General features: G+C 37.0%; 1 protein-coding gene and 1 long non-coding RNA gene across 2 annotated transcripts; both read right to left on the bottom strand.

The window, feature by feature from the left end:
* Positions 1–364,119: 364,119 nt before the first annotated feature.
* MRPS30 (mitochondrial ribosomal protein S30) lies at positions 364,120–373,013 on the bottom strand. Its single transcript, XM_065905379.1, has 5 exons — positions 371,844–373,013; positions 370,121–370,266; positions 368,383–368,488; positions 366,874–367,050; positions 364,120–364,676 (listed from the first exon to the last, which is right to left on the bottom strand). Exons 1-5 carry the CDS (start codon positions 372,430–372,432, stop codon positions 364,387–364,389), a joined length of 1,308 nt encoding a protein of 435 aa, XP_065761451.1. The 5' UTR covers positions 372,433–373,013; the 3' UTR covers positions 364,120–364,386.
* Positions 373,014–532,979: 159,966 nt separating this feature from the next.
* LOC136146483 (uncharacterized) lies at positions 532,980–535,911 on the bottom strand. The gene is made up of 3 exons (XR_010658996.1): positions 535,890–535,911; positions 533,976–534,030; positions 532,980–533,175 (listed from the first exon to the last, which is right to left on the bottom strand). It is a non-coding gene; the product is annotated as an uncharacterized lncRNA (long non-coding RNA).
* Between the last annotated feature and the right edge of the window lie 40,805 nt (positions 535,912–576,716).

Here is a 576,716-nt window from a genome sequence, read left to right as displayed (position 1 = left end):
AGACTAGAAATTCTCAAGAATGACTTGTCCTTTGCAAAGCTTGCACAGCTTCACTCTGCCCCTGTTTGGCTCTAGAGGCTAGCCAGGGCTGGCTTCTCTGACCACCATCAGTATTTCTTCCCCAAGAGGAATTAACATTCACTTCTCTGGTTGGAAGAGGAGATTCTTGAGCAGAATAATGCTACATTAATAATGAGATCTCGTTGCTCATGTGAATTCCCTGAGAACTCAGACAGGAAAGGATAACCATGCATTACCTTGTTGGTCCCCTCCCTTCTCAGGAATCATTCTGGACAGTGGATGAGGTTCTAATTCCATTCTCACTACTCTAGATTATGTCACTTTACCTTTATCACCTTGCCTTGTCAGCCTTTCTAGAATAGACTATCTTTCAATGAAATATTCTATTTTAATCACCTAAGGAGATATATGATTCTCCATCTCCTTACTCTGCTTTAATGTTTTTAGTATTTTCATGACCAGATCTATTATGCTATATTTTGTTATTCAGCTATTATTTGTCTCCATCCTCCTCTCCCTCAAAATAAGAGCAAAGACTCAGGTTTTATCTATTATTGCAATCCCAGTGCCTAAAGCACTGTCTCAAACTCTGTGGGCATTAAATAATATTTGCTGAATAAAGGATAAATGACCTAACTGGAGAAATGAATTACAAAAATAGCTGAAAAATATGATGGTTTGCTTTGTCATACACATTTGTTTTCTTCAGTTCAGTTCAGTTCAGTTGCTCAGTTGTGTCTGACTCTTTGCAACCCCATGAATCGCAGCACGCCAGGCCTCCCTGTCCATCACCAACTCCTGGAGTCTACTCAAACTCATGTCCATCGAGTCGGTGATGCCATCCAGCCATCTCATCATAATAAGCACACACATGGACCTACAAGCACAGAAATCAACGTTGGCTTGTATGATCATCTCCCCTGAAAAAGAATCTATACTCAATTAAATATCTGTTGAATGAATAAATGCATTAATGAAGGCATGAATTTGACAACCAGTCAAAATTTGTTTTTCTTATTAGAACTCTGAAAATCAACCCCCGCCCCAAAGAAATAAACAAATGGGACAGCCTTATTATTATACTTTCTTGCATAACTGTGTGGATGTTTTGAGAAAGGCTGTGGACTTTTCCTTCTAATCATTAAAAATGAGATTATGAGAAAGCTTAGATCCCAAAATCAAATATAAAGCCAATGTGTCCTATTGGATGTAAATAATTTGAAATTTAATAGAATTATAAAGAAAATCAATTTTCTCCTCATTTCACTGGAGACACAATTTTAACTTTTTGGTCAGAGCGGATGACAATTTTCTCATCAAAAGGGCACAGCTAAACGGAATAGCAAGGCCTGCCAGCGTGTCTTCCATCTCAAGGTCCAATTTAAAAATAACTTTCTGTCTTCTCTAAAGATATAGAAGCAGTGTGAAGAGGGCCTTGAGCAGGCTCCATGAGATACAAGTTTTTTCCCAACCCATTAATAAACACTGACTTGAACTGTCTTTTAAAGATTGACTGTGGCTCCAGGACCCATCCAGACTTCCTGTGGATAATGGACCACACAGAGGTCCTTGGACAAAGGATCAGCTTCCAAGATCCTAAGAACCCAGCGGCACCATACTGCCCTCCAGCTTCCGGGAGGGGCTTCTTGATTTAGTCCTACATGTAAATGTACAGATGCTCTCAACAGTCTGGCAGGGTGCCCAGAGCAGGAAGAAGTGTTATACTTCTTTTTGCAAAGTACCATTAAAAGCTATGAACCATGCCCAGACTGAGTTATCAGATGCTCCTTAGATTTTGGCTTACTTAGTGTGTCTTTAGTGTTAGTAAAATGTTTCTCTAGAGTCATTTCTCAGTTCTTAAATTTTGGACTCTACAGTTTGGGGAATAATTTTCCCCACACTCAATAAGTAATAAAATATAAGGAAAAGTACAGTTCAGGATGCTGACTTAAAAACCAACACTTGTATCTAGTACTAAGTAGTGTTGTTCAGTTGCCAAGTCATGTCCACCTCTTCACGACTCCAGGGACTGCAGCATGCCAGGGTTCTCTGTCCTCTGTTATCTCCTGGAGTTTGTTCAGATTCCTGCCCATTGAGTTGGTGAAGCTATCTAACCATTTCTCTCTGTATGCAAAGTGATATCTCTCTTTGGACCTCTTTAGGAAAAAAAAGAAGTTCCAATTTCTGACAGCTTTATTTGACAGCTGCTGCTGCAGCTGAGACATTTCAGTCGTGTCCGACTGTGCAACCCCACAGACGGCAGCCCACCAGACTCCCCCATCCCTGGAATTCTCCAGGCAAGAACACTGGAGTGGGTTGCCATTTCCTTCTCCAGTGAATGAAAGGGGAAAGTGAAAGTGAAGTCGCTCAGTTGTGTCCGACTTTTAGTGACCCCATGAACTTACAGCCTACCAGGCTCCTCTGTCCATGGGATTTTCCAGGCAAGAGTACTGGAGTGGGTTGCCATTGCCTTCTCTTTATATGACAGATCCTTCCATAATTTCCTTCTTGTACAAGAAAAAGAAAATTTCAACTTTTCTTATCAAAGTTTATCTTGACATTTTCCCTTCTTACAGCCATTCTTGGTCATCAAGCTAATCAATCTAACAAGCCATCTGTTTATCCCTGGCTAAAATAGTTCTAAAGAGTTCTGTTGTACCATAGCCCTTACTGAACTATTAGATTGTTATGCATTTTGATGGATTATCAAATGGGATGGATCATTCACAATTTAGTGCCAAGGGAATAATCATAATGATGTTAACTGCTGCATTTATCAAAAGTTTATTATACAGGGTAAAATATTAGACACTTGACATATATTAGGTCATTTAATCTTCACAACAGTTCTATGAGGGATGGTTATATTTTTATTGGTGAAGAAGCAGAAACGTGGCGAAATTAATTCACACAGCTAGTAAATAGTGGAGTTGAGATTCAAAATCATGTAAAAGTCATTCATTACTCCTTACTAGTGCGTGTGCAGTATGCTCTCAAATATTTACTAAATAAACAGCTATCTGTTGAGTGTAGAGTTGTTAGGGAACTTAGTGTAGCCAACAAGATCATAGTCCTCCAAAGTAATTCTGGAAACACACACAGTTTATTTTACTAGCATTTTCATTGCAAGTCTTTCCTAGTAGCCTCCCAGAAGCCTCACTGTTTGTATCCGATTTTGTCCATGCCAGTCCAGTTTGGCTGGTGCCACTGTATCTGTCAAAGAAGAAGTCCTATTTGGAGTGCCTGGAGATATGCTCTAGTGCACCTGTGTGTGTCTCCTACACCCATATCCTTTGAAACTTAATTCATATTTGTCGTTGTTGTTGTTTTTCAGTAGCTAAGTTGGGTCCAACTCCTTGCGACCCCATGAATTACAGCATGTGAGGGTCCTTTGTCCTCCACTATCTTCTCAAGTTTGCTCAAATTCAGGTCCACTGAGTCTGTGATGCTATCTAACCACCTGATGCTCTGCCATGGTCTTCTCTATTTTGCCTTTAATCTTCCTCAGCATCAGTGTCTTTTCCAGTGAGCTGGCTCTTTGCATGAGGTCACCATGGTATTGGAGCTTCAGCTTCAGCATCAGTCTTTCCAATGAATATTCAGGGTTTGTTTCCTTTAGGATTGACTGGTTTGATCTCCTTACTGTCTGAGGGACTCTCAAGAGTCTTCTCCAGCACCACAGTTCAAAACCATCAATTATTCTGTGCTCAGCCTTCTTTATGGTCCAGCTCTCACAGCTGTACATGACTACTGGAAAAGCCATACCTTTAATTATACGAACTTCTGTCAGCAAAGTGATATCTCTGCTTTTTAATATGCTCTCTAGGTTTGTCATAGCTTTCCTTCCAAGAAGCAAGCATCTTTTAATTTTTTGGCTGCAGTCACTGTGTGTAGTGATTTTGGAGCCCAAGAAAAGAAAATCTATCACTGCTGCCACACTTTTCTCCATCAATTTGCCATGAAATTATGGGACCAGATGCCATGATATTAGTTTTTTGAATCTTGACTTTCATGCCAGCTTTTTCACTATTCCCTTTTACCCTCTTCAAGAGGTTCTTTAGTTCCTCGTCACTTTCTGTCTGAGAGTGGTAACGTTGCATTTCTGAGGTTGTTAATATTTCTGTTGACAATCTTGATTCCAGTTTGTTATTCATCCAGCCTGGCATTTCACATGATGTAGTCTGCATAGAATTTAAATCAGCAGGGTGACAATACACAGCTTTGTTATACTCCTTTCCAATTTTGAACCAGTCAGTTGTTGCATGTTCGGTTCTAACTGTTACTTCTTGACCTGCATACAGGTTTCTCAGGATACAGGTAAGGTGGTCTGGTAACCCCATCGCTTTTAGAATTTTCCAGTTTGTTGTGATCCACACAGTCAAAGGCTTTAGCTTAGTCAATGAAGCAGAAGTAGACATTTTTCTGAAATTCCCTTGCTTTGTCTATAACCCATCGAATGTTGGCAATTTGATCTCTAGTTCTTCTGCATATTCTAAACACAGTTTGTACATCTGGAATTTCTTGGTTCACCTACTGCTGAAACCTAGCTTGAAAGATTTTGAGCATAATCTTGCTAGCATGTGAGATGAGTGCAACTGTACAGTAGTTTAAAATTTTTTGGCATTGCCCTTCTTTGGGATTGTAATAGAAACATCTTTTCCAGTCCTGTGGCCATTGCTGAGTTTTCCAAATTTACTGACATATTGAGTGCAGCACTTTAACATCGTCATCTTTCAGGATTTTAAATAGCTCAGCTGGAATTCTGTCACCTCCACTAGCTTTTTGTTCCTAGTAATGCTTCCTAAGGTTCACTTGACTTCACACTCCAGGATGTCTGGCGCTAGGTAAGTGATTATGCCATCATTGTTATCCAGGTCTTTGAGACCTTTCTTGTATATATCTGTGTATTCTTGCTATCTCTTCTTAATCTCTTCTGCTTCTGTTAGGTCTTACAATTTCTGTCCTTTAGTGTACCCATCCTTGCATGAAATGTTCCCTCAATATCTCCAGTTCTCTTGAAGAGCCCTTTAGTGTTCTATTGTTTGGGGCTTCAGAGGTGGCATGGTGGTAAAGAATCTACCTGCCAATGCACGAGACATAAAAGATGGGGGTTTAGTCCCTGGGTCAGGAAGATCCCCTGGAGAAGGAAATGGCAACCCACTCCAGTATTCTTGCCTGGGAAATTCCATGCGCAGAAGAGCCTGGTGGGCTACAATCCATGGGGTTGCAGAGTTCAACATGACTGAGTGACTGAGCACACACATTCCATTGTTTTCCTCTATTTCTTTTCATTTTCCATTTAGGAAGGCCTATTTCTCCTTGCTATTCTCTGGAACTCTGCATTCAGATGAATATATCTTTCCCTTTCTCTCTTGCCTTTCATTTCTCTTCTTTTTGCAGTTACTTGTAAAGCCTCCTGGGGCAACCACTTTGCCTTCTTGCATTTCTTTTTTCTTGGGGATGGTTTTGGTCACTGCCTCAGATACAATGTTATGAGCTTCCATCCTGTAGTTCTTTAGGCATCATAACACTTAGTTACTCCTGTTTCTATGGATGTCCTCTTCTTGTACTCTGTTCAGCTCAGTTCAGTTCAGTCGCTCAGTTGCGTCTGACTCTTCCCGACCCCATGAATCGCAGCACACCAGGCCTCCCTGTCCATCACCAACTCCCGGAGTTTACTCAAACTCAAGCCCATCGAGTCGGTGATGCCATTCAGTCATCTGCTCCTCTGTCGTCCCCTTCTCCTCCTGCCCCCAATCCCTCCCAGCATCAGGGTCTTTTCCAATGAGTCAACTCTGCACATGAGGTGGCCAAAGTATTGGAGTTTCAGCTTCAGCATCAGTCCTTCCAATACACACCCAGGACTGATCTCCTTCAGGATGGACTGGCTGGATCTCCTTGCAGTCCAAGGGACTCTCAAGAGTCTTCTCTAACACTACAGTTCAAAAGCATCAATTTTTCGGCGCTCAGCTTTCCTCACAGTTCAACTCTCACATCCATACATGACCACTGGAAAAACCATAGCCTTGACCAGACTGACCTTTGTTGGCAAAGTAATGTCTCTGCTTTTTAATATGCTATCTAGGTTGGTCATAACTTTCCTTCCAAGGAGTAGGCGTCTTTTAACTTCATGGCTGCAGTCACTATCTGCAGTGATTTTGGAGCAGAAAAATAAAGTCTGACACTGTTTTCACTGTTTCCCCATCTATTTCCCATGAGGTGATGGAACCAGATGCCATGATCTTAGTTTTCTGAATGTTGAGCTTTAAACCAACTTTTTCACTCTCCTCTTTCACTTTCGTCAAGAGGCTTTTTAGTTCCTCTTCACTCTCTGCCATAAGGGTGGTGTCATCTGCATATCTGAGGCTATTGATATTTCTCCTGACAATCTTGATTCCAGCTTGTGCTTCATCCAGTCCAGCGTTTCTCATGATGTATTCGGCATATAACTTAAATAAGCAGGGTGACAATATACAGCCTTGACGTACTCCTTTTCCTATTTGGAACCAGTCTGTTGTCCCATGTCCAGTTCTAACTGTTGCTTCCTGACCTGCATACAGGTTTCTCAAGAGGCAGGTCAGGTGGTCTGCTATTAGAGATACATAATTTTTTCCTGGCATTCTCTGCTCATGGGCCGTGTCATTTCACATGCAATCTATATGTTTTTTTCCTGACAGATCTATCTTGCTCAAATTCTCAGTGTAATCTTCAGAAGTACACAGCTGGAAGGCCCTACTGTATGGGAAAGATTAGTTGGCCATGAGATCAAAGAGACAGACAGTTCATGGTCTGCAGCCTTAGAATTAAGCAAAACCCACTAACTGCTGAGGAAAGCTGACAGAATCTTCTAAAACGCATCATTTTCCCTCAAAGTGAGAACTGGCTGCAAAGGGTTAGAAGCCTGAGCCACCAATGCTGCAGTGTCACTCTGTGATGTTTTTAAAAGTGACTGCAAATTACAAATATCAGCTTTTTAATTTTTTTGTACTAACCATCACCAAGTTCTCAGAATGCAGCCATTAGTAGCTTATTTTGCAGCCCAGTGTTTTAGGTGGGTACCAAATTCTTAGAACTGAGTTATTAATAGGTTAGTTTGTAGTCCAGTAATTTAGGTAGGTGGTTGAATTAGCCATTCATTTCAAATCCCAGTATCTCATTTATGGTAGGCAATAGAAGGCCACATATATAAAGGTTTCTCCTTTATATGGGAACCATAACACCACCAGTGCTTAATATCTCTTCTGTATTTACTGTGTATAAACATAGCACTAAGCACTTTGCATGTATTATTAGCTTTAGTGCATGAGATAGGTACTGATAGTATCATCTTCATGTGAGGAAATTGAGACGTAGGGAGGTTAGACAACTCACTCAATTCCACACAACTAAGTAATGGAACTAAGATTTGAACCCTGGCAATATAACTATTTCATGGTTTTTTGTTTGCTTAATAGGAACCAGGGGAATATCTCTGGAAATATATTGGGGTGAAAGGGCAGAATATAAGACTGGATAAGCAATACTTGTCTTGAGGGTGCCTTCTCAAGATACAATACTGTTAAAAGAAATTCTGGCAAAAACCTGCAGAAATGTGGCTCTTAGAGGTCTGAAGAAAGACTGGGCCAATGCTGAGCAAAGTAGGAAGTCTGAGCTGCCCAGGAAGGTGGTAGTGAAGGAATAAAGGAGATTGATGAAGAGGGTAGGCAAGAATATTACAGAAATCAAGAAAATTTTCCAGAGAATTGTGTGCCATGGAAGGGCTCAGAGGACACACTATGTCATCAGAAATGACCTGGTGTAAGAATAAACTAGCAGCACTAAGAAATCTAGTGGTGGCTCTGCAGGTCGGGGCTGATGGTACGGAAAGCAGTTACAGACATGGGATCATTAACATCCACGGAGATGATGAGGCCCCAAAGTAATGGAGGCCAAATGTTGGTGCCTAACTCTCTAACAATTTCTGTAATGACCAACAAGTTTGAAAGGACATCAGTGGGCTTTGCTGACTCACACAGAGTTGTGGGTATGTGCTCTTGTTGTGCATATGTGCTCAGTCATGCCTGACTCTTTGTGACCTTGTGGACTGTAGCCCACCAGGCTGATCTGTCCATGGGATTTTTCAGACAAGACTACTGGAGTGAGTTGCCATTTCCTATTCCAGGGGATCTTCCAGACCCAGGGATCGAACCTGAGTCTCCTGTGTCTCTTGTGTCTATCTCCTGCATTGGTAGGTGAATTCTTTACAACTGAGCCATCTGGGAAGCCCCCAGTAGAACTTGGTGTCCCTACTTTCTTGTAAAGGGCCAAGTATTTTTTTAAGGTTAGCATCAGTAACTTAAAAAAAAAATGCAAGAATGGAGGAACAGGAGACTGAAGTGATAAAAAGTGGTTATCTCTTGCTTAGACCATAGAACTAAGCCAATTTTCAAGTCCAGAACTTACTGACAGAAGAGGTGGTTGTTTCACTAAGAGGAAGCAACATAAAACACCATGGCAAAAAGATTCTGTGATGACTCCCACTTCTTCATCAAAGGACCCTATGGTTCTTTACTTAGGTGACTTTACCTAGGGAAAGAATATCCAGACATTCCTAAGATGATTAGACCAGGTGTCTGAGTTGATACAAAGAGAACCAAAGCATCATTACAGTCACCCAGTTAGAATAAGGGCTTATAAGAGCCAGGTGATAAGTGAATTTCTTGCACATACACGGGTCAAGTGTTCTCTCTTTATTAGGGTCTGGTTATACACCAGGAACTGTTTCTTAAGAAGAGTATACTCTAGCAATAACACCACATTAAGTGCAATAGATGTAACCAGGGTTTCTACTTAGTTAAGTCTATACTAGTTTGTATTCCATAGTCACTCTCTTGGATTCATTTAGATTCTACAGAGGCAGAATAGTAAATTAAATCTATGCGTAATGCTTAATTTTGTGTGTTAATTTGACTGGGCCATGGAGTGCCCAGACATTTAGCAAAACATTAGTCTAGGTGTGTCTGTGAAGATGTTTCTGGATGATAGTAACATTTGAGTCAGTAGACTGAGTAAAGAAGATTGTCCTTCCTGGTGTGAGTGGGTCCCATCTAATCGACAAAAGGCCTGACTGATAAAGCTGATACATTAGTCCTTTCCTGCCTTTTGTCTCAAATGGAAACACTGGTTCTTCTGGGGTTCAAAGTGTGCAGGTTTTCAGACTGGAACTTGGATAAACTGCTTTACTTCTCAGGCCTTTGACTCAAAGGAGAACTACATCATTGACATGCCTGAGTCTCTAGTTCACTCATCGCCTGGAGAGCTTAGGGCTTCTCAGCCTCCATAATTACGCAAAACAATTCCTTATAATAAATCCCTTTCTGTCTCTCTTTCTATATACATATTATATGTATAGGTATAGGTGTTTTCAGGGGATTACCTGGTGGCTCAGACAGTAAAGCGTCTGCCCCCAATGAAGGAGACCTGGGTTCGATCCCTGGGTCGGGAAGATCCCCTGGAGAAGGAAATGGCAACCCACTCCAGTACTCTTGTCTAGAAAACTTTTGTTTGAGAGCATCTGAAAGTGTCTATACTTTTCTTTCAGAAACTCATCAGTGAGTTTGCAAGAAGTCTACATTTCTCAATGGCTGTTAATTCTCAATAACTAACAGGAAGAGATAGTAAGGCAGGCCAATTCCTAGGCAATATAGGGCTCCTTTGGTGCCAATCTTGGCTCAAGAACTTATTGACTTTATCCAAATGTTCTTAGAGTTGCACATCAGTCTTAAGTCTAAGAATTTTCTGACCCAAACTTAGTCACAGGGGTTAGAATTGTATCATAGTGTATCAGCTCTCTTTATATCACAGGCATTTCCCTAAGGGATCATTTCACCATCTTATCATTTCTTAATGCCTTCTTGAAGGACTTCAAAAGAAGAAAGGAGGCTTACCTCTCAATTTTGCCTTGGTTTGGATTCTCCCTAAAGCAACACTTGAGAGAACTCTATGCTGTGCTTTGCTTAGGTGCTCGGTCGTGTCTGACTCTTTGCAACCCCATGGATTGTGGCCCACCAGCCTCCTCTGTCTTTGGGGATTCTCCAGGCAAGAACACTGGGATGGTTTTCCATGCCCTTCTCCAGGGGATCTTCCCAACCCAAGGATCAAACCCAGGTATCTCACATTGCAGGTGGATTCTTTACCATCTGATCCACCTGAGTGGGGGGCATTTCTGGGACACTGCCGAGGTTCTAGGCACAGGGGCCAAGATGGATTACATGGAGCAGTTTGGGGTGTCCTCATTTAAAGAGTCAAGAATACTGGAGTAGGTAGCCTATCCCATCTCCAGGGGATCTTCCTGACCCGGGAATTGAGCCTGGGTCTCCTGCATTGCAGGTGGGTTCTTTTCCTGCTGAGGTAACAGAGAAGCCCAGAGAATTCCACAGGTTCAGTTTATTTGGGAAGCAATCCCAGGATGCTGGAGTGGGGAAGAAAAGAGAGTAAGACAGAAAAGGAAGCAAAGCCAGTATAAGTATGTGTTATAAAGATAACCACGGTGGGCAGTGGGAATCTATTCTGCCACAACCTGCTGAGAAGGAAATAAATAGGTCCTAGAATTTTCATCCTAAAGGACAGGAGCTGGATCATTTATCCATGAGTTATTGTCTCCCACTCTTGAGGGTTGCTCCCTGACTCCAAGCTTGGCTGAGTTGGCTCCTGGACATCAGAGACTACGCTAAGGGCAGACGGTAAGACAAATGGAGAATTGGAGGACAGATGCACTATTTATCTTCTCCTCTTTGAATTTCCAGTTCTTTATACATACTTGTTTATCGATAAATATTAAATGAATGAATGAATTGATTGATTGTTAAAGATCATTTACTTTATTCCTCTGAAGCTGAAATTCCACTACTTTGGTCACCGAATGTGAAAAAATGACTCATTGGAAAAGACCCTGATGCTGGGAAAGGTTGAGGGAAAAGAGGAGAAGGGAGTGATGAGGATGATATGGTTGGATGGCATCACCGACTCAGTGGACATGAGTTTGAGCAAACTCTGGGAGATAGTGAAGGTCAGGGAAGCCTGGCTTGTTGAAGCTCATGGGGTTGCAAAGAGTCAGACATGACTGAGTGACTGAACTGAACTGAACTGAACTGAACTGTTGTTCTCAAGTACCAGTCTGTGAATGGACCATAACAGAAGCCCCTGTGGAGACTTAAAAAATTAAATATGTTATAGTTCTATCTTCTGAGTACTAGTGATTCAGTACAATTGAATATTTTATGTTTAAAAAACATTTTTCCTGTGATTTAAAGACAGAGTCTACACTGGGATCTATTGACTTGATTCCATCAACTAAAACTCATCTTTCTTCACTTCTAGAGGCAGGTGGTTCAGACAGTAAAGAATTTTCCTGCAATGCAAGAGACCTGTGTTCAATCCCTGGGTCAGGAAGATCCCCTGGAGAAGGGAAAGGCAACCCATTTCAGTATTCTTGCCCAGAAAGTTCCATGGACAGAGGAGCTTGCAGGCTACAGTCCATAGTGTTGCAAAGAGTAGGACACGACTGAAGTGACTTAGCATGCACAGAAGAAGGTATTTGAGAGATGATCTTACAAATATCAGAGCTGTAGCTTTTTAGGTTTTGTATGTAAGCCTTTCACTCAATTTGACATCTTCCATTTGCCAGTGACTGAGGATAGTTTTATAGACAGAAATAAAATCTATAATTATGTATCATTTTAGGTATATACTTAATACTTTCCCATCATAGATGAGTACAGTGGATTGATTCAAGTTTCCCATATTTCCATTTCCTACTTAGGAATCACCAGGAGTCAATAATGACAAACTCATCTTAAGTGCAAGATATCTTCTAAAGATATGTCTCAGTGCTCAAGGGCTCTGGGGTTATGATTGGAGATGAGCTCAAGAGAAGACACAGACATGATCAGAGAGGCCAGGATTTCAGCATTGCTCAATATAATTTCTGATAACTTTTGATTCTGTCATCTAAACACATAGACTAAGAGAGAGAAAAAGTAGGGATTCCCCCCCCCCCTTAATTTCAGGAACCAAAGATCTAAAGAGTGAATAAAATGGATATAATAAAAAGGGTTTAGAAACTTCGAGATATAAAAGCAAGAATCACATTTGTCCTAGAATCTCCTGGGCACAATTTTTAGTTTTAATACGCATGGTGGAGCAGCTGCTTTGATGTCATCTTTTGGCCACTCAGAACCACTCTCTGCTGGCATTCTTCCTCAGGGGCTGCTTCCAAACAATCCCATGTATAAATTAACATGTAAAATCAGAACTTCTATTATCTCTTTCAGGCCACACCATCTCGGAGCAAGATGACAGTAACAATGGAGCAGGGAAAAGGATGTGACCCGTAAACATCTTAATCCTGCCTCTGACAAATATATTTTTAAACTATAATACACTGTAGGCTCAGAAAATTCAAAGGGTTCTAAAAAGGAGCAAGTAAAAGATAAAAGCATCTGTATTTCTACCAACCGAAGATAATTAAAATTTTGATGTGCTTATTGTTGTGAGTGAGGCTTATTGTTGTGTTGTGAGGAGTTTCCAATCCTCCTGTCAAAGAAGGACATGTGAGTTTGATTGTTGCCTGGAGAATCCTATGGATAGAAGTGCCTGGTGCGCTAGAGTCCATGGGGTCACAAAGAGTCAGACACGACTGAGTCACTGAGCCCTCACACATGTGTTTTTATTTTACTATGTACATATTCTTTATTTATTTAGCCATTTCCAAATTGTTATCTAGATTCACCTTATCCTTCCTGGTATCACTCACACTGCTGCCATCATATACATACAGAAAGTTTTTCTTATATTAACTATTATTTCTTTAACTTTATAGAAGTGGAATCATGGTATCAACGAGTTTTAATATTTTTCTATTTCTTGATGTAGTTTTTTCAAACCCTTGAGAAAAAGGCAAATTAAAGAAAGAAAACACATGTTGAGTATATGTGGATTCCACAGCATTTCTATTTTTAGTATATAATTGTTTGTATTTTGTTGTTCAGTCGCTCAGTCATGTCTGACTCTTTGAGACCTCATGAACTGCAGCACGCCAGACTTCCCTATCCTTCAACATCTCCTGGAGTTTGCTTACGCATGTCCATTGAGTTGGTGCTACCATACAACCATCTCATCCTCTGTCATCCCCATCTCTTTCTGGCTTCAATTTCCCCAGTTTCAGGGTCTTTTCCAGTGAGCCAGCTCTTAGCATCAGGTGGCCAAAGTGTCGGAGCTTCAGTTTCAGCATTAGTCCTTCCGATGAATATTCAGGGTTGATTTCCTTTAGGATTGACTGGTTTGATCTCTTTTCTGTCCAAGGGACTCTCAAGAGTCTTCTCCAACACCACAGTTCAAAGGCATCTGTTCTTCAGTGCTCAGCCTTTTTTACTGTCCAGTTCTCACATCTGTACACGACTACTGGAAAAACCATATATTTGACTATGCAGACCTCTGTCGGCAAAATAATGTCTCTGCTTCTTAATAGGCCAGCTAGGTTTGTCATTGCTTTTCTTCCAAGGAGCAAACATCTTTTAATTTCATGGCTATAGTCATCATCTGCAATGATTTTGGAGCTCAAAAAAATAACGTCTGTCACTGTTTCCATATTTGCCATGAAGTGATGGGACTAGATGCCATGATCTTAGTTTTTTTAATGTTGACTTTTAAACCAGCTTTTTCACTCTCCTCTTTCACCTTCATCAAGAGGATTTTTTTTTTTCATTTTCTGCCATAAGTATAGTGTCATCTGTATATCTGAGATTATTGATACTTCTCCCTGCAATCTTGATTCCAGCTTGTTCTTCATACAGCTCAGAATTTCACATGATGTATTCTTCATATAAGTTAAATAAGCAGGGTGACAATATACAGACTTGACATACTCTTTTCCCAATTTGGAATCAGTCCATTGTTCCATGTTTGGTTCTAACTGTTGTTTCTTGACCTTCTTTCAGGTTTCTTAGGAGACAGGTAAGATGGTCTGGTATTCTCATCTTTTTAAGAATTTTCCACAGTAAAAGTTTTCAGGACAGTCAATGATGTTCCCTGGTGGTCCAGTGGTTAAGGCTCTGTGCTCCTAATGCAGGAGTTGTGGGTTCGATCCCTGGTTGAGGAAGATTTGTGTGCCGAACGGTGAGGCCAAAAAAAAAAAAAAAAAAAGTTATGCATAGATAAACTTTGTGAACTAGGAGCTTCCCAGGAGGCGCTAGTGGTAAAGAACCTGCCTGCCAATTCAGGAGACATGAGATGCTGGTTCGATCTTTTGATTGGGAAGATTCCCTGAGGAGAAAATGGCACTCCACTTCAGGGTTCTTGGGATTCCCTGGTGGCTCAGATGGTAAATAAAATCTGCCTGCAATGTGGAAGACCTGGGTTTGATCCCTGGGTTGGGGAGATCTCCTGGAAGAGGGCAGTGCTGCTGGAGTAAGGGCAAAAAAAAATGAAATACATGTGTCTAAAAGAGTGTTTTCTACTGGAGACCATGATGGGAGCATGCTGATTTTTCTCCTCTTTTCCTCCCACTATGCATTAGCCTTCTTAGATTATCAAGTAGTAATTTTAGGGAGCAGCTGTGAACTCTAGGTCACAATGGGAAGATAACTGTCCATTTATTCGTCCAACAAATATTCACTGAGTTACTACAACATGCCAGGAAACTCTAAGTATTGGAGGTATAGAGCTGAAAGAGACAGACCAAACTCACTGAGGAATGAGTAAGTGGCAGAGGATTTAGGGCGGGTCATGTATAGGGAGTAATTGAATTGTTGCTTTAGTTTTGGAGTCAAGGAAAGCCTCTCTGAGGGACACAAGCTGAAGCTCAGATGTGAAGGGCAAGTGGGAATCAGTTCTACTGATTTTAGAGAAAGACCATTCAAAGCAGGATGAGCAGTGAGTACAGTTTTTTCGTGAAGAACTTGTTTTGTCATAGCAAATAAAAAGAGGGCAGCACACCTGAAATCTATCATTTTCAGCAATGATTGTTTGAAGTGTCTTATTTTGTTTTCATTAGAAATAACACAGTTTCCTATTAAATTATGGTTTTTGCTGCTATATTTAAATAATATTTATGCTCACTATTTCAAAATTAAAGTATGTATCATGTCTGTTGCTAAGTATTACTGTTGCTAAGTATTACTATTTATGTTTTAATAAAAATAGCATATACATTACTGTTAAAAATATCTTAAAATATTTGATGATGATATCACCATAATTGGTTTATATTCTTGACTTTAGGCCTTTAAGGCTTCCCTGGTAGCTCAGTCGGTAAAGAATCTGCTTGTAATGAAGGAGACCTGGGTTTGATCCCTGGGTTGGGAAGATCCCTTGGCTGCTGCTGCTGCTAAGTTGCTTCAGTCGTGTCCGACTCTGTGCGACCCCATAGATGGCAGCCCACTGGGCTCCTCTGTCCCTTGGATTCTCCAGGCAAGAACACTGGAGTGGGTTGCCATTTCCTTCTCCAATGCATGAAAGTGAAAAGTGAAAGTGAAGATGCTCAGTCATGTCCAACTCTTAGCAACCTCATGGACTGCAACCTACCAGGCTCCTCCATCCATGGGATTTTTCAGGCAAGAGTACTGGAGTGAGGTACCATTGCCTTCTCCAAAGATCCCTTGGAGGAGGGCATATACTGGAATGGCTTGCCAGAATATTCTAGCTTGGAGAATTCCATGGACTGTATAGTTCACAGGGTCTCAAAGAGTCAGACACAACTGAGTGAATTTCACACTCACTTATGCCTTTAATATATTGATAAAGAGTTTGTAGTTTCATAAGGGGGCTGAAAGGACTAATGGCAACAAAAAATTTATGGGATGCTTTTTAAAGAAAAGGCCTGTGAAATTTTTGTCAACAATATCATAGAGGGTATAATGTAGTCCATGGTTTACCCATGCCAGTAAGTCCAAATATTTACAGCAAAAATTAGCAGATTTTTTTTTTCCTTTTCTTTTTACAAATTTGACTTTATTTCTTAGGGCAATTTTAGATTTACAGCAAAATGAATGGAAGATGTAGAAATTTCCCATATATGCCCTGATATCATTCATGTATAACTTCACCCTTTTCTCAACATCCCCCATCAGAGTGGTATAATTTTTACAAAAGATGAACTTACCTCACACATCAAAATCACCCCAAGTCCATAGTTTGCACTAGAGTTCATTCTTCATGTTGTTTATTTTACAAGTTTGAATAAGTATATGAAATCCTGTATCTACAATTACAGTAACATACAGAGTTGCTTCACTACCCTAAAAATCCTTTGTGCTCCACCTATATATCCTTCCTTCACCCCTAACTCCTGGCAACTACTGAACTTTTTACTCTCTTCATAGGTTTTGCCTGTTCCAGAAAGTCATATAGTTAGAATCAGTGAAAGACCTTTTCAGACTGATCTCTTTCACTTAGTAATATGCATTTAAATTTCCTCCATGTCTTTACATGGCCTGATAGCTCATATCTGAATAATATTCTGTTGTCTGGATGTGTTTTGGTTTATCTATCTATCCACCTCCTTAAGGACATTGTGGTGGCTTCCAGGTTTTAGCATTATGAATAAAGCTGCTAGAAACATATGTGCAGGTTGTTGTGTAGAGATAAGATTTTAACTCCTTTATTTAAATAATGAGTGAGATTGCTGGATTATATGATAAAAGTATGTTTACTTTTATAAGAAGCATTACACCATCTTCTGAAGCAGCTGTACCATTTTGCATTCCCACCAGCAATGAATGAAATTTCCTGTTGCTTCACATCCTTGCCAGCATTTGGAGTTGTCGGTGTCCTAGATTTTGGCCATTCTAATAGGGGCATAGTAGTATTTCATTGTTTTAAATTGAATTTTTTGATGACATTTGATGTAAAGCATCCTTTCATGTGTCATTGCCATCTACATATCTTCTTTGTTTATTTCTTAGTTCATGAAGGTGTATAGCTCCTGCCTAGCAGAAAGGAAAGGAAAGTGAAAGTGAAGTCGCTCAGTCATGTCGGACTCTTTGCGACCCCATGGACTGCAGCCTCCCAGGCTCCTCCGTCCATGGGATTTTCCAGGCAAGAGTACAAAGTGGGTTGCCATTTCCTTCTCCAGGGGATCTTCCCGACTCAGGGATTGAACCCAGGTCTCCTGCATTGCAGGCGGACACTTTACCCTCTAAGCCACCAGGGAAGCCCTTGTTAAATGTTTGTTTAGGTAATTTAATTTGGCTGCAAAGAATGCACAACTCATACCACAAGTGACTTCCCAACTCAAAAGTTAGATGCAGTTCACCAAGGATATCTTCTAAACGTTTCAATACTTAAATATTTAAACAACTGAAACTTTTCCTTTAGAATGTAGTGAGCGAAATAGACTCATAGGGAACACTTTTAGTAGACATGTTTTATTCGAGGATCATAAAATGTATCATTAAATGAAAAGGAAATTTTCTCAGCCTTCTCACTGCCATTTTGCAGTTGCTCAGAAATCTTTGAGAGGGCTTCACCCTTCATTAAAGGAAATCCCACTGGATCGTTGTGGTGTGACAAGTAATTTGGCCTCTTCAACCCTGTCAACACAGTTAGACAACTGGGTGAAAACTGAATTATTGTAAATCAACCTCTTACCTCAGTTTATTTTCCCTGGGTAAAGTCAGCATTTTTTACTTACTCAGGGCAAAAAATAATCTTTTTGAATTGATTGTAAGAGCCTTCACTAATTGAGTGATCCCTAGAGTCACCACTTTAAATGTCTAAAGGTAATTTGGTGCAACATGTTTAGCACTTACCCAGAAGATGGAATGCAATTATTTAATAACCAAACAGCATGAACTGTGCATGCTTTAATCAGAAAGTCAAGACATTTGCATTTAAATTTTACCCTCACAGGTCAGAATAAAGAACTGATTATGAATATGTATGACTAGAGATGTTTGGAGATTTCATTATTTATTTAGTCATCCTCAAAAATTATTGTTGTTCTCTATTGAGATTTCCAATACGTTTGTTAAAAATAATTGAGACTTTTTCATGTATAGCACGTGTTCTTTTCAATACCAAATATATATTAAGAGATTCTTGTATATTAAATAAGTTGGAAATAATAATTATTTTCTAGTACTTTTGAAATTCTATTCTGTGCTTTTAAACAAACAGTCTTATAGGGCATAACCACAGTTTTATTTATTAATACATTTTTATTTTAAAGTTTTAGGACTACAGAAAAGTTACTGAGACATTCTTTATACCTCAAACCCAGTTTCCCCTGTTATTAACATCTTATATTATTAATACTATGCTGGATCGCAGAGAAATCTAGTGAATTCCACAAAACAATCTACCTCTGTTTCATTGACTACACCAAAGCCTTGACTGTGTGAATCATAATCAACTGTGGAAAGCTCTTAAAGAGATGGGAATACCAGACCACCTTACCTGTCTCCCGAGAAACCTGTATGTGGGTCAAGAAGCAATATTTAGAACCCTGTATGGAACAAGTGATTGGTTTAAGACTGAGTAAAGAGCAGAACAATGTTGTCTGCTGTCGCCCTATTTATTTGATCTATATGCGGAGCACATCATGAGAAGGGCTGGGCTGGATGAGTTACAAACTGGAAATAAGATAAGCAGGAGAAGCATCAATAACCTACAATATGTGAATGATACCACTCTAATGGTAGAAAGCAAGGAGAAACTAAATAATCTCTTGATGAGGGTGAAGGAGTAAAGAGGCGGCTTAAGACTAAATATTAAAAAAAACTAAGATTATGGCATCTGGCCCCATTTACTGCATGGCAAATAGAGAGGGAAAAGGTGGAAGTACTGACAGATGTCTTCTTCTTGGGCTCTAAAATCACTGCGGATGGTGACTGCAGCCATGAAATCAAAAGACGTTTGCTTCTTGGGAGGAAAGCTACGATAAACCTAGACAGTGTATTGAAAAACAGACATTACTCCACCAACAAAGGTCTGTATAGTCAACACTATGGTCTTTCTAGTGGTCAGGTTCAGTTGTGAGAGCTGGACTGTAAAGAAGGCAGAGTGGCAAAGAACTGATGCCTTTGAACTGTGGTGCTGGAGAAGACTCCTGAGAGTTCCTTAGACAGGAAGGGATTCAAACCAGTCAACCTTAAGGGAAATTAACCCTCAATACTCTTTGGAAGGACTGATGTTGAAGCTGAAACTTCGGTATTTTGGTCATCTGATGCGAATAACAGACTCATTTGAAAAGTCCCTAATTCTGGGAAAGATTGAGGGCAGAAGGATAACAGAGCATCAGAGGATGAGATGTCTGGATGACATCACTGATGCAATGGACATGAACTTGGGAAAACTTCGGGAGATCATGAGGGATAGGGAGGCCTGGCATGCTGCAGTCCGTGGAGTCCCAAGAGTCGGACATGACTGGGTGACTGAACAACATATTTGTCACAACTAGTGAAACAATAATGACATATTATTATTAACTAAAGCCCATACTTTCCTTTGTTTTTATCTACTGTGCCCTTTACTTCATGATACCATATTACATATCATCATCATGACTCCTTCAGACTCCCCTTGACTGTGACAATTTCTGAGTTTTCTTGTTTTTGATGAACTTGACATTTTGAAGCATATTGGTCAGGTATTTTGTAGAATGCTCCTTAACTGGAATTTATCTGATATTTATCTCATGATTATAGTGGGTTTATATGTGTTCGTGTGGATGACCACAGAGATAAAGTATCATTCTCATCATATCACATCAAGGGTATATATTTTCAACATGACTTATCACTGTTGATGTGAACTTTGATCACATGGCTTGAGGTGGTACTTGACAGATTATGGCACCATTTCTTTTTTTTTCCATTTATTTTTATTAGTTGGAGGCTAATTACTTTACAGTATTGTAGTGGTTTTTGCCATACATTGACATGAATCAGCCATGGATTTACATGTGTTCCCCATCCTGATCCCCCCTCCCACCTCCCTCTCCACCCGATCCCTCTGGGTCTTCCCAGTGCACCAGGCCTGAGCACTTGTCTCATGCATCCAACCTGGGCTGGTGATCTGTTTCACCCTTGATAGTATACTTATTTCAATGCTATTCTCTCAGAACATCCCACCCTTGCCTTATCCCACAGAGTCCAAAAGTCTGTTCTGTACATTTGTGTCTCTTTTTCTGTTTTGCGTATAGGGTTATCGCTACCATCTTTCTAAATTCCATATATATGCATTAGTATACTGTATTGGTCTTTATCTTTCTGGCTTACCTCACTCTGTATAATGGGCTCCAGTTTCATCCATCTCATTAGAACTGATTCAAATGAATTCTTTTTAATGGCTGAGTAATATTCCACGGTGTATATGTACCACAGCTTCCTTATCCATTCGTCTGCTGATGGGCATCTAGGTTGCTTCCATGTCCTGGCAATTATAAACAGTGCTGTGATGAACATTGGGGTATTGCACCAATTCTTTTCTCCTTTCTCATACCATCCTTTATGGAAAGAAATAACTATGCATAGCCTACACTGAAGGGATGAGTAGCTGTTCTCCACCTTTGTGAGAACAGAACATTTACAGAAATTTGGTTGAATTCTTCTCCATGGGAGATTTGTTTAGTCTCTCTATTTATTTATTCAGTCACACATATTTATATAAGTTTGGACTTATTGACACTTATACTCTGGTTTATAATTTACTGTCACTATATTTATTTTGTTGCTCAAATGATTCCTTATTGGCCAATTGGCCAATGGGAGCTCTTACATTTGATTCCTGTGTTCTTTTGACATACTCCCATCAATGTAATTTTTTGAATACGTCAATATTTTCAGACAATGTCTGATGTTTCAGGCCTATTTATTTATTGCTCTACCATTAGAACCAGCCGTTTCTTCAAAGACCCTTCACTCACTCTGTTGGAATGTGATATTAGAAAAAAGATTTGAGTGAGATCTGTGTTTGTTGCTATGGAGGTATTATTCCTAAGACCCTCTCAGGTAGCAGAGACATGAAGTTTGTTATTCATTCAACTTTTGAAGGACATGTTGGTTACTTCTGGTTTTCATAATTTTAATAATTTTAATTTTTAAGGAATCCCACCTAAAGAACCTGTGAAAACCAACCAGCATTCTGTGGAAATCTCTCCTCTTTTGTCCAACATGTCTTTTGTCTTTTTTTGATCTTAAAGGAGAGGCTTCACTGGTGGCTCAGCTGGTAAAGAATCCGCCTGCCAATGCAGGAGACACAAGAGATGTGGGTTCAGTCCCTGAATTGGGAAGATCCCCTGGAGCAGGAAATGGCAACCCACTCCAATCATTTTGCCTGGAAAATTCCATGGACAAAGGAGTATGGTGGGCTACAGTCCACAGGGTCACACAGTTGAATACTACTGTGTGCACACACATTGTCTTAATGGAAATAAAGTGGTGAACAAATTTGAAATAAACCAGTTCTGAAAATGGACTGTGAGGGAGTTAGTCCAAAAATACATGGCAGAATTATAAGTATTCTGCCCTTATCTCCAGGTTGGATCTACCTGCATTTTAAAGACTGCTTTCTTCCAGATACTGAGACATTCCATAACTTACCTAAGTTGTAGAAATATGCAAATCCAATAGTCCACTGGTGCAATACAATTTCGCTAAATTTTTGTATCTCTCTAAAGTTCTGAAATATAATTTGCTGCTGCTAAATTTCAGGGAAGTGTCTGATTCCCTCTCTCTTTTTATTAACTCTCATTGCTTTGGCCACTGAAACACATATACCTTATTCATTTGTATCATTTTTGTTGCATTTGATCTCTCTTTTTCACTAGAACTTCAGAGTTATTTACATACTTTATATGTCCAGCTAACGTACAGTCCTACATTTAAAAAGAAACAATTTTATTGAGTGCATATGAACTACAGAATCCCATAGGAAGAAGCATAGTGTTTTGGCCATCATTCCAGACAAAGTTTCATAAGTAATTATTGATTGAAAAAGCATATTTTATTACTTTTCCTATATTTCCTGTCTCTATTGACCATTTAGATTGATTGTTAGCAATAATTTTTAGGTAACTTTGTGAAAGAATTTGCTAGCACCAAATGGGCTCAAGATGATGTTCACTTACACTTAAATTTATTTTTAATTTCTGAAATTAAGATTAAGAAAATGTATTCATATTAACAAGACTTCTGAAGTTTAACAAACCGTATATCTTAGGTCCATTTTTTTTCTTTCCTAAGCCTATAATCCTGTATAATTACAATTTTTTATTCTTTGAGCCACAGTTTAATATTTATACAGTTAAATTGAATATATAAAGTTCAATAAACAATCTAAAAACAATTTCATGTATTTCTACTTTATCAAGCAATTGTCAAAAGTACATTTTGTACCATGGGTCAGCTGAGCATCAGCAAGGTTTCCACCCTTCCTGAGCCTCCCTAACCCTTGCTCTTGCTTGAGTTTGAATTCTTACCTTTAGTATCAAAGTTGTACTTAGTGTTCTCTTTACTGATTAAAACTACAAGTAAAAGGAGTAATTATACATATTTCATGATAAATTCTCATTAGAAATGAAATAAATCTCAAACTTCTTTGGGGAAATTTATTTGAGTAATAAATAATCTCTCATAGCATTGCTTATGCTGCCCCTCTGGGGGGGAAAAATGGTTCTATCAACTTTTGACATGCTATGAACCAAGAGAAAATAATATTACTCTGTGTTGACTTGCTCAACTCAAATGTAGACAAGTAAGAAAATCCAGACTTTCATAGTTTTAACTATGTGAAGAACACGTGCGCCATATTTGATGTGTGTCTGGGGCATGCGTGTGTATGTCAACTTTGGAGAAGAGATACCATTTTTTACCGCCCAAGTGAAAGTCACTCAGTCGCGTCCAACTCTTTGTGACCTCATGGACTATACAGTCCATGGAATTCTCCAGGCCAGAATACTGGAATGGGTGACCTTTCTCTTCCCCAGGGGACCTTCCCAACCCAGGGATCGAACTCAGGTCTCCTGCATTGCAGGCAGATTCTTTACCAGCTGAGCCACAAGGGAAGCAATACAATAGTGCCCAAATAATACATAATATTTAGATGGATGTTAATTTATTTTAGTAGCCACAGGAAGCTAATATAATGAGCTTCTAGGAAGACTTGACCCCTTTGCTGTTTCTCAAATATGTTAGGCTCCTCTTTAGGACTTCTTCCCTCTGTCTGAACACTCTTCCCCAGTTATCTGGGGTCTTCCTCACTCATTCCATTCAAATTTCTGTTCAAATACCACTTGGTAAGAGAAGCTTCCTCTGATCACCTGACCTAAAATAGTAGCTCCATCCCACACTTCCTTGTTCTATTTCTCTTCTTAACTTTGGCTGACTTCCCTGGTGGTTCAGACGGTAAAAGTGGATGCCTACAATGTGGGAGACCTGGGTTCGATCCCTGGGTTGGGAAGATCCCCCTGGAGAAGGAAATGGCAACCCACTCCAGTACTCTTGCCTGGAAAATCCCATGGATGGATGGAGGAGCCTGGTAGGCTATAGTCCATGGGGTCCCAAAGACATGTTTGAGAGACTTCACTTTCACTATATAGAGGTGATAGAATATCACCTATAGAATAGAAACATAACACAGATGTTGCTCTCTCTTTTTTATGGCTATAGATTCTCCAGAACATTCTTCGCACATAATAGATAATCAATAAATATATATTAAGTGGTTGAATGAAATAGAGATCAAGTCTTTGTCTGTTTTCATGAGGAAGCATGGTGAACATGAAAGAAAAATAATTTTCAGTATTCTAGTGAAATACTTTATAAACATTATGTAAGTGATGGCCTCTGGTTACCTGTTACAAACTTACTAATTATAAAGCAGAGAGACACAAAATTAATGCTAATGCCAAAATATTAGAAACTGTACCAACTTTGCTGTCTGCAAAGTTGGGTATAAATGGACTATCTGTGAATTTACTCTTTTTAACACTAAGAAGCATTATATGACCAATTGCTCGCTTTTATCTCTACATAGCAGTGGTTCTTAATTTTTAAATGTTAAGTTTCCCTAGGCCTTATTCTCTTTCAAGCAGTTAACGATATGTAAACATGTTTAATACAATAGAAGAACATGGTATTTAAAGAATCCTGCTGGTTTGAGTTCTTTTTAATGTAATGAAATGGTCAGTGTTCAATTTTTCCAAATCAGTTGTTTTAATAACATATCTGCCACTTTAATGATAGATAAGCTTGATTCTATTCATTGAGCTCTTTTTCTTTTTGCCATGAAATGGAGAAGATATGAAAGGGTAATACCTTTTTTTAATTTAAGTGAATTGATGTACAATATTATATGTTGCAGTAGTACAATATAGAGTTTAACAATTTTAAAGATTATATTCCATTTATAGATATTATAAAATGTTGGCTTTATTCCCTGTGTTGTACAATATATCCTTGTAGCTTATTTTAAACTTAACTGTTTGTAATTCTTCATTCCCAAGCCTTATATTTCCCCTCTCTCCTTCTCTCTTACCCACTGGTAACCACGACTTTGTTCTCCATATCTGTGAGTCAGCTTTTTTGCTTTATTCACTGGGTTTTTTGTATTACTTAGGTTCCACATATAAATGATATTATACAGTATTTGTCTTTCTCTGATTGATTTTACTTAGCATAATATCCTCTAAGTCCAGCCATATTTCTGCAAATGGCAAAATTTCATTCTTTGTTATGGCTGAGTATTTTATCATTTTACATGTATATCACATCTTATTTTTCCATTCATCTGTTATGGGCACTTAGGTTGCTTTCATATCTTGGCAATTACAGATAATATTGCTACAAACTTTGGGGTTCATATATCTTTTTTATTAATATTTTTCTTTCTTTAAGATATATACCCAGGAGTGGAATTGCTGGGTCATAAGATAGTTCTATTTTTTGTTTTAAAAGAAAACTCCATATTATTTTCCACATTGGTTACACCAATTTGCATTCCCACCATCAGTGTATGAGGATACCTTTTGTTCCACATGCTCACCAACATTTCTTATTTATGTTCTTTTTCATAACAGCAATTTTGACAGGTGTGAAGTCATATCTCTTTGTGGTTTTGATTTGCATTTCCCTGGTGATTAGTGATGTTGAACATTTTTATTGCAATTTCTGTAAAGTCTATTAACTTTTCATAAGAATGAATAACTGAACTATCAGCATTTCTTTCTTTAGACATTACTCTTTCTTTCAAAAATTTGCAAATCATTAAAATCACATATATTCTCTTAATTTTCAAGGGTGAAAATTTATTATTTTATAATATTCAACCAACTGTAAATTTAATAAGCTTGCAATTATCTCGTATATCTTTAAATGGAACATGCTACTTTCAAAAATCTCTGGGGAAAAAAAAGATCAAGTGAAAAATTTACTTTATTTTTGAGTTAAAATTATGGAAAAATAATTTTTTGCCATACTATATGTTTTTGTCTTTGTGAGTTTAACTTAAAGAATCAACTGATTCAAATAAGCTTTAAAATTTCCTTCCCCTGTCATTTTAGAGTTAGAATATCAAAGATGCATCTTCAGAAGTTACTTTTCTCAAGTAATAAGCATCACAACATTGACCCAACCCATCAAGAGGATTTTCTTTCCTATGAATAAAAGGTAAGGGAAAATGTTGATTTAATATTTTACTCTGATTTAGTCTACAGAAAGGGAGATAGAAAACTTACAGAGCAATATTAGAAATGTGTTACTTGGGGAATGAGGAGGCCATCATAGAAAATAGCGTCAAAACAAAAATTTCATACACGTTAAATATGCAAGGAAAATTTTATGCAAAGCTATTGTCATAAGTAGAGAGGAAAGAACTCAATCTGAATTCATTGAAAAAGAAAAAAAAAAAAAAAAAGCAAACTGGGGAGTTTCCACAGGCAGGGATGAGCTAATGGAAAAGTATTGGAAGTTGTCAGAAAGGAAGTTGATCAAAGGCATGTGTTGAGTATATTGAGTTATTTCCTGAGTTTGCAAACATTTTTCTCTGTGATTATACCATCTGCGTTTGTTAATCAGAGTGTATGAAATATGGGATTCCCTTGTAGCTCAGTTGATAAAGACTCTGCCTGCAATGCAGGAGACCTGGGTTCAATTCCTGGATGGGGAAGATCTCCTGGAGAAGAAAAATGGCAACCCACTCCAATATTCTTGCCTGGGAAATCCCATGGACAGAGGAGCCTGGTGGGCCCCAGTTCATGGAGCTCACCCATAAACATAGGTTCTTGCTGCTGCTGCTGTTTTAGCTGCTTCACTCATGTCTGACTTTCTGCACTTCCCCTGTGGACTACAGCTTGTCAGGCTGCTCTGTCCATGGAGTTCTCTAGGCAAGAGTACTAGGGTGGGTTGCCACTCCCTCCTCCAAGGGATCTTTCTGACCCAGGGATCAAACCCATGTCTTCTGTATTGCATTAGATTCTTTACCATTGAGCCACCAGGGAAGCCTATATAGGCTCCTAGCATTACACAAAGACTGAGAGACATAGATGCTCTCTTCCTTGCTGATAACATTTTAATGTGATGGCTCCCTGGACATGGAGAGACATGCCTTTAGTTGAAAACTGGTAAGAGGCTTTCAAAAATATTTAGTTTTCATTGGGGCAGAGAAATAACAAAATCATAAGCTTTCTAAAACAATTTTCTAGATGAAGGGAGGAGAAGGGCCTCAGTGTGTAAGTCATCTGAATTCTCAGAATTCTTATAAAATCAGGATGAGAGGGATATCAGTTACTTAGAGGCAGAAAGAAATCCATCTGAAGTTTAGTCAAGGTGAGGGAAATGTGAAGGCCATCTGGTCAATGACTTCTTAAATTTTTGAAATATACTGCACTCAATTGGTTGTGGGGATTTTTTCCAATGATCTACTTCCAATATTTTACAGGGCTAAATTCAATCATTATAAAGCAGTAAAATAGATGTGCATATGCCCTTAATTCTTAATGGTTATTATAATATACTCAATATTGCTGTCAGTAGGAACAGTATGTATAATGTGGAGGAAGAATATTTAGATTATACAGTTCTACCCATGTAAACATGGCTGAACTACTTATTTCAGAGTTAATCAGCTATAATTACAAGGTAATGACAGTCTCTTTGCTGGCAATGATATGAATCTAAGTGTTAGTCACTCAGTTGTGTCTGACTCCTTGTGACCCCATGGACTCTAGCCACCAGGCTCCCCTGTCCATGGAATTCTCCAGGCAAGAATAATGGGGTGGGTTGTCATTTCCTTCTCCAGATAAGAATCTAGGCCTATCACAATAGATTAAACAAGAACATTTTGATGTTTTCTTGCTCCTGTAATTTTGGCCACATTTTGGTTGGATTACATAGAGATGATGCCACAGTATTAAATAAACAAACATTCCAGTATAGAAAATGAGGAAAAAAATAATTGTTTACATGTTTAATGTCATCCTATAGTATTGTGTAACTGGCCTACCTCAGTTCATTTTACTCTTCAGGGAATTGTAACTTTGTATAATATACTACTTACTATTGACTGTCTAGACATTTCTAAACTCTATAAAGGATTAAAAAATGGTAAAATGCAGTGATTTTCTTTTTCTTTCTATTAAAGAAGATTAAAAGTTATATTTATTGCTCTTGTAGGTAATTAACAGATTTTATAGTACTTTAACATTGTATTTCAAAATTCAGTTTTAAAATTTATTTATTTTAAATGAAACAAAGGTAAATATTTTTAATGATAAGAGGTACAATTCACAAAGAAGATAGGCATCATAAACCATTAGGCACCTTAACAACAAAGAAACAAAAATACATAAAGCAAAAATCAGAAGAAATAAAAGGGAAAAGAAACAATATATAATCATAATGAGACATATAATATTTATTTGAGAATATTTTATCAAGTGCAGAAAAAAAAAGAAAAAGAGCATCTTGGATGATGTCATTAATAGTTTAAATATGATATATTTATGTTTATTAATTTATATTAATCATATCCTACATGAGTATATTTAAAATTTTGTTATTAGATATCCATAAGACATTTAGAAAAGCTGGCAAAAGGATAAATGTTACTAAATTTCAAAAAGTAGAATTCTTTTTTGTGTGTGATTCAGTTATATGTATACATGTGCTATTTTTGAAATTATCTTCCACTATAGGTTATTGCAAGGTATTGACTATAGTTTCCTGTGCCATACAGTAATGCTTCCCTTGTGGCTCAGCTGGTAAAGAATCCACCTGCAATGCGGGAGATTTGATCCCTGGGTTTGACTCCTGGGTTGGAAAGATCCCCTGGAGAAGGCAACAACTACCCACTCCAGTATTTTGGCCTAGAGAATTCCATGAGCTATATAGACCATGGCGTTTCAAAGAGGTGGACATGACTGAGCGACTCTCACTTTATGTATATTAAACTATACAGTAAACCTTTGTTGCCTGTTGCTTGTGGCATATCTATTTTTTTTAAATTAGAAATCTAGCATTCTATTCATACTAGGTCAAACAAGTAGAATCAAAATATCATAAATTTTTTAGTTAGGTCAAAATTCATAAGTTTTCTAAATATGTATATTATACATATTATTTTTATATATGTATATATAAGCTTTTTCTACTACTCTTGATAAAGGCTTAAGAGACAACATCAGAAAAAAAGAAGAGATGGAGAAGTTGGAAAACATAAGCTAAATGAAATGGAAGTACTGAATGTGAAAAAGTGAAACTAGATAAAATTAAAAGATCCTCATATAGTCCAGTTGTTTTTAAACATGGCTGTTCATTAGAAAAATATCTGGAGCTCTGATCAAAACAAACAAACAAACAAAATACCTGGGCATTTGTATTTTTCAAAAAGTTCCATGATAATTCTGATATGAATCTGGATTTTAAAAAGTGATTATGGTTTTTCTATTAAGTGGTAGTTTTGGTAATATAGAATTCTATAATTTTTCTGTTGACCAGTCATGATACAATGGTATTGAGTAATAGTTACATAATCACAATAGTAAATGATATTTATCAGTTTTTACAATCAATAGCCAGAAAAAATTAAATAAAAGATAGTTACAATTGCAAGCCATAATGGGAACATGATTAATATAACAATATAAAATTATTACATTTCTTTATATTGTTGGGGGGTCAAGCAGAGTGATGTGGTAAGTGGAAGTGCATACTTGAACATTTTCATCTGCTCAGCCAGTCGTTGTCTTTGGTTGGTGCATTTAATTCATTTACATTTAAGGTAATTATCGATAAGTATGATCCTATTACCACTTTCTTAAGTGTTATGGGTTTATTTTCTGTAGGTGAGCTTTCCTGGTGGTTCAGATGGTAAAGTGTCTGCCTACAGTGCAGAAGACCTAGGTTCGATCCCTGGGTCTGGAAGACCCTGTGGAGAGGGAAATGGCAACCCACTCCAGTATTCTTGCCTGGAAAATCCCATGGACAGAGGAGCCTGGCTGGCTACAGTCCATGGGGTCACAAAGTGTCAGACACGACTGAGCAACTTTCTTACTTGCTTGCTTTCTTTTGCTCTCTAACTATCTTTCTTTCTTATTTTTTCTTTCTTTCTTTTGCTTTCTTGTTTTCCCTTGTTGTCTGCCTAGAGAAGTTACTTTAGCATTTGTTGTAAAGTTGGTTTGGTGGTGCTGAATTCTCTAAACTTTGGCTTGTCTGGAAAGCTTTTGATTTCTCCATAAAATCTGAAGGAGAATTCTTCTAGGTAGGGTATTCTTGGTTGTAGGTGCTTCCCTTTTATCACTTTAAATATGTCATTCTGTTCCCTTCTGGCTTGTAGAGTTTCTGTTGAGAAATCAGCTGATGGCCTGATGGGAGTTCCCTTATATATTATTTGTCATTTCTCCCTTGTTGCTTTTAATAATTTGTCTCTGTCTTTACTTTTTGTCAGCTTGATTATTATGTGTCTTGGTGTGTTCTTCCTTGGGGTTATCCTGCCTGGGACTCTCTGTGCTCCCTGGATTTGGTTGATTATTTCCTTTCCCATGTTGGGGAAATTTTCAGCTATTATATCTTCAAATATTTTCTCAGGTCCTTTCTCTCTCTCTCTTCTATTCCTGGGACCTTTATAATGTGAGTGTTCCTGCATTTCTGTTGTCCCAGGGGTGTCTTAGAGTCTCTTCATTTCTTTTCATCCTTTTTTCTATATTCTGTTCTGTGGCAGTGATTTCCACCATTCTGTCCTCCAGGTCATTTATCCATGCTTCTGCCTCAGTTATTCTGCTATGGATTCCTTCTAGTGTATTATTCATTTCTGTTCATTTGTTCTTTAGTTCTTATAGGTCTTTAGTAAACATTTCTTGCATCTTCTCAATCTTTCCATCCATTATTTTTCCAAGATCCTGAATCATATTCACTATCATTATTCTGAATTCTTTTTCTGGAAGGTTGCCTATCTTTACTTCATTAAGTTGTTTTTCTGGGGTTTTTATCTTGTCCCTTCATCTGGGATGTAACTTTCTGCTTTTTCATGCTGACTAACTTTCCGTAATGAGGTTTTGTTTTAGTCCCTGTGGGATTGTGGGTTCTTCTTGCTTTTTCTGTCTGTGCTCTGATGGAGGAGACTAAGAGGCTTGTGTAAGTTTCCTGGTGGGAGGGACTGGTGGTGGGAGAAACTGGATCTTGCTTTGGTGCGCCTTGCTCAGGAAAGCTTTAATCCAATTATCAGCTGATGGGTGGAGTTGCACTTCCTTCCTGGTAGTTTTTTGACCTGAGGTGACTTGGCCCTCAAGAGTCTATGGGTTCTATGACTGGGTTAATGGCACCTCCAAAAGGGTTTATACCAAAGGGGACCTTCCCAGACAACTGCTGCCAGTCCCCAGGTCCCTGTGGTGAGACCCTGCTGACCCACACCTCCACAAGAGATCCTCCAACACTAGCAGGTAGCTTTGATTCAGTTTCCTGTGGAATCACTGTTCTATTTCTCTGAGACTTGGTGCACTCAAGGTTGGGTTTGTGCCCTCCAAGACTGGAGTCTCTGTTTTCCCTGGTCCTGTGGAAGTCTTATAATCAAATCCCACTGGCCTTTAAGGTCAGATTCCTTGAGGATTCCCAGTCCCTTTCTTTATCAGGTCCCCAGGCTGGAAAGCCTGATGTGGGGTTTCAAACCTTCACAATAATGGGAGAAGTTCTTTGGTATTATTGTTTTCCAGTTCATGGGTCATGACTCAGTGGGTATGTGATTTGATTTTATCATGATTATGCCCCTCCTACCATCTCACTGTAACTTCTTGTTTTTGGAATTGGGGTATCTTTGTTTGGTAGGTTCCAGTGTCCTCCCATTGTTGATTGTTCAATAGCTAGTTGTGATTTTGGTGCTTTCTCAGGAGGAGATGAGTACATGTCCTTCTAGTCTGCCATCTTGAACTGGAAGCACCATTTTTTAAAAAATATAAATTATAATGAGATTTTTTTCAAAATATCTTTGGAATTAGCTTCGTCATCCTTTTAGATCCCTAAATCATGGCAGGTACTATTTAAGTGTGTGAAAATAGTCTTTTTAATTTTGAGAATTATATAATTGACAAGGGGCTATAGATAAATTGCAGATGACACCACCTTTATGGCAGAAAGTGAAGAGGAACTAAAAAGCCTCTTGATGAAAGTGAAAGAGGAGAGTGAAAAAGTTGGCTTAAAGCTCAACATTCAGAAAACTAAGATCATGGCATCTGGTCCCATCACTTCATGGGAAATAGATGGGGAAACAGTGGAAACAGTGTCAGACTTTATTTTTGGGGGCTCCAAAATCACTGCAGATGTTGATTGAAGCCATGAAATTAAAAGACGCTTACTCCTTGGAAGGAAAGTTATGACCAACCTAGATAGCATATTAAAAAGCAGAGGCATTACTTTGCCAACAAAGGTCCATCTAGTCAAGGCTTTGGTTTTTCCAGTGGTCATATATGGATGTGAGAGTTGGACTGTGAAGAAAGCTGAGCGCTGAAAAATTGATGCTTTTAAACTGTGTTGTTGGAGGAGACTCTTGAGAGACCCTTGGACTGCAAAGAGATCCAACCAGTCCATCCTAAGGGAGATCAGTCCTGGGTGTGTATTGGAAGGACTGATGCTGAAACTGAAACTCCAATAGTTTGACCACCTCATGCGAAGAGCTGACTCATTGGAAAAGACCCTGATGCTGGGAGGGATTGGGGGCAGGAGGAGAAGGGGACGACAGAGGATGAGATGGCTGGATGGCATCACCGACTCGATGGGCATGAGTTTGAGTAAACTCCGGGAGTTGGTGATGGACAGGGAGGCCTGGCGTGCTGCGATTCATGGGGTCGCAAAGAGTTGGACACGACTGAGCAACTGAACTGACTGACTGACTGATAGATAAATTCCTTATATTGCCTTAGTTTGGTAGTATAATGAGCCCAGTCAGTTCCTGATTTCTTTCTTTGCCCTTTCCTTTTCCAGTTTTGATGACTTGTACTGCCACTTCTCAGTCTGCTTTTGACTTAAAAAAATATGCGTTAGTATAGCAAGAAAGCACAGTGGTGGAGTAGGAAAGCAGAGAAACGGGGTTCTCCGTCCTTCTTACGTTACCGGGAGGGCCCAGGGCTTATCTCAGGGGTGAGGGGATTACCAACATGTATGGAAGCTTCTCTGCATTAGTATATGCATTAGTATAACCTTCCAATGCTGTAGACTGAATTCGGTCTTCCCAAAGTTCATATCTTAAAGGCCTGAACACCGGTTTGGAGATAAAGACTATATTTGTAGATTAAGACTTTAAAGGATAAATGAAGACTGTTGCCTCTATAAGAGAAGGAAGTGACACCAGGAGTAAACATGCACAGAGAAGACTCGGTGTGAGGACACAGCAAGACAGAAGCCGTCTGTGAACCAAGGAGAGAGGCCTCAGGAGAAATCAAATATACCCACACTTTGATCTTGGATTTTCAGCCTCTAGAATTATGAGAAAATAATTTACTGTTGTTTAGCCACCCACTCTGAGGTATTTCGTTGTGGAAGTTCTAGCAAACTTGTACACACACATTTATTTTTTATTAGAGCCAATTTATCTTGAATTTTTAAAAGCATGTCTTACATGAATATTTGATATTTGATCTGACTTTTAATATGCATATTACTTTACAGAATAAGTGATGTGATAAGCCAAATAAATTGCCATGAAAGTATGACTATAGTGGTTGCACTATGTATGCTAAATTAGTTTCATTCACATATAGCTTTCTCCAATTGCTGAAGCAGACTCCATTATGATAAAAAATTATTAGTTTGTAATTATACACAACAACAATTACACATAGCTATAAAAGCTAGCTGTCTCAGGGTTTCAGTTCTCAAGATATTTTGTTTCCCAAACAAGGTAATTTTATTCTCTGTTAAAAATATGACCTTTTATATTTTTTATATATATATATATATATATATATAAAATTTACACTGCAGCCATATATAGTGGATAATGTGATCCACTACTTAGATTACTTCTTATAGGTCAAGTCACTCATCTCCATAACTTCTAGGAATGATACTTTGTAATAGTTCAAGATTGAGTCTATCTCTAGGAATTTCTGTCAGCTAGAGAGACATCTTGCGGCAAATTATGTTTCCTTTCTGGTGAAGGCAGCATCCAACAACCGAGAGATGTTTGGTTAAAAGGTCTATCCACTTTCCCTCAAGTTAGAACCACTATGAAGAGACATTCCAAGTCCTAGGGTTTCCTGAGGGATTGGTTGCTTCTATTTAACTTTACAAAAGTTCACCTTATCTTTCAAGCCCAACTCCCTCATTTCCTCAAAGGTTTTGCTTCCAAAAATATATACTAATAAACCTCCTACATACATATCTCCTTTACAGAATCACTTGACTGAGGAAAAACAAAAACAGAAACAACTGTTTTAAAATCCCCAAAGCTAGAAAGAAAATTGGCAATGGAAGTGATTCTAAGAAGCAAACTATAAAATCAGATTTTGGAATCAGATCACCCTCTAGCCCATGACTGGACTTAGAATACAGATGCTATGTGAAATACTATAATAGTGCAATTGGTATTAAAATAAGATATAATTGAATAACTTAAGAAATACCAGACAGCTGAGGAGGTTGGTGAAAGTATTCACTTTAAATACTAGGGAGTTAGATGGCTATGTAGATGATTAAGTCATAGGAGAAAGACAAGTTTAGACTGAGGGTGATCAATTTAAGATGAATGATGAAAGCCAGAGGACCTCTTTGGAAATATAGAAAAAGACTCATCTTTTGCAGCAGAAAGACAAAAAAAAAAAAAAAAAAAAAAATGAGGCTCAAGCTACTGCAATTGAAGGATTAATTTTCAACCTCACTGTGCCGAGATCACAGAACCCTCACACCCCACACCCCACACATATGACTTGTTTTGCTAAATTTATGTGCTCTCTGACTCTTTATATGTCTGAACTATTTCATAAGTATAAAAACAGTGACTATGTTATCCAATTAAATTGGCTTTTCAACTCTGAAAACTGTAGAAACACAAAGATTAGACAGTTCAATGACTATTAAATCATGTGAAAAATGACCGAACATGTATATCTGATCTGTTGTAATTACTATGAATCTATATCCATGCAAAATTAAATAATTAACGAGGCTAAGATGTGATTGTAAGCATGTTAGAGATATATGAGTGTCTGCTAGAGAAAAGCCCAATTCTTGTAAGATAAACCAATTATTCAGAGGAATCCAATTAAACTTCTAAAATCTCAAACACAGCTCTGAATAAAATTGAAGATTTTTCTCTGATTACTAATGAGAAAACTTTGGAGTGATTGTTTGCTAATTAGAACCAAGTGGAATTATGTCTATGTGATACAGAAACGAAGTGAGCTGCTGTTACATTAGAATGCGTTCAAGAACAGCAATTACGGGAAATGACAAGCAGCAGTGACGGCTGTAGATACATAAAATTTTGTACGCAATTGATTTCGTCGTAGTAGAAGTGTATCCCTTTCATAAGATTGAATGTAAAAATAATCTTTCCAAAGTAATATCTGTTTTCCTAGCTTTATTGAGGTATAATTGATAAGTAAATTTGAGGTGTACTAGATGATCATTTGATTTATGTGTAAATTGTGAAATGATTACCACAATAAAAGTTAGTTATGCATTCATCACTTCATACAGTTACCTTTGTGTACATGTTTAGTGAGAACATTTAAGATCTATTCTCTAAGCAACTTTCAAGTATACAATACCATATTGTTAACTGTAGTCACTGTGCTGTACATTAGACCCTGGAATTTATTCAACTTAAATAAAGTTTGTACCCTTGGATCAAATATTTCCCAATTTCCCCCATCACCCAGCCACTGACAACCACTACTCTTCTCGGTTTCTATGAGTTTGATTTTTTTCTCTTTTCTTCTATTTTAATGCAAATGTAATGGTCACTTGCCAAATCTCTTAATTTTGTTTTATATTTTTATTTATCTATAATAAAAATTGCAATTGTAGAATAGTCTATGTCTTGGCAGTGTCCACTTATTTTGATATCTAATAAATTTTCACTTTTTTGCAACATATGCTAAAAACCCTGACACACACAGATGCATAGTCACAGAAAGGACCAAAGTTACCATTAACACACAGTACAGGTTGTTTCAAAGAATACTATAATCCTTGAAGACTCTTTAAAATGAATTCAAGTCACATGATTTGCTTTTTTATTACAACAATGAGACATCTACAGGTAAGTGTCTATCAATGAGCAAGTTTTACAAGTAGGACATGTTATGAGCTGAATTGTGTCCCCTGAAAATTTCATGGGCAGAAGCCTAGCCCCCAAAATGACTATGTTTTTGGGGGTTTTTTGGATGATTTTTTCTTTTAAACTTTTATTTTATATTGGAGTATAGTTGATTAATAATGTGTTAGTTTCAGGTATATAGCAAAGTGATATATACAACCGAATCATTTCAGTTTTATGAATAGATAGTATATATATATATGGGGGCTTCCCTCATAGCTCAGTCAGTAAAGAATTTGCCTTCAACGCAGGAGACCAGGATTTGATCCCTGGGTTGGGAAGATCCCCTGGAGAAGGAAATGGCAACCCACTCCAGTATTTTTGCCTGGAGAATCCCATGGACAGAGGAGCCTGATGGGCTACAGTCCATGGGGTCACAAGGGATGGACACGACTTAATGACTACATCACCACCACATACGTATGTATATGTATATGTATATGTATGTATATATATATGTATATATATATATATCTGTTCTTGTTCAAATTCTTTTCCTATTTAGATTATTAGAGAATATTGAATAGAGTTCCTTGTGCTCTACAGTAGGTCCTCATTGGTTATTTATTAATATTTTAAATATAACAGCGTGTACATGTCAATCCCAAACTCCCAGTATATCCTTCACCCCAACCTTCTTCCCCTGGTAATCATAAGTTCCTTCTCTGAGTCTGTGAGACCTAAATGCAGGATGATACTATAAACATAAAACTCTTAGAGGGAAACCTAGGCAGAATGCTCTCTGACATAAATCACAACAATATCTTTTTTGATCTGTCTTGTCTCCCAGAGTAATGGAAATAAAAATAATAAACAAATAGGGCATAGTTAAGCTCAAAATCTTTGGCACAGCAAAGGAAATAATAAAACAAAAAGACAACCCACAGAATGGAAGAAGATATTTGCAAACAATACCACCGACAGTGGGTTAGTCTCCAAAATTTACAAATAGCCCTTGCAGCTCAATATCATCAAAAGAAACAACCCAACCAAAAACTGGGCAGAAGACTTAAATAGACATTTCCCCAAAGAAGACATACACATGACCAAGAAGCACATGAAAATGTGTTCAACATCCATAATTATTCAAATCAGAACTGCAATGAGACCACCTTATGTCGACCAGAACGGCCATCATCAAATAGTCTGCAAAGAGTAAATGCTGGAGAGGGTGTGGAGAAAAGGGAACCCTCCTACAATGTTGGTGGGAATATAAATTGGTTAACAGCCACTATGGAGAATAGTATGGAGGTTTCTTTAAAAACTAAAAATAGAGCTGCCATACGATCCAGCAATCCCATTTCTGGGCATATATCCAGAGAAAAATGTGGTTCATAAGGATACATGTACCCTAGCGTTCACTGCAGCACTGTTTACAATAACCAAGATATGGAAGCAACTTAAATATCCATCTACAGATGAATGGATAAATAAAATGCATTACATATATACAATGGAATATTAGTCAGTCAACAAGTGAAGCTAAGTCAGAAAAAGAAAAACAAAATCATATATTAACACGTATTAGTGGAATCTAGAAAAATGGTACAGATGAACCTATTTGCATGGCAGGAATCAAGGCACAAAGGTAGAGAATGTCCATGTGGACATGGGGGCGGAGCGAGGGAAGGTGGGATGAATTCGGAGCTAAGTATGGACATATATGCACTACCATGTGTGAATTAGATAGCTCGTGGGAAGCTGCAGGATAGTGCAGGGACCTAGAGGGTCCCCCCATGGAGAACGGGTGGGGAGGAGGTCCAAGAAGAAGAAGATGTAAGTGATGGCTCAGAGAGTAATGAGTCTTTCTCTAATGCAGGAGACCCGAGTTCAATCCCTGGGTCAGGGAGATCGCCTGAAGAAGGGAATGGCAACCCACTCTAGTATTTTTGCCTGGAGAACCCCAAGGACAGAGGAGCCATGGGGTTACAAGAGTTGGCACAATGGAGTCACTAACACTTTCACTTTCATAGCCGATTCACTTTGTTGTATAGCAGAAATGGACAATATTGTAAAGCAACTATACCTCAATTAAAACAAAAAAAATGAAACAATGCCACTTGCAGCAACATGCATGGACCTGGAGATTATTATCCTAAGTGTAGTAAGTCAGACAGAGAAAGACTCAATGATATTGCCTATATGTGGAATCTAAAAAAAAAATAAGTGATGCTAATGAAGATGACTGTATTTGGAAAAAGTCTTTAGGGAGGTTGACTCAAGCAGAGTGTGAGATCCTAATCCAATAGGACTGGTGTACTTTAAGAAGAGGAAAAGATGTCAGTAGTATGCATGCACAGAGAAAAGTTCTTTTGAGGACACACTGAGAAGGAGGTCGTCTACAAACCAGGAAGAGAGTTCTCACCAGAAACCAAGCCTGCAGCACCTTGATCCTAGAATTCCAGCCTCAAGAACTGTGAGAAAGCAATTTCCGTTGTCTAGGCTACCTGGTTTGTGGTGTTCTGTTATGGTGGCCTGAACAAACTAACATAGATTTGAATTAAAATGTATATTTTATTTTCTTAAAGGAAGATTAAAGTGATTTGTTTTTCTTGGTGACTGAAGATTCTTATCTGTTGGAAAATTGAGGGCTTTATAATTGTGGATTCTCACCCAAGCAGACACTGCTCCAGCATCAGAACCTCTCAAGATTGTGCCTCCAATTCTTTTATCCTTGTAGCTTGGTCAAAGACATTTTTAGTTTTTCAGTAGTACTCATTATGGTGATTGACATATGTTGATCAAAAGATGCATCTTATTCAAATAGATAAAAACATTTGCCAAATTCTTTATTGGAAATTGTCTTCGTAGAGACCTTCAAAACAAATTTCTGTTCTAAGTGCAATATTGTCCTTTAAGACTTGTCCTTGAGAATGAAAGTGAACTTCTTGGTAGCAGGTAAGAGCTTCATAGGCTGTATCAATTTTTGACAACACCATTTAAAAAGAGTGTTTTAAGCCTCCTGTGTGCTGATGAATTTAATAAATTTCATAACAGTTGATGACATTTGTTTCAGATATTTTGGCTGTGTTTTTAATGCAAATGGATGTTAACGCAGAACACAGGAAAAACTAGATGTGTTGCCAAGCACTAGACGTACTTCATCTGTATAAAACGTTTCCAAAATTTCATCTGAGTAGAGGTTTAGCATTGAAAATACATCCTTACCCCCCACCCACCCACTACCAGGACACTGTAGCCCCTGCAGCTTATAAAGGGGCCTGCTAAAGTAGGCAATCTTCTTGGGCAACATCCTGGAGAGGACAATAGTAAACAACTGTATCTGATTGAAAAGAAAATCTACCTAGGTTCATATTTAAGAAAACTGAGGTACATTACATAGCTTCCTGCTTCTGTAGTCATTATATAGCTGACCTGTTTCAACGTATTATACAAATATATTCTTAGTTCTGGAAGGAATGATGTCATTTGACTATAGCTTTGCTTTAAATGTACTTTCTCTGCTCTAAGATATAAACCAGATTGACCGTTCAGAATGCATATATTCACTCAAAGTAATTTCCAAAGTACTCCTATGGCAATGATCTGAAATGATTTTAGCCTCTGCTGTTATATAAATTTACCTATTTAAAATATATATATTAAACTGTCCAAAAAATTGGACACTAATAAGTAGACAGGCATTTTCTGCAAAAGACTCTCAAAATCTTGGGTCATACTGTGGGGGTGGTCAAATAAAGAAAACATATCTGTGGTTTAGCCATCAGTGTCATCCAGATTTGCTATATTCCTCCACATAATTTCTGAAGTTTACCAAGATTAAAGCACTGAAGATGCTGAAGGATATTTGTGCCCTTTGGTGCTCTTCTCAGAAAAATTATTTTCAACACCCACTCTATCTTTCCCTCTTCAACACTCTTCAGTTGAGAGGCCATCAAATTTCCTGTCAAGGGGCAAAGGTTTACCCAAGATCTCTACAGATAATTGTTAACCTCATTTAACAGCCTTGTCCTTTTCCAGAGAGAAAGAACCTAAATGAAACTCAAATTTGTTAAACAAATTCAGATCATTAGACATGAAGATCCAAATTTGCTTAATCTTTTTCAAATAATGACATTAAATTTATATTAAGATGAAAGTAGATTTTCTTGCTTATAAAAGATATTCTCAATCTCTTTGCCTTCATAACATAGGTTAGAAAAAATAATATACCACATTCCTAATACAGTTCTCCAGATTATAGGCCATCCCATGATTTGTAGATTTATTAAATAGATAAGAGGTTTACTGTGGTATATACAATGAATCTATTAGAAAAAAACAACCTTGATAAGGGGAGAGTGGTGAAGGTAAATTTGATATTCTTTCCATTTTCAATTGCCAAAAAAATTGTGAGCTGCTCAAATGGATTTAAAATTTCATGAGTACAATGAGGATGTATTATTTTTATTGATGTCTCCCTACAGTGTTAAATGCTTGATAAATGTTAAGAGCTAGATAAGTTCATTTTAAGAGAATGAAGAAATGAGATCTTAGCCATTTCCAGCAGAATGTAAGAATATTCTATAATTATATAGTTTTGCCTTCTATTTATACTAAATATGTACTTGGAAAAGATGTCATTTTTACTCTGCCAGTCAGCTGTCCTAGGGTGAATGTGGCCTTGCATCAAATCCAGATGTAAGTCTTCTACAGTAAGAGAAGAGGCCATAAAACCTACTTAATTACACAGTTTTCATTTTTGCTATTTTCTTCTTTGTTTTATTCAACTTCATGCTAATTATTGCTTTCATGTGCTAAATGGAAAATATGTTACCATGAGGTACTCGTTTTCCTCAAGATTTAGAATCCTAGTTCAAGTGGCATTTCAAGTGTGAAGAAAGCTAGCAATTAAGGATTCAACTTCTTCTAAAATTGCATTTTTTAATTTGGGGTCAACTGTCCTGCTGGGAAGAGATCCATGGAAATTTTATGAAAATTTAAGCACATTTGTTTTTATATATATATACACATACATACATATATATTTTTAAAGAGAGAATCTAAAACATCCCTTAGACTCTTAAAGGGTGTTAGACTTCCAAAATGTTAAGAACCATTATTCTGATATATGCTACATATTTCCAGGTTAGCATCTGGGAACTAGACACTTTTTAGACATCCAGATAAATGGTTATTAACACAGTAAAACTAGTCAAATTCTGACATAACACCATTCAGTGGTTTTACTAATACAAGTGTATTAAGCAAAGCATATTTCACAGACATTCCTAATTTTTTCAGTCTCAGAGCAAAAGAAATATTTGGAAATTCAATTATTTCTTTCACTGATAGATGTAAGTGTGAACCACAATAGTGATCCTAATGATTCCTTTGGAGCATCTGCTAAAAAAAGAAAAACTAACAGGTAGTGACACTTGGCCTACTCTTTTGCTCTTCTTCTATACCCAAATCTTGTGAATGACCTGTAGTCACTGGTGTCTGAAGAGTACCAAAGTAGCGCTACATAATTTGGAGAAATCTTGCTATTCAAGGCCATCTTTGCAAACATCTTAGGAAAATCTTTTAACGGCCCTGCATTTGTCATATCAAAGGGGCTTGCATAATTCAGTGAAGCTATGAGCATGCTGCGGAGGGCCACCTGAGATAGATGGGTTATAGTGAAGAGCTCTGACAAAACATGGTCCACAGCAGGAGGAAATTGCAAACCACTCCAGTATTCTTGTCTGGAGAACCCCATGGACCAACCAATTTCTTTTCACCCTATGTTCTATACTCACTTATTGTATATCTATACACATATACACATTACACATTAAGTGTATACACATTATACAAGTATACATTATATATTGTATGCATATGTATATGTTATATATGTATACATAATGTATACATATATACATTATATATGTATATTATACACTTTATACATATACAAATGCATACACATTAAGTATGCATATGTTTACACACACATGGTTTTGTGTATATATAATTTTAGATAGATAGATAGGCTTCCCAGATGGCGCTAGTGATAAAGACCCTGGCTGCCAATTCAAGAGACATAAGAGACATGGGTCTGATGCCTGAGTGGGGAAGATCCCCTGGCAGAAGGCATGGCCACTCACTCAAGTATTCTTGCCTGGAGAATCCCATGGACAGAGGAGCCTGGTGGGCTATAGTGTATCAGGTGGAAAAGAGTCAGACAAGACTGAAGCAGCTTAGCACACATGCACACAACCTTCTATGAAGTCACAATCTGACTATTGCTTTATAGTTCTCTCATTATCCGCAGTTCTGCATCTTCAGGTTTAACTAGCCTTGGACTGTGTAGGACTTTAGTACTTATTTTCTGGAAAACGTCCATGTATAAGTGGACCCATGCAGTTCAAACCCATGTTGTTTGTTCAAACCCAACAGCTGTTGTTGTTCAGTTGCTCAGTTGTGTCTGACTCTTTGAGATCCCATGGATTGCAGCATGATGGACTTTCCTGTCTTTCTATGATAAATTTGATGAATTCGATGATGTATTTGTGAACACATTCCAACTTAATAGTAATATTTCACATAGGACATAGTATTTTCTTAAAGGAAAGGACTAGACAAAATGATTCACATATTCTTGTTCAGGACTTTGGTAAATAGAATATTTCTCTCTTCTGATAGTTTTCAATACAGTTGTTGTTGTTGTTCAGTCACTAAGTTTTATCGAACTTTTTGTGACCCCATGGACTGCAGCACTCTAGGCTTCCCTGTCCATCACCATATCCCAGAGTTTGCTCAGGTTCATGTCAATTGAGTCAGTGATGCTATCTAACCATCTCAGCCTCTGCCACACTCTTCTCCTTTTGCCATCAATCTTTCCCAGCATCAGGGTCTTTTTTGATGAGTCAGCTCTTCGCATCAAGTGCTGAAAGTATTGAAACTTCAGCTTCAGCTTCGGTCCTTTCAATGACTATTCAGGGTTGATTTCCTTTAGGCTTGACTGGTTTTATCTCTCTGCAGTCCTAGGGATTCTCAAGAGTCTTATCCAGCACCACAGTTTGAAAACATCAATTCTTTGACATTCAGCCTTCTTTATGGTCCAACTCTCACATCCATACATGACTACTGGAAAAATCATAGCTTTAACTGTAAGGACCTTTGTTGGCAAAGTGATGTCTTTGCTTTTTAATATGCTATGTAGGTTTGTCATAGCTTTTCTTCTAGGGAGCAGCTGTCTTTTAATTTCATGTCTGCAGTCTCCAACCACAGTGATTTTGGAGCTAAGAAAAGATGATCTGTCATTGTTTCTAGTTTTTCTCCTTCTATTTGTCATGAAGTGATAGGAGTTGATGCCATGGTCTTAGTTTTTTGAATGTTGTGCTTTAAATCATCTTTTTCACTCTTCTCTTTCACCCACATCAAGAGGCTCTTTAGTTCCTCTTCACTTTCTGTCATTAGATTGGTATCATCGGCATATCTCAGGCTGTTGCTATTTCTCCTGGCAATCTCAATTCCAGCTTTTGATTCATCCAACCTGGCATTTCATATGATGCACTCTGCATAGAAATTAAATAAGCAGTGTGACAATATACAACCAATATATGTACTCTTTCCCCAATTTTGATCAAGTTAATCTTTTCCAGGTAAGGTTACAAATGTTGATTCTTGGCCTTCATACAGGTTCCTCAGGAGACAGCTAAGGTGGTCTGGTAGTCCCTTCTCTTTAAGAAGTTTCTACAATTTATTGTGATCCACATAGTCAAAGAATTTTGCATAGTCAATGAAGCAGAAATAAATGTTTTTTTCTGGAATTCTCTTGTTTTCTCTATAATCCATCATATGTTGGCAATTTGATCTCTGGTTTCTCTGCCTTTTCTAAACCCAGCTTGTACATCTGGAAGTCCTTGGTTTACATATTGCTAAAGCCTAGCTTGAAGAATTTTAAGCATAACATTACCAGCATGAGAAATGAGCATAATTGTCCAGTCATTTGAACATTCTTTGGATCAACAGTACCTACTTTAATAAAAAGTACGTTTTTGCTAAAAAATGTTAGCCATCATCTGAGCCTTCAGCAAGTCATAATCATTTTTCAGTAGTAATTTCAAAGATCACTGATCACAGATCATCATAACAAATATAATAATAATGAAAAAATTGAAATATTTTGAGAATTGCCAGCATGTGACACAGAGAGACAAAATGAGCAAATGCTGTTGAAAAAACAGTGCTAATAGACTTGCTCATGAAGGGTTCCCTCATATCTTTAATTTGTAAAAACAGCAATGTCTGTGAAGCACAATAAAGAGAAGTAAAACATAGTGAGAAATGCCTCTATATATTTCATTCAGATTGTGTTGATCTGTGTGTATTCTCGGAGAAGGCAATGGCATCCCTCTCCAGTACTCTTGCCTGGAAAATCCCATGGACGGAGGAGCCTGGTAGGCTACAGTCCATGGGATCGTGAAGAGTCGGATACGACTGAGCGACTTCACTTTCACTTTTCACTTTCATGCACTGGAGAAGGAAATGGCAACCCACTCCAGTGTTCTTCCCTGGAGAATCCCAGGGATGGGAGCCTGGTGGGCTGCCGTCTATGGGGTCGCACAGAGTTGGACACGACTGACGTGACTTAGCAGCAGCAGCAGCAGTGTGTATTCTTACATATTTCTGTGAAGTCCCATATACAGACAGCCTTCTACTTTCTAAACTTTAATCCTGAACTATAAAGTTTGTTTATTATTGTTCACTCAGGCAGTCATCATTAGCAATTTTTACTCCAAGTATTTTAAATTTTTTTCATTCTTAACCCACACCAAACTTTCCAGCTCCACTTATGACAACTATACTTAAAAACAAAATAAAACAAAGACTCTCATTTATATCCATTCATCTCAAACCTTAAAATCACTTCATACTACTTCCCTTTTATTGTGATTTAACCCTATCGAGGGCTTCCCTGGTGGCCCAGTGGTAAAGAACACCATAGCTTTGACTATATGGACCTTTGTAGGCAAATATAGATGTGCATAACTTCCCAAATTCAAACTCTCCAGATTCTGTATATTTCATTACCTCATGGCTCAGTGGTCAAGAATCCACCAGCCAATGCAGGAGGCACAGGTTCTATCTCTGGGTTGCCAAGATCCCCTGGAGAAGGAAAATGGTAGTACTTCAGTATTATTGCAGGGAAATCCCATGGGGATTAGCGATAACAACACAACAACTACAAACCCTATTTGGGCAGCTTGATTTTCCAACAGTAGGTCTCAGGAAGCCCTTTTCTTGTTTTCTTACAGAGATCAATCTACAGTTATTAGTAGGAACTATTTACAAAAGGATCACTGATACATATTAAGGTATACCCACCATTCAGTTGAGACAAAATCACCATCAGCAAACTGGTTCCTCTTAATCTCTAGACATTTTCATTTGATTAATTAAACATACTCTTCTTTCAAAGTTTGATGCTATTTTTAATATTTTTCAAGCTTGTGTACTATAAACATTGGGGTTGCTTGTTAGGAAGTAGATTTTATTTTTAATTTCATGTCAAACAATGCAATGTGGTATGAGTTATCTAGATAACTCAAGATAAATATATATATATATATATATATATATTTTCACATGCTGCCCATTGGGAAAGGCAGTCTCTGGGTGCAATCTTTCCATTCATACCTGCAGCCTAAGAATGGGTCTTGGACCTGGGTTACTTTCTTATCAGGGGATAATGGGTACTTTCCAGGTGGCACTAGTGGTGAAGAACTAGCCTGCCAATGCAGGCCGACGTAAAGAGACACCAACTCAATCCCTGGGTTGGGAAGATTCCCTGGAGAAGGAAATGGCAACCCACTCCAGTATTCTTGCCTGGAGAATCCCATGGACAGAGGAGCCTTGTGGGTTTCAGTCTAGGGTCACAAAGAGTTGGCCATGACTGAAGTGACTTCAGCATGCACGCACAGGCAATAATCAGTTCTCAGGGGCTTATACTGAGTTTATCGACTCCTGTGAGAGTATCTATCCCTGTTTCAGACTCAGTTTGTGTGTTCCTTGTTTCTACTTGAGTATGTGCACAGGACACCCGGGCAGCCCCACTGCTCTATCTGCTCCCCATGGGGAGGACTCAAGGACCTTCTGCTGCAGCACAAGAGGGTTGCATCCAGGCTGTGTGCCCTCAGCAGCTGCTAGGAGAGACCAGCTGGTCATGGGGAACCGAAAATGGAAGCTGACTCTGTCCCATTTCTTCTCAATGTGAGAAAAGCCTTGTTTTTATCAAGTGCTGGGCTGTGTTGTGTTTTCCTTGGAGATGCCAATATCAATATTCAGCTGAGAGAAATGTTCATATGCTAACTCTCAGTGATAGACAGCAGGTGCCATTAGCTCAAAACTGACCAAAAGATTTATAGACAGAATTTGCATCATTTTGAATTTTACAGTTTTTAATTTAATGATCAAGACAAAGAATTATTCTGACAAATCTGTATATATATAACTCATACTTCTATGTATAAAAAAACAAAAAGGAGAAAAAGGGATAATGAAAATGATATATGACTCTATGCATAATTTGTCCAAAACCTAGTCTACATACCATTTAGAGAAACTTGGCCTCACCTGCCCTCCTAGCCCATTTGTTTGCCCTGCTTACCCTTTGGGTGGATTCTCGATGGATCCTACCATTGCTGCCCAGATGCCTCCATCATCTCTCTGCTTATTTCTTAATTCCACTGTCTGTCTCAGACTTCCAGTAATGAGGGTTTGGCTTTAACATGGCTTTTATTTCTGCCACTGAGTGGCACAGAAACTTCATCTTCCAAATCCAAACCAACTTGACCTATAGAAGCTCTTGGCTGCTTGAAGGCACCAGGTAATACAACCACCAGAGACTGTACAAGAGTTCAGGTCCTATGGAATGAACTTTGACCAATGACAGAGTCATCTGATAAATTGCTTGCTCTTTATCTTTCAATGAACTGGTCTTCCAAGGGAGGTCCCTCTAGACCTAAGAATAGCTGTGTTTTCTTACATTTCTTGCCCAGCTTTGTAAGACTAAATAAAAGCTTGCAATGCCAAACTGAGATGAGGAGTCAGGGCAGAAATTTGCAGAGATAATTTATATAGCTTCTTTTAGTCAATGAGTTTATTTTTCTTTGATGAGAACAACTTGAAAATTAATACCAGAATATTCTTCATTTTATGTTTAACCTCTTTTTAAGTGTACTAGAAATGTGAGAATAACAAGTGTGTTAAGAATTCCCTCTTTCTCAGCTTTAAAAGACACCGGTCCTGAGGATTCTGTTTTTTGCTCTTTGGAGCAGTAAATGACGGGGTTGCAAATCAGTGCAACAGTTAAGTCTGCAGGAGAAACAGCACACCTGCCCAGTGAAGCTTCAGAAAGTGTGTGAACTTAAGAAAAGATACCCAAGATATTTTAGATAGTTTAAAAAGTTTCTGTACATGCCACTTTCCCTATATTAAATAGACCTTAAAGGAAGATCTTCATTACCACTTGTTTTCATGTTTCATTTTAATGTGACCAAAGGAAATGGCAACCCACTCCAGTACTCTTGCCTGGAAAATTCCATGGACAGAGGAGCCTGGCAGGCTACAGTCCATGGGGTTGCAAAGAGTCCGACATGGCTGAGTGACTTCACTTGTTTTCTTTCTAAAGCTAAGGAGGATCTGGAAGTGAGATGGCGCCATCTTATTCGGATGGCAAGTAGGAACATTCCACTTTGGTTAAGCGCTGAGTGATCTTTGCATAGTTCATTTCACAGTGTGAGTATGGTAACCCTCTCCCTTTGGATGTCTAGATGGAAAGTCCTTAAAGAATCATTTTTGGATTTACTAAGATCCCGAAGATGAAAACTTAGTGATACATACCCTCAATTCTATAGTGGCATTCATCTCTAAAAATTAAAACTCAGTCACAAAATTCAAGTGCCAGAGATGTAACAGATCCTGAAAATCAGGTGAGCTGCACAGCCTCCTCTCCCCACCTCCTCATCTCTGAGTCTCCGTGGGGGTGCTCTTTGTTGCTCACCCCAGTCTATGCTGGATTGCCCTGCTATGATTTTCTACGGTCCTTGTTTGGCATGCTGACTTACATTTGCTCGGATACTCACAGTCAGGTGCCCAATCACGGGTCCTGCCTCTGATCTCTCTCCCTGGGAAGCAGAAGTCTGCTGAGCATTACTTTGAGGCCAGTAGACTGGTGGCTCAGCATGACTGCATTATTCGGGGCCTTGCCTTTGTCCTTTGATGTTGATTCATCCAGAAACTGGATGTGAGAACTCTGGCAGTTTCCATTGTCACACTTCTTTGTATGGATTAGGTTCAGGGTGTACAGAAAGCAGAGAGAATGTAGGGGTCACTTCTGTGGAGCGATAGAGACTGAACAGCATCAGCCCTGAGGCCCAGCAGGTGACTGACAAATTGAAGTCAAACAGAAAAGAACCTCTTAATCTCTGCCTTTTATTCACTTGTTTGCCCTCACATCTACTCCCCACTCTTATCCACTCCACCTGGTATCATTACACGTACTTCGCAGGCTCCGTTGGCCTCTAGTGTGTGTGCTTAGTCGCTCAGTTGTGTCCGACTCTTTGAGACCCCATGGACTGTAGCCCTCCAGGCTCCTCTGTCCATGGGGATTCTCCTGGCAAGAATACTGGAGTGGGTTGCCATGCCCTTCTCCAGGGGATCTTCCCAGGGATTGAACCCAGGTCTCCTGTATTGTAGGCAGATTCTTTACCATCTGAGCCACCAGGGAAGCCTTGGCCTCTAGCATTCAGCTTAGCTTAGCCAGTGGGAGGCATTGGCAGAAGACAGGATAAGAGGATAAGTTGGAGCATTTCTTTCCTTGTTTTTGAGAGATTCTACAAATCTCCTCTGTGATTGCAGCTTAAGACATTATATTGACTCATACATTTACTAATACTGGACTGATCTCATCAGCAAAGAAATGGCAATTACCTATAGCTTCACCAGAAGTCCAATAATTCCTATTTTCTGTCAGATAATAACTGATATACACCCCAAACTTGGGGAAATAAGGCAGCTAAAAGCTCTGTCATAAGTAAATGGAGTGGGCTAAGACTTGAGAAAGGTAAAAAAGAAAATATTATTATAAGCAGCATTTTAAATATAAGCATAGTTTATCTAGACGAAGAGAAAATGGATTTGGGAAAGGACAAGCTCTGGAAAAGACAGAACTTGAAAAGGGACAACATCTTTTGGCAAAGCAGCTTGCAATGACTCTAATTCATGACTCAAATCTGATGGTAACATGGACATCAGAAAACCAGTATACAAGTGTGTTAGGGCTGTAACAAAGAACTTTAAAGAAGGTGGCTAAAATAACAGAAATTTGTTATCTCACAGTTCTGAAAGCTAGAAGTCTAAGAACAAGATGGCATCAGGGTTGGCTCCTTTTGAGCACCATGAGAAATAATCTGTTCCCCTGCCTTCTAGTTGCTTGCTGGCAATCTTTGATGTTCCTTGATCTGTAGACAGCTCACCCCAATCTCTGGTTTCATGTTCTCATGATGTTCTCCTGTGTGTTGTTGTGTCCAAACTCCACTTTTTATAAGGACAGCAGTCATACCAAATCAAGGCTCCACTAATGAGTACCTCTGCAAAGAGCCTATGTTCAAATAAGGCCACATTCTGAGGAACTAGGGGTGAGTCCTTCAACATATGATTTTGAGCTGGAAGCAGTTCAACCTACAACAACCAGTTACAACACTCTGCCATAATTCAATGATACAATAAAAAGAACTGATAAAAAAAATGATAAAAAAAATGAACTGAGACTAATTACTTGGTTTTGAGATATTAAAATAATATTGAAATTGGGAAATAGTTTGGAAATTGAGAAAAATATTTAAACTGTAAGTCAACAGGAGTGACAAATTGAATATGAGACTAGGATAAGGGAAAAGAAGAATTGATGTTGACATAAAATATCCTCTTCAAGGAAATGTGGGAATTGGTGAAGCCTTTAACCGAAAGAGAAAACATAAGAGAAAGAGCAAGCTCACTGGAATTTTTTAAGAAGTCATTGTTTGAGAGAGGAATTAAAGGTATGTAATGTTTGTGCTTTGGTATGCTGAATTTGTACTGCTGAATATGATATGCTGAATATGTAGAATGCTGTAGACACATAGTGGGTCATGCAATTTGGGGTGTGGAGCTCTGGAGTTAAATTCCCGCATTCAATTTCCAACTCCTCTTTTTCTTGTGTGAATTTCGACAAGGTACTTACACTTTTAAGCTGCAGTTTCTTTATCCGTAAGATATGGATGTTATCATTGTTTCAGTGGGTTGTTGCAGGAGTAAAGATGTATACCATGTAAAACAGTCTACTGCCTGGCACAAGTGTTTCCTATTTGACTGTTGTTATCATGATCTCTGGTCTTCCCTCGTGGCTCAGACAGTAAAGAATCCACCTGCAATGCAGGAGACCTGGGTTCGACCCCTGCTTTGGGAAAATCCCCTGAAGAAGGGAATGGCAACCCATTCCAGTATTCTTCCCTGGAAGATTCCATGGACAGAGGAGCCTGGTGGACTATAGTCCATGGGGTTGCAAAGAGTCAGACACAACTGAGTAACTAACATACTTATGCTTATCATCATCACTATTACTAACCTTAGCAATATTGGTATTAGAAATAGACATGCATGCCAGTAAGTGAAGAGTGACATGGAAAAGTGATTTAACATCCCTGTTTAACATAAGAGAAAGGACACCAAATATTAAGAAATCTCAGAAACAAGATGTTTTCCTTCTACCTTTTATAGAAGACAGCAAGAGGGCCTGGAGGAAGAAAGAGCACTGCCATCCTCCCTTCATATATATACTTGAACCCTGTGCCCGATTATACCTAGTTTATTATTATTCAGTTAAGTAGTACAACTGTTTATGAGTTACTAATTCCTTTGAAAAGTACTCGGGCATCCAGTAAATATATGAGTAATAATATTCTGTTCTTTCCTACTGATAAGAAATCTTTTTAAAAATTTATTAATTTATTTTGTTTTTGGTTGCACTGGGTCTTCGTTGCTGTGCTCCCAGGCTCTCTCTAGTTGTGGAGAGTGGGGACTCCTCTCGAGTTGCAGTGTGTGGCCTTCTCTTCTTGTGGAGCACAGGCTCTAGGCGAATGGGCATCGGGTAGCTATGGCTTGTGGGATCTAGAGCACAGGCTCAGTGGTTGTGGCGTGCAGGCCCAGTTGGGTGCACGTGTGAAATCTTCCTGGACCAGGGATCGAATCCCATGTCCTCTATATTGGCATGTGGACTGATCTACTGTACCGCCAAGAAAGTCCAAAAAATCTTGTTCTGTATTTAAATGTCACTACCTTGACACACTCATCACCTTGAGAAGATTGTAGCAAGTAAGTCTTGAAAGGGACACTGCTATAAGAGCTATATTTTATTAAAAGTAGCAACATGTACACACTGCTGTATTTAAAATGGATAACCAACACGGATCTATTGTATAGCACATGGAATTCCCACACGGATCTATTGTATAGCACATGGAACTCTGCTCAATGCTCTGTGGCAGTCTGGATGGGAAGGGAGTTTGGGGGAGAATGAACACATGTGTATACGTGGCTGAAACCCTTCATGGTACACCTAAAACTGTCACAACATTGTTAATCAGTTAGTGCTTGTCACTCAGTCGTGTCTGAGTCTTTGAGAATCCATGGATAGTAGCCTGCCCGGCTCATCTGTCCATGGAATTCTCCAGGCAAAAATTGGTTATACACCAATAAAAAATAAAAAGTTTAAAAAAGTAATAGTAGTATTTTCCCTTCAACAAACATCTATCACTTTCCCTGAAATCTTCCCATAGGGAAAGAGATAAAAAAACTTTAACCTGTTCAGGATATACTTGTACTCACAATCACAGTTTGTGAAATTTATGAAGACTAGCTCTTTCTTGAGAGACCCAAAGTAAAGAGAGATGAGTAAGACTGAAATGGTAAATGAATGCTCTGTAGAACTACAGTTCACTCTACACGTTGACACAAAATGGGAACGTGCAAGGGTTGAATTGAACATTCGCCTGCTAACTGATAGGGCTTCCCTGATAGCTCAGTTGGCAAAGAATCTGCCTGCAATGCAGGAGACTCTGGTTTGATTCCTGGGTCAGGAAGATCCCCTGGAGAAGGGAAAGGCCACCCACTCCAGTATTCTGGCCTGGAGAATTCCTTGGGGTTGCAGAAAGTTGAACTCTACTGAGAAACTTTCACTTTCACTGCTAAATGACAATGAAGTAAGAAGTAAGCCTGAATGAAATTTGACAAGCATGCTTCCCTGCATCAACCTCTCAGGGCGGAATTTATATACTTTGTAATATTAAACTCTTAGAATCTTAGGCTTACAAAAGATTTTAAGTTTAATGTTTTTCAAAAGTACGCCTGGATTGAGACTTCCAATTAGGATTTCTTTAGAGGATGAACAGGCAGAGATTATTCACTTGACACAACAGTGTTTAATCAACAAATAAATTACACACGGGGAGTGGTAGAAGCAGTTTGGAACAATCTGAGGTACAGAGATACAAGTTTAGAGCTGAAAGGATCCCTCGGAGAGCATCCTAAATTATCCCCACGTTTTATTTTTGAAGAAACTACACTCAGAGAAGTTAAGTGACATTTTTATGAAATCATCCTGTCTCAACAGCAGATTTGAATAGCGCTTTCAGATTCTGAGACTAAGGTTTATTCTGCTATATCATGCTGGCCAACTAAAGAGAAAACATTAAAAACAACATCCCTTAGTGACTATATCTTCTTCCAGTGTTGATCTAGTTGGGATGAGGAGGATAAAGATCTCAGTTTCCTCTCTATCTACCACAAAATCTAGAACAGTATCATTGAGAGACCTGGCAGAATCTTAAATAGAAAATGGACCAGCTTCCTGAAAAGGAGCCTTAGTGAAGGACAGCAGTGCCTGGTGAGTGACTTGGTTACTAAAAAATTTAAAAGACAAGACATCACTTTCCCATTCTGGCACAGTCATCAGAATTCCTGGGGAATGAGGTGGAAGGAGAGGGTGAAGGGAGGAATAGAGGGAGAAGAAACCATGATCTTGCTAAATTAGATGTAGCTTCATGCTTTGCAGACTTTAATTAAAATTACAGGCTGATTTTCAGCCAAACCAGTCATGGGTGCCTGAAACATGCTTTGGTATTCCTAAACTCTGTGAAGAAAAAGCAAAAAACAATACAATACAATACTAAACAGCCACAAAACACATGCAGCCTAAGCAATAGATAACATGTATGCCACATAACTTGATCAATACTATTTTAAGTGAAAATCTGAACCTTGACCCCTTTCAACTCCACTGCTTTTTCAGATCTGATCTTTTCAGCATTTCAAGGCTTTACTCTCTAACCTCTATTGATGTTGAACATGTTTTTATTTGATGGGATTATTGAGGTTGAGAGAAAACAACTGTGACTTGGTCAGAAATAAGCCATATTCTGTTATATTTTTATGGATGACAGTAGAAGCCTCCCTTTATGATCCCTCTCGGTGATAAGCAATGCCAGGGCTCTCTCATATGACTGTTCCATCTGATTGCCTCAAGCGTGTTGTACTGGCGAGAAAACTGAAGCCCTGTGAGCACAGGTGAATTTTCCAAATAACTATGAAGGGGTAGAGAAGATTTTCAAATAAAGTTTGCCAAATAAAATATTCTAGACTTTTTTCCCCATTGGATCTCAATATCTCTGCCATGAATGACTTACTGAAATCATCAGAGTTTATGAATAAATATACTTTCATTCATATACATATACAAATTTTTATATTACTCTTTTAGAACTATAAATTTCATGTTCTGCTATTTTTACACCTGAAGAATAGGAAAATTGATACTAAACTAAACTACTACTCAATATGGGTCTATTAAAATGATTATATTGATTGTTATGACATCAATTTTCATCAATTATGTCAGAATTTTATTGCAATTAAAACATCCCTTTATAAACAGCTCATCAAAATAATTTCACAAATATAGCCTAGAAAAATATACATTTTACCTGTACCATGTTTCTTAGGATCAAGTTCAGATTAATAAACTGCTCCTTCTACACTTTTTGAAAAATCAATATTTTATAAACCACTCTTATGGAAAAAAGTAAAGAAAAACTAAAAAGTCTCTTGATGAAAGTGAAAAAGGGAGTGAAAAATTTGGCTTAAAACTCAACACTCAAAAAATGAAGGTCATGGCATCTCATCCCATCACTTCATGGAAAATAGATGGGGAAACAATGGAAACAGTGAGATTTTATTTTCTTGGACTCAAAAATCATTGCAGATGGTGACTGCAGCCATGAAATTAAAAGACGCTTGGTCCTTGGAAGAAAAGCTATGACCAACCTAGACCGTGTATTAAAAAGCAGAGACATTACTTTGCCTACACAGGTCCATCTAGTCAAAGCTATGGTTTTTCCAGTAGTCGTGTATGGATGTGAGAGTTGGACCATAAAGAAAGCTGAGCACCAAGGAATTGATGCTTTTGAACTGTGGTGTTGGAAAAGACTCTTGAGAGTCTCCTTGGACAGCAAGGAGATCCAGCCAGTTTATACTAAAGGAAATCAGTCCTGAAATCAGTCCAGATGCTGAAGCTGAATCTCCAATACTTTGGCCACCTGATGTGAAGAACTGACTTGTTTGAAAAGATCCTGATGCTGGGAAAGATTGAAGGCAGGAGGAGAAGGGGACGGTAGAGGATGAGATGGTTGGATGTCATCACTGACTCGATGGACATGAGTGTGAGCAAGCGCCAAGAGATGGTGATGGACAGGGAAGCCTGGAGTGCTGCAGTCCATGGGGTGGCTAAGAGTCGGACGTAACTGAGTGACTGAACTGAAACTGAACTGGGCTCACATGATAACTCTGTATTTTTCAAGTCTGTGAGAGCATGGATCACTGTCCACATGCACAACATGAGTTTTTTCACAGAATAACATTTTGGTAATGTTAATATTTTATACATTTCCACACCTAAGAATTGAATTAAGGTGCCACATTGTGTTTTTTTGCTTACAAAACAGTTTTGGTTCTTTATTGAATTATCGAACCATTGCTATTTAAAGTTTTATCTATTCAGGTGAGGTGAAAGATACACTAAACCTTCTTGTTGGGTGGGGGAGCGGTAGGATCTTCCTATTAGTCATGATTCTTTAGAATGCTTTCAAATTGAGTTCATATTTCTCCATGTTATCCAGCACTGCTGAACCAGAGGGCTATGTCTGGTGTGAGGCTCACTCATTTGTGCATGCTTTCATATCTCGGTGCCCAATTTGGATGGCAAATAGAAAAGTGCAACACTTGGCCTGAGAAGCGCCTGGATACCAGGGGTTTGACTCCTTTAGAAAAGACTTATGTCACGCCAACAGATAAACTACCAAGGTCAGCAGAAGTGCTGACAGGCTGAGAGTGATGCTCAATAGAAGGTGGCAGAAGGAGCTAATAATTTTCAACCTTGAGACCAGCTGTAGGCACTGGGGAGCAGGTTGTAGTACATCTCAGTAGCCACCTTCCTGCATGTTTTCCCCTGGAAGAAAGACTCAATGGAATTTGGAGGAAATTCTCCCCTCAGGTGTATGAAAAAAGGTGATGTGAGAGGGATGGGGAGAGAACTGTGGATAAGGAGGAGCACTGTTCAGAGTCTACCCAAATTAAAGGCTTGTCCCTGCTGTGGGAACGTAGTCAGCAGCAACCTCCAGCCACTATCCCTTTTGGGATTGCCTTGGCTGCTAAAGACCATGCCCCTCCCTGAGGCAGCCCATGTCCAGTGGCTGACTAATACAGGTCCTATACTAGGCAAACAGTATGTTTTTTGATTAGGGTCTAATCACATTACTTATAAGCTAAAACTAAAATAAAGCTAATCTCATTTTTTACTTTTCTTTGTGCACTTTGTGGTCCAAATAAAAATCTTATTTCAATCCCTTCTCATTCCTTTCTGATTTTTGCATCTGTTTTAGTCATTGAACCATCTGTAGCTTCTTCTTTAACCATCCTCCATGTAGTAGTTTGTCTGGTATAAACATATTTTTTTTTCATGCAATTTTATCTGATCTCTGAATTACAAATGATCTTTTCTTCCATTTCCCTCCCTCAAGTATATGTTTGTGTCATTTTTTATGCAGATGATCAGATACTGCTCTAACTAGTTATTAATATACTTGTATTTACCTTCTATTAATTTTAAACTCTTGAGAAGAGTAAAAAGACACTCTTTATCTTTTGAGTTCTTGCAATGCTCTCTGAATTCTTTACATGTAACTATTCAGTTAATGTTTGTTAAGCATATTACTTAATAAATGCTTAGGACTGGTAAGAAAAATGAAGCAGAGTGACCAACAATGGATAAAAATCAGAATCGTTTGATTATTTTCCTTTAGTTTACATGATCTAACCATTCAGTTTAAGAAAAAGCACAAAGGATCAGAAGAGCATTTCATTTCCCTTGTGTGGAAAGCCCTGCTCTTTCTTTGTATGTGAGAGGTAGGACTTTTCACTTTTCCCCCTAAATATACTCCTTGTAGAGGCTTGAAGGAGAGTACTTCCCAGCAGCAAGGTTTTCAAAAAATATAGTTAAACCTTAAAGAAAGTCTAAATCAAGAAATCATTATGTAAGGAAAGAATTTGATGAGGCACAAAAGACACCTAAAATTGTCAGTTACCTCTATTGCAATGCAGTTCAAATGGTACCTGACATAGAATTGTTTCTCCTCCTTCAGAATCAGAAGCATAAATGCCTCTTCCTGAAAGAATGTCCTTGGTCAAATCTCAGTGATCTTTAACTTCTAATGGTGTGCTGTTTGGGCCATAATGCTTCTTTTCAAATTACTGTTTGATATACAGTGAAAAAGCCAAGACATTTGTGAAATTTGTTGACATTTGTTGCCTTTTGTTGGTTACTTCATGGAAGTATTATTGCATAAATCATAGCTACTGTATTCATCTAGATCAGAGCATTTCCCCAGTAATGAAAGTGAAGTGAAAGTGAAAGTTAGTCACTCAGTCGTGTCTGACTCTAATAAGATATTATATTAATCTTCAGGCAACGTTAATAAGGTTTTTTTTGTCTGAAAGAAATTGATTCTTTCTAAATGTGCTCCACCTCAAGTGTGTATATGGATGATGTACAAATGTTTTGCACAATAGAGAGCAAGCTTCATGTTTCTGTATTTCCAATCCTCAGAGCTTAATGGCATGCTCAACCTTGTTATCTCCACTCAAAATGCATTACCTAACTCATGAAGATGTTGGCTGTCAGTACAAAAGACAAAAATAATACACAGATCATCACTTCTTCAGGTAGCCCACAGAAGTGTACTCTCCCCATTATCAACAGCAGAGATAGAATTTTTTTTGGATGGAGGAAAACTTGAAGTTTTCCTAAAGTTTTCATAAAAGTATTTTTACTTCTTTTGAGCAAGTGTTCAAAAAAAAAAAAATCAAATGATTCATTTCGGTAATTTAGAATTTCTAGAGTATTGCATTCAGTGAGCTGGTTCTTAGGAATGCACTCTTTTCTTTTTACTTTTTTCCCCTATTTTTAATTTAAATATATTAAAAAAAAATTATAGTGTTGTGTTGGTTTCTGCCATACAACACTGCACCCTTGACTAAGCAGTCTATAAGAAGTTGGTTTTGATATGACAATATTTTTAAGAATTTCACCCCATCCACTGTTGCCTAAACTAAGAACAGTGGAATAACCTCCACCTCCAGGAATTAGGGCTCTTTGAAGCACTCCTGTTGGAGAACATCCCTATAACAGTGGAAGGAAGGTATTTTGTACCAGAAAAACCCATAGATACAGGAGTTGTGTTTCAGTCGCTAAGTTGTGCACAACCCTTTGCACCCCATGGATTGTAGCCCACCAGGCTCCTCTGTCCATGAGGTTTCCCAGACAAGAATATTGGGGTGGGTTGCCATTTCCTCCTCTGGGGAACCTTCCCAACCCAGGGATCAAATCTGCATCTCCTGCGCTTGCAGATGTGTTCTTTACCACGCGCCGCGTAGGAAGCCCCAGATATCAGACTCACTTAAAAGCCACACTGGCGTCCCCTCCAGGATACACTGAACAATTTTTACTGGTTTTCTTTCCAGCATAAGACTTTATTTTTAGTTTCTTTTTCACCCACTGTTTAGTAAGCATTTGTTCATATCCATTTTTTCTGATGTAACAGCGTTTTAGGAATTGAATTTACTAGAAAGTCATTTTAGGTATTTATTTTACACGTCCAGTGAAAAACCAAAGCAAGCAAAGCTCATTCCTATGACTGCTTGTTCTCAGTATCTCCAGAGACATGGGGCTAATTACTCTCTTTTCTACAGAAAAGGATCTCAAAGGAGAAGAGGGAGGAGATTAGCATTTACAGAATTCAGTCTTGTACAAAGTACTAAACTGTGTACATCCTGTATTAAAAACTACCACAATTTACTCTCAGCTTATACTTATGTTGAGTTGGTCTTGTTTGTGTTTTTGTTTTTACAACTTCAAGGTTGAGAATGATACTCCAGTTTGTCTCATTATGTATTCTTCTGAAGAAGAACAAGGGAAGAAGGAACAAGGTAAATTAAACTTTTGAGCAATTTACGTGGTTAGGTATTTTTAAATTCATTAATAATTGAAAACATGGAGTTTCATTAATTTTCTGTGTCAAATATCACTAAAATCATTTTGTTTCTGAATCTCAGGTAAATGCCTGCTAACAAATCTTTGAGAAACCAGAAAGGCAAAAAGAAATTTAAAAGTTTACTACTAGAGATGGCCACTATTAATATTTGTTTTATAGATTCCATAGACTTATTTTATATGCATGTTATATGTCATATATATATAATGCCATAGCAGAAAAATACATACAAATATAGACTCCTATATTTCATAATTTTATTGTTTTTAATATAAAAGTTTTTAATATAAATGTTTTAAATGCATTCTTTTCATAATTTATTTTAAATGCTATAAAACTTTTTATTCAATAACTATAGTCTTCATCCTCAGTGGCAAATGCTATCATATTTCTCAACTGAATTTGCTATACATATGCCAAAAATTTACCTAGATACACATGCCTTTACTTCTTTTTAATTTTTACATAAACAACACACTCATTACACATGAGTCTGTGTCTCATTTAAATGTGAAGTAAACTTATATCAGTATATGCAGTAATGGTGGTGAATAGTTTTATATTCATTAACTCTCTCATTGATAGATATTTATGGAAGATTACACTGCAATTGTAATTATAATCTTGATTTTTAAAGCTACACATCCAAAAAATATTAAAGCTATCTTTCAGATAAATGTAATTTGGTTTCAGGGCATGATTTTGGCCAATAAATTTGGTTAATTCTAGGTTTGTTCACAGTTTCTGGGTTAATCTGATTTCTAAATATTTTATGTCTTTGTTCATCTTAAATCCAATACTTTGTTTTTTAACATTTTCTAACCAGTTGCTTTAGACTGAGTTTATAACATTATTGATTTATAGTTTTTAATATTTTTCAATCAGTTTTCTTTGGCTTTCTAAGACAGCATCATCCTCTGAAAACAGAGGTAATATTTGTCTCCTCTTTTCCAGTCTGTATACCTCTTGTGTATTTCTCTTGTCAGATTATATTCAATAGTCCTTTCAACAAAATATTAAATAATACTGGTAACAGTATTAATCTTTGTCTTATTTCTAACTTCAAAGGAAACACTTTTTTTTCAAGAAATTCTAATTGGCCTCAATAGGAAATAATAAAACACATTGAGCATAGGGCATATAATGCTCTTTTTGTAAGTTTATTTTATTTTTCTCTGATGGAATCTATATTCAACTGATGTTTTCCAATCTAAACAATTCATTATTCTATCTTACTTCCTGAGACAGAGATTCTATTAGAAGTAATCTTTTTGCTCAACATTGTAATTCAATAAAATTTCAATTTTTGTGCTAGCTAGATAATTTGATGTCCAAGTTAAAATTTCTTTGGAATGAAAAGTATCACTATTTAGATCTGAAAGTCTAACAAAATCTCTCTCAAAGAGAGAGATTACTAACAAAATCTCTCTCAGATGTCTTCTATAGCATTGAAAATTACAATATATATTGTCAAAATAACTCATACACGGTTCTTTAAATTGAGCAGAGATGCTCCCACAAAAGTGTATGTGTACAATCTGATGTTTGTACTACCACAAATGATCATATTAGGCAGAAGATTAGGTGCTGAAGTGCACTTCACATCCTTCACATTGTAAGGGTATTCTTTGTTGTTGTTGTTGTTTAAATGCTAAGTTGTGTCTGAATCTTTTATGATCCCATGGGCTGCAGTCCATCAGGCTCCTCTGCCCTGGGATTTCCCAGGCAAAAAGAATGTAGTGGGTTGCCATTCCCTTCTTCAGGAATCTTCTCCACCCAGGGATTGAACCTCCATCTCCAGCATTGGCAGTATTCTTTACTGCTGAGTCACAAGGGAAGCCCAAGATTATCCTAACTATGCATATTTTGCATATGGTTAAAAGTTTTGAAGCACGGGATTTGAGATTAATTCCCTAACTCAGATCAAAAACTTGTGGGGGATGTCTTTTATTTCTCTTTAGGAAAGCTGCCAGATGAGAAATCAAGGCTCTTCTCTAGGAATCAGTTTACATACACATAACTATGGTTCCCTACTGCCCACACATCTATCTAAACCAATGTAGGTCAATTGTGCCCCACAGCCATGGTTTTCTTAAGCTGTGTAAACTCACAGGACTTTGAGGATGGAAGAGAGAAGAGCACAACTTCCCTCCCTGACTCTTCGGTATTCACTGCTGCAAGGTGGAAGAAGAAAATCTGAAAGTTATTATGTGCCACATTTATTATTTTGTCTTATTATTCTTGATTATTAAATATCATAAAGTTATTTTAGCTTCCCAGGTGGTTCAAGGGTAAAGAACCTGCCTGCCAAAGCAGGAGACAGATGTTTGCTCCCTGGGATGGGAAGATGCCCTGGAGGAGGAAATGGCAATCCACTTCGGTATTTTCGTCTGGAGAATTCCGTGGACAGTCTGGCAGGCTACAGTCCATGGGGTTGCAGAGAGTCAGACACGACTTAGCGACTAAACAACAATGAACTTATTTGTTGAGAGAAGAATGAAATATTCATTTGAAGTACTACTTCACATGATATTGAATAAAATGATTAAATCATGTTTTTAGATTTGTATGTAAGAATTTTAAAAACAGTAGATGAAGTTTTACTTAATAGACTAAAGATATGTGATGAATTAAGGCTGAGTTTTATAAAATAAGCAATCTCTGTATTGAAGAGAAACTAAAGAACCTCTTAATGAGGGTAAAAGAGGGGAGTACAAAAGTTGTCTTAAAACTGAACATTCACAAAACTAAGATCATAGCATCTAGTCCCATCATTTCATGACAAATAGAAGGGGAAAAAGTGGAAGCAGTGACAGATTTTCTTCTCCTGGACTGCAAAATCACAGCAGACTGTTTCCAAAGACATGAAACTAAAAGACACTTGCTCCTTGGAAAGAAAGCTATGGCAAACATAGACAGCGTATTAAAAAGGAAAGACACAACTTTACTGACAAAGGTCTCTCTAGTCAAAGCTGTGGTTTTTCCAGTAGTCAGGTATGAATGTGACAGTTAGACCATAAAGAAGGCTGAGTGCCAAAGAACTGATGCTTTTGAACTGTGGTGTTGGAGAAGACTCTTGGGAGTTCCTTGGACCACAAGGAGATCAAACCACTCAATCCTAAAGGAAATAAGTTCTGAATATTCATTGGAAGGACTGATACTGAAGCTGAAGTTCCAATACTTTGGCCACCTGATTCAATGAGCCGACTCATTGGAAAAGGTCCTGATGCTGGGAAAGATTGAAGGCAAAAGAAGAGGGTGGCAGAGGGTGTGATGGTTAGATAGCATCACTGACTGCAATGGACATGAATCTGAGCAAACTCTGGGAGATGGTGATGGACAGGGAAGCCTGGAGTGCTGTGGTCCATGGGATCACAAAAAGTTGAATAAAACTTAGTGACTGAACAACAACAATCACTGTATTGAAAACTATCAGAAGAGAGAAAATTCTTTTTACCAAAGTCCTGAGCAAGCCTATGTGAATTATTTTGTCTAGTCCTTTCCTTTAATAAAATAACATTTCCTATGTGAAATATTACTATTAAGTTAGAATGTGTTCACAAATTCATCATATTTTGCTTAATGCTGATATATTGACCTATTGAGTTGGCACAAATTTGCCTGCAATTCAGGAGATGCTGGTTCAGTCCTTGGGTTGGGAAGATCCCTTTGAGGAATAAATGACAACCCACTCCGATATTTTTGCCTGAGAAATCCCATGGACAGAGGAGCCTGGTGGGCTATCATCAGTGGAGTTGCACTGAGTCAGACAGGAATTAGTGAATAAACCACCACCACCACCACCACTGAAAAAAAAGAATATTCTCCAATCACAGGCAGTTTGCAATCTACCACAATACACTAACTTTGCTGTATAATTACCTTCTGTTTTTTGTTATTATTATCTTTGGACACTTCACATTAACCTATGTTAAAACTTTTATGAAGTTCTAATATTTAGTTATTCCATATTAAAAGTTTGCAGATAATTATCTGCATCATATGTGTTTTCTGTGATGCCTAAACAGAAATTACTATTCATAAACAATGAAGAGCTATTTGCATATACACAAATGCCATTCTTTTATGATGCTAATACAAACTTTAGTTTGTTGAACAATTAGAAATCAAGTACCCCCAATCATAATTCTCAGAAAATACTAAAATTCAAAAAAATATATGTCCTATATAATTATAACATTTAGCCCATTTCTGTTACTGCCAGTCAGTAGTGACTTTGAGAAAAAATTTAAAGACCTCTGAATAAGCAAATATTATATTTGAGTAAATAAGTGCCAACAGTGAGGCATGTAGTGATGTAAATAACCATTGGAAGCAATTATTCTGTTTTGATGTTAACTGGAATCCCTGAACAGAAAGTAGGAGTCTTGAGTCAGCCACCTGGTATCAATAGGTAAGGCATTTAACACATTTGGGCTTGTCTTCTTAGCTATAAAATGAGTGCGCGCGCGCGCGCGCGTGTGTGTGTGTGTGTGTGTGTGTGTATGTATACGGGGATTAGGTGGAGCAACGTTACTAAATAATGTTGTGATCCCTTTCTAGCTCTAACCTTTTATGCCTGTGGGGCTGATTATTATGCCTTTTCTTTCAGCTCTGTGGTTATCAAATTTGGTCCATTTTAGCCTCTGCTTGCATTACAGACTCTAATTTGACAATTGCGTTTACTCCCAAGGTCCCAATCTTCCCACCTGATCCTGAACTCTTGATTCATTGTGCCAGCTGCCCCTGAACATTCTAAATCAGATGACCATTAGGTTATTCCCTTATTCATACAACCAATTTATTTTTAAAACATTTTTATTTTCTATCTACTCTATGCTTTGTCATGGAGATAAAATGTAAAGTAAGAATTTAACAGGTGTTTAATAAAATCTACAATTTTCTAGGACTTATTAAATCCTCAAAATTTCTCTGAAATTTGTGTTTCATCCTATATTTCCATCAACTAATTAATGCCACCAAAATACATATCAACTGAAGACACTCCTTGAAATCCTGGCCACTTTCTTTACGTTCATCCCCCAAGTCTTAGGATTCCTGTCTTAGAAATAATTCTACATCATAGCCATTGCCTTAGGACACAACTTTTATTCAACAAATCTGCATTCAGCATATAGTTTGTTAATGTTATTCTCCCTAAATATTCATGTCATTATAAATATTGACTTCCATACTGTATCATTTTACATTTAAACCAAACTGAACCTTCAATTCTCTCTCTAACCTTATTACAGTTTTAGGGCTTCAGATGTTTACCTTTTCAACATGAAAAATGCAAGAATTAGCTAAAGACATTTTTTTATAGTTATGAATCTCCCCAATAGCAACTATTTTAATACAAATTAGATTTATGTTTACAATATGACATTCAAAAGATCAGTTAGAAAGAACAGAGACTGTGAAAATAAATGAGCAAAATCTACACAGCAGGGAGTATATAAAAGTTATAATTTGCCAAAATAGGGTTGTTTTTCATTCTTTTATTACTCACATGTCAGTTTTTGTTGCTCATTTTGTTGCTATTTTATGTAAAATTCTGTCAAAGACCATTTCCAACTACAAAGGATGAAATACTAAAATAGGTATCCATATCAACGCGGGCTTCCCAAGTGGTGCTAGTGTTAAAGAATCTGTCTGCCAATGCAGGAGATGCAAGAGACATGGGTTTGATTCCTGGGTTGGGAAGAGGCCCTGAAGGAGGAAATGGCAACTCACTCCAGTATTCTTGCTTGGAAAATTCCATGGACAGAGGGGCCCTGAGGGCTATAGCTGAACATGTAGAGTTGGTGCTGTGGAGAGTTGGCCATGACTGAGTAACTAAGTAGCATATCAACATATGAAAATTATCTATCACAAATATTGACTAGCTGGTGGCAAATGATAATCTGATGGAAGTCAAGTGTGAAAAAGAAAAATAAATTAGTTCTGCCTGATCACTTCTATAAATGTCATTACATCTGAAAAATTTATAAAAGCAGTGATCTTTTTCTTTATTTCTTCATATGTTAATATTTTCTTCAAAATAAATTTAAATAAACATCAAAATGTAAGTAGTTGTTTAGGGGAGAAGGAAACAAAAGAAGAAAAACTTTTGAATTTTAGAACTAAGAGGATTTCAGAAGACATTCCCTTAACTTGTGATATCAGAGGTGCTACAGAAAGTGATTAAAAATATGAACTATTAATATCAAACCAAACTCGAGTATATTGGTGGTTCCAGGATAAGGACAAAGGAAGTTGTATACTCATGATTGTCCAGATTATTCAGATGCAGCTGGTCTGTAAATTAGCATTAGGAGACAGTGATAGCCCACCTTATTTTCTTTACAGAGGATGTAGCAAAACCTCCTAGATCAAGGGCATTATCAGGGTCACTTGGATATTTTGTGAAAGAGAGTGCCAATTTAGCAGTAACTAAAAGAGCAGTAAGCCAGTGTTACAGGCTAGCTAGAACATTTAACTCTTTGGAAGATGAGATATAGAGGTATTATAGAGGGCAGAATATTAATATAACCTAAGATAGTTTACAGAGAATGATGTCAGATTCGTGATCTCTGAAGAAGATTTAGCTTTAGGACCAGGGACCAGGCTTGATCACTCAAGAGCTTTTGTGTCACAGAGTTTTATTAAAGTAAGAAAAGGGATAGAGAAAGATTCTGACTTTGACATCAGAAGAGGGGCGGAGAGTACCTCCCTGGCCGCCCTCTGCTAGTGTTAGCAAGGGAGCTATATACTTCTTTAATTAGTTATTACAATAAATCAAAAGAATGTCTCAAGTTTGTGAAAATTTTACCAGACCCACTCCCATAATTTACATTTTAGGATAACAAGATTAGAATTTAACAATAGAAAGACCCTACCAGACCCACGCGCATAATTTACATTTTAAGATATCAGGATTAGACAGAAGGTTTTCAGGAAGGAGAAACTTCCCCCAAGCAGGATATATTGCTGTTATATAATCCCTAGTACAGAGTTTAAACTGAGTTGTTTGTTGTGTAATGATCAGTTTCCAGCTTAAAGAAAAACAAAACAAAACAAGCAAATAAACAAACAAAAAAAACCTTTTTATGTGGCTAAGACTAAGATATGTAGAGAGAGAAACACACACACACACACACCTTTGTCCTTTCCTCCTCCTTGAGAATTCCAGACACCTATCTCCTCCTCAAGAACTCCAGACCCCTTTCTCATCCTCAAGGAACCCTGGACTTCTTATCAACCTGCCTAGGAATTGACTCTCTCACCTCTTTAATATATTGCTTTAAAGGGAGGGAAGAAATAGTATGTAGGGGGATAAGGGCATTTATAGATTGCCTATGTTAGTTTTTTAGCCAAAAACATCATATAGATTGATATTCTGTTCTTAATATTTAATATCTCTAGATCAATATATAGTATCTCTAGATCAAAAGTTTATTTCCATATCACAAAGTGGCATCTGTACATATCTGTTATAACATTTTAATGAAAATATTTTTAAGCATATCCTATACTGATATAATAGTAATGGTAAACCACTTCAATATCCTTGTCTCGAGAACCCCATGGACAATACAAAAAGGCAAAAATACATGACTCCAGAAGATGAGCCCACCAGGTCAGTGGGTGTCCAGTATGCTCCTGGGGAAACACAGAGAAATAGGTCAGGAAAGAATGAAGAGGCTGGGCCAAAGTAGAAACAACCTTCAGTTGTGGATATGTCTGGTGGGGAAAGTAAAGTCTGATGCTGTAAAGAACAATACTGCATAGGAACATGGAATGTTAGGTCCATGAATCAAGGTAAATTGGATGTGGTCAAGCAGGAGATGGCAAGAGTGAACATCAACTTTTTTGGAATCAGCGAACTAAAATGGATGGGGATGGGTGAATTTAAGTCAGATGAACATTACAGGTAGTACTGTGGGCAAGAATCTCTTAGAAGGAATGGAACAGCCCTCATCATCAACAAAAGCGTCCAAAATTCAATATTTGCGTGCAGTCTCAAAACGACAGAATGATCTCGGTTTGTTTCCAAGGCAAACTATTCAACATGACATTAATCCAAGTCTATGCCCCAACCACTAATGCCAAAGGAGTTGAAGTCAAACAGTTCTGAGAAGATCTACATGGGCTTCTAGAACTAACACCCCCAAAAAGAAGCCCTTTTCATTATAGAGGATTGGAATGCAAAAAAATAAAGTCAAGAGATACCTGGAGTAACAGGCAAGTTTGATCTTGGAGTACAAAATGAAGCAGGGCAAAAGCTAGCAGAGTTTTACCAAGAGAGCACAATGGTCATAGCAAACATTCTTCCCTCAACAACAGAAGAGACAACTCTACACATGGACATCACCAGATGGTCAACATCAAAATCAGAGTGATTATAGTTTTTGCAGCTGAAGATGGAGAAGTTCTATACAGTCAGCAAAAACAAGACCAGGGGCTGACAGTGGCTCAGATCATGAACTCATTGCCAAATTCAGACTTAAATTGAAGAAAGTAGGGAAAACAACTAGACCATTCAGGTATGGCCTACATCAAATCCCTTACGATTATAGAGTGGAAGTGACAAATAGATTCTAGAGATTAGAAGTGAAAGACAGAGCACCTGAAGAACTAAAGAGAGAGGTTCATGACATTGTGCAGGAGACACTGATCAAAATCATTCCCTCAAAAAAGAAATCCAAAAAGTCAAAATAGTTGCCTGAGGAGGCCTTACAAATAGCTGAGAAAAGAAGAGAAGCTAAAAGCAAAGGAGAAAAGGAAAGACATACCTATTTGAATGATTTGAATGCAGAGTTCCAAAGAATAGTGAGGAGAGATAAGAAAATCTTCCTCAGTGATCAATGCAAAGAACTAGAGGAAAACAATAGAATGGGAAAGACTAGAGATCTCTTCAGGAAAATTAGAGATACCAAGGGAACATTTTATGAAAAAATGGACTCAATAAAGGATAGAAATGGAATAGACCTAACAGAAGCAGAAGAGATTAAGAGGTGTCAAGAATACATAGAAGAACTATACAATGAAGATCTTCACGACCCAGATAACCACGATGGTGTGATCACTCACCTAGAGCCAGGTATCCAGGAATGAGTAGTAAAGTGGGCCTTAAGAAGCATCACTATGAACAAATCTAGTGGAGGTGATGGAATTCCATTTGAGTGATTTCAAATCCTAAAAATGATGCTGTGAAAGTGCTGCACTCAATATGCCAGTAAATTTGGGAAATTGAGCAGTGGCCACAGAACTGGAAAATGTCAGTTTTCATTCCAATCCCAGAGAACAGCAATGCCAAAGAATGTTCAAACTACTGCACAATTGCACTCATCTCACAAAGTAATGCTCAAAGCTAACAAAATAATGCTCAAAATTCTCCAAGCCAGGGTTCAACAGTATGTGAACCATGAACCTTCAAATGTTCAAGCTGGATTTAGAAAAGGCAGAGGAAACAGAGATCAAATTGCCAACATCTGTTGGATCATGGAAGAAGCAAGAAAATTCCAGGAAAACATCTACTTTTGCTTTATTGACTATGCTAAAGCTTTTGACAGTGTGGTTCACAACAAACTGTCAAAAATTCTTAAACAGATGGGAATACCAGACCACCTTACCTGCCTCCTAAGAAATCTGTATGCAGGTCCAGAAGCAACAGTTAGAACTGGACAGGAAACAACAGACTGGTTCCAAATTGGGAAAGGGGTAGATCAAGGCTGTATATTGTCAACCTGCTTATTTAAGTTACATGCAAGGTACATCATACAAAATGCCCACCTGGATGAAGTATAAGCTGGAATCAAGATTGAGGAGAGAAACATCAATAACTTCAGCTACACAGATGACACCACCCTTATGGCAGAAAGCAAAGAAGAACTAAAGAGTTTCTTGATGAAAGTGAAAGAGGAGAGTAAAAATGTTGGCTGAAAACTCAACATTCAAAAAACTAAAATCATGGCATCTGGTCCCATTACTTCATGGAAAATACATGGGGAAATAATGGAAACAGTGAGAAACTTTAATTTTTTGGGTTTCAAAATCACTTCAGATGGTGACTGCAGCCATGAAATTAAAGGACACTTGCTCCTTGGAGGAAAAGCTATGACCAACCTTGACAGAATATTAAACAGTAGAGACATTAATTTGCCACAAAGGTCCATCTAGTCAAAGCTATGGTTTTTCCACTAGTCATATATGGATGTGAGAGTGGGACCATAAAGAAATTGATGCTTTTGAACTGTGGTGTTGGAGAGGATTCTTGAGAGTCCCTTGGACAGGAAGGAGTTCAAACCAGTCAATTCTAAGGGAGATCAGTCCTGAATATTCATTGGAAGGACCGATGCTGAAGCTGTAACTCCATAATTTGGCCACCTGATGTGAAGAACTGACTCATTGGAAAAGACGCTATGCTGGGTAGATTGAAGACAAGAGGACAAGGGGATGGCAGAGGATGAGAAGGTTGGATGGCACCACCGACTCGATGGATGTGAGTCTGAGCAAGCTCCTGGAGTTGGTGATGGACAGGAAGGCTAGGTGTGTGGCAATCCATGGGGCCACAAAGAGTCTGACAGGACTGAGCAACTGAACTGAACTGAATTACAGAAAGCGTAAAGGAACTAAAGAACCTCTTGATGAAGGTGAAAGAGCTGAGTGAAAATGTTGACTTAAAACTAAACATTCAAAAACCTAAGATCATGGCATCTTTTCCCATTACTTCATGACAAATACATGGGAAAAAGTGGAAACAGTGACAGATTTTCTTTTCTTGAGCTCCAAAATCACTGCAGGTGGTGACGGTAGCTATCAAATTAAAAGAGACACTTGCTTCTTGGAAGAAAAGCTATGAAAACCTATAGAATGTATTAAAAAGCAGAGACATTATTTTGCTGCATGCATGGTCCATGCAGTCAAAGTTATGGTTTTTCTAGTAGTCATTATGGATTTGAGATTTCGACCATAAGGAAGGCTGAGCACTGAAGAATTGATGCTTTCTAATTGTGGTGCTGGAGAAGTCTCTTGAAAGTGGCTTGGACTGCAAGATCAAACTAGTAAATCCTAAAGGAAAATAACCCTGAATATTCTTGGGAGAACTGATGATAAATCTGATGCTCCAATGGTTTGGCCACCTGATGGTAAGAGTCAACTCATTGGGAAAGACCCCGATGCTGGGAAAGATTGAGGGCATGGGTAGAAGGGGAGACAGATGATCAGATGTTTTAATGATCTCAATGGACATGAGTTTGAGCAAACTTTGGGCGATAGTGAAGGATAGGAAAGCCTGACATACTGAAGTTCATGTGGTCGCAAAGAGTCGAACACAACTTAGTGAGTGAATGACAATTGTTGATACAATCATGAATCATCAAAAGTGACTGTCCCCAGGGAGCTTAAAACCCCTTGGAAAGAAGTTACTATAAGTAAAAGAGTAAGTAAACCATTGAGAAAGCCAGGTACAGGCAAGTGCTATACAGAAAACTTTAAAAGATTAGTTAGCAGGTATGCAACTTTTCCTTTTCATTGGGAAAGGGAAAGCCTCAATGAAAAGCTAATATTTTAGCAAAGAGTTAATTTAACTCATCTTCAATGGTGAAGGATTAGGCTATAGTTACTGCATAAACAATGAAGAAATGACAATCTTGACTTCTGCAGAGGTACCCTTTTCTCTTCCAGGTCAAGAGAAAAAATAAAAATTTCTTTAATTTAGAAAAGAGCATATAATGAACTTTTTAATATACTTTTAAAAATTGTTTTCCTGAATATTTTATATCCTCACCAACATGTCCTCAAATCCTCATCAAATCTTAATACTTTCATCCACCTCTCCTTTTAAAGTATGTTAATCTGGTGGATTAACATTTCATTTTCTTTCATTACTGGAGATTATTAATTTAAAGCATTTTATATTTGCTAATATAACTGCACATTAGTCAAGCTTTTAAAATTCATTTTATGAAAACTAACATTTTTCCAAAGGAATACATGAGCATAGTTCAATAATTAAATTATATCAAAACACCTATAACACAGTTACCTGTAAGGATTTTCGTTACTTCATCCATCCTAGGAGTAACCACCATGAACTTGTTCAGCACTATACCTGGCACCTATGAATCACTGTATTTTTTAAATATTTAATATGTATCTTTGATTTATCAGTTTTAAATATTGCTATTTTCCAATTATAGTAGATGATGATTTAGTCCACTTAAGTTTCTCCAGTTCTTCTCTCCTATCTCCAAAAATCTCATATATTGATATCAGTGTTACAATTTGCTCTCATAAAATGTTATTCACAGATGAGGATTGCAAATGTATTCTGATTATGTGTCATATCTTACTTTTTTTTTCAGGAGTTAATATTTGCTTTGTTTTCCTTAATTGATTTCCTGGTCCCTGCTGCTAATTCTTCCTATACTCAGCAAGACTTTCTAGCATTATTTTCCACACAGTCAGCAGTCAGTCATGTAAGGTGGCTTACTAGTTCAATTTTCCTTTTCTTGAACATGTCCATCTTGGAAATATTTTAGCTAGGGTAATTGCACTGCACATATGCTCACTGCTACGATTCCATGATTTCCCTTCATCTTTAACCTCTCTATACCTGCATTGGTGCTCCTGTTTTCTATCACAGAGTCTTACTTTCTATGAATTTATCTTACTGATTTGGTCAGCAACACTCTACAGTAGCTGAGAAAGCGATAATGAATAATAAATATCTTGAGACTCTGCCTGGTTCAATTCTACCCTCATACTTGATTGATAGTTTGGTTATGCATGACATTTCAGTTCCAAATCATCTTTCAAGGTTTTGAAAGTATGTTCCTCTACCTCTAGTTCCCAGAGTTACTAAGATGTTGGAAAACATTCTGGTTCTTCATCTTTTGCAAAAGGATGCTTTTTGCAAAACAAAAATCTGTTTTTTCCTCAAATGTTGTCGCACACTCCTGAAGCTTACAGAATCCCATCATTACCTGAATACCTTAAAGTTTTAGAATCATGGGCACTGAGCCAAGCTGTTTTTATCTAGCCACTCTTTGGGTCCTTCAATCTAGAAACTCATGGGTTTCAGTTATGGAACATTTTTTTTTTAAATTATTTCACTAATAATTTTCTCCCTTGCATTTTCAACTTTGCTGTTTTAAGTCTTTATTGAATCTGTTACAATATTGCTTCTGTTTTTTTCCCCCTTTAAAATCTTATTTTATTTTATTTTTTTCCCAATTACTTTTATTAGTTGGAGGCTAATTACTTTACAATACTGTAGTGGTTTTTGCCATACATTGACATGAATCAACCATGGATTTACATGTGTTCCCCATCCTGAACCCCTCTCCCGCCTCCCTCCCCATCCCATCCCTCTGGGTCACCCCAGTGCACCAGCCCTGAGCACTTGTCTCATGCATCCAACCTGGACTAGCGATCTGTTTCACCCTTGATAATATATATGTTTGGATGCTGTTCTCTCAGATCATCCCACCCTCGCCTTCTCCCATAGAGTCCAAAAGTCTGTTCTATACATCTATTGTTTCTGTTTTCTGTTTTGGTTTTTTGACATAAGACATGTGGGATTGAGCTCCCCAATTAAGGAATGAAAGCCCACTCCCTGCAATGGAAGGCGAAGTCTCAACCACTGGACCATTTAGTAAGTCCCTTCCATATTGTTAAAGAGTAGGCATAAGACAATATATGTGTGTAAGCAGGACTTAATAGTCTGTTATGTTAAGGGTTAATATCAGGGGTTTTATGCCTACATTAATGTGGTAAACAATAAAACACATAGCTTTCTTTATTTGAAGATAAATATCTCTTCTTTCTGAAGAAGTTGTAGAGATTTTTACTGGACATTTAATCTGTGTTGGAGGTTTTAGGGTACCAATCCATCACTGCTACATCCTGAGCTCTAACCAAGTTGCAAGGGGGCAAATAAAATAAAAGTAGCGGCTTTACTACCTATAAACAAAGACTTCCTGATAAAGCTGGAATGGATCCCACCTCATTCTCTAAAATGAATTTAAATTACCTTTTGCTGGAGATTGCAAACCTCCTCATTGAGGGATAGTTCCTGTCTCAGTGGTTTTATTAGCAAATTTTGGAAGTAGAAGAGAAAAATCATTGCCCTTGAGATAGTGATAAAGAGAAAGGAAAGTAAGAGAGTCATTTTTACACTTACCTCATTTTATGTAGCAATTCTGCCCTTTGTCAATATACTCTATGGACTTTTCCTAATTTCATCAGAAAAAAAACATACTTTCTCCTTTCTTCTTGAAACTAAAGGTCATGGAGTGTTGTAGAGTGCTTATTTCAACTTTCTTCAAGTGACAAAGGAAATGGAAATTATTTCTTTATTGATCTTGGCAGGAACATGGGAATAGCCAAAAGATCTCTCCCTTACCCCTCATGTCTACAGTTGTGATTCCTGAAGTTTAGTGTGTATAAATACAACCAGGGAAGTTTATTAAAATGCAAAGATTCTCATTCTGAGAATTCTCATTTAGTACATATGAATGAAACACGCTTAAGTCCAGGAATATGCATTTTTAATCAGCTTCTCTCTTGATTGTTTTTTAGATGGTCTTTAGATTCCACTTTGAGAAACACTCAACACAATGTGAAGTACCTGTACAAAAATTTATAAATTCAGAGAAATAATAAACTCAGAAATAGCTTCAAAAGTCCATGTTTTTGTTTTGTTTTCAATAAGATGTGTGAAATATGAACATAAATTCAATCAATGTTTTATAGATTTGTTTTGCTTCATGTTCACTAACTGATACTCACTAATGTGAGTTATAGTAGGTATTTTCTGTTTTATTTTTTCTCCATTACACTTATGTGCCAGGAATATTCTCCATTCGTAACCTATTTGTCTGCCTAGAAACCACCCACCCCTCCTTTTTTTTCCTTCCATCCTCTCCTTTTTATTGGCCTGCATGACTCCTGGCAATATTTTAGATTTCATTTTAAATGTCACTCACTCAGTTCTTTCTGGACATCAAGCCTGAGTTATATCAGTATGTTATTAATTCTTAAAGAGCCTTGGATAGTTCCACCATTGCCATTTTCACAATTATGGTTATGGAGCTCTTTGTCTGAATATTTTACTAATGTCTATCCCTAATGTTAGACTCTAAACTCCAATAGAATCTATTCATATTAATTATATTTTAGCCTCCATTGGAAAATACCTGTTATATATCTCTAGTGTTTTGAAGTGTTCTTGCTTAGTTATAGCCACTAACTCAATGAGCAAAGTAGAAAACAAAGATGGTGATGATAATAAAAATAATATTTATAGTCTCGGTTCTTGTGTATTTATCGTAAAGGCTTAAATCTGTAGTTTAATAATAATTAAAGCCCCAAAATGCTTCCCAGATGGAAGTAGTGGTAAAGAACCCACCTGCCAGTGCCGGAGACAGTAGAGACGTGAGTTCGATTCCTGGGTCAGAAAGATCGCCTGAAGAAGGAAATGGCAACCCTCCCCGGTATTCTTGCCTGGAGAACCCCGTGGGCGGAGGAGCCTGTGGGCTACAGTCCCTGGGGTCGCAAAGGGTCGGACCCGGCTGGGCGACTGAGCCCAGCACAGGCTGTGTAAGAGGGCCACAGCGTTTCCACTCTCGGGGTTAAACCCAAAGCTAGTATTTTTTCCCCACAGTTTAGCTTTAGCTTACCTCTTCACCTTGTCACTGTTTTTTGACTAAGCTCTCAATTGCCCTGAACTTAACCATTCCTGAATATCAAAAAAATTGCCCAAACTCTGACTTTTTAGATGCTGTTTTCTCTATTAGGAATGCCTTCTTTCTTTTGCCTTCTCTATATATTCCTACTCAAATGAAATTAGCTATTTCTCTCTCTCTCAAACTGTATTAATATTTCTTTTCTCTAATTAAAGGTACTGTATTAAATTTAGTCCATTTAGTCCAATTTCTACTAGATTGCACTTTTCTAGTCGGCAGGGTATCCCTGTGTTCTAACTGGCTAAAATAGTGTTTACCACTGAGTGTACATAAATGTGCATGTACAGTATATGTATATTTGGGACTTATTTGAATGACATGGATAATCATGTTAAAATTTTCCATAATCATAATATTTTTGATAGAAGTCTCAAAACTACATAGAGGCAAATATTTATACTACTGACATACTCTTAGAATCACTAGAAAAACTTCATAAATAGCAAGATTTCTGTTTATAAGGTACAGTGAATCTGTGCTACAAAGTAAAAGAAGAAATGTTAGTAAACCTATGCTTTAGAAGATCTAGTATCATATGCAGTTTGCAAATAATTTGCTTTCTAACTTTACTCTTGCTATCTCATCATATCTGTGGCACATATTTGGTAATTCTCTCTTCATCCAAGAATTCTTAAAAAATCCGTCTTTAGTGGCAAGAATAATAACAATGGGATTAAATAGACTGCCTCATTATTATAACCATCTTATGAAACAGGTAAGACAACTATTGAGTTATATTATTTTGATTAGAATTTTACATATAGTTGATCCTTTTAAATTTTACTACTATTATTTAAATTGTACTGAAAAGTTAAAACTTTTTAATTGTAGGATTTATATGGAACATAAATTTTAGAGATTATTACTTGTTTCATCATGGCAACTAAGATTTATTATTATTATTCTGGCAATAGAAGCACTACAGTTTTAATATCACAATTACTTCCTATAATAAGGACTACAGTTTCATGTTATATGTTGAGGGATATAATTAGAATCATATTTATAAAAGTTATCTCCATGATATTAGCCACATTTATACTATGATGCTATTAAGGAATTTTACAATCTAAAATAAATGTCTTCCATTTTTAATTGAAGATGAAATAATTAGCTATGTTCTAGGGAAAACACTAACATCCTATCTATGTTTGATTTATTTCAAATTAAGTTTAAGAAAAAACAAATTGAATATTTTCTAACTATAGGTATGTGAGAAAAATAATTTTAGACACTCTATTTCATCTTTAATGAAGTATTGCTTAATTTATTTCTGCAGGATATAAAGAATAAGAAATGAGAAAATAAGTCTAAATGGAAGATGTCTAGTAACTAAGTTTTGAAATAAGAAAATCATAAATTCAGGCCCCCAAAAGCATAACATTTGACATACATTACCTATAGAACAGTTTTATTATAAATTGTATTCATGTATCTCCAAAATAATTGGAATTTGACTCTAAAAGAGTCTGGCTCTAAGTAGAGTCTAAAAACTAATGGATTCCTAAAAATTTTCTTTAGATATAATTCAATTTGTAATTTTAAGTAGTTGAAGTAAAAAGATAGAAATGGAATTTATATTCATGCTGAATATCAATCTTCAGAAATAACTCAAACTAGTATTGGGGACTAAATTGCTATAATCACTGTTGATTATTAACTCCTTGTACTTACTAAGAATTCAGACTTCATGAGAAGCTACTCACTTTTCTCTGACACATGGGCTTCTCTTTACACACAGGATTGATTTTGCTTGGGCCCTAGAGCGAACAAATACAATGTGATTGACCCTAGAATGCACACCATGTGATCCGGTATGCCTGCTGCCGTCTTAGCATGGTTCTAGTTCTTTCTACACTTGCTCTTTGTGCAGTGAAGGCTGGAAGGCTGGAAACCATATTTGGTTGGCTCTCTTGCCATCACCTGCTGAGGTTTCACCGCTGAGAGGGCAGGCGTGGTTCAGAAGGTGGAAGAGAGGTAGACATCAATTTCTTTGACACTCCTTTCTTTGACAGAGGTGAGTGCTGACTGAACTTCAGCTGAGAGCAGGTAGGTGATTTGTCAGCAGATTCCAGGCATTCTGCACATCATCTGCTTCAGCATTACAGACAGTGAGCTCATCAGGGGTGGTGTTTTGAAACCCCTGTAATGACTTGATTTTCTGAAAGCTGGAAATGGTTTTCTTTGATCACTCACACTTTGTCATGATTTATAAACAATTAATCCCCATATCAGATACCATCCTATGGGCATATTTAGGGTGCTTTTGTTGTTGTTGTTGTTGTTTTCTTAACTGAAAACTGACTCATATACCACTTATCATCATCGTAGTGTCCACTCAGTTGTTTCTAACTCTTTGTGACCCCATGGACTATCAGTTCAGTTCAGTTCAGTCGTTCAGTCATGTCCAACTCTTTATGACACCATGGACTGCAGCACGCCAGGCCTCCCTGTCCATCACCAACTCCTGGAGTTTACTCAAGCTCATGTCCATTGAGTTGGTGATGCCATCCAACCATCTCATCCTCTGTCGGCCCCTTCTCCTCCTGCCTTCAATCTTTCCCAGCATCCCAATGAGTCAGTTCTTCACATCGGGTGGCCAAAATATTGGAGTTTCAGCTTCAGCATCAGTCATTCCAATGAACTCAGTCATTCCAAGGGACTCTCAAGAGTCTCATGGACTATAGTCCACCATACTTCTTTGTCCATGGGGTTCACCAGACAAGGCTACTGGAATAGGTTGCCATTTCCTTCTCCAGGGGATCTTCCTGTGTCTCCAGAGATCTAAGGTGTGTCTCCTGAGTGTCCTGCATTGGCAGGTGGATTCTTTACCACTGAGTCACCTGGGAACCCTGAGTCAAATGCAGCCCATCTCCTGGTGACACATCTCTTAGTATTAACAGAAAGCTTATGACCCATTAAGATAACACAAAAGAAAAAAAAAAGAAAGAAAAAAAAAAAACCTCATTATTTTCACATGGTTGATTCTTTCCCCTCAAATTATATTCAAATTTACAAACACACTCACAAACAATATTCAACTAAAGAAACAGAGATAACATCTCAAAAAGAATGTCAAATCAAGGAGTGTTTTTTTGTAAGTCTAGGAGAAAAGCAAAAAGCTCCAGATTTTTGTTTTTCTTAAAATCCACAGTAATCACCAGTTGGAGACAATTATATATTTTTAAGTTTTCAGTCTATGGGCCTTTTATCTACCTAACCATAAATTGTTCTCCTTCTTACTTTGTCGGTGGGGGGCGGTGGGGGGTGGCGGGGGTGGGGGGTAGACAGGAGGGAATAGAAACTCTCAGATGACGAAGGCACAGTGATTTGTCCCAGCACAGAGGAGAGGACACATTTGTCAGAACGATTCAACTCTTTATATATGTGTGTGTGTGTGTGTGTGTGTGTGTGTGTGTGTGTGTGTGTGTGTGTGTGTGTATGTGTGTGTTTATATATATATATATTGGCTGTGCTGTCTTTGTCGCTGCATGAGGGCTTTCCCTAGTTGTGGACAGAGGGGGCTATTCTTTGTTGCAGTACATTCTGGTGGCTTCTCTTGTTGCAGAGCACAAGCTATAGGTGCATGGCTTCAGTAATTGAGGTACACAGGCTTAGTTGCCTGAGGCACGTGGAATCTTTCCAGACCAGGGATCAAACCTTTATCCCCTGCATTGGCAGGCAAATTCTTAACCACTGGACCACCAGGGAAGCCCAGTTCTATTCAACTATTAACAGGTTTCTCCAGCCTCCAAAGCTGATGCCTCTAAATTCTGCCTCTATTTTTTCAAGGCAAGTGATTCTATGTCTCCACCTGAAATTTTTCAATGTCTTGCCACTGTTCGTAAGGTATATTCAGGCTCCAGTGGGGTTCACAAGGGCTTCCCAGGTGGCACAGTGGTAAAGAATCCACCTGCCAATACAAGGTATGCAGGAGATACAGGAATCTTCCTGAGTTGGGAAGATTCCCTTAGTAGGAAAGGCAACGTACTCTAGTATTCTTGCCTGGAAAATCCCATGGATAGAGGAGCCTGGTGGGCTATAGTCCATAGGATCACAGAGTCAGACACAACTGAGTGACTGAACATGCACAGGGCTCCCAAGGCTGCCCACTCCTGGGTCCTGCTGCTGACTTTACTTCCCTTCTCACTACTTTCTCCATTTACCTGACACTCCAGCCATGGGAAACAGTGGTTGCTGCTTTCACTTGCAATTGCATCTCTTGCCTCCAAGAGTTTCTCCACGTTCCCCACCTCTCAGAAAGCATTGCTTCCAATCTGAACTTCTCGTCATCACCTTGAGTAACAATTCAGCACTGATTCCTCTGTTGATTTCCACTGATACTCTGATTTCCACTTCACAGTAAGGGAGAAAATTTTGTGTTTTGTTTGACTTCCTCCTATTCAGTTGCATATCTCTATGCTGATAATTATGACAGTTGATTGAATTTGTCTGTTTGAGTATCCAGCTTTATCACAGAATGTGAGATACTTGAGAACAAGGAATACACTTTTCTCTCCTTTCATCCTTAATATGTTCCACAGTCCATGCTTGGTACTTGTAACTAGGGCTATAAATGGTCATTGAACTAATAAATAAATGCATGCTTATTGACTTATACATTCATGAACTACAGTTTACAAGTATTAATTTGATTTTTAGAGCTTATCTGTAACTGGTAATTGTGATGAAAGTATAGAGAAATTCATGCTACTGCCTTATACTATATGCTTTTAAAAAAATGATATACTTCAGAGCTCCGCTTCATATCCTGGATGCTGACAAACCTAACGATTTTAATGAAACCATTCTCTGTGGCTAAAAAGACAGGCTATTGTTTGCTTGGGCTTAATCATTAATGATTAATGATTAATCTTAATCATTAACAACCATGAATCAATTAACTATATTATATATATATATATATATATATATATATATATATATATATATATATACACATATATCACCATATTTCCAGTTTTGTGCTCAACTTTTCCAGGGAACCCATAGTTCAAGCAGACCCTGTTATGCCTGCTATTTGGAGGCAGTCAATAAACATTTGCACCATGAATGAGGGCATAAACTGTTCAAGTGGAGGCAAAAAGATTAACACAGTTAAACTAACAATGGTCAGACAACACAGAAAAAAAATGTTCTCTGTATGATGGTGTCTGCAAAACACCTATGCTTTAAACAAACATATATCTTCATAAGAAGTGAGTCACTTTAAATGCATGTCAGAATCATCTGATAGGAGAACGGGATAAGGTGAATAAACAAGACTAACTATAAGAAATGAGGGAAGAACAGAATAATGCTGGGCCCCAAGACTAAATGGAATGGGTACAAGAGAATGATGCTAACCACATTAGAATGATGCTAACCTGATCCTTTCATAGGATCAGGAAATTTTACTCCTGAATCTGAAGAAGAAAATTCTTGTTATATTTGGAAAGCTCTTATCAGCTTTCTTCCATAGGAAAACGTAGTCGAGTGTGGGAAGACTGTTGCTGAAGCTGAAGCTCCAATACTTTGGTCACCTGATGTGCAAAGCCAACTCATTGGAAAAGACCCTGATGCTGGGAAAGATGGAAGGCAAAAGGAGAAGGAGGTTGTGGAGGATAAGATGGTTGGATGGCATCACCTACTCAATGGACATGACTTTGAGCAAGCTCCATGAGATGGTGAAGGACAGGGAGACCTGGTGTGCTGCAGTCCATGGGTTCTCAAAGAGTCAGACAGGACTGAGAAACTAAACATCAACAAATGGCTGACTGTTGTACTTATTTTGATGTATTGATTTTACAAGTTTTGTGGAGATCATTCTGTGAGAAGGGTGGGAGAAGGAATAAGAGAGGGAATAAAAGTTTGAAAAATTAAAAAGAAGACTATTTTGAAAAGGGAAGTAAAAAGCAAAATAAGAATTTAAAGGGAAGAAAAGCTTGGTCGTAATGAGTGAAGGGAGCTCTGGATCTTGGTTATCCAGGCAGTATTTTTTCACAAACAAACATCAGTATAGAGTGACAGCATTAAAATAATTCTATAATTTTTACTCTGAGGAAAGTATTGTACAATTGTAGCTTGCAACATTTTGAGGATTACAAATGCTTTTTATTTATTTATTTGAAGCTCAGGGAATTCTGAAAAACCAATTTTACTGTTTTCAATGGCTTTATTTTTATTTGAATGGTGTTTTCTGTGACTTTTCTTTCATTGTATCGTGTATCCTGAGCCATTGGTCTATTTGTGTTGTCAATAATGTCTGTTTAGATCCATTCTTTGGACCTGTAAAAAGATCATAAATTTTGAGTCACCTGGTGCTGGCAAAGTGATCTATTGTTTCTAAATTTCATAGTCATCATCTGTAACATGAGGGTGATAATGCATCTACCTGACGTTGGGGATATTAAATGAAACTGTTTCTGACCTTGTTTATCTAGTTTGAAATACAGAATAAGTGCTGTGGTCAAGCTAACTCCTCTTTCTCCTCTGTGTAATTCCAAATCTAAATGAGAAAAGCATTCATTTAAAAATAGAATAAGTTCTTTTATCTGTCCAAGGACACTGATTTATGAAGTATCTCCCAATAGGACTGCCCCACCCCTTGTGTATGATGTGTTTTGATGTGTATGATGTATAAATTGTGTATAATGGTGTTTTGCAGGCACTATCATACACAAAGCACTTTTTTCTGTGTGGTCTAAAGAAACATTCTGCTATTTCTCAGAAGATTTTCAGCTAATATAGCAGATTACTTTCACATGAGCAAGGAAACGATGTCAACCTAAATGAACATGGACCCGAGCAATTAATAATGTTTAACTAAAAATTAGCTTACATATTATGAAGGTGATCTAGCAGCTAGGGAAGAGGGAGAATAGGGCAAGAAGCCAAGAGTTTTGGAAGAAGGAAAAAATAATAAGATCAATGTTAATAGCTGACACTAACTCTGTGGCAGGTTCTATGCTAAACATTACATGGTATATTGCACTAATTCCCTCCAACAACACTGCTGTAGATACTAGTTCTACCACTATTTTACAAAGAGGGAAATTGGTTTGAGCTTGTATTTGAACCCACCAGCCTGACTCTTGCAAAGCCATTCAACCAGGAAGAGGACAAGAAGAGGCAAAATGAATCATATCAGATAAGATAAGAATCTTTGTCTGCTTTTGTTCAGAAAAGAGAAAAAAGAGAATGAGATGACTGCCAGCAAGTTGTTCGTTGTTCAGTTCCTAATTCGTGTCTGACTCTTTGTGACCCCATGAACTGTCAGTAAAAGTACTACTAATATTTATGAAATTCATCCTGGCCTTTAGCTCTCTTGAATTCAGTCAGCATGTTAGGTTTGGTTTCGTGATGCTGCTCACTGCTGCCCCCCCGCCCCCCCCCCCCGGCTCCCTGCCCCCACCCTTACAAGTCATTTCTCTCTTCCATTCTAATAACTTTCCAAGGTTATTTATGAAATAGCTCCATAAAGTGAGAGATCCTTAATACTATTGATTTTCTATTTCAAATACATATGTACAAGGTAAATTCATAAAGGCCAATAAGCTATTCAATAGCTTTTAAGCATCTACTCTGGAGCCAGATTGCCAGCTCAAATCTTGTCTCCAGTATTTACTTGCTCTATGACCTTGATTGAATTGCTCAATCGCTGCACTTCAGTTTGTTCACCAACACATTTTAGATTAAAAAATTAAGCAGGAAAATCTACTGGTAAAGTAGATTTGAGTATTAAATCAATTAATCCAAGTACTGTGTTGAAGACAATGCTGGACACCTAAATCCTCACAAAATTTTCAGGCAAATATTATAGTTAACATAAAGATATGCTAATAAAACTGTGATGTGCTTCTTGTAAAATTCTCACTAATACATTTCAAATGATTAAAAACTAGAGACAAAAGTTAAGAAAACTCTAATGTTGATGATTATTTACCAGCTACATGATGGCTAAAAAAAGAGTGTGATGACACAATGATGATCTATCCCAGTTCTTACACTATGTGGAAAAAAAAAGTAATATTTTATCCATTCGATTCTGCTGCGAAGCGGGCACACTGCCTGGTGGTAACAAGCAATGAACATCCTGCACCTTGGATGGAAATGTCTTCAGAATTAGCTGCTAGGGAGAAAAGGAAAATAAGAACTAGAGGAAGAAGTGTAAGGAAGAACCTTATAAATGGCAATAAAAATCACTAGGTTCATTTCCTCTCAGGCCTAAAAAGATTACTCCTTTGTGTACTAAACTTTTCAAGGAAAAATTTCTAACCTGAAAACTTCAAATATTTTAAAGAACTTCAAATCTCAAATTTGAAATTCTTCTAAAATCAGAAAATCTAATCATCAAACCAGAAGTTCCAACTTCACTTAACTCTGCAGACACATAATGGGCATGTGTATTCTAAATTCAACTTTGTATATTTGTGTGGCCTTAGGTCCCTATATTTTATAAGAATCTCAGTATGCACAGTGATAGTGAATTCACAATTCTTGCTTCCTCTTAAATCATAAGATCATTACTGTACTCTAATCCTTCCAGCATGGTGACTGGTTGGTACAGAAGAAAACCAACAAGCCTTTTGCAATCACAGCACACTTCACTTAGATAACGGCATTTCAAAATTTAGAAGCTGAGTGGCATAAGCAGGTATCAAGTGAGAGTGAGAGGGACCAGGAAATCACTACTGGGTACAGACTATTGAGCAATGGAATTCCTCTGGCCAAATTTACAAACCTCAATATAGGCAATACTCTTCAGAATATGGTTTCAGGAATAAGGCTAACTTTAAAATTTCAGTAATGTTTTCATTAGGAACCTAGGAGGAATAGGATGTGGGTTTAATTCTAATGTATACAGTCTTCTATCTCTTGGGTTTGCCTTGGAAACAAACAGAGATCATTCTGTCGTTTTTTGAGATTGCATCCAAGTACTGCATTTCAGACTCTTTTGTTGACCATGATGGCTACTCCATTTCTTCTAAGGGATTGCTGCCACAGTAGTAGATATAATGGTCATCTGAGTTAAATTCACCCATTCCAGTTCATGATTCCTAGAATGTCAACATTCACTCTTGCCATCTCCTGTTTGACCACTTCCAATTTGCCTTGATTCATGGACCTAACATTCCAGGTTCCTATGAAATATTGCTCTTTACAGCATCGGACCTTGCTTTTGTCACCAGTCACATCCACAACTGCATATTGTTTTCGCTTTGGCTCCATCTCTTCAGTCTATCTGGAGTTATTTCTCCACTGATATCCAGTAGCAGATTGGGCACCTACTGACCTGGGAAGTTCCTCTTTCAGTATCCTATCATTTTGCGTTTTCATACTGTCCATGGGGTTCTCAAGGCAAGAATACTAAAGTGGTTTGCCATTCCCTTCTCCAGTGGACCACATTCTGTCAGACCTCTCCACCATGACCCGTCCGTCTTGGGTGGCCCTACATGGCATGGCTTAGTTTCATTGAGCTAGATACGACTGTGGTCCATGTGATCAGATTGTCTAGTTTTCTGTGATTATGGTTTCACTGTAGCTGCCCTCTGATGCCCTCTCACAACACCTACCATCTTACTTGGGTTTCTCCTAATCAGTTCATCCTAAAGGAGATCAATCCTGGGTGTTCATTGGAAGGACTGATACTGAAGCTGAAACTACAATACTTTGGCCATCTCATGCGAAGAGTTGACTCAATGGAAAAGACCCTGATTCTGGGAGGGATTGGGGGCAGGAGGAGAAGGGGATGACAGAGGATGAGATGACTGGATAGCATCACCAACTCGATGGACATGAGTTTGAGTAAACTTCGGGAGTTGGCGATGGACAGGGAGGCCTGGCGTGCTGTGATTCATGGGGTCGCAAAGAGTCGGATACGACTGAGCAACTGAACTGAACTGATCTCTTGGGTACAAGGACAGATATTAATATCTTACAAGGACATGAGGAAAAATATGAATGTACAACAAAAACAAAAATTATTATTTTTCTTGAAATAAGAAGAATTATTCACAGGAGAAAAACATCACCACTAAAAAAGTAGAGGAAGAAAGAACAGGTACAAAGGAGTCAAAAAGACAGAGACAGGATGTCCTGGAAATTTTGTTAGAAAATTATCAATGGCAAAAAGAGAGAGTGTGAGGGGAGGTTATTGAGAGTGTCAGAAATTTAAAATGACATTTTTTTTTCATTTATTTTTATTAGTTGGAGGCTAATTACAATATTGTAGTCGTTTTTGTCATACATTGACATGAATCAGCCATGGATTTATATGTGGTCCCCATCCTGATCCCCCCTCCCACCTCCCTCTCCACCCGATTCCTCTGGGTCTTCTCAGTGCACCAGGCCCGAGCACTTGTCTCATGCATCCAATAAAATAAAATAAAATAAAATAAAATGACAATTTTAAGATATCTTGATTTTTACTTTATTCAAAAACCCAAAATTGGAGAGTTTTATGTTTTTTATTTTTTTTCCTCCTAGGATCATTTCCTTGAATTGCCACCATACACAGGCTGGCCTTTGTGAGGTACACAGCTCTTCAAGCAGAGAGTACTTTTCTGGTAATGAAATACCAAGCTGAGAATTCCCTCCTTCTGAGATTTGTACCCTGTTTCTAACTCAACTCTAAATCAGCACAAACAACCAGGTATCAGGGACAGATTTTTTTTTTTTCCCCACTGTATGAGGCTCTGTATGTTTGTTTTTGAGATAGCTTTCAGCCTTTCATGTTTTCTCTGGTTTTGAATAGTTTGATATTTTTCCTCCATACTCACATCTTTAGTTTTAAACATAAAAAAAGGAATGGGAATGTCAACCAAAACAATTGTGCTCACTACAGATTCCACATAGCAGGCTGACACTAAATTACCATTTCACGGTATGTATCTGGGAAGACCTGTGTCTTTCTGACTTGTTGATACTGGTTCTTTCTCTGAAAGAATATCTTTTAAGTTTCTTTTTCTCCCCTGATTTCTCACCAGAAAGTAATTTCCTTCAGCTTGAACAGAAATATTATGGCTTCTCTTCAGCTTTCTAGAGATTTATTGGAAGCTCTGACATTTCCTATAACATTTCTTAATGTCTTCTTACTATCTAAATTACCTATTCTGGGAAGAATTGAGGCCCAGCTTATGATCAATATCCTATTCACTCTTCTGAAACCAAAGAAGAATTCATTGAGGAAGTCAGGTGTTGGATAACTCTAGAGGTTGCTGGGCTTTAGTGCAAGGAATATGACAATTAGAATTAAAATACTGAAGTTTTACAAGGAAGTTGTTTAGATTTTCTAAGCCAATTATTTTAAAAAGAAAATAACAGTGAATTTTGAGACGTTATAAGGAGGATCAAATAAAAAATGTATTATATGGTGTCCATTACCATCACAGCCACAGTTGTCACTCTCTCTACACTGCTTGGCACTCAACATATTTAGGTACATGGACTTTCAACTACAAAAACCTACAACTCTGCCTGGAGAATTCTTATGGCCACAGAGTCTTTAGGAGAGGCTCTCAATAGTTAGGTAGAAAAGATGACATCCACTGGTTGCTATTACTTAGCTCTCTACTGGGCCACTCCAGTGCTTACACAAAGGGTTCATGGTCAGAAGAGCCATGGTAGAAGGAATTTAAGACTCTGCCTGGGCCAACTGCATGGGCTACTTCTCACCAAGGCTGATTTACCTAATGCTGTTTTGAAACATGTGAACTGTCCATCGCTATAGAAACTGAAACTGAGTCTTGGTAAGATACCACTCCTCAAGGAGTCAAGCCAGTCCCTGCATGGCAGGTTTATTACATTCAACTCTCTACGTAACCAAGGAGGGAGGCAGCAATTCACCTTTACTGAGACTTATAATATTCTATGCAGAAGTTTGTTGTCCCTGTTCATAGTCCCTCAGAATTACTATGTCAAGTGCTCACAGAGTGTTTGGTTTATCATTATGGGATCCCATGTAATATTTCCTCAATCAAGGAGCCCACTTAACAATGAGACTGTGTAACAGTGAACACATGACCACAGAATCCTTTGGTTCTTGGAGTATACCGCATCATCCAAAAGCAACTGGAAGGATAATAAGTTGAATGCTTCTTAAACCTCCAAATATTAGTACCAGGAAGAATGTTACTGTAAGTTTAGGACATTGTCTTTCACAATGTGGTTCATATTTTGAATTAGTAACAATATATATTTCTATTGTCTTATAGCTATAATCAATAAACAAAGACTAGAATTACAAGTGGCCTCTTTGAATTAATGTGGATTTCTCCACACACTGCACTGAGGCAAGTAATTTTTTTGGAGAGGGAAAGGGCATATAGTAAGGATGTAAGGAGATGAGATGGAGAAGGAAGTCAAAAACACTGCTCTATTTCACAATTATCACTATGAATCACAGACTTGCATCTAGTGGGATAACTGAACTCACAGAAACCTATAACTCAGAGTTATACCATCAAGAAGCAAGGTATCTGGGATATTCATAGATAATGCTAATTGGTAAATTGTTGAGGACTGCTCCTGGAAGCTTTAATTAATTCCTCGGCATTTAGGCAAAGAAAGGAAGTTCTTGGCAGCTGGAAGTCAGGCTAAGTGTTGCAGTATTGAGGGTGAGGGTTGTGGGTAGGACATTCATTGCATCTGTCAACCCTCTCAATCTCACTCCCTGTAGCTCACTTGGGGAATTTATGTCTCTAGTGTCCTCAACTTCATGATCTACCAGATTAAAGATCTTGGCTCCCAGTAGGAGAAACTTCTACCAAGTGATACAGTAAGGGTTCCACCTAACCTAATGCCATGGCTGCCACTTAGTCATTCATGGTTTGTTTTGCCTCATTGTCTTGAATTTAAAAGAGAATTATTATCATGGCAGTGGAATTGATCCTACTTTTCAGTAGAGTGGCTTCTATGTGATATTGGTGTGGAGGAGTATATCTGGAGTTCAGGGAAGTCACTAGGGCAGTTCTTGGTGCTTCTATACCTGGTAATAATCATGAATGGAGGGTATTAGCAATTACCACTTGACAAGGGCATGGTAACCAGGTGCTCTGACTCCTCAGTACTTCCCCTTTAGGTAACCAACCTAGCCCAGAAGTGAAACTTGAAGTTGACTGGAAACTAGAATGGTTGGCAAAAGAGGCAAGGAATGTGATTATAGCCTTGGAGCCAGTTGGAGGGGTGAGGAGTAGTCTCTGTTATAAGCCTTCCTTTGTTGTTGTTGTTGTTGTTGTTATTGTTGTATAAACAGATGGGTGAGTAAGAGAAATAAAAGAAAATATGGTGTAAGTACTGCAAGTGAGTGGGTGATAAAGTTATAAATTGGTAAAGGCCACAAAAAGAAAACATTGGCTTGGTAGGTATAATCAAACTTTTGTGTCATTAATACAGGAAATGTTATCCAGATAGTAGTCTTATATAACACTGGTAACATGTTATATATTACTAACTGGGTAGTATCAAAACTTCACATGTATTTAAAAATATAATTATGCATGATCCACTATCTGAAAAGTTTGAAAAGCTTTCTATTGGTATGGGTAAGTAAAAATATTGTTCTAAGCTAGGATAAAAAACAAAACTGAAAAAACCCATATTTTATTCTCTTCTCATATCTCCTGTCATTCTCTCACTGTTAATAATCTTCATGTGTTACAAAATATCTTAACTTCAACTTTTCCTCTCTGAAATTATCACAGAATTCCTAGTAATCAAGGATAATATATGTTGGCTTCTTCATAATGAGCGTTCATACTGTATTCTTTTATGTAAGACTATATGGAAATGAGTTGCTTTTAAAAGATTTTGCAGTTTTAAAGACTCCTCTCATAAGAATTCTTCATACTTGATTTACTTGCTAATTTCCTCTCTCTATAGGGAAACCAATATTCATTTATACATAACTTGACACAGCCATCTGGCAAAATAACTAAATCAAGAATCACCACTGGATACACTTTGACAAGAATTATTTCCTAGAATAATGTTGTAATGTTATTCAATTGTCCCCCTTACATGACATTGTGATGTGAAATTCCAAAACATAGCTAACACGCTCTCTCTCACTTTCTGTCTAATAGAAGATAAAGCATAACTTAAAAAAAAATTTACATTAAGGTTTAATGTCCAATTTATAATTTCACATACCCAAAGATGATAAAGAAAATGACAACTTAATGAGATTCATACAATTCAATTTGGTTACCTTGTCTTGAGTTGGTGATATATATTTCCGTAGGTATATTTTAAAGCTGCCTCATACTTTTTAAAAACAGATGTAACATAAATTATAAATATCTTAATATTTCATGGGTACAAGATTTTATAATGGGGTGATTTCAATAAGTCTGACATCAGCCAGATAGCATATGCTGAGGATTTACTGAGTATGGAACATCTCACTAAGGGCTGTGGAGAGATGGAAGAGATTAATTCCTTCAGAAAAAGACATACTGCCTTGGCCCTAAAGGAACACAAGTCAAGTAATAATAACAGGTAAGTAAATAATAGAGCATAAGAAAACCTTTAAAAGGAGGTATGTACAAGAAGACATCACTGTTGAGTGGCTCAGTCATGACTGACCCTTTTGTGACCCTATGGATTGTAGCCTTCCAGATTCCTCTGTTCTTGGGATTTCTTAGGCTAAAGTACTGTGGTGGGTTGCCATTTCCCCCTCCAGGGTGTTTTCCTGACCCAGGGATCAAATTCATGTCTCTTGCATTGGCAAGTGTATTATTTACCACTGAACCACTGGGAAAGCTCCCAGGAAGCTATAGCAACCCACAATATGGCTCTGACTCTTTCTGAGCAGGTCAGGGAAGGTGTTTGAGAAGAGATGAGGTTGGTGGTGAGTCTTAAAGAACTACGAATTGGCCAAAAGTTTCAGAGGAATGATATTCAATGCAGGAAAGAAGGCTTGGATTTATCTGAAAGAAGTCATATTTAGATGATGGGACATCCTCTGAATGGACTGGGGCATGGGTATCTATTAGTGGAAATGAGCCTGAGAAGGCAGAAAGTAGCAAAGTTTCTTTGTAAGATTCCTCTCTTATCTTAAAAAATTATATACTTGAAGTCTTTTATCTAAAATTTGTTCTAATATAAAACTCTTTTTTTCCATGTGAATATTTGAGTCAAATGGGGGATCCTGGAAGTTTGACCAGGTTGTTTTGTCAGGTATATCTATCATATTTCCATACACCTTTGAGAATCTGAAAAGCAGAAAATATAAGTTTTGAAATAAGTGAGACAACCCAGGAGTTACACAAATGAAGAGCTATAATTGTTGGTTAGTGCTAGAAAATTTACCACTGAACCTTTCTTGCTGTGTCTACATACTACTACAGAGAATTCCTTTTAGCTGAGTGTTGTATAAACTGGGATTCCACAGTTGATTATTTCTTATGCATTGCCTCAGTAACTCTAAATTAGTTCCAACCATGCACTTACATCATGGAGAGCTTTTTATATTCTAGGGAAAAAATACATGTTATGCCAAAAGAACAAAATTTCTGAAGTGATTTTGGACACAATATAGTGCAATTCATTTCCTTTCTATTGTCAAAATACCAAGTCTGTTGTTGATGGGGAAAGGATAAAAGTATATTGTGTTCTCAGAATAAAGTCAGAAACTGAACAATTTTTGTTGTTATTGACCAATGAACAATATGCTTTTGAGAACACTTATTTTGCTGAGAGACAGAGAGGTTCAGTCAAATCCACTGTGCCGATGAAAAACTGAAATGTTTGTGAAAATGCATGAGGCCATTAATTCAGATATCTAACTATTTTCTTCAACAAAATTGTGTTATAACACAATTCGGGGATTTCATTAGCAAAATAGTTGACCTTTTGTATTTTCTCAACCACTTAAAAGGGTTGACCTTATAGCAGTTTGTACCTCTTAAAACTAATAAAATATTCTCAAAGCCTATTTTAGGTAAGGATTCCTAATGTAAATTTGCAGAATTGATTTTATACATAGTATGCCTAGTTTCTGAGATAGAATTTTTTATTTAAAATATTTTCTCCTATTTCCTTATAAGATTATATTAGATGATAATTATTATAAATGATTAGATTTCTTAAATGGCATTAAAAGAAGCTCTTCACATTTTGTATTGTCAGAATAAAAATGCATGGTTGTATTAAACTGTAGAAACATTGGTGCCCAAAGGGCCATTCTCAGAAGCACTGAAAACTGAAAAAGATCTAGTTAGAAGACATTTTCTGAGCTTCTCTTATTTCTCTGAGGTCACTTTCAAATCTACATAATTGATTTAATTCACCATTAAAATCTGTCCAAGCAATAGATGTCAGGAGAATAATAAAATACTCAAAACCATTTTTATAACAATGTAAAACTTAGAGTTCATGTCATGAAATGTGAATTGGTATTATGTAAGACTACAATATTTGATTAAGTAGCTATTTTCATAAAGTGCCATTATGATACATTCAGTTTTTCAAGTTATTCAATCAAACTTATGCCAGCACTATCAAACCAAAGAGTCCAGATGCCTACTCTCAATGTATATGGAGGAGAAATTAGTAATTTAATAGACTGACTTGCATTGGCATTGTGTACAAGAGATGGTGAAAAGCAGAGTGCAGTGTTCTCATTGATCTTTATGGTTCAAGCTGGGATGATCCAAGTAGTATGCTATCATTCACAAAAATGCAAGGATTAGGATTTATGCTCTTCAGGGAAAATCAGCATGCTCTTATTTTCTTTATTGTGTACTAAAAAAAAGCGGTGCTATTAATAGATAAATATTAAGTTCAATTTTCCTTTTGTAACCAGGCAAGTTAGTGTATATTCACACGGTCATTCATTTAGTCACAGCAGATTTCTTGATGGGCTTGTTGATGGCAAGGCACTGTGCCAAATGCAATACAAAGTCAACTGGATGGGAAGTTTGCTCTGTAAGTGGAAGTTACTCAAATGTTTCAACTCTCAGCTTCCTAATCTGTAATATGAGATTTTCCCCCCTTTCCCTCCTAATGAGAATGTTAGCAATCTTGACTATATTAAAAGGGTCAAATTAGATGTATTCACACACACACACACACACACACACACACACACCCCTCCACACTCAACATGTAAATTCCTGCTCCATATATTTGAATTCTACTAAATGGTGATGCTGTGAAAGTGCTGCATTCAATATGCCAGCAAATATGGAAAACGCAGCAGTGGCCACAGGACTGGAAAAGGTCCGTTTTCATTCCAATCGCAAAGAAAGGCAATGCCAAAGAATGCTCAAACTACTGCACAATTGCACTCATCTCACATGCTAGTAAAGTAATGCTCAAAATTCTCCAAGCCAGGTTTCAGCAATACATGAACCGTGAACTAACAGATGTTCAAGCTGGACTTAGAAAAGGCAGAGGAACCAGAGATCAAATTGCCAACACCTGCTGGATCATCAAAAAGCCAGGAGAGTTCCAGAAAAACATCTACTTCTGCTTTATTGACTATGCCAAAGCCTTTGACTGTGTGGATCACAATAAACTGGAAAATTCTTAAAGAGATGGGAATACCAGACCATCTGACTTGCCTCTTGAGAAACCTGTATGCATATCAGGAAGCAACAGTTAGAACTGGACATGGAACAACAGACTGGTTCCAAATAGGAAAAGGAGTATGTCAAGGCTGTATATTGTCACCCTGCTTATTTAACTTATATGCAGAGTACATCATGAGAAACGCTGGGCTGGCTGAAGCACAAACTGGAATCAAGATTGCCAGGAGAAATACCAAGAACCTCAGATATGCAGACGATACCACCCTTATGACAGAAAGTGAAGAGGAACTAAAAAGCCTCTTTATGAAAGTGAAGGAGAAGAGTGAAAAAGTTGGCTTAAAGTTCAACATTCAGAAAACTAAGATCATGGCATCTGGTCCCATCACTTCATGGGAAATAGATTGGGAAACAGTGTCAGACTTTAATTTTTTGGGCTCCAAAATCACTGCAGATAGTGACTGCAGCCATGAAATTAAAAGATGCTTACTCTTTGGAAGGAAAGAGTAACCTGGATAGCATATTTAAAAGCAGAGACATTACTTTACCAACAAAGGTCTGTCTAGTCAAGGCTATGGTTTTTCCAGTGGTCATGTATGGATGTGAGTGTTGGACTGTGAAGAAAGCTGAGCACTGAAGAATCGATGTTTTTGAACTGTGGTGTTAGAGAAGACTCTTGAGAGTCCCTTGGACTGCAAGGAGATCCAACCAGTCCATCCTAAAGGAGATCAGTCCTGGGTGTTCATTCAAAGGACTAATGTTGAAGTTGAAACTCCAATACTTTGGTCACCTTATGTGAAGAGTTGACTCATTGGAAAAGACCCTGATGCTGGGAGGGATTGGGGGCAGGAGGAGAAGGGGATGACAGAGGATGAGATGGCTGGATGGCATCACTGACTCGATGGACATGAGTTTGAGTAAACTCTGGGAGTTGGTGATGGACAGGGAGAACTGGCGTGCTGCAATTCATGGTCTCGCAAAGAATTGGACATGGCTGAACAACTGAAATGAACTGAACTGAAATGATTTTACCTGTGTCCTTGACAAAATAACAGTTTCTCCATGCATCTAGGAAGAAAATTGATTTTTTAATACTATCATAAGTTTACCTTCCAATTCAGAGTAGGTAAATTCACAGGGATTAGGTAGTTACCTTGGCTATTTTTTGTTTAGAGGTAGATAAATGTGTTTGATGTATGGAGTTAGAAATATTTTTTTTCTGAGACACATCTACTACCACTTTCTAACTAGGCCCCTACCTCCTCTGATATAAAAGCAGATGTTTACTTTGTTGTAGATTCACTGTATCCAAGTTTGTCCGAGTGATTGAGTTGCCAATTAGAAACTTAGAAGTGGATTTATGGTTGAAAATGGATATAAAATTGAATAGATACAGAGGGACTCATTATGACTCTGTGAATAAAAAATTTTATGGACAAAACTCTAAATGTATACGGCACATTGACTCATAGACAGTTTTTTTGGTTATCCTGTTGGCTAATGCCTCCTAAGTGTAACCTGAATAAGACAGAAGAATGGATGTCTGCACCTAATGAGGAAAGTGCATTGTAAGCCTTCACTTCTGAGATATTATTTATAGCTCAGGTTACCACCAGCATCTAACAAAATAGATCCATATCCATATAGCTGTTTCTTGTTTCCTTTTGTCTCAAAATATTTAATATAAAGGGCTTTCCAGGTGGCGTTAATGGTAAAGAACACACCTGCCAATGCAGAAGATGTATGAGATATGGGTTCAATCCCTGGGTTGGGAAGGCCCCCAGAGAAGGGAATGGCTACCCACTCCAGGATTTTTGCCTGGAGAATCCCATGGACAGAGGAACCTGATGGGCTACAGTCCATGGGGTTGCAAAGAGTTGGACATGATTGAAATGACTTAGTACACATGCACTTAATATAAAACTTTATTTTACTGTAAACTTAGCAAGAATATGTCTGATATTATATGTAGCCTTATTACTGAAAGTAGTCCCTAAAGTTACTCAGATCTTCAGAATTCTTTGAAGAACACTGCTTCTAAAACCTTCTTATTATTTTAACAATTTTCATGTATAAATATAAAGCTTCTTGTCTTATTTTCTTTATAGGTATTATACCAGTTATGGGTGTAGTGACCTTATTAGTTATTCTTCAAATATTAAGAAAGATATGAATCCTAAATCTGTCTCTGTAGTCAGGTCCTCTTTACTGGGGCTTCCCTTGTGCCTCAGCAGTAAAGAATCACCTGCCAATACAAGAGACAAGAGTTCAGTCCCTGGGTCAAGAAGATTCCCTGGAGAAGGAAATGGCAACCCACTCCAGTATTCATTCCTGGGAAATCTCATAGCCAGAGGAGCCTGGCAGGTTGCAATCCATGGGGTTGTAAAGAGTTGGACATGACTTAGGGATCAAACAACAACAGCAACCTCTTTATTGAGCACAGGATCCACATTTTCAACTGCTCGTTGGTGATTTTCATAATGATATCCAAGGAGCACTTCAAATTGTGTCCAGAATTAAACTCAATATCTTGACTCCATCACCCAAGATCTTTATCTAGTTGGTATTACTTTTGACTCATTTAATGATGTGTGTGTTAAGTTGCTTCAGTCATGTCCAGTGCTTTGAGACCCTATGGACTGCAGCCCTCCAGGCTCCTCTGTCCATGGGATTCTCCAGGTAAGAATATTGGAGTGGATTGCCATGCCCTTCTCCAGGGAATCTTTCCAACCCAGGGATCGAACCCCCATCTTTTACAGCTCCTGCATTGGCAGGTGGGTTGTTTATACTAGTGCCACCTGGGAAGCCCACTTAATGATACATAATGATGCAAATGACTCATATCAGAAACTGCAAGAACACTCCAACATCCATGTATTTATCCTCAAATATTAGACTCCCTCATTCTTACTTTTCTCTTTGCCCACACATAATCTTTCCTAATTTTGCTTAAATTGTTTGCCTGAATTACAATTTAGATCACATATTATAATCAAATTCTACTATCTTGAAATCCTGGGTTATGTTCTATTAGTAGCATTGTTTCAGGCACATTGTTTAAAACTGCTGAGTGCTCTTTTAACAAGTTAATCTTTCCTCCTTCTTTACATACTTTTAGTGTTAAAGAAAAAGTCAAATCTTGATGCTTCATATTCTACCCCAAAAGAAGGAAAGAAAAGGGTTTAAAATTAACATTAGGGGCCTCTTTCTCAAGTGCTGAGTATGAATAACCCACTAATGGAACCACTAAATTATTTCATTAGGATAAGGAAGAAAGGAATTGAAAGAATAGGTATAAATGGAAGATTTACCCTTCACACTCAGAAAATAATTTTTATGTCTCTTTCTGGGGAATATCAAATCCATTACAAGGTAGTCCCACAAGAACAGTTTCCTATTATAGACATTGAAGATACTGGCTCAGATGAGTCAATGAATGAACATCTTCTGATTTCATTTTGGATAAACTTCATTACTCATAACATACTCAGCACTTTTATAAATGCTCTATTTATGAAAGATATATTTTAGGCAATGTAAGATCATTCATCCTCTGTTTATTTTAATTAAGGAAATCAAGTAGAGATTAAATTATATCTGATTTGCATGACATGTTACTTGCCACATCTTGAAGTAAACAAGGTACACAAACAAAGTGTGGCCTTGAAAAAGGACCAACTTGCCACTTTCCGAAATAAAAGAACAGATTAACATGTAAGAGTAGTCAAATCCTTTAACACTTAAAATTTTGACAGTACTGATCTGTCCTTTAAAGACAATTCATTAAAGTGTGGAAGTGATGTCACACTTGGTCTGGACAGTGCTTCTATTCACTCTCCTGTAAGAAAACATCTGTTATTGCCAACAGTCAGTTTCAGATATTTCTTGTCCATTTATCTCTTTCTCAACACACCCTTAAGCACTTCAGATCTGGTCCTGTTTTATGCTCAGAAGATATCCTCTCCTTTTATTACCAGGTTAATACTTCTGTATTTGTAGGGAGAGTTGCTCCAGAAATATCTGCTATGATGGATGGAAATAGATGAGGACTTGAAGGCTAATGGAAAATCTAATAATAATGTTACCACCCTGGAGGAATATAATATTATAATAACACAGTATAATGAAGTAAACTTTTTCTCTTTTAGTGTATCATGTGATACAATGCGTAATCTTCTGAGAAAGGACCCAAGTGTATTGAGTTAAAGCACACTGAGGTCAAAATCTGTACTGCCGACCAGTGGTCTCAAAGACATAGCCTAAACCTCAGAGGTGTACATAGAAGGAATAAACTTATTGGAAGGGGAGCAAGACTTCTTGATCGTCTGTTAGCCTCATAGTTTGAGAGAGCTTTCAGCACACCTTGAATATTGAATTACTGGTTAAGACTGGCACCTTGGGGCTTCCCTGGTAGCTCTGTGGGAAAGAATCTACCTGCAATGCAGGAGATGAAGGTTCAATTGTTGGGTCAGGATGACTACCCTGGAAAAGGAAATGACAATCTACTTCAGTATTCCTGCCTGGGAAATCCCATGGACAGAGGAGCCTGGTGGATTACAGTCTATGGGGTTGCAAATAGTCAAACAACTAAAAATAGCAACTACTGGCACATTATGTAAGTAACAACAGCACCAACAAATCTGAAAACTTTGGGGTACACAGAGGACAGTTCTTCTCCCTCCAAGTGATTATTAGTATTTCACTCTTACCCTATCTCCAGTCTCATATTCTCTCTGCCCTAAGAGATTGGAGTCGCCAACCTGACTGGTAAGTGGAAGGAGAAGCCGCCTGCACAGCACAGCCTGCCCGTGTTTTCTTCTTCCAGGAGGAAGGTGTCTTAAGTGCTCGGGCCTGGTGCACTGGGAAGACCCAGAGGAAGCGGGTGGAGAGGGAGGTGGGAGGGGGGATCGGGATGGGGAATACATGTAAATCCATGGCTGATTCATGTCAATGTATGGCAAAACCCACTACAATATTGTAAAGTAGTTAGCCTCCAACTAATAAAAATAAATGGAAAAAAAAAAAAAGAAACATACTCTCAAATCTGCTCCTCCAGGGGAGGTCATCTGTCTAATTTAGGGGATCAAACTCACTTGCTCACCTATGTAAGTAAAATTCTCCTATGTCACCTCCATCAGTAATATATATATATATATATATATATATATATATATATATATATATATACACATGTATCTATATATATATATATATTTATATATATTTGGCCATCATCTCTCTTGTAACCCAGTTGGTTCAGAACTATGGTAGGTAAGATATACACTATTTTTGGGGGATGAGTTCTCAAATTCATATTTATCAATACCTTAAAACTTCCTCCTAATACTAAAGAGAAAATATAAAACTAGGCACTAAATGGGCTAGTGCCTTGTAAGTGCTTAGCGCATTAATACAGGACCTAGTAGGTGAATATTCTTTTCCCTCCTTTGCCTCTAAGTCCTCCTTTGACTACTGCTATTAAAGCTACTATTTTCCTGACTATTGGTGCTGTGACTGCTGCTGCTACTACTACTGCTACTATAGCTACTGTGTCCACTGCTAACACTTCTACGATTATTATGGTTACTATTGTCACTGCTTCTGCTGCTACTGCTGCTGCTGCTGTTATTACTATTACTAGTATTACTACATGCTATATAGACAATAGAAAAGATTAGAGAACAATCCAAGAAACATTATCGACAACTATCAACTATTTTCGTTCCTTAGATTTTTCACAGAGAAGCCTACAGTTTTAAACTGTTGTGGCTTTATAGTATTTGTGAAGTTGTTGTGAACACTGAAAATTGTTAATGGTTCTAAAGGTGGACTTATCTTTATTGCTATTAACTTGTTCTGTCACTCTTAACAATTAACCTCATTGACTCTATAGAAAAAGGAAATGATCCATGGTTTTTCTCGTGACTAACTATCACATTCTGGAATACTGGATCTGTGAACTGCCGATTGTAGCATCTTCTTAGGCTGAATATCCTGATAAGAGTTTTCTCAAGACTTTTAAGCACTTTACAAGCTAAAGCATGGGAGCAAGAAAAACCTAATAATGCTAAACGAGGACATGAGGTATAGCTCTCTGCTGTTCACTGGGATAATCCTCCCTATTTAGCACAAATGGTCTTATAGACCTTCTCCCTTCAGCAACCACACCAAGACTGTAGGTGTGTCTTTCAGAATGAAATAAAAAATCTTTCTGAAAGAGTCATGCCATTCTAAAATCCCCCTACTATTAAATATAATAAATCTTCATATGTTTGGAATTCAGAAGGGCCCAATACGTCCATATTCAAAATCTACATGATGAAGAGTGATAGCAATCCTGGCCCATTTCTCTCACTGTTTACCATACACACAGAATGGAAATCTGTGATCCACAGTGCCAGTTCTTGAGAGATCTAATCTGACACAAAGGATGACAACAGAACTCTGAAAATGCTTGCTTTTAGCTCCATCACTGTCTTCTGCTATTTCATGCGGATGGTACAAATACATTTGAAACGGCTTTTAAAAGGCTCTCTCAAGGCTTTTAGCTAGATTTGTACTCTTGAGAATTGGAGCCACACTCCTTCCTCTTAAACAGATCCAATGTTTACCCATGCTTATCCACAAGCAAGACTGGCTTTATTTTTATCTATGTTTTAGAATTTAAGCCATAGGAATGTTTCTATATTTGTTCTTTAATCATTTGTTTATTGGAAGAGCTCATTTGTCACAACCCAGAGCTGCAATATAACTTGTGTCTATTTAAAAAAATGAATTAGTTGGTCCCGAACTCTGGATAATACAAATTGTGAGAGCATGAGTTTTTAACTTGGTGAGTATTGACACGAAGATGAGAACTGATAGCATCTTTGGAAAAGAAGAGACGTTGACTTTTGAATTATTAATAACTTCAGAAGGGTGTATTAATTTTAAAACCATTAAGTTTTTATAAAAAATGCTGAAGAGTCATTAAATGGCAATAAATTCAATGAAAAAGGTTTGTTTATTTTTAGCTGCACTGGGTCTTAGTTGTTGCATGTGGGCTTTCTCTTGCTCTAGCAAATGGACGCTACTCTGTTGCAGTGCACGGGCTTCCCTCGTTGGGGCGCGTGGTCTCTAGGAGCACGGACTTTATTTGTTGTGCATGTAGACTCAGTGGTTGCAGCTCCAAGGCTCTAGAGTGCTGGCTCAGTAATGGGCTCAGTTGCTCTATGGCATGTGGGATCTTCCCAGACCTGGGATCAAACCTGCATTGGCAGGCGGATTCGTAACCACTGGACCACCTGGAAACCCCAATGAAAATTTTAAAATTTGACATTATTGTTTTATTTTACAGTGGACCACTGTGTACTCAAAGCATCACATTCTACAAAAACATCCTTTTAGTGGTCTTTAAATTCAAAAGATGGGCATCTGTCCAGTTGACATTTGTTCTATGTGTGTATTGTAGGTTATCTGTCCAGTCTTTTTTCTTGCCTCATGGCTTTCCTTACCTTTCACAAATCTCTTATATTCTTAGTTGTTTTGAATGCTCCATAAACCACCAATAAGTTAATGGGTCATATATTAGTGCATTTTTAAAATACAAGAAAGCTTTTGAATGGAAAGTGTATCCTGGCAATGAAACTTGTACTGTATCTTTATGTTATATCGTATGTCTGATCGTCTTATCCTTCAGCTATCTAAAGTCAGTGAATGACAAGCATGATGAACAGTTTTGCTGACCTTTCCCCAGGTGATTCTATTGTTCTCCAAAAATGGGGGGGAAAAAAAAGGTGCCATTACCATAAAATGTTAATACTAAAGCAGCTTGGTCTCCAGAATTTTACTAAAAGAACATTAAAGACTACTATGAAAATTATTTTATGGTTATATTATTTGGATATTCTGTTGTATAAGTAACTAAGTTATACATTTTCCTTGATTTATAGAATATGAGTAAAAATAACTCAGCACACATAGTATGAGTTATTTGTACAATTAAATTTTATAACTGTCATGGTAAAAAGATAGCACAACCATGCTATTCAGCATTAAGGGATGAAAAGACTCATTTAAAAATTTAATATTTGTCTATACAGAACTCTCTTTGCTAATTGTTCAGCTGCATTTAACACTGAGTTTGTAGGCTGACTAAATAAGTGGGTTGGTTTAGCATGCTAAAGAAAGTCTTTCCCTTCTGTCAGCTCAGAGGAGTGCATTACTATTCTACCTTCTTAAGATACAGTCTATTAATAAAAGGATGCACGTTCATTAATTTGCTTATTTAGCAGGTTCTTAGTGAGCACCTCATTACAGGCAGAGCCTTGGGGAGCTGCAGAATGCAAAAACACTTAAAATATGTTTTTTTCATAATGTAGAAATAATTATTTTAATTCTGGTTAGTATATTCTAATAATTCTAATCATGATTGCTTTAATAAAAATGCACTTATCTGAAAATCACAAATAGTGGGGCATAACTATATATACAGCTGTGATACAAACCTATTGCTTTATTTCTATATTCACAGCATGTGTAATGTGAGTGTCCCACACTAAATCTTGAAATAGCTTAGAGGAAAGATGAATTCCAATCAGGGAAGCTTTTTGAGGAGAGGATGGTACTTGTGGATCAGTAGAGTTTCTTTGTCTCATGATGCTAGTTTGAGGACATTGTAGTCAAAACCGAAGAATTTGCAGGTGAAATAAGACCAAGTCATATAAATTATATTACCTCAGGTACTATAATAAACATTGCACCATTTGGAATTGATGAAGTGACTTAATCATTTGTGCATAAAAACATAAATATTACCTTTAAAATTATCACATGTATGGCTATTTGAATTTATTTTTATAGCTACTCAGGTGGCTTTATACTACTACAGGAAAAAAATACTGAATGTATTCAGGTTAGTTATTTTTAACATACAGCATCAATTACACTATGTGGTTATACAGTCAATTAGAAAGCTTCCAAGCTTGAAAATAAATTTAGCTCAGTCATCCACAAATACTCAAACCCAATTTAACACATGGTGCTGTTCATCAAGAATAAGCCACTCAGAAAAGCACTACTCAATATATGCCAATTTTGCCAATAAATGTATAAATAATTGCACTCTTTATTTCTATTCCTGATATTTTCAGCCAGGAAAAGTTTTTGAATCAGCTGGGAATCAACTTCTTATCTGCAACAACCACCTCACATCACAAATAGAGAAAATCCTATTTTCTGTATTTGGCAGCTAAAGTCTTTTGGGAAATAATGAAAAGAAACTATGGATTTGATTGTGAACTTGTATTCACTTCTTATTTCAAAGTATATGTCCATGGCAGCAGGTATTACTGTTTCTGTTTCTCTTCCAAAACATCAGAATAAGCTTCTTTATGAAACTTAAAAGATTGTATTTTTGAACTCTCTTTATTCCTTAGAGGAAAAGACTCAGATGTAGTCTATGGTATTTCTATTCATTTTTAAAATATTTTTACAAATATGTATTGTCAGGAGTGGAAATAGAAAGGTCCACAAGCATCCAAGTACCGAGCCTGCCAAGATAGGACATCAACTAGAACTCCTCACATACCCAGCTGTGACTCCAAGGATTCCACTTGCCACCTCTTTTCCTAGGTAAAATGCAGGGAATGTTTCCTTGGTATTTAGCTGAAATTTAGGACAAACAGAGATTGTAAAATCAGTCAGGACTCTGGGGAACTAGCACCACTTCCTTATACCCTGGGGGCCCATCAAATTCAAGCTGTAACTTAAGTTTGTAGTTGCCTGGTGTACCTTCTAAAAGCTGATTTATGGAGACAGTACAGATGGTCCTACATATCTGTGGATTCTACATCCATGGATTCAATCAACTGTGGATTTGAAAATATTTGAAAAAAAGTTCTATAAAATTCCAAAAAGCAAAACTTGAATTTGCAACTACTTACATAGCATTCACATTGTATTATGTATATCAAAGTACTCTAGAGATGATTTTAAGTATTCAAGAGAATGTGTGTATCTTATTTGCAAATACTATGCCATTTCATAGAAAAGATTTGAGCATCTGTGGATTTGGGTATCTGAAGGAATTCCTGGAACCAGTCCTCCGTGGAGACTGGATACTGAGGAGAAGATGATTGCAGAGCCTAGTGGTTAACAATGTGGACTCTAGAGGCAGACTCCTGTGGTCAAGCCAAGGCCCCCCACCCACTAGAAGTAAGGGCATTTGTTTTTCTGCAAAATCAGATTCATAATTAAAGTATTTTTATTATGAAACTGCTCTGATGGGACTTCCATGCTAGTCTAATGGTTAAGAATCTGCCTTCAAATGAGGGGACAGAGGTTAGATCCTTAGTTGGGGAACTAAAATCCCATATGCTTTGGGGCAACTAAACCCAGATGCTACGACTAGAGAAGCCCCTGCACTGCAACTAGAGAAAAGCCCATGTGCCACAATGAAGGCACAATGCAGAAAAAATAAAATAAAAAATTGCTGTGATGATTAAATGAAATTACATTATAAACATAAAGTATTTTAAAGATGGTACGGTATATATTAGGTGTTAAGTGTCAATTTGCATTGATACCCTTTCTGAGGAAGACACCCTGATAGTTGTTCAGACACTCAACTGTGTCTGATTCTTTATGACCCTATGGACACCAGGCATCCCATTCCTTCACTATCTTCCCAAATTTGCTCAAACTCATGTCTACTGAGTCAGTGATGCCATTTAACCATCTTATCCTCTGTTGCCCCCTTCTCCCCCGCCTTCAATTTTTTCCAACATCAGGGTCTTTTCAAATGAGTCAGTTCTCCTCATCAGGTGGCTAAAGTATTGGAGTTTCAGCTTCAGCACCAGTCCTTTCAATGAGCATTCAGGATTGATTTCTTTAGGATTAACTGGTTTGATCTCCTTTCAGTCCAAGGGACTCACCAGAGTCTTCTCCAGCACCACAGTTGAAAGGCATCAATTCTTCAGCACTTGGACTTTATGATTCAAATCTCACATTTGTACATGACTACTGGAAAAACTGTAGCTTTGACTATATGGAGTTTTGTTGGCAAAGTGATGTCTCTGCGTTTTTATATGTTGTCTGGATTTATCATAGCTTTACTTCCCAGGAGCAAGCATCTTTTAATTTCTTGGCTAAAGTCATGTCTGCAGTGACTTTAGAGTCCAAGAAAATAAAATCTGTCACTGTTTCCATTCTTTCCCCCTCTATTTGCCATGAAGTGATGGGGCCAGATGCCGTGATCTTAGTTGTTTGAATGCTGAGTTTTAAGCCAGCTTTTTCACTCTCCTCTTTCACCTTCATCAAGAGGCTCTTTAGTTCCTCTTTGCTTTCTGTCTCAAGGGTGGTGTCGACTACATATCTGAGATTATTGATATTTCTCCCAGTAATCTTGACTCCAGCTTGTGATTCATCCAACACTCTTATTGTAGTTATCCTTTTTGCAAGACTTGGTGAAAAACTATCTTTATTATATTTCATTCATATACATAATATTTCATATTTCATACACATATTTATATTAGAAAATGCTGATAGGGAATAGAATACCAAGTCAGTCGTGGCTACATCCAGATTCTACAATTAAAATTATTTTACTTTTCTCTTAACAACTTTCTGTACTTCAAAAAGTACCTCAATTGAATACCAGAAAATATATTATTAGACTGCTCAGTCAATCCAATGGAAAAAAGACTTATCTCTTCTATTTACAGATATGACTGTCAAATAAAATTGAAAATAAAATAACAGGTGACATTTATTAAAAACTTCATATGTGCTCAGTTCTAAGAACTTTATAAGTATTAAATTACTTAATAATGTTAATTACAACACTATGAGGTGATGTGATTTTATTTTATTTTTTTAATTTTTTTCATTTATTTTTATTAGTTGGAGGCTAATTACTTTACAATATTGTAGTGGTTTTTGCCATACGTTGACATGAATCAGCCATGGATTTACATGTATTCCCCATCCTGAACCCCCCTCCCACCTCCCCTCCCATCCCATCCCTCTGGGTCATCCCAGTGCACCAGCCCTGAGCACTGGTCTCATGCATCAAACCTGGACTGGAGATCTGTTTCACAGTTGATAATATACGTATTTCAATGCTATTCTCTCAGATCATCCCACCCTCGCCTTCTCTCACAGAGTCCAAAAATCTGTTCTATACATCTGTGTCTCTTTTTCTGTCTTGCATATAGGGTTATCGTTACCATCTTTCTAAATTCCATATATATGCGTTAGTATACTGTATTGGTGTTTTTCTTTCTGACTTACTTCGCTCTGTATAATGGGCTCTAGTTTCATCCATCTCATTAGAACTAATTCAAAAAAGAATGTATTCTTTTTAATGGCTGAATAATATTCCATGGTGTATATGTACCATTGCTTTCTTATCCATTCATCTGCCGATGGGCATCTAGGTTGCTTCCATGTCCTGGCTATTATAAACAGTGCTGAGATGAACATTGGGGTACACGTGTCTCTTTCAGATCTGGTTTCCTCGTTGTGTATGCCCAGGAGTGGGATTGCTGGGCCATATGGCAGTTCTATTTCAAGTTTTTTAAGGAATCTCCACACTCTTCTCCCTAGTGGCTATACTAGTTTGCATTCTCACCAACAGTGTAAGAGGGTTCCTTTTCCTCCACACCCTCTCCAGCATTTATTGCTTGTGGACTTTTGGATAGCAGTCATTCTGACTGGTGTGAAATGGTACCTCATTGTGATTTTGATTTGCATTTCTGTAATAATGAGTGATGTTGAGCATCTTTTCCTGTGTTTGTTAGTCATCTCTATGTCTTCTTTGGAGAAATGTCTGTTCAGTTCTTTGGCCCATTTTTTTATTGGGTCGTTTATGTTTCTGGAATTGAGCTTCAGGAGTTGCTTGTATATTCTTGAGATTAATTCTTTGTCTGTTGCTTTGTTTGCTATTATTTTCTCCCAATCTGAGGGCTGTCTTTTAACCTTGTTTATAATTTCCTTTGTTGTGCAAAAGCTTTTAAGTTTAATTAGGTCCCATTTGTTTATTTTTGCTTTTATTTCCAATATTCTGGGAGGTGGGTCATAGAGGATCCTGCTGTGATTTATGTCGAAGAGTGTTTTGCCTATGTTCTCCTCTAAGAGTTTTATAGTTTCTGGTCTTACATTTAGATCTTTAATCCACTTTGAGTTTATTTTTGTGTATGGTGTTAGAAAGTGTTCTAGTTTCATTCTTTTACAAGTGGTTGACCAGTTTTCCCAGCACCACTTGTTAAAGAGGTTGTCTTTTTTCCACTGTATATTCTTGCCTCCTTTGTCGAAGATAAGGTGTCCATAGGTACGTGGATTTATCTCTGGGCTTTCTATTCTGTTCCATTCATCTATATTTCTGTCTTTGTGCCAATACCATACTGTCTTGATGACTGTGGCTTTGTAGTAGAGCCTGAAGTCAGGCAGGTTGATTCCTCCAGTTCCATTCTTCTTTCTCAAGATTGCTTTGGCTATTCAAGGTTTTTTGTATTTCCATACAAATTGTGAAATTATTTGTTCTAGATCTGTGAAAAATACCGTTGGTAACTTGATAGGGATTGCATTGAATCTATAGATTGCTTTGGGTAGTATACTCATTTTCACAATATTGATTCTTCCAATCCATGCCCACCGTATATTTCTCCAACTATTTGTGTCCTCTTTGATTTCTTTCATCAGTATTTTATAGTTTTCTATATATAGATCTTTTGTTTCTTTAGGTAGATATATTCCTAAGTATTTTATTCTTTCCATTGAAAACAATTTTAGGTTCACAGGAAAATTGTAATGATAGTACATGGTGTTATGCCATATATTTTGCACAACTATAGTATTTTTGTCAAACCTAAAAAATTAACATCAGTGCAGCACTAATAACTGAAATGCAGACTCTATTTAGATTTTTCAAGTTTTTTCCATTATTGTCCAATATCTGTTGCAGAATGTAACCCAGAACACCAAGCATCCTTAGTCTCTTGCAATCCTCAAATCTATGACAGCTTCTTAGTTTTTTCTTTATTTTCATGACCTTGATACTTTTGAAGTATATCCCTTGATTTGGATTTGTCTGATGTTTCCTCATGATCAGACTTTGGTTATGGATTTTGGTGGACTATTCTCATTGCTTTACATCAGAGGGTATTGACTATCAAAATGACTTATTACTAATAATGTTAACCTTGATACTTGGTTAAGGTGGTCTGCCAGATTTCTCATGACGGAGATACTGTCTTTCCATTTCCTTAACTGTATTCTTTATAAGTGAATCCATTGACAGATGAATGGATGAAGAATATGTGGTAAAAATATACAATGGAATACTACTCAGACATTAAAAAAAAAGACATAATGCCATTTGCAGCAACATAAATAAACCTAGAGTTTATCACACTAAGTGAGGAAATAAAAAAATAAATATCATATGATGTCATTTATATGTGGAATCTAAAATATAATACAAATAAATTTATACACAAAACAGTAACAGATTCCCAGACATAGACAACAAAGTTATGGTTTGTTGTCTACAAAATCTTCTAGAACTAACACCAAACAAAGATGTCCTTTTCATCACAGGGTACTGAAGTGCAAAATAAGAAGTCAAGAGATACCTGGAGTAATAGGCAAGTTTGGCCTTGGAGTGAAAAATGAAGCAGGGCAACGGTTAGTAGAGTTTTACCAAGAGAATGCACTGGTGATAGCAAACACCCTCTTCCAATAACACAAGAAATGACTTTACACATGGACATCACCAGATGGTCAATACTGATATCAGACTGATTATGTTCTTTGCAGCCAAATTTTGAGAAGCTCTGTACAGTCAGCCAAAACAAGGCTAGGAGCTGACTGTGGCTCAGATAATGAACTCCTTATTGCCAAATTTAAACTTAGATTGAAGAAAGTAGGGAAAGTCACTAGACCATTCAGGTATGACCTAAATCAAATCCCTTACAATTATACAGTGGAAGTGACAAATAATTTCAAGGGATTAGATCTGTTAGAGTGCCTGAAGAACTATGGACAGAGGTTTGTAACATTGTACAGGAGGCGGTGATCAAGACCATCTCCAAGAAAAAGAAATACCAAAAGGCAAATGGTTGTCTGAGGAGGCCTTACATACAAATAGCTGAGAAAAGAAAAGTGAAAGGCAAAGGAGAAAGGGAAAGATATACTCATCCGAATGCAGAGCTCCAAAGAACAGCAAGGAGAGATAAGAAAGCCTAAGTGAACGATGTAAAGAAATAGAGGAAAACAATGGAATGTGAAAGACTAGAGGTCTCTTCAAGAAAATTAGAAATATCAAGAGAACATTTCATGCAAAGATGGGCACAATAAAGGACAGAAATGGTATGGACCTAACAGAAGCAGAAGTTATTAAGAAGTGGTGGCAAGAATACACAGAACTATACAAAAAAAGATACTAATGACCCAGATAATCACAGCAGTGTGATCGCTCAACTAGAGCCAGACACTCCAGTGAGTGTAATGTCAAGTGGGCCTTAGAAGGCATCACTATGAACAAAGCTAGGGGAGGTGATGAATCCCAGCTGAGCTATTTCAAATCCTAAATATGCTGCTATTAAAGTGCTGCACTCAATATGCCAACTCATTTGAAAAACTCAGCAATGATCACAAGATTGGAAAAGATCAATTTTCATTCCAATCCCAAAGAAGGGCAATGTCAAAGAATGTTTAAACTACCGCATGATTGAACTCATTGCACAATTGCACTCATTTCACATGCTAGCAAGGTAATGATAAAAATTCTTCAAGTTAGGCTTCAACAGTATGTGAATTGAGAACTTTCAGATGTACAAGCTGGATTTAGAAAAGGCAGAGGAACCAGAGATCAAATTGCCAACATCTGTTGGATCATAGAAAAAACAGGAGAATTCCAGAAAAACATCTACTTCTGCTTCATTGACTCTGCTAAAGCCTCAGGTGTGTGGATCACAACAAACCATGCAAAATTCTTAAAAGGAAAAGGTAGGAAAGAACTAAGTTGGGAGCTTGGGGTTAATATGTATACACAAATATTATATACAAAATATATATTATATTATATACAAAATAGATAATGAACATATACCTCTATATAGCACAGGGAATGATATTCAATATTTAGTAATAACCCCTGATAGCTCAGTTGGTAAAGAATCTGCCTGCAATGCAGGAGACCCTGGTTCGATTCCTGGGTCAGGAAGATCCCCTGTAGAAGGGATAGACTACCCCACTCTGCTGGTAAAGAATCCACCTGCAATGCGGGAGACCTGGGTTTGGCCCCTGGGTTGGGAAGACCTCCTGGAGAAAGGTAAGGCTTACTCACTCCAGTGTTCTGCCCTAGAGAATTCCACAGACTGTATAGTCCATGGAGTTGCAAAGAGTAGGACATGACTGAGCAACTTCCACTTTCACTTTCATAAGGGAAAAAAATCTGAAAAAAATTATACATATGTATAAATGAATCACTTTGGTGTATACCTGAAACTCACACACTACTGTAAATCAACTATGCTTTATTAAAAAATAGAAATAAAAACATAAAGATGTTACCAATAAAAAAACGAAGTGAGTCCTTGGATCCAGCCTACTTAAGTGAAATTAAGCCTCACTTCCTGGAGGGAGAATTATCAAAGAATATAAATTATTGTGATAACTAATAATATTTGGGAAGAATGATATTTTGTGGCCATGCAAATATTTTTATTCTCCTTAAAGTTTTGTCTACTAATTTAGCATTCATCCATGGATTGTGCCTGCAGCAGTTATCATGCAATGTCCTAAGGGTGATTTTCTACTTTTCTCACACCTTCTACATTTATTATATAAAATTCTTCTCACTAAGATTGGCAATCTTTATTATTTGAAATACTTCTATAGTTATTATTTGTCCCTTCTCTCCAATGTGTTTATTTTTTGATCATTTATATCAGTGTTTATTTATGAATATTTATTTTATTCTTTGGATTTTTGATCCAATACTAAGCTTCTTTATTTTGTTTATCAACTTGTTCCAGTTTTGCCCTTAGTAACTTTTTCAGATTGTCTTCTCTGTCATTTAGACATGCTCCAACCTCAGATGGTATTATCCTGCCCAAACTTTAGAATCAGCTATTTCTCCAGGAAGCACTGGTTCCTGTTATTAGAGAATGGTATTTAGAAATAAGTCCAGGAATTAAGTACATTAATTGCTACTGCTTCAAGTATCTCTTGGTGGAGAGAGATGGGAAATGTATGTATTTACTATCTTATGTATACATACATACATATACATATATATATATGTATATATATATATATATATATATATGTATATATATATATATACACATATATATATATAAACTGCTGTGTCTTTTATCTGCATAGTAGTAGTGTTAGTCACTCAGTCATATCCAACTCTCTGTGATCCCATGGACTATAGCCAGCCAGGCTCCTCTGTCCCCTGGAATTCTCCAGGCAAGAATACTGGAGTGGGTATATATGCTTAGTCTCTCTGTCCGACTCTGCAACCCCGTTGACTGTAGCCCACCAGGCTCCTCCGTCCATGGCGCTCTCTACAGGCCAGAACACTGGAGTGGGCTGCCATTTCCTTCTCCAGGGGCTCTTCCTGACCCAGGGTTTGAACCTGGTTCACTAGCATTGCAGGCAGATTCTATACGGTCTGAGCCACCCTAGGACATGTCCTTAAGAGTAATACTGTTACTAATTAACGACAATAATTAATATTTATTGAGCATGGGCTTCATATAAAATTTCTAACAGTCCTCACAAAAAGTCTATTCAGTTCAGTTCAGTTCAGTCACTCACTCGTGTCCTACTCCTTGTGACTCCATGAATCACAGCACACCAGGACTCCCTGTCCATCACCAATGCCCGGAGTTTACTCAAATCATGTCCATCGAGTTGGTGATACCATCCAGCCATCTCATCCTCTGTCATCTCCTTTTCCTCCTACCCCCAATCCCTCCCAGCATCAAGGTCTTTTCCAATGAGTCAACTCTTCGCATGAGGTGGCCAAATATTGGAGTTTCAGCTTCAGCATAAATCCGTCCAATGAACACCCAGGACTGATCTCCTTTAGAATGGACTGGTTGGATCTCCTTACAGTCCAAGGGACTCTCAAGAGTCTTCTCCAACACCACAGTTCAAAAGCATCATTTCTTCGGCGCTCAGTTTTCTTCACAGTCCAACCCTCACATCCATACATGACCACTGGAAAAACCACAGCCTTGACCAGACAGACCTTTGTTGGCAAAGTAATGTCTCTGCTTATTAATATGCTATCTAGGTTGGTCATAACTTTCCTTGCAAGGAGTAAGCAACTTTTAATTTCATGGCTGCAATTAGGTACACATAATTATAACTGCTTAAAAATGAATAAACTGAGGAACTCAGACATGGCATAATTTGTGCAATGCTGCATAGTCAATAATTGACGGAAATGAGATAATGTTAAGTAAGGTAAATGGCAAAAGGCACAGTCACAAAATACTTTAATAAGGTCATTTTCTATTAAGAATTCTCATAGTTTAACATATTTTGAGTTGCAATATGAGGTTTTTCTATATTTATATTAAAATTTTTTCAGTATAAACTCCCTGATTTCCTTAGCAAACAGTGAGTATGAGGCAAAAGGAATTCCCAAATTTATTGAATTTTCTTCTGGTATGAGTTACCTGATATTCCATAATGGAAGGGACAAATGAAGGTTCTCTGACAATACTTACATTACACTATGCATTATTTACCATTGAGCGAGGCATGAGTTCCACATAAAGGCTTTCCTACATCCCTAACACCAAGGCTTTCTAGCCCGTATGAATTCTGTAGTGATCGATGAGCTATGAGACAAGAATAAAGGTCTGCCCACATTCTCTACATTCATAAGGTCTGATACCAGGATGAATTATAGCCATTCTATTCTCCATGGGATCTTCCCAATCAGGAATCAAACCCCGGTCTCCTGCCTTGGAGGCAGAATCTTTAAGGTCTGAGCCATCAGGGAAGCCCACTATCTGTATACATATATTAAATAAACATGAATTCACACTGCTCTCTCTGACTCTAGTCCAGTACCACAGGGTTTATTCTAATCCCTTCTTGTTTACTTATAATTTCTTTTTCTCGGACAATGAGAATTGAGCTACCATCACGTACATTCTGTTTCTGTTCAACCTCCTTATACATACCTAACTTACCTAACTTACTTATATTTATATTTACCTAATTTACTTATATTTATATTTACCTAATTTCTCCTTTCAGGGTTATTTTTTCTTTAATGAGGAAAATAAAACTTTTGCTATAAAGAGATTCCTAAAATATCTTAAATTATTTTTGAGCTTTAATAATTAAAGTAAGCCATTTCTAAATTACTCAAATCTACATTGTTATAGGATCTGAAAACTGAGTTTTCGAACTTTTTAAATGGAGAGTAGTGAATTTTGAAAGCATTCTTTAGCAATAGGAAAATACATTAGCTTTATAATAAACTTGTAACAAAAACTAAAAGCAGGAAATTTAAAAATTTAGAGCCATTTTTTGTTAGTTTTTATAATTGAAAAAATGGGTGTCCTGCTTTAATAAATTATATTAATGGTACAAATGGTGTAAAGTCTTTCAGATCTATGTATCTTTAACAAGTTATGTTTTTATAGGTATATCAACTACTAAAATGAAGTACAGAAAAATGCTGATCTTAAAATTAGGGGTTCCAATCACCTTGCCACAAAATATTAGATCAAAATTTCAAGAATATAAAGAAATTACAACCATACTTTTGTCACTGGATATTTCTGATGATTAATTATAATTAAGAATACCTTAAAATATTATTTAATTTACATTTATCTTTTTAATGTATATTCCTGCTTATGTTTTTTAAAGAAAATAACATAATAATAATATAAACATATGTAATTTATAAAAAGGTATATAGATATCTGGAAGTGGAATTTTCTAATTTTCCTTTTTTTAAATTTTACTATTAAAGAGCTAATAATAAATGGGGATACACTGGAAACAGTGACAGACTTTATCTTCTTGTGCTCCAAAATCACTGCAGATGGTGACTGCTGCCATGAAATTAAAAGACACTTCTTCCTTGGAAGAAAATCTGTGACAAACATAGACAGCATAATAAAAAAGCAGAGACATTACTTTTCCAACAAAGGTTCATCTAGTCAAAGCTTTGGTTTTTCCAGTAGTCATGTATGGATGTGAGAGTTGGACCATAAAGAAAGCTGAGCACCAAAGAATTAATGCTTTTGAACCGTGGTGTTGGAGAAGACTCTTGAGAATCTCTTGGACTGCAAGGAGATCCAACCAGTCCATCCTAAAAAAACTCAGTCCTGAATATTCATTGGAAGGACTGATACTAAAGCTGAAGCTCCAAAGTTCTGTACTTTGGTCACCTCATGTGAAGAACTGACTCATTTGATAAGACCTTGATGCTGGGAAAGATTGAAGACAGGAGGAGAAAGGAATAACAGAGGATGAGATTGTTTGATGGCATCACCGGCTGGATGGAATGAGTTCGAGCAAGCACAGGGAGTTGGTGATGGACAGGGAAGCCTGCTGTGCTGTAGTCCATAGGGTCACAAGAGTCAGACACTACTGAGCAATTGAACTGAACTGAATGAATGCCCAGAGTCCATTACAGTGTCACAGTCTCAATTATAGGGTGTGCTTTATAGTCCTAGGAGCCCAATGGGTTCACAATATGTTTATGCAGTATTTGGTAAATCCTTTCTCTAGAGTGATTCCTGTTTTCATAGAAATATTTTCCCTGCATTAAAAAAAAATCATGACACATTAGGCAGAAATGATTAAAATCAAATGGTTGAAGGGACCACATCTGGGGAAAATGACAGAAGTGCCTGCAAGGACTTCTCATAACAGAATTTCCCCAAAAAGCAGGGGATGGCAGGGGGAGGAATGTGTGCTATTTTAAACAACTCAGAAAAAAGGATTCAACTCTTTCCCCTCAAAATTATTTTTAAATATCATTAAGAACAAATATCATGGCAAAGATTCCCCTATTAAGTTTTTAAAGCTCAAAACAGAAGTTCACTTTAAGTCATTTAACAGCAGAATCGGCTCTAAAGTTTCATTTTTGGATTTATTATGGCAAAAAGTTATGACCATTTATATAACATTTATATATATCCATCTTTCTAATCACCACTCCCTCTTCCCCCAGACTTGTATTTTCCTATGCCTATCTAGATTCACTAGATTTGGAAACAAGGGATGTGACAGTGTTCTGACCTACATGACCCAGAGAATTATCAGCTCAATTCAATGCTGCTGATCACAACATTTTGCTTCCAGTGGCATTTGCTGGCAGTGAGTTCTAATCTATGGTTTGCTTTCCATAGAAAATTACTGAGTCTTCCCAATGATAATAATATTGAATCATTTATTCAGATTATGCTTAAGTATTATTGTTTTCAATTTAGTCAGACATAAAAAGGTAAAGCAAATAATAATAACCAGGATTTAGGAACTGGAATCTTGAATTCTCCCTTTGCCATTATTTTCTATATCTCAGTGAGAAACAGAACTTAACAAAATAGCGGGCTGGATTTCTCCTCTTGTTCCCACCTTGAGATGACAAGAATTTGCCACAGTCAAAGACATATCACCATTTCTGAGGTTGAATTGACCTTGTCTGGGTGGAGGAGACTAAATTATCACTTCTGAAAAAAATATGCAGTCTGTTTGGTAAAATGTTTTTCCCTTGAAAGAACAGAGCAAATTTAAAACAAAAAATCATTTTATTCTATTTTTTCTTGTAGATTTTGTGTCTTAAAATGGACTTTATTTAATCTTTCAAGAAACCCATATCATGTAATATTGCTAAAGAGATACAGCAAAGCTTATCAGTCTATAAAATTCCACAAGATTTATTCCATGCAGTGTGTCATTTTCATGAAGGATCTATTTTGTGAGAGTTAAAGTCACAAAATTTCAAAATATCAGATCACCTCTCTCTAACTCTGCAAACTATTTAAAATTTTGTTTCTATTCACTATTTTTCCTTATTTCTCAAATATTCAGAGTACTCACTAGTTTTAGAGAATTCATATGAATTTTAAGGCCTAGAGGAAAAAAATATGTATATATTTTTGTGTGTCTCTTGGTTTCTAAGACATTTCCTTAAGGCTGAGTTCATGACGTTTGAACCAAAACAGGTAATAGAGTGAGGAGACATTATCACTTAACCTGCCTCGCTTAATCTCTTAGCTTTTGGCCTTACAAATTTCTAAAGAAACAATTATACCATTTATATCAATTGGGGGAGGTTGTTGGGTCTCCCAGATGTATTCGAAAGACAGCAACAACAATGCATAGTGAAGTCAGTCTCTGAGGTCAAAAGGTGAAATAAATCAAGGAAATTGTACTTACAGTATTCTGTTCTCTGAGAGTTACAACAAATTATTCTAATAAAGTCTAACACACACAAACACAAATTATGGGATGATGATGATGATATATCGATAGATAGATAGATTATAGATAGAAAGGCTAAAACTTTATAGAATTGACTTTGGGAAATAGTGATCTTGCCATACACTAGGGAACCCCTTCTGACGAATTCCCCACCTGGTCTGTAAGCAAATATACTTGAAATGGAGATTTTCATGAGAGTTAAATATTGATACTACTCCTTCCCAAATAAATGCCTCCCGTTTTCAAGTTACAAAAATTAATTATAAAATATACTTATCTTTTCATGCTTTTCATTGCACAGGAAAATGTAATGTTCATTTAACTACTATAACATAGAATGTTGGGCTGTAAATATATATTTATACTATCATATTAAAACAAGAAACATCTACTTATATATTCTACATTGTTATCAAAATTATTATTATACTGCAAAATTCCTTAATCAGAAAAATTAAGATTAAGAAGAATCAAAAGATAATAAACTTTGATTTTTTGGGGCAGAATTTTCAGGTGATCTATCTATTATTATTATATATTAATTGCTTCAAGCTGAGAAATCACATAAAACAAATTATATTTCATTCTAGCTATTTGTCTTTATTCAGTCAAATGGGGATTTGAAAATAACATTACTCAGAAGATCACTGTTTAGCCTGATCAATCCCATGAAAAATTATTGTTTTCACAAATATTGATTCCCTTGTGTGAAAGAAATTTGACAAATAAGGGACTCTAAGACTCTTTAACACAGTACTACCAACTTTTTTTAAGTTTTGAGGATAAAGCTCTGTTCTAATGACAAATCTCTCTTATAATTTAGTTTTAATTTAATTCTGCTTGCAAATTTTTCCAAAAACTGGGTCACATGTTGCTAAGAACAACATATAGTATGACCAAACTGAAATTAGTACTCTAGTTACGGTCACCAGAATCATGAGATAATATGACATGAGAGTCTACCCTGACCATGGGTCTCAATAACTGGGCAGAAATCTGGTTAACAAGGATGACTGAATGGACATTTTGCAATAATATTACTTTATTAGACATATACATGAAACTACAAAGGACTTAAAAGTGTTTTTCAATGCAAATTTCACTTCCTCTTCAGTAAAACATGAAGAAGAATATTTTAAAAATTGGCCAAGACAAATGCATTTTTTCCCAGTCTCTTCTCCCTGTATTATTCAAGATTTGCTGATTGTCATTATGTCTCATACCATCTTCTCTGGGACTGAATCACTTACTTGTTTGGGAGCCATTACTTACATATTAGTTTTAAATTTTCCTAATGTATTTCTCCCTGGTGGCTCAGACAGTAGAGAATCTGCTTGCAATGAGGGAGGCCCAGATTCCATCTCTGGGTTGGGAAGATCCCCTGTTGAAAGAAATAGCTACCTACTCCAGTACTCCTGCCTGGAAAATGCCAAGGACAGAGGAGCCTGGCAGGCTACAGTCCATGGGGTCACAGAGTCAGACATGACTGAGTGACTACTAATACTACTACTACTGCATTGCTCAGAAATCTTCTTAATTATTTGTTGTTCAGTTGTTCAGTCATGTCCACCTCTTTGCAACGCTAAGGACTGCAGCACGCAAGGCCTCCCTGTCCTTCATTATCTCCCAGAGTTTGCTCAAACCCATGTCCATTGAGTTGGTGATGCCATCCCACCATCTTGTCCTCTGTCATCCCCTTCTCCTCGTGCCCTCAATCTTTCCCAGCATCAGGGTCTTTTCTAATGAGTCAGCTCTTCGCATCAGGTGGCCAAACTATTGGAGCTTCAGCTTCAGCATCAGTCCTTCCAATGAATATTTAGGATTGATTTCCTTTAGAACTGACTGATGTGATCTTCTTGCAGTTCAAGGGACTCTCAATTATACCAGGGCATTATGTCTTGATTTCCATGGAGACTTGTTCCGTCAACATCTCCACAAACTTTGAGGACCTCTGTAATCTGCCCATGTGTGTCCTGTGTCACCAAAAATGTAGATGTCTAGGTTATAACTCTGAGGAGTTATATTCCACTTCTGTTAACAGTGCTGCCTAATTGGATTCCAAGCTAAAAATAGGCCTCTCATTAACGGAATTATGGATATGAGGGCACTTCTAGTGTAACATCATTAAGAGATCCTGAGCTGCCAATGATCAGGATTTTCCTGTTTAATAGTTTACAGTCTTATTTAACAATTTCTTAAGTAGATTGTGATAACATTGACAAGATAACCGAACTATAGTCTTTCATTTCCCAAATGCTTATTGGAAATGAGACACTTTCAGAAGCTCTGAAAGTTCTATTGAGTTTGCTATACCCTAGTGAGGCATGAACTGCTAATCTTTAATTCAGAGAATTCAGTGTTCAACACTTGATTTTCACAACAAACCCCTTTCCCGTACACTATTCTAAAGCCTCTGGACAGCCCAAATTAATGATTCGTATCATTCTTGGCCCACTGGTTCTTGTACTAGTCTGTAAGCCTCTCCACTAGGCTTAAGTTATTTGGAGTCACATGGTTATCTTCTCTCTTTGAAATTTTAACAGAAAGCCCAGTGTCTACTTCACAGTTGATACTTTAAAGTATGTATTGAATAATGGTCATAATTCAATTTTTTCATACTATAGTCATTTGTATATTATTAATCATTGATACTATTAGCCTTTGGATATGGTTAGCCATTGCTGAGAAGTAATAATTGAGTAAAACATGCTAACAGCAAGAAAATATTTTCAGAAAAAAAAGCAATGCTGTAAGAACACAGAAGTATTTCCATTGATACTGAAGCAAAGTACTTCTGACCCTTTTTAATGATTTGAAATGAACATTTCTGTGTCTGTATAGATATAGAATGAAATGTCATAGTAATATTAATAAAGAATCTCTCTGACACTATCTTCTTAGCATATTAGAAAAATACTGCCATAAAGATCAGTTTTTCTTCTTCAACATTTGTACACACTAACTGCAACACAGAGTGGCTTCTATAGGCTAATTTCATAATTTACAGATACTCTTCAACTTTGGTAGCCATCAACACGGTTTTACCAAATTTGCTGCTGCTGTTTAGTCACTAAGTTGTGGTCAACCCTATGTGACCACATGGACTATAGCCTGCAAGGATCCTCTGTCCATGGATTTTCCAGGTAAGAATATTGGAGTAAGGTGCTATTTCCTACTCCAGGAAATCTTCCTGACCCAAGAATTGAACCTGTGTCTCCTGCATTAGCAGGCAGATTCTTTACCACCGAGCCACCTTTGTTGTTATTGTTCAGTCTGACTCTTTGTGACCCCATGGACTGCATCATACCTGGCTTCCCTGTCCTTCATCATCTCCTGAAGCTTGCTCTAACTCATGTCCATTGAGTTAGTGATGCCATCCAAACATCTCGCCCTCTGTTGTCCCCTCCTCCTCCTGCCTTCAATCTTTTTCAGCATCAGAGTCTTTTTTAATGAGTCGGCTCTTCATATCAGATGGACAAAGTATTGGAGCTTCAGCTTCAGCATCACTCCTTCCAATGAACATTCAGGATTGATTTTCTTTAGGATTGACTGGTTTGATCTCCTTGCAGCCCAAGGGACTCTCAAGAGTCCTCCAACATCACAGCTCAAAAGCATCAATTCTTAGGCACTCAGCCTTCTTTATGGTCCAACTTTCACAGCCATACATGAATACTGGAAAAGCCATAGCTTTGACTAGACAGACCTCTGTTGGCAAAGTAATGTGTCAGCTTTTTAATATGCTGTCTAGTTTGTCATTGATTTTCTCCCAAGGAGCAAGCATCTTTTAATTTCATGGCTGCAATCACCATCTGCAGTGATTTTTGAGTAAAATAAAATAAAGTCTCTCACTGTTTCCATTGCTTCCCCATCTAATTGCCATGAAGTGATGGGACCGAATGCTATGATATTTGCTCTTTGAATGCTGAGTTTTAAACCATCTCTTTCATTCTTCTCTTTCACTTTCATCAGGAGATTCTAGTTCCTCTTCACTTTCTGGCAGGAGGATGGTGTTATCTGCATATCTGAGGTTATTGATATTTCTCCCCCCAATCTTGATTTCAGCTTTGTGCTCCATCCAGCCCGGCATCTCACATGATGTACTCTGCATACAAGTTAGGTAAGCAGAGTGACAATATACAGTCTCACTGTTGGCAAGTATTATATGCTGGTAATCAGCATTGTCACAGCTTGTCCTGCTCTGCAGGGGCTGGAAGACTGGAAGCTATATTTTCCAAATTCACATAATAGAGGGATTCTGGTTTAGTTTCCATGTATAAAATTTGGAAAGAGAGGTAAAACCATAAATGTTCCAGCCAGAGCTGGAGAGGCCTGTGAACTTTGGTAGTTAAATAGAAAAGGTTTGCCAGGGCTTGTCTGCATTCTCCTACTAATTACCCACTTCAGAACTTCAGACAGCTATGATCATTGGGGGTATTTCCCTGCTGTTTTTGTAGTTTATTATTCCTTACACATTAGTATGGCTTTCTCTGCTCTGATTCCCTCAGTCCTCTTAAAGTTGTAAAAGTCTCCAATCTCCCATTTTTAAAATCCCTTTTTGCTTGAAATATATTAGGCATTTTCCGCTAGTGAAAAATTAACTTATAGGATATCCAAATGAACCAAGATTCAGACCCTTTATAATATCCAGCCTTCTACCTGCATCAGAACAAAAGAGTTTCTCACTGTTAACTTAATTAACCCTGGTTTATTTTCTCCTTAATAAAATTAACAAGCTAGCAAAAGACAGCAGGAATTGATTATATATTTTTAGGGGAAAAATCCTCCATTATCTGAGTGCTAGTTTTTGACTCTCTGTTTGAGAATAACATACTTCCTGAATCTGTTTGAAAAACTTTCTTCAACCTGTTATGATTATATGCGATCACTGAAATCCTTCATGCCAAATACTATGAATAAATAATTACAAACACAATTTTTACAATATTTTTTTTTACAAGTTAGGAAGGAAAAAGGCATGATGGATGTGAACGTGAACATGTGAACGTGTTACTTGCTCAGTCGTGTCTGACTCTTTGTGACCCCATAGGGTATACCCCCGCAGGCTCTCTGTCCATGGGATTTTCCAGGCAAAAATACTGGAGTGGATTTCCATTCCCTTCTCCAGGGGATCTTCCTGACCCAGGTATCAAACCCAGGTCCCCTGCATTGTAGGAGGGTTCTTGACCGGGTACATATATACACATACACTAGGTATGGGCTCCCCAGGTGGCAGTGTGGAAACGAATCTGTCTGCCACCACAGGAAACAAGACCCCTGGGTGGGGAAGATCCCCTGAAGTAGGAAATGGTAACCTGCTCCAGTATGCTTGCTTGGAAGATCCCATGGACAGAGGAGCCTGGTAGTCTATAGTCCATAGGGTCACAAAGAGTTAGATACAACATACACACATACACACACACACACACACACACACACACATATACTAGGTACACACACAAGAAATTGACAAGGGAGAATGAGAAATGAACACAATGAGACAGAAAAAGAAATAGGTCAAACCCCAAAATTCCCAGAGGCAAGGGGGTGCATTAATTAAGCAGAAAGCCTTAATACCAAGGTAGTGACAAGACTTCTGTTTGGTTCTTGAATGAAGGGTATGGGTGTTGAGGGGCTTATGCTGAGTTAAGAGAGAAATCTGGTTTCATTAGTTGAAGATGTTGAGGCAAGTTATTCTATTTTCAGTTGTAAATTAATTGGACACTGTTTATACTCATAGCTTTCATTAGCAGAGCTGAGCTACTTTATAATTCAAGTGTAAAAAATGACCTTTTCTTTAGAAAACAATGTTAGTTTTAAATTTCAAATAATAGATTCACTCATGTGAATGATACTCTATTCTGGGAGCCAATTAAATTTAGATCTTCAAAGGGTATTATTAATGTGAAATATCCTACAAGAAAGTTAAATATCTTTGCATTAGAATGACCAATCAAGGAGGAATAAATTATCACTTTCTTCATAAATTAAATTTTTTATATATATTACCCATAAGTTGATCTAGACATGATAGTTTGTAAAATGCTAATTATTAATCAGTATTTTTTTACTTTCAATTACTTAGAATGTTTCCTTTTAATTAAGAATAGATGATATTTATATTTCATGTCAGTGTCTGTGACAAAGAGTAAATAAAAAATAATTCAACAAATGGTTAGCTGTAGTTCATATTTTTAAGATCAGTAAAATGTTTAATCCTTTGGCATATTTTGATATACATAAGACAACGTGAATAGATACAGGGAATCTTAGAATCTAATTTAATGCATAATTTAATGCTTAACCAATGGATAAGCTGTGCATTACATAGAATATACACTATAATACTGTGTAAAAATATACAACCTTATAGAAATTAAGTACCAAGAAACATTTTACATGCAGCTTAGAAAATTAAGGCCATTTTAAAATAATGTATAGATACCACAGAGTTTGTTTCGTTGACTTTAAGAAAAAATGCTCTGCATTTGTGGTCAACCTAATGGATTCAGAGCAAGAAAAAACAGGTCCTATATCGATATGCTAAACATGTATAAAAAGATATATCCATACATTCATTTAATAAATTAATAATAGCAATAACAAGCAGTTATGAAATATGAATCAGCTACTCTCATCATCATCAGTCATATCCGACTCTGCAAACCCTTGAACCACAGCACGCCAGGCCTCCCTGTCCATCACCAACTCCCGGAGTTTACCCAAACTCCTGTCCATTGAGTCGGTGACGCCATCCAACCATCTCATCCTCTGTCGTCCCCTTCTCCTACTGCCTTCAATCTTTCCCTGCATCAGGGTCTTTGCCAATGAGTCAACTCTTCACATAAGGTGGCGAGTACTGGAGCTTCAACTTCAGCATCAGTCCTTCCAGTGAATATTCAGGACTGATTTCCTTTAGTTTGGACTGGTTGGATCTTCTTACAGTCCAAGGGACTCTCAAGAGTCTTCTCCAACAACACAGTTCAAAAGCATCAATTCTTTGGCACTCAGCTTTCATTATAGTCCAACTCTCACATCCATACACGACCACTGGAAAAACCATAGCCTTGACTAGACGGACGACCTTTGTTGACAAAGTAATGTCTCTACTTTTTAATATGCTGTCTAGATTGGTCATAACTTTCCTTCCAAGTAGTAAGCGTCTTTTAATTTCATGGCTGCAATCACCATCTGCAGTGATTTTGGAGCCCCCCAAATTAAAGTCAGCCACTGTATCCACTGTTTCCCCATCTATTTGCCATGAAGTGATGGGATCAGATGCCATGATCTTAGTTTTTTGAATGTCGAGGTTTAAGCCAACTGTCTCACTCTCCTCTTTCACTTTCATCAAGAAGCTCTTTAGTTCTTCTTCACTTTCTGCCATAAGGGTGGTGCCATCTGTATATCTGAGGTTACTGATATTTCTCCCAGCAATCTTGATTCCAGCTTGTGCTTCTTCCACCCCAGCGTTTCTCATGATGTACTCTGCATATTAGTTAAATGAGCAGGGTGACAATATACAGCCTTAATGTATTCCTTTTCCTATTTGGAACTAGTCTGTTGTTCCATGTCCAGTTCTAACTGTTGCTTCCTGATATGCATACAGGTTTCTCAAGAGGCAGGTCAGGTGGTCTGGTGTTTCCATCTCTTTCAGAATTGTACAGTTTATTGTGAGCCACACAGTCAAAGGCTTTGGCATAGTCAATAAAGCAGAAATAGATGTTTTTCTGGAACTCTCTTGCTTTGTCGATGATCTAACAGATATTGGCAATTTGATCCCTGATCACTAAATAGCAAATGTCCAAAACATTATATAACAAGATGAGTTTCAATTTAAGCTCTATTTTTTATTCAAAAGAGAGGATAGTATGAGATGACTTTTTGAATTTAATATCTGCAATTGAAAGAGAAAGTAAATCATAGTGGAAATGTCCACAATAAACTATTTAGGACTTCAAATAAAATATATATTTAAATAGCTTAATATATATACAATTTGGATTTATTTCCAAGCTATTTAGATCTCTCTCTTCTTCTTATTGTTGTTCAGTCGCTCAGTCATGTCTGACTCTGCAACCCCATGCACTGCAGCATGCCAGGCATCCCTGTCATTCACCATCTCCTGAACTGACTCAAATTTATGTCCACTGAGTCCATAATGCCATCCAGCCATCTCATCCACTGTCATCCTGCTCTCTTCCTGGCTTCAGTCTTTCCTAGCATCAGGGTCTTTTCCAATGAGTCAGTTCTTTGCATCGGGTGGCCAAAGTATTGGAGTTTCAACTTTAGCATCAGTCCTTCCAACAAACATTCACGATTGATTTCCTTTAGGATGGACTGGATTTCCTTGCAGTCCAAGAGACTCTCAAGAGTCTTCTCCAACACACGTTTAAAAGCATCAGTCTTTCAGTGCTCAGCCTTTTCTTTATGGTCCAACTCTCACATCCATACGTAACTAATGGAAAAAAACATAGCTTTGAATAGATGGACCTTAGTCAGCAAAGTAATGTATCTGCTGTTTAATATGCTGTCTAGGTTTGCCATAGCTTTTCTTCCAAGGAGCAAGCGTCTCTTCATTTCATGGCTGCAGTCACCATCTGCAGTGATTTTGGAGCCCAAGAATATAAAGCCTGTCACTGTTTCTATTGTCTCCGCATCTATTTGCCATGAAGTGATGGGACTAGATGCCATGATCTTCATTTTTTGAACACTGAGTTTTAAGCTGTCTTTTCCACTCTCCTCTTTCACTTTCATCCAGAGGCTAATTAGTTCCTCTTTGCTTTCTGCCATAAGGGTGATGTTGTCTGCATATCTGAGGTTATTGATATTTCTCTTGGCAATCTTGATTCCAGCTTATGCTTCATCCAGCCCAGCATTTTGCATGGGTTTCCCTTGTGGCTTAGCTGGTGAAGAATCCACCTGCAATGCAGGAGACCTGGGTTCGATCCTTGGGTTGGGAAGATCTCCTGGAGAATGAAAGGCTACTCACTCCAGTATTCTGGCCTGGAGAATTCCATGGGCTGTATCGTCCATGGGGTTGCAAAGAGTTGGGCATGACTGAGTGACTTTCACTTTCACTCTGGATATAAGTTAGATAAATAGAGTGGCAACATACAATCTTGACATACTCCTTTCCCACTTTGGAACCAGTCTGTTCTTCCATGTCTGGTTCTAACTACTGCTTCTTGGCCTGCATACATATTTCTCATGAGGCAGATTAGGTGGTCTGGTATTCCCATCTCTTTAAGAATTTTCCACAGTTTGATGTGATCCACACAAACTTTAATGTAGTCAATGAAGCAGAAGTAGATGTTTTTCTGGAACTCTTTTACATCTTTGATGATCCAACGAATGTTGGTGATTTGATCTCTGGTTCCTCTGACTTTTCTAAATCCATCTTGAATATCTGGAAGTTCTTGGTTCATGTACTGTTGAAGCCTGGCTCAGAGAATTTTTAAAATTACTTTGGTAACATGAAATGAGTGCAATTGTGCAGTAGTTTGAACATTCTTTAGCATTGCCCTTCTTTGGTATTGGAATGAAAACTGACCTTTTCCAGTCTTGCGGCCACTGCTGAGTTTTCCATATTTGCTGGCATGCTGAGTGCAGCACTTTCACAGCATTATCTTTTAGGATTTGAAATAGCTCAACTGAAATTCTGTCACCTCCACTAGCTTTGTTCATGGAACTTTGTTTCTCGTCTCCTGTCACTTTATTTTTATTTTATTTAACAACCATTTAAATATCACTTTCCATGTGCCAGACCTGTTTAAAGCACTTTACCAATATAAACTCATTTAATGAGTTCTATCCAGCTTTCTGTTCAATTATTCTATAATTATCTCTTTCTTTCTTCATGATTATAATACATAGTAGCAATCTGCTTCAAACATATCCTTAACTCAAGTGTTTGTTTACCATGGAATGCACTTTATTTTTTACTATACTATCATCTATGTGCATGTTGGCATCCATGGAACTTCTCTGTTCCAGCGCTTCTCTGGAGCGCTGACCTTGCTTGGGGGCAATCCCCAAGCACTTCCGTAAGTAGAGTACCAAGTCTATAGTTGAAATTCCTCCAGTCCTTTCCTCAGTTATATTGAATAGCTTTCCACTACCCTGGTTGGCCAGAGACTTAAATTACATTGCAAGTGTATCAAATAAATGTATTAGTATCAGTATTTGTCTGTGTGCATCCCATAAAACACACTAATCTTGAGGAATTCTCTGATAGACAAAAAACACTTCAAAGATGGCATAAGATTAGCAACAATTGTGTAAACTAGTCTGTTGGAATATGCATTTTATATGTTTGCAAAATCTGGCTGTTTCAAAAATATTTGACTGAAAAAATCCACTTCACCTTCTTTTTAAATTAACACTTCTGCAAATTCTGAGCAACTAGTGATCTAGAGAAGATCTATCGAGAAACAGTGATCTATGTTCAGGTTCAGTGAAAAACTCCGGTTTGTTGTTTATACTCTTTTTTTTCACAACAGCAACAGAGAAGGTTTTATTTTTCAATATTCTATTATCAAGACTTCCTGGTATATGAGAAGTCATATATTTTATCTGATAAGAAATGCAGCTGCAAAGTTCTAAATAAATCAGAAATGATTCTAAATACACCCATTAATGCATAGCAAAAAGTAGTCCAGGGTAAAATATAACTACTTAAGCATTCCATCTGGTTTGTATTTTGTCTATATCCGTATATATCCCAAGCACAAAAATAAAATAGAAGTTATTTATGACACTATAAGTTCAACCCCTGTCTATACTGCATGCAATATAGGTGAATCTGAAATCTCATGTTTATTAATACATGACACTTGATCAGACAAATCAGTTGGCATATTGAATTAACTGTCATGACCTTCATAAGAATATTCAGTTTTAATTTAAAGTATCAGCTAAGACACATTTTATTTCTTTTACATTGTGAACTCATAAAACTTTCCAATTATTTCTGTGATTAGTGTGTTAAGTTTATTAAAATGCATTATCTTATCTATCTAATTGTAAGTTTTAATCACACCTCTATGAAAAACTACAGTTTCTTCTTCCAATTAAATCAATACAAATTTTTTATCTTGACTTTTTTGTAATATATTTATGCTTGACAAAATATTCTTTGGTTCTGCATGTAATCCATTTTGCCCCAAATAAAACTTAACTCACATCTCTCATGTTGTGCATCTTTTTAGTCGACAAAAGAAAGCTAAAGTTGAAAGAAATATATATGTGTGTGTGTGTGTATGTATAAGTTTTCACTAAATAAAACAATAATGATAGAATTCAGAGTACTAATAATCTGAATATAAGAGAAGATGATCAATGGGGAAAAATTTAGCCACAGTACATGATGGAAACATTCAGGAAATTAAAAATGCTGTCAATTTCAGACCCTGTTACTTAAAGATGCATTCTGTCAAATTTGTTAGACTTTCGTCATAAGAAACAATCTTTAAGCAAATTAACAAATGACCCCATTAAGAGAGAGTTTATTAATCTGCCTACAAAAGCAAGTGTTTTAAAAAAATTACAGCCAGCTCATTAAAATAATGATGGCCAATTTGCAGTGCATTGAAGAGCTATTGGTAGCTTTGCAGTGATTCTGTGTATCCCTGCCCTTGAGGGGACGTCCTTTTTTTCCTTCTGGGTTATTTGGGCAGAGATATTTCTGTTCTAAATGTGTATTGCATAACTGATTTCATAATATTATTCTATGCCCTCTGTGGTCCTTGTTGCATAGGTAATCAGGGTTTTATTTAGAGGGTGTAATGCAACAGATAGGACATTCATTTTCACACTATGAAATCTGAGCCTCCGGAGGGTTGATTGTCCAGATATTATTTAGTCTCTCTCAGCCTACAAAATAAGAGTTAGCAATATATACTGAAAATGAACATAAATAAGCCAGTGGAGAGACATCATAATTTTAACTGTAACACCTATTTTCTTATCATCTTGGAAAATTTTAGATAAGACATTCTAAGTTTTTTTTTTTTTTTTTTGTCCTAGCAAACTGCCTGCCATTATTTTAGACCTAAAGACAAGGTTATCTTTATCTCTTCAAGTGTTTCTTAGTCAGATCTGACTCTTTGCAACCCTATGGACTTTAGCCCTTCAGGATCCTCTGCCCATGGGCTTTTCCAGGCAAGAGTACTGGAGTGGGTTGCCATTTCATTCTCCAGAGGATCTTCTCAACTCAGGGATCAAACCTGGATCTCCTGCACTGCAGGCAGATTCTTTACCATATGAGCCACCAGGAAACTCTGCAATCTCTTCAGAGTATGTGTATAATTGATAAATTCATTCATTTCACTGATTACACTTTATTTAGAAAGCACATTTTACAAGGTTTTGATTCTAATCATCTACTGGAGAATACCAGAAAGCTGTAAGCCACACAAATAAACCATAGAGAAAAGGAAAGTGGACCTTTAAGCTAATAATTGGAAATTTAATTAGAAGTTGAAGTTTATATGAAATCTAATCAATTTCTAACTAAATCTTTCTTAGATGCACACAAATTAGTTTACTGCCATGAAGAGATAACATTTTAACTGCATTTATTCACATTTATGTGACCACCTCCTCTTGCCTTCAATTTTCCCAGCATCAGGGTCTTTTCAATGAGTCAGTTCTTCGCATCAGTTGGTCAAAGTATTGGAGCTTCAACTTTGGAGACGGAGACAACAGAGGATGAAATGGTTGAATGGCATCACTGACTCAATGGACATGAGTTTGAACAAGCTCTGGGAGTTGGTGATATACAGGAAAGCCTGGCGTGCTGCAGTCCTTGGGATTGCAAAGGGTTGGACACAACTGAGTGACTGAACTGAACTGATGTGACCACCTATACATTTTACTCTCTATAAAATATTTTGTAATAGTTTTCTGTCCTTAATAATGATCTGTACTATATATTTGAACTTGATTTTATTCCTATATTCTTTTAGTATTGTTTTTGTACTGGCTAGATGTCATTATTTATACAATTTCGCTGTTCTCCCTCTTTAGCATTTCAAACAGCTCTTACTTTCCACCTTTAAGAGGTTTTAATAGTAAAAACATCCATGATTTGTGTTAAAGATATCCAATAGTGTACAGAATGGCAGACTAATATGCAAATCACCTTCAGTGTAAATCCATTTGTAGAAATAATACTGGATTTATTTTTCATCTTGAAGGTTTCTATAACAAAAAAACATTGCCTCAGAAAAATTCCTTTAAATGCATTCAGTAAAAAGTCACATTGAGACCCAAAACCAATCTGACCCCAATATTTATCCCCATGAATATTCATAAAGAGAAATCTCTTTGAATATGATACTCTCATTCCCATTGGACTCAAAGTGGGGCACAAGTCACAGTTGTTTTTCATAATGTTATTTGCCTTAAGTGACAAATTTTTTAGTTTGAAATGAAGCAGAAAATAATAATAAATGCAATATATTTTTAATATTAAAATGTGTGGATGCCAAAGTGCCAAAGGCAGAAACATTTAATTAAAACACTTGTACTTTGAGAGAAGGGAGAAAGACAATCCATGTTTTTTAAAGAGGAAAACAAAGGACTCAAATATTGAATTAGATTTTAAAATTATCAGAGAAATATTGGCCTGCTTGTGATAGAAAGAAAATATTCAGTAAAGAATTTTTCATTGTGCTTATATGTAGACTGTGAATCCTAGCTTTCAAATAATTGTACAACAATTGTTCATCAATTTTATGACTAAAGATCACTATAAGTAGGGGAAAATTTCCTACTAATTATCTGAGCACAAAGCTTTACAACTGGTGAGAAGAGTTTATATCATATTTAGTCCACTACTTATTTTAAGTAACTTATTGGGTTGTTTTATCTAAAGTCCTTAAGCAGACTCACTTACATACCTTGGACCAGATATGTAACTTCTCCAAGTCACAAAATCACAGCCTAAGAACCTTTAAGGAGTACTGAATGCATTCGTCTAAGTTGTTGCAAGTCGTGTCTGACTCTGTGCGACCCTATGGACTGTAGCCTGCCAGACTCCTGTCCATGGGATTCTCCAAACAAGAATATTGGAATGCTGCTGCTGCTGCTAAGTCACTTCAGTCGTGTCCGACTCTGTGCAACCCCACAGACAGCAGCCCACCAGGCTCCCTCATCCCTGGGATTCTCCAGGCAAGAACACTGGAGTGGGTTGCCATTTAATACTGGAATGGGTTGCCGTTATATCTAATTTGCCTAAACCTACTTGTTTGCTACCAGTCACTTGGGTACCTATTGTTCAGTCAGCACTATAAACTTAGGAAAACTAATTTGGAATAATAATTTAGGGATACAGTACCTAGCAATTAAGACTAGAATTTATTAAAATTATATAGGAAACTGGCACTGCTACTTAAGACTTAAAACTTGTACAAAGTTTATTCTCATGGGCGTTCTGGTTGAATACCAGTTGCTCCTCCCACAGAAGGCAACATTCCATAGTTGATGACACTAGGTATGTGTCTCTGGTTTGTACCCAGTAAGAGTTGAGGTAGATAGATACAAATACAGGCCATGGAATCACACAGGCCTAGGTTGGATGCAATTACATTGCAAATGAACTCTGTGTTCCTGAGTAAGTATCAAAATCTTCTGACTATAAATTGCTTGCTTATAAAATTAAGTTAATAAGCTTCCTTAAAGAGATATTTGTGAGGGTAAATGATGACAATAAATACAAAAACTTAGAAATTGGTTCAGTAGCACTCCATAATAGACTAATAAGACTCATACTATCCTTTTAATAATAATTGTGTTAAATTCATCCCTTATCATCTTGAAAGGAAATTCATCCCCCCTCAGTTAAGTTTAGTTCAGTTCAGTAGCTCAGTCGTGTCCGATTCTGTGACTCTATGGACTGCAGCATGCCAGGGTCCCCTGTCCATCACCAACTTCCTGAGCTTACTCAAACTCACGTCCATTGAGTCGGTGATGCCATCCAGCCATCTCGTCCTCTGTCGTCCCCTTCTCCTCCTGCCCTCAATCTTTCCCAGCATCAGGATCTTTTCAAATGAGTCAGTTCTTCACATCAGGTGGCCAAAGTATTGGAATTTCAGCTTCAACATCAGTCCTTCCAAATGAATATTCAGGGCTGATTTTCTTTAGGATGGACTGGTTGGATTTCCTTTCAATCCAAAGGACTCTCAAGAGTCTTCTCCAGCACCACAGTTCAAAAGTGTCAATTCTTCAGCAGCACTCAGCTTTCTTTACAGTCCAACTCTCACATCCATACATGACTGTGGGAAAAACCGTAGCTTTGACTAGATGGACCTTTGTTGGCAAAGTAATGTCTCTGTTTTTTAATATGCTGTCTAGGTTGGTCATAGCTTTTCTTCCAACGAGCAAGCGTCTTTTAATTTCATGGCTACAGTCACCATCTGCAGTGATTTTGGAGCCCAAGAAAATAAAGTTTCCCACTGTTTCCATTGTTTCCTCATCTATTTGCCATGAAGTGATGGGTCCTGAAGCCATGGTCTTAGTTTTGTGAATGTTGAGTTTTAAGCCAACTTTATCATCACCACTCCTACATAGTTAAAAGAAAGATATGATGTCCCTAACTATAATAAAAAAAGAGAACTGTATTAAATGTATTTATTTTAATGTCTAAATGCTCAACATATTGCCAACTTAAGACCTCAAATTTTGAATCTAAATGAAGAATATTTTAATTATGCATGTGTGCTCGGGTGTTTCTGTCCTGTCTGAACTGGTGCAACCCTATGGACTACAGCCTGCATGACTGAAAACCTTCCTATTGGTGAATATGTAGAGATTTGGGGAGCTTGTTGGGCTGGGAAAGGGCCTGTAAGCCTGAGCCCTTTTCACACACCTTGAGCTTGCATGACTTCCACCTGGCTATTTCTGAGTTATCATTTTTGAAACAAACCAGACAGAGGATGAAATGGTTGGATGGCACCACCGATTCAATGGATATGAGTTTGAGCAAACTCCGGAAGATGGTGAAGGACAGGGAAGCCTGGTATGCTGCAGTCCATGGGGAGAGTTGGGTAAGACTTAGCAATTGAACAACAACAAGTGATTTAAGTAAATAAAATGTTTCTCTGAGTCCTATGAGCCACACTAGCTGATTAATCAACCCCAAGGAGGGGGCTGTGGGAACTCTGGTTTATAGCCAGTCAGTCAGAATTACAGATAACAACTGAGACTTGGGACTTGGAAACCCCAGTCTGCTGACTGATGAGAAGCATAGATAACAACCAGGACTTGCAATTGACATCTGAAGTGGTAAGGGTAGGCAACCTTAGAGGACTGAACCCTTTTATGGGATCTCATGCTATCTCTGGATTGAGAGTATCAGAATTGAGTTGAATTTTAGAACACCCAGATAATGTCCCAGAATTTCTTGTAGGTATGGGGGAACTCTCCCTTCCACACACACACATTGAAATTGGGTCCAGGAACCCCCAAAAAGGTGGGCTACTAATATGATAGGATTGGTGGATTTCTGAGAAGAGGACATGAGAAATCTCTCTTTCTGTCCTTACCATGTGATGAAACAGTGAAAAGACCTCAACTACAAGTCAAAAAGGATTCATCACCAGAAACTGAACATGATGGCACCTTGATCTTGGACCTCAAATCTCCAGAACTGTGAGAAAAAAATATCCTATGTTTTAAGACATCAAGTATTTTGTTATGTAGCCCAAGCTGACTAAGATGCTACTGTAAGAAAACAGGATGAAATTGTCCTGTTGCAACTGGATTCATTGAGAATCAGGAACTGTAATTACAAATCACTAGACAGGTGGTGTGTGGGTGACTCCAATTTCACAGGAACATCTGTGCTGTGGTTTTTTGCCCTGAATATTAATAATGCCTCTGTATCATTACGAAAATAAAACCTGTTCCTCCAAAATGTGTAGAATAATACCTAAAGAGTGGTTCTATCTCTGTGGAGAACCAATGACAAAACATATTCTAAACAATGTGGGCTTTGGAACTGAGTAGCCATGAACCTAAATTTTTTTTCTATCACCTTGGGACTGTGTAACCTATGGCAAGTTTGTAAAACTCTCTGGACTTCAGTTTCTTGATCTTTTATATGTGGGGATTGGGAGCATATATACTTTTTAGGGCACCTAAGGGAATTACATAAAAGCATGTTTGCTAAGAATTTAGCAATGTAACTGGACCCAGAACAGTTATTGCTAAGTAATTGTCAAGTCTTTAATAGGTAAATGTTAGGTCATTTGCCCCTCCTAATTGTTTTTCCTGAAGACTTGCAAAACCTTTTACTGCTAACTTTATCCTTAGTTTTTAAACTTTCCTAAGATTCATATCTCTTCTTTATTGTTACACTTACTGGGGCTTTTAATGTTTCGCTTTCTTCCTCTTGCTGTCACTCTCTCCTGTCTCTCCACTCTCCCCACAGTCTTGCTCTCTCTCTCTCTCCCTCACTGCTACATATTGTACTTATCTTCTTCATTAACCCTTCTCTCAATTCTCCCTCATGATTGAGACAATTCAAATTTCCTTAAGGAAATCACATGGTTTGCATCAGAGTCCAACAAGAATCCCTTAAAATTACATTATACCTCTGACACTCAATAGATTTGGGGAACAAAACCAGAAGTTTATGCTACAGTGTTCCTTGCTGTTGCTTAATAGCAGCAGGTCAACAAAATGACCTATATGAAAGGTCACCAGACTTCAAACTGACAGCAGACTCCTTTATTTTGTACTGGAAGCTTGTACTTCTTAATCTCCTTCACCTATTTCATTCATCCCCCACCCCATTCCCTCTGGAAACTACTTATTTGTTCTCTGTATTTATAAGTTTGTTTCTGTTTTGCTCTATCTGTTAGTTTTGTTTGTTAGATTTCATACACAAGTGAAGTCATGTGTTATTTGTCTTGACATTTCACTTAGCATGATACCTTCTAGGTCTATCCATGTTCTTTCAAATGGCAAAATTTCATTCATTTTTCTGGTTGAGTAATATTCCATCATATATACCTTCTTTATCAATTCATTTATCATTGGCCACTTAGGTTGCTTCCATAGCTTGGTTATTATTGTAAACTGTGCTGCAATGAATGTAGCAATCCTGTATACTCTTAAATAAGTGTTTTTCTTAAAAAATACTTGGAGATTAATAAAAATAAAAACACAAGATACCAAAATTTATGAAATGATGCTAAAGCATGCTTAGAAGGAAATTTATAGCTGTAAATGCCTATTAAAAAAGATCTCAAATCAGCAGTGTAAGATATCACTGAAATAAATTTTAAAAAGAGAAAATTAACACTATAGCAAACAAAATGAAGAGAAAATTAAGACCTGTGAAGTAATAAATGAGATAGAACACTAAAAAAACTGAGAAATTCAACAAAGCCAAAAGTTGGATTTTTAAAGTTGTGTTTTTTTTTTTTTTTTAATGATAATGTGTTGTCTAGACTAATCAAATGAAAAAGAAAGAAGAATTGGGACTTTCTTGGTGGTCCACTAGCTAAGACTCCATGTTCCCAATGCAGAGGGATTGGATTCAATCTCTGGTCAGGTAACTAGATCACCGCCACAACTAATGATCCCACATGAGCAACCATGAGGAACCTGAATGCTACAATCAAAAGTCCTGCATGCCAAAACTAAGACCTGGCATAGTCAAATAAAAAATTTTAAATATATATTTTAAAAAGAAAGAAGATTCAAAGTACTAAAATTGGGAATAAAAGAGGAGGAATTAATATCACTATTATAGACATCAAGAGTTTATGAATGAATATTATGAACAATCATATTGTCAACAAATTATATAGCATACATGAAATGAGCAAGTTTCTAGAAACATACAATCTACTGAAAGTAACTCAAGAAGAAATTAAAAATTTTAGTAGACTCATAATAAGAGACTCAATTAGTATGATCAAGTAGGATTGATCCTAGGAATATTAAGTTAATTTAACATATGGAGTTCAGTTAAATTAATATACCATATTAATAGGACAAAAGATAAAAAATGTAATGTTTCAACTGATTAATAAAAATTATTTGACAAAATACAACATGCTTTTGTGATAAAACTATCCAATAAACCAGGAATAGAAGAGACCATCCTCAAACCAATAAGTTTTCTATGAGAAACCCACAATTAATATCATGATGGTAAAAAGTTTTGAATGCTTTTCCTCTAGGGTCAGGTGCAAGATGAGACGTATGTGATTTCCATTTATATTGAACATTCTCTTGGACATTCTAAATAGAAAAAAAAAGGACAAAAATACAAAACATCCCAATGGGAAGGAATAAGTAAAATCATCTTTGAGCATGTCTTGATTATAAATAGGAATCTATTAAAAAATCTATCATAATTAATAAATTAATTCATCAAGGTTTCAGAATATAACATCAGTAGATAAAAGTGAATAAAAACCCACTGCATTTCTATACACTGGCAATCACTAATCTGGAAAGAAAATTAATTTCATCTATAACAGCATCAAAAAACACTTAGACTTAAATTTAACAAAGTAATAACTACAAAATAAGTTTAGCCAAGTAAAAACTGAAAACTCTATAATATCATTTAAAGAAATTAAGAAGATCCAAATCAATGAAATGATATTTTACATTCATGGGTTGTAAAACTTAATATTATGGAGATGGTAATACTCTCCAAATTGATCTACAGATATAGCACAATCCTTGTCAAAACCTAGCTGCTTTTCTGTAGACATTGACAAACTTATCTTAAAATTTAAATAACAATGCAAGGGGCCAAAATAACCAAAAAGTACTGAGAAGAAGAACAAATGTGGAATACCCATACATCCCAATTTCAAAACCTACTTTAAAGCTACAGTAATTAAGACAGAATAATACTGGCATAAGAATAAACATATAAGTCAATGTGGAATAATTGAGAGTCTAGAAATAAACCCTCATATTAATGGTAAATTGATCTTCCTCAAGAGTTTCAAGAAAATTAATGGGGAAAAAGCAGTCTTTTCAACTAATAATGCTGGGACAACTGAATATTCCCCTGCAATAAAAGAGTAACCTAAAATGAATTATGACTTTTGTAACCCCATGGATTGTAGCCCTCTAGTTCTTTAGTCCATGGGATTTACCAGAGAAGAATCCTGGAGTTGATTGTCATTTCCTTCTCCAGCGGATCTTCATCTCCTGCCTGGCAGGCGAATTCCTTGCCATTTAGCCACCAGGGAAGCCATAAATGGATCATAGGTGTATGTAAAAGAGATAAACCTATTAAACTCTCAGAAGAAAACTTAACATAAATTCTTATGCCCTTAAATTAGGTAATGAATTTTTTGATATGATATCAAAGACACAAATGACACAAGGTAAAAAAAGGTAAACCATTTTTCATCAAATTTTAATTTGATGATTTCATCGAGCTACCATACAATGCTACAATCCCACTTTTGGATAAATATCCAGATAAAAACATGATCTGAAAGGATATATACTCCCCAATATCATTGCAGCACTGTTTACGATAGCCAAGACATGGAAACAACCTAAATGTTCATCACAGAGAAATGGATAAAGAAGATGTGGTACACACATACAATGGTATTACTCAACCATTGAAAAGAATGAAATAATGTCATTTACAGCAACATAGATGGATCTAGAGAATGTCATACTGAGTGAAGTAAGTCAGACAGAAAAGGGAAACTATCATATGAAATCCCTTATATGTGAAATCTAAAAAGAAATACTACAAGAAGAAGAAAAGACGGAGATGAACTTAGTTACAAAACAAAACTCACAGACTTAGAAAACAAATTTGTGGTTTCAGATTATACAGTAGAAGTGAGAAATAGATTTAAGGTACTAGATCTGATAGAGTGCGTGATGAACTATGGATGGAAGTTCATGACACTGTACAAGAGACAGGGATCAAGACCATCCCCAAGAAAAAGAAATGCAAAAAAGCAAAATGGCTGTCTGAGGAGGCCTTCCAAATAGCTGTGAAAAGAAGAGAAGTGAAAAGCAAAGGAGAAAAGGAAAGATATACCCATTTGAATGCAGATTTCCAAAGAATAGCAAGGAGAAAGGAGAAAGCCTTCCTCAGTGATCAATGCAAAGAAATAGAGGGAAACAATAGAATGGGAAAGCCTAGAGATCTTTTCAGGAAAATTAGAGATACCAAGGGCACATTTCATGCAAAGATAGGTTTGATAAAGGACAGAAATGGTATGGACCTAACAGAAGCAGAAGATATTAAGAAGAAGTGGCAAGAATACACAGAAGAACTGTACAAAAAAGATCTTCATGATCCAAATAATCATGATGGTGTGATTACTTACCCAGAGCCAGACATCCTGGAATGTGAAGTCAAGTGGATCTTAGGAAACATCACTACGATCAAAGCTAGTGGAGATGATGGAATTCCAGTTGAGCTACTTCAAATCCTGAAAGATGATGCTGTAGAAGTGCTGCACTCAATATGTGAGCAAATTTGGAAAACTCATCAGTGGCGACAGGACTGGAAGGTCAGCTTTCATTCCAATCCCAAAGAAAGGCAATGCCAAAGAATGCTCAAACTACTGCACAATTGCGCTTATCTCACATGAGAGCAAAGTAATGCTCAAAATTCTCCAAGCCAGGCTTCAGCAATACATGAACCGTGACCATCCAGATATTCAATCTGGTTTTAGAAAAGGTAGAGGAACCAGAGATCAAATTGCCAACATCCACTGGATCATCGAAAAAGCAAGAGAGTTCCAGAAAAACATCTATTTCTGCTTTATTGACTATGCCAAAGCCTTTGACTGAGTGAGTCACAACAAACAGTGGAAATTTCTGAAAGGGATAGGAATACCAGACCACCTGGCCTGCCTCTGGAGAAATCTGTACACAGGTCAGGAAGCAACAGTTAGAACTGGACATGGAAAAACAGACTGGTTCCAAATAGGAAAAGGAGTATGTCAAGGCTGTATGTTGTCACCCTGCTCATTTAACTTATATGCAGAGTACATCATGAGAAACGCTGGGGTGGAAGAAGCACAAGCTGGAATCAAGATTGCTGGGAGAAATATCAGTAACCTCAGATATACAGATGGCACCACCCTTATGGTAGAAAGTGAAGAAGAACTAAAGAGCCTCTTGATGAAAGTGAAAGAGGAGAGTGAGACAGTTGACTTAAAGCTCAACATTCAGAAAACTAAGATCATGGCATCTGGTCCCATCGCTTCATGGCAAATAGATGGGGAAACAGTGGATACAGTGGCTGACTTAATTTTTTTGGACTCCAAAATCACTGCAGATGGAGACTGCAGCCATGAAATTAAAAGACGCCACTTTCCTTCCTTACTCTTTGGAAGGAAAGTTATGACCAACCTAGACAGCATATTAAAAAGCAGAGACATTACTTTGCCAACAAAGGTCCATCTAGTCAGGGCTACGGTTTATCCAGTAGTTATGTATGGATGTAAGAGCTGGACTATAAAGAAAGCTGAGCGCAGGAGAATGATGTTTTTGAACTATGGTGTTGGAGAAGACTCTTGAGAGTCCCTTGGCCTGCAAGAAGATCCAACCAGTCCATCCTAAAGGAGATCAGTCCTGGGTGTTCATTGGTAGGACAGATTTTGAAGCTGAAACTCCAATACTTTGGCCACCTGATGCGAAGAGCTAACTCATTTGCAATAATCCTGATGCTGGGAAAGATTGAGGCAGGAGAAGGGGATGACAAAGGATGAGATGGTTGGATGGTATCACCGACTCAATGCACATGAGTTTGGGTAAACTCCGGGAGTTGGTGATGGACAGGGAGGCCTGGCGTGCTACAGTTCATGGGGTTTCAAAGAGTCAGACACAACTGAGTGACTGAACTGAACTGAACTGAGAGGAAAGATGAGAGGAAGTGATAGTTAGGTAGTTTGGGATGGACAGGTACACACTGCTTGTTTAAAACGGATAACCGACAGGAGCCTACCCTATAGCACAAGGAACTCTGCTCAACATTATGTGGCAGGCTGGATGGGAGGGGAGTTTTGGGGGGAATGGATACAGGTATATGTATAGCTGAGTTCCTTTGAAACTATCCCTTTGAAACTATTGATAATTGGCTAGACTCCAGTACAAATAAAAAATTAAAAAAAAAAAAAAACACTTGTACATCAAGAGCACCATCAAGAATGTGAGAAAAAACAACAACCAAAAATAGGAGAAAATATTCTTAAATCATATATCTGAGAAAGGTTTGCTATCCAGAATCTAATGTAAGACTCTATCAAATTAACAATTTTAGGATTTCAGCGAAGGAAGTGGCAACCCACTCCAGTGTTCTTGCCTGGAGAATCCCAGGGATGGAGAAGCTTGATGGGCTGCCATCTATGGGGTCACACACAGTCGGACGCAACTGAAGTGACTTAGCAGCAGCAGCAGAATTTCAGCAATGGGGTAATGATCGGTGTCTGAGTTAGCCAAGAAATCATCACAAAGATTAGAAGAGAAGGAGAAATACAGAGGAAAGGAAGATTCCAAGCAAGGTAACTCTGCATTATTCATTGTCCTTTTGGCCATACTTGCATGTACGTTACATGTTTGTTTCTAATAAATTATCTCTTGACAACATTGGAAGTGGTACTGTATAATATATTGTACCCCTTATAGTATTTGGCCCATCATATATTTTCATCCTTTTCAGTGACTGATTAGACAAGAACTGGAGAGATAATTTGTAAGTAACAAACACTTTCATGCCCATAGGGGTTGTTTTGAAGTAAAAAAAATTTTGTTCAAATGATATAATTATAAAATATGTTATTTGCACAATGAAGCCTTTGACTGTGTGGCTCAAAATTACCTGTGGGAAATTCTTACAGAGATGGGAATACCACACCATCTTAACTTTCCTGAGACTCCTGTATGCAGGACAAGAAGCAACAGTTAGAAGCAGACATGGGACAACGGACTGAATCAAAATCAGGAAAGAAATACATCAAGGCTGTATATTGTCCCCTTGCTTATTTAACTTATATGCAGAGGATATCATATGAAATGCCATTTGGAAGACTTGCAAGCTGGAATCAAGATTACCAGGAGAGATATCAACAACCTCAGATATGCAGATGATACCACTATAATTGTAGAAAGGGAAGAGGAACTAAAAAGCCTCTTGATGAGGGTGAAAGAGCAGAGTGAAGAAATTGACTTAAAACTCAACATTCAAAAAATTAAGATCGTGGCATCTCGTCCCATCACTTCATGGCAAATAGAAAGCGAAAAAGTGGAAACAGTAATAGATGGTGACAGGAGCCATGAAATTAAAAGACACTTGCTCCTTGGAAGAAAAGTTATGACAAACCTAGACAGCATATTAAAAAGCAGAGACATCACTTTACTAACAAAGGTTCATATAGTCAAAGCTGTTTTTTTCCCAGGAGTCGTGTATGGCTGTGAGAGTTGGACCATAAGGATGGCTGAGGGCTGAAAAATTGATGCTTTCGATTTGTGGTGCTGGAGAAGACTCTGAGAGTCCCTGGGACAGCAAGGAGATCAAACCAGTCAATCCTTAAGGAAACCAACCCTGAGTATTCATTAGAAGGACTGATGCTGAAGCTGAAGCTCCAATACTTTGGCCACCTGACGTGAAGAGCAGACTCATTGGAGAAGAGCTGACTCATTGGAAAAGACCCTGATGCTGGAAAAGATTGAGGGCAGGAGGAGAAGGGGATGATAGAGGATGAGATAGTTGGATGGCATCACTGACTCAGTGGACCACATGAGTTTGAGCAAACTCTGGGAGATGGTGAAGGACAGGGAAGCCTGGTGTGTTGCAACTCATGGGAACACAAAGAGTTGGGCACAACTCAGTGATTGAACAACAACATTATTTCCTGGCTTTATAGGTTCTTTTTAACAATGGCAACTATATTCTTTGAAACAAAGGCAGGACATATGGTCTGACATGTAGACGATAAGGAAATATTTTAAATCGGAGTAGACTGTGGATATGAGCCAAATGCTCAATGTATAATAAATCAAAATTAAGGAATTTTGGCACCACAGAGGCCTGGCTTCTGGACTTATTCCCACTTTTATTAGCTATTTTATCACTGAGTAAGTTACTTAATCTTCCAATGTCCCTTTTTTCCAATCTACAAAGTAGAAAAAAATGACTGATTCAACGTCATTAGGGCTGTGGTAAGAAAATTAAAAGAGAAAATCCTAACCAAGCGCATTAGATGTGCTGTTTACAAAGTAAATGCTGAATAGAATTTTCTCTCTCATTATTGTGTGTCTCAGACACTCAATCCTATCTGACTCTTTCGTGACCCAGTGGACTGAGGCCAGCAGCCTCCTCTGTCCATGTGATTCCCCTGGCAAGGATGCTGGAGTAGGTTGCCATTTCCATCTCCGGGGGATCTTCCCCCAAATTAAAACTAAGCAATGAAACTCGTATCTCGTGTCTGCTGCGTTGGCAGGCAGATTCTCTACCCCCGAGCCCCCTGGGAAGCCCCATAGAGGAGAATGGTGGTAGCTTAGTCGCTGAGTTTTTTCCTACTCTTGCGACCCCATTGAATGTAGCCAGCCAGGCTCCTCTGTCCATAGAATTTTCCAGACAAGAATATTGGAGTGGGTTACCATTTCCTTCTCCAAGGGATCTTCCTGACCTAGGGATTGAACTTGGGTCTCCTGCACTAGCAGGCAGTTTCTTTACCGAGTGAACCATCAGGGAAGGCAATAGAGGAGAGTACATATACCTTAAAGATGATAAATAAGAAAGTGGGAATGAGAACCAGGCTATAGCTTGAGCTAGAAGGGGTCGAAAAGTTTAGAAGAGGTTTTTACTGCCCCCTAGTGTTAAATCTCCTCCAGTTTCTGTTTGGTTTTGTTTCTAAGTGGTGTTTTACTAAGCAATTCCAAAGTTTGAAGCAAGTAAGTTTTGTTTAAATGATCCTTCATATTGGGTTACTTCCAAACCCACAAACACACAATTATTGTAAGACAGAAAAGCCTTATACTTTAAAGATACAAAGTTTGGTTATTTTTACCAAAGAGAAGCCAAAGTAGAAATGAGAGGGGATGTGTATCTAGCACAGGTAATCAAATCCTGTGTTTAAATATTTTCATTAATTGAAGAAATCAGATCACCAGAATACGTATATTTTAGTAAAGTATTTAGGCATTAGCAACTCTAACTGAAGCAAGAGAATGATTGAATCAAGTTAAACTCCTTACCTAGGCTATTTTTAATGGAAATGCTGACATCCTTAATACAGAGGTTTAGATACTTCCATTCTAGTAGTATATATAGCCCACAGACAAGTCTTACTAAAATGCGCTGAGTTAGCTTCTTGGGTTTGGGACTTTATTTTACAAGGGCACGGCATTCAATTCATGACATTCAAATGTTCTAAATAATTGCAGATAACCACTGAATGAAATGACTACTTTTATTTTGTAGTTATTAGTCACATAGAAGGAGACTCAAAATTATAGAGATTGGAAATTACTTATGTAATTTAGTAAAAAAAATCATGGGTTTTTAGCTGATTCAACAACTTTGTAAAAGTGGCAGGTGGAAATTTAAGCTACTTCAGACTATGTATAACTGGTTTAAATAAAACTGAAATAGATCAGCGTAAAGAAATATTTTATTGGCTTGATTTCAGCCTGACTAATATTTCTGTCCAAGTGTTTTTATTAGAAAACATATTCATTCTTTGAAAAGAAAACCATATCTGATGTAAAGGTGGTCTTAACAAACTTTGAAGTAAGATGATTGGTTGATTAATATAGATCTTCCAGAATCCAAAGAAAAATACATTTCTACTGGTTTTTAAAGTCTGTTTTTGTATCCTAGTGTTTCTCTGGTAAGGATTATTCTCAAATTTTCATTAAAAACTTCAGCTCTAAACCTGTGAGAGAGGGGCTGATGAGTTGTCATTTAGAGAAATAGGTGATAAACTATTATTCATGATACATTCAAGTCACACTATATATCTTCCGTATAATTTCTCAGCACAATTAGTTATAATGAACTGTACTTACTTGGCATGCTGACTCCTCTTCAAAACTCATTCTTGTGAGACACCTAATATCTTTTTAATCTGGCTCTTCTAGTAATACATCCCTTGATTCAAATGCAGAAGAATTTATGGTTGTGATCATAATTGATGAGATTCTCCTGGCTGTTGAGATCACTAAGTAAAGAGTGACATTGAAGTAATTGGTATACCTGAAAAGTACCCTTTGTAAGAATGTTGACATATATACTAAAAAGAATTATCAAGAGCAGGTGCTTAGACTTGTAAAAGTCCAGTTATATTTTTCCTCTGCTTGTTTACATATATAACATTTTTGCTTAATTAATCAAACAGGTACCATGATGACTAGCTATGTGTATTACATGATTTTAGGAGATAACTTCTAAAATAAGATGTCATAAAATATTTTCACAGTTGATAGGATCTACTAGGACTTATTTTAAAGGATATTTTAAAGCAAAAAGTAAATATGGATAAGATGAGATGCTTTAGTAGATCCAAGACACAGCAAATAATATGGAAAGAAATGCAGATAGCAGGTGCAGTGGCTTTAGTCTTAATACAATGTAAGGATTAGAGGTTCCCATACACAGGAAAGATCTTCCCAGGTGGCCATACTGGTAAAGAACCTGGCTGTTAACGCAGGAGGTTTAAGAGACATGAGTTTGATCCCTGGGTTGGGAAGCTCTCCTGGAGAAGGAAATGGCTAATATTCTTGCCTGGAGAATCATATGGACAGTGGAGCCTGGAGGGCTATGGTCCATAGTATTGCAAAGAGTTGAACATGACTAAAGTTACTTTGCACATAGCATAGGAAGGTGTTCAGATTTTAAACACAGGTACAAAATTCCGTAATTCTTTTCTATTTTGCTTTTTCAGCCTGATTCCTTCCCAAGAGAGCACAATGGCCAAATTAAACAAGCAACCTCATTGCCAAAGCAACACACAAACACCGTAGCACTAATTGGACAATGAGGTACCTATTGAAGCCATTGGATGGAATTAATCATATAGTCATCTAAGCGTAGCATCTTATGAAAGTCCATAGCAATAAGACAATATAAAAAATTAAAGTAACAAGCAACACCTCAAACAAGTTGTCTCTGGTTTACAGATTGGAGACTCTTTCACTATTATCCACTAGCATGGAATAAACACATTTGAATACTTTGAGGGTTCATTGAAAAACCAAAGCACACATAATGTCTGCGTTTATAGAGCTAGAGACCAAGTCACCATCATCCACACTGTGAGCAGTCTATGTGGGGAATTTCCTGCAGAGGGTTTGATGCACATTCAGCAGCTGGCTCAAATGATTGGTCGTAGCCTCACAGGCCCTGGAGTAGGGTTCTGCTGCTGCTGCTGCTGCTAAGTCACGTCGGTCGTGTCCGACTCTGTGCGACCCATAGATGGCAGCCCACCAGGCTTCCCCGTCCCTGGGATTCTCCAGGCAAGAACACTGGAGTGGGTTGCCATTTCTTTCTCCAATGCATGAAAGTGAAAATTGAAAGTGAAGCCGCTCAGTCGTGTCCTACTCTTAGCGACCCCGTGGACTGCAGCCCACCAGGCTCCTCCGTCCATGGGATTGTCCAGGCAAGAGTACTGGAGTGGGGTGCCATTGCCTTCTCTGGGAGTAGGGTTCAGTCTCTTATGAACCAGAGATTTTGACTTAGACTTGTCACCTCATTGTCACCACACAATTTCCCAGTCTGTGTCTTTTGGACTCTGATTCTTTCATTTTTCTGGACCCCAGATTGCTAATTCCTATAGCTTGCCTGCCTTGCCTTATTGACTGTTTTGGCCAGTTCAGTCCAGTTAACTGGACTCACTGACCTGTCTTCCTAGACTGCCCCACTGCTGAATAAATCCTGGTGTGATTACTCTGAATTATCGTAACAGGGTGGATCTAAATATCTCAAACTAAAGGGTGCAAATACTATCTACCAGTTATCAGTTTCTAATTTTCATTCATCATGTGTAAGTCACAACCAAAATGGTACAAAATCACATAATGTCAGGTCAGATATTCCAAAGAGTAGCCATGGGAATTTCAAGTTTGTCACTGAAAAACAAAATGTCAAGGAGGCACAAGTTTCCTAACCATGCTGAACTTTGTGGCCATGCAAGGAATCATTTTGTCTTGTATGCTGGGTGAAAATATAAATTATAAGTAATGTTTTACTTAATGCCTGGCACAATACTGGGGAGATAGCAAGGCCTCAGTAAATAAATAATGACAGAGTAGCACTGACGTATATACACTATCATGTGGACAATATATAGCTAGTGAGAAGCTGCTGTTTAACCAGGGAGCTCAGCTTGGTGCTATTTGCTCACCTAGATGCGTGGGATTGGGTGGGGTTTGGAAGGGAGGCTCAAGGAGGAGGAAATATATGTATACTTCTAGCTGGTTCATGTCGTTGTACAGCAAAAACTAACAGAACAGTGTAATGCAATTATCCTTCAATTTAAAGTAAATAAATAACATTGGAGGAGAAAGGGAAGGAAGGAAATAAATAATGAGGAAAGTAGAAAGGAAGAAAAAAAGTGTCAAGACTGGCCTAAGCCATGCTGGACAGTCTCTTTTTAAGTCAGTGTTGCTGTTTCAAGTACAAACTTTATCCCCAAACTGCCTGCCAAGGGATGAGAGGCAATGCAAACAAGGGTTAGACCAAATGCTGTGAAATCGCAAATATTTATTAGCAAGCATGCAAAATAAAATGCAAATAGCATCTGCTTCAAGGTCTGGAAAACTCTACTTCCTGTTCAGATAAGCCCCTCGCCTCAGATGTTCAGTCTGAGTCAGATACAAAAATAATCTCTAGTAGAAGTCCTTTTATCTAAGGCAGGCAAGAGTCGTCTGTGAGGTCTAGAATTTGCCTGATTTGTAAGCTTTATATGGAAGTGTGGCATCTGCACAAAATTGATACCCAACCATATGTTTTAAACAACACTCATCATCATAAAATTTTTTTTTTCTAATGTATCTGATGTTAATTAATAAACCCCTTGATAGAGATTTTGGTCCTTCTCTTTAAATGTCTCCAAACTGTGCAATCTTGATTAGAGTATCCCAAATACTAGATCAATGGCCTTAAAATATAAACTGATACTGTACCACACACTCCAATGCATATTTCTGCTGCGATATTTATAGAGGAATATTTCAAAGTAAATTATCATATAAAAAGTAAAACAGGAAGCAAGGAAGAAGGGAAAGGAGGGGAGGTGGGAGGGGGAAAAACCCTCCAACCACTCATCTGATATATTCACTATTCCATCTATGTTTTATTACTGTTTCTAAATAAATTTTGCCAGTCTAAAGGATTTTTGGACAGTCTTTCTCTGGAAATTCTCTTATCACCCACCCCCTCAAATAATACACTAATTTAGCCACATGATAAAATTCTTATTAATGTTCACATAAAAACTCAAATGTTTAAAAACTTCAGGTAAAATCACTCACTCTTTTTACTCTTTTCCCACTGCCCCCAAAACTTGGCTTATCAATCTTTTAGAAAGCATATCTGTGTGTGCGTGTTTATTTTTTTATTAAGTATACTATGCAAAGAACTGACTCATTGGAAAAGACCCTGATGCTGGGAAAGGGAGGAGAAGGAGACGACAGAGGATGAGATGGTTAGATGGCATCACCGATGCTGTGGACATGAGTTTGAGTAGGTTTCAGGAGTTGGTGATGGACAGGGAAGACTGGCGTGCTGCAGTCCATGGGGTTGCAAAGAGTTGGACATGGCTGAGTGACTGAACAGAACAGATACTATGTTCCCTGGATTATTCTGAGCCCTTTAGCTCTTTGGAATTCATGGATCCTAGTAAAGAGACTATAACATAATTTTTTCAGTGAATGTTTGATTAATTTAGTTGAATTTTGTATGAAAAATGTCTTCTAGACTATGGTCCTTTACAACATCAATTTTAAAATATTACTTTCCTCATGCATCCCACCTGGGCTGGTAATCTGTTTCACCATAGATAATATACATGCTGTTCTTTCGAAACATTCCACCCTCACCTTCTCCCACAGAGTTCAAAAGTCTGTTCTGTACTTCTGTGTCTCTTTTTCTGTTTTGCATATAGGATTATCGTTACCATCTATCTAAATTCCGTATATATGTGTTAGTATGCTGTAATGTTCTTTATCTTTCTGGCTTACTTCACTCTGTATAATGGGCAAAACCCACTGGAAAAAAATAACTAAATAAAATTAAAAAAAATAAATAAAAGTAAAAAAAAACTATTACTTTCCCATTTAAGAATGAAATAAACTATTAGCTAATAAGATAATGGTAGTGAGAAGGAAAAATTATGATCTAAATGGACACAGTAAAGAGATTGAGAATCATTTCAAAGTGATAAGAGGAAATAAAGCCAACAGTTTAAAATGGCAATTGATATGAGTAAATTGCTTTTTGAATCCAAATTGAAAAATCCTTTCCAAAACGTCTATTTCATTAAGTGGCAAATTAATTTCTTGGAACATTTTGCAACTTTTAAAATATAAGCATAATAATTTAATTCATATTTTCTATTAAATTATTCACTTTTAATCCCCAAATTTAGATATTTTAATTACTAAGTTATCTTTAAGTTCAAGGTTTTGAAATATCTGAACTGTAGAAAAATTATAGAATTTTTCATATAGAATTCCTGTTAGTAGCAAAACAATCAGGATTTTTTTCTTAATTTTATGTATGATTGAGCATTTAATAGGGTCAAAGAAATGGAAATCCACTCCAGTACTCTTGCCTGGAAAATCCCATGGACAGAGGAGCCTGGTAGGCTGCAGTCCATGGGGTCAGGAAAAGTCCCACACGACTGAGCGACTTCACTTTCACTTTTCACTTTCATGCATTGGAGAAGGAAATGGCAACCCACCCTAGTGTTCTTGCCTGGAGAATCCCAGGGACGGGGGAGCCTGGTGGGCTGCCGTCTATGGGGTCGCACAGAGTCGGACACGACTGAAGCGACTTAGCAGCAGCACAGCAGTTTGTATTTAAGAATATATTTAATACTTTCTGATTCTTATTCACAAAATACTGTTATGATCTAGGTAAGTTTGGCCTTGGAGTACAAAATGAAGCAGGGCAAAGGCTAACAGAGTTTTCCAAGAAAACCTACTGGGAATAGCAAACAGCCTCTTCCAACAACACAAGAGATGACTCTACACATGAACATCAGCAGATGGTTAATACCAAAACCAGATTGATTATGTTCCTTGCACTTGAGGATGGAGAAACTCTATACGGTCAGCAAAAACAAGACCAGGAGCTGACTGTGTCTCAGATAATGAACTCCTTATTATAAAATTCAGACTTAACTTGAAGAAAGTAGGGAAAACCATTAGGCCATTCAGGTATGACCTAAATCAAATCCCTCACAATTTACACAGTGGAAGTGACAAATAGATTCAAGGGATTAGATCTGATAGACAGAGTGCCTGAGGAACTATGTGTGGAGGTTTGTGACATTGTACAGGAGGCTGTGATCAAAATCCTTCCCAAGAAAAAGAAATGCAAAAAAGCAAAATGGTTGTCTGAGGAGTCCTTACAAATAGCTGAGAAAAGAGGAGGCGTGAAAGGCAAGGAGAAAAGAAAAGATATTCCCATTTGAATGCAGAGTTCCAAAGAATAGCAAGGAGAGATAAGAAAGCCTTAGTAAGTGATCAATGCAAAGAAATCGAGGAAAACAACAGAATGGGAAATACTAGAGATCTCTTCAAGAAAATTAGAGATACCAAGGGAACATTTCATGCAAAGACAGGCACAATAAAGGACAGAAACAATATGGACATAACATAAGTAGAAAATATTGAGAGGTGGCAAGAATACACAGAACTATACAAAAGAGATCCAGATAACCATGATAGTATGATCACTCACCCAGAGCCAGACATCCTGGAGTGTGAAGCCAAGTGGGCCTTAGGAAGCAACACAATGAACAAAACTAGTGGAGGTGATGGAATTTCAGTTGAGCTATTTCAAATCCTAAAAGATGATGCTATTAAAGTGCTGCATTCAACATGCCAGGAAATTGGAGAGCTCAGCAGTGGCTACAGGACTGGAGAAGGTCAGTTTTCATAGGACCTAAAGAAGGAAGCAGGGCCAAAGAATGCTCTGACTACCACATAATGACACTCATTTTACCTGCTAGCAAAGTAAATCTCAAAATTCTCTAGGCTAGGCTTCAACAGTATGTGAACTGAGAACTTCCAGATGTTCAAGTTGGATTTAGAAAAGGCCAGGGAACTAGAGATCAAATTGCCAACATCTGTTGGATCATCAAAAAAGCAAGAGCGTCTCAGAAAAAATCTACTTCTGCTTCATTGACTATGCTAAATCATTTGACTGTGTGGATCACAGCAAACTGTGGAACACTCTTAAAGAGATGGGAATACCAGACCAACTTACATGCCTCCTGAGAAACCTGTATGCAGGTCAAGAAGCAACAGTTAGAAATGAACGTGGAATAACAGATTGGTTCCAAACTGGGAAAGGAGTTACGTCAAGGTTGTATGTTGTCACCCTGCTTATTTAACTTAAATGCAGAGTACATTATGTGGATTGCCAGGCTGGATGAAACGCAAGTTGGAATCAGGATTGCCAGGAGAAATATCAATAACTTCAGATACAAGATGATACCACCCTTACAGAAGAAAGTAAAGAGAAACTAAAGAGCCTCTTGATGAAGGTGAAAGAGGAGAGTGAAAAAGCTGGCTTAAAATTCAACATTTAAAAAATGAAGATCATGGCATCTAGTCCCATCACTTCATGGCAAATATATGGGGAGAAATGGAAACAGTGAGAGACTTTATCTTTTTGGGTTCCAAAATCACAGCAAATGGTGATTGCAGCCATGAAATTAAAAGACACTTGCTCCTTGGAAGAAAAGCTATGACAAATCTAGACAGCATATTAAAAAGCAGAGACATTACTTTGCCAACAAAGATCCATATAGCCAAAGCTATGGTTTTCCAGTAGTCATGTTTGGATGTGAGGGTGGACCAAAAAAAAAGGCTGAGCACCAAATAACTGATGCTTTTGAACTGTGTTGTTAGAGAAGACTCTAGAGAGTCCCTTGGACTGTAAGGAGATAAAAGCTGTTGATGCCAAAGGAAATCAACCCTGAATATTCATTGGAAGAACTGATGCTAAAGCTGAAGCCCCAGTACTTTGGCTACTTGATGCAAAGAGCCAGCTCATTGGAAAAGACCCTGATACTGGGAAAGATTGAAACGGGAAGAGAAGGGGATGACAGAGGATGAGATGGCTGGATGCCATCACCAACTTGATGGACATGAGTTTGACAAGATCTAGGAGATGGTGAAGGACAGGAAGCCTGGTATGCTGCTGTTCATGGACTCACAAAAACTAGGACATGACTGAATTGAACAACAGCAAGTAAAAAATATACTTTTCCCCAGAGGCAAATTGATGGGTGTCCCTGCAAATATGATGCTCAATTGCCATTCTACTTACCTGAATGTAATTTGAGAGAGTTTGAAACTGGAAATTAGAAATAACAGCAATTTGAGAAGATTTATAATAACCCTCCTTCCTTGTCATTCTATTTGCAGTGGTTTTGAGGTTCACTGTACATAAGAAGCTGCTGGGGGCTTTTTGAAAGCAGAGATGACCAACCACCATCTCCACAGAATCTCGTTTGATTTGTCTGGTGAAATGTTCAAGTATTAGTATGTTTGTAAAGCATCTATTGAGGTGGCCAAAAAGTTTGTCCAGATTTTTCCATGATATGCAAACCCCGAATGAACTTTTACGTCATATCCAATATTTTTTCTTTATGTTGCAAATTAGAGAAACACTGTCCCTAAGGTTTATGCCAGAACTGGAATACAGTGGGACTATATTTGACCTAATAGATATTCAAACAGTCTTTAGGAGATTTTACTAATATACTTATGCCTTGGCTTTTTAATGAAATGCCAATCATCCAGATGTTATATTTTTAAAAAGAATACTTAGAAAATTACTACTTATGTGCTATTTGGTTATTCCTTAATTATGTGCAAAAAGACATCGTCACCTCATTGAATATACTGAGCTATTAGAGGGTGAAGAGGGAAGTTATTATTTATCTTGAAGCACTTGAGTTCTGTCTCTACAATCTGATATCAATTACTGACTAATATGAATTTTCAATTTAACAAATATCTAATTACGACCATATTAAGAGCTAAACACATGGCAGGAGGACATTATACTTAATAAACAAGAGAGTTCTGTATAAGTAGGATCTTTGTTAAACAAATTGAAACAGAGAATTGAATAGTCACTAAGGGTCTCCTGAGAAAAGTCACTTTTACCAAATATCTAGAGAGGGGGAAAAAAAAGAAAAATACAAGCTTCAACTGACAAGAAATTAAGTGGCCAGAATCATTAGTAAAATAGTGTTATTGCAATTCTTAGGTTTTAGAAGAAAGTAATCAAGAGTTAATATAATTATCTCACAAATTCTAGTCATGGTACTCCAGATTTACCTTTTTAAAAAAGGGCTAATGAATGAGATTCGTTTTCACAGCATTTTCCCCCACTTTGAGAACTTCGTGCTGTCCCTTGGCTGACATATTAATATATCCCTGAAATCTTATCTTTATCCATTCTGTTGTAAATAAGTGCCCCACTTTTGTGTTCCTCTTCTTGTATGTTTGTTTTCTATATTTAATAGTGACAAACTAATACATGCTCAGATTTTCCGTGATTAATAAAGTACAGCCATTCCCTTTATCAGGTGAATTTGCATTTTAACCGGAAATTCTGATGACAGACAAGTTCAGTGTTCAGGTCACTGAATCAGTATTCATTCAAGAAGAAGATGCAAATGAAGAAGGAAATCTTAAATCATTCTACTTAGTCAGATGTCCACCTTGTCAACTCCTAGTTGTGGTCCTCTGGGTATTAGGTAAATGATTAAAAATAAACAAAAGAGATGTTTTATAAATTTATGTACTCAATGAAAATATTAAATATAGATGAGAAGTCTTAAATAAAATATTCTATAAAATCAGGAATAGATTGACAGCAATGCCATTAAGCATGTATGTATTTGCATTGTTTGTAAAGAATGACCATTGTTTTAAAGAATAACCAGTTTGTTACATTTGAAGCAATGCAAGTAGCTTAAGCAGTTTGATGTTGAATACGACTTATTTGTAGTAGAAATCCCATTTAAAAAAAAATGGGAGAAAACTTTGTGCTTAACATCAGCTGGTGAGAAAATGTGTCTGATGCACAGGATTATTTTTTATTATCTATTAGCACAACACCTGTCATCAATTAGAATAGTCTTAGTTACAGTTTAAAACAGACTTCCTTCTCTTTTATATTAGAATAATTTCTCTCTAATAAGGCTGGCAGACTCAATTTATATTAATTTCATTCAGGGTAATTTGTGACTGCGTGTCTGTTAAAAATCAATCTTACTCAAAATGAATCAACAAATTAGTGAAATTAGTTACAAGCACAAACAACTGCAAGCAAATAGTATGCATCAATGGCATTCTTAATGAATTCTAGATTCAAATGATAAATAGCTCTTCCTTAAGATAATTTGGCTATATAAATGTGGAACTCATTGCACCACATCTATGTGAATTGTTTCCTTTATAATGAAGTTTATAAGGAATATAATTCAGAGTTCAGATTATTGTATCTGTGGTATAATATCAAAATCTATTAAAATAACATTGTATTTCTATTAATTATTTTTTAAATTAAAGTAAATGAAAAATTATCTTGATTTGAAAATTCTTAAGATTGATCAACAATACACACACTGGTTAGAAATCTACCAAAATGAAAATTAGAAATATATTAAAAATGGAAATGACATCACGGTATTGGTCCAGTAATTTTAAAGTTTTTTATATTAGTACTCACAATCAAAATTCATCATCTTCATAAATACTGAGAAAAGTTAAAAGGAGTTGAAGGCAATTTGATAAGTTCAGGCATCTTTTTATGAACAAATTTTAAGACTGATTTGCATATGATTTTTAACCAGGCTGCTTTTCACCTCAGCACCTGCCATTATTTTTCATTTTTCAATATCTCAGGAACTGAATTCCAATTTGGAAACTGAGATAGTTTACGCTATGAACTCATTACTCTGCTTTTATATTCCTGTAATAGTGCTTATTACAGAAACATTTTATCCAACTAGATGATCTCTGCAGACTGAAAACATATTGTTCTGAAATGCTGTGGCCAGTATGTGTTTGACTCTCTACCCCCTTCAGTCACTGAACGTTTTCCTCTAGCAGCCGCATGTCTAGAGCTTTCATGGACTCCACCCTTAAGATCTTGTGTCCCCTTTCCATATTCCATGTCCTGTTGAGATGTCTCCAACCTGTCCCACCAAGAGTCCCCTGATTTCCACCTAATCCCAAAAAATATGATTAAATACACCAACCAGATGTGACAATGATGCTATTAGGTGTGTTAATATTTTATCATCTGCTGACTGGAGATAGTGTTATCAAAAATAGTTTCTAACATTGACATTTCTATGTAAAGTTGTGTTTAACCAAATTTTCAATGGTTATCCCACTTTACACACATGAAAAAAATGCATCCTTGCTTAAGGTATCTATAAAAGGGACTACCAAAAAGAGATTTTAGATTCCCACTGCTATAATAAATCTAGATCATTCATAAACCAAACCTTGCTTGTACTTTACCTCTGCTATAATTTTGCTCATATAATCCTTCACTCTCTGCCCATCCTTCAAAGTTTAACTCAAGTCTTAACTTTTCCATAATTCATGAGACTAACCTAAAATACATAAGATCTATTTTCCCTGAAAGACAATGCTGATTGGACAAGCCTCAGATTCTTGGCATATATTATCTCACAGTTATAATCCTAGGACACAGTTGTTGTGGTTTTGCTCTCTATACTTTTTGATAGAATTCTTCAAATTTCAGTGTAAGCTTACTAAGGGCAAAATCTATATTGTATTATCTCTTCTGTATCCCAGTCATGTAGTATATAACTCCAGGTGACACAATTCACATTTGAATCATGAATATAGAATGAACATTCACTGTATTTCTAAGCTAAAGTGTGTCAAAATATGATTGTTGATTCTTGATGTGACTGCTCAGATAATGTATTGGGTTGGCCAAAAAGTTAGTTTGGGTTTTTCTGTACCATCTTACCAATTCATTTTGGCTTAATCTGTAGAATCCAGTTTAAAACCAATGTAAATTCAGATAACAAGAATGTGAGCATTTTAACTGAAAAAGGTATTATAAGAATACATTAAATACTATTAGCACATAGTGGATGAATGTCTTTCAAAAAAAGAGATGTGATATATTAAAACAAAGAACCCTAATTTTCTTTCATTTATTAGACAAAACTCTCTGTTAGAAACATAACCATCTCATCAATAGAGGGTTATATCACCCAAACATGAACTGCTATTAACATGGAATTTATATCTGAGGAAATCTGCATATTCCCCATCCTAATACGTAAAATTAGCAATACCAGTTGAATAAAAGATTTATTTAATTACCTGTTAAATAGGGTGAAATAGGTAATTAATAGGCAAAGATATAAGCTATGTAACACTTCAAAATTTATTAGGCAAAAATATATATATTAAGCCTCTGGAAAGAAAGAAAAAAGATTATAATTTGCACGTACAATGTTAGCCAATATTTTGATTAATATTTTTGAAATAAAACTGGTTTTCTCTGTAAAATGCATGGACTAGCAGTCCTCAACTGAGGAAGAGATTTGGCCCCAGGGGCAAATTTGGAAAGATCTGAAGCAACTTCATCGCCATTTAAGAGGTGCTGCTGGTATCTAGTATGTAGAAGCCAAGGGGCTGCTAAATCCTAAAGAGCAAAGGATAGTCCCCCCAAATGAAGAGTTATCCCATCTCAGATGTTAACATTGCTGAGATTCAAAAACCAAACTCTAAAGTAACCCAAGAAAGAAAATATTCCCTTCACCTGCACATCTTTCTCATAGTTATCAGAAAAGTGGCTCCCATGCGAAGTTTTTGGAGAGAAAATGTGTTGTTTGTTCACATCTAAATGTGGAACACAAAACAAGATCTGGGAATTAGAGCAGAGGATAAACACGAGGAAGGCTCATGTCTACCAAAGTCTCTATTTCAGGAAGATTTCAGTGTTAGGTAGGCTTCATGAATGCCTTTGACCCACAGCAGTCTTTGATGCCACGACTGCACTCTTGCCAGCCTCCGATCTAGGTACCATATAGCGGAGTAAACCTTTTAAAATGCTCAAAACCTTTTGATGACTTTCCATTACACTTAGAGGAGGGGAGACTTTAGAGATAAATACCTATGTTAAAGGAGAAGAGGGATCTCAGATAAACAATCTAACTTTATACTTCAAGGAACTAGAAAAATCAAAGAACAAACTTAAAGAAAATTATAGGCCATTATTTCTGATAAACCTAGATGCAAAAATTCTCAGTAAAGTGCTAACAATGTGATTTAACATGTCAGAAAGCTAATACACAACGATCAGGTATGACTCACCTTAGGTTTAACATAAGTATATCAACTAATGTGATACACCACCTTAACAGAATGAAGGATAAAAGCCACATGATCACCCCAATAGATGTAGAAAAAGCATCTGACAAAGTTCATTATCCTTTCATCACCCCTGGATACTTCTTCGTTTGCATACTCTACCACTGTTTTTTCTCTCTCACTCAGTTTCAGCAACACTGTTCCATATAAACACACACAAAGCATGCATCCATCTCAGCATTTTCCCTCTGACAGACCATTCTTCCACCAGCATTCTGTGGCTTCTCCCTATACTACATATTATTATACAGTATTAAATAATATTACATATTATTATACACAATATAATATGTATATTATTATACAATAGATCTAATATATATAATAGCATGTATTATAATATCATCTGCCCCAATGTCACCTCCATATATAAAAAAGTAACTTTTATCACTTGCTGTCCACTTCTGTTGTTTTATTTTCTTCACACCACTTTTCATTGTTGCTGTTGTTCAGTCACACAGTGGTGTCTGACTATTTGTGACCACGTGGACTGCAGCACATCAGCCTTCTCTATTCTTCACTATCTCCCAGAGTTTACTCAAACTCATGTCCGTTGAGTCAGTGATGCCATCCAACCATCTCATCCTCTGCCGCCCCCTTCTTGTCCTGTCCTCAATCTTTCCCAGCATTAGGGTCTTTTACAATGAGTCAGCTCTTTTCATCAGGTGGCCAAAGTATTGGAGCTTCAGCGTCAGCATCAGTCCTTGCAAAGAATATTCAGGGTTGACTTCCTTTAGGACTGACTGACCTCCTTGCTCTCCAACGGACTCTCAAGAGTCTTATCCAGAACCACGATTTGAAAGTATCAATTCTTTGGCTCTCAGCCTTCTTTATGGCCCAACTCTCACATCCATATGTATTAGTCACTCAGTTGTGTCTGACTCTTTGTGATTCCATAGGTTGTAGCCCACTAGGCTCCTCTATCCATAGAATTTTACAGGCAAGATTACTGGAGTGGGTAGTTATTTTTTTCTCTAGGGGGTCTTCCCAACCCAGGGATTGAACCTGTATCTCCTGCATTGCAGGCAGATTCTTTAATGCCCGAGCCGCCAGGGAAGTCCACAACCACACATGAATCTTGGAAAAGCTATAGCTTTGACTACACGGACCTTTGTTGGCAAAGTAATGTCTCTGCTTTTTAATACACTGCCTAGATTTTTCATAGCTTTTTCTCCAAGGAGCAAGTATCTTTTAATTTCATGACTGCAGTCACCATCTGCAGTGATTTTGGAGCCCCCAAAATAAAGTCTGTCACTGTTTTCATTTTTCCCCATCTATTTACCATGAAGTGATGGGACTGGATGCCATGATCTTCATTTTTTGAACGTTGATTTTTAAAATTTCAACATTTTTAAAATGTTGATATTTAAGCCAGTTTTTTCACTCTCCTCTTTCAACTTCATCAAAAGGTTCTTTAATTCATCTTGGCTTTCTGCCATAAGGGTGGTGTCACCTGCATATCTGAGGCTATTGATATTTCTTCCAGTAATCTTTATTATAGCTTGAGCTTCATCCAGCCTAGCATTACTCATGATGTACTCTGCGTATAAGTTAAATAAGCAGGGTAACCACATACAGCCTTGGTGTACTTTTTTCCAGATTTTGAAACAGTTTTTCCATGTCTGGCTCAAACTGTTGCTTCTTGACCTGCATCCAGGTTTCTCAGAAGGCAGGTAAGGCGGTCTTTTAAAATATATATTTTTTAATTGGTTTGATCGTCTTACACCAGTCAGAATGACCATCATCAAAAAGTCTACAAATTTTAAATGGTGGAGAGGATGTGGAGAAAAGAAAATCCTCTTGCACTGTTGGTTGGAATGTATATTGATACAGCCTCTGTGGAGAACACTATGGAGGTTCCTTAAAAAACTAGGAATAAAGGTACCATATGATCCAGCAATCCCACTACTGGGCATATACCCTGAGAAAACCATAATTGAAAAAAAATACATAACTCCAATGTTCATAGCAGCACTATTTATAGTAACTTGTACATAGAAGCAACCTAGATGCCCATCAATAGATGAATGGATAAAGATGTGGTGCTTATATACAATGGAATATTACTCAGCCATAAAAAAGAATGAATTTGAGTTAGTTCTAGTGAGGTGGGTGAAACTCAAACCTGTTGTACAGGGTGAAGTAAGTCAAAAATAGAAAAATAAATATAGTATATTAATGCTATTATAGAATATTGATCAGTCTATTTGCAGGGAAGAAATGGAGACACAGATATAGAAAGCAGACCTGTGGACACAATAGGAGAAGGAAAGAGTGGGATGAGTGGAGAAAGTAGCATTGGCATATATAGAATACTATATGACACAGGGAGCCCAGTCTGGTGCTCTGTGATGACCTAGAGGGGTGAGAAGGAGGAAGGGGGGGGGAGGCTCAAGAGGGAGGTGATGTGTGTATAATTATGGCTGGTTTGCATTGCTCTATGGCAAAAAACAACACGACATTGTAATTTTCCTCCAGTCAAAAAATAAATTTAAAAAATTTGCTTGTATATTGTCTGTGTCATCCCACTGTCACTATCCCAAATAAGTAGGATATTTGCTTACTTTTTATATCCTTAGAAAAGTGCCTAAAAATGGTAATCTCTTCATAAATGCTTGCTAATCAACATATAAATCAATATATGAATGAATTAACATTCAAAATGTTCTCCCCACCAAACAATTAGTCTTTGTTGTGCCTTGACCTTCTCAGTGTTTACCCTCTTTTTCCAAATTGGGGGAAAGATTAGTTCTAACTAAGGAGAATCAAGCCTCTATCTAGATGGATATTGGAACAGTAAACACTTGGTAGAAATACTTAAGTGTGCCAGCCAAGGCTACTAAAATATAAACAAATCATTTTGGGAACAGACTCTCCATTTTCTGAGTTGTAATGTGTGTCTATGGAGCAGGTGTGTATGAGAGTAAAAAATAAGAAAAGAAATAAACAAATAAGAGAGGGGAAATATAGGATACTAACAATAGATTGGGCAATTAAAGTGGTTGGGCAATTTGATTTTTATTTGATTAGATATTTGTTTAAATTCTGCCTGCCTTAAGCTGCATGTTGCTTGATCATGGTAACTATATACTCATTTTTTTGTGTGTGATATGAAAGAAGTTAAAAGATGAGAAAAAAGTGAAAGCTCATGGATTAAGTTTTGATTTTTTATATACTGCCAAATTTAATAGAGTCACTGTTGGACCTGCACTCACTGTTCGGTTTACCACAGTACTGAGTTTCCAGAGAAGAGTGAAAACTATCCTGCATCTTGAGACAGAAAAGCTGTAAGATGCTTCACAGATTTACAAAATCAGACTCTTTAAACAACTCCCTGACATGATAAGTAGGTGGATTCTCAGATGTCAGAGGGGCAGTTTAACTTAGACATGACACCAAGGAATATTGTGGAAACACCACGTACATTACACTCTCAATCACTGGTTTCCCTTTCTACAACTTCAAAGAGAAAGCAACAGATTTAAAGATTTAGATAGATTAAACTGTCATGTTATAGTTGCTGTTTCCCAAATATACACCATTAGCTGGTGTAACCTGGTTTTGCTAAAGATCATTTTTATTCCCAATACCCTTAGTTTAATTCAAAGTGTCTCTTCCTTTTGAAGGTGAATAAATGCATTCCAATGGTGTGGAAAATCATGTTAAATATATAGGACATCCAATTTTTAGGAACTCTTTTAGCCAAATAAAGACTTTGGGTTTAAACTTAATTGACATTCTATAGCAACTTCTTTGTTGGAACAAGAGTAGTTAAAATAAATAACTTGCTAGCATGAAGTGATTTTTTAAACTGTACATTTAGCCTTCCACTCAGCACGGTTTTAATTATAAATGAGTTCTTGATACTTTGTGTGTATGTATTTCTTGGGAAAGCACAATTTACATTTCCCAATTAAAATTTCCATGAAACAAATTATTAACTTAGCAATTCCACTGTAGCGTGGGGAATATCTGTTGGTGCATGTTGGAAGAAGAGCTTTAGAAAAAACATTTCCTGGAGTCCAGGAGATGTGGACCAATAACTAAAACTGACAGGACAAAGAAAAGAATGCCTAGGTAGCCTCTGAAGTGGGACACAGCATCGAATCTCTCGGCACCTTGCTGCTCTGCTTAGCACCTTATTTTCATTGATATATCTGAGAAGGGAAGGGAAGGTTTATGCGTGTAAATGAGACATGTAGGCAGATTACCTCAGATACATTCAGGTTTATGGACACACTGCGTCTTGAAGGTGTATCTCTAGCAGAGACTTGGGTTAGACTTCTTTTACCCAAAAGAGTGAACACAGGGAAAGAAACAAAAAGGGGGCACTGAAAACCGCCTTACAAACAATATACTTATTTATTTCCATAAAAGTAAATTTCCCTGGATTGGTTCAGTCAGTTCAGTCGCTCAGTCGCATCTGACTCTTTGCGACCCCATGGACTGTAGCACGCCAGGCCTCTCTGTCCATCACCAACTCCCGGAGTTTACTCAAACTCATGTCCAAGGAGTCAGTGATGCCATCCAACCATCTCATCCTCTGTCATCCCCTACTCCTCCCACCTTCATTCTTTCCCAGTATCAGGGTCTTTTCAAATGAGTTATTTCTTTGAATCAGGTGGCCAACGTATTGGAGTTTCAACTTTAGCATCAGTCGTTTCAGTGAACCCCCAGGATTGATCTCCTTTAGGATGGACTGGTTGGATCTCCTTGCAGTCCAAGGGACTCTCAAGAGTCTTCTCCAACACCACAGTTCAAAAGCATCAATTCTTCTACTGGAAAAACCATAGCCTTGGCTAGATGGACTTTTGTTGGCAAATAATGCCTCTGCTTTTTAATATGCTGTCTAGGTTGGCATTGCCTTTCTTTGGAATTGGGATGAGAACTGACCTTTTCCAGTCCTGTGGCCATTGCTGAGTTTTCCAAATTTGCTGGCATATTGAGTGTAGCACTTTCACAGCATCATCTTTTAGGATTTGAAATACCTCAACTGGAATCCCATCACCTCCACTAGCTTTGTTCGTAGTGATGCTTACTAAGGCCCAATTGACTTTGCATCCCAGGATGTCTGGCACTAAGTGAATAATCACACCATTGTGATTATCTGGGTCGTGAAGATCTTTTCTGTACAGTTCTTCTGTGTATTCTTGCCACCTCCTTTTAATATCTTCTGCTTCTGTTAGGTCAATACCAGTTCTATCCTTTATTGAGCCCATCTTTACATGAAATGTTACCTTGGTATCTCTAATTTTCTTGAAGAGAGCTCTAGTCTTTCCCATTCTATTGTTTTCCTCTATTTCTTTGCATTGACCACTGAAGAAGTCTTTCTTATCTTTCCTTGCTATTCTTTGGAACTCTGCATTCAGATGAGTATATCTTTTCTTTTCTTCTTTGCCCTTAACTTCTCTTCTTTTCTCAGCTATTTGTAAGGCCTCCTCAGACAACCATTTTGCCTTTTTGCACTTATTTTTCTTGGGAATGGTCTTGATCCCTGCCTCCTGTACAATGTCATGAACCTCTGCCCATAGTTCTTCAGTCACTCACTCTATCAGATCTAATCTCTTGAACCTATTTCTCACTTCCACTGGATTGGTTAGTCATTATTATTGTAATACTGAATAACAAATAACTGCAAAATCTCCTAGCCATCAGTAATACTCAGTATTCTCATGGATTCACTGGTTAAATTGATCTAAGCTAGGCTGAGCTGGGCAACCCTGGCTCTGGCTGCAGTGACTGGGGCAGCTGTGTTCCTGGTGTCTCTCATCCCCCTTGGACCAGCAGGCTGGCCAGAGTGGGTGTTCTTTTTACAATATTAGGAGCTCAAGAATGCACATACCCTACACACTGTCACTCCTTCCTACACACCACCAGCCGGTGCCAGTCACATGTGTAAGTTCAAAATCAGTTAGAACTGGACATGGAACAACAGATTGATTCCAAATTAGGAAAGGAGTACATCAAGGCTGTATATTGTCACCCTGCTTATTTAACTTATATGCAGAGTGCATCATGTGACATGCTGGGCTGGAGGAAGCACAAGCTGGAATCAAGATTGCCGGTAAAAATAGCAATAACTTCAGATACACAGATGACACCACCCTTATGGCAGAAAGTGAAGAGGAACTAAAGAGCCTTTTGATGAAAGTGAAAGAGGAGAGTGAAAAAGTTGGCTTAGAACTCAGCATTCAGAAAACTAAGTTCATGGCATCTGGTCCCATCACTTCATGGCAAATAGATGGGGAAACAATGGAAACAGTGACCGACTTTATTTTCTTGGGCTCCAAAATCACTACAGATGGTGAGTTCAGCCATGAAATTAAAAGATGCTTGCCCCTTGGAAGAAAAGCTATGACTAACCTGGACAGTATATTAGAAAACAGAGACATTACTTTGTCAGCAAGGGTCCATCTAGTCAAAACTTTGGTTTTTCTAGTAGTCATGTATGGATGTGTGAGTTGGACTATAAAGAAAGCTGAGTGCTGAAGAATTGATGCTTTTGAACTGTGGTGTTGGAGAAGACCCTTGAGAGTCCCTTGGACTGCAAGGAGATCCAACCAGTCCATCCTAAATGAGATCAGTCCTGGGAGTTCATTGGAAGGACTGATGCTAAAGCTGAAGCTCCAATACATTGACCACCTGCTGTGAAGAACTTCCTCATTGGAAAAGACCCTAATGCTTGGAAAGATTGAAGGCAGGAGGAGAAGGGGATGACAGAGGATGAGATGGTTGAATGGCATCACCGACTTGATAGACATAAGTTTGAGCAAATCCAGAAGTTGCTGATGAACAGGGAAGCCTGGCGTGCTACAGTGCATGGAGTCTCAAAGGGTCAGACACAACTGAGCTACTGAATGAACTAATATGTGTATACATATATATATATATATACACACATATGCACATATATAGCAATGTTCAACTGTACTCTCCTTAGAAATTGTCTTACTCAAACTCTCTCAATTATAGTTGCTTTAAATGAATATAAATGAATCAAAATGTTAAAATGAAAATATTTCTAGTTTTGATACCATTTTACATACAATAATAGCTTTTCCTAAGTTATGTGTCAGCCAGTAGCTTACCTATTAAGAAGTGATAGGACTCAAAAAGACTTATTTAACATTATGTCTATTTTCAGTCCAAAAAACTTCAATCACAGAGATGACTCAGCCCATGTTTGTGACAGTGTGGGTAAACTTAGGAGAATTCCTTTCTTAGCATCAATGCAAAACAAGACATTGTTACTTAAGTGATCTCAATGGAATGCCTTCTTCAAAACACACTAAAAATTTGTGTCAGATGATTTAAGGAGAAATTATGATTCTTTTATTTTCCCTCTTGGAGTGTCCTCTCTTACTGTCTGATTAATTTGATACCAGATTTTTAAGATAAACATAACCAGCTGAAAAGTCTAGCAGAGACACAAATTAAAAACTCTCTTTAAACCCAAAAATTCTGATAAGTATCTCTTGGGAGCTTTCTTGTGTATGGCTAGGGAGGAAATGATTGATTCTATAAAAGTAAAAATGAAGAGTAGGTTCAGATGTTGAGGTCAAAGACAAGGCCAACCCTGACCTAAACAATTATATTTTATGTTGAATCCCCAGGGAGAATTGTGAAAGTATCAACATAAATCCATAAGTAAACACTGTTGACAAATGATCATCTGCACAGAAAAGTAAAACAACATATACATAATAATAACAACTTCCTATAACTTGGAAATTTGTGGAGATTAAAATAAGACAGTCTACAACTACTTGTGAAGCTAAAAAATAAAAATTTTACTCATTTTTAATGAGAATCTATGGTTTGTTTGCCTTCTTATCAGCATTAACAAAGATTTTAATAGCCAACCTCCTGTATCTTAGAAGAGTAACTTCTCTCTATTTTGCACATCTAAGGTAGGTATTTACTATGTATGTTCTTTGGACTGTATGCCTGAAGAAATGTCAAAAACAAAAAAATTAATGAAAATTGTGGCTGCAGAGAGCTAGTAAGAGTATTATTACGAGGATTTACATTCATCAGATTTTATTAAGTCAAGTGGAAGATTATGAATATTCATCTCATTTTTCCTTCTTTTTGTATCATATAACTAATACTTATGTCTCTCCAGTTGTTAAAATTTCAAAAACAAGGTAGAGTTAAAAAAATATCCAGTTTCGATATAGGAAAATTTTTAGATATAAGTAAGTTCAAATCCTTAATTTTAAAAGAAACAACTCTTTAAATAATAATTGAAGACAAGTCATTAACCTAATATAGGTTATCTATAAAAAATTCATGGGCTTCCCTGATAGCTCAGTTAGTGAAGAATCTGCCTGCAATGCAGGAGACCCCGGCTTGATACCTGGGTTAGGAAGATTCCTTACAGAAGGGATAATCCACAACAAACACCATTCATAGTGATGAAAACATAGAAACATTCCCACTGTCTCACTCTCAGTGATTCTTTGCAATGTTCTAAATTTTTCAGAAAGAAAAAGAGATACAACTACAATAATTTTATAAGAATAAAGTGTCACTTTTTCACAGATACTTTGGTTGTCTAAAGACTACCACCTAAAACAAACAGGTTATGAACTGACCAAATCTAGGAAGCACAATTCAGTTTGAAATCTACATTAGTTTACTAGGGTTGCTACACCGACTGTATGGCTTACGTAACAAATTTATTTTCTCACTTTCTGGGGACTAGAATCTCACATCAAGGTGTGATACAGTTAGTTTCTCTTGATACCTCTTGGTCTTCTTCCTGTGACTTCATGTGGCCTTCCTTCTGTGAGTGTCTATCCTAATCTCTTCTTATAAAGACACCAATCATATTAGATTAGACCTCATCATGATAGCCTCATTTTAACTTATCTCTTCAAAGACCTAGTATCCAAATGCAGTCACATTCTAGCTACTGTGGTTAGAACTTCAATATATGAATTTTGGGAGGACACAATGAAGCCGATAACAAATTCGGAAAGAGGATATAGAGGAATTATTAGCATCAAGAGTAATGAAAGTTTACCAAATCTGCTGGATATTTGTTAAATGGCATTAATGATAAAAATATAAAGTACCTAAAAGTCAATCTAACAAAAGATTTACAGGATCATTACATTGAAAACTCTTTAAGAAAGAACTTGTCCAAATTTGGTGCAGTGTAATGTCTCCTATAAGACTATATGGAAAACTAGCTATACCCAGTTCTTCAGGCAATCATTTTGGTACAGCGCTGTTGGCTTCCACATCATACAGGGAAAACTGAAAAGCATGGATCCCCAGATTCTTGATTTTATTGGGGAGACGTGTGCACCACCCACCACGGATCTACTGATATGGGAGACAGACTGGGTGTCAGATTTTGAGCATGTCATATTACTATTGGAGACCAAACCCAGTTATATGAGAGGGGCTTGGTCTCCCCTAGTCGCGCAATTTAAACGTGTTTCCCAGGTGGTACAGTGGTAAAGAACTCTCAGGATATGCAAGATGTGGGTTCGATCTCTGCGTCGGGAAGATACTCTGGAGTAGGAAATGGCAGCCCGCTCCAGTATTCTTGCCTGGAAAATCCCGTGGACAGAGGAACCTGGCAGGCTACAGTCCAGGGTGGGTCACAAAGAGTTGGATAGGACTGAGCAAATGAGCACACACATGTACTCAGTCAAAGGCTAAGAACCGTCTTCCAGAGTCTGATATCTAGCACAATTAAATGCTATGCTTTGCAGCAGAGTAGAGGGCAATGGAGGATCTGAAATTACTCCAAATTCAAAAGTTTCCCCAATGAAAGTGATATCAAAAGTCTAGTATGTGTTTCTAGGTCATTCATCTTCCTTCATCAAAAATCTAAAACAATTAAAAGGAAACCTAAATACTTACAGATATAAACGCCTGTCTATGGATAGAAAGGCTTAATATCACTGGAATATAAATTATCCTCAAATTAATAAAAAATTTCAATGCAAATTTGGTAAAAAACTCAGCATGGATTTTCAGAGTACTTAACAAGCTTACTTACATGAAAATCAAAGAAAGGGTTAATAAGGGCCTATGTGATATTGGAGAAGAATAGGTTAGGGGAAACGTAATATTCTACAAGATACATCAAATCTATTTTAAAGAAATACATTTGTGCTAGTGGGTAGGGTAGAAAATGATTATAATTAAAAACATGCTTTTATCAAAACACACCATAATGAAAATCAAGTCACTGAATGGGAGCCTATCTCTTTCTGTCTTTGCCACCCACAGTTTATTTTTCAGCACAGCAGCTGGGATGATTCTGTAAAATCACAAGTGAGGCCAGGTTTCTGCTCGAAATCCTCAAACGGCTTCCTACTTCAGAGTGAAAGCCAAAGTCTTACCCCACTGCATATGTTCCTCTGTAGCCTGACGTCCCTCTGTGCTTCTGACCAAAACTATCGCTCTCTCTCTTTTGCTCATTCTGCTTCCTCTGCTGACTTCCTTACTCCTCCTAACTTCAGGGCTACTGCCCTCCCTCTTCTTGGCAGTCACTCTTGTCTACATGTCTTTGCCTAACCTCGCATTTTATCATATCTCTGCGCTAATGTGTTCTTTTCAGGGTGGTCTCCCCTGTATGTTCTATTAAAATGTAACAGCACAGCACTTTCCTCCACAACAACTGTTACATGCTTGCCATGTCTCATTTTTCTCACAAATTCCTATCACCACCTGACATATCAAACACGTTCATGCTTAAATTCTTCTGTGTTTTTATTCTTAATAGACTTTTTTGGAGCACTTTTAGGTTGACAGAAAAATTGGGAAGTGCAGAGTTCCACGTACTCCCTCGACTTTCCTCAGGGTTTTCTTTGTTGTTAACATCTTGCATTAATATGGTACACTTGTGATAACCAATGAGGTGATATTGATCCGTTAATTAACTAAAGTCCATAGTTTATATTAGGGCTTTCTCTTGGTGTTACACATTCTGTGGATTTTGATAAATGTATAGTATATTTATCCATCATTACAGAATCATTCAGAATAGTTTCACTGACCGGAAAATCCACTTTGCTCCATTTCTGGTCATCCCTTCTTCCAAACCCTGACAGCTGCTGCTCTTTTTATGGTCTCCATAGTTTTGTTTTGCTTTTTCCAGAATGTCATGTGGTTGGAATCATACATATGTGGACTTCTCGGATTGGCGTCTTTCACTTAGCGACATGCATCTAAGCTTCCTTATATCTTTCTGTTGCTTGCTGGCTTCTTTCTTTTTAGTGTTGGATAACATTGCACTGTGTGGCTTCCGAGATGGCTTCCCAGTGGTAAAGAATCCACCTGCCAATGCAGGGAATACCAGAGACGCAGGTTCAATCCCTGGGTTGAGAAGATCCTCTGGAGTAGGAAATGGCAACCCACTCTAGTATTCTTGCCTGGAGAATTTATGGGCCACAGTCTATGGGGTTGCCAAGAGTGAAACACGACTGATCAACTAACACCCACACACACATAAATGTTTTTTATATATTTTAGATACCAATCATTTATCAGATATGTATTTTGAAAACATTTTCTCCTAGCTGTGGCTTTCCTTTTCATTCCCTTAAACATGTAGGCATTTTTAATCTTTTCTCTCAAAATAAAATATATGCTACTAATAGCTTAGAATATGTCTGCTTTGTTTATCCCGGGATCCCAAGCACCTAGAAATTTTTGTTTTCCTGATTCATAATTGGAGTTCAGTATACATTTGTTGAATAACTGAAATAAAAGGGAGAGAAATTTGCACACATATAAGCTGCAACAGACTGAGACCTAAAATAGATTTTAAAATTCACAAATCAAAAATAAAAATTAATACAGTAGAAAACAATTAATACAGTAGAAATGAGCAGGAAATAACAGAATATAAGATCAGAAATCACAAATTGCCAATATATTTTTAAAGATGGTTGACTTTATTGGAAAGTGAAGAAAATTCTAATTAAAATCACATTGTAACACAATTCCACATCATACATGACCATCTGCATCTTTATCTTTCTCTTTGTCTACCTATTTCTGGGATTGAGTGCATATAATTGGATTAATTAAATTACACAATTCATGACTCACTAACATAGTTGGTAAATTGATACATATGTGACTTGCTGTTTTATTTATTTACTTTAGTGCATGTAACAACCATAAATTCAAATCTATATCCAAGTTGCGTGCTCTCAGTGACTAAGTCACATCCTACTCTTTGTGACCCCAAGGACTTAATCTGCCAGGCTCTTTTGTACATGGGGTTTCCCAGGTGAGAATACTGGTGTGGGTTACCATTTTTCCTCCAGGGAATCTACCTGACCCAAGGGTTGAAGCAGGGTCTCCTGCACCTTCTACACTGGCAGGTAGATTCTTTTACAACTGAGCTACCTAGGAGGCCCTCTCAAGTTGTAGAACATAACTAAAGTTTTCTGCTATTATTTTTCTCTCCAATCCTATCCACCTATATTCTGCTTTTCACAGGGAGAATTACTTCCCTGATCTTTGAATTTATCATTCATCTGCTTTTACAAAAAGTGTTTGTAATTAAAAGATACTTGCTCCTTGGAAGAAAAGCTATGACCAACCTAGACAGCATATTAAAAAGCAGAGACATTACTTTGCCAACAAAGATCTGTCTAGTCAAGGCTATAGTTTTTCCAGAAGAAGAATTGATGCTTTTGAACTGTGGTGTCGGAGAAGACTCTTGAGAGTCCCTTGGACTGCAAGGAGATCCAACTAGTCCATTCTAAAGGAGATCAGTCCTGCGTGTCCACTGGAAGTACTGATGTTGAAGCTGAAACTCCAATACTTTGGCCACCTGATTTGAAAAGACCCTGATTCTGGGAAAGATTGAAGGCAGGAGGAAAAGGGGATGACAGAGGATGAGATGGTTGGATGGCATCACCAACTCGATGGACATGAGTTTGGGTGAACTCCAGGAGTTGGTGATGGACAGGGAGGCCTGGCGTGCTGCGGTCCATGGGGTCGCAAAGAGTTGGACACAACTGAGTCAGACTGAACTGAACTGATGATACCACACATAGTCTTCTGAAAGATGCTTTTATTATTCAGCTATTACTAAGATTTTCCCACATTGTATCCATAGCTCTAGTCTAAAAAATTTTTAAATCTGAAAATTATAAGTGTGGATCAGGATGTAAAGTATGAATAAATCTACTGAACTGCATATTAAAATACAAATTGGCAAAATCACTTTGACAGAAAAATTTGACATAACCAGTATAGTCAAATGTCTCACAGACTTGTGAACAGGCTATTCAACAGCTTGATTTGTAGTCTAGAGAAATTTTGACATAGATACATAAAAATACATCCACAAGAATAATTATAGAAGCCATTTTATTAAAAACTAAAAATTAGAAATACCCTGAATATCCTAGATATCTCTCTTCAGCAGAGAAAAAAAAATCAGTGAACTAAAGCTACAGAAAAATATGGATGGATTTACAGTTAAAATATTGAGTATAAAAATCAAGGTGGTAAAGTATGCATAAAATATTAATAATATATATAGCTTAAAAACACAAAACTATATTATATGATATATATACAAAGACATGAAAAATATAATGATGAACAACAAATATAGAATAGTTAGGACTCGAGGTTTGTTGGGAATGTTGATCTTGGAAAGTTAATAGAGATGTGAGCTGTTCTGACAAAGTTTTATTTTTTTATCTGGATGTTGGGTTTTTAAAAGGTTGTTTCATTATGTTCAATATCTTTTTTATAAGTGAAGTACTTACCAGTGTTTCATAATAAAAGAGTATTAGGAAACATTCTATGGGAAATTTTATTCATTCATAAACCTGACAAGGTTTGAATCTGTGACTTTAATTTTGCAGTTTCTCTAATTAAACAGCAACACCCCAAATTAGATCCTTCTAATAAAATAGTTTAGTAATCAAAATGGTGCTAGAAGTATGTATGGGTCCAAGGCCAAGACTGTTCTTGGATGCGACAAAACTAAACAATAAATTGTCAACTGAAGGAAAATTCTAGGGGCCAATAAGGAGATATAAAGGTACCATTTTAATTTAGATTTTTGCCAGGTATTTCAATGGATGCTGGAAAAACATTGTCTAGCCAAACAGACAGCAGCCCTGCTTTTACAATGGTGTATGTTTAGTGGAGAAAATAGAGGCAAATTAAATAATCACAACTGAAAAGAAAATTAAACCCTTATTTAGTATTCCTAAGAAGAGGCAGTGATGCTGAATCTCCAATACTTTGGTTATCTGATAAGAAGAGCCAACTCATTAGAAAAGACCCTGATACTGGGAATGATTGAGGGTAGCAGGAGAAGGGGGCAACAGAGGATGAGATGGGATAGATAGCATCACTGACTCAATGGACATGAGTTTAAGCAAACTCAGGAGATAGTGAAGGACAGGGAAACCTGGCATGCTGCAGCTTATAGGGTTGCAAAGAGTCAGACATGACTCGGTGGCTGAACCGAAACAGGAGAGGCATATGGTCCTAAAAAAGACAAAGCCACGAGAACTGATCAATCAGAGAGGGTAGGAAAGTTCTCTTGGAGGGAAAGTGCTGAATCAACTATATATAGGACAAAAGGATGAGGAGATATTTATTCCCCAGCAGAGGAAAAACAGGTTCTAAGACCTGGAGTCTGGAGTGCAAAATCTGTGCTAAAATTGGAGAATACGAGAAAAACAAACAAAAAGCAGAGAAAATTTAATTTTGACCTTACCTCTCACTGTCAACTCTCAGTCATTATTTAAAGAATCTTTATCAATTTATTCATCTTTAATCTTAAGGTAAATATTTGATGTAGAGACTAAAGAAAGGCTAGTTGTGTAAGATGGTGACATATATTTATACACATCAATAAAGCTTGGTTACTGTTCTGAACATCATTAATATTTGAAAACATTTTCAACACAAAAGTCTGTCTCTGTAATGGTATTCTCTATAATCCAACTTGTAGCTTAATAAATGTTGATTTTTAGATCTAACTTTTAATTTTTTACAGAGGGTGGATGGATACTGAAAGGAGCTGGGAAATTGTTCCCAGGTAATATGAAAAGACACAAAAGATTGTACAGTACTTTGTGTCTTTTCTCTATTAAAAGCATGTTATTAACTATCATTTAACTCTGGTTTGTCAGACTATAGAACAATTGATCTTTTTAATACTCCAGGAAAGATTGTTACTTTATAAAGTTTCTTACTTTAAGGGTCTTGATAGCTTTCTGCATGAACAAAATTACACCAATTTTCACTGCTCAGTATGTGATAGCATGACAATATAACATTAAATATCTTTTAGTTATAAGAAAATGACTGTATGGGAATCTAAGAATAAGTAATTTATCTTGCATTTTTTAAAGAAAAATAATGATTAGTTTGGTTCTCTTCTTTATAATCTTAGGCAGTGTGATTCTCTCCACATCACTGTTCAAGCACAAAATTTCTCTGATTTCATGAAAACCATCTGGGACGTTACATTTGCTTCATAATGGGAGGAATTAAGATAAGTATCATAAATAATGTTCATTAAAATTGAGTACGTTCTGTTTTTGCCTCTGCCCTCTCCCACTACACTCACCAGATGTAGTAGAAAGAATTTCAGACCTGGACTTAAAATATGCGGTTTATACATGACAATTTTAATATTTAGGAGCTGTGTTACATTGTTTCCAAGATTCTCAATCAGCAAAGTTAGAATAATAGTAATACATGATTTTGTCTAAGAAATAAATGAAATGACATGCATACAAGCACAGCTTGAATCTTCCTGGAAGTAGTACTCTTGTTTTAAGGTCCATTGTATTAGTAATATATGTGGCATTCTCTTGCATCTAAAATAAGCTCAATTTACATAGGAAAAATGAGCTCTAATACATTATTGGGCTTAACATTTTTTAAAAAAAGGCTTCCCACTGTAAGTAATTTGAGAGAATAAATGAAAAATAGACCATTTTTTCTACCAAAGCTGTTGAGAAATTTCACAGAAAGTCTTAAGTAGTAGATTGACTCAACAGTGTATATTTTCCAGCTTTTTTTCTGATAAAGTTTACAAATATTTCACACCTCGCTTAACCATATGTCTTTGGAAAGAAAAAAGTTTGGTGATATATATTAGACCATGATTGATCGTGGAGAGGATTGAATTGGATTCATGTCAACAAATGAAGCATCCTTGGAGAAAAATGTATTTTTTTCTATTCTCTTAAGGAGAAATGTAAACTCTTAAGTTTGGTCTTGATTTTAGAGGAGAATGATTCACAGATATGAGTGAGTGGAATCAATCCTTTCAAAATGGAAAATAATGAAAAAACCATCACTTATTTCTAAAGCAGGAGCTGTTGCTAATACATTGATACTTGTAATATTTTGAGAGTCTTGGTATTTTAAAATTTTCAGAAAACTTTTTTCATATATATCCAAGTCATTTACATATACAGAGATATTAAACTTTGTAAATAACAGTCATTTGTATTTCAGACAAGTACAGTATTAGACAAAATGAGACATGTGGTAAAGTCTGTAGGAAAGCATATGAATTCGAGGATCTGAGGAAAATTCACAATAGAGAAGGAAAATAAAACAGTAAAAATAAACCATATGTTGTTAATGATTTAGATTGTGAGAAGCATTTTTTAAAGCTGAGATCTTCTACATATGGATTTAATTTATTTTCTGAAATCCAAAACTTACTGTGATTATCAAAATGGATGTTTCTTCATATCTTGTAATAAAGAGAATATTTTTCTCAGTGACACTATAAAGGTGCCTCCCATTTATCTGTCCCTTTACTCATTGGAGTGATGTGAGTTAGAACATGGATGGCTCTGGTCAACTCTAACATGCCCTGTGGCTTTGTTAAAAATATCAAAAGATTTGAAATTCAGTATGCTTTATTAAACAAAATTTCCCCAAAATAGTATGCCATAATAAACACTACAAGTTGAAATTGGTTCTGAAAAATCCTAGAAATTATAAAATTGGTGATAGAAGGGACCTTAGAGATTTCTATAGCAGTCTTTTTTTTTTTTTTTTTTATTAGTTGGAGGCTAATTACTTCACAACATTTCAGTGGGTTTTGTCATACATTGATATGAATCAGCCATAGAGTTACACGTATTCCCCATCCCGATCCCCCCTCCCACCTCCCTCTCCACCCGATTCCTCTGGGTCTTCCCAGTGCACCAGGCCCGAGCACTTGACTCATGCATCCCACCTGGGCTGGTGATCTGTTTCACCATAGATAATATACATGCTGTTCTTTTGAAACATCCCACCCTCACCTTCTCCCACAGAGTTCAAAAGTCTGTTCTGTACTTCTGTGTCTCTTTTTCTGTTTTGCATATAGAGTTATCGTTACCATCTTTCTAAATTCCATATATATGTGTTAGTATGCTGTAATGTTCTTTATCTTTCTGGCTTACTTCACTCTGTATAATGGGCTCCAGTTTCATCCATCTCATTAGAACTGATTCAAATGAATTCTTTTTAACGGCTGAGTAATATTCCATGGTGTATATGTACCACAGCTTCCTTATCCATTCGTCTGCTGATGGGCATCTAGGTTGAGACACGTGCACCCCAATGTTCATTGCAGCACTGTTTATTATAGCCAGGACATGAAAGTAACCAATATAGCAGTCTTTTTCATCATTGTGTATCCCTGATCTTCTACATGAAAATCATGAGGATATCTGTTAAAATATAGATTTTTTGGTCTCACCCCAACCCACTGAATCAGACTCCCTAGGTGAGAACCTGGAATGTGTACTTGTAACAGATTCCACAGGTGACCATCAGATTTCCTAAGTCTGAAAATCAATGATATAAGAAACCATTATGCTAGCCACTATAAGCGGCTATTAACTCATTGAAATATGACTACTGACACAGTTGAGGCATAAACATATTCCAGATTTTGAAGAGCCATAAAAATACTCAGTCCAGGGATCAAACCTGGGCCTCCTCCACTGCAGGCACATTCTTTACTGTCTGAGCTACTATGTCAATTAAATTTTAGACTTGTGTATTGTGGTCAGCCCCTTCTAACAAGTAGATATATTTTAAAATGCTTTCTTTCCCTTTTTAATTCCAAAAAGGTAATGTTGCATAGTTATTGCATTCTTGGAATAAAATTGCTTCTTCTATGAAATTTACAATTTTAGAGAGATAAAACTCATAACACACCGTTGCTTATCTCAAACTGCTATAACTCATTTTTATCTTTTATTTAGTAAAATTGTTTTGATTGTGTCATCTGAAGATACTTTAAATTTATTTTGATTTGTACAGACCAGGGTTTGGAAAACCTTTTTTCTGTAAAGAGCTATAAATATATATTTACTATTTGTGAGTCTCTATCAAAACTAATCAACCCTGTTCTTGTATCACAAAAGTAGCCTGGACAGTACATAAATAAATGAGTATGGTTGTATTCCAATAAAATTTTATTTATAAAAATAGGTGGCCAACTATAGCCATAGCTTGAGAATTGCTAATATACATTCCTAATTATTAAACAGAAACTTGAAGGTGTTAAATAATATCAGGATTACATAGTACCTTCATTCAGCATGCTAAAAAATCACTTATTTGTCTATTACTTTATACTCAATTAGAAGTACTTTTGTCTCTTTGATTACTGTATAAAATCTGGATAGGTTTTTTAGGACTTCATCAAGGAAAAAAAAAAGCATTTTTCTGTTTATCTACATCGGTGGGCCACTTTGGTTATCAGTTTGGACTTGTCTTTTTTTTTTAAACTTGCTTCTGTGATCTTTATTTCTTTACTTACTTAAAAAAAATTAAGTACTTGAGTATAATTCATAGGGCAGTATATTACAGAGATGAAAAAGACAAAATGAAATTCAGACAGAAAATAATTAATTACCCAGGACACAAAAAGCCATACATTTAATATGTCTTGATCAAAGAAATTTCTGGTAATGTGGGTGCTTTTTTTTAAATTGTTTTTGAATGTGTTAAATTTTTGAAACATCTTCCTAAAGTGTTATCCATCAAATTCTGTTTATAATTTCTGTTTCTCTGGAAGCTTGATCTAAGCCCAACTTCAGTGATTTCACATAATTTCTTTACATCAACAATTCAGTTGAGAAAAAACCTGCAGAAAGAAAACAAGTAATCTCTAGGAGAAAAAGAAATGTTGTAGAAATGTATTTCCACTCCTTGGCTTTGACTATAAATTAATCAGCACATAGAGAAGGCAAGGGATGAGTAAATTATTTTCAATTGAATGACTTCCTTTGAAGGACTGAAATCTAATTTGGATGAACTTTTACTTGGTTGTGTCAATTTGATCAAGACAGAGATAAAACAAATATTCACATTTGTTCTACCCTTTACATAACCTCTAGTGTTCACATTTATGGAATGTTTAAATTTTTAATCACACATTTGATGTTATATATCAAACAAATGTAGTGAGAATAAACCACCTCATACATATTTTAAATTAAACTCAACTTTAAGACCAAGTATCTTGTGATATAATTTTAAGTGTTCTCCCTTGTTATATAATATTTGATCTCATGTTTTCTGTCAACCATAAAAATGAAGAAATGAGAAAGACTGCTATAGAACCTTGACTGGAATCAACATCACAAAAGGCTCAGCCATATTTGCAGGTTTGGATTGTTGCTTCATACCCAGAATGTTCTGGGTTTTATTATCAGTGGTTTCCACTTTTATTCACATATAGCTAATAGGGAAAAAAAGGACTCCCTTGTGGTTCAGTTGGTAAAGATTCCACCTGTAATATGGGAAACCTGGGTTCAAACTCTGGGTTGGGAATATTGCCTGGAGAAAGGAAAGGCTATCCACTTCAGTATTCTGGCCTGGAGAATTCCATGGACTGTTTAATCCATTGGTTTGCAGAGTCAGACATGACTGAACAACTTTCACTTCACAATAGGAAAAAAAAAATGATTAGAGACTGGGAAATATATAAGTATAAATAAGTAAAAGTGATGAGAAAGTCTGTTTGTGTCCTGAATCTTGGAGAACAACAGTTCCCATTTTGTTAAATCAAAAAAAAAAAAAAGTTTCTTAAGGAGTCAAAGTATTTTTCATGAAGTCTTGTAACTGTCCACAATCCATATGAAACTCAGCAATTTCAAGATTTATATCCATCAACATATGAACATACTTCTTCTATTAGGCTTGAGAATCCCAATTTCCTCTAACCTTGACACATTTTACCAACTTGATGAGAGTCAAAATCCTTAGTCAGAAAGGGCTCTATTTTTATATTATAAATTGAATATCCAATAAATTCTGAACTTACTGAAGAACTAAAACAAGATCAGCATTTGCTGAAGACTGAGAAATAATATCATTTATTTTTTAAGAAGCATCTTATTTTTACTCTTCCTTGGAATAATTCTGATTCTATCTAATCCAAGGCTAAATAGTTAAGACACATCAATAGTCACTGGAAATTATTTTGATACCAACATCCAAATTATTATTTTAAAGTATACTGGTGACTTTGGACAACAGGATGATGTGTATAGTTGAAATAATTCTTGCTTTGTTACTAATACTATTTGTGTTATTCATTTCACCATGTTACAGTATTTTTAAATAATATAATAGATGCATTTATTTGTTGAGCACATAACCTGATCTCTCTAGGACAACCTAAGGGAAAAGACTCACACTTGGCCAGATAAGAGACCACAAACAGACACACCCAGCTACATGGATATACAGACCACTAAAAGAACAAGAATCCGAAATCAACTGTAAAGACTACAACAAAGTTTTAGAACATTGGAGTACTAGGATTTTATCATTCATAGCTAGAAAATCTCATGGATTTTTCTTGTAGCGGGAGGATTCCAAGAAGATCAATTCATACATCACAGCCTTTCAAAGCTGCTGTGTTTCAGAAGAGCCTGTCTAGAGAGATTGATAGAGCTGCTCTGCTCTTGATTTCCTACTCTTGGTTTCTCTACTATCAATCTCACACAACCACGATGGCTAAGTGCAGGCATAGTGACCGTGTGACATAGTTCAGAGACTCCTTCTAAGACCAAACAGATGGAAGATGCCCATTCTTTGCAAGAATTCCCTTCTCTCCTTGGAATCTTTAAATAAAATAGCACAAATCTCTCTCTCTCTCTCTTTTATTTCTCTCTCTGTCTCAATCCCAAACCCAAGGTCCTGCTTGCTGAGTGTCTATTTCTAGGCTCTCCTAAAAAAAAGTACTATCTTACTATTAATTTGTTCTGCTATTTTTTTCTTTTAACTTCCCCAATATTTTCCCCAATTTTAAATGGGATTCTACTTGAGAGAAATGAAGTCTCCCACTTCCCCAGACACAAAAATTAAGGCCAATAGGAGGGCTTTTAGCTGTTGAAATATTCATGTCAGAGTATCAGGGTCTACTTCATGTATCTTTTAAAAGCAAGAATAAGGAATTCGAAGCACTGTCTCCTACCCCAGAGATAGCATGTTTAAATTCTTAATGTCTAGACAGGTTTTGTGTCATGTCAACTTATAAAATTTTTTTGATTTCCCTCCCTTCACTGTACTGGATTATTTCAGCAATAGAAAAACTACCCTTCTTTTCAATCATTCATTTACTCTGCATAAAAGTATTATGCACCTATTACATATCAGCCACAATACTAATCATGAAGCTAATAAAGGTGGGTAAAATAACCACAGCTTCTTCTCTCATATGTAACAAGGCAACAGTTGTCTGAGGAGGCCTTACAAATAGCTGAGAAGAGATGCAGAAGGCAAAGAGGAAAGCTAAATATATACCCAACTGAATGCAGAGTTCCAAAGAAAAGCAAGAAAAGATAAGAAACCCTTCTTAAGTGGTACTGCAAATAAAGAGAGGAAAACAATAGAATGGGGAAGACTAGAGTTATCTTCAAAAAGTTAGAGATACCAAGGGAACATTTGACCTAATGGATTTACAAGAGATTAAGAAGACGTGGCAAGAATACACAGCAGAACTGTACAAAAGAGGTCTCAATGACCCAGATAACCATAATGGTTTGGTCATTTATCTAGAGCCAGATATCCTAGAGAGTGAAGTCTGTGGGACCTATGAAGCCTGAACGAACAAAGCTAGTGGAGGTGATGGAATTCCAGCTGAGTTCAAATCCTAAACGATGATGCTGTTAAAGTGCTGTACTTAATATGACAGTAAATTTGGAAAATTCTGCAGTGGCCACAGGACTGGAAAAGGTCAATATTCATTCCAATCTCAAAGAAGAGCAGAGGCAAAGAATGTTCAAACTACTGCACTATTGAGCTCATTTCACATGCTAGCAAGGTAAGGCTCAAAATCCTTCAAGTTAGGTTTCAACAGTATGTGAACCAAGAGCTTCCAGATGTATAAGCTGGATTTAGGAAAGGCAGAGGAACCAGAGATCCAATTGCCAACATCTGTTGGATCCTGGGAAAAGGAAGGGATTTCTAGAAAAACATCTACCTCTGTTTCATTGACTATGCTAGAGCTTTTGACTGTGTGGATTACAACAAACTGTGGAAAATCCTTAATGAGATGGGAATACCAGACCACCTTACCTGCCTCCTGAGAAATCTGCATGCAGGTCAAGAAGCAACAGTTAGAACTGGACATGGAACAATGGATTGGCTGCAAATTGGGAAAGGAGTATGTCAAGGCTGTATGTTGTCACCCTGCTTATTTAACTTAAATGCAGAGTACATTATGTGGAATGTCAGGCTGGATGAAACACAAGCTGGAATCAAGATTTCCAGGATAAATATCAATAATTTCTTATATGCAGAGGACACCACCTTTATGACAGAAAGCAAAGAGGAATTAAAGAGCCTCTTGGTGAAGGTGAAAGGAGAGAATGAAAAACCTGGCTTAAAACTCAACATTCAAAAAATGAAGATCATGGTATCTGGTCCCATCACTTCATGGCAAATAGATGGGGAAACAATGGAAACAGTGACAGACTTTATTTTCTTGGGCCCCAAAATCACTGCAGATGGTGATTGTAGCCATGAAATTAAAAGACAATTGCTCCTTGGAAGAAAAGCTATGACAAAACTAGACAGTTTATTAAAATGCAGAGACATGACTTTGCCAGCAAATGTTCATATAGTGAAAGCTATGGTTTTTCCAGTAGTCATATATGGATGTGAGACTCATCTTTCTTGCTTGAGAAACTGATATATTCACATATTTACCTTCCCTATTTTCAGGGAATATGAGAGCAAATGTCTGTTGTCTAATCCAATTACAGTTATTCTATTCTTTTTGCAAATAATTTGCTTAGGCATATGAAGAATTACAACCCCAGCCAGTGAGACATCAGGGAAAGTCTTCTGCAGGCTTCTAGAAAAATATTTTATGAGGCGATATGTTAGGAAAATTTCTGTTTCAGCCTTTGGATATTGCTGGAAGAGTTGTAGCCATTTTGTAACTATAAGCAAGTGTGGGAGGGTCTGTTAAATGGAGGGTGGGAGCATGGGAGTAGGGAGGGAACCCAAGTCCTTGTTGGTATCATTTAGCTGTTGAATTTACTCTGAAGTTCCTGCTTAGTCTCCAGATCTGTTTTGTGAAACAATAAACAGGCATTTCAAAGCCTCTATTTGTTGCTGAAGCCAAAATTATCCCATTTGAAAAAAAGTTTTAATACTTGATTGAATTTGGTAGACTATTGTTCTAGTCAAGTTCAACTCTTTTTCGACTCCATAAGTCCACCAGTCTCCTCTGTCTATGAGATTTTCCAGGCAAGAATCTCAAGTGGGTTGTCGTCTCTTTCTCCAGGAGATCTTCCCAACTCAGGGATCAAACTGCATTGGCAGGCAGGTTCTTTACCACTGAGCCACCAGGGAAGCCCAGACTAATTATAAAATGGTACTATAGAAAAAAGATCTGGAAAGATTCAAACAAAGGTTAAACTTTAGAGAGGGAAGAAGTGCTGAAGGATGGGAAATAAATTATTATGACAAATTCACAAAAAGCATATATTTATCTATGTATTTAGTAACTAAAGATTTTTTTTTTTAAGCAATAAAGTATACCTTTGCCTCACCATTACAAAATTTAAATCCTTTCTAGGCTTTGGCACACTGCTTTCAATGCCTGACTTATAGAAAATACCCAACTAATGTTCCAATGAATGTTTCCTGAAAGAATAAATGAATCAAACCCTTTCAAAATGTCTGGAGAAGGGTAAAACCACTTGAATTAAATCAACTTTATGAGTAACCATCAATATTTCAATTTTGCACATGAAAAAGTTCAGCATCAGAGAGATTTAATAGGGGCATAGAAAATTAAAATTTAAACACAAGATTTTCTGACTTAAATGCCCAATCAGGCTTTTTTCACAATAAATGGCCAGTAATTAACAGAGTAGAATATTTCCATTTTACTTGTAATTCTACCACTCTTTTTAGTAATTTTGAACTCCTTAGACTACTGACTTTTCTTTCTAAAGAAAAAAACACATCTCCTCTCTCATTTCACTGCTTTCCAGTTTATTACCAATGAATATTCTATCTTTTTTTCCTCTTCAAAATGGAGTCCCTAAATCAACCATATCAGAGTCACTTGTTAGATTTGGAGAATAATTGTTTTATGTCCCATATAGTGATTGAACTAAAAATATACATTATATAAAGTTCTAGGGCAACTCAAACATACACAACAAAGTTGAAGACCCACCATGTTCCACTTAAAAAATACATTGCTTTTAGTAAATAAAATTCACCAATAAAAAGAGAAATAAGTCCATTAAGAATGCAAAATATATTCATTCAAACTAGCATAAAAAAAGCTATTTTCTTCTTAATAGTTCAGAAAATACTTGAATCTCACAAACAAACAAAAAAATGACCTTTCTATAGCATTTATTTCATCAAAAGTTAATTTAAGAATAATGAATTGTTATTTAATTAAATCATGCTACCAAAATAAATTTGTTCAAACTGCAATAATAATTTATATGGTCTAAACTTTCTTTAATAACAAGTACATTTAAGCTGAAGAAAATTGTAAGTTGTTGCTTTGTCTTGGTGTAATCTTTTAACAGGTTCACAGAGCACACACACACACATAAAAGTGTGATAATAAAAATAAAAGATTGAAAAATGAGGTTACTTCTTTTTTATAGATAATAATAAAGCCTTTGGGGTGCTCAAAAATTCCATGGTAGGAAAAATAAGAATATGTATTAAGTGCAAGTAAATACTATTCCAGGATTCCCAAAATTTTCATCTCTATCCAATCTAAAGATTATATAACTTCCTTTAACCATTCCTTTTCTGAATGAGCAATAGTGTATGTGTTTAACAAACTAATTCTCAATATCCTTTCTGACATCTCTGATTTCTCTAGACAGTGAGAGCCTACAAAGAAACAAGAAATGCATTCATTCATTTATGTAGACTTCTATTGAATATCAACCATATCTTAGGCACTGTTATACAAGTTTAGCACAGCATTTGGAAAGAGGCAAAGGCATGTGTAAATGCAAGGAAATACAAAGAACCATGTTTTGGGGATCTTAAACAATTCGACAAAGGAATGTGATGGGATTAGGTTGGAGAAAGAAGTAGAGTTAGGTCATCAAAAGGACTGTTCATTAGGTTTGAGATTTATTTTGAGAATTAAAGAGATTTTAAGAATAGTAACTTCAGGAGACTTCCCAGGTGGTCCAGTGGTTAAGACTTTGCCTTCCAATGTGGACTTCACTTGTGATCCAACTGGTAAAGAATCCACCTGCGGTGCAGGAGACCTGGGTGTAATCCCTGGGTTGGAAAGATTCCCTGGAGTAGGGAACGGCTACCCACTCTAGTATTCTGGCCTGGAGAATTCCATGGACTGTATAGCCCATGGGATCGCAAAGAGTCGGACATGACTGAGCAAATTTCACTTTCACAAATAAAACTTCCTTTCCAGTGTGGAGGGGTTGGTAGGTTCATCCCTGGTTGGGGAGTTAAGATTTCACATGCCTCATAGCCAAAAAGCCAAAACATAAAACAGAAACAATATTGTAACAAATTCAATAAAGACTTAAAAAAAAAGTAGTATAGTGATTTTAAGAAGTCCAATGATATGAAATTATTCTGAATTAAGGGTTATGAACATAGATTAGATTTATCCATTTCTTTCTCATGATTGGCAAGTTAATCAACTAGTCGTATGCCTGGGAAAAGTTATTTCACTCTTCTACCTTAATGTTTATATTTGTTGATTCTCAAAATATATCCCCAAAGAGGCCTGTTGTTCCATACAGAGAACATGTATGGAACCCTCTGTACAGAGAAATATGTAAACATCTGCATAAAATACAAGTCCATTTTTATTTGGGTAAGATTGGGCTTGGGTAAGATTAAATTCATACAAAACATTAACTGCCCTGAATCAGATATGCCGTAGAAAGCCCTGCTATGTAAGACTGCATGTGTATGAGTCTAATGCAATAGCCATCAGCATATATTGTCTAATCATCATGAGAGTGTTTAAGCATCTAATCAAGAACATTGTGTGTGTGCTTGCTTAGTAGCTTCAGTCATCTCAAACTCTGTGAGATCCTATGTACTGTAGCCCACCAGGCTCCTCTCTCCATGGGATTCTCCAAGCAAGAAAACTAGAGTGGGTTGCCAGGCCCTCCCCCCGGGGAATCTTCCTGACCCAGGGATTGCCCACATCTCATGTCTCCTGCATTGGCAGGCAGGTTCTTTACCTTTAGTGTCTCCAGGAAGCTCAATCAAGAACATTATCTTCTCTAAATGAATTACTCAGGAAACTTAGTTGCAAGTGACAGAAAACCATCCCAAATTCATCTTTAAAAATAGAGCTAGGTGGCTCATTTACTTAGAAAAGACAGAGAGAGAGGTGGTTTCAAGCAGATCTAAACTCTAACACTCAGATAATAGCATCTGGTTCCCCTGACCTTCTTCCCCTTCTCCTCCCGCTCAATTTCCTTGTCAGTTGATCTTAACTTCTTTTGGTACAATTAAATTTTCTCCAAACAGAGGAGAACTTGACCAAAGACAGCTCAAGGTTTCCATTGCCCAAGTTAGGAAGACCATAGGAGGAAGGTGAGAGCTTCAATTTCTCTGCACACTTAAGTTTCAGAGAACAAAAGCCTGAATGGGTTAGTCCTCGATTGCTGGTTGAAGTCACATTTTCACATTTGTAGCTGATAATTTCTGAACAAATGAAACAGACACACACACTTTCTATTATAGTGAAACATAAATATTAAGCAAAAGTCTCACAATTGGTTATAAGAAAAGAAATGAAGTGATCAAAGCTACTATTACTTCAATTTCTTTCAGCATAAAGAGACTCTTAGGGAAAGAAAGTCTTAGCATATGCTGGTAGCACAATTAAGATTATTTCAGATTTTTATTTCAATCCTGTATCCTGAAATACATTTGATTTTTGGATTCACTTCATTAGAATTATTCTCTGGACCAATGATATTTTTCTTCCAACTAGGTTTTCCATAGAAAGGTATTCATTCTTTATTCTTTTATTCAATGGATATTATCAACTACTTTAGAGATGGTATGCTTAGAACCTAAACATTCTAACACTTTTGCTATTATTGTTGTTCAGTTGCCCAGTCATAGCTGACTCTTTGCAACCCCATGAACTGCAGCACGCAAGGCCTCCCTGTCCCTCACCATCTCCTGGAGTTTGCCCAAGTTCATGTTCATTGCATCAGTGATGCGTATATCCATCTTATCCTCTGATGCCCTCTTCTCCTTCTGCCCTCAATCTTTCCCAGCATCAGTGAATTTTCCAATGAGTCATCTGTTTATATCAAATGACCAAAATACAGGAGCTTCAACTTCTGTATCAGTCCTTCCAGTGAATATTCAGGGTTTATCTCCCTTAAGATTTACTGGTTTGAGCTGCTTGCTGTCTAAGGGACTTTCAGGAGTTTTCTCCAGCAACACAGTTTGAAGGCATCAATTCTTTGGTGCTCTACCTTCTTTAGAGCCCACCTCTCACAACCATAGGTGACCACTGGGAAGGCCATAACCTTGGCTATACGGACCCTTGTTTGAAGAGTAATGTCTCTGTTTTTCAACTCACTATCTAGGTTTGTCATTACTTTCCCACCAAGAAGCAATTGTCTTCTAACACTTTATGGAGAGCTTATTTTTAATTGGTAGAGACATACAGTGAACAAGTAAACTGTACACAAACAGTACAATTTCATAGAGTGATGAGTGCTATGAATGAATTGAGGCAGGTTAAAAGGTAGACTGATGAGTGCTATGAATGAATTGAGGCAGGTTAAAAGGTAGAACATGAGAAACTGAAGGGCTTCCCAGGTGGCACAGTGGTGAAGAATCCCCCTGCCAATGTAGGAGACATAAGAGATGCAGGCTCAATCACTACGTCTGGAAGATCATCTGGAGGAGGAAATGACAACCTACTTTTATATTCTTGCCTGAAAAATTCCATGGACAGAGGGGTCTGGTGGGCTAGAGCCTTTGGGTTCACAAAGAGTCAGACACAACTGAGCTCAAACAAGAAACTGAGCTCGAGGAGAGTTGGCAGGAGAAATCTACAGGAAAATCTAAAGAGAGAACCCATGTAAAGGAAAGAGTGGGAGTTTGAGAGTTTGAAAGAATCAGTTTGCTTTCTTTAATGGACAAGATAGATGCCTAAGAATTTGAAAGAGAGTAACTGGATTTGGGCCAGCAGGAAGTGAATGAGAAGAGGAGTCAAATCCAGTGGACATTTTTAAGCTACAGTAAAAAAAAAAAAAAACCTAGATGTTATTATAAGTGTAGTAAGACACCATCAAAAGATTTTGTGCCAGAGACAGATACGATTTAACTTGTAAAGGACCTCTGGTTGCTGTGTAGAGAATAGATGGTGAAGTATTAAGAATAGAATTTGAGAGACCGATTGGGAAGCAATTGCTGTAAATCATGTGACGGATGATCGTGGCCTGGTTGCTGGGAATAGAGTGACAAAGTGGAAGTGGTGAAGAAATTTAATTTGAGATAGGTTTTGAAGGCATTAGTGACAAGACTTGCTGATGGATGGGATGCAGGATATGAGGGAAAGAAAAAAGAGGGGAAAAAAAATGACTCCTAGGTTTCTGGCCTAAGAAGCTGAGTGTAAGAAGCAGCAGGAACAGTTACTTAGATTGTGAACCCCTGACCTTAACCTGTAGCTCTCAGTCCATTCTTTAGGCAAAAATCTCAACTATTGTAAATATACTCCTACAGAAAATTATTTCTGAAGTGATCATTCCAAGGGTACCATTCAGGAACTTCATATAAACTCTGAAGATTGTTCATGAAAATGCTTTTTCTGTGATGCAGGTCTCAGAAGTACTGTTTTCAGAAATTTTGGTTCTGCTCTTCTTCAATTGTTTGTTTATCTTTGTTTAGCATTGTTGGTTTGATTGACAGTGATTATTTTTGAATTTTCAGCAAGTGATGACTATTTTCACTGATTTATTTGGCAGCATGTCAATGCTTTGATTAAACTCCCACTAGGCTTCCTGCAAATATGTTCTTCTAATTTAAAAACATCTCAATAGGTTGGTTATTTACAAGCATTCTACTTTATAGAACCCCCTGGACATTTTAACTAGAATATCTTCGCAGGTGGCACTAGTGGTAAAGAACTGTTCGATCTCTGGGTCAGGAAGATCCCCCGGAGAAGGGCATAACAATCCACTCCAATATTCTTGCCTGGAGAATCCTATGGACAGAGGAACCTGGTGGGCTACAGTCCACGGGGTCGCACAGAGTTGGACATGACTGAAACAGCTTAACATACACACCTGTAAAGAAATTCAAGTTTTAAGACAGAAATAATACTGTATCTGAGAGAAGTCTATCATATAAAGAAAAGAATATCATCTTCCCAAGATTTCAGACATATATAAAGCTCTGAGTATAATATTTGATATTATTTTTACTATTTTTAAATTAAAGTATAATTGTTTTACAATGTAGTGTCAGTTTCCTCTTTAAAAAAATGTGAATCAACCATATGTACACATATACCCCTTCCTCTTGAGTCTCCCTCCCACTTCCCATCCCATACCTCTAGATCATCACAGAGCACAGAGTTGAACTTCTCGTGGTATACAGCAGCTTCTCACTAGTTCTCTATTTTCTACATGGTAGTGTATATGACTTTACTTTTAGATTTGATTTATAAAATTCTACCTCCACAGACTTCATTTCAAATGACTTCTGATGAGCAAGGATTCCAAGTTACACCATTATCTAATCAGCTGGGCTTTCCCATATGGGAAGCCAATTTTTTGTCCATTCAGTTCCTAAAAAGCAAATCATCATAATTACCTATAATTTTTCTGAAGTCACACAGTTGTAAATGGTAGAATTATAATTAGTGCATAGGTTTGTTTGAATCCCAGCTCATGTAATTTCTATTATACTATGCTGTAATCTACTCAGTTAAAGGAGAATGAGGATTTTTATCTATGATATATTTTAGATGTGATTAAAATTTTAAACCAGTAGATTTTAAGTTAAGCAAACTACCCTCCATAATGTGAGTAGAACTCATTCAATCAGCTGAAGCCCTTTAGAGGCTTCCCAAAGAAGGAACTGGGCTTCCCATATGGCGCTAGTGGTAAAGAACCCACCCGCCAATGCAGGATTTGTAAGAGACGCGAGTTCTTCCCTTCAGTCGGGAAGATGCCCTGGAGGAGGGCATGGCAACCCATTCCATTATTCTTGCCTGGAGAATCCCATGGACAGAAGAGGTTGGCAGGCTACAGTTCATAGCGTCGCAAAGAATTGAACACGACGGAAGCGACTTAGCAGACATGCACACAAAGAAAGAACTTAGTCACAAGACAGAACATAGAAGCTCTGCCTGAGTTTCCAGGCTGCCTGATCTGTCCTATGAAATTGAGTCTCAAGATTACAGTATCTATTTTCTGTCTGTTAACTTGCCATCTGGATTTTGAACTTGCCAAACCCCATTATCACGTGAACCAATTCCTCAAAATAATTCAATCTCTCTATCTCACTCTGTCTCTGTCTCTATCTTACTCTCGATCATGAGTGTGTTGTGTGGTGTGTGTGTTTCTTACTGATTCTCTTTCTCTGAAGAATCCTAATATAGACTGTGATACCTGGCTTGCTATGAAGAGACTATTGTTAAAAATATAAATTCTACGGAAAGTATAAATTTTGTGGAAAGTAAACTTGTAAGTGACAGATGTTGACAGTTAAAGGTTTCCTGGTTTTTCCTTACTGCCAATAGTAAAATGTGCAAGGAGGAAGATAATTGAGAAAGAAATTGTTAAGCAAAAAGAAACCAGAACTTGAAGATTTGAAAACCTCAGCATATCCAGGCTGCAAATAATGAGAAAGCATGCTCTGGAGGGAACACCAAGGATATGGCTTAGATAACCCTCTTTTGAAGAAATTAGATGTGTGATTTGTGGATCCAGTCAACCATTTAGACAGAAATGATGCCAGCTTAGCCTGAAAGGGAAAGAAACCAGATGAAATAAAGGCAGGCTGCCAGATCACAGGTAGGAAACCAGCCAGGAGAGCTATCGGACTATGTGTTTACCTTTAAGAAAAGGGAAGCAACATCCTAACACCGCTTCATTAGTCCCAGAGGAACAGGCTACTGTCCAGGTGGACGTGGAGGACACAGAATCAAGCCAAAGAGGATTATTCTCAAACCTTAAATCTAAAGAAATGTGTCCTCCTGGGTCTCAGACTTGCTTGGGAAACATGATCTCTTTTTCCTTCCAATTTTTCCAATTTGGAATGTGCATGGATATGCTATTTTTATCCCACCATTATATTTTGAAAATAGATAACTTGCCTAGTATTGCAAGCTCAAAGGTGGAGAGCGATTTAGCCCCAGGACGAATTGCACCCCAATTGTCTTCAGTGATTTAGATGATGAGATTTGGGACACTGCGTTGAGGATGTTTAGGTAAGATTTTGGACTGAGAGTTGATGCAGGAATCATTAAGAACTTTAAGAATGTTGGAATAGAGTGGATATATTTTGCAAATAGGAAGAATGTGCATTTTGAGGGAGCCAAGAAAGCAGATTATTATGAGTTAAATTGTGGCCCCTCACAAAAGATATGTTAGATCCTAACATCCAATATTTCAGAATGTTACCTTATTTGGAGATGGGGACCTTACAGTGGTCATCAAGTTAAAATGAAGTCACTGGATGGGCCCTAATACAATATGACTGGTGTCCTTATAAAAAGGTGAAATTTTCAAAATTTTAAGGTCCCAAACATTTAGACATAATTCACTAATAAAACTTTGATTAATAAGATTTACCATATTTTAGTTGCATTTGACTCAAAAGGCTAAAAGAATAGAAAAGCAGTACTGCTTTTCTCCACAGGGTGTTTCTAACCCATATCAGAGCTGACTATAACATCATCTTGAGACCATACATCACATACCTGGAGTGACTTTCAATGAAGTTTAAATTAAAATGTGACAAATATTTATAAAGTTCTTTCTATGTGAAATGTTCTCCTAATATGTTAACACTACTAGATTTGACCTCAGAGGGTTCAGTTGGAGGAGATATTAATAGATATATGATTATAATTAAATAGACTGTTGCAGATTCTCTTGAACTTCCACACTGATCCAAAAGTGTCTCTCATACCAGAAACCAGTCTTTGTGAAATTGTATTCCATACAGCATTGCAAGTGTAAATTCAAGGTCAGATTGAAGACTATATAAAGGGAGCTGACCCTAAATATTACACTGGCAAATAAACTCTCTGAGGATAACAATAAGTTGAGGAAGTTAATAAATATAGATTTTATCATGTTGACATTACTAAGCAATACTTTGGTGCTTCCATTAATACTATATGCAGTAAGTAATGGAAATACGAAGTGGAAGTAACATACTGAAAAAAAAAAAACCTCTCAAATTTGGCACTAAATCACCTAAATACTAACACTCTCATTTAAATTATTGTAGAATAATTTAAATCTCTAAAAGCAACAGAAAATTGAAAAATGTTTATAAATCAACAATTGGAATGTAGGTCTGGAAATCTGTAAGACAAATGTGACTGGAAAATTTTTTTTTTCCATTAAAAATTCTAGAATAGTTGATAATTGAGACCTGAGTGGCATAGACACATAACTTGGTCCTCAGGGCAATTCAAAGATAGGTATGTTAGCAGAAAATTTCACAGTTACGAAGACACATGAATCTGATTCATTTATAAGAAAACTACATGGCTTTGAGGTTGGCATGAGTTGTGAGATGCAACATTAAAAGTATAATCAGTATGATAAATTGGACTTTATCAGAATTTTAAAATTTTTAAATTTTAAAATTTGTCCTCTGAAAAATGTTGCTAAAAGTTTGGAACATTAACCCACAAACTGAGGGGAGATATTTGCAAATTATATATCTGCTATAAGACATATTAAAAATATATAAAGACAAAATTCAATAACAATAAAACATATGATTCCATAAAAATGAGCAAAAAATCTAAACAAACACTTCACTAAAAAGATATATGGATGGCAAGCAAGAATATAAAAAAAAAATACTCCACAACATTTGTCGTTAGAGAAATACAAATTAAAACTACAATGAGATACCACTGTGAATCTATTATAATTGCAGAAATCAAACTAACAATATCAAGTGCTGGTAAGAGGGTAGAAAAACAAGAACTCTCATTCATTGCTGCTGGGAATGCAAATTGGTAAACTATTTGGAAATAGTTGGGCAGTTTCTTATAAAGAAAAACAAGTGGTAATCTTCTAGGTGTTTGCCCAAGTGAATTTTTCACCCCCAAACTCATATACACTTGTTTATAGCAGCTTTATACATAATTTTCACAAACTAGAAACTTCTCTTCATTCCTTTTCCATTGGCCTTTCCACCATACAAGTATATTATTTTACTGTTCCCAGACAAGTAAACAATAAGACTTGATTAAAAATGCCCATAGTAGTGTAGATTAAGCATAAGCAAAGAAATATGTTTCATTAAACCTTACCCCAATGTATAAAATGATAATCTGGAATCATCTAATATATATATTATCTTTCTGGGCACTTTGAAGATTACTATAAAGCCTGAACTGAAAGTCCACAATATTCTAAAGCTTTCTTGGTTTTCAGCAGTTCAGAGGCAGGCTCTCAGCTTGGGAGAAATATGCCTTCCTAGGCTACTGAGAGGGAAAATATATGAAAGTTTCATGTACAACAAAGACTTGGTAAATCTCAGCTCCTCTATCCTACTTAGGCTCAAAGGCAATATACTTTACTTTCATCCTCTTTGCTTTTGGCCTTTGCTTAATACAGTAAGATCAGCTTTTGTGATGGGGAGATCACAGTGTAGAGTAAATGAAAGGGAGTTTGGATGGACAAAATTATGAATTAGGATAACATGATCTGACGTTACTACAAACTCATTAAAAAGATTTTTTGCATGTTTTTCTTTTTTGCTTTAATGAACAAGTAAAAGAGAGCATTCTCTAAATACTTTTGAGTATGAAAAAAATCTATCTTTTAACAAAACACATTCACCTAATTTCTATCAACTCTAAGCATGCCGCTTTTAAGACAACAGACAAGACAAGCAGCATTCCTTTCATTAAAACACACACATAAACACACACACAACTTTTGAGCCCTCAATGAAAGCAAATGAAGATTTATAAAGCAAGAGAAATAAACATCAGAATTATCTAACTTTGCAAATGTTACTAAATCTTGCTTAACATCTGAATCTTCCATCTGATCTCGTAACATTCATATCATTTTTCTCAATGTCAAAAATTCACCTCTCAGCATTGATCACATGATGAATAGAAACAAGTTCTGCTAGGCAAATCTTTATCTTAACTGATATAGGCTAAGTGTAAATGCAGCTCATCTTTGCTGCGGGGAAACCTCTGTATGTGTTTTCTTTTCTTTTTTTTTTTTAATTTTATTTTATTAGTTGGAGGCCAATTACTTCACAACATTTCAGTGGGTTTTGTCATACACTGACACGAATCAGCCATAGAGTTACATGTATTCCCCATCCCGATCCCCCCTCCCACCTCCCTCTCCACCCAACTTCTCTGGGTCCTCCCAGTACACCAGGCCCGAGCACTCGTCTCATGCATCCCACCTGGGCTGGTGATCTGTTTCACCATAGATAATATACATGCTGTTCTTTTGAAACATCCCACCCTCACCTTCTCCCACAGAGTTCAAAAGTCTGTTCTGTACTTCTGTGTCTCTTTTTCTGTTTTGCATATAGGGTTATCATTACCATCTTTCTAAATTCCATATATATGTATTAGTATGCTGTAATGTTCTTTATCTTTCTGGCTTACTTCACTCTGTATAATGGGCTCCAGTTTCATCCATCTCATTAGAACTGATTCAAATGAATTCTTTTTAATGGCTGAGTAATATTCCATGGTGTATATGTATCACAGCTTCCTTATCCATTCATCTGCTGATGGGCATCTAGGTTGCTTCCATGTCCTGGCTATTATAAACAGTGCTGCGATGAACATTGGGGTGCACGTGTCTCTTTCAGATCTGGTTTCCTCGGTGTGTATGCCCAGAAGTGGGATTGCTGGGTCAAACCACCTGCAACCCGACTACTTGGTCTGCACACAATTGGAAGGCTAGGTTATTTAGAAAGCATACATTCTGCTCCCTTTTGAGCCTCAGGAGGGAGGCAATATATGTATAATCATGGCTGAATTGTGTTGTTGTATGGCAGAAACCAACACAACATTGTAAAGCAATTTTCCTCCAATTAAAGAATAAAAAAATACCTTCAGCATTTGTAGATATGATCTATTTTCAAACTAATTTTATCAACTAACACTCTCATCAGAAATGTGCCAAGTTCCAGTTTCTCTATAGCTTGGCCAAAACTGTATTAGCATATTTTTGAGTGTGTTTATATTTGTGCATAAATTTTTAAAAGTATAACAATTCTGGTAGCTGTATAATGATATCTTGTGAGGCTTTTTGCACTTTGCATATGATTAATGATTTTTTGGACACTTTAATCTTTTCTTGCACCTTGAAGAGGCTGATCAAGTCTTGGTCCATTTAAAAAATCAGACTGCCTGTTTCTTTTTTTTTTTTTTAATTTTCAGTGGGTTTTGTCATACATTGATATGAATCAGCCATAGAGTTACACGAATTCCCCATCCCGGTCTCCCATCCCACCTCCCTCTCCACCCGATTCCTCTGGATCTTCCCAGCCCAACAGGCCCGAGCACTTGACTCATGCCTCCCACCTGGGCTGGTGGTCTGTTTCACCACAGATAATATACATGCTGTTCTTTCAAAACATCCCACCCTCCCCTTCTCCCACAGAGTTCAAAAGTCTGTTCTGTACTTCTGCGTCTCTTCTTCTGCCCTGCATATAGGGCCATCGTTACCATCTTTCTAAATTCCGTATATATGTGTTAGTATGCTGTAATGTTCTTTATCTTTCTGGCTTACTTCACTCTGTATAATGGGCTCCAGTTTCATCCATCTCATTAGAACTGATTCAAATGAATTCTTTTTAACAGCTGAGTAATATTCCATGGTGTATATATACCACAGCTTCCTTATCCATTCATCTGCTGATGGGCATCTAGGTTGCTTCCATGTCCTGGCTATTATAAACAGTGCTGCAATGAACATTGGGGTGCATGTGTCTCTTTCAGATCTGGATTCCTCAGTGTGTATGCCCAGGAGTGGGATTGCTGGGTCATATGGCAGTTCTATTTCCAGTTTTTAAAGAAATCTTCACACTGTTTTCCATAGTGGCTGTACTAGTTTGCATTCCCACCAACAGTCTAAGAGGGTTCCCTTTTCTCCACACCCTCTCCAGCATTTGTTGCTTGTAGACTTTTGGATAGCAGCCATCCTGACTGGCGTGTAATGGTACCTCATTGTGGTTTTGATTTGCATTTCTCTGATAATGAGTGATGTGGAGCATCTTTTCATGTGTTTGTTAGCCATCTGTATATCTTCTTTGGAGAAATGTCTGTTTAGTTCTTTGGCCCATTTTTTGATTGGGTCATTTATTTTTCTGGAATTGAGCTTCAGGAGTTGCTTGTATATTTTTGAGATTAATCCTTTGTCTGTTTCCTCATTTGCTATTATTTTCTCCCAATCTGAGGGCTGTCTTTTCACCTTACTTATAGTTCCCTTTGTTGTGCAAAAGCTTTTAAGTTTAAAAATCAGACTGACTGTTTCTTTATTGGTAATTTTTAAGGGTTGTTTATATATTGGGGATATGACTCATTTGAGAGATATCTACTATAAATATCTCTCATCATTCTGTGGCTTACCTTTCCACCCTCTCCTGATGCCTCTTATATTAATAATTGGTTTTTAATTGAATTCAGTTTTTAAATCTTGTCCTTTATAGTTAATACTTTTTGCATCTTAAGAAATTTTTGCCTAACTCAAGATAATATGTTTTCTTATTTAATCTTTATTATCTTCTCCCTGTACTTAGATCTACATATTTAGATCTAAAATGAAAACCATATTTTGTGTGTATAACTTGATGTAGAGATGAAAACTCATGTTTTCATGTAGATGCTTAATTTCCCTTCTCTATAGAATCTTGTACCTTTAAGATCTGGCAACCTTGGTTGTTCTCTCACATCTTTAGTGTCAGTGGTCTAGATGCAGCACATCAAAGGATTTTTCTCTTCTTTTAACTTTATACATCAAATGACAAATATTTCTTATATTAGTCATAGGATACATTAAAATATGAAGAATAAAGAATTTTCTACTGAAAGTCAAACTCAAGTAAAAATCAGTTTCTGCTACTACAGTCATTCGGAAGGAACATCCCAAAAAGACCCCAAAACCAGTCATGATGGTCTTTATTACATAGATAAAATATGAACTGTTTCTTGACAATATAATGATAGGAAAAATGTATACATTGAAAGATTCCAAAGGCTTTTTTTCCCCAAAGGGAAATGAACTAATTGTAGACCAATTTTTAAAAAATTGGATTTGATATTTATCAAAATAAAGGTGACAAAACTAACTTACATAAAGTTTGATAACTCAAGATTAGAGAAGTACAGAAATGTTTTGGCTTAATAACTCCTACACAATTGACATAGTTGATCTTTCAAAAAGAGATGGAAAATGATATTATTTCCTGAGTATATTTAAAAAATTAACAAAGAACAATAATTTAAAGAATAAAATTAGGAACATGGCATTACTAGGCTGTTTTTAAAGCAATGCTATGTCTCAAACAAACACAGCTTGAAGATTTTCGGAAACTCTTAGGATATAGATTCTTAAAGATTTCTCCTTTAAACAGCAATCAAAAGCCTACTTTTAATACCTTACTTCCTTCTGCTTGGCACCATCTTCTAGATTTTGCCTAAGAATCTCAAGCACTCTTTGAAAGCCCTGGTCAGATGTTCTTCTCATCTTATCTGATATAATGTTGCTTTCTAGAGCAATGCTTTGTCTCTTTACCCTGTGTCACTTTCTTCATGGGACTAATCAGTGTTTGCAATTTTATTTTATGCTGGTTTTTGTTTGTTTGTTACCCCTTCCATCAGAAATCCTGTAATACTAGAAACATTGTTTCCTTTAACACTGTAAACAATTATTTGGAATAGTATCTAGAAATGGAAATGACTGAATAAATAAATGAATTTGGCCATTTTCATAAGTGGTCAATCATCAATTGCAGATTTGAAAAGATAGCCAGGTTTCTTAAATCTCAGTCGAATTTGCCTTTTAGCAAATAAGAAATTACTCTTTTTTTGTGCACATTTTTAAGTCTATTGTACTGAGGTATAATTTAAATACATTTAAGTTCATATACATATATATATATATAGTACTGAGGTATAATTTATATACATTTAAGTTCATATACATATATATGTGTGTGTATATATATATATATACACACACACACACACACACACACACACACACACATAGTTACACAACCACCCTTACAGTGAAGATATAAAATATTTCCATCATTTCCCTCAAATTCACTTGTACCTCTTTTACCCTTGTCAATCATCTCCAATTAACCCAAGCCACTGGCAAACGTGGGTCTGAGTTTTGACTAGTAGAAGCAGTTTTATCTTTTCCAGACTATCATGAAAATGAAATAAAATATGTAATCTTTTGCTTCTGGCTTCTCTCACCAGGTATCATGTCTTTAAGATTACATTCTGTCTGCCTTTTATTGAACAATTGTTACCCTCAGGACACTACAGGTTTCAATTTCTTCCAGTGGTTGACTGACAGCTCTTACCTCATGTTTACATTGACAGCTGAAGGAACAGGAGGGTTTAAATTTTCTAGTTAGTTTCCAGCAATTTCTGCACACCTGTGCTACAGAGGAACTTTCTCTCCATTTTCTTGTGCCTCCCACACTGGTAAATTATGGTTATTTGTCATAGATATGTTAAAAGATAAACTGAGGCAGGTGAACAGTTTCAAATCTTTATGGGAGCAAACATCAAATGGAATCCAGCAGTAGAGAGAGCTCAGAGACTGGCTTTTATAGAGAAGACCCTGGAAGCAAAGCAAAGCAATTATCTGATTGGCTACAGCTTAGCTGGTTGCCTTATTTGGGGAAGCCTGGTTGGCTGTGATTAGCTGTTTTTCAGTTTCCTTTTCTCAGATTCCCCTGAATTGACTGGCTTAGGTTTCAGGCTACCAAGGCATTAGAGTGAATTCCTTGTTTAATTACTTTAGGAGGTACTAGGTTTGTAATGAAGATCAGTGAGATTCACTTCTGGCTTTTTAAATCAAACAATAGTTGCTTTAAAGTATTGTGTTAGTTTCAAATGTACAGCAAAGTCATTCAGTTCAGTTCAGTTCAGTCACTCAGTCATACCCAGCTCTTTGCAACCCCACAGACTGCAGCATGCCAGTCCATCATCAACTCCCAGAGCTTACTCAAACTCATGTCCATAGAGTCAGTTATGCCATCCAACCATCTTCTCATACTCTGTCATCCCCTTCTCCATCCTTCAATTTTTCCCAGCATCAGGGTCTTTTCTAGTGAGTCAGTTCTTTGCATCAGGTGGCCAAAGTATTGGAGTTTCAACTTCAGCATCAGTCCTTCCAATGAATATTCAAGGCTGATTTCCTTTAGGATTGATTGGTTGATTAAGTGATAACTATCTAACCATCTCATCCTATTTCACCCCCTAATCCTTTGGCCTTCAATCTGTCTCAGCATCAAGGTATTTTCCAAATGACTTTACTCTTTGCATCAGGTGTCCAAAATATTGGAACTTCAGCTTCAGCATCAGACAGCAAAGTCATTCAGTTTTATAAATATGTACAAATATGCATATTCAGATTTTTTTTCTCTTATAGGTCATAAATCCTAGCTTTTCATCTATTTTGTACACTGGGGTGTGCACCTGCTAATCCCAAACTCCTAATTTAACCTGTGGGGTTCTCTTTTTGTCTTGTCTAGACTCAACCTTAGGCTTTGTGCAAAGGTTGCAGGGCTTTCTGAGTGGTATTGCCCCCTTCCCCTGTGGCAGCTAAATCTGGAGTTGGTCTTGACTGAGAATTTCCTGTCCAAGAGATTTTACACTTTCTTTTTCAAGAAGCAATCAATTTTTGTGCAGTTTAATTTTGTAGGAGAGAAGTTTCCAAGAATGTGGCCAGATATGTTCGCCTATGCTCCTGTGCCGACTGCTCATCTCCTCCACAGCTGTTCCAGCAAGGGGCGGGGGGGTGGGGGGTGGTCCTTTCTTATCTTCTGTCCTGTCCACCATCTTTTCTGGGAGCACTTGGCAGAGGGCAGTAAAGAGCTTGGGAGAGAAGATGAAGTCAGTTTTATGTTTTGGGCACCAGATATTCCAAAGTGATCTTGCTTGGTTGCCTCATAACCTTAGCTTTCTGATGGATTCAAGAAAATGGATGCTTTGGGTGATCTTTTTCGACATTTTCTCATTAATAATATGTAAGTAACAGTCTTTGTAGATTTCTTCATCCAGTGGAAGTGGAAATAGGTATGTTTGAATAGCCAACCTGGGGATTTTCTGCAGACGGTGCCCTATTTTACGTAATACTTATTGCTGCAGATTGCTAGCCATGGGCCAAAAACTTTACATAAAAGGATTATTTGTGATCAAAGACCAAAATGTAATTAGTCTTTTATGCGGTCATAACTCTTTTGAAATCATCTGTCAACAGGATAAAGTTTAATAAATAGCACCATTTTGAAGAGCAGCAAAACAGAGATATAAGAACAGTAGCTTAGTATTCTGGGCATTTCTTACTTTACATTTTATCACATACTGATTTATCTGTTTTATCATTCATGTATTCTTTGTCCAGTTTGATTATTTGTATGTTTTTACATGACTTCATTGTCTACTCAATTTGAACAGTCAAGGTAAAAAGAGCTATAATTTTTAAAGACTATAAAATTGTAAACTGTATTATGCCATCCACATAAACATATATAGAAAACCAAAAGAGACTATTTAAAAATGTTCTAATAGCTACCTCTGAAGCTTAGAATTATTGATTTATTGTATGGTTATTTTTTTCCCTTTTCTCTCTTTCTCAATTATACAAGTGGAACATACTGCTATGATCAGAAAGTTTAAAATATCCTAAATATTCAATTTATTCTTCTATATAATATCCCCTCCCCAAAGTCTAATTATGAATTCCACCTCAGCATAGAAAAAGACTTTTTCTACTACCAACTTCTTGTTCATTTTTTCTTTTACAGTAGAAACCAATTGCCTCAACCTTCGACACCTTTATCTATCTTATTTTCTTTGTCTTTCTTCTCTGTTGTTGCTCAGTCATCGCTAAGTTGTGTCCAACACTTTGCAAGCCCACAGACTGCAGCACACCAGGCTTCCCTGTCCTTCACCATCTCCCAGAGTTTGCTCGGATTCATGTCCATTGAGTCAGTGTTGCCATCCACCATCTCATCCTCTGTCTTTCTTCTTTACTTCATTGACAGTCTCACAGAATCCCAATATTTTAAAATGTAATCATTCTTTTTTATGCCCACAGTCTAGCTTTTCAATTGTATATTAAATATATTTTTTTCCTCCCTGTCCACATGTATATGGTGAAATATCTAAAGTGTTAATATTTAGTTTAATAATGCCTGGAGAACAACAAAAGTGAATTGTGTGTGTTAGTCCCTTGTTCATGTCTAACTTTTTGTGACCCAATGGACTGTAACCTGCCAGACTCATCTGTCCATGGGATTTAGTTAGGGCTATAACTTTAAGATAAACATCTCTAATTGTCTTTGAATTTATATACAAAATTCTTGACTAAGAGTATTTCTTTTTCCAGTCAATTGTACTATTCCTTTACTACTCCGGGTAACTGAATTTAAATATTATTAATTTATACTATGGTTGCAGTTTCCAAATTACCTTTTCTTGTTGATTTGTTCACATCACTTACTCTACTAGGTACTTTAATTGCTTGATTTCTGCCTCATGAAAATAATCTAATAACCCTACCAAGTTGTATTTATTTATTATTGATTTTTAAAAATCTGTACCTAGACTCTTACCTTTTTAAATTTTTTTAAGCTTTAGAATTCTTCCATGATGTTCCTTAGTCTTTCCAACTTCTATAGTTTCACAAGATATCAGGCCAGTGTTAGTTGTTCAATCATGTCCAATTCTTTGCAATTCCATGGACTATAGCCCACCAGACTCCTTGTCCATACAAATCTTTTTCATATAACAGCAACAACAAATTCATGAAAACAAAATAGTCACAGGTCAAAGAACAAAGAGATGGGAATACCAGACCAACTGACTGGCATCTTGAGAAATCTGTATGCAGGTCAGGAAGCAATAGTTAGAACTGGACATGGAACAACAGACTGGTTCCAAATAGGCAAAGGAGTACATCAAGGCTGCATATTGTCACCCTGCTTATTTAACTTATATGCAGAGTACATCATGAGAAATGCTGGGCTGGATGAAACACAAGCTGGAATCAAGATTGCCAGGATAAATATTAATAAACTCAGATATGCAGATGACACCACTCTTATGGTAGAAAGTGAAGAAGAACTAAAGAGCCTCTTGATGAAAGTGAAAGAGGAGAGTTAAAAAGTCGACTTAAAACTCAACATTCAGAAAACTAAGATCATGGCATCCGGCCCGATCACTTCATGTCAGAGAGATGGGGAAACAGTGGAAACAGTGAGAGACTTTATTTTGGGGGGCTCCAAAATCACTGCAGGTGGTGACTTCAGTCATGAAATTAAAAGATGCTTGCTCCTTGGAATAAAAGTTATGACCAAGCTAGACAGCATATTAAAAAGCAGAGATGTTACTTTGCCAACAAAGGTCCATCTAGTCAAAACTGTGGTTTTTCCAGTAGTCATGTTTGGACGTGAGATTTGGAGTATAAAGAAAGCTGAGCACTGAAGAATTGATGCTTTTGAACTGTGGTGTTGGAGAAGACTCTTGAGAGTCCCTTGGACTGCAAGGAGATCCAACCAGTCCAAACTAAAGGAAATCAGTCCTAAATATTCATTGGAAGGATTGATGCTGAAACTGAAACTCCAATAGGTTGGCTACCTGTTGCAAAGAGCTGACTCATTTGAAAAGACCCTGATGCTGGGTAAGATTGAAGGCAGGAGGAGAAGGGGACAACAGAGTACGAGACGGTTGGATGGCATCACAAACTCAGTGGACATGAGTTTGAGTAAACTCTGGGAGTTTGTGATGGACAGAGAGGCCTGGCATGCTCAGTACATGGGCTCACAAAGAGTTGGACATGACTGAGCGACTGAACTGAACTGACTGAAGAAACAAATAGTTATATAAAGGTCATCTCTCAAGGCTTCAAGATATTTTTTGGTTTAAAAGTGTCAAGTTAAACAGACTCTAAGAAGCTTCATCAGTAATCTTATTTTCAGGCTTCTTCTTTCCTTCTTTCCCAAGTTCCTGGGAATTTTTTAATCTCCTACCTTTACATAAATTCTGTACTGAGGCATTCAACACTTACCCTGATATTATCTAGCTGTCCCTAACATAGAATTTCTGAGTCAGTAACAATGTTTGCTGCACATACTCCAATATTTTTCTGAAACTCCTGAGCTCATAACCAAGGCCAGCAACTACTGACTCAAAAGTCTAATGTACTTCTCCCCTTCACTGTTCCTGTGCTGGTCACATCTGTAAAACTGAGCATCACTCTGGATCTTCCCTGTGTGTGTATGCTAAGTCGCTTCAGTCGTGTCTGACTCTGTGCAACCACATGGACTGTAGCCCACCAGGCTCCTCTGCCCATGGGATTCTCTAGGCAAGAATATCCGTGGGTTGCTATCCCCTTCTCCAAGGGATCTTCCCGACCCAGGGATCTAACCCATGTCTCTTATGTCTCCTGAATTGGCAGTCAGGTTCTTTATCACTAGTGCCATCTGGGAAGTCCTTGAATCCTCCCCACAAGCTCTAATTAATAATTTTATCTAAAATAGCAATACCTTTAAAAAACATAAGGCTGGCCCAAGTCCTAGGACAGGGACAAAAGACCTCCAAGCCAAGGAACAATCTCCAGGACAATGAGCACTTGCCTGATAGGAATTTCATATAGCGAATTCAGTCTTCTAGAACTCCCCTACAAAGCTGTGTACCCCTTCCTTTCCCCATTTGTTGTTGCTCTTTAGTCACTCAGTTAAGTCTGACTCTTTGCAATCCCTTGGACTGTAGCCCACCAGTCTCCTCTGTCCATGAGATTTCCCAGGCAAGAATACTGGAGTGGGTTGTCATTTCTTTCTCCAGGAAATCTTCCTCACCCACATCTCCCGCACGTATCTCCTGTATTGCAGGCAGACTTTTGACCACTGAGTCAGCCACCAGGGAAGCCTGACATTTTCCCATTAGGGTAAGCTATATAAGCTAAGGATCAGGTGAATGAAAAATGTTGCCTGCCATATCAGTAAACAAAGGATATTGCAGCCATCAAGTCACTATCATCGTGCTCCAAGTGGGTCACAGATGGAACTCAGAATGGGAAGCACAGGATACTGGCCCTAGATAGCTGAGGTGAATATCAAAAGAATGATTTCACTTTTTTTATATGTAAATAAATAGTTGAGGAAAATCTGATATTGTCATAGGAACTTCCATTTGGAAAATGTTATCAAGCACAAGGCTTCCTTGAGTGTATTTATTTCTCCTTAGCAACTAAAAACTTTTAAATCCTCCTTTTGTTTCCTTTAACTGTAATAGAGATCAGGAAAATGACAAAGGAAGCTACAAATCAAGGAATTAAATTATAACACACACATATCATGAACAAAAGAATACAGTTTTCAGACTCTTATTTTTTACCAAATTTATTCACAAAGTTCTCTCAATATTGTAACATCTATGTATCAGTGCTGAAGAATAGTGCTGAATAATTTGTCTCTGCAGGGAAGTACACTTATCTAATCATAATTTATAGTTTTGTTTACTTTTGTATTGGAAACCTAATTATTTGTCTGAGTAAGAGTTCTGCTGTATTAAGTCACTGGTGAGTGAAAATACAATTTAAATTTTATGTGGGCTTTCAGTCACAAGTTTTTTACCTCTCCTTAGGGAATCAAATCCCTTTAGGGCTTTTTTGAATGAATATCATTAAAAGAACCAAAATATCCTTCTTAAAATTTAAATTATGGCCAATAGAAGCTGCAATAAGCACCAAAAAAGATGAAAACTCAAGTCACTTGATTTGCCATAACTCAATTTTGTGATCAGGATAGCAAGGTATTAGCCTCCTCCTGTAAATATCTCTGTTTGAAATGAATCAAGATTTTTTTTTCTTTCCGATTACCAAATGGCTTGTGGTCTATCCTCAGTAATTAAAGACGGCATCTATTACACTATTCCTAGAATACTCCCATGTGTCAAGTCAGCTGAAATTTCAAGACTAGGAACTGAAAATAGAGCATTATAAAAATAAAAAGCAAATATCAAACACCTCACATCCTTACCTTTGATCCTCCTCTCCCCCACTTAACTCCTACATATTAACTGGGAATAAATGAGGAGGAGCATTATGAAAAGAAAAAGCAAATATCAAACACCTCAAATCCTTACCTTGATCCTCCTCTCCCCCACTTAACCCCTACATAATAACTGGGAAAAAATAAATAAATCCCTGATTCAAACATATAAAATTCCAGCACAAGATGATGTCGCATTTAGAGAAAAGCTAACGTTTTTCTTTCTCAAACTATTCCAAAAGAATTTCAGAGGTAAGAATGCATCCAAATCACCATATAAGGTCAGCAACATTCATATAGAAAGTTACTGTCTGACTATCACTGATGTACATAGATGTAAAAATTTTCAACAAAATATTAGCAAACTAAATTCACTAATATGTTAAAGGAGTTACACACCATGACCAAATGGGATTTATCCTGGGGATGCAAGGATGGCCAAATATTTGCAAATCAATTAATATGACACACTGCATTAACAAACTTAATAATAAAAATCATATGATCATCTTAATAAATGCTTAAAAAGCATTTGACAAAGTTCAACATCCATTTATGATAAAAACTTTAACAAAGCAAGTATAGAGGGAGCATATCTCAACATAATAAAGGCTGTTTGTGACAGTTCCACAGCTAACATCACACTCAACTATGAAAAACTGAAAACATTTACTTTAAGATCAGAAACAAGACAAGGGTGCCCATCCTCTCCACTTTTATTCAACTTAATATTGAAAGTCCTAGCCATACAATATTCAGACAAGGAAAAAAAGAGAAGGGAAGAAGTAAAACCATTACTGTTTTAAGATGACATAATTATAGAAAATCCTAAAGATGCAACAACCAAAAAACTATGAGAACTCATCAGTGAATTCAGTAGAATTGCAGGATGTAAAAGGGATGTTCAAAATATGCTGCTTTACTACACACTAGCAAAAAGTATATAAGAGATGAAATAAAGAAAACAGTCCCATATATCGCACAATTACATCAGAAGGATAAAATACCTAGAAATGAATATAAACAAGCAGGTAAAAATCTTATACTCCATTTGGAAAACTATAAGGCACTGATGAAGATCATAAAAATAGAAAGATATACTGTGCTCATGTATTAAGAGTGTTAAAATAATCATACTACCTAAGGAAATCTACAGATTGAGTACAATTCGTATCAAAATAACAATGGCATTTTTCACAGATTAGAAAAGAAAATTCTAAAATGTGTATAGAAACACAAAACAACTCAAACAGCCAAAATAATCTTGAGAAGAGGAACAAACGTGGAGGTATCACAGTCCCTGATTTCAGCTATAGTATAACAGTTCTATGAAGATACAGTAATCAAAACAGCATGATACCAGAACAAGAACAGACTCATAGGTCAATGGAACCAAATAGATATACCAGAAATATACCCATGTTTATATGGTCAATTAATCTTTTTCAAAGGAGGCAAGAATATACAATAGGGAAAATACAGCCCTCTCAATACATGGTGTTGAGAAAACTGTACAGCCACAGGCAAAAGAATCATGCCGAACTGCTTTTTTATAGCATATACAAAGACAAACTCAAAATGATTTAAAAATTTAATGTAAGATCTGGAGATATAAGACTGCAAGGAGAAAACATATGCAGTATACTCTTTAATATCTGTCTTAGTAATATTTTTTTTTTGCATATATCTCTTCAGTTAAGAGAAACAAAAGCAAAAATAAACATATAGGACTATATCAAACTAAAAACTTTTGCACAATGAAGATAACTATCAACAAAATTAAAAGGCCACCTACTGAATGGGAGAAGATATTTGCAAAAGATATATCTAATACAAGGTTAATATCTAAAATATACAAAGAACTCATACAATTCAACACAAAGAATAATAACCCAATTTAAAATTAGGCAGAGGACCTGAATAGACACTTTTTTTTTCCAAAGAAGACATTTCAATGGCTAACAGGCACATGAAAAGATGCTCAATATCACTAATCATCAGGCAAATACAGATGAAAATCACAATGAGGTATCATTTCACAACTGTCAGAATGGCTGCTATCAAAAAGACAACAAATAAAAAGTGCTGATGAGGATGTGGAAAAAAGGGAACTCTATTACACTGTTGGTGGGAATATAAATTGATATAGATACTATGGGAAATAGTATTGAGGTTCCTCACAAATAAAAATATGCTTTTATGGGCATTTATTTTATAGGCATTTATATAAAAATAAATGTATCATGGGGATAAAATACAGCATGAGAAATATAGTCAATTATATTGCAATACTTTTGGTGATAGATAGTCACTATAAATACCATGCTGATCATTTTACAACGTATAGAAATATCAAACCACTGTATTGTGCACCCAGAACTAACATAGTATTGTAGGTCAATTAAATTAAAAAAAAAAAACAAAAAACATGTAGACACGGGGAAGAAATATATCAAAATGCTAATGATACCTCTCTCCACAGGGTGGGCATTTAAAAAATTTTTATTTTATGCTTTTATGACTTCTAGTTGTCTGCAATGAATATGAATTGTTTGTAAAATTAGAAAGAAAATAATATTATTTTTAAAAAGAATACCACTTTTTTTTTTTAATCATCTTTAGTCTTCACATTTGTGTAACCGTTGGGGGCAAAAAAGTCAAAATTAGTTTTTCTAATCATTTATCAGTAATCAGCCAAAAATATAAGGTTTGTAAGGACATACTAATTCACATAATAATATTTTGGTGATTCCCTGAAGCTACTTCTTCACTCCCATTGCCTACAAATCAAAGACAATTGTTCATTAATAGAAGTAAATACCAATAACAAGTGGGATTGTATCAGTTTAATGTGAATTCTGAATTGATTCTGTTTTTTATTTTACTTTTACTGCAGAAAGTGACATTTCCGGTGTTTTCAATAATTCTTAACTCACTTTTTTCTGGATTTTATTGCTCAAAGGAGGATATCTATCTCAACCTGAGGACACAGGTTATTTTCAGTTGGGTGAATCATTTGGGTGAATGACTGATGAGCCAGAAGTGATTTACATTAAGGACTGATGAAATACATGGGGAAAAGCAGCTTATGTAGAGAGAAGGAAATGTACCAGCAATCTCCTTTGGGTAGAGTATCAAGTGTATCTCTTTACGAGCAACTAGGTTCTTGCAATCTGAGCCCAGCTCCTCTGTCCAGATTCATTTCCTCACATTCCAAGATGTCTCACCCAGCTTAAGCTGTCATAATGAAGCATTTCTGATTGGGTGAGTTTATTTCTCACAATTCTGGTGGCTGGAAAGTTCAAAGTAGGGGTCCAGCATGATTCAGTTTCTGATGAGAGCTCTCTCCCTGGCTTACAGAAGACCATCATCTTGCTGCGTCCTCACAAGGTAGAAAGATCAAACAAGTTCTCTTCTAATAAGGCACTAGCATCACCATGAGGGCCCCAAACTTATAACCTCATCTAAACCTAACTACCTTTCAAAGGCCCTTCTCTAAAACTCACCACATTTGGGGTTAGGGCTTCAGCATATGAAAATGGGGAACACAATTCAATCCACACCACCTAGTTCTTCCTTTCTCTGGGCTCTAGCACTGCATCTGTCATTTCCTCTTGCCATGGTGATGTTTATTGACTAAATTTCATTTTCCATATTGCTTATGAGACAGGGCTTACTTCATTACTCACTTATTTTCTATTTACACTTGAAAGCTCAATCCTGTTATCCCTTCTTCCTGGAAACTTTTCTTAGCTTTCTAATAAGTGACTTTCCTTTATGATTTCATAATATGCTTCATGTATTCATATCATTGCATTGCCTATCTGAAATGCACAGGTAGCTATACATTTTTCTCACTAGAATTTGAATTCCTTGAAGACAATAACTGGGTTTTATCCATCTACCACCAGAGTCTAATACAGCACTGGGGACAAGTAGGCTCAGTGAGATGTGTGTTGATGAACTGATAAAGGGACAAACAAATGTAAGAAAAAAATGGTCCAAAGGGCCAGAGCCAACCTCAGGGTGAAGGGTAAACACTCAGTGTAGCACATTTCTCAAATTGCAACATTTACAAACCAGGGATACATCAGAGTCCAAAGGAATATACAAAACCATCTGAGAATTTGAGAGAAATTTGTTATCACTTTCTACTTGTCTATTAATTTCTGTGCTCTTAATTATTTTCCACATTCACAAAGAAGCAAATTCCAGAGAATAATGCTTTTAATATTGGCTTATTTGATGTCCTTTTCTTTCTTTTTTTTATAACTCAAAAGTAAAAATGTTCATACACAAAAAATAATGATAATGTGGTGTGTGTGAGATGTGTGTGTACACATGTGCTTGGTTTATCAGAGAACCTGAGGGTACTGGTGCTATTGTCTTGTGACAGTGAAGATAATTAGATATTGCTTTTAGAACTCATTACACTGAACCCCTTAACCATGGCCCTTGCAGTCCCACCCCTTTAGCAAAGGAGAGGGTGTGTGTGATTCCTTGGCAACTCTTTGCAGCCTGCATGTTAAAAATAATTATTTTTCATTTTTTCTTCTGCTTTCATCAAGCAGACACAGACACACATGAGCAAACTGACTCACACAAATCATTTCAATTTTCTGCAGTTTTTTTAGAAACACTGATGTTCTAATCCCTTCCTGTGCTCTTTGCCTCCCAAACACTTCCCTTGCATCACAAAAATAGCACAAGTTTTATTTGTGGTATTTTAATACAATTAACATTTTCCTTTTAATTTGACTTCCAAAGCATCATAATGTTTAGTTGCTTCAAGGAAGGATTAGGATTGGAGGTTTAAAAATAGAAAGTCTGAGGCATAAAACATGAAACTAGACCCAATATGCAAGAGAATGGGAATTCAGACTTGAAATCAGCATGGATTTTAATAGACATGATGATGACCATTGTTGGCTATGAGGTATTGAGCCCCATGCTAAGTTGTCCAATCCTTGGTGACTCTGGACTGTAACCTACCAGGCTCCTCTCTCCATGGGATTCTCAGAGCAAGAATACAGTGTATTGCCATGTATCCTCCAGGGGATCTTCCCGACCCAGGGATCAAACTCGCATTTTTTAATCTCCTGTATTAGCAGTTGGGCTCTTTACCACTAGTGTGACCGGGTTTGATTATTTAATAGGTATTTCTCTCCAGGTAGACTGAATGGATAAAAGCTTTACATTGAAAACAAAATTGAAGATTAAACCTAGAGTCAGTGATATCCTTTATACTCTCTATAACATTAAAAGTACACTAAACATTAAAATTTCTGATCAATATTTGAAATATAGCCTGACTTTGGCCAGTCTAGGAGAAGACTGGACTCAGTTTTAGTTTGAGGGATGAGAGGGTGGAGCTGAAATTCAAGCTTTATTCAGTAAACTCTCAGTTTCGTGGCCTGTGTACCAGGTGGTAATTGTGCCACCCCCACTGGGAGGGAAGTTCACTGTCTTCCTCTATGGGAGCACGCTAGAGGAGAGAACTGACAGCTACCAAAGGTGCCAGGTTGTCCCAGCCCACATCTGGACCAGTGGAATGGGAAAGGCAACAGTGAGCTAGTAGCTTGGGTGGGAATGTGTGGACCTGCCACCAAACAGGAGATATCACTGAACTGATTTGTAACACAAGTGGACAAAATGGAAATCAAGAAGAGAGTTCTCCCCTCTTACACTGTTGGTGGGAATGTAAACTATTACAGCCCCTATGGAGAATAGTGTGGAGATTCCTTAAAAAACTGGAAATAGAACTGCCATATGACCCAGCAATCCCACTCCTGGGCATACACACTGAGGAAACCAGATCTGAAAGAGACACGTGTACCCGAGTGTTCATCGCAGCACTGTTTATAATAGCCAGGACATGGAAGCAACCTAGATGCCCATCAGCAGACGAATGGATAAGGAAGCTGTGGTACATATACACCATGGAATATTACTCAGCCATTAAAAAGAATTCATTTGAACCAGTTCTAACGAGGTGGATGAAACTGGAGCCCATTATACAGAGTGAAGTAAGCCAGAAAGAAAAACACCAATACAGTAAACTAACGCATATATATGGAATTTAGAAAGATGGTAATGATAACCCTATATGCAAGACAGAAAAAGAGACACAGATGTATAGAACAGACTTTTGAACTCTATGGGAGAAGGTGAGGGTGGGATGATCTGAGAGAATAGCATCGAAACATGTATATTATTAAGTGTGAAACAGATTGCCAGTCCAGGTTGGATGAATGAGACAAGTGCTCAGGGCTGGTGCACTGGGAAGACCCAGAGGGATGGGATGGGGAGGTATGTGGGAGGGGGTTCAGGATGGGGAGCACATGTAAATCCTTGGCTGATTCATGTCAATGTATGGCAAAAACCACTACAATATTGTAAAGTAATTAGCCTCCAACTAATAAAAATAATTGGGAAAAAATAAACAAGAGAGTTCCAAAGTAGACAAGAAATGCCTCCAAATACTTAGAAATATTAAGAGTGGAAGTGGAGCTAAAGTCAGACAAACACTGTCCTATGATATTCTTATAAACTGTCTTCATCTGCTACATGCAGCCCCTGAAAACACAGGTTACAAAGGTTTTTGCACAGGAGAAAACCTTACCCCTACATCATTCTCCTCTTTTGATTGGCTCCTCTCTTTTAATAAATTGTCTTCACTTTGATTCTCAAAATAATGACAAAGATGTCTCTTTTCCCCCTGTTTCTCAGCCTCAGCCTCATTTCACAGATGGTGGAGGTAAGCATTGCTCCTCCCAGGATTGGCAGGGATTCAGGACATGGTGACAGCCAGCCATACTTAAAAGGGAAAGAGGCAGCTTTCTTGCTCAGCTCTGGCTCCAAATTCATGCTTCCACCGAACTGCTCGAGTTTGTGTATAGTCTCATCGCCCTGCATGTGTACCCCACTTTTCAAATGGTAACACTCTGTCAATTTCTTTTTTTACAAGAAACACTCATTTCAGAAATGTGCTTATGGCAGATTGTACTAGAAGATAAAAGTCCTCACAGTTATGCATAGTATTCAAATGAATATTTGACAGATGTAGAGTATCTTCTTATATGGAGGAATCTTCCCCATCTTTCGTTGTATACTTTTATTGATCTGCCTCTAGGACCTAACGCTTTGTGCAGAATGGTTATTCAAGGTATGTTTCTCAACAAAGCCAATTCTTTCCTTGGGAGAAATACTGGATACATCCTTTATGTCAATGTATGGCAAAACCACTACAATATTATAAAGTAATTAGCCTTCAATTAAAATAAATAAATTTATATTAAAATAAAATGCATTTGTAAAAGTCTTGCTTTTTGACAATATCTTTGAAGTCTTTTTAAAAATGCTTTTGCAAAGTTGTGGTTTTTGAAAATTTCTATTGTAATTTGATAAATGAAATTTTGTCTAAACAGGGGCTTTAAAAGAATTAATTCAGGCTCTAGAGACTGTAGTTGCCACTGGGATGCAGAGAACAGGATGACAACTTTCTTACATCAATTTCTGTGAAGGCAATCATCAAGGGGTGTTAAAAACCAAAGCGTAGGAGGGAAACATCATTTTTAACAAGAAACATTTCAGTGCAGGGAAACCGCTCTGAGACATAACAAATAAGTGATAATTTATCATCAACCTCATTATCAACAAATATTCACTTAGCTCATCTACGATGTGCAAATGCTTTGTACAAGATTCTTTCAGCTTCTTGGCAGTAGAAAGTCCCTGATGACCCTAAAGAGGAGGAAAGATTTATAAATATCTTAGAAACAGAGAAAGGTTATTATTGATTCAGAATTTTAACATTTAGTACTCTAAGTAGGCCACAACTATTTCTGGCATATACATTGTGTGATGCACATTTTTTTTTTAATGAAAAATGAAATTTAAAAGGCAGCAAGTCTCCTAAAGTTTTCATTTAAATAGTAAATTTTAGCCAGTATGTATATGATTTTTATATTTAACTGTTTAAGACCATTTATTTTGCTTACTTGATTTTGGTTGATGTTGCTTCATATTATTTTATTCTGCAGTGAAAGAAAACCACTTATATGGGTTAGATCAGTCAAGTTTACATGTAATTTTGTGTTTTAATAATGAAATCAGGGCAATCTATGTTAGAGTACAGTCATTGTTAGAGACATTAACTCCTCTTGTACAAGTATAGTGTTGGTACATTTTATGGTATTCATATAGTATTTTATCCTCTGTAAAATAAGTGGAATCTACAACTTTGTTATACATCGTTAATGGTAGAGAACAGGTAAGCATGTAGGTCTCAGAATGGAATTTCCTGAGGTGATAGTCATAGAGTAAACTGAGAAGTAGAGAAATAGGAACTGAATTAATCATATTCTTATTAAATTTTTCCTCCATTTTATATCATAAATAATCAGATCTAACTTGCTATTAGCTTGAAAAGGTAGTTAAAATAATATACAAAAAGAAAAATCACTGTATTTGGGATTAGATCTCATTTCTAGTTTTTGTGTCTATTAATACAGCCAGTATTAACTTGAAGAAAGTATTCAGTCAGTTTTGCCACTCAGTAGTGTCCGTCTCTTAGCAACCCCATGGACTGCGGGATGCCAGCCTTCCCTGTCTATTGCCAACTCCTGGAGCCTACTCAAACTCATGTCCATCGAGTCAGTGATGCCATCCAACCATCTCATCCTCTGTCATCCCCTTCTTCTCCTGTCTTCGATCTTTCCCAGCATCAGGGTCTTTTCCAATGAGTCAGTTCTTCGCATCAGGTGGCCAAAGTATTGGAGTTTCAGCTTCAGCATCAGTCCTTCCAAAGAATATTCAGGACTGATTTCCTTAGTTTGGACTGGTTGGATCTTCTTGCAGTCCAAGGGACTCTCAAGAGTCTTCTCCAACACCACAGTTCAAAGGCATCAATTCTTCAGCCCTCAGGTTTCTTTATAGTCTGACTTTCACATCCATACATTGTGTCTATTAATATAGCCAGTATTATCTTAATTGGATAAATCTCCTTATTTCTTTGATCTTTAGCTCCCTAATGGGAGCTAAATGGAAATGAGGAAATGAGGGGTTAAACTGCATTACTATTGTGTGACTGGGTCTAGGGAGATTGTCCTTTAAAGAGAAAAAAATTTATGTGTGATCAAGATCTTTAACTTTTAAATGTTGTAAATAATTTGGACGTGATGCCTCTTAAATCTTGTGACACTTTATTCACTTTTTTTTTTTTTTTTTGTCCTTGGACTTCACAGATGCCACTTAGAGATTTGAATTTTTCTCTTAACTCAGGGCGATAATTATATCTCTTCTCCCAAACATTACATTGAAAACAATCTGAGCCCTATTATCAGTCATCGTGATTCCAACATCTTTTCTATCCCCCAGGTTACATGTGGGTTTTTGACTTTATGTTGCTGACCTATCTAGCATTAGCTCGTCAGCAGTACAAGTTCAGACATAATATAACCGGTAAACCTCCTTCTGATTGCAAGTGAGTGAGTGTTAGTTGCTCAGTTGTGTTGGACTCTTTGTGATACTGGAGTGGGTTGTCCATCCCCTTCTCCAGGGGATCTTCCTGACCCAGGGATCAAACCCAGGTCTTCTGCATTGCAGACAGATTCTTTACCATCTGAGCCACAAAGGATTTTTCTTTATTTAAAATTTTTTTCTTCATTTTTTCTTTATTTCTTTTACTTTTTATTTGTGGTCCTAAAGTACCTAATGCGATGTAAGAACAGAGGTGTTAAACACTTAACTGTTTTCATGGACTCTGTACCAATAAATTGGCCCAAACCTCCAGTTCTCTGAAGACTCTAATGGTCCATAAGAGGTTGCAAAAGATACTTCATCTCACTTCACAAAGAGTACCCTTCTTGTTTCACCTTGGATTTTACATGTGCTCTCTAACTTTTGGATTCTTTTTTCCTGAACTTAACCCTCTGTTTTCTCTATGATTTTGAATTGGCTACTTTTATTTTGTGGTACCTTAATTCTTTCATGCCTCTTTCTTTCCCAAATACAAATCTCTATATCAATAGAGATACTCTGGCATGGATTAGGACCTTACATGATCATACAGACACAAACATATACAAATGACATCATTCAATATGTATCAGCTATATTGAGTCTCCACTCCCCAAATATGTAGCTATTTCTAAATAGGAAAACATGGTCAGAGTGTAAAGAAAAGCATATGAAAAGATTCTCAACATCACTAGCCTTGAGGGATTGTGGTTGTTCAGTAACTCAGTTGTGTCCGATTCTTTGCGAACTTGTGGACTGCAGAATGCTAGGGTTCCCTGTCACTCACCATCTCTCAGAGCTTGCTCAAATTCATGTCCTTTGAGTTGGTGATGCCATCCAACCATCTCATCCTCTGTTATCCTCTTTTCCTCCTGCCTTCAATCTTTCCCAGCATCATGGTCTTTTCCAGTAAGTCAGCTCTTCCCATCAGGTAGCCAAAGTATTGGAGTTTCAGCTTCAGTATCAGTCCTTACAGTGAATATTCAGGATTGATCTCCTTTAAGATTGACTGGTTTGATCTCCTTGCAGTCCAAGGGACTCTCAAGAATCTTCTCCAACACCACAGTTCAAAAGCATCAATTCTTCAGTGCTCAGCTTTCTTTATAGTCCAACTCTCACATCCATACATGACTACTGGACAAACCATAGCTTTGACTACATGGACCTTTGTCAGCAAAGAAATGTCTCTGCTTTTTAATACACTGTCGAGGTTTGTCATAGCTTTTCTTCCAAGGAGCAAGTGTCTTTTAATTTCATGGCTGCAGTTACCATCCCCAGTGATTTTAGAGCCCACGAAAATAAAGTCTGTCACTGTTTCCATTGTTTTCCCATCTATTTGCCATGAAGTGATGGGGCCAGATGCCATAATCTTAGTTTTCTGATTGTTGAGTTTTAAGCCAGCTTTTTTACTCTCTTCTTTTAGCTTCATCAAGAGGCTATTAGTTCCTCTTCACTTTTAGCTGTCAGGGTGGTATTATCTGCATATCTGAGGCTCCTGATATTTCTCCCAGCAATCTTGATTCCAGCTTGTTCCATTCAGCCCAGCATTTCGCATGATGTACCCTGCATAAGTTAAATAAGCAGGATGACAATATGCAGCCTTGCTATACTCCTTTCCCAATTTGGAACCAGTGTGCTGTTCCATGTCTAGTTCTAACTATTGCTTCTTGACCTGCATATAGATTTTTCAGCAGGCAGGTAAAGTGGTCTAGTATTCCCATCTCTTTAAGACTTTTCCACAGTTTGTTGTGATCCATGCAGTTAAAGGCCTTAGTGTAGTCAGTGAAGCAGAAGTAGATGTTTTTCCTGTACTTCTCTTGCTTTTCAAAGAAAAGCATCTGAAAATATGCTCAACATCTCTATCCATGAAGGATATAAGAATCAAAACCACAGAGTGATACCATATCTCACCCACACAGATGCCTATAAATAACACAGAGTAATAAGTACTGGTGAAGTTGTGGAGCAATTGGGACCTTTGTACTCTGCTGGTGGGAATGTAAAATGGTGCAGCCACTTCAGAAGACAGTCAGGCATTTCCTTGAAAGAATAAACACAGATTTACCATATAATCCATCAACCCCACTTCTAGAAAAATGAAAATATATGCCCACATGAAAAGATGTACACCTGTGTTTGTAACAGTCAAAAAGTGAAACAATCCAAATGTACATCAACTGATGAATGGATAAATAATATATAATGTATCTATACCATGAGATATCATTTGGTAACAAAAAGAAATGAAGTACTGATATGGTCTATGATATGAATGAATCTTGAAAACATATGCTAAATGAAGGGAACCAGTCCCCAAAGATCATATATTATGTGATTTCATTTATATGACATGTCCAGAATAGGCAGACTGAGAGAGAGTGTAGATTAGTGGTTGCCTAGGGGTGGGATGGAGCAAGTTAGGAGGAAATGGAGACTGACTCTAATATGGGTATTGGGTTTTATTTATTTTTTTTGGAGTGATACAAATATCCTAAAACTGATTTTAGTGATGTTGCAGAACGCTGCGAATATGTTGAAATCCATCATACACTATAAATAGTTGATCATATGGTATGTGAATTATGTCTCAATAAAACTGTTGTTTATAAAAGTAAACATAAAGACAAGTGAAAAGCTGAAACAAAGTTCTCACTATTTTCTTTCTTTTGTCTTCTTTAGATTTGGAGCTACCAATAAAATTTAGGCCAACTCAAATTTCAATGCTTATATGCAGTTAATCTCAGGTTTTTGGAAAATTCCACAAAGATGAAAGGGAGTGAAATGAGCCCTTGACTAATTATTGCATTGCAGGAAGGGCAGTACTCTCTGAAGCCTGAGAGTAAAAAGAGAAATGATCCCACATGGTGTGTTTTTCACAATCACAAAGCATGAAAACAAGCAACTACATATTAATATTTTCTCCAGGCCCAGGGCTGTCAATGTAAGTACAACAAAGAACTATAGTATTGTGGCAGCTATGTTACAAATGCAAGTAGGAAATCTGAAATGCGTGCCTTGGAAAATATTCATGAGGATGCATAAAGTGAAATTATGCCTCCCAAGATTGGCTAATGAGCAATCAGTGAATGAGAGCCTTTCCAGAGGAGAAATTATTCACAACTTGAATGTTTGTGCAGTCTTCTGAAATACCTCACCATATCTGACTTAACCTCAATCATAGCCTTTCATGCTTAGAAAAATGTACTGCCAAATTGATACCAAAATGCAAGTTAAAAGTGACTGATATTTTTGGAATTTGAACACAATCATAACTTGCAATATATGTAAATATAGCTTTATATTCTTACAGTAAGCAATAACATAGACATTTTATGATAGCTGTATCTTTTCTTTCAGATGTTTTAAAATAATTTAAACTCTGATATTTATGCTAGGTGAGTCAATTTTTCTATGTGCAAAATATATGGTAATAATAGATCCCAAGTTCATCACCAGGAAAGTAATGAAGATTGACCAAGAATGCTTGCAAATCATTTAAAAATATTCAAATATTTGTTCACAGTCTGGATGATAATAGTCAAATAAGTATTACCTAGGCCAAAGGTCTATATATAGCTGTATCTATTATTGTGTTTTAACTTGAGATGTTATTAAAATGATAAAATTATTTGCTGAGAATGGCTAAAAAGTAGCATGCAATTTAGTATATGGGTTATACATAATTATAAACAATAAATATCAATATTGTACAAATATATTTTATATTAATTTATGGTTTCTATTTAATGGACTGATATGAACATCTAGACTCAGTCTCTTTTCTGGTTTGATACATATTCTTTTCCCATATTCTGCTGATCCTTTTTTTTGTCTCATACTCACTGGTGCCTCACCCTCAATATCGGTTTTTGATGGATTCTTCTTGAATTGTAACTCATTACTATTTGTAGAGAGTCATTAGTCTTCCTAAATTGATTTCTGAGAAGGTTTTTGTTTTTTCCCAATAAGCTCTGCAAATGTCGGCTGCCACTTGTTATCCCCGAGAAAACAATAGTGTAGGTTACAGCAATTTCCCTTTAGTCAAAAGATTCTTTTACTAATTGCCATTTGGACTGACGGCAATTTCTCCTGTTGCCCAGGACCATGACTGTGTTAAGTTCCAAATGTTCCCTCAGTAACAACAGCTCAGAGCCTTCATTATTTAATCACTTGCTACTTAACTATGGCAGGGTTTTATTAACGAGTTGAAAATCATTGTAATCACCTTGTTCAGATGATTTAGCTTACAGTTTTTTACACAAATTACACATAAATGTATGTGATAATACTAATTTTAAAAGAAAAAGTACATACAAAAATGAAATGTTAGAATGTATTCAACTTCAAAAGTGTTATTTTGATGATTTTCCATTGATTAAAATAGTAATTGAAACTGTTACCCTTAAAATATATCACTGATACATGTTGAATCATTGTAGCTTTTTCACCATCTTTGCTGTGAAAAGACATATTTAGTGGCTAAAACAACACGAACTTAGAACCTCACAGTTTCTTTCTCACCGACTTCCAAAAGTTGATGCTGTGAAAGTGCTGCACTCAATATGCCAGCAAGTTTGGAAAACTCAGCAGTGGCCCAGGGACTGGAAAAGGTCAGTTCTCATTCCAATCCCTAAGAAAGAAGTTTTCTTAAGAAGAAGAAACATTGAAGGCAAGAGGAGAAGGGGACAACAGAGGATGAGATGGTTGGATGGCATCACCGATTCAATGCACATGAGTTTGGGTAAGTGATGGACAGGAGTTAGTGATGGACAGGGAGGTCTGGTGTGCTGCAATCCATGAGGTCGCAAAGAGTCAGACATGACTGAGCAACTGGACTGAACTGAATAATTTCACTTGGTGACTGGGGGTGAGTTCACTTCCATGTTCATTTAGGTCTTTGACTGAACTCATTTCTTTACAGTTGTAGGACTGAAAATCTGGCTTCTTGCTGGATATTGGGCAGAGGCTACCATCATGCTCTAGTTCAGTTCAGTTCAGTCGCTCAGTCGTGTCCGACTCTTTGCAATCCCATGAATCGCAGCACTCCAGGCCTCCCTGTCCGTCACCAACTCCTGGAGTTTACTCAGACTCATGTCCAGCGAGTCGGTGATGCCATCCAGCCATCTCATCCTCTGTCGTTCCCTTCTCCTCCTGCCCCCAATCCCTCTTAGCATCAGGGTCTTTTCCAATGAGTCAGCTCTTCACATCAGGTGGCCAAAGTATTGGAGTTTCAGCTTCAGCATCAGTCCTTCCAATGAACACCCAGGTCTGATCTCCTTTAGGATGGACTGGTTGGATCTCCTTGCAGTCCAAGAGACTCTCAAGAGTCTTCTCCAACACCACAGTTCAAAAGTATCATTTTTTCGGCACTCAGCTTTCTTCACAGTCCAATTCTCACATCCATACATGACCACTGGAAAAACCATAGCCTTGACTAGACGGACTTTTGTTGGCAAAGTAATGTCTCTGCTTTTTAATATGCTGTCTAGGTTGGTCATAACTTTCCCTCCAAGGAGTAAGCGTCTTTTAATTTCATGGCTGCAATCAATATCTGCAGCGATTTTGGAGCCCCCCAAAATAAAGTCTGACACTGTTTCCACTGTTTCCCCATCTATTTCCCATGAAGTGATGGGACCAGATGCCATGATCTTAGTTTTCTGGATGTTGAGCTTTAAGTCAACTTTTTCACTCTCCTCTTTGGCTCATCAAGAGGCTTTTTAGTTCCATTTTACTTTCTGCCATAAGGGTGGTGCCATCTGCATATCTGAGGTTATTGATCATGCTCTAGAGGCTGCCCCAAATCTCTTGTGACATGAGCTTCCCCAACACAGCTGCTTATTAATACTTCAAGCCAACAAAGACAGTGTCTAGAGTGAAACTGCTGGCAAGACAGTCATATTTAACTGACATATCCCATTACCTTTTCCACATTCTATTGGTTAGAAGCAAGTCACAGGAGCATGAACACCAAGAAGTGAGAATCATGGAAACCACCTAGCAGTATTGCTACCACTTGTGGTTTTTTACATAATTTAATTGAGATGTCATAGCATGTTAAATACAATAATATGTAATACCTATTCAGAATATGATAACCAAATAAAGACAGGTTTATTTATATTATATTATATTATATATATGTGTGTGTGTGCATGCTTAGTCACTTCAGTCGTGTCCAACTCTTTGCGACCCCGTGGTCTGTAGTCCACCAGGCTCCTCTGTCCATGGGACTCTTCAGGCAACAATACTGGAGTGGGTAGCCAAGCCCTTCTCCAGGGGAATCTTCCCAACCCAGGGATTGAACCTGCATCTCCTGTATTGCAGGAGCCACTTCAGAAGCCATATACATATATATATATATATACACACACACACTTATTTATATATGTATATTTATACATATGTATATACATATATATGTATATATATACACATATGTATACACACACACACACACACACACACACACACACACACACATATATATATATATATAAAATCTGTGAAGATATCAACCCACTTGCTCTTCCTGTGCTCCTATATGACTTCTTGGGTGTGCCAAGATTCAAAGTATGGACTGCTCTTTTCTGTGCTATTTCTCAAGATGGCTTATGCAGCTGGTATCCTTAAGATATAACCCTCCTGCCTCCTGGAAAACATGCAGACTTGCTTGCCTGTGTGTGTGTGCTGAGTTGTTCAGCTGAGTTTGACTCTTTTTGTGACCCCATGGACCATGGCCCACCAGGCTCCCCTGTCCATGGGATTTTTCCAGGCAAGAATACTGGAGTGAGTTACCACTTCCTCCTCCAGGGGATCTTCCCAATCCATGGATCAAAGCCACATCTCCTATGTCTCCTTCACTGGCAGGCAGATTCTTTACCACTGCACTTCCTGAGAAGCCCTGCAGACCTGCTTACAGCCTTCAATAAAGAGCAGTGGAATTCCCAAGATCAGTGCTCCTCAACAGTGACACAGACTCTTTGAGTATAAGTACAGCATCCATGCAGTCTTACTGTGTAGCCCCTAGAGGACTTAGCAGCTAGAAAAACGGACATTAATATGGTATCTGGTGCTCATGTGGCTTGCTGTGCCAAAAGCAATGATGTCTTTTGTTTCTGACCCAGGAGCCTTGTGTTCTCCACCAGCACTTATGAAACAGTAACAGGCTAACTTCTTAACTTATAAACTTTAAAAACTGGAAATAGAACTGTCATATGACAGGCAATGCCACTTCTGGGCATACACACCGAGGAAACCAGATCTGAAAGAGACACGTGCACCCCAATGTTCATCGCAGCACTGTTTATAATAGCCAGGACATGGAAGCAACCTAGATGCCCATCAGCAGACGAATGGATAAGAAAGCTGTGGTACATATACACCATGAAATATTACTCAGCCATTAAAAAGAATTCATTTGAACCAGTTCTAATGAGATGGATGAAACTGGAGCCCATTATACAGAGTGAAGTAAGCCAGAAAGATAAAGACCAATACAGTATACTAACGCATATATATATGGAATTTAGAAAGATGGTAATGATAACCCCATATGCAAAATAGAAAAAGAGACACAGATTTACAGAACAGAATTTTGGACTCTGTGGGAAAAGGTGAGGGTGGGATGTTTCAAGAGAACAGCATCGAAACATGTATATTATCAAGGGTGAAACAGATCACCAGCCCAGGTTGGATGCATGAGACAAGTGCTCAGGGCTGGTGCACTGGGAAGATCCAGAGGGATCGGGTAGAGAGGGAGGTGGGAGGGGGGATCGGAATGGGGAACACATGTAAATTCATGACTGATTCATGTCAATGTATGGCAAAAACCACTACAATATTGTAAAGTAATTAGCCTCCAACTGATAAAAATAAATGGAAAAAAGAAAATCCTGGATCCTTTACAATTCCTGACACCATCTAACTTTAGAATTTTAAGTTCAAGGACTGCTTTGCATTCCTTTCACCAAAGTTTAAAAACCACCAAACATCTAGTAGCAGTTTCTGCTGCTTATTCTTTTAGGTTTTTAAAATATTTTGAATGTCACTTGCAGAAATTACACAAAACACATGATACTTTCCAAGATTTAGTAGCTTGAATTTTGCACTAAAATTTTAAATTGGGTGTAATTTTATGAAAGTTATACCTATACTAAAATTTATGAGATCGAATGACATTTCTGTTATCTTCAAATTGGGAGGAAGAATGAAAGCAAATCCTTCTTAAGATATACAGTTCTGATGCTGCTACTGCTGCTAAGTTGCTTCAGTCGTCCCCATAGATGGCAGCCCACCAGGCTCCCTCGTCCCTGGGATTCTCCAGGCAAGAACACTGGAGTGGGTTGTCATTTCCTTCTCCAATGTGTGAAAGTGAAAAGTGAAAGTGAAGTCGCTCAGTCGTGTCCGACTCCTCCAGCCCATGGACTGCAGCCTACCAGGCTCCTCCGTCCATGGAATTTTCTAGGCAAGAGTACTGGAGTGGGATGCCACTGCCTTCTCCACAGTTCTGATAAGACGCAACAAATTTTTCAAGGCTCTTATTTAGGCTTCACCACACAACTTGGGTAACACATGTAGAAGCCTTGTCATGTGTGTAGCTTTAAAGCTCTAGTGGGTTATATATTCCCTTGGCTTGATATCCACATTTCTGTACATTCCCAGAGCATACTGCCTACCCGACACACTCTGTGATATTTAGGAACCTGACATAGAGTTAGTTCTCTCAGCATGTCTCCATTATTTAAAGTCAGTTGCAGTTCTATTTCCAGTTTTTTAAGAAATCTCCACACTGTTTTCCATAGTGGCTGTACTAGTTTGCATTCCCACCAACAGTGTAAGAGGGTTCCCTTTTCTCCACACCCTCTCCAGCATTTATTGCTTGTAGACTTTTGGATAGCAGCCATCCTGACTGGCGTGTAATGGTACCTCATTGTGGTTTTGATTTGCATTTCTCTGATGATGAGTGATGTTGAGCATCTTTTCATGTGTTTGTTAGCCATCTGTATGTCTTCTTTGGAGAAATGTCTGTTTAGTTCTTTGGCCCATTTTTTGATTGGGTCGTTTATTTTTCTGGAATTGAGCTTCAGGAGTTGCTTGTATATTTTTGAGATTAATCCTTTGTCTGTTTCCTCATTTGTTATTATTTTCTCCCAATCTGAGGGCTGTCTTTTCACCTTACTTATAGTTTCCTTTGTTGTGCAAAAGCTTTTAATTTTCATTAAGTCCCATTTGTTTATTTTTGCTTTTATTTCCAATATTCTGGGAGGTGGGTCATAGAAGATCTTGCTGTGATTTATGTCGGAGAGTGTTTTGCCTATGTTCTCCTCTAGGAGTTTTATAGTTTCTGGTCTTACATTTAGATCTTTAATCCATTTTGAGTTTATTTTTGTGTATGGTGTTAGGAAGTGTTCTAGTTTCATTCTTTTACAAGTGGTTAACCAGTTTTCCCAGCACCACTTGTTAAAGAGATTGTCTTTTTTCCATTGTATATCCTTGCCTCCTTTGTCAAAGATAAGCTGTCCATAGGTTCGTGGATTTATCTCTGGGCTTTCTATTCTGTTCCATTGATCTATATTTCTGTCTTTGTGCCAGTACCATACTGTCTTGATGACTGTGGCTTTGTAGTAGAGTCTGAAGTCAGGCAGGTTGATTCCTCCAGTTCCATTCTTCTTTCTCAAGATTACTTTGGCTATTCGAGGTTTTTTGTATTTCCATACAAATTGTGAAATTATTTGTTCTAATTCTGTGAAAAATACCGTTGGTAGCTTGATAGGGATTGCATTGAATCTATAGATTGCTTTGGGTAGAATAGCCATTTGGGGGAGAACGTGAGGGTGGGATGTTTTGAAAGAACAGCATGTATATTATCTATGGTGAAACGGACCACCAGCCCAGGTGGGATACATGAGTCAGGTGCTCGGGCCTAGTGCACTGGGAGGACCCTGAGGAGTCGGGTGGGGAGGGAGGTGGGAGGGGGGATCGGGATGGGGAATACATGTAACTATATGGCTGATTCATGTCAATGTATGACAAAACCCACTGAAATGTTGTAAAGTGATTGGCCTCCAACTAATAAAATAATATTAAAAAAAAAAAAAAAAAAAAATAAATAAAGTCAGTTGCATCACAATCAATGGTCACAACTGATGTCTGCTGGAAATCAAATGCTAATAGCTTCTGCTTACATATTAATAATTATAAAATAGCATAATAATCCTCAGACCTACTGTTTGTGTGCCCTTGTGTCAGAAACTAAGGTAAGCATCAATATACATTATCTCATTTTTTCTTCAGAAGAATTATTTTAAGAAAGTGTTATTATTCAGTATTATAGTTGTGAAAATTTAGTTTCACTAAGAGAAAGTAACATGTCCAAAATGACACAGCTCAAAAGTGACATAAACAGGCTTTGAACCCACACCTATGTTATATTTAACATTATCTCCTTCAAAGCACTTTGGAAATGTATATATTTAGTACATATATATGTACTTGTGTGTTTATATAAACACATATGTAAGTATATGACTAATACATTTCTTTTGACTGACAATTTATTAGGTAATATTAACAATAATTATTCATTAGAAAATATCTTTGTTTTTAGTAGTGTTTCATAGTGAGTTATTCAAGATAAAAGACTTTCTGATAACTGAAATGTATCCTTTAAGCAATAAATGCTTCTTTTTCTATCCTTCCCTTCCTTTCTCTTTTTTTTTTTGAGGGAACAGAACACTGTTTTTAACTACTTAATTCTCTGTAGCTTCAATAAGTGATATTAAAATGATTTTAATCATGTTATAAACATGGGGAAGAATGAATAGATTCAAGCTCTACGGAATAACGTTCTGTAGGATTACAAACTGCCATGCCAATTGCTTTTACTTTTTGATCATTTCCCCCATTTCAGTAAGCTGAAATACTGGAAACAGCTGTGCTCTCTCTTGAGTAAGTGAGTGTTAATCACTCAGGCATGTCTGACTCTTTGTGATCCCCTTGACTGTAGCCCACCAGGCTCCTCTGTCCATGGAATTCTCCAGGCAAGATTATTAGAGTGGGTTGCCATTCCCTTCTCCAGGGGATCTTCCCAACCCAGGTATTGAACCTGGGTCTCCTGTATTACAGGCAGACTTTTTATCACTGAGCCACCATGGAACTTGGTGCCCTCTCTAGATATTTGCAACTTGGCTTTCTGCAAAGGATATTTTTCATTTGTTGGTTGAAGTTTTATCTCCTTTGTGATTTCTTTAAACTAAAACATATTCATCATCAGAAGAAAGGAATGATACCTGAGCGGACAAAATTCAAGTGATGATTGACTTCAAGCTCCTTTTTGATATTTGAAATAGAACAGAATTCAATGTTTAAACCACATCAAACGGTGCATCTTTTTTGAGATGAGAAGATCTTGGATTAAGTAGAACCACTTCCTTATGACAATTTATGCCAAAAAGCACTGCGCTTTACAGGCTTAAAACAGTGAAGAATTGTTATTGAAGGATAAAATGATCATTTAACACAGATGCACACACATGTGTGCACACAGATGTGTCTACTGAAGTGTATTTACTGACACTTTTAAAGACTGAGTTTAGAAGCATATGCATAGTATTAATATATTCAATTAACTTTTTGTTCAAAAACAAACAAAATAGTTTTAACAAAAGTACAAATAGATGAAAGCCAGTAAGAAGTATATTGATGTAGCTCTCCTTAGTCTTTATACATAAATGTCTTAGATTAATATTATTTTAATAACAAACCAGTCTTTTGAGGTAGACTCTAACTGTTAATATGTTTAAGAACTAATTTCTTAAACTAAGGTTAGTATAATTTTCAGGAAACTTCAAGATTTGCTTGAATATTTACTATCATTTAAAAACCATAAGAGGTTATATCCACAAACAAATTTTTAAATATGAAAAATCATCTAGTAAGAATAAAAGAAAAGTAATTGTGGAAAAATTGCAATTATTTAAAGTCAAAATTTCAAGCTAGAATCATTAAATAAAACTGAAATTATTACTAAATCATTTAATTGAAATAGTTATTAGCAATTCCAGTGTTGTGTCCATCTAGTTGCCAAACTAAAGGTCTCATTGAAGAATAATGAGTTGTTTAATATTTCACAGTTTTCCTCAGCCACCAAATGCAACCATTGTAAATACCTTGCAAATTCACAAATTTGTGGGTACTTCTGGAAACTGAAATTGATCCCTGAAAAGAAACAAGACGGCAGCTCAGCATCATTGGAAAGTGATGCTTTTTGTGTGAGAAAGTTTTGCTCTCCTGTTGACAAGAGTTTCCAACACAATCTTCCCAAATACTTTGAGCCTTTGTTCACCTGGGCAATGGAAAACCCTCAAATCCTAGAGCTGGACAAGGTCACTTTTTCTTGAGAGGACATAGAGCAAGAAATTTTGAGAGGTGTCTCTTTATGGCCTGAAAGCTGTCACAGGAGCTCTGAAGAGCACTGAGCTAGTGCCCATGTGCCTATGCATACTCTAGTGAAAATTTGTAAGATTCAGGACCCTCTATCATACAGGACACAGAGCAGGGGCTTCTTTGCCCATCTAAGAGTGCTACTTCTTCCAGTAACGAAGTGAAGTCAGTCCTATAGCTGTTCTTATTGGGGGATAGAGGAAATGGGCACATAATGGCTTAATCTACAGAAAGATGGCCTATTAGCAAGTGGTAGAGCCAGATTCAACTCAATAAAGTTAAACCCAAAACACAAGACAAAAACTACACAGAACAGTACCATAAACCTTTTAGGATTACTAAAGACTAGATTATTTACTTCTTTCCACCTCTTCTTTACAGACCTCAGAGCCTATCAGTCTTCAACTGTATTTTTCTCTACTGTTAGAGAGTTGGTGGATGCCCTGATGCTTTTTCTAACCTCCAAAACACCTTTGCTCTGAACTGCTTCCATATTTGTCATCTTATTGCATCTCTTTACCCTCCATTCCCTTCTCTTCCCTGTGATTACACCAGTCTGTCTTCAGTCAGTCCCTCTAATTATTCTGTTTGAGATTATGCAATGCCAAATAAAAAATATTTTTCATCTGTCTGTCATTGTTCTTCAAGAAGACTGAGATTTTATGTCAACAAAACGAATAATATAATTGAAACACATAAACTATGGAGATCATAATATTCCTTTGACAAGTTCTTCATTAGTTGTGTTATTCTGTCTTATCACATTTTAATTGTTCATGGAGAATGAGAAGACTTGCATACATAGCATAAGATTATACTTTATAGTCACTAAGGGCTCCCATGAAATTTTGCACAGTGACAAAGCTACTTGTCCAGTTATCCTGGCTTTGACTTACAGGTGATAAAGTATTGCTATGATCATACTACCCTGATGAATAAAAAAGGAAGATATACTGTGTAGATTTGTATGGGAAGTAACTTTTGACTCAAAATGCATTACAGGCAAGAAGGAAATTTGTGTTATGAGATCTGGCCACAACTAATTTTAATCCTTGACTATTAAATTTTCAGTTCAGGTCAGTTCAGTTGCTCAGTTGTCCTGTGAGAAAAACATCAAATAGGGGCCAACAAAAGTGAATCATGGTCCCAAAGTGGATTATTAAGAGAACATCTTTCATCTACACGCATCCCAAGGGAGTTCTGAGACTTTTCCACTTGGGGATCATGGATGGGAGAATGCTAAGGGTGGAAAGAGTGGACAAGTATTTGATATTATTTTCTTTTATTTAAAAAAAAAATCTGTTAGTCTTTCCCCAGTTTTATTAAGAGACAATCGATTTACCTCACTGCATAAATTTAAGGAATATGGAATAATGATTTACTTTATATATATGGTGAAACCATTATCACAATAGTTTCAGCTAATATCAGCTTCCACATATATATGCAATAAAAATAAGAGAAACAAAAAAGGAAAAAAAGATCTTCCCTTTGCTGAGAATTCTTAAGATTGACTTTCTTTAAAACTTTCCTATGTATCACCCAGCAGTGGTAGCTATAGTAACCATGTTGTACATTATATCCTTGGTACTCATTTATCATACAACTTGAAATTTGTACATTTTGACTACCTTCCTCCAATTCCCTGCCCCTCTTACCTCCACCTCCAGTAGCTACAAGTCTGATGTCTTCTATCCATAAAATACAAAATAGGCGTGCACACACACAAAGACAAACAGATTCTTAAGCTGATTGATTCTGAAAACCATGAAGATGGTCTAAGAAGTAACTTTAACTAGATTACTTCCTCCCCTCAAATTTCTATAGCTAATATCATCATTGAACAACTGTATTATCATTAGTACGTGGAAATCCATAGAATTATCCTTTGGTTTTCAAGAACTCAGAATTCTAGCCACAGCCTGTGTCTATACTGTATGACAAATGTTTCCCTGGCACTTTTAAAGCCTGTAGCATCAATGATTCACTTCCTCTTCAGAAAGCAGCAACGGTGAGATAATGAGGATCCCTAAATTAAATGTTGAATTCCATTCACCTTGATTGGAAACAACAAAAGCAGAAGAGACATTTGTTTTCACTGGTTGGCAATAGTTATAATAAATAGCAAATATAACTATGAAAAACTGAATGCATATTGCTGAATGCTTTACATAATATCTCGCTTGAGTCCCTCACAGAGTCCCTATTGACTCTGAAGATAGATTAACCAGGTTTTAATTCTGGTTTCATTACATTATGAATTGTGTAACACTGAGAAAGATACTTGACTTTCTGTGACTCAGTTTTCTTGTCTGCCAAATGCTGATATACTAAAAGTATCTACTACACAGGGTTATTATGAAGATACCTAGATTTGTACCTGGTGTATAGATGGCAAGAGTGAATACCAACATCTTAGGAATCAGTGAACTAAAATGGACAGGAATAGGCAAATTTAATTCAGATGACCATCATATCTACTACTATGAGCAAGAATCCTTTAGAAGAAATGGAAGACCCTTCATAGTCAACAAAAGAGTCCAAAATGCAGTACTTGGGAGCAACCTCAAAAACAAAAGAAGGATCTTGGTTTATTTCTAAGGCAAATCATTCAACATCACAATAATCCAAGTCTATGCCAAAACCATTGATGATGAAGAAGCTGAAGATAACCAGTTCTCTGAAGACCTACAAGACCTCCTGGAACTAACACCAAAAAGACATGTCCTTTTCAACATAGAGGATTGTAATGCAAAAGTAGAAGATCAAGACACCTGGAGTAACAGGCAAGTTTGAACTGGGAGTACAAAATGAAGCAGGGCAAAGGCTAGCAGAGTTATCTCAAGAGAACACACTGGTGTTCCAACAACACAAGAGGACTCTGCATATGGACATCACCAAATGGTCAATACTCAAATCAGATTGATTGTATGCTTTTCAGCCAAAGATGAAAAAGATCTATACAGTCAGCATAAACAAGACCTGTAGCTAACTGTGGTTCAGATCACCAGCTTCTTACTGCTAAATTCAGGCTTAAATTATGAAAGTAGGGAAAACCACTGGGCCATTTAAGTATGACCTAAACCAAATCCCTTATGATTATACAGTAGGGGTGATGAATGGATTCAAGAGGTTAGGTCTGTAGAGCTACTGCCTGAAGGACTATGGATGGAGATTTGCAAAATTACACTGGAGTCAATGACCAAAACCATGCACTAGGGGAAAAAAAATGCAGGAAGGCAAAGCAATTGTCTGGAGAGGCTTTAGAATAGCTGAGAAAAAAAGAGAAGTAGAAGGCAATGGAGAAAGGGAAAGATATACCCAACTGAATGCAGAGTTCCAGAGAATAGCAAGGAGAGATAAAAAGGTTTTCTTAATGAACAATGAAAATAAATAGAGGAAAATAAAAGAATGAAAAAGACTCTTAGATCTCTGCAAGTATGGCCCAAAAAAGAATAGAAAGACTAAGGACCTATCAAATGCAGAGAGATTAAGAAGAGGTGGCAAGAATACATAGAAGAACTATACAAGAAAGTTCTTAGTAATCTGGATAACCATGATGATGTGCTCACTCACCTAGAATTAGACATCCTGGAGTGTGAAATATTACTACCAAAAAAAAAAAAAAAAAACTAGTGGAGGTGATGGAATTCCAACTGAGCAATTTAATATCCTAAAATGTGATGCTGTTAAAGTGCTGAACTCAAGATGTTAGCAGATTTGGAAAAGTTAGCAGTGGCCACAGCACTGAAAAATGTCAGTTTTTCTTCCAATCCCAAAGAAAGGCAATGCCAAAGAATATTGAAACCATCTTACAGTTGTGCTCATTTCACATGCTGTAAGGTTATGCTCAAAATCCTTCAAGTTAGGCTTCAGCAGTACATGAACTGAGAACTTCCAGATGAATAAGCTGAGTTTAGAAAAGGCAAAGGAACCAGAGATCAAATTGCCAACACCCATCAGATCATAGAGACAGCAAGAGAATTCCAGAAAAACATCTACTTCTGCTTCATTGACTATGCTAAAGCTTTTGATGGTGTAGATCACAAAAAACATGGATAATTCTTAAAGAGATGGCATATCAGACCACTTCACCTGCCTTCTGAGAAACCTGTCTGCCCATCAAGAAGCAACAGTTGGAACCAGACATAGAACAATGGACTGGTTAAAAATTGGAAAAGGAGTACAATGAAGCTGTATATTGTCACCCTGCTTATTTAACTTACATGCAGAGTACATCATGCAAAATTCTGGGATGGATGAATCACAAGCTGGAATCAAGATTGTTGGGAGATATATCAACAACCTCAGACATGCAGATGATACCACTCTAATAGCAAAAAGTGAAGAGAAACTAAAGAGTCTTTTAATGAGGATGAAAGAGGACAGTGAAAAGGCTGGCTTAAAACTCAAAATTCAAAAAACAAAGATCATGGCATCCAGTCCTATCACTTCATGACAAATAGAAAGGGAAAACATGAAAGCAGTGGCAGATTTTATTTTCTTGGGCTCCAAAATCACTGTGGACAGTGACTGCAGCAATGAAACGAAAAGATGTTTGCTCCTTGAAAGGAAAGCTATGACAAACCGAGACAGTGTATTAAAAAGTAGAGACATCACTTAGCTGACAAAGATCTGTATAGTCAAAGCTGTGGTTTCTCAAGCAGTCATGTACAGATGCGAGAGTTGGACCATAAAGAAGACTGAGCACTGAAGAACTGATGCTTTCAAATTACAGTGATGGAGAAAACTCTGAGCATCCCTTTGACAGAAAGATCAAACCAGTCAAACAAGTCAACTCTGAATACTCATTGGAAAGACTGATGCTGAGGCTATAATCCTTTGGCCACCTGATGGGAAGAGTTGACTAGTTGGAAAAGATCCTAATGCTGGGAAAGTTTGAGGGCAGTTGGAGAAGGGTCACTAGAGGATGAAATAATCCTCTACAAATAATAATTGTTATTATTAAATTTTATAGAAGTTAACAACTGTTTAAACTTAGGGAGTAAAACACTTCTGAATATCTCTATATTCAACTAAAATGCTAAAAGCAAAAGCTCCATCTGTTATTTTTAGTTGAACCAAAATGACATACTTCCAGCCACTTTCACAATGCCTTTTGGAACCAAACACCCTTGTAAAGCTTAGATTCATTTAAGTCACTTTACCTCCAGCTTGAACATTAATTTGCTTTTCATTCAGTTCTTTTTTATGAAATGCAACACAATTAAGAATCAACTGTAAACACAAAATCATTTATAATGATCAATGTGTTCTGCCCCACATCACTTACAAGCAAAATTGTGCATGAATTTTTCCTCCAGAAATCTGTACAGTCACATGTTAAGCAAATAGCCTTAAAAATGAATGCTTCTGTGGGTTTAAGAAGCAGTTCAGAAAGGGCTTCTCAGCAGTGTTCTGCAATTTGGGGAGAAGTGAATATCTTTTTATAAAATCACTTAGTGAGTCCCTTTGGTAAGCCTGTACATTTTATTCTGCTGAGGTTTAGTGTATAAGAAAAATGTGGTGTGTTGGAGTTTGCCTGCTCATGTTACTCTTTCTCCTTTACATGCTGTGGTAGCTTACTCAGCCATAGAAAACTTAATAAATTCAAAGGTGTCTAATAATAAGGCTACTGTTGTGTAGTCGAAACTAGGCATTATGGCAGTAAGTAAATGCCTCATGCATCAAGAATATTTCAAGTTTCTGGTGAAATCCAAAGCATCACAAGGGCTTCATTATGCCCTTGCTTTCAGCCCACAACCCCTCTGATCTTAATGACTCCCAAATAATCATCCAAGATTTTGTCCCATGTAGGGTCGCTGACTAAGTTTGTGATGGGTCTCTGTGTGTTCTCTATGAGAAAGAGGGGAGAGGGGGTGAGGATTCACACTGACTATGACCAACTGGGACCCCAATTTTATGCAGTTTTGTATTTCTTGGAAAACATGTCTTAAGCATACTCAAGTAGTCTGATTTATCAAACAACTTTGTCTCTTATTGTTGAGTCATCCTGCTCTGAAAGGCACCCAGTAAACTACAAAATGACTTACATGGAAGTTTGATTCTCATAAGTTCCAGGAGTCTCAATCAATTTAACAATCAAAAAGGCTTTGCTTGTTTTTTGCTTCAAATGCTCAGTTACTTTGTTCAATGGGTCTAAAAAGTCCTAGGCAGGGAAGAAATAGCTAGAATACAAGATAAATGGAGGCATCTCTAATTGAATCTTTCAATCTCCTCTAATTCAAAAAGAAGCTTTCCTAAGGATTGCCCCAAGGAAACCAATTCCATGGGAAATTCCCAAACATGGCATTTGAGTATAAAAATGATAAAACAGTAAAATGCTAGAAAAAGTATCAATGGTAAATTGATATGCTATTTTAATTACTTATTTGGATTATAAATAAATATAAATATTAGTTGGATTATAAATATCAAAAAAAAATTTGGATGCAAAATAAATCTGGGAATTAGAGAACACCATTAAGAAGAAAATAGAAAGCCAATTCCTGAGAGATAATTTATTGTCCTCTTATAAATATCTGGAGAAGGAAATGGCAACCTACTCCAGTATTCTTGCCTGGAGGATCCCATGGACAGAGGAGCCTGGCAGATGGGGTTGTAAGAGTAGTATACAACTTAGCAACTAAACCATTATAAATATAATATATGCTTTAATATAAAATAACTTTGAGACTACAAAAAGTAGAATGAAAAAAAGTGAATCATGATTCTTACAGATCAAGGGTAACTATAATTAGTCACTGTGACTGGTTAGGTGATGTGATTAATTTTGTTACATCAAAGACTCTGAAAATTTGATAGTTAATTTTCATAAAGTCAACTTAAAATCTTGGGTTTTAATTAAGCTTAGCCTAATTAATGCCAAGGTAAGATATAGCAGATCAATCAATCATTTCACATTTCAAAGGCATGTATATATTGCTAATATTCAAGGGCCTAATATGAATCAGTCTCTTTATAGTCAAATTTAAGAAGCACAAGCAGTGCCATAAATAAATTGAAAAATTTTATCTTGTAGAGTCCTCCACACCCTACTGAAACCCCACACTAACCCTTTCAAAAGTCCCTTTATTCACTGCTAAATTCCTCATACTCAGCAGGAGTTGGTTAGAAACCTCTTACAATTGGAACAGCAAAATTCCTTTCCACATCTCAGGCTCTCAATATGTAATTTCAACTTAGAAGCCCTGGACAATCGCATTCCCAAATTGAATCCAATGCTTTCTACCTCTTTGGCCTTCTGTCTTCCTGAACACCAAAGAATCACGAAAATCAATTCTCCTTCCTCAGAATGTGGTAATGGAGATAAATTCAGTTGCAAATAACTATTTGTATGTGCATAGGAGATGGAGAAAAGCTATGACATACCTAGACAACATAATAAAAAGCAGAGACAAAGGTCCTTTGCCAACCAAGGTCCATCTAATCAAAGCTATGGTTTTTCCAGTAGTCATGTTGGACAATAAAGGAAGCTGAGCACTGAAGAATTGATACTTTTGAACTGTGGTGTTGGAGAGGACTCTTGAGAGTCCCTTGGACTGCAAGGAGATCGAGCCAGTCAATCCTAAAGGAAATCAATCTTGAATATTCATTGGAAAGACTGATGTAAAACTGAAGCTCCAATACTTGGCCACCTGATGCGAAGAGCTGACTCATTAGAAAAGACCCTGATGCTGAGCGAGATTGAAGGCATGAGGAGAAGGGAATGACAGAGGATGAGATGGTTTGGATGGCATCACTGACTCGATGGACATGAGTTTGAGCAAGCTCTGGGAGTTGATGATGGACAGGGGAGTCTGGCATGCTGCAGTCCATGGGGTCACAAAGAGTCGGACATGACTGAGCAACTTAACTGAACTGAACTGAGACGGAGAAGGGAAAAATTGTGAGCACTTTCCTGGGTTTTTTTTTTTTTTTTCACCTGTCATACATCCAAAATTTGGAGTTTCATTGGATTCTATTTGTACTGTCCTATTTGAACCATAAAGTTGAGGTGTATTTTTTTAATGGCCTGGGTATTATTGCATATCCAATGACCCATTTAAAACATTGCAAAATAGTTGAATATAGATAAGTATGTACGTGTGTATGTTTGTGCATTTGGGGTAAGTGTGTCACTGTTGTTGTTGTTTTATTCTCTAGTTCATGTCCAACTCTTTCGTGACCCCATGGACTGGGCTCCTCTGTCCATGGGATTTCCCAAGCAAGAATATTGGAGTAGGTCACCATTTCCTTCTCCAGGGGGCCTTCCAGACCCAGGGAACAAACCCGCATCTCTTATGTGTTCTGCATTGGCAGGTGGGTTCTATACCAGTGAGCCACCAACGTGGGGAAGCCCAACGTGTTACTGCATCTGTGGTCAAATAATTACCAATGCAAGGTTAAAGAAGGGGAGTTTGGAACCTAAATTAAAAAAGTAGATTGACCAGTGTTAATCAGAAGCAGAGATGTTCTGGATATTTCTTTTGGTGCTATCATAAACTTATTTGGAGTCAGGTAAATTTTTTCTTGAGAGCGTAGGTTATAAATACTTCTGCAAACATGACATTATAATCTTGAAGATTAAAAAAATTAAGCCAAAATAAAATAAGGGAAAATAGCATTTTTAAAAATGAAGACCTCATATATACACAAAACCCAATGGAATTCCAAAATTATAGACTTTTATGTCTCCCTTTATCACCTTCTATGGAATGCAGACCAAAAATGATATAAATTGAATTGTCAGCTAGCTGGACTAAATGCATGTTTAAAGAGATATTATTTTAGTTCAATTATGCTTTTTATCAGCTCTTCTTTGTAGGTATTAGAGTGATTCTTTCTGAATAACAAAAATTTGAGGTGGGGAAAAAGACACAAAATTTCAGTATATAAGGAAAATTACATTTTTTCATATGCCACAGAGCTACTAAAACTACAAAGTGAAGTGAATTATTTTAGAAACACACTAGGTTATCTTGTTTGACAACTTACAGTTTTGCTCAAATTTATTATGCCTGGGTCACCAAAGAGTCTTATTGAAATGTAGATTCTTCCTCAGTAGGTATAGGGTGATCCAGGATTCTGCCTTTCTGAAAGGCTCCCATATATTGTTGCTGCCACTGTTCATGCTGTTTATTCTATCAGCCTCATCCACTGGTCCTTTTCGTGATGATGCATGCATATATGCTAAGTGGCTTCAGTCATGTCTGACTCTTTGCGACCCTAAGGACTGTAGCCCACCAGGCTCCTCTGTCCAAGGGATTCTCCAGGCAAGAAAACTGGAGTCTTTCTGACCCAGGGATCAAATCCACGTCTCTTTATGTCTACTGCATTGGCAGGTAGGTTCTTTACCACTAGAGCCACCTAGGAAGCCCCTTCTGTGATGATGGAAGTGTTCTATATCTATAAATGATTTTTGTTTTGTATTTGTTTGCTGCTGTTAACATGCTTCCAAGAAATAAAATGTGATGATTTCATACTTCTTTGGGAATGTGTTTTGATGGTTTGCAGCCACCATTGTCTTTCCTTGTCCCACTCTTTCACCTTTTCCTTAAACTCATCATCATCATCTTTATTTTCATGACAGTGTCTCTAAAGACTAGAGTAGAAGTATCAATATTTTTCATGGCTTATTGAAAGCCAATGGCGTTTTGTGAAAGAATAAACCAAACCTTCAGTTTATGAGTTGTGTTTTCTCTCTTAAAACTGACCTCTTACAAATGTCCTTTTTCAATTAGGTTAAAGAAAGTTAACTTCCAAAGTCCATCAAATTCCAAGAAAAATCAGAATACATCAGATTGCTAATAAGCATCCAAAATCCACAAGTAATATCAAAAACAAGCAAAACAACTAAACTGTAGTGCATTTAAGTGCTCATGTCCCCAGGTAACTTTTTATGTTTAAAATTTTGTCTTTGAAAATATGAAAATCTGAAAATTCTGACCTCTGAAAATATGCTCAGCAAAGGTATATAGTCTTGCTTTAATTTTCAAATTATAAAGTTTTAAACACAATTTGATTTTGTTTTGCTCAAGGAATATGAACAAAAGGGCATCTCAAAGTTTACAGTTATAATGAAAAAAGCAAGGTCAAATGTGCACATTATATGTGTTAGAAAAAATCCAAAATGGAATCAAGGCCATTTTAGGCTGATCCTTTTGCAAAGTTTTATTAACATTTTTATTTTTTTAATCATTTATCACCTTCTAACATAAAGGGAGAAACAGATATATATTCAATTGCAAGTGCAGAAAAATATAATGCCATTTGATCTTGAAAATGTAACAGCCACAAAAGCATCCAAGAAAGGCACTTTCTGAATGGCTTCTGAGAATTTCTTCATTTCACACATACTCTAATTACCTATGATTTCTTCTGATTCACATCCAGAACTTTTGCCAGTGTCATTTTTAAATAAGCAAATGCTCCGTTCAGATTCTGTTTCAGAATGTTCATAGTTGACCTCAGTTGTTTTGTACTGTTCATGAAAAATTCTGCACAATGGCCAAATCTTATAAGACTGAGTGGAGCTAGCAATATGTTTATTTGGTAGACTCGCATATAAAATTTATAAATGGATGCATTTGTCCTGGTTTAATATTTAGAATGCATACTCTATTTAGTATTCAGGATCCATTGTAATTTTCAATTTATCACAAGTCATGTAAGTTAAAATGACTACTTTGCATGGTATTCAACTCTTGAAAGCTGAAAACAAACAATTTTTAGATGTGTCAAAATATATCTTTAGTTCCAAGACTGTTCCTTTAACACACAACATTGCTGCCATTAGGTTCCTGTACATCTGACAAATCTATGTTATGAAAGTGTACTTATGAATGTAGAAAGTCCTTAATGAAATATTTACGTGAAAAGTTCCTCAAAACATACATTTATTGAATGCTATACTGAGTCTATATTTTTATAATGAGAAACATAGAGATATACACACAAATATAAAACAAATATCTGTTAAGACATACATTGAAATTGTAATGGTTATCATTAGATTGTGGAATTGTGATTAATTGGCTTCATTCCTCCATGTGTTTTTTGAAGTTTTGGGTGTAAAGCATGATCTACTTTCTAACTGGAAAATATTTTATGTGTGTTGTATGTATATGTACACTTTTTTTTCCTCAAAGAAATTTTGCTCTGAAATCCACCTCTCTATAGAGATTTTGCATCAAGCAAATATTTAGCCATAAGTAGAGGTAACAGCCTCATTTTTTAATTGTAATACAAGCTTTTCTGCTAAAGGATGTACACCATTCTTTAATTCTTAACATAAATATTTGACTTTAAGGTTACCAAAGACATCAAAGTTGAGAGAGAAAGGATCTTATTCTACAATTAAAGCTTAGTAGCACAATAAAATTGCCATGAATAAAGCAATTTGTCTTTTAAAAACTTAAATATGATTTAACAACAGCCATAAGCCATGCATAGCATTGCTGAGCGAAGAGCTTTAGTCGTGGTAGCTGAGATGAAAGAGTTTAAGTGTTTGTTTATTTTTTCAAGGAAAACAAAATACCGTTGAGAAAATGTATTAGGCAATTTAACAATTGACAATTGGAAAATTAGGCAATTTAGCAGTATGAATCACTAACTGCTCTTTCTGGAGAACAATTGATCCTGCCCTATTCCATGAAACACTGAGAACTGGTTTAGGTTGCAAAGTTGGTGATAATCATGATAAACTCTAGCAGTCAATTCAGTTCAGCAAATACTCATGAACAACTCTTTTGTTTTGCTAGATTGGGTGCCTAGTCTCCAGAGCCAACTCTGGAGACAGAATTCACATGTAAAATCTGGACCCAGCACTTCCTAACTCTGAGATATTGGACAAATTACACAAGCTCTCTCTGCCTCTGTTTCCTCAGGTGTAAAAAGAAATTATAACTATCTCATAGGGTTATACAGCCTAGAGGCATGAGAGTCCAATCACATATCACCAAGCAAAATCAGAAAATATCACCTTCTCAAACACAGAGTGTGTCTTCACCATCTGAAAGGTAACTAACAGATAAGATTATGGAGTATCGCAATGGCTCAGCAGTAAAGTACTCTTGTCTGGAAAATTCCATGGACCGAGGAGCCTGGTAGGCTACAGTCCATGGGGTCACAAAGAATCAGACACAACTGAGCAACTTCTCTTTCTTCCTTTCTTTCAGCAGTAAAGAATCGGTCTGCCTGTCAAGGCAGGAGACATCAGAAATGCAGGTTTGATCCCTGGGTTAGAAAGATCCCCTGGAAGAGGGCATGGCAACCCGCTCCAGTAATCTTGCTTGGAGAACCCCATGGACAGAGGAGCCTGGCAGGCTACAGTCCACAGGGTCTCACAGAGTCAGACACCATGAAAGTGACTTAGAATGCACACTAGTGCAGGAGACACAGAAGACCCAGGTTTGATGCTTGAGTTGGGAAGGAAATGACAACCTACTCCAGTATTCTTGCCTGGGAAATCCCATGGACAGAGGAGCCTGGTGGTCTACAGTCTATAGGGTCACAAATGAGTTGGACATGACCTAGCAACTAAACAGCAACAACAAATGGAATATTTCAAGTTAATCCCAAATTATTTTTTTCTGAAAAGTTCCCATATTTAATAAAGGAAGACAGAGAGTTTATCAATTGCATATTACAATATGCCTGAGATAAAATGTGTATGTATCCTTAATAAAGATAATTAAAGAAGAAAATTGCATTATTATATCTGTAACCAGTATATGGATCAGTATTAAACTGAAAGGACACAGACAAGAAATCACTTTATTTTTCTTCCATTATGACCTTCAAACATTTGCCATTAAATCTTTCTTCATTGTCCTTTAGTGATTTATTGAGTAAATTCTATAATTCTTGCCAGTTTCAGATTTTAAATTCCAACCCATTCAAATCCAATTTAAAACATCAAATTCACACGCAATTTATTGCTCAGATCCTTATCGCTCTCAGTGCTTGTGATGGGGTCAGAAAGGTGGAAAAGGAACGGTCAGCTCTCCCATATGCCTTTTCCTTCCCTTTTTTGGGGTTCACTTCCTCCAGAATTTTAAAGTTCAGAATTAGTGTTTAGAGCAAAGGGGCAAAGACTTTTTACTTAACTGGGCTACTGCTGTTCTTATCTGCCTTTGGATACTTCTCTGGCTGCCTTCTACTGACCGGGCCACTGAGAGTCAGTAATGCCAGGGACTCCCTCACGGAGCACTTGTATGGGGGGGGCAGGGGAGTTAGGTGGTACAACTTTCCAATTTTTGCATTGCCAACTTGACCTTCATCCTTAATACATTGCTAATGTCCCCACATTTGATTACAGCTTATCGTTCTACTTTCTTATCTCCCTTTAATTCTAGTCTTACCCTAGCTCAATCTTCCCATATGACAAAATGTCAAGTCTGCTGCATACAAAGATGTCCACCCATGAAATGAGTTGCCAATCTTACCTTCTTCTCTTGATTCTATTGATTCTTTTGGAGCAATTCCTCATTTGGCTTGACAGGAGGAGAAGGAAAGGAAGTCAAAAAATCCTTACCACATGATATGATATCACTTATATGTGGAAGCTAAAATATGACATAAATTAACATAACCACAAAACAGAAACAGACTCACAGACAGAGGACAGACTTGTGGTTGCTAAGGGGAGGGCCCCCAGTACAGGGATGGATTGGGAGTTTGGGGTTAGCAGATGCAAGCTATCATATATAGAACAGATAAACAAGGTCCAAGGTGGCACTAGGCCTAAAACCCGTCTGCCAATGAGGGCGGCATAAGAGACACAGGTTCCATCCCTGGGTCGGGAAGATCCCCTGGAGGAGGACATGGCAACTCACTCCAGTATTCTTACCTGGAGCATCTCATGGAGAGAGGAGGCTCGTGAGCAACAGACAAGACTGAGCGACTTTCACTTTCACTTTCCGAAGTGCGTGCATGCTCAATTGCGTCCGACTCTTTCTGACGCTGTGGACTATGGCCCACCAGTCTTCTCTGTCCATGGGATTTTCCAGTATTGAATGAGTTGCCATTTCCAACCTCAGGGAATACCGGGTCCTAGTAGTCAGTTTTATTACAAAAATAAAAATCCCTCTCTCCTATTTTTCTGACCCAAAGTGACCTGCATTATAATTTGCTAATGCAATGTTCTACTTTACTTCAAAAACATAGCCTGGCTTTGTCATATGGTAAATGGAGCTGTTCCCTCAGATTCAACACACTGCTCCGCACCCATGCTTATAAAGCAATGATTTCATTGCTTTTTTCCCCATAAGATACATTAATATATGTGAAAGAATGCATTAATTCATTGTCAGAGAACTGTTCATCTCTTTTGCACTGAAATGGCAGGTTTGACTGCACTAGGAAAGTTTTTGCATACCAGGCCAGCAATTTTCAAATAAATTCAATAGCCAACCAGCAGTCATTGTATATTTGGGGGCAAAAATGAGACTAAGAATGAATTTTTGAAAAAATTTATTTGGCAGTAGTGTGTAGAATTGTTAGGAGAAGTAGGATAGAAAATAGAGAGACATATAGATATTTATTCCTATAGTACAGGGAGGTAATAATAACTATCTGAAACTAGAACATGGTAGTGACAACAAAAAAGAAGAGATTAATTTAAAAGAAAGTGTCAGTGATCTGATTCACCATAGATAATATACATGCTGTTCTTTTGAAACATCAGATCACTAGCCCAGGTGGGATGCATGAGACGAGTGCTCAGGCCTGGTGCACTGGGAGGACCCAGGGGAGTCGGGTGGAGAGGGAGGTGGGAGGGGGGATCGGGATGGGGAATACGTGTAACTCAATGGCTGATTCGTGTCAATGTATGACAAAACCCACTGAAATGTTGTGAAGTAATTGGCCTCCAACTAATAAAATAAAATTTAAAAAAAAAATAAAAAAAAAAAATAAAAGAAAGTGTCAGTAAATTTTAGTGCTTAGCTTGATATAAAAGGACAGACATAAATGAGTTGAAGATAAATTCTAATTTTTGTGTCTGAATGACTAGGAAACTGAAGATATAAAACCGCTAGGAAAAAATAATTTGTAGAAAGTAACATGACTATGAGAACATTGAAATAAATTTCTAGATTCAACCTGGAACTGCTCCTCCTGGGTGCTACTCAGCAAATTGAAATTTATACAGCTTTTCTGTCTCTGTAAATTCTCTGTGTTTGGATCTCCTACACTGCCTTCTTTAATCATTTTAAATAATAAATAAAACCACTAATACTTTACTAGACATTTTACAGCTAAAGGCACCAGAAATTTATACTGGGAAAAAGAAACCTGAGAGATTAATAACATATTTCCATAGTAATAGTCATACTACTCATGTACCATTAATTCATTTCATTGAAACTTAAACCTAATTCTCAAGAATGATATTCTAAGAGAAATACAAATTAATTGTTTGTCTTAATACATTTGAGCTACTATAACAAAAATAGACTTGACATCTCCATAAACATTTAATTCTAACTGTTCTGGAGCCTGGAAAGTCCATGATCAAGGAGCCAGAGGATACTGTGTCAATAAAGGCCCACTTCCTAACCCATAGATGGGCTGTGTATCTCTGTGTCCTCAGGCAGAGGAAGAAGGAAGGAAGCTTCCAGGTCTCTTACATAAGGGCACTAATCCTACTCATGAGTGTTTCACCCTAATGACCTGATCACCCCCCAGAGGCCTCCCTTCCAAATACTGTCACATTGGGGATTAAACTTCCCCATATGAATTCTGAGGGGACACAAACCACTGTGATTGTTTTGCTGGGGAACAGATATGCAGAGTTCTTTATGCTGTTGTTTAGAAGGTTGATCTACTGAGTTGTATTTTTAAATGCTACACAATCTTAAAACCAACTATTTGTCTCTCACTGAAGGTAGTTTAGACAAGATAAAAATACAAGGTACTTTTCTTACTGTCATTTTCTTAAACTTCAGAAACATCTGACTTAAGAAAAAGCATATTGGAGCTGCTTCTAGCAAATGTTGCTGGTGGGTGACATGTCCAATTACAATTGCAAAAGCGTCAGTAAGAACAATATTGAGAAGCCTGTTCACTATTTCTTTAAAAAGTCAATTATTAAAACTTTTCTTGATTTTCTCCATGTTAACTGGTGCTTACTTTTATAATGTTTCTGTGGAAAGTAGGTATCTGTTGGATTCTATTTGGTAAATAGAAACCCTGTAGATATTTTGAGTAGAAAGAGTTTTAATATGGAAAATTGGCTCCTATAGAATGTTTGAAGAGATGGAGCAAGGGGATCTTATTGAGACCTGTACCGTGAAGGTTATAGAACAGACCACCAGAATAGCTAGTACCTCTACCACACTTCAGAAGAGTTAGAAATCTAAAGGATGTCAAAGGAAGCTTAGGTTCAGGAACACACTTCTCAATAGCACATTGACAATCAAGAAACCAGGATTGACAAGCGGCTGCCTCACAATTGTTAGCTCCTCAACACCAAAGTTGGTGACTACTGCAGAAAACAAAAACACAGCAAAACAATCATTTCTCCACCTCATTGGGTGCAGCAAGAAACAGCCAGCAGTAGAAGGAAGATGATGTTTGTCTCATTTCTATCTTCTAAATCTCACACAGTGCACTTAATAGGCAGAAAATGATTTATACCTAGAACACTAATGACAAGGAAATGAGATATTTATCTTTCTAGACCACACAAAACAAGATCCTCAAGAAATGGGTTAAAAAAAATATTGGGTTCTAATTGATCATAACTCAACATAAGGTTTCATTTATCTTGCTTATCTTTATCTTGCTTATTTATCAAGTTGTTTCTATTTCTCAATTGTTTAATGCATCGCTAATGAGATACATGATGTCTTATTAAGATATAGTGTTTGCTACTCATTAGTTAAACTAACACTCAAAATTCTCAAACTCTCTACTACTAGTAACTAGAAATAGTTGCACTACAAAAATAATAACTAATCCTCTTTTTAATGACCTTAAAGCACAGTACTCCTTTTAAACCACAAAACTGTCTGTACACTAATATGAAGAGTATACTTCTTATTATTTCCCAAAACTTTTCATTTCAGAGAAAGTATTTTATTTCAAATATACTATCTTATAATACAAAAAGAGAAATTATGACACTTTCTATACAAGTAGACTATTCACTTATCTTGTCAGTGCTAGATGTCATTTTCATCTGATTTAGCTTTTCCAAAATCTTACATTTGAACTTCCAAATTAGTTAGAAGTTAATACAGTGAAGAGGCATCTTAGATCCACGGAGAAAAAAGCTATCTTCCTTGACTGGCAAGGTTTTTTGGATATCAACAAGCTGATTCTAAAATTTATATGGAAAGGTACAGGCCCTATAATACGTAGAAAAAAATCTTAACACAGAAGAGTAAAGTGGGAATAATCATTTAATCAATATTAAGTCTTACTATTAGTTACAGTAATCAAGATAGTGTGGTGTTGGTTGACAGTCAGACACATAGATCAATGAAACAGTGTAGAGAAGTTAGACAGGCCCATACAAATATGTTCAACTGATTATTGACTGAGGCATAAAAGCAATTTTATGGAGGAAAGATAGTGTTTTCAGTAAATGGTGCCAGAGCAACTAGCCCTACATCAGCAAAATTATGACCCTCAAACTAAACCTCACATCTTATGCAAAATAGATCATAGACTTATAAAACTTCTAAAAATAAAACACTGGAAGAAATCTGCGGGATATAGAATAAAGCAAGGAGTTCTTAGACTTGATACCAAAAGCATGATCCATAAAAGAGAAATTACGCCTCATTAAGTTAAAAACTTTAATCTGCAAAAAATGCTATTAAATGGATAAAAACACACAGTACAAAGTGAGAGAAAATATTTTAAAACTTAATAACCGACAAAGAATTATCTCTGGGGAAAAACATAGAATATATATGTATAGAATATTTGTTGTTGTTCAGTCACTAAGTCGTGTTTGACTCTTTGTGACCACATGAACTGCAACACACCAGGCTTCCCTGTTCACTCTCTCCTGGAGTTTGCTTAACCTCATGTCCATTGAGTTGGTGATGCCCTCCAATCACCTAACTTCTGTCACCCCCTTCTCCTCTTGCCCTAAATCTTTCCCAGCATCAGGGTCTTTTCCAATGAGTTAGCTCTTCACAACAGGTGGCCAAAGTATTGGAGTTTTAGCTTCAGCATCAGTCTTTCCAATGAATATTCAACATTAATTTCCTTTAGGGTTGACTGGTTTGATCTCCTTGCTGTCCAAGGGACTCTCAAGAGTCTTCTCCAGCACCACAATTCAAAGGCATCAATTCTTCAGTGCTCAGCCTTCTTTATGATCCAACTCTCACAGCTGCACATGGCTACCGGAAAAACCATAGCTTTGACTATACGGAATTTTGTCAGCAAAGTGATGGCCCTACTTTTTACATCACAACATTGTTTATTATGTGAGTTTTTTACAATACAAACAAAAAAATACAGAAATGCAATATATGAATACAGCTAAATGCAGAATGGTGACTTTTTTTTCTTTTCAAGAGGCCATGATTCCCATTTCTAGTAAAATTAAAGAGACTGCACATAGGTAGAAATAGGTTGGTTGTTAGCTTCACAATTTTGCCTAGAAATGATCTATAAATGCATTTCCCCCCCTGCTACTTACCATAAAGTGTAAAAAGGGAATTAAAGGAAAGTTTCCTTGTTGGTTCCTATCATAAGAAAGAAGATATATTCTATTTTTTAGCAGGGCCAATATATGGAAAATACCTAAATTAAATGTTATTACAAAAATGAAGCAGCAATGAGATTCTGGCTACCCTCTTTGGCCCTATTTTTTAATATACTGTCTAGGTTTGTCATAGTTTTTCTTCTGAGGAGCAAGTATCTTTTAATTTCATGTTTTCAGTCACCATCCACAGTGATTTTAGATCCCAAGAAAAGAAAATCTGCCACTATTTCCACTTTTTCCCCATCTATTTGCCATGAAGTGATGGGACCAGATACCATGATCTTAGTTTTTCGAATGTTAAGTTTCAAGCCAGCTTTTTCACTCTCCTCTTTCACACTAAACAGTCTTTTTAGTTCCTTTTAACTTTCTACCATTAGAGTGGTATCATCTCCATATCTGAGGTTGTTGATATTTCTCCCAGCAATCTTGATTTCAGCTTGAGGTTCAACCAGCCTGGCATTTTGCATAATGTACTCTGCATATAAGTTAAATAAGCAGGGTGACAATGTACAGACTTCACATACTCTTTTCCCAATTTGCATTGCTCTATGTCCAGTTCTATGTGTAGAATTTTATATAGTATATATATATATATATAATTTTATATATATACATAGGGTTTTTATATACATTGGCACAAAGGGTAAAGAATCTGCCTGCAGTGCAGGAGACCTGGGTTTGATCCCTGGGTTGGGAAGATACCCTGGAGAACGAAATGGCAACCCACTCTATACTCTTGCCTGGAGAATCTCATGGTCAGAGGAGCCTGGTGGGCTAAAGTCCATGGGATCGCAAACAGTTGAATATGACTGAGCTGCTAACACACATATATCTTAACTCAATAGTTTTTTAAATACTGTTATAAAATTGACAAATTTTCATCAAAACATTTCGCCAAAGAGGTTAAACACGTGGAAAATAAGCACATTAAAAGATCTCTGCATTGTTATTCATCAGAATAATGCAATTTAGAGCTACTATGAGTTATCAACAGATACTCAGACCTGGAAGTTCAAAAAAAATACAGATCTGAAAGTTCAAAAATAATACTAAGAACACCAAATGCTGACATGCATATGGGAAAACTAGATAATCCATATCCTTCTAGTAGATATTAAAATTATACATTTAATCTTGACAAATATTTGACCTTTTCTTAAAAATCTAAGTTTAAAGCTATCAAACTTCCCAGCACTTACATCCTTGAGCATTTATCCCCCCAAAATGAAAACTTACATTCACACAAAAACATATACGCAGTTTCAATAGCTGAAAAACTAGAACTAATTCAGGTATCATTCAGTGGGTGAAGGGTTAAACTATGGTACACCCATATCATGGAGAAGGAAATTGCAACCCACTCCAGTATTCTTGCCTAGAGAATTCCATGGACAGAGGAACCTGGTGGGCTATAGTCCAGGGAGACACAAGAGTCGGACATGACTTAGCAGCTAAACCACCACCACATCCATATCAAGAATACTGCCTGTTTGCATGATTGCTAAGTCGCTGCAGTTGTAGCCAACTCCGCGACACTATGGACTATAGCCCACCAGGCTTCCCTGTTCATGGGATTCTCCAGGCAAGAATACTGGAGAGGGTTGCCATTTCCTTTTCCAGGGGATCTTCTCAACCCAGAGATCAAACTCATATCTATGTCTCCTGCATTAGCAGGAGGGTTCTTTACCACTGGCGGCACCTGGGAAGCCCATCAAGAATACTACCATATAATGAAAACGAATAAACTATTGCTACACACAACCTGTGCATCACCAGAGAACTATGCTGAATGAAAAAACCAATCTCAAAAGTAACATACTCTGTGGTTCTACTTATAGAATGCTTTCAAAATGACAAATTTTTAGAAATGAGAGCTGAGTGAGTTGCCAGGGTTGGGGATGGGAGAAGGTGAGAGGTAGTGAGTATGGTTATTAAAAGACTGCATAAAGGATCCTGGTTATGAGAACGATTATATGTTTTGACTGTGATTATGAATGTACAAATCTACACATGTGATAAAATTTGATAGAATCAAATAAATACAAACAAATATAATCAAAACTGAGAAAATTGCATAAAGTATGTGATTGTATTTAATGTCAATACCAGGCTGTGATTTTGTATTATAGTTTTGCCAGATATTACCATTTAGTTAAAGGGTAAAAGGTACCTATATATATTATTTCTTACAATTGCATATGAATGAGTATCTTGATAAAAATTTCAATTAAAAACTCAAAAATTTTGTGAACAAACTGCTTTAAATTATACTCTAATTATGCCATTTGTGTATATAACTCAAAAGCTATATGTTCAAACCTATTTACTAGAATATTTTACTGGAATATACTAGTCATGCTTACACATACATTCTTAAGACAATTAAAAAGTTTTAATACAATAAAGGGGCTTGAGAAATTTAATGACAATTTACTAATTTCTTCACTATAGATCATTTATTTTCAGTATATGGATTATCTCATATTGGATAAATTTGAATGACAAAATAGTCCACAATCCAAAGTGTGAAAAAATGTTCAAGAAAAACCAATGAAGAAAATGTAGGAAACTCTAAACATGAAATGTAGGCTTGATTCTTGTGAAAATAAAATTGTTCTTTACAAAAATACATCCTAGAGGAAAGAGACAAGAGACCAATGACCAAGTTATCCCCTCTGCACTTTGGACCAGGTGTTGGGCTAAGACACATATCTGAATTCAATGTTCTTGTTTTTCGGTGTTCTTGGAAATCAGAGTCTATGATACTCTGTTTCTTATTCATTCAGAAGCTTTAAAAACTTTTGTTTACCACTTCCTCCAAAACTTCCAACAGTAAGGTCAAAATCTGCAGAGTAAAATTATATTTCTTTGACTCCTGTGCTATAAATTTTCTGGTGGACTTTTTAATCACCTCAAACAAACATTGATTGAAGTTATTTCAGGCTATGGTAGCTTCCTCAATCAGTACTTTGAGCTCAAAATTACTGTGAAGATGTGCCCTTTGTAAGGACTGGAGTAACAAGATGGAATTTATTATGCTAAAGAATAATTTTGGAGACTGAAAAAATGCCAGAAAAGCTTGTCTTCTATTTTGTCACACTCCACACTTAATTCCATCATATCCCCCAACTCAATTATACCAAAAAAAAAAAAGTCTAAAGTCTTTTGTTAAAGTGAAAACAAAAGAAATATATTAAAACTTAAGGGAAAATTTTGTCCAAGAAAATTTACATTAAAAGTTGTTGCAAGTAACTGCAAAATTTGATTTTGAAGTTCCTTGTTATTAAAATCAAATACTAAGGTTGGTGAATCACTTAAACATTTTGCTTTTTAAAAAAAAAACATAATAACAGGTAAGTCTTTTTCTATCACTAATTTATGAATGACTGTGTTGCATATGACTTTATGAAAAATAATACAATGATGGTAGCTCAAAAGCAGTTTAGATAAAAGAGCAAATAATTTATTTTTAAGAGGAGAATACTGATATGTACTAACCATAAGTATATAAAGGAGATTCTGTGGCTAGAATATAAATAAAATTTGGGAAAATAAATTATAGATAGTATTGAAAAATGAGTAGAAGTTAACTCTTTCCTCATTCTTATCTCCTAGGCTCAGTTAAATCTTCGTCTTTCTGATTTCATCTTATAAATTCCCCTCAAATCCATATAATTCAACTAGGAACCTGCCACCACCCCCAAAACCTGACTACCATTTCAACCACATGAATAGAGTGGGTGTCTAGTACCCAGCTAATTTTCCCATCTGGCTTACTTTTCAAATCAAGTTTTATATTTCATTGGCTGAACATGATATATCTATATCTTAATTATTAATAAAAGGGATATTACAAATTGTAGCTTTTGAATTATACCTTAAAAAAATAAAACTAAAATACCAAGATATAAGTGCTGAAAAACTTTTGAATGTCTCTTCAAGGTGTTGCTTAAACAGATCTTTGCCTTATCTCCAGTCTCATTTCAAGCCATTGCTACTCTTGTTTATATGATATGGTCATAATGAATTTCTCATTTCCTTAAATGTACTAAACTCTATTGTGACTCATGTCTTTCTACAATCAGTTCTCCCTTCTTAGAATTCTTTTCCCCCAGCACTTCACTTGGATAGTTTCTATTCATTCTTGGAATCTGAGACTGAAGATAATATGATGGTTAGTTCTGTCATTTACCACAGCCATGGTGCCAGTTATTTGAGCAGACACCAGCAAACATTTGAGATGTTACTGTAAAAATATTTTTTTAGTTGTGATGTTTAAACAAGTAAACTTTGAATAAAACAGATTACCCTCTGTAATGTTGAGTGGGCCTCATCCAATCAGTTGAAGGTGTTAAAAGACTGAGATCCTCTGAAAAAGAAGAAATTCTGCCTCAAAACAGACTTCAGATTTTAGACTATAGTATCAACTTTGTGGGAACTCCAAGTCTACCCTGCAGATTTCAAACTTGAAACCCCCACAGTTGAGCAAGCAATTTCTTAAAATCTCTCTCTCTGTACACACACACATACAGACACATACACGTGCACACACACACACACACACACACACACACACACACACACACACACTCTCCTGGTCCTGTATTTCTGGAGAAACCAGATTGAAACTGATGACTTTTTCAAAGAGGCCTTCTCTCACATTTTAAAATAGGTTAAATCTCTTTATTGCAATCTCTAAACACTTTATCCCCTTTGATAATATTTACATGTATAACCACCATAGCATTTACCCCTTTGTGTGCCCAATCCCTCAATTGTGTCCAACTCTTTTTGTGACCCCATGGGCTGTAACCTGCCAGGCTTCTCTGTCCATGGAGTTCTCTAGATAAGAATAATGGAGCACATTGCTATTTCCTACTCCAGGGGAGCTCCCCAACCCTGGGATCGAACCTGTGTCTCCTGAGTCTTCTGCTCTGGCAAGCAGATTCTTTATCACTTGAGCCACCTGGGAAAGTCTATGATTTTTATGAAAAGAGAAACAAATTGCCTTGATTGTTGCTAAGACCCTTGGTATACTTAGTAAGACACAGTTAGAACATAATAGGAATCCAAGAATTATATTTTGGATTTGACGAGGAACATAAACCTCAGGGTGGTGCCTTCAGATAGTGCCCCTACTCTCAACAGCTGCATGCCCTTGGGAAAGTTACTATATCTCTCTAAATCTTAGTTTCCTCATTTATAAGAAAGGATGTAAAAATACTACCCTCATAGGCTGATTTTGAAAGTTAAATGAGATGATAATGCAAATCATTCAGCACCCTGTCTGGCACACAGTATGCGTTGTGTTAGGTCGCATCAGTCGTGTCCGACTCTTTGCAGCCCTATGGACTGTTGCCCACCAGGCTCCTCAGTCCATGGGTTTCTCCAGGCAAGAATACTGGAGTGGGTTGCCATTTCCTACTCCAGGGGATCTTCCTGGCCCAAGGATTGAACCCATGTCTTTTATATCTCCTGTATTGGCCGGCAGATTATTTACTGCTAGTGGCACCTGGGAAGCATTGGCACACACTTAGCCCTCGACAAATGCCAACCACTTGTATCATTATTTTATATTTTTATTTAACTATTCCTCTAAAATTTAAATGCCCTCAGTTGTAACTTTATAACAACTACTAGTTATCAGGGACAACAGAAGTTCTTGCTTATGTGTCGTGTAGTCATTCCTTTTCCAGTCTTATTCATTAGCAGAATCTGCCTTCAATGATGAACAGTGAAAGTGCCAGATACTCCACCTCCAACCTCCCTTGCAGTCAGTGTGGCCATGTAACCTGGTTCTGGCCAATGAAATGAAAGAAGCCTATACAGTGATTCTGGGGAAATTATCTCACTGACGAAAGTCAAAAAGATGATCTCCTCCCTCTCTGTTTTTGGACAATGCCTTATAAGATTATAATGCCTGGTATAGCTAGAGAAGGCATCACCAATATGCTGAGAATGGCAGAACAGAAGCTGGAAACAGTCAGAGTCCTTTCTGAAAACTTTACATTGCTGGCCCAATCCTAGAACTTTCTACTTCTTACTTATTACTTAGTAACATAAATATTTTTGTTTTTATAATCCCTCAGGTATTCTAACAGTTGCAGCCAAGAGCTTTCTGATATCTTGGTTTAAAATTGATGTTCCCCAAAGCACAAGTTTGCATAAGGCAGATGGTATATAATGAAATCCATTGAGTAGGGACCAATCTCCATTATTTCGTCCATTATAGATTGTAACTGCTCTAGACTAGGGAATACTCTAGCCACACAGCTACTCCATTGGAACATCTTTGTGCTCTGTTATAAAGCTATATGATAATAATGATAAAATGTGTCTGAAGCACCAGTTACTGATTTATATGAGCAGAGAAATAAGGCCAATGCTCCTGGGCAAAAGCTAGTTATAACCGGCCAGCTCTTTTTGCTCAGAGAGGGTTAGATTCAAGAGCCTACAATTATGACTACAAATGACAACTTAATTGTTAAAATTACTGTAAGAAATGTAAATTTGTTTTTTTTTCAAGTTTGAAACTCTAGGCCAAAACCTCCTTATTTCTCACTGAAAATGGTAGTACCCTAGAATAGCATATTTTTTTATGATAAAAGATGACTTAGAAATATAAGTATCAGCTCTTTTGTTAACTTTTAGAAAAGTAGAGCTTTTGGAACAAAAGTGATCTTGAGTCATGTTGTAATTTCCTTTTCAGTGAATCAGAGATTCAATTTCCAAGTTGCAGACTCACTTTAAAAAGTGCCCTGGTGGATGGCAGAAGCTATGATAGGCACAGGGGGAAGAGGAAGCCAGCATTTACTAAGTGACTGCTGTGTGCCAGAAGCTGTTCACACTTGTATTTTTCATTCTCACTAAACCTGCCCAAGTTAGGTAGAATTCTCCTTTGCTGTACCACCAGTAAATTGAGACACAGAATATTAACAGCTAAACATTTTTTTTCTGATATTAATCTCTCACTTTACAAATTCTTAATATAAGAAATTATTTGTCACCTATTAAGCAAGAATGCCTTGACATTTATTTCTGTCTTGTTATATTAGAAAAGTTATTGAACCTGAAATATTAATAATGCCACCATTATCAAGTTTTTATACTTCTAAGTACAAGAGTTTCTTGTTCATCAAAAAAAGGTTAAGATTCTAGGTCACGAATTATGAAAATTGGTGAGAATGGAGACTCAAACACAAGGTTGTGGTTTAACAGGGACCTAAGCAATGCAAAGAAATCAACTAGATAATGATAAAAGTGAGTGAGCAGCTCCCCAATGCTTAACTAGTGGCTAGTTACCTAGATGCTAGTTCCTCATAAATTTCTTTAAAATTTCAACTATCAGCACAAACTATATAGAATAATCATCTTGCTAGGTCAGAATTACTCAGATCTCTGAGTTCCCTGCATTTTATTCATTAGTTGGGCTGTAAGAACCACAACAACAGTGAAGAATTTGCCTACTAATTCAAGTCACATTAATGCCTTGCTTTTTGTCTTTACTGTGTCCTTTACAAAGTCCTTTATAATGTCCTTTACTGTATGTTTGGTCAAAAACTGGAGCTGCTTACTTCTCATTTTGATTACATAGGTGTGGCTATTTTAACTCATTGCTTCCTCCAAATTCCTTGATATCCCTTCCATCAGGAAGTAGAGTGTATGTCCCTTCCTCTTGTATCTCAGCAGGGATGGGTCTACTTCCTTGAATACAGTCCAGCATAAGTGGAAGTGGGTAATAAAGCATGATGCAACTTCTGTCATGTTGACATAGTTGTATTTGGAGCCTTATGTCACTATGCCATGAGGAAAACAAGACACATGAAGAAGCCATGTATAGGTGACATCACTTGGCAATACTAGTCTTCAAGTCCTTACAGCACAGCAGCAGCTATACCTGTAAGAAGTGAACATCAGATAACTCTAGCCCCTCATTCTTGATTCACCCTGATTTTCAGCTCTTCTCATTTGAGGCCCAGATACCTCAATGTAGATACTAACACTTCTTTCTGTAGCCTGTCCAATTTCTGACTCCAGAACTCTTGCACATAGTGAAATGGTGGTTTTCAGCCACTAAGTTTTGAGTGTTCTCAAAGCAGCCAGAACAATTGGTCAGACACCAATCACTTTTTTCAGTCCCACTGTATGAAACTAAAGTTTAGAGAGAGTAGATCAGTATCTTTAAATGTCGTTACTTTTAACCCCGTGCCGTATCAAATCCTCCGGCTCATACAGAATCGTTTCTATGCTGCAAATGTAATTTAACTATTTCTCAGAACCTCGTATAAAAAGATACTCCAGCAAAAGTGCTATCAAAAAGTAATAAACTACAAGAACACGTGAATAATATCTCCATTCATCTTACTCCCCAATATATTTTCATCAGTTCATTTCAGTTGCTCAGTCATGTCCGACTCTTTGAAACCCCACGAACCTCAACACGCCAGGCCTCCCTGTCCATCACCAACTCCTGGAGTCCACCCAAATTCATGTCCATTGAGTCAGTGGTGCCATCCAACCATCTCATCCTCTGTCGTCCCCTTCTCCTCCTACTCTCAATCTTTCCTAGCATCAGAGTCTTTTCAAATGAGTCAGCTCTTTGTATCAGGTGGTCAAAGAATTGGAGTTTCAGCTTCAACATCAGTCCTTCCAGTGAACACCCAGGACCGATCTCCTTTAGGATGGACTGGCTGGATCTCCTTGCAGTCCAAGGGACTCTGAAGAGTCTTCTCCAACACCACAGTTCAAAAGCATCAATTCTTCAGCACTCAGCTATCTTTATAGTCCAACTCTCACATCCATACATGACTGCTGGAAAACCACAGCCTTGACTATATGGACCTTTGTTGACAAAGCAATGTCTCTGCTTTTTAATACACAGTCTAGGTTGGTCATAACTTTCCTTCCAAGGAGTAAGTGTCTTTTAATTTCATGGCTGCAATCACCATCTGTAGTGATCTTGGAGTCCAGAAAAATTAAGTCAGCCACTGTTTCCACTGTTTCCCCATCTATTTGCCGTGAAGTGATGGGGCCGGATGCCATGATCTTAGTTTTCTAAATGTTGAGCTTTAAACCAACTTTATCACTCTCCTCTTTCACTTTCATCAAGTGGCTATTTAGTTCTTCTTCACTTTCTGCCATAAGGGTGGTGTCATCTGCATATCTGAGGTTATTGATATTTCTCCTGGTAATCTTGATTCCAGTTTGTGATTCTTCCAGCCCAGCATTTCTTATGATGTACTCTGCATATAAGTTAAATAAACAGGGTGATAATATACAACCTTGACGTACTCCTTTTCCTATTTGGATCCAGTCTGTTGTTCCATGTCCAGTTCTAACTGTTGCTTCCTGACCTGCATACAGGTTTCATAACAGGCAGGTGAGGTGGTCTGGTATTCCCATCTCTTTCAGAATTTTCCACAGTATTGTGATCATTGAAAAAACAAGAGAGTTCCAGAAAAACATCTACTTATGCTTTGGCATAGTCAATAAAGCAAAAATAAATGTTTTTCTGGAACTCTCTTGTTTTTTCAATGATCCAGAGGATGCTGACAATTTGATCTCTGGTTCCTCTGCCTTTTCTAAAACCAGTCTGAACATCTGGAAGTTCACGGTTCACATATTACTGAAGCCTGGCTTAGAGAATTTTGAGTATTACTTTACTACCATGTGAGATGAAAGCCATTGTGCATTAGTTTGAGCATTCTTTGGGATTGCATTTCTTTGGGATTGGAATGAAAGTTGACCTTTTCCAGTCCTGTGGCCACTGCTGAGTTTTCCAAATTTGCTGGCATATTGAGTGCAGCACTTTCACAGCATCATCTTTTAGGATTTGAAGTAGCTCAACTGGAATTCCATCATCTCCACTAGCTTTGTTCATAGTGATGCTTCCTAAGGCCCACTTGACTTCGCATTCCAGGATGTCTGACTCTAGGTGAGTGATCACACCATTGTGATTATCTGGATCATGAAGATCTTTTTTGTACAGTTCTTCTGTGTATTCTTGCCACCTCTTCTTAATATCTCTGCTTCTGTTAGGTCCATACAATTTCTGTCCTTTATTGAACCCATCTTTTTCATGAAATATTCCCTTGGTATCTCTAATTTTCTTGAAGAGATCTCTAGTCTTTCCCATTCTATTGTTTTCCTCTATTTCTTTGCATTGATCACTAAGAAAGGCCTTCTTATCTCTCCTTGCTATTCTTTGGAACTCTGCATTCAAATGGGCATATTTTTTGTTTTCTCCCCTGCTTTTCACTTCTCTTCTTTTCACAGCTATTTGTAAGGCCTCCTCAGGCAGTCACTTTGCTTTTTTGCATTTCTTTTTCTTGGGGATGGTCTTGATCCCTGTCTCCTGTGCAGTGTCATGAACCTCTGTCCATAGTTCATCAGGCACTCTGTCTATCAGAACTAGTCCCTTAAATATATTTCTCATGTCCACTGTATAATCACAAGGGATTTGATTTAGGTTATAATTGAATGCTCTAGAGGTTTTCCCCACTTTCTTCAATTTAAGTCTGAATTTGGCAGTAAAGAGTTCATGATCTGAGCTACAGTCAACTCTTGGTCTCGTTTCTGCTGCACAGCGCAGGAGTGGCCAAGGGGAGATACCCCACGTCCAATGTCCAGAGTGGCGGTGGAGAGGAGATAACCTATATTCAAGGTCAGGTGCAGTGGCTGAGAGGAGAGACCCTACGTCCAAGGTCAGGAGAGGTGGCAGTGAGGAGATGTCCCATGTCCAATGTAAGAAAAAAACCCATGTAAGATGGTTTGAGAGAGGGCATCGGAGGGCAGACAGACTGAAACCATAATCATAGAAAACTGGACAATATGATCACATGGATCACAGCCTTGTCTAACTCAATGAAACTAAGCCATGCCATGTGGGGCCACCCAAGACGGACGGGTCATGGTGGAGAGATATGACAGAATGTGGTCCACTGGAGAAGGGAATGGCAAACCACTTCAGTATTCTTGCCTTGAGAACCCCATGAACAGTATGAAAAGGCAAAATGATAGGATACTGAAAGAGGAACTCCCCAGGTCAGTAGATGCCCAACATGCTACTGGAGATCAGTGGAGAAATAACTCCAGAAAGAATGAAGGGATGGAGCCAAAGCAAAAACAACACCCAGTTGTGGATGTGACAGGTGATGGAAGCAAGGTCCGATGCTGTGAAGAGTTAGGTCCATGAATCAAGGCAAATGGGAAGTGGTCAAACAGGAGATGGCAAGAGTGAACATCAATATTCTAGGGATCAGGGAACTAAAATGGACTGGGATTGGTGAATTTAACTCAATATATTTTGGGGTGGTGTTATTTAGGATTAACTTTTGCTACTTATGATAGGAAGCTGAAATTAATAGTGACTAAAATGAATAAAATTTTTATCCTGGAATTTGACAGTCTATGTTCTGGGTTCAAAAGGAGAAAAAAGGCAAAAGGAGATGAGGGCAGCAGAGGATGAGATTGTTGGATGGCATCACCAATTCAATGAACATGAACTTGGGCAAACTCCAAGAGATAGTGAGGGATAGGGAAGCCTGCTGTGCTGCAATCCATGTGGTTGAAAAAGAGTTGGACATGACTTAGCGACTGAAAAACAACAATAAGCTCTGGGATCAGACAACATACCTTAACTTGAGCAATGTTTCATTAGAGACTTCCTTTACATTACATCTTCCCTGTGGCTCAGGCAGTAAAGAATCTGCCTGCAATGCAGAAGACCTGGGTTCAATCCCTGGGTGGGAAAGATCTCCTGGAGAAGGGAATTGCTACTCACTTCAGTATTCTTGCCTGGAGAATCCCAGGGACCGAGGAACCTGGTGGGTTATAGTTCATAAAGTCACAAAGAGTCTGATATGACTGAGTGACTAACATTAACTAACATCATTAGAGACACATAAGATTTTCCTAGCTCCTTATGATCCATTCTTAAAGTGTGGCTCTCTTCATGACTCAAAATGGCTGCTGTTGTTCCACTTCCTACTTCTACATTCTAGTCAGCAAAAATTAAGAAAGAGAAAGACCGGGTCAAGTGACCTATTTAGCACACTTTTAGGAAGTTGAACATTCTATTTCCACTCTCATATTGTTATAGCCACGCTTTCCGGGAAACAGACTCACTCAGAAGGACAATGCAGATAGTGGAGTGCAGTTTATTACACCGGCGGGCCCAAGGCAGAGTCTCCTCTTAGCCAAGGACCCCGTCCAGCATTTGTGAAAATCTTTTATACCCCATGTGTACGATATGTATGTGTCCAAACCCACCACCTACCCCATGTGTACGTGTCCAAACCCACCACCCCAATTCCCTTGAGACTTACATAAACAAAGGAAGGGTTCTGTGTTCAGACAGTCAATAATCAATAAGCCCGCAGTTACATTCCAAATAGTTAATAACCGATAAGCCTGTGTTTACATTCTGATAGATAGTGTCCGGAGGCAGGGGTGATTAGTGTCTGTTTTCTCTTAGGTGATGAGTAACCTGGATGTGATCTTCAAGGTTCCCCTGTCTGGAGGGGTCTTATCCTCCCATTGTCGTTCCCACAGGCACTAAGCAGAGAGTTCAGATTTCACTGGAGAGGTGGCCGAGCACGATCAGCACAGACAGGCTTGAGATGGAGTCCAGGCCCTATGAATTCCTTCTTCAATATCTATGAGAAGTCATATGACCTGACTTAGCTGCAAAGACATCTGGGAAATGAAGCATATCTGGGGAAACAACGTGACCAATTCCAAGGTTCTGTTCCAAAGACAAAGTGTAGAATGGATATGTAGTACTATGAGCACTGTCCTCTTATGTAGGGGGTGCACAGAAAAATATTTTAGCTGAATAATTGTTTCAGAGAGAAGGAACAATAGCACATATGAAAGAAGTTCTTACTATGTGTCAGAGACTGCATAGTTGGCCTAACCTGTGATGTAGAAGTTATTGGCCTTGTTTTATAGAAAAGAAATTGATTTACCAAACTTAAAAAAAAAAAAAAAGCCCAAGTTTACATTGCCAATAAGCAGTAGAAGCATAGTTCAAATTGAAGAAGTTTTTCTGACCCCCAACACCCATTCTCTACTTTCTCAAGAGAGGAGAAGCCTGGAGAGAGGTATGGTCAATGGTCTTTGAAGCGTGAATCTATATCTTGCTTGTTATCAGCTACTGACCACTTACAACAAGGGCTGATGATTACAATGAAGATGTTGACTCTTATTGAACACTATATGCAGGCACCCTTTTAAGTGCCAAACAGGTTAGTAACTCATTAATGTAGATTCTAAAACTTTCTTTTTCTCTAAATATCATGTTGAATTTTAATTTATAAAGAAATATCAATTCTTAATTTTTTTTTCATTTCTGAAGAATAGGACTATAGATTTGTTCAAAAGGTCAAAATGATCATTAACAGTTCCCTTTTTTATGGTGATGCAGTGATTTCTTTGGCACCGAACACCAGTACAATCTAAGTAGCTTGACTTGATTTGACTGAAAAAATTTTTTTCATGTTTTTAGTTGTTTTAGTTTATCTGAAGATTCTTGAGCACTCTTTATTCAGCCTGCTAAGTTGAAAAATAATTCAAATGCCAAATGTTAATGTTGTAAGAAGTCCTGTGACCTTTTAACCTTCTCTGATAGAATTTGGAAATTACTGTTTTCAATATTTTACACATGGCTGTATACTAGTTTATTCTTCATTAAAAATAAATCACTGTGTGTGCCTGGGAAATTATTGAAAACTGGTATTACCCAATAACTTTGGAGCTTATAAAATTATTGTCTTATTAAAGCAGAGTTCCTGAAATCCAAGAAACCTATAATAACAATTGTAAGAAAATCCGGAGTCACCAGAATAGCAACTTTGTGAAGTAACAGAATAAGATCAACCAAATACACCCCTCTAAAATGGTCTGGGGTGCAGGAAAAGGAAGGGTCATAGCAAAGATCCCTTGAAACTTGGAAACGTTGCCTGAAGGAAGCATATAAGTACTAATTGCTTTTGAAATGCAAAATAGTCTCTAGATTTAATCATTTTGTTGGTTTCTTTAATTTCTGACCTCCTCTTTCAATTCTTCAAGTAAATACACATTTAAGTAGCAGCATTATTTCATGGAAATAAACAATTGGTTTTTCACTGGAGGTGATGAAAGTCTCGAGTAGTAAAGATGAGGTTGTTACCTTTTTTGTCAGATATCTCTACAGAAAATCTTAGCTCATGGGTCTCTGAGTTTTGTAAGGAAGATATAAATTAAAAATTGAAAATAAAAGTCAATCAGGATTCAAACCAATGTTTATTAGTAATTAATGTTTATTGTCCATAGAAATATCTAATGAAATATGATCCTCTATTTAGTGTTAAGTTTTTAAACACTAAAAACTTCTCTGTAGGTGATGAAGAATTGTCTGTTCTTAAAATGCACACAATAGGCTTTGAATTCAATTTTAGCAAGCCATAAAATCCCAAGTTTAAATGGTCACAAAAAAATTATAGCACAATAGCTATTTTCTACCTATTATGCCCTTATCTGCTATTTTCCCATTCTCCAAGTTGTGGTTATTTTTCAAGTCAAAGTAGTCTTAAGTCAATGTGTGTGTGTGCTGTCATGTCTGACTCTTTGCGACCCTTGGACTGTAGTCCTCCAGGCTCCTCTGCCCATGGGATTTTCCAGGCAAGAATACTGGAGTGGGTTGCCATTTTCTTCTCCAGGGGATCTTCCCAACTCAGGGATCGAAGCCACATCTCCTACATTGGCAGGCAGATTCTTCACCATTGAGTCACCTGGGAAGCCCTGTTAAGTCAATGAAACTCAGAAAAATTTCCAGTATTGTAAACTAGGATATATTTTAAATACCTAGGTGCTCATGCCATATACATGGTTTTATTTATTGCCTGTGTTGGATAGTTCTGGTAGTGAAAGAAGATTTAGGCATTTTCACACCATTTTTAAAGGCTTGACATGAATTCCATGAACAATCAATTGCATTCTTTCTTCTAAAACTTTTAAATATCATCCTATACACCACTGTGTCTTAGATTGAGATTAATATATATAACAATTAGATATGTTCTAAACTTTTTGAGTACTTAACGTTTCTTTAAAGAAGAAGCTAACTCCCTAAGGTCTAAATATCACCCACATAAATTTCTTCAAGCTATGAAAAGTAATTTAAAAATTAAATAATTTAAAATGATGATTTAATAGTCATGGAATGTGGCCCACTGACAAGGAATGGATTTGAGGCTGGCACACTTTGCTCAGTCTCCACCCCTTTCATTTCATTATGTGTTCTTGAAGATTAGCTGGGTGGCTGCCAACAGTTCAACGCTAAACATGATTTTCAGCCGGCTATTCAAGGTAAAAGACTGAAAATGGAATATGTATAAAGAATTTGAGGGCGATGAATTTAGCAAGAGAGTTGCTGAGGTCATTATGCTGAAATCTGAATGGCTGAATGTGTGACACAGGCAATTTCCAAGCATGATAATTTCACTTCTATTTTAATTTGCCTGGACAGGATATTCAATATATAAGCAATTAGTCCTCCAAAACACATCACAGTCTAAAAATGAAAGAGATTATTGTATCTTTCTTTGAGCTTTTTTTCACTTTAGACAGATTTATTTTTAGTAGACCTGGACATTTTTGACATTTCCTATTATTAACAGTATTGGTTCCTTTGATGAAGGAAGCCTTTTAAAAATGAGAAGCTTATACTTGTTAAGCTTCATTTATCATTCTTTGAAAGAAAATCTAATTGTAAATCATGTGGAGACTAATTATGTCTTTGTGCAATAGTAGTTTAAGTCAAGAAGATATTCTACATTATTTTTCATTGAAATGTGGCTCTCTTTTCTGATTTTTAAAAGTCATGATATATTTATAGTTTATATACTATGCCATATACCATGAAAGTAGTGAAAGTTGCTCAGTCCTGTCCAACTCTTTGTGACCCCATGGAATTCTCCAGGCCAGAATTCTGGAGTGGTTAACCATTCACCTCTCCAAGGGATCTTCCCAACCCAGGAACTGAACCCAGATCTCCCTCATTGTAAGCAGATTCTTTACCAGCTGAGCCACAAGGGAAATCATATACCATAGGCAGTTTATATACCCTACCATATGTGCCTCAGAAGATATTTATTCATGCTACAAAATATAAGGCTACAGATCTGCCACAGTTTGGTAAACTAGATATATAATTAAAGACCATTGAAATGCTGAAGAAGAAATAACATGTCTTGATGTAGTGAAAAAGACCCTGATGCTGGGAGGGATTGGGGGCAGGAGGAGAAGGGGACGACAGAGGATGAGATGGCTGGATGGCATCACCGACATGACGGATGTGAGTTTGAGTAAACTCCAGGAGTTGGTGATGGACAGGGAGGCCTGGAGTGCTGTGATTCATGGGGTCACAAAGAGTCGGACATGACTGAGCAACTGAAATGAACTGAACTGATGTAGTGTTCATTTGCCTATCTAAGTATATTTAGAAGGTTTGACCAAAAAGGGAAATTGCTTCGTTTTTGCTTTTTTTAAAGTGAATAACTGTTTAAGGGGAATAACTGTTTCATAGATAGATAGATAGGTAGATAGATAGATGATAGATAGATAGATAGATAGATAGATAGATAGATAGATGCACACAATCAAAATTAAAAATTAGCATCTAGTCAATAAAGCTTCCCTGGCAGCTCAGCTGGTAAAGAATTTGCCAGCAATGCAAGAGACCCTAGTTTGATTCCTGAGTTGGGAAGTTTCACTGGAGAAGGGATAGGCTGCCCACTCCAGTATTCTTGGGCTTCCCTGGTGGCTTAGACAGTAAAGAATCCACCTGTAATGCAGGAGACTTGGGTTTGATCCCTGGGTTGGGAAGATATCCTGGAGTAGGGCTTGGCTCCCCACCCTTGTATTATTGGCTGGAGAATCCCCATGGACAGAGGAACCTGGTGGGCTACAGTCCACAGGGTCACAAAGAATCAGACACGACTAAAAGACTAAGCACAGCATACGCAATAAAGATGTCCTTTATCAAAGAGCTTTGGTGGCATTTTAGAATTCACCACTAGTAAGATTTTGAACCAATCTTTAACTTCTGTTTGTTCTGTGTTGGAACTACTCTGGCCAGTTAAGGCTCAAGTGGTAAATCCTGCCTGGATTATGTCACCAATGACTACTTGTGAAGACCCAGAGATTGGTCCCCTACCAGAGCACAGCTTGGAAACCTCCTATTAAGTAGTTAGAATAGGAAAAAGGAGTCCAAAATGGCGGTGGCTAAAAGACAAAGAAGGAAAAAACCCGCGAAAATAGAACAAAGGAAGATCTGAGGACCAGAGTGAGGACCTCAGGTAAAACAAACAGCACTCCTGGCTAGCACAATTTACATAGGGCAGGCCCAGGGGGAGGAGAAAAAACACATAAAAGGAGGAGTCAACGGGCTAGGGCCTCTCTTCTCTTTGCGTCTCTTTTGGGTCAGCATGCTCTCACACATCAAAGATGCATCTTCATTTACTTTCTAAATAAAATGGAGCTATAACACGGAGCTGTAACACTGGTCCATTGCTTCAAATTTTTGTTGTGATGAGACAGAACCAAGGAAATTACACTCCCATTGCTTACCTTGCGCATGTCCATATACATGTTACTGCTACTTTCCTACTTAAATAACATTGAAGTACCATTTGGATAGTTCCTCCATTCTTGCTCTTATTATACACAACTACTTTAAGTGGTTGTTCAATAACTTATATCTTGCATACATATATATGGGAAATGTAAGTAGATGAACAAACCAACAATTATACAACAAGGAATGATGAGGATTGTGGGTCACTCAAGAGCATGTGTCCAGATCAAGGATTCAGTCACTTTTTAGCCCAGATAATGTTATTATGAGCCCAGTATAGCAGGTCAGGAAGCAACAGTTAGAACTGAACATGAAACGATGGACTGGTTCAAAATTGGGAAAAAGTACATCAAGGCTGTATATTGTCACCCTGCTTATTTAACTTCTATGCAGAGTACGTCATGAGAAATGCTGGGCTGGATGAAGCACAAGCTGGAATCAAGACCTCTGGAGAAATATCAATAGCCTCAGATATGCAGATGACACCACCCTAATGGCAGAAAGGGAAGAGGAACTAAAGAGCCTTTTGAAGGAGGTCAAAGAGGAGAAAGAAAAAGCCGGCTTAAAACTCAACATTCAAAAAACTAAGACCATGGCATCTAGTTCTGTTACTTCATGGCAAATAGATTGGGAAACAATGGAAACAGTGACAGACTTTATTTTTTTGGGCTCCAAAATCACTGCAGATGGTGACTGCAACCATAAAATTAAAAGACACTTGGTCCTTGGAAGAAAAGCTGTAAGAAACATACATAGCATATTAAATAGCAGAGACATCACTTTCCCAACAAAGGTCTGTAAGTCAAAGCTACGGTTTTTCCAATAGTCATGTATGAATGTGTGAGTTGGACCATATATAACACTGGGCACTGAAGAACTGATGCTTTCAAACTCTGGTGCTGGAGAAGACTCCTGAGAGTCCCTTGAACAGCAAGGAGATTGAACCAATCAATACTAAAGGAAATCAGTACTGAATATTCACTGGAAGGACTGATGCTGAAGCTCCAATAATTTGGCTACCTGAGGCAAAGATCTGACTTACTGGAAAAGACCCTGATGCTAAGAAGATTGAGGGTAAGAGGAAAAGGGGGCAACAAAGGATGAGATGGTTGGATGACATCATCAACTCAATGAACATGAGTTTGAGCAAACTCCAGGAGATAATGTAGGACAGGGAAGCCTGGTATGCTGCAGTCCATGGGGTTGCAAACAGTTGGACATGACTTAGTGACTGGATAACAACAACATCACAAAATCAGGCTTCCCTGATGACTCAGTGGTAAAGAATCCATCTGTCAAGCAGGAGACATGAATTCAATGGATCCCTGTGTTAGGAAGATCCCCCAGAAAAGGAAATGAACCCATTCCAATCTTTCCTGAGAAATTCAGGGACAGAGGAGCTTGGTGGTATATCATCCCTAGGGTTGCAAAAGGGTCGGACACAACTTAGCAACTAAACAACAATAACAGAGTTATTATTCTTCCGCTCCTTCTTCTTTCTCCCTTTCTTTTCCCTCTTCTTCCTTCTTCTTCTTATCCAAAAGTTTGATTTTTATGTATAGTCTCTCTATTTTGAAAATAACCTAAGCAAAATGCATAACAAATAAAATACATGTGAAGATGGATATTTCCAATAGGCCACCAGTCCAATTCAACTCTGTTTTACAGATAAGAAAACTGAGTCCTCATTAGGTTAACTACAAACACCAAAGCAGTGAAACTAAGAGTAGAATTCTGTATTCCCCAGATCCATTTCTGTTCCCTAAAGCTGCCTCTCCACTCTGTGGTTCTAGTTGCCATGGGATTAAGTATATCACATTTCTCATTCATTGAATACAATTTAAAACTATTCTAGTGCATTGTGTTCTTTTTATAATCAATTTGTGCTTCTCATGAACTATATCTTGTCAGGGAAATATAATTAAACCCTAATCTCCTCTAAACCCAGAAAATTGTCCACAAAGGTAGAAGAAAAAGAAAACTTTGTTACTGAATAAACATTAGGCCAGCAAGCTGCTCAGAGATAGTAAGACAGAAAGAAGTCTCACCCTTGTGTATAATCAATCAGATATAATCTGTTACATGCATGTTCTCAAAATAAATAATAACTATTCCTCATGTAACAGGACTTGACAAAACTATTTGTCATGCATTTGTCTTAAATTCACCTGGTAATTAGATGACTGGTTTAGCTAACTGGCTTTAACCAAAGAAAAGTAAAATTCTCTTATCTTTATGACAGGTGGGAAGGCACCTAATAAAGTAAGTCCCCCACCCTTTCACAAAACTGGGAGACGGGGCACCATTATATGCATTTTCAAAGAAATGATGCCAGGTCTTGAGGAAAAACATTCCTGAGTCATAAAACCGCAGAGAGGCTCACGTCATTTTTAAAAAAGATTTATATATATGTCAAAGAGACAGAGGAGGAACGTAGAAGTTTTCTAAATGGAGTGCTCTAAAAAACGTGAAGAGGGTTTCTTTCCTTATTTTCAATAGGGAGTATTAAGCCTCTTATTTTTAATCTGTATCTGTCCTTACAAACCACATACAATGGTGTTATAATTTCAGGTTAAATTGAATTTGTCTGGCATCCCTAGTGATTTAGCTCTTTAACAATATTTATTTTTGTAGATAATCTACAGTTCTATGATTTTTATAACTGGAAAAATTTAATTCTTTCACCAAAAAGTGTATATATATTATTTTTATTTCTGCATCAGAGCTAGAAAAACAAATACTGAGAAATCTAATTTTTATGTAAATTAAATATAGGATAGTCAATATGTTTTTAAAATCACATTCCTGTTTCCAATACAGAGACATTTTCTTCATAATCTAAGCACACAGATTCATTTTGTAAGGTATCATAAAATTGCTCTCAACCATGAGTTTTAATTCTTGTAATTTGTTCATCTCCTTGGCACACTCTAGCATTTTGCACTAGCTGTCTTTCTCTTTAATTATTGCTTGAGTGAGTGGTCTAGACTTTCTGTATTTTTATTCAGTCTAATGTATCTAGCTCTCAATACTTCTTGTTAGTGTGTGTGTATTTGTTGATCTCTTTCCATTTTAGGTTAGATACAAGGAAGTAGCTTGAAAAATACAATTTTAACTACTTTATCCACATTCTAACCTCTGCTATAAGTTTTCAAAAAGAAACATTTTCTCAAGTTTTTGTGCTAGATCATTTGCTAAATGACTGCCAATTATTCTTTCTCTGTGCACTCCTGTCATTTGGTCTATTAAGAGCTGAGGTGTGTTTCCTTCCTTTCAAATCTTGACTGGTTTGTGACTGGCTTCGACCAACAGAGGGCAGAGGAAATGGTTCAATGCCACTTCTGTGCCTCAGTATTGAGGGTGGTCAGCTTCTTTCCATTGTCTGAGAAGCCAGCTATTCGGCTAAGCTGGATAGCCTTGGTGGATGAGACTACATGTCACACAAGGAAAAAAGACACCCCATGTAACTGAGGGACTTCCCAGGTAGCTCGGTGGTAAAGAATTCACCTGCCATGGCAGGAAACCTGGCTTCCATCCCTGGGTCAGAAAGTTCTCCTGGAGTAGGAAATAGCAACCCACTGCAGTATTCTTGGCTGGAAAATTCCATGGACAGAGGAGTCTGGTGAGTTACAGTCCATGGGTTTCCGGAGTAGGACATAACTTGGTATGCTTGTGCATGTAACCGAGTCTGAAGACTCCATGAAGAAGAGAAAGCTGCAGCCATCTCAGATGACACCACCCGATATAAGGGTCTGGAAAAGTGGTAGAGGCCATCATCAACCTTCAGTAGAGTTGCCCTAGCTAACGCCATGTGAAATAGAGGACCCATCCTCACTGAACTCTGGCTAAATTTCTGGGCCACAGAATCAGAGATAATAAAAATAGTTATTTTTATGAACTAAGTCATAAGGAAATTTACTATGCAGAAAGAATACATTGAAATAGACATTCTCATAAAATGTGAAATAGAGATAAGAGTTGGCAATCAGCTAATGAACTGGGTGTACATAAACTGGAAATTACATTTGTTGATACTGTAGAGCATTCCCTATTTATAAGACATTTTAATAAATATTCTCAATGTCCTGGGCAAAGAGATACTATTATTTAAATCATTATATAGCTGAGAAAATTGAGGCATGAAGAGGTAAAATTATCTGCACAGAAGCACATTAAATCAGAGAACAGGGATTTGAACTCTTCTTTCAAACAAAAGAACTTGTTCTTTCAGACAAAATTTCACACAAAATTTTTTCATTTAAAAAATCCAGGTACTGAACTACTTCTATTATTTTGCCAAACTGGCCATATTTGCCAAATAAAGCATTTATTCATTCAGCAAATATTTCTGTGCCAATTTTATACAAGGCACCATTCTAAGCGCTAAAGATAAAGAAAGAGAGAGAGTGAGAGGCCAAATCCCTCCCTCATGAAATTTTTACTTTAGTGACGGTAAACAGATAACAAACAAGTACTTACTAAGCCAGACAGTGTGAAGTGCTATAGATAAAGCAAGATGGTAGATGTAGGAATATGGGGGATATAAATGGAAATGTTATTTTAAATAGGATGATCCTAGAGGAGGGCATTTTTTCTATAGTTACCTTTAAGAAGAGATAGGAAAGGACTTCCCTGGTGATCCAATGGTTAAGATCCTGTGCTTCCACTGCATACAGCACAGGTTCGATCCCTGGTTGGGAAACAGATCCTACATGCTTCACAGTGAAGTGAAGATGAAAGTCGCTCAGTTGTGTCCAAATCTTTGCAACCCCATGGACTATACAGTCCATGGAATTCTCCAGACCAGAGTACTGGAGTGAGTAGCCTTTTCCTTCTCCAGGGGACCTTCCCAACCCAGGGATCAAACCCAGGTCTCCCACGTGGCAGACAGATCCTTTACCAACTGAGCCACAATGGAGCTGTGCATCACAGAATGGCCACAAAATAAAGAGAAAAAAATTAAAAAGAGAGAGAGAGAGACTGAAGTAGAAGGAAAGTAAATCCAAGTGGCTGGAGCAGAATGAGTGATGGGGAAGTTAGGAGGTATAATGTACAGAATTCTAAGATAGCTCCCCAAATCTCAGCACCCTGGAGTTACAGCCAGTACAGATCTCATCCTTTCATGAAAGAATGTATCCAAAAAATATAGCAAAGGCTCATCATTCCCTTGCTTAGGTGACACTATATGTCAAAGATGAAGAGTTGTCTTTCACATCATTAAGTAGCTTTGTATAAGACTTCACTTAAGCTATGCTCAGATTCTTTACTCACAAAAACCAGGATATTTAATGTGTGGCTTTCAGCTACTAATTTTGTGGTAATTTATATACAACAATAGAAAACTGATACAGGAATAAAAGAGATTTCTGTGGTCATGTAATGGAGTATGAATAAGAACCAGTCAACTCACCTAAGACATAGTAAGATGTCTGTGAAAGAATTGTTGTTGCTTCTGGTTGTAATATTGTGCTATAATTATGCAATATGTCACCATTGGGGGAAAATAGGTAAGAGAAAAAAGGGGCAAATAAAGGAGAATTTGATGAGGGAGACAGCCATGGATACTATTACCCTAAGTACAGTGAGATACTATGAAGTTTTTTTAAGCAAGAGTATGATCTATTCTTTTCCAGTGGTCATGTATGGATGTGAGAGTTGGACTGTGAAGAAAGCTGAGTGCTGAAGAATTGATGCTTTTGAACTGTGGTGTTGGAGAAGACTCTTGAGAGTCCCTTGGACTGCAAGGAGATCCAACCATCCATCCTAAAGGAAATCTGTCCTGGGTGTTCATTGGAAGGACTGATGCTGAAGCTGAAACTCCAGTACTTTGGCCACCACATGTGAAGAGTTGACTCATTGGAAGAGACCCTGATGCTGGGAGGGATCGGGGGCAGGAGGAGAAGGGGACGACAGAGGAAGAGATGGCTGGATGACATCACTGACTCGATGGACATGAGTTTGAGTAAACTCCGGGAGTTGGTGATAGACAGGGAAGCCTGGCGTGCTACGATTCATGGGGTCACAAAGAGTTGGACACGACTGAGCGACTGAACTGAACTGAACTGATGATCTATTCTATTATTTGCTTTTAAAATACCTTGGATTTAATTATTCTCCTGTCCACTTATTTTCTTCTATAATGGTCCTGAAAATTATTTCCTTGATAAAAAAATCTAATGACTACCTAACAGTCAGCAATTTCAACTTTTCTTAAATCATTCCGTATTTTTCTTATTCTCTAATTGCAATATAAATTTTAAATTCTTCCTTTTGCTCTATTTCTCACACCATAATATCTTCCATTAATCTTTGGTGTTCCTGAGGTCCCTCAGGAATCTAGTCAGATCTGGCTCTGACTTTTGCGTGCCAGAAGAGGTTGGAGAATTGGTTGGAGAGTTCCAGGCCATCTTTATGGTTTCCTTGGTGGCTCAGATGGTAAAGAATCCTCCTGCATTGCAGGAGACCTGACTTTGATCCCTGGGCTGGGAAAATCCCCTGAAGAAGGGAATGGCTACCCACAACAGTATTCTTCCCTGGAAAATTCCATGGACAGAGGAGCCTGGTGGGCTACAGTCCATGAGGTTGCAAAAAGTCAGACATTACAGACCATCCTTGAAAGAGACAAGCCAAACAAAGCTCATCCTTCATTACTGCCCCTAGTTTTCTCTCTCATTGAGTATTTCAATAATAATCCTATCACAGTTTGTTAGAGAAACATCTTGAGAAGGCTGGAAAATATACTCTTGTGAGTACCACTTTTGCCCTTCATCTGAAGACGTGTATCCTGAAGTCTCCTACTATCTGCTCTCTTCTTGTGGACTCCTAACACATTCATCTTGACATCTTGGCTTTGGGACCTTCTATTTCCTGCACTGGTAGACTGGAAAATTATTTTTTAAACTATAGATCCATCCCATATATTAAAGTAAGAAAGGCTCAGGGAAAATACTAGAAACTAAAGGAAAAATACTTTAACATTAGATAATGCATTTATTTAATATAGAAAGAGCAAAGTGCAAGAGAGCAAGAGAAAAAATATATCAACCAGAACAGCCTTGGCTTTTCACCCAAAATAGCCCTACTCATTTCCATTTGAGGCCAAATTCAGTGGTTGGTAGCAAATTTTGCAAACATCAGCTCATTATGGATGTTGACCTTCCTTCACTATTCTTGCCAATCCATGCTACAGTCCTATATTTAGAGTTATTTGTCTTCCTTTTGGTTATCTGTCTTCCTCTCCATTTTCTGTGCGTGTCTTTTTATGCTATGTAGATATAATAAAGTTCTCTGCATAGTTATGCCATTTTCTTCCTCTATCAGCCTTCTTTTCTTCCTCATTAAAATAATTTGAGGTTTGCATTGATCGAATCTTGTCATAGCACCTTTTGCTACATTTCTGAGCTTCTACATTTTTCATATCTGAAGTTTTTGAAGTCTTTCTTCTTAAAGTCTGGAGTGCCCATTTAATGAATACCTCCTGAGATACTCCAAATTCTTAAAAATGACACGGCCAGTTTTTCCAGTCTCTTGTCACTGGCACTTTATAAACCAAATTCTCCTTGCTGATCAAAATTGGGCAAAAATGATAGTTCCTATAATCACTTCCTTAACCCTCCAGGGCAGGAAAAGGTCCATAAGACCAGGCAAGAATTTGTCAGTTGTTCTGTTCAGGTAGAAGAGACTTCCAAAAGATGAATAGATTGTTGAAGTTTCTGTGTCACCTCTATAGATTCTATTGTAACAGTTTTGTGATTGTATAAGATACACATCACCTATTGATTTCCTCTAACAGATAGCTGTAAATTTTTGCCATACTAGAATTATCTATTCTTTCCCTTTATCTCACTTAATACATTAACTTCCATCCATATTAAGGTTTATAAATGTCTTTGCCAAGTATACAGTTTTATAGTATAAAGTGATGTTTAACTTCAATTCTGGGTCCATGATTTTGAAGTTTGAAGAACTTAGTAAAATACATATAATGAGGATGATTATTTTCATCATTAGAAATTCTCATGCATCTCTCGAGCTTGTGACTATTTCATATCATCAATCAGCATCCATGTGCCTCTCTAATCATTCTTCAAGATTGGATTAATGTGGGAAATGGGATGATTGAACATTGAAAGTCCCTGTAAAGTATGTTGCTGTTTTTCAGCCTCTAACTTATATGCACAAAGTTTTTAAAATAGAGCAGAAAGAACTCAGTCAATAGATGATACCAAAAAGCAGCAGTAGGATATGGTAATGATTTGAATAAAAGGTTACAATAATAAGAGTCCTTAACCTCTCTCTGTGTTTGACTGGAAAGCGAACAGAATGATACTAGTGCCAGATTTATGGGAAGGTTAGTGAAATGAACTGATGTAGAATGAAAAGACTAGAAACATTTTTTAAAACCATATTGCATTCCAGGTATCACAAATATAGCTGACCAAAATAATAAAACCTACATATTATAATATACCCAAATTCCTCCATTAGGTAAAGGAATGTTCCAGCAATGAATAGGTTTGTTTTTTCTAGAGAAAATTCAGATTCCATTTGGTGAGTATTGTACCATGAATGTCAATAACAGAGTATTTGTGGGTTAATAATGAAGAAATCTTCTGTAACAAACTGAACACTTCTAAAACATTTGCTAATTTTAGACATTAATTTTGAAGAAATGGAGATACATGTTTCAAAGTGGCCTTCAAAATACTCTCCTTTGTCCATAGAAATGAAAAATATAAGTGAAGGTTTCCTTGTTATAGAATGAAACTGTACAATGATCAAAGACTGTTGTAATTAGAACTGCCTAGAACTAATTTCTGCTTCCCTGGTGGCTCAGACAGTTAAGAATTTGCCTGCAATGCAGGAGACCTGGGTCTGATCCCTGGGTTGGGTAGATCCCCTGGAGGAGGGCATGGCAACCCAGTATTCTTGCCTGGAGAATCCCCATGGACAGAGGAGCTTGGTGGGCTAGAGTCCATGGGGTCACAAAAGCTGGACATGACTGAGCAACTAAGTATAGCATATAGAACTAATATGTGTTTCTAAAAAGTTATGACTAAATTGTGAAGATACATCTGAGTAAAAACCTATATGTCAACAAAGATCCCTCAGAGTAGTTATTTTTGCTGAAAACAATTATTCAATCGGCCATGGTATATGTTTCTACATTGTCTACAATATCATCTGATGGCTTCTATAAAAATTACATGTAAAAAATAAATTCCTGGATAAGAATCCATGTATCTACTAGACAAAATTAATTTTAAATAAACAAATGATCATACTAATATCATACTTACAGTGATATATTTATTCAAATTTAACTAATTATTTCCTATTCTGTATGGTGTTTAAGAGAGCAGAGAATAAACATGGAAAGAGGATCATTATTTATTATCATTTTTCTATCCAGACCCTTTGCTAGATGCTTTATGTGTATTATCTCAGTTTTATAGAATGTTCAGTCCTATCACTCTATCCTCATTGTGGAAGCAGAAAGAAGCATATTTAACCATTTCAAAGTAAAAGAAATGTCTAAGTAAATGGCATAGTTTAAGATGCAGGTAGAATGAAGTCTGTATGTCCCTAACTCTATACTCTTAGCCCTCTTTTCTTAAAAGAAGGCTCCTTTATCCCTCAGTAGAAATCTACCTATTCTACACAATTCTACCCAACCATTCTAGCTGAGTCAATTACATAACAAAGAGGTAGAAATGGTTGGAAAGTAAAGAGAAGCACAGAAAGTAATACAACTGATCTTTGAACAACATGAGTTTGAACTGCATAGGTCCACTTGTACACAGACTTTTTTTCACTGAATTCATCCTACAGTATACCACACAAACTACAGTTGGCTGCATCCACGGACATGGAAGAACCATACATATGAAGGGTTGATTATGTTATACCAATACACAAATTTTCCATTGCAAGGATAGTGGGTATCTCTAATATTCTAATATCTCTAATATTCCTGCTATCCAAGGGTCAACTGTATATTATATCAAAAATCCATAAAGAACTTTTTATAAATGTCAACCCATCATATTAGTTTTCTGGGTACCATAGTAAGTGTCACAGACTGTGCAACTTAAATGCTGGAAATTTGTTTTTTCCCAGTTCTGGAGGCTGGAAATCTGAAATCCACATATCAGCAAGGTTGGTTCCTTCTCAGGCCTCTCTCCTTGACTTGACTTTAGATCATTTTCCCCCTGTATGCATGTATGTCCTAATTTCCTCTTCTTCCCAAAACACTCAGTCCCACTGGGTTAGAGCCCTACTCTACTAACCCCCCATGAACTTAATTATCACCTTAAAAACTCTGTCTTCAGATGTTGTCACACTCTAAAGCTATGGGGGTTAGGACTTTAACAAATGAATTGGTAGCAGGGCATATGTAAGCCCCTAACACCCAGCCAAATACAAAATGCTTGAAAATTTTGAAGCAGGAATTATTGTTACAGTTTCTCCATGTTATTTCTAGCTTCCCAACTATCAATGAAACAAATGTATTTATCAAAGTTGCCCAAAGACAGTCTACCAAGCTTAATAAGATCTTTAGTCTCATATGTTTAAGGACAGGTCTAACTGTGCATAACAAAATTATACAAGTCTTTGAGAAAGTTGACCCACACTACGAAAAACTACTGACAGTAACACACAAGGAGTTGCTCTCAATTTTGTCTCTGTTGCTTTGGAGGGTTTTGCTTTTGCTTTTTTTTCCTTTTTTTGCCAAAGTTATTGCTTAATAAGGGCATCTCCTGCATCATATAAATAAGAGAAAAGAGAACTGATATATTTATATTCTGGATGACATCTAAAATTCATTTTTTAAATGCCAAAGTTAGTAGCTGTGTTTTTCTAGATATCTGAGTTTTACCTCTTAGTAGATGGAGAAACTCCCTGTAATTGTAAAAAAAGAGAAGGTGAAGACCATAAAAGACAAGAAAACACCCAATGAAATATGCCCTTGAGTAGAAAATGACATACTTTTCATACCTAGAAAATAATCACCCACCTCTGTAGGAACAGAGCAATTAGTTCATTCTTTCTATAAGATAATTCACTGACTGTTTTAAGAATGGGTCCCAAGATTTCAGTTTTAATATACGCTTTAAAACTATAAGCTTACTTAAAAGTGTGATAAATGATGATATTTCTTATTTTGGAAAATAATAATAATAATTTCTTTCTAAATCATATCATGAACTACAAACCTAAAAAATTTTATATAATTTGTAATTTTGTAAGATATATCATTAAAAAATTAGAGGTAATTACACCTATAATGTGTTAGAGTCAATAAATTATGTAAAATTATCTTCAGAGATTTTTTAAATACTTGAAAATTTACTAAAACTTAGCTTTGAAGGGCAAATGACTTATTTTTTTGCTTACTATGGGCGACACCCATGGTAGGGCCTCCAAAATTTGAATAGTCTTAACAACACATTTTGGCTTGATTAAAATAACATATATTCAGAGATATTTAAAAGATGTTTAATTGAAACTGAGGTGATGTACAATGTTTACTTGAAATACTTAAAGTCAAACCTCTCTTACCCAGTATTTATTTCTTAGCCCTTCCTATTTCCAATGCAATTCCATTGCCCCCCTAATGAAACATTTTATACCTTTTTTTCTTTTTCTATTTGTCTCTACCCCATGAAAGCTTAATACATAGATATAGTGTAAATCAGCCCATGTACTGTATTTATATGTATACATTACACATAAAATATAGTAATATATTTTTTAACTCTTAAGGACAAATTTTTGTCCCCTTGAGGGTGATATTAACCCATTGGGAATTCATGCTACAGTATGTACAGTAGTATATTGCCTGGCATGTAATAACACAACAAATGTTTCATGTCAAACATGTAGAAAAGAATTTCTTAATATGGTGTCCACAGAAACCTCATAGACTCCTAAGTGGGCCCACCAAAATTATCTGGGAAAAAACTGTTTCATCAAGAACTATTCTGAGAAGGTTCAAGGCTTCCACTATATTAAAGAAATTGAGAAGTACTGGTTTTAAGACTCACAGAGAACAAACTTATGGCTGCCTGGAAGATGGATAGCAGGAAGGGATAGTTGGGGAGTTTGCGATGGACATGTACACACTTCTGCATTTAAAATAAATAACCAACAAGGAACTACTGTACAGCACAGGAAATTCTGCTCGACGTTATGTGGCAGCCTGGATGGGAGGGGAGTCTGGGGAAGAAGGGATACCTGTACATGCATGGCTGAGTCCCTTCGCTGTTCATCTGAAACGATCAGATCACGGCATTGTTAATTGGCGATGTTGTTGCTGTTGTTCAGTCACGCAGTCGTGTCTGACTCTTTGAGACCCCAGGGACTGCAGCACACCAGGCCTCCCTGTCCCTCACCATCTCCTAAAGTTTGACCAAGTTCATGTCCATTGCATCAGTGATGCCATCCAACCATCTCATCTTCCGACACCCTCTTCTCCTTCTACCCTCAGACGTTTCCAGCATCAGGGACTTTTCCAATAAGTCAGCTGTTCACATCTGGTGAGCGAAATATTGAATAATTGGCTAGACCCCAATACAACAACAACAACAACAAAGTTTTAAAAAAAGAAGTACTAGTTTTAGAACAATAGAAAAAGGACATTTGTATGCTGAATATTATTTATTTTCCACAGGACTGGAAATATTTTAGTCATTAGTTGATTCAGTGAGTTCTATATAATAGTGCCAGATATATAATACTGTCCATTTTCCTTTGTTGAAATAATCAGGTTCAATTCAAATCTTCAGACTTTTGCTGAGTATTGCCTCTGAGAAAGGGGCTATAGTATGTAAAAAGAAAGTGGAATACTGTCTTTTCTTTTCCATTTATTTTTATTAGTTGGAGGCTAATTACTTTACAATATTGTAGTGGTTTTTGTCATACATTGACATGAATCAGCCATGGATTTACATGTGTTCCCCATCCTGATCCCCTGTCTCACCTCCCGCTCCACCCGATCCCTCTGGGTCTTCCCAGTGCACCAGCCCTGAGCACTTGTCTCATTCATCCAACCTGGGCTGGTGATCTGTTTCACCCTTGATAATATACATGTTTCAATGCTGTTCTCTCTAAACATCCCACCCTCACCTTCTCCCACAGAGTCCAAAAGTCTGTCCTGTACATCTGTGTCTCTTTTTCTGTTTTGCATATAGGGTTATCATTACCATATTTCTAAATTCCATATATATGCATTAGTATACTGCATTGATCTTTATCTTTCTGGCTTACTTCTCTCTGTATAATGGGCTCCAGTTTCATCCATCTCATTAGAACTGATTCAAATGAATTATTTTTAATGGCTGAGTAATGTGTTCCATGGTGTATATGTACCACAGCTTCCTTATCCATTCGTCTGCTGATGGGCATCTAGGTTGCTTCCATGCCCTGGCTATTATAAACAGTGCTGCGATGAACATTGGGGTACACGTGTCTCTTTCAGATCTGGTTTCCTCAGTGTGTATGCCCAGAAGTGGGATTGCTGGATCACATGGCAGTTCTATTTCCAGTTTTTTAAGAAATCTCCACACTGTTTTCCATAGCAGCTGTACTAGTTTGCATTCCCACCAACAGTGTAAGAGGGTTCCCTTTCTCCACACCCTCTCCAGCATTTATTGCTTGTAGACTTTTGGATAGCAGCCATCCTGACTGGCATGTAATGGTACCTCATTGTGGTTTTGATTTGCATTTCTCGGATAATGAGTGATATTGAGCATCTTTTCATGTGTTTGTTAGTCATCTGTATGTCTTCTTTGGAGAAATGTCTGTTTAGTTCTTTGGCCCATTTTTTGATTGGGTCATTTATTTTTCTGGAGTTGAGCTGCAGGCATTGCTTATATATTTTTGAGATTAATCCTTTGTCTGTTGCTTCGTTTGCTATTATTTTCTCCCAATCTGAGGGCTGTCTTTTCACCTTGCTTATAGTTTCCTTTGTTGTGCAAAAGCTTTTAAGTTTCATTAGGTCCCATTTGTTTATTTTTGCTTTTGTTTCTAATATTCTGGGATGTGGGTCATAGAGGATCCTGCTGTGATTTATGTTGGAGAGTGTTTTGCCTATGTTCTCCTCTAGGAGTTTTATAGTTTCTGGTCTTACATTTAGATCTTTAATCCATTTTGAGTTTATTTTTGTGTATGGTGTTAGAAAGTGTTCTAGTTCCATTCTTTTCCAAGTGGTTGACCAGTTTTCCCAGCACCACTTGTTAAAGAGGTTGTATTTTTTCCATTGTATATTCTTGCCTCCTTTGTCGAAGATAAGGTGTCCATAGGTTTGTGGATTTATCTCTGTTCTTTCCATTCTGTTCCATTGATCTATATTTCTGTTTTTGTGCCTGTACCATACTGTCTTGATGACTGTGACTTTATAGTATAGTCTGAAGCCAGGCAGGTTGATTTCTCCAGTTTCATTCTTCTTTCTCAAGATTACTTTGGCTACTCAAGGTTTTTTGTATTTCCATACAAATTGTGAAATTATTTGTTCTAGTTCTGTGAAAAATATTGTTGGTAGCTTGATAGGGATTGCATTGAATCTATAGATTGCTTTGGGTAGTATAGTCATTTTGACAATATTGATTCTTCCAATCCATGAACATGGAATACTGTCTTAAAGAGCTTTCGTAGAACAAGGATTTCTGTCAGAGTGTTTATATTCTTAGTCCAACTTTTAGACTCAAAGCTACTGGCAGGATTACTAGAGTTCTTTCCATTCATATCGATTGCATGTGGGAAATTTTGGGTCACACATAAAATTACTAAGGTTTTTGTGGTCTCTGAGTGAAATAGGTAATGAGAAACTTTGTCTCTGAAGTGCTTTGAGAATGTTTAACATTTTAAGAATTTAGTAAATAAGACAACTTCTATAAAGCTAAAGTTGAACAAAAGTGAAGGTTAACTTATATTAGTGTATTTGCCAGCAAATTCTTTTAAGAAATCCTTCCAACTCTCAAGACTTTTGCCTACTGTTAAAAAAATTTAACTTAAGATTGAAGAGTAAGGGAAGAAACATGCTTTAATATTTCTCAATTAAATGACTATTAGTAGTCAAACAAGTAAATGAATAATGAGCTCTCTTGCAGCAATGAGAATGATCTACAATGACATACAATAGTATGAATGAACCTCACAAATACAATATTGAACAAACAAAAAGTCAAATACAATTTTTATGCATTTTTATTCCATTTCTTTAAATTCAAAAATAGGCAAAAGCAATCTTTTGTGATAAAAGTCAGGGTAGTAGCAGTGTGTGTTTGTGGGGGGCAGGGGGCAGTGAGGGATGACCAAAGAGGTTTATCTCCTGAGTTATTGGAAATGGTCTGCTCCTTTAACAAGGCAGTTTTTACACTTGTATATACACTATATGAAAATTCATTGAGCTTTACATGTATGATCTATGTACTTTTATGTGTATTGTAATTTAAATATTTACTTAAAAAAAGAAAAAGTATTTATTTAGCTTCCTGAAGTTTCTATATAGACATTATACAGTGAATCAGGCTTTTTCATATTTTTTGCAACTATAAAATAATGCTTTATATATCATGTATGTGGATATGTGCACACAGTGGAGGTGACAAATAGATTTAAGGGATTAGATCTTGTAGAGAGAATACTTGCAGAACTATGGAAAGAGGTTCCTAACATTGTACAGGAGGCATTGATTAAAACCATTTCCAAGAGAAAGAAATACAAGAAGGCAAAACAGTTGTCTGAGGAGCTTTACAAATAGCTGAGGAAAGAAGAGAATCAAAAAGCAAGGGAGAAAGGGAAAGATATACCCAACTGAATGCAGAGTTACAAAGAATAGCAAGGAGAGAAAAGAAGGCCTTCTTCAGTGAACAATGCAAAGAAATAGAGGAAAATAACACAATGGGAAAGACTAGAGAACTCTTCAAGAAAATTAGAGATATCAAGGGAACATTTCATGTAAGGATGGGCATGATAGAGAAGAGAAATGGTAAGGACCTAACAGAAGCAGAAGATATTAAGAAGAGGTGGCAAGAATATACAAAAAAACTATACAAAAAAGATCTTAAGGACCCAGATAACCACGATGGTGTGATCACCCACCTAGAGCCAGACATCCTTAAGTGTGAAGTCAAATGGGTCTTAGGAAGCATTACCAAAAATAAAGCTAGGTGATGGAATTCTAGCTGAGCTATTTCAAATACTAAAAAAATATGCTGTGAAAGTGCTGCATTCAATATGCCAGCAAATTTGGAAAACTCATCAGTGGCCACAGGATTGGAAAAGGTCAATTTTCATTCTAATTCCAAAGAAGGGCTGTGCCAAAAACTGTTGAATCTACTGGACAATTGTGCTCATTTCCCATGCTAGTAAGGTTGTACTCAAAAGTCTTCAATCTAAGTTTCAGCAGTATCTGTACCAAGATCTTCCAGATGTACATACAAGCTGTATTTTAAAAAGGCATAGAAACCAGAGATCAAATTGACAACATTCGTTGGATCAGAGAGAAAGCAAAGGAATTTCAGCAAACCATATATTTCTGCTTCATTGACTTCACTAAAGCTTTTGACTATGTGGATCACGACAAACTGGAAAATTCTTAAAGAGATGGGAAACTAGACCACCTTATCTGCCTCCTGAGAAACCTGTATGTGAGTCAAGAAGCATCAGTTAGAAGCTTACATGGAACAACTGACTGGTTCAAAGTTGGGAAAGGAGTAAAACAAGGCTATAAATGGTCAATCTGTTTATTTAACTTATATGAAGAGTACATCGTGTGAAATGCCAGGCTGGATAAGTCACAGGCTGGAATCTAAATTGCTGGGAGAAGTATCAACAACCTTAGATAAGCAGTTGATACCACTCTAATGGTAGAAAGTGAGAAACTAAAAAGCCTTTTGATGATAGTGATAAAGGAGAATGAAAAAGCTGGCTTAAAACTCTACATTCAAAAAATGAAGGTCATGGCATCTGGTCCCATCATTTCATGGCAAATGGATGGGAAATAAGTAGGAGACTGATTTCTTTTCTTGGGTTCCAAAATTCCTGAGAATAGTAACTTCAGCCATGAAATTAGAAGATGCTTGCTTCTTGGAATGAAAGTTATGACAAACGTAGTCAGAATATTAAAAAGCAATGACAGCACTTTCCCAACAAAGGTCCATATAGTCAAAGCTAGGCTTTTTCCAATAGTTATGTATGGATGTGAGAGTTGGACCATAAAGAATGCTAGGCACTGAAAAACTGATGCTTCAAACTGTAGTGCAGGAGAAGACTTCTGAAAGTCCCTTGGACAGCCAGGAGATCAGACCAGTCAACCCTAAAGAAAATTAAGCCTGAAAATTCATTGGAAGGACTGATGCTGAAGCTGAAGCTCCAATACTTTGGGTATCTGATGCAACAAGCTGACTCATTGGAAAAGATTCTGATGCTGGAAAAGACTGAAGGAAAAAGAAGAAAGGAGTGGCAGAGGATGAGATGGTTGGATGGCATCATCAAGTCAACTGACATGAGTTTGAGCAAATTCCAGGAAATAGTGAAGGACAGGGAAGCCTGGTGTGCTGCATTCAATGGGGATGCAAAGAGTGGAACATGACTTAGTGACTGAGCAACAGCACTGGATATGTATGACAAGTATATGTTCTATGTTAGGTATACTGTAAAACTGATACCAATTTAGACCACAGTTATAAAAACAGAAAAATAAATCTCACCGGTACTTTCTCTTACTTGAGAATCTATACTCCATTACATAATTTAATCCAAAATTTTGCATTTCAAATAGATTTTGCAACTCCTGGAATGGCATAGCAAAATATGCTAATGCTGAGTCTGGATCAGTCCTTGGGCAAGTGTTGTCACATTATCTAAATTTTATCTGGCTTCCCTCATGGCTCAGATGGTAAAGAATCAGCCTGCAATGCAGGAGACCTGAATTTGATCCCTGGGTTAGAAAGATCCCTTGGAGGAGGGAATGGCAACCCACTCCAATATTCTTGCCTGGAGAATCCCCATGGACAGAAGAGCCTGGAATGTCACAGTCCACAGGGTTGCAAAGAATAAGAAAGGACTGAGTGACTAAACACAGCACAAATTTCATCTAGTTTATTTGTACAATGAGGATAATAATAGTACTTATTTAATTTCCAAGAATATTAGATTAGATAATGTATACAGAGTCACTAACCTATTCTAGGACAGTCTGGACATTCTGACACATTCTAGGAACCTTGAAGAAGTTAGCTATTACAAGCAGTATTGGTTAGACTATACCAAACTGATTTAAATCAAGAGATTAAAAAGCTTTTTTACTCATAATCTTCTTTAAATATTCATGAAAAATCCCTGTATTTATATCATTTTGTTCCCAATTTATATCACATTTTAATTATTATGTTTTACCTCCAAATCTTATTTAACACCCTAAAAACGGACAACTTTCTGTAATCCAGAACAAGTATTTTTTTTTTTCCCAATCAGCTCAGTAACTCTGGGTTCTTATCTGGTAGGCATGATCACCTAGGTTATTAAATTATTTTCATGACCCGCTTATTTCTCTCCTCTCCTCCTTCATCCCTTCATCCTAATTCATGTTACTTCTATTTTGTTACATTGCTTTTCTTTATCATGGTGGCCATTGAGCGTTTACAGGTCAATCAGAGTAAGCCTGTAAATGTTTAGCTCCGAAGGCTGGTGGGAGGAGAACTACAGACACCCCAATTTGTGGTATGGTGATGTGGTCTCTAAATTGTGTCTGACTCTTGTGACCCCATAGACTATAGCCAGCCAGGCTCCTCTATCCATGAGATTTTCCAGGCAAGAATATTGGAATGGGTTGCCATTTCCTTCTCCAGGAGATCTTCCTAACCCAGGGATCGAATCTGGGTCTCCTGCATAGCAGGCAATTTGTAGCGTTTACTTATTTTTGCAGTGTAATACTTCTGCTATGATCTGTTTGAAGCAACTTATATGATATTACTGAGCACAGAGTTGGAAAGAGATGCCCATAGTCTGCTCTGGGCTGCTACCAGCCGGTTCTAGCACTCCACTGTGCACTGAAATCTGAGCCCAGATCTTAAACGCAACAATTCACTTAGATTTGTCTTTTCTCATAACTTCCTGCCTCCCCCCTTTCTCCTTCTCTCTCCCTCTTTCATCCTCCTCACTTCTCTCTCAAGAGTCGGATCTTTCCTCCTACAGAAGTCACCTTGAACTTGCTCAGACTATGTGAATTCCCTTTCTCGGTGCCCTGTAAGAAAGCTACATATGGGCCACCATATGGCAAAGTTTTTTGGCTTGCTTCTGAACATCCAGGTCTACATCTGCAGGTCAGATCACTGGGGATATGATGGGCAATTGTCTTTCTTTCATCCAGAATATAAGCTCTTATAATAGATTGGACAATTCACCAACAATTTAAAAACTTTATATGACTAACCTTCATTTGAGATTAATGAAATAAATAGAAGTACACAATATAATCTTTAAAAAATGTTCAGTTTCTGACAACATATGGTTGGCAAAATTACCCAGCAGAATTTGTTTCCAGAGACAAATGCAAAATTTTTGTTAGGAAAACTCTAGAAAACAAAGTTTGTTTTTACATTTCCTTTTCCTGAACCTAGGACATTGTCAGGAAAATCTCAAATGTTTTCCTAGTGTTAAAAAAAAATATTTATTCTGTTGTTTGATGCTTGAAAAGTTATTTTAGAAGTGAGACAAATTCCCTTTGTGAATTATATATCAAAAAGTTAAAATCTAAATGAAATTTCTTTGCTGTGCTAACTGAATGAAGGATTTATCTTAACCACAATGGTGAAGGCGAATCTGTCTTTGCTTGTCTTCATTTTCTCAGATCTTCAAAGGTACCAGTCTAGAGTCTTTAGATCTGTTGCCAACATAACAGATTAGTCAGGACATATCTATTTTTAAAACTGGGTCCCACACCAGCCTACATTCACCAAAATTGGTCCTAGCTTTTTGACATCATTTTCTGTAGAAATAAAACTACAGCTTTTGTGAGTGGTGTTCCAGAGCATACAAGTCTGCAGGTCAGCATGATATACATTACATATCATTTGAAAGATTTCTCAATTTTTATATGGCTTTAAACTTTAAAACAATGTCCTACTTAGCCACAATATGAAATAATAGACTGGAGACTGGTCATTGTATACGTATTATTATTGTTAAGGGGGAATATATACCCTACAATAAATCAGTGTTAGGCTCCCAAGTGCAATGATTATACTTTCTCTTTTGCCTGTCCAGTTACTCCTAGGCAAGGACTTCAATCAATTTTGTATGAAGTCAACTGAGTAAAAATTGCAGGAACTGATATTTATCTAAGATGTACTTGGACATGAAGTCACTGCAATCAGTCAGGACAGGACACAAAAACCAGGGGCAGATCTTCTGCTAATTACAGTGATCTGCCCTCTGATAATCCAGAAATGGTTTCCTAGTCATCTCTATTCTGGCTCTGTCATTCATCATAAGCTCTTCGCCTGTCTTTTATTCACCCATCCATCCATCCATCCTCCCATTAACCTAACTATTCAACAAATACTTATTGAGAAAATTCTGTGAGCCAGGCACAGTGCAATGTGGCCTCAGTACCGGACAAGGATTTTATCACCTTCTTGGAATGCTATTAAACTTGCACACTCATCTCACCAATCATTCAGATGTATCTGAGTCTTTGTGTTCAATTTGGGATCTCTGCTTTAATTCTACAAAAGTTAAAGAAAATAGGAAAAAAAAATATGATAGCAGTCCTGCAAGCTTCAATCATATAAGATCATCTCTCAATTAATCTCAGAGAAGACACATTAATTTTGTTTCCAAGATTTTCAGTCAGTTTAAGACTGGGGGATGTGAAAAGGTCCAGTTAGCTACACAGCATCTATAGTGTCAAACTGCAACAAGCTAAAGAAATATATTTTTTTAAGTAAAAATTTAATGTACAGTACACATTAAAAGGGCACATGTCATTAGTGTAAAGATCAATGACTTCACATAGTGCACATACTAGTGTAAAAAGGCCTAGATTACAAAAATAGACCATTTCCAACAATCAGGAGCCCCTCTCATATTCACTTTGTTCACCATCCCTCTCCCCCACCTCGTGAAGCCTTCTCCCTATATTTTAGAATGAGGATCAATTCTTTCCTTCCCTGCCTGCAGTGGGAGATATGAAGAGAGCATAGATGTTTTTCAAGCTGGTTCTCACCAAATCCTGCTGAATCTCCAGCAACCTGATCGTTTTAGATCCTTGTGGAAGATGACTCATCCAGCAGGTTTCCAGACACTTTCTTTGAAATTGCAGCCTGTCAGTCTGACTCATAGCACATTGTAACTTGGAGTTCAGTCAAAGCCTCCAACTTAACATCCTGTTAGTATAAAAAGAAAGTCATCTTAATAAATTTTCTTTTCCATTCAAATAGATCAATGGCTGAATTTCTTGATTTTCTTAGGTATCCAATTATATCATCTGAATACAAAACTTTATTTTCTTTTAACTACATTTATTGCATTGGGTATTTTTCCATTACCTAGAATCACCAAAACAATATTGAAAAATCACTGTGGCCATTAGAATGCTTGCTGTGTTTTTAATTTTAATAAGAAAAACTTTAATATGTCATCACATATGGGGGCGCTAGTGGTAGAGAATCTGCCTGCCAATGCAGGAGACACAAGAGATGCAGCTTCCACCCTTGGGTTGGGAAGATCCTCTGGAGGAGGAAATGGCAACTTGCTCCAGTACTCTTGCCTGGAAAAGTCCATGCTTCCATGGACAGAGGAGCCAGGCGGGCTACAGTCCATGGAGTTGCAGACTCAGACACGACTGAGTTACTGAGCAGACATACACACACACACATGTTTGCTGTTACTTCCTAAAACATATTGGTAAGGTATCTGAAGGTTTTTGTAGGTACTAATATGTTTTATCTTCTTTTCCCATGAAATAGATTAAATTTCCCAATACTGAACACACTTTATAAAACTGGGTATGGAAATTTCCTTTTTATGTCTGCAATCATTTGTTACTTGGCTTAAAACCACTGTTATTCATCTCCTCTCAACATAACTCAAACTGTTCTTTCAAAGATCTCTGAAATTCTCTATATTTCAAATCACTTTCTTAGTCCTCTTTTTCTTCCAATCTGTAGAATTTTTTGTTTGTCTGCACCACTGAGTAGATGAAGCTGTTTAAAATAGGGAGTGACACATATTCTTACTATCTCCAGGAATTATCATAACACCTGGCATGTAACAGATGTTTAGTAAATAACACAGTAACTTATAGGACTCTGCTCTCCAAACACAAAAATATTAAATAAATATAAGATGTAACTATATCATTTAGGTATATTTTATAATCACTCCACATCTTTTGTATATGGCTATCTAGTTTTTTCAATACTATTTATTGAAGAGATTATCCTTCCTCATTGTGTATTGTTGGCAGCTTTGTAAAAAATAATTTAAGGATATGATGTGGGCTTTCTTTCTTTCCCATTATCTATGTATCAGTTTTTATGCTAGTACCATACTGTTTTGGTTATTGCAGTTTGTAATATGATTTAAAATCAGGAAATATGATGCCTCCAGCTTTATTCTTCTTACTCAAGATTGCTTTGTATATCTGGGGTCTTTTGTGATTCCATACAAATTTAGGTTTTTTTTTTCTTTTTCTGTGAAAAATGCTGTTGGAGTTTTAACAAGGATTGCATTGAATCTACGGAAAAGTTTGTGTAGTATGGAGATTTTAATAATATTATTTCTTTTAATCAATGTAGATTGGATATTTTTCTATCAATATATGTGTGCCTTTTTCATTTTTTTAATCAATGTTTTACAGTTTTCAGTAACAGGTCTTTTATCTCCTTGCTTACCTTTATTCCTAAGTATTTTATTCTTTTTGATGCTATTGTAAAGGAACTATTTCTGGACTGTTTTTTTTTTTTTTTTCCCAGCTAGTTTGCTGCCAGTGTATAGAAACACAACTGATTTTTGTGTGTTGATTTGTATCCTGCAACTTTACCGAATTTATTTATTAGTTATAAGAGGTTTTTTTGTGGAGTCTTCAGAATCTTCTACATACAGGATCACATCACCTGCAAACAGAGACAAAGAAAACCCCAGAACTCGATGGCTTCACTGATGAATTCTATCAAACATTTAAATAATTTGTACTAATTCTTTTCAAACTCTTTCAAAAAATAGATGAAGAGGAAACATTTCCAAACTCATTTTATGAGGTCAGCATGTAGGTAAGAACACTACAAAAAAGAAAATATAGGTCAGTATTCATGATGAACATAGATGCAAAAATCCTCAACAACATACTAGCAAACTGAATTCAATAGCACATTAAAAGGATCACATACTATGATAAAGTGGGACTCATGCCTGGAATGCAAAAATGATTCAACATTTTCAAATAGATAAATGTGATATGTCACATTATGAGAACAAAGGATAAAAATAATGTTATGCCAGTTGATAAAGAAGAAGCAACTTAAAAATTCAACATCCTTTCATGATAAAAGCTATCAACAAATTAGTGTTTAAAGAATGCACCTCAACATAAAATATATTTGGATTTATTAATACATCTTATTATGAGTTTCTTAATTTAATATGTTTTTCTTTGTATCTTGTGTTTTTTCTTTCCTATCTTCCATTGACTTGGAAATTTTCTTTCTTGTTAGGAAATTTAAACATTCTATTTCTATTGTTGCAGTGGTTCCATCTTTCTTAAAAATTTTCTAATACACATTTAACTTTACTTATTCCTAAGAAAATCTAAAGGTAATAAACATTACTATCTTTTTTCAAATATGTGTAAAAATTATATTCCTTTTGGCTACTCCTTTTTACTCACTTAAATCACTAATCAGTGTTTAAGTTTTTAAGTATTTACCTTGTTTTTAAACCTTCCAAAAGCAGTTACTGTTAGTGGTATTAGTATTTTAATATTTTTAAGTTCACTGGTTCAACTGCTTTGGTCACAATTTTTTCTTGCCTTTCAAACTTTTCTTACGAATTCAATTTTCTTCTTGCTAAAGCATATTCCTTAGTATGTCTTTCAGGGAGGGTCCATGGACACCATTTTATTTTTGTTTTTTTGTTTATGAATGACTATGTCTCCCCAGCAATTAGAAAATATTTTATTGTACTCATACATCTATTTTACCTAATGAGAAATATGATACCCATCTAATTATGTCTCTTTATAAATAATCAGTCATTTCTCTCTAGGTTCTTCACATCTTTTTTATCTTTGATACATTATAGTTTCAGAGCACTTTGTCTAGTTGGAGGGACTTGATATATTTTCTTTCAATCTGAAAAGTTGCATTTCTCTTGAATTTGAAACATTAGCATTTCTTAGAATGTTATCAACATTTCTTAGAACAATGTCTCCTTTCAATTCTCTCTTGTCTGAGTTTGAATTTGACAAATGATGGATAATACAGTATAATTCCTTCCTTTTGAGTACTTTCATTGAATCTGTTGTATTTTACTAGTATTTTCTGCAGTTGTGTATTGTTTAACTCACATAAGGTTTTTATTTACTTATGTGTAGGTACATATAGTCTCTAAAATTTTTGTCTTTTACTTTTTTATACATTTCTCCTTTTTAGAATTCAAATTTGTCAGACCTGTGGCCCTGAAAGATCAGTGCTCACTGACATTTAAATACCAACTATCTCTTAAGAATACATGCTTCAAATATCCCCGTGGGTTGGAACAGTTGTCTACAAAACTCATTTCTTCAGCTATGAGCACTCTCAACATTTTTGCCACTTGGTACCATTGAGTTTAATTTTTTTTTAATGCCCTGATATTTTATTCAACATTTCTATGTATTTTTATGGGTGGGAGAAGGGGGACTTATCCCAATGCTTTTTCAACTAAATTTAACAAAAATTTTCCCATTTAGATTTTAAAATGCTTTGTCAGTCATCCATTTTTTTCCACAAGAATGTATCTATACCTCGTTACATGATTCCTAACCTGAGAATAGTGCTATAATATATGGTCTGGGAACCATTTTTCTCTAGGACAACATAAAGCAGGTAAAATGTTATATTCTGAGCTTAAAAAACAAGTTAACCTAAACAAGTTAGTATAATACAAAATTCTATGAGGAAAGTGTCCACTGATAAAACTTTAAGATGAGAATGACTATTTTACTATTTCTCTTTATCCAATGTCTTATTTAGCGAGAGCTTTTAGTATATAATATTGATGTTTACTTTATAGAAGTATGGTTTTTGTTGGGGATCATAATTTTGATGGACAAAGAAGCAATATTAATAGAGACCAAGATAAGATGGATTAATCCATTAAGCAAACAAACCATGAGGATGAGTTAATTACATAGTTAAAACAATACTGGCATTCTGAGTTAGTGAATATGCTAATTTATGTAGTGCAATTGATGCAAAGAATTAACCATAATTACATTTGGTAAACCTTGAAGCTTAGGAAACAATCCTAAACATTTTTATTCAAATAATTGCTCAGCGCCATGAGTACATCTGTCAATTACTTGTTAATGGACTGCAATAGGACTGTGTAACTATCCCATCTGTCACCAACACTCATTCCAAATACTAGTTGATCCTTTAGTGTTAAATACAAATTGACCTGTTCATTCAACAAATTTTTATGTTCTTGATTCAATTATGCCACTTTGCCACTCTTTTATACTCACCACACACCTGGATTTATTTTTGCAATGGTAATAATTATAGGACTTTCCTATAGCTCAGATGGTAAAGAATCTGCCTTCAATACAGGAGACCTGGGTTTGATCCCTAGGTCAGGAAGATCCTCTGGAGAAGGAAATGGCAATCCACTCCAGTATTCTTGCCTGGAGAATCTCATGGACAGAGGAGTCTTGCAGGTTATAGTCCAAGGGGTCACAAAGAGTGAGACACAACTAAATAACTAATACACATATACATGGTAATAACTGTAATAATTGTGCCAATAAATATCAAAATTTACATCATTCAGCAACTATCATCCTCTTCACTCTAAACATAGCTTCAGAATGGATCTTTTTTTTAAGCCATATTATTTTATTTAGTAGTCCGAGTAATTTTTTTGCTTATAATTTTTAACCCAAATTAATAAAAGTATTTTTAAATACTCACATCTAATAGTTGCAAACTTATTAGGAATGAAGCAAAAGTGTAAAAATCTTCAATGTCATTTTGATTAAAATACCCTGAAACCAAAACAACTCTGTATTCATTCAAAGGATAAAATAAACAAAGGGATGCTCTAAACAACACATATGGAGATGTTTTTATTCTTTGTCTAACACAGGAGATTCTGTACAAATTATTCCCATTAAAGCTAGTGATAATCTTGATTATAACTTCCCTAGGGTCTCAGTAGGAAATTAGAAGTTGGTATTTTTAAAGTTATCTAAAGATGCTATGCTATAGAATAATTTGGATGTTAACAACCCAGAATTTACTTAAATGGCTTTAATGTTCCATACAACATGCAAGCTAATCATCACTTACAACTAGCAGTACAAATGTGGTACTAGAAGTTAGGCATTTCATTATCATGGATACTGTAGTGTGCTTCACAGATCTCCTCCTTGGGACTGAAACACTCATTTTATTCATCACTGGGAATGTTGGTGGTCAACAGCTATCTGATTAGTCTTTCTTCAGGAATCAGCTTAAGCCAAAGAAAATAGGTTGGCTCAAAGTTAGCCCCCACTCCAAGGGTGGCCTGCATTAAATGGCTGATAGATACAGAACATAAAAACCTGGCTCCTAGCCTTGAACATAAAACTCTGAAGAGTCATCTCAAGAGGAGGACTTCATGTAAGATGGTCCAATGCCACTATTGCAATTGCATCATAGTTCACCTTCTTACCCTGCTCAACATATCTTCAATCATTTTTCCTAGTTATTGCCTAAAGCAATCCTCTGCACATAAATTTCAGGGACTCAGGGTCTATTCCTTAGGAAACCTATCCTATGGCACTAGTATCCCTTGACTTTTGTGATGTTTCAGTAACATCTCATGTTCTGCATGAAAAAATTTCACAGTGACTAGAAGTAGCAAAAAAGAAAGAACTGAATGACTTACATACCCTAATCTTTGAAGCTTAGAAAATAACAAGCAAGCTGAGGACATTCAGAAATACATTTTTAGTTAACAGGTTCAGCAGGAAACTGTTTCAGGCACTCACAAACATTTTTCTCAAAACAGAGAATAAACTTTCTACTGAAAGACTGTAACTATAACTGGAATAACTGGAAAAGAAGATGATGCATTTTGTACTAGCATTTCATTAACATAGTGTATGCACTTCCCCTGAATAAAAGAGATGATTTGTCAGAGAAATGCTTCATTACTAAAAAAAAAATAACAGGAAAGAAATGCAGTATTAATATTAGCATATTAATCAGAACATTTAGGTAAGATACCTCTAACTTAGTTATATGTCATGCACAAATATAAAACAACTTGGGTTCTGGCAGTGAAGTCAGATCAAGACAAGGAGAGTTAAGTTAAATCTAAGTTCATTCCTTGATAGTCTAGTTTTCACTATGGCTATTGAAATGCTAGATCATTTTTGTACTTGCTGAAATGGCAAAGAAAAGTAGCAAATCCATTAGAAATTCCATTTAAAGAATCCTGAATTCTGGGACACTTTAGCACCTGCCTCTTCCACAATTTGAGAATCTCTAAGGAAGCAGCTCATTTATACCACCTAAGCATTGCTGCAGTCATAGATTATGCAACTATAATTTGTTATATAAATGAAGTCTACCACACCCAATATAAGTACACTTACAAGATGTTTCACTGATCTCAATCATTGGGAAAGCAAAAGCTCCCTGTTGGTGAATGGGAAACCAACAAGTCAGCATCACATTTTTTCAAAATTTGTTTACTCAGATCACAGACTTAAAATAAAAAAAAGCATTTTTGCTTTTCCAGGAGTACAGAATAAACACACTAGCCATTAAAAATTGTGATTAATCATCAACAGCTGTTCATTATGTAACTCTATATATGGACTAAAACATACTGTCTTCAGGAACTGCATGTCTATTAATCCTGCTTAGGGTTGTGAGAGTATATAGCTTGTGCTAATAAACAAATACAATCCATTGAATTAATATCCTACAACTGAAGTTTAGCTCTCTTTCATTCTAATTGGTAGAGAGAAAAGCGTAGCTTTATGTAAATCATGTGTATAAATTCATTCTGTAAATACCAGCAGTTACATTTTGTTTATAATAGATCTGTTCTATGTATGTGTGTAGTACTATAACAAATCTCAAATCTACCAAAAATTGAAGTGATATAAAGGTCAGTATATCACTTATAAAGGTCCATCCAGTCAAAGCTATGGTTTTCCAGTAGTTATCTATGAATATGAGAGTTGGAATATAAAGAAAGCTGAGTGTCAAAGAGTTGATGCTTTTGACTTGTGGTGTTGGAAAACAGTCTTGAGAGTGCCTTGGACTGCAAGGAGATCCAACCAGTCAATTCTAAAGGAAATAAGTCCTGAATATTCATTGGAAGGACTGATGCTGAAGCTGAAACTCCAATACTTGGCCACCTGATGCCAAGAACTGACTCACTGGAAAAGCCCCTGATGCTGGGAAAGATTGAGGGCAGGAGGAGAAGGGGATGACAGAGGAGATGGTTGGATGGCATCACTGACTCAGTGGACATGAGTTTGAGCAACTCCAGAAGTTGGTGATGGATAGGGAAACCTGGCGTTCTGCAGTTCATGGGGTTGCAAACAGTCGGACACGACTGAGCGACTGAATTGAACTGAACTCAAAGGCCAATAACTTACACTTGTCATTGACTTAATTTTATATATCAAGATAGTAGGAGCAATCAAAAGCTTATTCTTGAGTCAACAGAAGGCTCAATTAACGTCATTACCAATAATGATAACCAGGAAGAAATTGGGAACATATAAATCTCTGTTACTTAAAAAGGAATCTAAAACAGACCACTGAAGATAAAGCATTAGTTTCAAACCTTGTGACTAGACAGAATTCAATGTGTAAGAATGACAGCCTATTTTGTGATAATTATCAGATCAAATGATCTCACTTATAGCCTTAATTTTTAGACTTTATTTTTTTCTTTAGGGCATTGTCTTTGAAAGACCATGATTTGCAAGTATTCAAGAGCAGTGTATTTGAAGCCACTACTTTGTGTATAGCATTTAGTTGTCATGGGGATAGTAAGAAGATTAGAACAAAATCTTGCACTCAAGGAACTTCTAGTCTGGGGATGGAAAGATAAGTGAAAGAACAATGGCAATAAAATAAGGATAAACACTATAATAAAAGCACAAATAGGAATACTAGCACAGAGAAGTAAAAAATTAATTCTGCCAAGGTCAAGAGAAGGTGTGGCTAAAGCTAAGAAATGAAAAACGGAGAAAAAGTGGAATGTTTCCAAACAGTCAAGATTTGGAATTTAAGATGTAGGAGCACAGGGGACTAAACCATGGAGGCATGAAGTGCATGACAAGTTTTAGAATAAACCAAGGGAAGGTGAGGCCGGAATGACAAGCTAAAGCCTATATTAAAGTATAATATTTATGCTCCTACATTATTTTCCATCTTTCAATTTTCCATGGCCTTTACATTAAAAATAGCATTCCAAACAATGAATTAGTAATGATGGCTCTAGATCAATCTGGTCAATAAATGCCAAGAAAAAAAAGTGTCGATCAACTTCAAAATGGTTTGATCTCTGAGCATCTCATTAAGATGAAGTGTGTCACAGAATTCCACTGAGTTGAGAATCAGGAAACCTGGATCTCTCCAGTAGACTAGATAAATCATTTTACTTCACTGACTGTCAGCTTTTTACTCATCAGTAAAATGATGGGTGAGGTTCAATTTTGCCTAAAGGTCTCTTGCAGCTCTGAAAGTCTGATTCCTATTGAACTGAGTTTCAACCCTAAAAGAAAATCCATTAGAGGGAAATTGTTTTTCTAAAAAGGAGAAAGGCAAGTTAAGCAAAAATACAACAGGCAAAGATTTAGAGGTCAGATGGAGAACACATTGAATATGAGCAGGAAATGCCATATTCTTTTAAAAGTCAACAATTTCTGTTAAATGGCAGATCCTGCTTTTTCCAAAGGCTGCATGTAGAAAGTTTATTGAAGATAATTGAAGTATATTTGCAAATTTCCCTTTCATCTAATCATGAATATGTAGAGAATATATATTTATTCCATCTATGAATTTCTATATATCTCTAAGCTCTCTGTTTGGGGGGATTTAAAAAAATTTTTTTTTAATTGGGGGCTTTCCTGGTGACTCAGCTGGTAAAGCATCTGCCTGCAGTGTAGGAGACCTGGGTTCGATCCCTGGGTTGGGAAGATCCCCTAGAGAAAAGAAAGGCTACCCACTCCAGTATTCTCACCTGGAGAATTCCATGGACTTGTATAGTCCTTGGGGTGGCAAAGAGTCAGACATGACTGAGTGACTTTCATTTATTTTTAATTGGAGGATAATTGCTTTATAATATTGTGTTGTTTTCTGCTATGTATCTGACATGAATCAGCCATAGGTATGCATATGTCCCCTTCCTCTTGAACCTCCGTCCCACCTCCCACCCCATCCCACTCCTCAAGTTCATCACAGAGCACTGGGTTTGAGTGAGGGAAGGAGAGGAAGGGACATCTGAGAAGTAACATTGAAACATACATATTATCATATGTAAAATACATAGCCAGTGGGGGGATTTTTATAAGTAAGATTTCTAAATGTTGGTAACACATTCTTGTAAAAGGCAACACAGGACAGAAAAAGCATTGACTTTGAAATCAGATGCTCCTGCCTTTCCATCCTGGCTCTGTGACTTCTCAGTTGCACAGCCTTGGGCAAACACTACACCTTCTTCTTATGCCTCAGTTCCTAGATAGGCAGCAAAAGGATAAAAATGTTGAACCACCTCGTGTAGTTAATTATCCGGATATCTGGAAGAAAGGTGGACTCAACACATGTTAATGCTTTTTACTTTGTAATGGTATCTACATACCTTGTTTTCCATCATGCTGCATTAGACTTCACTCTAAATTATGGTAACTTTTAGAGGAGACCTAACTTGAGTTCTTCAAAAATAATTCAAGAAATTGAAATTTCAAAACACTGATAAGTTTAGAACTAAACCAAAATGATTTTCCTTCTGCCCTCCCTTTTATGACTCAGAACAGTATCATACAGCATCCAGGTATTTATTACTACATTGATTTTAATTCTCTGAGGTTGAGCCATATGTATATCAATCCTTTTTAGATGCAAACATGTTTTCTATATATATTAAAAAAACACTGGGCTTCTCAGGTGTCTCAGTTGTAAAGAATCTGCCTACCAATGCAGGAGACACAAGTTCAACCCCAGGGTCAGAAAGATCCTCTGGAGAAGGAAGCAGCAACCCACTCCAGTATTTTTTACTAGAAAATCCCATGGTCAGAGGAGCCTGGCAGGCTCTAGTCCATGGGATTGCAAAAATGTCAGACATGACTTAGCAACTAAACAATAGCAACAAACTAAACACCAGAGCTTTGGACTAACAAAGCCTTAGCATGTTTCCATAAAAATCATAGACAAAGACAGAATTCCTCTTAGATTTGATGTTGCATAAAATTGTATTCAGTAAAGTATATAATTCATGAGCAATCAATCATAATTTGGAAGAGATTATTCTTGTTCCACATGTGGGCATGATTTTAGCCAACTCTTCTTTATTGGAATTATTGTTAAAGAGAAATATGTATGTGTAATCTTAATTTTAAAAGGTGACTATCTAAAATATCATATCCTGTATAAGAATGTCTTTTCAGTCATTTTTGAGTAACTGAGTATATTCAAGGGACCCTGAGAAGAGGCACAAAAGTGTAAGTCCTAGTCACTAGCCTAAGAGCTTATTGGGCAATAGGACAAATAAGACATTTACTAATGATAAGGGTGGTTCAAGACAGTTTGAGAGGAAGCCTATGAGTGGAAATAGTAATAAATGCTATGAAAGATCAGAGGAAGGAGAGATTCTGTCAGACAGTTTGATCAAAGTAATCTTGACAAATGTGACTGGGCTTGAACTTGATCTGAAACAATGAATAGGATTTTGACAGATGGTGAGGAGGTGAAGTGCCAAGCAATGCAAGTAAACAGGAGCGCAGAAGCTATGTGAAGCCCCATAAAAAATTATGAAGGAAATTAACATCTAAAATCAAGGCAGTCGATTAATTTAAACTTTAGGAATTTTCAACAAAGAAACCTGTTTAAAGGAATGTGGACCAGTGCCATGTACTGTGATGACTCAAACAGACTGACATATAATTTAACTATATTTTTAACACATAGAACTCATAAGATTTAAGATAGAATTTTCCATGATGCATTGAAAAATCCTATTTTTTTTCTACTTAATGGCTTGGGGGGATGTTTTTTTATTATGGAAAGGAGCAGAAGCATTGACTCATCTAAGAAACATAAGTATTACATGTTAAATTCTTTCCACACAACCTTAAATAAGAGAGTAAACAGGCAGTTGATATTCTACCGTCCTATTCCAAAATTATTTGAGCATATTGTTTTGAAACTTTCACATCTTTCATCTTTCTTCCCTAAATTTTTCCTAACTGCCACTCTTTAGGCAGGTATTGCTATGGAGTACATTAATTAGAGAATGTTCAGAAGGACATGACTTCTCTTTCAACATTAAAAAAAAGGTTTACAGATAAATATGCATTTCAAAGAAACTTTTAAAAATCTTCTCTTAAATAACTGAATCTCTTTCTTTTTAACTTTATGTCAGGTTGACATCAAAAGCATACAATTATTGAATTGTTTCTCCTGTTCAGAACACTTCAGCTTGCAGTCACTTATATAGTTTGTTTGAAAGATTTATGAAGTGAATGAAAAAGATCTATTTAGGCTGATTTTCTTGTCCAAGGACAATCTGAGGGAGTCTTGCCCAGGGACAATGGGCAGTGCTTACAATGTCCATCTAACCTGAGGGCAAGAAAATGAGTGTGCCCATGCCGAAATAACCCATCTGTAACCTGCTGTTTTAATTACTGGGAACTGCAGTACAAATGATACAAATAACAATGTTAGAGCTTAAGAAGGGGAAATTATCTTAATTGACCTTGGTAGAATTTCTCTGTCCTAAAATAGATGAAGTATATCAATTTTCACGGGTAGTACAAACTCTGTTCTAATTAGAAACTTCATTTCCTAAATAATAAACAGTGTCAGAGTTAAAAAGCTTAAAAACAAGTTATTTGATAGACTGATATTTATAATTATATTTATATTCTTTCTTTTCATAATTTTAAAATTTCATCTCTTATCAGTTTTGTCTTTATCTTATAAAAATGTATGAGTAAGCTCCAGGAGTATGTGATGGACAGGGAAGCCTGGCATGCTGCAGTCCATGGCGTCACAAAGAGTCAGACACAACTGAGTGACTGAACTAAACTGAACTGTAAAAGAAATCGAGTCACTAAATGGAAGTCCAGAAGTGAAAGTTAGCATCGCGGACAACTTCCACATCTCTGTGGGATGTTTTTTCCACATACTCAGGCATTCCTATTCCTCAAGGAACAAAAGAGTAGAGTGGCTTCCTTGAAAAGAGTCACTGATAGGTGAGCTCAAATTTGTAAAACCTATACTTATGCACTTTCATCAATTGAAGCATATTGAGGTAAAAATGGATCTTTTCCTCTGTTTCCTGTGTCAAGCATAAGTAAGACTTAAGAGCCTACCAACGATATCTGTTCCTCTCTGTTCAACAGGTGCTTAAGCTAGTAACAAAGAACAAAACATATCCCCCTTTGAAAATGTGAGAGCACAAAGATGAAACCACAGAGTTTAAATAAATTCTAGTGAAGATTTGTATTCAAATGCCATATCAAATTACCTTGGAAAAATATGAGAAATATATTTCTTTGGTATTTAAAAAGTAAAACATAACAGTAAACTAATGATACTTAGATTATATTGAAATATCTTGATTTGCAATGAAACTGTTCTCAAGTTTTTAAAATTTGATCCAAGTAGTTCCATCATTTATGTGATCATTTCAGTGTCCACTTATCTCCCTGTTGTTATGTGTGTGCTTAGTCGAGTCTGACTCTTTGCCACCCTATGGACTGTAGCCTGCGAGGCTACCCTGTCCAGGGAATCTTCCAGCAAGAATAGTGGAGTGGGTTGCCATTTCCTTCTCCAGAGGATCTTCCCAAGCCAGGGACTGAACCCATCCATGTCTCCTGTGCCTCTTGCATTACAGGAAAATTCTTTGCTGCTGAGCCACTGGGGAAGCCCATATTTATCTCCCTACAGCTCTTCCTTCATTGACTTATTCAGCCCAAATATACTCACCAACCAAGATTATATCATGGTGAAAAGGTAAGAGCCTTGCCCTTCATAGTTTTGGAAGAATCATTAATAGATACGCAAAGAGATAACTACTGTAAAGGAAATGAGTCTTTTTGTTAAACTATAGCTTCTTCAGTATTATCATTGTCTTCTTTTACAGACAGACAAGAGGAAACAAGACCATGTACAGGTTGATGGAGCAATTTGTGCAAAGGCCCAGAAGCTTTGCTAAAGAGTCAAGATATGAATATGACAGATATTTGGTTCAACCGGAGCACAGTGGAGCCAGGAGAGGAAAGGGTCTGGGGAGATGGATGTAAACTGTCCTAAGAGGGCTTGTGGAGATTCTACACAGGCGTGAAACAGAGGAGTCCAGGGAATAAATGACCTGGGCAGAGAAAGTTTAAATGAGAGGTGGGAACTCTGGTTAGAGTTTCCAGTCTGTGTTGTACCCATTCAAATTTCAATAGAAAGATTTACATTGAATTCTGCAAAGAGCAGGAAACTAGACTCTCAAATTCTAGAATTCAGTGTTTTCTTTATTATTTGTACTCTATCAAAACTAAACACAACAGCAGTTGTATTACTACAAGACTAACCAAAGTCTGTGAACATAATGGACTTGAATTGTGTAAGTCCCTTTGGGGCAGTACTGTTATGATCATAAATCATAATTAAGTTCAGGGGGGTGGGGGTCCACAACATAGAAAGAAAAATAATTTTTAAGTACTTTCAGATCTTTTAAGTGCTTTCAAAACTCACCGTGTGAGTTTATGCTTTAAATTTTGTTTGGACACTGATTAGAGGGCCTGTACCTATTTGCATATGGTTAATGATTCACATTACAAGAAAGAATTAATATTTTTACCTTAGCCCTTTCTTTACCCTCAAAATAAAACAATCAAGTACATATTTCTTGATTGATTTAATGTGTAGAAAGCAAAATGTTAGCCTGTATTACAGATGCAGGCATATTTCTCCCTCCACTCTCATCACTCCCTAAAACGTTATTCTTTTCTGCCTTCGCATTGCTTTGCTTGTATTTTCACTCTTCCATGAAACACTGCTCTTCCTCCCTCTGCCTTTGGCCACTTGACTGCCATTTGTTTTTCACCAAGTTGTTGTATCTGCTTTCTGTTGAAATCTTCTGATTCTTCCCTAGTTTGGTGCCCACCTTTTGATTCCCAATGCCCTTCTGATTATCTTTATTAAGGGGCATTTTTTAAGTAAAATTGTAATTCTTTGAATGTTTTCCTGAACTAAGCTGTAAATTTCTTGAGAACAGGATCATGTATGAATACAATTTTTATCTATGCCATCACTAGTAAAATGGCAGGCATGTAACAGGCCCTCAATAAATATTGAATTAAATAGAAATCATCATAAGAAATACAAAGTGCCAATGAAATTACACAACTGTTATTCAAATTATTATACATATTACAGGATTTATTAGTTTATCTAAAGTCATTTTCTTTTAAAATCCAAACAGGAAGCTGTTTTTTAAAGTTGATACAAAAATCTTTGCTTAGCTTAGCTTTCCAATGGTTTAGTATGTCAGCGAGATTAACTCACATTGTTGCTGAACCTTTAAATTGAAAAGCAAAATTAGGATATTTTACATATTTATAATATATAAGATGTTCACAAACATATATAAATAATAGTGGGTTTTCACTTTTATGTAATACTGACAGTCAGGTAATATTGCTTTTAATTATTGCAATTAGCATCAGAAGTTTCCAAAAACAGGAATTGAGATGATTAGGCAATAAATCAAACTAAAATAAAAATAATATATTATAAAAGTTGTTCTGCATTTGAGAGTTTGGTAATTAGTTTTTGTTTTCTTAGCCTTAGAGGAAATGTTTAGACTCACAGCTAAAGAGAACTAATAATTACTTAAATTATTCAATAAGTTATTTGCAAAGGAACTGTCAGCTTCATCATTAGAGAATTTTCCTTCTCAGTTGGTGGAGAGGCAGCTATTACAGGTCCTTTGAAGACCTCTGGTGGTAAAAAGGAAGCATTGTTCACCTCCTGCTTCACAATTCACGAAGTTAAATTTCCCTTGGTGCCCGTAATTTCTGATATTTAACTTCTCTTTTTCACAGATATAATTCAAAAACTAACAAAGTTTGCCAAGGTACATACTTGTGTTCTATTACTTGAATCTTAACTTTTTCAACTGTATAGTGAGTAAGCAAAAACACTAAGCACAGAAAAAGCCAAAACCATTAATCACAGTGAAGATAGTCTATCAATTGAGACAGCTTCAAACTTGAAGATTTAGCAGAAAAAGGAAAGGCAAATTTCTTCTTTAGTGCTTCTGAGTATAGAAACTGGACTGAAAATGAAGGCAGTTTTCCAGTTCAATATAACAATGCTCTGCCAAACATGAAAAGGAACATTTACAAAGTGGAGTTTTTAAACTCCAGCTGAATAACCATGTGTCAAGCAAGCTATAGAAAGGAGCTATACATGGGACACAGGACTTCACTAGGTCTTCTTGTTTCAATATTTGAGAATTTTCCATCTATAATTCAACCACCTTTGCAAACAAATTCATACTTATAGCTTGTCATTGATATGAGTCATGCATGATTATAAACTTTGTTTACATGTAAACTTAGGCAAAGGGCTTCACAGTGGTAAATAATTTGCCTACCAATGCAGGGGACATGAGTTTGATCCCTGGGTTGGGAAGAACCCCTGGAGAAGGAAATGGCAACCCACTCCTGTATTCTTGCCTAGAAAATTCCATGGACAGAGGAGCCTGGTGGGCTACAGTCTGTGGGGTTGCAAAAGAATCAGACACAACCTAGTGACTAAACAACAGCAGATTTAGGCAAATTCTCATCTCAGTCTGGGCCTCAGCTGTCTCCTTTGCAAAAATGAAGGGGTGTCTCCTTTGCAACCATGGAAATGGTTGACTAAAATTCTGAGCATCAGACATTGAGTGCAATGCCATACTCATTGGGTTTGAAATGGGCCTAGTTTTAAGTTACATCTCTAACATAATTATTTGGTCATACAAATTAAATTCCCTGAGGTTCAAATATGTTGTCTGTGATTTGGGAGCCATATCCCAAAACCTGCCAAGTGTTTTAATTCCTTCTACAATATCACCTTCAAATACAGAAAATTAGAGATTGCTATCAAATTATTTTCAATATATCCCTGAAATCTGTCTTCCTAAAATTTTTATCCATTAACATAGATAACTCTTAGAAGACAAGTGTCTTCTCCTTCTTTGTTTTACTCCTTTAAATGCTAAAAAGTTGTTCCTCCTAGTTAATTATTAATAAAAATTCCTTAGGTTCTCATTTGATATAATTTCAAGTTTTTTTACTGTTCTTATAATCCTTCTATAAGCCATCTCCAGTAGGCTGATATAAATTTAAAATAGAGCACAGAGCAAGATAAAAGATTATTACAGTTAGTGAAAGGCCGTGAGCTTTCTTCTCTGATAGATTCAAAACTTTATCCACTGGGACTGATCCAGCCAAAGTGAGAAAAAAAAAAGGAATAGAAATAAATAACCTTTCAAAATTCATTTCAGCTTCACATTACAACTGCATGAATCCCCCATTTAGGGGCCCCATTTTCAAAGGAACAACTTGGGTCATACATTCAAAATGAATTTGCAGGGTCACATCACACATTGTCAGTGGCATAGGAAACTTCTTGTAAAATCACTTTTATAGAAAACTAAATTTCCCAAGGTTTTACTGATTTACTAGTTTCCAGTGAATGAAATAAAAAGGTTATATTTCCTATCTCTGCCTACAGTGTTTCCCTTATATTGCAAAATTTTACTATAGATATCTATGTTTAATTTGTATTTTTTTCTTTATCTCATTATTACTTACATAGAAATACTTTGTCAAGCTAAATCTTACTTCATAATAATAATCTGATAACACAGATATCATTAGGGAGTGGAAAATTATAGAACCCAGGTGAAAATAGGATTATAAAATGAGATTATAGAGAAAAGCTATCATGGTCCAGAAAAGGCCTCTGGTTACTTCAACAGAGAATATTTAGGCCTTCTGGGAAAGATTCACTGTCCATATGTTGTTTCCAAAAGATAACCATTTGGTACCACATTAATAAGGAATAAAAAACAGGCTTCTGAAAGGACTAATAAAAAATTCAATCAATGTAAACATTAAAAACCTTCATCTGGGGTAAGAACCAGATAACCAACATGATGATTAAGACTATCTTTTGCTTCACTATGGGAAAGACAAGAGATACAGAATAGAACTTGTATTGAAAACCCAGTTTCAGTAAAGTAAACTTTCTGCATGTCAGTCCCCTTATTTGTCATAAACACCTTACCTTGAGGAATTTCTGTGAGGATTAAAATAGGCTACAAATGATGAATCTTAGAATATGCATGTCTCAATTTCATATATGATAAATAAATATTATTTAATTTAGACCAAATAATTATAAGACTAGACAGATTTTCTTTTAAGTAGAAGAAATAGAAAAGTTAAAAAATTGTCATGATTTAACTACATATATCCCCTCAAGATTGGCATTTTATTGTACAGAGATTACCTTTTCCACAAGTGAAATGATTTGGAAACGAATACAGAAATTTAACAATTATTATATAGATCAATGTTGAAAATCTGTTATTTTAAAATGTAAGGGTCTTAATAAAAACTGTTTCTGTTAATATGTCCTATCCCCCAAAAAGGGGTGGGGGGAGGGTTCTTCTCTGATAGCTCAGATGGTAAAGAATCCGCTACCCGCTCCAGTATTCTGACTTGGAGAATTCCATGGACAGAGGAGCCTGGCAGGCTGCAGTCCATGGGGTCGCAAAGAGTTGGATACAACTGAGTGACTTCCACTTCCCACCAAAAAAAAAAAAAATACATATATATATATATACTTGACTAAGCTGTACATATATATAAAGATTACCCTTTGCAGACTGATACAAGCATTAGAGTCAAATTGTATTTATGGTTTCAGCTCTCAGCATTATGATTTGCCTGATTATATCTAATAAAAACAATTCACATTTATAATAGGTGCTAAAATTACTTGCTGTAACACTACAAATTGAAATTTATTAGTCTATGTTTTAGAAATATACATGTATCATTCACTAGGCCTGACATGGTAAGATTCTTCAGTAGAATGCTATCATTAGCACCCTCTAATCCAAATAATCATGTTATCCATATGTGTACCTATTTGGGGAGGAAGTTACTATACTTTTCTCAGTACTCAGAATTGTCTCTATTAAAGTGTTTAGACATGGATGTTTCTAATGCATGAATAAAATCAAAATAAGCATGGTGCTATTTGAGAAAAAAATAATGAAAAGCAAATTTAAAGAAATGTAACATTTTAAATATAGAAAAAAAAGCACCCTTTAACTAATTCTGAAATACGCTTTAAAAAAAATACTAGAAGAATATCATAGAGTTGGCAAAATAACTATAATCTTAATTTTCAAATGAGAAAATGGTAGTTCAGAGAATTTGGGTGCATAATCACAGATCACATTCTTAGCAAGGGGCAGGGCTGGACCTACCTTGCACCCAGATCTTCAGGTTCCAAAATCGTAAAATTATATTTCAGAGAAAAATTCATAGTAGGCTACTACAGACATGTTGAAAACAAAGCACAGGTCTCAGAATCCTTGCTCCTGTATAGTCTCCATATGTCTTCTTGAAATAATTTAGTAAGCTTCATGGCTTCCAACAACCTCATAACAGGTTAAACATCTGCAGCCCTTTTTGTCCTCTTTTCAATATTTAGCTTCCTACTGAAGAGAAAGTACCCAAGAGAATTTCCATGGTTGTGGAGATAATCTACACCTGCATTATCCAAATAGTAGCCAATACCCACCATGGGATTATTGAGAACTTGAAATGTGGCTAATATGACTGAGAAACTGAATTTTTTGTTTTAAGTCATTTTAACTGATTTTAATGTAAAATGCCACTGGTGGTTGATGGTTACCATATTGTAAAATGCAGGTATAGATAATATAGTGTTGTAGCTCTATGTTTTGAGACCTGTTTCTTCTAATGTATAACAATGAAAGATACCAAGTTTTTAAAAAGAAAATTAAAAGAAACAGTTGAGATCTGAAATAAGACAACCATCTCTGTAGCATAGATATGGAATCAAAACACAACCGTAGGACAGCAAAGTGAGAGTCTGTAAGAAGTCAGGGCCAGCTGGGAATTCCCAACTCAGGAAGTATGAAAAACTTGAAGTGATCCACTTCGGTTTAGGCAATTAAGTAAGCTTCATCCTATTCATGATTTATCAATTGTCTCAATCTGTAACAAAACTTTGCCTGAGGTTAAAGCTTAGTTTAAGCAAGCAAAGTAGAAGCAGCCTAGAAGTCAGGTTATGGGCTCTGTTTTCATCTAGTTTAGGGACTAGACATTCCAGTTCTCCTGAATATCTGAGGAACAGAGGCCCTATGTCACAAATACAAGACTAGTTCAGTTTGGAGAGCTTTGGTGAGTTTGGATGGGAAAAAATTGCAGCACTGCCAATAAGAAGGGGGTAAAAGCAGGTGAGGTAGAACAAAATCTTCCACTCAATATAAGCCTGTAAATTATGAATAGGCAGATAGTCTAAAACCTGAAAAACATAGCTGATAACATTTACTGTAGATAAAATAAAAACAAGGCAATCTGAAAATATTTTTTAAAATACTAATACATATGTTTAACATCTATACCAAGCACAAGGAAGAGATAATACTCGTTAAAACAATCAAGAAATTATGAAACCAACATGATATTATGCAAGAATGGGTAAGTTTAAAGAACAAAATAGAAATTCTAAGAAATGATAAATTCATTGAAACTGGAAACTTAAAATAAGGTCAACTCCAGTTTGAAGTATTATAAAGAGAAAATTGGTAAATTTAAAGATGATATATAAAAATTCATCCAAAATGTAGACTACAAAGACAACAAAATAGAAAATTTAAAAGACAGGTTAAAGATTATTGCTTGGAATACTCCAGCATACACATAATAGTAATTCCAGAAAATAAAGAACAAAGTAAAAACATAAAATGCATAAATTAAAAAAAAAATCAGTAAACACAAAGTCTAACTTGATGCTTGCTCTAGTATACTCCTTAAAAATGATGTGGGAAGTCTAACAGTGAATATTGACAAATAATCTCCAAGAGTATAATGACCAATAAACAGCAGTAACTAACCTAATAAAAATGTAATTATAAGCAAAAATTATTAATAAAAGAAATTCATATAATGAAATAACAAAAGAACACTAGGAAAATATAATAATCACATATAAGCATATAATTATGTTGCCTTTAAATATGTAAAATAAATTATGGAAGCAAGATATTGATAAAAATTCACAAATATTGATCTAATTGGAGATTTAAATCTATTTCTTTCATATGTGTCTAGATTGAGTCAATTACTCATAACAAAGAGGATTTAAAGAACACAATATACTAAATAACACAGACATGTAATTGAGAATCCTACATCCAATAAATAATAATCTTTTCAAGCTTGTCTGATTTCAATATTTAGCTGTATTATTAAAAAGATGACTTGTGTTTACTTATAAATTACCAAAAGAATTGGTAGAAAACTCTACCTTGGTAGAGAAAAACTCTAGCTTGGTCTTTTCTTTGCTCAGCCTATAAATAAAACAAAAACTCTTCAGACAAATAATGCTGCTCTTCTCTGGAGATACTGGCTTTTTGGCTTTTTTTTTTTTCTCCATTAGGAAATACTGACTTTTGAACACTAAGAGGAAACTACTAAGAGACTCCACTTTCACTTTCAAACGGAAGAAAGAATATCTTGCAGGGTAAAATTCTTATTACAAACTAGGTGCTGTTTTAAGAAAATCCATAGTCCAAAGTATCAGTAACATTTCATTGATGGTCTCATTTCTGTTCTAGAAAATAAAGGACAAAGATAAATTCTGATGGTGAGAAGGATCCAGCCCCTTCTAGCCATCTACAGACTAGCCCCAGTTCCCCTCAAGCATACTTAGATTCTTCCTCATAGTCAGTATTTGAATATGTTGCCAAAATAACCAAGAGTTTTCATTATCACCCAAACCTGTGTTAGCAATTGCCAATGCCAATATTCTTTAAGATACAACTCATTGCGGATGAAAGTCACAATAGCCTTGATTCTGATAGGCTGGTGCTTGATTGGTTCGCGGATCTTTTCACCAAAACAACCCATGTTGAGAACATAATTTGTCTACAATTATACATAAGACTGGTACAAAAATAAAATTTCAGTGCAAGTTTTGCACCTTCCACAATTCATTCTTGTATATGCAAAAGATGCACTAACTACACTTAATTTATTAATAATCACTCTATAATGTTTATTTCTGTTTGCAGATATAATCACATGTCGAAATTGGCTGATGCTGTATTGATACAGAAGAGTCTATCTAAAGCTTGCTAACTTTTTAATTTATTTTTTTAATTACTCGTTATAGAGGGATACACATATAACCTATATTGTGGCTTGTTTGTTGTTGTTTGCTGTTTTAGTCATGAAGTCATGTCTCATTTGCGACGCACAAGACTCCCCTGTCCCTGGATTTTCCCAGGCAAGAATACTGGAGCAGGTTGCCATTCCCTTCTCTAGTAGATCTTCCCAACCTCCATATCAAACCTGCATCTCCTGCTTGGCAAGTGAATTCTTTACCGCTGACCCACCAGGGAAGCCTGGCTTGCTTATGACATTTATATTAAAATATTTTGCTAAGTCAGTGTGCACACCTTTATTTCTAATTAGATTTTCATTTTAATCATATTGAGGACCCAATCAATTTAAAATCTGCTAAAAATTCTAAATAAACACCAGAACATTATGCAATTATAGCACAATTTGCATAACAATATTGGGTAATAAATACATTCATAAGTATATATTTCTCTAAGGATTTCCTTCTAGACTTGGATTTGCCTTGCTCTATATCCCCGTGTGCATGAGTCTTCTGGCTGCACCGCAGTTCCGGTGAGTTGGCTCCCTCTACTAACTCTTAAATTCCCTTCCTCTGTGCCTTGTAGCATGTCAAAACCAATGACCTGCCATGCGTGGCATCTTTAGACCACGACGAGCACTCGGTCCTGCTGCCTGAATCACCTGCTGTATTTACTCAGGAGGCCTGTCCTCCTCCACAAACTGCAAGGCCACCCGCCCCTCGCTGGCTTCTGTTACAATCTGTCCTGGTTCATTGTTCAGCTGCTGTGGCAGTGCTGTCTGCTTGCCAGACCTAAGCAAACCCAATAACCCCTGAGACCCAGTGCTGACAGATGTCCAGAAGTTATTCAATCTGCATTATCGGGGAGAACAGCAAAGGAGAGACCTTTTCTTTTTCTTATTGTCTTTTTGAAAAACTGGTTTTTATTTTCAGAAATGTCTCCTGTATCCTCCCCTCTGCCCAAAAGCAGTGTTCAATAAAGAATAAGAAGAAAGAGAATGAGGCTGAAAAGGAAGAGGCATAGGGGATGGAAGAGAAAGAAGAGAAACAAGAGAAGAAGAAATGAAAAGGAAGAGTTACAATAAAGACTGTTATTAGAGGTAAACTCAAAAAGGGAGAGTTTTCTCTGAAAAAGATATTAGAAATCAACTTGGAATTGAAACTTCCCTTTTGCATATTTAGTGAATGATCCTGCTCTACTTGAGGAAGCAAATGGGAAATGAGATGTCATAATTTTCCCCAAGCAGCTCAGGGAGCTTGCATTGTTTACTCATGATTTATTGATGAAAGGATCAATAGCACTTTCTCTCTTTCAAGCTATTATTTCAACAAATAACAGTGTAACCTTGCTTGCATTTGGTGCCCCAGACACAAAAGGAAATGCAGTTCATCAGTCTACCTCTCATTGACATCCTGTCCAGGACTGGTCATTTTGTGGACAGATTGCAGAGCCAGTGAGGGAACGAATTGGTTTCCACTATGCTTTTTGCTGGAATTTACTCCTCAGATGACAATATTCAGTCTCATGCATTTAGCAAAAATATAATTGCATACAATTTTTAAGTTAGGAAATCTATTGTTTTATGTAATTGTTGCCATTTAAAGTTACATTGCTTTATACATAATTTTCCAGATAATGATTTTTTAAATTGGGTATTGATGAATGGACTTCCAAGGAAGCACCAGTGCTAAAGAACTCCCTGCCAATGCTGGAAATGTAAGGGACACAGTTTCCATCCATGGGTTGGGAAGATCCCCTGGAGGAGGCATGGCAACCCACTCCAGTATTCTTGTCTGGAAAATCCCATGGAGAAAGGTTCGAGTTACAGTCCATGGGGTTGCAAAGAGTTGGACATGACTGAAGCAACTGAGCATGTAGGAATTGATAAATATCACAATCTTAGTACCCTGACCAGGGATAGAACCCAGGCCCATGGCAGTGAATGTGTGGAGTCCTAATCATGGACCTCAAGAGAATTCCCAATAAATGTCCACTTTAAAAATACTAAATCAGTAATATCTAATTTAACTTCTCTAAATCATAGAGCTCTACCTTCGGTCATAAGAATTATTGTCAATTTCCATTACCATCTCTGGAAAATTCCACTGAGCTTCATCTGAGAAAAATTTGTTTAAAAACTTATTGATTGGGTTTATTTTCCTAAGGCTACATTGAATCATGGAGAAATGCAACATGTCAGTGATAGAAATACAAAGCTGTATAAAAATAAATGAAAGACTAGAGGTTCTTTAACTGTGTAACCATAGAGAAATAATGGAGTGAATTATGGGATATAGCACCAATGAAATATTCTGCAGATATTCAAAACTGTATCTCTGAGAAATTTATAATAATATAGGGAAATATGATGTGTACTGGTAAAAAGAAAACTAAATAGAATTTGATATTGCCTATATACAGCTATGAGAATCCCTAAAGGTGAACCTAGATAAAATTTTAGAAGAAAATATGTTAAAGGTTAAAAGAACTACTTTGAATAATATTTAAAGAGGGATTTTTTTTCTTTTATTTCTCCTTTTTGTATTTTCTAAATTTTCTCTAATAAGAAAGGAAAACATTTCTTAAATGTATACTCAGTTACTCAGTCATGTCCAACTCTTTGCAACCCCACAAACTGTAACCTGCCTGGCTCCTCTGTCCATGAGTTTTACCAAGCAAGAATACTGGAGTGGGTTGCCGTTTCCTTCTCCAGGGGATCCTCAAGACCCAGGCATTGAACCCCCGTCTCCTGGATCTCCTGCACCAGCAGGTGGATTCTTTACCACTGTGCCACCTGAGAAGTCCCATTAAATCCCCTTTAAATGAGAAGCTGGTTTTTTCCTTCTTTCTTTCAGCTGGATCTCCCAGAAGAGCTTTACTATTTTATAATAGTGACATTTTCATATCCAAGAAAGAACCTCATAAAATAGGGAAGCAAATTTAAAACTTGAAGCTCATTTGTTTGAAAATAACCTATGATTTTGAATTTTTCACAAGTAATTTAAGCTAACATAATAAAAAGTGAAACTTGGAAGTCCTGTCATTTTGCATTTAAATGCAACATGGTGAATTGCATGTGTGTGTGCAGTATGAATTGTTCCTTTGAAAATCATTTTTTCCCTGAAGTGACAAACTACTAAATGAAAAAGAAGAAATGTTTGTGAGAAAAGTAATTTCAACATTGCTAGATAAAAGTATAACAGGCTTAGCTAAGCAAGGACTAAACAAGGGATCATTTATATATTTAATGAATCACATAGGGAATAAGTTATTTATAGAACTGTGCTTAGCTGTATTTGTTAAATTTCACTTGTACTAAAAAATAAAAACATTATCATAGATAGTTATTGCTTTTTAAAATTTATTCTTTGTTTAATAGTCATTATTTGAGAGATTACCCTTTAAAATACGTTGTTAGGTTCTTCTTCTGGTAGATCATGTGATCCCTAATATCACATAAACTCTTAATTTAAACATCTCAGAAATAATATAGTATAATTTCCTACTATTTTCATCTATTTTAGCCATTTCTGATATTCATGACCATAACTTACAATTTTTAAGAAAGCAATATCAATAATAAAATGACTGATAGACTGTATACTAATTCTAAACAGGATACAAAGATTTTCTGGGATAACAAAGATTAGAGTGAATTTTCCAAATAGTTGACTCAGTTAATGGGCTATTCCAAAGTACTAGACAAATTCAATACAAATCATGGTTATTTCATATGACAAAGCTAGAGAAGCACTTTCAGAATAAAGCAAACTTCCCATGAACTGAATGTGGCACGTCTTGGCCTATTTTGTGATGTGTGCGTGCATTCATGTCATTGCAGTCATGTCTGACTCTTTTCAACTCTATGGACTGTAGCCCCCCAGGCTCCTCTGTCCACTGAGTTCCCCAGGCAAGAACACTGGAGTGGGTTGGCATGCCTTCCTCCGGGTGATTTTCCTGACCCAGGGATGGAACCCACATCTCTCTCCTGCATTGGCAGGAGGGTTCTTTACCACTAGTGCCACCTGGGAAACACCCTACTTTGTGTTAGAGACTACCAAAAAAGAAGGAAATTATATCTTATTTTTATTTGAAAACCTAGAGTTATTTAAGTATTAATAAATATTTGTTTGATCTATTTAAAGACACAGACCAAGGATAAGGGATATGTTATAAAATACTTAGTGTGTGGCCTATTACAATTTATCTATTGATATTCTTTATGACATCTGAAAGCAAAATATTATTTATCACAACTATGTCCGGGGAGAATACTAATTTGTATGTAATTGACCTAAAGTCTCATTTTCTTTCTCCTCCTCGATGTCCTAGATTTTTTGGTCAAATGCTGTCTCAGAAATATATACATACTTAATCAGAAAAACACTAATTCACTCCAAAGGAAAATACACTATTTTATGTGTGTGTGTTGGGGTATGAGCTGGGGCCGGGGGCGGGGGGGGGGATGCAAAAAGAAAAACGGGGGGGAATGCTAGGTATCTAGATAGATTTAAACTATAAGAAATGTGGGCTTCCCAGGTGGTGCTAATGGGAGAGCCTGTCTGCCAGTGCAGGAGCCATACGGGCTGCTGCTGCTGCTAAGTCGCTTCAGTCGTGTCTGACTCTGTGCGACCCCATAGATGGTAGCCCACCAGGCTCCTCTGTCCCTGGGATTCTCCAGGCAAGAACACTGGAGTGGGTTGCCCATAAGGGACACAGGTTCAATCCCTGGGTCATCGGGAAGATCCCTGGAGCAAGGATTGGCAACCGACTCCAGTGTTCTTGCCTGGCAGAGGAACCTGGCAGGATAGTCCTTAGGATCGCAAAGAGTTAGACACAACTGAAGCAACTTAGAACAGCACAGTAGATGAATTCCTCAACTTTCCTTGTCTGAGTACTCAGACTGTTACTCAGTCTTTCCTGGCTCAGTCTGAGTACTCAGACTGTTACTCAGTCTTTCCTGGCTCAGTCTGAGTAACTCAGACTGTTACTCAGTCTTTCCTGGCTCAGTCTGAGTACTCAGGCTGTTACTCAGTCTTTCCTGGCTTAGTCTGAGTAACTCAGACTGTTACTCAGTCTTTCCTGGTTCAGTCTGAGTAACTCAGACTGTTACTCAGTCTTTCCTGGTTCAGTGTGAGTAACTCAGACTGTTAATACTTTCCTTATCTGAGTAACTAAGACTGCTCTGAGTAACAGGGGTTCCTTAAGAACTTCCTAAAAGATTTCCATCCTGATTGTGAGGAAATATGTTTTGGGCTCCAAAATCACTGCAGATGGTGACTGCAGCCATGATATTAAAAGATGCTTATTCCTTGGAAGGAAAGTTATTACTGACCTAGACAGCATATTAAAAAGCAACGGTCCTTCTAGTCAAGGCTGTGGTTTTTCCAGTAGTCATGTGTGGATGTGACAGTTGGACTACAAAGAAAACTGAGCACCAAAGAATTGATGCTTTTGAACTGTGGTGTTGGAGAAGACTCTTGAGAGTCCCTTGGACTGCAAGGAGATCCAACTAGTCCATCCTAAAGGAAATTAGTCCTGAATATTCATTGGAAGGACTGATGTTGAAGCTGCAACTCCAATACTTTGGCCACCTGATGTGAAAAGCTGACTCATTTGAAAAGACCCCGATGCTGAGAGAGATTGAAGGTGGGAAGAGAAGGGGACAACAGAGGATGAGATAGTTGGATGACATCACTGACTCAATGGACATGAGTTTGTGTAAACTCTAGGAGTTGGTGATGGACAGGGAGGCCTGGCATGATGAAGTCCATGGGGTTGCAAAGTGTCGGACACAACTGAGCAACTGAACTGAATATTGTGCTTCCTTCTGAAGCTGTGGCTGCTAAGCAGGATATGAAAAAAAATGTATATAAAATTGAAGACTGCAAGGAAACATTTCAAAAATCCTTGAAAATGTTTTAACAAGCTTTGGATCAGAGTAATTAGCTAATCTGTATCATTAGACTTGCTTTGATGGTTCAGAGCTTCACAGTCTAGGAATCTTCATTTTAGACATAAATAATCATTTTTCTTTTTAAGTATAGCTATTAAAGGAGATTGACCTCGTGGATTTCTAACTACGAGATGGGTTCCAGAAGTTGTTTTACCAAACACACACATTCTGGACATACCTCATTTTCAGATGGTTTGCCTCTTATCCTAAAAGAGAAATACAGACAATAAAATTGGAAAAGTTTTTTGAACTAATGCAGTAACACATACAGAGCTAGACCTAAACATCTTACTAACTGGCACATATTAGGTATTCCCAAATGTGAAATCTTTGTCCATTGTGACAACGTGGATGCCTTTAGAGTGGGAGATTGAGACACTGGGTAAGGAAAAGTTAGGAAGTAATGAGGTGACAATAAATCCACTGGCATGGTTAGCTGTGTAGTCAAATTGAGTCTCTCCAACTAAGGATTGTCCCACAAAGTCTCAGGGATTTATGAGTTCTCTGAGAATTTTCAAATTTTACTTTTTCATTTAAAGATAAGCCTTAAAACTAATTTGGACAGAATTAAAGTTAAACTTTCCTGGTGGCTCAGGCAGTAAAGAATCTTCCTGCAATGTGGGAGACACAGGTTTGATCCCTGGATCAGAAAGATCCCCTGGAGAAGGAAACGGCAACCCACTCCAGTGTTCTTGCCTGGGAAATCCCATGGACAGAGGAGCCTGGTGGCTACAGGCCATGGGGTTGCAAAGAACTGGACATGACTGAGCAACTAACCCCACTCCAGTGTTCTTGCCTGGAGAATCCCAGGGATGGGGGAGCCTGGTGGGCTGCCGTCTATGGGGTCGCACAGAGTCGGACACGACTGAAGCAACTTAGCAGCTGCAGCAGCAGAGCAACTAATACTTGGAGCCAAAGGTAAACCACTTTTTCAGTGACAATTACCATGTGAGAGATTTTAAAAGTATCAGCCTTTACCTTTTCAAGTCAGCATTTCTCAAACTGGTGAGCCTTGGAAGTTTTAGGGACTAATAAAAAAATGTCTAATTAGTCACATGAGGCCTATGAGTCTCAAATTTTCCTGATCATTAGAGGCATTAAATTTGTGTTTCCTAGCCCCTCCCTTAGAAAATCAGCAGTCTCAGTAGGGACTGAGGAACTAAAATGATAGGATTGCCTGAGGTAATTTTTATCACCTGGCAAGTCTGGCTTAAACTGCATTAAAGCAAATTGGCTCCCACATTTAAAGCTCAGAAAAGTGTATGTTTTACCTAAAGGTCAGAGGCAAAAAGAGAGATTTGTTTGTCTCCAAAACCCTAATATTTTATGACAACAAATAGGACCCCATTACCACCCACCTCTAAACTCCATCCAGCACCATAAACAGCTAACCAAATTCAGTTGTATAACATTCAGCATGGTGATGGTTTTTTGAATGGTTGTCTTCCCAAGTGGCTCAGTGGTAAAGAATCCGCCCACCAATGCAGGAGCTGCAGGAGATATGAGTTTGATCCTTGGTTGGGAAGATCCCCTGAAGAAGGAAATTGCCAGCCACTCCAGTATTCTTGCCTGGAAAATTCCATGGACAAAGGAGCCTGGCAGGCTATCGTCCATGGGGTCACAAAGAGTTGGACATGACTTAGTAACTGAGCCAATACGTATCCAAATGAAGCCAACACTCTTCTCTGTGACGTTACAATCTGCCATCCTATCCTCATTATCCTGACTTTACTCATCTATATAGAACTGTCTTGCCTCTGTATATAAAAAGTTGAAGATGCAGTTAGTAAACTAAACTATTTGAATTTTATGATACTTTTGGAAATTTATGCATACAATAGAAAGCATATTTGAATTTGACAACACTTTAAAAAAAATCAGAGGACTTCTTGCTCTAATGTGAAAGTAGGCCCTTCAGCATGAATCTGCTAAACAAAGGAATAATTTCTTTTTCTTGATGTTAATTCACTCTGGAGTCGTGCTTCTGAGACTTAGCTGAAGGATTTTAAAAGACTTGGGGAAAATATGTCATGAAATGGATCCATTTTAAATATCACAGGGACTTGCTGGCTTATTCTTTGCTGGCACTTGAATGCTCTCAATCAACAGTCTAAAAGGCCAACAGAGCTCACTAATCCCCACTGACAACTTTTGTTTTTCTTGCTTATTTATCGTTATTGAGGTACAGTTGATTTATAAAGCTGTTAGCTCCTATTACGCAGCAAAGTGATTCAGTTTTTTATATATATATATGTATATGTATATCATCCACACATTTTTTTAATATTCTTTTCCATTATGGTTTACCATAGGATTTTTTTTTAATTGAAAGATAATTTTCTAAATTGGAAGATAACTGCTTTACAATGTATGTTGGTCTCTGCTGTAGAACAACGTGAGTTGGCTATAAGTATATATATATAGGGTTCCCTTGTGGCTCAGCTGGTAAAGAATCTGCCTGCAGTTCAGAAGACTGGGGTTCGATCCCTGGGTTGGAAAGATCCCCTGGAGAAGGGGAAGGCTACCCACCCCAGTATTCTGGCCTGGAGAATTCCATGGACTGTATAGTCCATGGGGTTGCAAAGAGTTGGACACAACTGAGCGACTTTCACTGTCACACTTGCATTTCACTTTTCACATATAAATACATATATGTGTATATATATATGTGTATCCCCTCCCCTCTAGGTTGTCACAGAGTACTGAGCTGAGCTCCCTATGTTATATAGCAACTCCCACTCGCTATTTTATACATGGCAGTATATATATATATGTCAGTGTTACACTGCAGGTTTCAGCATCCAATGGAAATGTAAAGGCAATAACATGGAAAGATTGGAAAGCAGTTCTTCCAGCATCTGTTATTTGGCTAAGTCAAAGAATAAAGAAGTGCCCCACCTACTTCTTTATATTCACTCAGACAAGGAAGGAAAGTATACTGACCACTCCTGCCTTCTGGCGCTTTCCTAACTGGGCAATTTTACCTCACTGCCATTTCCCTTTAGCCTACCCTGCTCCAGATGCTCAGTCCCCTTTTTGTTTCTCAAGACTTATCCTTCTCATCCTTAAAAATTCCAAGGCCCCATAGAGAAGCCTTCTCTGATAATTCTATGTAAGATATCCACTTCTGTTTACTTTCTATCATATCACACTACTGTTTTTTCACAGAATAGAGACTTTAGCCATCTTGTTTACATTTGTATACCCAGTACATGGTATACCAGTCTCTGGATCACAGAGGGTGCTAGCTGGAAAGTGAAGGGATGAATTAGAAAATGAATTAGTAAATATCCTATATATAACATTCACGTAAGCAGTAGAGATGCAAAGCTGAATCAGATATAGTAAATTCATGGAATTACAGAACCAGAAGAATGTTAGAAAAATTTAAAATTCAAGTTTTGAGTTTTAAAAATATCACTGTGGATGGGTGAAGTACGAACATGGACTAGAAAAGAGCTGGACTGAAGGGCTAAATCCTTTGGAGGCTCTCACATCAAAGCAAAGAAAAAGCTATGAGGCTCCGAAGTAAGGTGGGATTCAGGGAAAGAAAAAGGAACTGATCCCAAAGATGTTAAGGAGGGTAAGTTAATTGTCTACAAGAAATGAGGAAGATTTTGAGTTTTGATCTTAGATTACAGTTTTAGGGAGCTACATAGATAAAAATGACATTCTCTGAAATAAGGATATAGTAAAAGGGCTGTTTGTTGTGGAAATACATAAGAAGGAAAGAAAATATTATATGCTAATATTTTAACATATTTAGTTTTTGAAGTGTTCAAAACTTGTGTTTTTTCCACACCACCAAGCAATTAACTTGGTTCTCCATGGACACTGAGAGGATTTTTCACAAATTTAACTCAGTTCTAATACTTTCTATACCGAGTTAACTATCAAATCCTGCAGGTTAAGAGCTTAATTACACATTAATTACATTAATTAATTAAGAGCTTAATTACATTAATTAAGAGCTTAATTACCCCTTCCCCCCTCCCCATTCAGAACCAATCCCAAATCCAGGTTGTCACTTGTGCTTCTAATTCACAGGCTGTAGGTCAGAGGTTCCAACATCCCACTCCTGGAATTCCACTAATTTACTACAGCAGCTAACAGAACTCAGAGAAGCATTGACTTAATAGATCACCAGTTCATTATAAAGGGTACTCTAAAAGACACAGACGAACAGCCAGGTGGAAGAGATGCATAGAATTTAGTGTAGGGGAATGGGTGCAGAGTTTCCAGACTCTCCCAGTGTACCACTCTCCCCAGATTTCTACAGGTTCACCAATCCGGAAACTCTCTGAAGCTGCTCCTTTTGGATTTTTTCTGGAGGCTTCATTTCTTAAGCATGCTGATTAAATCATTGGCTGTTAGTGACTGGACTCAATCTCCAGCCCCTCTCCCTTCCCCAGAGGTGGGCCCTCGGTGGGGATTGGGGAGAGTACTGAAAGTTGCAACCCTCATATCTTGTGGTTCCCTCCACTGGCAACCAGCTCTCAGTCTTAGGTTACTTACCTAGGGGCTTTCCAAAAGTCATCTCATAACATAACAAAGTACACCTTTTTGCTCTCATCACTTAGGATATTCCAAGGATTTGGGAGTTTGGTGCCATGAATGGTGTCAGAGACCAAATATATGTTTTTATAAAACCCCACTATGACAGCTGTCTATTGGATCCAGTAGCTGAGATATTTAGGGAGCATTTCAGTTCAGTTCAGTTCGGTCACTCAGTTGTGTCCGACTCTTTGTGATCCCACGGACCACAGCATGCTAGGCCTGCTTGTCCATCATCAACTCCTGGAGTTTACCCAAACTTATCTCCATTGAGTCGGTGATGCCATCAAACCATCTCATCCTCTGTCATCCCCTTCTCCTCCTGCCTTCAATCTTTCCTAGCATCAGGGTCTTTTCAAATAAGTCAGCTCTTCACATCAGGTGGCCAAAGTATTGGAGTTTCAGCTTCAACATCAGTCCTTCCAGTTATTTATATATATATATATATATATGTGTGTATATATATATATATATATATATATCTGAATATTCTGATCAGAGATATAGGTTAGAAGTTTAAATGGTGCATCCTTGGTACAAATGGAGATAGTAATAAGAACCATAGGAAGAAAGGAAATAAGCTGAAAAGCATTAATAGAAATAAAAGACACGAATATCAAGGACAAAATCTGAAGGTGTACGCGCAAATCAGCACTTGTAGAAACACACACAACCTCGTGCATCAGAGGGTGGCTGGCTTAGCATTCATGAAAGGAATGAAAATTTCCACTGCACCTGGCTGAAGCGGTTGCCCACAACAGCATAATTATAAAGTAGAACAGTCCCCTTGGGAAAGTCATGTGCTGAATGGAAGAGTGGGTAGAAAGCCAGAAACTATTATCTTCCAAATATACTAGATACCAGTGTTTCAAAGCCTTTGGTAACTGTTGCCCTTTTAAGGAAAAAAAAGAAAACAGAAAACCCTGAAATTTACCAAAAATGTAAAATTCTTTCTTTAGAAAAGTCAGAATTTTTGATATAATCTTGTGAAATAAAAAGATAGAAAATGTTTTAATTCAGTCTGCTAATGTGTATCTGATCCTCTCCTCCCAAAGGAGTCATCTCATTCTATAAGTACATATATCTGAGCTCTTAAATGTATAAGGGCAATATTTTTACCAAGTATGTGCAATTTAAAAGTCCCATAATTAAAGCTTCATAGTTTTTAATATCTACTAAAGGCTTTTGTCTCACCGCCACCACCCTGCTCTATTCTAAATCATCACATGAGGGATATGGATTCTTATGGATTGTGTGAAATTAAATCTGGAATTTCTTCTTAATTGGCAGTTGGTGAATAAGAGCAAAAATTCAAATTTTTAATTAAAAATTTAAAAGCAGCAGGCTGTTTTACTGTATAGGAAACTACACATTTATTGTTGTTTTATTTTAGTGAGTATATTTTAACATAGATTTTGAACCTGTAACAACTAAGCTTGCATACCCTCCTTCTTTCTTCCATCTCTCTTTTCTAAACAAATAACCAAGTCAGTTAATGACTGACTAGCCCTGTGTTAGATGGTGAGATTCCAGCAATGAACTAGACAACTTGCCTGCTTTTATATGACTCACTGTCAAGTTTATACGTGACTCAAGCAGAAAAAAATCTGCCTGCAATGCAGGAGACCTGGCTTCGATCTCTGGCTCAGGAAGAGCCCCTGGAGAAGGGAATGGCTACCTACTCTAGCATTCTTGCCTGGAGAATTTCATGGACAGAGGAACCTGGAAGGCTGCAGTCCATGGGGTTGCAAAGAGTTGGACACAACTGAGTGACTAATACTCACCAGCTGGATTTCTGTACTACTTCAGTCCCTTCTGATTACTTTGGGAGATCCCTGATTAGTGCTCTCACAATCTAGCAAAAGAGGGCTTCCCTGGAGGTTCAGTGGTGAAGAATCCACCTGCCAACACTGGAGACACAGTTTAGATCCCTGCGTCAGGATGAGATGGTTAGATCAGCATCACTGATTCAAAGGACATGAATCTGAGCAAACTCATGTTTGCGCTCTTTGCATGGGAGATAGTGAAGGACAGAGGAGCCTGGCATACTACAGTCCATGGGGTTACAAAGAGTCGGACACAACTTAACAACGAAACAACAGCCATTAAAAGAAAGAGTCCTACAAGAGTCCTATCCTAAGCCAAGACACTAAGCCACTTGCCCCACACACACTGCCAAAGCAGCCAACCTCACACATCTACTGGCCAGTTGTGATTCCATAATTAGTTCTGCTTAGCATTTAGCTCTTTCAACATTTGAGTTTTCCTTCATTCACTCTAGCTCCAGTGAGGAAAAATCCTCTTTTGAGGAAGTAACTTTTGAACTGGGATTTGAAAGAGAAAAAAAGCACATGGATTCATTTCCAGCTGAGAAAAGAGTATGGAGAAATTATGAAAGTTTGTCCTGATGATGTGGAGCAGATTTACATGGATAATTTTTAAATACTAACAATGTCTGGGGCTCCAAAAGGAATGGGATACAATAAAGACAGTATAAATACAGTGAGAGCACAGATTTTCATAGACTCTATTGTTATGGGATAAATAACGGCTCCCTTCTTGAGCAATATATGTTAGGAAGTATGCACTGCACTTAATAATCTACTATATCATTTAATCCACTGAGACTCAACGAAGTGAACATTAAAATGAGCACCATTTTAAAGAAAAGGAAATGAGCACTTAGAGAGGGGAATTTGAACCCAGCTCTCTCTTATCCCAGAGCACTTGCTTTTATGTTAAATTGCTTGGACAAGACATGACCCTTCTGGCAACCTTGAGAATCTAAGTTCTATTTTGCACACTGCTTCCACAGGAAAATAGGTTATAACTTCTAAAAATTTAACTTTCAAATGAACTTCTAGAACGCAATCTATTCATAACTAGATGGAATTGTCTACATAGTTTAAAATGCCTTCTCTCCTCAGGCGAGATGATGTTTTCTATAGAAATAGCAAAAGCGCTAGATATGAAAAGCCTTCAGAGAGAATGTGTGTCTTTATATAACATATTGTCTAATTCTAATCTGTTTTGAAACTATATCTGAACATTTTTACTTATTTTTTTTCTTTTCCTCTAATTCATATTTATCTAAGACATAGCCTGAGATAGCAGTTAATGTCTACAAGATAAAGTATACAAAAAGAGGACAGTAAAGTAGCTACATTGCATGAAAAAGCAAGAGAGTTCCAGAAAAACATCTATTTCTGTTTTATTGACTACACCAAAGCCTTTGACTGTGTGGATCATAACAAACTGTGGAAAATTCTTAAAGAGATGGGAATGCCAGTCCACCTCACCTGCCTCCTGAGAAATCTGTACGCAGGTCAAGTAGCAACAGTTAGGATTGGACATGGGAAAACAGACTGGTTCCATAAAGGGAAAGGAGTACACCAAGACTGTATATTGTCACCCTGCTTATTTAATGCTGAGCAGGATGAAGCACAAGCTAGAATCAAGATTGCCGGGAGAAATATTAAAAACCTCAGCTATGCAGATGACACCACCCTTATGGCAGAAAGAAAAGAAGGACTAAAGAGCCTCTTGATGAAATTGAAAGAGGAGAGTAAAAAGGTTGGCTTAAAGTTCAATATTCAGAAAACTAAGATCATGGCATGTGGTCCCATCACTTCATGGAAAATAGATGGGGAAACAATGGAAACTGTGAGAGACTTTTATTTTTCTGGGCTCCAAGATCACTGCAGATGGTGACTGCAGCCATGAAATTAAAAGATGCTTACTCCTTGGAAGAAAAGCTATGACCAACCTAGACAGCGTATTAAAAAGCAGAGACATTACTTTGCCAACCAAAGTCTGTCTAGTCAAAGCTATGGTTTTTCCAGTAGTCACGTATGGATGTGAGAGTTGGCCTATAAAGTAAGCTGAGTGTCAAAGAATTGATGCTTTTGATCTGTGGTGTTGGAAAAGACTCTTGAGCGTCCCTTGGACTGTGAGGAGATCCAATCAGTCAATCTTAAAGGAAATCAGTCTTGAATATTCATTGGAAGGACTGATGTTGAAGTTGTAGTTCCAATACTTTGGCCACCTGATGTGAAGAACTTTCTCATTAGAAAAGACCCTGATGCCAGGAAAGATTGAAGGCAGGAGGAGAAGGGGATGACAGAGGATGAGATGGTTGAATGGCATCACCAACTTGATGGACATGAGTTTGAGTGAGCTTTGGAAGTTGGTGATGGACAGGGAAGTCTGGCATGCTGTAGTTCATGGGGTCTCAAGAGTCGGACACAACTGAGTGACTGAACTGAACAGAAGTGAATTGAATATTACATAAACTTACCATTCACACTCAAGTTTGGATTCTGAATTTTTAATAACCTTTTACTTTCAAAGCCTTTGCCTTTTAAACCTTAGTTTTACAAACTTAACTCTATTTGTTAATGAAGGAATGATTTAGTATATCCCATCTAAAAACCACCCCACCCTCTTCAGTATACACACAAAATCACATTTCTAGTGTTTCCATGAATTAGTCAGAATTTACCCATTTAACATATATCAAGATCCATCTATGTGCTAGACATTGGGTCAACTGAGAGGTCCAGGGCTGGGTTCGGGAGGCAGGATGTATGTAATCCATACATGTTTCAATAGATACATATGCAGTCTTTAAGTTAAGATAGTCCTCTAAATGAGACAACTGTCTCTTAAGGCACAGATTTTTCTGGGCTACAGCTACAATACTTAAAATTTGAACTACTTCACGTTTCTCTGGTTTTCCTATGGGTGCTTTATAATTATTGATGTAAATACACATCTCAAAACAGTAAATGTTGGTATGCAGATTTAATGTTAGCAACAAGAATTAAAAATTAAAAACAATAACATTGCCAGGTATGTTGTCAAAATTAGTAAAGCATAAATCTACAAACATTAAAGGGAAAAATACACAAATTCAGTATTATCCCCTAAATTGTTATCAGTATAACAATTTTTAAATTATCTACCATTCATGTAAGAGCTTTGTGTATGTTAAGTCACAGTCATATCTGACTCTTTGCAGTCCTGTGGACTGTAAACTGCTAGGCTCCTCTGTCCATGGGATTTTCCAGTCAAGAATACTTGAGTGGGTTGCCATCTCCTACTCCAAGGGATCTTCCCTGGGGTTTGGCAGGCAGATTCTTTACCACTAACGCCACCTGAGAAGCCCAAATCCTGGGTAGCTCAGTGATAAAGAATCTGCCTACCAGTGCAGGAGAGATCCTCTGCAGCAGGGAATGGCAATCCACTCAGTATTCTTGCCTGGAAAATCCCATGGACAGAGGAGCCTGGCCAGGCTATAGTCCATGGGGTCTCAAAAGAGCCACATACAACTTAGCAACTAAACAATAACAACATATTAATAAAATCAGAGGGATTCTGATTATTTCATTCAAAACACTTCTAATTTTGTGAAATTTTCCTCCAGATCAAGAGTGCTTGTTGCAGCCATGAAAGGGAAAGAGACTTCCATACTGTTAAATAATAAATGTTTAACATTTACTTTCAAATATTCAAATTGCATTTATTGATACCTGACAGAGTTTCATTATTGATAGCATAAGTATGAATGCAATTTTCATTTAAATTTGAAACTCTCGGTGACCTCGATATTAAAGTGAAATCTCACATCGCTGATTTATTGCAGAAGGCCTTCACTCAAGTAACTCAAAGGACCTAAACTTCTGCTATATCTGGAAATCCTACTGAAAAACACAGCACTGCATTTACTGTACATTGAATAAAAAAAGAGCAAGTCAAAAGTATCCAGACTGAGAAGCACCACGGTTGAAGATGGGGAAACTGGAACAGGACTATCTAGCCAGGGCCAAATATTGCCATTGCTATTTACCAGCTCTGTGACCTTGGACCCTATCTTCCAAGTAAGAATAATCAGATAAAACAATATAACTCATGTGAGGCACTTAGATTAGTGCCTGGTAAAAATAAAGAGTTCAATATAAACAAACAACTTATCACAAAATAAACAGAACAGACTTTTGGACTCTGTGGGAGAAGGCGAGGGTGGGATGTTTCGGGAGAACAGCATGGAAACATGTATATTATCTAATGTGAAACAGATCACCAGCCCAGGTTGGATACACGAGACAAGTGCTCGGGCCTGGTGCATTGGGAAGACCCAGAGGAATTGGGTAGAGAGGGAGGTGGGAGGGGGGTCGGGATGGGGAATACATGTAAATCCATGGCTGATTCATGTCAGTGTATGGCAAAACCCACTACAATATTGTAAAGTAATTAGCCTCCAACTAAAAAAAATAAAAGAAAAAAATAAAAAAAAATAAAAAATAAACTGACATTGCTTGGGAACATGCTAAGCACCTTGTGTGGGTGTTGTTTCTTAGTCATGCCTGACTCTTTGCAACCCCACAGACTCCAGCCCATCAGGCTCTTCTGTCCATGGGATTCTCCAGGCAAGAACACTGGAGTGGGTTGCCATTCCCTTCTCCAAGCACCTTATAGGGACTGTTTCATTTAATTCTTACACCACCACCAAAAGTTATGTGCTATGGTCACATAACTTCATCTTACACGTAGCCAAGATTTTGTTAAGAGAGAAATCAAAGGGTGGGGTGAGGAAGGAAGGAAGGAAGATTAAGCTTCCTAAATGAAAAGACTAGATAATAGAAAACTTGTTTTCAACTGTGTTTAACAATTGTCGATTTGGGGAGGGGGGTTCAGGATGGGGAACACATGTAAATCCATGGCTGATTCATGTCAATGTATGGCAAAAACCACTACAATGTTGTAAAGTAATTAGCCTCCAATAAAAATAAATGGAACAAAAAATTGTGGATGTTATAAATTTATAACCAATTAGCTGAATATTTATAAGTAACTACATTTAATTACAGACATCTATCAATTACTCAGTGCCTAATTAGAAAGTCTAGTTATTACCTGGAATTTTATTTCTTCTCCTCTCATACATTTCATGGCACATATAGTTGCTGTCAGGAACACAAAACTAAGTCAGATTTTAGATTAATTGCACATACTTCGTGAGTATCGCTTGCATGCATAGCACTTTAAATATCCCTGTTTAGGGAGAAGGGGAGAAGTGAAACAGGGAATGATATTATTAAGGATTTGGAAGACACTGAACCAACAAAATCTGGTAGGGGAAATGAAAGACACATACCTCATCATTATGAATATTCAAGATGGGTTTTTAAAAACTTAGTTAAAGTTTCAAAGTAAAAGAAATTTTCCATTTAAACAACCATTCACAGATTAAGTACATTCATTCTATTAACATGTCCTCAGGCATTTTTTTCCCCTAGCACTGCTCTGACCTCCTTAAACTTTGTCTTCATTTTTGTTTCTCAAAATTGCTCCTCAGGCAAATTTCCTGTGCTACATCTCCAAAGGCAAATAGAGGTGAAGAATATTTCAGGGTAAAATAATAATTTCTCCAGCTTTATTAATCTCTGCTCACACTGGCTGAACTTAAAACATTGTAGATTGCTTTATCTCCTACATGCTTTTGATTGATTTATTGATACAGATGGAGAAAAGAATTTGTATATTTACATAGTGTACACATCATTTTTCTGTCTTTTCAATGGACCTAATTTTGTGTCCTTCTCAAAAAGTTGCCTTTATATGTTTTATTAAAATACATGTGGGATTCATTGTAAGGCTTAAGAAAAATCAGTAACCTTAGAATTGGAAACAACTAGGTTTGCATCCTGGGGTTCCCCTCCTTAAATATGTGGCCTTAAATTAAACAAATCATTTAACCATCTTAGATTCAGTTTCCTCTTTTATAAAATTGCAATAATTTTCCTATAAAATGCCTGGAAAACTTAGATATAATATATGAATTAAAAAAAAAAAAAACCTTTGGTATTACTAGAGTATCTCTGGTCCTAAGGTAGTTTATTTTGCCTTTAATTCAGTCCTGGAAATAAAAGATCTTTCCAAGTAATTAAACAAAACATGTTGATGATTACACTGTCAATAAAAGTCTCAGATGTTTGAACACTTATCCCACTATATGCTTAGCCAATGACCTTGACAACTGGCAAAAATTCTCCAGTAGAATATGTACTATCATATTCTTATATATTTATTCCTTCTTCTCTTGACTGAGTTGAACCATAATCTTAAAGTCATACTTACCTTATTTGCAAAGGCATACAACATCCATTAGTGCCAGCTCACTTCACCATTGTTTAGGTAAATGGACCCAGAAACTCAGACCACTTTCTAACACCCTCTCCAGTCCACCCTCCAGGACCTCTTCCCTGCAGGAGCCTAGCTTCCACGATCAGCTAACACTATTTTTTGTGGTTAGCTCCTCATTGCCAACCAGGAATTGCCATATCTGCCAGAAATATTCCTCCAAAGTGAAGACCACCATCAACTTTTTGGTCCACCTGCAAATGTGGGTCTCTTACACTTACCTCTCTGGGTTTCTATGTCCACCATGAAGATGTGGCCCTGGAAGGTGTACACTACTTCTGGGCAACCACCTGATCAACTTGCATAGGCCTGTGGGCTGCAGAATGGACTTGGAAAAAGGCTCATCCTCAAGTACGATAAGGAACCTTCCAAGTTCACAACCTTCCTCATTCCAGAGGCCCCTCCCAGGTGTGGACCAAATAGAAACACAAAACAATAATGTCTCCTTTTACATCAAAAAAATATTTCTGGAAGTGATTCATTCAGTTATTCACTCATTTATTTTTATCTCTCCAGTGGGAAGAAGAATTCATTTCAACTTAAAAAGTTGTAGAAGGCTTCCCACAATTAGCTGGATTTAACTCTTCATTGCTTCCAGGATACATTCCAAACTTCTTGCAATGGCATTTAGAGAATTTGTCACATTCTCAAAATATATCTCCAGTCTTTATTTTTCATTTTTCTAAACTCTTATGCCCCAACAATATCAAGCTACTGGATTTTCTGCAAACACAATATATATTTCAATCCCTTTCTCATTTTATCATGTAATTTTTCTACCTAGGGTCATCCTTCCTTCCTTTCTCCATCTGCTGCCATCTTACCCCACTTTTAAGACATAATTCTCAAATACTTTATTCATGAGGAATCCTCTCCTAGACTGCCCACCTTAACCCAGCCTCTAGATTGACCCTGAGGAAGGTTAATGGCTGTTTATCAAGCACTTGGTTGTTTAGTCACTAAGTCATGTCTAATTCTTCCATAACTCTCTGAACTGCAGCCCACTAGGCTCCTTTGTCTATAGGATTTACAAGGCAAGAATACTGGAGTGGGTTGCCATTTCCTGCTCCAGGGGATCTATCTGATGCTGGGATCAAATCCATGTCTCCTGCAGCTCCTGCATTGGCAGGCGGATTCTTTACTGCTGAGCAGCCTGGGAAGCCCCTTCATTAAGGTAGGCAAAGTCTATCCTTAGAAGAAAAGAATAGATTTGAAATGAAGGAGGAAAAAGAGAAAGAAATAGAAAAGACCAAGAGGGCTGTGAATCTTTACAGTGATATATTGAAAAAGGACAGACAACAAAAAAGGAAGAAGGGAAAGAGCAAATAAACCAAAAGTTGAGCAAAGGGTAAAGAGAAAATTGACAGGAGCAGCCTTAGGTGTTTATCAGCTGTGGGGAATGATTGGGAATGCAGATTTTGAGGCTATTTTGCTGTATTGCATGGGAAAACCACTCGGCATTTTTCAAGAATGCATACAAAATAAATTAATTTTCAATTTTTAGGTTGAATTTCTCATGCATGTCATACACTAGAGAACACCATTCTGTTGAAATAGGCCACATGGTGGTTCAACTTTATTCAGGCTGTGTGTATGTGTGTGTGTGTGTGTGTGTGCACTCAGTCACTTGGTTGTGTCCAATTCTTTGCAGTTCCATGGACTGTGGCCCACCAGGGTCTTCTGTCAATGGAATTTTCCAGGCAAGAACACTGGTGCAGGTTGCCATTTCCTCCTCCAAGGGATCTTCCTGACCCAGGGATCAAACCCGAGGCTCTTACATCTCCTGCATTGGCAGGAGCACTAGCACCACTTGGGAAGCCCTTATTCAGGAAGCCCTATTCAGGTTACCTACTATAATACTTATTATTGTAATTGCTTCTTTAGTGGCTTGTTTTACCAGACTATAACCTCTATGAAGAGAGATATTCTGTCTTAATCATTTGTGTAACACCTCCCTCTAGGACAATATCTGGCAAGTACTAGGTGCTCAGTAAACATTCATTGAATGAATGAATTAATGAATAGGCATGGTACTAGAAGCCTTGTACCAACTTTAGTCAAAATAATATGGAAGAAAAATCTTCAGATAGAAAATTTCTTCAAAGTTTGGGACCAATTATGTAACAATATTTTTCCCCCAAAGGTAAGAACCAACACCACCTACATTTTACTTCAGCAGTGATTTTCCTTTTTGCATGGGCAAATTACACATCAGAGCTCCCACACACAGTGTCTTGCAAAAGAGAACAAATATGATACACAAAGCATTCTGCTGATTGTAGAGAGGAAAAGACACAGAGTAGATGGTAGAGATAATCAATGTGTTGGTGTCTATAATTTACTGCACTTAGGTGATAATCTGCCATAGCTGCAAACTATATTTTCCCCAAAAGGTCAACATATTCAAATCACATAGTTATATTCTTAAAATATTCTGATTATGGAGTGAATTCAGTAGAAGATTCAATGTATTTGTAACTCCAAAATTTGTAAGTCAAATTTTGTTGCACAGTAAATCATATTTTAATTGCTGTTTTCAAGGGTTCTAATCAAGAAGATGCATTCATTTATTAGCCAGATATTTACTGAGAATTATTATGTACCAGGCACAGGGCAGTGTACTAGTGACACAACATGCACAGTGTACAGTGAACGAAGGACACAATCCATACTCCCAAGGAACCTAGGAATAAATGCAATTTAATGGGAATATAATGGTAGTATGTGTGGAAGTGAGCCTCAGTCTGTGTGGAGGTGCCAGGGAATGGTTCACGTATAAAGGTGAATCTGGAGCTTTGTCATGAACCAATTTTCTATGCAGGTGAAAAGAAACAGACAGACATGAGGACAAGGAGCTCAGGGCCAATTCAGTGCATTTAGTGAAAGGCAACTTGCTCGGTGTTGTTAAACATTAAAAAAGTGAAAGTGACAGGACTTAGGCAAGAAAGGTGACAAGGGGTCTTACGTGCCTTGCCATGAAGCATGGATTTCATTCATCCTGGGGGAAAATAGTTCTGATTGGGTTGTGAAGACCCAGTAGAGAACAATGAGGCTGGAGACAAGGAATTTTTGAAGATCCTTGGAATTGTCCAGATGAGGAGTGATGAGGATCTGAAATGTGGCAGAACTGGGGAAGAAATGAATGGTGAGAAGGAATTTTCAACACCTGGTAACTGACAGGATATGGGAAAGGAAGTATGGATGTAAAAAAATGACTTCCAGCTTTCTAGATGGGAGACTGTGTAAACAGTGCCAATCCAGGGATTTGGGACCACTGAAAAGTTCAGTTTGAGGCATATTGAGTCAGCATATTTGAGACATCCAGGTGGTCATCAGAAGCAAAATCCCTGCTGAAGAAAAACTTGAGACTATTTTAGGTACACATGGCCATTAACCATGTAAAGAACATGAGAAGTGTTTGCAGTATCTTAAAGCTGTTACCTCCAATTTGTCTACTGTTTAAATCTAGATTTTCATATATGAAGATTTTTGAAACAGTGGTTCACAAACTTTAGTTTCCTGTTCACATTTGGAAAATGTGAAACACACTTAACAGGTACCAGAAGTTTAGTACAGCAAGATTTTCAACTTTGTTGACAAATTCAGTGATGGTGTAGTCTCAAAACTTTGGGGAGACACAAGATTTGAAAGGTTCTCAAAATAACTGACTTCTTAACCCATAGATTGTCACTGATTAAAAGTAAGGTATATTCTTGCATGCATGATTATCTAAATGCATATCTCAGTAACAGAAAACTCCATGATCCCATACTGATGCACTGTTTCATTTTTTTTTTTTTTATTCAAATGTAAGAAACAAAAACTATAGACCACTTTGCCTAGTTCTCCTTTTGGGGTTCATCTTGTTCCTTCATTTGGAATATATTCCTCTGTTGCCTCATTTTGTCTAATTCTGTGTTTTAATTTCTATGTATTTCATAAGTGGTTACATTTCCTCATCTTGGAGATCTGATATAGAAGATTCCCTAAGGGCCCAGCAGTGCAGTCCACTCTGATCAGAACTCTATTCTCTAGGAGTCCCTTATATTGACTCCTTGGGCCTGCTCTGTTATGGTGGGACTGACTACTATGGTGGGGCTAGCCCCCAGCCCAGTTGGCTACCAGGACATGTCTCCTGTAGAGGCTGCCAGCCACTGGTGGAAGGGGCTGTGATCTGGCTCAGCTGGATGCACGGCCCACGAAGTCTCAAGACTGTTGCTTGTGACTGATGGGTGGGGCTGGGTCCAAATGTGGCTGGCTGTTTGGCTTGGGGTGTCCCAGGACAGGTGCAGACCAGTTGCAGGAGGGTAAGTCCCAGATACTAATAGGTAGAGGCAGGACTCCTAAATGGTGCTTGCTAGCATCAGTGTCCTCACTGTAGAACAAGCTCCCCCAAATTGCTGTTGCCAATGTCTGTGTCCCCAGGGGAAGTTCCAGTTGCTTCCTGCCTCCCTGGGCGGCTGTCTAATATCAGCAAGTGAGTCTGACCTGGGCTCCTTTGAAGTCACTGCCTCTGCACTGGGCCTCAGAGTATGTGAGATTTTGTGTGCACCCTTTAAGAGTGGGATCTGTTTCCTACAGCCCTCCCACTCTCCTGTACACAGCCCTGCTAGCCTTCAAAGCCAGATATTCTGCAGGCTCATCTTCTCAGTGCAGGACCCCCTGGCTGGGGAGCTCAGATCCCATGCTCCTTGGGAGAACCTCTGCAGTGGTGATTATCCTGCCTTCTATGGGTCACCTACCCAGGGATGTAGGTCTTAACTTTACTGCGTCTCTGTCTCTCTTACCCATCTCACTGTGGTTCCTTCTTTATATCTATAGTCTTGGAACATTTCTTCTCTAGTCTCCAGGTCATTTTCACTGATAGTTGCTCTGTAAATAGTTGTAACTTTGGTGTGCCTGAGGGAGGAGGTGATTTTAAGATTTTCCTGCCTCTTCATCTTGACCAACACTTTTACCCTTTACAAATTTACCTTTTTAAGACCTTTAAAGGTAAAAACCCTAAGAGGTTGAATTAGAATTGAATGCCTCTATATGAACACAGACTTTTAAGACTATATACATAGATAGATTTAGAAATAGTCATAAAGTTATCTACTTATCTCTCTCTATACACATACACACATTCCCTAATTGTCCATGAGAGAAGTTCGGAAGCAATAAAATTCCAGAAGGACTAAGCACTCTGAGACTACATTTCTTGGCTTCCAAATACCATTCTCTTCTAAAAGGGCCTCCCTTGTGGGAAAGAATCCACCTGTAGTGTGAGAGACCTGGGTTCGATCCCTGGGTGGGGAAGATCCCCTGGAGAAGGGAAAGGCTCCCACTTCAGTATTCTAGCCTGGAGAATTCCATGGACTGTATAGACCATCGGGTCGCAAAGGGTCAGACACAACTGAGCGACTTTCACACACACACACTAAAAGGAACTTGGGCTTCCTGGGGACATGCTGGTTCAAGGGAGAAACAGGGAAAGAAGAAAACAAGCCTGGACACAAATTAAGCTGTAAAATAAGGAAATGATCACAGACCTAAACTTCAGTCATTTGAGCATTAATATAAAAGAGGGCATAGAATTACAACCTATTGGATTCAATAGTAACCTATGATTCCACATAGGTGGAATGATAGATAGATAGATAGATAAGTAGAAGAAACATTTCTAGAATTCTATTATTGCATACTGATAAATAAATAAAGACTTTTTTACACATTTTTAATAAGTAAATAAGGAATGATACAAATGGGTAATCAGTATTTGACAACCAGCACAATGGTAGATGACAACAATGGTAGGTATCAATATATTCTAAGATGGGTAAAATTTGATATAGGGCTTCCCTGGTGGCTTACACAGTAAAGAATCTGCCTGCAATGCAGGAGACCCGGGTTAGATCCCCGGGTAGGGAAGATCCACTGGAGAAGGAAATGGCTGCCTACTCCAGTACCGCCTGGAGAATTCCACGGACAGAGGAGCCTGGTGGTCTACAGTTCATGGGGTCGCAGAGTCTGACATGACTGAGAGACTAATACAACAAGACTTGATATAATCAAATTGATTTAATCAAATCAAATTTGATATAATCGAATCAAGATTGGAGGTAATATCAGAATGTGCATGAGTGCATGCTCAGTCATGTCCAGCTCTTTGTACCCCATGGATTGCAACCCACAAGTCTCCTCTGTGCATGGAATTTCCCAGGCAAGAATATTGGAGATGGTTACCATTTTCTTCTCTAGGGGATCTTGCCAATCCAGGGATTGAAACTGTCTCCTTACTGTTAAGTCACCAGGAAAGCTGTAACTTACCACAAAACATGGTTCAAATTTAGAAGGAAAATGATGACTCTAAGTTGGAGAAACTTTGTGAACATCAAGTTGACCAAGTGACTAATGGTGGAAATCACCTGAAATTATGGTTGCCTTGAATGCTTACACAGAATGAGAATGCAAAACGTTTTTTCTTCCTTTTCTTTCTTTTTTATTCCTACTAAGAGTGCAGGAAAATATTCTTGCACTGAGATTTGGAGGAAAATATCAATCAGAATCTCGTTGAGTCATCTTCATGATAAAAAGCCTATACTTCTTATGACTATCAAGGGAATAGGAGACAGGCAAACTGTAGGATTATTTCAGACTGAAGGAGACTGATAGTACTTAATAACAAAATGCAACATGTGTTTCAGGATCAAATCCTGACCCAGAAAGAAAAAAGACATTTCTTTGTGTTAGATAAAATCCAGATGGGATTTATAGATTATATGTGAAAGTAAAAGTGTTGGTCGCTCAGTCATGTCCAACTCTTTGTGACCCCATGGACTGTAACCCATGAGGATCCTCTATCCATGGAATTGTCCAGGCTAGAATACTGGAGGGGGTTGCCATTTCCTTCTCCAGGGGATCTTACGGATCCAGGAATCGAACCCAAGTCTTCTGTATTACAGGCAGTTTCTTAACCATCTGAGCCACTGGGGAAGATACAGTCATATTAATATTAAATCACTAATTTGAAAAATTGAATGACAATAATAATAAAATATTTGTGTTTGGGGGCAATACCTCCTGGAATTAAAATACAAACTACATCATAAAGAAAAGCCTCACATAAACACATGAAAGTAACAGAAAGGCTTTGTTGCACATCTGCTGCACATCCTAAGCATGAATTAATCAGGGTGTAGGAAGAAAAAGATGCACAGCTGAATTGGGCAACTGATGATAGTTTAATAAAGGAACTATTTTGTAAAATATGGGGATTATGTGAAACCTCATAAGTGATTGTGCAATACCCTAAGAATAAAACAACAGAATTCCCTGTGGAAAGTTTAATTAGTGATTCATGAGATAGTTCCAATAGTCACATATGGATGTAAGAGTTGGACCATAAAGAAGGCTGAGCATCAAAGAACTGATGCTTTTGAAATGTGGTGCTGGAGAAGATTGTTGAGAGTCCCTTGGACTGCAAGGAGATCAGACCAGTCAATCAAATTCTGAATATTCATTGGAAGGACTGAGGCTGAAGCTGAAGCTCTGATACTTTGACCATCTGATGTGAAGAGTTGACTCACTGGAAAAGACCCTGATGCTGGGAAAAAAAGAAGGCAAAGGAGAAAAGGATGACAGAGGATGAGATGGTTAGATAGCATTACCAACTCAATGGACATTCATTTGAGTAAACTCTGGGAGATCGTGAAGAACAGGGAAGCCATGTTCTGCAGATGTGCTGCAGTCCATGGGGTCTCAAAGAGTTGGACACAACTCAGCGACTGAACAACAACTATAGACATGAAGGAAATTAATACATTTTTACATTCACATCCCACATTTCTCTGCAACTAGATAACTTCAAAATTCTAACTCCAGTTTTTACTCTGTAGTTACAATGACAATGATAGGGTGCTCTTTTTAGAACCTGAATCCTGGCTTTATTTTAGTTGTCCAGGTAACTACATATGAAGATGTTTTTCTTCCCTTTTCCTTGACTCTAAGTGGATATGCTATCCAATAACAAGGATTCACTACTCAACTTGGCGTGTCAAAAATTGAACTGGTCACTAACATTGCTTCTATCATTAAACAAATCAGTTGACAAAAAATTATTTGAGTGGCCATACAGAATCTTAAGAGATTCAAATGGCATTGTTAATTTGCATTAACAATGCAGATGCTAACATCTGTTCTGATAATCTATGTAAAATTGCTGCTGAACTTTTCTGGAAGTGCTAAATGATTGTGCAACTGACCACGTTCAGTGTTATTGCTACAGCAATAAACATGGTGGTTTTTACTTTTGGATTCTTGGACAACAATTTAAATGGTGTCTTTTAAGAACATATTTATTTTTGAATAGAGTAGCCATTGGTATCAACACAATTGTTACATATGCCTGTAGTCCAAACAACGCTCCAAGGCAGGGATGTTGCTAATGGATCAGTCTTCCTTTATTCTCATTACTTATCATGCTTTGTTACTTGTTAGGATCTGCCTCTAAGTTTGACTAATGTTAAAATTCAAAAGCAGAGATCATGGCAAAGTTATTGTAAATACAATCAAGCACCATTTTGCTACGGTTTTCAACACTTTGTCTCCAACCCCAAGTTCTAAGCATATGCTTTGAAGCAGGATTTTGGAACTCATTCTAATATAAATAAATACTTGGTTTAGATGAATCACCGAGGCATTTTGGTACTCTGCACTAATACTGCCTCATTTTTATTTCTTCACATGCATATATGTGTATGAGAAAGAGGGATAAGGAGGGGGGAGAAGAAAGGGATGGGGGAGGGGTGAAAACAGGAGAGAAGAATAATGTTCTGATGTATAGTATAAATAGATAGGCTCAAACATCACTCGGAGTCATCAAATAAATGAAGAGCAGGGACTTCCCTGGTGGTCCCGTGGGTAAGAATCCACTGTCCAACTCAGGGGATGTGGGTTTGACCCTAGTCAGTTAACTAAGATCCCGCATGCAACAGGGTAACTAAGCCTTTGTGCCGCAGCTAGAGAGCCCGAACCTTGACTAGGGAAAGCCCAAGCATCTCAACTAGGAGCCCATATGCCACAACAAAGACTCAATGCAGCCAAAATAAATAAATAAAACGAAGAGCAGCAAGACTATATTCACAGCTTTGTAGGTTTATTAGTTTTCCACTGTATTAGTTTCCTGTGACTGCAGTGACACATAATCATAAACTTTCTGGCTTAAAATAACAGAAATCTATTCTGTCACAGTTTTGGAGCCCAGGAGGTCAAAATCCATTTCATTGGGCTCAAATCAAGATTTCAGCAAAAAGTCTTTTTTCCAAGTAAGGGAACATTCACAGGTTCAAAGGATTAGGAGTGGGTATTTTTGAAGGGCTATTTTCTGGCATACCAGCCCTTACTAACACACGTTTACAACCACTCTGCTCCTACCAGCTGTTAACATTCGTGAAACTTTTTTGGACACAAAGAACTATTTAACACCCAATGAAAAATTCTGGAGAAAAAGTTGAGCCTGAAATGATGAGACCAGTCTTTACTAATTATTTGTGGTAGATGGGCCATACATGGAAATACAGCCTTTCCTTTTGACTCCAATCTGAGAGCTCCTTGAAGGTAGAGCCTGACTAATATTCAGTTCCCCTGTGATCAGCTCACAGCTCCCCACACTCATATGCAGTAAGTGTTTGTTAAATAAACAATCAAACATGTAAGTTACTATCATGAATCCTGTCATACTCCTTGTACTTCATTCTACATTGACAAAGTCAATGATGGGGGTCATGGTTATAGCAAAGTTAACCAAGCAGTTCTTTAGTCCTGGAGTTTTGCCCCTCTCATCCTTAGGGTCTATCTTGCTCTTTTCCCCTGTATGGTGTTATCTGGCCCTTTATTCGTCCTGTCTCTTCTACTCTCATATCCACAGCAGCCAGTGGCTGGCTCTTTTCCCAGTGCTATCGCCTCAATATAATAAGCTCCTGAGCAGAGACCCAGCATGTGACGATCCTCCAAGGATGGACCATGAAAGGAGCCTGCCAGCCAAGACACTGTCAAAGTCCAGGACCCGCTTTTATCTGAGTCGTGGTTTCCTTCTGCTACATCCCTTTCTAAAACTTGGAAACACTCCTCTTTTCTTCTGTAAATCAGCAAGTCATACTGAGTATATTTGGTCAAGGAAGTTTTTTCACTTTATCTCACCACCACCTCATGAAATGAAGGCTTTTACTCTGCTTTAAAGGCTTTTTTAAAAAGAATCCTTCTAACTTTTGCCAACATTTCACCCGCTCACCACAACCCCCACATTCACCTCTACGCTCAGTCCCACCATTCCTTTTTATACCTTATTTTGTATTCCTTTACTCTACGGACTTCATCTTCAGACTTTGATTTTTGGTTCCTTTATCTACCACCCAAAGGAAAAAATTATATTCAGCTATGGAACCTTGGGGAAAGATGTAACCAAAGTGGGAATCATGTCAAATCTGGGTCACATATTTGCTTAAAAGAAAATTTCTCTTAGGCTTCTTTCCTGTAACACTGTCAAAGAAAATGTTTTCAAATTTAATATAGGATTTGGGATATCCCTTGAGCAGCTGCAATCTCTTTATTTAGATTCAGATTTCAACCAGTGAAACCATTCCAAATAGCTAACATGATTCCTTCTACAATGGCCCCCAAAAAGCTTTTTCTGGTAAGCACTGTCAGACAGACAAAACAGAAATCAGCTAAATTGCCACTTAGAATATATGGGCATCTTTTACCAAGAAGAAGTCATCTACCGAAGAGGATCTACATCATTGACACAAAAAGGACAGTAAGGTCAGCATCAATAATCAAAAACATATGAAGCACTATTTTATAAGGAAAAGAAAATTAGAGTAAGGTAAATGGTAAGGAATCTCCAAGTAAACGTAGAAAGGAAAAAATACAAAAAGAAAAGCTCAGTAATAAGGGCCATTGATTTGATCAAGATCACAAAACTAGTTGCAAAGTCAAAACAGGCTTGGAATTCACATTTCCATACCCTGGTCCATAGAGATTTTCTCTATACACAGTTTTTATATCAGCCTGTCAATTGCGGGCTCTAAGTATACAAGTATTGATTCCTTTTACACAGCCACGTGGAGATGGGATGGAGGAATATATAAGCCAATTGACACAGTCAGAAATAGATCCTTCCTATTTAAATGTACAAGCTAGATTTAGAAAAGGCAGAGGAACCAGAGATCAAATTGCTAACATCTGTTGGATCATTGGAAAAGCAAGAGAGTTCCAGGAAAACATCTACCTCTGCTTTATTGACTATGCCAAAGCCTTTGACTATGTGGATCATAAAAAACTGTGGAAAATTCTGAAAGAGTTGGGAATACCAGACCACCTGACCTGTCTCCTGAGAAATCTATATGCAGGTCAAGAAGCAATAGTTAGAATTGGACATGGAAAAACAGACTGGTTCCAAATTGGGAAAGGAATATATCAAGTCTGCATATTGTCACTCTGCTTATTTAACTTCTATGCAGAGTACATCATGAGAAATGCCAGGCTGAATGAAGCACAAGCTGGAATCAAGATTGCAGGGAGAAATATCAGTAACCTCAGATATGCAGATGACACCATGCCTATGGCAGAAAGCAAGGAACTAAAAAGCCTCTTGATGAAAGTGAAAGAGGAGAGTGAAAAAGTTGGCTTAGAACTCAACATTCAGAAAACTAAGATCATGGCATCCGGCATCTCTTAAAGTCTTCCCCATTGGCAGGTGGGTTCTTTACTGTTAACACCCCCTGGGAAGCCTCAGTGAGACCTGCACAGACAACATGTACAGATAATTTTTGACTGGGATTGTCAGCTCCTTTCCAAAATGTCTGGCCTCATAAGTCAGAGGACATGGGATCTTGAAACCAAGTTCCAGCAAGCTTCCAGGGCAGGTATAAGCATAGATAGTACTTCTAAAGATAATCTTATATTGAGGCACTTTATATTAGGGAAAGAGATTCCTTGAAATTGTACTGAAAATAGTGTTGACACTTGAAAAATCATTTCATACATCCCTGAGTAAGTAATCTACACTGAATACTTTAAGTAGACTGACATAAGGAAGTGGCCATTTCTTTTTTTTTTTTGGTAATCCGGCCTAGTGGGTAACAGAGACCATTTAACTTGGCTGAAGTGAGGAGCCCTTATTGTCTATACTAATCTAATGTTAGTGTGGAGGATTTCTTGAAACAAGATGGGTGAGAAACTCAGAGGAATCTCTAAAGCAATACTTGGGTAGCCAGAAATTGCCACAGTTTAATTAGAACTGCACCTTCTATAGGCAGCCTGACGTGGGCAAAGAGGGCAGAGTTTCTCACTACTTTCCTTTTGTTGTTCTCTTTTTTGGATTTTGGTGGCCTTCAAGTCATGTGTAAAACATGAATCTTATATATATATATTTCTGTTAACAGGAAGAGGGATCTCTGTCTCCTTCTCTTGAATCTTATAACTGGTCACAGAGGAAGTGACGTTATGGGCCTTTTGAGACCAATTCAGAAAGGGCCACGTTGCCTCCACTAGTTCTTTTTATACATTCCCTTATGCAGCCTGAACCATCGTGTAAAACATGAAACCACACTAAAACCTCCATGCTGTGAGGAGGCCCAGCTCGAATAGAAAGGCCAAGTGTATGTACTCTGGGCAACTAGCCCCAGCTGAAGTCCCAGCCAGTAGCTGGCATCCGTGGCCAGACATGTGAGTGAACATCCTGGTCCAGATGATCCACCCAGATAAGCACCTGGGTGCTTAATCACTCCCAGCAGTTGAGCATTAGCAGATGAAGCCCAGGCATTGTGGAGCAGAAACAAACCAGTCCTGCAATTGGCCTTTATAACCTCCAGGACACCATGTAAGCAATCCTACAACTTCACTGTATAAGGACAGTACTAATTCCAGCTCCCCACTGAAGTGACTGGCTCCAAATAAAACATTTTGTTACTTTCCCCATGTCCAAAGCCTCTCTGCTGCAAATGTTTTACTATTTTCAAATGCTTAAACATGAATACTAAAGCATTGTAAATGGCTTCATATAATAAGAATAATATCTTCTCACACTGCATCTCTAGATTATTTGGCATTAAAGTCCATTTCAGATAGAGAAATGACATATAGCAAATAAATGATAAAGGCAGGCTTAATAAGAACAGCAAAGTCTAGTTCCTGATACCTAGCTCCATACTCCGCCCCCCAGGGAAGGTTTAGTGACTATAAATATAGGACACAGAGGATGAATACAATAAATGACCTCCATTCTTTGTCACTTGTTTTAATGCTTCCATGTTCAGTATTTTTCCCCAAGGAAGCAATTCCTTTGCTAAAAATATAACCCCTTCTCCACAAAACCTATGTAGTTCAACAAAATATTTGACAACATGAATAATTATATCTAGTCACAAGTCTTTATTTTGATTGTCAAGAAAAGATAAAAACAATCTGTAAACAATCTGTAATCTAACATAATTATTGAACACTTCCCTTTTCTTTGCTAGTTAGAATTGAAAAGAAACAATACATTGATCTTTTAATCCAAAAGACTGGTAGTTAATACACACACCAGCAAAACTCTTAGACAACCGATCTTTTGGTATGCCAGGAGCACACCAGTACCACTCCTTTAAGCCTGGCTTGGCAAACAGAAATAGTTCAATAAGTCATTGGCTTATACATTGAAAAAAATTCCTAAATACTCATTATTACTTGAGTCTCAAGCTTGATGTTAACTGGATAATTCTCACATGGAAGTCAATGGCATCATCTTAGTGTCATTGTGGGCTTCCTACTATTAATACCTCAAAATGTCTTTCACTAGAGACAGGGCTAGAAGAAAATAGCATAAACAGAATCTATAAAATCTATCTCACAACATGATCTATGTTATGAAGCCAAAATACAAATCATGAGTGGCACACAAATCATCTATTATGGCATTTTAGGAAGAACATGGGACAGGCTTCAGAATACTTGAATACTCGGATTCTAAGTGCAGCTCTACATCAATATACATGTGATGTTGGGTAAAATCTCTAACTTCCCAGTCTTCTATTACAGGCACGCATCATTTTATCGTTTTGACCTTTTTGCACTTCTAAGATAGTGTTTTTGTTTGTTCGTTTTTACAAATTGAACATTTGTGGCAATTCTGTGCTGAGCAAGTCTATTGGTGCAACTTTCCCAACAGCATTTTCTCACTTCCTGTCTCTGTATCACATTTTGCTGATCTTTTCAATATTTCAAATTTTTCAAGATGATTGTGCAAGTGAAAGGAAAAGTCAAATATCTCTCACTTTATATCAAAAGTTAGAAGCTATTAAGCTTAGTGAGGAAGACATGTTGAAAGCCAAGGCAGGTCATGCACAAAACAGTCACGTTGCGAATGCAAAGTAAAAGTTCTTGAAGGTAATGAAAAGTGCTACGCAGCAAATACACAAATGACAGGAAAGCAAAACAGCCTTATTGCTGACATGAAGGAAGTTGCAATGGTCTGAATGAAAGATTAAACCAGATACAACATTTCTCTAAGCCAAAGCCTAAGCTAATTCACAGATAGGCCCTAACTCTCTTCAATTCTATGAGGGCTGAGAGAGGTGAGAGAGCTTCAGAATAAAAGTCTGAAGCTAGCAGAGGTTGATTCATGAAGTTGAAGGAAAGAAGTCATCTCTGCAGCATAAAACTGTAACAGTAAGTAGCAAGTGTCAGTAGAAGCTGCAGCAAGATATCCAGATGATCTAGCTAAGACCATTAATGAAGACGGCTACACTAACAAAGGGCTTCCCTGGTGACTCAGTGGTAAAGAACCTGCCTGTCAAAGCAGGAGATGTGGATTCAGTCCCTGGGTCAGAAAGATCCCCTGGAGAAGGAAATGGAAACCCACTCCAATTTTCTTACCACAAAAGAGTCAGACATGGACAAGACTTAGCAATTAAACAACAACAACAACACTAAACAAGATGGATTCACTGTAGACAAAACAGCCTTATATTGGAAGAAGATACCATCTAGGATTTTCATAGCTAGAGACGAGAAGCCAATGCCTGGTTTCAAAGCTTCAAAGGACAGGCTGACTCTCTTGTTAGGGGATAATGCAGCTGGTGACATTAAGTTGAAGCCAGTGTTCCTTTACTATTCCCAAAATCGTAGTGCCCTTAAAAATTATGCTCAATCCAGTCAGTGCTTTAGGAATGGAACAACAAAGCCTGGATGATCATATTTACAACACGGCTTCAATTCAGTTCAGTCACTAAGTTGTGTCTGACTCTTTGCGAGCCCATGGACAACCTCACCAGGCTTCCCTGTGCGTCACCAACTCCCAGAGCTTGCTCAAACTCATGTCCATTGAGTCCATCTCAACCATCCAACCATCTCATCCTCTGCTGTCCCCTTCTTCTCCCTCATTCAATCTTTCCAAGCATCTGGGTCTTTTCCAATGAGTCAGTTCTGCATCAGGTGGCCAAAGTATTGGAGTTTCAGCTTCAGCATCAGTCCTTCCAATGAATATTCAGGACTGATTTCCTTTAGGAGTGACTGGTTGGATCTCCTTGCAGTCCAAGGGACCCTCAATAGTCTTCTCCAACACTAGAGTTCAACAGCATCAATTCTTCAGTGCTCAGCTTTTGTTATAGTCCAACTCTCACACCCACACATGACTACTCGAAAAACCATAGCTTTCACTAGAAGGACCTTTCACAACATGTCTTACTGCATATTTTAAGCCCACTCTCGAGACCTACTACTTAGAGAAAAAGATTCTTTACAAAATACTACTGGTCATAGAAAATACTATTGCACCTGGTCACCCAAGAGCTCTGACGGAGAAGTCCAACAAGATTAATGTTTTATACCTGCTAATACAGCATCCATTCTGAAAGCCACGGATCAATGAGTAATTTCGACTTTCAAGTCTCATTGCTTAAGAAATACGTTTCATAAAGCTATAATTGCTGTTGATAGTGATTCATCTGATGATCTGGGCAAAGTAAATTGAAAATTTTTTGTAAAGCGTTCAGCATTCTAAACGTTCAAAATATCACATTAACAGGAGTTTAGAAGACTGATTCTAATCCCATGGAAGACTTTGTGGTGTTCAACACATCAATGGAGGGAGGACTTGCAGATGTGGTAGAAATAACAAGAGAACTAGAAGTGGAGCCTGAAAATGTGGCTGAATTGCTACAATCCCATGATAAAGCTTTAACAGATGTAAAGTTTCTTCTGCATGAATGAATAAAGACAGTGGTTTCTTTCTCTTTTGTAATTGTATTTACTTATTTGGGGCTGTGCTGGGTCTTCGCTGCTGTGCAGGCTTTTCCCTGGCTGTGGTGAGCGGGAGCTACTCTCAAGTTGCAGTGCCGGGGCTTCTCATCGCGGTGGCTTCTCTTGTTCTTGTTGCAGAGCACAGGCTCTGGGGCCTGAGGGTTTCAGTAGTCATGATTCCTAGGCTCTAGAGCACAGGCTAAGTATTGTGGTGCAAGGGCTTATTTGTCCTGAGGCATGTGGGACCTTCCCACACCTGGACCAGGAATTGAACCCCTGTCTCCTATATTGGAAGGTGAATTCTTTACTACTGAGTCACTAGGGAAGCCCCAGAAAAAGATCTCTGAGATGGAATCTACCCTGGTGAAGATGCTGTGAAGATCGTTGAAATGATTAAAAAAAAAAGATTCAGAATAAGCTTAGTTGATAAAGCAGCAATAGGGCTGGAGGGGACTGTCTCCAATTTTGAAAGAAGTTCTGCTATAGGTAAAAATGCTATCGAACCGCCTTGCATTCTAAAGAGAAATCATTTGTGAAAGGAAGATCAGCAAATCAATGTGGCAAACTTCACTGTCTTATTTTAAGAAATTAGAAACCGTCACCTCAGCCTTTGGTAACCACCACCCTGGTCAGTTAGCTGTCACCAATATCAAGACAAGATCCTCCATCACAAAAAGATTACAGCTTTCTGAAGGCTCGGATAATGGTCAGCAATTTTTAACAAAAAAGTATTTTTTACCCAAGGATGCACATTATTTTTTTAGACATAATGCTGTTATGTCTAACATAACACTTAATAGACTACAGTATACTGTAAACGTAACTTTTATATGCACTGGGAAACCAAGAAATTCACGTGACTCACGCTATTGTGATATTCACTTTATTGTGACGGTCTGGAGCCAAACCTGCAATATCTCTGAGGTAGACCTGAACTTTAAAACTAGGAAGTTGTACCGGATTGTCATGTGGGGGTGTGGATTTTCAAGTAAGTCTGTATGTTCAGCCGGTTTCTTATCCCTAGAATCCTCCATGCTTGTACCATCCACAAGTTCGTTCTGTCTTTCCTGTGCCTATGTTTTTCACACACATACACAGAATTTTTGCTGTATGCGTGTTATATATTTATTTTTATTTTTATAAATGTAATGTAATCCCTGACTGCTTTCAAATGCCTGATTTAAGCTTTGATTGCTGAAGCATCCACTACAAAGAAAGCTATCTCAAGTAAACACATTGCCACCCACAGATAGAGCCACCATCACCATCACTACCACTATTTGGGCCGTTTTTTCTTTCTTTCTTTCTTTCATTTTCTCTCTCTCTTTCTGTGCTTGAGATTGTCACTTATGTAAAATTCATCAATAAAAAATGAGCCCATGAAACTCTAAAGCGCACCTTCGATCCCAATAAAAACAGAATCCCAGCCCTGGGCCCTCTCTCTCTCTCTTGCTCTCTCTCTATCAGCAATCTTGCTGTGTGGCCACAGTGTGCCATGGAATTTCCAGGACAAACAAGTAATAAATCTTTTTCCCCAAAAAAATTTGGTTATGTTTATTGCTGAGGGCATCTTGCAATCATACTAAGAACCACAGAGGCTGGTCTGACCAGCACAAAAAATGACTGAGACCAGCACAAAAAAATTACATTCACATAAATTATATAACATATGCATACTTCAAGTATTCATCAGAAAACTTAAAAAATACTGAATGAAAACTGATATATCCATCATTTAATCTTAACAAATAATATTATTTTATCACACTTATTCCTGATCCTTTTTCTGAAATAAAAAATGCTGCAAATATAACTAAAGTAAGCAAACGTTAACCACCAAACATCACCGCCACCTGATTCCAGTGCTATTCCACTTCCTGCCTCATCATACTGTAATAACCAGATGTGTGTACAGTTTCCACTTCATATTTTTATATTTTACCACACGTGTATATCATTACCAAAGTAATAGTGTCTGAATTTTTAAAACTTTATACAGGTAGGATGACACTGACTGCATCTTTCAACAGCTTGGTTTTTTCCCCGACTGCATCTTTCAACAGCTTGGTTTTTTCCCCAACTTTATGCTTTCCAGATTCATTCATGTTAATAAATATTTAAAGTTCATTCATTTAAACACTAGTATGTTCACATGAACATATTACAACTTATGTATCTATTTCTTATTGCTAGACATTCAGAGGTTTTCCATTTTGCCCCTATTACTAACAGAGCCACAAGGCATAAGCTCTTATACATCTTTTTGTGCACCTGGGGGAGAGTACATTCAAGGTATTGATCTAGAAGTGCAATTGTGTCTCAGGGCATGTTCATCTTCCATTGCACAAAATGTTACAAAGCATCCAAAGTGGTTCCAGCAATTTAAATGCCTGCCTGCAGTGTACAGAAGCTCCCGCTTCCCTCCACCAAGGTGGTAATGTGGTATTTACACATTCTAATATTGTTCCAACACAAAGAGAATAATAAAGTAACTCATTTTCATTTGCATTCCCCACATTGATACTGAAGCTAAGGATATTTTAGCTTGATTTTCTGTGAATTGCCTTTCATCAAGTCCCTTTCATAGGGTGGTTGGGACTGTTTTCCAGGTTCTAAGCTCAAGAGCCTTTAGCCAGGGCCATGTCTCCGTCCCCAAGCAAACATGAAGATGCTCAACCTCCACAGCCTGCATCTAGGTACGATATTACCCAGGTTGTGGAAGCATCACTCCGAGCTCACTGTTCTGGCTTTGACTGTGCAAACTGGTTCCCCCTTAGGGATCCATCCTTCCTTCCTTCCTCCTTCTCTCCCACCTTCCCTTCCTCCCTTCTTTCTTTTCAACTCAGTCATACTTTTGTGCATCTTCCTGTGGTACATTTCCTTATAAAGAAACTGTAATAAGAGGGAGAAAGCAGTAGATGCCTTAGTCTACCATGTTGCTTGAACTAGTTTTATTTCATCTTAAGTCATTATCTCCACCTACTGTTCTGCCTGGGTCCCTTTTTGTCTCTAAGATAGCTTTGGAAAAGTACATTTTGAAATTACTCTACCTTGGTTTTCTGGAAATTTTAGAAAATTATCTACTAGTTGATCTATTGATACTATCAGTGGGGACTGTAATTTTAACAAAACGAAAAGATGATGGAAAAGATTGTGAGAGGCAGGGAGAGGGAGATTAGTCTTTAAGTCTTACCTTTACTGAAATTTGGGGCCTTTTCCAAACACAGACTCTATTAGACTGATTCTATTAGACCACAACCCACTGATTGCTCTTAGTGCAATTTAGTTTTCTAAATTTAAATAAATCTAAATCTAAATAAAACATTTAGTTTACTTGATCAAGTTACTAAAATTTCAGATCAGGGAAAATTCTAGTTTATATTGGGTTCAAGCTAGGAAAATCTCAGTCCTCCCCAAAATTGCTATCTTGATTATGGAATTCTAAGACATTTTACTCTATCTTTAGGCAAACTTTAGCTTAAAGCCACAGTATTTGTAGGCTGAAAGTTATCTCAGGGGTCAAGAAAACAGATAGTACATATGATGAAAGCAGCATAAAAACTCAAATTCAAAAATTTTGTTATTGGTGGAGGCTTTTAGAAGTCAGAAATCCTGTTCCCAAAGCTCAGAGGTTTTTCTTTTTTTCTTTTTTAATAACTACAGTGGATCCCGGAACAAAGCAGGTTTGAACTGTATGGATCAACTTATGTGCTGATTTTTTTCACTAAACACATGCTATAGTACTACTGGATCTGCAGTTGGTTGAATCCACAGATGCAGAACTGTATATACAAAGGACCAATTGTAGAGTTAAACTCAGATTTTGGACTGTGCAGAAGGCTGGCACCCCTAAAGTTCCTTGTTATGAACAACAGGGTCAATTGTACCTATGCTGGTTTCCTAGTGCTGCCAAAATAAACTACCACAAACTAGGTGTCTTAAAAACAACAGCTTATTATCTCACAGTTCTGGGGGCTAGGGGTCCAAAATCAGGGTGTTGGAGGGGTTGATGTTCCTCTAAAACCTGAGGGGAGAATCTTCCTTTGCTTCTTCCTAGTTACTGGTGGTTTACCGGTGATTTGGGGCATTCTTTGGCTTGCAGCTGCAACACTTCAATTTGCCTTTGTTGCCACATAGTTTCTCCCTGCTGTGTCTTTTTCTCTTCTTCTTGTAAGGACACCAGTCATATCAGATTAAGAACTCAGTCTTTCCCGGTGGCTCAGAGAGTAAAGAATCTGCCTGCAATGCAGGATACCTGGGTTCGATCCCTGGGTTGGGAAGATCTCCTGGAGAAGGAAATGGCAATCCACTCCAGTATTCTTGCCTGGAGAATTCCATGGACAGAGGAGCCTGTGAGCTACAGTTCATGGGGTTGCAAAGAGTCAGACACAACTGAGCGACTAACACTACCTCAGACTGAGCTCCTCTTAGCAGATTATGTCTGTAGTGACTCTTTCCAAATAAGTTCACAGACGTTAGGAAGACTGTGTAAAGACAAAGCAGAAACTGGAGTTAAGCTATCACAAAGCAAGGAATGCCAGGAGCCACCAGAAGCTTGAAAAGACAAGGAAAGATTCTCCCCTAAAGCTTTCAGAAGACGTATGACTCTGCCAAACCTTTATTTTGGACCTCTGGCCTCCAGAAATGTGAAAGAATACATTTCTGTCATTTTTAAGCCACTGAGTGTGTGGCTTAATTTGCTATGGCAGCTGTAGGAAGCCAATGCAGTATTCTTTTTATATAAGTTGAGAAAAATTTATTTCACCAATCCCTTATTGTTGAACAATTAGGTTTCTGATTAAAAGAACATAGTAAGATGCTAATAATGTACTTGAAAATGCTGAAAAGAAATGGAGAAGATATCCAAATAACTTAAGAGATAGGTTATTATAAATGGGAAGAAACTACAAGAAAAGTGATTTCAACTCAAAATAAACATTGTCTAGTAATCAGTACCATGGTTTTTCCAGTAGTCATGTACAGATGTGAGAGTTGAACTATAAAAAAGGCTGATTACCAAAGAATTGATGCTTTCGAATTGTGGTGCTGGAGAAGACTTTTGAGAGTCCTTTGGACTGCAAGGAGATCAAACCAGTCAATCCTAAAGGAAATCAGCCATAAATATTTACTGGAAGGACTGATGTTGAAGCTGAAACGCCAATACTTTGGCCACCTGATGTGAAGAGCTGACCTGTTGGAAGAGACCCTGATGCTGGGAAAGATTGAAGGCAAAGAAGGCAGCAGAGGATGAGATGGCTAGATAGCATAATCGACTCAAGGGAAAGAATTTGAGCAAACTCCTGGAGATAGTGAAGGACAGGGAAACGTGGTTTCTGCAGTCCATGGGGTTGCAAAGAGTTGGCCACAACTAAGCAACTGAACAACAAGAGTAATCAGTACAGTGCAAACTGGGAAAATGGAAGCTTTGGGAGGTAAGAAATCTTCAACCTTCAGGCACAGAGGGGCATAAGTATTTAGTGCACATGTTTCAGAGGATATTCAAGCACTGAATAGTGGGTTGAACTTGGTGACCATTAAATTTTCTTTTAATGAGTCTACCCCTCAGGCATCACCAACTCGATGGACATGAGTTTGAACAAGCTCTGGGAGTTGGTGATGGACAGGGAAGCCTGGTGTGCTGCAGTTGATGGGGTCGCAAAGAGTCAAACACAACTAAACAACTGAACTGTCTGAACTATCCCTCAGGGGAGAGTGCTGTGGGGGAAAATGTATGAAAGAGAAATATCCAAACTGAAGGAACTTATTGAAAGGACAATCTAAACCCCACAAAACTCTCTAAGCTTTCAAGAACATTACTATTTTGTCATTTGGAAACAGGAGTTTTAAAAAAGAAATTCAAAAAAGTAATGTTAATGGAAGTCACATCTGCTGTGACAGGCTTAGAAGGAATGATTCATCACACTTTAGAGTTAGGAGGAATTTTGAAGATCTTCTTGTCCAATACCTTCAGTATATTAGATGAATTCACTGAATTCAAGAAAATACTGGGTGGGAACTTCCCTGGCAGTCCAGCAGTTAAGAATCTATCTTGCAATGGATGGGACACAGGTTTGATTCCTGGTCAGGGACTAAGATCCCACATGCCCACAAAGCAACTACTGAGCTTGTGTGCTCTGGAGCCCATGTGCCCCAACTAGAGAGCCTGAGGGCTGCAGCTATGAAAGCTGCGTGCTCTGGAACCTGTGCACTGCATCTACTGAGCCTGCACGCCACAGCTAGAGAGTCTGTGCACTGCAATGAAAGTCTTCCCGATGCAGTGAAGATCCTGTGAGCCACAACTAAGAACTGACAGGGCCAAAATGAAAGAGAGAGAGAGAGAGAGAAAGGAAGGAAAAAAGCAAGCCCTGACCGGAGGAGGAGAGGACGGTTTTAAAAGTAGATTATTAAAAATCAGAACTAAACCTAATTTAGCAATGACAACCCCTCCCTACTCAATGTGAAAATACATATTTTATTAAGAAAAAGAAAAAAGGATTGGTCCTTAGTCACTTAGTTAATGATAGAAGTAAGATTTCAATCTAGACTTTCAGATCCAACTGGCAAACTGATTTTAAATGCTGTTTACATTTTCAGGTAACATGAGACTTATTAGAATTTTCTGATATTGTTCCTTTAAATGACATTTAAAACCCTAGTTCCAAAGGTTGCAACAATTACACTTTACCAAAGGGTAATTATACAGATACTTTTACTTTCTTTAGCATTTTCCAAATACACAGATCCTTTATTTTTACAATTATGAATCACAGCCAGGTGGTGAGATATGGAAATCTTGCAAATATATTGAAAGTCAGGATATAATCATCTGCGTACTTGTGAAATATTCCAACGTTAAATCAATTTTCGCCTACTTTAAGCTAATCTTATTTAATTATGTTCGAGTTTTTTCTAATTGAAAAAATTGTGATTCTTTTTCCCCTTGTAAATGAATGTGAACTTAATATAATGGAAATTTCATGCTTAAGTAATTCTCCTTTAGTGTACAACACTGTTACTATTCAATTGTCTTTCAAAATACCAACAAAAGACTATATTCATAGAATATAAAAATTTATAGTAATTTGATAAGATAATCATGAAATAAAAACATTTTGTCAACAAAAATAGATATAAGATTATTTCTCACACTTCTCTGTGTTTTTTCAAATTTCATAATTGTTAAAAATTTCACATTGACAACAAAAATAATCTTATACTGTATAAATTAAAATCAAGCTAATAAGAAAAATAATATGAAAATCTGAATTTCTAAACTAAATCAAAAGCTCATCCTTTCTCTACCTAAGTAGATAAAAATAGGATATGATTTGATAAAAACAAAGTCATAAACCTTATTGGCTGCTTCTACAGAAGGTTGTTATAAATATTTATCTATATGTCCCTTGGGTAGTGCATGATAAGTAGCTGAACAATGTCACTGAGTTTCAAATGAATATGAATGCTAAAGATTGATTGCTTTAATGCTAATGTAGTACCTGGCATTAAGTTTATTCACCATATGCTTTCCTTTTTCTTTCTAGCTTCCTATGTATCTATTCTAGTTATGAAGAAAAGTTTCTGAATCTTATTCAGTATAAATTTAGCTCGAGATCATTTTCAAACTAACATGCAACTGCTATGAATATTAAATTTATGAATTCTTAAAAAGGATAAATACTATAATGACTTACATCATAGAGGTCTTTGCTTATCAAAGGTGGCAGGTAACTTGGCTTTCAAAATTGCTGTTTCTTCTCCAATTCTGCCAGGTGAAACTGGCCTTTAAGACATATTAATGATTTATTCTAAAGCAATTCTGTCAGGTGTAGCATGGAAACAGTACCACCTGCATGCGGGGCCCTGGATGAGAAGGAATGGCTGGATGGTTGGGCTACAGCTGGAGACATTAGGCCCATTTGAAAGGAGCTACAGGTTCAGTTTCTCAAGGCCAGCACTTGTCAGTGTCAAGTGTAGCCTCAGAGCAGTGTGACTCTCACAGAGAGGTTCAGGGCCTCCATCCTCCCTGCTGTCCCATTAAAACCCTAGGAGGCTTATCTGTGAAGAAAACGAAGGGACCTCCTCTCAAGACGTGACAGAGAAGTCCTTCCTCGCCAACTCTGGCAGTGAGACAGAACCGAGTAAATCACATACTCTCCCGACATCTCTGGTGCCATGACTCTGATTCAACCTGGCTGAAACAGCCTCAGCTCTCCGCGAGGCTGAGGCCAAGCACAAGAAGCCCAACTTGGCAAAAGCTAAGGCGGTGGAAGCTGAATGCAAAGACAACCCAGCACAGTGGAAGTGAACATCCTCGAGGCGTGAGGGTGGGCTGACTCTAAAGTAGAGGCTTCAATCTGTCTTGGCTTCCTCCTTTTATACATTTGACTCCTGTTCCCCTGAGCCTGCCCTATGTAAATTGGGCTAGCCAGGAGGGCTGTTTGTTCCACCTGAAGTTCTCACGCCAGTCCTCAGATTTTCTTTTGTTCCATATTCATGGGCTTTTTCCTTTCTTTAAGTCACTGCCATTTTGGACTCCTTTTTCCTATTTCAACTACCTAACACATAGAGATGACATACCTAACCAAATAAATTATCTTAAAAAAAAAAGAGAGATTTTTCCATTATAACTAAATTGAACTAAGAAAACCGATGATATAAACTATAATTGATTCTTAACCTGAAGTTGTCATGTCAGATATTTTTGGACATTTAAACAATCTATTTACTGAAATATAAGCCAATTTGAAACACATTTACAAATATCACCCTCCCATGAGGTAATGGGACAATTATAAAATGGCCATTATCTGGTTTAAAAAAATTGTATACTTCTCAGAAATACGACGTGTGTACCTTGAAAATTCTGTGCAAAAAGAAAATGAGTAAGAAAAATATTGCGTGTAATAGCTAGTAGTTTATAGACACACATTTCTATCACTTATCCACTGGCATATTATTAATCAACATCAAAAATATCAAGTAAGTCACAAATAATGTATAGCTTACTCCAGAGTACTACAGGTGGGGTAACCACAGGCATCTATACAAGAATGAATGGGATTCCTAAATATCCAGTTTGACCCTTCATTTATCCTTCATTCTCTTCTCTATAGTTTCCTTATTTCTAAACTCCTGCATTCAATGAACACATATCCTTATTTATACTTTCTCCAGAATACTTCCACTGCTTTTGGGCATGGGTAAATATCAACTATCCTTTATTGGTAACAGCAGAGTAATAAAGTTTATGAAGACAGCATTCATTGTGGATATTTTATTCTAACTTTCCAATGCAGTAATTCTTTCTTCAATGGTGTTTATAATCTTTGGTGGGCAGACTCTAAGGCTGTCCCAAATGATTTACATCTCCTATTCTTGACCTTATGCAATCCCCCCACCCCTTTGTTACTGACTTGACACAATGACTTGGTCTTCTGACCAACAGTCTTACTAGCAGACTCTCTCTATAGGCTCTTTCTGTTTTAAACTGTTCTAACAGAGTGGCCCATATGGCAAAGAACTGAAGGATGCCTCTACCCAAAGGCCAGTAAGGAAATGAGGCCTTCAGTCTGACAACCTGCTTACACCTACACAAATTTGCAGCAGATCATTTCCTACGTGAGCCTCTGAGTGACACCATTCCCCTGATATTCTGATTGCAAAACTTTGTGAGACTCTGAATCAGTGAATCCAATTAAGCCATGGCTTGATTCCAGACCCACAGAAACTGATAACAGAAATGTGTTGTTTTCAGAAAAGTTTTATAAGTTCAAACACCAAAACAATAAAGTAAATGGCAACAGGATCATACTTATCAATAATTACCTTAAATGTAAATGGGTTGAATGCCCCAATCAAAAGATAAAGGCTGGCTGAATGGATACAAAAATAAGACCCCTATATATGCTATTTACAAGAGACCCACTTCAAACCAATGGACATATACAGACCAAAAGTGAGGGCTGGAAAAAGATATTTCATGCAAATGGAGACCAAAAGAAAGCAGGAGTAGCAATACTCATATCAGATAAAATAGACTTTGAAGTAAAGGCCGTGAAAAGAGACAAGGACACTACATAATAATCAAAGGATCAATCCAAGAATAAGCTATAACAATTATAAATATATATGCACCCAACATAGGAGCACTGGAATATGTAAGTCAAATGCTAAAAAGTATGAAAGGGGAAATTAACAGTAACACAATAATAATGGGAGACTTTAATACCACACTCACACCTATGGATAGATCAACTAAACAAAAAATTAGCAAGCAAAAACAAACTTTAAATTATACAATGGACCAGTTAGACATTGCACCCCAAAACAATGAATTTCACCTTTTTCTCAAGTGCACACAGAAACTTCTCCAGGATAGATCACATCTTGGGCCATGAATCTAGTCTTGGAAAATTCAAAAAAAAACTGAAATCATTTCAAGCCTCTTTTCTGATCACAATGCAGTAAGATTAGATGTCAATTATAGGGGAAAAAAACTATTAAAAATACAAACATATGGAGGCTAACCAACATGCTTCTGAATAACCAACAAATCATAGAAGAAATAAAAAAAATATGCATAGAAATGAATGAAAATGAAAACACAACAACCCAAAACCTATGGGATTCAGTAAAAACAGTGCTAAGGGGAAGGTTCATAGCAATACAAGCTTACCTCAAGAAACAGGAGAAAAATCAAATAAATAATCTAACCCTATACCTAAAGAGAAAGAAGAAATGAAGAACCCCAGGGTTAGTAGAAGGAAAGAAATCATAAAAATTAGGGCAGAAATAAATGAAAAAGAAACAAAGGAGACAATAGCAAAAATCAACAAAACTGAAAGCTGGTTCTTTGAGAAGATAAATAAAATAGACAAACCATTAGCCAAACTCATCAAGAAAAAAAAGAAGAATCAAATCAACAAAATTAGAAATGAAAATGGAGAAATCACAACAGACAACACAGAATTACAAAGGATCATGAGACTACTATCAGCAACTATATGCCAATAAAATGGGCAACTTGGAAGAAATGGACAAATTCTTAGAAAAGTATAACTTTCCAAAACTGAACCAGGAAGAAATAGAAAATCTTAACAGACTCATCACAAGCACAGAAATCGAAACTGTAATCAGAAATATTCCAGCAAACAAAAGCCCAGGACCAGACGGCTTCACAGCTAAATTCTACCAAAAATTTAGAGAAGAGCTAACACCTATCCTACTCAAACTCTTCCAGAAAATTGCAGAGGAAGGCAAACTTCAAAACTCATTCTATGAGGCCACCATCACCCTAATACCAAAACCAGACAAAGATGCCACAAAAAAAGAAAACTACAGGCCAATATCACTGATGAACATAGATGCAAAAATCCTTAACAAAATTCTAGCAAACAGAATCCAACAATATATTAAAAAGATCACACACCATGACCAAATGGGCTTTATCCCAGAGAAGCAAGGATTCTTCAATATTCACAAATCAATCAATGTGATACATCACATTAACAAATTGAAAGATAAAAACCATATGATTATCTCAATAGATGCAGAGAAAGCCTTTGACAAAATTCAACATCCATTTATAATAAAAACCCTCCAGAATGCAGGCACAGAAGGAACATACCTCAACATAATAAAAGCTATATATGATAAGCCCACAGCAAAGATTATCTTCAGTGGTAAAAAATTGAAAGCATTTCCCCTAAAGTCAGGAATAAGATTAGAGGGCCCACTCTCACCACTACTATTCAACATAGTTTTGGAGGTTTTAGTCACAGCAATCAGAGAAGAAAAAGAAATAAAAGGAGTCCAGATTGGAAAATAAGAAGTAAAACTCTCAGTTTGCAGATGACATGATCTTCTACATATAAAACCCCAAACACTCCACCAAAAAATTACTGGAGCTAATCAATGAATATAGTAAAGTTGCAGGATATAAAATTAACACACAGAAATCCCTTGCATTCCTATACACTAACAATGAGAAAACAGAAAGAGAAATAAGGAAACAATTCCATTCGTCATTGCAATGAAAAGAATAAAATACTTAGGAATAAATCTACCTAAGGAAACAAAAGACCTATATATAGAAAACTATAAAACACTCATGAAAGTAATCAAAGATGACACAGATGGAGAAATATACCATGTTCATGGATCAGAAGAATCCATACAGTGAAAATGAGTATACTAACCAAAGCAATCTATAGATTCAATGCAATCCCTATCAAGCTACCAACGGTATTTTTCATAGAACTAGAACAAATAATTTCACAGTTTGTATGGAAACACAAAAAAACCTCAAAAAGCCAAAGCAATCTTGAGAAAGAAGAATGGAACTGGAGGAATCAACCTGCCTGAGTTCAGACTATACTACAAAGGTACAGTCATCAAGACACTATGGTACTGGCACAAAAACAGAAATATAGATCAATGGAACAAAATAGAAAGCCCAGGGATAAATCCATGCACCTATGGACACCTTATCTGTGACAAAGGAGGCAAGAATATAGAATGGAGAAAATACAATCTCTTTAACAAGTGGTGCTGGGAAAACTGGTCAACCACTTGTGAAAGAATGAAACTAGATCACTCTGTAACGCCATACACAAAAATAAACTCAAAATGGATTAAAGTTCTAAATGCAAGACCAGAAACTATAAAACTCCTAGAGGAGAACATAGGCAAAACATTCTCTGACATAAACCACAGCAAGATCCTCTATAACCCACCTCCCAGAGTAATGGAAATAAACACAAAAATAAACAAATGGGACCTAATGAAACTTAAAAGCTTTTGCACAACGAAGAAAACTATAAGCAAGGTGAAAAGACAGCCTTCAGAATGGGAGAAAATAATAGCAAACAAAGCAAGTGACAAAGAATCTCAAAAATATACAAACAGCTCCTACAGCTCAATTCCAGAAAAATAAATAACCCAATCAAAAAATGGGCCAAAGAACTAAACAGACATTTCTCCAAAAAAGACATACAGATGTCAAACAAACACATGAAAAGATGCTCAACATCACTCATTATCAGAGAAATGTAAAAGAAAACCACAATGAGGTACCATCTCATGCCAATCAGAATGGCTGCTATCCAAAATTCTACAAGCAATAAATGGTGGAGAGGGTGTGGAGAAAAGGGAACCATCTTACACTGTTGGTGGGAGTGCAAACTAGTACAGCCACTATGGAGAACAGTGTGGAGATTCCTTAAAAAACTGGAAATAGAACTGCCATACAACCCAGTAATCCCACTGATGGGCATACACACCTAGGAAACCAGAATTGAAAGAGACACATATACCCCAATGTTCATCACAGCACTGTTTACAACAGCCAGGACATGGAAGCAACTTAGATGTCCATCAGCAGACAAATGGATAAGAAAGCTGTGGTACATATACACAATGGAATATTACTCAGCTATAAAACAGAATGCATTTGAATCAGTTCTAATGAGATGGATGAAACTGGAGTCTATTATACAGAGTGAAGTAAGTCAGAAAGAAAAACACCAATACAGTATATTAACACATATATATGGAATTTAGAAAGATGGTAACAATGACCCTATATGTGAGACAGCAAAGAGACACAAATGTAAAGAACAGACTTCTGGACTCTGGGAGAAGATGAGGGTGGGAGGAGTTGAGAGAATAGCATTGAAACATGTATATTATCATCTGTGAAATAGATCGCCAGTCCAGGTTCAATACATGAGACAGGGTGCTCAGGGCTGGTGCACTGAGATGACCCTGAGGGATGGGATGGGGAGGGAGGTGGGAGGAAGGGTCAGGATGGGGAACACATGTAACACACATGGCTGATTCATGTCGGTGTATGGCAAAAACCACTATAATATTGTAAAGTAATTAGCCTCCAATTAAAATAAATAAATAAACAAATAAAAAAACAGCAACCAAAAAAAAAAAAAAAAGAGGGAAAAAGAAAAATGCCAGGAAGTCAAATGACTTGTATAAAGCAGATGGGAAGAAAAAAAGAAGAGTGTTGTTTTATGAAGCTAAGTCTGCAGTTATGTGTTATGTAGAATATACCACTAATACAGTTTTGTGTTCTTAATTTTAATGTTTTGTTTTTCCAGTTTAGGGGCTTCCCTCATGACTCAGATGGCAAAGAATCTCCCTGCAATGCAGGAGACCCAGGTTCAATCCCTGGGTCGGGAAGATCCCATTGAGAAGGAAATGGCAACCCACTCCAGGATTCTGTGTCTGGAGAATCCCATGGACAGAGGAGCCTGCTGGGCTACAGTCCATGGGGGTCACAAAGAGTTGGACATGACTGAGTGACTAACAATTTCACTTTTCCAGTTTTCAAGTATTTGACTTTTTTTTTGCAAATTTGCAATGATGTTTTATAGTTTCCAGTTCTATACTGAAATTTTCAATCTTTTATTCTATTCTTAACACAGTAAACATTAATTTAAAGTCTATTTCATAGTCCAAATATTTAGTGCCCCTTTGGGTCTGTTTCTATTGTCTATTGTGTCTGCCAATTTTCATTCTGACCATCTTTCTCCTTTAGTGCCAAATCATTATATGGATAAATTATATTTGAAAAATTGCTTGTAGAATAATTTGATACCTAGGAACATGTTCTCTTTCTCCAAACTGGCATCTTTCAAATTCTCAGGACACTAGAACTCTCAGGTCACATTTATCTACTTAAAGAACTTCAGATTTTTTAGGCTATCTAGTTGACTCAGTTCTAAACTATATTCTATGTGAATGGTTTACTTCTAGTTCACCCTTGTGGTTATTCAGGGTCATTTAAGGAATTCTACCAGAGTCCCAACCTTGGAAATCCTGTACTATAATCTGTTCTTCTGACTTTACAAGACTATTAAAAGTCTTTCCAACTTTTCAGCCTCCTCTTCTTGGCTAGCAAATTGCCCCTGCAGAGCAAAAGCAGCCCTAGTACTAGGTCCACCTTTCTAGATTTCCATTTTCTTTGTTACCAGTCTGTTAATTACTCACCACTCTGTTACCTCTCTAATGCCTTCAAGTGGAATTTGCTATATTTAGTCAGATATTATAACAGGGAGATTGAACTAAATAATCTTCCCACTATTTTGGAAGCAGAAGTCAAAGGTTTCTTCTGTTTTTGTTTTTTAATGGGTTAATTCTTAGCTTTGTAGCCAGTTTGTGTTTGATTGCCATTTGGGCCTCTTCTCTAGTCTGATAAGGGCTCAACTCTGTAAGAGCATCCTAACCATTCTTCCACAACTGGTGAGGATGGTACTGCAGACAACTCAACAAAATACTCCGTATAGTGTCCAAACATTCTCTGGTTGCCAATTTTGGTTCCACAGAAATGGATAAGATTTCTCTTAAACTCATGATTAATAAACTGTCAAAATAAAACAAGTCAGGTTTCACTTTGCCTTTCATTTAGCAGATGTATGGAATGTAAGTTCATATATTTTGCCAGATAACTTCTTTTATTAAAAGATTAGGTTTCAATTAATTATCTAAAATGATATTGAACTCATTTGAATTCAATTTATCATTGCTATAATGTCTGTTGATAGAAAACAAAGACTTCTAAAGCCTAAGAGGCAATTATAAAGGTTAAATTTGACCACTGATAATACAAGTTCTTAATAGTAATCTGGACTTCAGGGGTCACAAACTCAAAGCTTCGTGGATAAAATATTAACACAAATTTTAAGTATTGGCAAGTAAACAGAGGAGAAATGAGGAGCTCTGGGACTGTGGCAAACTGGAGACAGTATGTCCGCTCTACAGGGAAACAAAGCAGACAATTTACAGCACCTGTCTATTGTAAACACACAAGAGTGTAAATCTACAGTCACCAGATTTTACTATTTTTCAAAATAACTTGAAAGCTGGATGTTTTATAACCCCTCTCCTTTTTAATATTGCAACTAAAAAAAAAACTTAACACCATGTGTGGTAAAGATTAATGATATAAACAGAACTCAGCTGCTAAATTAAATTATCCCTGATTTCCATTCCAATTTAAGTCCTGCCCACCTTCTTTACTATTGATTAATGATTAATTGCTGGGAGAAATATCAGTAACCTCAGATACACAGATGACACCATCCTTATGGCAGAAAGCGAAGAACTAAAGAGCCTCTTGATGAAAGTGAAAGAGGAGAGTAAAAAAGTTGGCTTAAAACTCAACACTCACAAAACTAAGATCATGGTATCTAGTCCCATCACTTCATGGCAAATAGATGGGTAAACAATGGAAACAGTGAGAGACTATTTTTGGGAGCTCCAAAATCACTGCATATGGTGACTGCAGCCATGAAATTAAAAGACACTTGCTCCTTGGAAGAAAAGCTTTGACTAACTAAGACAGCATATTAAAAAACAGAGACATTACTTTACCAACAAAGGTCTGTCTAGTCAAAGCTATGGTTTTTCCAGTAGTCATGTATGGATGTGAGATTAGACTATAAAGAAAGCTGAGCACTGAAGAATTGATGTTTTTGAACTGTGGTGTTGGAGAAGACTCTTGAGTGTCCCTTGGACTTCAAGGAAATCTAAGAAGTCCATCCTAGAAGAAATTAGTCCTGAATATTCATTGGAAGGACCGATGCTGAAGCTGAAACTCCAATACTTTGGCCACCTGATGTGAAGAACCTACTCATCTGAAAAGACCTTGATGCTAGGAAAGATTGAAGGTGGGAGGAGAAGGGGACCACAGAGGATGAGATGGTTGGATGGCATCACTGACTCGATGGACATGAGTTTGAGCAAGCTCCAGGCGTTGGTGATGTACAGGGAAGCCTGGTGCGCTGCAGTCTATGGGGCTCAGAAAGAGTCAGACATGACTGAGCAACTGAACTGACTGAATGATTAGTTAAGGATTAAGAGAGTAAATTTATTGGAATGGTTCTGGAGATCCTAATAAAGTGCTTATAACAAAACTATTGCTAGTTTGAAAGTAAATGTCAAGTTTTATATTAACTGAAGACCCAGAGAAGTATTTTCCATGAGTAAGCTTTCCTTTTCCTAAGATTATGACAGTTTTTAGTAATTCAAACCTAGAATTAAAATGATAAAAAGTACAGGCAGCTCATTTATAAAGCTACTTGTTTACATATTTCTGCATCTTATATATCTCTACAAGATAAATAAGGTCATAAGGCCATAGCAAAAATGAATATAATAATTGCTATTTTATATATATCACATCTTAAAAAATACTAAAAGTTTGAATATCTTTGTATCAATTCACAATTTTTATAAAAACATTCCAAAAGTGTGTGTTTGAATTAAAATATTAGATTAGAAGCATCAAGCTTCTAATCATTTATACAGTTATCTATCTGAAAATAAAAACTGGTTACTTTCTTCTGCCTTCAGCATTTCTAAACTGGTTGATACATGTTTTTGCTATATGTCACCAATGTAAAACTTCATTTACTGTGTCCAAAAACTAAAGAGGTAAAAAAGACAAATGAGCTCTCAATTGCATGTATAATCTTGGGCTTCCCATCAATTCATTCCTAGAGAACATTGTTGCTGTTGTTAGTCACTAAGTTGTATCTGACTCTATGTGACCCTATGGACTGCCAGTCTCCTTTGTCCATGGAATTCTCAAGGCAAGAATACTGGAATGGGTTGCCATTTCCTTCTCCAGAGGATCTTTTCAACCCAGGGATTGAACTTGCATCTCCTGCATTGGCAGGTGGATTCTTCACCACTGAGCCACCAGAGAAGACATTCCTTGCCTTTTAAGTCCAGTGGCAGTTCCTTTATATAATTTTGGAAGGGCTTCTCTTATAACTCAGTAGGTAAAGAATCAGGCTGCAAAGCAGGAGACCACGGTTTGATTCCTGGATTGGGAAGATCTGCTGGAGAAGGGATAGGTTACCCATTCCAGTATTCTTGGGCTCCCCCTGTGACTCAGTTGGTAAAGAATCTACCTGCAATGCGGGAGACCTGGGTTCGATCTCTGGATTGGGAAGATCCCCTGGAGAAGGAAAATGTTGCCCACTCCAGGATTCCGGCCTGAAGAATTCCATGGACTGTATAGTCCATGGGGTTGCAAAGAGTTGGAGACGACTGAGCCACTTTGACTTAACATAATTTTGAAAATAATTCAAATTATCTTATAACCATAGTTATCTTTTAAAAATGCAAAAAACCCAAAATACAGCCTACACATTAAACCTCAAACTTATGTCCAAACTATTATAAATGTTTTAGAAGCCAATTTCAAGTGTCGAAAATTATTAACAGACGTTTTGTAGTGAAAAGCAGAATTGTGTAGGATGACAGTAACACAAAATGTAATCAAGATCTGAAACAGAAGCTGGTGTTTTTACATAAAGGGGGAAAAAAAAACAAAGAAATGTGATCAAGAAATGGAGGTTCATTTTGTACTAAAGATGATATCCAGAACATTTTATTTAAAGCAGGCAAATTATGAGAATACTCTTAAAGCTATATAGTCTCATAAGCTATAGTTAATGAAGAGATAAGCTTATTTGGATGGTAACTATTGCTGTATATTAATCTATACTATGCTTATTACACACTGAGACAGTGACCATGTCTGTACATTTGGAATATTATTACCTATAATTTTCACCCTTTGTGGAGTGTCTTAATACTCCTTGGTTTTAATTTTTTTTATTGCTTTTGTTGTTTGACTTAATGAAACTATTTAACCAAACTTTGGAATACTAAGGCCTTTCATAAGAAATTCAAACTTGTCCAATCAAATATTGACCAATGTCAATATTATACACTTGTGGGCTTTTTATTTCTATTCTAAATATTCTCTGTAGCAATTTTTCCCATTTATCTTCCTTTTCTTATTTTTTCCTGCCTATATCCAAAGCCACAGTTTTCCCAACTTTTATAATAAGTAATTAAAAATTATTTCTCCTAATATATTTATGTGAATTAACCTTAACTCACATTTAATTTAACCATTATCCACAATGGGCTAGAACTTAACATAAAATACAGTATATATAGCAATTAATTTGACTGGTCTATTAAAATATCTGAAGAAAAAAATCTAAAGTTTTTGTCTCTTGTTATTGTTCAGTCACTAAAGTCCTGTTCAACTCCTTGCCTGTCCTCCACTATCTCCCAGAGTTTGCTCAGATTCATGTCCACTGAGTTGGTGATGCTTTCTAACCATTTCATCTTCTGCTGCCCCCTTTTCCTTTTACCTCCACTCTTTCCCAGCATCAAAGTTTTTTCCAATGAATCAGCTCTTCGCATCAGATAGCTGAAGTATTGGAGTTTCAGCATCAGTCCTTCCAATGAATAGTCATGGTTGATTTCCTTTAGGACCGACTAGTTTGATCTCTTTGCAGTCCAAGGGACTCTCAAGGGCTCCTTTGACCACACAATTTGAAAGCATCAGTTCTTCGGTGCTCAGCCTTTTTTACAGTACAACTCTCACATTCATACATGACAACTGAAAAAAACAATCTTTGACCATAGGGACCTTTGTGGGCAAAGTGACATCTCTGCCTTTCAATATGTTATCTAGGTTTGTCATAGCTTTTTCTTCCAAGGAGCAAGCATCTTTTAATTTCATGCCTGGAGTCACCATCTACACTGATTTAGAGCCCAAGGAAAAATCTGTCACTGCCTCTACTTTTTACTTTTCTATTTGCCACGAAGAGATGCAACCAGATGCCATGATCTTAGCTTTTCAATGTTGAGTTTTAAGCCAGCTTTTTCACTCTCCTTTTTCACCCTCAAGAGACTACTTAGTTTCTCTTCACTTTCTGCCATATCTGAGGTTGTTGACATTTCTCCTGGCAATCTTGATAATAGCTTGTTATTCATCCAACCTGTCATTTTACATGATATACTGCATATAAATAAACAGGGTAACAATATACAGCTTTGACGTACTCCTTTCCCAAATTTGAACCAGCCAGTTGTTCCATATTCGGTTCTGTATGCCAGTACAAAACTAGCATACGGGTTTCTCAGGAGACAGGTAAGGTGGTCTGGTATTCCCATCTCTTTACAACTTTTCCACAGTTTGCTTTGATTCACATAGTCAAAGGCTTTAGTGTAGTCAATGAAACAGAAATAGAAATGTTTTTCTGGAATTCCCTTGCTTTCTCCAGATCCAGCAAATGCTAGCAATTTGATCTCTGGTTCCTATTTTCCTTAAACTCAGCTTGTATATCTGGAAGTTCTCAGTTCACATACTGTTAAAGTTTAGCTTGAAGAATTTTGAGCTTTACCTTGCATGTGAAATGAGTTCAATTGTATAGTAGTATGAACATTCTTTGGCATTGCCCTTCTTTGGGACTGCAATGAAAACTGACATTTTCCAGTCCTGTGGCCACTGTTGAGTTTTCCAAATTTGCTGACATATTGAGTGCAGTACTTTAACAACATCATCTTTTAGGATTTTAAGTGGTTTAGCTGGAATTCCGTCACCTCCACTAGCTTTGTTCATTGTAATGTTTCCTAAGGCCCACTTGTCTTGACACTCCAGGATGTCTGGCTCTAGGTGAGTGACTACACCATTGTTTTCCCAGGTCATTAAGATCTCTCTTGTATAGTTCTTCTATGTATTCTTGCCACCTGTTCTTAATCTCTTCTCCTTCTGTTAGGTCTTTACTGTTTCTGTCCTTTATCATGCCCATCCTTGCATGAAATGTTCTTTTGATATCTCCAATATTCTTGAAGAGATCTCTATAGTCTTCCCCATTCTATTTTCCTCTATTTCTTTGCATTGTTCATTTAAGGCCTTCTTATCTCTCCTTGCTATTCTCTGGAACTCTGCATTCAGTTGGGTGTATCTTTCCCTTGTCTTTCACTTTTCTTCTTTCCTCAGCTATTTGTAAAATCTCCTCAGCCAGCCACTTTGCCTTCTTGCATTTCTTTTTCTTTGGGATGATTTTGGTCAATGTCTCCTGTACAATGTTAGGAATCTCCATCCATAGGTCTTCAGGCACTCTGTCTAGTAACTAGCCCTTTTGCTGTGTCCATTAACTAAGTTTTCTGTTTACAGGAACCAACTACTTAAGAGTAAGTTAAATATTTGTATGATGAAACACTTGAATTTTACTGAATAAAATTTTCTTAAGTAACATATATTCAAGAAATGCTTTTTCAAATATAATTTCATAATAAAGTTGTTTCTGATGGAGTGCAAATTGACATAAGATGGTGGTTCCATATTAGAGTCAAGTCAAGAAAGAGAACTAATTTTTTTAGTTAAAATGAATTTTTATTTTAAAAAATATGTATTTTCTGGGAAACTTATGAAACTGAAAAATTAGGGAAAAATCACCCTAATTTTAATCACCAGGCCTATTCAGTTACAGTGGTGATGTTAACAGTTCAGCTATGAAACACAAAACTGAAATCATATTGCAATTTTTAATGTGCTTATAAACATACTTAGATCTGTGAAACTTGATAAGGTCATCTAAGGAAAGATTATGAATAAAAAAAGATGGAGCCTAGGGCAGAAGTCTGAGGTATATAATTATTTAAACAAAAATTAGAAGAAGAACAGCAGAGAGACGTGAAAGAATGGTCCAAGAGATAGGAAGAAAACAGAATATGTTCCATTGAAGGCAATAAAAGACACTACTTTAAGAATGAAGGGGTAGTCATCCACCCCTTCATTAAAGTCAAGTCATTCATTAAAGTCAAGTCAGAGAACTGTCCAGTGATTTTACTACATGAAGGTTAATGATGACCTGTGCTGGTAAGTAGCTTCAGAGGAACCCAAGATCAATTGGACCTATGTACCTCATGACACTCAACCATAAAATTCCTGAGTTAATGAGCTAATTAAACGAGCCTTTCACAAAATAAATGTATTGCAATCAACAGTAGCTATTACAAAGCTATTTTTGAAGCTATAAAAGCTATAATTAAAATGAAAAATTCATTCTCAATTACACAAAAATTTAGGCATATATATGAAATGTGAGGAAATCATAAAGAAAACTGTGCAACTTTGCTGAGATTAAAAAAACTAAGTAAATGAGGTATACGTGATTTCAAACTTGAAAGACTGACTACCTTAAGTTCATTAATTCACATCTATGCAACAAACTTCTTCTGAAGATTTTTTTGATGGCGACCATGTTTTAAAGCCTTTATTGAATTTGTTATATTGCTTGTTTTGTTTTGGTTTTTTGGTCGTGAGACATGTGGGATCTTAACTTCCCAACCAGAGATAGAACCTGTACCCTCTGCATTGGAAGGTGAAGTCTTATCCACTGGACCACCAGGGAAGTCCCTCAACAAACTTTTGAGTGTTTACTTATATGATTCTAGACACCTAGTGTGAATCAGCAAATGAGACACATAAAGGTCAAAGCTGGCAGTTTTATCTAAACTAGCAGACTTCAATAGGAACAGCAGGTACTGTTCACCATTAAACATCTATTGTGGGTTGACTAACATAAAGATTTTATTGAAATATCCTTCTATTAATACTTACCCATTTTTGCCTTTTTAAACAAGAATATGAATTTTATCAAAAGCCTTATTTTTTTGCATTGATCTACTAAAGTTTGCTATTAGCATATTTCTACACATCAATCCAGTACCAAGTTTCATAACTCTACCCTATCAGGGTGGATTTTTAAATTACTGTTGAATTCGGTAATGTGGCATTTTATTTAGGGGTTCTAAATTTATACATTCAGAAATGTATGGGATTTCTAAATGTGTATTTTTGGTTTTTTTTTTTTTTTTTTTTTAGTTGAGATGAGTTAATAAAAATAAATTGGGTAGCACTCCAAATTTGAAGTTTACTTCATGAAAATTTTAAAGAATTCACAGATAAATTGTTCTGAAGCCTTGTCAGAGGGTATCTTAGAAGTATTTTCCATTTCTTCCATGGTCCATTTAAGTTTTCTATTTGTACTCAATCATTTCATTTCTCAGGCAAAAATATCCAAGATTGTTATCTACCTAGAGACTCCATCAAGTGTATTACTTCCCTTTTCCAATTCTAAATGTTTCCTTTTTTTCCTCTTGATTGGATTTGCTAGAATAGTAACTCTTTTCCTGACACTGGAGGGCTAAGATAAAGAACCGGTTATTGCATCTACTTGTCAAGTCTGTTCTTTCAATTCACTGTCTTCTACATTTAATTTTCTTCTGATTTTCTTTAGTTTTTTAAAACTCTTCTAGCAAATGCTGGTTTTATTTCCTTACTGTAAATAAACACATAACATTATAAACTTGCCATTAAGTACACTAGTGAGCAGGCTTCAAATATAAGACTGTAAAGCAAGGTTGTGATGCTCCTCCAGAGTTGAGATTAGTAAACATTTCTTAGTACTTCATGTTTTATCTTTTAAAATGTATGTGGCTTTACCCATTCTACTCCGTATGTGTTAACAGAAAAATAGTTTTTCCAGGTATTAAAGCAAAGTAAGTTGACAACTGCAAAAAGAAGGTGGGTTATATTTATTCAGTGATTCTCTTACATACCTTCATGTATTCCTAGGAGTAAATGTATTCAAAATAACTTTGGCTGTATCTAACTAGTTTTTAAGGCAGGATTTGCATTTCAGTCTATAAAGTTTTACTTACACTAATACAACGCTTTCTTGTACAAAGCATAGGAAAGGTACCATAGTCCAGATCATATAAAAGTACATCTGATATAAATGAAAAGGTAAGATAATTAGCTTTCATTTTTAGACTGTAATATAGCTTTAGGAGAGTTTTATATTGAATATTTGGTGCAAGCAATAATCATTTATGTATATACTTTTACTTTCAAATGATTAGGTGTCTCCAATTTAAAACTATATTAGTAATTTCTGAATATACTGTGATGCAGAGTTCATGACTTGTATGATTCCTGTTTTTGGGAATTTCTGACACTTTCTGTGGTCTACTAAATAACTTTGTATACCTATTCTATCACATTTTAAAAGGCCTATTGTTTGTAAGATACCAAATTTTATTAAGTCAACTTTACTAATTATTCCTCATTTTTAGTTACTTCAACTTAAGACTAACATTTCACACACTGATTACCATCTATAACACAAAGTGACACTTTAACACTAGGTTCTTTTTGTTGCCTTGAATTGTTGGAAATTTAGGTGCTCACCCTGCTTTATGCTTACTTTTGCCTAGTATGACTTTGTATACTCATTACATTTATTCATTTTGAATTCTCCATTCATTGGTTCCTCTATTAAATCATGTGATAATCAACTACATTTTTAATAAATGTGTAAGAGACTTTGATGTCCTGACATTTTTTCAACTGTCCTAACCTATCTACATACTGGGGCTTCCCAGGTGGCCCTAGTGGTAAAGAACCCGCCTGCCAACACAGGGAAGAAAGAGGCTCAGGTTCGATCCCTGGGTCAGGAAGATACCTTGGGGAAGGAAATGGCAACCCACTCCAGTATTCTTGCCTGGAGAATCCCACGGACAGAGGAGCCTGGCGGGCCACAGTCCACGGGATTGCAGAGTCAGACATGACTGAAGCGACTGAGCAATGCTACACTATTCCCTAATTCTTAGTAAACAACTTTTCTGGAAAAGCTTTTAGAAAACACCCTATTTGGGGTAAACCAAGTAAACACCAAATTCCCAGGTAAATCTTGAACCTTTCACCTTCATTCACAGACCTATCCACTTACTTTTCCTCCTGTTTTTGAAAAATGCCATCTATGAAGAACCAATTCAAATGCTACTTTCTCCAAGGAAAGTTCCTAGGATCCATGTCAGTCAGAATTAACATTTCCTTTATCTGAATTTATATCACTGATGTATCACTGTAGCAGTGACTAGATCTATAGTGTATCCATAGATACACTGGAGAATATCTACCACAGACTCTGGAGTCAGAACACCTTCGTTCAAATTCTAATCTGTCTCTTTCCAGTTGTGTGATCTTCAATAAGTTGTTGTGCTCTCTGTGTAATACATCTGTAAAATGAGAATAATAGCACCTAGCTCACAAAATTTTTGTGATGATTAAATGAGCTGATATCAATAAAGTATCTAAACGATGCTCTAGAATATAGTAAGAGCTATTTGAAGTCCTGACATGTACGCATAGGTGTGTATGTGTAATATGTGTGATCTACATCACTGGTAATGAGAAAAATTGTTGTGAAAGAGTAAAACAGGTGCTACCACAGACGGAGAAGTATGCAATGGATGGGACAATTAAATGCAATCTGTTTAGATAAGTTTGTGAGATTACTCTATTTTATGGAAGCAGAAATCAAGGATGGTAACTCAAATTGTCCAAGGTTCAATTAGTTAGAAAGTGAGAGCCCAGACCAAGGGATATTTTATTTGGAGCTTGATCAGGTTGTGCCCTCTACACCTGTATTTTTTTTTTTTTTTTTTTTTTTTTACAAGAAGGATGAATGAGAATGCAATATCCAACTTGGAATAAACAGGACCAAGGGTAGAAAACATATTCCAAGCTCTGGAAACAGATTAAATAAAAGAATAGTGGAGTGAAAATACATGGCATTCTACAAAAAAAAAAATCAAAGTAAAGCTGGAACATTCAGCACAAGGCGTCACAAAGTAGGCACTTGGCTGAAATGAATTATTAATACAACTTTCAAATATTACTCTTTCAGTTTAGCAGTCTTTTGCAGTAAATAACCCCTTCTAGATGAAGCATCTATTTCATATAACTTGGTCCATTTCCAAGACCTCTGTCTTGAAAGAATGGGAGGAAAGGAGAGAAGGAAGAAGAAAGAAAAATAGCATTTGTCATTAACTACACTAAAGAGGTTATATAAAATATTAAGTGTTAGCAAGGTTATACAAATGTAATTAGGGGAATTCCCTGGCAGTCCAGTGGTAGAGCTCCACGCTTCCACTACAGGCAGACATAGGTTCTATCCTGGCTGAGGAACTAAGATCCTGAATGCCACACAGCATGGCCAAAAAAAAAAAAAAAAACAAACCCAAAAGCAACAGCAAAGGTAATTTTTGGATGAACCTTAATTACTAGCAATAATAACAATTTTACCAACTGACAACTGATTTTGAAACATAACAAACCTAGTTTCCCAATCTTTGGGACAGAACAAATGCAACTAGCAGAAATATATTAATGTTATTTCTAAGGTGTAAGAACCTAAGTTGCATATAATTCATCAGGTATATTACTCATCATCTGTGAAACCTTATTAATGTCACTTTAACTTCCTTGAGTTAGTTTCCTATTTGTGCAAAATACTGCTCATGTTTTGAAGGGATTTGTGTAGGGATCTGAAACTCTGTGCCATGTTATTACGAAAATATTAAAAAGAAAAAACAAAACATGTACATATTCTCAAGCATTTGAATTATTGTCTTTATATTTTAAAGCCACAGAAAATGGAGCAGGACCTGTGGAGTCTTCCAGGGAATAGAACTCCTGTATCCCCCATCTCTTATTTATAGAAAACCTTTAGCCTCCAAGGCCTTTCCTGAGTTCCAAACAGCAAATTCAATCAGAGAAATGAGACAATGCAGAAACAAGCAAAAATAGTCAGGTAAGACAACGCTCAAACTACCACACAATTGCACTCATCTCACACGCTAGTAAAGTAATACTCAAAATTCTCCAAGCCAGGCTTCAACAATACGTGAATCGTGAACTTCCAGATGTTCAAGCTGGTTTTAGAAAAGGCAGAGGAACCAGAGATCAAATTGCCACCATCTGCTGGATCATCAAGAAAACAAGACAGTTCCATAGAAACATCTATTTCTGCTTTATTGACTATGCCAAAGCCTTTAACTGTGTGGATCACAATAAACTGTGGAAAATTCTGAAAGAGATGGGAATACCAGACCACCTGATCTGCCTCTTGAGAAACCTGTATGCAGCTCAGGAAGCAACAGTTAGAACTGGACATGGAACAACAGACTGGTTCCAAATAGGAAAAAGAGTACATCAAGGATGTATATTGTCACCCTGCTTATTTAACTCATTGAGAAACGCTGGGCTGGAAGAAGCACAAGCTAGAATCAAGACTGCCAGGAGAAATCAGATACCACCACCCTTATGGCAGAAAGTGAAGAGGAACAAAAAAGCCTCTTGATGAAAGTGAAAGAGTAGAGTGAAAAAGTTGGTTTAAAGCTCAACATTCAGAAGACTAAAATCATGGCATCCGGTCCTGTCACTTCATGGCCAATAGATGGGGAAACAGTGGAAACAGTGAGACTTTATTTTTGGGGGCTCCAAAATCACTGCAGATGGTGACTGCAGCCATGAAATTAAAAGACATTTGCTCCTTGGAATGAAAGTTATGACCAACATAGACAGCATATTAAAAAGCAGAGACATTACTTTGTCAACAAAGGTCTGTCTAGTCAAGGCTATGGTTTTTCCAGTAGTCATGTATGGATGTGAGAGTTGGACCATTAAGAAAGCTGAGCTGAAGAATTGATGCATTTGAACTGTGGTGTTGGAGAAGACTCTCGAGAGTCCCTTGGACAGCAAGAAGATCCAACCAGTCCATCCTAAAGGAGATCAGTCTTGGGTATTCATTGCAAGGACTGATGTTGAAGCTGAAACTCCAATACTTTGGCCACCTGATGCAAAGAGCTGACTCATTTGAAAAGACCCTGATACTGGGAAAGATTGAGGGCAGGAGGAGAAGGGGACGACAGAGGATGAGATGGTTGGATGGCATCACTGACTCCATGGACATAAGTTTGGGTAAACTCCGGAAGTTAGTGATGGACAGTGAGGCCTGGCATGCTGTGTTTTATGGGGTCACAAAGAGTCAGACATGACCAAGCGACTGAGTCGAATCGAACTGAAGACAAAACAATACATAGTCATAAAACAAAGTCACAGACCTTTAGTTCCTCCTTGTGGGTTATAGTTAATATTCTGAGACCCCAGACAAGTTGGAATCAGGTTGATAATGTTGACTCCCAAAATACCACCCAATTATCTCACTACCATCCATTCAGAAGAAGGTCCACAAGCTGATCAGGCACCCTGCTTCCCTCCTCCTTCCCTAGCATTAAAGCTAAAATTCTACCTCAAATTAAAATCATTCTTTAGGACATTAGTCTGTCATCTTCTCGGCTTGCTGGCTTTCCAAATAAAGTCATTTTTCCTTGCCCCAACTCCTTGTTTCTCAGATTACTGGCCTGTCATGCAGTGAGTGGTATGCAGTAAGTTACAGAAACACACAGAGACAATTAAACTCAAGTATTGAAGATTATTCAATTGGTCTCATCAGTTAGTCACATATGAATGAAATTATTTTAATCAACACACTGTATCTAAAATTAAATCTCTTAGTTTTGTATTTTCAGCAGAATGAAAGGTCTAATCACAGGTTAACATAAAGAAACATTTGTCTCAAAATCAATGTATTTAATATTTGACAGAAGTCTCATTACCAAAATTCCTTTTACTGTTCCTTCAATGAAATTTCAGTATTCCCAGAGTCCCAAAGCAAATGCTTTTTCTTAATTTTCCAACAGCTGTGCTTTCTCTTCTTTTGGTCTATTTAGTAAAAAGTGAACTAACTGAAGTAAAACGTCATCATTAAAACCTTTGACATCATTGTCTTCGATTGTTTCATAAAGAGGCTTACTTTGTGTTCCCCAACATATATTTTTACGAGGGTTGTCTTGATCAGCTTGTGCAGTCAGTGCTAAAGTGTTTAACTGGTAACAGAAAAAAGAGAAGTATTTTCCATCTGTGATCACACCCTGGGAGACAAAAGGTCGAGTAACGTCTGCTTCACTCCAGAATCCTGTAGAAGAAAAGTTATACTGTAACTTATATGTAGAATATATTTTACCAAAACAAAATACACACACTAGAGGACATAAAATACCTCCTATAACCTGGATATTTTACCTACCAAATTTCTAAAGATCTCAATGTTTTCGCTATCTTCTCCACCCTAATCCTATATTCCATTTCTGCATCAAGAACTATTTCCTTCCAGAATTCTAGGATCCCCAAAGTTCATGATACACTTTTTCGACAACTTTGGACTTCATCAAATTTCATCCTTAGCTCACTTCACCTAAGAAGAAAAGTGAGTTCCATTATGCAGATGTCTCCACATAGTTATTCACCAACTCTAAATATGTTCTAATTTCCCTTATACCAGCAGCACCTACCACCCAATAACCATTACAGACATTTATTTCACCAAATCTACAAAAAAAAAAGCCCTCAGAAAAACCCTTGACTTTCTAAGAACTTCAACCATGTAGTTAGTTATTAGATGAATTCTATGTCTTAATTTATATTTCAAAATTAGTTTTATGAGTTGTTTTCATTTTGTCTAGTGTATTTTATGTCATCATAAGGTTCCAGGATATCTGAATATATTTATTATTCAAATTTTCTGGCTGTCTCTTGGTACAGGTTGACTGGCTTTAATACTTTTAAATTCAAGGGCCATGCAGTAAGTTGTAAATTTTGCCACATATATATTTTATATCAACTTTAATGCTGCTGCTGCTGCTAAGTCACTTCAGTCGTGTCCGACTCTGTGTGACCCCATAGATGGCAGCCCATGAGGCTCCCCTGTTGAAGACAGCCAATAAACACTATTGTTAAAATACAGAATTAATTATAATATAAAAAGTACTTTATTTTTTATGAATAAACTACGCCATTCTAACATCTTTAAGAAAGTTTCCTCTTAATTTTTCTGATTGTCTACTTGTATTCCTACTCTTATCTATTTAGTTCTATTATAAAGACATAAGTCAACAATTGTGAGTATGAGGTTAAAAATATATATACAGAGGGAAAAAAAAGATAAGGCTGGCAATAATTAAATCACTGTTAAAACACTTCCTGGATGTTTATATAGGAGTAGAAACAACCTAGGTATGCATTATATTACTTCTGGTTTTGCAACAGAAGTCAAGTGGTTCACAACAGGCTCTGAAAGTCCTCTGTGACATGCCCCCAGCTTCCTCTATCTCACCCCAGCTCCCCATCCTCATTCTCCCACTCCCTTTCTTCATCAGCCTTCATCTGTTCCTTGAACTCGTCAAGTCTCTTCCTACCTCAGAGCCACCTGTCATTTCCTTTGCCTGGAAGTGTCCTTCCCACAAGTTTATGCAGAGGCGGCTCCTTATCCTTCAGGTCTCTGTCCAAATGAAAGTCTTTAGAAACCTCCCCTGAATTAACTCTAAAAGTCTAAAGTGATTCTGCCCCATGCCTCATTTATACCTGCACCCTATGCACATTCTACCCTTCATCTAGTATATTCTCTTCAGAGCATCACCACTAGTTAGAACATTCCCTGAAGGAGGGAATGGCTATCCACTCCACTATTCTTGCCTGGAGAATCCCCATGAACAGAGGAGCCTGGCGGGCTACAGTCCATGGGGTCACAGAGAGTTGGACATGACTGAAGTGATTAATACTTTCAAAAACACTACATGTTTACTATCTTTTACTATCCCTACTACAATATAAGCTCCAGGAAAGCAGGATCTCTCTCATTCAACACTGTATCTCCAAAGCCAACAGTGCCTGATAACCATAAGGCATTAACTGAATGAACTGTCTCCCAATCTACACTCTAGATATGGTCCTCAAAGAAATTATACATGATAACTGTGATTTAATCTAAAATTTAATCCATGAAAGCAGTTCATTTTCTAGTTTCAGAAAGCTGTTATCATCTATAGAGTTGATTCAGTTAGCTAGTCTTTGAAATGTTTGAGAATATCATCAGAAAAAAATGCATTCACACAAAAATGGTCAAAGTAAAAGATGAGGGTAACTACCAAAGTGCCATTAACCAACTATAAATGTAAAATATTTAATTATGGATTTTAAAACAACTGCATTGTATGCCAATGCAAGTTTTCAAAATGTTAAGATTCTACCTATGTATTAACCTAAAGAAAATAATTTGACCTGCTAAATTCTTAGAATGTCTTCCAATAACACTGATGCCATAAAACTAGTTTTACCTTGATACATAGCCTGTGCTCCAGTCCAAGCAAAAAGGCTTGCAATAGCATTAGCTCTAAAAATGACTTCTATCTGATCAGCACAGTTTTGTTTCAAAAGCCGTTCCCTTTTTAATTTGTCAGGTAGCAGATGAAACTGGGTATGTCCATAACAGAGTGGATCTGCTGTCTTTGTGCCTGTGAGCAAAATAAAAACATTTCAGATGAAATGCACAAGTAGGGAATATAGAAACATGTCCTCAGTATTTACTTCAAACGCATATATCTCTCTACTCATTATATGATCAGCACTCAAAATACACGAATGGAAAGCTTGGTTTACTTATTGTTTATAAAAATTTCACCTGAAAGCACAATCTGCCAGCTATCATCAGTCAAAGGAATATATGTAAAATTTATAATTCCCTATTATGTCAGTTTTCTCACACTCCTTGGTCATCAATGGGAGCTTTGTTTTTCTCCTGGTCATATTCACCAAAGGATGCAAACATTTCATAACTTTAAAAACTTCCTTTATAATGCTGACATTCTTGATTTTAGTGGAAAGTCTTTTCAACCAAAAGTTCCCCACAATTCACTCTCCAAGACCACCACAGTGATTGAAAGGGGACTGATAAAACATGTTAGATAATCATGGGATTAATCTCCAAAATAAACAACTAGCTCATGCAGTTCAATACCAAAAAAAAAAAAAAAACCCAATCAAAAAATGGACAGAAGACCTAAATAGACATTTCTCCAACAAAGTCATATAGATGGTCAAAAGTCACATGGAAAGATGCTCAGCATCACTAACTATTAAAGAAGTGCAAAAGAAAACTACAGTGAGGTACTACTCATATCAGTCAAAACGGCCAACATCAAAAAAATATACAAACAATAAATGCTGAAGGCGTGTGGAAAGGGGAACCTTCCTACACTGTTGGTGGGAATGTAAATTGATATATTCACTATGGAGAACAGCATGGAGGTTCTACCCTGTGACCCGGCAGTCCAACTCCTTGGCACATATCTGGAGAAAACCAGAATTCCAAAAGATACATGCATCCTAATGTTCATAGCAGCACTACTTACAAAAGCCAGGATATGCAAGCAACCTAAATATCCTTCAACAAAGGAATGGATAAAGATGTGGTGTGTGTGTGTGTGTATACATATGTACATGTATATGCGTGTGTGCACACACACGTGCACAATGGAATATTACTCAATCATAAAAAGGAAAAGAATTATGCCATTTGCAGAGACATGCATAAACCTAGAGACTTTCATAGAGTAAAGCTAAATCATAAACTATAACTGTTTCTTAACCTTAAATACTATAATTCAGTAGAAACATAAAATTTTAAATGCTAAGTTGAGAGAATATTTTCTTTCAATTTTCAGGCATGTTGCAACCTGAGATAAGTTACATTGTTCATGGACAGGCTGAACTTCCTGGTCATCAAAAATTAGTTATGCAAATTTGCACAGGACACTCTGAATACAATTATTAAAGGAGAAACTTACCAATAAAGATGGCATTTTCATATTGCCGTTTGAATAATGGGAGTTTGTCTGGCTTACAATTCTTAACAGGGACTTCTACAGGTACAGAATAATCCAGTGGCACAAACTTAAAGAAAAAAGTCATAAGTAAATTCACAGCAACGCTAGCATATATTTACATTCTTAACAGTTAAAAATCTTAAAAATGAGATGCATTTACAAAATGATTAAACTCTACCACCATCTAACGGAGAAGGCAATGGCATCCCACTCCAGTACTCTTGCCTGGAAAATTCCATGGACGGAGGAGCCTGGTAGGCTGCAGTCCATGCGGTCGCTACGAGTCAGACACGACTAAGCAACTTCACTTTCACTTTTCACTTTCATGCACTGGAGAAGGGAATGGCAACCCACTCCAGTGTTCTTGCCTGGAGAATCCCAGGGACGGCGGAGCCTGGTGGGCTGCCGTCTACAGGGTTGCACAGAGTCAGACATGACTGAAGCAACTTAGCAGCAGCAGCAGCAACCATCTAAAGATGGGCCAAATCTAGCCAGCTAACTGTTTTTCCAAATAAAGTTTTATGGGAACACAGTCATGTAAATTCATTTACATGTGGTACAGCACTATTTTTACATGATAAGAACTGAGATTGCACCAGAAACTTATGGCCCCTAAAGCCTAAAATATTTACTATTTGGACATTTGCAGAAGAAATGTGCCAACCTCTTGCATGGATAAACAGATAACATTCAGAATACACTTGTTTTCTCCAAAAGAACTGGATACCTATAAAATGAATACTTCTAGCTGTTAAAATGCCTCGATTTACAATGAGATAGGATAGTTCACTATAAATTAAAATCATAAACTATCATCAGTATTTTTCTATTAAGAAAATGGAAAGATTGGTATGGTCCTATCAACTGATGCCTAACCCCACTTAAAATGATTATCTGACCTCTGCAGAATACACAGTTAAAAAGCTGAAAAAGCATTTCAGATGAGATGCACTCCAAATACACTTGAAAGCAAAGGGCTCTACCCAAAGCTTTTTATCCTTCCTAACCCATTACCTAGCACAGGGGGCCCCGACTCCTGGGCTACAGACAGGTACTGGCCCATGGCCTGTCAGGAGCCGGGCTGTAAAGCAAGAGGTGAGCAGCAGGTGAACAAAGCCTTATCTGTATTTACAGCTGCTCCCCGCTGCTCACAATACTGCTTGAGATCACAAACAACAGCAGTCTTAAAAGTATGTTTGAGACAACTTCAAACCTGCCATATTTAGTCAAGGCAGAATATCAAACTGCCACAAAAGCCCTGAAAAGTCTACTTCCATTTCCAACATCCTATCTTTGTGAAGCAGGGTTTTCTGCAGTGACAGTAGGCAAAACGAGATTACAGAGTAGATAGGACATAAGTCACATACTTTCAGAGGCACGGTCTCCCATCACCCCCAGATGGGACTGTCTAGTTGGGGCAAACAAACTCGGAGCTCCCACTGACTCTGCATGATGGTGAGTTCCATAGTTATTTCATTATATATCACAATGTAATAATAATAGAAATTAAGTGCACAATAAATGTAACACACTTGAATCATCCTGAAATCATTCCCCACCAACTCCTGCCCCAAGTCCAGGGAAAGATTGTCTTCCACAAAAACCAGTCCCTGGTGTCAAAAAAGTTAGGGACCACTGACCTAGCATGCTGATACTTCCTCCTTTACTGTGAACAGACACATAAGCAATACATCCTTACCTCAGGGAGTTGTCTGGATATTCGAATCTGGTTGTGTGGTTTATCATTTATTTGGTATCGCACAGCATCAACTCGACCTTTCCGATGACCACTAGGAATAATTTCTTCACCTCGCAACCAGTAGAAGTGAACTGGGCGGTTACAATCTATCAAAAGATTTTCAAAGCATTTTTATCTGATGATCTGAACAAATCTAGTTATTCTCAGAATACCAGGCTCAGCAATACAGAATTCAAGAACTTTGCTAATTGAAAATACACCACAAATTACTCTTTGGTGTAAGTTAAAGTTTGAATTATGTGATAACATAAACGATCACAACATAAACATAATGCTTAAACTGTTAATATCTACCTGTGCCACAGTACATTAAGCGTTGTGACCAAAGTTTCTCAGTTAAGGATAAACACAAAATAAGAGCAACAGCAATCTCACTCACCAGATATAAAAAGTTTAGTAAGAGTCATAGCTGTCTCATGAATTACTAACTCAATCTTCACAGTAACTCTCAAAGGTATGTATAGTTGTCATCATCTCCATTACATACAGGAGGAACCCAGGTCTTGGGCAGAATGTCAACTTTCCCAGGCCATCAATCATGAGCAAAAGTCTGTGATGCTTCCCTGGAGACCACTTCATTCCCAACCAGGGAAGTAACAAGCACAGTACAAGACTCAGTTGAACACACACCTACAGTCATAGTAACATTAATTCAATAAATATTTATTAAGATACCTACAGGGGTGGCAGATACAAAATCATGAAAGCCTTAGAAACACTGATCTTTAAAATACTATCCATTAATTATTTTTCAAGTCTGCTTTTAACAGTAAAACAGAAGTTGCTGACTGTTTATTGGAAACCCAAAATGACTGGGTTTGAAGCCTGTCCTCCAAATCTACCGGCAATAGGTTCTTTGACTAAATACACTTTATGACTCTGTGCTTTGGGTTTGTTTGGTTTTTATGAAAACAGTGCTACCTACTGTAAAGTTATTGTAAGGATTAAATTTGGCACATATAAGATACAAAACAAGGTCAGGCATACAGAAAGTACTGCATATACGTTAGGTATTTTAATCAATACCATCTTTAATCTTAACAGTTCTATCACCAAGTAGTACAATTATCGTATTCTCTCCTTGAAAATGAGGAAAAACCAGGCCAAAATCGGTTTATAAACCACCAAAAGGTCAGTAACTTTTTGGTGGAAGAGCGAAAAGGCAACCCCAGGTCTGTCACGCTCTCTAGGAGCCCCTTCTCTTAACCAACACTACACTTCCATTTGGCTGGACCTTCACTAAGCAGTAATAAGTTAGTAAGTGGAAGTACAGACACTACAACCCAGCCTCCGGACGCAGCCCTAGCGAGGAGCGAAAGGACTGGGAAAGAACTGACTAAACAGAAAGAAATGAAGAGAGGCAAATTTAGCCCAGAGAGATGCCTTACCAGGCTTCCCAGGCGGCGCTAGTGGTAAAGAACCCGCCTGCCAATGTAGAAGGCAGGAGAGCCGGCTCCATCCCTGGGAGGGAAAGATCCCGTGGAGCAGGGTACGGCAACCCACTCCAGTATTCTTGCCTGAAAAGTTCCACGGACAGAGGAGCCTGGCGAACTACAGGCCATGAGGCAGCAAAAAGCAGGACACTACGGAAGCGACTTAGCACGCACCCACGGTCCCCTACTATGCCCACCTCCCCCGCCCCGAAAGGCTGCCCGAGGCTCACCGAGGGCGGCGGCAGCCAGGATGGGATTGTAAGCGCTGAGCAAGCCGGTGAGGGAAGCTACCAGTTGGTTCAAGAAGGGTGAGGCGACGGTGTAGCGTTCCTGGTAGATGGGCGCACGCTTCTTGCGCCGCAGAAAGAGGTGCTCCTGCAGGAGGCAGTCACAGGCGGCGGCGCGAAGGGCAGCGAGGTCCAGAACCTGCGCGGGCTCCGGATCTGGCTGGGCAGGCGGCGGCGGTAGCCCCGACAGGAACACGGTCTTAGTGAAGCTCTGGTACCAGCGGTCAGCGTTCAGGGCGAAGGTCTGAGGGTAAACTACGTATTTCATGAACTGCATCTTGGTAAGAATTCGCAGCTTCTCATCCACCGACTTGGCCGCGTGCACCGTGGCCTGCCATCGCTCCACTCGCCGCTGCCGTGCCGCCTTGCTGTCGGCAGTTAGGGAGGCCACGATCGGCGGGTAGCGCGCGACTGGGGCCGCCTTGACATCTGAGCCGGTCACTTCTGGAGCCGTGACGGCGGCCTCGGCCGCAGTGTGCAATGACAGCCCTGGACTACGGAGCACAAACCTCCAACACTTCGTCGCCGCCATCTTTTCCTGGGGTTTGGTCCCAGAAGTCAACTTTAGCAATTGTCCCTGCCTTCTTGCCGTAAGGACCAATCAGAAGGTGGATTCTGAGCCAGTTTTGGGGCGGACGATTCTTAGTGGGCTTGAGAAACCTTACGTCATTCACTTCTTAGCCAATTATAGAGCTTCTACAGCTTTGGTGTTTCGTGAACCTAGGAGTTTGTTGTTGAAAGGAAGAACTCGTGCTCCGATAGGTTTTCCGAGATGTGGCGGGGAGGAGTGAAACTTTTAAATAGGGGATGCTGCCTGTTTAGAAACGGCAAAATTTTTGCCAGAAACATTTTAGGAACATTCTACAGCGAAACCTCTTTCCCTTGGCTAAATTTGCTCGTTTCATTTTTGGATATAACGTCACTTTTCAATTTTTGTTCTTGGAGTTGAGACCTGTTATTGAAAATACTGATCTAGCATGTTTTTTCATACATGCTTACTTTTCAAATGATGAAAGCATCACTCATAGATGACTAGTGCTAATTTTTAGGAAAATAATTCCATATCAATCTCTATGCTAGTTGATACGTAGTTTGTTTAATGATATAATTCACAAAAAGAGGAGTATATTTTTACTTGGATTTAGCTTTTAAAAAAGGAAATAAAAACTATTAAGGAATTGTGTTTAAGTTTTGCATTGTGTTAAAAGCAATGATTATTTCAACATAAGTTGTTTCCTACTCTGTGAGCTCCTTGAAGTAGGGACTATTTTATTTTTGATTGTTCAGTGGCCAATCAACCTTGCAGAGTGTGTAGTTACCAAATATCTGCTGAAAAAATTCATCAAAATCAGTAAAAAAACTATTAATATAAGGTCATTTCAGGTGATTAAATTTATCGACTCGCATTCCTATCTTAATTAGGAGCTGGAATATTTATTTGGATTTACTGCAATAATCCTTGAGGGTATTAAAAACCAAACATTTTGTTACTAAAAGGAAGTTATAATTTGTATTCCTTTAAGCTATAACAGGTGATACAATTTAACTCTAACGTTGCAAGTGTATTAAACTGACACTTAGATACAACAAATTCATTATTTTTTTTTTCATTAAGTCATTAATTTTTGAGCAAAGGTCAAAGGAAGTGAGGAGTAACTCATGACTTGAGAAAAGAGAATTCTATCAGAAGGAATAGTTGGCACAGAGACCCTGAGATGGGGATATGCCTGAGATGGGAATATGCCTGGTGGGTTGAAGAATAAGAGGAGGGCAGTATGGTTGAAGGGAAGTGATGGATGAGGATAGTAGTAAGAAATTGAATTAGGAAGGAAAGAAGCCAGAATTTATAGGTTCCTAAAGGCAATTTCTAGGATTGCTAGGACTCTTACCTAGTACTCAGAGGAGTGAGAATCCAATGGAGTGTTCCACTCAGAGGGATGAAATGGTGCAACTTACATTTTTTTTTTAAAAGTTATTCTATGTATTAGGGTTTTTAATACCATAAGCTGGGGGACTTAACAACAAATTTATTTTCTCATGGTTCAAGTCTGGAAATTCAAGATGAGGGTGCCAGCATACTTGGTTTCTGGTGAGAGCTCTCTTGGCATGAAGTCAACTCCTTACTTGCTGTGTCCTCACATGGTAAAAACAGCTCTCCTGGGCCTCTTATTATAAGGAGAGAGGCCTATCAGATTAGTGCCCTACCCTTAAGACCATGTTTAACCTTAATTTCTTCCATAAAACATCTATCTCCAAATACAGTTAAATTGGAGGTTAGAGCATACACATAGGAATTTTAGAGAGACACGATTCAGTCCATAATACTCTGTTTTCAAAATAGATTATAAAGCATCAAATTTGGAAGCAGAGAAATCAATTAGAAGACAGTTTTCCATATTTCAGGCAAAAACTGAGTGACTTGAAGAGACAATAGCAGTGAAGGTAGTAGGAGTGATCATAGATCCTGAATTGAATGTAGCTAAGACAAAGTATCTAAAATTTGGGGCCTATGCAGTGGAATGATAAAAGGCCAATGGACAAGGAATGCATTTTTCCTTTAATCTCTCATCTTTTTTTTGGAAGGGGAGAGGGCAGCAGGAAAGTGAATTTAAGATTTGGGGAAGGAATAGAATCTGTGAAACATATTTATCTATATATGTGTATTTAGTTGACATTCTCTTGGAAGAAAATGGATATTATGCGCTTCCCTATTAAGGTTGCTACTGGCCTTAGATTTTAAGTATTATAGATAAGGGACTTCCCTGGTGGTCCAGTGGTTAATAATTCACCTTCCAATGCAGGGGAAGTGGGTTTGATCCCTGGTGGGGGAACAAAGAGCCCACATGCTCTGGTACAACTAAACCTGTCTGCCACAATGACTGAGACTTTGCATCCTTGAGCCCACACACCACAGCTAGAGAGAGGTCCACACGCTACAACCAAGATCCTGCAACTGGAACGTGAGGCAGTCTAATAAATAAATATTAAAATAGTACTAAATAAAGTATGGTCAAAAGCCATGACATTCTCCAATGGCTTTTCGAAACCTGCTTAAGTTGTCACAGTCCTGGTGGTTCTATGTATGTGCTTGTGCTAAGTCATTTTAGTTGCACCTGACTATTTGCGACCCCATGAACTGTAGCCCACCCACCAGGCACAAGGCTCCTCTGTCCATGGGATTCTCCAGGCAAGAATACTGGAGTGGGTTGCCATGCCCTCCTCCAGGGGAATCTTCCCGACCCAGGATACAAACTCACATCTCTTATGTCTCCTGAATTGGAGGCAGTTTCTTTATTTAGCACAAGGGCCACCCGGGATTTCTGGTGAAATTGTGCCTGAACATTTTGTATTGAAACAAATTATTTAATTAAATTGCTATGTTTTTATTTCTTCCTATATTATAGTGGAGTTATTAGATAGATTTAACTTCCTGGGTATAGTAGGTTATCTATAAATATTATTCCAGGACAGTAAAGTGAGGGTTATAAATTAAATTATTGTTATAAAAAGGGAGCTGCAGGTCTGATACGGTTGAGAAATTTTAACATAGAAAGTCTGTATTTATAGTTAGATATGAGGGAAAAAATGAAAATAAATGTTCTTTTCCCACAGGTCCAACATGTAGCACTTCCATGCATCTATGCAAGTATGTTGTCTTCCCTAAATCATTCTTTTTGCTGTTTTGAAATCTCTCGTTTGAGATTCAGGCTCAGCTCTAGCACTTTAACTTTCCTTATTTAGAAAACTAAGTTAATAAAACCCAACTTACAAGTTTGCTATGGGGATTTAATGATGTGGCATATGTAAAATGATGCAAAACATTTGCCAAGTACCAACCGCTTTTGTGCGCCAATGTTTTTAATTCCTTCAGCAACACTCTAAATCAGAGCCTAGATTTTCCTGCGGTAAGGGATTTATTTTCTCATGCTTATTAAGGGTCAGAACCGGCATTAAACCATGATCTATGACCATGAAGCCCATGCTCTTTACACTAGTGGTTTTGAAAACTAGAATAATGAGATCCAGGAATTCTTAAAAGGTGAGAAATAAGCTTGCTAAGCTTATGTGTACAATTCAGAAATAATAGGAATTTGAGATAATATGAAATTCACCTGTATTTACTTAACACAAAATGAAACATTTCAGAATCTTGTGCATTTATTTTGACTAGTCCATGAATTTTCCTATCTCACAAATAAACAATGAGAGGGAAACTGAAATATTTCCTTGTGGCCTCAAAACTCTTATCAGAGATACAGGAGCATAACTGAGTTTTAAGTTTGAGAAACTACAGAAAGGGAGTCATAGTGGACTTCTTAAAAAAAAAGTTGATGAGTGGTGCTGGGAAAACTGGTCAACCACTTGTAAAAGAATGAAACTAGAACACTTTCTAACACCATACACAAAAATAAACTCAAAATGGATTAAAGATCTAAATGTAAGACCAGAAACTATAAAACTCCTAGAGGAGAACATAGGCAAAACACTCTCCGACATAAATCACAGCAGGATCCTCTATGACCCACATCCCAGAATATTAGAAACAAAAGCAAAAATAAACAAATGGTACCTAATGAAACTTAAAAGCTTTTGCACAACAAAGGAAACTATAAGCAAGGTGAAAAGACAGCCCTCAGATTGGGAGAAAATAATAGCAAACGAAGCAACAGACAAAGGATTAATCTCAAAAATATATAAGCAATGCCTGCAGCTCAATTCCAGAAAAATAAATGACCCAATCAAAAAATGGGCCAAAGAACTAAACAGACATTTCTCCAAAGAAGACATACAGATGACTAACAAACACATGAAAAGATGCTCAACATCACTCATTATCTGAGAAATGCAAATCAAAACCACAATGAGGTACCATTACACGCCAGTCAGGATGGCTGCTATCCAAAAGTCTACAAGCAATAAATGGTGGAGAGGGTGTGGAGAAAGGGAACCCTCATACACTGTTGGTGGAAATGCAAACTAGTACAGCCACTATGGAAAACAGTGTGGAGATTTCTTAAAAAACTGGAAATAGAACTGCCATGTGACCCAGCAATCCCACTTCTGGGCATACACACTAAGGAAACCAGATCTGAAAGAGACACGTGCACCCCAATGTTCATTGCAGCACTGTTTATAATAGCCAGGACATGGAAGCAACCTAGATGCCCATCAGCAGATGAATGGATAAGGAAGCTGTGGTACATATACACCATGGAATATTACTCAGCCATTAAAAGAATTCATTTGAATCAGTTCTAATGAGATGGATGAAACTGGAGCCCACTATACAGAGTGAAGTAAGCCAGAAAGATAAAGAACATTACAGCATACTAACACATATATATGGAATTTAGAAAGATGGTAATGATAACCCTATATGCAAAACAGAAAAAGACACAGATGTACAGAACAGAATTTTGGACTCTGTGGGAGAAGGCAAGGGTGGGATGTTTCAAGAGAACAGCATCGAAACATGTATATTATCTAGAGTGAAACAGATCACCAGCCCAGGCTGGATGCATGAGACAAGTGCTCCGGCCTGGTGCACTGGGAAGACCCAGAGGAGTCGGGTAGAGAAGGAGGTGGGAGGGGGGATCGGGATGGGGAAAACATGTAAATCCATGGCTAATTCATGTCAATGTATGAAAAAAACCACTACAATATTGTAAAGTAATTAGCCTCCAACTAATAAAAATAAATGGAAAAAAAAAATAATAATGTTGATGATCTCAGAGGAGACCCTAAGTCAACTTGAAAGGACATAGATTGTGCAGGGAAATGAAGAAAGTTGACTCATGTATATAATTGTATCATGTATACATGTATCATGTTATATAGGTCCGCAAGTAATTATGTATCTAATTCTACTTCCAAGAAATAAGAGCACTTTAACTTCTATGATCAGGATATGGTCCTCCACTGTAGTGAACAATCTTGAGGCATCAGTGTCCTAAAACATATATAACAACAGCAGCAGCGGCAAAATATGGTCATGGCACAGAACAATTCATTAAATGAAAAATAGCCATGGGGATCTACCATCCATATCAATAGCATAATGTTACAAAAATTTTCCCACAGAATATGTCTTTAGAAAAATCCCACCAAAGTGTTCACCCCGGTGCACTGTCAAATTGTGTAGGAAACAGGCGGGGCGTTTTTCTTATTGACTGATATTTCACATCATGATTATAAAACAGCACTGGGCTTTCATGTTACAGTGGTTTGTTTTAAAAGAAAAGAGTGGATGGATAAATAATCTGCAAAGTAGACTTCTAAGAACTTGGAAAGTGTAAGTTTGTAGTTACTGTTGCCATGTGTGGTCAAGCAGTACACATGTAAATAGAGTATAACACTTGTTTTGAGAAACTGTATATGCTCATCATATTCATATTGGAAATTTCAACCACACACAAAAAACTATAAAATGAAACTCTTCTGTGATTTTCACTCCCTGTGATAGTTTGACTAAAAAGTCGATAGCATTTCAGATTTCAAAGAAACTGTTCATCAGGAGTTTTGAACTTCTTGATTAGCTCATTTTATTGGTATATCTATTGACCAGAGTTTGCTCCTTTTCAGCATGTTTTTTTCTTCTTTTAAAAAATTTTTACAGAAGTATGGTTGATTTCACCATATTTATACAATTTGTAACTGATGTTTACACACATAGAGCCACCACAAAATTCCAGTAAACTTCTTAAAATTGATTTTTTTTTCTTAAGTAATAAATGTCTAAGGTCATTAATTCAGAGGCCAAAGGATGGCACTGTAAATCTCTCTTCCTTCCTTAGTCCTCGTTCTTCCTTTTTCTTCTCCAGAGGTAATTACTGTTACCAGTCTCTGGTATATCCTTCTAAAAAGTTCTATTCCTGTGTGAGAATATTGACAAACATATACATACTTGAAGGGTCAGATATTATCTGTTCTTGTCACTGACTACTTATTCAAATCTGCTCTGAAGAGCTATTTCTTTCCTGCATCTTGGAGAAAATGTATGACAAGATCTATTATTTTTCTAGTTGACCTCAGATAAATCCTCTGGTCCCTTCTAGTCACAAAAATATCTTAGCCCTGTAACTCCATGTTCAGTTCAGTACAGTAAGAAACAGAAACAGTGCTGTCAACTTTATTTGAAGCTCTATACTCTCTCTATCCTTATCTCAAGTTGGCTGTCAGCTATTGGAGAAGGCCTAGGTGGGCTTCCTCTCTTTCTCTCCATCAGCTTCTCCCCCAGTCATTAGACCGCTCCTGGCAACTCCATGTTTTAAGTTGTGACTCAGACACCACTGTGTCCCCAACCTCCAGGAAACCAAGCTCCTCTTGGGAGTCTGATGGTCATTTTCTAGGTTGGCTTGAGACAGAGGAAAATCACTCCTCCTACACTCTCACTGATGAGGTTGTGGTGGGAGAGACTCTAGGTATGTTCCCAGTCTCTCCTGTCCTTTGGATTGGAGGGGAGGTCAAGAAGTACAAAACCATGTTTTATAAACTCCTTTGCAATTGCTGCATACTTAGCCTGGCACTTACTTGGAGATATGGAGCTACTTCGTAGCATTTAGTGTTCTGGAGCTGCAGCTGAAAACAAGACAGAAATTGTGTGTGTGTGTGTGTGTGTGTGTGTGTGTGTGTGTGTGTGTGTGTGTGTGTGTGTGTGTGTATGGGCTTCCCAGGTGGCTCAGTGGTATACAATCAGCTTGCCAATAAGACACAGGTTCTGTCCTTGGGTTGAGAAGATCCCCTGGAGAAGGGAATGACAACCCACTCCAGTATTCTTGCCTGGGAAATCCCATGGGCAGAGGAACCTGGTGGGCTACAGTCCATGAGGGTTGCAGAGTCAGACACAACTGAAATGACTGAGCATGCACATACTGAGCGTGTATGCATATGTGAGTGTGAGTGTGTGTATGTGAAATCATTTTAGAAATATCATCAAGGAATCAAATATTATAATTTATGAGTTATAATTCTAATATGAGTATTGATCACACACTGGCATGTATGGTCACTTTATAAGAATAAAAATATTTGGTTAATCATATCATCTGTTTTTGCCTTATTAAGAATGTCCGTGGAGAGGCAATCTTCCTAAATAAAAGGCATCTTTCATAAGAAGAGGCTTTCCCCTCCCCCAACTCCCAGTACTTTTTTTTTTTTTCCCCCACCCTGGAACACAGATGCAAGAAGCCATAAGCCAGGGAGACAAAAGCCCATTTGGAAAAGTGTGGAAACAGAAAGATAATGTGTGGCTGGGACATTATTGCCTTCTTTAAGCCATACACTAGCCTGGATGCTTGTCTCCAGACTTCTTGTTATGTGAGGGAAAGAACCAACAAAATAGGCTCGATGCTGTCCTTTTTTTTTTTAAATCACTCAGTCGTGTTTGACTCCGTGGAGAGCCTGGGGCCTGCCAGGCTCCTCTGTCCATGGAATTCTCCAGGCAAGAATACTGGGGTGGGTAGCTGTTTCCTTCTCCAAGAGATCTTCCCAAACCAGGGATGGAACCCAGGTCTCCCGCATTGCGGGTGGATTCTTTACCATGTGAGCCATCAGGGAAGCCCAAGAATACTGGAGCGGGTAGCCTATCCCTTCTCCAGGGGATCTTTCCAACCCACAGATTGAACCAGGGTCTCCTACACTGAAGGGGGATTCTTTACCAGCTGAGCTACCAGGGAAGGTATACTATAGGTATACTCATCTGCATTCATTTCTCCCACTCTTGAATTCAGGGCAGCAGACTGACAATTGCCTCCCACAAAGCTCTTAAAGCTATAAATATTTTCGGTAGATGCTTATATGAGAGACAAATGCTTATGATACTTTTATTTTTTTCTCTTTGGGTAGAGTAAATTTTAAATAAAAACAATCTCATACATAGGAAGAGGCCTCTGGATCAATAGATAAAAATTTAACTTTATCCACTTTTTTCAATGGCTGTTTTGTTTCCTTTAGTATGCATTTAGCATAATGTATTTGGACAATCTCCTAGATGGACATTCAGGTTAATTCAGTTTTTAAAAATTTCATTTCTTTTTTACATCACGAGCAATTATATAATAAATATTTTAAAGTACTAATATTTTTATCTTTCTAGGCTGGAGACTGAAGAGAAGAGTTTCTGTGACACAGGTTATATCCTCTTATTTTTAGACATATTACCAACAATTTATGTTTCTAGCACAGTGCATGAAGTGCACATTTTCTCACATTCTCACCAACACTGCCTTTTAAAAAAGTAATTTTGGCTAAGTTTGTTAAACTTAGTTAGATTATATACTTGCTTTAACTGTTACCACGTGTTATAAGGTAAACTGACACACTTTGAAATTTATTAGAGTTTCGGCAACCATTGGTTTCAGTTGGACAGCACCAAGCTGAAAGGGTTTGAGATTGCTCGACTGACAGAAGCCAAGTAAAAGACATTTTTAGAGAAGATCAGAGACAAAGAAAATAAATTATCTGATTAGCTACATCTTAGGTGGTTGCTTTATTTGGGGAAGCCTGGTTGGTTCTTTTTGATTAGTTGTTCTTCAGTTTTATTTTCTTGGATTTGAGTGTATTGACTCTAGCTTAGATTTCGGTTTGCTTTCCTAGGTTACTGAGGCATTACAGACACCTCAGTCCAACCACCTCCTTGTTTAACTACTTTAACCCAGACCACGACAGAGATTGAGCATCTTTTCGTATACTTGTTCGCCACTTGCATTTCTTTTTTATGAATAGGCTTTGCCCTCTTTTGGTCTTTTTTTGAGGCTCTTTGTCTATAACTGTTAATCTTGTGTTATTAGCCGTGTGTATGTCATGAGGGTTGTGAAGTTTTTTGCAATCTGTAATTCAGCTTTTGGCTTGTATTTGGAGTCTTGCTACACAAATTTTTTATCCATTCAAAAATGTGTATCTTCTTTTTTATAATTTCTAGTTTCCTGTTTTGCTAAAGAAGATCCTCTCACCTGTGCGAAAATTTTTATTTTAACCTGATTCATCTGGATTAGTGGTCCTTCAATAAGAAAACAGAGAAAGCAATGGCACCCCACTCCAGTACTCTTGCCTGGAAAATCCCATGGACGGAGGAGTCTGGTAGGTTGCGGTCCATGGGGTTGCTAGAAGTCAGACACGACTGAGCGACTTCACTTTCACTTTTCACTTTCTTGCGTTGGAGAAGGAAATGGCAACCCACTCCAGTGTTCTTGCCTGGAGAAACCCAGGGACGGGGGAGCCTGGTGGGCTGCCATCTATAGGGTCGCACAGAGTCAGAAACGACTGAAGCGACTTAGCAGCAGCAGCAGCAATAAGAAAAAGTGTTGTGGAAGTTACAAAGAATAGCCCAATTGGATTATTTATGATAAAATTCAATAGAAACATTTCCATTATTATAAAATTAGAGATGTATAGTAGATGCATGTCTTAATTTAAATGTGTATTTGAATTGAGGATGAGGGGTCATTTACATGTGACTACAGATAAATTGATGTCTCAGAAATTCATAATACTCTAAAATCAATGCTGAGACACAGTATGACTATAATATGATCATATATCATTTTGCTAGATTGTATATGTTCCAGTATCAGTTATGTAGAGATGTTCAGTAAACATTGGGCTCAGATTTTTCTGATATCTCTGTTGGGTATATAGGGCAAAGCTTCCTTCCAGGTGTCCTTTTATCTCTGGTTACTGAGCACGTAGCCTCTGATCAGCAGCATATGATGCTAGAAAGAAGAATCATATCTACTTTCCTAGCTCCATCCTACCTTTTTTCTCCTTTTCTGTCCTTGGTCATGCCCTCCATTGCATGCATTCTCAGTCACTCAGTCCTGTCTGATTCTTTTGTCACTCCCGTGGACTGTAGCCCACCAGGCTACTCTGTCCATGGGATTTCCCAGGCAAGAATATGGAGTGGGTAGCCATTTCCTTCTGCAGGGGATTTTCCCTACCCAGGAATTGAACCCCTCTCTCCTGCATTGCAGGCAGATTCTTTACCGCTGAACCATTTGGGAAGCCCCCGTGTCCTCTGTTATCAATATACAATTCAGAATAGAGTCACTAATGTCACGTTGAATATTTTCCATGGGAGAAAACAGATTTATAACTCTTCTCTATTTTGATGGAAACCTGTATCAATGACACTTGCATTCTACCAATTTTCTTTTCTCATCTACATCATATTCTTTAGTATAATATCTTATACAGAAGGAAACTTAAGGGATGATACCTGAAGTTTATTCATTAAACTAAGGGATAAGCCTTAAGAAAGGCTCTTCTTGATTTGAATAGATTTCTTTTCTCTAAGTGTGATTTCTCAATAATCAAGTAATTTCCCAACTGAACAGATACCCTAGGAACTTGTCTTTCCTCCCACATACATTTTTACTTTTCTACCACAATTTCATCGTGTTAAATCAGCTAAATGTTTTTAAAGAATCATAAAGGCCCTGTAGGCCATCTTCTCTTTGAGTACACATTCAACCACATATTACTATGAACAAGAAGCACAGGAGATCAGATATTCTAGCTAAGGAGCTCGAAAATGATTAGAAATTTAGAGAGTTAAACCTTTGAGACATAGAGAATTAGATTAAAATTTTACCCATTTTTTTAAAATCCCACCACTGTTCATGAACATTATTATGCAGTTAGGTAAAGGAAAAGAAGACTGATATTAGAAAGAAGTAGAAAAAATTAAGATAGGAAATTTTCAGGAAATATTAATTAGCTGATTAATTAAAGAGCATATTTCTTTATAAACATTGCATTTGTATCCATTTTAACAATAATTTGACATTTTGACACATTACTAGCTTGCTTTATTTGGGGTTAAATAAATTTAATCCAGAAAAATAAAGGGAAAGATGTCATTCTTTATAGAGTAAGCTTTTTGTCTAAGAATCTGGCCCTAACCCAACAACCTCTGGTTAATTATACCAACCATACTGATCACAACTCTGCATTCTGTAAGAAATTAGGCATTTCCTGGTATGCTATGAGCTAGCCAGGTTGGCCTCCGGCAAGGGGTGACTGCTTTTCTGTTAGTGCTTCAGTCTGGTACAAAGCTCCAGCCTCTAAAATTGTCTCATCAATTTTTCCTTAGGATTAAAATTCTTCCATGAGAAATTCCTTGCTTTTCTGTCTCTGGAAATTCCTATAGAAATGCAGTGTCTCTAAAATGGATGCACTGACATCTCTGCAATAAAAACCCCTTTGCCTCCAAACACTGGAATACTTAATAAATATTTGTTTTAAAGATAGTTAAATAAAATTTTTAAATAACATTTAATAAAAAATTATAGGAACCGTTGCCAATTTCTGTTGTAGTTCCAAACCTTTCTCTATAAATATGAATTTCCTAATTGGGACTCTCAGATAGTTTTTTTTTTTGTATAGACACATGCATAATGCATTATTTATGATGTCCATTTTTGCATTATTTCATGTTGGGCCAGAGCATATATTTGAAAAGCAACCTTAAATGAAATCTTTCTAAGTTTTCATGACTTTCTCTGCCCCTTTTTTCTGTGTTTTACCACTGTCTCAGACTCATCTAATTTAACAGTAATAATATTTGGGCAACTCACACTTAAATCAGATTTTTTAAACTTAGGATACTTTTATATTTTAATTTTGGGGGTGGTGGGGTAAGAAAGATAAAAGTCTTTGGGAGCATGAAAAAATAGCCCATGGAGGAAGGAGAGTCAGGTTGGAGAATATAGTAGAAACTTCTGATTTTTTTTTTTTTTTCTGGTGGCCTCATGAATATGCTGCATTTCTGAGCAGAGAAGGGGAGAAAAGAGTAGCTGGGGCAAGCATATTGATTCAGGAGGAAGATAGATGGCTCAACTCCAGTGCACACAAAAACATCAGTAAGTAACATAAATAATATTTTAATAAAATATATTTAAAATATAGTACCAAAAAGTTCATGGTGAACAAATATCAAAATTTTAAATGAAGGCAGAATCAGCAGAAGTACTCATAATCTACTCCCAGTCTAGAAGTGAAGCCCTTAAGAGGCCACGCATATTATGCTTCCTTAAACATTAGACTGGTGAGTTTTCTCCTCATCCTATTTTCTGTTTGTCCATAAGTCTGGTTCTTCCTCCCCAACAAAGGCTTCTTAAGGGGATACTAATTTAGTTGAATATACTTTTTATATATAGGGTCGGATTTTAATATGACTCAGTGTCCTATCAAACTGATTATACCCTAAATATCATTGTATATGTATATATACGTATATTTTTTTTCTATTTCTGTCATTGAAATATGAACATGTCTGCAATGTGAACTCTGAAATTCAAACATATATTTCAAATGTTCTTTCAGCTTATGTAACGCAGTATTCCTTAACTCAGGCACATGGCAGTAATCTGTTATATTTAGAACATATGGCTACAGTTGATATATCAAATGTCTTTTGCAAGTGAAGTCATCATCCCAGCTTTATGGAAACTTATCTACATTATGACATAGGGGAAAAACAATGACTTTCCTCTCATTCATTAGATTTCCTTCAAATTCACATAGACACAAGTTGGCCTAAAAATTAATTTTTCCTAAAATAGCTCAAGTAGTTAAAACAGTCTCAAATAATTTATAAATAGGCATCAAGGTATAATATTCAAAATGGAAAAGTAAATTGTTACCACCTTTCAGGAGAGTACTTTGGTAATATATTTTAGCCTTCTAAAAATTCTCATTACTTCTGACCCTGAGGAAATAACTCACAATTCAATCGGAGTGAGCTGGTATAATTTTAGATATTAAAAATATATATATAAAACTCTAATGATGACAATGAGTCAACTGCTGCCTGCTTCTCAGGAAAACATTCAGTTCTTCCCAGGTCAAGGAGGGAGCTCATCTTTCATGGAGCTCATCTTTCATCTCCACCATATCCCCCAGCAGATCTGAGTCTATGTACTCTCTAATTAGGAAAGTTTAAAGGTCCCAGGACTGTTAGACTTCCTCGTGGGACTGTTCTGTGTGAACCCTTCCACCCCGCTTCATATATCTCTATCAAGAACACAGTTTTCCCAACTGAAAATAGAATTACCATAGGATCCAACAATCCCACTCCTGGAAATATACCCAGAGAAAACTATAATTCAGAAAGATATGAACATATCCCTATGTTCATAGCTGCACTGTTCACAATAGTCAAAACGTGAAAGCAACCTAAATGTCCATCTACAGATGAATGAATAAAGAAGATATGGTACCTATACATACAATGGAATACTGTGTGCGTGCTAAGTCACTTCAGTCCTGTCTGACTCTTTGTGACCCTGTAGACTGTAATTCAAAAGGCCTCCCTGTCCATGGGGTTCTCCAGGCAAGAATACTGAAGTGGGTTGCCACTTCCTCCTCCAGGGGAACTTCCCAACCCAGGGATCGAACCCACATCTCTTAGGTCTTCTGCTTTGGCAGGTGGGTTCCTTACCACTTGTACCACCCGGGAAGCTCACAGTGGAATACTATTTAGCCATAAAATGAATGAAAGAGTGCCACTTGCAGCAATATGGATGCAACTAGAGATTATCACACTAAGTGAAGTCAGAAAAAGAAAGACAAATAGCATATGATATCATATCACTTGTATGTGGAATCTAAAATATGTTACAAATGAACCTATGTACATACAAAAGAGAAGCAGACTCACAGACATGGAGAACAGACTTGTTCTAAGGGAGATGTGCAGAGGGAGAGGGATGGACTGGGAATTTGGGGTTGGTAGATGCAAGCTATTACATTCAGAATAGGTAAACAAGATCCTAATATATAGCACAGGGAACTATATCCAATCTATATCCAATCCTAACTTGATAAACTTCACAATCCATTAAGAAATATACAGAAAAAACACATAGAAAAACCTGGAAAGGAGTGCAATAAAATGTAAACAAGTGTCAAAAGTTGGTGATGAATTATCGGCATTTTTCCTCCCTATAATTTCTAGTTTATCTTTACTGGATGCAGATTGTTTCTTTCTTTTACAAAACACAACAAAACTTAGACATTAAAAGTCAGGAAAAGTAGTAACATTTAACCAGAATCTGAATAGATGTACTATTTCTTTTTCTATCAGATGGCCAATTGCTTGCTGAATAAATCTGATTGTGTAGTAAGACTCTAACCCAAAGTAGAATTCTGGGTTAGACTGTATTGATCTTCCATGCCAAAGTCTAAGAGTCTGCTCACCCAAGTTCAGATTTGGAGAGGATAAACTAGAAAATTCAGTACTAGGGATTGGAAAAAACTATCAGACACCTGAAAAAGTGTCAAGAATCAACAGAGAATAAACCAAAGGAAGCCAGGATAGAATCAGAACAGACAGCAGCTAACTTGGATGGATCTCACCTCTTGCTTAAGCACAGATTCAATGGTCTACACATTGAGCTGACAATAAACAGTTTCAGGGGCTTCCCAGGAAGACAGATGGCAGGAGGAGAACCAATATAAAAGGCACAGCATTGTGTTTAGCTAATATGCTCTATGTGGATGGGATAATAAACAGAATCTTAGACTTGTGCCCAAGAAGTGTTACTATCATTCCAAACAAGAGAGAAAATGATGTCTTTGTTAAAGGAGCTTTTTCAGTTTATAGCTATACCTGCATAATTCCCTGAGCCCAGCAGCTAGGGCTGGCTTGTTCTCAGTAATCAGGATGTGAAGTCTCAATGTAGGATGAAGATTTTGGACCTGAGGTTATCCTTTACACTGTAATGACTGTGTCTTTATGTAGAGTCTTGTATGCTATAATAACTGCATATGATCCTTTTGGGGATGGGCAACCATGGCAGAACTTAGAGCACAGAAATTATTACATATAGGAAAGATAACTTTAATGACAGCAAAGAATAAATATGATGAGTCAGAATGGAGGTATTCGAAACATTAATAAAGTTACTGTAGCTTCAAGAGAAAATTGATGAGAGTCTGAACTGAAGTGATGATGGACAAGGTGATATATAGAAGAGAAATTATGGGTATATAATTAACTGACCTTACATAGGAAAGAAAGGAAAGTGAAAAATCTCCTAGAATAACTCCAAGGAAAATGATACTGATGCTGGCATCATTACCCAAATGTGGAGTGAAGTATGTTTTAATGGGGAGAGATGATGGATCCATTTTTGGATCTCCTTCTAGCAATTATTGGGGCTTCCCAGGTGGCTCAGTTGTGAAGATTCCTCCTGGTTAAGAATCTGCCTGTTAATGCAGGAGACAGGGGCTCAATCCCTGTGTTGGGAAGATCCCCTGGAGAAGGAAATGGCAACCCACTCCAGTTTTCTTGCCAGGAGAATTCCACGGACAGAGGAATCTGTTGGGCTACAGTCCATGAGCTCACAAAAGAGTCAAACATGATTTTTCTACTAAACAGCTAACAGCAATTAGACATAAGACACAGGAACTCAGGACCAAGGTGTAGGCTGGAAATACTGATGTGGAAGTCAGTAAATGTGTGGTGGGTTTAAATCATGAACGTAAATGAGATTGACTTGAGACATTATTGAGAATGAGAGGAGAATATTTTGACCTTGGTGGACACCAATATTTTAGAGGTTGCCAGATTAGAGGATCTTTGCTATGGTAAAGAAGGAGAAACAGCCTCAGAGACAGAAAGAAAGCCAGGAGAGAGAGGTTTTGTAGAAATCATGATAGAGAATCCCAGATAGTGCTGAATGCTGAAGAAAACTTAAGAAAGAGATAATTCCTATTAATTTGAGAACCAAGAAGCTACTAGTAACATTGTTGAGAATATAAGTGTATGTGAACTGAAAACAGGTTTGCTGTGGGCTATGCATGCAAGGATTATACAATACCAAAGAATAAAATTGGGTTATAAATGCCAAAGAATGTTAAAACTACCACACAGTTACACTCATCTCACATACTAACAAAGTAATGCACAAAATTCTCTAAGCCAGGCTTCAACAGCACATGAACAGTGAACTTCCAGATGGTCAAGCTGGAATTAGAAAAGGCAGAGGAACCAGAGATCAAATTGCCAACATCTGCTGGATCATCAAAAAAGCAAGAGAGTTCCAGAAAAACATCTACTTCTGCTTTATTGACAATGCCAAAGCCTTTGACTGTGTGGATCACAAAAGACTGGAAAATTCTGAAAGAGATGGGAATACCAGACCACCTGACCTGCCTCCTGAGAAATCTGTATAGATGTCAAGAAGCAGCAGTTAGAACTGGACATGGAACAGCAGACTGGTTCCAAATCAGGAAAGGAGTATGTCAAAGCTGCATATTATCACCCTGCTTGTTTAACTTATATGCAGAGTACATCATGAGAAACTCTGGGCTGGATGAAGCACAAGCTGGAATCAAGATTTCTGGGAGAAATATCAATAACCTCAGATATGCAGATGATACCACCTTTATGGCAGAAAGTGAAGAAGAACTAAAGAGCCTCGTGATGAAAGTGAAAGAGGAGAGTGAAAAAGCTGGCTTAAAGCTCAACATTCAGAAAACTAAGATCATGGCATCCGGTCCCATCACTTCATGGCAAATAGATGGGGAAACAATGGAAACAGTATCAGACTTTATTTTTTGGGGTTCCAAAATCACTGCAGATGGTGACTGCAGCCATGAAATTAAAAGATGCTTGCTCCTTGGAAGAAAAGCTGTGACCAACCTAAACAGCATATTAAAAAGCAGAGACACTACTTTGCCAACAAAGGTCCATCTAGTCAAAACTATGGTTTTTCCGGTAGTCATGAGTGGGTGTGAGCGTTGGACTATGAAGAAAGCTGAGCATCAAAGAATTGATGCTTTTGAACTGTGCTGTTGGAGAGCACTCTCAAGAGTCCTTTGGACTGTGAGATGAAACCAGTTCATCCTAAAAGAAATCAGTCCTGAATATTCATTGGAAGAACTGTGCTGAAGGTGAACCTCCAGTATTTTGGTCACCTGATGCAAAGGGCTGACTCAATGAAAAAGACCCTGATGCTGGGAAAGATTGAAGGCTGGAGGAGAAGGGGATGACAGAGAACGAGATGGTTGAATGGCATCACCAACTCAGTGGACATGAGTTTGAGTAAGTTTCAACAGTTGGTGTTGGATACGGAGGGTTGGCGTGCTGCAGTCCATGCAGTTGCAAAGAGCTGGACCCGACTGAGCAACTGAACTGAACTGAACACATGCAAGGAAGCAGTGACTGTGAGTCCTTTTAAATTTTTTAATTTAATAATACATGCAAGATAATATTGATAACACTTTCCTAAAATTTAGAGAACAAAACAAAATAAGCAGCCATGTACTCAGGAAATATAATATTAATAGAACATCATCAGTAGCTTTGAAGCTTTCCCCCTTCACTGTGACCCCACTTACCCTACCTTCTCCCCATCCAGAGGCAGTGAAATTTATGTTGACAATTCTTTTGTTCATGGGTGTTGTTGTACCGTTAGTGGATATTCTTGTATATTTATTCTTTGAGTGGCAGCCCTGGACATGTGCAGTGAACAACCTGTGTGACCATCCAGGTCAGTCCTGACTACATATTCTTCAGTGTCTCCTATTTTTGAATTTTAATTAACTTAATAAAGCTATGCTATGTATTTTCTCCTATGATGGGCTTAATGACTCAACTTTAAGATACTGAAATTTCTCCATATTGAATTTTATGGTTGTGGCTTGCTTATTTTTGTATTGCATAGTATCATTTTTTATGGATAGACTTCAATAGGTTAATCCTCCTGTTTTTTTTTTTTTTTTTTTTTTTAAACATTTGCCTCATTTCTCACTTTTGGCTATTTCAGATAGCCCTCCTCCAAGCATACCTTCTCTATGGTATATGCTAGAAATTGGAATGGTGGGGTCATTTTCAACTTTAGTAGGGTGTCAAATATTTTTCTAAGGAAACTGTTACCACTTACGATTTAGTAGGAATTTATTTTCAGCAACATTTGATATTGTCAGACCAATTTTAGCTCATTTGGCATGTGTGAAATAATTTTTATTATTCTAATTTGCATATTCCTGACTACTAATGAATTTGACTGTGTTTAAGTATGTTTGTGATCAGTTGTATTTCCTCTGCTATGACATGCCTCTTCAGGAATTGCCCATCTTTTATAATGACTTGGAAACACATTTTTCAGTTTGTAGCTTGACTTTTCTCTTTCTTTACTATATCATTAGATGAACAAAATTTCTTGACTTCCATGTGGTCATATTTGTGTTTTGCTCATTTTTAAAAATCTGGTTTAAGAGGTATTTCTCAACCCTGATCTTATAGATATATTATCATTCAAACATTTTGTTATTTAGTTTTTTACATTTTAGTCTTTAATTCCTCTGGAATTTTTTGTGTACGGTGTGAGTTAAGGGTTCATTTTCATGTTTTCCCCTTTGACTGATAAATCTATTAGTCCCCTATGACTAATAAATAAATAATAAATAGCAGTATTTCTGGGTTTCCTGAGACCAACGGTGAAGCTTTCTTGTAATAACTGCATTTCTGGGTTTCCTGAATACAACCTTCCTGCCGCTTGTTTCCTGCATTAAAACTCTTTGTTCTCTAAATACTTCAGCTGAACTCTGACTGTGACAGTCTTATTGCTGGAGTAGCGAAGTGTAGGAAGTTGAATTTGCTGGCAGTAATCTAGATGATTCTGATTTTCTTTTTCTAACAAACGAGTAGAAAAAACAGCTGGGAATTGTACAGAAGACCATGCAAAAATTCAAGGAAAGATGGAACATTAAGATTTACAGATTGAGTATTTAGGATGATGCACCATGGGGTTTATGTTAGACCTCAGGATGGTCTATGTTTACATGTGCACACATGAGCACACACATGTGTATACATAGAGGCAACCCTCACAATTCTCCTGTTTGATTTTGGTACATTATTTGGCAAATGTTAATATCCTCCAGTTGCCTTTGGTACAATGAATTTGAACTTCAATCATCACAAAAGAGAAGAAACTTTAACCTCTAGTTAAAAATAATTGGCTGACAAAGATTTTTAGAATTTATAGTACTTGGATACCTCCATGGGGGTTGCAAAGAGTTGGACATGACTGAGCATCTGAGCACAGACTTATATGGACAACTATATTTCATTCAAGGACTTAAATACTCAGATATTGAGTTTATTAGGAAATATCATCATAACTACAGTGCTGTGAGAAGAGAGGGGTAAAATTTTTACGAGTGTGACTTTTATGTTATTCGAAAATGTTAGAAATAAAACCACTCATGTCAGTTCCTCCAACAACATGGGGTCAATGACCCCAACAGATAGGGGTCAATGACCCGGGTGGTCTGATCCTAGGAGCATCTCTTTTTCAGATTAGTGGATAAGCATATCCACTGAAATCAGATTGTTTAGGTAAAAGTCATGTGTGTGTGTGTGTGTGTTTGTCACTCAGTCATGTCCAACTCTTTGCGACCCTATGGACTATAGCCATCCAGGCTCCTCTGTCCATGGGATTCTCCAGGCAAGAATACTGGAGTGGTGTTGCCATTTCCTTCTCGAGGGAATCTGATCTTCCCAACCAGGGATTGAACTTGGATCTTTCAAATTGCAGGCAGATTCTTTACTGTTTGAGCCACCAGGGAAGAATGATGGTTCTACTATATTTTAGCTTTTCTACCTTGGAAAAGTCACTTAACATTTGTATGTCCTCTTCATTCATCTTTAAAATGGAAATAATAACATATCTACCTGATCCAGCTGTTGTTATGCTTAAAGGAGGTGATACTACTTCACAGTGCTTGGAGGGGTGACAGGTGCATTGTCAATGTCCAATAAATTTTATCTGTTACTATGATTATCTAGTGGGCTTCTCAGGTGGTGCTAGTGGTAAAGAATTGCCCTGCCAATGCAGGAGACATAAGCGATGAGGTTTCGATTCCTGGGTCAGGAAGATCCCCTGGAGGAGGGAATGGCAACCCACTCCAGTATTCTTGCGTGGAAGTCCCATGGACAGAAGAGCCTGAGGGCTACAGTCCATGGTGTTGCAGTTAGAGCATTCCTTAGCGTTGCCTTTCTTTGGGATTGGAATGAAAACTGACCTTTTCCAGTCCTGTGGCCACTGCTGAGTTTTCCAAATTTGCTGGCATATTGAGTGCAGCACTTTCACAGCTTCATCTTTTAGGATTTGAAATAGCTTAACTGGAATTCCATCACCGCCACTAACTTTGTTCCTAGTGATGCTTCCTAAGGCCCACTTAACTTCACATTCCAGGATGTCTGGCTCTAGATGAGTGATCACACCATCGTGATTATCTGGGTCATGAAGGTCTTTTTTTGTACAGTTCTTCTGCCACCTCTTCTTAATGTCTTCTGCTTCTGTTAGGTCCATACCATTTCTGTCCTTTATTGAACCTATCTTTGCATCAAATGTTCCCTTTGTATCTCTAATTTTGTTGAAGAGATCTCTAGTTTTTCCCATTCTATTGATTTCCTCTATTTCTTTGCACTGATCACTGAAGAAGGCTTTATCTCTCCTTGCTATTCTTTGGAACTCTGCATTCAGATGGGTATATCTTTCCTTTTCTCTTTGCTTTTCACTTCTCTTATTTTCACAGCTATTTATAAGGCCTCCTCAGACAGCCATTTTGATTTATCGCATTTCTTTTTCTTGGGGATGGTCTTGATCCCTGTCTCCTGTACAATGTCATGAACCTCCGTCCATAGTTCATCAGGCACTCTGTCACTCAAAATTCTTCAAGCCAGGCTTCAACAGTATATGAATTGTGAACTTCCAGATGTTCAAGCTGGTTTTAGAAAAGGCAGAGGAACCAGAGATCAAATTGCCAACATCTGCTGGATCATCAAAAAAAGCAAGAGAATTCCAGAAAAAACATCTATTTCTGCTTTATTGACTATGCCAAAACCTTTGACTGTTTGGATCACCACAAACTGTGGAAAATTCTGAAAGAGATGGGAATACCAAACCACCTGAAGTGCCTCTTGAGAAATCTGTACATAGGTCAGAAAGTAACAGTTAGAACTGGACATGGAACAGCAGACTGGTTCCAAATCAGGAAAGGAGAATGTCAAGGCTGTATATTGTCACCCTGCTATTTAACTTACATGCAGAGTACATCATGAGAAACTCTGGGCTGGATGAAGCACAAGCTGCAATCAAGATTTCTGGGAGTAATATCAATAACCTCAGTTATGCAGATGACACCACCCTATGGCAGAAAGCAAAGAAAAACTAAAGAGCTTCTTGATGAAAGTGAAAGAGGAGAGTGAAAAAGTTGGTTTAAAACTCAACATTCAGAAAACTAAGATCATAGCATCTGGTCCCATCACTTCATGGCAAATAGATGGGGAAACAGTGGCAGACTTTGTTTTGGGGGGCTCCAAAATCACTGCAGATGGTGACAGCAGTCATGAAATTAAAAGATGCTTACTCCTTGGAAGGAAAGCTATGACCAACCTAGACAGCATATTAAAAAGCAGAGACATTACTTTGCCAACAAAGGTTCATCTAGTCAAGGCTATGGCTTTTCCAGTAGTCATGTATGGATGTGAGAGTTGGACTATAAAGAAAGTTGAGCACCAAAGAATTCATGCTTTTGAACTGTGTTGTTGGAGAAGACTCTTGAGAGTCCCTTGGACTGCGAGGAAATCCAACCAGTTCATCCTAAAGGAAATCAGTTCTGAATATTCATTGGAAGGACTGACGTTGAAACTGAACTCCAATACTTTGGCCACCCGATGCACAGAACTGACTCATTTGAAAAGATCCTGATGCTGGGAAAGATTGAAGGTGGGAGGAGAAGGGGACAATAGAGGATGGTATCACCAACTTGATGGACACGAGTTTGTGTAAACTCCAGGAGTTGGTGATGGATAGGGAGGCCTAGCGTGCTGTAGTCGATGGGGTTGCAAAGAGTCAGACATGACTGAGCAACTGAACTGAGCTCACCCGATACTAGTGGTAGGGATCAGAAAGATGTAGTTCACACATCCTAATAAGATTAAAACACTATTTTCCCTGGGCCTACTCTTACCCCTCCCCCACACCCTCTATCACTCATGCAATTTCTGTTTAACATTTGTGGGAATATTTTACTTATAACACTCCAACATCTACCACTTAGGATCATAATAGAATACTCTGTAGGGCAGTGATAACACTGCATAGTCCTCAAACTAGCAGTATCAGCAATGCCTGGGAACTTGTGAGAAATATAAATTTGGGAGTCTCACCTCAGGTCTACTAAATCAGAAACTCTGGGTGTGGTATCCAGCAATCCATATTTTAGCAAATCTTCTTGGTCATTCTGATGCATGCTTATGTTTGAAAACCACTGCTCTAGAGTATCATTCTGGGACATGGCTGAAAAAATAATTGACCCCACATGGTACAAATGGAGAGATTTCAACTCATGGGCTGCTTAAATAGTGTGGGCAAAGTTAAGAGAGCATGCTAGGGACCAGCAACACCAAACAGACACGCCTAGCTCAAGCTGCAAAGGGGCCGAGGGAGAAAGCGCGTTACCTGTCCCCTGAAGGAGGAACCACCTGATGGTACCTGTCACCATGGGACATCCAGGTATAAAACAGTGGGGACACAGAGAAGAAATACCTCCGCTTCTCTCTCTCCATGCCCTTTATCCAAACCCAGGTGGAAACTAACCAGTCTGGGAGCCCAGGGGAGGCAGTCCTCGGGGCTCGGCTTCCCAGAGCATGAAGTGCGGCAGAGAACAGATTTGGAAGCTGGGTGCAGATGGAGAACAAGCAGTGCATACCACAAGGAGACTGATCTAAAAGGAAGACAGAAATGGGAGCTGAGGGCATCATAAATGTAGGCTGAAATGGGGAAGAGAAATCAGAGTTCTCCTGTACTGAGAAGAACTGGATAACAATAGACACTGGTTTAAGAGGAGATTTCAGTTTCGTTAAACAAATATTGTTGAATGCATATCTTGTGCGGGACACTGAGCTACCCTGGGTACTGGGGATTCATTTGGGAACAAAACTAGTAAAGCTGTTTGTCTCCTGAAGCTTAAATGCAGTCCCAGAGAGATAGAAAATAAATAAATATGTAATATTTGCATGCTGGATAAGTACTCTGTAGGATAATAAAGTAGGGTAAGAGGACAGTGATGGTGGAGGCTGATCTTTTATGGAAGCTGATCAGGAAGGACCTGGTTGATAAGGGACAGTTGAACAGAAAACTGGAGGGAATCAAGGAGTGAACCATGAAGATATCCGAGGAAAGGGAGTTCCAGTCAGAACAGCAAGTGTAGAAGTTTTTAGGTGAAGAGGAGAGGGAGGAAGGAAGGAAAGAACAGTAGGTGGAGGGAGATGAGACTCAGATATTAATAACATCAAAGGGAACAGGAGGTACTTCCACTGTATTTATAACTTCATAACGAAGTTGTCTTATTTACATGGGAAAGATCCAAGGGGAGGAATTCAGGGATGTGGTATCCAGGATTAAGCCCTAAGATTTTCTTTAAAGAAATAAAATTTTTATTAATTCCATTTGTAGAGCAATATAAATTCACTACGTGCTTCCCAGGTGGTGCTAGTGGTAAAGAACCCGCCTGTCAATGCATGAGACTTAAGAGACACAGGTTTGATTCCTGGATTGGAAGATCCCCTGGAGGAAGACTAGACAACCCACTCCAGTATTCTTGTCTAGAGAATCCTATGGACAGAGGAGCCTGGCAGGCTGCAGTTCATAAGGTCGCAGAGAGTCGGACACTGAAGTGACTTAGCATGCATGCATGCATAAATTTACTACATAAGGTCTGGAACATTTAGAAATGATAAGATATTTCAGTTTTACTTGTTTTTTGTTTCTTATTTTTGGAAAGGTTAATATGCCCCACCCAATAAGTCCAATGACCTTTCATAACTTGGTATTTTCTAATCTAAATAAACTTAAAAATTTTTAGAATAGTTTAAAATTTACAGAACTGTTGCAAAGATGTTATAGAACCCTATTTCCATATACCCTTCAACCAATTTCTCCTAATCTTTTGCATTTTATATGACCACAGTATATATATCACAACTAAGAAACTACCATTAGTACATAACTAGAGACCAGTCTTTATTTGGATTTCTCTGGTTTTCCAAAATACCCTCTTTCTGTTCCAAGATCCCATCCAGGATATCACATTACATCTAGTTGTCTTGTCTCCTTAGCCTTCCCTAGTCTGTGGTAGTTTCCCAAATTTTCCTTGCTTCTGATGACCTTGCCAGTTTTGAGATGTACGGGTCAGTTTTTGGAAACTCCCTCTAACATTGTGTTTGTTTGATATTTTCTTCATGGTTAGACTGGGATTATAGGTTTTTAGAAGAAGACCACAGAGGTAAAATGCATTCTCCATTACATTATATCAAGAATACATGATATCAACATGAATTATGCTTCTGTGATCTTAAATAATTTAACAATTAAATATCTGCATAAGGAGTAAGTGCCATAGATATATTTGGAAGTGGAAGGAGAAATTGGATATTTTTGCAATAAAACAGAAGGGGATATTTCTGTAGTTTTTACACATACACACATACACACAGGCTTTTTATAAAAGAGTGAACACTGACCACAAGATGTCACTGTTAACTTTTGTATGGGCAAGAAGGGTGCTTTGAAGAACACAGATTTTGCAAGGTATATGTGGTTAAATTTATTATTTTAAAAACTTTGACAATAAGTAACCCCCCCCCCAAATGTTTCAGCTTTACAAAACCACCAGAATGTTTTGAGTTTGGATGTTAATTTTTTCCTTGAGTTTTGCAAACTATTTTCCCTTGAATTCACACCCAAGTCTATTTATTTGGAAATTTAATTTAAAACAATTTTTTTAAAATGAAGTTGAATGCTCTCTTCTTAAATAGAAAACAAATCCACTAGAATCACTCTGATTTTATATTATTTTTTAACCAGTAACAATAGCTTTATTTGAACTAATGAACATTTCCTCCAGAAAAGATTTAATAGAACATGAAAAAAGTACATCACACAAGATACTTTATGTGATTAAAACTGGTTCCATTCTCAAACAATAGTTTAGAAATGGAAGTATTAAATTAGTATCTCATTTTTTTACTACATGATTGAAAATATTACTCTGCAGGTGAAGTAGAAAGAAATCTATTTTCAACCCACTGTTTTCCAGTGTATCTACATTTAAACCTTCCTGAATGTAACAGTTTTGATTTCCAAAGCATACCTCATAACTCTAACTTTGTTATGATTTTGCTGTTTTACTCACTCTGCTTTCTCTATAGTTCTTTTTTAAAAGTTTTATTGGAGTGTAGCTGATTTACAATGTTGTATTAGTTTCAGGTGTACAGCAAAGTGAATCAGTTACACAGAGCCACACATCCACCCTTTTTTAGACTTTTTCCCATATGGGCCATGGCAGGGTATTGGGCAGAGTTCTCTGGGCTATGCAGTTCTCTCCTGCTCCTCGTCCTTTGCTCACTCGAGTCTGACTCTTTGTGACCCCATGAACTGTAGCCCTCCAGGCAAGAAAACTGGAGTGGGCAACCATTCTCTTCTCCAGGAGATCTTCCTGACTCAGGGATCGAATTCGAATCTCCTGCATTCTAGGCAGATTCTTTACCGTCTGAACCACCAGGAAAGCCCGTGCAGTACAGTAGGTCCTTATTATTTATTTGACATACAGTAGTGTGTATATGACAATCCAAGTCTCCCAATTCATCCCTCCACATAGCCCTTTACTTACCTTTTGTTTTTCTCCTGCCTCTGAAGGGCCCTTTCATTTTTTCTCCATTCTTCATGGATTCACATTATGGCAGCCTCTCCCACGGTCGTAGAGTAATAGTGACTAAAGGTGCTTCCTAATTGAACCAGGTATATACTTCCCTAAGTTTTTACCCATTGATCCTAGTCCTGTCCTTGGAAACCATGTGAAGCTAAGTTTTCTCCTGCTCCTACATAGCAGCCTTTCAGATCCTTGGTGACCACTGTCATTTAACTCTCCAAGCTTCTCTCGTATTCTCCTAAGCTCACCCAGACTTTCTGACCATTTTAATGTTAGTACTACTTTCAGGCCCCTATCATCTCGCTACTCTCCCCTGATATTTCAGACTTACAATAGTCCTCCTAAAATGTGGTGTGTGTGTGTGTGTGTGTGTGTGTGAAGTCACTTCAGTTGTGTCTGACTCTTTGCAACCGTTTGGACTGTAGCCCGCCAGGCTCCTCTGTCCATGGGATTCTTCAGGCAAAAATACTGGAGTGGCTGCCACTTCCTCTTCCAGGGGATCTTCCCAACCAAGGCATAAAATCGGGGTCTGTCAGTCTCCTGTATCGGCAGGCAGTTCTTTATCCTTAGTGCCACCTGGGAAGCCTTAAAATTTGATGCCTAGAACTAAAAGTTTATATATCAGACATAGTTAGAGAAGCAAAGAATATATCAGGACCATTGGCTTTCAGTTTATTTTGGTCGCTTAATGACATTACTCACTTTATAAATCAACCCTTTGTAAACTCTTTATTACGGAAATATTGCACCTATTCCTACTGTTCTGGTGAGTGAGGAGTGTGTGTCTGTATCTCCTATCTACCTGTCCATCCTTTCCTCAACCTTACTCCTTCTGACATGTAGGTTATGTCTGACTAAGCAAGAAAAGGGAGTTTACCCTTCCTACTTCATTTCTTCTTTTAATAACACAGGCCAAGATGTGTATGTTTGAGATATGACCATATATAAATATATCCAATGAATTCTTATTCATGTGGAATCTATTTGTATGATTATCAACAGCACAGAAGAATGGAAAGTCATATTTTCTTGGATGGATTTCTTGTAATCATGCAGCCAAGGCAGACCAGCTATACTGGATTTGAAACCCTAAATGTTTGAATTATCATCCAGACTTACAACTCACAACCCAAGTTAACCTATGAATTCACAAACTCCTTTGGATTATATCACCTAATCTTGAATGGCTATTGAGGAACAGAAAACAATGGAATAGAAATATAATGAAGTGGCTTAGAATGTAAAAATAAGAAACAGATGGACTGGTTTCATCTGTTGGACAGATGGACTCCCACTTACTACTTATGATATTCTGGGCATCTCATGTATTTGCTTCCCAGTGTTACTGTAAGGGTTAATTGAGATGGGGTATATAGGCTCTCAGCATAGCACCTGGTCCACGAGACACCCTCAGTAAAATATAGCTATTATGATTAATAACAAACAGTTCTCAAGTAAGTGTGCACTTTCTGTGTACATATAATTGACATATATTTAAAGAAGCATGTTGATGGATTTACAGTGATACAAGAATACCTGGCCCCTTCTGTGATCTATAGTCAGTGCTTACAAAAAACTGTCAAAATTTAGAGAATTGGCTTCATGTGATGGAACAGAACTATCCCACACAGAATTAATTTCTAACAGAAGCTTCATCAGCAATCTACCCAGTTGACCTTCCTCCTGTCTTTAGTGTGGCCATGATAGTGTTCAGCTCTGGCTTGTTTGACCACTAGACTTTAGTCTGCATAAGATTATGAGGGAGTGAGGGGCCAAGTCACATTTTATTTCTCTCCTCACTATGTCTTGACACTAATTCTGGATTGTCTTTTAAATTTGGTGGAGGAAAATCAAAACCTCCTTATAATATAGCACATCTTATTCCCTTAATATTTTAGAAATGGTTATGTTGAAATCAGGGTCTCTGTACTTGTTCCTTTAAATGAGGACAGTTGGGGGATTTTAAAAGGCTTTCACCATTAGCTCATTGCATCCCATGGGTGCATTTAAGTAGGCAGCTCAGTTCAGCAGGAAGTCAGATGAGAAATTTCTCAATACTCTGTTATAAACTAAAGATTTGCTCACTTTTCTCCCATGTCCAATATCCACAGTTACCAATCTTTCCACAGAACTCGTCATCAGGGCTTGCCCAACACAATTTGGCTCTAGCCCAGTGATGATTTTTCTCTTCATTGATAATTTAGTGATTTGTTCCCTTTAGTCTGTGTCAAAATGATTACACTAAATTGTCATCATTACTACTATACTACTATACTACATCATTACTACTATACTACTATTAGTGCATCAGTACTAATAGACATACTATTATCATTTATGCATATTTTGAATGATCATGCAAGCAGATTGATCTATATTTACTCAAAAGCTCTATGACAATACCAACTTTAAGGAATTTCAGAAAAGTTTATGGACTCCTTCGGCAGCTTAACTTGCATAAGTTCTATATCCACAAATATTTTGTCTTATTATTTATACAAACATTCAGACCAGAGTGCTGTTTTAGACATTTGCAAGATCTATAGGATTTTCTCGTCTTTCTTTTGATCTTACTCTTTAAAAAGCAACAACAACAATAACAAAACTTTTATTGTATATAAAACCAGAGCATTTTTATATAGATAATTTAGACCTCAAAGATATGTTCTTAACTTAGGGAATCTCAAACTCAAATTCATAGTCCTATTTTCTGGTCTGAGAACATTTTTTTCTCTTTTAATTTTTCCCTTTAGTGGTGTGTGCATTAGCAGTAATACTTAGAGTGCACTTATAAGTAACAAGCACAATCTTATTAAGGTTCCTGTAATTTAATTTCAGTGATATTGATTATATCTGAAGGACACATTATTCTTGATTTTTCTGATCCACAGGACTGAATACAAATCACTGTAAACCCCCACTCTCTGGGCTTTTCCCTCAGAGGATAGTTAAGGTCAGAGATGATGCATGTTCCAGGACATTGTCAGCAAGGGGAGGGAAAGGTCCTCTCAAACTATCCCCTTCACTTGCCTTTTTCATATCTTGGAGATGTTGGGGGGACTATTAGCCAACAAAACTGCTGGCTCTGGCCCTGCGTATCTTCTCCCTGGAGCTCAGCACAGTCTGGGCATGGGGACAGGATCTCTGTGGGGGCTGGTGGAAGTTCACCACTCAGCAGTGTGCTCACAGATCATACATGTTCCAGGAACACACCACAGAGCTCTCGACCCATCCATTAGATGGCCTCAGATTATCAGTCGGTCCTCCTGAACATAACGAAATAATATGGACTCTAAAACACGATGCCTCTGCCACCCAATGATTCACTAAACAATTTATATTATAATGTTACTCAGTTTTTACACTTGCTCAAGTACATATTCTAGGTAAAAACTTAAGCAGCAGGCTATGACAATGCCAGCAACTGGTCACTGACCTTGTCTTTGTTAACACTCCTCAGTGACACAGAGACAAATGTAGTTTTAGTCCCTTCCCCATCCCCGTCCCTCTGCCACAAACTCACCTTTAACCAGCACTTAATTCTCTATCAAAATATTTTTCCAGGATGTGAAAAGAACCAACATCCAGGCAAGAGAGAAAAAGAGAATGACTGATTCTAGTTAATGACTTCCAGATAAGAATTTGCTTATTTTCCTAATGGCCTACTGAGTTCTGCTAAGCTATCATGTCACAAACAGAAAGATAACTTTAATGGGAGAACTGTCTAAGGATCCCAGGGCATAGCCACAGAACCTTTGTCTACATAAAATATTTTTTAAAATAAATAAACAAAGGGGAACTGCAAACAAGTAGAACCTAAGAATAATACATTCAAGTATTCAATGAAACTATTTTCACAACATACAAACTCAACAAAAGACTAAACACCTACATTTTCAGTCCACTGTAAAAAGAAAAAAAGTTCTTTATTTAAGAGATAGTGTGGAGAAAGAGGTGAGTGTAATGAAAACATTTGTTCACTTGCAGGCACAATCAGAATTCCAGTCTAGGGTTGTTTCATTCAGTCTTCCTTTTGCTGCTTTTCTGCCATAATTATCTGAGGTACATCTCCCAGAGTAGCCACTAGTATGAAACCCCTGCTAAACAAAATGTAAACACTAAACAAACAGTAATGATGGTCTTTAGTTCACCACAGAGGTCTGACCACATCAAACATGAATGAGGAGGTGGTTTTCAGAATACTGTCAAATAACAGAAAATAATCTGTTGCTGAAAATAACATTGAGTAGTGGAAAAAGAGATCCCCAAATTATCTCATCCTCATAAAAATAAGTGAAATAAGGTAAGATATTAATAAAAACAGCAGACCAAAAAAAAAAAAAAAAAAACAGCAGACCAAGGCTATCATTCAAGAAAAACATTTCAGTATGCTTTATTATAATTAACAGTTATAGAGAGGAAAAAGCAAAAAATTGGGAGGAATTGTGGTTACAATTTTCAAAACTGCCCTTGCATGGAGGGTACGTTTCCTGCCTCTAGGAAAGCATTTACTTTTCACTTCATTTTTATCAATCCATAAATGATACTCAGGGAGAGAAAAAGAAGTAAATATCTCTTTACTTTAAAGAGATATTTGGTTTAATGTTTATAAAGTGATTTCGTTGTTTATAAATTTAAAAAGTATTATTACAGCATTTGTGGCATTTAAACCTATAATTAAAGTGACCAAATATTTTCCATAACTCCCCCTGATATTCAGTCCTTTATAATTTTTTTTGCAAGTTCATAATCTGAAGCTAAAACTTTCCATGTTTTATACTTTAGTAAATATATATTGCCTGTAATCACTTACACATTATTTTAAAAAGACTGAATACCAGTAATTTGTCTTGAATAATTTGAGTCACTGATGTTTCTAGATAAAGCAAAAGAATTCTATATTTCATTTTTGATTAGAGCTTAAAATCAAATGTAGCATTCAAGGAATCAAATGGAGTTTATATAAAGTTGAAAAATAATATAATAATGATTGAATAGATTTAAAACCATGGTCTTAACATGTTCTGTTGCAAATTTTACCTTAGAAATATACTTTTGATTTTTGGACCAGTTCTTCTTCATTGAACGCTAGAATATTGTAATAATTCGATATTTTGAAAAAGACTGTATTTCTAGGACCAGGGTAGATTCCAAAATTTTCCATTATATTACACTTTTAAAAATTATTTAGGAGAAACAGAAATTATGTGGACTTTTGAGATGAATTATACTCATAAATATATGCTGCAACAAAATTTCAATCATAGATTATGACATCTTAGTTTCTGCTCTTCAACACTTGGCCAATGAATAGTATGAGGCAAAGGGTACAGGATGAGGGTGGAGAGGAGAAAGGTGAACTCTCAATAATCTATTTTTTTTAAGATCCAGTAACCAGAAAGTACCATTGGCTATTGACCCTCCACATTACAAATGAAAGGAAACAAGCTGATGTGGACTTGTGTTTTTTTATTTATAACACTCAGAGGTTTGGTAAAAGTAGTGGCATATTTTGTACACTTAAGCTGAGAACACAGGTCATTCATCATACATTTCTTGAGAACATTTGTTGTCCCACTGGATCAGGCCAACAAAATGCCCAAAGAATTAGATAGAGAGTTATTTCAGAGAGTAGAGAGGAACAGAAAGCAATATCAATACACAGTGATGATGGTGAAGTTTACCTCAAATATAAATTCATAAGGTTTTGGAATTTCTAGGGGAGAAAGTTATAGCACTCTAAAAAATTGGCGAGGCCAGTTTAGAGAATGCTAAGCTAGCTCAAAGCTTTTCCTCAAACTTTAACTCTGCCTTCCAGTCAGTCTTCAAAAGCTTTAGTATTTGATGTTACCCCATATCTCACAATGCAGTTCATGGACTGGCAACATCAGCATTGCCTGGAAGCTTGTTCATGTACAAATCTGGGGGGCTCCAATTCAGACCTGCCATGTAAGAATCTGCATTTTAAAGGGACTGTTAGGTGATTCATATGCATGTTGGAATTTGAGAGACATTATCCTAGATTCTGTCTTCTTAATAATTCTCAAACCCAGCTAAAAGCAGAAGCTGGATTTCCCTTTATGTTTGAACTTTGGAAAGATACAACCTCAAAGAGCTCCTCCAGCACTGTGGTGTATTTAATTAGAGAAAATGGGCCCAAGATAACCTTTGACTCTAGTTCCCCATGGTGTGCATGTAAATGGAATCGGTTCACAAGCTCCTATTTGCATTTTTTAGTGATAATAGGTAGTCTGGAGATCTGAAGACATATATAATTGAGACTGGGAAAGTATTTAGTTCCCTTTTGACCAAAGACTGTGAGATGATCGTGGGCCATACAGAAGATGCTACAGACAAAATGGAATGGTACATCACTAGGGGAGACTAGAAGGAAATAAGAGGGTAGCTCATGAAACAGAGGCCCCTCTTATCCCACTCTTATAAGTTTTTTTCTTTTTTTTCTTTTAATTCTCACACTGAAGGCATATGGAGAAGGGGACAACAGAGGACAAGATGATTGAATGGCATCACCAACTCAATGGACCCGAATTTGAGCAAGCTCTGGGAGATGGTGAAGGACAAGGAAGCCTGATGCTACAGTCCATGGGGTCGCAAAGAGTCAGACATGACTGAGTGACTGAACAACAGATAGCTACCAAAGGGAGGTGACAAAGGTGATGGGAGAATAGGAAAAATAGGGTAGCTGGAGAGCCTTTGATTTACCTAGCTAACCTGAAAGAGACTAAGTTCTAACCTGGAAAAATCTAGGTTGCTTTACAGGCCTGAGTTTATAAATTTTATTGTTTTTGTTTGTTTGTTTTTTCATCTATTAACATATTTGAGGCTAAAATAAAAAAAAATTATTTCATGGAAAATAAAATTGTACTTTGGCACATCTAACTGATCATATTAAAAATTTAAAGCACAATATAAATATGAAATATTTTTGCTTAGAATCCTTTAGTGGCTTCCTATCACTTCTAAGTTATAAATTGGCATGTACCATTTCATTTGGTTCTTGGCTACAGCTCTAGCATCATTTTCTGAAACCAGCAATGGAGATGGGAAAAAAACATTAAAGAAATAAAAGAAAATTTCCATGCAAGTTCTAATCCAGTAGACTTGTTTTGGGTGTATATGTCTATCTATTTGCCTGACTGTGAAATACACATGACATCACCTCTTCATCAGTTAATTCTGAACAAAATCATGTTGTAGTTAAAAGCCATCCCAAAACTGAATGGGAGGAGAAAATAGAAGGCCCAATGTATAACTTACATCCAAATCATACAAACATTTGTTACAAATTCAAATCATTGCTCTTGCAACTGCCTCCCCCTCACCCCTCCCCTCACTGTCCTATCTCTTCACCCCCACCCCCACCCCCAGGTTCCCTCAATTGAACCCGGTTCTCAGGAGAAAGAAGTTTCTGTATTAAGAGCGTCTGGTGGGAAAACGTGGCTCTGAGAGTTCAGTTCAGTTCAGTTCAGTTGCTCAGTCGCATCCAACTCTTTGCTACCCCATGGAGTGCAGCACACCAGGTTTCCCTGTCCATCACCAACTCCCGGAGCTTGCTCCAACTCATGTCCATCGAGTCCGTGATGCCATCCAACCATCTCATTCTCTGTCATTCCCTTATCCTCCTGCCTTCAATCTTTTCCAGCATCAGAGTCTTTTCCAAAGAGTCAACTCTTTGCATAAAGTGGCCAAAGTATCAGAGTTTCAGCTTCAGCATCAGTCTTTTCAATGAACACCCAGGACTGATCTCCTTTAGGATGGACTGATTGCATCTCCTTGCAGTCCAAGGGACTCTCAAGAGTCTTCTCCAACACCACAGTTCAAAAGCATCAGTCCAATTCTCACATCCACACATGACTACTGGAAAAGCCATAGCCTTGACTAGATGGACCTTTGTTGGCAAAGTGATGTCTCTGCTTTTTAATATGCTGTCTGATTGGTCATAGCTTTTCTTCCAAAGAGCAAGTGTCTGAGAGTGAGACGATACCAGAGAAATACCTGGACCAATTCTGGTGATAGAAAAGGTTCCCAAAGCTTGGATAGGATACCTGGACAAAAAGAAATGCCTGGTGCCTTCTGATCTTACAGCTCGTCAGTTCTACTTCTTGATCTGGAAATGAATTTGTCTCTGAGCTGCGAAGGCCTCATTTTTCTTTGTTGTCAGTGTCATTCCACTTGGCAGTGCCCTGATGAGTCATCTCTACCAAGAATATCATGAAAAAGCCTGCTTTCTGTGTATTGCCTGCAGTTATGAAAGTGTCTACAGTCCGTGAAGCTGCTGCCCCTAAGGTTGGGGTGGTGGGGGCTCCTATTCTACAAAGAGAGATGTAGCTCCCTTTCCTTGATTTATTCATCCCTGAGGCTCAAACACCACCTCCCTTCTTTGGGACTTGCACTTCCTAATGTTTGAGACACTCCTTGAGCCCCTCTTAACAGGAGGATAAATCTTTGTCACTTCCAGTGATTATTTTGGTTTCTGTTCCCTTTCCAACTGCCTAAGGAGTTCAGAACCCAAATAATCCCTCCTTCTCACTACTTTCTTTTTTGGAGGGGTAGATGAAAGGGACTGAAATTGTTAGAGGAAGGGAGTAGAAGGCACATCAAAAAAGAGGAAGCCACGAAAAAATTCAAATTATTGTAATGAAACTGGCTTGATACATTGAATCACTTATTCCCACTTAACTGCATGCAACTGAAGGCTGTTTAAGCTAGGCTTGTTTGGATGGTTCTACTGGTCATAGCTGGAGTCACACATGCTTCTAAAGCCAGCTAGGTTCAGCAAGGGATGATTCTGCCACACGTGTTCGATAGCCTCCTTATGGGACCAGAAGGCTAGCCTAAATGTGTCCTCCTTGTGTGTGCATTCTGAAATGCAGGGGCAGTCATGCTTCAGTTTATAAACTTCTCTTTATGTCATAATTGCTAATATCCCACTGGTCAAAGATTGACATTAAAAAAAAAAATCCGAGTAAGTCTGCTCTACCAACTATAGGAAAGCAGTGAATGTTACATGCCAAAGAGTACAGATTTACAATTCCATTACATAGATAAAGAATGTACAAGTAATCCACTCTACCACAAATCTTTAAAGATAGTTGACGCTCCAGCATAAAGAAGTTCTTGCAGTTAGTAACCGTTAGAGTTGTAAAATCTGGCCCACTGGTGGTTTTCTCCATAAGGTGACCTTTTCACAGAATCAAGTCCTTTTCAAGTTTTCTTTTAGAAAAACTTAATTTACTATTGTAAAATTGATCACCAAATTACAGTTTAAAATTTACATATTCACAAATTTAGTTGTATCGCTTTCATGTTCTATAGAGGGGATAATAAACTACAACCCACAGGCCAAATCTGGTCAGCCTCTGAGTTTGTCAATAAAGTTTTATTGGAACACAACTCCTCTCATTTGCTCACTTCTGTCTTTGGCTGTTTTTAATGCTACAACAGTAGAGTTGGGTAGTTGTGACAGAGATCTTATTACCTGCTTATTTACTGAAAAGCTGAAAATATTTACTATCTCACCCTTTATAGGAAGCTAGACATTTATTCTTATCATATTTTAAGGCACATGTACCAGTTAATTTCTCTTAAATGGCACCAAAGATCTATTTCCTTTCAAAAAGAAAAAAGTTTTAATAACTAAAGAACCGGGATCTGACTGCACATCTGGCTGACTGGAAAGCCAATGCACTTTCCAATACATTACACTGTTTCTACAGTATTTGCTCTGTTTTGAGGAATGCTACTCATGATGATAAAGGAGGGAAAATAGAATGACCTATGTATCAAAGTCATGATCTGAATCATGTGAAAACCTGTTAAGCATTCAAACTCTTGAAGCAAAATCTCTATGCTTGGGAGCTGGACATCTGAATTTTAACAAATGTTATAAGTGATTGTTTCTCATGCTGACAACAAAGAACACAGGTATTGGTGTTCAGCTTGTGACTGATTTTGGATTTGAGTTGTTGGATTTGAGTTGATGGATTTGAGGAGAGCTGAAAAGCTTGAAACCATTTTGATCTTCAAGGGGCCATGGTGAAATAGACCTGGGAAGGCTATGGGGCAACCTTATTCCTGACACAGCTCTCTGTAGTTCTCTAAGGGTACAAGAGAGGATGGCAAGAGTTCCTGATGCTACATGTAAAGAAACGTAAAGGTTAGTGATGGGTGTGAGCTGTATTGCTACTCAAGAGGTCATAGACGTCATTTGAATAGATGTTCATACCAGAGAAAGAGTGATGATTTTAAATCTTTGACTTGTCAAAGAGAGTCAGGGCTATCCTTTGAAGAGGGAAAGGAGTTTGGGGCAACATGCCCAAATGTCTTCAAACCTCATGTCAATAGAAAATACTAGGAGAAGATGAGACCAATCAATGCCAGAGTGAAGCCAGGGGCATCTCTCACTGATACCTAAATCCCCTACTGCTCTACCTTACCCACCAAAGTGGGGAGTAAGTGTATAAAAAGGGAAAAAGATGAGCTTTCTTTGAGTCAGAACCTGCCATCTTACTCTAAGAGTGGAGGAGGCAAGATTTTAGCTTGCAGTACCTCAGGGAAGGAGATAATCCTTGAACTGAATTGACATTATTTTTTTTAACAATGCAAAGAATTAAATCTAGTACTGAAACAAACAGAAATCTCTGCTAATAACTGGAAGTAATTTCTGAGAGATAATTCCCCATGGGTCCCTTTCTGTACTTCCTATGAATAGAGACACTAACTGCCTTTGCATTAACTGTCTTTTCAAGGACAGCTGTATAATGAATAGCCTTGGAAAACAGAATTAGTGTCTTTTCCTGAGCAAAAAGCCAGTATAATAAAATTAATGTCTTTCTCCAGAACAACAGCAAGCAGGTTTACTGCCCATGGTAAAAGTTTTGGGTTCCATTAGCTTGGAGTTATTTTCTTGTAACATAATCTGCTGTATGTACAAGTGTAATATGGCCCCCTTCATCTTGTGAGAATTGAGATGTGTGCAACTAGCACAAAAATGCTCATCCCCTGGTCACAAACCATTGTTGAGAGTAATAACCTGTCTTTTAGCTCTAGTTCAAGAGGCTTTTGCCTTCTACTAGTGTCAGCGAAACTGTGGTAGGCTAATTTGTCTCATATTTTTCACAATTTGTGATAAGGAATACATAAGAATGTATGTCAGGAAATGTGGGACTTGTGCACTGCTGGTGGGAACGCAAACTGGTACAAACCTTATGGAATACAGTATGGGAACTTCTCAAAATAAAAGGAAGAAAAAGAACTACAGTATGATCCAGCAATTCCACTTCAAGTTATTTATTTGAAGGAAACAAAAACACCAATTAAGAAATATATAGACCCCATGTTCCTTGTAGCATTATTCACAATAGCCAAGACAGGAAAACAACTAAGTTCCACTGACAAATGAGTGGATAAATATATATATATATATATATATATATATATGTATGTATTGTATATATATATCTATTGTTAATGTATATATAATGCATACAATATAATGTACAATATATATAATGTATATACGATATAATATATATATTATCCAGCCATAAAAAATAAGTAAGTCCTGCCATTTGCAACAATATGGATGAAAGGCATTATGCCTTGAAGGCATGATGCTAAGTGAAATAAGTCAGACAGAGAACTGCAAATAACACATGGTCTCACTTGCATGTGAAACTGCAACAAGCCAACAAACAGGAAGACTGAAATCATAGATACAGATAACAGATTAGTGGTTGCCAAAGGTAGGAGTGAGGTGTGGGTAAAATGGGTAAAAGTGATCAAGGTACATACTTGCAGTTATAAAATAAGTCATGGGTCTACAAAGTCTGTTCTCTATGTCTGTGTCTCTATTTCTGCTCTACAGCTAGGTTTTCAGTATCATTTTTCTAGATTCCATATATTTCCATCAATAGATAACCTTTCTGACTTCCTTCCCTCCTTATACAGGCTCTAGGTTCATCCACCACCCTGGAACACAGTGGGGAAAGGAGAGGGTAGGATGAATTGAGAGAGTAGCATTGAAATATATAAATTACCATATGTAAACTAGATAGCTAGTGGGGAGTGGCTATATGATACAGAGAGTTCAACCAGGTGCCTTGTGTCAACCTAGAGGGGTGGGAGGGAGTTTCAAGAGGGAGGGGACATATGTATACGTATAGCTGATTCACGTTGATGTGTGGCAGAAACCAACATAATATTGTAAGGCAATTTTAGTTAATTCTTCTAAAGTCTGCTCAAAAGTTCAACATTTCCTTCCTTAGTACACATCTCTTGAAATATTTTATCAAAGACAGTTTTAAAAAGGTACATTATACTTTTAACATTCTGCCTGAAAATCACCTTATCTAGACCACAGATATATTAAGCCCTTTTTACATCTTCCAATTCCAGTAACCATCTTGCCAATTGTTTCACCAAATATAACACAAATCTCCTCCAGGTTGCATAAGCACTAATCCCTACACTTTGAGCCCCACCCATGGTATCCTTACTGACCAGCCCCAAAGCCACTGTCCATGATTTAGGTTATTCTTACATCAATATCCACCATTTTAGATATCAACTTCTATTTTCATTATCTATTTCTGCAAAACACAGTCCCCAAACTCAAGATCCTTGACTTAATCGCACCTGTAAAATGCTTTTTCTGTAAAAGGTAACATTCATAAATTCTGGAGAACAGGATTTGAATATATTTGTGGACTAAGATACTAAATTTTACATACTACATTAAAATTATACATGCTATACTACATTATCATTTTTCTCTCTCCCTTGTTTGATTAAAGGAGATTGTCAAGTTTTGAACAGCATAAGGGACAGTAGCAGGAACAGAAAGCAGAAATAAACTTCAGCTAGTTCTGGCTTTTGTTTTCTGAAAATCTATGTCTTAAGTGAGTTTGAAGCATGTAAAAGAAAATCTACAGATTTAAAACAGTGTGTTTTGGGAGAAATGTATGGATGAGAGTGTCCCACAGAGGACAGGAAACCTTCTCTCAAAACTAGAGATCCCCTGAGCTCATGAAGGAGGAAAGAAAGAAGTTCTGTGTTTTCTGGTCTCACCAGGGAAGCAACAAGATCCCAGATGTGAAAAGAAGATGAACGCATTCACATTCATTCTCTCAAGCCTGGCATAGAAGCAACAGATCTGAAGTGGTTTTGCAAAAAAGGAAATAGATGACCAAACAGTAGTGTCAATGAACGTTCCCCAAGGCCTGACTCTGGGGGAAAAAAAAAAAAAAACTTTCAAAGTAGGGAACACCGAAGAATGATGAGAATTGAAATTTTAGTCTTAGGGTCAGAAAAGAAGTTGTAGAAAATTTTAAAATAACATTTCTTTTATGTCTGGATTTGAGGACGTAAGTTTACCTCTGCTTTCTCTTTCTTCTTCATGTGTATGTGTGTGATAATTTTTTACATAGTTTAAACAATGTGCAAAATTATCATTACTTTCAAGGTGTATATTAAAAAATGACTATAATTTTTGTCCATAAACTGCTTGGAATAAGAGCATAAAAATACCCTTATAAAACTATGTATCACCCACTTTAATGAGTATTACTTGTTAATAAGCATGTCAATTAAGTTATTGTTGTTTTCATTCTTATAAATAGCGATGTGTTTATTGAGTCCCAGAAACAAATGTACGATTTTTTCCCACAAGACTTTAAGTATCTTAATTCCATCATGTTTTTTTAAGATTATCCATTAAAGTATTACATTGACTTTTTCCAAGTTGTTACTTTGGGGCTTCCCGGTTGGCGTTAGTCTTAAAGAACCTGGCTGTCAATGCAGGGGACATAAGAGACCATGGGTTCCACCCCTGGGTTGGGAAGATCCCCTGGAGGAGGGCAGGGCAACCCACTCCAGTATTTTTGCCTGGAGAATCCCACGGACAGAGGAGCCTTGCGGTTTACAGTCCATGGGGTTGCAAGGAGTCTGACATAACTGAAGCAACTTAGTACATGCTTAGGGGAAACATAAATATCCCTATAGATTCTTAGTTTGACTTATTGCTTATTAAGACTTCTAATCTTTGAACAATTTCTTTTTCCTCTGAGAGTAACTGAATTATGAAAACAAAAAACAAACAAACAAAAAAAACTATGTAATTGATTTAAAGAAGGAAGGCCAAGAGTCCTTTCCAAACAGAATAACTTCAATTTCAGATGGTTACTACATAAATTATTCCATTTAACTTTCACAAGAACAATAGATAGCATGGTAGGCATTTCCAAGTACATCTCACTAAATTAATTCTTTCAGAAACTCATGTGGGCTACTGTGGAAATTAGAAATAGAAATGAGAAGAAACCAAAGCATTCCAACTGTTCAATAAATGGTAGCCATCATTGCTATTATTTGGTGCCAGTGAGAAGTGGGGGTCAAAGTGATTATGGCTCACCCCAGGTCCTCTGACACATAATACAAAATTTCATCCTCAGGGCCTCACAGAGATTCCCAGCTAATTTTTCCCTTCAAAGAATGGGGTTTGATTTAACAGTAGAACAACAACAGGAATAATCCCACAGATTGTATTCCACCTGCAGGACCTCAGGCTTTTAGGCTCACCAGTTACTTGTGGACAAAAAGTGTCTGCCAAGTCCCTGATCCTATCAACCTCCCACACTCTCAGTGTTTATCTTTAAAAAAGAAAAAAGAATCCCTTAGAAAAGGTCTTAGTCTTCTTCTCTCAAAGGTGGGGGAAAAACACCTTTTGAAACTAGCCGGTTGTCAAAGTTCACGCCTTGATTTGTGAAGCCTAGTCTTGCAAAAGTACTAAATCAAAGTAAAATGGATTTACATTTGTAAACTTTGTTTCCACTTAATGGGATCAGAAAGACCACTCACATTAAACAAACAAAAACATCAGTTCAGCAGTAAGACAGAATAGTAAATTAACTGTATACAAGCTCTGAAACTGAGAAAGGCTTTCTTATCTCTCCTTGCTATTCTTTGGAACTCTGCATTCAAATGGGTATGTCCTTCCTTTTCTCCTCTCGCTTTAGCTTCTCTTTTTTTCTCAGCTATTTGTAAGGTCTCCTCAGACAACCATTTTGCCTTTTTTGCATTTCTTTTTCTTCCGGATGGTCTTGATTACTGCCTCCTGTACAATGTCATGAACTTCTGTCCATAGTTCTTCAGACACTCTATCAGATCCAATCCCTGAATCTATTTGTCACTTCCACTGTATAACCATAAGAGATTTGATTTAGGTCATACATGAATAGTCTGGTAGTTTTCCCTACTTTCTTCAATTTATGTCAGAATTTGGAAATAAGGTGTTCATGAACTGAGCCAAAATCAGTTCCTGGTCTTGTTTTTGCTGACTGTATAGAGCTTCTCCATCATTTTGGCATTGACCATCTGGTGATGTCCATGTGTAAAGTCTTCTCTTGTGTTGTTGGAAGAGAGTGTTTGCTATTATCAGTGCGTTCTCTTAGCAAAACTCTGTTAGCCTTTTCCCTGCTTCGTTTTGTACTCCAAGGCCAAATTTGTGTGTTACTCCAGGCATCTCTAGAATTCCTACTTTTGCATTCCAGTCCCTTATAATGAAAAGGACGTCTTTTTTGGGTGTTAGTTCCAGAAAGTCTTGTAGGTCTTCATAGAACCATTCAACTTCAGTTGCTTAAGCATTACTTGTTGGGGTATAGACTTGGATTACTGTGGTATTGAATTGATGCTTTTGAACTGTGGTGTTGGAGAAGACTTTTGAGAGTCCCTTGGCCTGCAGGGAGATCCAACCAGTCTATCCTAAAGGAAATCAGCACTGAATAGTCATTGGAAGGACTGATGCTGAAGCTGAAACTCCAATACTTTGGCCACCTGATGTGAAGAACTGACTCACGAGAAAAGACTCTGATAGTGGGAAAGATTGAAGGCAGGAGGAGAAGGAGATGACAGAGGATGAGATGGTTGGATGGCATCACTAACTGGATGGACACGAGTTTGAGTAAGCTCCAGAAGTTGGTGATGGACTGGGAAGCCTGGCATGCTGCAGTCCATGGGGTTGCAAAGAGTCAGACATGACTGAGTGACTAAACTGAACTGACTGAAGCTCTGAAACTCAGTGTGAACTTAGGTCTAGAAATTTTAAGTTAATTTGAAGAATCAGAGACTTCCAATCCCTATTTATAAGTTTTCACGTCTATACTTTATCTGAGCCACGTATGTTGTTGGAGAATGAAAAGAGCTACAAAGAGAGTGATAGACAGTGAAGTTGTTGGAGAGCGGTTAGACAGGTCTTCTAAAGATCTCCAGATGTGAAGATTTCACACGTAAGGATTTAAACTCAGATGTGAGCAGTCACAGGGCTGTTGAAAATCTTCTCAATATGCAGTGAAGAAATGCACATTTCCCAGAATATACAGCAATAAAAAAAATTTTTTTTCTTAAAACCATCTTAAGTATTCCCAAATAAATTAGCTTTGAATATTTCAGGCAACAAGAACCTGAAAATAATTATTTTTATGACCCAGTGTCTGCTCACACATCTATCAAATTTTGCAATCTTTTAATTTCATCTGTTTACATTTTTTTTTAATCTGTCCCCAAAGAAAGCTCAGTGTTCGATTCATTTTCTGGCCTGTGTTCCCATTGGCATCAGATTTCTCCATGTGAAATTCAAGCAATGGACACAAAATTAAAACTGCAAAGGGTATGATTTTTTATCGATTTGTTTTGTCTTTGTGGCTTTGCCCACTTAACATCCTGACTAAATTTGTCAATTCAAGCAGTAGCCTCATTTGAATTGAGAGCAAGAAGAATCATGCCAGGGCAGGAGGCAGGGGGTTGGGAAGGGGGGAAGTACAGTTGATAAAGTAGGAAAAGAGGCTATATTGTTCCAAAGTCTCAACCAAAAAAGTTCCACTAAGATAGAAAAATTATCACAGATGCTGTATGGCAGGATCAACAAGGAGACTGGGCAACTGGATTTGAGCACCGTGGATAGGTACTTGGCCAGAAGAGGCTTGGACATAAATCAATAGAGCTGAACAACAAGAAGTTATCTGGGCATAAAGTCTTGAGGGATCAGAAAAAATGTGAACTGATGCAGAGCAAAGTTTCTGTCTCACAAAAACTTTTTTCAAAGAAAGGCAATGAAATATCAAGAGGGTTTTAGGTGTAACTGGTGTTCTAGCAAACCTACTAAAGGCTACAGATCCAAATGTGTATTGGTGCACATGAACCACCAAACAGTTAATCCTTAATTTTTTACGCTGCTGTTAACAAGCTCAGTTTTGAAACTCCTATTGCTTTCACACTCTCCTTAAAAACCACACAGTGCAATCAATGTTATTCATGAAGAAGGCAAGCAGACCTTAGGCTTATGCTCGTCCACTCTGCTTCCAAAATCTCACCCTGACATTCACCATTACTTTATGATGAAAAGAATGAATTAGTTATTATCTATTGTAGCAATCATATATTTTCAAATAAATATGTGAAAATGCTGCCTTATTTTCATTCTCAGATCTCAGGAGCCTAGTGAGAATGATGTAGCATTCCAGGCATGGTATATTTCATGGTCAGTGTTGGAATATTAGAAATTTGCCAATAGTTGCCAATGTTTATATGGAATTGTGTCTCCTTGATGTGATATAAGTAACCTCAGTGAATGCAATACTGAAAAAATTTACTTTTCACAAGCTTCTCTTGGATGTCCTAAATTCCATTGATTGGACTGTCATTGTTCATCTATAAACTTGCACACTGGCAGAATTCTTTCCCAGGACTATAAAGAGAAAGCAGTTGATGCACATAATTCTTAGCCTAATAGCTCTTGAATAAATGCCACGGAATTCCAAGAAAACATCTACATCTGCTTCATTGACTATGCTAAAGCCTTTGACTGTGTGGATCACAAACTGTGGAAAATTCTTAAAGAGACAGGAATACCAGACCACCTTTCCTGTCTCCTGAGAAACGTGCATGCAGAATAAAAAGCAATGGCTAGAACTGAACAAGGAACAGTGGACTGGTTCAAAACTGGCAAAAGAATATGTCAAGTTTGTATATTATCACCCTGCTTATTTAATGAAGAGTAAATCATGTGAAAAACCAGGCTGGATCTCAAGCTGAAATCAAGATTGCTGGGAGAAATATCAACAATCTCAGATATGCAGATGATATTACTCTTATGGCAGAAAGTGAAGAGAAACTAAAGAGCTTCTTGATAAAGGTGAAAGAGAGTGAAAAAGCTGTCTTAAAACTCAACATTCAAAAAACGTTTACCAGCATCTGGTCCCATCACTTTATGGCAAATAGATGGGGAAAAGTGGAAAGAGTAATGGATTTAATTTTCTCAGGCTCCAAATCACTGTGTACAGTAACTGCAGCCATGAAATTGAAAGACGTTTGCTCCTTGGAAGAAAAGCTATGACCAACATAGACAGCATATTAAAAAGCAGAGATGTTACTTTGCTGACAAAGGTCCATCTAGTTAAAGCTATGGTTTTTCCAGGAGTCATGTATGGATGTGAGAGTTGAACCATAAAAAAGGCTGAGAGCTGAAGAATTGATGCTTTCGAACTGTGGTGTTGGAGAACACTGTTGAGGGTCCCTTGAACTGCAAGGAGATCAAACCAGTCTGTCCTAAAGGAAATCAACTCTGAATTTTCATTGGAAGGACTGATGCTGAAGCTAAAGCTCCAATACTTTGGCCACCTGATGTGAGGAACTGACTCATTGGAATAGAAGCTGATGCTGGGAAAGATTGAAGGTGGGAGGAGAAGAGGCGACATGGGATGAGATGGTTGGATGGTATCACAGACACGATGGACATGAGTTTGAGCAAACTGGACAGAGAAGACTGGTGTGCTGCAGTTCATGCGGTTGCAAAGAGTCGGACACACCTCAGCGACTGAACAAGTACCAGTGAGGTGCTGCTGTTCTGAAATAGGATTGCCTGTGCTTCAGTGGTGAATTTTGCAGCACTCTGCATAAACGATGCTTTCAAAACCCAACAGTATTCATTGTTCTGGGTTCTTTCTCATGAATATCTTTCCATTTAACACTTTGTTTGTAAAGATTATACCTTCTAGGATGTTATACAATCTCTGTAGATAACTTTCTCACTAGATGTATACACATACACACATTCCTAAATAGTTGTGTTCTATTTTTTATAATCTCCAAATAGACATAGAAAGAGAGACTGTCATGGTTGTAATAGTTATTGGATTGGGAAGAGGGAAGAGAAATCTCAAATGTGGTGCCTAGATATTAGAGTGTTCCCTAGTTTCTGGATTGATGAAGATTTATTTCTGAATCAGGAAAAGCAAGAGAGAGGGGATAGTTTAATTGGGCAAATAAGGTTGGAATAACTATTGCAATTTTTGGTACAATTCTCTTAGCTCTGTAGTTTATGAACATTCCTGATAGATACTGGTAATAGGTTTATTGTCAGTCCTGTTTTATGTTGTTTTGACTTTGGTGATTTTCCTTTGCCTTCACAGATAGTTTTGAGCCCAGTTAAAACCAGCTGGATCACAGGCTGCAAACCATATGCCATTTTACACCAGAAACCTCTTTTCCCTCTGGACCTGCTTGCAATTACTCCCATCTTCTGATTTCCTGATTTTTTGGCACCTCCATTCAATTTCTACATCAGCTGCTTACCCATTTGCTTTAGTGAACCATCTCTTTCCAAGTTTCTTGGACTTCGGTTCTGTACACACTGCTGGGATATGTTCATTCCTCTGGTTATGGTGACATCTAACTCATCTCTTCACTTGATACCTCTCCAGCTTCTGTAATTACACAATCACTAAGTGTACTTGTCCCCAAATTACAGAGTAGTAATGATCACTTTGTAATACCACAGTTCATGTGTAGTCCTTGAATAGGTATTTGTCTTTCTGGAGGATAAGTATTATATTGTTATTATTTATTTATTAGTGCTTTTGTGTATAGTCTATGATCTTTTACCATTAAAGGCAATTTCTCTATTAGTCAGTTCAGTTGCTCAGTCGTGTCTGACTCTTTGCAACCCTATGGACTGCAGCACATTAGGTATCCCTGTCTATCACCGACTCCAAGAGCTTGTTCAAACTTATCTCCATCTAGTCGATGCTACCATCCAACCATCACATCCTCTGTCATCCTCTTCTGCCTTCAATCTTTTCCACCATCAGGGTCTTTTCCAAGGAGTCGGTTCTTCACATCAGTCCAAGGGACTCTCAAGAGTCTTCAAGACCACAGTTAAAAAGCATCAAATCTTCAGCTCTCAGCTTTCTTTATGGTCACCTCTCATACCCAAACATGTCTAATAGAAAAAGCGTGTAGCTTTGACTATACAGACCTTTGTCTGCAAAGTAATGTTTCTGCTTTTTACTACTATGTCTAGGTTTGTCATAGCTTTTTTCCCAAGGAGCCAGCATGTTTTAATCTCATGGCTGCAGTCACCATCTGCAGTGATTTTGGAGCCCAAGAAAATAAAGTCTCTCACTGTTTCCCCATCCATTTGCCATGAAGTGAAGGGACTGGATGCCATGATCTTAGTTTTTTGAATGTTGAATTCTAAGCCAGTTTTTTCACTCTCCTCTTTCACTTTAATCAAGAAACTCTTCAGTTCCTCTTCACTTTCTGCCAAAAGGGTGGTGTAATCTGCATATCTGAGGTTATTGATATTTATCCCGGCAATCTTGATTCCAGCTTGTGCTTCATCCAGCCCAGCATTTCTCACGATGTACTCTGCATATAAGTTAAATAAGCAGGGTGGCAATATACAGCCTTGACATACTCCTTTCCTGATTTGGAACCAGTCTGCTGTTTCATGTCCAGTTCTAACTGTTGCTTCTTGACCTGCATACAGATTTCTCAGGAAGAGGTAAGGTGATCTGGTATTCCCATCTCTTAAGAATTTTCCACAGTTTGTTGTGATCCACATAGTCAAAGGCTTTAGTGTAGTCAATGAGGCAGAAGTAGATGTCCTTCTGGAATTCTCTTGCTTTTTCTATAATTCCATGGATGTTGGCAATTTGATTTCTGGTTCCTCTGTCTTTTCTAAATTCCGCTTGACCATCTGGAAATTTTTGGTTCACATGCTGTTGAAACCTCAGTTCAGTTCAGTTCAATTCAGTCACTTAGTCATGTCTGACTCTTTGTGACCCCATGGAATGCAGCACACCAGGCCTCCCTGTCCATCACCGACTCCCAGAGCTTGCTCAAATTCATGTCCATCGAGTCTGTGATGCCATCCAACCACCTCATCCTCTGTCATCCGCTTCTCCTTCTGCCTTCAGTCAGGGTCTTTTCCAAGGAGTCAGTTCTTTACATCAGGTGGCCAAAGTATTGGAGTTTCAGCTTCAGCATCATTCATTCCAATGAATATTTGGGACTGATTTCCTTTAAGATTGACTGGTTTGATGTCCTTGCAGTCCAAAGGACTCTCAAGAGATTTCTCCAACACCACAATTCAAAAGCATCAATTCTTTGGTGCTCAGTTTTCTTTATAGTCCAACTCTCACATCCATGCATGACTAAAGGAAAAACCATAGGTTTGACTTTTGTCAGAAAAGTAATGTTTCTGCTTTTTAATGTGATGTCTAAGTTTGTCATAGCTTTTCTTCTACAGAGCAAGCGTCTTTTAATTTCATGGCTGCAGTCACCATCTGCAGTGATTTTGGAGCCCAAGAAAATAAAGTCTCTCACTGTTTCAATTGTTTCTCCATCTTCTTGCCATGAAGTGATGGGACCAAATGCCATGATCTCAGTTTTTTGAATGTTGAGTTTTAAGCCAGCTTTTTCACTCTCCTCTTTCATTTTCATCAAGAGGCTCTTTAGTTCCTCTTCACTGTAGAATTTTAAGCATTACTTTGCTATTGTGTGAGATGAGTGCAATTGTGCAGTAGTTTGATAATTCTTTGGCATTGCCTTTCTTTGGGATTGAAGGGAAAACTTAATTTTTCCAGTTCTGTGGCCACTGTTGAGTTTTCCAAATTTGCTGGTTTCTTGAGTGGAGCACTTTCACAGCATCATCTTTGAGGATTTGAAATAGTTCTGCTGGAAATTCATCACCTCCACTAGCCATGGCATGCAATAAATAGAGAATACATTTATTTAGACAAGAACCTAAGTGAGGTCTGCTGCTGTTGCTGCTAAGTCGCTTCAGTTGTGTCCGACTCTGTGCGACCCCACAGACAGCAGCATCAGGTTCCGCCATCCCTGGGATTTTCCAGGCAAGAACACTGGAGTGGGTTGCCATTGCCTTCTCCTAGTGAGGTCTAGAGTACAAGGAAATATGTTTAGAAAATAGATATAAGGTTATACATGAGATAGTTATATGAAGAGCTGAAAGAAGACTATTAGGTGTGATAAAAGTAAGAATTACTGGGTTAAGATATGGAATTCTTATGCTTATTGCATTATCATAAATTTAATCTAATGAAGCTAAATTGATTCACAGGATAAATATCCCTATTGTTTTGGTAAATTGTATTCTCATCTTTCTTCATCTTTTTGAAGTCAAAGATGGGAAGGAACAAGAGTTTCACGTGCTTGGTGTCCTTGATGAATCAAGGAAATCGTTTACAAGTAAACAAGTGTTGCTCTTTTCAAATGACTAGAAATTACTTTGCAATGGGTCTTAAAATATAGCAGCTTTATATTATTCCAAAATGCAATTATCTCACTATTAAATGAAGTGTAATAAGCTAGCTGCTATTGTTGGAAGCTAGAAGAATAACAGAAATGATTTGGAGAATTAAGGATTTTTCAGACAGCCACCAAAAATCAGACCAGCTCCATGAACAGTGATGCATAATCTAGTAATATGTTATCTGTTTATATCTGCCTAACCCTTTAAACTTTTATTGGCATATAGTTAAAACACCAGCAATATTTGTATATTTCCATGGAACAGTATAAATTTTTTATTCATATGACTTCAAAATCCCTTTTGGATTAAAAAAGGCTTGTACTGAACAAATAGCATATTTTTAGCTGTTGTTTAACTTGTTGCTTCAATACACACCATTTTTCCTTTTGTGAAAGGATTTGACAGTTTTCTTTCATTTTTCTTTGATTGTCTCATGTTCTTTGGAATATGAAGTCAGCATGCTTTAAAATATTATGATTTGGAAAGCTATATTTGAAAGTTTCTGAGAACAGAGCCTAAGAACTGTCCTCATAAGGGAAAAAATAATTTTGTATGCTGTGGTATAGCACATTTAATTGAACTTATACTACCAGTCGGGGCTTCGCTGCTGGTTCAGTGTGAAGAATATGCCTGCTAAGCAGGAGACACAGGTTTGATCCCTGGGTTGGGAAGATCCTCTGGAGAAGGAAATGGCAACCCACTCTGTTATTCTTGTCTGGGGCATTTCACGGACAGAGGAACTTGGCAGGCTGTGGTCTATGGGGTCGCAAAGAGTCGGACATGACTTAGCCACAAACTTCCACTTTTTTCACTTCATACTGCCAGTGGAGGAAGATGTGTACTCGCATGCTGGGTTGCTTCAGTGGCGTCTCTTTGCCACCCCTGGAACTGTCAATCTCCTCTGTCCGTGGGGAGCGCCAGGCAAGAATACTGGAGTGGGTTGCCATGCCCTTCCCCAGGGGATCCTCCTGACCCAGGGATCGACCTTGCATTTCTCCAGCATTGGCAGGCAGGTTCTTTACAAATGAGCTACCTGGGAAGTCCTTTTACTGTATAGTTTTGGTTTTATTTTGTTACCATAATATGAATCCTAACTCTAAAAAGCACTTTTGCAAATGAGTTTAATTTTTAAGCTCAAATCTGTCAATAATTTGAAACAAGTAAATATAGAAGTATATTTATTTAAAATCTATTAATGGTAATGGAATATAAAATCAGTTCTCTAAGGAAAAGTCTAACATAGTTACATTTCTGAAGATTGTTAACTATTAAAATAAATAAAGAGAGAACAAAACATAAGCAAAATAAAATCTTCAGGTAATTTCTTCACTCATACTAAATATTTCAACCAGTGAAAAGTTGCTTCTTGCCATCAAACTGTGGAGATAATAATAATAACAATAATAATAGTAATAATGATAGTATAAACAAAAAAGAAAACAAAGCTAAGGATAATTCACTTGCTGAATACCAATTATTATGCAGACCACTTTCTGAAACATGTGTTTAGATAAGAATTAAGACTCTGAAACATATGTTACTAATTCTTAATATACAGATGTTAAAAAGTAGTTTATTAAAAGTCATTCAAGAAATACAAATTCATATTATTTCTACGAAATTTCTTCTATGTATAGCTGGCCAAGTGAAGAAATTAAACATCACCCTTGGTTTGTATGTGTAAAAACAGACAAGGAATAAACAAATATTTTTAAAAACCCAGTGGTCCAAAGAATAAATATTTAAAAACCCAGATAATATGGTTCTAATTTGTGGTTTACAACCTTGCTGCATTAAGTATTGATAGCTATAAATAACATGCAGAAGATACCTTTTCCAAAACTGAGAAAATGTCACTGATGCTATCTGTGATGGTTACTTTTATTTAAACTGAAAGGCAAAGCTGCTGCTGCTGCTAAGTCGCTTCAGTCGCTTCCGTCTCTGTGCGACCCCATAGACGCAGCCCACCAGGCCCCCCGTCCCTGGGATTCTCCAGGCAAGAGAACTGGAGTGCGCTGCCATTGCCTCCTCCAATGCATGAAAGTGAAAAGTGAAAGTGAAGATGCTCAGTCATGTCCGACTCTTCGCGACCCCATGGATTGCAGCCTACCAGGCCCCTCTGTCCCTGGGATTCTCCAGGCAAGAACACTGGAGTGGGTTGCCATTGCCTTCTCCATGAAAGACAAAGGCGTTAACGTAATTCCTCAGCCAACATTGTTTTGATGCGACAAAAGAAAATGATCATCAACATGCAACTCCTTAAATAAGTGCTTAATTTCATAATTTTGAAAAAAAGTGCTTTGTTTCTGGTCAGGCCAGCAAGAATTGAGAAAGGTTAAGATAATATTACAATATGTTTATTAAAAAGTAATAATAAAAATAGGAAAGATACAGGCATAGCATTCTGAGTATTCCAAATAGAATAAAACTGTCATCAATAAGACTCAACAGCTATAGAAATTCTTCAGAATATGCCATTTTTTTTTCTAGATAACAAACTCTATCAATTTCAAATGGCTATGTTAGTTATGTATAAAAGTACCAATGATTCACAGTAAACAAACAAACCTATCCCAAGGCATCCTTGCTATTTATCATGATCTGCTATAGAATCTAGAAAAAGTCTGCTTCTTGAGAGTTTAATTCTAAGGGAAATTTTAGTCCTAAGTAAAGTTCTTGCTCATATGATGTTTCGCCAGAGCATGAACATGGAAGCTGTTTTGTTTGGCTTAAATAATTTTAGTCATACTAACTTTTATTACTCTAGTTTTTTTTTTATCTTTTATTACATTGTTTTAAAAATATAGAAGTACTACATATTTGTATTTCTTTGGGAAATAATATAAGACATATAAAGAAAAAGTTAATAATTTCTTCCTTCTCTGAAATTTCTACATCCATTGCCTGAGGAAACATGCTAACAGCCTGGATGTGTTTTCATCCACATTTTCCCTTGCTCATAAGTACTTATGGACATTTATATGCATTTGATTTTTTATATTTTTGTTCTTGTTGCACTTAGATAGTTTTTAAATAAAAATTGTAACTCTGCAGTGTTCTTTTTTAATTGGACCATATATCCCTAACAACCATTCAGATCAATGCAGTTAATGCATTAGCACACTTGTTCTCATGGCTACATAATTTCTATAGTATGACTGTTCCATCATGTGTATATGATAATATCCAAAATGATATTAAAATTTACACTTGGACCATTCAATGTGCTTCTTCAAATCAGTAAAGTTGAGAAATATTTTGTGCTTTTCTGACCTTTTGGAATACATCTTTTACAAATTACCATCATTGTCTTATGATAGCCTGTATTTGGTATTGTTTGTCTTCTAATTTTAGACATTCTGCAAGACAGGTAGCTATATCTCATTTTGAATTTAATACACATTTCTCTGATTTCTTAAGATTTTAAGAACTTTTCATAAGTTTATCAGTTATTGGTTTTCTTCTTTATTTTGAAGTCAAATGTGCATTGTTTTATTGGGTTGTCTTTTATTGAATTTTAAATAGTCTTTAAATCTTTAGATATGAAGTCTTGATTGATTATACATCAAAAATATCTTATTTTCTGTTCTATTGCCTTTTTATTATTCTAAAAGTGCCACTGATGCAAATTAAGTAACTCAGGTTTACTATTGTCTAATATACTTTTCATTATGGTTAGTGTATCTTTGTGTCATGTTTAAGAATTCTTTCTCTGTTTCACTAATGATTCTTACATTATCTCCCAGAAATATTATTTTCTGCATTTCCCCTTTAGATCTTCAATTTATCTGGAACTAATAGTATTAATACATATTTTAAGGGATGAGAGCAAATCTTTGGTTTTTTCCCCATATAGTTGTCCAAATTGCTCATTTACTGAAAGACCATCTGTTCTGCCTACACAGAGGGCAGCCACTAAGGATGGGTCAATTTTGAGTCTCTGCAAGGTTTGTCAATCATAGGCTAACACCTCCCTTTTGTAATAACTGTAGTCTTTTACCTATTAGTCTAAATAATTGAGCTTCCCTCATAGCTCAGTTGGTAAAGAATCTGCTTGCAATGCAGGAGACCCTTGTTCAAGTCCTGGGTCAGGAAGATCCCCGGGAGAAGGGATAAGTTACCCACTCCAATATTCTTGGGCTTCCCTTGTGGCTCAGCTGGTAAAGAATCTGCCTGCAATGCGGGAGACCTGGGTTTGATTCCTGGGTTGGAAAGATCCCCTGGAGAAGGGAAAGGCTACCTACTCCAGTATTCTGGCCTGGAGAATTCCATGGACTATACAGTTCATGGGGTCACAAAGAGTCGGACACAACTGAGTGACTTTCACTTTCACTAAATACCTGGTAGAATGAATACTCCTTCTTGCTCCTTAGTATTGTCTTTGCTATTATGAGTACTTTTCATGACCATATACATTTTAGAGTTAGTTTCCCAGTTTCCACACAATACCAAAAAATGCTCAAATTTTGAGTGAAATTGCATTAAACATAGAAATCAATTTGGAAAAATGACACTATCCAGACAGATAATACAATGTTTTATTTCTGTCATTTTAATTTTCCCTCAACTTCTATGTATTTTTTTTTTTTGCTATGGTAAAATATAGCTTTAAACTTTTTGTTGTTATTTGTTTCTGGTATATAGAAATACAATTGATTTTTTAATAAATGACACTGCTCCAGCAATGTAACTAAACAAATTTTAGTCCTTCTAACTCATCTCTGAGCTTCACAGAGATTTATCAGTTTAAAAGTTATAACTTTTATTACTTTGTTAAATAAGTGCCTTTCAATTTCTAGTTTATAAAGCAGCTTTGTTTTTAATCATACATGAATATCAAACCATGTCAGATGCATTTTCTAAATTGGCAAAGAGGATCATATGCTAATTTTACTTTATTCTGTTAATGTCATGAAGACCACTTAGTTACTTTCAGGTGTTAACCTAGTTCTTTATTCCTGAGGTATTTTCAACAATGTTGTGATAAATTATCATTTTTATATAATGCTAGATTCAATTTGTTTATTTTTCATGAAAATTTTTGCATTTCCCTTCTTTAAAGAGAAAAATATACATATGTGTGTGTATATATATATATAAATATATATATAGATATTTTGTTTTTGGTAGTAGCTTTAATGTTCTTAATAAGTATTAACAATACCTAATGCTTTAAGTGTTTCTGTTACTTTCACCTCTAAGAGTTTGTGTAAAATTGGATTTCTTCTTCCTCAAATACTTGTTAGAATACCCCCACTGAATCCACCAGAATCTGTAGTTTTCTACAGGCAGAATTTTATTTACAGATTCAATTTCTGTATTGGATAAAAGGATATTAACACTTTCTATTCTTACTTTAGTTTTGATAAGTTGTGTCTTTGTAGATCAGCTATACTGGCAAATTTATTGACAGAACATTTTTATAAAGTTCTCTCGTGCTGTGCTATGCTCAGTCATGTCTGACTCTTTGCGACCCCTTTGCTGTAGGCTGCCAGGCTCCTCTGTCCATGGGGAGTCTCCAGGCAAGAATACTGGAGTGGGTTCCCATGCCCTCTTCCAGGGGATCTTCCCAACCCAGGGATCCAACCTGGGTTTCCTGCGTTACAGGAGGGTTCTTTTTCAATTGAGGTACCAGGGAAAGTTCTCTTATGAAGTATTAAATGTCTGTGACATAATATGATACTAAGAATAATATGTACACATATTAATTACTTTTACAATCTTGATATTGCTATTTGTGTCTTTTCACTTTTTTCTATATTAATTTTGTAAGAAATATACAAGTTTTTCCAAAGAAAAGTTACTTGGTTTCCTTAACTCTCGTTAGTTTAAAAATAAAATAGCTTTTGCTATTTTATGAATTTCTCCTATTAATTTGTACTATTTTTCTTCTACATTTTCTGGGGTTTATTTATGGTTCCTTCTAAAAAACTTCCTTTCTACAACATGCATTTAAAGCTATGAGCTTCTCAGGACTTCCCTGGCGGTCCAGTGGTTTAAGACTCCACACTCCTAATACAGGGAGCACAGATCCCTGATTGGGAAACTAAGATCCTACATTCTGCACTGTGTGGCCAAAAAGACAAGAAACAAACAAACAAAAAACATATAAAGCTATCAACTTCTCTCAGAGTACAAGAGAGCTATTAATGTACATGCAGGTCAGCCTCCTTCAGTAAGAAGCAGGAATGAGAAGTGTAGAGTGAAAAGAGGGAAAATTAAGTAACTTTGACTGCCTTTATTTTTCTTGGAATGGTACATTTCCCAATTTTCTTCTTTGGTTATTTTTTAATGCTTTTAAATAGATTATAATTATTATTTGTCTACCTATTTTCATTTCTCTTTTTCAGTAGGAGGTTTGGTATAAATAATACTTCACCATTACTAAAACGCTGGTACTTATTTTTATGTATGATGTAATCTATTTTTCCCCCAAACAGCTAATGAATTGTGTTAATGCCATTTTTTTTAATATAAGGCATCATTTTTCTCAGAATTAAATGAATGCCGATTTTGCCAAATCAGAAATATCAGATTTTGAAATATCTGAATCTCATACTGGTTTCTCTATTCTGTTTGACTACTTATATGTCCATTCCTGTAATAGCATTTTTTATTACGTTTTATGATCAATTTGATTCTACTAATTTTTCCTTTTTTAAAATAGTTTTCTATATGATTTGTTGGACTTCTATGGATATTATAGCTACAATACCTTGTAAGTTTGCAAGATTGTGAATCTTGACAATGTTGTTAGTCCATCAGTAAACAAGGTGTATTTATTCATTTTAACTCTTTTTATGACATTTTTCAAGACACTTTTTAAAATTTTCATCTATAAGGATCTTATTCATTTTGACTTATTGATAGATAATATAGTTGATTTTTATAAAAATGTTGTTAGTTGAGTAAGTTTTAACTAGCTATTGATTTTGCGACGTTTTCTATATGGATGTTTGCATAATCTACAAATGATAATAGTTTTATTTCTTATCTTCTTATTTCTTTTATTTCTTCTTATTTCTTTTATTTCTTATCTTCTAATTCTTACATCTCTCTTTTTATCTTTTCTTATGCATCGGCCAGGGCTTCTGATCATGTTAAATAATAATAATGATACTGAGCATCCCTGTCTTAATAGAGCTTTTGAATTTGCTAAGCTTATTCATTAAGTACAACAGTTGTAGTGATTTATGTATATGGCTTTCACTAAGCTAAGTTTTTATTTATAATTGTATAAGAATTTAAAATAATAAATAAATGGCAGAATATTTTTATTGCTTTCCCTAACTCTATTGAAGTAACATTGCTTTCTTTTTGACCCATGAAAATAATAAATAACATTAAAAATTACTTAGCATTGAATCATCCTTTAATTTCTCAACTATCCCTACTTAAGAAATTCTTGGTGATTATCATTTAAATAATCCATACATTCTATTTATACTTATTTTCAGGAATTCTACTATTAAGATATTGACACAATTTTTTAGCACTTACAATTTTAAATTCTTTATTAATTTTGATGTTTCCTGGAAAAGTTACTCAATCTGAAATTCTAACCCACTAATTAATTATTTGACTATTCATCTTCTCTGATAAACTCTTCAAGCAATTTTATTTTTCATTCTATTTCCACTTGGATATTTTACATAACTGTTTGCTTCTACTTTATGTTATCAGTATCTTATATCTATGAAAATTTATATTTGTTTTAATCCCTTGATTTATTTTTCCTTAGCGATCTTCATTCTGTTACAGCATTTCATTGATTATCAATCATTAGTCCAGGTTTCCTGCCCTAGCCCTAGTACCCACAGGGCTTATTGAGAGAGTCAATTCCTAGGCAGGTTGATAAGAAGTCTAGAGGTCCCCATGGAGAGAGGGGTTTGGAATTCTCAAGGAGGAAGAAAGGACAAACTGTTTTTTCCCCTCTACATTCCTTAGGATTATATAACAATAATGTATCCTGCTTGCGGACAGTCTCTGAAAAAACCTTCTGGCTAATCCTGTTATCTTCAAATGTAAATCATGGGAGTGGGTCTGGTGAGGTCTTTACAACCTCTAGACATTCTTTTGATTCACTGTAATAACTAATTTGAGAGTATATAATTCCAGTGCTAAGACTAGCAAGGGGATACTCTTTCTACCCCCTTCTGATGTCTATGTCAGAAGCTTTCTCTATCTCCTTTATATTTTAATAAAACTTTATTACACAAAAGCTCTGAGCTATCCAGCCTTGTCTCTGGCCCTGGATTGAATTCTTCTCCAGAGGCCAAGAACCCCGGCGTCTTTGCATGATTCAACAACAACCTTTCATTACTGCTGTGATTTTCTGACCTGACCTTTCTGCCCCTGAAGTTTGGGGCACCACGGTTTACCTTGTGACCTCACTTCTCTCACAGATCTAAATAAATTGTTGATTTTCCAGTATGTTCAGCTTTTTATTTGTTGTTAGAATGGAGTAGCAACTTGCAAGCTTCTTAAATGTGGTGTGGGAAATCTTTCCCTTATATTACTGTAGCAATTTTATTTAAACTTTTTAAATGTTGTTTTTTTTTTTAATGTTAAGTTTTATTTAAACTTGAAATTGCAATTTTTGCCACTGGTTCCACTTTGTGAATCATTGCATACTTGCTCCTAATGCACATAACCTTCACATCATCTAAGCTGTTTAAGATGTAACACATCTTTTGAATTCACTGCCAATGGTTCACCAGAATTTCCTCACATACTTAAATTTTATTTTCATAACATAATACAGTTTGTCTCATTAGTTCTAATCTATTCCAAAATGAATTTGTATAATCTCTAAACTGTGACCACTATAATCTTATTCCAAATAATTTTGATATAAATTTATTTATTTTAATTGGAGGCTAATTACTTTACACAAATAATTTTTAAGATCCATGTTTCTCGTAAAATCCCAAACATATAACTATGAAGTCATTTACTCAGGGATGCTCACTAAATCTGGGCTTCCCTGGTAGCTCAGCTAATAAAGAATCTGCCTGCAATGCAGGAGACCCTAGTTTGATTCCTGGGTTGGGAAGATCCCCTAGAGAAGGCATAGGCTACCCACTCCTGTATTCATGGGGTTTCCTGGTGGCTCAGACAGTAGAGAATCCTCCTGCATGTGGGAGATCTGGGTTTGATCCCACATTGGGAAGGCCCCCTGGAGGAGGGCATGGTAACCCACTACAGTATTCTTGCCTAGAGAATCCCCACGGACCAAAGAACCTGTTGGGTTACAGTCCAGAGGGTTGCAAAAAGTCAGACATGACTGAGTGCAGCACAGTACTCACTAAATCCACTTTCAACTTCCTTACTACCTTCTTTAACAAATTCTATCAGGTAAAATCTATTATAATCATCCCAAACTGCATTGAGGAGTGCCATTTAAAGCTAATCTATCTTCTTCAAATAGATCATTGCTTTCAAAAACTACTGAGAGCATGATAGAACAGATTATTTGAGAGGCTTTTTAAGAACTCAAGTATACAGTGATTCACTTATGAGGGAAAACTTCATAGAACAAGAACAAAAAGTCACACCTGCGTTTTATGCAGGCATTTGCATCTTTGTTGCTCAAATTTGCATCCATAATTCTGCAATAATTTAGGCATTTAGGTTACAACTTCTCTCTTAAGTGCAGCTTTTGTATGTCTCATAGGTAAGTTTTATTTTCAGTTTCTCTTTGATTCAGTGGTTACTCATGAGTGCATCTTAATTTCTAAGATTTCACTTTTTTGATGATTTCTAGTTTTATTAAATTATCACTAGAAAATATGCAAGTGTTTTTTATGTCTAAAATGAACCAACCAACAAAAAGAATTGTCAATTCCTTGCCTTTCTAGCAGCTATATTAAGACTCTTCCATTCTCCAAGCTCTCCCTGCAGGCTAATTGCATTTCTCTCCCCACTGCTGAGGCTAAAACAACTCAGGCCAGTAACAGGGTGACCCTCCAGTTCTAATAGCACCAGTGCAACTCAACAATGCCACAAAGAATAGTTCTAAGGGTAGCCCTTCTGCAAAAATAAAAAGAATCCTGTCACTTGAAGTATTCAGATACAATTTTTGCTCAGTTTCTGAGAAAAAGGTCTTCTCTGCTAAGAGTTTCTTGGCTTTTGCCTAATACCAAAAATAAATAAATAAAAGTTCTGGAGCTCTTTTCTTTCTCGTGGATCTCAGAAAACTCCCAGCTGTGTATATGTGGGTGTGTGCCTTCTAGGTGAGTGCAGCATGCCCCTCAGCATTATGTAACTTCCCTGAGACAGAGGGAAAGACCATGGCACCCTGGAGTGTGGCCTAGATGCCAGCATCCTGGAGTTTCTCCAGCTGGCAGCCCAGTGAGTCTGAATCAGCTGTTTCAGTCCCATGCTCAAAGAGTTGAAATGATCACATTGCTTCTGGTACTGTTCTAAAAGGATGTCACAAGTATGTTTTGTGAGGCATTGATAGATGATAAGTCAAATACAAAAAAAAATTCTGTGAATAAATGTGTTTGGAAAATGCTTAGTTAAAACAAGCAAAATTATTTGCTTGTAAAATTTTTAAGAATAATATTTTATTATATTGGATATATAAGATTTACTTAGCTAGTCCTCTACTGAAAGATTTTTAGATTGCTTTAGCACTCTAAATGTAGGCAAAAGCAACCTAGACACCCTCCCAAAATCTTTCCCCAATAGCTACATAACAAAATTCATTAAAGCTTCCTACCATTAATTCTAAGCCTTATTCCTTTCTACCAAAGTCAGAACAGCAAGAATTCGGCATCATAAGATGACAGACAATGATGAAGAAAAGTTCTTTGTCAGAATATCATTTCCAAATTCAGTGATCTGGAAAACTTAGTTCACAAACTGTGTTGTTCATTTTATGATTCATTATGATTATTAAATAACAAATATTTTATATTGGTATAAAATAAATATTATGCTTTAAAAAAGAACATTTGATGAAGAACACTATGGCTGTTATAATCTTAATTTGGCCTTCATAATGAATTTATAGCAAATCTGAATTTGCCTACACTTAATCTTCAGAATCTAATGTAATGGTTCAAAATCTGATGAACTGAATAATTAGTAATAACAACTTGGAGTTTGTAATTCTCTATACAATGTGGGTTTATTCCAAACAATGAAAACTGATTCCAAAGAAAAGCTAATAAAATAGTATTTTTAAAAGTTGTCACAGTCCTTAAAAAAATAGACAAATAATCTTTAACAATTATTTAATTATTTACTAATCTGTTATTGATATAGCAGAACTAATCTCTTCTTAGAAGATTAGTTTCTCTTATAATTTACCATGTCCTTAGTTATACTGGAGGCCTACTATTTTTGGTACTAATTCTGAGAGACTCAAAAACATTTATGATACAGCTAATCTCGTGCAGTTCTTTTATTAGCTAAAAAGGAGTCAGAGGAGTACTTAAATTTTCAGACTAACATTCTTTCTGATCACGACAAGTTCCCTGCTACTAACATGTGTACATCAACCGCATTGATATCATCTGAAAGGGGCCCAGTTGTCTCAGGAAAGCCATACTTACTTTTCTACCTGTTTTAAATGGATAGTTTACTTTTTCCAGGATCATTTAACAACACTTTTCGATGTCATATTATCCTTAGTTATATCTTTTCACAGTTTCACACTTCTCAAGGCTGCTTGTAGAGCTTGAAGATTGATTTAGCCTAAAAATTCATATAAAGGATGCCCTTGTGAGAATAATATTTTTGTTAATCTGGACTCAATTCATGTTTCTTCTCTTCAGACTTATAACTTCACTCTCATAAGATAACCAGAGATGATTTTACAGGAAAAATAATGTAATCCTTTGTACTCATATTCTTAAAAAAAAAAACTACATTTATAAGAGGAAACATATTTTAGAGGCTCTTTGAAAACTACTGTTTTTATTAACATGGATTTTTCTTTGGAGATTGGATCATTATTTGAAAAATGTAATTATGTACAAAGAAACACTTTTAGTAAAGTATGGATATAATCTATTATTAATAGGCTTATTTGTCTTCTTTTGAGTTTTAAAAATATCACCTCACTGACATCAAAAAGAACACAAATAACAGATGTTGGTAAGGATGTAGAGAAAAGGAAATTCTCATACACTGTTAGTAAGAATGGAAATTGCTGCAGCCATTGTGGAAAACAATATGGGGTTTTCTTGAAAAAATAAAAATAAAACTACTCTGTGGCCTAGCAATTGCATTTCTGGGTATATATCCAAAAAAAAAAAAGCAAAAACACTAATTTGAAAGATACATGTACCCCTATGTTCATAGCAACATTATTTACAATTGCCAAGATAGGAAGCAACACATGTGGCCATCAATGGATAAAATGTGGTATATATACAATGAAATACTGTTCAGCAATAAAAAGAATGAAATTTTGCCATTTGCAGCAACATGGAGAGATTTAGAGGGTATAATATTAAGTGAAATAAATCAGACAGAGAAAGACAAATACTGTATGACATCATGTGGAATCTAAGAAGTATTAATATAGCAAACTGGTTAGTGTAGCAAAAAGAACCAGTATCACATATATATAGAAGAAACTAACAGTTACCAGGAGTAGGGACAGGGGAAGGGATAGTACAGTGGTAGGGGAGTAAGAGGTGCAAGCTATTATATATAAAGTAAGTTATAAGGATATTTTATACAGCATAAGGATATAACCAATATTTTATAACTATAAATGGAGTATAACCTTCAAAAATTGTGACTCTCTATACTGTACATCTGTGACATATAATATGGTAAATCAATAACTATCTTTCCATAAAATTGTAACTCAATAAAAGATTTTAAAATTGCCTAAATTAATGAAAGCCTGCTGAAAAAAAATTTAGAGATTCTTGGTAACTACATTGTTTCACCATTTTCACTAAATTGTGTTCTGTTACAAAAACCAATTATAGCATTTAGTGTATTATTTTTTCCTTTAGGTGATGTTCTAAGAAAAGTAAGCTTCTAGAGAAAAATGTTAATTGTGATAGTAAATATAAAGAGCTATTTTCTAAGGTCAGAGATTTATTGCTATACAAAAGGGTGACATAAATAAAATTAGGCAGGAACGACACTCACATATCTTTTATTTAATCTTTTGAAGGTGGGAGGGAAGGAAGGGATCCTGCTTGTTGTCTTAGAACCTTGGACACAGTATCAACTTCAGCCTCAATCTGGGTAGGGAAAATGCCCTAAACAAATTAGGACTTGGGAGGCCGATGAGGTATTTCACAAATGAGGCAACTGACTCAAAGAAGACAGGTACTTGCTCAGTTTCCAAAGAGACCAAGTGAGGAATTGCTACATGTCTGCTGATTAGCATTCAGTCCGTGGATCATGTTGCAATTCTAATAACAAAACCACTGCTACATTCAAGAAATCCCCCAAATTATTTTTCACTATGAATCAAGGAAGGTCATTGTCTTATTTTTTCATTACTGTGATATGAAAGCATATTTAACTCTGTAAGGCTCTGAGGGATGAGATCTTTAAAATTTAGCTTATGGTCTTCTCAAGCAAGCTTCCACAGTTTCCTGTCAACCCAGCCCAGTGTAGGTGACCCTCCCACATTCTTCCACAATTCCCTTTATCTGTGGTGGTATTTCCCTCTTTTGATTGCCTTATGTCTTGTCCATCTCCTCCAGTGAACCCTAAGCTCTTTGAATGCAGACATCATACTCATGCATCTCTATGCCCTAAAGTTATATTATTGCCTAGAAAGAAAATGCTTATTTTCTAAGTGAAAGAGTGAATGACCATTCACTGTCCTAATAACTATTCATCTGCCTATTACTACTGTCTAGCTAGATGACCTGCTCATAGCTTGCTCTCAAGGTAATAAAGATGTTAGCTAATTTAGGTTACCATGCTTTACATTTTCAGGATATTTGAATTTTTGCTGGGGACACATCAGAAATTATAGACACATTAATAAGAAGTTCTGCAATGGACTTTCAGTAATTATAATAGACAATTAAAGATGTATTTTTTTAAACACTCTCCATATCACATCATGTAGGCAACCCACATCATAAAGCTAGGCCAGTGTCAGTGTTGTATAGAGATGCCAGATATGTGTGTTTGCAGAGAGATCCAATGGGTCTGATGAATGCTGAGGTACATGAAACCTTTCTGCTGCAATTGAACTTAACTAAATTAAACTTGCCTTTGGCTTGCTTTGCAAAGCCTCTGGTATAGAATGAAGTGAGAGAGAAGTAGTACAGTGGCTCATTGCAACCTGAGTAAGCATGGCTGTTGAGACATCCACTATTTTGTTATTTTGATTCTCACCTGGTAATGATTTCAAATGTATGACATTTGAAAAAACACAAAAGCAAAATACAAAAATCATTAGTTCCCAGTTAAAACAGCAATTCTAAACCAAGCAATGTGTTTGGCATTTTCCAAAATGCTTTATTGGAATGATCAAGGGGTTGAAAGACTGGAGTTAGGTATAATGATAATTTTCTTTAAACGGGAGAAGGTCATGATGAAAGTTGCTTTTTATCAGTAATTAGAGTTCTGTAGCAGCAACATGTCCTAATTATGATATTCAGACCATTAGCAAATGAATAATGTTATTTAGATTCTGCTACGGAAAATTACCCCAGGCCATGTGGCATCCTACGAAGTGATTGAGTATAAAGCTATTTGTGGTCTACATCTCATGCACTTACCTAACCCGTCTCACATACACACTCCATCTGGGCTCATTTATTAAGGGCACTTTAGTGTTCAACACAGAACTAGAAAAGTGGCACATCAGTGGGCTTGGAGACAGAGATGAACATCTCTGTATCTTATTAAATTTTGCACAACATGGTAAACATTATGAATGGTGATATAAAGTGAAACACTGGTATCTAACGAATAATGAACATTTATGAATGACCATAGTCCCCTTTGAATCATTCTTTCAGAATGATTTCATGGGCAATGAAATCAGAAGGACCTAAAATCAGAAATTAGAAAAATCTAGTGATTATTTCAATATAATTCGACCTAGAATATATTTTAATAACTTACAAGACCATCCATTAATCATTCACATTCATAGTGTCAAGCACCATACCAGGCAGTAGAACAGGAAGATGCCTGCCCTATAGATCCCTATAGATGCTTCGGTCTAGATGAGTCTGAAATGTGTAACAAGAATTTCTACCCAGCAGACTATGAAGATTGATTGTTGGTACAGTTACCCAGGCTAATGACTTTTTGGGAGGAGAAAGAAATAATACTGATTTCATATTCCTTCAAACACATTAAACATTTAAGGAATTTCCTGGGTCTGACTTGAATTGTTAGTCCAACGAGGCTTGCCATTGGCTGACAATCTAGTGTGACCCGACCCAAGTGTGGCTCAGTCAAATTTGTCACAGAATAACAGTATTTCAAAGTCAATAACTCTTTTGTTTCAGGAAATTTTGCCAATTATTCAATCTAAGGTTTCATTTGCTTAATGACTTCCTCATTTTACCATCTAATGTGCTTCCTTATTCCTTCATTTCTTTACTTTTTATCTCTTTTAGTTATTCTTTCGTCCAGCTATGGTTAATTTAATCTTTCCTCCTAAATAAATGCCTCTAACTCCTGAAGACACAAGGCCAAAGGCCAAATGACTTTAACTGCCAGTGTATGATAACTTTCAAAGCTTGGTGAATGAGTGTCGTTACTGGGGCACATAAGCGGAGCGGGGGATGTCTACACTGTCAGTCATAGTCAGGTGTCAGCTCTGAGCTGCAATAATTCAAAATGAAGTCCTTTTATTGGAGGTGGTAGAACTTTTAAAGGTCTTCCCTTTTTTCTTTATTTATATGTTTTGTCCCATTAATTGGATGGGAGGGATTGAAGAGTTTATAGGAACAAGTTCAATAAGCACAGAGGGAAGTTAACCAACCCTGAGTAATGTGTGGCCATTTGGAGTCGTCAAACTGTGTTTCGTGGAAAATACTTAAATGCTTTTCTGCAAAATGTTTAAGAGAATTTGTGCATAATATAATAATACTTTAAAAGTTTTACTAAGCAGATGATTTCTTAATTTGCAGTATGACAAACATATAAAGCAATGGCAGAAATCATAGAGACTTTAAACATATCAATATGTGCTCATTTGCTCCTTTGTCAAATCTGTGATTTTCTTTTGGTCAAAATCAACACCAGATGCATAAGAGTACATGATGAATGTTAGTTAAATGGGTTAATTTTTACTTATATTCATCACAATTTTCTTCTTTTAATTATTTGTGGGTTTTGTGTCCCATGAATTGTAACCTTATTTTGCCACTCTTCTTTCTTTTAAGTTTTAATTTTAAGCATCCTTTTCAATTCTTTCCAGTATCTTCAGGTTTTGTTGTTAGGATTTACACTTTATACTCTTTCTGTACTTATTCAATTTTGTCTTTGTTTTGAACATTTTTCTTTACTAATTTTTGCCAGTATTTGTTGCCTTTGCAAGTGAGTTTATACTGATTTTCATTTCAGACAGCTTAAAATTTTCCACAAAATTATTTCAGTTCTGTTTTTAAATGTATGTCTCATAAAATGATTTTTATATTAATTAAAAGTTGAAAAAAATGTGTGGCATTAGGATATTGTATTACTTTCCATATAATGAATGCACAATAATTTTGAAACTCCTACTTATCTCTAAAACAATTTTTAAAGTCAATATTTCATTAGTTGAGAAGTAATTTTCATTACATCAGTAATTCTCTTGTTTTATATTACATCTGGTACTTAGTACACATTCTATAAGTCAAAATTGCTTTCTGTTATCTGGTATGCTTTGGGTCCTAGTAAATCATTTTACATAATAAGGGAGAACATTACATTTGGATAAAATTGTCAGGGAAATAAGGTTGCTCTTCTCCCCCCTTGTGAGGGTCAATAATATATCTTTTAGGTTAATAATCAATTTTAGAGTATTCAGAGGAATTCATAACTCCCTTCAATACAGCCAAACAAGCATTTGTCCTCCAGTGCTAAAGAAAAAATTAGAATCCTTTCAATCATTCTATTAGGTTAAGCCACCTTATATATTTAAGGACTAGTATCCCAGGGATGGGGGAGCCTGGTGGGCTGCCGTCTATGGGGTCGCACAGAGTCGGACACGACTGAAGTGACTTAGCAGCAGCAGCACCATTTATGGAAAATACCATGTATAATGTGTTTAAATATAGACTCAAACAAATGTTATTAATAAATATTTCTAAGCATCGTAGATTGGACCAGTTTATTACTCATCTGATGCTTTCACATGTCTTAACAATCGATCTGAAACATCTTATATACCATTTGGTAGTAGCAGTCATCAAAATAGCCAAAATTACTATGCAGGCATGCCAGGTCCATTTGGCGGTAACATATAAACATGATCATCATTAGCAAATATAGGCCAGATGTTCATCCCCTAGAAGTCCACGGAAATGATTACTTGTGTTATGGTATAGAGTCAGTCTTGACATGAAAAAAACAAACTTAATTTAACATAGAAGAAAGCACAAAATTTTGAATGATCCTACTATACCTCTAGAGAAAAGAAACTATAAGTAGAATTGATATTTTTGGATATCAATGTCTATTAAGTTGCTCAATGAAGTAGTCTTTCCATCTATTCCTAATTGTGGTTCCCTAGTCTTCCTTGTTTAAAAGAACTACTACTGGTTTTGTTGTTGCTGTTATTGTTGACATGACTATTCTCTATCACATCCCTTGACTTCCAGACAAAACTTCATTAGTAACACTGTAAGATATGCTGTCATATTTTGGGCTATTTTGTTTTCTTCTTGAGATGAAGGCCAGAGAAATAGGTGACTTTTAAAAAATCCTGTTACTGGACTGACTGACTCTTTTATCTTATATTGAAGTAGAAATAAAACCTTAGTACTATAGATGGCAAAAGTTGCAAAAGTAAAAGAATACAGAAACTTCTTCAGAGAGATTTTTAAACATGCCTGAGTATCAGACTATAGTGAAATAATATATATTATAGTGAGGCATTTCACTGAGCTATGACTGTACTACAGTAGAATGTTATTTTAGGGAGTTAAGAATTTATTGTAAGGGCACACGTTAAATAATTTTCCATAGAGGCTAATTTCGTGTGTTAATCTTTAATCAGCATATTTGAAGAAAAGATTTTCAGTAATGTGGATGTGGACTGCTTATGCAAACCATAATAGAAAGAGTTTTGAGACTCAGTTCAAGGGTTTATACTTTCAGAGTCATGCCATGAAATGTTTATCACAACCTAGTTGAGCTGTTCATCACAGTATTAAAAAGTATTCTTCCTTTAGAGTCCATGTACAAAGAAGCATGTCTGAAGATTGTGAACCAGGTTGGACTGGCTAGGCATTATAATTCCATTTCTTCACTTGAAGGCATTTTGAAATGAGGATGTGAGAGCTGGACTATAAAAAAAGCTGAGTGCCGAAGAAATGATGCTTTTGCATTGTGAAGTTGGGGAATACCCTTGAGAGTCCCTTGGTCTGCAAAGAGATCAAACCAGTCCATCCTAAAGGAAATCAGTCCTGAATATTCATTGGAAGGACTGATGCTGAAGCTGAAACTCCAATACTTCGGCTACCTGATGCTGGGAAAGATTGAAGGTAAGAGGAGAAGGGGACAACAGAGGATGAGATGGTTGGATGGCATCACTGACTCAATGGAAATGAGTTTGAGTAAACTCCAGGAGTTGGTGATGGACAGGGAGGCCTGGCGTGCTGCAGTCCATGTGGTCGCAAAGAGTCAGACATGACTGAGTGACTGAACTGAACTGAGCTGAACTGAATATTATCTACAAAAGGTGTAAGTCATGGTGTCACAGTGGATATCAACATTGCTATAGACACACCCCTCATCTAATATCTAACTCTAGCTCCTGCAGATAGTGAATCAAATGTTTTATTTTTCTTATGCATTTTCAGCTTAAAATTAAATAAAAAGTTCTCCACGGGTGGGATAATAATTGCCTTTCATATTCCAAAAAATTCAACGTTTAAGAGAATTTTCAAACTAAACATTTTCTAACTAAAATATGCTTTCTAGCTATTTGTCATTTTTATTTTAATCAATCAACTATTTATTGAGACAAAGAGCATGTTTGCCAAATTCTCCCTGGGCTTGTTCTATTTATGTATATCAGAAACTCAGCTTCTATTCAGCTGTAGCTAAGAATTAGCTACAATTCTTAAGACTACTGCAGTTCAGTCACTGAGTTGTGTCTGACTCTATGCGACTCCATGAACCGCAGCATGCCAGGCCTCCCTGTCCCTAAGTTCATCATAATTAGGTATTTTGGAGAAGGTTAATTGAAAGTCTAAACATCAGCACTGACAAAAACTTAATTTTTTTCTTTTAATCCTTATTAGGAAAATGGTATTAGATATACCTGGGTTTCTCTTATGAATTTTTTTTGTTAATGTGAGGTTCTTACTAAATGAAAAAGTTCAGCCACTCCTTCCTTTAACTCTGAACTCTTGTTGTCCCAAAGAAGTGTCATTTAACTTTGGACTAATTTCTCTGTCTGTGCTATGCTTTTTGACACTTAGTTACTTACTATGTTTTAATATGATTCTCAATTAACTTCATGTATATAACTCTGGCTAACATCCTCTTACACACTACTCTGAGCACCTTGTATTGGACATTTCTTTTACTATCTTCCTGCCTTTCTGCTTGTAGCATGTACTAATAGCAAACTAGAGGGCATGTAATATTACACAAAATTACTATTTCAATTGAGCTGGAATTTTGACATCTTAATGTATTCTCATAAACAAGTGCATTTTCATACACACACACACATACACACACACATACATGCACTACATACATAAGATTTTTCTGAGTGAAATAATTAACTGATCATAAAAGAATAGCCTTTGACCTGGGGAAAAATTAGGATTCTGAAAACTGGAATGGGAATTTATTTGCAGAAAACAGTGTAATTGGGCCCTCCTCCTAGTAGATAGGTCTCACTGGAGGGCACTGACTCCCCTGATGGAAGGATCATTCCAGTTTCTAATGATGCCTTACATTGTCCTCAGACCTATAACCAGAATCGGAGTCAAGAATATTTGCCCAGGGAAACCACACACACAAAACTCTTGGCGGGCAAAGCTTATAAGATACAGACAATTTATATAATGTATATTGGGTTCTTTTTTTTTTTTTCCAGTTTAGTTAACTTTATACTGAACTCATTTTTTGGAATAATGTAGAAGAAATAATCTAAAGGCTCACAAACTAGCAAATGTTAAAGAGGGGTGAACACATTCAACTCCTCCCTAACCCTGCTCTCTAAAGGGCCCAGTATACATTCCCTGGGCTTCCCTGGTAGCTCAGCTGGTAGAGAATCTGCCAGCAATGCAGGAGACTCTGGTTTGATTACTTGGTTGGAAAGTTCCCCTGGAGAAGGGATAGGCTACCCACTCCAGTATTCTTGAGCTTCCTTCGTGATTCAGGTGGTAAAGAATCTGCCTGCAATGTGGGAGACCTGGCTTCAATCCCTGGATTAGGAAGATCCCCTGGAGGAGGGCATGGCAACCCACTCCAGTATTGTTTCTTGGAGAATCCCATGGGCAGAGGAACCTGGTGGATTATAGTCCATGTGGTTGCAAAGAGTCGGACTTAAGTCGCTCTTAAACTAATTAGGTCATAGTGACTAAAAACACCAGTAGTATCAGCAAAAGGATCAGAATGATATCATCCATAAGGCATTTCATGGTGGCATATTGATCATTGGCCCCTGGTATAAACAAACTGCATAATCCCTAATCCCTAGACCTCATGAGTGCAAGTTTTACTTGCATGCGTGCCTGTGTGCTGTCACTTCAGTTGGATCCAACTCTTTGGATCCAACTCTGCCTTGCATGAACATCTGGAAGTTCACGGTTCATGTATTGCTGAAGCCTGGCTTGGAGAACTTTGAGCATTACTTTACTAGCATATGAGATGAGCGCAATTGTGTGGTCATTTGAGCATTCTTTGGGATTGGAATGAAAACTGACCTTTTCCAGTCCTGTGGCCACTGCTGTTTTCCAAATTTGCGGCATATTGAGTGCAGCACTTCCACAGCATCATCTTTCAGGATTTGAAACAGCTCAACTGGAATTCCATCACCTCCACTAGCTTTGTTCCTAGTGATGCTTTCTAAAGCCCACTTGACTTCACATTCCAGGATGTCTGGCTCTAGGTGAGTGATCACACCACTGTGATTATCTGGGTCATGAAGATCTTTTTTGTACAGTTCTGTGAATTCTTGCCACCTCTTCTTAATATCTTCTGCTTCTGTTTGGTCCATACCATTTCTGTCCTTTATCGAACCTTCTTTGCATGAAATGTTCCCTTGGTATCTCTAATTTTCTTGAAGAGATCTCTAGTCTTTCCCATTCTGTTGGGGCGGTAACTGAGAGCGCTAGGCTGCAAAGGTGCAGGAGCAGCTGAGAGGAGCTACCCCATGCCTGAGGTCAGGGACGGAGGACGAGAGGAGCAACCCCACCTCCAAGGAGCTGCTGCTGCAGGCCTAGAGGAGCTACTCCATGTTCAAGGTCAGGAGGGACGTCCCTGAGTAGATACCCCTCCTCCAAGGTAAGGAGCAGTGGCTGTGCTTTGCTAGAGCAACCTTAAAGAGATACCCCACGTCCAAGGTAAGAGAAATCCAAGTAAGATGGTAGGTGTTTCAAGAGGGCATCAGAGGGCAGATACACTGAAACCATAATCACAGAAAACTAGCCAATCTGATCACAGGACCACAGTCGTGTCTAATTCAGTGAAGCTAAGCCATGCTGTGTGGGGCCACCCAAAACAGACGGGTCATGGTGGAGAGGTTTGACAGAATGTGGTCCACTGGAGAAGAGAATGACAAACCACTTCAGTATTCTTGCCTTGAGAACCCCATGAACAATGTGAAAACTTTAAGTCCTAAACTTAATATATATTTTATTCCCTAGTTTCTGAATAGAATTAATATTCTAAATGACTGACAGAATTCCCACCTTTACTAATAGAGTAAGGATTATCATGATAGAATATGCTGAAAGGAAACCCCAGAACTTCCCCACCCTATATCAAAGTAGTAAAACAAAAATGATACTGAAGCTTAGAGAGAATAATGGAGACTTATCCTGCTGTCAAAGACTTAAAAGATTGAGGTGATGATTTCTGCCGTGTCCACATTTAACTTTCCCATTTGACTAGTACCAAAATCTTTAGTCTAAGCAGTAATTCTGATTGCAGCTGCAGTTCCAAATGTGGTTTCTTTCTTGGGTCTTACCAATGCAAGCCCAGCAACTAGTATGGTCTAAAAGTTATAAACATAAATTTTGCCTGTCACAGGCAGAAGTACATCCTCAATATCTTGCAAAAGACATGTGCTATCTCCAATTATAGACCACAATTTAATTTGAAGGGAATTTAATTTTCTGACTATCCCTCAGAATATCATGATGGCTCACTATTTTAACAAAATCAAACTGATAGTGTACCAGGACAATAGAAGTTTATTGGTACTTCACTAAAAGACAATAGAAAAATTCACGGAAATACATAATCCTGCCATCTTGGTGAAGTTTCCAGGGATCCACGAATTGTGACATGTGGAGATAAGTACTCCCTACAAAATGGCAGAGCAATACTGAACTCCACATTCTCTTCCACTAATAAGGAATATAGTATTTGATGGGCCTTCCTGGATTTAAAGGTAGCAAACAAATTTTTACTGTAAGGCCCAAAAGACTAACTGGTTTTGAGTGGGGGCCAAAGAAGACCACCACCATGTGGCTCTTAGGATCCAGTGAAACCGTGTTCATAAGAAGTTTGTGGGATGCTACATGGAGCCATCAGCAAGCCTTGATAAAAGACCCGCAGTGGAGACCTCTAATGGAAATATGTTCTGCTGCTAAGTCACTTTAGTCATGTCCGACTCTGTGCGACCCCATAAATGGCAGCCCATCAGGTTCCCCCGTCCCTGGGATTCTCCAGGCAAGAACACTGGAGTGGGTTGCCATTTCCTTTCCCAATGCATGAAAGTGAAAAGTGAAAGTGAAGTCACTCAGTCATGTCCAACTCTTAGCAACCCCATGGACCACAGCCTACCAGGCTCCTCCGTCCATGGGATTTTCCAGGCAAGAGTGCTGGAGTGGGGTGTCATTGCCTTCTCTGGAGATATGTTCTAGCCACTACCAAAGATGCTGTAGATTTGAATCTGAAGTTAAAGACCCTCCAAAACAGGAATAGAACAGAATTCATTCTGACGATGAGGATAGGTATGATAGAAATTCTGCCTTGTCTCCATAGGCAAAGTAATCATCATCATTCAGGGGCAAGTGTGTGATGTCACTCTTCTGGGATAGGGCTGACCTCTCTCTATGTTGGAACAGCAGAGGAGCCCTGCCTCCTCTGTCCCCCAAGGTCGATAAGCACTGCAACGTTATCTTGGAGCTTTTCCTGGCCCCGTGGCCTCTCTTTTGTCATCCTGGAGAGTCTGTGAGCTCTGCAGAAGTTTCATTGTAAATCATCTGCTGCTTAATATGGCCAGAATTGGTTTCTTTTGCTTATAACTTGGAATATCCACTGATCACTTAATATATTATTAAAATACCACCACAATGAGAAGCCTGCACACCCCAACTAGAATAGCCCTTGCTTGCTGTAACTAGAGAAAAGTTCACACTCAGCACACAGACTCAGTGCAGCCAACTATAAATAACAAAATAAATAAAAGTAAATTAAAAAATACTTATTGAGAAAATGCTGGGGAAATGTTGACTTATAATACCCTACTCATGTGTCCATTAGGTGGAAAAATAACAGAAAACTGGGACTGTTGAAAACATGAATGGGCCAATGGCTTTCAAACTAGACAGTTCAAACAACTCTAAATTAAGGATTTCTCATAAAATTATGAGCATTTAGTTTTATAGCATAAAATCTATAACAGCAAATTACTAATCTCCTGAATAAAATCTGACCCATTTTCTAGGCACATAAAGCAGAGATTCAGTTTTTATTTTTTACATTTTTAAATCATGTGTCTTTCCTGCTTAGAAATGTATATATGACTCCCTAACAAAAGATTCGAAATTTATTAGAAGTTTTATCACCCCATTGTTTTTTGTGTGGTTTCATAACATTCATTTTCTGCACACATTGTCTAGAAGCACTCAATAAAAATAACATTGTTTCAAAATTTCCCAACATTTTTTAAGCTTAAAAACAAAAATAGAAAAAAAAAAAGCTGTTCTTTTATAACTAAGTCCTTCATCACTCAAATACTTAACTCTTAGTCAACTAGATTAGACTTCAACCAATCAACCATGTTTAGCATCACTTATGTATAGATACATATGTCTCTCTTATTACCCCATCACATGCCATTGATCCCAAATAAAATTCCTTTGTTTTCCACTCTTTAAAATATGATCTTTGATTTTCAAAACACTAATCAAGAAATCACTTTCTGGATAAATAGTACTTACCAGGGATGCCTCTTTCCTTTAGGACTACTGTCATCATAGAATCATCTGTGGTATATGAAGAAAAAAGTATGAAATTAATTAAGTTTTCTTGATTTTATTCATTATGCACTCATTCATTCATTCATTCATCCAACCAACATTTGTTGAGGGCATTCTGAATACTAAGCATTTCCCCAGGTGCTAGAGGTGTATAGGTGAGTACCTGACTTCAAGATGCTGCTCCAATCGAATTATGAGTCCTACCTTTACCAGATATTAATTGTGAAATCTTAGAAAAGTCATTTTGTTTTTCTGAATCTCATTTTATTTTCCTATGAAAATGGGGAGAGTTTATGGGGTTATCACTGTTTTAGGTTCCTGCCCAGAGTTGTGGATCTAAATGGACGTAACAACAAACTGAAGTGAGATTCAGAGTTGACTACATCTCCTCTGCACCTATTAACTTACATCAGGGATTTATCTATCAGTTAAAGAAAGAGGGTTTAACTACCTAGACCTGAGTTTCAATTTCTCCACATACTAGTTGAATGAACGTGGCAGATGTCTTCATCTCCTTGTGCATTCATTATCCCCCAAAGATAATGAAGATGGTAGTATTTATGAGGGTTTAATGAAATCAACCCTATAAATCACTGCACTCTGTGCATAGTACTTTGTATACACTCAATAATAAAGATGACAATGATGATGAGTTTTTCTTAGAGAAGAGAGATGAATATTTTTGTTGGGTCAGTGACTTAGAGAAAGATGGCTGCACATGTACAAGGATGGAAGAACATAGGTAAGTATAATCCTCTTGTGTGGCCCTGTGAAAAGGAGCAGCCGCTGTTGAGCAGTAGGAGCCGGATCGGAAGTGGAAGGGTCTAAGGACACATGTCACACAGTGGCCCTGCTGACAGTCTGGATTCACAGTGAGCTCTTCTTGGTGAACTCTTGCAAATATTTGGAGTACATATTTTCAATGGAATTAAGACATTACATGAGCAAATGGGCACAAGATGAGAAACTCAAATAGAACTGCCATATGACCTAGCAACCCCACTTCTGGGCATACACACTGAGGAATCCAGATCTGAAAGAGACACATGAACCCCAACGTTCATTGCAGCACTGCTTATAATAGCCAGGACATGGAAGCAACCTAGATGCCCAACAGCAGACGAATGGATAAGGAAGCTGTGGTACATATACACCATGGAATATTACGCAGCCATTAAGAAGAATTCATTTGAATCAGTTCTAATGAGATGGATGAAACTGGAGCCCATTATACAGAGTGAAGTAAGCCAGAAAGATAAAGATCAATACAGTATACTAACACATATATATGGAATTTAGAAAGATGGTAACAATGACCCTATATGCAAAACAGAAAAAGAGACACAGATGTATAGAAAAGAATTTTGGACTCTTTGGGAGAAGGCGAGGGTGGGATGTTTCAAGAGAACAGCATCGAAACATGTATATTATCTAGGGTGAAACAGATCACCAGCCCAGGCTGGGTGCATGAGACAAGTGCTCGGGCCTGGTGCACTGGGAAGACCCAGGGGAATCGGGTGGAGAGGGAGGTGGGAGGGGGGACCGGGATGGGGAATACATGTAAATCCATGGCTGATTCATGTCAATGTATGGCAAAAACCACAACAATATTGTAAAGTAATTAGCCTCCAACTAATAAAAATAAATGGGAAAAAAAAAGATGAGAAACTTGTAGTTTAGGGATTAACATGACTTAATATTAGTATGATTTAATTTGTACCACAAGAAGGTGGTTTATATAAAATCCCCTATGATATTAATTGGTTTAAATAAAAGGAACATTTAAACTATAAAGTGTTAAACTGTTTTATGCTATAATTACTGCATATGCTTATTTCTACATTCCCTTTAATACATTTCTAATCCTTTTTATGTGCATTCTTAACTATTTTGTAAACCCATTAGCTAGCTTCCTTTTTGAAAGGGAGGGAAAATAGGAGTTTGTTTTAGGTTCCTGCTAGAGTACTTTAAAGTGCTCCCTTGACAATGCTTAATATACATGAGCTGATTTATTTCAGAAAAGGTTTAAGGTGATTTATGAAGATAACCTGTGGAACCACCAGATTTTAAAAATTAAGTAAAAATTTTGAAGATGAAAAAGAAAACACAGGCAAGAAACTTAAATTAAGATTAGGATAAAGATTGTACCCAAAATGTTCTGTATGTTTCCTAGCGGTATGTCATTCATTTGACTTTATGCCTTATAGTAGCTAAGATGAAACTGGAATCTTGATCAGTTATATGCATCAACATCTATAAAATAAAAAAGAACTTTCCTGAAGACATATAATTAATCCTCCTACAAAAACCTGAGGGAATGAATATGATGAATATCATTCTCATGATTCCGTTATGTAACTTAGCAGGCAAAGGTGAAATGATTTGCAGACATAATTAAGTCTGCAGATAGGTGCTTTAATCCAATCAAAAGGAAGATAATTCTGGCCAGGTCTTGCCTAATCAAACAAGCTCTTTTTGAACAACTCAATGTAGCCCTTGCAGACAAAGGAATTGTTTTCCTTGGCCATTAAGAAACAAATTGCCCTGTTGTAAAGAGGACCATGTATCCTGAACAAAAAGGTGTCCTATAGGAGATGAGCACAACTACTGGCTAAACAATGAGGAAAAAAACAGGAACTTCAGCCCTAAAACCACAAGAAACTGAATTCTGTCAAAAACTTGAGTGAGCTTGGAAAGATGCTTCTTCCCTAGCCAAGACTCCAAGTAAGAACATTGCCCATGAATTGATTTCAGCTTTTTAAGACCTCTCAAGTAGAGAACACAACTGAACAATGATTATACTTTCATCTTACAGAACTGAGATGATAAATTGGTACAGCTTGTGGTAATTTGTTACATTATAAAACACAAATACAAAGGTATTCAAATAAAAATAATAGCTAAACAAAAACTCTGCACCCTGTCTTACATAAGAGAAAAAAATTTTGTCTCCAAATTTAACTACATTACTAATCAAAATCTGATATGATTTATAAACAATAGGGCAACAGAAGATTCAATGATTGTTAAGCAGTGTGTTTTTAAAATTGTAGGCATTATTTCCTTGAATTAAGTTTATATAAAGTTCAGAGATGTGGCAATAATAAAATATTTCAGATGCTTCCAAGCTTTGAACAAAGCAAAATGGTTGCCTGAGGAGGCCTTACAAATAGCTGAGAAAAGAAAATAAGCAGAAGGCAAAGGAGAAAAGGAAAGATAAACCCATCTGAATGCAGAGTATCAAAGAACAGCAAGGAGAGATTAGAAAACTTTCCTAAATGAACAATGTAAAGAAATAGAGGAAAACAATAGAATAGGAAAGACTAGAGATCTCCTCAAGAAAATTGGAGATTTAGAGATATCACAGGAACGTTTCATGCAAAGAAAAGCACAATAAAGGACAGAAATGGTATGAACCTAACAGAAGCAGAAGACGTGAAGAAGAGGTGGCAAGAATACACAGAAAAACTGTACAAAAAAGATCTTCTTGACCCAGATAGTCATGATGGTGTGATCACTCACCTAGAGCCAGACAACCTGGAATGCAAAGTCAATTGCACCTTAGTAGGCATCACTAGAAACAAAGCTAGTGGAGGTGATGACATTCCAGTTGAGCTATTTAAAATCCTAAAAGATGATAATGTGAAAGTGCTGCATTCAACATGCCAGCAAATTTGGAAAACTCAGCCATGGCTGCAGGACTAGAAAAGATCAATTTTCATTCCAGTCCCAAAGAAAGGCAATGCCAAAGGGTATTCAAACTACAGCATGATTGTATTCATTTCACATGCTAGCAAAGTAGTGCTCAAAATTCTTCAAGTTAGGCTTCAACAGTACGTGAACTGAGAACTTCCAGATGCACAAGCTGAATTTAGACAAGGCAGAGGAACCAGAGATCAAATTGCCAATATCTGTTGGATCATAGAGAAAGCAAAGAGTTCCAGAGAAACATCCACTTCTGCTTCATTGATTATGCTAAAGCCTTTATAGCCTGTGACTATAATTTGTCACAACAAATTATAGAAAATTCTTAAAAAGATGGGAATACCAGACCACCTGACCTGCCTCCTGAGAAACCTGTGTGCAGGTCAAGAAGCGACAGTTAGAACTGAACACGGAACAAGAGACTGATTCAAAATTGGGAAAGCAGTACGTCAAGGCTATAAACTGTCTCCCTGCTTATTTAACATATGCAGAGTGCATCATGAGAAATGCCAGCCTAGATGAAGCTCAAGCTGGAATCAAGATTACTAGGAAAAATATCAATAATCTCAAATATGTAGATGACACCATTCTTATGGCAGAAAGTGAAGAGGAACTAAAGAACCTCTCGATGAAAGTGAAAGAGCAGAGTAAAAAACTGGCTTAAAACTCAACATTCAAAAAACAAAGGTCATGGCTTCCAGTTCCATTACTTTATGGCAAATGGATGGGGAAACAATGGAAACAGTGACAGACTTAATTTTCTTGGGCTCCAAAATCACTGTGGACAGTTACTGCAGCCATGAAATTAAAAGATGCTTGCTCCTTGGAAGAAAAGCTACTACAAACCTAGATAGTGTATTAATTAAGAAGCAGAGATATCACTTTACTGATGAAAGTCCATATAATCAAAGCTTTGGTTTTTCCATTAGTCATGTACAGATGTGCAAGTTGAACCATAAAGAAGACTGAGCTTCAAAGAATTGATGCTTTTGAATGTGTGATGTTGGAGAAGACTCTTGAGAACTCCTTGGACATCAGGGAGACAAAGCCAGTCAATCCTAAAGGAAATCAACCTTGAATATTCATTGGAAGGGCTGATGCTGAAGCTCCAATACTTTGGTCACCTGATTCGAAGAGCTAACTAATTGGAAAAGACTCTGATGCTGAGAAAGATTGAAGGCAGGAGGAGAAGCAGGCAAAGAAGATGAGATGGTTGGATGGTGTCACAGAGTTAATGGACATAAGTTTGAGCCAACTTCGGGAAATGGTGAAGAACAGGGTAGACTGATGTGCTGCATGCAGTCCATGGGGTCACAAAGGGTTGGACATGACTAACTGAACAATAACAAAAACTTGAAAATTAAAACAACACAGCAGAGGGACCATCTGAGGTTTCTGTTTAGATACTGTAGATTTTAGCAATTGTTATCTCTAATATCTTCTTGGAAAGAGTGAGAGGTAGATGAAAAACAATGAGGAGTTATTAGAGGTCAACTAAACTTTTAAGAAATCTGTTGACCTGATTTAGGGTTAAGCAAAGCATAAATTGTTTAAAATATATATATATTTTTAGATGCATGCAATAAGTATAGTTGGTGACAAAAAATATGAATATTTTGAAGGATTTCTATGGGGATAATAGCCAGGAAGAATGAGGATAATTAGGAAGTAGTTCTCTGAAATATCTTCAAATTATTTTTTTAAAGGCAGGGTTAGGGGGAAAATAATATGGTGTCAAGGAATAGAGCATCATTTGCTTGATGCAGAAGGCAGACTAACCGAGCACAAGTGTTGAGTAAATGTTGATCAAAATGAGACTTATATCCATAATGGTTAGTAAGTATCTAATTAAGTCAGTTGGGAGGATCTATTGACCCAGTGGGTAATTCCCTACAGCTTTCTGTAACGTCTTGCCTGGTCCTTGCAAGCACACAAGCTTTGTTCTCTGCACAGCAGTCAAACGTTAATCGTCCATGTGCACTGATGCTTCCTATAATAAGGGGGCTGCCTGGCATACATACAAACATAAACAAATTTTTGGTTTCAGGGAGCTGGAAGTGTGATTGCGAGCAGTTGCTCCCACCAACAGTGCAAACCTAATGGGACTCTGCCATGGCCCCCTTGAGCTGGCCAGGGATCTTGTGGCTTTGGGCCTTACTCTATTCCAACAGTTCATATAAACACGCTAATGCAGCTATGGGAAGGAAGAGAATTCAGGGAGGCATGCCACGAAGATGATCAAGCCCAACAAGGGAAAAACAGGAGAACAGGGGGTAAGGTACTTTTTTTTCAGCCTTCTAGGCGAAGAATCCTTTTGAAAAGAGAGACTTAGAATGTTATGACCATGTATTTTCTGCTAAAAAAAATCAAACATGTATTATACTTTTAATAATTAATCAGTTTAAGGTTTCCATTGTGTAAAAATTGGCAGCAGGACTGTTTTCACAAAAGTTACATATGAATCGCATGTTAATATTTTTAAGCAATAATTATTTTTAGTGTGGAAAGAGTTGATTGAATCTCTACGGGCTAATTCCTTCTGATGAGTTAAAGATTTTTATACTAATTTCTCTCCTTTTTTTCTTATGAGGTAAATAGGACTAGAATCATTATTTTTATCTGAAAGACAGGAATGGTTAGAAATGGTTAGACTGAAATGGTTAAGAAACAGCTGAGGGAGTCTGGAAAAGCTAGCGAAAGAAGCTAGATTTGCTCCCAATACTTTTTTGATCACAGTGCTACATTTTCTTGCTTAAAAAAATACAAAACATTGTTTGTTATTATGGTCAAGAGAAAGCCATTTCCCAGGAAATTTCATTTGTAACTATAATGATATTATTGTGATATCAGTGATAAAGCAATTTAACTTTGTCAGGAATATTAAAAAAACAAAATTACAGGCAGTGAAAGCCATTCTGTAATTAAGCTAACAATCATAGGTTTCTGACTTGCTCTCCAAATCTTTCCAGGCACAGTTAACTCTTCAGGGTACTGAGTTTTGGAGACACAAATAGCCTCTTTAATGTAGAGTTCTTTTTTTTTTTTTTTTTTTTTTTTTTTTTTAATATTATTTTATTAGTTGGAGGCCAATCACTTTACAACATTTCAGTGGGTTTTGTCATACATTGACATGAATCAGCCATATAGTTACATGTATTCCCCATCCCGATCCCCCCTCCCACCTCCCTCCCCACCCGACTCCTCAGGGTCCTCCCAGTGCACCAGGCCCGAGCACCTGACTCATGTATCCCACCTGGGCTGGTGGTCCGTTTCACCATAGATAATATACATGCTGTTCTTTCAAAACATCCCACCCTCACGTTCTCCCCCAGAGTTCAAAAGTCTGTTCTGTATTTCTGTGTCTCTTTTTCTGTTTTGCATATAGGGTTATCGCCACCATCTATCTAAATTCCGTATATATGTGTTAGTATACTGTAATGTTCTTTATCTTTCTGACTTACTTCACTCTGTATAATGGGCTCCAGTTTCATCCATCTCATTAGAACTGATTCAAATGAATTCTTTTTAACGGCTGAGTAATATTCCATGGTGTATATGTACCACAGCTTCCTTATCCATTCATCTGCTGATGGGCATCTAGGTTGCTTCCATGTCCTGGCTATTATAAACAGTGCTGCGATGAACATTGGGGTGCACGTGTCTCTTTCAGATCTGGATTCCTCAGTGTGTATGCCCAGAAGTGGTATTGCTGGGTCATATGGCAGTTCTATTTCCAGTTTTTTAAGAAATCTCCACACTGTTTTCCATAGTGGCTGTACTAGTTTGCATTCCCACCAACAGTGTAAGAGGGTTCCCTTTTCTCCACACCCTCTCCAGCATTTATTGCTTGTAGACTTTTGGATAGCAGCCATCCTGACTGGCGTGTAATGGTACCTCATTGTGGTTTTGATTTGCATTTCTCTGATGATGAGTGATGTTGAGCATCTTTTCATGTGTTTGTTAGCCATCTGTATGTCTTCTTTGGAGAAATGTCTGTTTAGTTCTTTGGCCCATTTTTTGATTGGGTCGTTTATTTTTCTGGAATTGAGCTTCAGGAGTTGCTTGTATATTTTTGAGATTAATCCTTTGTCTGTTTCCTCATTTGTTATTATTTTCTCCCAATCTGAGGGCTGTCTTTTCACCTTACTTATAGTTTCCTTTGTTGTGCAAAAGCTTTTAATTTTCATTAAGTCCCATTTGTTTATTTTTGCTTTTATTTCCAATATTCTGGGAGGTGGGTCATAGAAGATCTTGCTGTGATTTATGTCGGAGAGTGTAGAGAAAGCCTTTGACAAAATTCAACACTCATTTATGATTAAAACTCTCCAGAAAGCAGGAATAGAAGGAACATACCTCAACATAATAAAAGCTATATATGACAAACCCACAGCAAGCATCACCCTCAATGGTGAAAAATTGAAAGCATTTCCTCTGAAATCAGGAACAAGACAAGGATGCCCACTCTCACCACTACTATTCAACATAGTGTTGGAAGTTTTGGCCACAGCAATCAGAGCAGAAAAAGACATAAAAGGAATCCAGATAGGAAAAGAAGAAGTGAAACTCTCGCTGTTTGCAGATGACATGATCCTCTACATAGAAAACCCTAAAGACTCTACCAGAAAATTACTAGAGCTAATTAATGAATATAGTAAAGTTGCAGGATATAAAATTAACACACAGAAATCCCTTGCATTCCTATACACTAACAATGAAAAAACAGAAAGAGAAATTAAGGAAACAATACCATTCACCATTGCAACAAAAAGAATAAAATACTTAGGAGTATATCTACCTAAAGAAACAAAAGACCTATACATAGAAAACTATAAAACACTGATGAAAGAAATCAAAGAGGACACAAACAGTTGGAGAAACATACCGTGTTCATGGATTGGAAGAATCAATATTGTCAAAATGGCTATTCTACCCAAAGCAATCTATAGATTCAATGCAATCCCTATCAAGCTACCAACGGTATTTTTCACAGAATTAGAACAAATAATTTCACAATTTGTATGGAAATACAAAAAACCTCGAATAGCCAAAGTAATCTTGAGAAAGAAGAATGGAACTGGAGGAATCAACCTGCCTGACTTCAGACTCTACTACAAAGCCACAGTCATCAAGACAGTATGGTACTGGCACAAAGACAGAAATATAGATCAATGGAACAGAATAGAAAGCCCAGAGATAAATCCACGAACCTATGGACAGCTTATCTTTGACAAAGGAGGCAAGGATATACAATGGAAAAAAGACAATCTCTTTAACAAGTGGTGCTGGGAAAACTTGTTAACCACTTGTAAAAGAATGAAACTAGAACACTTCCTAACACCATACACAAAAATAAACTCAAAATGGATTAAAGATCTAAATGTAAGACCAGAAACTAATGTAGAGTTCTTATTTGACAAAATGAACGACAACACAGTGAAATACCCTGAAATGGAAACGGTATAGCTGATCTTGACATTTGCAGAGTTTTGATACTTACTTCTGACTATGAGTGACCTTAAAGATATATGATATGCAGTTTGCAATTTCACCAGATATCACTTTGTATCATCGGCATAGATAATTTGGTAAAGGGGTCATTATGTATAGTGCTATATTCCATTGACCTTTTTGGATGATATAAAATACCCTTAAATATTATAGCACTGTTATTACAAATGCAGTTTTACAGTACTTCAGATGTGTCAAGGCATTGAATAATAATACACATGTTTGATAAACAAGCTTTTTTCTGTATAATGGAGACACAGAATTTTAAGTGTTAGCGTAAATTAAATTTGGGGTTTTTTAGTACGTAGTTTTAAAAACTTCACCATGTGTATTCTTTCTAGGTCACCAATGATGTGTGGGTGTGTAATTGCAAGTCCCAGAGGGCTTTTATTTTGTCCTCAATCTCTTTGATGATTCTGTATCCTCTGAAACTGGCGACTCCACCCTTCTTGAACTGCTTTACTTCACTTGCTTCTGTGAAATAATGTCCTACTTTGCTTCCCACTTCCTTGATTAATCCCTCTTTGTCTCCCTTTCTGGCTCCTTTTTAACCACTGAGACGTCCAAGTTTCAGTTTTGGGAACTTGGTTCTCTTATGTGTATTTGTTTTTCAGCTATGTTGATGACTTTCGAATATGCACTTCCAAAATTTTCTCCTCTGCTATCTGGCTCTTTCTCTATCCCTTCTGATATTTTAAGAAGGGTTCCCTGCTGCAACTGTAAACTCAACATGTTCACAAGTGAATTCACAATATTCACCTTAGGTCTCTCAATTGGGTTCTTATCCAGGACTGAAGATAAGTTGTCTAATTCATACTTTTCTTTGACATATGTAACTAGTAAGCGATTGAAGCAAATCCACAATTTATTGGAATTTTTAATCCAATTTTACTTTCATCTAGATACATTTCTACAACCGAATTTTTTAGAGGAATTCTCTCTTGAAAAATGAGTGTCAGCTTGATTTTGACCTACCATTTTGATAATGTTTCTCTTCTGCTCAGAAACCTGAAAGAGATCTCTACTTCTTATCAAAGTAAGTTTGACCTAAACTTAATGCTTCCTTACCTAATTGCATCCTACCTGTCCTGAGCGTGTGTGCTGAGCTATTTCAGTTGTGTCCAATTTGTGACACTGTGGGCTGTAGCCTGCCAGGCCCCTTTGTCTGTGGGATTCTCCAGGCAAGAATACCAGAGTGGGCTACCATACCTTCCTCCACGGGATCTTCCGACCCAGGGATTGAACCCATGTCTCTTATGTCTCCTGTGTTGGCAGGTGGGTTCTTTACCACTAGTGCCATCTTGGAAGCCCACCTGTGCTATCTACTTCTCTTTGTTCTCTTATATACATCTTTCTCTTCAATCAGGAAAGACCCCCTCTTTTCCCTCCAGTGAGCAGACAACTCTCATTCTTAACTGTATGCCATTGTTTTGATGGTTGACTTGCCTGGTATCTTGCTTCGTCTTCCTCACCTCTCCATCTGCCATCTATCTTCCAAGTTCCAGCCCAAGTCCAACTTCCTAATTGCAGTAGTCCTCTGTAAATATGATTTTCTTGGACATTGCTCAAGTTTTAATATGATGTAGAGGGTACATCCGACAAGATACCAATAAATGCTGTTGTTTCATATAGTTTAGATTGGGAATCCCTGGAGGCAGGATACATGGTTAATAAATGGTATGTCAGACCTGGCTTCTAGATTAACGTATACAAAATAAGTGGTCAATCATTAATTGCTGATTTAAAACTGCTTTCTCAGATTTCTCAGTCATTCATGTTATTTCAACATCACACCTGGGTATTTAGAAAAATAAGTGGTACCTCAAAGCTTAATAAATGTAACTATGTTCTCTTGTTTCGTTAAGAACATAGCTTTCAGGTTCACTTTTAGGAAAAGAGAATAAACATTAAACTCTTTATTTTTTTAATTGACAGAAATTATTTCACAAGTCTGGCACCAAGTTTACTCTAATTTATTAACAGGAAACACCTGAGACTAATTGCTTCTGGTCTACAGAATACTGCTTTATTTTTTTTAAGACTTTTCTATTTAAATACACATATAGCTTTGCTAAATACCACAATCACTTATGGTTAGAAAATATAGCACTCTTTTTTTTCTGTAGCTGACTGAAATTCTTTAATCAAAGGTGATTTTAATTTGGAAATTCAAGATGTTACGAATGAAATTCTACTGTACTTAAAGAAGAAGGAAAATATTTGAAGTACCGCTCTGGGTGTTCTACAATCTACGGGAAAAAACGCTCAGTATAAGCTTAGTGAAAAGTGAAGTGAAGTTGCTCAGTCATGTCCAGTTCTTTGCAACCCCATGGACTGTAGCCTGCCAGGCTCCTCTGTCCATGGGATTTTCCAGGCAAGAATACTGCAGTGGGTTGCCATTTCCTTCTCCAGGGTATCTTCCTGACCCAGATATCGAACCCAGATCTCCCACATTGCAGAGACTCTCTACCATCTGAGCCACACCTGTCGTAATTTAAATCAATGATTTCCAAAGAATGGCCCCTCTTAATTATAAGCTTATTTTATTCATTAAACTGAAACTTCTTTTGTGGCTTTACAGAAGTACATTTTTACTTTGGAGCTGTAATTAAGTAGTTTATATTCTTCCAGATTTCTCACAAAGTGTGTTTTTGTTTTTTTTTTAGATTCGGATATTTTTCAGCATACCTCACTTTAAGTAGCATATCTTTTATATATCAAAATGAGTTCAATAGATGTTTTTGTTTAATTCTTACACATTCAGTATAGGAGTAGAGATTCCATCAGCCAAATGTAGGAATTTGGGTGGGTGTGTTATGGAAGTGACTTTCAGCTCTCTCACAAAGTAGAGCAACACTCCTAATAGAACCCACAGCTGAGTAAGAGTGAGTGTTTCACATCATCTGTGGGCCATGACCTCACATTACTGGAAGACCAAGTTGCTGCTTGGTGAAAGGGTGACATTTTTGGTGGCACTTTAGTGCATTTCTCAGGATTTCCGTTTTACACTTGGCAAGAATACACTCTAGAAATACCCAGTTTTGAAAATTTTTGTATTTATTTATTTTTTGTAGGATTTGGTGGTGAGCACTGAGTGAGAAGACAGGGTGGTGAAATCTGATCCTCCCTTAACAGAAGGCTTTGCTAACTGATGCAGAGGAATCCTTGATTAGGAAAATACATTTTGAGAGTTATCATTTATACTAATAGTACACAAATAGATGCTACCTGAAAAAAAGAAAACATTAAATATAAAGCCAAAATCCATTTGCAGAGCATAATTTTCAGTCATAGTACTCTTTCTTCTTTCTCAGAAATAGTTATCAACTTGGTGTGTGAGTTATTCAGTTATTTTAGGTGCACCGAAAATATGTAACATTGTTTTATAATTATAATTCCAATAGATTTTTTGAGACATAGGCTTTCCTTGTGGGTCAGCTGGTAAAGAAGCCACCTGCAATGTAGGAGACCTGGGCTTGATCCTTGGGTTGGGAGGATCCCCTGGAGAAGGGCAAGGCTACTCACTCCAGTATTCTGGAGTGTATAGTCCATGGACTGTATAGTCCGTGGGGTCACAGAGTCAGACACAAGTGAGTGACTTTCACTTTCACTCACTTATTGGGATATAATTCACATATACAATTCACTCATTAAAAGTGCAAAATTTAGTGTTTTTTAGTATATTCACAGAGTTGTGTGTATATCATCACAACCAATACTAGACCATTACTCCAAAAAAAACGCTGCTCCCATAAGCTGTTATTTTCCCAGTCCCCAAGCCACAAACGTCCCCTCAGCCCTAGGTAACCTCTGCTCCGTCTTTATAGATTTCCCTATTGTAGCTATGCCATGTAAACCAAGCCATGCAATATGAGATCCTTTGTTATTGGCTTCTTTCATTTAACATAATCTTCAAGGTTAACTCATGTTGCAGCATTAATCAGCACTTTATTTCATTTTATAATTGAATACTATTCTTTTGTATGAATATACATTTTATTTATCCATTCATCAGTTGATGGACAGTTGTTTTTGTTTTTTGGCATTTGTATACAAGCTTTCGTGTAGACATATGTTTCCTTTTCTCTTGCCTAAACACCTAGGAGTAGAATTGCTGGGTCATAATGGTAACTCTGTTTAATCTTTTGAGGAATTGTCAGACTGGTTTCCAAAGTAGATGTTTCATCTTATATTCCCACCATTGGTGAACGAGGATTCCAATTTCTGTGCATCCTCATCAATGCTTGTTATTATCATAATTGTACTTTTAAAACACACATTACATTTTTTATTGTTTTACAATTTTCCTTTATTAGCTCAATAATATCTGCAAGATCTAAATAGATGCCTCATCTGCTTAATAACTGCAAGTTTCTCCATATTATGTATATGCAATAATTTCTTTAGTTCTTCCTCTTTCCACAGACTTTCAATTTATTTCAAATATTTCACTGTTAAAAATGATAATACCTGTACAATGAATATCCTTTTAAAAGCTTTTCTTGTACATTTGAAAGTATTTCCAAGGATGGAAAACTGGAAGTTGAATTGCTGGTACATAGAATAGGCAAAATATTTTCTTTATTTTATACACCAAAATGATCAGAATATACTGTCAAAAGTGGCTGTTCAAAATACAGCCCTATTGGCACCTGTTAACTGTGCCTATACCAATCTGTAACTTTATTAAGCTATTTATGTTTTTATAAATCTAATGGATTAAGATATATGCTATCTTGAAGAATTTCCCAGATGATCAGCTCTCAAACGTTCATGTTTATTGAACATTTATTTAATAATGATCACTGTCAGTTTTTTCTATTTCTTGTTTAATATATAGATATTCAAATATATTTGCATATTAATCTTCCATCTGTTATATGTTAGTTTTTTGCCTATTTTTTAATTTAGAAACTTTAGAAATAAACTTTAAATTTACACATATCTAAATGCATTAACTTTCTTCTTTTTATTTTTTCCTTTTTTGTCTAATTAAGATTATTATTCCTACCCTAAATGTATAAATACATTCTCTCTCCCACAGAGTTCAAAAGTCTGTATGGTGAAACAGATCACCAGCCCAGGTGGGATGCATGAGACAAGTGCTCGGGCCTGGCGCACTGGGAAGACCCAGAGGGATCGGGTGGAGAGGGAGGTGGGAGGGGGAATCGGGATGGGGAATACGTGTAACTCTATGGCTGATTCGTGTCAATGTATGACAAAACCCACTGAAATGTTGTGAAGTAATTGGCCTCCAACTAATAAAATAAAATTAAAAAATAAATAAATAAATACATTCTCTCATACTTTCTCCAATATGTTTTTATTGCAAGTCTATTACTTTTTAATGCCATACTAAATATATATGTATTTAATTTTTACATTTTTGTGTTGGTTTCTGCCATACAACAATGCAAATTGTACATCCTCTCCCTCCATAAGTTCCCTTCCCTCCCTTATCCCATACCTCTTAGTCATCACAGAACACTAGACTGGGCTTCCTGTAATACATAGCAAATTCTCACCAGCTAGAGAATGATTTGTCTCCAATACTTTTAAAACTTTCATGATGAATTCTTTGAATATCTAAGATTAACTTTACTAAAAAGGTATGAAGTAGAGATCTATTTTTTTTAAATAGACTATTCACTATAACTTAGAAAATTATTTCGAGCCACTGTGAAATATTAGACATAGCTCTATAAAATATGTAATGGAAATCCAGTCAAAACTATGATCAAGTAGCTCCTATCAGAAAGTATATGTGCTTATCAATTTTTTCAGTGCCATTTACTGAATAAGTCATTCTTTCTCCACAAATTTGAAAAGTCATGTTAATCACATTTTAAAGACATATACTTGTGTGTGTGTGTGTGTGTGTGTGTGTGTGTGTGTGTGTGTATTTATATTCATGGCCATGGGAAAATACCACTACATCTGCTGCAGAGACCATGGTTGATTGACAGTCCCAGCTGCTAACCCTTGGGATCTACCACATTCCTCTGGGCAACTCCCAGTAGATCCCTATCAGTGAGTAAGCACAGCAGTGATGCCAACACAAGCTTATTTCTGTAAATAATGGGAGTCCTCAAATGAGTAAGTTTGACTCAAAGGTCTTGCCTTGTCTGAAAATTCACTAGAAAATGTATTAGAAATTTGCTGCAGTCTGAACTCTACCTACCCAATGCTTCCTTTGTCCTTCCTTTTATAGACCTGCACAGCTGCACAAAGACTTTCCCTGGTTACTCCTGATTCTTCCAGTTTATCCATGTACGTGTTCCCTTCCAGTAATTCTCTTGCATGTCTACTCCTTTCTTGGTGTCTGCTTCTCAGGGGAACTTGACTTAGACAAATTGTTAGCAGCTCTGCCCTTGTCATTACTGGGTGACAGATTAGCTGAGGAAGCCTCTGCTTATGGGAGATGTGCAAAAGAATTGAGAGCAGTAGGGGGGAAGTTCAAAAAGTATGTCCTTGTCCCGGTCCCTGATGGCTTTAAATGTCCCTTTTCTATTAAGTGAGGAATTTCATATTGTTTTGGAATTCTAATTATACCGTAATAATAAATAATAAAATATGTAATTAATATTATCTATAGTCGTGTATGACTATACATCTAAGCACACATCTGAGAACTAGCATGAGCACATAGTCATGTTTGGATGTGAGAGCTGGACCCTAAAGAAGGCTGTGCTGGGTGTGTCGTCTCTCATTCATGTCCGACTCTGCAACACCATGGACTGCAGCCTGCCAGGCTCCTCTGTCCGTGGGGATTCTCTAGAATCATTTGAGGATTCTCCCTTACTCATTTGAGGATTCCCATTATTGCAAGAGTACTAGAGTGGGTTGCCATGCCCTCTTCCAGGGGATCTTCCCAACCCTAGGAATTGAACTGGCGTCTCCTGTATTGCAGGCAGGTTCTTTTATCATCTGAGCCACCAGGGAATCCCATATGATCCCATTTTTTATATTTTATAATATGTTTTATAGCTCAGAATTTGGTAACTTGGTGAATATGACTTTTTTGATCTGCTGCATTTGTTCTTTAATTTTATATTTCCTCTCTTTTTTCCTTTTGTGGTTTTAATCCTTTATGTGGTTTCATTTTTTGTTCTTTCTTAAGCCAATCAATTATACCTCTTAAAAAACTGAATGGTTGCACTAGATTTTGAAATTTATATCTTTAACTGACTTAAATCCATCTTCAAATAATACTGTTCCACTTCACACAAAGTATTGGTACTTATAACAAAATATTCCTAATGCTCCCCATTTTTTAGACAATTGCTATCATTTATTTCATTTAACCATATACTATAACCATCCAATACATTGTTACCAGTTAAACTTTAAACAATCATTTTTCTTTTAGATTAATTAAGAATAATAAAAAATAATATATATTATTTTACTTCTATTCATTCCTTTTCTGACACTTTTTAAAATTCTTTTAATTTTTTTATTTTATATCAGATGATAGTTGATTAATAATGTTTTGTTAGTTTCAAGCATACAGCAAAGTAATTCAGACATGCATGTATCTATACATATATATTTTATACACAGCATGTACATATAATTGGGTTTCAAAGAGGCAGAGGAACCAGAGATCAAATTGCCAAAATTTGTTTGATCATAGAGAAGCAAGGAAGCTCCAGAAAAACATCTATTTCTGCTTCATTGATTGTGCTAAAGCCTTTGACTGTGTGGATCACAACAAACTGTGGGAAATGCTTAGAGAGATGGGAGTAACAGACTACCTTACCTGTACTACAAGGTAGCATATTGTAACCCTACTTATTTAACTTATAAGCAGAGTACATTATGTGAAATGCTGGGCTGAACGAATCACACTGAATCAAGATTGCTGGGAGAAAGTCAGCAGTCTCATATACGCAGATGATACGACCTAATGGGAAAAAGTGAAGAATAACTAAAGAGCCTGTTGATGAGGGTAAAAGAGGAGAATAAAAAAACCATCTGGAAATTCGACATTCAAAAAATGAAGATCATGACATCCGGTCCCATCACTTCATAGCAAATAGGGGAAAAATGGAAGCAGAGACAGATTTTGTTTTCTTGGGCTCCAAAATCACTGCAGATGGTAACTGCAGTCATGAAGTTAAAACACACTTGCATCTTAGAAGAAAAGCTATGACAAATCTAAACAGCATAGTAAAAAGCAGAGACGTCACTTTGCCAACAAGCGTCTGTATAGTAAAAGCTATGGTTTTTCCAGTAGTCATGTATGAAAGTGAGAGTTAGAGCATAAAGAAGACTGGGTGCTGAAGAATGAAGCTTTTAAATTGTGGTGCTGGAGAAGACTCTTGAGAGTTCCTTGGACAGCAAGGAAATCAAACCAGTCAATACTAAAGGAAATAAACCCTGACTATCAAGGCTTCCTTGGTGGCTCAAATGTTAAAGAATCTTCCTGCGATGCAGGAGACCTGGGTTTAATCCCTGAGTCAAGAAGATCCCCTGGAGAAGGAAATGCAACCCACTCCAGTATTCTTGCCTGAGAAATTCCAGGGACAGAGGAGTCTGGTGAGTTACAGTCCATGAGATAGCAAAGAGTTGGACATGACTGAGCAAATTTTACCTTTCATTCCTTGCAAAGACTGATGCTAATTTGAAGCTCCAATAGTTTGGCCACCTGATGTGAAGAGTTGATTAATTGAAAAAGACCCCGATGCTGAGAAAGATTGAAGGCAAAAGGAGAAGGGGTGGCAGAAGATGAGATGGTTAGATAGCATTATGTATTCAATGGACATGAATTTGAGCAAGCCCCAGGAAATAGTGGAGGATAGAGGAGCCTGGCATGCTACAATCCAAGGGGTTGCAAAGAGTTGGACATCACTGAGCGACTGAACAATAACAACATTCTTTCTCAAATTATGTTCCTATTTAGGCTATTACAGAATATTGAGCAGAATTCCCTATGCTGTATAGAAGGTCCTTCTGGGTTATATATTTTAAATATAGCAGTGAGCACATGTCAGCCCCAAACTCCTAATCTATCCTCCCCCTGATCATTCCCCTTTACTTACCCTAAGTTCGTTCTCTAAGTTTGTGAGTCTGTTTCTGTTTTGTAAATAAGTTCATTTGTATCATCTTTTTAAAGGTTCCACTTGTAAGCATTATCATAATAAACAAAAGACAACTCACAGAATACAAAAAAATATTTGCAAATGATTTGACTGACAAAGGATTAGTCTCCAAAATTTACAGATCACTCATGAGGCTACATATCAAAAAGCAAACAACGCAAAAACATACAAAAAAAAAAAAAAAAAAACAGAAAACAAGCAAAATAAATGGGCAGAAGACCTTAACAGAAGACATACAGATGTCCAAGAGGCAAATGAAAAGATGTTCAACTTTTCTAATTAGGAAAGCAATGCAAATTAAAACTACAATGAGATATTACCTCACATTAGTCAGAATGGCCATCATCAAAAAATCTATAAACAATAAATGCTAGAGAGGGTGTGGAGAAAAGGGAACCCTCCCAGACTGTTGATGGAAATGTAAATTGGTACAGCTACTATGGAGAACAGTATGCAAGTTCCTTAGGAAACTGAAAAATAGAGTTTCCAAGTTTGCTCAAGTAACTTCAGTCATGTCCGACTCTTTGTGACCCTATGGATTGTAGCCCATCAGGCACCAAGGAATCCCATGGCAAGAATACTGTAGTGGATTGCCATGCCCTCCTCCAGGGGATCTTCCCAACCCAGGGATCAAACTCACATCTCCTCCAGCTCCTGCCTCGCAGATGGATTCTTTACCACTGAGCCACTGGGGAATCCCTAAAACTATCATATAATCCAGCAATCCCACTCCTGAGCATATATCCAGAAAAAAACGCACTTAAGAGGAAACACACATCCCAACGTTAATTGCAGTATCATTTACAGTAGCCAAGACAGGGAAGCAACCTAAGTGTCCTTCGACAGGAGAAGAGATAAAGAACATGTGGTACATATATACAATGGAATATTAATCAGCCATTAAAAAGATCAAAATAATGCCATTTGCAGCACCACAGACGGACCTGGAGATTATGACACTAAGTGAAGTAAGTCAGAGAAAAACAAGTATCTGTTGTTCTTCTTCTCTTTACATAGATCTGAGTTTCTGACCTATATTATCTCTGAAGAATTTTAAGATTTCTTTCAGATTATTTCTTATGGTGATGAATTATTTCAGTTTTTATGTATCCAAGAAAGTATTTCTGCTCACTTCTGATGTATTTCCATCCAGAATTTTAAGAGGATGTGTCTTGTTTTGTTTTGTCTTTCTAGCATTTTTTTTTTTAATTTGTCTTTTTTTTTTTTTTTTTTTCAGTGGGTTTTGTCATACATTGACATGAATCAGCCATAGAGTTACACGTATTCCCCATCCCGGTCCCCATCCCACCTCCCTCTCTACCCGATTCCTCTGGGTCTTCCCAGCCCACCAGGCCTGAGCACTTGACTCATGCCTCCCACCTGGGCTGGTGGTCTGTTTCACCATAGATAATATACATGCTGTTCTTTCGAAACATCCCACCCTCACCTTCTCCCACAGAGTTCAAAAGTCTGTTCTGTACTTCTGTGTCTCTTCTTCTGCCCTGCATATAGGGCCATCGTTACCATCTTTCTAAATTCCGTATATATGTGCTAGTATGCTGTAATGTTCTTTATCTTTCTGGCTTACTTCACTCTGTATAATGGGCTCCAGTTTCATCCATCTCATTAGAACTGATTCAAATGAATTCTTTTTAACGGCTGAGTAATATTCCATGGTGTATATGTACCACAGCTTCCTTATCCATTCATCTGCTGATGGGCATCTAGGTTGCTTCTAGCATTTAAAATAATTCACTTAATTCTCTTCTTGCTTGCAACAATATCTAATGAGAAGCCCATTATAATCTTTATCCTTTTTCCTTTACAGGTAAAGTTTTCTCTGACTTCTTTCAAGAAGTCATTGGCTTTGGCTTTCTGCTGCTTAAAAGGTATAGATTTCTTGATATTTATTTATTTATTTTTTTTAGATTTCTTGATATTTAAATTGCTTTCTATTTTCTGAATTTTGCTGGATCTATGGTTTGGTGTCTGTCCTTAAGCTTGGAAGTTTTTAACCATTATTGCTACAATGTTTCTCTTGCTTTAGTTTTTCATACTTTCCCTTTTTATCTCTCTTTTAATTATTGTCTTTGTTACATTCACTTGGGTTCACATCAACAATTATATGCAAATGATGCAGCTGAAAATATTTATAATTATTTTCTACTTATCTTGTTGAATTTAAGTGTTCCAATAAAATATTAAATAGAATCAATCATGAGACACATATTGTAAACTTAGAAACCATAAAGAATTTCTGCTTATCACTGCTAAGAACAGGTATATGTGTTAAATTTCAGCCTTTAAGTTTATAAAAAATACAACTGTAACCAACTGAAGAATTCAAACTAGCTATTTAACTTTATGAGGAAGAAAAAGGAAAGAGAGGTATTTTAGTTTAATCAAGCTAAATCTTAATCATTCATAACAAAGAACAAACTGACATATATTCAACATTATAAATAATAATCTTGGATATTGTTTGTGACCCCAACGTCTGCAGCCCACTGCTCCTCTGTCCATAGAATCTTTAAGCGAGAATACTGGAATGAGTAGCCATTCCCTTCTTCAGGGGATCTTTCCAACCCAGGGATTGAACTCAGGTCTTCTGCATTGCAGGCAGATTCTTTACTGTCTGAGTCATCAGAGAACCCTCATAAATAATAAGAGAAATAATTTATTTAGAGGAAGAAAGATAACTATTGAAATAAAAAACAGCAGTCATCCTTACAAGAAAAGAAAGAAAAGCAAAGACTTTAAAAAAATTTTCTGAGAGTTATTTGATTAAAAAATCATATGCATGCATATATTACTTCTGATCATGGCCTTGTCTGCCAGAACAAGAATCAGATTCCCCAAAAGTCAGTCTCTTCTATCAGGAAGTTTGCACAAGCCTCTTATCCTCATCCATCAGAGGGTAGAGAGAATGAAAACCACAATCATGGAAAACTAGCCAAACAGATCACATGGATCACAACCTTGCTTAACTCAGTGAAACTATGAGCCATCCTGTGTAGGGCCATGGAAAACAGACAGGTCATGGTGGAGAGTTTTGACAGAACGTGGTCCACTGGAGAAGGGAATGGCAAACCACTTTAGCATTCTTGCCTTGAGAACTCCATGAACAGTATTAAAAGGCAAAAAAATATGACACTGAAAGATGAATCCCCCAGGTCGGTAGGTGTCCAATATGGTACTGGAGAAGAGTGGAGAAATAGCCCCAGAAGGATTGAAGAGGTTGAACCAAAGTAGAAACAACGCCCAGTTGTGGATATGTCTGGTGGTGAAAGTGAAGTCCGGTGCCGTAAAGAACGATATTGTATAAGAACCTAAAATGTTAGGTCCATGAATCAAGATAAATTGGAAGTGGTCAGATAGGAGATGGTAAGAGTGAACATTGACATTTTAGGAATCAGTGAGCTAAAATGGACAAGAATGGGTGAATTTAAATCAGATAACCATTACTTCAATCAAAAAGTTTTAAAAATTAAACTTGCCTATAATAAATTCATTGTAGATCAGTGTGTATACTATATCTATCATTATTTTCCCAGTTACAAATCTAAGAATTGAGTTTTTATGTGCAGGGCATATGTAAGATTATTTTCACATTGTTACCAAAATGTCCTCAAAGAAGTTTAAATATTTTTTTCCATGATTTTGTTTTACATCATTCTCATCATTTAAGAACTATTGTTCATAAAGTTTTTGCAGTTGTGATCAAATGACTACAATAAGCTAGAAATAAATATTTTTGTAGTATATATGAAAATCTAATCAAGAACTACATCACAGAGAAATAAGTATTAAATATCTAAAATTAGCTCACACAAAAAGATAAGTTCCTGAAACTAAATGAATATAGTTTATTTTTCTGTTCTGATGCCTTCCAATGGTTTCTCCTTTACTTCTTTCATTTTCTACTTTTTCATCCATTTGAGTTGAGGATTTACTTCCATCTTGGCTCTACATCATTATCTTTTTTGTTAATTCTGTGGAAGGTTAAAAATAATCCAATAGCAAGTATTTAAACAACAAAAAAAGCTACAGAAATCTGCAGCTTGACAGCACAGTATTTTGGGCAACTAACAGTGCACTGGAGTTGGCTATAGGATAAACCATTTGCCCTTTGTTTCTATGTTCTGTCTGTAGGCAGTAAAAAAAAAAGACCTGTACATTTTACTGGATTTTTATGTAAACATGTCAAAAAAAAAAAAAAAAAAAAAAACACTTCAATTCTAGTAATGGAACTAATTTTTAAGCAATTTTTCAAATTACTAACCAAGTCAATTCTATCATTTCTCTGCACCCATTTGTTCACAAAATCCTAATGATAATATCACCTATTATATCATTTTTGAATCATTCCATCCATGGGGATCAGCTCAAAGCTAAGCTTTTTCTCTTGCTTTGACTATGAAAAAAATTCCCAAAGTGGTATGCTTGCTCAGTGCCTGTTCCCCTTTTAATCCTTCCTCCTCTTTTCCAACAGCCTCCTCTTTTAAAAATAGCAAAATGCATTTGTTGTGTCTTTCAGTGCCATTCTTCTACCTGCGTCATAAAACCCAAACTCGACTGAATGATGATGCGTGATCTGGCCCAGGTCCTGCTCTCTAGCCTCTTTCCAGATGCTATTTCCTCAGACTGAATGTTCCATCATGCCAAACTATATTTTCCAGACTACAACATGCTGCTTCAGTCCCACTGTTTTGCACATGAAATCATCTTTACCTGAAATACTATTTCCTTATGCCATCATGCCATCTGCAAGTAACCAAAATGATATAGCCTTAGAAATAGGTATATGCATTATACTAAATCAAGAAGGAATGAACAATACCTATGATAAATTAAACCCTATAAAACAGTGATTTCTTCCTTAATGAACTCTGTTAATTATTTGACTTTATTATATTTACATGACAAAATTTACATCAATATAAATTCTGTTTATACCCACCCTGTATTTTCTATTATATCTCCAGGTTTCTGTATGAAATAGTATGGTTAAATAAGTATATAAGTATGGCTTAGGATTGGAAAAACCTGTGTTTGAATGCTAGTTTTTATACTGATAATTCTATAGCTCTAAAGCTCAGTTTTCCAATAAAATTCAGTTAATGTTAGTACCTCATCCATAGAGTATGGGAATATTAAATGAGATAATACATGTATAAATAGTATCTTGTACAAAATAGGGTTATAATGTTACTCAACATCAAAGGATGCCAATTTAAAGCCTTCTGATTTTTGTTTTTCTTTATCCCTAGTCATCAAACGTGGTAACTTGGTGCTGCATCAGCCATCCTACACGTCAACTCTTTCTACTCTAAAGTAGCAACACCAACACAGAAATTGATGGAGATGCAGATTCTTAGACACCCCAGTATTTCTAAATCAAAGGTTACATTTTAGTAAGCTCTCCAGATGATGTAGGGCTTCCCAGGTGTCACTAGTGGTAAAGAATATTCCATGCCATTTCAGGAGACATAAGAGACGAGGGTTTGATCCCTGGGTTGGGAAGATCCCTTGGAGAAGAGAATGACAACCCCCTCCACTATTTTTGCCTGGAAAATTCCATGGACAGAGGAGCCTGGTGGGCTACAGTTTATGTGGCCACAAAGAGTCAGACACAATTGAGACACTATGCACACACACCAGGTGATTTGTATGCACAGTTGAGAAACACTAAATTCTAGAGCACGTTTCTTATAAACCTTCTACTCTGTATGCATTACACCTGGACTGAACTGTTCACCACATGCGTTCCTGACAAGCACTATAGTATGGTTGTAGTAATAGGTTTAATTATAGCAAAATTCTCTCATCATATATATCAAATGCTGTATGTAGATTGCAGAAATGCTGAGAAAGGCCGTGGTTACGTGTCCATTTGCCATATTCATCATCATGTAAGATAACAGGATTGCTTCTCTGATGTTGCGCTGGTTACATGACATTTGTTCTGGTTTCAGAGGGTCTCAGATCTGAGATATCTCTCATGTGTATGTATGCTCAGTCACTCATAAATTCACCCATTCTTGATTCCACTTTGATCAATAATGTATATGTCTTTTTAACACATGTTACTTTTAGACATCTTCAGACTCACTCTTAGAAGTCATGCCTTTAGTTATTTTGTTGAGATAAAGTTTAATACGGTCAAATTCATCTTAGAGGTAAAATTCAATGATGGGTAGGACAAAACTTAAACACTCTTAAGAAGACATTAAGTAAGTAAGTGTTAGTCAGTCACCCTGGTGTGTCTGCCTTTTTGCGACCCTGTGAACTGTAGCCGGCCAGGCTCCTCTGTCTATGGGATTCTCCAGGCAAGAATACTGGAGTGGGTAGCCATTTCCTTCTCCAGGGGATCTTCCCGACCCAGGGTTTGAACCCTGGTCTCCTGCATTGCAGGCAGACTACCATCTGAGCCGTCAAGGAAGTCCTAATGTATTTTCAAAATACAAGTAAACATAATAAAAGGTCATTAAAGTTTTCAATAATGTTGATTTGAATCACAACATTATAAGTTTCAAATTGTAATTGTAAATTTAAAGACTTTAATTCACTTTAAAAATACCCATTTATTTGTCAAGCTTTGAAAAATTACTCAATCAAGAAGCTTGAAGATTTTTATTACATAATAAAATTTCTTTTAAAAGAAACATCCTGAAACTATTATAAAAATATAACTTTTTCTAAATGTCATAATTTAGATTAGTTCTCTTCAAATTATGATGATTCATTAAGGTTTTAGTATTTATGGATTTTATTATTCCACTCATAAGTTAGCACTTATAAAGTGTATTTTTTCTTGTTTTTTATCTTTTGCAATACAGGATATTACAGGGAAGGAGTCAAAAATCAGTTAAGGGTTAAGGTGTATGGTATGTATTTCTTCTGATTTTTTGTGATTAAAATTGTGTTTTGAGGCAATTTTGATGAATGAGAGACTGGAGAATGATCCTTGAAAGTGATCCGTATCACTTTTTAAAAATTATTTCAAATACCAGCATGGAACCTTCCAGTGGATCCATGGTTTTCCATAACACCTGCAGCCTGGGGACAGACTGTTCTAGGTCGGCTAAGTGAGTGACCATTCTTTGAAAGGCTCAGTGAGGATGTGCCCAAGGCTGCCACTGAGCATTCCACCAGCTTCCTATTTTCTCCTTAGCTCTCCATCTGTGTTATTTTGTCTTCAGGTCAAGCAGTTCTCAATAACAAGCTAAGGCTTTCTGATTTCTTTATAAGTACTTGTCATCTATGTTTTTGAGATTAAAGCATGGAAAAAGTGGCTTTGCTCAGTGAGAGGCCTGTTTGTGTTGGGCAGAGCAGGAGATGCTAGAGGCAAGAAGCAATGACCCAATGCAGTACAAAAAAAGGCCAAGTGTCCTTGAATGCTGAGAATTTACTTAGAATGACAGAGAGATAATTCAGATGTGATCTTGGTCTAATATCCTAAAAAGAGAGTGTTTGCTATAAACAATAAGTTTTGCTATTCAGAAATTCCTCTTTAGCAACTCTTTTGGAATCCACTTTCAATAGAGGCAAGTACTCTTCTATGACCACCTGAAAACAGACAAGCAAACCTTTTCTTAGAAAAAAATAAATATAAGGATATGTTTCCAAAGAAAGCAGTTAATATGAATAGAATGTAAAGGATACAAATAATTTTAAGGTGCAGAAAACATTTTGAAAAGAATGTTTAGTTCCCTAGAAACTGATATTCTTAACTTAGTGGAATGCTTTTTATCCTCAGATTTAAATGGTATACTTTCCTTTTTTCTTTATTATAATACCTCCAAGGACAGACATTTTTAAGTAATGCATGACAGTTGAGATACTTACCCTTAAATGAGTAAATACTTCTTTGACTATCAGAGCCTGGATTATGATTTTCAAAGAGGAGAAAGCAAGTTTAAGAGAAAGAAGAGATCAAAAACAATTATTTATAGAAAAATTTCATGTCCCCTTACAAAAGATAACTATTTGCCATATGAAAATGTTCAGGATTTCCCCCAGGGAAGTAAGTCTATGAATTGCTAGTGTCACAACGTGCAGACCTACTATGGAGTTCGGAGACTGTAACCCCAAGTGTTCTGCACCTGAGATGTGAGGCACTGACACCAAGTATTAGCCATATTAGCCACATGTGTCCCATATTAGTTCCTTACTCCTGGTCAAATGAAATCATCTCCTCTAAATCCAAGACCTGTTCACAATAGAACAGTTTTTGCCAATCTGAGGAGCCATAGGACCTACACTTACCCAGATGTTTTGATTTATCCAACACATGGCCCTCACAATTTTATTCCTATTTCAGATGCTGCTAGCACTTTAAGTGTTTCTGATCTTTGACAACTCCTTCCAAGGGATTCATGGCACAACAGTCAAAGCATCCAGGCCTTTTCAGTTGTGCTAGTCACATCTTCACACAAAATGTAATGAAATACAGACTGATACAAAGCACCAGATATGTGAACTATTTTATTTATAAAAAGTGTGCTGATATTCATGAGAGGTTTATGTGCTCGTTAGATCACTTCCATAATGAAGCATTATGCAAATGCACATTGCAAAATTGTCAGTTATACCTTTATGAACCTTCAGTATTCCAAAAACATAGCTTGATTAAAGATTTTACTGTCCCTCCCAATGGAGTTTTAACCATTTTCAGCCAGTTGATACTATCTATTAGGGCTTCCCTGGTGGCTCAGATGATAAAGAATCTGTCTGCAATGCAAGAGACTCGGGTTTGATCCCTGGGTTGGGAAGATCCCCTGAAGAAGGAAATGGCAACCCACTCCAGTATTCTTGCCTGGAGAATTCCATGGACAGAGGAGCCTAGCAGGCTATAATCCAAGGGATTGCAAAAAGTCGGACACAACTGAGCGACTATCACTGACTGATACTATCTATTGGTGGTTACAATCCATCAGTATAATGTTTGACCTAGATTTATTTAATGCAGAAAGGTTGCCAGTAGTTCACTTTAAAGTATAACATTAGCACTTTCAGCATTTCCTGTATGTGATAGCTCAGGCCTATTAAAAACAGAGTAATCAATCTATTCTTCAAGTTTGTTAAATTTTTGCAAATGTAGGGTGTGTATAACTATACACAGGTTTCTAGTTTCCTGAATTGTGTATGTTTATAATGAGAATTCCTATCATGATATGAGTTCTCTTTCCCAAATGCACATGTTTTGTACTTTATTTCATTATCTGCAGAGAGTTCTACATAGATTTAGAACTAAATATATTTTAATGCTAGCAAATATGAAATTATTTGAGATTTTTCTTACTTCTATCAGTCTTTTCAAAAGCGAAGGGCCAGAGTTGTTAACGTATAAGCAGATGGGAGGAAAAAGAGAATAAGAGATATGGTGTGAGATATGCCATTAAGTGTAGGGCTTGAATAATTGAAAATCAGGTCACATACAGAATGGCTTAATGCAGAATGCAGACAAGACATAAGTAGGAAAAGATTAAGGACACTGAAAGAAAGAAATGTTTCAGAACCGAATATTGATTTATTAAAATTCAACAACAATGTTTGGCACAAAGAGCAAATAACTAACTAAAACAAAATAACTGCCAAGCTCCTCTGTTCATGGAACTTTCAGGAAAGAATACTGAAGCAAGTTGTCATTTCCTACTACAGGGGATCTTCCCAGCCCAGGAACTGAATCTGTGTCTCTTGCATCTCCTGAGTCTCCTGAACTGGCAGGTGGAGTCTTTACTACTAGTCCCACCTGGGAAGCCCAAAACTAAACAATCCACAAATCTAAGTGCCTTGTAATGAAAAGCTTTATATTTTTTTTTTAGTTCCTTACTAGTTCTTCTGCACACTACAGTTTACTCATAATTACAATCACAGTAATTTTTACTCTGCTTTTCTTATTTATCCTCTAGCACAGGGTACTCTCTAGGCTACTTTTATTATACTTATATGCACTATTATGGCTCCATAACAGAAAAACTGCAGCCTATAGGCCAATTAGCTGATTTTGTAAGTAAATTTTAATTGGAACACAGCCATATTCATTTGTTTCTGTATTGTCTATAGCTCCTTTTGGGATACAATGGAACAGCTGAGTATTCATTACACAGACCAAGTAGCCTGCAGCCCAACATTCTCTTTAAGGAAAAGTTTGCTAAGGTGGCTTTTTCTGACATTGGACATCAAAGTTTCTTCCAAATCTTTTTCCATTTTATAATGAAAATCCTATAACTACTTCCTTCCAAAAATGTTTACTCCTAAAGAAATATACTGAAAGTTACTGGGCTAGAACATAAATTTTTATCATAAAATTAATTTCAAAAAGTTTTCAACACATGGCCACAAGTATTGTCTCAGAGTATGAAATTTAATAGAATTTTGCTAATATTAATCATTATTATATATTTTAATTTTTTAATAGGTTTGTCATCATTTATAAAAATTATATTTTTGATTATAAAAGAAATATAATACTGACAAAATGTTTTAAATAAAACTTGATAAGCTGATTCTAAAATTCATCTAGAATAGAAAAAAATACAAGATCAGTTAACTAAAAAATATGACTGGGAGCTGGGTGAGAGGAAGATTTTCAGTTCAGTCACTCAGCCGTGTTCAACTCTTTGTGACCCCCATGGATTGCAGCATGCTGGGCTTTCCTGTCCATCACCAACATCTGGAGCTTGCTCAATCTCATGTGCATCACGTCGGTGATGTTTTCCAACCATCTCATCCTCTGTTATCCCCTTTCCTCCTGTCTTCAATTTTTTCCAGCATCAGGGTCTTTTTCAAGGAGTCGGTTCTTCACATCAGGTGGCCAAAGTATTGGAGTTTCAACTTCAGCATCAATGCTTCCAATGAATATTCAGGGGCATTTTCCTTTAGGATTGACTGATTTGATCTTGCAGTCCAAGGCACTCTCAAGAGTCTTATCCAACACCACAGTTCAAAAGCATCAATTCTTTGGTGCTCAGTTTTCTTTATAGTCCAACTCTCATATCCATACATGACCACTGGAAAAATCATACCTTTGACTAGATGGACCTTTGTTGGCAAAGTAATGTCCCTGCTTTTTAATATGCTGTCTAGGTTGGTCATAACTTTTCTTCCAAGGAGCAAGGACCAAATGTCGAAACCTATATTTATAGCTATAAAACTATATTTAAAAAATGGTGTGGACTTGAAACAGAATAACATCAATTAAACACAAAACTTCTGAAAGGTATACATAATTTTAATAATTTCTATATATTAAATATATGATTTAATGTCATCCTATGAATGGTATATTAGTAATTGACTGAAAAAAAGTTAAATCCTTACTTCACATCATTTACAAGAAACAAATTTTAGAGAATTAACTAGTTACACATTAACTGCAGAGACAATAAGGAAAAATTAACTAGGATTAATGAAGACTTCCCTGGTGGCTCAACTGGTAAAGAATCTGCCTGTAATGCAGGAGACCTGGGTTTCATCCCTGGGTTGGGAAGATCCCCTGGAGAAGGGAAAGGCCACTTACTCTAGTATCCTGGCCTGGAGAATTCCATGGACTGTATGGTCCATGGGGTAACAAAGAGTCAGACACGACTGAGCGACTTTCAGTTTTCACTTAATTAATTTGCAAAACAGAACACAAATATCTCAAAGAAAAAGACTAATAGATTTGTCTACATTTTAAGAGAAAAGAAATCTTTTGTATGGGAAAATAATCATAATCAGAGTTTTAAAAAATAATAACAGGGAGAAGTTATTTAGAACACATTTATAACATACACAGATCAATAGGTAAGATATCAATATACACATATCCATTTAATCAGCACAGATATAAATTCAGAAACTTTTTAGAAGTGTTTGAAGTTACATTAAAATGTAAATGCTTATCCTTCAATTTCCATAACTCTACTTCCAAGATATACATTGTTCAAAAATACTTACATGTAAAAAGTTATAGGCTTGTGATAATGAAAACTGTTAAGTAAACCAAATCAATACACAACAATTAAACATAGTTAATATATCCATAATATCAAACTCCATTAAATATTTTAAAAGGGCAATGCAGATTTATCAATATATAAACCAACATTTAAAGAAACTCTCCAACATATATTGGGATTCAACAAAAGCAAATTATAGACAATGTTTAGAATAAATCCTACTTATATAAGGTACATACATAAAATTACATATTTGTATTATGTAGCTATGTTTGAAGACATTCCAATAATTTCCATTTTTAGATACACATATGTACAGACATGAACATCTACAGGCACAGATAAAGCTACTCCAAATAGATTAGGAAAGGCAAAATCAATTCTTCTTTTGGATTAATTATGAAAAGTTTGGAAAAAATTCCCAGTCTTGGGAGATTCAGTTTCAGAAGTTATCTACAGTTAAGAACTAAAGAGAGAATGTTCATTCTTCCTACATGATACTTTTAATGAATCTAATTTACCAGTAATATTCTTTGTGTGTTTCCACTCTGCAACCTTAAAACACCTGTCAAATGACTTTAGAATTAATATAAGTCTTTTCTGTCCTGTTGACCACTATATTGCCCAGCAACCAGGATGATGTCTGATGCATAGGAAATAATTAATACTTACTAAATGAGTGTAATATAAAATTTAATCTTTACTAACATAAAATCATGTTTAGCGGCAGGGTTTATAAAACTAAACTGCAGTTTGGACACACACATTTCTTTGTCTGTTCATTTGTTCAACTAATATGTACATATTTATGTATATATGTATTTATCACACCCTGATTATAAATAAACCAAACTTTTGCTCTCACAGAAATTACACTGTGTTATGTCCGGGGTGAGGGGGTGGGGATAGACAATAATCAAGTAAATCTTTTATCAAAAAAAGATTACATGATTTGTGTTTTATGATAGATAGTGGGGAATAGATAGTGACTTGGGGTCTACCTTTGGTTGAAGAATGAGGAAAGGCTTCTCTGAGAAAGATGCATGAGAAAATGCATGATTTCTCTGAGAAATCACATGCAGCCAGTGATTTCAGTAGTGTGTTTGGGGTGGTTGGTGTAGTGATTTTGCCCTCTAGGTGATATCTGATGATCTGGAAACATTTTTCTCATTACAACTTGAAGGAGTGGAGAGCTGACCTATTGGCATCTAACAGAGTCCAGGGATACTCCTGAATATCTTGTAAATCACAGGACCCCCACCGCCCATCCCCCCCAACAAAAAATTACCCAGACCAAACTGTTAACAATTCAGGGACTGAGAGATCCTGCATGAAGGTAAGATCAATAGGGCAAAATTTAACCAACCTTAAATTGCTTGTTGGAAAAGCATTCTAGGCAGAGGAAAAAGGCAATAGCAAATATCCTACAATAAGAAAATTCTTAAGGTGCTTTAGAAATGGGAAGAAATCTATCCCGAAAAAGTAGAAGGAAAGGTAGAAAGGAAGTAGGTTAGAAAAGTTCACAGGAAGGGGTTTGAATATATTATGAATGCAATGGGAAGATAAGGGAGAGGCTTATAGTGGAGAATAGTAAGATGTGTTTTGTATTTTAATAAGGTCACTTTGGATACTTCCTGGAGAATAGACAACAGGAAGAGAGCCACAGCATTATGTCAAGAAAAGAAATAAAGTCAAAGGAAAAAGAGCACGTTGGTCACTAGTGTGAAACGCTGCTAAAAGTCAGTCATTTTGTGACGTTAACATTTTTACCTTTTCCTTTGAATTATCTGGTCCCACCATACACTGAGTTCAGTCTAGGATTGAACACTGTGCTAACAGGTGTACCTAGATCATTTAAGAGAACCTGTTTAACTTTCCTCTGAGGAACGTGTGTGCTTAGTCACTCAGTCTTGGCCAACTCTTTGAGGCCCCATAGACTTTAGCCCACAGGGCTCCTTTGCTCATGGGGATTCTCCAGGCAAGAATACTCGAGCGAGTTGCCATGCCCTCCTCCAGGGGATCTTCCCAACCCTGGGATTGAACTGGGGTCTCCCGCACTGCAGGTGGATTCTTTACCATCTGAGCCACCGGGGAAGCCCTGTGAGGAACATACATATTGCCAACTCAATTAATGAATTAGAAGTCTGAGACCCCAAAATTTAAACAATTTACCTATTATTACTCAAATAATAAATGGTAGAACTCAGACCCAAACTCATATATACATTTCTTCATTTCATGTTCTTAAATACTGTACATGAATTTCTAAGTGCATTAAGCATAGGTAAGAGTTACATATTGCTTTAGCAAGGAATCCTAGATTTTTTTAAATGACATCTTGGCTTCAACCAAATGGCACATAGCAACAATTTTTTGTTGCATTTATTTCTTCAGTCAATAGAACAGACATTGAGAAAACTTGTTTTGTCTGATAATTGATGTGTCTTCAAGCTTCCCAGAAGTTTCTTTTATTCTCTATCTTGAATAGCACAGGTATTGCTTTCAAGGAACTGCTACTTCCAATAACACATCTTTGATCACTTTTTCTCAGCCACTCTCCCACTTTACACTTTTTATTGTTCTCTGAGTTGTCCTACTACCTGTAGTATAATCCTTACCTTTTTCCTCCCAATTCAGTGGTGTTACCTCTCAGTAGGTCATGCATTTAAGTAGCTAGATCTGGATTCAGACAATGACTCATTCCCAGTTGTTTTTTTATATTAACATTTATTGGACTATAACTGATTTACCCTGCTGTGTTAGTTTCTGCCATGCAGCAAAGAGAGTCAGTTATAATATATCCACTCTTTTTTAAAGATTCTGTTCCTATGTGGGTCATTACAGAGTGCTGAGTAGAGTTCTCCATGCTACCCAGTATGTTCTCATTAGTTACCTATTTTATATATAGTAGTGTGTGTATAGGGGCTGGTAGGTCAGTGGGTAAAGAACCTGCCTGCTGATGTAGGAGATACGGGTTCAACCTCTGGGTTGGGAAGATCTCTGGAAAAGGAAATGGCAACCCATTCCTGTATTCTTGCCTGGGAAATCCCAAGGACAGAGGAGCCTGGCAGGCTACAGTCCATGGGGTCACAAAAGAGCTAAACACAACTTATCGACTAAAACAACAACAGAGTGCGTATGTCAATCCCAATATTCCAATTTACCCACCCCTCACCTTTTCCCCTTAGTAATCATAAGGGGATGCTTATGATGCCTATGATGCTTTCTACATCTGTGACTATTTGTTTTGTGAATAGGTTCATTTGTGCCAATTTTTATTTAGATTCCACATATAAGCAATGTCATATGATAGTTGTCTTTCTCTGACTTGCTTCACTCAGTATGACAATCTCTAGGTAAAAGAAAAACAAAACTGAAAATAGAGCTGACATATGATCCAGCAATCCCACTCCTGGGCACATATCTGGTGAAAACCATAATATGAAAAGTCATATGTACCTCAGTGTTCATTGCAACACTATTTACAGTAGCCAGGACTCAGAAGCAACCTAAATGTCCATTGATAGAGGAATGGATAAAGAAGATGTGGTACACATATGCGATGGATTATTCAATAATAAAAAGAACAAAATAACTTCAGTGACATGGATGAATCTCATCTCCAGTTTTGAATAAATACAAGTAGTCCCTCCAGGAACAGAGAAAGGAGAATCTGATGGAAACCACTCATTAACAGACATAAAATATTTGTTTGTTTGTTTGTTTTTCCTGTTAAGTAGGAAGGAGTCAGTATTTCTACCCTTTTTTTACCTACTGGTAAGTTCCTTTCTGGGCTTCCCAGGCGGCTAAGTGGGCAAAGAATCCTCCTGCTATGCAGGAGATGTGGGTTCTATCTCTGGGTCGAGAAGATCCCCTGGAGGAGGGCATGGCAACCCACTCCAGTATTCTTGCCTGGAGAATCCCACGGACAGAGGAGCCTGGCAGACAGCAGTCCATAGGGTCACAAGGAGTCAGACACAAGTGAAGTGACTGAGCACACAGCACAAGTTTCTTTCTATCCCTGGACAACATTTTATTCTCCCTGCCCCCAAATGTACCTTATCCCTGTCCTTTTTAAAAATAGCTTTCATAGCTCATACTTTATTTATGTTCATGAAATGTATCCCCAATGTCTCTGGGACCTGGCAAGTATTCAAGCATTTGTTGAGATTCTATTTCTTTATGTCTGCCTGAAGATCTAACAATAAACAGGAATCCTAGTCACCTCCTGATGTTAAAAATTTCAAGCAAGATATATGAAAATTAAATCCTCTCTGTGATCTATATCTCAATAGTAATCACCACTAAAAAATAAAATGTACATTAAAATGGCCACTAAAATATAGGATATGCTTAATCAGTAAAACTAAATCATATTCCAATCCTTTCTGTCCCAATTCCAATCATTTTATATCTGTTGATCCTTATGATAAATATTTTCATTATTTAAAAAAAGTGGTAGACTACAGGTGACACTAAGTTTTCTAGACAAATTTCCAGATATTATGAAATCTGTTTCTTCTGTTGCCACATTTACTGTACATAAGATTTAAGGAAAATGTCTCAAACTTACAGATCTGTTTCTTGTTTTTGCTTTGTTCTGAAACATATATCTTAACTATACCATAGAACTGTTGTGGTAATTGAAAGAGATAAAACAATTGACAGTGCTTTGAAAACTACAAAAAAACCCCACAAAAAACAGGTTATTCTTATACAAAAGTGGAAATTATCTGTATATTTATTTAATAAAAATAAAATGTGTGTATTTGTAGATGCTATATATGTAACATTTCATCATCCAGTCTGAAAAGACAAAAGATACCACCTTCTACAATAAGCATCCTCACCTAGCAGAAATCAAGTTTTATTTCAACCAATTTGGCACCTGTGGAAATCTTTGTGTTTGATGATGACATTCTATTGTAAGCATCAAAGTGTTACAGGAATGAAAGAGAAAGAAAAAAATAAAACAACCCAACACTGGTTTGCCTGACTCTGAGGCATGTATAACTAAGCTAAACTCCCAGTCTCTAATAAAAAGTTGATGCTTTGTTCTCAAAAGTGTTTGTGGCAAAGTTCCTTCTTTCTCCAATACTGAAATAAATGGAGGGTTGTTAAAAGAAAATACAAGAGATTAAAAGTCTTTATTTCTATATTGTTAAATTACAGCAGCTTGAACATATTGTTTGCTTGTCATCTAATTGAGAAGTTCATTCAATGGAAGTAGTGCCTAAACTCACCTTGACACCTGATTTGTCATGGAAGATAAAGATTGAACATTGTTTGGATCAGTTTTAAGAACCTGGCTAAGGAGGATTTCTGTCATATGTTTCTTGATCCTTCCTTGCTTACAAAATTATACTTCACCATAGTTTGGTAAGTAATGGTGGTGACATATGAAAGTTCTTCCCTAACAAACCTGATTATCTCCTTTTTCCCAAAGGAATTCCTTTGATGTTGCATCATATAGAGGGTGGCAAGCAAAAGTTAAACACATGAAGAAAATCCTTAACATTTTTACAACTGGAATTGCAATTTGATGCAAAATTTTTTACCAAGGCCACTAAGCCTAGAAAAGCAATGGGATAATTTTATTACTCTGGTTGATATTTTTAAAATAAGATTTCCTATTTCTTTAACGAATGATGACAGAGCAATAGGTATTTTATCTCTTCTGTCCTCTTTTATTAAACAATTGAATTCAAGAGGTACAAATTCATTGCTTATGCAATAGTAGAGGTTTTTGGGCCTAGACTTATGATACACCATGAATATGGAGCTTTATCTCTTTACCAGCTGCATCATATAATATGAACCAATGGATTTAGCAAAGGCTATTTCTATCCTGTAATTGATGAGCTGACATTACTTAGTGTCAGCTCCATAATGACATCATAAAATATCCATGACTGATCCTAATTTGGAGCTATCTGGTTTAGAGAATTTAATTATGGATAAAAGATTATGTTTAAAAAAAGTACTTGCTGATTTATTTGACATTCAATTTACTGTGCCAGTTCTAAAACTTTTTAGCATAGAGTATATAATATGAACTTTTCATCATCTATGAGGTAGCCTAACCACTGGATGAAGAAACTTAAGAGAGTTGCGAATTTGTGAGAATAGAAAAAAATATGGTAGCATTCAGTCTTCCTGTGCAACTTCATTTCTACAAAGTTTTAGCTTATTTCTTTCATAATGTTGTGATCAAGGATTTATCTTTCTTAGTGTTTAGTTCTATATAAAAACTATACCTTACCTTCCACCCCAATCAGGGCAAATTCCTTTTTCATTTCCATCCATGTCTCTTTTCTTCCTCTCCTTACTTTTGTTTCCTGGAGGTCAGATCTGGAATGTCTTACTGAAATTCTGGAGTCCTGGGCTGTCATTGCAGTCTCCCAGCCCTTCACTGAGCACCAGGTTTTACAACTTGGGGGATGTGGCTCATATCCCTACGTCAGAGGGTTGTTGTGAGGACGAAAGAAGCTGCCATAAGTAGATACCTCACAGGTAGTGTCTAGGATGTTTGACAAAAAAAGTCATTCCTTGCACTGAAGTGCATAATTTACACATGATTTGAACTTTACTTGCCAAAAGGTTTAGTTGCCTCTTATATAAATACCTTGTGTTACCAGGTAGATTGTATGCTCAAAGTTAATCTCTGTTGCACACACAATCAGTATCCTTCACTTATCTAACAGTGTTTTGTATACAGAATGATGAATGTTCTTGCTCTTGCCACCCATTCTCACAATTATTTCAATGTGAAAGAAACGCTGCACATTTGATGGTGCACTCCGTTTCAGAAAGCGTAATATAGAGATGAACAGTGTTTAGGATCTATTTGACCAAGATAATAATGAATCCTCTCAGGAATAACAGGGTGCAATGAATATCTGGGAAGCTTTGGAATATTTTGAACCAAACACGAAGTATGTGTTTTAACTCTCTCACTTCATGCCCCATTCCCAACTAATTAGCCACCGTGTATGTACGTGCTCAGTTGTGTGAAGTCATGTTCAACACTTTTTAGCCCGATGGACTGCAGCCTGCCAGGCTCTCTGTCCATGGGATTCTCCAGAGAAGAATACTGGAGTGGGTTGCATGCCCTCCTCCAGGGGATCTTCCAACCTAGGGATGGAACCCATGTCCCTTGTGTCTCCTGCCTTGGCAGGTGGATTCTTTACCACTAATACCACCTAAGAAGCCCCAATTAGCTGGTGATACCACTTACCATCTGCAAAAACAATTTCATGAATAATAAGTTCAAGCAGGTTTTTTTCTGGCCAAAAAATGTCTAAGTCTATATATCTTATAATTAGAGGAGTTTTTTTTCAATTCAGCATTTCAAATTTGCAATTCAAGTTCATATTCATTTCAAATCGATTTCCTTTCCATTTTACCTAAGATAAATTAATAGCCAGGTTATAACCTTAGCAGAGAAGCAATGAGAATTCTTTTTCTCTCTGACAACACAAACTTGAGGTTTATGTGCCTTTTTTTCCCTTCAATCTACTGCATGCCTTATATCAAGGCCTCCTTCTGTTGCCATTCAGGATGTTCCCAAATCACCTTCTCAACTGGCATTTGGTCAATTTGGCATTGTGGTCCCTTCTGTTAGTGCTCTACTCTGTCCTATTGCAAATATATATATATAGTATATATGCATCAGAAAGTAAACAAACAAAAATTCCAACAACAGCAGCAAAACAACAGCAACAAATAATGCCATACCTTCAGAAGGCTAACAGAGGATTTTTGGATTATCCACTATTTGGGATAATCTTCACTCTTGATCTCCTCCAGTATTGGCGTGCCTAATTGAGAATTCCTTGCATGTAACCTGACTTCTCTGCAAAAGAGCCATAAAAATCTTTGGCCCTTAGAGAGGTTTCTATGAATGAAATTAATTAAGAAAAAGAATTTGAGGTCTTGGAATGGGAATCATTGCAAAGCACTTTTAAATTATAGTGTCATGACTGGATATTGGAGTATATTCTTTGATCTCTTTTCTTGTTAACGAGATGATATGATATTTTAAAGGCAATCATTTCATTTTGAAGGTCTGCTGACATCACAAGCCATCAGAGTACGGTCGGTATGGAAATAAGATACCCACTTCTCTCTGCTTCCTCTTACTGATTTCATGCAATGACCTTGCAGTTATTAAATATAGGCCAACTTGCACTCTCAGACCTCAGGCAACCTCTTTTTTAAGTGATCACTTACTCCCCAACATTTCTACTAAAATTTGATGCTTAAAGATCACTTAATGGAGGCAACCAATTTATCCCTGTCCCTTGGGTGGTCCCCCAGGGCAGTTTGCTGTTTCAATACAATTACAAAATGCTTCCAGGCTCTGTGAACTTGGTTATACAAGAAGGTTATGGCAACAAAGACTGTTTTCTTTGGAAAATTGTTACAAAGTGCTGACCTTCCTAAAGTATACAGCATTCTGAAAAGCCTAAAAGCCCAGATGCTTAACACTGCAAGAGGCGGTGCCAAATTCTGGAACCAAAGACATGAGTTAAAGCGCAGGATGCATTGAACCAAAACAAGAAGGAAGAGAACGTTCTTTCAGGAACACTTATTTCATGTCCTGTAGCCTGGATTCAAACAAAATCCCTTTGTTGACTCGAAAGTGTGTTTAGGAGAATCTGACTTAGGAATGGCTTTGTGTCTCATACAAGAGCAGGGAGCTGGAGAAAAGTCAGGATGGTTTTAGAGGACTGTAGTGAGAAGTAGGAGCTCATTTGATGCCCAGCTGCTTTCGTGTTAAATATCAAGGGTTTGATTCAAACAACTAAGTATACAATCCAGGCAAGACAGTGGATAAATAAGATGAAAAACATTGTTTACAGCCTCAACTTTTCTCCATATTCATTATAAAGCATTCACATGGAAAGCACATATTATTTACTAAAAAAGCCATGTTTTCTAACCTTGCAGACATCTGTGAGCGGGGGATGCTCTCCATTGGGAGGGAGGGACTGGAGGGATGGTGAGGTCAGTGAGAGTCCCCCTCCTACCACGAAAGCAATTACTGTGACAGCAGCAATCCCTTCTCCCCACTTCCCCAAGGGCAAAACACTATGAGACGCACAGGACACAGTTCCCCAAATCCACAGGGATGTCCCATTTCCATTCAGTCTCTTTAGTTCTGTTCTGACATACAATGAGGACATATAAAGAACAAGACAACAGGCCTCTCCTTTAGACCAAGGGGTTTCATGAAGCACTTTTGCAGAAACAACTGACCTGGACAACACTGGAAGCAATAGCCTTAGGTCTAGAAAGTTAATCTTTGTGTAGTTATTTCATGATACATATATTTTGGTGGATTTTAAAATGCATTCATAGTAATTTAAGTGGTTATGGTATAACCAGGACTAGAACTGCATCCAGTTAATGTTCCACAATTTATTTAAACATCCCTTTATTAATAGGCAATTACATTAATTTCATTTTTAGTATTTTCTTACATTTTATTGTGTAATGTGGATTGCATCATACTCCCTCAAGCATTTTTCTTGTGTGAACTATTTGAAAGGCAAATCCCTAGGACAGTGATTAGGGATGCAAAACACATAACTGCTACCATGGTGCCTGGATCTATTTAGATAGCTTAGCATTAAAGAATGGTAGAAAGAAAGTATTTGTTGTCCAGTCACTAAGCTGTGTCCAACTATTTGTGACCCCCATGAACTGCAGCATGCCAGGCTCCTCTGTGCTTCACTGTCTCCTGGAGTTTCCTCAAATTTATGTTCATTGTGTCAGTGATGCTATCTTACCATCTCATTCTTTAATGCCCCCTTCTCCTCCTACCCTCAATTTTTCGCAGCATCAGGGTCTTTTCCAGTGAGTTGGGTCTTCGCATCAGGTGGTCAAAATATTGGAACTTCAGCTTCGATATCAGTCCTTCCAATGAATGTTCAGGGTTTATTTCCTTTATGATTGACTGGTTTGATCTGCTTGCTATCCAAGGGTCTCTCAAGAGTCTTCTCCAGCATCACAGTTCAAAAGCAACTCTTCTTCGGTGCTTAGCCTTCTTTATGGACCAACTCTTACATTCGTACATGATTAGTGGAAAAACTATAGCTTTGATTATACGGACCTTTGACAGCAAAGTGATAGCTCTGCTTTTTAATATGCTAAGTTTCTCAAGACTTTTCTTGTAAGAAGCAAGTGTCTTAATTTCATGGCTGCAGTCACCATCCACAGTAATTCTGGAGCCCAAGAAAATAAAATCTGTCACTGCTTCTGCTTTTCCCCTTTCTATTTGCCATGAAATGATGGGATCAGATGCCATAATCTTAGTTTTTTGAATGTTGAGTTTCAAGCCATTTTTTTCCCTCTCCTCTTTCACCTTCATCAAGAGGATCTTTAGTTCCTCTTCACTTTCTGTCATTAGAGTGATATCAACTGCATATCTGATGCTGTTGATATTTTTCCCGTCAATCTTAATTCTAGATTGTAAGTCATTCAGCCCAGCATTTCACATAATGTCCTCTGCATACAAGTTAAATAAGCAGGGTGACAATATACAGCCCTGTTGTGCTCCTTTCCCAATTTTGAACCAGTCTGCTGTCCCAAGTCCAGTTCTACATGTTGCTTCTTGAGCCACATATAGGTTTCTCAGGAGAGGGATAAGGTGGTCTGACATTCCCATCTCTTTAATAATTTTCCATCTTTTTTTTGTTGTTAGTCCTAGAAGGTCTTGTAGGTCTTCATTTAACTGGTTAACTTCAACTTCTTCATCATCAGTGGTTGGGGTATATACTTGGATTACTGTAATATTGAATGTTTTTCCCTGGAAATGAACTGAGATCCTTTTTGAGGTTGTACCTAAGTACTGCGTTTCAGACTCTTGTTGACTGTGAGGGCTGCTCCATTTCTTCTGAGGGACTCTTGCCCACAGTAGTAGATATAGCAGTCATCTGAATTAAATTCTTGCGTTCCTGTCTATTTTAGTTTGCTGATTTATTTAGTTCACTGTCTATTTCATTCATCTGATTCCTAAGATGCTGATGCTCACTCTTGCCATCTCCTGTTTGACCACATCCAATTTACCTTGATTCATGGACTAACATTCCAGTTTCTTATACAATATTGCTCTTTACAGCATCGGACTTTTATTTTTACCACCAGACACATCCACAACTGAGAGTTATTTCCACTTTGGCCCAGCCACTTCATTCTTTCTGGAGCAATCTCTGCTCTTATCCAGTAGCATATTGGATACATTCTGACTTGGTGGGCTCATCTTCCAGTGTCATATCTTTTTGCCTTTTCATACTGTTCATGAGGTTCGTGGGCAAGAATACTGGAGTTGTTTGCTATTTCCTTCTCCAGTGGAGACCGTGTTTTGTCAGAACTCTTCATTATGACCCATCCATCTTGGGTAGCTCTGCACAGCATGGCTCAAAGCTCCATTGAGTTATACAAGCCCCTTCACCATGATAAGGCTGTGATCCAGTAAGGGGCGAAAGAAGGTGTATTGGCTCTCTTTTTGATTGCTTCAATTCCCTTTTAAGAACAAGTTTCTACATGCTGAGAAACATAAAACAAACATTGGGAAGAGAGCATTACAATTTTAGTATTTCTAAATACTAAAGGGTAGATAATCATCTACCCTTTAAGTGAGGTCAAGCTCTCAAGGTACTTAGAGAATTGCAAAATAGACTGCTAAATAACTGTTAAGTGGAAAACTTGTAGAGAGATCATGGAAAACTGGAAATGTCAAAGGTTATGAACAGAGGAGCCTGGAGGGCTACAGGCCTTGGGGTTGCAAAGAGTCGGACACACATACATACACACACACACACACAAGATATTATAGCTTCTTTTAATTGGAAATACAATATTTTTATAGTTTGGTGTTTTCAGTGATGTCTGCTGAACTTGTCAATTAAGACTTTTCAGAACTTTTTCTCATGATGAGTGAGAACACTGAAAAATTTGATGGACTCTGATTTCCTGAAGTAAACATGCCCACACTTGAACATTTGAATGTATAACATAGCAGTCAATCCATGTGATTCTATTGTGCAGAAGCTGCTAATTGTGTCAAATGATGTGGCCATTTTGTGAAACAAAGTAAGTCTACTACTAATAACCTGAGACCTATAGTGCTTATTTAATTTGTAATCTATTGATTTTGTTTAGAAAAGATCAACCAAGATAAAGCAGAATAAGAACTCATACATCCTCAGATTTTTGCCTGATTTATCTAAAAGTGATTTGCTTGTGGCATGTAATTATACACACTATTATATCCCACCACAAATATGTATATAGTCTAAAGGATTCTTTAGAATCCTTTAACTTTGAATCCAATAACTTCACTGGACCATAAAATTACCAAGGACATGCATATATTGACAGTCTGTGGCCAAATTTGAAATGCCTAAATATTTGAAGATGCCATACAAGTTCATAGAACATATGATCTACAGATTCAGCTGTTTCTAATCATGGAACAGTATTTGCATTCTCTGAAGTGCTGAAATCACTGGAGATAGATGATGCAATAATGGGACCAACATTGACTGCAGGCTTGCTCATCTCTGACCAGTCAGGCACTGTTCTGAGCATTAACGTGTATTAATCCCATTTGATTCTAATAACATTCTTATGCATCAAGTGCTATTGAATTCCACATTTTTATAAATAAGAATACCAAAACCTACAGAATTTCAAAGTTAACCCTGTTGTGAAATGACAGAGTCTAGGTGGCACAGAATCTGCTTGCCAATGCAGGAGAAGCAAGAGATTCTGCTTCAATCCTTGGGTCAGGCAGATGCCCTGGAGAAGGAAATGGCAATCCACTCCAGTATTCTTGCCTGGGAAATCCAGAGGAGCCTGGCAGGCTACAGTCCATGGAGTCTCAAAGAGTCAGACATGACTGAGTGTGCATGCATGCAGATATAACATAGTAAAAAGAGTATGGGATTACTGGTGAGAAAATCGTGTTTTAATTCCTCTCACCTGCTACTTGTGACATAATAGGCAAGTTCTTGGAACTCGGATATGGAGGATCTGGGTTACAGGAAGACTTCTACCTGCTTGCTGTTTAACACCACTTGAATTTGCAAACGCCTCTTGAAATTTCTAAGCAAAATTTCAAAGAAGTACTTCATAAGGTAAATACTATGAAATGAAAAAATGACACAATTGAATTTCAAGTGTCTTTTCTTATGTTTCTGTGCTTTTTAAAAAAAGTCTCAGTGAATCACAAAAGTACCTGTGCAAAAGCAGGTAATTGGAAATCACCTCGCAGATGATAGCTCTTCTTCCTACTGCTGTGCTTTCTGTTTAGAGATTTATGCCAATAAGACAGGGTCAGATATTTTAATTTTTTGCTACTTGAGTAAACATTTACTAGTATAGCCTCAATTTCAGATTTTGATAAGCTGTATAGGAACTAAAATACAGAAAGCTTTTTCAAGCATTACTTTTTAACTAAATATTTCTACTCAAATGCATTTGAGTAGAAATGCATTTAATCAAATGCATTTTCCCCATTAAAAAGAAAACTAGGAAATTGAACCAAAGCTTCCTTAAAATTTATATTCTTAATAATCTACTCTATCACTAGAACACAAATTACTATTCTACCCCAATCATATCTCAGGGATTTGATTTCAGAATTTAGTTTTGGAGCTAGGCAGACATGGAATTTAAGCCTACTTTGGCTATAAATTATCTGTGTAATCCACACAAATTATTCAATTTTCCCAAGTCTCAATTAATTAAAAGGTAAGAGAAAGAACACTGAATTCTCATGCATTCTGGGGCATCATCATTACTCAATGACATCACCATTACTCAAGAATGCCATCCTTAAAACATCAACATGGCATTTTTAAAAAAAGATTAATTGGCTGATATTTGCTTTACAATGCTGTGTTTGTTTCTGCCATACAACAACATGAATCAACCATAACTATACATATATCCCCTCCCTCTCAAGTCTCCCTCCCACCCACTACCCTATCCCACCCCTCTAGGTTGTTACAGAGCACAGGATTGAGCTCTCTGTGTTACACATAAACTTCCCACTAGCTACTTATTTTACATATGGTAATATATATCAGAATGATATTTTGATGACTCTTTCTCATGAAAATTATCAAATCTTTTAAAAATGTTGGGTAAACTTTCCTACCTTTCTGAAAAACCATAACTACCAACCTGCCTAGTGAACAATGCTGACAATTGAATATCAAGTTATACTCAGAATACTCAGCTCACTTATCCTCGTTAATAAGAAAGTAGCAGGAAGACACTGACAATCTACTATTCTAAAGACAAAGGTCCATATAGTCAAAGCTGTGTTTTTTTCAGTAGTCATGTATGGATGTGAGAGTTGGACCATAAAGAAAGCTGAACACCAAAGAATTGATGTTTTAGAGTTGTGGTGTTGGAGAAGACTCCTAGAGTCCCTTGGACAGCAAGGAGATCCAACCAGTCCATCCTAAAGGAGATCAGTCCTGGGTGTTCACTGGAAGGACTGATGTTGAAGCTGAAGCTCCAATACTTTGGGCACCTGATGATAGAACTGACTCATTTGAAAACACCCTGATGCTGGGAAAGGTTGAAGGCAGGAGGAGAAGGGGGTGACAGAGGATGAGATGATTGGATGCCATCACCAACTCGGTGGACATGAGTTTGAGCAAGCTCCAAGAGTTGGTAATGAACAGGAAAGCCTGGTATCTGTGGGGTCTCAAAGAGTCAGACACAACTGAGCAACTGAACTGAACTGAAAAACAATATTTTGAATCATGCTTTTAATATTTGGATTGCAGTTGAGTCACAGGTCTAAAATGTATGGCCATTCATAGGCATTTTCATTTATTTAGTGAACACTGGAGCTTTTTTTCTAAGGGAAAAAAAAAATGTTTACAAAAATCCAGCTTAGGTTATAGGACTGGTACAATTTCATATAGTATATACATACAGAAATGATGTTAATGAGTTAGTTCATGGGCATTCATAACGCACTCTGCGAAATACAAAATACTATGTAAAATACTGTGCTGTTTATTCCTCTTGCCCCTAAATTTTAAAGCAGTAGTCTACAACAGGATGGAGCTTTAGAATCACCTGGTGAGTGTTTGAACTCCCTGGACCCAGACCCAAAACCACTTGGAGCAGACATCAATAATTTTTAAAGTTCCCAGAAGATTCCAGTGTGTATGCAAGGCTGAGAATCTCTGTTTGAAGGCAGTTTAGTCCTTGTTTTCACCTTAAACCTGTTTTATAGAATGCACATGAGGATAAGATTTTTGAGAAACCAAGGTAAAGCACTTTATAAGAGGAAAGGTTCCCACTGACATTTTAGAATCAGTGCTTTAAGAAAAGCTTATATAAAGTTCTAAAGCATTAATTTTTTTAACAACAAATGGTTGGTGGGTAGTTAGGTGATTTCAACACAGGTTTCACATGATGTCAGCATCACCCCGTGTCACTACTTTAAAAGATGACGGAATCATCTGCTTCCATTTTTCCACTGATAAAAACCTCATGTCAGAAGTGGGGCCTGATGACTTGAGCCTCATTTCGCTATAAACATGGGAAATGACAGACAATTCTGATGGATGTTTAAGAAAAGCCAAACCACTATGTGCAGCTTTCTTTGGCCTCAATGCAAATAAACAAGGATTTGTCTGTGCCCAGTTGGTATCTGATGGGCCACTTTGGAATGCTCTCAAAAAGTGTGCAGCGCAGAGTCCTCCAGCTGCTGCCAGTTAGATTGATTGGTTGGAGCACAGTACTATGAGGCCAGGATTGTGGGTTTGGGAGGTTTGAATTCCTCTGTTCCATGGCCACAGACTTTACCACCAGCCAGTCTCAGCCAGCTGTCCCCAAAATATGCGCTCTTGCTCACAAAGCAGACTGGGTGAGAAAATGCAGATGAGTCAATTCAAATCTTTCACCACAACTAGGGAAAAAAACAAACAAAAACTAGAAGCACATGCCCAGCATTATCTTCATGCACAGTACACAGCCATCATGCTCCATCTAGTTGTGATTTTGTTTGCTGCCATTTCAGTTCATTGAGAGAATGTGATAACTGCTTTCTACACCAGTAGTCTGTAGACAGTTTATATACTGCATGTACTAAGGTGTCTGCTTTTAGAATGCAATTATGAGTAGTAGTTACAATTAGGTAGCAAATCTCACTGAAAACACATCTTATGAGAGCAGAGGCGTGCCAGACATTTCATCTTACTTGATTTTTTCCCCTTCTCCCTTTGTTTAGATATGGAGGTTAAATGGTTTCAAGACCACATTCTACAAATGAGTCTTGAATCATCTACCACTGGTGAACTCAGGAATTTCATCTCCTCAAACCATGATTAGTGAGTCTGCCTTCTTCCTTTATCTTTTTTTTTTTTTTTTTTAATAAGATAAGACTTCCCTCACCTAGGCAACTTAGCATTGTACTAAGCTTAATCATCTTCTGGCATAACTCAACTCTTATATAGCAGGAGGAAATCTTACAAAGCAAATGACATACTGGTAAGGAATTTGCTAGAACTTAGGGTCCTTACTTATATGGGTTCACTGGTATTAAAGACCACTTATATTAACATTTTCATATCCTACAAATTACAAGATGAGTGCTCCAGAGTGATAGAGTCTGGTTATGTCCAGAGAAAGGAATAATAAGTAGGCTATATTTAAGACATTATTCCTAACTGCAATCCATATTCAACACACACACAAGCAGATGCACAAACATACACACACACACACACACACACACACACATATATATATCCATTTCTAATATGATTTAAGAAATAAGATCTACAGTGATTTGGATAATACTCCTAAAATGAGTTAAAACTCTATGCTTTTGTATTTTCCATTACGGAGCACATTGGCCCACCTTTTTAAATTTTCACAATAAAACACATATCACCAGCAAACAGTAGACTGAATTAGTAAGACAAAAAATTCTAAATTAAAAAATAACGACCTCATTACAGACACTAGCCATAAGAGAAACTGGATGTTATTTGTTTTTCTGTCCTTTAGAATTTCACTTGTAAAAGATGGAGAAATCCAATTAGGTAGCTTATTTGCTTTTATACGAATCTTTCCAAATTGTCTCTCTACTGAAATTTGTAGTTTGGTTTTAATGGGAAAAGTGCTAGCAACATTAAACTGAAAGATGAGAATATGGGGTGAAAAAGTTGGTGGCTTGGTATATAATTTTAAAATATCATGAGTATAAAATATTTTAAGACTAGTAAAAATTTTAAGTCATGGCAAATAGAATGAGCTTTTAAAATATGTGTTCCTCTTGGTTCAATGGGTAATCTGTTATTGACCCACTTTTATTGTTTACATTTCTTTCAGCAAAATGTTACTGAGTGCATAGTACCCGCAGTTATTCTGTTGTGTGCAGGAAATACAAGATAATCATAATAAGGTTTTTTCCTTCCACACATAACAATATCCAGTGTAAAACAAAACGCAAATGAGCATGTTGAATTCTACGATAAGGGTTTATAGAGGGGATGGTGGATCCCCAGAAGAACTATCAGTCCTGTCAGAGAAACGAGGAAAGGCCCCACAAGCATGACACTTTAGCTGTAATCTCTAAGAATGAGCTGCAGGTAGGTGTTGAGAGTTATTCAGTCAACTGTACAGTGATTCAGACTCCAGGCTAGGATACACAATTCTCGGCTCTGCTGTTGGGTGATGTCTTTCCATCTTTGTTCAGCTGTCACTTTTTGTCAAAGTAATACTCTTTATAACCCTGGCTTCCATGATCATTTATTCCCAAATAATTTATAAATCTCCAAGGTCTCTTTGCTGAATTCTCCAACCATGTATCCTACCACTTATTATACATTTCCACTTAAACATCCCTTAGGCAGTTTAAGGTTAGTATAGCCCATATTGAATTTCTCATCGTTCCCAATACACACAATTATTTTTCACTTCTTTTCTTTCTTTTTCTCCCTTGATATATGAGTCTACTGCCCTACTAACCACTTAAGCAGGAGACCTGCAATCACCCCAGGAGGTTTTCTTCATTCCTCAGCACAGCTCTTTTCTCTGTACTCTGTGTAAGCTCAGCTATCTAATACATATTCCCTCCTTTCTTGTCACTTGGCTGAGATTTGGGAGGGTGGGGAAATTGTTGAAATATCCTCTACTTTTTTTCCCCCACTTCTCAAATTCTCTGTGTTACTTTACATGGAAAGCTATAACAGGCTTCAAGTTTTCCACTTCTGGACAATCCTCAACTCCAATGCCTTTTCTCCACTGCTTCCAGAATTACATTTCTGAAACATCACCCTTCAACTCACAATCCTTCGTATGTCCTTGCAGATAAAACCTAAACTATATTATTTTCCAAGGTCCATCGTATGTTTTCCCCTGATCGCTTCTCCAGATTATTCTCTTTATTACTCTTCCATTAAATATCTTTGCTCAAGCAAGGCAGAATTACTTACATTTTCCTAAATGTACCAGTCTCACGTTCTTGCCCTCTCCACCTATCTGTTTTTATCTGTCGGTCTCTTGCTTTATCTCTCACTTGTGCCCACATGATTGCACAAACACACAAACACCCATTACACATTTCTGTACTTTCTATTTCCTATAAGTACACTGCACCTGCTGTTTATAAGAACAATAACCTTCCCACACCCTTCCAACATGACTAACTCTTCTTTGACCTTCAACACACACAGAGGTCAATCTTTTAGAAAGCCTTTCTTGTTGGCTTCTCTCTCTTCCTCTTTGAATCAACCCGTTTAAGTTCCCCTTTTGCAGTTCATACATGACTATAATTGTTTCCCTTTCTAATTCCACTACCAGACTGCAAACAATTTAAAGGCATCACTGGTCTAAATATCTACAGCAATAAGCACTGTGTTTAGCACATAGCACCAACTTAATAAACATTTCCTGAAGTGAAGTCAAAGACGACTCACAATTTCCCAACTGGTAACTGTGTCTCTGTAACATGACCTCTTCTCTTTTCAAGCCTCTTCTAGTGCCATCAGATGCTACTTCTAAACATAAGTCTTCTGCAAAGTCCCATTCATTTACACTTTGTTTACAGCTGTGGTTCTGCAATGGGGATGGCTTTAGCCATCCCCAGTGCTACTGGAATCTAGTAGATTGAGATCAGGGTTGCTGGTGAATCTTCTACAATGCAGAGGACACCTTCTCACAATATAGAATCATCAACTCCAAACTGTCAATAGCATCAAGGCTGGGAAACTGTCAGTTTGCATGTCTGTGAAACATTCCCTCTAGTAACGTGAAAAATATGGTAGCTAAAACTCACAACACCTGGCCAGCTACCCATCTAGTCTGTGAAAAACAGAGCTGTTGGTCTCTGGCCTGACTTCAGAATAATCTCCTGGGGTCTAGCAGGGAAGTGTCATAAACAGGCGCTGGCGGCATGTAGGACAGAAAGTGCAGATTTCACAGAGGCAAGTACTGAGAAAACTGCTGATCTTGACTTTGCAGACCAATGAGGCTTAAGAGAGTCATGTATTTAAAAGCTAAAATAAAGAGTTTCAAAATGCTTGCCATATGTGAAATAGTATCACTGTGGCGAGAAGGAACTGATAGGTCTCCATGACTGTATCAACCAGAGAGCAACTCTGGTATTGTAGAAAATGAAGCTTGATAGTCTCAAGAAAGCATTAAAATTGATTAGTTAGCAGCTCTATCATTCAAAGAGATCAAATCAGTCAATCCTAAAGGAAATCAACCCTGATTATTCATTAAAAGGGCTTCCCTTATGGCTCAGCCGGTAAAGAATCCATCAGCAATGTGGGAGACCTGGGTTCGATCCCTGGGTTGGGAAGATCCTCTGGAGTAGGGAAAGTCTACCCACTCCAGTATGCTGGCCTGGAGAATTCAAAGAGTGTGACTGTACTGAGTGACTTTCACTTGCACTTTCATTCATTAGAAGGACTGTTGTTAGAGCTGAAGCTCCAATACTTTGGTCACTTGATGTGAAGAGTTGACTCATTAGGAAAACCCTGATACTGGGAAAGACTGAAGGCTAAAAGAGAAGGGAATGGCAGAGGATGAAGGGGTTAGATAGCATCACTGACTCAATGGACATGAATCTGAGCAAACTCCAGGAGATAGTGAATGGCAGCGAGGCCTGGCATGCTGCAGTTTATGGGATCTCAAAGAGTCAGACATGACTTAGTGATAAACAACAACAAATTTCAAAATTTACAATAGAATTAAAAATCCCAGGAATTTATTAACCCAACCCTTTTCCATCCTTTTTGCTGAAATAATTTTCAAATAAAGGAAAATAACTAGGGGGAAGAATATTAGATTTTATTTTTCTATTTACCTTAGCCAATGTGAATCTAGTAGTAAATTGTGGTACAGGTTTACATGTTAAGTTGCAGGGTATTAGATTTGGCAGGGTTTGTGTGTGTGTGTGTGTAAGAAAGCATAGTTATGCTACTTTGACTTGGCAGTAAGATAATGGTGTGCAGTCTTTCAACACCGAAAAAGTAATAACTTAAGTTATTAGGACTTTGCAATAAAATATATGTTTGCTCTGGGAACATTGTAGTTATAAAAATTCACACTGCAAAAAAAATTGGCAAATGAAGTTTTGGGGCAAGCAACAATACCCAACAGAGGATTAAGCCTTGTGGGGCTTTTCCAAAGCATCAATTTAAGAACATCTGTTTTTAATTTCTATATGTTCTGTTTCCCTGGAAACTTGAAATACTCTAAATTTAATATAAACTGACCCTGTATGTAGCTTATTTTATTTTTAACAACTTCCGATAGTCTTTCATTTCAAACAGGCATTTTAAGAACTTTTTTTTCCTTTTTCTGAATGATAATGAATTGCAATGTAACATCCTAAAAACAGTTTGAAAAGTTGAACTTCACTAATTCAACTTCCATTCCCAACCTGGGCAAATTTGGAAATCATTCACATTTTGGTAAACCTCGTCTAGGAGAGGAACTTCTGAAACAGAAAGAGCTAGTGATTTGAGCCCCACCACAAAAGCTGAAGAAAACGTCCATCAACCAATTGTCTGCTGCTTTCACATTTACAAGAATCATTGTTAGAACAATGAAAAAAAAAAAAAAGAATCATTGTTAGAACAATGAACAGAAAAGGCTATCTAATGTCAACAAAGGACCTATGACTTAATTTTAAGGTTTCCATATTTTTGTGACTACCAGTCAAAAACCTGTTGCTAACTATACCACCTTCCTCCTGTTAGCAAATTCTCTGGCAAATGTTGATTTCTCATAATGATGATACTGTCACTCACCCCCTATCTTCCCCAAAGAGCTCACATGTTATTTAGTGGCCTGTCTGCCCATGTTGCACATGATCACATGATTTTCAGTTCAGTCAAATCCGACTCTTTGGGACCCCAAGGACTGCAGCACGCCAGGCTTCCGTGTCCACCAGCAACTCCTGGAACTTACTCAAACTCATGTCCATTGAGTCAGTGATGCCATCCAATCATCTCACCCTCTGTTGTCCCCTTCTCCTCCTGCCTTCAATCTTTCCGAGTATCAGGGTCTTTTCAAATGAGTCAGTTCTCATCAGGTGGCCGAAGTATTGGAGCTTCAGCTTCAACATCAGTTGTTCCAATGAACACCCAGGACTGATCTCCTTTAGGATGGACTGGTTGGATCTCCTGGCTGTCCCAGGGACTCTCAAGAGTCTTCTCCAACACCACAGATCAAAAGCATCAATTCTTCAGCACTCAGCTTTCTCTATAGTCCAACTCTCACATCCATACATGTCTACTGGAAAAACCATAGTATTGACTAGATTGACCTTTGTTGGCACAGTAATGTCTCTGCTTTTTAATATGCTGTCTAAGTTGGTCATAACTTTTCTTTCAAGGAGCAAGCATCTTTTAATTTCATGGCTGCAATCACCATCTGCAGTGATTTTGGAGCCCCCCCCCCCAAAAAAAAATAAGTCAACCACTGTTTCCACTGTTTTCCCATCTATTTGCTATGAAGAGATGAGACCAGATGCCATGATCTTAGTTTTCTGAATGCTGAGTTTTTAGCCAACTTTTTCACTCTCCTCTTTCACTTTCACCAAGAGACTCTTTAGTTCTTCACTTTCTGCCATAAGTGTGGTGTCATCTGCATATCTGAGGTTATTGATATTTCTCCCAGCAATCTTGTTTCCAACTTGTGATTCATCCAGCCCACCATTTTTCATGATGTACTCTGCATATAAGTTAAATAATCAGTGTGACAATATACAGCCTTGACGTACTCCTTTACCAATTTGGAACCAGTCTGTTGTTCCATGTCCTGTTCTAACTGTTGCTTCTTGACCGGCATACAGATTTCTCAGAAGGTAGGTCAGGTGGTCTGGTATTTCCATCTCTTTAAGAATTTTCCACAGTTTGTTCTGATCCAAACAGTCCAAAGCTTTAGCGTAGTAAATAAAGTAGAAGTAGATATTTTTCTGGAACTCTCTTGCTTTTTCGATGATCCAACAAATGTTGACAATTTGGTCTCTAGTTCCTCTGCCTTTTTGAAATCCAGCTTGAACATCTGGAAGTTCATGGTTCACATACTGTTGAAGCCTGGCTTGGAGAATTTTGAGCATTTCTTCACTAGCGTGTGAGATGGGTGATATTGTGTAGCAGTTTGATCATTCTTTGGTATTGTCTTTCTTTGGGATTGGAATGAAAATTGACCTTTTCCAGTCCTGTGGCCATTGCTGAGTTTTCCAAATTTGCTGAGCTTTCCAAATTTGATCAGACACTGATAATTCCTACTGAAGGGATCATGTGTTGTCCACCGATTATTCTTCTCTGTAACTAGCAGAGACCTTCCCAGGTTTCCTAGGGACCTTCCCAGGTTCTACCAAAAAGGAAGCTTAGAAGTTCTTGTTGGGTTAGCCAATTGTAGCTTTTTCAATAGATTCTACTGTGAAATATCTTCCAAAGATTATTATTATTGTCTCAGAAGAGGAAATGCCTGACCTACCATATCTTATAGAGCCAGGTGTATGAGTTTCCTTAAATTTTCGCTTTATCTGATCCTCTAGAACTCTCTACATGAGACCTGCTTAAAATATATGGTGCCTCTCAATGGAAAAAGTCAAACTCAGCTTTTGCAAGTGATTCCAGGATTTAGATTATCCCCAAAAGCCATTTGATACAGTATGCAAGTTGAGTTTCTATAGATAAAAGTATGTAAGTGTTAAATGTATTAATACATGAAAACCATCAATAGTGAATTTCTATACACTTTTTTTTTCTAATATATATTCAAGGTCTTATAAGTCTTGAGACTAAAGTCCATAGAGTATTCAAAGTTAGGATAAAACAAAATTTTCACCTTTCTCCAAAGCTTCAGTTTCAGTCATACTGCAAAAACTTATTGACCAGTCTTTGTAGATTTGTCATACCTTATTTGTAACAAAGACTTCCTCTAAATTAAACGTGTCATGTACCTTCACCTAAGCAAATCATTTGAGTTAAACTAACTTATACCATGGACAGAGAAGTAAGTTAGACACGACTGAAGCAACTTAGCATGCACACAAGCGTGTGTGCTCACTATTATTGCTAATTAATGAGATTTGACATTTGTCTTTAAATATTAAATCCAAAGGTCCATCTAATTAGGGCTATGGTTTTTCCAGTAGTCATGTATGGATGTGAGAGTTGGACTATAAAGAAAGCTGAACGCTGAAGAATTCATGCTTTTGAACTGTGGTATTGGAGAAGACTCTTGGGAGTCTCTTGGACTGCAAGGAGATCCAACCAGTCCATCCTAAAGGAGATTAGTCCTGAGTGTTCATTGGAAGGACTGATGAAGCTGAAACTCCAATAATTTGGCTACCTGATGAGAAGAACTGACTCATTTGAAAAGACCCTGATGCTGGGAAAGATTGAAGGCAGGAGGAGAAGGGGACAACAGAGGATGAGATGGTTGGATGGCATCACCAACTCAAGGGACATGAATTTGGGTAAACTCCAGGAGTTGGTGATGGACAAAGAGGCCTGGTGTCCTACAGTCCATGGGATCACAAAGAGCTGGACGGGACTGAATAATTGAACTGAACTGATTAAATCCAATTCCTAGGAAAAGTAGGCTAGAGAGAGGCCCAGCCAGGCATTTCACAGATCATTGGAGGCATCAAAATGATAGCTAGCTCATAATTATTGAAGGAAAAGTGAACTTCTATGACAAATCTTGCTGAAGTAGGTTATAAATAAGTGGAGAAAAATTCTAGTATTTGAGATATATTGCTGAGGTAGATACAAAAGAACTTGCTGAAAGACTAATGGATTTGATGAAAGATGGTGAGAGCAAAGGAGGACTCAACTTTCTGTCTTGCTTACTTGAATAGATGATGATGGCTTTAACTAAGATGAAGGCAATTGGATGAGGAACAGATTTTGTTTGTTAGTACATTTTTGGACATGATAACTTTTGAATCATCCATCAAACAGACAGATGTGTTTACAAACAGGGAGTTCAGTAAATGATCTGGCCTAGCAATATCAACATAAAACAGGGAAATCATCAGTATCTGATTATGTTTAAAGTGAAAAGCCTGGATGATATCACCTTAGGGAGAAAGTATAGATGGAAAAACAACAGAACTCAGGAAAGAAAGTGGGAGGAACTCCAACTTGGAAAGGTAAAGTTGAAGTAAAGATAGACAGAGTAAGAAAAATTGCACAGGAGATGAAAAAGAGAATCCTGGGATATAAAAGGAAAACAAACAAACAACAACAACAAAAAAAACCCAGGAGTCTATTGTGTCAAGGATGATGACCAGAAAGGAGAATGCTTTAAAGACTTGATTTTAAGTACTTACTTGTATAACAACATTGAGAAATCAAGGGAGTTGAAGACTGAGTTATATTTATAGGAATTGGTATTAGGATGACTTTGGTAACTCCAAGAAGGAAAATTTCAGTGATGTTGGAGATGAAAGTGGAATTAAAATGGGTCAGAATCTGAATGAGAGGTGAGAGTGTGCTGTTACAATTGTGTGTTATTTATTTAAGAGCCTTTGCTTTGCTTTGAAACTAAGCAGAGGAAAGGGCAGTAGTAAGAAGGGGAAATGGCATTAAAGGAAGACTGATTTTGGAGGGAATAGAGCATATGTTTTAAATATTTATGGGAATGATCCAGTAGAAACAAAAGCAATACTGATGATGGAGAAAATATAAGAGATGATTACAGAGGCAAAATCCTTGAAATTTTGAGAGGATGAGATCCTTAGTAGCAATGAAGGGGATTTTATTTGACAAGAGCAGGGATATTTCTTCCGTTGACTAAGAGAAGAATTTACCATCAAGCACATAAATTAGGTGTGGTGAAAATAAGATAGTTTCCCTCTGATAACATTTAGAGAACTAATTTAAATAAATGATGATTTCTGGCTTTACAATGCTGTGAAGGACTAAGGAGGTTTTTAGCTGGTGTTATGTACATAAGTTTATGTGGTGAGGGGAGCTAGGAGGGGTTTGAAAAAGAAAGGAGAAAGTAATAAAGTTCTTTCTTTTGAAAGGACAAGACTTACTAGGGCAAGTAGTATTTTAAAGTACAATTTTAACTTTCCAAGTGATCATTTAAAATAAAACTAGTCAACTCATTTATATCATTTTATTCCACACAAGGATAAAGTCAGAAAATGTGATCCAAAGAGGGTTAGTTAGAGTGTTCTGGGTAAAGAAAATATGTGTGCTCCAAAAAAAAAAGTGAAAGTTGTTCAGTCATGTCCGACTTTTTGCAATCTCATGGACTGTAGCCTGCCAGGATTCTCTGTCCATGGAATTCTCCAGGGAAGAATATTGGAGTGGGTAGCCTTTCCCTTCTCCAGGGGATCTTCCTAACCCAGGGATCCAACCCAGGTCTCCCAAATTTCAGGCAGATTCTTTACCAGCTGAGCCACTAGGGAAGCCCAGGGTGTTCAAAAGTGAGAATAATGGGTTATAGGATAGGATACAAGTGACAAAGAGATGGCCAATGAGAAAAGTGATGAAGTGATTCAGCTGGACTAGAAGTCAGTATGGTGGGAGGATATATGCAGTGAGTTAAAAGTAGTGATCAGATTGGGAAATATTTTTAAATCAGAATTTTGAACTTGGTACACTTACTGGTGATAATCATGATCCAGGTCATGTTTTCAAGAGTGAGTATCTATGGCTACAAGGATTAAAGATAGTAACATTCAAGGCAGGTAAGGAAATGACTGACTAGTGCTATACCTACCACTTCCCTGGATACTAAAGTCATCAGGAATATGACAAGGCTGGAGGTAGAGAGGAGTAGTCTACTTAAGCCTTCCGTGAATGACAGAGAGTGACTGGGAAGTCTAGAGAACAGTAATATGAGGGAGAAAGTTGGATGCACTGAAGGTTGAAAGACCTGGGGTTTGGAATGAAAAACAAAGGAAATGGAATGGTTTCAAGTAGCAGTGGGTAGCAGGGGGTCGCCCAACAGACTACCAAGTCCTGGGGTAGGTAAGCAGGAAACAGAACCAATAATCTCCACTTGAGAGGTCTGCAGTGGGAGTAGTTTGATCTGGGTTTAGCCAAGGCAAAAAGAAGAAATAAGTGTTTAGAAGGGAATGACAATATAGGAGGCTAGGTTAGTCACAGATGAGGTATTTCAGGGAGCATGGGGTAAGGGTCTGGGAGTGAGAAGAAGGCTGGAGGATGTGGCAGGTCAGAGGATGACAATGGCATCATTAGACTAATGCACACTCTGCAGGGCTTGAGTTTCTTGTGCTGCCACAGGGAAAACCAAAAAGGGAGTTATGATGCTTTTAATTCTAAAAAATGCCTAGAAAATGGAGAGAAATCTGCCAAAGGAAGTCCATGACACCACGAAGACTGGTTATTGTTACCTCCTGCCGCTCTGGAAATCCTAAGATCTTAGGCTTCACCCATTTTATATTACATATTGCAGAATTATATAATAGTGAGTCAAGTGCTCCAGGTGGAAGCAAATTGGTATTTTTAAAAGTATTTTCTTTTACTTGTCACCCTTTAGGAAAAATATCAAATCCCTCCCCTTCTTTTGTAGGATGGAAGAGTTTTTTTTAATTTAGCATTGAGACCCTGGTTGATATTTTTATCTTTATTTGTTTTGATTTTCCTAATGAAATCACCTATCATGCAATTTTCTCCTCAAAATTTTTAAATGAGAAATGATATTTTCATCACTCTCCTTTCAAGTCACCCTGAGAGGTGATTTAATACACTGATACGATGTTAGTTACGTAGATTTGGGACTGGGTATCTCTATAGTTTTATCAATGATGCCCTCCCAAGACTATTGATTCCTCTCAGGAAATTTAAATCTTTGCATAGCAACTGATGGTTCTGAACGAACTGCACAGTCAGTAATCCATGAGTTCATCAAATGTTCTACTCAGGACATAGGCTCACTTTTCACTTTAATGCAGATATCTTTCTACTCATCTGATATGAAGTCAGACATTCTATCTCAATGAACTATAGATTTTCCCGTTTGTGTGGAGGCATATAGATAGAAACTAATTTCATTGAGGCTGTATCTTGAAGGCAGCAAAGGATTTTACAACAAATGGTTGACTCAAATGAACTCTCAGGAAAATTACATTTCTCTGATCAGAAATCTCTCTTTTACTTATTTCAATATAGAGTGAGAATGTCTCTTCATTTGAATCAGCAGCAAACTGAAACTGACATCAAACATAGAGGTAGTGGCGTTGGAACTGGGTCTCAAAAGATGAGAAGGAGTTCTGGAAATATAAGAAAGGGCTGACAGTGTTTGTAAACTTTTGGATGTCTGAAGAAAAGATGATATATTTAAATATTTTAAAATGTACTGTAGAGTTTAGTGTGGCCATAGCAAATGTGTGTGTATGTGTGTGCACATGTATGTGTGTTGGGAAAGAGAAAAGATAGCTGGAGACAGGAGATACCACACCAAGAAGTCAAGTCTTATATGTCAATTCTATCAAGTCAACTGGTCTGATATTGACTAGTTCATCATTTGATTATATTGATAGGTTGAGTAAATTTAATTTTAAAACCAGTTGAGAACAAAGACATCAACAGAGTTGCACTAACTCACATCTTGGTATTAACCTCTCTCTGGAAAATAAAAAGGAAACAGCACATTCTGCCCCTTTTTACCTATTTTGCAGTCTGCACTGAATTGGGTAGTCAGTATACACACACACTCATAACACTTTTAATTACATGTATATTAGTATTCAAGTCAGTTATTTAACCTCTTAGTAAAATTCTGCTAATTGAATATACATATATGTATATATGTATACATATATATTGAGATAATGGGTAATGAAATTAGAACATACTTTACAAAAGAAATCTCAAATACTTTGCATTTTTGATTTTCAGAAGTTTTAGATAATTTCTGCATTGATTCTTTACCTTAGAAGTAAAAATCTGGTCACAGATAGGCATTTTAAGGTGTCACTGAAGAGCCACCAAACACCTTCTTATTTGCTTTCCTATGAAAAACTAGTGATTCTAACCTTTTAAAATATATACACTCTAAATTTAATTATTAAATAGTAAAGAATTATTTAGAATTGAGTAGATATATTTTAATGGTAGCTTTTTTCTCTCAAATTGTAAATAAAATATCTTAAATGCTCTATCAGTAATTTAAACGTTCTCTTTTTTCTGTCAGTAAGTGGCACACTAACATGGTCTGAAAAATGACTTTAGACGATTTTGGTTTTCTAAATCAGAAGATCCAATCCTTTTGGCACCAGAGATTGGTTTCATGGAAGACAATTTTTCCACAGACCAAAAGGAAAAGGAATGGTTTCAGGAGAATTCAAGTGCATTACATTTATTGTGCACTTTTTTCCTATTATTATTACCTCAGCTCTGCCTCATATCATCAGGCATTAGATCCTAGAGGTTGAGGACCCCTGTCCTAAACAACTTCAGCGTAATGGAGAAAGCAGTAGCAGGAGATATAAGTGACAGGTAAATGAGATAGAAGCACAAGCTGCTTTTGAAAGTTATGGTTGTGAGTAGGTTTGTGACAGGTGAAGGTGAAAACCTGGGGCTTCATGCCAACAAAAATAGCCAAATAGACTGACGTTTAGGATGTGAGGCAAAGACAGAATGTGACATAACCCTGTGCTCATTCATTCCCAGCGTCCTGCTCACCAAAGGGCCACAAGAGAACAGGGCTCTGTACCAGCTCTGTAGCTCCCCGCTTGGTTTCCAATCCTCCCACTACTACTGGCTGGCTTTGTGGCTGGGAGTGGTCACTTACCCTAGAAGCCCCTCTATCTTATGTGTTTCAGTGAGAAAATAGCAAAACATAACTTTTCAGTAAAATGTAAATAATATCATATAGTAAAGTGGACACAGGATACATGACACAGACATTCTCTATATATATATATTGAGAGCTATACTGTATTATTTTTATCACATAATCTAAGTTGGCAGCATCAAAGTAAGAAGAGGGGTAAGTCTATTCCTATATAAATGAGAAGAAAAAAAAAACTCTAGTATTCATTAGAGCTGTGTTAGCAAAGTATTGCAAACTGGATGGTTTAAACAACAGAAACTTATTTTCTCATAATTAAGAAGACTGGAACTCCGAGATCAATGTGTCAACATAGTCATTTCCTTCTGAGGACTCTGAAGAAGAATCTGCTTCATGCTTCTCCCAAGCCTCTGGTGGTTCACTGGCAATCTTTCTGGTTGCTTGTTTTGTCTTGTGTATCACCCTGATGTCTGCTTTCACCTTCAATATGCTCTCCTTGTGTGTGTGTCTGAGTTCAAATTTCTCCTTTTTGTAAAGATTCCCTCAATATTAGTTAAGGGTCCATCTTAATCCACTATGACTTCAGCTTAACTAATTATATTTTCAAAGACTATTTCCAAATACAGTCACATTCTGAAGGACGAGAGGTTAAAACTTCATCACATGAATTTTGGGGAGATGCAAATAAACGTATAAGACCTACCTTTTAAAGCACTCTTCCTTAAAGCACGTGTAACTTTATGGCTGATTCATATCAATGTATGACAAAACCCACTGGAAAAATAAAAAAAATAAAAAAATAAAGCACTGTTCCTCAATGGTTCCATCAGCTTATGTAGTCCTTACTACAGTCTGTTTTTTGTCCTGCTTCTTTCCATTTTCTAAGGCCCAGGGCTCCCTTCTCCTGGACTCACAGGTTATAACAGTAGGTTAAAAAGTGTGTGTGTGTGTGTGTGTGTGCGCGTGTGCGTGTTTGTGTGTGTGTGCACATATATTCACTATTTCGTCAAACAAGTAAATAGAAAACTGCTTATCTTTACCAAAAGATTCTGAGGCTCCATGCAAAGGCTAAGAGATAAAGAGTGCCTACAGATTATTCATATCATTGGTTTTTAACCTCTTTGAGAGATTATGGAAAGCTAAGGACATTCTTTCCCTCAAATACAAGTAAACATGAAAACACACAGCATCTTTTGTACAATCTATGAAAATTACTAGATTACTTCTTGCAGGCTTTTTTTAAAACCTCCTAGAGGTCTACTAACCCTGGATTAAGGATCTTTGGTTTCTTCTAAACTTTCTCAACCTCAATATAATTAAACTTTTGTACAGATAATTATTGGCTGTGAGAGGCTGGGCATTGCAGGATCTTAACAACATCTCTGGCCTCTACCCACCAGCTTTCAGGAGCATCCCCTGAGTTGTTACAATCAGAGCTATCTCCAGACATTTCCAAAGATCTCCTGGGGGCAAAGTCACTCCAAGTGAGAACAATTGGTCTACAAAGAGGATTGACCCTTGAGCTCAGGTCAATTTACATAAACATTTGGTAAAACTTGTCGAGAACAGTGTTACATAAATAAGTAAGTAAGAAAATCAGTCACTGCTAGATTAAGGGTATCCAAAATATATGCACTTGTATATTTGTTTATTTGTTTTATCTTCAAAGAAGCAAAGAGTATATGGTACTTTGTGAGTGTCCAGAAAATATTTGCTTTCGTGTTTATTTGTAGCTGTTTGTCCTCAAACCATTCACATTTAGTGGGTGAGACAGAAAAATATACATCTAACCAAAGTAAACATTGCCCAAAGATGCTTCCTTTAGTGGGAATGGTGAAGGGGGGCAGCTGGAAATAATCCAGATATTTATGCCTTTAATAATACTGTAATATTTGGATAAAAAGGTGACATAAGAGCAAGGAGACAACTGTTTAGTCTGCTAATGGCTGGGAAATGGTTTATGGAATTAGTGTGGATAGGGGTAAGGTGAGAAAGGGTATATATGTGTCTAATGTTCCTATCTATTTATTTGAATTTCAGGTGTACAACATAGTGATTTTATGGTTTTATACATTATAAAATGATCATTGCTATGAGTCTAGTTAAAATCTGAGAGAAAGAAAATGTTAGTCGCTCAGTTGTGTCTGAACCTTTGAGACCCCATGGACTATAGGCTGCCAGGCTCCTTTGTCCATGGGATTTCCCAGGCAAGAATACTCAAGTAGGTAGCCATCTCCTTCTCCCAGGGATCTTTCTGACCGAGGGATAGAACCTGGGTCTCCTAAATTGCAGACAGATCCTTTACTGTCTGAGCCACCAAGGCAGCCCAAGTTACCATCTGTCACCATATGATTGATTTTTCCAGTAGTCATGTATGTATGTGAGAGTTGGACCATAAAGAAGGCTGAGTGTCAAAGAACTGATGCTTTTGAACTGTGGTGTTGAAGATGCTTGAGTATTCCTTGGATAGCAAGGAGATCATAGCAGTCAATCCTAAAGGAATCAGTCCTGAATATTCATTGGAAGGACCGATGCTGAAGCTGAAGCTCCAATACTTTAGCCACCTGATGCAAAGAGCCAATTCATTGGAACAGACCCTGATGCTGGGAAAGATTAAGGGCAAGAGGAGAAGGGGGTGACAGAGGATGAGATGGTTGGAAGGCATAGTCGACTCAATGGACATGGGTCCGAGCAAACTCCATTGAAGGAGGAAAGTGAAGGACAGGGAAGCCTGGTATGCTGCAGCGCATGAGGTCAAGAGAATTGGACACAACTGAGCGAATAAACAACAACCACCATATAAATTTATTAAGATATTATTGACCATATTCGTTATGTTGTACATTGCATTCCTGTGATCTATTTTATAACTGGATGTTTGTATCTGTTAATCCTCATTCTCTGATTTCTCTTATCCTCCACTCCACTCCCCTCTGATAACCACCTGTTTATTCTCTGACTCTATGACTATTTCTATTTTGTCATGTTTGTTTGTTTTGTTTTAGATTTTACAGATAAGTAATATCATATGATATTTTTCTTTCTCTTTCTAACTTATTTCACTTAGCAGAATACGTTGTAGGTTCATTCATGCCAAAATGTCCACATTTCACTTTTTTAAGGGCTGAGCAATACTCCATTGAATATGCAAACACCGTATCTTCTTTACTCATCCTTCTGTTGATGAAAACGTAGGTTGTTTCTAAAACCTGGCTACTATAAATAATGCTACAATGATCATATAGGTGCATGTATCTTTTTGAATTGGTCTTTTCATTTTCTTCAGATAAATATCCAGGGGTGAAATTGCTGGATTGTATGGAAGTTACATTTTTAATTTTTGAGAAATCTCCATATTATATTCCTTACTGGCTGCAAAAATTTATGTTCCCACCAATGGTGCATGAGGTTTCCCCTTTTTTCACACACTTGCCAACACTTTTTATTTGTTGTCTTTTTGATGATAGCCATTCTGACAGGTGTGAGATGATATCTCATTGTACTTTTTGACAAAATTCAACATCTCTTTATGAATAAAAATATCCACAAAGTGGGTATAGAAGAAACCTATATGACAGCCCATAGCTCAGTGGTGAAAAGCTGGAAGGATAGGCTCTAAGATCAAGAACAAAAGAAGGATGCCTACTCTCTCCACCTTTATTCAACATGGGATATTGGAAGTCCTAGCTATAGCAGTCAGATAGGAACAATAAATGATAGTAATCCAAATTGGAAAAGAAGAAAAACACCACTGTTTGCAGATGACATAGTACTATATATAGAAAATCCAAAGATACCACCAAAAAGCAATTAAAATTCACCAATGAATTAAGTAAAGTTGAAAGATAAAAAACTAATTTACAGAAATGTGTTTTTATACACTAACAACAAACTATCAAAAGAGAGACTAAGAAAACAATCTCATTTACAGTTGTATCAAAAAAATAAAATTTAACTGAAAAGGAAGAATGCCTGTACTTGGGCAACTCTAAGACACTGATGGAAGAGATTGAAGACAACATTAACAAACAGAAAATGTGTACTGTGCACATGGATTGGAAAAACTAATATTTTTGAAATGGTCATATTACCCAATACAATCCACAGATTCAATGCAATCTCTATCAAAATACCAATGGTATTTTTCATAGAACTAGAATCAGTTCAGTTCAGTTGCTCAGTAGTGTCCGACTCTTCTCAACCCCATGGACTGCAGCACTCCAGGTCCCTGTCCATCACCAACGCCCAGAGCTTGCTCAAACTTATGTCCATCCAGTTGGTGATGACATCCAACCATCTCATCTGCTGTCATCCTCTTCTCCTCCTGCCTTCAATCTTTTCCAGCATTAGGGTCTTTTCCAATGAGTCAGTTCTTTTGCATCACGTGGTCAAAGTATTGGAGCTTCAACTTTAGCATCAATCCTGCCAATGAATATTCAGGGTTAATTTCCTATATGATTGACTTGTTTGATTTCCTGATTGACCGGAGAAGGGAATAGCAAACCACTTCAGTATTGCTGTTTTGAGAACCCAATAAACAGTATGAAAAGGCAAAAAGAACAAAAATAAACTACTAAAATTAGTATAGAAATACAAAAGACCCCAAATAACTGAAACAATCCTAAGTAAAAACAAAGCTGGAGGTAGCATGCTCCTTCATTTCAAGCTATGTTACAAAGCTATAATCAGAATAGAGTGTGTTGCCGGCACAAAACCAGTCACATAGACCAATGTAATAGAATAGAGAACCAAGAAATAAACCCAAAATTTTATGGCCAATTAATTTATGACAAGGGAGGCAAAATGGGGAAAGATAGCCTTTTCAATACATACTGCTGAGAAACTGGACAGTTGCATGCAAAAGAGTAAAACTGGACTAGCTGCTTACACCATATACAAAAATAAGCTCAAAATGGATTAAAGACAAATATAAGACCAGAATCCATCAAACTTCTAATGGAAACATAGGCAATATACCATCTGACATGAGTTTTAGCAATATTGTTTTGGATCTGTGTTCTCAGGCAAAAGCAAAAATAAACAAGCTATGTCAAACTAAGACGCTTTTGCATGGGAAAAGAAACTATCAACAAAATGAAAAAGCCACCCACTGAGTAGGAGAAGATATTCGCAAATAATAGATTGAAATATTGAAGGCAGGAGGAGAAGGGGACAACAAAGGATGAGATAGTTGGATGGCAACACCAACTCAATGGACATAACTTTGAGTAAGCTCTGGGAGTTGGTGGTGGACAGGGAAGCCTGGCAGGCTGCAGTCCATGTGGTCGCAAGGAGTCGGACACGATTGAGCAACTGAACTGAACTGAACTGAACTGAGGGGTTAATATACAAAATATACATAGGATTCATACAATTCAACTTCAAAAAAACAGCCTGATTAAAAACTGAGCAAAAGATCTGAACAGACTTTTTTTCACACACACACACACATAAAAGCATGCAACTGGTCAACACAGGCACATGATAAAGGTACTCAACACCACTCACCATCAGGAAAATGCAAATCAAAGCCACAATGAAGAAGGCTTTTCAATGCTCAATAACAGGTGACATTGTTAATAGTTGGAAGCATGTCAGTCAGGAAGCATGGAAGGTACAACAAACACCTTGACAATCAGTTCTTTGTTGAGTGACTTTTGCAGTAGAATTTGCACAGCTGTCAGATCACTAATGGTCCAGAAATTTGAAAACATGACACAGATGCATTTCAAGGGCCACGATGTTGCTCCCAGTGTTTGGTGATCAAATTGGAAAAGCAACATCATAACCTGAAAAACTGTCAGTATGGAGGCACTGTGAAGAGCCCAGGAGCTCAAAATTCAGCCTGAAGTAGAAGGCTCTTGCTGTGTGGCTTCACTCACCATAAGAAAAATGGTGAAACTTTGGACAGGAATAGATGGGTGGCATGATTCAAGGTAACCTCTGAAATAGCAATAGACTCTCTTTTGAATTGTTTCTCTTTTGCACTCTCATGACAGTTTTGGTTTCATCTCTTTATTTGTGCACTTTTTGTTTTGGGGTGGTAGTTTGGTCCTCTATGGCTTCCTTGCTTCCTCAGGCACAAGGATACTCACATCACAAGTGCTGACCATCTCAAGTGTCTGAGGACCCTGCTCTGGGAGTTTCTCTCATTCCAACATTCTAAATGATCCTCTCATTCCAACTACCACACAAAAGTGCTGTGCCCTAGTTAGGGGAAGGGCAGTGAAGCCAGATATTTTCTCTTCCCATGGCTGGAAGTCCCAACCCACAGTGGTTGTATGACTCCCAGAAGTATTACAATCCCAGAGCAGGATGTAGGAAACAAGGTCTGAGTGAGAGACTGTTCTCACTGGTCTGTGCTCAGTACAACATGGCAATAGTAGCCTGGAGTGTAGACCCCTGCCAGTTGTGAAGGTGGGTAGCAATCATGTGGGATGGGGAAGCTGGTGGTCAACAGCCAGTCCAGGGGAATCAAGGACACAGCAGGAGTTGAGATCACTGTGGGCCACAGCTCTGGGTTATTGATGCATATTCTATGATTTCATCAGAATTTAATTATAAAACACAAACTCAGAGATAAAAATTATTAAGCCTTTTAAGATGGTAGCCAGAGAGCACTTGCCTTTAGTAAATGTTACCACTCCCCCATTCACACAGTATGTTCTAGCAACACAAACTCCCTCATGTTGGCTTTTGTGATGACTATCCTTGATCAGCAATACTTTGGTTCATTTTTTCCTCCATAAACTTTACATTTAAGCATCAGCATTATTTCTTTTGTGATGCCTTCTACCTCTGGAGGTAGTTAGGAATTACTTCTCTGAGTTTTTGTAACACTTGTTTCCCCTGTCATGGCACTAATCACTAGAATGTAATTTTCTGCTTACTGGTTTGCTTTCCCTCCTAGACTTTAAATCTCTGTAGTAAGAAGTGGATAAATACTTGTTGAATGAATAGCTCTGTTGAATTTAACTACATTTTGCATGTAGTTAAATTTGTAGCAAAGAGTTTATAGAATAATATTTAGCATTTAATCAAGCCCTTATTTTGTTCAATGGAGCAAGTGCTATATTCTATATAGTTTCATCAGTTTTAGCCTATTCAGTTAAAAAATCTAAGTAGTGTTAGCTTAAGGAAAAATAACTTTCTACTCATACTATGAATAGTGTATTTTTGGAGTCCTTACACAACCAAGAAAACTTTTCCTCACAAATGATAATTTTCCAAAGGGTAAAACTTGGTTTTACCAGGTTTTTTTTGGCAGGAAAATGATGACAAATCTAGACAGGGTGTAGTAAATCAGAGACATTACTCTGCCAACAAATGTCCATATAGTCAAGGCTATGGTCTTTCTAGTGGTCACATACAGTTGTGAGAGCTGGACCATAAAGAAGGCAGAGTGCCAAAAAACTGACTCTTTTGAAATGTGGTGCTGGAGAAGGCTCCTGAAAACCCCTTGGAGAGCAAGGAATTCAAACCAATCAATCTTTTTTTTTTTCCTTTTTTATTCCATTTATTTTTATTAGTTGGAGGCTAATTACTTTACAATATTGTAGTGGGTTTTGTCATACATTGACATGAATCAGCCATGGATTTACATGGGTTCCCCATCCCGATCCCCCCTCCCACCTCCCTCTCTACCTGATCCCCCTGGGTCTTCCCAGTGCACCAGGCCCGAGCACTTGTCTCATGCATAGCCAGGATATGGAAGCAACCTAGACGCCCATCAGCAGACGAATGGATAAGGAAGCTGTGGTACATATACACCATGGAATATTACTCAGCCATTAAAAAGAATTCATTTGAATCAGTTCTAATGAGATGGATGAAACTGGAACCTATTATACAGAGTGAAGTAAGCCAGAAAGATAAAGAACATTACAGCATACTAACACATATATATGGAATTTAGAAAGACGGTAATGATAACCCTATATGCAAAACAGAAAAAGAGACACAGATGTACAGAACAGACTTTTGAACTCTGTGGGAGAAGGTGAGGGTAGGATGTTTCGAGAGAACAGCATCGAAACATGTATATTATCTATGGTGAAACAAACCAGTCAATCTTAAAGGAGATCAACCCTGAATATTCACTGGAAGGACTGATGCTGAAGCTGAAGCTCCAGTATTTTGGTCATCTGATGCTAACAGACGATTCATTGGAAAAGTCCTTGATGCTGGGAAAGATTAAGGGTTGAAGGAGAAGAGGGCATTAGAGGATGAGATGGCTGGACGGCATCACTGTTGCAATGAACATGAACTTGGGCAAACTCCCGAAGATGTTGAGGGACAGGGAAGCCTGGAGTGCTGCAGTTCATGAGGTCGCAAAGAGTTAGACATGACTGGGCAACCGAACAACAACAGCAACAAAATAACTGAGCTACAAATTTTGTTTCCAAATTTCATAGATTTTTTTAAAATTAATAGTTAATTTCTGGCTTTTAATATCACAAAGAAGTCTGACTCTTAACCTGAATTTTGCCTGTTTGTATATAACCAGTTTTGTTTCCAGATGATTATAGAATATTTACTTGTTCTTGAAATGAAAAGAAGTTTCAAATATCTGTTTATATGTGGTTCTATATTTATTATCTCTTTTCTGAGAGAAACAAGTCGTTTCAGTCTTCATACTTATTTTTTAAAGTTAGGACAATGTTAGTACTAAGGAGCACTTTGATCACTAAACCTCTTTCAATTTTGATGATTCTTCTTTAGGAGTTCTTCCTTTTCTGCTTGCCATGTTCTATCATCTTTATTTCCATGGTTTTTAATCCTATTCTTGGGCTTCCCAAGTGGCACAGTGCGAAGAATTTGCCTGCTAATACTTGAGAGGTGGATTTGATTCCTGGGTCCTGAAGATCCCCTGAAGTAGGAAATGACAACCCACTCCAATATTCTTGCTGTTCTTCCCATGTACAGGGGAACGAGGCGGGCTATAGTCCATGGAGTTGCAAAGAGTCAGCCATGACTGAGTACACACACACACACACACACACACACACAAACACACCCTACTCTTTTTCTCTCCATTCAGACCCAACATGATTCAAATCTTCATTTGCTTATTATAGTTCTTACATTTTCTAATTCAAATTTTATTTCTAGTATTTTGTTTTCAGTCTAGATATAATCTTTTATATCTTTCTGTATTTTGGGGTTTAGTTGAATCTCAACCATTCCCCTTTTAATAGCATTGAACTTCATAGAATTGTACACTGCTTAGCACAATTCTTAAAATATGAAAAAAAAAAGTGAAAGCGTTAGCTGCTCAGTTGTCTCTGACTGTGACCCCACAGACTGTGCCCCACAAGGGTCCTCTGTCCATGGAATTCTCCAGACAAGAATACTGGAGTGGATAGACATTACCTTCTCCAGGAGATCTTCCTGACCCAGGAATCAAAACCCTATTAAAAACCGTTTTCAGAAACTGACATCACAAAGGTCATAGAGGTGCCTTCAGGCAAATGCTATTCATTCTGTAAAATTCAAGCCTGAAAAAGCCAGAAAAATTAACATGCTCAAGATTAGGTGCTTAGTTTCTCAATTCCATCTGACTCTTTGTGGCCCCATGAACTGTAACCCACCAGGCTCCTCTGTGCATGGGGATTCTCCAGGCAAGAGTACTGGATTGGGTTTCCATGCCCTTCTCCAGGGGATCTTCCCCACCCAGGAATCATGTTAGGAAGAGAGATGAAGTATGTGATTTGACTGCTTGAACCTAACAGTGGGATTTAATTCAGAGATGTCTAAAACAAAGCCATAAAAATTCACACTGAGCAATTTCACAAGAAACATGTCAGGGTTTTGGTGTTCAGTCACTCATCTGAAATATCTTGACTGCCTACATTTGTTGGTTATTTTCTTAATAAAAATTTGGACACCCCAATAACTCAGTAATACCCTTAAGCATTAAGCATCGCACCATGGAGACAAGATACGTCATTTCACATTAAGAGGGGCTATATTCTTTCCTTTCCATTCTGATGAGACAAAACATGGGTGGAGAATCAATGAAGCAAAGATTATGGATTAAATGCAGAATTTCCCCTTATATTCTTCTCCCCTGACTGTGACCTTAATGCTGGAGAGGCCATGTTATATTGAGTTGATTGATGTAAAACTTCAAAACAAGGAAATCCAAAATCAGTCTCTCATGCCTAGGGCTTCCCTCTAATTAATGTGCTGAGACCCATGTTGTTGTTCTGTAGCTACTCTGTGGGTCAGTTGAAGCATTTGGCTTCACCATACCCAGAGCCCAAAACTGAACAATTGTCCCATTGAGCACATGGGACTGCATATTGACACAAATAACTACAAAAACTACATCAGAGTTATCGGAGTGAAAAACAGCATATTCTTTTTCATTGTTAAAAAAACCAGAATTCTTTTACCTGATAACTGAAATGGACTAAATATTCTGGGGAAAATAAAATAAAAGATAAACATTTTTGAAAAAGCCAAAGGGCCTTCTTATATAAGGATGTTAATATACCGTTAAATCCTTGAATACTAATTAAAGGACATTTTCTACATTGTAAGAGGCTCTTTCTTAGGTAATTATAATAGTTCACATTTTTTTATACAGTGTATTGGGCTCTCAGGTTTGCCTCATAATTGGACAGGTTGGATACCAAATAAGACAAAATGATACATATAAGGTAAAACAAAATGATATCCATTGGTGAGTATAGACAAGACTGTGGATTTTTCAGGGCTCAGAGAAGACATGCATTCTGATATTCTGCTGGAAAATTCTGAAATGCTGCAAATTGAGGGTGCTGCAGTGTTTATCCAGACTTTTCTAATACTTCTCTTACAGAATATTTCTTTGTTCTAAGGGAGATCATTTCATGGATAATACTGATTGCAATACTGCAGGGGATAAGCAAATGGCTCTGAACTCCAGGTATGTTATTAAACTCTGTGTGACCTATGCATCAAAATTGGCATCACATGAGTTTTCAGGACTGCAAGGATGAGCTATTTTTTTGCTGGTGTCACCACTCACAAGCAGGAAACAAAGTCAAATAAAGGATCCTCTTCCAGTAGTTTCAAAATTATAGACATATATGTATAGGTGCATAAAATATCTTTAAGTCATGAGATATGCCATATATATAAACCCTGTATGTATAGTTCAAAGAATACATATAAAGTGAACACTCATGTAAGCACCCCCCACACTAAGATCTAGAACATTCCAGTCCCCAGCTCCATGGTGTGCCCTTGTTTGACCGTAATGTCATTCTTTCCCATCAAGGAATCCTTATTTTCATCTTATTTCTTTAAATCTTAACACCTATACTTGGATTTTTTAATAATATAATTTAGTTTTTATTTAGGTTCAGAACTTTTAAAAAATAAAATCACACTATATATTAATATTTTTTCATCCTTTGTAACTTACTGCTAAATGTTTACCTGTAGACTTCCATTTGGGTATATAATAGAGTAACTGGTATCAGACTTTCTCAGAAAACTATACAAAATATGTGAAATAATGTTTTCAGGCACCTACAACAGGCCAAACGGGACTGCAATCCTTGAGAAAAGTAGTGGAAACCAGTGAGCCCAGTAACTGGCTCAGATTTCTCTGCCTGTGGATGCTTTCTGGACTGTAAGAAAGTAGGGAGACCCCAAGCTAGTTTCCCTGATTGAAGAGGCAAAGATCAGAGTTAGGGAAGACTAAGGAAACTCCAGTACTTTGGTCACCTCATGCGAAGAGTTGACTCATTGGAAAAGACCCTGATGCTGGGAGGGCTTGGGGGCAGGAGGAGAAGGGGATGACAGAGGATGAGATGGTTAGATGGCATCACCGACTCGATGGGCATGGGTTTGGGTAAACTCCAGGAGTTGGTGATGGACAGGGAGGCCTGGCGTGCTACGATTCATGGGGTCGCAAAGAGTCAGACACGACTGAGCAACTGAACTGAATGAAGGAAGTAAGGATTCACAGTGCAGAAGAGCAAATAGGAGAGTGCTATGCAGAAAAAGCGCTCTAGAAATCTGCATAGCTCCTTTGAGTTTTTGGCTGAGTATTAAACTGTTTTTGTGTAGGATAAAACTCCATCAGGCCAGGCAAAATATAACTACTAGACAAAGAATAACTGCCTGGGAGTTGTAGGCTAAACAATTCCAGTCATTAACACTGGGATAGGAGATGTTTGAGTTCTGACTAGCCTGAATGAAATATAGGGGGAAAAAAAAATGGTACTGATGAACCTATTTTCAGGGCAGGAATAGAGGAGCAGAAGTAGAGAATGGATTTGTGGACAGAGCAGGGAATGGAGAAGGTGGGATGAATTGAGAGTAACTGGCATATAGAGACTACCATACATAAAATAGACACCTAGTGGGAAGCTACCGTATATTACAGGGTGCTCAGCTTGGTGCTCTCTGATACCCTAGAGGGGCGGGATGTGGGTGGGGGTGGAGGGAGGCTCAAGAGGGAGGGAATACGTGTTTACTCACGCTGATTCACATTGTTGTCCAGCAGAAACTAACACAACATTGTAAAGTAATTATCCTCCAATTAAAAGAAAAAGAAACAAACTTGTTAAACATGCAGGGTATATAATAGTAACCCTAGAAGGGTCTCACTTTAGTGGTAAAGCTAAACTAGCTTTAGAGTAAAAGCTATCTAGGTGTCCCCGCCCCTAACAAAAGCAAGTTTCAAAAGAGTCAAGCTTATCTATAATTAACTTGATTGCCCATCAAAATAAGCTTCAACACTCTTTAAAGGAAAACAATAAAATCCAGAGACTCAACAATGTAGCAGTCAAAATGTTAGGATCTCATAAAACATGACTACACGTGTGTAAACATAGGAAAACGTTTCCCACAGGCAGTGGACATCTCAGTCAATAGAAACAGACTCAGAAATATTAGAGATAATGAAATTAGCAGACAAGGACTTTCAAAAAGCTATGTTACATATGCTTAGTATTTGAAGGAAAACGAACATAAAGAAGAGAGAAATGAAAGATGTTTCTTAAAACCACAATGGAATTTCTAAAAACAAAAAATTGAAAGGAGAAATAGACAAATCCACAATTATGACTGAATACTTCAACAGTCCTGTTTCAGGAAGTAAGAAAACAAAGAAACACAAAAGTTGGTAAGAAAATTGAACAGCTTTACTAATTGGTCAAACTGAGATTTACAAATGAGATTTATACATTAATGTTGAAAAATACATTCTTTTTAAGAATGTATCAGAATGCACTCTTTTCAAGAGCACATGGACTATTCACCAATACAGACTAAACAGAAAATATAAAACAAGTAGCAATACATTTAAAAATTGAAATAATATAAAATATGTGGTTTGACTATATGAATCTGTTCAGAAATCAATTTGAAATATCAGAAAATCCTAAAGTATTTTGAAGCTAAGCAGTGCAATTCAGAATAATCTATAAGTCAAAAATATCACAAAGGAATTAGAAAATATTTTTAATTAAATTGTAATGAGAAAAAGATAAATATCAAAATTCAGGGGGTGTAGCTAAAGTGCTACTTGTAGGAAATTTTCCAGATTTAAATATATCTATTAGAAAAGAAAAATAAGTAAAATCAGTTATCTAAACTTTAAACTTAAACAGGTAAAGAAAAATTAAAACCAAAGTGAATTAAAAAAAAAAGAAAATATCAAAGAGTAAAAATTAAGAAAACTTTAAAATGAACAAATAGAAAAGAAAATCAATAATATCAGAAACTGATTCTCTGAAAAATCAATTAGAACTTTAACTCTTTGGCTAGAAAAATGAAAAACTAGTAATAAACTCTAATTACCAATATTAGATAAGAAACAGATTATCACCAGAGAACCTAGAGGTATTTAAAAGGTAATGAAATAAAATGGGCTTCCTTTGTCACTGAGTGGTAAATAATCTGCCTGCAATGCAGGAAAGGAAGTAAGATCCCTGGGTCAAGAAGATCCTCTGGAGGAGGAAATGGCAACCCATCCTGTATTCTTGCATGGAGAATCACTGGAGAATCCTGGCAGGCTACAATCCATAGGGTTGCAAAAGAGTCGTACACGGCTTAGCACACACATATACACAAGGAAATATAATAAACAACTTTGTGCCATAAATTCAAGCTGACAAAAACAAATTCTCTGAGACACTAATTTATAAACTGACAAAAGAATATAACACATAAAAATGGACTTAGATCTATTAAAAGAATAAATTTGCTAGTAAAGAGCCTCTCTACAAAGAAAATTTCAGAATCTGATGGCTTTGTAGACAACTCTACCAAAAATTTAATATGAAAATATCAGTTTTACACAAATCCTTTGAGAAAAAGGAAGTTGAAATGCTTCCAAATTTATTTTATGAATCCAGTATTGTCTTAAAATCAAATCCAGCAGAGACATAACAATGAAAGAAAATTACAGCGATCTCTTATGAACATTGTCACAATGTTTATTTAACTTATACGCCGAGTACATCACGTGAAATGCCGAGCTGGATGACATAAACAGGGATCAAGATTGCTGGGAGAAATATTAATAACATTGTATATGCAGATGACACAACTCTTATGCAGAAATCAAAGAATTAAAGCACCTCTTCATGAAGGTGAAAGACGAGGATGAAAAAACTGGCTTAAAACTCAACATTCAAAAAACTAAGATCACGACATCCAGTCCCATCAATTCATGGCAAATAGATGGAGAAACGGTGTCAGACTTTATTTCTTGGGCTCCAAAATCACTACAGATAATGATGCAGCCACGAAATTGGAAGACACTTGCTTCTTGGAAGAAAAACTGTGACAAACCTAGACAGTGTATTAAAAAGCAGAAACATTATTTTGCCGACAAAGGTCCATCTAGGCAAAGCTATGGTTTTCCCAGTAGTCACGTATGGATGTGAGAGTTGGACCATAAAGAAGGCTGAGTGTCAAAGAATTGATGCTTTTGAACTGTGGTGTTGGAGAAGACTCTTGAGAGTCCCTTAGACTGCAAGGAGATCCAGCCAGTCAATCCTAAAGGATATCAATCCTGAATATTCCTTGGAAGGACTGACGCTGAAGTTGAAACTCTAACACTTTGGCCACCCAATGAGAAGAGCTGACTCAGTGAAAAAGACCTTGTGGCTGGGAAAGACTGAAGGCAAGAGGAGAAGGGAATGACAGAGGACAAGATCGTTGAATGGGATCACTGGTTCAATGGACATGAGTTTGAGCAAGCTCCAGGAGATGGTGAAGGACAGGGAAGCCTGGCATGCTGCAATTCATGTGGTTTGCAAAGAGCTGGACACAATGGAGCAATTGAACAACAATTTATGAACACAATCATGAAAGTTCTTAACAAAATATTAGCAAACTGACTCCAACATCATATAAAAATGGAGCAAAATGGAGTTTATCCCAGAAATGCAAAGATAGTTTGTTATAAAAAATCAAGGTAATTTACTACATTAGCAAAATAACTGAAGAGCATATAATCATTTTAAGATATGCAAAATTCAACATCCATTCATAATAAAAGCTCTCAGCAAACTAGGAATAATAGCACATTCTTTTTAACATGCACCTAATGTGCAATTGATGAAAGAATTAACAATTCTCTCTGAAGATTAAGAACAAGACAAAACTGTCTATCTTCACCATCACTATTCAACACTTATGGTAGAGGTCCTTACCAGCACAATAAGGTGAGAAAAAGATATTACAATATAGATGGGAGGATAGATGATATATAAGCCAATAGATTGATAAATAGATAGCTATAGAGAGAAAATAGGGAAATTGATTAGAATTAAATAAATAAAATGACCTTTATTCATAGACAATATAATCATATATCTAAAACACCTTATGTGTCAGTATCCTGCTATAATTAATATCTTAAATTAAGCAATAAATGGAATACCATAGCCGTGTGTTGGAAAATTCAAAGTTTTTCAACCTTCAGCTCAGTTCAGTTCAGTTCAGTCACTCAGTCGAGTCCGAGTCTTTGCAAACCCATGAACCACAGCACACCACCTCCCTGTCCATCACCAACTCCCGGAATCCACCCAAATCCATGTCCATTGAGTCAGTGATGCCATCCAGCCATCTCATCCTCTGTCATCCCCTTCTCCTCCTGCCTCAATCTTTCCCAGCACCAGGGTTTTCTCTAACGAGTCAGCTCTTTGCATCAGGTGGCCAAAATATTGGAGTTTCAGCTTCAGTCTCAGTTCTTCCAATGAATATTCAGGACTGATTTCCTTTAGGATGAACTGGTTTGATCTCCTTGCAGTCTAAGAGACTCTCAAGAATCTTCTCCAACACCACAGTTCAAAAGCATCAATTCTTTGACACTCAGCCTTCTTTATGGTCCAACTCTCACAACCATACACGACTACCGGAAAAAACCATAGTTTTGACTAAAGAGATCTTTGTCAGCGAAGTAATGTCTCTCCTTTTTTTTAATACACTGCCTAAGTTTGTCATCTTCCAAGGAGCAAGTGTCTTTTAATTTCATGGCTGCAGTCACCATCTGTAGTGATTTTGGAGCCCACGAAAATAAAGTCTGTCACTGTTTCATCGCTTCCCCATCTATTTGCCATGAAGTGATGGGATTGGATGCCATGATCTTTGCTTTTTGAATGTTGAGTTTTAAGCCAGCTTTTTCACTGTCCTCTTTCACCTTCATCAAGAGGCTCTTTAGTTCCTCTTCACTGTCTGCATAAGAGTGGTATCATCTGCATATCTGAGGTTATTGATATTTCTCCTGGCATCTTGATTCTGACTTGTGCTTCATTTTGAAGTTTATGCTTTATTAAAGTTAAGGTAAATTTTTTAAATGTTCTAACCAATACATTTAAAAAGTAAAAATCTAGAAACATTTTAAAGTTTTACTTAATTGGAAATGAATCTGCCTTAATATGCCCCTTCTTAAACATAAGGCAAAATTGCAAATTAACTCACATTTATCCAGTATATATGCTCTTTGGCCAGATGTCTCAGTTTTCGGAGCTTAGACTTTCTACGTCCAATGTTACTGTTTTCCAACTTGCTTCTTTGTGATCAGTTCAGTTCAGTTTGATTGCTCAGTCGTGTTTGACTCTTTGTGATCCCATGGACTGCAGCATGCCAGGCTTCTTTGTGTTAATGAAGCTATTTTAAGATAAGCCACTGGCCAGCAGCTGTCTATTTCTTCCACTATAGTGACAGGGGAAATAAACATTTCCCAATCTTCCTGTACTAATGCCGGGCCACATTCAGTAAGCTCTTTGGTTACTGTCATAGGTAGCAGCCTGTCTTTTCTGATGTTAAGACTACATTAATCCATCTGATAAAGGGCAGTTTGAGGAAGGTGAGCACAGCTCAGGACTCTTTAATCTGTCAAGTCCTATTTTCTTTTGCCCTTGAAATGTTCCAGAATTCTCTTTCCAATCTGTCATAGACAAGTCTAACCTCCTACCCGAGAGTTTACATTAACTTTTAATAGTATTATTGGCAGACATAAAGTCAATTTACAAAGAAGCTTGTCATCTATGATTTTTTTGTATTACTATTGTCTCAATTGTGTTATAAATTTGCCTTTTCTGTCTTTGTTAATGGAAACTATATTCACATATACACTATATTTCTAGGTGGAGAGGAGAAGAGAAAATAAAGATTAGGGTAAATTTTGGTAAGCAAGTGAAAAATATTTAAATTAGCTCCTATTTGAAAATAACTTACAAGCTATTTACAATAGACCTTTGATTATTAGAGAGCTAGCTTGCCAAGAATGTGGTAAATACTATGATGAAATGGATTATTCCTCCTAATGCAGTCGGAAATCATAATTTTCCACTCATGTACAGTCTTCAAACTATAAACTTCATCCTTTAGAATATGGATTAGAAGTACCATTTTTTGAAACCCTATGCAATAAAACTTAGAGAATTTTGGTACAACTAATATAACTGTTTCAGCGAAATACAAAAATTTAAATCTTCTTTAAATATTTCTTATTAGATAACTCTCTAATGAGAATTTCATTCCACCATCCCTTGCACTTTCTCAAATTCTGTATTAGAGAATTAGCTACTCATGATAGGGACATGTTACTAGAAATGGTAATATTCTTAATCTGTCATTAGAAGACATTTACTACTTAATAAACTAAAAACTAAGAACATGTTTCATTTTAACAAATAATTATTTCTTTTCTATTTACCCACAGATTTCATCTTCTATGCCATTAATAGTTGCTATTAGAGATCATTCTCATGAGTAACTCTTGATTACTCAAGGAACTGAGTATACATCTACAGATTTCATCTTCTATGCCATAAATAGTTACTATTAGAGATCATTCTCATGAGTAACTCTTAATTACTCAAGGAACTGAGTATACATCTAAGAACATTTATGTGTCAAAAGTACTAATTTCGAATAAATCTTGGCCTATGTCAACAAATTGGTAAGCAGGTGTGTTCAACATTTCGTCATACATCCAACTCTCCGCTACTACAACATGGCAAAACACAAGAAAATATGACCTCTGCTTCAAATTTTGTTTCTCAGAAATAAAGAAAATGTATACACATAAAGCAGAGAGAACAGTTAACTATAGCATAATGTCAAGTACAAAAGTAACAATAGTTGTAAAGTTTATGTATCTGTCTGCCTGTGAAAGGAGGAAGACAAAAAGTATAATTAGAAGACAAAATCTGACTATTTCTACTGACCAGCCCTTATTGTTAGGGATTTTTATCTTTCTTAATACTACCAGCAATATATGAATTCAGTACATATGCCCACTAGCAACATGAGGAAACGGAAGCTTAGAGAGGTTAAGATGCTTATCCAAGGCACATGTTTAGAATTTACAATGCTAGTTTCAATCCAGGTCTAGATTTCAATGGATATTTATTGGTACAGAGGTTGTTCAGACATTAGGCAAATAAAAGACTCTTTTTGCTGATTCTGTTTCCTTGTGTGTTTTCTCACCATTTTAGGAAAGAAATGCTAAATGACAGATATGATTAGCCAGAGACACTTACAGAATTGTGTTTTAACAGGGTCCTTATGTCCTAAAATTTAAGAAAAGATACAAGATACAGTTGAGATGGAAAGGTCAGTAGGAAGAATAATAAGATCTTACTCTCATCATAGGATGTTTAACACTCAGCAGGTATGCTGTAAACAGAGTTAGCACCATAAAAACCATGAATTTATCCCCTGAGTATAAATTGTTCAGATTGGAGAATGCTCAGAAGTTGTAACCAAAAGTAGAACTCTCTAAGGACAGCCTTCGGTTTTCTGACCAGAATGTGCTCTCTTTTCCTTCTGTAATATAATTTTAATTTTTCACATAGCTTTCCTCTAAGAAAGTTTTATCTGTAAAGCTGATGCCTGTTTGTCAATGTAATTTATATAAGTGGCTATTATTGGGCTACAAATAATTTTGCCTTTTGAAATTGCAGAGTATGTTTAATTCCTTTTCTAAATGTATTTCCATATGTATCAGTAAGTATATAAAATTTCAATCAACATGGACACACATATATTTATTTCATTAAATCTACACCTCAGTGAGATATTAATGTTTCAGATTTCATGAATAAAGATATTTGACTATTTTTATTATTAACTTAAGACTTTAGATCAGAAAGATTATTTGCATTTAAAGAAATACATTACTTTTTAAAAAATACACATGTCATTTGAAATCCATATTTTATATACCATGTCACCCTCCTCATACTTCTTCCTAAAAAAGGCAAAACATTTTATTTACTTAAAGATCATAAAGAGAAGTTATCAAAAGTATAGACAATTGCTATCATCAGAAATAAAGCTTAAGTTTTTATTTCAGTCAGCTGATTGGGAAAAAGGTTATGGAAGTTAAATGAAAGTAAGAAAGCTCATAACTATTTTCAATATTATTTTTCCAGATTTAACTCTTTGCCAAAATTATTCTTGGAGGGTAAACTCCAAAACCAAGATTCTGTATCCAAACATGTATCACTCTTAATCAGCAAAAGACAGGGTTGAGGATAGATGTCTACATATAAAGCAAGATATTTCATGAGACCATTAATGTTTGGAAATCAAGAATTCTCCTTGAAATTCCAAATGGACCATAAGGAAGTTCTGACCTAAAATCAAAGCATTTGTAAGAATATGAAAAATAAGATGAAATAAATGTCTTAACAACCAGGACTTTGATATTTAGTGACTTTCTTAGAATATCTCCCAGATTACTTTTTTTGTTCTGCACAGTAAGTGTCAAATCAAATTCTTGATTTCCAAACATTAATGGTCTCATGAAATATCTTGCCTTACATGTATACATCTATCTAAATGCCTACCATGAATACTTCCTTTGTGGATCAGCTGGTAAAGAACCTGCCTGAGATGCGGGAGACTTGGGTTCAATCCCTGGGTTGGGAAGATCCCCTGGAGAAGGGAAAGGCTACCCACTCCAGTATTCTGGCCTGGAGAATTCCTTGGGGTCATAAAGAGTCAGACACGACTGAGCGACTTTCACTTCATTTCACTCCACTTCACTTCACTACCATGAATATTCAAGAATACTGTTAGAATTGTTTTCCAAAAGTAAATTTTACCCTGAAAGTGGCACAGTCATGTCTGACTCTTTGTGACCTCACGGACTATATAGTCCATTAAATTCTCCAGGCCAGAATACTGGAGTGGGAAGCCTTTCCCTTCTCCAGGGGATCTTCCCAACCTGGGGATCTAACCCAGGTCTCCTGCATCGCAGGTAGATTCTTTACCAGCTGAGCCACAAGGGAAGCCCAATTTTACTCAAGCATAATGATTTTACTGGTTAGCTATGCTTTTGTTTTAATTTGTACCTTATGTATCATTTTCTAACCCCACTTATTTATGTACCAAAACATAACTTCTGGAATTACTTCTATTACCTGGAATCACTGTTTAATATTAACACTTTTTAAGATGATAGATTTATTTGTTTTTATACTTAATAATGGCCAGAAAATTTAGGATTGGTATATGAGGAAAAAATTTTCAGTAGAGTTAAATAGTTGGCAATTAAATTCATTTATGATACTTGCATTGCCTGGAATCCGGGCACAGAATTCCCCTTCAATTTGGAGCATCCTAGTGCTCAATGAGTAGATCTTTGATATCTCTGATAGTCTTATCCTCTCAACCCAAAGCATGCTGTCACCAAGCCTCATCTCATTTAATATAAGTCTTTGGGTGAATAGTTGTGCCCAGTGAAAGTTGGAGACATGAGTCACAGAATTGAAAGGCTTTTTCCTAATCTGGAATTTGCAGTATTGTAGCAGCAGGGCATTACTGAGAACTAAAGAGAAGTCTTGATTTGACAGGACACATGACTTAAGCTGGGAAAAGTACTTAATGAATTGAGATGGCTGGATAACTATGCTATAAATCAATCAAGAAGTCCAGATGACAGTATAAACCACAGACATAATGCTCTTTTGGAGGAGTAATGCTCTTGTGGTTTGCAAAACCGTTCTGAGCCTCTGAGAAATTTCAAGGACAGAAATTCATCCCTAGTCATCCAGTGCTACTTATAAAGGGGGTAGAGATGAATTTTTTTGTTGTTCTACTGTTTAAAATTTTCAACAAAGACATCAGCTTGAAAAACTCACTTAAGGAATTAAAAAAAAAAACAACTTTTGCTGTGTTGCACATGTTTGGAGGCTATTTGAATATTATGGCATTGGGCTTATAAGTTGTCAGATTAGTTTTACTATAATTTCCTTCAGTGACTCCAAAATTTCATTCCCTGTTGCAAAAGGAGCATCTGCCCACTGAAAACGATATGAAAGTTCACTCTGGATAGCTACACTAAACTGCACATATTTCTTCAAATGAGAGCAAAGCAAACTGGGAAGAAAATTGTCCATTACCACCAGTAACCCTCCTTGTTTTTTAAATGCATATGTTACTTCCTTCAAACTCCTACATTTTAATGCTAAATTTCTATATTTTGCTTTGCCCTATAGTAAGGATATTCCCTAATTCTTTTACATTTTTGTGCAGCTTAATTAGCAGGGTAAAGAAAAAACGTATACCTTTTAATTTATATATAACTTACCCTTTGCCAGAAAAACTTTCAAGAAATGTCCACAAATTCATAAAAGTATACAAGATTTCATAAACTAGATGGGGGATCAGAACACACTGGAAGAGGTAAAGGGGCTTCCCTGGTGGCTCAGTGGTAAAGAATCCGCCTGTCAGTGCAGGAGCCATGGGTTCGATACCTGGGTCTGGAGCAGCCGCTGGAGAAGGAAGTGGCAACGCGCTCCAGTCTCCTTGCCTGGGAAATCCCGCAGACAGAGAAGCCTGGTGGACTATAGTCCATGGGGTCACAAAGGAGTCAGACATGACTTAGGGACTAAACAACAACAACAGAAGAGATGAAGAGACAAAGATCAAGGTTAAAATATTCCCTCCCATATTATCATGAGGATACAAACTTGACTTTATATGTATGTTCAGTCAATGTGAGGAGAGAAAAGTGATGAACAAATTCTCAGAATTCATGATATAAAAACAAACCACTTATAGCCAATAATAATAATAGTAAATATCTAATATAGTTATTTTAAATACCAGGTGTTATTCTCAGAAGTATACATATATCAACTCATTTAATCCTCATAAAAACCCTATTCAATAGGCATTATGTTTATCCTTATTTTTTTACAGATGAAGAAATTGAGGCAAAACAGATTAAGCAACTTGCCCAGGTCACATGGCTTGTAAGTAATTATGCTGGGATATTAAAGTATGCAGTCTGGTTTCAAAATCCCTGATCCTAATTTCTCTGTCACACTGCCTGCGGAAAAATCCAAGTATTCTTATGGGAAAAAAAATGTGTCCTGATCCTCATTATGACACTATGTCGTAATGTCTTTGAGAAAATCCTATAGTAGAGTCCACGATAGTTTAAAAGACATGTTCTCCAAATAGACACACATATTAAACCAAAAAGCTTATTAGAGGAATCACTTCTAACAAAGGCCAATTCTTACGAGTGTAGGAAGGGGTTATTTTCAGCAATGACGATATTGAAGGCCACTTGGAGGTGGTGACATTGGCATTAGTTCAAAAGGATAAAAAAGTTTCCAGAGATAGAAATTATGGGGATTATTTTCAGACAGCATTTTTTAAACAGACCCTAAAAGTTGAATACAATGGAGCCAAAACCATTACAAAACTGGGACTGTACATTAAATCAATCATGTTGGGAGGGGGGATCGGGATGGGGAACACATGTAAGTCCATGGCTGATTCATGTCAATGTATGGCAAAAACCACTACAATATTGTAAAGTAACTAGCCTCCAACTAATAAAAGTAAATGGAAAAAAAATCAATCACGTTTCAGTCACAAAATAGTCACAAATCATATACACATCCTGGCAAAGGTTTGATTGGCAGTATTCCCAGACATTCACAAGTGGCCCTTGTGAAACCATAGATTCCCAGGCTCTGGTGGACCTACTGAATTCAAGCTCCTAGGTAAAATGTATAGATTCAAAAAGCTCAAATAACCTTCCCAAGTCAAGAAATCGGAGTCAGGTGTTTCCAATGGCAATAAAATTCATCAGATTCATGTTACTTGAAACAAAAATTGTGAGAACTGGTATATGACTGGTCAGATATTTTAAAGCTGTGAATTATTTGATAAAAGAATAATGCTTGCTTAGGTCACCTTTCATATGTCATATTCAGATTGGTGTCACTTTCTACTTGACTCTTTCTTCAATAAGGAAGCATTTCAACTCTTTTGCAAAGCACTAACTTGGAAAGAATAAGTACAGTTACATCAGACTGTGCCTACTTGTTTTTATTACGGCTTGAAAAAAAAAGTGTCCTACATTGGGTTTTAAAAAAGCCTACTAATTTACACGTTATTTAAAGTGAATGTGCATGTGTACTGAGTCGCTTCAGTCATGCATGACTCTTTGTGACCCCGTGGACTATAGCCCGCCAGGCTCCTCTGTTCATGGGATTCTCCAGGCAAGAATACTGGAGTGGATTGCCATGACCTCCTCCAGGGGATCTTCCTGACTTAGAGATCCAACCCTCCTCTCTAATAGTCTCCTGCTTGGGTAAGAGGATTCTTTACCACTAGCACCACCTGGGAAGCCCAATTAAAGTGAATGTCTATCTTCAAATTAATGTACTTGACATATATTTTGTATTAAATTTCAGATAAAGTACTCTTATGAGTCTTTAGACTCATGGAATCATCAAAACTGAGGACAGTTGATTTATTTTATCGTTGGGAACTTGGAGAGCTAATGGTTTGTAAACCAGCAAATGTAAGTTGGGTTTTATTCAATTTGCCCACCAAATGAATTAGTTCACCAAATGTGTCTACTTGTTGGGTTTTCTCAAATAAATACTCTTAGCTGATTCTTGGTTAGGTACAGCAAGACATTCCTGGACACTTGCATCTGGAGGAGAAGTCTGCGAAGCTGCTCTCACTTTTTCTTCCTGCCTTGGGCTATGGTGCATGTCTGAGATCAGATAATGTTTTCCAGTTTATGTCTCCCAAAGCGCTTAACAAACAAACAAACAAACAAAATGATGACATACACACAAAAGTGAGCAAGTTTTTTAATAGAGGAAGGACTTTGTAGGCTCATAAAAGCTGCAGAATAAGATTTTCCTTTGGTTTTTCTGTATTTTTTTCTTTCTTCTTTTTTTCTTTTTTGCCAACCTCCCTTTGAGAGTACTGCCCACTAGCTGGATTTTCTTAGAATAGAAATCTGAAACAATATGCTTGATTCAAAGCTGTTTTCCTCAGTCACAGGTTTAAATGTAAAAAGTTTAACTGTGATATGATAAATGGTTCATAAACTCAATTTTCACCAACGATAATTTTGAAGACAAAATAGGTGACCAGATGGATGGATGAATCCTGAATGGATGGAGAAAGAGGCAGATAGATATAAGTTCAGAACTAAATAAGAGTTCCCCTTTGTAATTCTACATCTGAAACCAAAATGTAAATAATTGTATACACTACTTTAATTTCAATATATGTACTCAAAATTTTTAAAACTTTAAAATGTGTTACTTCCTTTCCCCAAACACCTGTTTATGTGTCTCCTATTCCTTACTCTTTTCTACTTGCTCTGCCCACTAATTACTCCTAAGAGAGTTTGTTAATCTACAGGAAAATTGAGAACCAAGTGATTTTGATGTATTTCAATGATATGTCTTCCTAGATTTACATTTATTATTCCCTTTAAAGAATGAAACACACCAAGCTAATATGCTGTGTCCATGTCTTTTTTAACCTTTGGGAAGTAGGCAGCATGTTGTTAGGCATGTAGTAAATGTTTAAAATAAACTTGCTAAATTAAACTAACTATTGCCTACACTACACATAAATTTCAGCCATAAGAGGAACAATGCGTGAAAAGTGCACTTTGTAATGACCCAGTTCAGCTGGACAGATTAAAGTCTGGGGCATAGCCTTTCACTGGCTTGATCCATCTGCCACCAGTCACTTGTAGAAAGAGGCTTCTGTTTCTTTTCAGCCAGCAAGAGGAAGCACAGCAGGATTTAGTAGCTGCTAAGGCACCGAAGTAAAGGGCACAGCACACACCATTCATGTCAAGTCAGGGATGGAATCCCAGCTGCCTTATTCTCCCGTCTGGTAAGTAAACACTCTCCATGCTGATTTGCTTCAGATAATACCTTGCTTACCAGATCAGGAAAAATACACTCATTTACTAAGGAGCTTAACAATCCCATTTATAAGAATAAAAATATATATGAAATATATTTGAACTCACAGAAGCTACCTAAACATTAGGAAAATCAATTTGGCTTGCTCAAATTTCTCTTTAGCCACCTCTGGTTAATTATCTGACAGAGTCAGTCAAAGCGGGTTTTAAAGTCATATTGTTGTTGTTCAGTCACTAAATTGTGTCTGACTCTTTGCAGCCTCCTGGACTGCAGCATACCAGGCTCCTCTGTCCCCCACTATCTCCCAGAGTTAGCTCAAGTTCACGTCCATTGTATCAGTGATGCTATCCAACCATCTCATCTTCTGCTGCCTTCTCCTTTGCCTCCAACCTTTCCCAGCATCAGGGTCTTTTCCATTAAGTCAGCTCTCCCCATCAGGTGGTCAAAGTACTGGAGCTTCAGCTTCAGCATCAGTCCTTCCAGTGAATATTCAGGGTTGATTTCCTTTAAGATTGACTGGTTTGAACCCCTTGCTGTCCAAGGGACTTTCAAAAGTCTTCTCTGGTACCACAATTCAAAAGCATCAATTCTTCGGAGTTCAGCCTTCTTTATAGTCCAATTCTCGCATCCATACATGACTACTGGAAAAACAATAGCTTTGACTATATAGACCTTTGCTGGCAAAGTGATGTCTCTGCTTTTTAATACAATATGTTTGTCACAGCTTTCCTTCTAAGGAGCATGCATCTTTTAATTTCATGACAGCAATCATCATCTGCGGTGTTACTGGTGCCCAAGAAAATAAAATCTGTCACTGATTCCACTTTTTCTCCTTCTATTTGCCATACAGAGATGGGATCAGATGCCATGTTCTTAGTTTGTTTCATGTTGAGTTTCAAGCCAGATTTTTTACTCTTCTCTTTCACCCTCATTAAGAGTCTCTTTAGTGCCTCTCCAATTTCTGCCAATAGAGTGGTTATATTATCAAGACACTATTTCAATTTTCAACATCACAACCAAGACATAGCCAAGATGAAAAATAAAAGATAGTCCCCTCAGTTAAACTACAAATGATTTTATTTCTTTCCTATCGAAAAGAAAGAGGTATCTGTACTCCCATGTTATTTGAAACACTATTCACAAAACCAAAATAGAAAACACCCTAAGTGAAAGGACAAAGAAATGGAGTGTATGTAAATAATAGAATATTGTTCCCTCATGAAAAAAGCAAGAAATTTGGCCTTTGGAGGTATGGGTGAACCTGGAGGACAGTAAAAGCAATATACCAAATACAGAAAGACAAATACTGTTTTATCTCACATGTATAACCTACAAAAGTCAAACAATGGAAACAGAAAGTATTCCATGCTGAAAGGTGGAATAAAGAGGAAGATGTTGTTCAAACATTATAAAATTGCAGTAATAAGATGAATAAGACCCAGGATTAAAACACAGCATGGTGATTATAGTTAGTAATATATTAATACATACTTGAAATTTGCTAAGAGAGTAGATTCAGATGTGTCTTATTAAAAGTAAAACAAAACCAAATTTATGTGAGGTGATAGATGTGTTAACTTAAAGTTGATTGTGTTCATTCACAATGTACATCAAATGATCAATTGTACATCTTCTATATAATATTTTAATTTACAACTATTCCTCAGTAAAGCTGGGAGGTAAAAAGAAAGAGGAATAATCAAGATTTGTCATTTGATTCAGCACTCAGTTCAGTTCAGTTGCTCAGTTGTGCCCGATTCTTTGGGACCTGGTGAACCGCAGCACGCCAGGCCTCCCTGTCCAACACCAACTCCCGGAATCTACCCAAACTCATGTCCATTGAGTCGGTGATGCCATCCAACCATCTCACCCTCTGTCGTCCCCTTCTCCTCTTGCCCCCAATCCCTCCCAGCATCAGGGTCTTTTCAAATGAGTCAACTCTTCGCATCAGGTGGCCAAAGTATTGGAGTTTCAGCTTCAACATCAGTCCTTCCAATGAAAACTCAGGACTGATCTCCTTTAGGATGGACTGGTTGGATCTCCTTGCAGTCCAAGGGACTCTCAAGAGTCTTCAACACCACAGTTCAAAAGCATCAATTCTTCGGCGCTCAGCTTTCTTTATTGATTCAGGACTAGGGGCCTGACAAAATGGGAAATATTTGTATACATCAATGGTCATCTAATTTGGAAGTATAAGGCTATAATAACAATGTTATTTTCTTTAAAATAAAAACACAGCTAAACTCCAGAACAGTCCCTTTATTCAATATATCACAAATTATTTTTCTGATTTCAAGGGAAAAGATAGAAGCATAATTTTATATGCAAACACTGAAAGCTATGTATGCTAATCTAATTCTTTTTAAATGGTAATGTTCCAATAGGTACAATTTGGGCAGAAATATTTCATTAGTAAACAAAGCCAGTAGGCGGGAGGAGAGAGCTACTGCTTAATGTCTGCACCACACAACTTCCAGGAGACAGTGAGTCTGATTTTCTTCCATGCCCCAGTTTTTGAATATCAAGACCTTGCTTTTGAAGAAACAAGTGAGGAAAAATAGGGAAATAAATATCGCAGTGTTTTGTTATTGTTGCTGTCTTTGCTTGTCTATTTTTTGCTTATCACGTTCATCTGTAAAGTTTGAAACTGGTGTTTATAATGAATCAGTGGAGCAAGGCACTAAAATTTTCCTTTACATAAGGTGATACAGCTTTGTGAGACACTTGCTAACCAAGACAATGTGTGCTTAATTATGAACAAAGAGAAAAGAAATATGATAGTGCTACCATAATCAGGTAGTGTTCGGTCACCTAGCAACAGTGGCTCTGTTATTTTCTCTTTCTAAAATTTTACATGTTCAAATGGTTGCCCAGGCTAGGAGGAGGGGTTTTTATGTACTACATACGATAGTTCATCTTAGAATGAAAGTGGTGACTCACTTTCATGACTGTTCAGTCTTCTCTGGGTAATTCATGACAAATTGGCAGGTAGCTCCTGGAAGAGAATTATATGAGACACATTTCCTAGACAGAGAATTATGTGGTGATCTCACTAAGTTCCTATGCTTCAGATCCCTTTCATTTCCATCCCCACCCCCACAACCCTTATTCTGGCCCTCAACAGCTCTTGCCTAAACTCCTGCATATCCTCATCTCGATTTCTGTTTTCTCATGCAGTATTTGAACAGTAGAGCCATTCTTTTAATGAAGTCCAATCGGGTGGAAAGGGAGGTGGGATGGGAGACCGGGATGGGGAATTCGTGTAACTCTATGGCTGATTCATATCAATATATGACAAAACCCACTGAAAAATAAAATAAATTAAAAAAAAAAAAATGAAGTCCAATGAGGGTCCGTAAATGAAAAGTGATGTTTTATAAATTTAATATTATGAAAATTTCAAGTTTATAGCTTACACATTATCATATGAACTAATGACAACAGTTATTGGTGACACTGATAGCCTCAATATATAACATAATTTTAGGTTTTACCTTGGTTACACAGTATCAAGAAAATTCTGAATCACATAAAAATACTGTTCAATTAAATAGACTCGAAGCTTGAAAGAATATCTAAAAGTAAAGTGTATTTCTAAGTCATCTTATAAGGTTTGTAAATTCACATATCTCTAGTGAGTATCCAGTTTGAGAGAGTAGACGAATAGATTCTTTGGTTGGGTAAATATTCACAATTAGGCACTAAATAAACTCTAAGTGTATATGTAAATTGTGAAATAGTCAATGGTATATTTTTTAATTTAAGATATTTTAGTATTTATCTGTCAAATATTCATTCAATGTCTTGAAATAGTTGTTTTAATTTGTTCTAATGTTGCTGCTGCAGCTGCTAAGTCGCTTCAGTCGTGTCTGACTCTGTGCGAACCCATAGACAGCAGCCCACCAGGCTCCCCTGTCCCTGGATTCTCCAGACAAGAACACTGGAGTGGGTTGCCATTTCCTTCTCCAGTGCATGAAAGTGAAAAGTGAAAGTGAAGTCGCTCAGTCGTGTCGGACTCTTAGTGACTCCGTGGACTGCAGCCTACCAGGCTCCTCCATCCATGGGATTTTCCAGGCAAGAGTACTGGAGTGGGGTGCTGTTGCCTTCTCCGGTTCTAATGTTAGGTTCAAATAATTCTATTTCATTTCTGACACTTCATCCGCAGATGTAAGCAAAGTTTTGCCAAATGAAGTCAGTTCAGCTCTTTAAAGGTACTGGTAAGATAGGCAAGATGATGTAACCTTACTTAAGGAGCAATTATTCAAAGAATTGCTTTATCAGAAACAAACAAGAGATACTATTCTCCTGTCTTATTTGAGATATTTGAGTCAGTACCCTGCCCAAAAGCTTTTATCAAGTTAGCACTAGGGAAATTTCTGGAATTTATTGACAATATAATAATAAGAAAGTGAATAATCTACAATTTAAGATTGTACTTAATAAATCAAGAATTTATATAGAATTATCCAATACTGTTTTGAAAGACAAAGCATCTTCTGTATACATACATATATATATATTATATATATATATATAAAAAGAAGATGCTTTATTAAACAGTTTGTTTTTTTAAACTGTTCAGTGAATGATTAAAAGAAGGTAAGAGCCTTAATTTTATGCTCTGAATGTTTTATTTCAAAATGACATTGTAACTGCAGGGGTTGTAATAATATTTACCAATTTCACAACATAAAATACACTATGGATTTAGGCAATTTTTACTACATAAAAGGTGAATCCCAATGAATTACTGGCATTTACTTTCTTGTTATCCAGAAATTTTCTGTGAGAATTTGTTGACACATTTTTTTTCAGGAAATAGCATAGTATTGTAGTTAAGAGAAAGTACTTAACGATGTCAAATCCACCCTTCTCATTCCAAGCCTGGTTCACCAGCTGTGTGGCCTTATGTGGCTGTTTAACCTTACTGTGCCTCAGTTTCCTTTCCTGTAAAGTAGAGAAAATAATAGTAGCCCCTGTAAAGTTCTTTTAAGAATTACTTGAATTTAATCATATACAGAAACACCCTTGACATTTATAGGATCTAGAACAAGAATACAAAGGAAGACACAAGTATCATAAATCTAAATATTTAAAAGTTATTGAAAATGATAATAAACTATTAAATAAAATATGCTATCTCTTATCTTGCAAATGTACCTTCATAACGATGTGGATGACATGTCTGAGCTTAGAATTCTGGACTCCGCAAAGCTCTAGAACACGGTGGCATGAGAACCAGCCCCAAGTCTGCAGTCTGACCTCCTCCCCCTTCCAGCACTGGCTCAGTCCACACCCTGAGGGGCTTTTTATGGTTGTATGTGGTCACCTCAACTGCATGCCAAAGCTCCATCAACACCCAATAGTCACCCCTGGGTCACTCGTCAGCACTATACTACACCAGTTCTTCACTACACCAACAGTTTAGAACCACTTCAGAAGGATGGATCCAGGTAAGATCACCGCAGGCTGGGACGTGCCCGTGGGTGGGGAGTTCTGGGAAGCAGGATACCTAAAGCTCAGTCTGAAAGAGAGATGTGGGCTTCCGCTCAACTGTGAACTCATTTGCTCCACGGAAAGGGATGCAGCCATAGAAGAATAAAAACACACACACACACACACACACAAAAGCCCAGGACCCACATCAGAGGCCCCTCGCCAGATCTAAAGGCAGCATAGGACATTAAAAAAAAAAAGAAAAAAGCTCTCACTATAACATTTTTTCTGTTTTCAAGGTATCTACCACAGATTGTGAAATTAGTTTATGTTACATCCTGTCATACTTTATTTAGTCTATCATTCTCATCACAACCATCATCAAATGCCATTTTTAAATTTCTGCTTATAACCAGAAGTCTACTTCGGGTTTCCAAGGTCATTATTTTATCTCCTATAAAAATCACTGATAAAAGTTAGACCGAAAAAAGAAACCACTGAAAATGTTCAGTAACACTGTCAAATATAAAGTAGCCAAATGGCAAAAAATAAAGAAGAACAAAATAGAAAAGGGAACATCTAAACTTTACCTAAATGCAAAAGAAACTACAGTATTCCATTATATCTGCTCTAGGCATTATGTATTCACTTGTTACAGTGCAACTGTGATTAAAGAGGCTGAGGACCTGCACCCAGCTTCTGTGTCTGCACTTAGCCTGGGACCAAAAACAACAATCTGACTCAAATATCTCACAGGGCTGCATGGGTCAAACACATGAATAAACACCCACAATAAAACAAAGACAGTGCAAAATCAAAATTGATATAGAGCAAGAAGCCTCTGATTAAATATATTTTTATAAGTGCTTAAAATAAATGCTCAATAGCAGTCACAGGAGCGTTGTGCTCAGCATCACACACAACAGATGAGTTAAGCCAGCAGCATCTCTTGATACCACTTACTCTCCAATACCCAAAATTTCTTATTACATGCATTTTTTGGTAACAAAAAGCATTTCCCATCTTACTATCAGAGTACATAGGCCCAGGAGCACTGACAGTGTTCCATGAAGCACGCATGAGCTCACATCTTGCCCTGGTACCTGGCAAGGTTCTCTGTTGTCGTTCAGCCTCTCGGTCATGTCTGACGCTTTGCGACCCCATGCACTGCAGCACTCCAGTCTTCCCTGTCCTTCACCAACTCCTGGAGCTTGCTCAAACTCATGTCCTTTGAGTCAAGGATGTCATCCAACCATCTTGTCCTCTGTCACTCCCTTCTCCTCCCACCTTTCATCTTTCCCAGCATCAGGGTCTTACCTAATGAGTCAGTTCTACACATCAGCTGGCCAAAGTACTAGAGATCCAGCTTTAGCATCAGTCCTTCCAAGGCATATTGAGGACTGATTTTATTTAGGATTGACTGGTTTGATCTCCTTGCAGTCCAAGGGACTCTCAAGAGTCTTTTCCAACACCACAATTTGAAAGCATCAATTCTTTGGCACTTAGCTTACTTTATGGTCCAACTCTCACATCCATACATGACTACTGGAAAAACCATAACTTTGACTATATGGACCTTTGTCAGCAAGCTGATGTCTCTACTCTTTTTTTTTTTTTTTCCATTTATTTATATTAGTTGGAGGCTAATTACTTTACAATATTGTAGTGGTTTTTGCCATACATTGACATGAATCAGCCATGGATTTACATGTGTTCACCATCCCGATCCCCTCTCCCACCTCCCTCCCCATCCCATCCCTCTGGGTCATCCTAGTGCACCAGCCCTGAACACTTGTCTCATGCATCAAACCTGGACTGGCGATCTGTCTCACAATTGATAATATACATGTTTCAATGCTATTCTCTCAGATCATCCCACCCTTGCCTTCTCCCACAGAGTCCAAAAGTCTGTTCTATACATCTGTGTCTCTTTTTCTGTCTCACATATAGGGTTATCATTACCATCTTTCTAAATTCCACATATACGCATTAGTATACTGTATTGGTGTTTTTCTTTCTGGCTTACTTCACTCTGCATAATGGGCTCCAGTTTCATCCACCTCATTAGAACTGATTCAAATGTATTCTTTTTAATGGCTGAGTAATATTGCATGGTGTATATGTACCACAGCTTTCTTATCCATTCATCTGCTGATGGGCATCTAGGTTGCTTCCATGTCCTAGCTATTATAAACAGTGCTGTGATGAACATTGGGGTGCACGTGTCTCTTTCAGATCTGGTTTCCTCGGTGTGTATGCCCAGGAGTGGGATTGCTGGGTCATATGGCAGTTCTATTTAATATGCTGTCTGGGTTTGTCACAGCATTGTCATGGTAAGGCAGTGGCTTAGTATGCCCAGCAGAGGCCTCCTGAGAAGCCAGGCAGCACTCTGACATCTAGAGTAAGCTACAGTAGTCTTTGGGATGAGACAGTTTGATGCTTCTGCACTCAGTGATGGCCCATCTCAGGGACTGTCCAGTTTACCCCAGGTGTGGCAAATTCATTACAGGGATAGGAATATCAACCTGATCTTATTACAGCAAGATGCTTTGAACTTTTCTGCTCTTAACCTTGTTTCTAGCTTGTAGTGATGAAGGTAACTATTTATTCCACTGATTTGCATATTAATCACAGTTTTTAAAGGTTGAATTATTATTTTTGATTGCATTTAGATTAATGCTTGGAGAGTGTGCTTAGAATCTCCAATGAATTCTTTGGTTTCACTGACTAGTTTTAAAACCTAGGCTCTTACCTGTCCTCCATACTGTTACCAGGTTGACTGTAAACCAGACACCCCTGCTTAAAAATTTGGCTTGAAAATAAAGTCTAAACTACTTAAAGGAAATTGGTTTTTAATACAGAATTACTGTATCTAATTCTATATTTCTACTATCCTCTGCAATAAACTCTCTTCTCCCCTTATCGGACTTCTTGTAATGGACTCATCTTCCCCACTTTTTGCTTAGGACATTCTACCTTGATTATTCTCAGCATTAGTTGGATGAAAATAGAGTAGAACTCAAGTCCAAGAGAAGTTTCTAACATGACTGAGACCAAAGACATTCATGCTCTTGAAAAGGATTACTAGGTCCTTACAAATACAGACACCACTGCCTGGGATGATCTGATTTGGTCAGATTTGAGACTATTGATTAGGATTATGCTTATTTTTACTATAGAAAGTTCATTAAAACTTACTTCAAGTCTTCAATCCTGTTTAAATTACATAGTATAAATTAATAAATTCTCAAAACAAAATAAGTATAATATTTAAGAGTTGGTACATGAAGTCCTCTTACAAAAGAAACTATTCTTGCTAAACTCTTGGATTAAAGAAGATAAGACCCAGGGACTCATGTGGCCCCCTTAACTTATTCATTTTTACATTCATTGAATGCTTACTATTAGGCATTGAAGTTATAGCAACAGACAAAACAGATAAAGCCATTGTTCTCACAAAGTTAATGTTCTACTAGGGGAAGACACACACACACACATGCCTAACTTCAAGGAGCAATTTGTGCCATGAAGGGCAACAAGACAGAAAATAACTAGAGTGGGTGAGGGGGCTTAGGATGGGTAGGATGGTAACAAAAGGCATCTTTGAAGAGGTAACAATTGAATCAAGATCCAAATGAGGTGACATAACAGGTAAATAGAATTGGAAGCAGAGCAAAGAGCAAATGCAAAGGATCTGGTTTGAGAATGGATGTAGTAAGTTGCTGAGGCACCAGGAAGGCCAGGGGGGCCAGAATTTAGGGTGTAAAGAACTTTGGATTTTATTCTAAGAGCAGCTCTTTTTCTCATAACCATTTAGGAGTGACTCAGTTATTTTGAATGAGAAAACAAAATGATTTATTTAGATGAATCAGAATATTCATCGGAAGGACTGATGCTGAAGCTGAAACGCCAATACTTTGGCCACCTGATGAGAAGAACTCATTTGAAAAGACCCTGATGCCAGGAAAGATTGAAGGCGCGAGGAGAAGGGGACGACAGAGGATGAGATGGTTGGATGGCATCACCGACTCGATGGACATGAGTTTGAGCAAGCCCTGGGAGTTGGTGATGGACAGGGAAGCCTGGCGTGCTGCAGTCCAAGGGGTCACAAAGAGTTGGACATGACTGAGCAACTGAACTGACTGATGTGCTCTTAATTTTAAATAATTTATTTAAACTGAATTAAATTAAATTCCACTAACCCAGTACCTCTCCCTGAGAGGAACTGGTATTATCATTTGGTGTATTCTTACAGTTCAAAATATCGTTATTTATCTCCAAAAATAGAGACATAGCATAGACATCATTTTGCATCCTGTTTTTTTTTACTTCATAATATCTCTTAGATATTTTTCCTCTCAAGGATGTACTTGTTTTCATTATTTTTAAATGACTGCTGTATGGATGTTTAAATCATTTAAATCACACTGTATGGATTATCTTAATCAATTTAATTGGGTTCTAATATAGGAAACTTTATTTTTGATTTTTGCTGTTACAAACAATGTGTATGTGTGTGTGCATGCTCAGTTGTGTCTCCCTCTGCGACCCCATGGACTGAGCCCACCAGGGTCTTTTGTCCATCTGATTCTCCAAGCAAGAATACTGGAATGGGTTGCCATTCGTTCCTCCAGGGTATTTTCCTGACCCAGGGATGGAACCCATGTCTTCTGCGTCTCCTGTATTGGCAGGCAGATTATTTACCACTGAACCATCTGGGAAGCCCATTACAAACAATATTGTTATTTAAATCTTGGGATGTATATATAAATTCATAAATCTATTCCAAAGCACACTTCCAAAAGGATTGAAGGACTGATGGAAATTCCTATCAAGGAAGACGACTGAAGGGATCAGGGTCGCCTTATACTAAATGTAGAGTCATTATTCTTGCAGCAGTGTAAATGCTTTGCCCTCTTAATCTTCCCTGTCCCAATCTACCAAAAAGTTCTCTACATTCATGAGTGTTTCATTTGCATGGGCTACATTTTTGTTTTGTGGATAAATAATAGCTCAGAGCATAAATTTAAAATCATATGGTGGATATAAAAGACAGAAAACATAGAAACTCAGACAGAGACTGGAGGAAGAGTAACCATTAAGAACTTAAGCTACCTGGATTTTACTGACATTTGAAAAGTGTTTCCTCCTTCCACAAGGTGGGTATCAAGATTCAAGGCAATCTTATCTAGATCTCAAGGAAGACAAGGTGGCCCCAGCTGACATCTGGGTTACATATTTAATGCCCAAACATCCAAGGAGGAAGGAATCAGTCAAGCTAACTCTTTTGATTTCATGTAAACAAAATAACAAACTGATGGACTGATTGCTTCACTTGTTTTGGATTTATATATACACAACTACATACCAGTGATGAAAAATAAAACATCATCTTCAAACTCAGAACAATAGACAAGACTGTATTCTATTGTTCATAGCAATCAATGTTATAAAGAATAATGTATCTACCAAAGGCATTCTTCACATTTTGCAAGGTACCAAAAAGAACATTAATTATAAGCAAATGATCATCGCTTATCCAGAAGACAAATAGCTTCATTCATAATTGTGGCTTCTTTGCTTTTCTCCCTTCAGTCTATAGTGTGGTACTTTATTGCTTGTTCTTATCTCCACAATAGGGTAGGCTGACAAAGAGGAATAGAAACCCATATCAATATTTTCATCTGCCCAACTGTTTAAGGGCAATACCAATATTTCTATTACATAAATTAGGGATTTCCATGTGTTTTAGTCAGGTTTTAATTTAATTTCTTAAAACCAAATGCTGTTTCAGCTATCAAAAATGAGCTATTTATTAAATATTTCCCTATATAAATTAGAAAGATATTCAATAGCATCAACTTGTCTCTGCTTATAAAAATCTTTACACGTTCACAGTGGAAAATATAAATACATACAACAAAAACTGGATGTTTTCTGCTTATTTGTAGTGTCTATATTTCTGTACTATTTTGAAAAATGGGATCTGAATAAATCACATAGATATTAAGCTAAAATGTGGATTACCAAATTAAGTTATAAAATCTACTCCTATAAATATGCTCTAGCAATTATAAATATAGAATTATATAGCTATACTCCCATGCAAAATCAGAAAAAAGAATAATCTTCCTTTTAGCCTTTTCTAATTCCCATGGCTTCAATTATCATCTATTCAAAACATATATCTGATATAGATTCCTTTTCTGCATTGCAGATCTGCCTATCCAACTGTCTGCTAGAAATATCTGTTTAGATTTCTCAGGTACACCTCCAAGTCAACAAATTGAAACCACCCTAAGAAAGCTATTTCACCTGAAAACATTTCTTTCCTTCAATATTTCTCATCGTATTTAAGGGCAGTACCGTATATGTATCCAACTGATCAGCCAATTATCTTCTTTCCATTTCTTTCATTCTTCATATCCAACCACTAAGTTTTATTTAATTAGCCTCCTAAATGTTTTTGGTTTCATTGCACTTCTTTCCATCCTCATTGTTTCTACCGTAAGATCACTACGTCTTTCACCTGGGTGACACAGTCCATGTGAATGGGCCACTGGAGTTGTAGCGTAGGCAACGTTTGGAGCCTTCTAGCCTCAGCTTGTCGGAGAAGGCAATGGCACCCCACTCCAGCACTCTTGCCTGGAAAATCCCATGGATGGAGGAGCCTGGTGGGCTGCGGTCCATGGGGTCGCTAAGAGTCGGACACGACTGAGCGACTTCACTTTCACTTTGCACTTTCACACATTGGAGAAGGAAATGGCAACCCACTCCAGTGTTCTTGCCTGGAGAATCCCAGGGACGAGGGAGCCTGGTGGGCTGCCGTCTATGCGGTTGCACAGAGTCGGACACGACTGAAGCGACTTAGCAGCAGCAGCAGCAGCCTCAGCTTGTAAAAGTGTTAGTTGCTCAGTTGTGTCCAAACTTTTGTAACCCCATGGACTGTAGCCCACCAGGCTCCTCTGTCCATGGAATTATTCAGGCGAGAATACTAGAGTTGATAGCCATTCCCTTCTCCAGGAGATGTTCCCAATCCAGAGATCGAATCTGGGTCTCCGGCACTGCAGGCAGATTCTTTACCATATGAGCCAACAGGGAATACACATAATTTGCTCTGAGATACAACTTTTTACCATCACCCCTCTAATCACCACCATGGCTGAGTTGAGTTTTCCACTGATATAACCCAAAAACATCTGTTACTTTCTAATCAGAAAATGTATTACTTTTATTATAATTACTCATTTGCCTGATTATGCCCTCTAGTTGCATCAGAGATGTGTATTTTTTTATTCCTATGGCTCCAATATCTAGCACCACCAATATTCCAACTACCAGAGTAGGCAGAAGAAATATTTCTTAAAGGGAAGAATTAATGAGTCAATAAATATATGCTAATGTTTCAGGCAAAAATATGATAATGCAAGGGTCATGACTATTCAAATCAAAGATTATGGTTAAGTAGGAGATATTTGTAGATAGAGTTAATGTCATTATTATTGTTCCACCTATAAGGTAAAATGTAGTGCTTATTCTTTATTTCCAAAAGCTGAATTATTAACACTGCCTCTGTAAGTAGAAAGGCTTAAGGAAAGACTAGGATTCATATCCATGGTGTGCATTATGGCCGTTTTGAACATGACAACTCAACTTTAACTGAACACAGCCAGACAACTCCCAAGGTTAAAATCTTAAGTTGCAAGCAAATTGTTTTCCAAAAGAATAATTGTTACTGCAGCAAAATCATGTAAATAAAACATGGAAAGCCATGACAAGTCATCTAATTTCTCCTGTGAGAATACTCTCAAATGTTGGCCTCAATGATCTTCAGGCTGAGTTTTAAGTACAACCAGTAATGTAAATCCCACTTTACCCTTGGGAGGCTGTTGTGCAAACCAACAGTTTTCATTGCTTCTACTTGGATGAAATATTTTATAATTTGCCTTTTTCTTGGTGTGTTCATTTTACTCTAGCTCTCTAGTGCCTCTATCTTTTTAGGTTTCATAAATAAAAATAAGTGGTGAGACACTCTTAGAGCAGTATTTTTCGTTCAACTAAGAAACCAGTTGCAAGCAGCAAAAGTACCCTTTCTGTTTAAAGGTATACCTAATGGTGACAATATTTTTTTTCTATTCTAGGTTTAGTATGTTTTTATTTCATTCTATTGATGTTTAAAAGTTGAAAGCAGTGAATAAGTCAGAATTTATCACTCCAGTAGGTTGAACCTTAAATAAAGAACAAAAATGGTATGAACCTAACAGAAGCAGAAGATATGAGGAAGAGGTTACAAGAATACAGAATACACAGAAGAACTGTACAAAAAGGATCTTCATGACCCAGAGAACCATGATGATGTGATCACTCACCTAGAGGCAGGCATCCTGGAGTGTGAAGTCAAGTGGGCCTTAGAAAGCATTATTAGGAACAAAGCTAGTGAAGGTGATGGAATTTCAGTTGAGCTATTTCAAATCCTAAAAGATGATGTTGTGAAAGTGCTGCACTCAATATGCCAGCAAACTTGAAAAACTCAGCAGTGGCCACAGGACTGGAAAAGGTCCATTTTCATTCCAATCCCAAAGAAAGTCAATCCCAAAGAATGCTCAAACTATCACACAGTTGCACTCATCTCACACGCTAGTAAAGTAATGCTCAAAATTCTCCAAGCCAGGCTTCAGCAATACATGAACCGTGAACTTCCAGATGTTCAAGCTGGATTTTGAAAAGGCAGTGGAACAAGAGACCAAATTGCCAACATCTATTGGATCATTGAAAAAGCAAGAGAGTTCCAGAAAAACATCTATCTCTGCTTTATTCACTATGCCAAAGGCTTTGACTGTGTGGATCACAACAAACTCTGGAAAATTCTTAAAGAGATGGGGATACCAGACCACCTGACCTGCCTCCTGAGAAATCTGTGTAGGTCAAGAAGCAACACTTAGAACTGTACATGGAACAACAGACTGGTTCCAAGTCAGGAAAGGAGTACGTCAAGGCTATATATTGTCACCCTGCTTATTTAACTTATAAGTAGAGTACATAATGCAAAATGCCAGGCTGGATGAAGCACAAGCTGGAATCAAGATTGCTGGGAGAAATACCAATAACCACAGATATGCAGATGATACCTCCCTTATGGCAGAAAGTGAAGAAGAACTGAAGAATCTCTTGATAAAAGTGAAAAAGGAGAGTGTTTTGCCTATGTTCTCCTCTAGGAGTTTTATAGTTTCTGGTCTTACATTTAGATCTTTAATCCATTTTGAGTTTATTTTTATGTATGGTGTTAGAAAGTGTTCGAGTTTCATTCTTTTACAAGTGGTTGACCAGTTTTCCCAGCATCACTTGTTAAAGAGGTTGTCTTTTTGCATTGTATATCCTTGCCTCCTTTGTCAAAGATAAGGTGTCCATAGGTTCGTGGATTTATCTCTGGGCTTTCTATTCTGTTCCATTGATCTATATTTCTGTCTTTGTGCCAGTACCATACTGTCTTGATGACTGTGGCTTTGTAGTAGAGTCTGAAGTCAGGCAGGTTGATTCCTCCAGTTCCATTCTTCTTTCTCAAGATTACTTTGGCTATTCGAGGTTTTTTGTATTTCCATACAAATTGTGAAATTATTTGTTCTAGTTCTGTGAAAAATACCGTTGGTAGTTTGATAGGGATTGCATTGAATCTATAGATTGCTTTGGGTAGAATAGCCATTTTGACAATATTGATTCTTCCAATCCATGAACACGGTATGTTTCTCCATCTGTTTGTGTCCTCTTTGATTTCTTTCATCAGTGTTTTATAGTTTTCTATGTATAGGTCTTTTGTTTCTTTATGTAGATATACTCCTAAGTATTTTATTCTTTTTGTTGCCATGGTAAATGGTATTGTTTCCTTAATTTCTCTTTCTGTTTTTTCATTGTTAGTATATAGGAATGCAAGGGATTTCTGTGTGTTAATTTTATATCTGACATAAATCTCAGCAAGATCCTCTATGACCCACCTCCCAGAATATTGGAAATAAAAGCAAAACTAAACAAATGGGACCTAATGAAACTTAAAAGCTTCTGCACTACAAAGGAAACTATAAGTAAGGTGAAAAGACAGCCCTCAGATTGGGGGAAAATAATAGCAAATGAAGAAACAGACAAAGGATTAATCTCAAAAATATACAAGCAACTCCTGAAGCTCAATTCCAGAAAAATAAATGACCCAATCAAAAAATGGGCCAAAGAACTAAACAGACATTTCTCCAAAAAGACATACAGATGGCTAACAAACACATGAAAAGATGCTCAACATCACTCATTACTAGAGAAATGCAAATCAAAACCACAATGAGGTACCATTACACACCAGTCAGGATGGCTGCTATCCAAAAGTCTACAAACAATAAATGCTGGAGAGGGTTTGGAGAAAAGGGAACCCTCTTACACTGTTGGTGGGAATGCAAACTAGTACAGCCACTATGGAAAACAGTGTGGAGATTTCTTTAAAAACTGGAAATAGAACTGCCATATGACCCAGCAATCCCACTTCTGGGCATACACACTGAGGAAACCAGATCTGAAAGAGACACATATACCCCAATGTTCATTGCAGCACTGTTTATAATAGCCAGGACATGGAAGCAACCTAGATGCCCATCAGCAGATGAATGGATAAGGAAGCTGTGGTACATATACATCATGGAATATTACTCAGTTGTTAAAAAGAATTCATTTGAATCAGTTCTAATGAGATGGATGAAACTGGAGCCCATTATACAGAGTGAAGTAAGCCAGAAAGATAAAGAACATTACACCATACTAACACATATATATGGAATTTAGAAAGATGGCAATGATAACCCTATATGCAAAACAGAAAAAGAGACACAGAAGTACAGAACAGACTTTTGAACTCTGTGGGAGAAGGTGAGGGTGGGATGATTTGAAAGAACAGCATGTATATTATCTATGGTGAAACAGATCACTAGCCCAGGTGAGATGCATGAGACAAGTGCTCGGGCCTGGTGCACTGGGAGGACCCAGAGGAGTCGGGTGGAAAGGGAGGTGGGAGGGGGGATCGGGATGGGGAATACATGTAACTCTATGGCTGATTCATGTCAATGTATGAGAAAACCCACTTAAATGTTGTGAAATAATTAGCCTCCACTAATAAAAAAAAATTTTTTTTTTAAGTGAAAAAGGAGAGTGAAAAAGTTGGCTTAAAACTAAATATTCATGCATGGAACCTGGACTGGAAATCTATTTCATTTATGGTAACATACATGCTTCAGTGCTATTCTCTTAAATTATCCCACCCTCACCTTCTCCCACAGAGTCCAAAAGTCTGTTCTTTCATCTGTGTCTCTTATATTGTCTCACATATAGGGTCATCATTACCATCTTTCTCAATTCCACATATATGCATTATTATACTGTATTCGTGTTTTTCTCTGACTTACCTCACTCAGTAAAATAGGCTCCAGTTTCATCCACCTCATTAGAACTGATTCAAATGCATTCTTTTTAATAGCTGAGTAATATTCCATTGTGTATATGTTCCACAGCTTTCTTATCCATTCGTCTGCTGATGGACATCTAGGTTGCTTCCATGCCCTAGCTATTGTAAACAGTGCTTGATGAACATTGGAGTACACGTGTCCCTTTCAATTCTGGTTTCCTTGGTGTATATGCCCTGTAGTTGGATTGCTGGGTCATATGCAGCACTCAGGGCCAGTGCATTGGGAAAACCCTGAGGGATGGGATGGGGAGGGAGGTGGAAGCGGGGTTCAGGATGGGGGACACATGTACAGCCATGGCTGATTCATGTGAATGTATGGCAAAAACCACTACAATATTGTAAAGTCATCAGCCTCCAATTAAAATAAATAAATTAATTTACAAAAAAAAAAAAAACACCTCATATTCAGAAAACTAAGATCATGGCATCTGGTCCCATCACTTCATGGCAAATAGATGGGGAAACAATGGAAACAGTGACAAACTTTATTTTTTTCAGCTCCAGAATCACTTCAGATGGTGGCTACAGCCATGAAATTAAAAGACACTTGCTCCTTGGAAGAAAAACTATGACCAACCTAGACAGCATATTAAAAAGCAGAGACATTACTCTGAGGACAAAGGTCCATCTAGTCAAAGCCATGGTTGTTCCAATAGTCATATATGGATGTGAGAGTTGAACTATACAGGAATCTGAACACTGAAGAATTGATGCTTTTGAACTATGGTGTTGGAGAAGACTCTTGAGAGTCTCTTGGACTGCAAGGAGTTCCAACCAGTCGATTCTAAAGAAAAGCAGTCCTGAATATTCTTTGGAAGGACTGATGCTGAAGCTGAAACGCCAATACTTTGGCCACCTGATGCGAAAAACTGACTCATTTGAAAAGACCCTGATTCTGGGAAAGATTGAAGCTGGGAGGAGAAGGGGACAACAGAGGACTAAATGCTGGATGGCATCACTGACTTGACGGACATGAGTGTGAGCAAGCTCTGAGAGTTGGTGATGGACTGGGAAGCCTGGCGTGCTGCAGTCCATGGGGTAGCAAATGGTTGGACACGATGAGCGACTGAAGTGAACTGAACAGAATTTTTGAGACTTTTTAGGTTCATTTGTTGTAATGCAAAGGATTTTAATGAAATATTGTTTAATTAAACAAGGTTTCTGCTGGATCTGGAAAATATGGGGATTATATAGAATGTTATGAAACCTATTTTTGTCTATTTGCTTAACATTTTAATCTTATTTTCCTTGAGAATTTTGCCAGTATCTTCTCAATACATTATCCTTACATGTAACTAAATCAATCTTTGGTTCAATGGATAAGGCAATACTGGCTTTTTCATCTGCAACATTTCCCAAACATTAGTCTTCTGTCTACCAATTACCTGAATGTGTGCCTATTTTATACTACTATACAATACTTTTCTTGAGATAATGGTACTTGTTTGTATTCAAATGTATTTAAGTAGTATTTATGCCATGTAATCACTTTATCCCCTAATATATGCAAATGAATGCATCTTAAAACATTATTACATAACTTCTAAAATTATCTTGTAGCCCACAGTTTGGAAAAGCTGTTCTCTGGTATTTCATTATAAATCTTGGGGAGAGGCAGATCCTGAGATGGACATGTTCCTCATCAACATTGCCACGAGACCGCCGTCTTCACAGATGCCAAGGACCGGAAGTGCAGTGGTTATATGAGGACAATCAACTTCATGACAGAGCAAGACATCCTGAGTGTGACTTCAACAGCCAGACAGTACAACCTCAGGCCCCAGCCACTGTGGGGCTAGCCTTCTCGGCAGATGAGGCATTTGAGCCCTTCTCCACCGGACCTGAGCTGCCCTATGTGAGGGGGCAGCAGAACTCAGGAAGCAAAGCCAATGAGCAAGCTGTGTAGCAAGGTGGTCCCCCCAGTCCTTCCCTGCCTAGCGTGCCCCACTAATCCCCTCTAATAAAAGAGATTTGGGTTTAAAAACATCGATAGATAATTGCCTTCTTCTTTCATAAAAGACATAAAAGAGTTGTTTTCTGATAGTCTCCTAGAAATTAAAAGTCTGTATTGTGTATGCTGTTCTCTTATTACTATAAAATTAACTTAAACAAATATAAAGAAATCACAAACATTATTTATAAAAATTAAAAGATTAGTTTTATTTCTTTGATGCATTTCTAATAGATACTATTGAACTTACTTTAATAAGAAATAAGATGTATCATTAATAATGTCTAAAATATTTGAAATATTCTGTTTTATTGACACTAGTTATTCCTTCAATATTATGCACTAATACTTTTTTACATAACATTTTCAAAATTCAACTGAAGTCAAACATAAATTCTAAATTAGATAATGATTTGTATGAGCTCATATTTCAATCTATTTTCCTTGGGTTCTATATTCTGTACCTCTGAAAACACTTCTACTTGAATATTATTGAGGAAAACTAATCTTTAACAACCAATAAATAGAGATTTGGGCTTCCCTGGTGGCTCAGAGGTTAAAGCGTCTGCCTGCAATGCGGGAGACCTGGGTTCCATCCCTGGGTTGGGAAGATCCCCTGGAGGAGGAAATGGCAACCCACTCCAGTATTCTTGCCTGGAGTATCCCATGGACGGAGGAGCCTGGTGAGCTACAATCCACGGGGTCGCAAAGAGTCGGACACGACTGAGCAACTTCACTTTCACTTTTTCAAATAGAGATTTACAAAACTTCACCATTACAAAAACCTGCTGCACTTATCCTCCAATGGGATTCATTGGCATCTTTTATTTGTGTTTATGATCTTTTAGCCAGTTTTTAATCCATGTGACTCTGTTCTCATCCAAAACAATTGTAATTAATTTGCAACTAAAAGTTCATGATCCACTATGTCAAATGCTTCACTGAAGCCCAAATACATGACATCGACTCCATCCTCTTCTCCAATTAGTTTTGTAACTCTCTCAAACAGGTCTATCATCATGGTCAGGCATGATTTGTTCATTATAGACCATGGTGTGTAAGGTTCAAAATTCCCTTGTCTTCTAACTGCTTACAGATTGCCCTTCAAAAGTTTCTTCATTTCTTCACTCTATATTGAACTATTGCTTGGTTGTGTGTAAACCTTTGCTTTATTTGAGCATGTTTATAAAGAAGAAAACTGAAGGAGAGTAACTTGTAGAATCATTTTAATTGATCTTTGCAAATTATATAGCACTTAAATGAAGAGTTTTGGGATCTCAGTCTTTTTTTATATTTCCTTAATTTTACATAAAATCTTTTTCATGAGAATTACTAAGGAGTTCAGCATTATTAATTTGTAGGTACTTACATTTTCAAAGGACTATGAAACTAGGCTAATTAGAGAAGTGTTTTGGCTCAGAGGGTTCATATAATAAAGCAATAGATCCCATCATGACTCAAATAGAAAATGAGCTAATTGTAGGGTAGAGTGGAGTAAGTGAAAGAGGATCTAAGAATGTCTTCTTGAGGGATAAAATTAATTTGTAACATTTATGTATAATATATAATTATAATTATCTGAATTTTTATAAATATTTGAATGACTGTAATATAAAACTAGTGGTAAAAGTAAAAAATTTATAACCTCTAAGATTTTCTGAGTGTGCCAACAGCCCACTCATGACAATTATTGGTAAAATTTGCAATAAGCAATAGTTTTAATGGTATCAATTACCAATTGTATTGGCTACAGTTTCTGTGATAGTTAAAATGCTTCATTATACATGAATAATTCTAAAGTGTAGAAAAGTTTATTCCTTTAATGTTCTGTTGACATTTGCTGATTGTATATCAAATACTTGTTGACATTTACTGATGGTTGACAATCAGAAAATCTGTTGACATTTGCTGACTATATAGCAAATGTCTTTTTCTTAAAAAAATCACTGCTTTCAAACTTCAAAACTACTTTTCAACTTCAAAATTATTTCTTTATATTTTAATTTTTATTTTTTAAATTATGAAAGTATGATGACACATTTACAGAGGAGACTTGGAAAACACAGAACAAGGATACATATAGTTCCACTTTATATTACAATTATTTTTTAAAGTAGATAAATTAAGATTTTTAGTTGGAGTTTCAATATAAAATATTAATAGAATAACTATGCAGAGAAGTAGAATATGGATACATTCTGTATATCCTGTATATGAATATACAGAGAAGTAGAAGTAGGATATGGTAGACCTGACAACACTATGAACCTTAAAATAATTAAGATTTATACATTTTCACACAACAGGAGGATACAACTTCTATTCACGTTCCCATAAATTGTAAGCTAGGAGACACTGGAACATATCCAGGGACATAAAACAAGGTGCAAAAATTAATGGTTCAAAAATATTGAAATCATACAATCTATTCTCTTATCACATATTTTCAAGTGCAATGTGATATTTACCAAGAGAGATCTTTGACTTAGTTATTAAAAGCCTCAATAAAGTTAGACTGAGAAAAGCACAGAGGGTGATTGCAGAGAAGAAGGCATTTAAATGAGAAATTAACATGAAAAATGAGAAATTAATATTAAAGATACTTTATTCAAAATCCCATGTATTTCAAAATTAAATGTCTATTTTTAAATGATGGGTGTATCTAAGAAGCTACAACAAGGAAAAAATTAAAAAATATTTGTAATAGAATAAAAATGAAAAGAGAATTTACCAGAACTTGTTGCAGTCAGCAGCTCAAAGCAATTAAATACAATGTGGAGTCTTGAGTAAGGTATGGAAACAAATTATGGACACTAGAATAAAATTTTTTGAAATTTGAACAAAATCTGTACTTCAGTTAATATATTGTATCACATGTTAAATTCCTGTTTTTTTAAACACAATATTTCTTTATATTCTCAGAATTGGATAAAAAGTTTCAAATGTCATTCAAATTATTTTTAATTCACAAAGATAATAAATTTTCTAGACTTTTGGTAATACTAAATGCCAAAATACATGGAACTATATCAAAGTTTTGTGTGAATATAAATTAGAAATCTAGCATTCTATTCATACTAAGTCAAACAAATGTAATCCAAATGTCATTAATTTTTTTAGCTAGACAAAAATTCATAAATTTTCTTTTATAAATATTTTAGGACTTCCCAGATGACCCTAGTAGTAAAGAACCTGCTTTCCAATGCAGGTAGATGTAAGAGACATGGGTTTGATTCCCAGGTCAGGAAGATCCCCTGGAGAAGGAAATGGCAACCCCCTCCAGTGTTCTTGACTGGAGAATCCTATGGACAGAGGAGCCTGGCCAGCTACAGTCCATGGGAATGCAAAGAGTCAGACACGATTGAAGAGACTTAGCACATACATACTATACATACAAAAGCCTTTCTACTATGCTTGATAAAGGTTTGAGAAAAACAATAACAGCAAAAAAGAGGCAGAGAAATTGAAAAACATTAACTAAATGAAATGTGAGCACTGAATATGAAATAGAAAAAGTGAAATAAACTAGATGAAATATGCACTGGGAGGACCCAGAGGAGTCGGGTGGAAAGGGAGGTGGGAGGGGGGATCGGGATGGGGAATACGTGTAACTTTATGACTGATTCATGTCAATGTATGACAAAACCCACTGAAATGTTGTGAAGTAATTAGCCTCCAACTAATAAAAAATAAAAAAAATAAAAAATTTTTTAAAAAGATCATCATATAGTCTAGTTGTTTTTAAACACTACTGCTCATTAGAAATGTATCTGGAGCTATGAAGAAGAAGAGCAATACCCGGGCATTTGCATTTTTCAAAAAAAAATCCAAGATAATTCTGTTATGCATCTGGATTTTAAAAAGTGATTACAAACTTTTTCTATTAAATGGTAGTTTTAGTGATATAGAATTTTATTATTTTCTATCGACCAATAATGATACAATCTTATCAAGTGAATAATAGTTACATAATCACAATACTAAAAGTTTATCAATTTTCAAAATCAATAGCCAGATAAAAAATAAAAGATCATTATTATTTCAAGCCATAATGGAAACATGATTAACCTAACAATATAAAATAATTATATATAATTTGAGGGGTTAAGTAGAGTGATGTGGTAAGTGGAAGTGCATACATGCACTTGTTCTCTACTGCCCAGACAGTCTACGTCTTTTGGTTGGTGCATTTAATTCATTTATAGTTAAGGTATGCATGTTCTTATTACCATTATCTTAATTGTTTTAGGTTTATTTTGTGTTGGTCTTTTCCTTCTCCTATATTTCCTGCCTAGAGAAGTTCCTTGAGTATCTGTTGCAAAGCTGGTTTGGTTGTGCTAAATTCTCTTCACTTTTGTTTCTCTGGAAAGCTTTTGACTTCTCCATCAAATCTGAATGAAAGTCTTGCTGGGTAGAGCATTCTTTGTTGAAGGTTCTTCCTTTTCATCACTTTAAAAATATCACAGCATTCCCTTCTAGATTGTACAGTTTCTGTTGAGAAACTTTGAGTTCTCTTGTATTTTATTTGTCATTTTCCCCTTGTTCCTTTTAATATTTTATCTTTACCTTTTTTTTTTGATCATTTTCATTACCATGTGTCTTGGTGTGTTCTTCCTTGTGTTTATTCTGCCTGGGACTCTCTGTGTTTCCTAGACTTTGTTGACTATTTCCTTTCCCATAATAGGGAAGTTTTCAGCTATTATTTCTTCAAATATTTTCTCAGATCCTTTCTCTCCTCACTTCTCTTTTTGGGACGCTTCTAATGCAAATGTTGGTATGTTTAATGTTGTCTCAGGGGTCTCTTAGGCTGTCTTCATTTTTTTTTTTTTTAATTCATTTTTGTATGCTCTGTTCTGTGGCAGTGATTTCCACCATTCTGTCCTCCAGGTCAGTTATTCTGCTATTGATTCTTTCTAATGTATTGTTGGGCTTCCCAAGTGGCTCAGTGGTAAAGAATCTGCCTGCCACCAGGAGAGATGAATTAGATCCCTGGGTTGAGAAGATACCCTGGAGAAGGAAATAGCAACCCACTCCAGTATTCTTGCCTGAAATATCTATGAACAAAGGAGCCTAGAAGACTATAGCCCATGGGATAGTAAAGAGTCAAATGCAACTTAAAGACTAAACAACAGCAACAGTGTACTGTTCATCTCTGTTTACCTGTGCTTTGGTTCTTCTAGGTCTTTGGTAAACATTTCTTGCACCTTCTCAATCTTTGCCTCCATTCTTTTTTTGAGATTCTGGATCATCTTCACTATCAACATTTTTTTTTCTGGAAGTTTGCCTATCTCCACTTCATTTGGCTGTTTTTCTGGGGGTTTATCTTGTCCCTTCATCTGGGACAAAACCCTCTGCTTTTTCATCCTTTTTAACTTTCTGTGATGTGGTTTTGGTTCTAGCAACTCCAGAATTGTGATTGTCTTGCTTCTTCTGTCTGCCCTTTGGTAGGTGAGGCTAAGAGTCTTGTGTAATCTTCTTGATGGGAAGGACCAGTGATCAGCAAAACTGGGTTTTGCTCTGGTGGGCAGGGCCATGCTCAGTAAAACTTTAATCCAATTATCTGCTGATGGATGGGGTTGTGCTCCCTTCCTATAAGTTGTTTGGCCTGAGGTGACCCAGCCCTGGGGCCTTTGGGTTCTATGGTAGGGTTAATGGTGAGCTCCAAGAGGACTTACACCAAGGGGCCCCTCTAGGACTGCAGCTGCCAGCGCCCCCATTCCCACAGAGAGACACTGCTGACCCATACCTCCATGGGGGATCCTCCAGCTTTTACAGGTAGGTCAGGTTCAGTCTCCTGTGGGGTTGCCACTCCTTTCCCCTGGGTCTTGGCATGAACAAGATTTTGTTTACGCCCTCCAGTAGTGGAGTCTCTGTTTCCTCTTGCCCTGTGGAAGTCCTATAATCAAATTCCACTGGTCTTCAAAGTCAGATTCCCTGGGGATTACCAGTCCCTTTGCTGGATCCCTAGACTGGGGAGCCTGATTTGAGGCTCAGAAGCTTCACTGTGGTGGGAAAACTACTTTGGTATTATTGTTCTTCAGATTGTGGTGGGTACAGGATTTGATTTCATCATGTTTGCCCACCTCCTGCCATCTTGTTGCAGCTTCTTCTTTGTCTTTGGATGGTGGAACCCACCTTTTTTTGGTGGGTTCTAGTGTCCTCCTGTGGATGGTTGCTCAATAGCTAGTTGCAATTTTTGTGCTCTCACAGGAGAAGATGAGCGCACATTCTTCTACTCTGCCATCTTGAACCGAACTCAAAATTATGAAAGTCTGAGAAATTGGAGATTTCCATAATATATGTCCTTTCTGTTCAGGTTAATTTAATAGCATTTTGCAAAAGTTATATATTTAAAACAGCATTTGCAAATTGAATATCCATGTTTAAAATGCTTTTGCAAAGATCTTGCTTTCCCAGTTACCAAAATTATTATTTTTAAAGTGAAAACACATATGTATATTGTCTTATCCTGATCCAAATCAGTAAGAAAGTATTTACATTTATAATTGAAGAAAGTTCTTATTTTTTAAGTCTGATTAATATCTGATAAAGTTCTAGGCTAGGACTTGACCACTAAGGGGCCTGGCAATTTAAATTTAAGCAGACATATAAAATGGTCCTATTGACTGGTAATGGGGCAGGAGGTGTGTGTTCATGGACAATCAAAGAAAAATGAAAACATTTTATTGTTTTCCAATTCTAATTTCTGTAAAATTATGTGAAATTGTAAATGGGAAACAAATAAACTTTTGTGAATTGAAATACATATGATTTAAAGGCTAACTGGCCTGTGATATTGGAATAGTGTAAAGGAAATTGAGCACAATGTTTTTAATAGAAAAATTATTTATAATACTTTCTATTTCAAGGGTTGGTTCCCTTCAAATTTGCTTACTGAGAATGCATTTGTTTATCCCTTCATGATTTAAATAAAAACACATATTAAAAAGTGATCTCAAATCTCAAAAAAATTGAATCCTTATTTTCAATATTTAATGATGGGAACTCTTTTTATTTCATAAAGGCTCTTCTTATTGTTCTGATAGAAACATTTAACAATTAACTATTTTGCACTAAATGCAATGTTTTTAATGTAGTCACAAGAAGGAGCACACCATATTAGCTACATGACAATTCAATTAAAAAAAAGATTGACAATGACCATCATTTGCTTAACACATTAGATCCCAATGTAGGTAAAATGGCCCTTCCCTGCTGTGTTCACCTCAATTGCATGTACCTAGAAGCACTCAGTGTTTGTTCACTGGCTACATTTAACTCAAAAATTTAAATTTTTACATTTTTTTCCACATAGGAGAAAACCTACATTTGAATCTATGTAATAGAAACTCATGATTCACAGAAACAAAAAAAAAACTGTCTCCCAACAAAGATATAGGGCTGATTTAAATTCACAATAAAAATGTTTAAATGTTTCCAAATGAAAACTAAAAGGGCTAATATGAAACTAATGTGCTATCTCTTCTACTTCAAAGCACTTTTTATTATTTTAATTTAAATATTTTTAATATTGTGACTTTTCTCAGGAAAATATCATCTGTTCAGTGATGACAGGAGAAACATCTAATTTGTTCTCTGTGGATTCCTTGGTATCTAGAATAATACTTGAATTGAGAAATAGAAAATCCTTGGTAAGTATTTGCTGAATGAATAAATTCATGCAGTAGTGTTTAACTAGAGAAGCAGAAACAGTAGGATATCTGTTTTAAGAGAGTTGTTGCAAGGAATTGGCTTGTGTTGTTCTGGAGACTGGCTAGGCACCTCCGGAATCCACTGGGGCAGGCTGTCAGGAAAGCAGTCTGGAACTCTTGGTCAGGGTCTGACACTGCTGTCCACAGGCAGAATTTCTTGTTCACCAGGGAAACCTCAGGTGTGCTCTTTAGGCACTTTAACTGACTGAATAGACTCACTCAGATTATCTAGGATAATTTCTCTTATCTAAAGGCAACTGTTTATAGATCTTAATCGTATCTAGAAAATGCCTTCATAGAAACATCTAGATTAGTTTTTGGCTGAATAAGTGCAGACTGTAATTTAGCCAAGTTGACACAGCAAGAAAACTTATATAAACCGAATAGGTATTACCTTTTTTTGGTAGCAGCAATCCATCCCTGATAACTAAAAAGAGAGTAGATCATCCTTCTAACAGGTACCATTTATGTGGCACTTATTATATGGCCTTAAGTTTATTCGATACTAAGATTTTCATGCATATTATAACTTTCAATAATTTTAGAATCCTGAATTTTGTCCTCATTCTCTAGAAGAGAAACTTAAGGTTAAAGTTTTAAATTTTTCAAAGTTAACTATCTAGTGAGAGTTGAAAACTAAAATATACTACTATCAAAGTCATAACTTTTAAAAACTGTAATCCTAGTATGGCATTATTAAACAAAAATATGGCATATAGAGAAAGGGAATTCTTTAGTAAAGAATTTCAGTTTCACTGCAATATAATTGTTCCTACCTCCTCTCCATTGCTGTGTTCATCTATGTTACTCCTCAACATTTCTGAGAAAGCATTGAAGGAGAATATAGGATACTTGAGATACTGATTACAAAGATATTATCATTTGTGTCTTATTACAACAGACTATTTTCAAAGTCACTAAAATGCTTTTTTAGGCAACAACAGTAGGAAAAATAAACTTTTTTCATCTGCAACTGTCAAAGCTTATGCTAAAATTATTATTGATTTCTTATTTAACTTTATTTGATGTCTGGGACTGGTTTTTAGAAATGTTCATAACTGAAAAGTAAGAACAAGATTTCAGCTTTTTAGCATGTAATAAATTATTTCTCCATAATAGTGTTTTATTCTACTTTCTTTTTCTGCCTTACTACTTATTTTTCTTGTTTATATAGCTAAGCCCCTAACTACCATTATGTATAAATATTAAATGTAGTCTGGTCTTCTAAATCATATAGAAATAATCAAGAGAGAGATCAAAATGCATTTACTGACATATAATCAAATAAGATGATTATGTATTACAAATTTTACTAATTACTATCCAGCCTAAATTTACAAGAGTTGGGACTTTTATAGTGAATTTGATTTGTGAATTTCATAATGAGTCTCAACCTGTTCATTATTTTTCAAACTTAAAAGTTACAATGATATCTTAAGAAATCAAGCTAGTAATTCATTTTAGCTTTTTCTTAACAAGAACAAACCCTTTTATATAATATTAAACATAATTTTCTTTTATTTGATGTTAGTGCTACAGTGCTAGCTGTAAGTTCTGTGGCTGCCCAAAAGATAGAAATGGAAGAGAATTTGTAGAAAAGTCCAAATACAGCCCAAAAAGAAGAAAGTCCTCCCAAAAGAAAGAAAAATGAAAACAGATGCAGTGTCATCCTCCATTATGTTAGCTCATGTATGGCTCTTGCTAAAGAACAGACATTCAATCTGCTTTGAATTATTTGTCATTTGGCTTCTTTATATTTCCAAGCCTTATTTTGCATTTTGTTCACTACTCATTGTGTTACACAATCTACATTCTGCAAAACTAATGTTAATATATATTCTTACCAAGGATTGAGATGTGTATAACCAAGTTTAGAAACTACACAAACCTTGATGTTTTAGACTTTGCAACCGAACTTGATTGCTTTGGGGTCTTCGTTCACTTGCTCTTGGCCCAGTTGAATGTAAAAGTCCAATGAATTTGATTTTAAAAGGCTTGTAAAATATTCAAAAAGCTTCTTGCACATCAAATAGCTCTCAAGACAGAACATTTTGATGAGTTTAGTGTAAATGAATCAGAAACATATGGATTAAATTTACCTTAAAATACTCCTGGGTTTAAGAATTAAGAGAAAATGTGCTTGGCAAAACACATTTTGGGTTTTGCCTAACCCAGAACATTGGAAAAGTAGTTCAAGATGTTTGACGAACCCAAAACATGACTGGGTTCACCCATCCCTAATCTCCTGTGGTAATAGCAAAGGACAGGCAGAGGCAGATTTTAGGTGCCCAAATCTAACTCAGGTTTTTATCATGGTTGTCCCAAACTATTGGCTAACTTGAGAATGCCTTACCTTGTCTAAATCGAATTTGTGCTATGTGCTTTAAACAAGCTCTGCTTAAGGACTGTAGAATGTGTGTTTTATACAAAGGGTGTGGCTCTACGTAACTGAAGCAGCTTCTATGTATCCACTCAATTAAAAAAAAGAGAAATAATAAGGTTTATGCTTACCTAGAGAATATCCCCAGTGGCTCAGTGGTAAAGAATCTGCCTGCAATGCAGGAAACCCGAGTTTGACCCCTGGGACAGGAAGATCCCAGGTGAAGGGCATGGCAACTCACTCCAATATTCTTGCCTGGAGAATCCCAGGGAGTGAGGAGCCTGGCAGACTGCAGTCCATGGGGTCATAAAGAGGTGGACACAACTGAAGCAACTGATCACACACTCAAAGAATGTCAAGAGATGCAAAAACTTCAATATTAATCTCAGTGACTATTTATTATCAATTATTTCTGCCTCTAAAATTAATTAAAATATGCTAAAGAAGACTATGTTCAAAAAGAAGCAATATATACTATAGTAAATATTGTGAAATTTTATTTCCTTTTTCCAATTTGGTTTTTTTTTTTCATTTATTTTTATTAGTTGGAGGCTAATTACTTTACAATATTGTAGTGGTTTGTGCCATACATTGACATGGAGTTACATGTGTTCCCCATCCCGATCCCCCCTCCCACCTCCCTCCCCATCCCATCCCTCTGGGTCTTCCCAGTGCACCAGCCCTGAGCACTTGTCTCATGCATCCAACCCGGGCTGGTGATCTGTTTCACCCTTGATAGTATACTTGTTTCAATGCTGTTCTCTCTGAACATCCCACACTCGGCTTCTCCCACAGAGTCTAAAAGTTTGTTCTGTACATCTGAGTCTCTTTTTCTGTTTCGCATATAGGGTTATCGTTACCATCTTTTTAAATTCCATATACATGCATTAGTATACTGTATTGATCTTTATCTTTCTTTATAATGGGCTCCAGTTTCATCCATAACATTAGAACTGATTCAAATGAATTATTTTTAATGGCTGAGTAATATTCCATAGTGTATACATACCACAGCTTTCTTATCCTTTTTCCAATTTGTTTTTATTCTTACATAAGAAATGGGCAGTGAATATGAGCAAGTCATTAAATTATCTGAATATAATTTTAACCCAAAAGCAACCATTCATTCCTAATTTAGGGAACTGCCTGAATTGCTTTACAGTTGAATTATAGCTAAATCTTTGTGAGGAAACAAATGTGAAAGAAAAAAAGTTTTTTTACCTGCCAGCTTCCTTCTCTTTCAGTAAACAAACAGGCAGGGAGAGATACAGACCTCACATTAATGGAAATAAACAGATTCCTATGAATTGTTGGCTCAAAGAATTTCAAATTATAGCATAAAAACTCACATTGTAAAACTGAGCAAATCATGTAGGAATGTCAATGAACCAATTAAGATAGTGTGTTAAAGATAACACCTAAAGTACAAACTATATGTGACTTTTTGTGACAAGTAATATATAAATGTAAGATGTATTCTTGAACCCTATGCTAGTAAATATAAATTACACTTTACCATACAAGTTGGAAAATTAGAAAGTGCTTTTCACAAGGATTATTATTATATTATGAAGCAATGATAATCTATTTTCTGCAACATAAGAAATTACTAAGGAGATATAAAATTTATTTTTCACATTTTTATACAAAAAGATTACATTTTTAAAATATGCTTTTCATTGTTGAAAAGTCACTAAGTTATGTCTGATTTTTGTGACCCCATGGACTATAGCCTGCTAGACTCCTCTGTCCATGGGATTTCCCAGGCAAGAATACTGGAGTGGGTTGCCATTTCCTCTGCCAGGGGACCTTCCCGACCCAGGGATTGAATCCACGCCTCCTGCATTGGCAGGTGGGTTCTTTAACGCTGAGCCACCAGCGAAGCCCGATGTACTCAAGTAATAGATTACAAATAAATTATATTTATTATCAAACAAAGAACTAAAAGGTAATTTGATTCGTAAAGTGCTTATATAAAATTGTAGGAGCATGGAGAATATATCTATTTTAATAATAAAAAATAAAACTACAACACTTTAAGTAAGTAATTTTCCATCAGCCTTTACTTTCATTTTTTTCTTTATTTTTTTGTTCTATTTTTTTTCTTTTTTTAATATAATGAATCAGCCAGTTTTTGCTTTAAAACTAAGTAACTAAACATATTCTCATCATGCTAAAGGAATGTCATCAATATGTACCTAAGATGTATACTTTAATTCTAGTCCCCAATACTCAGCCTTTGGATTCTTATTTACCATACAGTTAACTTGATTATCCCACAGATATTTACTGAGCACCCACTATGGGCAAGATATCCATGGGGGATAGCACGGGATAATGTAAAAGAAGACAAAAATTATATTGCCTAACAGTGTAACAAGGGGTGCTATTAGAATCATTTAATTCATGGTGAGTTTCTTTTGTTTAAAAAGATAAGGATGTATAGAATATATTTTAATCAATATGAATTTAGTGTGAATTTTGTATCATATGAAGGCAATTGCACAAAGGCTATGCATAAAATATTATGGTGTGTGTATGAATAAATAACACAAATAAGTATAGAATGCTTAATGTTATATAACAGACAGACATGAGGAAGAGGGGACTTGGTCTTGGGAGAAGGCAATTTCAAAGTTGTCTGTGTGGAAGAATGCCAATTATCTTAAAAGATCTTTGGCTACTGATGAATGATAATTACAAGGATAATAGCCTGCTTCCAGCTAAGTTGATAGAGATAAATAGAAGATATTAGCCATCTAGATGTGTGTTCCAAGGACTACATGTGGCCAAATCACTAGGAGAATTTGCTAACAAGAGCAGTTTTCTGATATTGTAACTTCTGGGAGCAAAGCCCATCCATCCTAATTGTTAACACAATTTTCAAATGATTCTTAAGCACATTTAAAAACCACTATTCTAAGTTCCATCAGGAATCTTTTTTGGAAAGATGATAAGAGTTTTGGCAGGTAGTCAGTGAGCAGACATAGAAGACCATTTATTCCCTTATGCTATACAAAGATACTGTCATGTGAATAACAGTGTTTTGTAAGCTTTGGGGGGCATACATTTTTGACATATGTATATTTCATAGTAGAGCCACTTCCTAACTACCTATTGACTTTTACTATAAATGAATGGTTTAATCGTGCCTACAAATCAGATATTGTGTTTCTATATTGCTACTTTCACATGTTAGCTTCATAGATGTCCTAACAAGGCTACATACCTGGCATTTGGCAGCACCTTTTGTTAGGAAACTGCGGAAAAGTGAAAGAACTTAGATAAGGAAATACATTCCCCAAATTACTGACACATGAGGTCAATGTTATCAAACACTTTAAAAAGGTTCCCATCAAAAATGATTGTTTTCTAGTTCTAGTTTTTTAGTTTGGGTTATATTTCAGTTATATGGAAATATGCTGCCTTCCCATTCATTCATATGGAAAGGTAGTCTTGATCTCAGATAAACTAGACATGACTGAGATTATATTTTTATTTTACTTCCTTCTTATTTCTTTGTAGATCCAGCAAAAAAATAAAAAATTAATAAAACCACTTGGGGACGTGAAACAGAAAAAAGTATACCATACCAACAGCTATCACACACACACATGCAGAATAACAACAAATAAGTAGAAATAAAAAGAGACATATGGAATCTATGGGTCAGGAAATGGAAGGGGCAGAAAGACAGCATCTCCCCTAAGCACAGGTTCCACTCAGATCATCTTCACTTTTAGCATTTTCTGCTTAGAAAAAGAGCAATCTGCAGGCATTAACACAGTTTCCCCTTCCTCATAATTTTACCACAACATATACACGTCACCTTACAATAGTTACCTTCTTTCCTCTGATCTAAGAGACAGGTGCTCCTGCTGTCTAAGTTTATTATTATACTTCGACTCCTCTTCTGAGTTTATCTCACCTCATATAGCTTCCCTCCCCTAAGATACCTCTTTCAATCATTCTTCTATACACAGTCAAGGTTTTCTTAGAAAGTCTTGACATTCACCTCTATTTACCTATTGCCTATTCTTTCTTCAACTCACTTGTATTTGAATTCCACCTCTACTATGCCACTAAAATTGCTTTTATTAATGTTACTAGTTGTGTGTTAAGTCACTTCAGTCTTGTCTGACTCTGCAACCCTATGGATTGTAGCCTGCCAGGCTCCTCTGTCCTTGGAATTTCCCAGGCAATAATACTGGAGTGGGTAGCCAAGCCCTTCTCCAGGGGATCTTCCTGACCCAGGGATCGAACCTGCATCTCTTATGTCTCCTGCATTGGCAGGCAGGTTCTTTACCATTAGTACCACCTGGAAAGCCCCAATGTTACCAAAGGTTAAACCCAATGGAGGCTTTTTAAAAAAATAATAGTACTCTCAAGTATTCGAGTTTATTTTTAACATCTTTGACCTATGTTGACCCTTTAATCTCTTGTTCTTCTTCCTGCTGTTTATATATAGGTGAATAAATGTATCTTGATATGGGAAGTAAGAATATAAGTAAGTTTCATATGAATATGACAATTAGTGTTATGTGAAAATGAATGAAAATATTTATATTTATGAATATGATTTATCATAATATTATATAATATATTAACATAATATAAATGCAATAGTAATACTAATTATTATTGTTTATATTCCTGATAACTTAGTTGGTAAAGAATCTGCCTGCAATGCAGGAGACCCTGGTTTGATTCCTGGTTTAGGAAAATCTGCTGGAGAAGGGATAGGCTACCCACTCCAGTATTGTTGAGCTTTCCTTGTGACTCAGCTGATAAAGAATCTGCCTGTAATGTAGGAGACCTGGGTTCGATCCCTAGGTTGGGACTATCCCCTGGAGAAGGGAAAGGCTATCCATTCCAGTATTCTGGCCTGGAGAATTCCCTGGACTATACAGTCCATGGGGTTGCAAAGAGTCAAACACAACTGAGTGAGTTTCACTTCACTTAATCCTTCTCTAAGGAAATTATAATTGTAAGTGATTAATAATTCTACTGCCCTCAAGTTTAAGTCAATTTATCTTAAAAATTAGAGGCCTTGCAAAGTAAAATTCTAATTATCATTGGAAGATATTACAGGTTGAGCATAATTTAATTGTTTTGAGATTACAGACTATCTGCAGATAACCAAGAATCACCCTTTATCTTAATCCTACTATATGGAGTACCGGGTGCCCTTGACCAAAGGGTTCTTTTCATTGTGACCTGACAGCCTCTGTCATGTCACCCTATACCCCTTTTGCCTCTATCCCTGTTCACAACACAAAATGATGCATTATCAGGGCATGCTCAGGGCATTATCAGATGCATACTCAGGGCCAATCACGTGAGTATCATGGCTGTAGGGCAGACATTTGTTTTTTAGCTGCTAAGTCGTGTCTGATTCTTTTGCGAACCCCATGGACTGTAGCCTGCCAGGCTCCTCTGTCCATGTGATTTCCCAGGCAAGAATACTAGAGTGGGTTCCCATTTCCTTTTCCAGGGGATCTTCCTGCCCCAGGGGTCGAGACGTGAGCCTCCTTCATTGGCAGGAGGATTCGTTACTGCTGAGCCAAAGTGAAGAGTCCCTAGAGCTGCTGATAAAGTGCCCATGTATCTAAATGGACCTGGGGAAGACCCAGGTTCAATCCCTGGGCTGGAAAGATCTCCTGGGGAAGGGAATGGCAACCCACTCCAGTATTCTTGCCTGGAGAATTCTATGGACAGAGGAGCCTGATGGGCTACAGTCCATGGGGTCTCAAAGAGTCGGACACAACTGAGTGACTAACACACATAACATACATCTAAATGGACGGTGTTTGACCTTAATGGGATTACAAATTAGAGATGTGATATGGAAACCCAAAGTGTTTTTACAAATAGAAAAATTCAACATGTATCATGTAGTGGTTAAGTAAGCTAAGAGCTTGACTCTAGAGTCACCACTGCTAATGTGACCCAAGCTACTAATATTCTCAGTTTCTCATTTAAGAAACTGAGTTATTACCAAGATGAAAAATAACAATATATGTAAAGATTGCAGCACATACATGACATACAGTAAAAGCTTAAGAAATAAGACACACTAAAATTATTACTATCGCTATTATTTGACCAGAGAGCCTTGGGATCACTTTTTTTTTTTTTTTTTTTTAATATTGACATATTCCACTTGCACACACCTGGAAGTCAAATGACTGTCCTTCCTTTTCAGATATCTGCTTTTACCTCTAATTGCAGTCATGGCTAACAGGCCTGGTGGGAAAGCAGGGCAAGTTGATCCTTTTGGGCTGAGCTTCCTGAGATGTTAACTCCCACGTTCCTGTAGGTCCTAGTTTCATTTTATGTCTTTTACATGCTTTCACCATGTCACCTCTTATAGCTAGCCCTGAGTTTTAAGGTTTTAGGTTTAGATTTTAAGTTTAAGGATTTAAGATTTTCACAATTTAGATTTTTAGGTTTAAAGGTTTTAGGTTTAGATTTTAAGCTTAAAGATTTAAGATTTTCACAATTTAGATTTAAAGGTTTTAGGTTTAGATTTTAGGATTTGTTTTTGAGGTTTAAGAATAGCCTTACATTTGGAACCAGATGTGCTATCTTCCAGACAGACTGAAGAAATCCTAAGAGAAACTGATTCAGTACTAACTGGATTGTGGTTAAATCCTATCAAATAGTAGCTACTGTTAACAAGTCTAAAGAAAAAAAGATAATTTGGTCTTAGTGTTCTGTTAGACATATTTGGGGCAGCAGAAAGTACGTTTCTATGGATGTTTTCAAGATATTAAAAATGAGATAAAAACAAATGAGAAGAAAACTAATTTAGCTCATAGAGCTAATATCACTATATGTAAAATGTAGAATAAGTAACTACTCTAATCTCAAATGATAAAAAAAAATCCTAATCTCTTAATATTACTTTTTAGAACTCTTCTTCCTTGATCCTTAACAACAGTTTTAGCCTCTTTGATCATTATCTATATTTTACTCTATCATATCATATTATACTACATTATCATCATATATAGCATATATTATTATTTATTTTATTTATTCAACAAGTATTGATTAGCAATATTTACAATTATAATCCAGGTGCTGTGTGACATACTGAATATAAAATAATGACAACAGGAGAAGAACCCGTGTCCTTGCATATTTCAAAGTATAGTCAAGAAGCTAGATATTAAACAAAAACACAATTGCTCTGAAACAATAGAAGTGGGCACACTGAGACTGTCTGACCCAAAAAGTGTAGTTTTTGCCGTGGAGTAAGGGAAAACTTACCTGAAGATGTGACATTCAAACTGAAAACTTAATTTTTTTTTATTATGTGGACTGCTTACCAAGGTTAAAAGTATGCTGCTGCTGCTGCTAAGTCGCTTCAGTCATGTCTGACTCTGTGCGACCCCACAGACGGCAGCCCACCAGGCTCTCCCGTCCCTGGGATTCTCCAGGCAAGAACACTGGAGTGGGCTGCCATTGCCTTCTCCAATGCATGAAAGTGAAAAGTGAAAGTGAAGTCGCTCAGTCGTGTCCGACTCTTCACAACCCCATGGACTGCAGCCTAGGAGGCTCCTCTGTCCATGGGATTCTCCAGGCAAGAGTACTGGAGTGGGGTGCCATTGCCTTCGTGTGCTTCAGTAGCCTACCACAATTCATTAAAAAACATGTCTAGGCTAGAGAAGAGCATAACATATCACATAAAGAACACAACAGCCACTTCTATACGATTCATTTTTGATCCCCTCCAACTTGGTTGTCACCGAGAATTCCTATGATTAGGTTTACTCATGAGCCATTACCTAGGGCATCTTAACTAGGTTTTCCTGAACTTTTTGTGGGTCGGCTTAATGCAAAAGGTACTTCCAGAATTGTTCTGAACAGTTCATTCTGTTTCCCACGTTAATCGTTTTGATGACTCAACAAGGTGAAGAGTAAACTATTTGGAATTTGTCCAGGTACTTTAAAAAAAAAATCGGAGCTTAATTTATAATCAACTATGTGAACTAGAACATGTTTCCAAACATAACTTTGTTTCTCCACCATAAAAGTAGAAACAGCATAAATCTCTACAATTTTTAATAACTCTATGGAGATTACATTTTATTCAGGAATGGAAATCTAATATAGGACAAAATTATAGTATTAATAGATTCTAACTAGTTTATGGGTTTCGCATCAGAGTTATACAGGGCTCAAGGTGACAATTATTTACTTCACATTTTAGTGAGATGTTTTGATTTATTATGTCAGACTCAATTGAAAACATGCTTTCATTAGGTACTATAGAATAATTCCTCCAAAAGGTGAGGTAACCAATCCCTCATAGCTTAGCAAGAAAGGTTCTTATTGAATCAAATATTCTCAAAATCATTTGTTCCTTTTTTGTGTGTAAAATACATTTATTATTGGCATATCAGCATCACAGTTTTTGTCATATAAGATAAGGGTTTTTAAGTAAGATTATCTTGAAAGTTACTTCTGGATCAAAATTTTATTATTTGGGGCCTACATACAAACTACAGGAAAGATTTTAAAAATTAATATGCTCATTTGGGAGACTTGCCTCAGTTGGCAAGTGAGGTAACTTAGCAGAACTCCAATACTCTTACCACCTGATGTGAAGAACTGACTCATTGGAAAAGGCCCTGATGCTGGGAAAGCTTGAAGGCAGAAGGAAAAGCAAGCAACAGAAGATGAGATGGTTGGATGGCATCACCAACTCAACGGACGTGAGTTTGTGCTAGCTCCAGGAGTCTGCAAACTCCAGACTGCAGTGAAGGACAGCGAAGGCTGGCATGCTCCAGCCCGTGGGGTCACAAAGACTCAGACACAGCCTAGTGACCGAACAACTGAGGTTTAGCAGTGCTAAGTGATTTTCCTTAGTTACTAAATATCAAATAAAAGACTAGGAGAATGTCCTTATGGTATCATTTTTCAAATTCAAACTAGTGGATTTAATAGAAAATCCAATGGAATTTCAAAGACTTGCCCAACAAACCTTTAAAGATAATAATCTCTAAACAAATAAATAGCATTTGGAAATATAAAAAACATGCCTAAGTCTCTACATTCTCTAGCAAAAATATCCTTTGGCTTTTTTCCTGTTTCATATTACAATATCATATAATATATGAAGATTTTAACATTTAATGCTTAGCAGGTTGATTAGGGAATATGTGAGACTGCTAGAGGATTTGGTACAATCTTACTTCAAAACTACTTCAAAAATAAATAAATAAATAAAGCGTGTTAGGCCCAAGGGAACCAAAAAGTTCTCAAGAGCCTCAAGGGAACGACTATAAGTAGAAGAAACAACATGCACGCATGATGACATAAAGGGCTCTTAATGAAATATAGCTATAGTATTAGGCTGCTTTCAATGGCAAAATTGAGCCTCCAGTATTTTTGGCTCTGTTGCCATTGAAACTCCTTTTTTTTTTTTCTTCCTGTATTTCAACCAACAGTAATAAATAAAATTTTTGCCTCAAATGTTTCTTTGTCCAAAGGACAACATTACTGGTGCCAGAACTTTACTAAACGTCATAAAATACACATATTTGAGGAGATGTCTCAGGAGATTAGAGTGTTTTATCTTTCTGGAAGCAGATTTAAAATGCTAGCTTATCTGGTCAATTTTAAAGCAAACAAGAATAGTTTAAAATTTAGAGGCAGCATTTTCCAGGGATATGTGTTATTTTGAGTAGAGATAATGCACTCAGAGGTGGAAATGTGTTTGAAAGGCAAGAGAGAGACTTTAACTTTTAAAGCTCTGTAAGAGTGAGTCTTTTGGTATGGCATGTATAATTTCAATCATGTGATTTAAATTATCTTAAAGCATGCAGAAAGCACTAACTGGCCACAAAATAGCTAAAAGGAACTAGAAATTGTTTTTCTTTTCAACAGGGAGCTAATTTCTTATCATATCATAGATGACATCAAGGTGATATTTAGAACATTCTCTGTGTAACTTCAGATATGTCAATAGTTCACTCTGTTGATTTGATCAACTGTAAAGTAGAAAGAGTATTATTGAAGTATATAATAAATAAAGAATCTTTTATTTTTAAAAAAATTTTCTTGGAGTATAATTGCTTTACAATGTTATATTAGTTTCTACTATAAAGTATATTTTCATACTTTTAAACACCGAGTGTAGGAAATGAATGGAAGTCCTTTTGGTAAAAAAAAAGCTAAAGTCTTTTTATCTATTTATTTTTGTCAGTTATTTAAACATATACTTATCATATATATTTCTTGGTTTTCCAAACAGGAAGAAGTAAAGAATCTTGTTCTGTGCTGAACAAGATAAATGATAGTTTAAAGACTCTTTGGAAGCATATCTTCAAATATAATTAATTTTTTTACTCTTGATTAAATTAATAATACTTTTTCATTTGACTAAAATGTACACAACTTATTTTTGACTACATTGGCTTGTGATATGTCATTTTAAGTGAGATACCACTTTAATCCACGATTAGATTTGTGTTCATGTGTCATGACTACATCAACTGGTAAAAAGTAATACGATTCTCTGCTATAAATGATGGTAGTATTTCCCCTTCTCTCTGTATTCTTTGGCATCCTTCTTTCTTTTTACCATGCTCCCAAACTGAGGCCTGCATGCTTCATTTGGTTCACATGACCAACTGATTTTATAAACTTGTATAAAAGTTTTAGAAACAAGTTACATTTGGTAGGAATGCATGGGTTACAAGTGACAGAAAGATAATTCTATTCTTGGCAATAAAAGACCAATTCAAGAAGGGAATCAATAAAAAATTATATTCAGCTCATGGCTCATTATCATAAAATCTCTCTCATGGTTTTATTGATTTATTACACTTCTCCCCATACTCTTTTCCCATTCCCTTGCCTTCACCCTGAAGGCAAATATCCTAACTTATTTAATGTTCATTGCCACACTAATGCCTGAACTTTTACTTTATGTAAGTGTTATGCTATGTGTATCAATGTTTTTTAGCTCTTTTCCTTAGCACTATGACTTAAAATCCTTCCTTGCTTATTTATGTGGGAATAAACTTTTATAGAACATAAAATGTGTGTTGCAGTCTGATCCTGTCATTAATTTATTTTGTGACCTTGAGTGAGTCATCTACATCTTTTATGTCTAAATTTCTTCATTTAAAAAAAAAATGAGATTGAAAGAAAAATTTTTTAAATGAGGTGACTGAATTCGAATGTGTATCAAGTTTTAGAAATAAACTATATCAAAAGAAAAAAATGCCATGTATTTTGGGCATTACTGACATTGATAAATCTTGTAGATATATTGGGATAAAAGGTTGAGAGAAGAGAATGCCAGTTGGCAAATATGGAGAATGTCAGTTGGCAACCTTGGCAGTTGGCAAATATGGAGAATTACGAGGCATCAAAGAGGATGAAAGGAAACAGGGAGGGGCTTGGTAGGAATTGGTATTGGGTCTTAAACTGCATATAATGACATCCAAATGGGTTGCCTTTATGGCATTACCTTCAGTCACTCACAGTTGAGGCTAAGTGGTATTAGTCAGGATCTACAGAGAAATAGAACCAATAGGATGTATACAGATATGTGAGATTTATTATGGGAATTGGCTCATGTGATTATGGAGGCTGAGAAGTCCCACAGTTGCCTTCTGCAAGTTGGAGAAGCAGGAAAGTTGGTGGCATAGTTTCACCTGAGTCCAAAGGCATAAAAACACAGGTGGGCCCAGTGGGAAGCTGAAGGCCTGAAAATGTAGGCCTGCTGCTCTAAGTCCTGAAGTCCAAAGGCTGAGAAAATGGGAGCTTCAATGTCTGAAGGCAGGAGAAAATGGGCGGCACAGCTCAAGGAAAGAGAGAGAGAACTCAGGCTTCCTCTCCCTTTTTGCTTCTTTAGGGCCCTGAATATGTTGGATGATTCTAGTTTCCTTTACACAGTCTAGTTGTGTGTGTGTGTGTGTACTGTCATCAGTCTTGTCTGACTCTTTGTGACCCCCTGGACTGTAGCCCAACACGAACTGTCCATGAGACTCTCCAGGCAAGAATGCTGGAGTGGGTTGCCATTTGCTTTTCCAGGGGATCTTCCCGACCCAGGGATCAAACCCGCATCTCCTGCCTTGGCGGGCAAATTCTTTACCACTGAGCCACCTGGGAAGCCCTACTCAGTCAACTAGTCAAACACGAATCCCTTCCAGAAACACCCTCAGAGACACACCCAGAAATAATGTTTTACCAGCTCTGAAAATCTCTCATGGCAGTCACACTGACTCAAAAATTAAGAATTCAAAACAAAAAAAAAAGAATTCCAGCATGCATTGTGGAATATAGATCCTTGAGAAGTGAAATGGGAAGTGGTGACATGCCTTCCAAGTAGAAAACAGAGCCTAGAACAGCTAAAATATTAGGTCTTTGAGGAAGGAGCAGGAGACATTTCTTGGATATCCAGTCTGCAAAAAGATAGCCTTGGGAAAGATTTTTAACCTAATAAAGGCACTTTCAGTATGTATTTTGGAATCAGTGAAAATCAGTACATTTCATAACATCCTAGATTCACCAGGATGCACCAATGACTGTAGTGAGAAGAAAGAGTTTATGAAATAATGGTGACCTGATATGCATGTATGGCTTGATATTTCACTTTGGAATAAATTTAACACCTTAATATAACTTCTTTCTAAATATGTGCCCATTATTATAGACAAACCCTATGAATATCAGAAAAGAGAGACTTTTCTGCAACATATACCAGAGAAAAAAATATAATAAATCTATTTACTGAGTTGTTTCATATCATTTTCAGCTCACTAAATTGTGTCATACTTTTGCATTTAGGATGTTGCATTTATGCTGGATCACATATAACACTGCCTTTTGTTAGAGGATAATATCCTAAAATTACAACCATCTTAAGAGAAGGAGATATTTTTAACAAGATTTGTTTTAAAGTGGTGGGGGGTGGACTTTAATTAAAATTTAAATTACCTGTGAGTATGTAATATTTATACTACTTATTTGCTGCATTCTGTAAAATGTCTGAGTTTCTAGTGATAAAAATTCCTGCCAAAAAGACTGCTATTTCCTGGAAATGTTTCCTTATGTTTAAAGTAAATGAATTTAGAATAGTTTCCAGAAGAGTCATCATCTAAGCAAGGAACTCTGAGTACTTAAACTGAAAACCACAGTCAGTGACTGTCCACACAGTCTGACAGTAAGGAATTTGGGTCTAAATGAGTCACATTGGCTGTTTACACATAATAATGACTCAATTCTATGTTTTACTGGGCCTATACTAATATTTTCTAAAGGAGAGAGAATGATTGGGTTGAATATGTCAATATTTGTTTAAATAATTATCACTTGAGTCATCTGTCCTTAAATAGTACATGCATCATTGCTAAATTTAAATTCAATAATCATTTATTTTCATTGTTTGAACTTAGGCATTGGGTTAAATTCTTAGGGTTGGAAGGTAAATGAGGAATAAGGTTTCAAGAAATGCTCTTGATTTACCTCCTCAGCATAGCTTGATTAATTCCTTTCCCACCCACCCCATACTTCCCAGATAAAAACCCCCATTAACTCTAGCCTGAACTACTGCTGGAAGGGTCTTGCCCTACTCTCCGTATATCCTCCGAAGTCATTCTCCACACTACACAGTGGTCATTTACAAATGCCACTTTGATGGTGCTCCCACCAGTTTTCAACTTTCATATCTGGCCTGCACAGTCCTGCTTGACCCTTGGCCCCAATGCATCTTTAGCTCCAGCTTTGGCCTGTTTCTCTTCTTCTCTTTACTGCAACCACATTGGACTGCTCTGTTTTAATCCTTTTAACATACGGTCCTACCTATCTCAGAGCCACACATGCTCTAGCCTCTGCCTACTACATCAGGACGTGTGTCTCCTTCACCTGCTGCTGTTGCTGCTAAGTCGCTTCAGTCGTGTCCGACTCTGTGTGATCCCATAGACGGCAGCCCACCAGGCTCCCCCGTCCCTGGGATTCTCCAGGCAAGAACACTGGAGTGGGTTACCATTGTCTTCTCCAAGTCCCCTTCACCATTTACTTGCAAATTTTCTTGTGGATTTTAACTCAAATAGGACAATCTTTCTGCCCCCCCCCCAGTTTCATGCTTACATAGCACCCTGACCATTTCCTTCAAAAAAAAAATCATTATGTGTAATAATCATGCATTAGATTATTTATGTCTGTATCACTCACCAGACTGCATGTTTTCACTGAAGTATCTTTGCTTTGCAGTGTGTCTTTGATAAAATGCAGGGTGCTTACCACCCTAAATGAAATGGAAGGAAGGAAAGAGTGAGGGAGAGAAGGAAGGAAGGAAGGCTGGAGGGAGGGAGGGAATCATCTCACTTGCCAGGAATTTATTGTTTTGCTTTATTTTGTTTTGTTTCAGCTGTAACAATAAATATTAAAACATGAGTATATTTACCTTAAGTGAATCGAATGGTGTCTTAAAATCAGAATATATATCAAATGTTATTACAAGGAACTCAATTTCTTGGCCTCTTATTTTCTCCAGTTTAATACAGGACTGAGATCTGGCTAAAAAATCCTAAAATCATGTATTTATAAAAAAAAAAACTCAATTGTTTTATGACACAGAAGTTAAAATTTATTAATCCTAGTTCTTTGACCTGAGGGTCAATGAATGGCACAGTGGAAACTTTGTCAAGTGAAAGTCCTCCAGACCCCTTTGGACAATGAAAAGGATTTTTAAGGAATATATTTGGTCACTAGCAAAGCCCATTAACAATTCCAGGAAATAAAAATAGAATCTGGGTAATAAAATAAAATCTAACCTTTAAAAAAAAAAAACAAAACCTTTGTTCTTAGTCCAGTTTCTCTTGTTCATAGGGTTCTGTGGGCAAAGGCCTTGCCCCCAGCACGTTGGACCAGACTGGAATTTCCAGTGTGAAATGGCTACACTGAATACTTCCCATTCAGGACCAGGATGGTGTGCAGAAGTCCTGTGCCTGAAGCCACAATTTAAGATTGCAGCAGTGGTGGCAGTAGGCAGTGTACCGAGATGCTGCAGCTAGTGCAATGCAATCTGGACTGCTGAGAGCTATAGAAAGCAGCCCCAACCATGGCCTGTTGCTCTAGACCACAAGCTCTCACATCTCCATTCTTGATCAAAGAATAAAGCATTTCAGCTCTCATGACACGGGCAGGAGGACCTTTGTTGATGCCCAAACTGGGGTCATTGGCAACAATGTCTGAGTCCAGGCTTGAAAGACAAAATTTGTTAATTCTGCTACTAGCCACTGAGAATCCATGGAAAAGTATAACTGAACTGTAAGGAACTTAGAAATCATCTAGGCAGTGATATAGTCCCTTTATTTTGAAGATGATTGAATCTAAGAGCAGCTGAAGATCAGAAAGATAAGTGCTGGTAGAGCAAGACATAAAGACATAAAGATATTCGATGGTACAGCAAGTGATATGTTTCAATTAGGACTTTCAGTTAGCTGAAAAATTGTTGAGAGGAGATGGATGAAGGGAGGAGGGTAGGAGTTAGAGAAGTCTGTGTCTTTTGAACTAAAGTAAGTGTGGCATGTGGATGACAGGGAACATTTTCAATTTGGTCAGAAGGAGGTAAATCCTTCCTTTGTCAGTTATATTGTTATATCATTTGTGATATGGGAAAAGTGAAAGGAGGAATGTGTGATATATCATCTATGTCATTAGATAGCAGAGTTTTAGATGAAAATCCTAAAGCACTTTGTAGGAAAAGGAAGAATCATAATGTCCCTGTACCAAGAGTAACATTCACTGTTAGTCATTGGTAACTTGGAAACATGTAAATTATTCTAAACCCTAGTATTAACTAATGGTGCCATTTGAGTTTGTTGCTTGACTGTCCTGAGGATCATGGTACAGCACCCTGCATGCTAACTTGCTCTACTCACGTCCAGCTCTTTTCAATCTAATGGACCGTAGACTTCTAGGCTCTTCTGTCCATGGAGATACTCCAGGCAAGAATACTGGAGTGGGTTTCCATGCCCTCCTGCAGGGATCTTCCCGACTCAGGGATCCAATCTGTGTCTCTTACATCTCCTGCATCAGCAGGCAGATTCTTTACCACTAGCGTCAACTTGGAAGCCCAAGGGTCATGGTAGCATTCCTTATATTATTATGGGACTGGGTTGACTTTTTCCCAATTCATGTTAGAAGATATTAGTGCTGGAGCCTTAAGAAACATTTTCAGGGGTCCAGTACACTTGAGAAAAATTGGATTCAAAGAGGTTAAATACTACTTTATAAAAAAACTTCTTATAGGCTTTAATATACAAATGAACTTTGCAAGTTCCCAAGTCTGGTCATATTCAGTGATTCCCAAACTTATTTAACCTAGAAATGTTTTTAAAGGAATATTTCTCAGGGAGAATGTATGATAGAATCTCATCTTGAGAAATGCAAGAGCATAATCTAAAAGCCAGTTTTTTCTAATTCTGAAGGTTCTAGACTGGTTTTTAATTCAGTGTGTTGTATTCAAGGGACAGATTCTTTTATAAAAAATGTAAAAAATTTTAATGTACACATTATATGCTCCTACAATGCAGGCAATCCCAGTTCTATTCCTGGGTTGGGAAGATCCCCTGGGGAAGGGAAAGGCTACCCACGCTAGTATTCTGGCCTAGAGAATTCTATGGACTGTATAGCCCATGGGGTCGCACAGAGTCGGATATGGCTGTGCTAGAATTTATCT

Source organism: Muntiacus reevesi, chromosome 14 (assembly GCF_963930625.1).
Source record: "Muntiacus reevesi chromosome 14, mMunRee1.1, whole genome shotgun sequence".
Lineage (NCBI taxonomy): Eukaryota > Metazoa > Chordata > Mammalia > Artiodactyla > Cervidae > Muntiacus > Muntiacus reevesi.
Note: the sequence above shows the minus strand (reverse complement) of the source record. Positions and strands in the feature narration are given on the sequence as shown.

Coding starts and splice junctions, on each gene's coding strand:
- MRPS30 (XM_065905379.1), bottom strand. CDS start 372,432: ATGGCGGCGACGAAGTGTTGGAGGTTTGTGCTCCGTAGTCCAGGGCTG. Junction 370,267..371,843: donor CCTGGCTGCCGCCGCCCTCG/GTGAGCCTCGGG, acceptor ATCTTTTGATAG/ATTGTAACCGCCCAGTTCAC. Junction 367,051..368,382: donor TGAAAATGCCATCTTTATTG/GTAAGTTTCTCC, acceptor TTTTGCTCACAG/GCACAAAGACAGCAGATCCA.